The sequence below is a fragment of the Bos taurus genome, chromosome 21 (genome assembly GCF_002263795.3).
Source record: "Bos taurus isolate L1 Dominette 01449 registration number 42190680 breed Hereford chromosome 21, ARS-UCD2.0, whole genome shotgun sequence".
Classification (NCBI taxonomy): domain Eukaryota; kingdom Metazoa; phylum Chordata; class Mammalia; order Artiodactyla; family Bovidae; genus Bos; species Bos taurus.
In genome coordinates this window covers 15,679,856-16,256,571 of record NC_037348.1, presented here as the reverse complement: position 1 = coordinate 16,256,571, position 576,716 = coordinate 15,679,856, and the positions used below count along the sequence as shown (strand labels likewise).

Here is a 576,716-nt window from a genome sequence, read left to right as displayed (position 1 = left end):
ATCCTTGATGATAATGTCAGAGGCCCCCAACAGTAAAGGCTCATTCATTCACTGTAAGATGATTAAGTTCTCATCTTAATGATCACTGAACACTGCTCCTCTGCTTTAATTAGCACTTGGCTTAATAATTATCAAGGCCCCACACAGCAGTGAAACCTTACATTTCCATTAGTTAAGGAAACTACCCATTAATATTGCTCAGTAAACCAATACAGAATATTAAAAGATTTTGATAACAAAGAATTCTAACTGAAAAGGGAGGCCTTCGAGAGAACCACCACACTTTCTTTCCAAATTAGCCATTTAGTACACCAAGCACTCAAAACTGGAAACAGAACAATGAACCATGGATCGTCCCATTCAAAGTCCTTTTGGAAGCAACAGTTCTTATTCCACCAGCACTGGCCATTGTTCAAAGCATTTTTGGATCTTCTCCTTTACAACAATCTTCAAATAGCATTAGATATTTATAGATACGTCTCTTATTTTCTTTCTTTGCACAAAACCGTTCTTATGCAATTTATTATTGAATCTTGTTTCTAAATATCTTTGGGGCTATTTTTAAAAACCAAAACTATCTCTCACCCCCAAAAACATATCTATCCTCCCAGTTAATATTAATACTTTGAAAGAGGCTTTGTCCTGAAATGAAGATGACAAGTCTTCCAAGGGCTAAAGTCTCTAGAGGACTTTTTTTAAATGAACAAAATACTGTCTGATACTCCACAAATTACTTCCCAAGAACTGAAAGTTTTTATCTTTTATAATTTAAACATGCTCCCCAAATTACTGCTTGTAATCAGGCTTTTCATTATAAGTAACATAAAGGCAATTTCAATAAAAATACAATAAACCCGAACATACAACATTGTACAATATTCAAGTAGCTCACTTGTACACTGGCTATGCACTGTATTAGAATTAATAAGGTATCAATATCATATAGGAAAATATGACACTAAGCATTTTTCAGTTATCCTTTTGACTACAGAGCACCCACATTCCTGCAGTGGACTTGCTGCCAATATAAGTGTACAATAACACAACTTCTAACCCATAAGATAGCGGAAATGGGTTTTCTCCTTAATTTAAAATCATGTACAGGAATATAATGGGAAGGATGCAATGACTGATTTGGTTTGACTAGGTTAAGCAGGATTGATAAAAGAACTTATTAATTATTAATTTTAATAATTCATTTTATTTAACTCCATATATTCAAAATATTAACATTTCAACATGTATAGCGCATAAAACAATAAATGGTACATTTTACCTATTTTATTTCCTAAGCCTTGAAATTCGATGTATATTTCACAGTAATAGCACAACTCAGCTTGGAGACTGATAAAGAACTTATTCTTTCTTAAACCTGTGCCACTGGGAAGAACTTTGTTCACATTACAAGACGAGTGAAAGCCAAACGAAGCCATTACTCCTTACACAGGAGTCAAACTGGTAGGCAGCCTGAGAGCAATACAGCACTTCTGCTCCGCAAGGGACAGGCCTCCTCGCCTCCAAGCCTCTCCTGCCCCACCCCAACCCAACCCTCCCCCAGCTAACCCTCCCCCTCCTTCAGGACAAGAGAGAAGAAACATCACCTTCAGGAAACCATCACCAATGCTCTCAGTGCATGGAAAAACTGGGTCAAAGTGGCCCCCCTCTATACTCTCCAAAGCACACTTTCAAACCGCAACATAGCACCTCCATACTCTAGTCATTGGGTGACTAGTCTAGCCTCTCCTACTAAAATACAAACACCCTGAGGGTGAGAACAGGTCCCCAAAATGAAGATCCCCAGGACCACACACACTGGTTGGTATATAGTAATCATTCAAATGACTGGGTAAACCATCTGCGGAGAGAAGCAATGGTCGGGCCCACCATCACGTGTGTTACTCACGCCAGTCCTTCAGCTGCAGTGTAACAAAGGCCTCAGGAACACTGATGTGTGCTGGAGGAGCTCCTATTTTAGTGCCAGGCAGGGTGTTCTGGGAGGTGGATATGAAAAGGGGGTGAGGGGAGGGCAGACCTCACTCACAGAGCAGTGGCAGTGGCGTTACTAGAACAAAGAGGCCCTTAGTCAACATGCAGCTGTTGAACAGTGCATCCAAACTGAAAAGCCGTAACTTGAGAAACGAGCTCTGATTCAAAGGTTTAAAAACAGTATTAATAAACCTACCAACGAAGAAGTTCCCTCCAGGACCCTCCATGCACCTCACTTGAGAGGGGAGTCTTTGTCTCGTCCATTACATTGTCAAAGTCTATACAAAAATGAGCATTAGACTGGAAGAGAGAGAGGCAAAGGGAAAAGAAAAAAAGAATGTGAACGTGAACACACACACACACTCTCCGCCATCAAAACATCAGCTACTCTCTTGCAACTTCTCCCATCAAATCTTGCTCTTATTTGACAGTGGCAGAAAGCATCCCACGTTCCATGCTACTCAATCCACTTTCTGCGCCCCAGCCCAAGCCCCTTTCACACCTTTCTCAAAAATGCCCTCAGAGCCCGTGAAGACTTCTCAAAGAAGCTGCTAACGGAGAGTGAGAATTACTCGGCTGGGAGGGGTAGGGAGACCCGCTCCAGCTGCTCCCAAAGTTCAAATGTGCAGATAAGCCTCCATCTATTTTTAGGTTTAGCTCTGCCCACCCTTTAAGAGTCTCCAGCACACTACAAGAGCTCTAAGGCAACCTAAAGCAACCTTCTCCCTTAACTGACCTCAATTCTATGTGCGTCAGGCTCTGACACCTAGGGATCTCCCAAAAGACTTGTTTACTTTATGAGACTGCTGTGCTATATATTTTTCAGCTACCGTTTTTTAAAAACTTAAGAAACCAAATAAACAGAGTCAAAATCATTATCGTCAGGATTTCTGAGTCACTGTCCATCTGCACCTTTGTTTAATGAGAATGGAAATGGCTTGCAGACTTCCATATATTTCAAGATTCCTAATCTGTGAAAAACTAGCAATGAGTCATAACCCTATTAAGTGTGAAATCTCATTTTTTAGGTGTAGTCCCTTAAAGAAAAAAAAAGAAAGGAGTGAAAAGAAAAATTATTCTATGTTTCAGCTTCTCTTCCTACAATTCCATGCTGTTCAGGTAACTTCTCCTTTTACGTAACAGAGTGGACTCGTTAGCCCTTCATTTTTACCCTCAGCAGCATTTCCTGGCGGCGTACTCTGGTAAAGTGAGGTATTCCCCCCTCCACATCCCAGTCACCGCATGCGTTTTAAGTATCGACTTCCAACTTGTACTGGCCTTTACTGTCTCAGCAGATGGTCAACTGACTAGCTGGGCAATGGTCTCCACATCCATTCCTTCAAGCAGGAAGGGTTAGACTGGACTAAACTGAGACTTTCCAAGAAGCTGTTCTGCAGATCATCATAAAAATGAAGTGACAACAGTCTGCGCACTGAAGCTACCACTGCCCTGTAAAGACGCTGTTTCGAGGGCCAGACACCCCGGGGCATCCAGAAGTGACATGGCAATATAAACGGTATGTCTTCTTTCTCCCACCCACTGCACTTTATAACCCCAGAGGGAACATGAAGTGACCTTCTCAGCGCCCTATGCACCTGGCGGCAGTGGCCTTTAGCAAGCGAAGCATGACACACGTGCGTGTTTACCACGGACGAAAGACGTATATCATCATTAAGAGCTTTTGACTTTTTGCTACAACAAATAAGTGCTGATTAATTCATCGTTTCTCTTCATTTCCCCTTTCCCCTCACCAGAAAAAAGAGTGAATTTGGAAAAACATTACTCTCCTCCCCAACTCAAGTAAACCAGAATGCAACCAACTCTTGAAATGTAAATGATGAAGCACCTCTACTTCCATCTACCTGGCAACCAAACAACCCTCCACATGATGATATCCAGCTCAGTACTGACATACAATCACACTCAAGACGATACTTGTATGAAAAGCTTAGGGGGAAATGCACACCAAGTTAATCAGCATGACCACAGTTCAATTTATCAGGAACAGAAATGTGGCAACATAATGGCAAGCCACAGACTATCAGAAGGAGAACAGCATTTTTTAAACTTGTTCTGGGGCTCGCAATTTAACCCTTTCAGTTCAAGGTAATACTTTCTTAAAATGCACACAGAGATACACAGTTGGACTCTTCCCATCAATACCAATCAGATGGGGAAATTTTTTCTTTCTTTCTGGAAACAACTGTTCTAATTAAACTCTTGGGAGTGAGATTCTTGAGTAAGAGTCTATTTTCTTATTTTAATCTCTAAACATGTAACAATGCCTGACACCCAGTAGACACTGAAAGTAGACTGCTGAATTTAATTATCTACCTTAAACCCATGTACACTATTTCAGCTGTTCCCCTTTTGTGGTTAAAAGCGTTCTTAGCCACTTGTGGTCTTTATTATTAAGGACAAGTATGTGACTGAATTCCTGAAAACCTCCAGAAATACGCTTGAGTAGTCAATGCTACGACTGTAGCTCTAAGCTGACATCAAAAACATGCACAGCTTGGGCTGACGCTGAACCAGAACAGCAGCAACATCACAAGCGCTAGGACTGCACCATCCAGTCCAGGGGCACCAGCCACACCAGGCAGTTAGTCTCCCCTGGTGGGCCAGTGGTTAAGACCTCACCCTTCAGTGCAGGGGCTGCAGGCTCGATCCCTGGGGGGGAGCTAAGATGCCACCTGCCTCAGGGCCAAGGACCGAGAAACCGAAACAGAAAAACAGAGGCAATATTGTAACAGATTTAATAAAGACTTTAAAAATGGTCCCCATTAAAAAAAAGGAGGGGGGGCAGTCCAAACTGAGATGTGCTGTGTGTGTCAAATACGCATTGACTTTCAGACTCGGTGCCAAAAAAAGGTACAATATCTCAATTTCCATATTAATTATATGTTGAAATCATATTTTTGTGTATTTTGAGTTAAATATTAAAATTAACATCACTTGTTTTTTGCTACTACAGTTTTAAATTCCATGAGGCTCACTTTGTACTTCTATCAGACAGTGCTAAGTTGGAGCCAGACAGATTTAGGTTTAATTCCCAAGATCAATAACTCCCTTGGTTTTGTGCAATCTGAACATCTGACCAATATTTGGGTTTAATTCCTCCTTCTATGAAATTACAATAATGTCATCCTCTTCACTGGTCATGGCTGAGGGTGAGTGGGTACTTAGGACATAACGGCTAGAACACAGGAGAAAGGCAGTGAACGGCAGCAAGCAAACAAACATACGTAACACATCCTGCCTCTGACACCACTGCGCTCAAATAAGCATCACAAAAAGCCTGTCAATGGGTTAACAAAGGACCGCTCTTTTAACACTGTGTGACCTGTCATTGCATTTCAATATTTCTGTGTCTGAAAAATACCCCTCAACCATACTGATTAACTCAGCAACATTGACCAATGCTCCAAAACCATATTTCTGTGATTTCTGGTTTATTTTTACATAAATACCTAAAGGTCTGTTGTTTGAATGCTGTTCCAATTTTATCAAAACATATCAGAAAGATTCATTTTCATACACAACAATTTTAAGACAAAAAAAAGCAGTCAAAATCTCACACAAAATGAGGTTTCTAAAATTGCAAAGTCCAAAACTACCGGAACTTACTTGGTATCTATTTAGGAGGAGGAAAGACCTCACCCCTACCTAGAATGAACATGAGTATTTCTAATACTACTCTAGGACCAACTCAGCATTAAAAAAAAAAACAAAAAAACAGCAAGAAAAAGTGACCTGCTGTTAGTAAATGAGCAAGCTTGTAAGAAAAAATTATTACAAAAATCAAGTTAAGTTGTTCAAGCTAAGCATTAATAAAATCTTCTGGGAAGAAAGGAAGCAAGACCGTTTGGTGAATAAAATCCCATATCTCATACTGAAATCTAACACATCTCTACGATACCAACATATCAAACCCCACCACAGATAACAAATGCCAATTCTAGTAAGTATATAACCCTAGGAGGACAGGTCATCTTCCCTGTTCCAGTAAACTGTTAAGGAAGCCTGTGTGTAGAATGCCTAAAATTTAAGTGGAGAAGGAAGAAGAGGAAGAGACAAGGAAACTGTGGTCTTGGTGAGAACGGACTAGAGCGAACACACTGGTCCTCAGATGGGTCAGTTTTCTGGAGAATGACCTTGACGCTATCTCTAGCTTTCCAACAGACACCAGAGTTCCCATAATCTATCATGATGTGATGTGATACTTCATATGTCTTGCAGGTCACAGCCAATTACCCAAATGCTCTCAGATTTCCTTTTCCCCACTGAAAACTAGTCAGCCGTAGAAGAAATTAAGAACCTCGGGCACACTCACTGACCACTGAAGGTCCTGAATTATTGTGGCTACCAGCCGTGACTATGGTACTCGCAGCGAGGGGTATAAGGTGTGATTTTACATTAAGGAGATGGATGATTTCCCAAGTGAACTAATAGCAGGGAGAGGGGAGACTAACAGAATGAATAAAAAGGCACCAGTCTGCCACAGTCCCTGGCTACCCACAAGTGAGGCTTAAACCCAAAGCTAATCAGGCTGCTTACAAAGTACCCCTCCAAAATTACTGAGGTAATTTTAACATATATTTCTTTTGTGACTCTTTCCCCAAGCACATATCACAGAGCTAAATATAAACTGCACAACAAATAGTTGTTCAGAATAGTATCTCTTAAGTATCTGGCAGTCCAGTGAACTCCTGAGTTTATAAAAGGATAATCTCATCCTATTCTTCTTTAACACTCTCGAGGTTTCAGACTGCAACAGCTGACCCTTGAACAAAGCATGGGTTAGGGGCGCTGATCCTGAGCTAAGCTGAAAATCCACACAGAACTTATAGTCGGCCCACCATATATGTTCCTCGGTATCCACGGTTCGATGTCTGTGGACCATGTAATACTATAATATTTACTACTGAAAAAATCCACATGTAGTTCCAATCAGTGTTGTTCAAAGTCATCTCTACTTGCCTTCTCAAAGCAGATACAGCTGTTCTATTATGTCTCCACCTTTGTTCAAATCTTTCTACTGCCCTTTACCATACCGACTCAACATCTTTCTGTTTATAACTATCTCGAGCCACAAATTCCAAGCTTAGTCAAAGCACCAGTTCTCTCAGAAACTTCCTGTCACATTTTCGGAGCTAATCTTCCATCTATGCATATCTCACTTTAAAAAGTCATTGCTCTCTGAAATTTCACAGAAGACTAAGCAAAGAAAAAAATGATCAGACTTCTAGAGTAAGTTCCCTACCACCCCAAATCTGAAACTAAATTAACACACGAAACATCCCAATTCCAGAGAACTCAACCAAGAAAGCTCACATAATATAGCCTTTCTCCCAAGTAGGTTTTTCCCTTCATCAAAAAGCTGAAAACCTATGTAACACAAAGCCTGGCATCAACTTTAGAAAACAGAAAACTAACCCTCCTCCCAGGCCATGCAAGTCTCATCCAGTCATATACTTCGCAAATACAATGGGAAGGATGAAGAAAAAGATTCAAACAGATGCCAAGAGTCTCAGAGTTAGGACATCTTTTCAATTTGTCATTTGCTCAAAGACAGTAATTGAAAAGAACCAAGAACAAATTAACCATTCATCTTAGAAACCCATCTACATGAAGAAAAGGCATTCTGACATAAGAGTTAACGAAACACGGAGTCCACCAACTTGCTTATCCAACTCTGGAGCTCCCTAACTCTTCCCAAATTACTAAATAAAGGAACACTCTGAAGCTGTATCGTTTGTATTTATAGCACATTTTCCATCTTCGTTCTATATATAATCAGCTACATCTCACTAAAACTCATTTTCATTATGTCTGGGAATCTTTTCTGTTAATGATCATTGGAATAAATAGCTATTGACCAGTTCAGAGGAGAAAAAGCACAATGTTCCTTTTCCTCCTCTTCATTTTTTTTTTAAACTGTGCAACTATTCATAAGTTCTTGTTTTGTCTTCCCCTCATTTTAAAACTCCTTCAACACAATTAGCAATTCAATTCCACCACAAAATACAGTTTTAGAAATGAATAGGCAATCTTCGCAACAGTTTAAATTTGCCCCTGTAAAAGCCTATTTACATAATACAAAAGTCCAAAAGACAAGTTCCAATTACATGTGGCCACAGCAATGCTGAGCAAAAGTAAGACTGGCTTGAAGGCACAGTATAAGAAACCTGGGTATAAAGCTAGAGTTGGTCAAGACCAAAATACGAAAAAAGAAGTACACACCTCCTTTCCGGACTTTTTGGGCTAAAACAGATACTCATTTCCATTTCCTTGGAGGGGGTTAAAAAGAAAGAAAACAATGAGAGCTTACTAATTATAATAGAGTATAAAAAATATGGGGCTTCCCTGGTGGCTCAGGGAATCCGTCTGCCAACGCAAGAGACCTGGGTTCGATCCCTGTGTAGGGAAGATCCCTGGAGAAGGAAATGGAAACCCACTCCAGTATTCTTGCCGGGGAAATCCCACGCACAGAGGAGCCTGGTGGGCTACAGTCCACGGGGTAGCAAAGAGTTGGACACAACTGAGAGACTGAGCACACAGGCACAAAGTAAAATATACACACTCTTTAATAAAGCGTTACAATGTGGAGCATAAATAAAACTATTCCTCTAATTAATTTCAGAACAAGTTTACAAAGACAATGTTGAAGTATCTGAACAGTAGCATGCCCAGTTGCTCGAGCATCTGGGACACCGAGGTGAGAGTGCAAGCGCTGGTGACGCCCTCTCCGGCAGCAAACCGTCCCACCAGGCAGAAACAAGGGATCTGCGGGTGATCCCCAACGAGCGGGCCGCACACATCCGGAATGGAAACCACAACAATGCAGCTCCTGTGCGAGGTGCCTGGGTGCGCTGGCTCCCCCTTTTGTCAATCTGCTTTCACACTTGATTGTCTTGAGGTCACCCGATGCTCTCAGCAAGTAACACCCAAGAGCCCGGAATCAGACACACAGCACTATCCTTGATTTACCGCCTTCAACCCCATTCCCGTTTCCTCTTCTGCCAGCGGGGAAACCAACCTCTGATCCAAAACGACACTTTGATGACCTAAAGTTTCCTGGCGGCTTCCCTCATAGCTCAGTCGGTAAAGAATCTGCCTGCAATGCAGAAGACCTGGGTTCGATCCCTGGGTCAGGAAGACCCTCTGGAGAAGGAAATGGCAATCCACTCCAGTATTCTTGCCTGGAAAATCCCATGGACAGAGGAGCTTGGTGGGCTAAAGTCCATGGGGCCACAAGAGTCAGACACGACTTAGTGACTAAACCAAACCAAACCAAAGTTTCCTGTACCCCTGAGTGAAACCAGGAGCAGCAACTAGCCCAAGCGAGGGTCTCTGAACTACAGCCGCCCTGAGTCTCCCCCACCTTGAGCTATACCACATACTAACGACTACTACCTATGAGACATAAAGCCGGGCTTCCCTGGTGGCTCAGCGGTGAAACATCAGCCAGGCAGTGCAGGAGACTCGGGTTCGATCCCCGGTCTGGGACGATCCCCCATGACACAGAACAGCTAAGCCTGTGAGCCACAACTACTGAGCCTGTGCTTAGAGCCCGGGAGCCACTACCAGAGAGGAGCCCCCTCCTCGCAGCACCTGGATAAAGCCCATGTGCAGCAGCGAAGACCCAGCACAGCCAAAAATAAACCAATCTGCAAAATAAAACAAAGACACAAAGCCTACAGCCTTCCAGGCAGGGTCTGCTGTGAAATTCTGCTCACCTTCTAAGGATCTGGTTCCATGAAACAGCAGCAGACTACAGCCTGGGTTCAAAAACAAACCAAAAAAACCAACCATAGGCAGGACCTTTAGCCAAGCCGGAGCCCTCCATGAGCCATCTCCAGATTATGCACTCTTCAGGACATCCCTGGCTGTCCAGTGGTTAAGACTCTGAACTTCCACTGCAGGGGGTCACTCGTCTGACCCCTGGTCGGGGAACTAAGATGATCCTGCCTGCCACAGCACAGCCCCCCCAAAAAAGATAATGCACTTTTATTCCAATAACTGATCCGCAGCATGTTTATGGTGCTGATTCATGACACACAGCTTTCTGTGCGGTGGTAGAGAATCGCAAAGAGCTCAGGCTTTTGAATCAGACTTGAGCGAGCCCCAAAGCCTGGCTCTGCTACTTAACCTCCTGAATAAGTGTGAGCCAATGACTTAACCTCTCTGTCTTTCTGTGCCTCTGCTTCCTGATTTGTAAAACTGGGGAAATATATGCACTGCAAGATAAAGATTAGAGGAAGTAATTAATATAGGTACTTTGGCACAGGGCCAGACACATGTTAAGTGCCCAGAAACTCGGCACAATAAAACAGAAACTATTTCTCTCTTCTTGTGTGTGGCTCCTGTACGGATTTCCAGATACGCCGGGATCTAAAGATTCCCCTCAGAAGCTAATTCCCACCTGTAACCTACAGTCAGTGTTCTCAAACTTTATACAGAACAAACTCACTATACAGAACGAAATCATGAAATGTTAAAATAACCTGCTTTTATGAAAAATAACTGTATTTCCCCAAAACATAAGTTTCATGAAAAAGTGGCTTGTTTTATATTTTCGCATATATTTTATATCTCTTTAACATCTGGCTTAAGATAACTACTAGATTCTCATGTCTGCTTCTGCATTCAAACGACGTAACATATGAAGTTCTGACTGAAGTATATGAAAAAAAATTCAGCTTCAGATCCACAGCTAGGAAAAGAGTTTTTTAGCCTTTTCAAATAATTGTGAGTATTTTCCTTTGATATTATACTAAAACTTGACAATGGTAGGTAGTTCCTCATAGGTTAGTGGTAAGCCCTCTATTAAAGTCATCGGTCTTTCACTCTGAATGAATCCTTTATCTATGGGGTACCATATGGACTTCCCTGGTGGCACAGTGGCTGGGACTCCAGGCTTGACCTGCACAAGTCTGATTCCTTGGTCAGGGAACTAGGATCCCACACGCCACGCAGCACTGGTGGGGGCGGGGAGAGAAAGGTACTATAAAGGCTGAGATTTGATAAAAGTGAAAATTTCCTGCTTCATGGAGAACGTTAAGTAAAACCGACATTATTTTTCACTCAGAGCACACAACTTTCCAGTTACCATGACTACTCAAACTCACCTGAGCACCCCCGCCAAGGCTCAGGCTGGCACACCAGCAGTCTTATCCAACGCTGCTTGTGCAATGCCGGGCCTCCCCAGCAGCTCAGCAGTAAAGAACCTGCCAATAATGCAGGTGATGCAGGAGATGTGGGTTGGATCCCTGGGTTGGGAAGATTCCTCTGGAGGAGGAAATGGCAACCCACTCCAGTATTCTTGCCTGGAGAATCCCATGGACAAAGGAGCCTGGTGGGCTACAGTCCATGGGGTCACAAACAGTCAGACACAACAGAGTGACTAAACCCAAAAGAATACTGGCTGCATCAAAGGCCACAAACACAAGAACAGACTAGAAGAAAACATTTATAAATCACATATTCAATAAGGGGTTTCAGTTCAGTCGCTCAGTCATGTACGACTTTTTGCAACCCCATGGACTGCAGCACGCCAGGCTTTCCTGTCCATCACTAACTCCCGGAGCTTACTCAAACTCACGTCGGTGATGCCATCCAACCATCTCATCCTCTGTCATCCCCTTCTCCTCCCACCTTCAATCTTTCCCAGCATCAAGGTCTTTTCCAAGGAGTCGGTTCTTCACATCAGGTGACCAAAGTATTGGAGTTTCAGCTTCAGCATCAGTCCTTCCAATGAATATTCAGGACTGATTTCCTTTAGGATGGACTGGTTGGATCTCCTTGCAGTCCAAGGGACTGTTAAAGAGTCTTCAACACCACAGTTCAAAAGCATCAATTCTTTGGCACTCAGCTTTCTTTATAGTCCAACTCTCACATTCATACATCACTACTGGAAAAACCATAGCTTTGACTAGACGGACCTTTGTTGGCAAAGTAATGTCTCTGCTTTTTAATATGCTGTCTAGGTTGATCATAGCTTTTCTTCCAAGGAGCAAGCGTCTTTTCATTTCATGGCTGCAGTCAATAAGGGGTTAATATACAGCATATATAAAGAACTCCTTCAACTCAATTACAAAAATTTAAAGAACCCAATTTTTTAAAATGGGCAGAGAACTTGGAATATTTCTCCAAGAAAGATAAATAAATGGCCAATAAATACATGAAAAGATGTTGAATATTATTATTTGAGAAATGTAAATCAAAACTACAATGAGATACCACCTCACACCCATTAGAATGACTACTACTGAGGGGGGGAAAACAAGAGGACGTGGAGAAATCGGAATTCTTGGGCGCTGCTGATGGGAATGTGAGACAGTGTTGACCACCATGGGAAAAATGTATGGTGGTTCCTGAAAAAATTAAAAATAGAACTACCATATAATCCAGCAATTCCACTTATAGGTGTATACACTCCAAGAACTGAAAGCAGGAACTTCAAGAGATATTTGCATGCCCATGTCCACAGCAGTATTATTCACAACAGCTAACGGGCAGAAGCAACTCTATTGGTTGAACAGTCTACTGGTGGATGAATGAAGAAAGAAAACGTGGTACATCCATACACTGAATACTATTCGGCCTCAGAAGGATATTCTGAGACACAAGTGGACTTTGAGGACCTGATGCTAAGTGAAACAAGCCAGTGACAAAAAAGACAAACGCTATGATGATTCTACTTATATAAAGTACCTGCTGCTGCTGCTGCTAAGTCGCTTCAGTTGTGTCCGACTCTGTGCGACCCCATAGACGGCAGCCCACTAGGCTCCCCCGTCCCTGGGATTCTCCAGGCAAGAACACTGGAGTGGGTTGCCCTTTCCTTCTCCAATGCATGAAAGTGAAAAGTGAAAGTGAGGTCACTCAGTTGTGTCGGACTCCTAGCGACCCCATGGACTGCAGCCCACCAGGCTCCTCCGTCCATGGGAGTTTCCAGGCAAGACTACTGGAGTGGGGTGCCATTGCCTTCTCCCATAAAGTACCCAGAACAGCTAAACTAAAAGGATGCAAGTAGAATGGTGGGGGCTTGGGGGTTAGGAGAAAACAAGTAGTTATTGTTTAATAGGTACAGTTTCATTTCAGAAAACAGATGGTGGCGATGGTTACAAAACAACGTAAATGCACTTACGAATCCGTCTGCAATGCGGGAGACCTGGGTTCAATTCCTGGGTTGGGAAGATTCCCTGAAGAATGGAAAGGCTACCCTCTCCAGTATTCTGGCCTGGAGAATTCCAAGGACTGTGTAGTCCACGGGGTCACAAAGGGTCAGACATGACTTTCACTCACCACCAAACTGCACACCTAAAAATGGTTAATATCGCAGATTTCACGCAATGTGTATTTCACCAAAACTACTTTAATTTAAAAAATAAAGATTACTGGCACACAGTGAACTGACAGTGTTTTCTGGATGAATAAATGACCTCTAAAGGAGTGTAAGCAAGAACAAAAACCAAGGAAAGAGGTAATCTAAGCTCGGCTCCAATGTCACCTCCTCTAGGAAACCTGCTCCTCCATACCCACCATGCCAGGGTGAATCAGGCCGCTCAGTACACAGTCATTCACCCGCAGCCTGAGCTGCAACCGTCCAGTCACCCTGGACCCACTCCGTCCCACCACCTACTCACCAAGCTTAATCCACGCGACCTGGACAACGCCCAGTGGATCTGCTGACGCCCCTCTCCTCTCTGCACCACCCAGCCCCTCAGCACTGCTGCCACAGACAATGCTGACTGTCTCTTCCCCCTCTTCTGGGGGCAGCGCTCCCCTGTCACCAAGTCACTACCCATACTGCTCCCAGAACGAATCATCCAAAATAAAAACCGAGGCTCCTCCCTTTAGCTTCAGGAGGACAAACTCAATTCCTAGCGTGACACGGAGACACTCCACCCATTCTACCTTAACCACCCACATGACACACGCCACCCACTGCGCAAGCATAGGGCCGGCTGTGCTTCTCTGACCCGACGCTGTCCCACAGGGCCACTGTTCTATTCCTTCTCTCCTCAACCCACGCTTGGCCAACTCCTACATGCACGCTTTAAGATCCAATCCAAATATCCCACCCCTCACCTGTGTCCCTTAGAGCTTTTTAGGTATCACTCTCATACCATAAGTTTCCATCTCACTCAAAAATTATCTGCGGGCCTTCCCTGGTGGTCCAGTGATTACGACTCGAGGCTTCTAAGGCAGGGGGTGTGGGTTCCACCCCTGGCTGGGGAACCAAGTTTCCACAGGCTGTGCAGCGCAGTCAAGAAAAAAAATTATCTTTGCATTCCTAGTGGCTGGTTCCATTCATTTTGCTCATTTTCTTCAATGTGCTAATACTACTTACAACTGGCATAACATTAATTTTTGTCTTGTGAGCAAGATGCTTACCCTCTAGAGATGCACTTTTAGTGACATGAGACTGTGTCTTACTCTCCATTGGTTCTTTCAGGGCCTGGCACATAACAGGATGCTTCAAATGTCTGCTGAACAGAATCCCCAGGTAATTTACCCCTAGAAAGTTAGTTTCATGCTCATATACTTTCCCCTCAAAGTGTCTAAGTTCTGCTCTGAGATGTTGATTATTACATTTAATTGTACTTACAATACTCCGCAATGAAACAAGTTGCAAGCAACTTACTATGGCACTAGGAAACCCTTGTGTCCTGAAACAGGAAGACACAAATAACTTACTTCTTAACAGGAACGCACACGGCCAAAGTCAGTGCCTTCTGCGTAGGTCTTCTCTTATCTTCCATCATCCTGGACCATGATTTGTGCTGAAAACTTTTTTCCCCAATAACAGCTGCAACTACAGACGGAATCCAGCAGCATGCTATAGCAGGTATTGTTTACTCCATTTTACACACACAAAAACTACATTTCGAAAAGGCTTTGTATGCAGCCCAACGTCGCAAACACTACTGAGGAGCAAGCAAAACTTAAAACCCACACGAAGTTGTGGGGACTTCAGTCAAGTTCCTTCTCTCAGGACGTAAAGCACAAGAACAAAGGCCATGACTCCACTCTAACAAGGTACACAGGGTAACAGAAGATCCAGGAAAAGAGAGTTTATCCAGTCACTCTCCTTTGTATTCTGAGATTATTCTACCAACTATCATATGCAACATGCAGTGTGTCCTTCAAGACACATCCAGACCCTCCTTCTTTCTGCCCCAAAGGCCACTCTGTTAGCAAAACCAAGAACTGCCTGCAATTTACAACGGGCTTTGTAAGTGAGCCTTGGCTTTGGAGTGAGACTGATTTGGACCAGTGTTCTGGATCCCGCTCTGACCAGCTGTGTGGCCTACACAAGGATCCTCACAGCTTCTTGGAGCCCCCAATTCCTTAACTGAAACATGGAAATAAAAACTCCCTCACAAAACAGTGAACAGACAGCATCCAGAACAGAGTAAGCACTCAATAAATCCATAAATCCACAGGCTCCCTCATCCTGTCCCAACTGTAGCAGGATGCTGTCTCCAATTCTTGCATCCACACCAGATCAGAATTCAAAGTACTTGGTCCTCTGCAAAATCAGAAAAAGAATCACAGAGTCTTGTCCAGCCCACCTGTTCTGTGGATACCAAGTTCATGACCAAAACTACCACAGTTAGCTAACAGCCAAACCAGAGGAGGATCTGGGTCTTTTTCACCACCCATTTCAAAATTCTGAATCAGTGGCACATATTTTTCAGGAGATCGTCAATAGAGACAGCAAAACATCAAGACAAAAAAGTTTGAGCTGGTTAAAACATTGACCCACACATTCTTATGCCCTAGAATTATCCCACATGTCACATCAAGAAGTGCTAAGGTAACTCTTTAAGAAAACACAAGACAGACCTCACACAATGGCAAAGAAGACTCAGTGTCCAGTGTGTTCTAGGATACAGCATTGTAGATATGCTTTTCTTTTTTTAATGCCATTGCCACATAAGGTCCTACTACTTAACCCCAGAAGCCAGGAGGCGGAAAGCGCAAGCAAAGAAGGCAAAGTAAGGAACAATAACACCACTTGTCAAACAGAAGCAAATTAATCATTGAGTTTTCAACACAATCACCCTCTAACAGCCACTCACTCGGTAAATATCACTGAGTCCCTACCCTATGCTAGGAGCTAGGGAAAGGTGTGCCATAACCCCCAGGAGAGGGAATGAGACGCAGCGGAAAAACACAACACGGGACAGCGGCACGCCTGAAAGGCTTGAGAAGTCAGAAGGAGAAACTCTACACCACTACTAAGAATGAAGCAGGGTTTCAACAGGAAGTATCCTTCAAGGCGCATGTAAAAGCCGAGTCAAATCTGGACATGCGGAGATGGTAAGGAACATTCTGTGTGTTCCCAGAGTGAGATCTCAGCACAGGCAGGCAAAGTGACCAGCAAGGGTGTCTCAAACGCATGAATGGGCAAAGGCATGTCCAGTTCAACACGGCAAGAGAACAGGTTCAAAGCGTGTGGTGGGCCGGACTGAGGTTTTATTCTGTGGGCACTGAGGAGCTATTAATGTTTTCAAGCAGGGCAGTGACAGCACCGAAGCTGTATTTCTGGAAGCATTACACTGACAGAGCATACAATGGGTGACAGCTGAAAGAGCAGCTTGGCTGCTGTGTCACCGAGTTCCCCTACGTCCGCACAAACCTGGCTCTGCTCTCGGTCAGCGCCTCTCCTCGGCAGTCCTCTACACCAGTCAGTACTGACACGCATGCGGTGACCCACAGGCAGTAACATCAGCACCGGCCAGGTTACAGTACACAGACAGCCCGACGGTGGTGCAGGCGGGACTCAAAGTTCATTTCTCGCTCATCGGCACGGGTCCCAGGAAATTCACAGAGACTGTCCTTCTCAACTCAGCATTCCCTCTGCACTAGCCACGTGGCGGGATCCCAACAGCAGGGAAAGAGAGAAGATTTCACAGCGGCTTTTAAATGCTTTCGTCCCAAAGTGACGTGTGTCATTTCTGCTCAATTTCACTGCTTGCAGCAGGACACCCGGTCACAGGTGGACTTGATACTGGGTGATCCATCTTCTCACATGAGTAAGGAAGAGCTAGAAACCCTGGTGAGCAGCATCACCAGGTGGTGTCTTTACAATGCCCAGTAATCAATTATTACATTTTGAAGGGGAAAAAAAAAAAAGCCTAGTTTCTTCGCAATTAAGTAATATCACAGTAAACTTGTTCTCGAGGCATCAAGTTATCACCAAATTTCCCTAGCTTTATGGATATCATGAATCTCACGCTGATTATGAACTAATGTAATCTATAGAAGAATTCAGCATCACCTACTGCAGAAGTCTGTTTGTCTTCACATCTATTATTCTTTCAGGAATCATTTCCAAGCTTTCATACAGACTATTTCATCCTGCTCTAATCTGATAAATGTCTCACTTATTCCTTATCTGGAAGGAGATAATGGATAAGGAATATATATATTCAGTCTGATCAAACCATTTCTGCCCTCTGATTAAGAGTCCTTGGCATAATCCAAAGCAGGTTAAGAACAGCAAGGGAGCTTCCTAGAGATCTAGTGCTCATGACTTCAAAGCGTTCACTGCCATGGACCAGGTTCAACCCCTGGTCAGGGAGCTGAGATCCCACAAGTCACATGGCGAGGCAAAAACAAATAAAAACAATGAAAGCTGCCAACTACTTATATTGCCTGATTTCACTAATGAGTAACCATGAGTAGTCACGGTGCTACAATTTCTTCGGCTATAAGTCTACTCTAAATGTAGGAGAGGCAAGCTAACAACAACGCGTGCACATATTTTAGAAGCGCAATCCTACTTTCAAACCCCAGCTCTCCCCGTTGCTAACTGCGGGAGCTTGGCCAAGCCACACGATCTCCGTGAAGCTGGATGGTCCACACCAACAGCACAGTTAACCCCAGCTGCTTCAGAGGGCCACCCCAGGGTTAAAGGAGACAACCTACATGAAACGCCATAAGGCAGATGCTCAAAGAAGCGGCAGGCAGTACAAACGTTTTGATAAGCACGGAATACGGTTTTCTTTACCATTTTATTAAGATTCTCCAAGCTAGGAGAGGTAAAAAGCACTTTGGATTTCTAACTGTGTAGTTGAGAAGCCTCTCACATAAAGGGGGCATCACAGCAGAGACAAAGAGCACACTTTTATCCACCGTTCTGCACAGTGACTTCACAACTGAACCGGAACCAGCATCTCCCTACCTCTGAGAGTCACACCAAGAACAGAGACTATGCAAGAGTATTCAGAAACACTGCTTCTTAGCATCCAACGGCATTTTCAACATGTTTCAGTCTAGATGTTTCCAAATTGATGTTGGCAATGGGACCTTCTTCAAAGGAACTGTCAGAAGAAACCCACAAAATTTTTTCAAGTGGAGTTACTCTATGGGGAACAATTTGGTCTCTTTCTCATGGCCGCCCCAACCCTACTTGGACCCCTGATGTAACTCTAAGGAATCCCGAGGGATTGAGAATATCTTTGAAAAAAGACCATAAACTAAAAAACAAAAATGGATGCACTTCACTTTTAATGGCAGAAACTGGGGACAGGAAGGGTATGTCTAAGTGACTTGCCCCAGACTGTCAGTAAAAAAACTAAGTCTGGAACCCAAATCTACTGAATCCCGAATCTCCTGTCTGTCCACTTAACAATCAAGTTTTTCTCAGCTACAGAATGCTCTGCATCAAAATTTACCTTTACCTACATCACAGTCCAACAGTTTTGATTCTCAAATTTTATATCTGACATCCTTACTTTCTTACTAATTTTATATTACTCTATTACTCTCACATTACATTCTGCTAATACTTTTTTAATCTTAAAATTTATTTATTTTGTATTGGAGTACAGCCGATCGACAATGTTGTAATAGTTTCAGGTGGACAGCAAAGGGACTCAGCCACACATATACCTGAATGCATTCTTCCCCCAAATGCCCCTCCCATCCAGGCTGCCACATAACATTGAGTAGAGTTCCCTGTGCTAGACAGCGGTCCCTGCTGGTTATCCATTTTAAATACAGCAGTGTGTGCGTGTCTACCCCAAACTCCCTAACTACCCCTTCCTCCCGGCAACCGTAAGCTTGTTCTCTGAGTCTGTTTCTGTTTGGTAAATCAGTTTATTTATATCATGTCTATTCTCTCACTACTTTGTTCCCAGTAACCTTGCCATGTGTCCCAGAACAACTGCAGAGAAACACGTAACTCCTAGCACTGCTGTATTACCAGGCCTTTTAGGTTAACGCCCCAAACCACAGGCCAAGAAAGAAAAAGTAACCCAGGCTCCAGGGGCGAATCCTCTGAAATGTTACAGGCTGAGATCCTAGTCCTCGCCTGATCTGCTAAATGTTGTCACTCCCCTTTTTATCTCCCAAAGGGCAGTGTGTCAAGAAAAAGCTAGGATTAAAATGACTCAAGTTGCCAAGGGGGAGAAAACAGTGAATGCAGGATGGCACACTTTTTAAGACTCAAGTCCAAGCAATGTGATTGTAACAGGGAAAAGAAGAAGGTGAAAACTCTTCTGACCCCGCAAGATTTCCAAAGCAGTAGCCCTCAGAAAATCCAGGTCAGCGGAGAAGATGTCCTCAAAACTCCACTTAACAGGGTTCCTATGAAACCAAAACACCCAGACATAAGGATGAAATCTGAACAGTTCAAGAATCAGCTATACTACATAAAAAACTGGGTGTTTCCAAGAAGATCACAGCTGTTCTCCCGCAACTGAATAACAATCTACAGGTTCCAGGCAACACTGTTATAGAGCTTTCATAAATCAACTCTTCTAGGGATGATTTATCTACTAAGTCAACCAGCAAATCTTTCTCTATAACCAGGACTAGGCTAAAGATCAACCACATAATACTGCTAAGAATGCCCAACAGAACTGACACACTTTGATGTATCAACAGTGCCCGAGACCAACTTACACAATCTACCTGACTTATAACTTGCTATGCAACTGATTCTTCCTACCTATAGTACTGAAAATTCTGACAAATGTTACCTTATTAAAAATCACTGTTATCATAGGTGAGACCAGTTAACTCATCTGTCTCACAGAAAACTATGTGGCCATATTAGTACGTCAAGAGAATGGACCAATTTTTAATTTGATTTTTATTTTCTTGGTTAAACCACAATGTCAACACATGACTGTGATTTGGAGCACATATGCAAATTCTGCATGTCCATTGTTAGACACAATATTGATTTTTAAAGCTTTTTATATGCATTTGGATGTGCACCAGAGTGGCCACAGATCCTCTCATGGATCACTGTGTAGTTGTTGTTCAGTCGCTCAGTCACGTCAGACTCTGCAGCTCCGAGGACTGCAGCACACCATGAGTCTGAGCAAACTCCGGGAGATGGTGAAGGACAGAGAAGCCTGGCATTGCCAAGAGTTGGACACCACTGAGTGCCTGAACAAGAAAGCTTCCCTGTCCTTCACCATCTCCCAAAGTTTGCTCAAACTCATGGCCACTGAGTCAATGATGCCACCCAACCATCTCACCCTCTGTCACCCGCGGCTTCTCTGTGAAGTATGCAGAAGGTTACCTAACTCTATATCATCTCTACAAATCTTATCTGAAACACGTCTGCACCTCATTCCTGGAGTTAATTAGGACTGCTAATTAAGGTGCTGCCGAAGAACATGACCATCAGAGACTTTATTTGAAAGTTCCCTTATGGGCCTTTTAATACTGAGAACCAACTTAGATTAACTCTCAGTGCTTAAGAGAGTAGGGAGTATGTTTCACGAGCTTCTTTCTATTCTTTCAGAAATAGAGTTCTTTTACTTATAATTGGTTGCCCGTAGTTCAGTACTTCTACTAGTAATTTTACCATGGCATTTAAAACTTCCTTTTAAACACTGGATTAAAACAACAACAACAGCTTTAAGATTATGGAGAGTTCGTTTTCTCGTGGCCTAGTGGTTAGGATTCCAAGCTTTCAATCTCTGGGTTCCATCCCTGCTTGGGGAAACTAACCTCCTGCAAGTCACACAGCGCAGGCAAAAAAGAAAGGATGAGAAGTAAAGGGTAAACAGGCACTCATTCTCTGCCAGTGGGAGTGTAAATGATAATGAGCTTTCTGTAGACAACAATATTTATTAAAAGCTGTTGAAACATACAGTCTTTGCTCTAGCAATTCCACTTCTGTGAGAAATAAGTAAACAAGAATACAAAGATTATGTACATGGCTGTTCATCACAGCAGTGTTTACAACAGGATAAAGGGGGAAGGGAGGGACAGAGGGGAGAGAAAAGAAACACCACTCCTAAGAAAGTAATGAGGGCACTCCCTCATGATCCACTGGTTAGGGCTCCAGGCTCTCACTGCCAAAGACATGGATTCAGTCCCTGATCAGGGAATTAAGATCCCATGAGAGGTGTGACATGGTCAAAAAATGGAAAAAAAAATTAAAAAGGCAATGAGTGATCAGAGGATAAACCTAAATCCATACAATGAAATACTGTATAGCCATTATATTCACTTGACATTGTGTAAAAGTATAGTTGTGAAATATACTTAATAATCTGTTTATACTTAAGAGCATATAAAATGCAATCACATATGGTATACATAAATGCACATACACCTTCTACAAATTTAGTTTGGGAAGAAAAACACCAGTTGTACCCAAAATATTTTCCAGGCAGTGTCATTTATTCTTATGTGTACTTTTTTGTTTATGGATAATTCCTTAATTTCTGCAGGGACTGTACATTACTGCTGTTAGTAAAAATAAAACAAAAAATCTCTCTCATGAATCATGCAAACTCTGATGACTTCTAGAATAAGAGATTATATACCAGAAACTGAACTTTAAAAATAAATCTACTGGCAAAGTCAAAGTTACACAAAGTTCTGCCAAAATCAGAGCTCACAGTGGATGTTCCTTTCACATAATTACTTATTTCAACTCTTGGTAGCAATGTTCTTGATGCATGAAGAGCTTGGGCCCTGAAGTCAGAGACCAGCATTCAAGTCCTAATTCTTCCACATGCTGTGAGACCCTGAGCAAGTTCTCCAGCCCCTCTGAGCCTCAAGTCTTCTCATCCATTAACTGTGCGTAGCTGACCCCACCTCTTAGAGCTCTGGGGATTAAAATGAAATAAGGCTGTAAGGAACACAGAGGACTAAGCCTGGCACAGGGAAAGCTGTAACAAATGACGGCAGCTGTTACTACTACTGTTGCTATCACACGTTAATTAAGAAACAAAATCAAGAGCACTTTAAGAACAGGAACGTTGTCTTTATTTCTGATCACCCCTGGACCCCCAGCACCTAGTAAGTTACCCTAAATGTCTGCTGATTAAGTACACCTATTAATACAATTAATTTATTTATTACCCTCCTTGGACCTCAATCTCCTTCTCTGGCAAAATCATACGAACACCCTGCAGAGGTGAGAACTGATAAACGTTAAGATATCCAGTTCAAGAGGCTCCCACTAAATGATAGCTGTTGTCTTCCGCAACAGGGCCCTGTACATTTCCACAGGCATCAAGACTGAAGGGACAGGACAGATACAATTTTTCCTCCGAGTTTCCTTTGGTTGTTTGGGTCCTGAGGTATCTCACAGGTAAATCATTACTTTTATTCAGACTCAGGAAAGAAAATTCTCCGTTTACAGGCACGTATCCTAGAGAGGCAACTATTAAAGTGGTAAATCTCTAGACAGCCAGCCACAAGTGCTTTTGGCAAAGCACCCAAATAGCACCTGGGGGTGGGGGGGGGGTAGAGGCAGGGGGGTGGTATTTCAGAGAATTCAGGAGCTTAAGGACAGAATGTATACAAACAGGGGCCATGAAAAACAGTGGATCAATTGTTCTCGGGCTTCAAATGAAAGCTTCTAAGATGACAATCTGAATTAGGAAGCAACTCTAAAATCAACACTACCTTTATGTACACTGCCAAATGAATTCTTAAGGAAGTACTAAATTTATGAAGATATTCAATTACCTGAAAAATATTTCCTTCACAAAAAAATCAAAATAAATAGGAATGCATTTTAGGAAGAAAAAATAGATTCTCAAAAGAAAAAAAGAACCATTAAATTCTACGGGGGGTGGTGAAAAGCTACTGATATGAATCCAACAATAATTTTGTATAGATTGTAACATTCTTGTACTAGTATTTGAGAAACAGTCATCCAAAGAAGGGGGAAAAAAACCTAAGGGAGAACTCAGAAACTGCAAAGATCAGTAACTTGTGCAGCTCTGTTTAATTTTCCATGTCTAATTTCACAGAAACCTCAGATTGCACACAAAAGTGCTTAATAGAAGGTTTATGATCCTATTTCTGAAATGATTCTATTGAAAGGGAAAAAAAAAAATCCTACTCAGCATTCACTAGCTTTGAGTTAAAGTCGTCTGATCTGTATCCTGGAAACATACCATGCCATGACTTAAGAGACATTTCATGGTTTACAAGCATTAAACACTGGAGTGAAAGTCTGATGTAAAATTCACTGTTAAGAAAATAAGTCTGGTAGGAACTTTCAAAACAACTGGAGTAAACATATTGTTTTATTCTATACAGATTATATCACAGTATGTAATTTTAAAAGGGATGTGGCAGAGAATGGCAAAATTTCACTAATTCTCCAGAATCTGAGTAATGGGCCTGCAGGGATCAATTGTGTTCTATTGTGAATATGATTTTTAAACACATTTTTAAAAAATTAGGCAGGCAACCCACAGCTACACCCACGTGTGAGCCACACGAATATGACAGTGACGAAGCTGCGGAACAGGTTAAAATATAAAACAACAGACAGAGAAAACAAGGAAGAGCTGAACAAACACCACTGCCAGGCCAGGTCACAACGCTGGTCAATCTTCCATTTAACACGGTGCCCTCCGCTTCCCCCCAAAAGGCTAATTTAACTCACCATAATCAAACTACAGTTGATGCTGGGATTAAAAAAAAAAAAAAGAAATCTGTTCATTTAGTCTCAAAAAATAGATTTTATTAATATTGGGTTGGCCAAAATGTTCATTCAGTTTTCATACCATCATATGAGAAAAACCAAACAAACTTTTTGGCCAACCGGATATCAATAATAAGCACGTTATTAATATATAGTTAATGTCCTGAGGAGTAACTGCTATGTGTCATGAACAATGCCACGTACTGGGAATACAGCAACGAACAAAGCAGATACAGTCTGTCCTCCCCGACCTTATAATCGAGGAGGAAATACAGATACGTGGGTTTACCTTGTGCCCACCTAGTCAGTGAGCAATGTGACAATGAATCCTATTGAACTAACTGGGAGAGGGAAAACAGAGGGCAAAGAAAATACATAAAAATTAAAGAACGCACTGAAAACAGTACAATCCAAGATACTCAAAAAACAGGAAGAACATTCTTTTCACCTAGTTGCTGGCGTAGTATCTTAGAAAACTTCATTTATTTCTGTAGTTTATGATACTTGCCATCAGTTCAGTTCAGTCGCTCAGTCACGTCTGACTCTTTGCAACCACATAGACCACAGCACACCAGGCCTCCCTGTCCATCACCAGCTCCCAGAGTTTACCCAAACTCATGTCCATTGAGTCGGTGATGTCACCCAACCATCTCATCCTCTGCCGTCCCCTTCTCCTCCTGCCCTCAATCTTTCCCAGCAACAGGGTCTTTTGCAGAACCATCTGAAGTTTCCAAAACTTCTATCTTGTCTAATTTATACAAGTGTTAGTTGTTCAGTTGGGTCTGCCTCTCTGAGACCCTGTGGACTGTAGCCCACCAGGCTCCTCTGTTCACAGGATTCTCCAGGCAAGAATACTGGAGCAGGCAGCCAGTACCTTCTTCAGGGGAATCTTTCCAACTCAGGGATCGAATCTGTGTCTCCAGCATTACAAGCGGTTTCTTTACCATCTGAGCCACCGGTGAAGCCCAATTTATACAAAACTTGGCCCCAAAAGACTCCTTTTTCAAAAAAGTATTAATTAACGTGTTACCCTGCAGGCATCCTCTAAAACAACATGGTGGGTTCCAACATTTCTAAGTCAATCTCAATTGCTCAAAGTTCACAGTAAGGTTCAGCTGTATAACAAACATTCCTTCCAAGTTACCAAAAATTTAGGTCAAACAGGATGAAAAGCTTAAACCTGGGTGTATTTAACATTATAAAAAGGTTCAAAGGCCAACTCATCTCACTTGTAAGTTTTCAGTGAAGGAAAAGGGCAGTGGAAAAAAAGATTTGAAAAACATGATTTGACAGACTAAAAAATTCAGGGCCATTCCTACCTAGCCTCATTAAAAGGACAGATTCACATCCATAATAAAAACGTTGTTACGTATACATGCCAAGCTCTCAGAATCCTTCTCCTTTCTGTCATCACAGACTAAGGTTTCTCGGGCAAGATCAGCTCAACAAGGATTCATCAACAGGTTCCTCTGACTGACAGGGCTATAAAGCAATGATGACAAGGAACTTGCACATCCTGTCTTAAGGAAATAACACAGACACAATATTTACCAAAGGGTTCTATTTATTGTTCTGTATTAGACAAAGGGCGGTGGAAGGGAGATATTTAAAGTACAGCAGGGTGATTGGCAACAATAGTTAAGAAAATTAATTATCTAAACCGAAGTAGGAAGAACGAAGTCACACTGCAACTTTGAAGAATCTTCACTGATGTGAAAATGCCACCTGTTCCATTTCATGTCCAAGGGCGTATGTTTTGTAGCATCCTGCCAGCCACCCTGCGAGGACTCAATGAAAGGTGACTTCAACACACTATTCACAGAACAAAAGAATTCAAGGGCAGAAGAGCAGTAACCAGCTCAAAGTCACACAGCTAGTTAGGTGACAGAAACACAGCTGAACTGACTATCATCTTCCTTTGCAATCTTTCTGCAGCTATACAACTTTGCCGGGTTAAATGCCATTTTATTGGGGGAGGAGAAGGAATCGTGTGACAAGTGAGGAGACTAGCAAGGTCTTTAGTTACAGAGTTATTACCTCCTAAGCCAGGAGTGAAAAGGAAAAGAATTTTTCCCAGAAATTAGCACGCATTACGACTCTGTTCACTTGCCAGAGTCTCTGTGCCAGTCACTTCGCAATCACTTCAAAACCCCACAGGAATTAAGGACCATTCACATCGAAGGGACTGCAGGAAAGAAAGCTGCACCACAGTTCACAGAATCATCCAGATCTTTGCACCCTGTATTTAACAGTCCACATAATTCCATCCCCTGGCATTAAGCAAAAGATGTGCATACCACCCCAAAAAACACTCCTGGCGTGAGCTAAGCTGGGCGCAAAACTAAGGGACTCGGGAGAGATGTTTCATGTTTCACAGTTCGTACCTACATTTTTCTTACTGAAGGCTTATGTTCCTAACATTTCAGGAGTGCTAAAAATGAACCTAAAAAACTGGTCTTTCAACTTCCAATATAGGTTAAACATGAACTAATTAACTGTTTGTAAAACACTTTGAAGTCGTGAAAGAGTATGTAAATGTTAATTATTAATGCTGATCCACAAAGCCCCTGCATCTGAAGTAAAATACAATTCTCCAGGCAAGTTTCTGCTACTTTCAAGGTATAAACATGGAAGCCCAGCAAGCTTTTAGGAATTCTAGGAAAACTTGAAAGGCAGACCACAATGATTTCTATTTACAACAAGAACAAGCTGGAATTTTAAGCCGGCTGTGTTGGGTATAATTATATCAGAATGAATAAAAAATGTGACTTATGCCATATATAATAAAAACTAGAGTATGTTTATAGTCACAAAGCCCTGGATGAAAATTATAGTCCATTAACCTGAGAGGGGCAAAGTCAAAGCTCTGAACCATACTTTTCTCATCAAAAAGGCAGGGAGGATAAAACCTATCTTACAGGATTACCGTCAAGAATTGAGAGAATGTAAATCAACACACAGTAATATATATGCAGGCACCCAGTACCAGTTTCTTCTTCTCTTTAGTGACTTCACTTTTTAGAAGACACTTCTTGGGAAATGGCCTGATCTTTAGCAAAAGATCTCTCTAGAATGAAAAAGTCCTTTAAATACACACTAGCTTATGTTCTAAGCACACACACAGCACTCGTTTAGCAGGAGGACCCAGGCAAAAACTTTTGGTCATTCCTGTCCACTGACCCATATACATTCTTAATCCTCAAAGGCAGAAAGCACCTCGGCCAGGCCCCAAGGCTGCATGTGACCAAGTGAACAATTAGAACTCTGCTTCTCAAACTTGAGCTGTCCCGTCTTCCTCCTAAATAACTCCCAAACGACAAAGCCACAAGCAGAGTTCCTTTGTGAATACAAAGAGCCCAGCCTCTCCGCACAAAGAACGCAAGATTAAAAAAAAAAAAAAAAAAACCCGCTGTCCTCCAGACAGATCATAAAAGTAAAAGAAATGATTCCCGCACAATGCCACAATGGGTCTCTTCTCCAACTCCAGAAACGCGACTACCTTAAACAGGGCAGAACTCAACGGGCAACACCAGGTACGTGGACTGATTTACAGACATATTTCAAACTCTACTGCTGTATTTTCAGAGGTGATTCATCAACGACAGAAAATGTCAAATCTGCAAAAACTCCACCTTTGGCACTGTTATCACCTGGGAAAAGGAATGCTTCTAACGATCTAAGCTGGTACTGAAAGTTATCATTCAGATTTAAGGGAAAAACATTCAAGCTTGAGTCAATTCACCTGAAGTGACCTGCCCACCACGATACGAACACTACACAACACAACATCCCCTTTGAACAACTGGTGCCACAACTAGCTTGGTGGGGAGAACATGTGCTAACAATTTTCACAGAAGCTGCTGTGAACTCTTCTATCAAAACCACCCATACTCTCCCCTGACGTCCCCGCTGGAGATCAACGGCTCAAATTTTCAAGACAACAGACCACAGTCAAAGACCCATCTGTGGAGGACGAAGTGTGAACAACCACAAACAAAGAAACTGCATCAGCCCAGAGACTCACCAAGCGGGCAGACGCTCCCAAGCATCACCTCTACTTGAAAATGAAAAATTAAAACATATACAGAGATAGATACAGATATAGCAAAGCATTTAGGAGGTAAAAAAAAAAAAATTCTACTGTCATCTCACTCTACAAACAAAACTACAGTTAACACTCTGTGATAAATTCCTTCCAAACTACTTTGTGTGTAAAAATTACACACACAACCCCTGTGTGTGTGTCTGTGTGTGTGTGTGTTTGCTTAGTCGCTCAGAAATGTCCGACTCTTTGCAAATCCATGGACTGTAGTCCAACAGGCTCCTCTATCCATGGGGATTCTTCAGGCAAGAGTACTGGAGTGGGTTGCCATGCGCTCCTCTTGGGGATCTTCCCAATCTAGGGATAGAACCCTGGTCTCCCTCATTGCAGGCAGGTTCTTTACCATCTGAGCCATCAGGGAAGCCCTGATACACCCCTGCATCACATTTAAAGATCACTGATAGATGGGCACAATAAAGGACAGAAGTGGTACGGACCTAACAGAGGCAGAAGATACTAAGAAAAGGTGGCAAGGATACACAGAAGAACTATACAAGAAAGATCTTCATGACCCGGATAACCACAATGCTGTGATCACTCACCTAGAAGCCAGACATCCTGGAATGCAAGTCAAGTGGGCCTTAGGAAGCATCATTACAAACAGAGCTAGTGGAGGTGATGGAATTCCAGTTGAGCTATTTCAAATCCTGGAAGATGATGTTGTGAAAGTGCTGCACTCAATATGCCAGCAAATTTGGAAAACTCAGCAGTGGCCACAGGACTGGAAAAGGTCAGTTTTCATTCCAATCCCAAAGAAAGGCAATGCCAAAGAACATTCAAACTACTGCACAATTGCATTCATCTGACACACTAGCAAAGTAATGCTCAAAATTCTCCAAGCCAGGCTTCAACAGTATGTGAACCCGTGAACTTCCAGATGTTCAAGCTAGATTTATAAAAGGCAGAGGAGCCAGAGATCAAATTGCCAACATCCCTTGGATCACTGAAAAAGCAAGAGAGTTCCAGAAAAACATCTACTTCTGTTTTATTGACTATGTCAAAGCCTTTGACTGTGTGGATCACAACTGTGGAAAATTCTTCAAAAGGTGGGAATACCAGACACCTTACCTGCCTCCTGAGAAATCTGTATGGAGGTCAAGAAGCAACAGTTAGAACTGGACATGGAACAACAACAACAGGGAAAAGGAGTACATCAAGGATGTATATGTCACCCTGCTTATTTAACTTATATGCAGAGTACATCAGCGAAGTGTCAGGCTGGATGAAGTACAAGCTAGAATCAAGACTGCCGGGAGAAATATCAATAACCCTAGATATGCAGATACCACCACTCTTATGGCAGAAAGCGAAGGACAACTAAAGAGCCTCTTGATAAAAGTGAAAGAGAGTGAAAAAGCTGGCTTAAAACTCAACATTCAAAACAGGAAGACCATGGCATCCAGTTCCATCACTTCATGGCAAATAGATGGAGAAACAATGGAAACAGTGACAGACTATTTTTTGGGGCTCCAAAATCACTGCAGATGGTGACTACAGCCATCAAATTAAAAGATGTTTACTCCTTGGAAGAAAAGCTATGACTAACCTAGATAGCATATTAAAAAGCAGACACATTACTTTGCCAACAAAGGTCCATCTAGTCAAGGCTATGGTTTTTCCAGTGGTCATGAATGGATGTGAAAGTTGGACTATAAAGAAAGCTGAGCACCAAGAACAGATGCTTTTGAACTGTGGTGTTGGAGAAGACTCTTGAGAGTTCCTTGGACTACAAGGAGATCCAACCAGTCGATCCTAAAGGAAATCAGTCCTGAATATTCAAGGACTGATGCTGAAACTGAAACTCCAATACTTTGGCCACCTGATACGAAGAACTGACTCACTGGGAAAGACCCTGATGCTGGGAAAGACTGAGGGCAGGAGGAGAGGAGATGACAGAGGATGAGATGGTTGGATGGTACCGCCAACTCGATGGATATGAGCTTGAGCAAGCTCCAGGAGTTGGTGTTGGACAGGGTGGAAAATAAACTGTGGAAAATTCTGAAAGAGATAGGAATACCGGATCACCTGACCTGCCTCTTGAGAAATTTGTATGCAGGTCAGGAAGCAAGTTAGAACTGGACATGGAACAACAGGCTGGTTCCAAATAGGAAAAGGAGTACATCAAGGCTGTATATTGTCACCCTGCTTATTTAACTTATATGCAGAGTACATCATGAGAAACACTGGGCTGGATGAAGAACAAGCTGGAATCAAAACTGCCGGGAGAAATATCAATAACCTCAGATATGCAGATGACACCACCCTTATGGCAGAAAGTGAAGAGGAACTAAAGAGCCTCTTGATGAAAGTGAAAGAGGCGTGTGAAAAAGTTGGCTTAAAGCTCAACATTCAGCAAACTAAGATTATGGCATCTGGTCCCATCACTTCATGGGAAATAGATGGGGAAACAGTGGAAATAGTGTCACACTTTATTATTTTTGAGGGGTGCTCCAAACTCACTGTAGATGGTGATTGCAGCCATGAAATTAAAAGATGCTTACTGCTTGGAAGGAAAGTTATGACCAACCTAGATAGCATATTCAAAAGCAGAGACATTACTTTGCCAACAAAGGTGCATCTAGTCAAGGCTATGGTTTTTCCCGTGGTCATGTATGGATGTGAGAGTTGGACTGTGAAGAAAGCTAAGTACCAAAGAATTGATGCTTCTGAACTGTGGTGTTGGAGAAGACTCTTGAGAGTCCCTTGCACTGCAAGGAGATCCAACCAGTCCATTCTAAAGGAGATCAGTCCTGGGTGTTCTTTCGAAGGACTGATGCTAAAGCTGAAATTCCAATACTTTGGCCACCTCATGCCAAGAGCTGACTCACTGGAAAAGACTCTGATGCTGGGAGGGATTGGGGGCAGGAGGAGAAGGGGACGACAGAGGATGAGATGGCTGGATGGCATCACCAACTCGATGGACATGAATTTGGGTGTGGACAGGGAGGCCTGGCGTGCTGCGATTCATGGGGTCGCAAAGAGTCCGACACGACTGAGCGACTGAACAGATCTTGCTTAACCCCGCCTGCCAGGGAAACAGACAAAGCTTAATCCCTGGGTCAGAAAGATCCCCTGGAGAAGAAAATGGCAAACCACTCCAGTATTCTTGCCTGGAGAATTCCAGGGCCAGAGGAGTCTGGAGAGTCCATGGGGAACAATCAGACACGACTCAGCGACTCCACAGCAGCAACAACTACGTGCATGTATATTTTATGTATATATATGTGTATACCTGCATATGTATCGCTCTTCTCTCTGGCCCCATCCTCCGCCTCCCTGTTCATACTCTCCCCTCAAGTCCTTTGCCCCTGCTGCCCCTTCCACTCGGAACATCCAGAGCCCTTCAGGTCTGCTCTCGTCACTTCGCTCGGGTCTCTCTCAGAAACCTCATCTCAGAAAGTTTGACATCCTCCCCCAATGTTTTGAATGCTCTTCATCTTCTTCCTTCAATTATCACGACCGGCCTTCTACCTGTTTATGTTCTGCTTCTCTTGCTAAGATGTCAGCCCCTTGATGGAAGCAACTGCCTTTTGTCACTGAAATCCCCTCACATGTGCTGAATAAATTAATAAACAACCCAACAAGGTATGTCACGTGCCTATTTTACAAAAGAGAATGCTGATTTTCAGAGACAATTTATCTAAAGCCACAGAGCAAATAAGTCGCCAAACACATCTGAAAGAGCCAATACTCTGTACCCACTGACTCACTCCATCCTGTGCCATAGAAGGAAATATAAATACAGGTTAAGAAACAAAGATGTAAAAGAACGAATCGTTATACGAAAGTTATCACACCACTTTTCTGCTCATCACTAGAGCATTTCACATCTTTGATTAATCTCACGTATATTCTATAGAGGTAGTAAAGAATCCGCCTGCCAAGCAAGAGATCCAGCTTTGATCCCTACGTCGGGAAGATTCCCCTGGAGAAGGGAATGGCAACCCACTCCAATATTCTTGCCTGGGAAATCCCATGGACAGAGGAGCCTGGCAGGCTACATTCCATGGGGTCGCAAACAGATGGACATGACTTCTTCTGTATTCCCTACAGAGTAAAGGCTAGCTACATAGACATTTAACAAATATTTCTTTGATATTTACACCCACAAAGACTTGGAGACTCCTGTAAGGAGATTTTAAGCATCATCAATAAATTATACTCTTTCAAAGGATTTCAATTTCCAACCGTGATGGAGTACCTGGATCCAGACTCCTTCCTGCTCGCACCCCCACCAACAACCAAAAAAATGGACGGCAAAATGGCAACGTCTTTTAGTCACTGGACCACCAGCAGCACAGGACTGGGAAGAGGGGAACTCCACACATGCACCAGCCTTCTCAGCCTGGAGGCACATCCTGGACCATGTGCTTTGAGGAGCCCAAGCAGAGCAAGGCAGGCTTGTCAAGTAGGAAGTCCAAGAGCATGAGAAGGCTCAGGAAGCTAAAAACCAGAGTACTAGAAAGGAGAGAGTTGCATGAAGAAGGATCTCCAGAATTCAGCACAGAGGCCTGCCTGAGTCTAATAACGAATAACAAGCTGTGTGTGCATACTGTAAATCTACAAGGGCAGGCAAAGAATGACCCAAGGACTATATGCTACATAACCCCAGAGCTCACACAGGGCTGGCAGAGACTCAGACCAGCGAGAACAGAGAACATACCATTCTTCAATGAAAACTATGGTGGCTTCATGCCTTAATAATGGGGCGAAACAAGTCTTAGAGTAAAAGGATACAGCTAGGGTTGATCTACGGAGAAGGCAATGGCACCCCACTCCAATACTCTTGCCTGGAAAATCCCATGGACAGAGGAGCCTGGTAGGCTGCAGTCCATGGGGTCGCTGGGAGTCGGACACGACTGAGCGACTTCACTTTCACTTGCATGCATTGGAGAAGGAAATGGCAACCCACTCCAGTGTTCCTGCCTGGAGAATCCCAGGGACGGGGGAGCCTGGTGGGCTGCCGTCTATGGGGTCGCACAGAGTCGGACACGACTGAAGTGACTTAGCAGCAGCAGCAGCAGGGTTGATCTCACTTGGACCAGTCGACAGCAACCAACAAATTAAAATTCACCATTTCTAGGATTTAACAAGAAATTACCAAGATGTGACCCAAAAATGAAAAAAGAAAAGGCCTATAGAAACAAATAATGGAATTAATGAGCTAAGACTTTATCAACTATGACATGAGTATTACACATATGACCAAGAACTTTTTAAAGGAACATTAATAGACAAAAAAGAAAATAAAAAAGATTCACAGCAGCAAACTGAATTCAACAATATCTAAAAATACATCATGACTGAGGATTATCAAAAGAATACAAGGCTAGTTCAACACTAAAAAAGCAGTGTAATTCACCATATCTACTGATTAAAGAAGAAAAAATATATGATCACCTCGACAGATGCAGAAGAAGCCTGTGACAATATTCAGTACCCATTCGTGATAAAAACTCAGCAAACTAGAAACAGAACTTTATCAACCTGATAAAGAACACCTTTACAACTACAAAAACAAAAACTATAAAGAACATCATGTTAATGGGAAAACACGAATGTTCTCCCCTTAACATCAGGAAAAGGTCCACTTTCAAAACTCCTATTCATCATCACACAGGAGGTCCTAGCCAGTTCAATAAAGAAAAACAAATAAAAGGCATATCGACTGCAAAGAAATCAAACTCCCCGTATTGCCAATGACATTACTGTCTATGAACAAGAGCCCAGGTAAGTTTAGCAAGTTTGTAAGACAAAGGGTCACATAAAAAAAGTCAATCCTATTTCTACAGACTAGCAATCAACAACAGGAAACTGACATTTTAAAAGCATCATTCACAACACCACCAGAAAATATGAAATACATATTAATCTTATTTTAAAAACATGCAAGATCCAATTACTAAAATCTACAAAACACTAACAACAACAAAAAAAAGTCAAAATAAATAGAACATCATAAACCATGTGTTCATGGCTCAATATGACTAAGCTGTCAATTCTACCCTAAGTGATTTACAGATTCAATACAGGGCCAATCAAAAATCCTGACAGGATTCTTCTCAACAAGCTGATTCTAAAATATACTTGGGGGGAATTCCCTGGAGATTCAATGGTTAGGACTCCACGCTTTCACTGTCAAGGGACCAGATTCAATCCCTGGTCAGGGAACTAGGGTCCCACAAGCTTTGAAGTGCAGCCAAAAAATAAATAAAAATAAGTAAATAGAACGTACTTGGAAAGGCAAAGCAACTAGAATAATCAAAGATAATTCTGAAAAATAACTCAATTAGAGAACTCATACTACCTGATTTTAGGACTCACTATATAGATACAGTAATCAACAGTGTGGTGAAAGAATAATGAAAGACAGACCAATACGACAGAATCCAGGAACAGACCCACACATACATGATCAACTGGCTTTCAGCAAACGTACAAAGGCAATTCTGTGGAGAAAGATGTCTTTTCAAGAAACACTGCTGGAAAAACTACACACCCACATGCCAAAAAAAAAAAAAATCAATCTCAATCCACACTTTGCACCATGAGAAAAATTAACTCAAGTGATTCATAAACCTAAACTGTAAAATTTTGAACTATAAAAATTCTAGGAGAAAAATACAGAGCGAAGTCTTTTTACTTTCAGGATGATAAGAAGACAACTAACTTGAAAAGTTTAAAACTCTAATTCAAAAAGACACATGCACCCCAATTTTCACAGCGACACTATTTACAGAACTATGTCCGAATGTGCGTGTGCCCACATACACACACACACACACACACGCAATGGAATAATATCCTGATTTTTTTAATTAACTACAAAAAGCTATTTGGAGGACAAACAGGAAAAGTTGAATATGCACTGAATACTACAGAATTGTTCAAATGTCATCATTATAATTAGTTACATAGAACAAGGCTTAGCAAACTTTTTCTGGGAGATTAGTAAATATTTTCAGCTTTGTGGATCACAGGGTGTCTTGTAACTGCTGTCACTGTAGCACCAAAGCAACCACACACAATATGGAAACAAAGCAACACTGCTGTGTCCCAATAAAGCTTAATAAAAAAAAAAAAAAACCAGTAGGGCAGATCTGGTCTGTGGGCCATAGTCTGTAAACAAAACTGGTGGCAGAGAGCAGAGCAGTGGTTGCCTATGGTGAGCTAGGCAGCAGAGGGAGGGGCGAAGCCAGAACTCTCTGGAGAATACAATGAACTTTCTGGATTGATGGCAACATTCTATACCTTTATTGTGCTGTTAAGTTACATGCATGAATATATTCGTCAAAACGTGTCAAACTCTATACACTTAAAATGGGTGCATTTTATCATATAAACAACAACTCAATAAACCTGATTTGTTTACAAACTGTACTCTTTTCAGGTGATATTAGTGATATGAAAAGCATGCCCTTTGCAGCCAGAATAAAGTGACTTCAGATATTCAAATTTTAACACCAAAATTTAAAACTATGTGACCACTGTCAAATCATTTTCTTGGGTGTTTCCTCCTCCTGAAAGTGTTACTCACTCAGTCATGTCTGACTCTTTACGACCCCATGGACTGTAGCCCGCCAGGCTCCTCTGTCCATGGAATTCTCCAGGCAAGAATACTGGAGTGGGTTGCCATTTCCTTCTCCAGGGGATCTGCCCAATCCAAGGATCGAACCTGGGTCTTCTGCATTGAGGCAGATTCTTTACCATCTGAGCCACCAGGGAAGCCCTCCTAAAACGAATCAATAATCCTGCCTCATTGATTTGTTTCAAAAATGAAATAAATGTAGGACTTTCCTGGTGGTCCAGTGGTTAAGAGTTCACACTCCCAATGTAGGGTTTAATCCCTGGTCCGGAAACTAATATCCTACATGCCACACAACTCAGCCATATATAAAATGTAAGACACACTGTATAACATCTGACACATAAGAGGCACATTCCCTGACTGGAGTAAACCTTTTTTTAAGAAAATGAGTCAGTGAAGATCAGACAGTGACTAGGCTAGCTTCTTTTGTACCCTTCTGAAACACTCTGACATTCTTTGTTCACTGTTTATTGTGGTTTCACCTGACTTCAAGTACTGGGATCCAATGTCAGTTCCTGTGATTTCAGAGTAATGTGGGTCTCCCAGCAAGCACTGAATTTAGAAAAATATCCCATAACAAATACGCTGTAAAAGGAAATCTGTAAAGAGGCAAAAGTGAGCAGTATCCATTTTCCTAAGTAAGAATGGCAAAAGAAATGGTATAATATTTACAAAGAAAAAAAATCAACAAACTTCATTAGATGTTTTCCCATTTTATACTAAGATTTGAATTTTATCCAAACCAGTAGCCAACCAACAAAACTACAACATGACAAAGCACTTGTATAGTGTTTTCTCTCCGGAGTTTCTCATTGACAGTAGAGGGCAGGAGATTAGATGACAATATCGAATTTGTCCTTATTTTATAAGTAAGGATGCTAAGTCTGAGACACACGAAGTGGCCTCCTCAAGGACGCACTGCCAATAATTGGTGAAGCTCAGGAAGTCAGCCATGCGGTCCTGTATCACACGCTTTCAGCAGACATCACCAGCAATTACCTGGGGCTGATGGAACACTACATTGCATAACTCCAAGGTACTTTTCTCTTGCTTGACATCTTCAGTTGTCTAAAAGACTAACTCATTACAATGCAACATACTTAATTCCTAACCATTCAGGAATAATTAGCCTTTTGAAGTGGTAAAGACGATTTCTGTGGCCAAACACAGGCTTACGATAGGATCATAAGCAAAAATTCAAAAGGACTGATTACTAATAGGAGAGCTTACTGAGTGACATAAATGGTAAATCCCTCACACTGTTCCCTTCTCCCCACCCCAAAAGCCACATCACGCACACTGATATCCACCTTTCCAGGGCTCTGAACACAGCTCTGAATAAGTAAAAGGAAAACACACCACTGTCCTACACAAACATTCGTAACAATCATCGTATCTCGGTATCAGGTCTACTGGGGCCTTCTTTGAGCAAGGACGGACCAAAATGGGTTACCTACCCATCTTCTACTCAATCTGTCCCCATTGGGCTACAGAACCACAGATGCGAAGACACGTGAAGGAAGCCAACTTCTTTCCACCAAGAGCTTCCTCCTCTCTCCCCACAGACAGCGGTTAAGACAGACTGACAGTGACGGGAGCACAGCTTCCAAACGGATGCTTGTCCCCATCAGTAATAACCCTGTGTATTCAAGCGCACTGCAACATTAACTTTAAAAGGGGATTATCAAAAGTCCAAGTGGGTTCATCTAGCTTTGTCAGCTTTGGTTTTTCCCCTCAATCTGTGAGTCTGGTCAAATATAATATTTAAAGGTTTACTGTAATCCTTCAGGATTAACTTTTTGCCTTTATTTTATTAAAAAATGGAAAGATAAGATTCAATATACAGAAATGCCATGACAGGTTAATATTTCTAGAATGTATCTATTCCACTTGGTATTGTGAATTTTCAAAATACGCTGGTATAACTGATTTAAAGCACTGCTTCCTCCCACAGATGGTGGCACCTTCAAAAGTGTTTTTGAAGAGGAAGTAATACCACCTGTTAACCCACAGGCCAGTTCCATCTTAAGCAAGTGTGAGAAATGTAGTCATAATCCGTATCAACTATTTTTCAAAATTAAGGTAAAATAAGGAAGAAGAGCTGGAACTAACTAACTCAGATACCCTACTCCAAGTCTTGAAAACAACCCATTTCTGACCATTTCCTAAACACTATAAATGCAGAGTTCTGTCCTACTGAGCCAAACTGCCAGGCCCACTCAAAGATTAACAACTGATTTAGAAGATAAAAATAAAACTGCTAATTCTATTAACGTTCAGTTCAACTTCACCTTCTAAAAAACTGCATTTAAGACTCAATTCCCAGAAGCATTCCCTCTTTTTTTTTTAATTGTTATACTAGGGGCAGTACTTTTACTTACAGAGTTAACAAAGCAGAACATAACAAATAATTATATATACTAGTATCAGTAGGAATACCAAATATTATTCCACAACAGCCACGATGTATTTCTTCTTTTTAAAAAATTTATCTTAATTGAATTGTGGCTTTTGCCACACATCAAGATGAATCAGCCACGGGTGTACATGTGTCCCCCACGGTGAACCTCCCCCCACCTCCCTCCCCACCCCATCCCATCCCTCTGGGTTGTCCCATAGCACCGGTTTTGAGTGCCCTGAGAAGCGTTCCCTCTATGAAAAACAGCTAAACCACTATGCTCAGATGCATCAGACTTTTAAACATGGTTTAAACCATACAAAAAAGTACCCAAATCACTGTCAGTACAGCTACCAGATAACAGGCATACTATGAAGATCATCACACAGCTTCATTTATTTCTAAGAATGCTCTAAAGTATGTTACTATACCTTACACGGTAGGAAGCCGAAGCTCAGAGTGGATAAGGGACCTGCCTGCTCAAGGCTACCCACCTTGTCAACGGAAGGGTGGGGATTTGAATTCAAGTTTACCTAATTCCAAAGAATGTGCATTCTTCGACACTGTGCTACCTCCCCAAGTCACAACAGAGGTATCAACAGGCAGGGGAGTGAATGGATGTGTCTGGCAGTCTTAGTCATTTTAACAAAAAAGGGAGAAATTTTCCCAATCAGAAACCAGTTTACAAAATCCACAGCACACGATTTAAACCTCGATTCTTTAGGTCAGACATCCTTGTATGAAGTACAGTAAATCGCATTACAGGCCTGCGAGTAAGCTGCCACCGTTAACGAGTCCCCAGGTTCAGTGGTTCCCTGGGTCCCATGTTCGGGTGAAGCACCAACCAAGCCACTTCACCCAATACCAACACCTCCTGAGCACCTGCGCTGTGTTAAGACTCCTTCTGGGCAAGGAGGCACACAGCTGAGACTCATCACAGCCCTCCGGAGTTAACAGGCTGGAAGAGGAGTCCATATATATATATATATATACCACATATGCAGTTGCCAGTCGTCAGGCAAAAATAATGAAGTGCAAGAAACCCTAAAACAAAGGTATGTATAACATGCTATCAGAGAGGCAGAGGAACAGATCTGCTTGTCACCTAAGGTTCTAAGCAGTGTTTGTTTACATTTTGTCCCTCCCTGACAACTCCTTCCAACCTCTGTTAACCCCTCCTCCCAGCCCCCACCCCACCCCTACACACAAGCCACCTAAACCTGCACAACTTTGGGAAGGAAAACCCAAAGGGCACGGATTATGACTCCTAAAACCAAACTTGTGGCTGTACTTCAAAAATCCAAGCTTATGCCATCAGGACATTTTTCTTTAGCTTTGTCAGGTGAACACAGTTGCAAAATGAGGCCAAGGAAACCAGAAAAACCCAGGGCACACCTCACATCGGTCACTCAGCAGGAGAAACCAACTGAAACGCAAACTGACCTGCACGGTGTTTGGTTCGAAGTTTTCTTGTTAATTTACTAGACGGCAAAGGAATACAAACAATTGATAGAAACACATTCTGGTCATTTTCTTCCACCATGCAATCTAACAGACATTTATGCTGGATCCACCGTGGGGATTTAAACAGAATCATTCTGACTTCATAAGCCAAATGAACTGAATTCAGCAGAACGAAGCACCCAAAGCTTGACGACAGGGCTTGCCATCTGCAAATTCCCAAGAGACCACGGAAGGCTATGGGACTGTAACAATGATTTATCACAGCTCCTTTACAAACTTGCAGAAAATGATTCTTCCAAGTGATTTTTCCATCGTTTATCCTGATCTGGGCGAGCCAACGATTAAAAAAAAAAAAATAGAAAAAGCTACTTATGAAACTAACTAAAACGGGGGAGGGGGTTGCTGAACGAGAAAAAAAGGCACTGTTTTTTACTTTAGTTCCGTATGCCTGCGGCAACAAACTCTCAAAATAACTTCACTGAGGAGTGTTAAAGCTAAGACTGAACACCAAATATTGCTCAATCCAACTTACATCTGTGAACTCCTGAGTTCACAGGTAAGATCTAGAAAACTAAATGCTATGGAGTCATTTTGCTCTAAGCACTATTACCAAAAAGAAAGAAAAAAAACAACCCTATCCTTTCTTCTGATAGAAAAACTCTTGAGGACTTCCCCCATATTTATTTTAAAAGTTTAACCTACTGGTTGACTTTGGGGGCGGGGGGGGGGGAGAGTGGGGAAGGGAGAGGGGTTCAGTAAGTGGTATTTACCCAAAAAAAAAGTACTGTTTGGTTTCAAAGTTTGGCTGCACTTGAACTCGACGAGAGCGGAGCTCAGGCGACTGTCCCAAGGCGGGTTCCCCCCGGGCTGCACGTCTCCGACCCCTCGCGGGCGCCCCGGCCGCGCCCCCGGGAGCAAGCGCCCAGGGCGCCCCCGCGAGGCCGGCCAGGCCCGGCGTGTTTACCGCTCGCCGCGGCCCCCGAGAGCCGCTCCCTCGCGTCCACGGCACTTGTTCGCCGGCTCCCCGACCGGTGGGACCAGCGGAGCAGCCGCAGTTCCCGCGGGGGAGCGACTGCGGCCCCCGTTCCCGGAGGAGCCGACCCGGGGAAGACCGGGGGTCCGGGCCCCGCGGTGATGCCTCACGGGAGGTGGGGCATCGCAGCCGGGCGGGATCGGCCGCGCCCCCCCAGCCCGGGAGCGGAGGCGGCCCCGGGGTTGGGCTGCGGGAGCGGCGAGGGCAGACAATGCGTGATGGGGAGGCCCGGGCGGAGGCGCGGAGAGCCGGGGAACGATCCCCGGCGCCCATGCATCCCAGGCCGCGCCCGGGTAGCCCCGCGCCCCAGCCCGGAGCGGCCCACGCTCCCCGCCGCGACCCCTCCTCTAACCGCAAAACTTCCCCCAACTCCGCCGAGTTCAGTCGCGCTCTCACCGTGCGGCTCCCGGGGCTCCCCCGCGGGCCGAGCTGGAGCAGCTCCGCACCTTGGCCGCGGAGAAAGACAATAAGCTGCCGCTCCCCCAGCGGCTGCTTGGAAACTGCGGCGGCCGAAGCGAGGAGCGGGAGCGGCGACCTCGGCGGAGCCCAGGAGCCTCTCCGCAGCTGCTCCGGCTCGGCGATAGCCCTGCACACAGCCCCCAAACCGCCTGCGCATGCGCCGCGCGCCGCTCGGGAGGTGGGCGGGGCACCCGGGGGGCGGTAATGCCTCCGAGCCCGCCGGTGAGTGAGCGCGGCGCCAGGAGCCGCGCTCCGGGGTTGCGCGGCAGAGCTGCCCATCAAACCCCTCCCGGCTAATAGGAAGGCGCCTGTGCGGCCCCTCAGGTTGCTAAGGAAGGCTGAGGTTGACCGCAGCTGCTGCGCTGCGGCCAAGTGATCAAAGTCGGGTGGCTGGTAGAGGTGCCGACTGATATGCTCACCCACCCTCTCCTCTGCTCCCTGACTCCGGAAACCGCCCTTCCTCTGTGTCAGGGTGCTCACCTGAGCTGCAGCACTTACCATAACACACCCTGAAATGATTTACTTTTCTCTTTCTCTCCCCTGGAAATCAGAAAGTGGGGTCTTTTCCAGAGAGTGGAGTGCAGTGCCTTGAGAGTCGCTGCTAGGTATTCAACAAGTGTTTTAGTTAGATGAATCGCTGGCCTATGATGGCATTGGGATTGTGACAGGGTATTCCATAAACTTTGGGCTTTTCACCTCAAATCTTCAAGTTGCAAGGACCTAAAAAATCATCTGGCGGCTTTTGAGAAGCAAAATGTGGTCTCTTGGTACACGAAGAAGCTCATTTTGCAAGTTGTGTGTTTTAGTGTATATTGGGGGGAAACATCTATCACATCAAACGATTTCATTGATGTTGTTTCTTAGATAAGTTGTAAAAATGAATCTACTTAGAGAAAAACTTTAAGTAAAAAATGGACACACTTTATATGAACTTCATATAAGTTCAGAAATGTGCAAATTGATTGTAATCAAAGCAAGAACAGTGGTTATCTAGAGAGAGAAGCATTATTGGCTGAAAAGTGTAGGGCAGGTGCTGGGCACGTTTGGTATTTTGATCTGGATGGTAGATAACAAAGGTATAGACTTACGGTGAAAATTCATCCAGTGTACAATGAAGATTAGTGTACTTTACACATATTCATATTTTTATGTCAATTTAAAATACTTACAAATGATATGGCCCACAAAAATGTGAAGATGCAAACAACTATCTTTTGTGAAACCCTGATCCAGTCAAGCTCCTACCAGAGAGGGGGTTTTGTGGATACTTATTGCCTGTATGGGAGACAGAGCCTCTGGCCGGTTATCGCTGCAGCTCCGGGCTCTTTCTTCTCCAGTCTCGGCGGGGGCGTTCAGGAATGGGCCCCAACCGCCTCCGGCCCCACACCCTGCGCGGTCCTGTCCATAGGCCCCAGCAATCTGAGGCCAGCCAGTCGGCTTCTCACCAGCCCTCGCCCCAGACAAGCCTTCCCCACCCCAAATCCCTGGGAAGGAAAACGCCTCCTGCGAAATCAAGAATGCAGGTCAAGAAGCAACAGTAGAACCCCACATGAACAACAGACTGGTTCCAAATTGTGAAAGGAGTACTGTCAAGTCTGTATATTGTCACCCTGCTTATTTAACTTCTATGCAGAGTACATCATGCGAAGTGCTGGGCTAGATGAAGCACAAGCTAGAATCAAGATGGCTGGGAGAAATATCAGTAACCTCAGATACGCAGATGACACCACCCTTATGGCAGAAAGAGAACAACTAAAGAGCCTCTTGATGAAAGTGAAAGAGGAGTGCGAAAAAGCTGGCTTAAAACTCAACATTCAAAAAATTAAGATCATGGCATGTCCGGTCCCATCATTTCATGGCAAATAGATGGGGAAACAGGGGAAACAGTGAGAGACTTTATTTTTTTAAACACCATTAAAACACCTGACGGCACAAGGTGTGGGTCCAACTCTGTGCAACCCCATAGACGGCAGCCCACCAGGCTCCCCCGTCTCTGGGATTCTCCAGGCAAGAACACGGGAGTGGGGTGCCATTTCCTTCTCCAATGTATGAAAGTGGAAAGTGAAAGTGAAGTCACTCAGTCGTGTCCGACTCCTAGCGACCCCATGGACTGCAGCCTACGAGGCTCCTCCGTCCATGGGATTTTCCAGGCAAGAGTACTGGAGTGGGGTGCCATTGCCTTCTCCGGTCTCCCATACAGGCAGTAATAAATAAACACCATTTATTTTTTTGGGCTCCAAAATCACTGCAGATGGTGACTGTAGCCATGAGATTAAAAGACGCTTGCTCCGTGGAAAAAAGCTATGACCAACCAAGATAGTATATTAAAAAGCAGAGACATTACTTTGCCAACAAAGGTCCATCTAGTCAAGGATATAGTTTTTCCAGTAGTCATGTATGGATATGAGAGTTGGACCATAAAGAAAGCTGAGTGCCGAAGAACTGATGCTTTTGAACTGTGGTGTTGGAGAAGATTCTTGAGAGTCCCTTGGAATGCAAAGAGATCCAACCAGTTAATCCTAAAGGAAGTCAACCTTAAATATTCATTGGAAGGACTGATGCTGAAGCTGAAGCTCCAATACTTTGGCCACCTGATGGGAAGAACTGACTCATTGGAAAAGACCCTGATGCTGGGAAAGATTGGAAGGCAGGAAGAGAAGGGGACAACAGAGGATGAGTTGGTTGGATGGCATCACCGGCTCAATGGACATGAGTTTGAGCAAGCTCCAGGAGTTGATGATGGACAGGGAAGGCTGATGTGCTGCAGTCCATGGGGTAGCAAAGGGTCGGACGTGACTGAGAGACTGAACTAACTGACTGCCTGTATGAGGCACTTTCAATTGTTTGGCTCTAAATCTTAGAAAGGTTCCTAGCCTTGAGCTGAAATTTGCTTCCCTGTAAATGAACCTGGTTCTCATGTATATTTTTTTAGTTCTGCCTCACAGAATGAAACACCAAGGCCAGCTGTTTTCCAGTGCTGCATGTGAAAGTATTTCCCAATCACCTTATCATCCCCTCCTCCATTCTCACTCTAATCTGTCCTGTCAATATTTGAAAGGTAGCCCAGAGAAAGGAAACTCCTAGATCCTAGATCCTGCCCAGAGGCGCCCACCTTGGGCAGGTCACGCCTTCTCCAAGAACCTCAGTCTCCTGTAAAGCAAGGGAACTAACCTAGAAAACCTCTAGGACTCTAACACGTGAAAACCTCATGATCTTCTCCAGCAGCCCGGCTGGTCTGTTACAGAAGCAGCAGCAGCAAATGTTCCCGTTTCTAGTGGCTGCTGACAGCAGTATTCCCTACTCCCTGCCTCAGCAGGTTTTATACCTTCCTAGTGAGCTGCAGAAAAGATCAAGAGTCCAGCATTTTTCAAAGTTTACCATGCCTACGAATCATCTGGGCCACTTCATTAAATGTGGATTCTGACTCAGTAGGGCTGGGGCGGGTTCTGGGATTCAGCATGTCTAATAAGCTCCCAGGTGATTCTGATGCTGCTGGTCTGGGATCTCCCCTTGAGGAGCAAGGCGCTACTTCACATTTCCCAGCTACACTCTCCATCTTCTTGGGAAGTCCTAAATAGTGATTTGCATGGTTGGCGTTTTCTCATCCTCCAGGCACCAGCTCTCATCCCACCTCAGAGAAAACATCTATCTAAAATAACTCACTCTTAGTCCCTCTCATTCATATCTCCCAAACTTACTCATAGCATTTATCTCAGTGTGAAAGTATCTTATTTGTGTTTCTATTGGCTCTCTCTAATGTGAGCTCCCTAAAATCTGTTTTGTTTACCTCTCTCTCTCTCCTACCTAACAGACTGCCAATGGGAATAGTTAGGCACTCAGAAGTTTTGCATGAATGAATTTGTACAGAAGGAGTTACTGTGAGGTGCCCTGGAACTGACAGTCCCTGATACTAAAGACTTGTTCTTCCGAGGGACACCAAATGTCTCCATTCAGTGTGCCCCATTTCACCAGAAAGAGATTTGGAGTTCAGTCATTCTCTCACTTTCCTGAGTAAGTTTTCAAGCCAGGAAAGATACCAGGGTCTTATCAAGCAGCAGTAGGATTTTGTGTCTCTCAACTATCTCTAACCTGTCTCTCTAGTCAACTTACATAGCTCTCCAGTTGATTTACACAAGGCTTCCCTGGTGGCTCAGAGGTTAAAGTATCTGCCTACAATCCGGGAGACCTGGGTTCGATCCCTGGGTTGGGAAGATTCCCCTGGAGAAGGAAATGGCAACCCACTCCAGTATTCTTGCCTGGAGAATCCCATGGACAGAGGAGCCTGGTGGGCTACAGTCCATGGGGTCGCAAAGAGTTGGACACGACTGAACGACTTCACTTTCCTGATGGCTCAGCAGTCAAGAATCCACCTGCAATGCAGGAGACTCAGATTCAGTCCCTGGGTAGAGAAGATTCCCCTGGAGAAGGGCACGGCAACCCGCTCCAGTATTCTTGCCTGGAGAATCCCACGGACAGAGCCTGGTGGGCCAGTCCATAGGGTCACAAAGAGTTGAACACGACTGAAACGAATGAGCACAGCTCAGCACATGATACCTGTACATCTAACAAGAATAACCCCCATTTTACAGGGTCCCTTGAAAATGCAAAAGCAAGGGAAAAAAACAAAATCAGTGCCGTTGTAAAAAGATGAATTTCTCTTGAGATCCGTGGTCCCGAAAACGTCTACTTGTGCAAAAGGAGGCACTCTGGAACCAACTTGCCTCGGGGCTCTTCTTTTATTGCAGCGGTCTCTTTACTCCCTTTGAATACAAAGAGTACCCTGCTGTTGCCCTTAGGAGCTTTTGCTTTCAGTCTGTTGCTTGGGGTGAAGTCACCGGCACCACAGTCTCAATTCCATTGCTTCATCATATGATTCAACCTGAGCCAATCAATGTTTCTCATCCACAGGTCAACAATTATTAGTTCAGACTTGGGCACATGACCCCCAGACAGGCCAATTAGGGGCAGCAGGAGCAAATTCTACCCTCTGTTCAAACTATCAAGGTGGCTAACATTGTTTTTCTCAACTGGAAACTGGAAGATAAGCTTATCAGCCATCTCGTTGCCCTAAGGACAGAATCTCTTCACGGAAAACCAGCACAGTGGAGAGGTAGAGAAATTGGAAAAAAAAAAAAAAACCCAACATCTCAGTGACACTGATTGGACAACCGAATCCAGCAATTCCTGAAGCTAGAACAACACACAGGCTTTTCAATCCTGTAAGACAATCAAACCAGTCAGAGTGGAGGTTTCTGTCACTTGCATCCACAAGAGTTCTAATTGATACACCATTTGGGAGTGGATGATCCCTGGTCAGTTCTCTGACCTGCTTCTCAATTCACTTACAAGTAGCTATTGAATGTTCACTGGGTACCAGGCTTAGGCTTGGTCCTGGGATTCGAGATGAAGAACAAGGTTCCTGGCTTTAAGGAACTGAGTCAAATGAGGGAGGCAGACGATCGTCCCAGCAGGAAATCAGAACACCCTCCACAAAAGCAGATGTAGGGTGTTACAGGGCTTAGAGAAGAACACTTAAGAGGGTGAAAGTTCAGGGGAGGCACCAACAGGAGCGACTGTAAAACTAGGTCTTGGAGGACAATCCACCAGTTAAAGGACAGTGGTTGATATAGCTAGTGCAGGAGGTTTGGGTATGTGTGGCAAGCAGAGAGGACATTTCCCAGGAAAAGGAAGAGGTATCAGAAACACAACACACACAGGAAACTAGAGCAATAAGGGGTAAAAAGTGAAGCTGGAAGAAGTCAGCCAAGGCCAGGTTACACTGCTTTGCTAAGGAGTATGGCCTGAAAGGCCAGGGCAAAAACTCCGAAGGATTTTAAGCCATGGAACCGGGATGAGAACAGATTTTTATCTCGGAAGATCACCTTCATACCATGTGTTTAAACTGAATTTAAGTGAGGGATGACGATGAGGGTGGGGAACAGGAGAATCTCGAAGAGAAACTGGGCTCCAGGCGGCAGGTATTGCAGTCTAACACTTTTTCACTTCTTGGGTGGTTGAGAGAAATTTTCTTTCTCAATATCAAGCCCAAACCTGTCCAGTAGAAATATATGGTGAGCCACATTTGTGATTTAAAATTTTCTAGTAGCCACATTTAAAAAGAAACAGATGAAATCAATTTTAGTGGTATTATATTTAAACAAATGTAAACATGGTCATTTCAACATGTGATACAGACGAAAATTTATTAATTAGATATTCTTTTTTTTCAATTTTCAACTAGAAAGGGTTAATTTTTGGTTTGTTTTTAAATTTTTCTTTGAAGTATAGTTGCTTTATAATGTTGTGATAGTTACTGCTGTACAGCAAAGTGAATCAGCTATATGTATACATATCCCCTCTTTTTTGGAATTCCTTCCCATTTAGATCACCACAGAGTATTAAGTAGAGGTCCCTGTGCTATACAGTAAGTTCTAATTAGTTACCTAATTTATACTAGTATTGTATGTGTGTCAATTTCAATCTCCCAATTCATCCCACACCCTTTCCCCCTTGGTATCCATAAGTAGACACAGACACTACATCTGTGTCTTTATTTCTGCTTTGCAAATAAGTTCATCTGTACCCTTTTTCTAGATTCCATATATAAGCAATATTATAAAATAATTGTTTTTCTCTTTCTGACTTACTTCACTCTGTTTGACAGTCTCTAAGTTAATTCATGGAGAAGGCAATGGCGACCCACTCCAGTACTCTTGCCTGGAAAATCCCATGGACAGAGGAGCCTGGTAGGCTGCAGTCCATGGGGTTGCTAAGAGTGGGACACAACTGAGCAACTTCACTTTGACTTTTCACTTTCCTGCATTGGAGAAGGAAATGGCAACCCACTCCAGTGTTCTCGCCTGGAGAATCCCAGGGACGGGGGAGCCTGGTGGGCTGCGGTCTATGGGGTCGCCAGAGTCGGACACGACTGAAGCGACTTAGCAGTAGCAGCAAGTTAATTCACATCTCTGCAAATGGCTCTATTTCGTTCCTTCTTATGGCTGAGAAGAAGTATTCCTTTTTAGTTTGTTTATTTTTGGCTGCGTTGAGTCTTCATTGCTGTACAAGGGCTTCTCATCGCAGTGGCTTCTCTTGTTGAAAAGCACAGGCTCCAGGCACGTGGGCTTCAGTAGTCGCTGCTCGTGGGCTCACTAGTTGTGGATCCCGCCTGGGCTCGAGAGCACAGGTTCAATAGTTGTGGTGCACGGGCTTATTAATAGTTGCTCTGAGGTATGTGGGATCTTCTAGACCAGGAATTGAACCTGTGTCCCTGTGTTGGGAGGTGTATTCTTATCCACTGCACCATCAAGGAGGGCTTCCCAGGTGGCTAGTGGTAAAGAATCCGCCAGCCAATGCAGTAGATGTAGGAGACACCATTTCGATCCCTGGGTCAGGAAGATCCCCTGGAGGAGGAAATGGCAACCCGCTTCAGTATTCTTGCCTGGAGAATCCCATGGACAAAGGAGTCTGGTGGGCTGCAGTCCATGGGGGTCACAAAGAGTTGAACCTGACTGAGCACGCATGTACACACCACCAGGGAAGTCCGAGGTATTCTTTTTTTAAATCATACTGAGTCTTCAAAAGAAAACAATATGTGTTTTATACTTACAACACATCTCAGTTCAGGCTAGCCTCATTTCAAATGTTCAAAACCCCACATGTGGCTGTGGCTACTGTGCTGGACAACACAGCTCAGGTTGACTGATTCTGATAGAGTGTCCCTCTGGGCATTTGCTCCAACCATAACATGTGCCTGGGCCATAATACAACAAAGGTCTGTATAGTCAGAGCTATGGTTTTTCCAGTAGTCATGGATGGATGTGAGAATTGGACCATAAAGAAATCTGATCGCCAAAAAATCAATGCTTTTTAACTGTGGTGTTCGAGAAGACTCTTGAGAGTCCCTTGGACAACAAGGAGATGAAACCAGTCAACCCTAAAGGAAATCAACCCTGAATATTCATTGGAACGACTGATGCTGAAACTGAAGCTCCAGTACTTTGGCTAGCTGATGCAAGGAGCTGACTCATTTAAGACCCTGACATTGGATGGCATCACTGACTCAATGGACATGAGTTTGAGCAAACACCGGGGGATGGTGATGGACAGCAAAGCCTGGCGTGCTGCAGCCCTCGGGGTCACAAAGAGTCGGACACGACTGAGCAGCTGAACAACAAAGGCCGTAATGTCTTCACTACGCCTCTTTCGCTGAAGGTGTTAGCGTGCTGATTTAAGTCCTGATTTAAGTTCTTGTGTTAGACAGAAAGACCAGAACTTTAGAAGCATCCCAGGGCTGGCTTCAGATCCTGGACACTCAAATTCTTTGTAAAGCGATCACCCACACCCACTAGCCACACAATGGCCAATACATGAAAACAGTCTCCGCATACCCCTTAGCACATTGCCTGGTGCCATGCAAGTGCTCTGCCAGCTTTAATTCCCTCCTTCACTTCTTTTTTTACAGACGATAAGCAAAGACTCTAGGAGTAGACCTGATCACGCGAAAAAAAAAAAAAAAAGTGCTATTTAGAGAAATTCAGGAAATCTGGACTCTGTCACAATCTTAATGGTAATTTCCAACAAAAAGTACATATTGTCATGTATTGATCTCTCTCTCAATATATGTGGCAGCCACCTACTCTCTTGCCCCAAAGGGCTTCCCAGTCTTTAATTAATATCGGCCAGATGTACCATTTAGTGATAGACAATTTATTTAATTTCTGGAACCCCTGCTTTTCTCCATATGACCCTTCCAGCAACAGGTTTGCTAAAGTCTGCTCACGATATCAAAGTAAGCTTCTGAAGTCATTGTGTTTCCCAGGGGAGAAGAGTTGGGGGGCTGCTGGGTTGATGGAAGAAAAGGGAGCCCCCAAAGCTTTAGGATTAAGGGACATTCTGCCCTCCAACAAAAGCTATTGCCATATTTCTCAGTTTGGAGTCAGGGGAATTTAATCTGAGGGCCCAGAGATTCTCTCCCTATAACTGTAAAAGGAAACCAGACTCACTTTGGGGGGTAGCATAATTTTGATCTGGTTAGGTTGGCTTTGGTGTTTGCTTTAAACATACGTTCCAGTTTGGAGAAGACGGGGAACTGTTATTCTGATTGCAGAGAGATTTATGGGCTGACTCCAGCACTGCACATTTCATCCTATGGTTTTTTTCTTTGTGCCTGGGCTTTTCCAGTTTATTCAGCTGCTCTCATAATTATCCCCAATTATTTATAATGGTAGGTTTGTGAAGCTGGAGTTAAAGAAACACCAAGGGTTTTTTTTTTTTTTTTTTTTTTTTTTTGAGCCTTAAACACTATTTAATGAAAAAGGACGCCAGCAATTCATGAGAGACCTAAACTGGGGGTTTTTTTTGGGGGGGGGACGGATTTTTATTGGAGCATAGTTGATTTACGATCTTGCAAAAACTTAGGTTTTCTTGGGCAGATTTTTAAAAGATTTTTATCTTTAATACAATATTGTTCCCTAACTTGTATGGGGTTTTTAAAGAAGTCTTTATTTGCACACACAAGTGTTCCCAATAACTACAGTGTCAGTACAGCTTAAAAGAGTTTTTTTCTTTTTCTTCTTCTTTTTTTTTTCAATCAAGGGGCATGTGGGATCTTAGTCCCTGACCAGGGATTGAACTCACACCTCCTGCATTTGAAGTGCAGAGGCTTAATCACTGGGTCTTCAGGGAAGTTCCTTTTCTTTCTTTATTTTTTTACGTGGAACTAACATACTACTTGGGCTTCCCCGATGCATCAGTGGATAAAGAATTCACCAGCAGTACGGGAGACATAGGAGATGCGAGTTTGATCCCTGGGTCAGGAAGATGCCCTGGAGGAGACCATGGCAACCCATTCCAGTGTTCTTGCCTGGGAATCCCATGGACAGAGGAACCTGGTGGGCTACAGCCCATATGGTCACAGAAGAGTTGGACACGACTGAGCACGTGGCACATACCACTTATGACTGTCATGTTTGCAGGTCTTACACTATAGATTCCCAGGTACCAAAGTACTTTGGGAAAGACCTGGGGAATAGAATGTAACTGAGTCAGAATCTTATTTTTCCTCTACTTTGTATTATCTAATGACAGTGTATTTTCAAACTTTACCGGTTGTTCCAATAAGGATCTTTACAGCTGGGCTTATTTGTCCCCTAAGTGATCTGAACAAAGCTCATTCATTGCATTTATTAACAGTAGCTCTTTAGACTTTCATATCAGAACTTCCCTGATAGCTCAGATGGTAAAAAATCCACCTGCAATGTGGAAGACCTGGGTTCGATCCCTGGGTTGGGCAGATCCCCTGGAGGAGAGCATGGCAACCCGCACCACTATTCTTGCCTGGAGAATCCCCATGGACAAGAGGAGCCTGGCAGGCTATAGTCCATGGGGTTGAAAAGAGTTGGACACGACTGAGCAACTAAGCACAGACTCACATAATTTAGAAACATTTCCCCCCTCCCTTTTTTTTTCTTTTTGTCTTCCATGATATTGACTTATTTCAGGAGTCTACGTTGTTTGTAGTTTCTTGCATAAATGGATTTGATCCCTCCTTGGTAGAAGAGGGTGGTTTATTTGTTTTTATAAGAATACTACATAGGTGATGTTATATTCATATAATTAAACTAGTTTCTTTTTACAATGCTGTCCTTAAAACATTAGTTTCTGGAACTCTTCCTAAGAAAAACCACTGTCTATTTAAGCTAATATGAGAAATGGTTTATATTCTGTAGTCCTGTCCTCTTGAGAATTCACTGTGCATAGTACCATTACGTATGAAGACTCTGAGAAGAACTGCCTTTAAAAATCTGTTTAGTTTTTTTTTAATACTCAAACTTCTTTCATCATGAAACCAATTTCTCTTGGAAAATGCATTAATATCTCATATTGCATTAAGGAAACATTTTGAGAAACGATCCCTGGAATTCATTCAATTCATCTTCCAGAAAGAACAGTATATGGGCATGTTTAGTCATGTCTGACTCTTTTGTGACCCCATGACTGTGGCCTCCAGGCTGCTCTGTCCATGGGATTTCCCAGGCAAGAGTACTAGAGTGGGTTGCCATCCCCTACTCCAGAGAATCTTCCTGACAGACTAAACCCGCATTTCCTGTGTCTCCTAAATTAGCAAGCAGTAGCATCTGCCTGTGATGCGGGACACCCAGGTTCAACCCCTGGGTCAGGAAGATCCCCTGGAGAAGGAAATGGCAACCCACTCCAGTACTCTTGCCTGGAAAATTCCATGGACTGAGGAGCCTGGAAGGCTACAGTCCAGGGGGTTGCAAAGAATCTGACACAACTGAATGACTTCCCTTTCCCTTTCTTTCTTTATCACTGAGCCACGTGGTTAAGTCTGAAGCATTATTTATGATTTATCCATTGTTGTCAACCAAATGTTTGAGCCTCCTAAAAATCACATGTTGAAGATAGAGGAAGTAACATTAAGATATCAGATAAAGGGGATATCTCCTTTGGGAGATAATTAAATATAAAGAGTCATGAGGGTGGAGCCCCCATGATGGAATTAGTGCCCTTGTGAGAAGAAAAGACACCAGAGCCTCCTCTGTCCACTATGAGGATACAGAGATGTGCAGCCATCTGCAAGCCAGGATGAGGGCCCTCACCAGCAAACAAATTTTGAACTTTCTAGCACCATGATTTTGGACTTCCCAGCCTCCAGAATTGTGAGAAATAAATGTCTCCTGTTTAAGGTACTCAGTCTATCATCAGTGTTAGTCACTCAGTCGTGTCCGACTCTTTGTCACTCCAGGGACCGAAGCCCACCAGGCTCTTCTGTCCATGGAATTTCCCAGGCAAGAATATTGGAGTGGGTTGCCATTTCCTTCTCCAGTCTACAGTATTTTGTTATAGTAGCCCAAGATGACTGATACACCCACACTGTTATCCATTTCAGAGTCTTGATTCTTTCATCAATAAAGGAAAACGGATGCTTCCTAAATCTCACCTCTAGCCTAATCCAATTATTGCTGTGAGATTTCTACTTGCAGTCCCACCCACTGCAAACACCATTTCACTTGGACAGTCTATTGAACCTCAGACTTTATTCCAAAAGTGAAGTCTCCTTCTCTTCCTCAACTGCTCCGTTTTCTGCTTTTCCCTTCCCTCAATTCCATCTAATCATTTCCAAAATTCTGCCTTTTCATATTCCTCTATCTCTTTTACAGGGCTTCCCAGATCATCTGCCAATACAAGAGATGTAAGAGACGGGTTGGATTGCTGGGTCAGGAAGATTCCCTGGAAGAGGGCATGGCAACACACTCTAGTATTCTTGCCTGGAGAATCCCATGGACAGAGGAGCCTAGCAGGCTATAGTCCATAGGGCCACAAAGAGTCTGACACAACTTAACACACATGCATCTCTTTTACAAATCAAAAAGCCAAGTTTTCTTTTCTGCTTCTCTCGTGATCAGCTGCCAACTTGTGACTGAATGGTTTCAATAGTCTTGTAATGGGTTTCCTTGGCCCTGGTATCTCCCATCTAGTCCATATATCTCTCTGCTACAGAGTGGTTTGCCTAAAGCACAGCTCTAACCTGTTGCTTCCCCTATCAAAAGACTATAATCGCTCCCAGTTGCTTACAGAATAAGACTTAACACCTTAGAAGACAATCCAAAAATAATTGACTTCCAGTGTCAATTTGCACAAAAACTATATTAGAGTTCTTTACCTGAACCCAAGTCCCTGTCAAAGCTTCTAACTCTTCCTTTTCCAGGAAGTTTTTCACTATCCACCCCCCGCCCCCAAATCCTACTTAATATAAGCTATATTTGTCCCATCTAGAACTTTATTTTATAATTTAAACTTTTTGTTTTACACCTTTAGTCCTTATCCTCTGCCTTCGAACTTATTCAAGTTTTTATTACCTTAAAAGATAAATCCCAACACAAATACATTCTTAAGACATTGTCCCATCTTCTTTCCTTCCCCATTATATTTTTTCACCTATAGTCACTGATTCCATTTCCTCATTAACAACCTTCTTTTCTTAAAGTCAATTTTATTTATGGAAAATAAACATTTAATAAATAACACCCATTTTAAGTGTACAATTCAGCTAGTGTGACAAGGTGTGTAACTGCCCTCATAAACAAAAAAAATAGAACATTTTTTATGATCCTCAAGAGTTCTCATGTGACCCATCTTGTCAAGCCCCACCACCACCTATGGTCCCAGACAATTTAGATTTGCCTTCCCTAATATTCATTTATATGAAATCAGAGAGTTTATGCCTTTGGCAAGTATATTGCTTATTGTTGTGTAACGAATGATCCCAAGATTTGCTATAAAATAGCAAAACATTCTTTACCTGCACAGTTTCTGAGGGTTGCTGCTGCTGCTGCTAAGTCGCGTCAGTCGTGTCCAACTCTGTGCGACCCCATAGATGGCAGCCCACTAGTCTCCCCCGTCCCTGGGATTCTCCAGGCAAGAACACTGGAGGGGGTTGCCATTTCCTTCTCCAATGCATGAAAGTGAAAGGTGAAAGTGAAGTCGCTCAGTCGTGTCTGACTCCTAGCGACCACATGGACTGCAGCCTACCAGGCTCCTCCGTCCATGGGATTTTCCAGGCAAGAGTACTGGAGTGGGGTGCCATTTTCTGTAAGTGCTAAGATGGGTGGTTCTGGTTCCAGGCCTTTCTTGAGGTTGCAGTAAAGCTGGCTGCTGGGGCCACAGTCTCTGGACTAGGGCTGGACAATCTCCTTCCAAGTTTAGTCTCCTGGCTGTTGGCCATAGGTTTCAGTTCCTGGCCACCTGGTCCTCTCCATAGGAATGCTGACTGTATGACTTCCTACAGAGTGAATTATGAGAAACAGAGAAAACAGGAGAGACACACAGAGAGAAAGAGACAGATAGTAGAAGCAACAGTGCTTATTATTACATAGTCTCCAAGTCACGCACCAACATACCTTCCTCCTTATATTCATCTGAAGCAACTTGCTGGGACTTCCCTGGTGGTTCATGGTTACGAATCTGTCTGCCAATGCAGGGGACATAGGTTCAGTCCCTGCTCCAGGAAGATTCCACATGCTGCGGGGCAACTAAGCCCTCACGCTGCAACTAGTGAAGTCCAAGCACCCTAGAGCCTGTGCTCTGAAGCAAGAGTAGCCACTGCAGTGAGAAGCCTGCTCACCGCAACTAGAGAGTGGCCCCTGCTCACCCATAACTAGAGAAAGCCTGCACACAGCAGTGAGGACCCTGAGCAGCTATAAATACATAAATAAAAGAAGCAAGGTGCTAAGTCCAGTCCACATTTAAGAAAGGGAGATTATACGAAGGACTGATTTCCAGGAGATGGGGACCATTAGGAGCTCCGTTGGGAGTCATTTTGGAAGCTTTTAGAGTCTGTTCTCTTATCTCCCACTGATTCACATTCTTCTCACATAAAAAATGTACTCATTATATCCCAAGGCTGAGAAAAATATATTCATCACATCCTAAGGTCTTCAGAAGTCTCTAGACCATTGTAACATCAAAGTCTAGAATTTCATAACCTAAATGAAGTCTGGGTATGAATATGGCTTCTCAGGTGTAGACCTTAAGTATAGTTCCTTGAGCGTAGCTCTTAATCTTTAAACTTGTGAGTTCTATGAAATAGACAAGTCATCTTCCTCCCCCCACCCCAGAGTACACACCCAATGCATAACAGGTATAGGATATTGGTTACAGACATCCTGTTCAAAAAGGGAGAAATTAGGAGGCACAAAGTCATCATTGGCCCATAGCAATTCTGAAATCCATCTTGGAAAATACTATGGATACCTAGATTTGGACTCAGTCTTATCTCTGCCCAGGAATGTTTCTCATAGTTCTTGGTTCCATGGTCTGAGTTATCTTTCCTTTTTTAATGAAATGTAGCGTGTATCTGAAACCAAGTAGTTTCCTCAGTTTGGTTCTGTCTTGTTGAATTTCAAGAGCCCAAGATCCTTTCTACATTTTGTACAATTTTCACCTTTTTTAGTCCAATCTCATGGTATTTCTGCTGATTGCTGTTGTTACTGTTCAGTCACTAAGTTGTGTCTGACTCTTTGCGGCCCTATGAACTTCAGCATGCCAGGCTTCCCATCCTTTGCTATCTTGTTGGGGGTCCACTCTAGTAAAATAAAGCCACACTCACAAATCTCTTTGATATATTTCTTCTCTACTTTTAAATCCTAGGGAAAGACAATACCCTTAAACTTCTAAGAAGTCCTATTCTTTGATTGAGAGGACCTGTTAGTCACACCCTTAACATCTTAGAGGGCTTTTTGTTTGCCTGAATAGTACTGTGAGCAAAACCTTTAAGCTTTCCAAGTATTAACAAAGCATTTTACAGACACACCTTGGGCTTTATCTCTGGACCAGGTTTTCCCAATAGTACTCTGGATTTGATCTTTTCTCGGAAGCCATTTTTAAATGCTGATATCATTTGGCATCTACTCACGATGTGATTCGTCAAACCCTTCGGTTCCTTTTTGGTTTAACAATCCTTCCATTGGTGTATCCCTCTCATTTGCATTTTATTATAAGCAGCTAGAGGAAACCAGGTGGCACCTTCAACACACTGGCTGGAAATCTCCTTAATTTGATCACCCAGTTAATCAGTTACATTTTCTACCACCCACATCACTGAAGACAATGATATTACTAAACTCACTGCTATGCATAATGAAGACTCCCTTTTATACAGTTTCTAATAAGGTTTTCTCCATTTTTATTTACACTTTTACTGATGGGCTCTTCGAAGTCCATAATTCTACAAATTGTGTGTTTGTGGCCCTTAAAGACTCTGATGCTGGGAGGGATTGGGGGCAGGAGGAAAAGCGGACAACAGAGGATGAGATGGCTGGATGGCATCACTGACTCAATGGATGTGAGTCTGAGTGAACTCCAGGAGTTGGTGATGGACAGGGAGGCCTGGCGTGCTGCGATTCATGGGGTCGCAAAGAGTCGGACACGACTGAGCGACTGAAATGAACTGAACTGAAGCTTTCACTAACACCCTCCTCAAAATCCTTACAGCTTTTCTAGTTTCCACTCAAGCTGTATTTCCAAAACAATGTGGACATCTTAGATTTTTATTACATCAGCACCCCATTCTTGGTACCAAAATCTGTATTAATTATCTGCTACTGTGTAGCAAATTAGCCATGAGCCCATCCGCTTAAAACAAATAATGACTTACTATCTACACAGTTTTTGAGGGTCAGGAATTGAGAATGGCTTAGCTGAGTGGTTCTGGCTCAGAGTTTCTCAAGAGGTGAAGCTATCAGTAGAAGTTATAGTCTCTGGAAACTTGACTGGGGATGGAAGATCCACTTCCAAACTCACTCTGATGGCCATTGACTAGGGACTTCTGTTTCTCACCTCATGAGGCATTTCGTGGGGTTGATCACAACATGGCTTTCCTCGAGATGAGTGATGAGAGAGAGGAGCATAGAAGCTATACTATTTTAATGACTGTCTCCAAGTCACACACCATCACTTCTGTCTTTCTCTATTCATAGAAGCAAGTCACTAGGTGACTTGCTCAAGGGCTAGGGGGAAGGGAGAAGGGAGTAATGGCATGAATAAGGAGAGGCAGGTTTCATGAGAGTAGTCTTGGAGTCTGGCCACCACAGCAAGCTACTTAACGTCCCTTCCCAGTGTGTGTACTAATGTCCTCCTCAGTAAAATACAAATAACAGCTTTTTACTCACATAGTTTCTGTGAGGTGAAATGAAAGAATAAATACAAGGCCCCTTAGAACAATACCTGGCACTAAGCAAAAATGTGACACTTAGCTCTTACTACTGCTTTTTTGTTTTTAACCATATGAACGACTCTTAAAACCCTGTCTTCAGGCTCCAGAAAAGTGTCCACGGCACTAGTTTTACTCTGTTTTTTGAACTGTCTGGGTGATTCCCAGAACCTAAAATAGATCTGTCCAAAAATCGCTTCTTCAGGACTTGCCTGGTGGTCCAATAGTTAAGAATCCACCGGCCAATGCAGAAGACCAGGTTCGATCCCTGGTCCAGGAAGATTCCACGTGCTGTGGAGAAACTGAACCCGTTTGCCACAACTACTGAGCCTAAGAGCTGCAACTGCTGAAACCCACAGGCTTAGAGCTCCACAAGAGAAGCCGCTGCAGTGAGAAGCCCATGCAACGCAACCAGAGAAAGGCTGCACACAGTAACAAAGAAAGAGTACAGCCAAAAATAAAATAAATAAACATTTTAAAATGGCATCTTTACGTTGATTTCTAACATACTTCCACAGTGATAAGAGAGCAGACTCTGTACGAGTTCAATACCTTTAGACCGTGAAGTTTGGTGCCTTGTTTTATGTCCCTGAATATGTTCCAATGTCTCCTAGTTTACAGTCTATGGGAACTTGAATAAAATTTGTATCCTACTGTTGTGTGAAAATTGTATAAATCTTAACTCTGTTGAATTGGTTCATGGTGCTTTTCAAGTCTACTGTATTCTTCTACTTTTATGTATATTTATTATATTAATCTTTGAGAGTTTGATATTGAAACTTCAGCTAAAACTCTTAATTTACCTACTTAAAAAATAATTGTACTATAAAGTGGAACTCTATGTACATTTGTTCTGTAATTTCCAAGTCTCCAGTAAATGTGTTATATTGCATTCATAATTTTAAAAATAAAAAAAAGAGGAAAAAATAACATCTTTATATTCATTAAGACTTTTTTGGTTCACTGGTTCAAGGAAAAAAAGAAAAAGGAGAATTAAATCCAGTGACAGACTCCAAACAAGTCTGATTCCAAGTGATTCAGTGATGACATTAGCAGACATCTGTCCTCCCCATCACCTTGTTTGTCTTTCACCATCCTTCTCCGGGCTCTGCTCTCTTCTATCTTGGTTTCTTTCTCAGAAAGTTCTTCTCTTATAGTAACAATGTAACTACCAGAAGCTCCAGGCCCCCATTTCATGAGCTTTGGACCCCCACTGAGATGAGAGCTCCCAACACTTTGATCAAAAGTCTCAGGACTATCTTCCATTGGCTCAGCTTTGATCACATGCCCATCCCCGAATCAATAGCACTGGCAGCATAGTACTGCAAACAGGTCACTGAAGTAGACCTGCTGCTGCTGCTGCTGCTGCTAAGTCGCTTCAGTCATATCCAACTCTGTGCGACCCCATAGACGGCAGCCTACCAGGCTTCTCCGTCCATGGGATTTTCCAGGCAAGAGTACTGGAGTGGGTTGCCATTGCCTTCTCCTAGCTCCCCTGTAATCACACCATCCACCTATTTTTGGTGATTTCTTAATCTTATAAATCACTATGAGAACACAGCTCAAAGTTCCACCATCCCACCATTACATTAGCGTCTATTAGCAATTTTATATAAAAGTATAGAGTCCTGATGCCTGGGAGATGAAGTTCTGATTAGTCAGGCCTGGGTCATGCGTCTACCCACTGAACTGAAGATGGCGTCAGTTACACCTGAACCACATAAATAGAGGATACAGGATGGGCGTTTGCTTGAAGGAAGATTGAAGTACCATGGATAGAAGGATGTGAGATAGATGCTGGGAAGGCAAAATCAACAGATATCTGTCACAACCACCTCCCATTCCAAATTCATCCCTTTTCCTATTATTCCATTCTTCAATAAACGTCACCACTAGACTTAAACCTGCAAGTCACCTCCAACATCTCCCTCTGCCCTGCCCCGAACATCCAGACTGATGCCAAGTCCTTTCAGTCCTTTATCTTCACATGTCCAGAACATTTCCTCTGGTTTTTTCCTTCCCACCCTTGTTGCTACAGCTGCCTCGACCCCAAAACTCTTCCACTGCATCACTGCCTGGATAAGTCTTAAGAATTAGCTCAAGAACACCACCTTTGTGAAGCTCCCAATTAGGGAAGAGTCAGATTAGTAACTGACACACCGGAAGATAGTCCTGGGTCTCATTTTAAGTTGGGAGCTGCTCTCACAGTTAAATGGAGCACTTAAACCAAGATCTGGGGAACCTAGGAAACCTTGGAACCAGGTACAGGCCAAAAGCTGGCCCTCCACCGCCCTCTTCTCTCTCTCCTGTCCCCACACTCGTTGACCCTCACACAAAGCAAGTGCCTCGCAAATGCCAAAAGTGCCTAAATGGAGAAACCTACTCATCCAGAATGAAGGCATCGGAGAATGTTTTTTAAATTTCACATCTGTGTCTCAGCTTGTGAAACTTGAATGAAATTTATGAAAGAACCATTTAATTTTGTTTTCTTTCCCCTTTCTGGCTTCAGTTCGGACGGGATGGGTCTCTGTCACGTTAGTTTGAAGAGGTCCTTTGTTCATGCGCTTAAATCTTGACCTGCAGACCCCGGAGGGTGTATAATTCCTAGCTGAGCTGTGACTAGAAACGCTGCTTGCAGAGGCCTTGGCCTCAGCATACATTAGGGACAAAGCCTGTGGACACAAGACACTGTAGCTGGAGTAATTTTAGCCGGTCTCCTGAAGTGCATATCAGGTCAGTTTGGAAATCTGCTTTCCTCCTTTTGTTTTTCTCTTGAAGATCTTAGTTTCTCTCTTCATTTTAAGTATGACATTACCTCCTGATTTTCTACTTTAAGTATTCAGTGACAGAAAGACAACAGCTGTGTAACACACACACACATGTGCGTGCACATGCGCGCACTCCTGGGGAGACTGATTTTAAAAGTAATCTCAAACCTAGGCTTCTCTGGTGGCTCAGTGGTAAAGGGTCCACTTGTCTGTGCACCGCAACGACTGAGCCTGTGCTCTAGAGCCTGGGAGCTGCAGCTATTGAAGCCGGCACTCGCGAGACCCCATGCTCTGTAACAAGAGAAGCCACCGCAATGAGAAGCCCTCGTACTGAAGCCAGAGAGTACCCCCGCTCTCCACAACTAGAGAAAAGCCAGTGCAGCAATGAAGACCCAGCACAGACAAAAATAAATAAATACAATTTTAAAAAATAGAGAGTAAGCTCCAACCCGTCTAACTTCAGCCGGGTGGCCAAATCGGGACCTTGCCTGTCTGAGCTGGTGGTTACACATTCCAGCTACTTATTTGTTCCTGACTTGCTCTCCCAAATGCTTCCATTGAGTTATGCCACTTATCATCTGCTTAGTATGTGACACTTCATCTGCCAAGACAAATGTGACATTAGAAAAGCCTTCCAGTGAATGAGGGCAATATAGGATTGCAACACAGAAAGTTTGTGCTTTCTTTTTTCATCCACTTTCTAAGTCTGCTTTCCAGATCTTGCCTGCTGTTGAGGTTGGGATTTTTATGATATGTGGGCGTGTTGTACTGAAGTTACAGAGACAGAGCCTCAGATAATGGGTCCTGATTGGTAGGATAAACTGCCCTTGAAACGCCAAAACCCTGATAGTTGATTTGATCAAGAGAAGTGACAATGATTAAAAACAAGTCATCACGAATGTTGTGGATTTACCAAAAAAAATGAAGTCATCAGATTTTCAGATTATGATTAGACTTCTCATAATCATAATCTTTTTTTAATTGAATGAGCTAAATGCTTTTGAAAGTGAGAAGCTAACAGCTTCAGTTAGTTAGGGCCAGAAATAGGCAAGCACTGGGGTGCCTTAAGAGTGAGACTTGACAGTCGTAAACTGATTCTGCTAATAAATTTCAGGGTTGGGTTACAGCCCTCCTGCTTTTTCACTCTGGAGAGGCCTCTGAGAATTCATTTGTTAGAGTAAATATCATTGTCTCCAGATTTGGTAAAAATCTCAAAACTCCTGTTCATTTTATAAGAACCATGGACTCGGGGCTTCCCTGGTGGCTCAGTGGTGAAGAATCCGCCTCTTGTACCCGAGACACAGATTCATCACTAGTCCGGGAAGGGATGTGATGTGTGCATGCTAAGTCACTTCAGTTGTGTCTGACTCTTTGTGACCACATGGACTGTAGCCCGCTAGGCTCCTCTGTCCATGGGGTTCTCCAGGCAAGAATATAGGAGTGGGTTGCCATTTCCTCCTCCAGGGGATCTTCCTGACCCAGAAATCCAAGCCGTGTTTCCTGCATTGGAAGGTAGATTCTTTACCACTAACACCACCTGGGAAGCTGCATAAAGTCAATATTCCTATTCAAACCCAGTCTTTTCCACCCCCAACAGCACCCTCAACACAAAACCAAAATCCCACCTAGCATGTGGTTCTTTGAAAATTTTAATTTTTGAAGATATAATTTTCTCTTTCCATGGGATAAGGGTAGTGGGATTTTTTTTTTTTTTTGCTCAGTTGATTCAGTCTTTGCGATCCTATGGACTGTAGCCCTCCAGTCTCCACTGTCCACAGGATTCTCCAGGCAAGAATACTGGAGTGAGTTGCCGTGCCCTTCTCTAGGGGATCTTCCCGACCCAGGAATCTGGCCTGCATCTCCTGTGTCTCTTGTATTGCTGGTGGGTTCATTACTCACTGAGCAACCTGGGAAGCCTGGGAAGGGTAGTGGGGTAGGTAATGTCATAAGTTCCTAAAAACAAGTTAAATATGTGGGCATAAGTTGTCATGGCAACTTTTTCTGGTTGTGCTGGGTGTTTGTTGTGGCACAAGGCTTCTTTCTAGCTGCGGCTCTAGAGCACTCAGGCTCAGAAGTTGCAGTGTATGGGTTTCCCTAGTGGCTGCGCAGGGGCTTAGCTGCCTCATGGCATGTGGGATCTTAGTTCCTACTTTGGAAGAAATGGAGTCCAGGTCCCTTGCAATGGAAGACAGATTCTTAACCAATGAACCATCAGGGAAGTCCCTGTTATGGCAATTTAGAAAAGCAAATGTGATCATGTTACCCTTCTACTTGGAATGCTTCAAGGACTCACTGTACATGTCCTGTTAAAAGCCAAAAACTGCATAGCATAGCTCCCCAGGCCCTTTGCAATCTGACCTCTGCCCAACTCTCCAGGCACTGCCCTGACCCCGCCCCCTGTCCGGGCCCCACCCCCTAATATGCTCTGGTCCCCTTGATCATCAGAATCCAAGGTAGTTTCACACTCTGCCTTGGCATTGTTCTCTCTACCTGCAGAGCCAATCCCACCTGCCTACCTCACCTGGTCTGCTCCTGCTTGCCCTTTTAGGTTCCCACCTGCCCCCCTCTCCTTCATGCCTAACTTCTCAACAGACACACACACATACACACACCCTCAAGCAGTTCCTGAGAATCCCATTTAAATACTCTTTCTGGGATATGCACAAACTCTACTTTTGTCCTTATTGATATCCCAAGTATAGTCTGATTCGTCTGTTTTCCCCCTCTAAACCAAGGTCCACAGCTCATTTATACATCCCCAGCTCCTAGTTCAGTCCCTAACCCAGAATATGTGCTTCATCATTTTATGGAATAAAAGAACAATTGAATTGCCCGTTTTTGTTTCTGGAATACAAGAGAGAATCCTAGAGTGGCCTTTGGTGCATTTCTGAACAACGATTCCTGTATCATAAAGAATAGATGGTGCTAGGACTCTCATAAGGACTTGGGAATACAGAAAGAAGCACAGGTCAGCCAAGGAGACTGGGTGATGAAGATCTAATTAACTACAAGCCAGCCATCATCCTGGGCATTTTAACATGTACGTTCTCACTTAGTCTTCTCAACAACTTTCCAAGGTTAAGTCTCATTTTCTTCATTGTTACAGATCAATAAACTGCCCAATGCTTATGCAGATGGTAAATAGCAGAGTTTGCTTCCAGATCTTTATGATTCTAAAGTCCTCTTCTCTTTCCACAAGGATGGATGGATAATTCCCTCTTCTTTCTCTAGAAGGATATGAGAAAATTTCCTAGTTTCTGTGTTTTGAAAGAAGTGCAGATTAGTCTCTCTATAAAAGCCTAGGTCTGTCTGAAGTTGGAGCACAAGGTGATTCTGACACCTTCTGACCCAAGAATTTACTCACAAAGTTCAGATTCAGAGAGAGAGGTGGACCTGGAGGTGATGTGGAGAACCCAGACCAAGGACAAACTATGACAAACATTTTTTCATTTTGTTTAGGTCTCTATAAACCCAAGTGGGGGCTTCCCTGGTAACTCAATTGGTAAATAATCAGCCTGCAATGCAGGAGACCCCAGTTTGATTCCTGGGTTGGGAGGATCCCCTGAAGAAGGGACAGGCTACCCACTCCAGTATTCTTGGGCCTCCCTGGTGGCTCAGTTGGTAAAGAATCTGTCCACAGTGTGGGAAACCTGGATTCCATCCCTGCATTGGGAAGATCCCCTGGAGGAGGGCATGGCAACCCACTCCAGTATTCTTGCCTGGAGAATCCCCAAGGACAGAGGAGCCTGGAGGGCTATAGTCCATGGGGTCGCAAAGAGTTGGACAGGACTGAGCGACTTTTGCTTTCACAAATCCATGCCATTGTTTTTAGGATAGCACGCAAGCATTGTGTTGACATTTTATTTTTGGTTCGTCCACATTGCAAACACTATTAGTAATACAAACAAATCTGTGCCTCCATTTTGAATGCATTATACACACCTTTACCGAGTATCTGGGTACAGTGCAGAGGAGAATTAAACAGATACACCGCCACCTATGTGACTGTAGGACCGTCTTCTGCCACAGTAGCACCAATGGGATTCAGTCAATGACAACAATTTCTATGACTTGTCCAGTGGTCTCTCTCCAGCCCAGTAGAACTGCTCTTTCTCCCCAGGGCAGTCCACTTTGGTCCTCTGGAGTTTGTGAGAGCAGCTGCACCTTGGCAAGCCCTGGCCTGGGATTAATTTGGCAGGAGGTTATCCTAAGACTTCTCTGACTCATAACTTTGGGGCTAACTCTAAGCACCAAGCCCCAGCCCTGCCCTCTTTTGCTTTTTCTTTGTGCTGATTCACACTGGGTTGGGATTTTATTGTCAGCGGTCATAATTGTGCATGGGTGGAACTTGGATTTTAAAGATGACAGGAGGCCAAGTCCAGGGCTTCTGTTAGCTTTGTTAACCACTGTGTCATTTTTAATTGAAAAGAGGAAGGAAAGCAAGAAGGGAGGATAGGAGAGAGGAAGGAAGGAAAAAAAGAAATATCCCCCAGGATTTTCCCTGGTGGTCCAGTGACTAAGACTCCGTGCTCTCTATGCAGGGGGCCCGGGTTCAATCCCTGGCCAGGGAACTAGATGCCATACGCCGCAACTAAGAGTTCACATGCCACGACCAGAGATCCCGCGTGCCACAACTAAGACCTGGCAAAGCCAAATAAACGAAGAAATGTCCCCAATCCGTGCTAAATCTATTTTCTTTCACCCTCTGTATTTTCTGTAAGCCCTTGGAAAGGTTTATTCTGAATCTAGCTCGCAAGAAGCCAGTACAGGAGAAAACGTCTGGATATTGGAGTCAGCATATCTGAATAATTGGGTGATGGTGGGTAAATTATTTAACTTCCTTAAGCCTCTGTTTCCTCATCAGTAAAATAGCAGTAATAATATTGACCTTGTAGGATTGTCATGCTGCTTAGGAGTATCATATATAACGCTCCTGGCACATTAGAAAGCATTTCATAAATGGAGACTATAATTGTTAGAGCTGTGTTTATTAAAAGGCCCTTTAAAGCAGTGAGAATGAGGCCTCACAGAGTAACTGCAGGTTTCTATTTCCTTTCTCTGAGATTGTGGTGGATTGTCATAGCCTCCCCTTGAGTGGGGCCTGGGCTGTGTCTAGGGTCATCATGGTGGTTCGGTCCTAGGGCAGACTCAAGTTGTCAAAATACCCCAAACAATCAGTACAAGAGAGAATGAAGCAATAGATGGGGGGATAAGGAGCTCTGTCTGGCTCAGAGGCCAGCGGCTTTCCCACTTACTGTCAGCATAATCACGAGCAAGTTGCTTAAATCACTATGGCTTAGTTCAGTTAGCTGTATCTGTCCTTTTCAGTTGTCTGGAGGAAGTCACACATGTAAAATACCTAGCACCAAAAAAAAGTTGCTCACTAAAAAAATATCTCAGATATTAAGAAAACACAGGTTGGAATGTATGAAATTCAAGTGAAGTTTGGTGTAAGACTTTGGAACAATACTGCCTGGTTCAAATCTGATTTCCCCTACTATGGGCTTCATTTTCTCATCTGTAAAATGGGTATAATAACTTCCTTATCTGTATTTATCACATACTTTTGTTACGAGAAATAAATGACTTAATACACATGAAGCCTTTAGACCATGACTTGATATATGGCCAAATACTATATTAATATGTGTAGAATGGATAGTAAGGCCAGTTCTGGGACAAGAACAGAACACAAAATTGGAATAGTAGAAAACAAAATTGGTTGACCCTGCCCCAGAAGGCAGCCTAAAGAAGAAAAACAGTAATGAAGCAAGAGTTTCCAAGGCAATTGCCCTAAGTGGAGCTGAAATATTCACATTCAAAGCATCTTTTTTGTTTTTTTAAATTGTGTGTCAGCCTGGTTACAGACCAGGATCTTAGCGGACGTAGTCCTCCTTACCAGCTGCGGACTCCAGGAGAGGACCTCGGCCTCGCTGGACCAGCAGGTCCTGTCTGCTCAGCTTCCAGACCCGGTGCTTGAGGAGCATGGCTGGAAACCTTTTCTGGGGGGATGGGTTTGCTCAGGGCAAGGCTTGCTCTTCAAGGAAGGACCACTGCTTCACAAAGGCCCGGGACCATTTCCAAAGTCAACGCACGGAACTGCTGAGAAACCACGGCCGCTTCTGCTTCTCCTGCTGTCTAACTCTGGTACACAAGCACAACGTGAAATACTGAAATTCCAGTGACAGAGCCAACTGTGCAAATTCCTGATGGCAAATTGAGGCCCATTATCCGTAATTACACTTGCCCGAATAACATGCCAGAGAGACCCTGTTTTCCAGCCGTCAGGAATTGCAGCTGCTGCCCTGTTGCCAAATGCGTCCAGGGAAAGTCCCAAGAATGGAGATGAGCAGCCCTCACAGAGGAGTCTTGGCAGCCGCCATCAGGCAACCCAAGTCTCCTCTGCTTACCCCATTCGAATGGCTCTATAGCTCTCGGGATAAACTAGTCAGTTAGGCTTGTCATCACCTGGTCCATCTCCAGCTTGAACTTTTTCTCCCCTTCTTCATTCAAGCCGTATTGAATGACTTGTTCACCATACACGTCCTCAACTCCATCCTGTAGTCCTTCACTAAGGTGCTTTCCCAAATGTGATTTAGTCCTTCTCCCTGGAGTTGCCTCATCGCTAATTCCAGTTCATCCATAAGCAATTAGCTCTGCCCCTTTCTCTTCTCTGTGAAGCCTGTCTTGACTCCTTCAGGCTGTATATAATTCCTTTTTGCTGGGACCCCCTAGTATTGGGTTGGTCAAAAAGTTTGTTCAGGTTTTTCCGTACCATCTTATGTAAAGACCCGAACAAACTTTTTGCCCAACCCAATACCTGTAGCCACACAACACAGCATGATCATTCTGTTTGATTTGTTTGTCTCTCCAACTAGGCTATGCGCTCCCCAAGGTCAGGGACCATATCTTATTAGGGTATCTTAGAGCCTAGTGCAATACCTAGCTTCACTAGGCAACCATGCAGTAGCTGTTGACTGCACGAACAGATGATGCCTTCCTCTGTGTGTGAGTGCACTCAGTCATGTCCAGCTCCTTGTGACCCCATGGACTGTAGCCTGCCAGGCTCCTCTGTCCATGGGATTTCCCAAGCAAGAATACTGGAGTGGGTTGCCATGCCCTCCTGCAGGGGATCTTCCTGACCCAGGAATCGAACCCAAGTCTCTAGTATCTCCTGCATTGGCAGGTGGATTCTTTATCACTGTGCCACCTGGGAAGTCCTATGTCTTTCTTGCTTGAGCGCTAACGGGTTACTCCTTCATTTGGTTAGATCAAAAGATTCCTTTCTTGGGATTACTGCTCAAACCAACTTTAAAAGCAACCAGTGAAAATCCAAGAAGAGTATTTCGTTGATACACTGAGGATAAATGCAACTTACCACATGCCCTTCTATCTTTAATATTGTTTAATCTAAAGAGGCTGGGTTCCCTAGGTATATAATAGAACATAAAGACTTAATTAACCTTATTGCTTCTGTTTCATCATGATGCACTTATGAAGGCCTTATTTAAATATGATTTGCTATTAGTCTGCTTGTAGTTATCAAAGTCCAAAGGTTTTTGTTTGATTTTTATTCATGGCATTGCTTGAAGTGTAACTATTAAGAAATGTTTATTTTGAACAGAAGAGCAAAAACCTAGCTATTTAAGTGATTGTATCCCCTCACTGCAGTCTTTGTCTAACCACGTCTCTTGTGATAACATTGTAGCTATTCAAAACATTCTGGGGTCTCAGCCTTTTTTTGCTTTCAGAGACAGTGGATGAGCCTTGCTTAAAGATTGGTCTTGTTACTCTAGAACCCAGAACAGCAACAACACACAGTATTGTTCATTGAAATGTTCACATTTTTCCACTTCTGGACACTGTGTAAGGTTTTCCAAAGGTTGAATATGCACACCATTAGAGGAATATGTTAGGTCATATGCACATGACTTTAAATTTAAAAATTAATAGGTTATATAATTAATGTGTATTAATAATATTGTCAATATAGGGCTTCTCAGATGGAACAGTGATGAAAAATCTGCAAAAGAGACATGGGTTCAATCCCTGGATCCGAAGACCCCTGGAGGAGGAAATGGCAACCCACTCCAGTATTCTTGCGTGGAGAATCCCATGGACAGAGGAGCCTGGCGGGCTACAGTCCATGAGTCGAAAAGAGTCAGACATAACTAAGCGACTGAGCATACACACACACAATAACATTGTTAATATAACATACACATAACAAGCACATCAAATTCATAATTTCATGAATACTGCTTAAAGAAAAATTAAACTTATAATACAGAGAGTTAATTTGCTGAAAAATGTTAAACAATCATGCATGTTAGAGGGTAAGACAAAGATAGTGAAGAAGACACATACAGGAATAAAGCGTGAGGAACATTGATGGAATGAAAAGAGCAGAAGCTGTTGGGTTCCCATTATTTTACGTATTAGCTGGAAGCCTGCAGGCAAATTACTTAACCTTCCTGAGCTGGGATTGCTTATTCCTACGAGGAGAGTGAGTTGCAGAAAGGTTCATGGAGTAACTAGGATAGGATCTAAAGGGCTCCATGGTGAGAACTGTTCTTTAAAAAACTCACATTCATTATCATAGGACAAAGAGGAGTCTATTTTTAAAAAGTTTCCTGGGCTTCCTTGACGGTCCAGTGGCTAGGACGCCACGATCTCAATGTAGGGGGTTTGGGTTCCAGGGGGTTGGGGAACTAGATCCCACAAGATTGAGGATGCCACGTGCTACAACTTAGATCTGGTGCAGCCAAATAAATTTTTTTTGAACTTATAAAAAATAATAAAGAAGTTGCTACCAAAAGAGAAACTTCATTAAATGTGATAAGCCAAAGCAGGCAGCCTATTGGATAGAAAAAGTGAAAGTAATAGTCACTCAGTTGTGTCCAACTCTTTGCCACCCCATGGACCGTAGCCCCCTCCCCACCCCACCCCCCCACCCCCAACCCCAGGCTCCTCTGTCCGTGGGGTTCTCCAGACAAGAATACTGGAGTGGGTAGCCATTCCCTTCTACAGGGGATCTTTCAGACCCAGGAATTAAACCTGGGTCTCCTGCATTGCAGGTGGATTCTTTATCATCTGAGCCACCAGGGAAGCCTCAGCCTACTGGATAACTTCTCAACAATTGTTTTTCTTCATTTTTTTTTCTGGTTATGCCACATCACATTCTGGTCAGGATCTTAGTTCCCTGACCAGGAATCAAACCTGGGCCTCGGAAGTGAAAGCACTGAGTCTTAACCACCGGACTGCCAGGGAGCTCCCTTGGCAATGCTTAAAGTTCAACATGTTCATTTGAATCTACTCACCTGAGCTTGTTAAGGCCCCAATCATATAATGATGGAGTCAAGTAGCCAAACCTTATATACTGCTAAATAATTGATGCTGCTCTTGAACTCTAGAAGTTTCTAACCCCCTAGAGATTAAGCCAATGGGAAACTGCCCTTTGCTGACCCTTACAATGTCTCCCTCTATGTCTTTTCTTTGGCCAACTGGAAGCTCATAGAAATGTAAATCTCAGTGCTAGAACTCTCTATTACCCAATGAACTACATGCTCCTCCCCTTTCTCTACACTTTCTTTGCTAATGTGCACTTTCCTTGCCCCTGGCATTTTTTATTCTCACTTTACTTTTAATTACACAGGTTCTCATTTTTTTGTGTATGCAACAAGAAAGGAAGAGTACCCAAGTGTCTTTGTCCGCTCGGGCTGCCATAACAAATGTCATAGACTGGGTGGCTTAAGCAACAGATATCTATTTTCTCACAGTTCTGCCAGCTAGAAGCTTGAGATCAGGGTATCAGCACAGTCAGGTGTTTGGGAGGTCTTTCTTCCTGACCTGCAGATGGTCACCTCATTCTGCGTCCTCATTTGATGGGGAAGTGGGGGAGAGAGAGATAAAGGGCAAGCCCTCCTTTGTTGTTGTTCAGTTATTAAGTTGTGTCTGACTCTTTGTGACCCCGTGGACTGCAGCTCACCTGGCTTCCCTGTCCTTCACCATCTCTTGGAGTTTGCTCAAACTCATGTCCATTGAGTTGGTGATGCTGTCCAACCATCTCATCCTCTGTCATCCCTTCCTCCTCCAGCCCTCAATCTTTCCCAGCATCAAGGTCTTTTCCAATGAGTTGGCTCTTCGCATCAAGTGGCCAAAGTATTGGAGCGTCTGCTTCAGCCTTTTATTAAGACTGAAGCCATTTATTATTTTTTTATAAAATGTACTTTATTTGTTATTTTTGATGGCATTGGGTCTTCCTTGCTGTGCTCCGGCTTCCTCCAGTTACGTGTGCAGGGCCTACTTGTAGTCGTGCTGCCCAGGCTTCTCACTGCGGTGGCTTCTCTTGTCGCTGAGTGTGGGCTCAAGCGTGCAGGCTCAGCAGTTGTAGCTCGCGGGCTTCGTTGCCCCACAGCATGTGGGATCTTTCCAGACCAGGAATTGAACCGGTGTCTTCTGCACTGGCAGGTGGATTCTTTACCAATGGGTCACTAGAGAAGCCTGGACACCACCTTTATTACCTCATCTAACCCTAATCACCTCCCAAAGGCTCCATCTCCAAACACCGTCACATTGTGGGGAGAGGGCTTCAATACAGGAATTTCAGGGTGGACACAAACATTCAATCCACAGCATTAAATACATAAGCAGATAATACAAGTCACATCATCTTTTGCCAGGAGACAGCAATTTATCATTTGTGACCCATAGGAATTCCCACACCATCCAAAGCCTTCTTTCTTGGATCAGTCGCTCTAAAACCAGGTAGACATGCTAACAGTGGACAAAGCTCTTGGTTGTGATACTAAGTCAAATACATACCCTTGGTTGTTCCTCAGTCATCATGGATTCACAAAGGATGAGCAGGATCTTTTGATGTATCATTTTAGTGATTTCTCTTTCTCATTCTGGTCGGTTGCCCTATGTGTAGGTAACCTATAATGGGAGCCTACAGTATGTCAGCAAGGATTTTATCATCTCATCTGATCTCACAATAATCCTCAGAGTATCGATTATTACCCCCACCCTACTTTATATGTGAGAAACTGAATCTCATCAAAACTTATGTAGAGCAAGGAACCATTCACTGGGGAGTCCAGATTTGAACCCAGGTCTGTCTGAGTCTAGTGTGTTAGTTGCTCAACTGTGTCCGACTCTTTGCAACCCCATGGACTGTAGCCCCCAGGCTCCTCTCTCCATAGGATTCTCCAGTGGAGTGGGTTGCCATGCCCTTCTCCAGGGGATCTTCCCGACCCAGGGATGGAATGCAGGTCTCTTGTACTGCAGGAGAATTCTTTACCATCTGAGCCACCAGGGAAGCCCAAGGGAGACTTTAATGAATAAAATAGACTAAAAAGAATCCACTTTTATGACTTACATTCTAGTTATGGAAGACAGACAACAAAGAAAACAAGTAAAATAAGTAGTGTATTGCATGGTGAAAACTTAAAAACAGAACAGGGAGGGGGACAAGGTTACTGGGTTGGATGAAGTCATAATCGAAATGACTAGTCAGGAAAGGCCTTACTGAGGAGACAGTTAAGCAAAGATATGAAAAAGATTCAGTTCTATCACACTGTCATTAACTCTGAGGCCCCCAAAACTCAAGGGAGAGGGACTTTTTTTCCCCTGAGAGGGACTTCTGTTTTTAAAAGACATTGTGTCAGGACTTTTTCTCTTGCGAGTAATACAAAAATATATTCAAACTGACTTAAGCAAAAAAGTGGGAATTTATTAGCTCAGGAAATTGAAAAGTCAAGGTCAGCTTTAAGGGTCAAACAATGTCGTTAGGACGCAACCCGTAGGGTGCAACCGCAAAGCAAGGTCATTAGGACCTTCTTCATTTGTATCTGTCTTACTCTGTTCGAGCTGCTATAACAGAAATATTGATGCCATAGACTGGGTGGCTTATTTTGTTTAGTTTATTTTTGGTTGTGGTGGGTATTCACTGTTGCTCATGGGCTTTTCTCTAGTTGTGGTAAGCTTGTTTCGGTGCTCAGGCTTCTCATCTTGGTGGCTCCTCTTGCTGTGGAGTGCAGGCTCCTCTAGGCACTCAGGCTTCAGTTAGCTGGAGCACACAGGCTCAGAGGTTGTGGCACACGGGCTTAGTTGCTCCACGGCACGTGGAATCTTCCTGGACCGGGGATCGAACCAATGTCCCCGGTATTGGCAGGTGGATTCTTATCTGCACTACCAGGGAAGTCCACCTGGGTGGCTTAAACAGCAGACATTCAGTTCTCTCAGTTCTGGAGGCTTAGAAGTCTGAGATCAAGGTGCTGGCAGGTCAGTGTCTGATGCGAGCTGGCTTCCTGCTTCATAGATGGTTGTCTTCTCACCGTGTCCTCACACGGCAAAAGGAGCAAAAGAGCTCTCTGGAGTCTCTTTCATAAAGGCATTGAGCCTTACCCATTGATGAGGGCTCCTAAACGTCTCCCAAAGGCCCCATTAACTGATACCGTCACACTGGGGTTAGGATTTCAATATACGAGTTTGGCACAGGAGTGCAACCATTCAGTCCACAGCAGTATCTCTGCTTTCCTCTGTGGTGATTTTTTTTTTTAATAGTAGAGCTATATATATATGAATATGTACATATATGGTTTAGCTCTACTATATATATATAGTTGCCTTGAGGCATGTGTGATCCTAGTTCCCAGACCAGGGATCGAGTCCCCTGCATTGGGATCATGGAGTCTTAACTAATGGACCACCAGGGAAGCCCCTCCTCTGTGGTGACTTCATTCTCTAGCTCTGCACAGAGGAAAACTGGCTGCTCTCAATTCTAAGTCAACATCCTGCCAGGTGAAAACCCAGAAGGAAAGAGAGGGTCTCCTACCTACAGCACAAGCAAAAGTCTCATTGGATATCATAGGTTGCAGGCTCATCTGGACATATAACTGTGATCCAGAAGAGAACACAACGCTCTGATTCGCCGGGCCTGGTCACCTGCCTGCCCCTGGCGTCCTTGGGAGAGTCAGCTTACTGACAGCAGGGAAGGGCGGGGCTCAGAGGAAACCTGGGGTGTTTCAGGAAGGAAATGAATGACTGCTAAGCAGAGAATGCAATAAGTATTCGCTATATCTCTGATTTTAAAATGATTTGTGTTATTCCATTGTGTGCAATGTTGATCCAGTGAACTCCATGTCCAAAGGATGGTTCGGAAGAGATTTCTCCCCAAGAGATGGCCTGTGGATAGCTGTTTAAACTTATCCAGTGGGACTGGTGGTTTCTGGGGTCTCTTGCCACCATACAGATGTATGGGCAGCACACTCATGGGCAGTCAGCCCCTGGAAGATGGCTGGCTGTGTGGTTTTGGCTTGGGACCGCATGCATTTCCTCTTGTGGTCTTCAGAGAGCCACATTATCATAATAAGTGCCTGACATCATCAATGTCACCAGTCTGTGGCTTTCAGAGTTTTATTCCACTTACATGGAATACCACGTTACTGATTGGGCCTGACAACCTGCCAAAATCTCAGTCCTAAATTCTGAAAACAGAGCCTACTACTTTATTTTTTCTTATAATTATTATTTTTAAAATGTATTTATTTGTTTTTGGCTGTGATGGGTCTTCGTTGCTTTGCGTGGACTTTCTGGAGTTGCGGCGAGTAGGGGTTACTCCTCACTGCGGTGTGCAGGCTTCTCGTTGCAATGGTGTCTCTCATTGTGGACCACGGGCTCTAGGGCGCGGTCTCAGCAATTGTGATGCATGGGCTTAGTTGCCTCGAGGCATGTGGGATGTGCCCTCCCAGACCAGGGATTGAACCTATATTGCCTGCATTGGCAAGTGGATTCTTAACCACCAGACCCCTAGCGAAGTCCCAGAGCCCATTACTTTAGTAGAGCATCACTGTTTTCCTGGAAGTTCCATGTCTGTGCTTTGGGTTAGATGGTCCTAACCCCCTGGACCTTAACACACACTTGTGGGGGTAATCAAGGCAAGTCATGTGACTTCCTGAGCTTGGGTTTTCTTATTTGCACAATGAGGTGACTAGGAAGGGTAAATGTGTATAAAGAAGCTGGGGCTGGCATAGTGCTCATTTTGGCAGCACATATACTAAGACTGGAATGATACAGAGAAGATTAGCGTGGCCTCTGCACAAGGATGACATGCAAATTTCAACCTTGAACTTTGAACATGTGAAGCATTCCATGTTTTCGCTTTGTGGTGATCTGAATGGGAAGGCAGTGCAAAGGGGAGGGGATACATGGAAACGTATTACCGAGTCTAAGCTGGCAGCGCTTGCCCCAGAGAGGCCAGTAAATCCAAGGATGAGGTGTTGAGGCAAGGAATACGACTTTATTTGGAAAGCCAACTGACTGAGAAGATGGCAGAGTAATGTCTCAAAATAATCAGCTCAGACAGTAAAGTGTCTGCCTACAATGCGGAAGATCCGGGTTCGATCCCTGGGTGGGGAAGATCCTCTGGAGAAGGAAATGGCAAGCCACTCCAGTACTCTTGCCTGGAAAATGCTATGGACCAAGGAGCCTGGTAGGCTACAGTCCATGGGGTTGCAGAGAGTCGGATACGACTGACTTCACTTCACTTCACTTCACTTCAGGGTCCAGATGCCAGGTTCTTTCATGTATCAGAGATGGGGGGAGGTAAGAAAACAAAGTAAAAAATCCATTTACTCTAGCAAGTACTTCTAGAATGGCAAGCCTCAGGCAGGGGAAATATGTTCATTCCTTCCTTCCTGCCATCTATAGGTGGCCAGGGTTCTGAATGAAAGCATGTTAGCTTAACAGTCAGGCAAAGGGGCAGGATTCTCTGCAGCAGGCCGTTTTGTGTGAATATAACAACAAAAGCGGCCAAAGAAACAGATCTAGCATGAAAGAGTCAAAGTTGAATCTTCTCTGTTAAAAAAAAACAAACTTGAAATTGTAGGAATATCTTATGATCATGAAAGTAAAGAAGGAATTCTCAAACAAGATACAAAAAGTTTAAATCATAATGGAAAAGACTGATGGATTCAACGATATTAAACTAAAAAACTTCATCAAATAGCATTTTGAAAAAATGAACAGCTAAGACACCAAAGAGGCTTCCCTGGTGGCTCAGCGATAAAGAATCCATCTGCCAATGCAGGAGATGCAGGTTCGATCTCTGGCTCAGGAAGATCCCCTCGAGTAGGAAATGGCAATCCACTCCAGTTTTCTTGTTTGGAAAATTTCATAGACAGAGGAGCCTGGTAGCCTACAGTCCATGGTGTCGCAAAGAGTTGGACACAACTGAGCAACTGAACAACAAGATTATCAAAGAAGAAAAAGAAGCAGCTAGCATATGGCTTGGCACACAGTGGAGTCTCAGAAAAACTTTTTCGTCTTCCCTACTCCCTTTTATCAGGAGGCCATTATCATTCTCCCTCGGAGTCGATGTTATGCAACTTACAGATAAGCCTGTCAATGAAGAGGAATGAGCAGGTCGGGCAAGTCAGCCCTGGGGCGTAGCTGGGGGCTGTGCAGTTGAGTAGAAGACGATAGGGTTTGGAATTAGATTGGGCTTTGAATCCAGAAGGCCTTGGGAAAATAACTTAAATATCTCAGAGTCATTTTTCTCATCTCCAAAATGAGAAAAACATTTATTGCTCTTTATGGCTGTTGTGAGAATAACTGAAATAATGTGTGTGAGAACCTGGCACAGAGGTCTTCAGTAAGTCTTAATTCTGTTTGTTTTTGAAAGCCACTAATGCTTAAGTGAAATCTGATTAGCAATCAAGAAACTCACACGAAATGCCCAGAGAGAATTATCTATTTTTCTATAGACTGGAAAGCCCAGACCTTTCCCCTATTTGCTTGTGTGATGTTTTTCGTTATTTTGGAGGCTGGGCCAGAGGAAATAAAAGGTGGCCAGGCAATCTGTCATGTGTGAAGAGAATGCTATGTGTCAGGGGTGGGAAACCAAGTAAATAAAAGATAAGATCCTTGCCCTTGAGAAGCTTCTGACTTAAGAGAAATAAAACATGCAAAAGAAGCAATTTTAAAAACTCGTGAACAAAAAATAATAGCCTGTTTGCCAAATGCCAAGATAGAATGAAGGTGTGACCAGAGCTGGGTGTGAAAAGTCAGGGAGATTTTTTTTGCCTTTTATTTTTTCCCTAAAAAAAATGTATTTATTTGGCTTCACGGGATCTTTAATTGTGGCACGTGGGATCTAGTTCTCTGACGAGGGATGGAACCCTGGTGCCCTGAATCGGGAGTGTGGAGTCTTAGCTACTGGACCATTAGGGAAGACCAGGGAAGTTTCTAAAGACAGAGATTAGCAGGGAGAAAGGGCCCCAGCAGAAGCCTAGAGAAAGAATGAAACATCTCCTACATGTCCATTTACCTGCACAGAAGGAAAGATTGTATGGAGATAATGAGATAACAAGTCAAGAGGCTCTTAGGCAACTGAATGAGGTCAATCAAGTCAGTGTTTTGACCTGTTACTAGTGCTGGTAACCAAAACAAATCCAAACAGTCTCCCCAGACAGACTGGTTGGAAGAAGAGTTGAAACTCTCATCCATACAAGGTGGGGACCATCCCTGTAGTTTTATTGAAGTGTGAACTTTCTGGCGACTATTACAAGGGGGCAAGGTTACCTTTCTCTGGGTAGGGTTGCACTGAACAAGAGCTAGAAGTCTCTTCAGTCAATTCAGTCGCTCAGTCGTATCCGACCCTTTGTAACCCCATGGACTGCAGCACACCAAGCTTCCCTGTCCATCACCAACTCCCGAAGCTTGCTCAAACTCATGTCCATCGAGTCTGTGAGAAGTCTCTTAGGTGCTGTTATTTCAGCATAGAGCAAGTCATGGTGTGGCCTCTTGTTGGAGCTTAGGTCACTGGATTGTTACCCTCACAGTCCAGGATAGAGGATGCCGAAGACAAGGTTTCTATGTCTGGACACTGGTCTGCAGTTTCATTTTCCCAAGCCTGCCAAAGCTTCTGAATAGAACTTCCTCTCTGCTATTCTCTATAACTAGGTGACATCATGGCATGCTGGTTCTGGGCATATGGCTCTGTTTCTTACTGGCTGGGTAATTTAGACTTCTAACAATAGGAACCTTGATGCTGGGGAAGATTGAAGGCAGGAGGAGAAGGGGATGATGATAGAGGATGAGATAGTTAGATGACATCACCGACTCACTGGACATGAGCTTGAGCAAACTCCGGGAGATAGTGAAGGACAGGGAGGCCTGGCATGGTGCAGTCCATGGGGTTGCAGACAGTCGGACACGACTGAGTGACTGGACAGCAACAACAGTAGGGATGATCTAATTACATGCAAAGGTTGAAGATACTATTGATTTGGTTCCAGACTGCAGCAATAAAGCGAATATTGCAATAAAGCGAGTCACATGAAATTCTGTTTCCCAGTGCATATAAAAGTTACGTTAACACTAGATTGCAGCCTGTTAGTGTGCAACAGCATTATGACTAAAAAGAAACACATTCCTTAATTAAAAAATTGTTATTTTTTAATCGCTGTCACGGATCTCCTAAATTAATCCTTTAATATTCTTTTTTTTTCTTGAATATTCTTATATTTTTATTCTTGTTTCCATTTCTACATTTTAATTACATTTTGGGGGTGATTTCCTTTTTTTCTCTGTGTGTGTGTGTTCAGTCTCTCAGTCATGTCTGACTTTTTTGTGACCCCATGGACTGTAGCCTGCCAGGTTCCCCTGTCCATAGAATTTCCCAGGCAAGAATACTGGAGTGGGTTGCCATTCTCTTCTTCAGGGGATCTTCCTGACCCAGAGATCAAACCGGCATCTCCTGCACCGCATGTGGATTCTTTACCACTGAGCCACCAGAGAAGCACTAAATTAAGATACTTAATTGCTAAAAAATGCTAACTATCATCTGAACCTTCAGCAAGTCATAAGTTTTTGTAATAGTAACAGGAAAGATCACAGATCACATAACAAACATAATTACAATGAAAAATTTTGAAATATTACAAGAATTACCAAAATGGGCCACAGTGACATGAAGTGAACAAATGCTGTTGGAAAAATGGTGCCAGTAGCCTTGCTTGATGCAGGGCTGCTGTAAACCTTCAGTCTGTAAAGAACGCAGTATCTACATATGAAGTGCAGTAAAGTGAGGGGCAATAAACGAGGCATGCCCGTCATGTAATTCTCTTCTATGACTGCCGGGCAGTAAGTAATTTAAAAGGCTTAGCCCAGTGTCTGAAACACAGTAATCACTTAACTAAAGAGTTATTTTTTAAATTATCTTAGACTAGTTTAGCGTTTGGTGAAGTTGGCATACTGCTTTTCTCTAGAGCACAAAGGACAGATTTATCTTGCCCAGAATGGACTTGAATTTAGGTTAAATCCAGGTATGATTCAGGGACTTCCCAGGTGGCGCTAGGAGTAAAGAACTGGTCTTCCATAAAGGAGACATATAAGACTCGGATTTGATCCCTGGCCCAGGAAGATGCCCTGAAGAAGGAAATGGCAGCCCTAATCCCGTGGACAGAGGAGCCTGGCGGGCTACAGTCCATGGGGTCGCACAGAGTTGGACACAACTGAAGCGACTTAGCACGCACACACAGGAACTGCACTGTGTTTGTTAACCTTCAGTACGACAGATCAGGTACCACTGGAGATGGAAGGACTCCACACTGGCCTTATCACTCAATGAATTTGTGTCTTGGAGGTTATTTTACCTCCTGCTTCATTCTCCTTAATTGGCAATTGTAGTTATCAAACTCTTGTGAAGATTAACTGGGATGAATGGAACACATCTGGCTTAGAGAAGTACTTGAATTTATTTTTTCCTGTTCTTCAGTTAAATAAAAGTTAAACTGGGATCTTGAGCACTGTCAGCAACTCTTGGTGGTCTTCTCCAGCTCCTTTACGGTCTAGGACAGTTTGGAAGAAATTACGAAGAAGAAAAAGCCTGCTTGGTAAGGAGAAACACTGAGTGGGTGAATATATTTGATGCTTGATGCAATTCCAATGAGTGTAATGACTGGAAGTTTTTCTAGACAGATGATGACATCATGTAGCCTACTTAGGTAGCAGGTTTCAGAATGAATTGCCTTGGCAGCGTTCCTAGGTTGTTTAGATAAAAGAGTGCGTTTAGAACCTAGATCCACCCTATCTCTGGACCACAGCTAGCAAACGGAAGCAGCTGGATTCTCGAGGTTTCTGCTCTAGGAGGTTGAGAGGATGTGGTTCTGTCGCCCTGGGCTGGGAGTGAAGATGTCGCATTCTGGTCCCACTCACTGCTTGCCCATGGGTGTGCCACTTCACCCTGGGGTTTCAGCTTCCAATTAATGTTCTCCAAATTCCTTCCAACTTCTAGTATCTTGTAATTTCACGAACGTGTGAGTTGTTTCCTGGCTGCAGGATATGGTCTTAATGGACCCAGGCAATACCAAAATGAAATTGCCTCATTCCTTTATGAAATTTCTCTGACTTTCTAAAAGGGGCAGGAAAGAGTTCTGTGAAAGTAACAATGAGGATGAGCAAATACATCACTAAATTCAGGATGCAGAGTCTGGCCTTTAATGACTTGGAGGTGATGTCCTGTGATGCCTCCAACGCTCTTGCCCCACCGCGATCTGACTCTTCTTGGTTGGGAAAGATCATTTTAAATCTCTAGCTGAAATTGTTCTCTTACATTCAGAGCTGATTTTCACCATGTCATTTCACAGCGGCTTCCCTCTGCTCTCAAACATCCAGCTGGGAGAGTCTACGACCTCTTTCCACTTGTTACTGTGGATGGATGCGTCAGAGCGAGTCGAGTCATGGGGAAAGCATGAACTCTCCTACGTGCTCCCCGATCAGGTCCCCTCAGGGCTATTTTCTCTGGAACCAAGCTCAGTCACTTGCCAAACTCTCCAAACAGAGATGTCTCTAGAGTTTTATGAGGTCTCTTTGTTCCCAGGTGAAGCTCTTTGCTGTGTTTATAAAACTGATAGAAAGCTTCTTCTGCGAGAAGCCATCCACTGAAGGGTGAGAACCGGCCACCCAGAATATGACTGGGAATTTTCTAGCACAAATATAATCAGCCATTTTTACATTTTTAAAGCACATGGCCATTGATAAAGCCCCTTCACATGTCTTGCATGACCTTCTTGGCTTCATGATATCTCTACTTGGTAGGTATTAGTAAACCCATTTAGCAGAGGAGGAAAGTGAACTTTAGGGAGAATACATTTTGCTCAAAGTCAAAATGGAGTGGATCTGGGACTGTAGAGCCAGCCTTCTGATCCATGAACAAAGCAGCACCAGGAAGTCAACTCAAGTCCACATCCCCACAGGAAGAATCTAGGAACACCTCAGTTCATGATCTCATGACTCATGGGCGCAATTTGTTTGCCAATACCATTTTTATGGTAGTTTAGTCATTTTCCTGACAATCTATGTCTCATGCAGATCTAAATTAAGTAGATAAGATACTGGGACTGCTCGTAAGAAGACTGCATTCCAGAGAAACAATTCAAATGGGAGAACAAGCTGAATTTTGTTTTCTGTTTCAAGTGAAGGCAGAATAAATGACAGGAGACTAAAAAAAAAAAAGAAAGTTCCTATAGGAGAAGTTGTTCCACTACGGCAAGGGAAATCATCAGTACATTCTTTCACTCATCAAATATTAACTAGGCATCTACTATGTGTCTAGCTCTGTACTAGCAGCTGGGAATACAATGAAATGTGACTTAGTTCCCACATGAAGTAGCTGATAGTGCCATGGGGAGACAGAAGTCAATCAGACACTGCAAATAGCTGGGATAAAGATCCCAGGAGAGATATATATGTGGAGGTTATGGTACACCAAGACAGAGAGGCCTGACAGCGCAGGTAATGTGACCCAAATTGTAAAGGATTAATAAAATCTTGCCAACTAAATAAGGGGCAAATTATCATTTCAGAAGATCTTCATTAAGGGACTTCCCTGGCGGTCCTGTGGCTAAGACTCCGAGCTCCCAAAGCAGGGGGCTCAGGTTTGATTCCTGGTCAGGGAACTAGATCCCACATGCTGCAACTAAGACTCAGTGCAGCCAAATAATTTTAAAAAATCATCCTAATTATCAGCACCTTCCCTGCTACCATATAGTTATACTTCCTCTATGCCAGACACTGCTGTAAACATTCTTTAGACATGAACTTATCTGATCCTTACAATAAACCACAAGGAAGTTTTGTGACTATCCCCTTTATTCAGATGGGAAAAGTGGACAGAGAGATTAAGTGACTTACCCAACATCATGCAGTCAGGAAGTGGCAGGGTCGGGATTCAAACCTGGGCCATCCAACTGCAGAGACCATGGGGATGCCTACAGTGGAAGGCCCCGCTGGTGCAGAGTTGAGCAGGTGTATGTAGGTGATTGCGTGAAGAACCGGGAGCCAGTCAGTGGAGCACAGAACACAAACTGTGTCTGCCTTTGTCGTCCTCCACCCTACTTTTCTTACCTCTCCTCCCATTTTCTCACTGTATTCTTTTTTAATTTTTTAAAAATGAATTAGCTAATTAATTTGGCTGTGTCAGGTTTTAGTTGCACAATCTTTCGTTGGAGTGTTTGGGCTTCTCTAGTTGTGGCACACGGGTTTAGTTGCATATGGGATCTTAGTTCCCCAACTGGGCATCAAACCAGAGTCCCCTGTATTGGAAGGCAGATTCTCAACCACTGGGCCACTAGGGAAGTCCCAGACAGTACAATTTTAAGTGCACAGCTTTTGAACCCCACCAGCAATGCAGATTTAGGCAGTGCATCTGCAAAAATGCCAGCCCATGGTGACAACCCCTTAGAGACAGTTGTCCTCTCTTCTTCCTCCTGACTCTTGCTGAACATCAAGACCTCACTCTCTGCAATCAAGGGTGGGTATTATGGGAAGGGCTGGTTCACTTCAGTTTCACCAGTTTTTGAAAAAGTGCCTGTGGAAGCTCTGGCAATCCCTGGCCTTGACTTCTTTCCCCCTTGTCCTGAGAAGCCAGTAAAACCACAGCTCATTTTCACAGCTCAGATGATCCAGACTAACAGATGCCTTCAGAAGAAAAGTGGTGCTGACCCTCTGCTTACTTCTCTTGAGTTCTTGCAGCCTTTTAGATTTAGGTCTGGAACTTTTTAAAAAATATTTTATCTGTTCTTTGATGGTTTTGTAGAGATGAAAAGAAAATTTATCCAGCATGCTTAGTTATTTTCAGTAGGAGGGTTCATCCAAATGACTAGTCCTTCAATTACAGGAAACTCAAAGTTCCAGGACTCACCCAACTTTCACAGCAACCCGATGATGCAGCTAACCTGATTTTTTCCAATGAGGCGCATGTGATTCAGGGAGTTTAAGTAGCTTGCAGAAGGTCACACAGCTAACAGATAATGGGGCCAAGATTCCAACCCAAGTTTCTCTAAACCGAGTCTTTACATTTCTCTCTCCACGTCTCACATTTACCACTCACTAGCTGTCTGACCTTGGGGAAGTCATTTTACTTTCCTGTTCTTAAATTTCTTCGTTTAGAAAGTGAAGACTGTATTGCCCTGGCCAAAAAGTTTGTTTGGGTTTTTCCATATCATCTTAGACGCATGAACTTTTTGGCCAACCCAATAAAATAATCTACATCAAAGATTGTGCAGATGTAGATTTCGGAAAGATTCAGAAAGAGAAAAACAACTATCATATCCTAACGCATACATATGGAATCTAGAAAAATGGTGCTGACGAACCTATTTGCAGGGCAGGAATAGAGACACAGCCATAGAGGACAGACTTTTGGACACAGCAGGGGAAGGAGAGGGTGGGACGAACTGAGAGAACAGCACTGGAAACGTACACATTGCCATGTGGAAGACAGAGAGCTAACAGGAAGGTGCTGTGCAATACAGGGAGCTCAACATGGTGCTCGACAACCTAGAGGGGTGGGATGTGGCAGGGGCTGGGGCGAGGTCAAGAGGGAGGGGCCATATGGATACTTACAACTGACGCATGCTGCCATGTGGCAGAAGCCAATTCAATGCTGTGGGCTTCCCTGATGGCTCAGATGGGAGAGAATCTGCCTGCAATGCAGGAGATCCAGGCTCAATCCCTGGGTCAGGAACGTCCCCTGGAGATGGGAATGGCTATCCACTCCAGTATTCTTGCCTGGAGAATTCCATGGACACAGGAGCCTGGGGGGCTACAGTCCATGGGGTTGCAAAGTTTTGGACACGACTGAGTGACTAACACACTTTAATTCAATAACATAAAGCAATTATCCTCCAATTAAAATATATTAAAAAAACAATTATGCAGATGAAATGACTTGATACATGGAAAGACTGACAGCTATGCCTTGCACACAGAAAGAATTTACTACATGTCTGTGGTTGATATTATTATTATAGTTCTCTAGGGAAGCTCTGCTTGTCTAGAATCTGGAAGTTTATGACTTGTTTAGAACAGAACACTTGTCAATCTCTTTCTCACATCCATAAATTCACCTTTTATGGGCTGCCTCTTGTGCACACAGCCTCCGATATAGTATATATTTAGGTCTTCTAGAGCTCTGGGCCAAGGCCATGGGTGTCTCTGCAAGTTCGAGTCCTATTTTCCAAAGGGAGGAGTTATTTCCTTTCTGGTCTCTAGGATAAGAGAGGAGGCCTGTCTGAGTAAATGTTTTGTAGTTACAGGATTTGTTGATCTCATTTCATAATTCGTTCTCCTGTTTTTGAAGTCTTCTTCCTTCCAGCCTCCAGACACACAGTGGATACGTTTGAAAACAGGGATTTACCATTGTGAAGGCTCTACTGTTAGGCCTTTCCTCTCTCAGACTACAGGACTCCTATAGCATTAGTCAGTTGTCTCTCTTTCTCTTTTTAAGCTTTAGCTACCTCTTCAGAGACTTCCAGACTCTCTCTGAAAAAAGGGAAACAAAATTTAGCTGAGTCAGAGTTATCCATGAAATGAACATCCATTGAGCACCTGCCATGAGTCAGGCACTCTATGTTGGCATTATGGAGGGGATGAGGGTAACCATAACACAGTCCTACGACAGGGAAAAAACATGTGAAAGTTGCTCAGTCGTGTCCGACTCTTTGCGACCCTGAATTCTCCAGGTCAGAATACTGGAGTGGGTAGCCTTTCCCTTCTCCAGTGGATCTTCCCAACCCAGGGATCGAACCCAGGTCTCCCGCATTGCAGGTGGAGTCTTTACCAGCTGAGCCACAAGGGAAGCCAAAGAATACTGGAGTGGGTAGCCTATCCCTTCTCCAGCGGATCTTCCCGACCCAGGAATCTAAATGGGGTCTCCTGCATTGCAGGCTCTGTGTTGGCATTGTGGAGGGGATGAGGGTAACCATAACACAGTCCTATGACAAGGGAAAAAGGGTATGGGGCCACAAATGATGTTTTATTTAACAACAGAAGATTGTCATAAAGCCATATTTAAGGACAAGGTACATTGAACAACTACTTGGGTTGGGTGCAAAGAACTCAGAGGGGTGAAAGGGAAGTGTGTGGATGTGTGGATATGTTTTGTATTTGGTGTTAGGGCTTCTCTTAGGGATTCCCTCGTAGCTCAGTCAGTAGAGAATCTGCCTGCAATGTGGGAGACCCGGGTTTGATTCCTGGATGTGAAAGATCCCCTGGAGAAGGAAATGGCAACCTGGAGAATCTTGTGGACAGAGGATCCTGGCAGGCTACAGTCCATAGGGTTGTAAGAGTTGGACATGACTTAGCAACTAAACCATCACCATCACCATCAGGGTCCCTTCTGGGAGGCTAATTGAGTGAGAACACTGTGCATGGGATGCGAATGAAGCCATGGTGGGTTTCAGTTCAGGAAAAACGGGGGAAAATGACTGGAGACACATACATCTAGTCAGAATACAAAGATTCTCATGGAGTTCATTTAGTTTAGCTTCAGTTCAGTTCAGTCGCTCAGTTCCGACTCTTTGCGACCCCATGAATCGCAGCACGCCAGGCCTCCCTGTCCACACCCAAACTCATATCCATCGAGTTGGTGATGCCATCCAGCCGTCTCATCCTCTGTCGTCCCCTTCTCCTCCTGCCCCCAATCCCTTCCAGCATCAGAGTCTTTTCCAATGAGTCAACTCTTCGCATGAGGTGGCCAAAGTACTGGAGTTTCAGCTTTAGCATCAGTCCTTCCAAAGAACACCCAGGACTGATCTCCTTTAGAATGGACTGGTTGGATCTCCTTGCAGTCCTCTCCAACACACAGTTCAAAAGCATCAATTCTTCAGCGCTCAGCTTTCTTCACAGTCCGACTCTCACATCCATACATGACCACTGGAAAAACCATAGCCTTGACCAGACGGACCTTTGTTGGCAAAGTAATGTCTCTGCTTTTCAATATGCTATCTAGGTTGGTCATAACTTTCCTTCCAAGGAGTAAGTTTAGCTTGCTGCTGCTGCTACTGAGTCACTTCAGTTGTGTCTGACTCTGTGCGACCCCATAGACAGCAGCCCACCAGGCTCCCCTGTCCCTGGGATCCTCCAGGCAAGAATACTGCAGTGGGTTGCCATTCCCTTCTCCAATGCATGAAAGTGAAAAGTGAAAGTGAAGTTGCTCAGTCGTGTCCGACTCCTAGCGACCGGATGGACTGCAGCCTACCAGGCTTCTCTGTCCATGGGATTTTCCAGGCAAAAGTACTGGAGTGGGTCGCCATTGCCTTCTCCATAAATTTAGCTTGGTTTTCTTTATATTCCACATATAAGTGAGATCATGTGGTATTTGTTTTTGTCTTTCTGACTTATCTCACTTAGCATAATGCGTTCAAGATCCATCCATGTTGTCACAAATGGCAAGATTTCACTTTTAAATAGCTCAATACATATACCACATTTTTTCACCCATTCATTCGCCGATTTACACTTAGGCTCTTTCCATATTTTGGCTAGTGTAACAATGCTGCAATGAACATAGGAAGCAGACACCTTTTGAAATCAGTATTTTTGTTCTTCAGATAAATACCCAGGAGTGGAATTAATTCCCGGATCACATGGTAGTTCTATTTTTAATGTTTTTGAGGAACCTTCATGCTATTCTCCACAGTGGCTGCACCTACTTACATTCCCTGCAATGATGTGCAAGGATTCCTCTTTTTCCACATTCTCACCAACACTTATTTCTACCAAGATGTAAGTTTATTGAAATTTTTAATATTGATTATCCCATCATTTAAAATGTTTATAATTTTGTATATGTGTGTGTGCTTAGCTGCTCAGTCGTGTCTGACTCTTTGTGAGTTCATGTACTGTAGCCAACCAGGCTCTTCTGTCCATGGGATTCTCCAGGCAAGAATTCTGGAGTGGGTAGCCATTCCATTCTCGAAGGGATCTTCGCCACCCAGGGATCAAATGCAGATCTCCTATACTGCAGATGGATTCTTTATTATCAGGAGCCACCAGGGAAGCCCATCATGTTGAAGCTCTGTTTTCTCTGTATTTCTTTTTAAAAAAATTGGAATATAATTACTTTACAATGTTATGTTAGTTTATGCCGTAAAACATCGTGAATCAGTCATATGTATTCATGTATCCCTTCCCCATTGTGCCTCCCTCCCACCCTCTCATTGTACCCTTCTAGGTCAGGTCCCCCAGCAGCGTCTGGTGAGTATCCTAGGTGTGGAGAGACACTGACTCCATGCACTCCCTCTCTGTCATCTTGGCTCCTTATATTTCTTCACCGTAATGTCTCCAGTTAAATGGTTGTGAGGTATGTTCAAGGCAGTTCTTCCTTGCATTACTTTGAGAGAAGGAATGAGGGAATAAATATAGCAGGATGAGCAACAGAAAAAGGAGAGAGTGGGATTTCAACCCTCTCAGCAGCAAAGGAAAAAACAACACAAAGCAAATGAGAAATCCAGAAAGTCATTGAAAGTAGAGGGGAACGCCTCAGGAAATGCAAGAGAAAGCAAAGGCCAAGGAGGAGGAAACAGATAGAGGCTGAGAGTCCCCGTCACGGGCAATAAAGGGACTAAGAGAGTCCCAGTTGGAGACGGAGGCATTTTCCAGAAAGATGAAAGCCTGTCATGGTGGAAATGAGATGGGAAGCAGAGGGCGTGATGGAGTGACTGCTGTGCCATGGTTCACGTGGAATAGTTCTCGCCAACTGAGGCGAGACTATTCGAGTAGGAGCTAAGAGGAAACCTGTTCCTTCTCCACAGGCAGACAAATGCTGCAAGCTTGGAAATAATTCCAGCACAGACCCCTTAAAAAAACACGAAACAGTATGTGGAAGTGGACTTACAACGATTTACTAAGTGTTCGGGGTTGCAGCTGGGCTGAGCTGGAAGTCCCTGTAGATTTGTGTGGAGTAAATTTTTTACCACAAAGGGGAAGCGAATGGACATTAGTTGAGCAGCACAGTGATGCCATGAGAAGGATGCTATTATCTCCATTTCATAGGTGAGCCCAGAGATGGAGTCTAAGGTGACAATACATTATTCATCCATGCCCAAGGTCACACAGCTGAGAAGTGTGAAGCTGAGAACCCCAGGCTTTCCATCCTTAAGCCTTACCACTTACATCATGCTGGGCATTATTTCATTCTGGAAATCTCACCCAGGGCCAGGTTCTTTATATACTTTCTCTGAGCTATAACAGGATCCAGCCATGCACTTAAGTGTCAGCATGTCAGCATTTCAAAAACTTGCCACTTCCACATGACCCTAACACCTAGAGCTAAAATTGGACAGGATCTCAGAGCCCAAGCGGTTCTTTCCTTTTCTGATGACTTCATGAGGGCAGGGGTGGGGATGGGGGTGGGGGTGGTGGGGGGGGGGATAGGGCTCAGATCCCTGAATGGGTGGAGTTCAGATTAGGAAATGTGTCCTTAACTGGCACTAGGGTTTGTCCTCACATATTCTATCCTTGTATTCATAGTCTTGTTAAAGAACTATAGACCCCAGAAGCAAATAAATAAATAAATATATAGGTTTGCTTTCTTCTGTGTTGAAGAATAATGTGATATAATTATGTCATTGTCAAAAAACACTTGACTATGTCTTCTGTCTGAAATTATTGAAAACAGAAGCATAAAAAGAAAGGAGACTAGAAGCATTTTCAATAACAGTATCAGCTGTTTGGGGGAAAGGAAGTGACATTCACAGTGAGCTTGTTATGTCTCGGGTACTTTATATTATGTTACTTATTTCTGGGAGGAAGGTATTAATACCCTCACTTATAGATGAGGAAACTGAGGTTTAAAGATATTACAAAAAATAGTAGGTGGCAGAGCTGGGATTTGAACCCAAAGACACTTGAATCTTAATAAGGCAGTGTGTCAGGTTTTAAGAAGGAAGTCTTGGGATTAAAGCAGATAAAACCATTAAAGAGTGATCTTTAAGGGGCTTAGAACAGTACCTGGATTATAAGAAGTGCTCTATTCATGTTAATTACTGTTACTGGTATTATTATTATCAGAAGACCATCTGAAAAACCATGCTTTGCAGAGAATCTCTAACACATGCATTCCTCAACCAAATCTAGCATATCCACCAATACCTGGACATATGATACCTGGAGATTATGCTGATGATAACGTCACCTGTTCCATTCACAGAATGATGCTGGCTCTGTAAGCTTTCCAGTGTCTCCATTCTTGGAGGTAAAGTATTGTCAAACAGGCTTCCAGAAAGCTATTGACTTGTCCTGGCATAAACAGCTGGAAGGAAAGATAAAGGAATTGCCTTAAGTTCAGAGCGCTGGTGGCAGTTTTTAAAAGGCAAACTCTGGCTGTCCTTGTGATTACAAGAAAACAGTCACGGGTCAGAGATAAGAGACAGAAGGGCCGAGGCAATTGAGAAAGGCTTGCCTGGAACTCTGTCTGCCTGATGTGTTCTGAGGTTGGGGAAGATTTGGGGGGAGCTTATTGCTGAAGATCCATCCAATTAAGGTAAGAACAGAGGAATGGCTAATATTTAAGGACTGTAGAATCGAGTTCAAATTTATCTCAGTTTTCACCTTTGAAACTTGCTCTATGTGGGCTACTAGCTTGCTATCCCATTAAAAAAAATACAAAAACAAACAAACAAACAAAAAACTTAGGGACTTCCTTGGCAGTCCAGTGGTAAGGACTTCTCCTTCTAATTCAGGGGGCAGGGGTTCGATCCCTGGTTGGGAGCTACGAACCCACATCCCTCGCAGCCAAAAAAACCCAAAACATAAAATAGAAGCAGTGTTGTAAAAAAATTCAATAAAGACTTAAAAAAATGGTCCACATTAATAATAGTAATAATAATAATAAAGTTCCATCAGGTTGATAGGGCCCCTACTCCTTCCTTCGTCTGGGCCTTTGCTTATGCTGTTTTCTCTGCTCACGTTCTTTGCTGGAGCTCCTCCTATTATTCCTCAGGACTCTGTTCAGCACCATTTCCCCAAAGAAGTCTTCCTGAACTGCTGCCCTATCTCCCCATCTCCCTACTCTGGGTTAAGCGCCTCTTCTCTGAGCTCGATAAGACCCTGGGCGTACTTCTCTACTACATCACGGCTCACGTCACTTTGATCTCTTGTTCTGCACTCATAATATCTGGTATGGGCCTGACTTTCCTTTTAGACCAGAGCATCTGGGTCTTCTGCCGTTCATCAACACAGTTACTGGTGTGCAGCAAGCTCCCCAGAACGAGGACTTGGCTCAAACCTGCATCTGAAACAGGGTGAACCCATCTTGGTGAACTATGCAGACAGTTGCTGGAGTCACATGCATTAAAAAAAAAAAACCCAGCTTCTCTTTTTCCTGCCCCACCCACCTTGCCCAGTACTCTCTCTAATCGCCATATCCTGTTTTGAGAAACAAAAAGCTACCTTCAAAGGCAAACCTGAAATCTAAACATAAAAAGAGATGACAAAATGACCACAGATGATGAGGATGAAAGGCTGGGTGATACACTTTATCTTTTCTGGAAGGCAGTCTTCCTTGGGCCTTCCTGATGTTGCTGTTCATTTCATGTCCCTTTAAGTCAACAGCCAGAAATGATGATGGATGCTGGCTCTCAGCAGTAGACTGCCTCAAGCTCATCCTCCTTCCAGTTCCAAGCTGGGATCCAAGCCTGGTGTGGGCTGTGGTATGCAGGCTTTGAACTTGCCTGGCACATGTATGAAACAGTGTGATCCAACTGGTAGCAGAAATTCCATGTTTATGCAGAACAACATCTGCAGATTTTATCTCCAGTTACAGTCACACTTGGTATTTGAAGAATGAAATGAAGCAACCACAGAAAGAGATAAAATGGCAAGTATTCTCTGTCCAGACTCTCTGTAGCTGTTGCAAATGGAAATAGGCTTCACAACGAGAAAAGGAAAATAGGAAGATTGGGGGTTGGGGGAAGACAGAGATATGAGCATTTATCTATCAGAGCTGGCATATAATTGATCCTGTGTCAGCTTTGGAGTGGAGGGAACATAAACTGCTTAGAGCTAGAAAGATGTGGGCTCCTGGTTCTGGCATGTGCAAAATGACGTAGGTACAAGTTATTCATTGCAGGACTTCCCTGATGGCTCAGCAGTAAAGAATCTGCCTGCAAATGCAGGAGACGTGGATTTGATCCCTGGGTTGGGAAGATGCCCTTGAAAAGGAAATAGCAATCCCCTCCAGTATTCTTGCCTGGAAAACCTCAGGGAGAAGAGAAGCCTGGCGGGCTCCTCTTGACACAAAGAGTCAGACGGGACTTAACAACGGAAAACAAATTCATTGCAACTTTTTTTTTTTTTTTTTTTTACAGTAGCAAAACATTGGAAACCACCCAGTAACCAAGAATGAAGCCCTGGTTAATTAAACTGTAGTATGTCTGTACAATGGAATATTGTGCAGCTGTAAAAGGAAAAGAATGAGGAAGGTCTTCATGCACTGATGTGGGAAGATCTACAAGATAATTTGTGAAGTGAAAGAAGCAAGGCACAGAGCAATAGATATCGTGTACCATGCTTGTGTACACATGGAAGAAAAATAAGACTATATAGTTCTCACTAACTGGTATATGTTTAGAGAAATGCTGAACATGTATCTATGACGAGGGACACACAACAGTGGTCACCTGTGTATGTGGCAAAATAGACAAGATGAGGACAACTGGATATTTGCGGGTCAGTGGGGATGAGGTTTTTTTTTAACTTTTTATTTCACGTTGGAATACAGCCTATTAACAGTGTTGTGGTAGTTAGGTGACATGGAAGGGACTCAGCCATACACATACATGTATCCATTCTCCCCCAAACTCCCCTCCCATCCAGGCTGCCACATAACATTGGGCAGAGTTCCCTGTGCTAGACAGTAAGTAGGTCCTTGTTGGCTATCCACTTTAAAAATAGCAGTATAGACATGTCCATCCCCAACTCCCTAACTAGATGAGAGACTTTTATTGTATCTCTTTCTAGCCTTTACGATTTTGAAAGATGTGACTGTATTATATGCTTATGTGCTGTGTTCAGTCGCTCAGTTGTGTTCAATTCCTTGTGACCCCATTGCCTGCAGCCCATCAGGCTCCTCTGCCCATGGAATTTTCCAGGCAAGAATACTGGAGAGGGGTGCCATTTCCTGCTCCAGAGGATCTTCCCAACCCAGGGAGCGAACCCACATCTCTTGTGTCTCCCGTACTGGCAGGTGGACTCTTCACGCTGAGCACCACCTAGGAAACCCACTAGAGTTTATAAATTAAATCAAAGAAACAAGCATGATTCTCTGCCACTTTGTTACCAGCTGATCCTGGAAAATTACTTAACATCTTCCAGTCTGGATGTTGACTTCAGGGCAATGAAGATATTTACATTTGCCCCCCATGGCCTGCTAGGTCCCTGAGCAACAGTAAGCAGAAAGCCCAGAGCCTGGAGGAGTGCCCACAAATGTTGGATGAGCTTCCTTCCCTATGGGAGTGCCAGGGTCTTTCTCTGTTTTGGAGCAGAGCTGTGAGCCACTGGCTCCGAGGTTCTCAGGAAACAGTTTAGGTGCAACCTTCTCCTGCTTGCCTTGTCGTGACTTTATCTGAGTCCTGGCTCTCCAAGTAAAAATGTTCGGTGACCTTAAGAATTCAGTGGCCCCTGAACACTTTTTTGGGCGGGGCAGCCTCTAGAAACCTCTGCTTCATTCCCTTGCTGGTTTGTCTCTTCTACATCGGCTCTGCTTGTAGTCAACTCTTGCCTGACTTTCTGGGGAGCAGTCCCAGGGCTCAAGTGCCTCCCCCGGGGCGGGGGGCAGGGTGGAAGGAGGCCGCTTGCCTGAAGTGAGGGGACCGATGCCTGTTATCAGTGAATCAACCTTTCTGCCCCAGGGGAAGCCTTGGGAAGAGAGCCAGGAGCCGGAGGAGGGGCTCCGAGGGACCACCCAGCATCCCAGCCCGGCCTTGTGATGCGGGGGTCACGGGGTGCTCTGACGTCGAGGTTGGTGTGTGATCGTTCGCAGGTCAACGCCGAGAGAGTCGCAAGCGGAGCGCGGAGGTTAGGACAGAACCGCAGTGCTGGGCGGAACAAAGCCAGCCACACACACGCTTGCCCCGGCCCTACGCTTCCTCGGGGAAGGGACAGCGCGCGGCCTCTAGCGGCCTCTCCTACACCTGCACTCCCGAGTTTACACCCTTGTGCATGATGGTTCATGTGCAACTCGGCCACGGGTACGTGGGCAAGAGGCTGCGGGACTGCGTGACGTGGTCCTCGGAAAACCCTAACCCGGCGGAGTTGTGGCGGGTCCCGTCGGCAAGCGTGTGAGTCAGGCTGGACCCCACCCGCCCCTCGCCTGCCGTTCTGGGCTCCACCCGCCTATCCACGCTGCATCCAGAGCTCCTCCCCTCGCCCTTCCTCCCGCTCCTCTCCCAGCTCGGTTCCCCTCTCCCCCTCAGTTATCCAGGGGCTGTCTGTTGCGGTTAATCTCAGGCAATGCTTTGCAGCACTGGTCGCTGCATGCCTTCAGGCCCTCCTCTGCACGGATCCTGGGACCTAGTATTTCTTGAATGAGTGAAGCAAGCCTGTTTGAATAAGTTGAAAGAGGACCTGAAGTTGAACTGCTTCCATTCGCCTTAATCTATTTTCTAGGTTATTTAAAAACATGCAGCACTGACTCTTTTCTGCCGGTTGTTACAAAATTCTGGTATTATGAAATGTGCTAGACACAACGATCAAATCAAATCCTCTGATTTTTGGAAGATCATTGTAAATCCTATCTTTGTTCCCTATTGAGAAACAAAACAAAAAACGAAACAACAAAAAACCACAAAAGACAAAAAAACCACCCAAACGCTTGCATACTCACTGGGTATGTGAAACTGTTTAAGGTACTAGTACTACATTTTCTTGAACCCAAGATGGATCCCTTTAGGGCAATTACAAAGATATAACATGGCATTGACTTTTTGTGCATATTCTTACTTCAAATTTCTGTTTTCTGTATTACAAGTTATTGTCCACAGAGGGTCATAAATCCCCTGGAGAAGTCATATGTTACACCACGTGATTTGCTTTGCATCTGTTTTGCAGCTGTTCACTTTGCAGTTTTATTTTGCCTGTTGGAAACCCTAGAGCAGTACTTCTGAAACATGAATATGCACACGAATCACTTGGAGGATCTTGTTAAAATGCAGATTTTGTGTTAGGAGGTCTGGGGAGGGCTGAGATTCTATAGTTCTAAGGAGACGCCAGGTGGTGCCGATTCTGCTGCTCCGGACACCACCCTTAGAATGGTGAGGTTGTGGAAAAATAGGAACAAAAGGACTGAATGCTCGTGGGCTTAGTGTGGACGCGCTTGCACGGAGAACTGGCTGTGGAGGAGTTTTCCTTGGAGAGTCTGGTCTACTCTTCCCCTTGCCCTTCACTTTCCCTTTTCTTTTAAATATTCTTTCCTGTTGTCTTGATTGGAGAGAAACTGGGAAAGCAAAGCCAGAAGCTATGTTGATCCAGGATGTATGGGTAACATCTTAGGCTTCTTCAGGTTATCTGGGCTGGAAGAAAATGAAAGGATCTGCAGCTTAGCTGTCACTGAACCCTGTGTGGCCTCTGCACTTTGTGTAAGAGCAACCAGAAGGAGACCTGGAACCATGGTTTCAGTTCCCTCAACTTTATTTTACTAATATGAGAGATACAGCAGGCATTTGCAAGGGGCTCTGCTCACTCTTCTCTTCCTATGCTGTGATCAAGGGCGGGGTTTCTTGGCTGCTGCACTGTTGAAATTTGGGGCTGGATAAATATTTGTTGTGGGAGAACCTGAGTGTCCTGGGTGTTATAGGATGTTTAGCAACATCTGTACTCTTACCATTTAGAAATCTGTAGCACCTGCCCCGCCCCCGCCACTAGTTCCCAGTTGTCACAACAAAAAAAGTCTCCAGACATTTCCTAGATAACATCTTGGGGACCAAAATTGCCCTTGTTTGAGAAACACTGATCTAAGATAAAGAATATTCTGTCAGTTCTACTCAATGTCTATCTTTTCTAGCTTTATCTGTCTTTTCAAATAGCATCTTATTTTCCACTTCCTAGGTGGAATGTTTCTAAGTGGGATACCACAAAATGAAATGTCCAAATTAGTGACGCTAAGGCGTATCGGTTTGTACTCTGTGCCTATTCCAGTGGATTGGTTCTGGCTACTAGAGACACTAGGTTGAAAAGGGTTCTGAGGATTCCATTTGCAGCAGGAAATAACACTGTCTGCCACGGGTGTGGGGTAGAGTGGCCATTATGTTTGCCATGAGTTTGTCTCATTTAAAACTATAAATTGCCAGCTTCCTCTGCATTCCAGTTTATTCTCAGTGGGGCAGTAGCTGGAGTCTGTTGTAAAGCATGTTGGCTTTGGGATCTGAAGATATGAGTTGGAATTCCAGCTATGCCATTTACTAAATATGACCTTGAATGAGTGGATCATTTAATCTCCTTGAGTTTCAGTTTCCTCAGCTTAGAAAATGGGCTGTTCATTCCTAGGTCATACAATGGGTGTGAGGATTAAAGGAGACAAATGAAAGTATCAAAATAGTACCTGTCTTACAGGGCAGAGGTCCCCAACCCCTGGGGCCATGGACCAGTTCTGATTCATGGTATGTTAGGAGTGGATACGCGCAGCAGGAGGTGAGCGGTGGGTGAGTGAGCAAAGCTTCATCTGTATTTACAATTGCTTCAGGTGGCGCTGGGGGTAAAGAACCTGCCTGTCAATGTAGGAGACATAGGAAATGAGGGTTCGATCCCTGGGTCGGGAAGATCCCCTGGACGAGGGCATGACAACCCACTCCAGTATTCTTGCCTGGAGAATCCCATGGACAGAGGAGCCTGGCAAGCTACAGTCCATAGGGTCACAGTTGAACATGACTAAAGTGACTTAGCACGCACCCATCACTCAGATTACTGTGTGAGCTCCGCCTCCTCTCAGATCAGCTGTGGCATTAGTTTCTCATAGGAGCAAAAATCCTACTGTGAACTGCGCATGCAAGAGATCTAGGTTATGGGCTCCTTATGAGAATCATCCTGAAATCAACCCCCACCCCCCACCCCCTAGCCCGTGGAGAAATTTTCTTCTTCGAAACCAGTCCCTGGTGCCAAAAAGGTTGCGGACTGCTATTACAGGGAATGCTCAACAATATTTGTGTATTGATATATTATTTATTCGATCAATAAATAGATGTCACAAATATATGGCCAGGGAATATTATCCTATATTAAATGTTTGGAAAATTTCAGAAGATAAAAGTAGGGTCCTGAAAGAGCTCATCCAGAAGAAGAAAGGAAGGAGCTGGAAGGCTTCGGCCAAGCATCCTCTCAAAGTGGACTTATACTTGAAAGCTGTTAAACTGGCCCTCAGTGAGAAAATATTTTAGAAGAAGTAAGAGATATTTGTAGAGACGACTCACTAGGGAAGCCTTAAAGAGTTCTCAAAGTTTGTCCCCAGACAAGCAGCAACAGCATCGCCTGGGAGCTTGTCAAAAATGAAGTCATAGGACTTCCCTGGTGCTCCAGGGGTGAAGAGCCCATCTGCCAATGTAGGGGACACGGGTTCGATCCCCGATTCAGGATGCCACATGCTATGGGGCCCAGGTATTACAATTGCTGAGTCTGCACTCAAGTGCCCAAGAGCCGCAACTAGAGCTGGTACTTTGCAACAAGAGAAGCCACCACAGTGAGAAGCCCTCACACAGCAACGAAGACAAACACAACCAAAAAAAAAAAAAAAAATGAAGTTACAACGGCCGGACACTAAAGCACTTGATTCATAGGCAAGAAACTCAGGACCTCTGTCAGAGCTGTTTTCTCTTAGTCTTGCCTCTTACAACGTATGAGTTTTCTAATCCACAGTAGAGAAGAAACAGCAAACTCAAAGATGTGAAGTGGAGGGAGTGGACCCCGAATGCAAAGAGTGATGAATGATAAAGAATGGAAAACCCCCAAATATTAAGAAAGTGACAACTGATAGAATAAAAACCCCCAAATATTAAGACTGGACTTGGGTTACGTTAAGTGGGGCAAACAACCATGTACCCCTCAATAAGTCCTTTGGTTATTGTTAATATTCCAAAAGCTGATATCTGTAATGTGTCCTAGAATCAAGAAAGACTTAAACCATGTTTTTTGTTCTTGGTTTAAAATCATAGGAAGGTGTAAGTTTCAAAAATATTTTTTTATCCACTGAAATCTGTACAAGACAATTTAGTATTTGGCTCTGCTGTTGCCAGTTATATAGTAATCTATTTTGCATATGAAAGTTTGTGTTTAACTGTTTTGTTCATTAAAACCTTACAGTGGTTATACATATTTAATTTCAGAAAGTTGAGAGTTGGTCAGAATATATTTTGTAGTACCTACCATTGCTTTTCTGAGGTAATAAAAGGTTGTCTGGCAGAAACTGAAAAAAAAAAAAAAAGAGAAATATTGTTATTTAAACAAAAGGAACATTTCAAATAAATGAAGTCTGAGTACTTTAAGGAATCATTGTTGTTCAGTCGCAAAGTCGTATCTGACTCTTTGCAACCCCATGGACTGTAGCACTCCAGGCTCATCTGTCATCCACTATCTCCCAGTTTGCTCAGAGTCATGTCCATTAAATTGGTGATAATATCTAACCATCTCATCCTTGGTCTCCCCTTCTCCTTTTGCCTGAAGCCTTCCCAGCATCAGGGTCTTTTCCAGTGAGTTGGCTCTTCCCACCAGGTGGCCAAAGTATTGGAGCTTCAGCTTCAGCAATTACAATGAATATTCAGGGTTGATTGTGTATTAACCATAATTATAGATCTTCAAGAGTTAAGTGAATTTCATTCCATGTTACCAGCTATGAAGGTCAATGCTTCAGGGATTGGCTATTTGTTGAGATGACTTATTAGGCAAAACAATGAATTCTTATCCTTGGGCCAGCAGTGTCAGCCTCACTTGAGAGCTTGTCTGAAATGTGAAATTTCAGATGCCACTCTGATTTACTGAATTAGAAACACATGAGTGGGTGGAGCCCAGAAAATCTTGGTTAACAAGCCTTGCAGGTGATTCTGGTACATGGTCAAGTTTGAGATGCCCTGCTCTATAGACTGAGATACCAGCCTTCATTCATGTCACCCCAGTGGGCACAATTTGTTCTCAGTTCAGAATATTTGAACCATAAATCTAGAGTGGTACCTAAACCTAGAAGAAAGAGCAGATAAACCTGGGTTGAAATTCTGGCTTCACCACTTGTTACTTATGTGCTTTTGAACGTATTATTAATGCACACTAAATACTACTAACCATTTGGAGATTTAGTTGTTCTGAAAATGGAATGAGCTGATATGCAGTAAAACACAGTTTGGACTTCCCTGGTGGTCCAGTGTTTGACTGTGCTCCCAGAGCAGGGTGCGTGGGTTCACTCACTGGCTGGGGAAGATTCCACGTGCTGCCTGGCACAGCTCCCCAGTGGTGATAAAAGACACAAAAGGCTGATTACTAGAGCTCTTGCCTTTCCTTATTTTGGTTAGAGATGTTTCTACTTGAAGAATGTGATTTCCTATAAAACCTAGAAGGGTGGGAAGGGGTGGGAGGTGGAAGGGAGGTTCAAGAGGGAGGGGACATATGTATACCTATGACTGATTCATGTTGATCTATGGCAGAAACCAACACAATATTGTAAAGCAATTATCCTTCCATTAAAAATAGATAAAAAACCAACACTAAGTGCTCAGAACCAAATGTATCTGATATTCTAGTATTAACACTATACTTTAAGTAGATTATGGGTTAAAAACAAGTCTAGCAGGCTTTGGTGTGCTGACCTGGGACCAACTTATTTCTTGGCTTAGTCATGCCTTTAAAAAGCACAATACAATTACCCTATGGGGAAATATATGCAAAAAAAGTAATTTACACATGGCTTTTTGGACATGCCCTATTCATTAGATGTTTCTAGGTATATATCTTTAGTGAAATCCAGATAGTTAAACTCAAGGAACCAGGGATTTGGAAGGGCCGTAAAATCTGTGCCTTTCCTAATACTAATCATATACTTTGTAATTAGGTAAAAATTAAAGGACAGGACGGTTGCAACTTGTTTTTGGTGCTGGTCATGCTAATTTGGAAATGAAGAAGTCAGACATTAGGGCAACGCCGGCCTGGCTGAGGCACAGAGGAAAATGGAAACGCCTGTCTGGCCACGAAGTCACAGTAATTGTCTGCAGGATAAATTTCCACTGAGCATGCTGTCACCTCAGTCACCACATCATAGGATGGCTTCAATGCTGTAGTTCAAAGGCAAGAGCTCCAGGGGCTTGAAGTGAAACATTCATATATTCTGCCTCCCAGGGAAAGTACAAATTGTGAAAAGAGCTTACAACCTTTATTCAAGGTGCATGACAATTTTTCTCCTCTGTAAAATTGGCCTGGGAAAATTTCAGTGGCTACATCCCAAAGACCATACTAATTTATCTGCAGCAGTGGTAGTACAGAGGTAGTAGACAGCGGTACCCGTGGGGCAGGATACCTGGATTATAATTTTGGCTTTACTTGTTGCATGTATCTTTTTTTTCTTACGCCTTTCAGTTCAGTTCAGTTCAGTTGCTCAGGTGTGTCCAACTCTTTGCGACCCTATGGACTGCAGCATGCCAAGCATCCCTGTCCATCACCAACCCCCGGAATTTACTCAAACTCATGTCCATTGAGTCGGTGATGCCATCCAACCATATCATCTTCTGTCATCCCCTTCTCCTCCTGCCTTCAATCTTTCCCAGCATCAGGATCTTTTCAAATGAGTCTGTTCTTCGCATCAAGTAGCCAAAGTATTGGAGTTTCAGCTTCAGCATCAGTACTTCCAATGAATATTCAGGACTGATTTCCTTTAGGATGGACTAGTTGGATCTCCCTGCTGTCCAAGGGACGCTCAAGAATCTTCTCCGACACCACAGTTCAAAAGCATCAATTCTTCAGCGCTCAGCTTTCTTCATAGTCCAACTCTCACATCCATACATGACTACTGGAAAAACCATAGACTTGACTAGATGGACCTTTGATGGCAAAGTAATGTCTCTGCTTTTTAACATGCTGTCTAGGTTGGTCATAACTTTCCTTCCAAGGAGTAAGCATCGTTTAATTTCATGGCTGCAGTCACCATCTGCAGTGATTTTGGGGCCCCCCAAAATAAAGTCTGTCATTGTTTCCATTGTTTCCTCATCTATTTCCCATGAAGTGATGGGACCAGATACCATGATCTTAGTTTTCTGAATGTTGAGTTTTAAGCCAACTTTCTCACGCTCCTCTTTCACTTTCATGAAGAGGCTCTTTACTTCTTATTCACTTTCTGGCATAAGGGTTGTGTCATCTGCATATCTGAGGTTATTGGTATTTTTCCTGGCAATCTTGATTCCAGCTTGTGCTTCAGCCAGCCCAGCATTTTAAATGATGTACTCTGCATATAAGTTAAATAAGCAGGGTGACAATATGCAGCCTTGATGTATTAATTTCCCAATTTGGAACCAGTCTGCTCTTCCATGTCCAGTTCTAACTGTTGCTTCTTGACATGCATGCAGATTTCTCAAAGAGGTCAGGTGGTCTGGTATTCCTATCTTTTGAAGAATTTTCCACATTTTATTGTGATCCACACAGTCAAAGGCTTTGGCATAGTCAATAAAGCAGAAATAGATGTTTTCTGGAACTCTCTTGCTTTTTCCATGATCCAGCAGATGTTGGCAATTTGATCTCTGGTTCCTCTGCCTTTTCTAAAACCAGCTGGAACATCTGGAAGTTCTTGGTTCACGTACTGTTGAAGCCTGGCTTGGAGAATTTTGAGCATTACTTCACTAGTGTGTGAGATGAATGCAATTGTGCGGTAGTTTGAATGTTCTTTGGCATTGCCTTTCTTTGGGATTGGAATGAAAACTGACCTTTTCCAGTCCTGTGGCCACTGCTGAGTTTTCCAAATTTGCTGGCATATTGAGTGCAGAACTTTAACAGCATCATCTTTTAGGATTTGAAATAGCTCAACTGGAATTCCATCACCTCCACTAGCTTTGTTCGTAATGATGCTTTCTAAGGCCCACTTGACTTGCATTCCAGGATGTCTGGCTCTAGGTGAGTGATCACACCATTGTGATTATCTGGGTCGTGAAGGTCTTTTTTGTATAGTTCTTTTTATACCTTAAATACATATAATTTTTATTTGTCAATTATATGTAACAAGAACTTCCCTGGTGGCTCAGTAGTAAACAATCCACCTGCCTAATGCAGGAGACACAGGAGATTCGGGTACGATCCCTGGGTGCGGAAGATCCCCCAGAAGAGGAAATGGCAACTCACTCCAGTATTCTTTCCTGGAAAATCCCATGAACAGAGGAACATGGAGTCAGACATAATTAAGAAACTGAGTATAGACACACACAGAAACACACACACACACACACACATACACACTCAATAAAGCTGAAACAAAAACAAAACATTAAAATCATAAGTTATGAACAGAATTATTAAAACTTAACAAATTTGACCCTCTGTGAATCAAGTTTGACTTGCTATGAATCCCACTGGTGTGGCTAAGGTAGTGAGTGTAGTTAGAGATCTAAGTTAGAAAACACAGAGAACTCAGCTCCTTCAAGTACAAACCACAGGATTATTAACATGGGCACTGCCATAGATTCCCATTGTCCTGGCTGCAATAGCTCCTTAGAAGCAACCAGGAGCCCAGTATGCCCAAGTCCTTGCATGACTTGCTATATCTAATCCCAATCTTGCCTTTTGGTTCATCTGGATACACTATATGCTGGCACATTGAGCCTAATCACAATGGACTCTGGAAGCCACCAAGCTATCACTCACAGAGACCGAAGGGAATTGCCACGGTGAGACAGCTTTCAACTCTCTTGCTGCTCTGAAGGTTGATCTTGTTCATAGTTGGCAGGAGTGGGGGAGGAAAGAAAGTATCTTGCAGGTAATCTGGCCTTTGAGGAGTCCTCCAACCTTTCTGAGCCTGTTTTCACTTCTGAAAGGGTGACAGTAACGGATCTTTCCCAGTGGCTCAGCTGGTAAAGATCACACCTGCCAACGCAGTAGCCGCAGGAGACCTGGGTTTGATCTCTGGTTTGGGAAGATCCCCTGGAAAAGGAAATGGCACCCCACTCCAGTATTCTTGCCTAGAGAATCCTGTGGACAGAGGAGCCTGGTGGGCTACAGTCCAGGGGTTGCAAAGAGTCAGACACCACTTTGCAACTGAACAACAACAATAATAGTAAAAACAGTAATCATGATACCCAACCTTGTTAATTAACAGGACTGTTGTTATAAGGAACAAATGAGATGATGTACACGAACATCTTAACCATGTCTATACGGACCTGGACTACTTAGCCAAAAAATCCCTAGAAAAGCTTTTTTTTTTTTTTTTTTAAACCACAGGAAGACCTTTTGACGACAGAAGACATGGGAAGCAATTACAGATGGAATTGTCTTGGATAATGAGAGAGATTTTTCCAGCAACATTTAACCTAGGAATGCTTTTTTTCTGGGCTTCCCTTGTGGCTCAGCTGGGAATGAATCTGCCTGCTATGAAGGAGACCTGGATTCAATCGTTGGGTTGGGAAGATCCCCTGGAGAAGGGAAAGGCAACCCACTCCAGTATTCTGGCCTGGAGAATTAATTCCATGGACCGTATAGTCCATGGGGTTGCAAAGAGTCGGACATGACTGAACGACTTTCACTTCACTTTCTTTTTTCCTACCTACAGCCAAGAATTCTACCTCAGCTGGAGAAGGTGTTCATACACATTTCTCACGATCTTTGTAGGGGTGGTTCTGCAAAAGGCATTTGCAGAATGGCTTAATGTAAACACTCACCATATTTTACATTCATGGGTAGCTTTTCAGCAGTCAATGGGAAGAAATTACTTCAAGCAAGAGAAATGAAGTTGAAGACTCTGAACTTGAAAAACTGTGAACAGTAAAGCTATGTTGCCCTGTCACTCACGATTGCCCTTTATCTATCCTGACAGAGATCTGAACATTTAGTCTCAGGCTAGAACAGAGGGCCTCTGCATAGGGTACTTCAGACATATCTGTGGGTGGGGGCACTACACCATGTCAACACTGTACCAGAAACAGAGTAATTAAGTGACTGTATGTGTTTGCTCAGTCGCTCAGTCATGTCTGACTCTTTGTGACGCTAGGGACTGTAGCCCACCAGGCTCCTCAGTCCATGGGATTCCCCAGGCAAGAATACTGGAGCCGGTTGCCATTTCCTACTCCAAAAGTGACTGTACGTACAATAAATTCAGAATGAAGAGACCTGTTCCTCTAATTGGTGTCCAGAATATTGGACAAGGGTCTGCCTCCAGGCAGGAGGAGATTAGAAGGCTGTTCTTCGAGATATTGACCAGTCTAACAAATTGAGATCAGGGTTATACCCCAAAGGGACCATCCATACAATCCCACATTGAAGCTCAGAGTCAATAAAGCTCATCAAATGCTCAGAGCTTCCAAGCAGGTTTTCTTCACTCCTGGTTATTCAGAGTAGATGGTCAAAAGACATTAGATAGCTAAGACAAGTCACTATTGTGATAGGCTGACATGAACAAAAAAGGAAACAATAAGAACTTAGGGAATACAGAGACAGGACAGGGAGAAGAATGTAGTAAAAAAAAAAAAATCAATATTTAAAATCCTTAGAAGGAAAGGAGAGGATACCACATCTATGAAAAAGGAACATGAAGTTATAAAAAAGAAGCACTCAAAGGACAAAATGTGCTTATTGAAATAAAAAAAAACTCAGTAGAAGAAAAGGAGGGCTTTCCCATTGGCTCAGCGGTAAAGAATCTGCCTGCAGTGCAGGAGCCGTGGGTTTGATCCCTGGGTGGGGAAGATCCCCTGGAGGAGGGCATGGCAACCCACTCTGGTATTCTTGCCTGGAGACTCCCATGGACAGAGGAGCCTGGTGGGCTACAGTCCATGGGGTCACACAGAGTTGGACATGACTGAGAGACTGAGTGCAAGACGCACAGAAAAAAAGGAAATCACCCCCCAATGCAGTAAAAATATAGAAATGGGAAGAAGAATAAAAATATAGGAACATTAAAGGATTCGTTTAGGAGATGCGCTATCTGAATAATATGAGTTTCCAGAATGGGAGAACAGAGAAAACAAAATTATCAGAAAATAATTTAGGAAATTTACCCTGCATTAAAGGACATAAGTAGCCAGATTGGAATGGTCCATTCAATGTACAGCAAAATGGATAAAAACAGACTTAACTACAAGGCACATATTGTGATATTTCAGAACATTGGCAACAAATACTAAGTTTCTACAAGCTTCTAAAGAGAAAAAATAAATTAATTAAAAGGATTGTGAACAAAAATGGCTTTTGACTCTTCAATGGTAACATTGAGGGTAAGAAGATAATAGAGCCATGCCTTCAAAATTCTGAAGGGAAATGATATCCATCCTAGAATTCTATACCTAAACTATCATTTAAGTTTGAGACTCAACGATTTTACATCTTCAGGCACACACAGTCTTGAGACCTTTATGTCTCATGCAACCTTTTTTCATAAAGGTTGGATAGCATCACCCACTTGATGAACATGAACTTGCTCAAACTCAGGGAGATAGTGTAGGACAGGGAAGCCTGGCGTGCTGCAGTCCATGGGGTCACAAAAAGTTGGACATGACTTAGGGACTGAACAATAGCAAAACCTTTTTCAAGAAGCTCATCTCAAGAAGGATGCACTGCACTAAAAATGAAAGAACAAATCAGGAAAGACATGGGACAGAAGAATTAGGGTATCCAGTTAGAGAATCTGAGAAGGAGTCCCCTGGAGGATGGTGAGAGAAGATTCCCGAATTCGAGCTGCACGGGATTAGCCAGCTGGTGCAGGGGGGAGGTGTGGACCTGAGAGTCAGGTGAGGGCTGCCATCAGCAAGACCACCACTGCCGTTTCCTCTTTTTTTCAACTTGAGAACAACATGTCGGAATTTCATATTCTGTTCTGATTGTGGCTTATCTTGACCACATACTAATGAAATGCTTACATGTACAACCACTTAGATGTGCTGAGAACATTCATTTCACCGTACAGAAATTTTCTGTTTCCACTTCCTCCTGACAGCTGGTGATAAGTACTGGGTTTGGAAGCAGAAAGCACTCAATAGTCCATTCAGATGCTGGATGTCCTGTGCCTGGCCACACCTCAGCCCTGCCCAATGCCCCAGCTCTGGCAAGCTCTGCATTTCTGAGGACTCACCAACAAAACCTGGCCTTTCTACCTTCACCAGAAAGGGTGGAAGTTACAGCCAGACTATGACTCAGAAACTCAGTTCAGCTTTGCTTTTTTGGGTGCCTTCATCTAAAACAGGTGATATTGCCTGCCCCTTCCAGGGTACGCTTAGACTGAGTTTTCTAAAATGAAATAATATGTTGTATAGGGAGATGTACAATCACATCACAGTTATTTTTTTTTAATGCAGAAGCATGTTTTCATTAAAATCAGGATCGTGGTTATTCTCTCAAGAGTGACAGGGTTGTTGTTTTAGTCGTTAAGTTGTGTCTGACCTTTTTGTGACCCTGTGGACCATAGCCTGCCAGGCTCCTCTGTCCATGGGATTCCCCAGGCAATAATACTAGAGTGGGTTGCCATTTCCTTCTATGGCAGATCTTCCCGACCCAGGAATTGAATCCATGTCTCCTGCATTGGCAAGCAAAGTTTTTTTTTTATCTCTGAGCCATCAGGGAAGCCTGAGTGCCATGGAACAGGATGCAGTTAGAAAGGGACACACCGTGGTGTTTAAAATGACTTGTAATATATTTTTTAGGGCTTCCCAAGTGGCTCAGTGGTAAAGGATCCAACTGCCAATGCAGGAGATGCAGGAGTCGTGGATTCGATCTCTAGGTTAGGAAGATGCCCTGGAGTAGGAAATGGCAAGCCACTCTAGTATTCTTGCCTGGGAAATCCCAAGGACAGAGGAGCCTGGTGGGCTACAGTCCCTGGGGTCGCACAGAGTCGGACACAACTTAGTGACAGAGCACAATATGCTTCGTAACCCAGGGGGTGGATGGGTTGTCGTTATTTTAAAGGGTCTGTTATTTTAAAGGGTACCTATAATTTCTATACAGTCCTCTCTGTGTATTATACATATATTAATAAAGGTTTTGAAATAAAAAACAGACTTAAAGTCCAGCAGATGGGACATTTCTAGAGTGGCTGCTTGAGAGATGTTGGGCTCCAAACTGGATGACTGAAGGTGGAATTATTTTGACTCTGATAGAGGTGGAAACTCCCAATTACTTAGGTACTAAACTCTCCTATGAAGGTTTTTTTTTTTTCCCCCTAACTTGCAGGGACCTGTTCTTCAGGAATTGAGTCATGGAAACATCAAGCAAGATGTGGTTACTTCTTTACAGCCTGCTGGGCTGTGCTATACTCTCCACCTTAATTCAGATATTACTAGTTGGGGGAAAAGCCCCTAATTATAGCCAGTTACTGACTCATAACCATCCTTTGCTTGTGGTTATTTCCCTTAAGAAGAACGTACGTGGTGTTCTTGCCTAATGGGTGTGTGTGTGTGTGTGTGTGGTGTTGTTTACTGCATTATCTCTCTAGAACGTCTTTGCATGACCCTTAGCCGTAGGGTGGGCCTTCTTAGGAGCTAAGTCAGCTCCAGCTGGGTGCACGGCTGTTGGATTGCTTTCGTGGACACACCCAAGATATGGGTGTGCCTTTGAAATGCTCAACTTTCACGAGTGTTCATTTCTTTCGGCCTGTGGTGTCAGTAGTAACAGAGCAGGAGGTGGCAGCTGACCTATTTCCTCTGTCCTGTTTAGGACTCTGGGTTGCAGAGGGCAGAATCCCAATTCACAGATTTAAACACAAAGGTTTTCGGGGTGGGGGAGGGATGGATGGGGAATCTGGGACTAGCAGATGCAAACGATTATATGCAGAATGGGCAAACAAGGTCCCACTGAATAGCACAGGAAACTAGATTCAAATCCCTACAATAAACCAGAATGGAAAAGATGGTGAAAAAGAATACATATATATATATAAGTATATATGTATAACTGAATCATTTTTGCTGTACACCAGAAACTAACACAACACTATATATCAACTGTGCTTCAATTAAATACATTTTTTAAAAAAAGAAATTTATAGGCTTGGTGAACCACACAGCATAGGAGGAGATTCAGGTACTGCTGCTGCTGCTACTGCTGCTAAGTCACTTCAGTCATGTCCAACTCTGTGTGACCCCACAGACGGCAGCCCACCAGGCTCCCTTGTCCCTGGGATTCTCCAGGCAAAAACATTGGAGTGGGTTGCCATTTCCTTCTCCAATGCATGAAAGTGAAAAGTGAAAGTGATGTCGCTCAGTCGTGTCTGACTCTTAGCGATCCCGTGGACTGCAGCCTACCAGGCTCCTCTGTCCATGGGGTTTTCCAGGCAAGAGTACTGGAGTGGGGTGCCATTGCCTTCTCCAGATTCAGGTACACCTGGATCCAAATTCTCCAAGAAAATTAGGACGTCTGTTTCTATCTGCTTCCTTCCACATTGGCTCCCTTCACAGGCAGGCTGTCCCCAGTGAGATGGCCCGGAGCAGCGACAGCTTGTATTTCACCTGCTTAGAAAGTCCAGAATAAACCCCCCTCAGGATTTCCCACTGGTCCAGTGGTTGGGAACCCAGCTTCCAAAGCTGGAGATGCCAGTTCAATCCCCGGTTGGGGAACTAAGCCCTGGCGCTACAATGAAGACCTGCTGCAGCCAAAAATCAATCAATAAACAAAATTATTAAAAAAAAAACCAAAAACAGTCTTCCTCAATCATTCCAGCAAAATTATGGGGCTCTTATTGGCCCAGTTACAACCATGTGACCAACCCTGGGCCCGGGGACAGTACACGTGCCTACTCCTATTCCCAGGAAGGGGCTTAGATCCATCCTTTAACCTGGCTTGAGAGTAGGAAGGTAGTTTTCATTATAGCAGCTCTTTGTAGATAGAAGCTTCTCTTGGACTTAATTTTCAATATCTAAGTTTTGAATGTAGTTATGCTTGAAATGATACATCTTAGGACTTAGTTATGAACTGCTGTTCTGTTCTGACTTAGCCATACTTCATAAATTTCCACACTTAACAAAACATAGTTTAAAAACATAGAGGCTTCTAATTCAGATGAGTCATGAAAGCCTCTTCTACTAAAGAAATTTGACAATAATAGAGCCCTGTATCTTTATACTGAACAGGAGGGAAAAACTTCAACAGAAGAAATCTGCTGCTTCAGATACATCGCGAAGCATAGTTTAGTCTTCAGTTCAATTTGATTAATCAGCTCATGACTTTAGTTCAAAGGTTTGTACATTTAGTCTTCTTACTGAAGGCATTTCTGATACAGTACCTGGAAGAAGAAAGTGCTTTTACAGCTAAGGAGTTTATTTCAAAGTTTCTTCCTTATTAAAGGGAAACTCACATTAAAAAAAAGAATTCATATTGTGAGTTTCTTTATTTTTTTCTTAAATGCAAGTAGAGTTGGTTTACAATGTTTCAGGTGTACATCAAAGTGAGTCAGTTATACATATTCGTATCTATTCTTTTTAAAAATTTTCCCTTATAGATTATTACAAGATATTGAGTAGAGTTTCCTGTGCTATACAGTAGGTACCTTGTTGGCTTTCTATTTTATATATAGTAATATGTGCATGTTAATCCCAAAGTCCTAATTTGTCCCTCTCCCCACCCTTCCCCCTTTGGTAACTATAAGCTTGTTTTCTCAGTCTGTGAGTCTATTTCTGTTTTGTATATTAGTTAATTTGTATCATTATTTTTAGATTCCACATATAAGTGATATTGTATGATATTTGTCTTTCTCTGTCTGGCTTTTTTCACTTCGTATGATAATCTCTAGGTGCATCCATTTTGCTACACATGGCGTTATTTCACTCTTCTTTATGTCTGAGTAGTATTCCATTGTGTGTATGTACCACATCTTCTTTATCCATTCATCTATTGATGGACATTTAGGTTGTTTCATGTCTTGCCTACGGTAAATAGTGCTGTTGTGAACACTGAAGTGCTTGTATCCTATCAAATTAGAGTTTTCTCCAGATGTATGTCCAGGAGTGGGATTGCAGGATCATACAGTAAATAGACCCACATTTCTGTCTTCATATTTTGCCTTCTCAGTGAAGGCTTGTGTACAGTAAAGCAGCAAACATACTTTGGGGAAGTACCGGTTGGTTTCAAATCCCTTACTAACTGTCATGCAGTCACTGCCTCTCTGTGCTTCCCTCTCCTCTGTGAAAACCTCCTACGTAGGATTGCCTATATAAACTCCTTAAGACAACGCTTGGCTCATATGGGCCCTCTACGAGTATTTGCTACCATCATTGTTATTTCATGAGCTCTCAGAGCACGTAACCATGGGCCTGTTTCACTTCTGGTTGAGATGGAAGCTAGGAGGGCAGAGGGCAGATGCCTGAAGCTAAGCAGCCTATTAAAAGTAGAATAGAAAGAAACGAGAGGAAACCCAAGCGCTTTTCTCTTCAGATAGTTATCAAACCACGCTTCGCTGCAGACTATGGGCTTGGGTATGGCTAGAGATCAAAGGCCCTCTTATGTGCAGTGACATTTGTGAGCACAGGGCTGAGTTATAAAACTCTTGAATGGAAGGTTTTGGCACTTGGAACAGCTTGGGATAGAAAGGCAGGGTTTTTATAGAGGCGATTCACGGAGCTGCTTATGCTGGTGGAGAATCCAGACTGTTATGACTCACTTGTCTCCTTATTGCTTTGGACCAAGAACTGTTGTTTTCCTTTTAAGTCACGCTGTAGGAGCTGAGCTACAGCCTAGGGCCAAGTAACTCCTTCAGGAAGACAGTGCGGCTTCAGTGAGTGTGAACAGGAATATTCCTTTGTTGGGCTCTGGGTCAAGTGGACTGGACAAGCAGAACAAGGATTTTATTTTCACAAGGGGATAGAATTTCTCTTGGAAACCAGCAGCATCCTTAATGCTTTTTCTAACTTGAGATAGGCTTTCCTTTTGTCTGTCTGCCATTTTCATTTTCTGAAAGCACAGGCTAAATCTGCTGGCGTGACTGGAAGAGGATAGGAGAATAACTTTGGAAAGTAGGAACTGGTGTGTCTGGATAGCCACATGTGGAACTAAGGATAGCAGAAGGGGTCGTTGAGAGTCCAGTTTGCATTGCTAGGTCTCCTGGGAAAAACTAGGAAGAAGAATTTTGGACTAATGGTAAGACCCAGCGGTAGGCAGACTTTTAAGATAGCTTGTAATGTCTTCTACCTCCTGGTACTTGTTACTTTGTGTAATTTCCTCCTCTTGCATTTGGGCTAGACCTCATGACTAGAATTTGACAATATGAGGATATTCTCCTAAATAGAATACAAGAGTAATGAGATGTCATTGCCACGATCAGGGTACAAATGACTGTGATTTCTACCTTGCTAGGACTCTCCCTCTTGCTGCCACTTTCTCTTTCTTGCCCTCTTAGCTTGCATTTGTAAAGTGGAAAGCTGTACTTGATGATCTCAGAGACTCCCTGGCCTCCCATTCTATTACTCTAGGAGGGAAAAAAAGGAAATAGTTGCATTTCTTTGAACTCACTTCCTACTCTGGTAAATAGGGATGTCGCCTCGTCTGTTCCATGGTCTAATTTTTAATAAGCTATGCTATAATGAAAATTTTAATAATTTAGATAAACTTTTAGTTTGAGAAATACAAAACTAAGACAGGCTTTGGAACATTAGCCTGTTGCTTTTTTTCTGGCTTCTGAGGAAGCCAGAGGCTGTGGTGGCGAGGAACGTTATGACCAGGACACAAGGATGGTTTCTGGTCAACATCCTGCAAAGAACTGAAATCCTCATCTCAAACCTGCAAGCAACTGAATCCTGCTAACAACCGCTGGGTGAGTTTGGGAGTGCGTCCTGCCCCTGTGGAAACTTGAGTTGATGACGGCAGCCTCAGCTGCCACTTTGACTTTTTTTTTGACATGTACACACTGCTTTATGTATTTATTTTTGGCTGCCCTGGATCTTTATTGCTGTGTGCAAGCCTCCTCTAGCTGTAGAGAGTGGGGGCTTCTCTTTGTTGCGGGGCATGGACTTCTCATTGCGGTGGCTTCTCTTGTTGTGGAATGTGGGCTCTCGGGGGCAAGAGCTTCAGTCACTGAGGCACGTGGGCTCAGTAGCTGTGGCGCACAGGCTTAGTTGCTTTGCAGCATGTGGAATCTTCCCGGACTGGGGATCGAACCTGTGTCCTCTGCACTGGCAGGCAGATTCTTATCCACTGGACCAGCAGGATTTCCTGAGGGATATCCTGGAAGCTGAGGAACCAGCTAAGAGTATCTAGCTTCCTGACTCCTCAAAACTGTGAGATAAATCGATGTGTATTCTTTTAATCTGCTAAATCTGGGGATAATTTTGAATGCAGCAACAGATTAGTAATACATCAGTACTATATGTTATTTTTTTAATAATTATTTATTTGGTTGTGTCTGCTTTTAGTTTCTACAGACAGGATCTTCCGTTGCAATGCTCAAGCTCTCTAGTTGTGGCACATGGACTCAGTTGCCTTCTGTCATGTGGGATCTCAGTTCTCTGACCAAAGATTCAACCTGAGTTCCCTGCATTGCAAGGTGGATTTTTAACCACTAGACCACCGGGGAGACGCCCAGTACTGTATTTTAAACTGCGTTTTCTTTCCCCAGTGGTTGCAAACGCCATCACTATCAAGTTCCAAGTTCCCATTCATATGGGAGTGCGTCTGCTGTCTGTTTCTATGCTTTTTATTCTGTTCTCTGGACTTTTTCATTTTTTGGTCTCTGTGCCTCTTCTACTTTCTTCACTTAACATTATTTCATAGGAGTTTGTGAGGAGACTTTAAAGTTTGCCAGAGGTGTCTGCACCATGGAGAACACAGCTGTAAGAACTGGGATTCTGAGGGACTTGGGTTCCCAGTGAACACACCAGAGATAGACCCAGGAGACAGAGAACACTCCGGACACAGGACTGGCCCTCTCACTACGAGCCATGATCAGACTTCATGCTGGAGTTTGCTTATATGTTTTCAGTAAAAAAGCAAAAGGGAACATTAGCCTGTCTTAATTTTATATTTCTCAAACTGAACGTTTATCTAAATTATTAAAATTTTCACTATAGCATAGATTATTAAAAATTAGGCTGTGTAACAGAAGAAGCAACATCCCTATTTATCAGAATAGGAAATGAGTTTAAAGAAATGCAACTATTTCCTTTTTTTCCCTCCTATGGTAATACAATGTGAGGCCAGGGAATCTCTGAGATCATCGAGTACAGCCCCCCCACTTTACAAATGGGCAGAGCAACCACATGCAGAGGTGCCGGGGACCATTCCAGTCTATGCCAGTTATTCCAGAATAGCAATGAAGAGCACTTCCTTTCACTATCAAAATGTCTTGTCTTAGATAATAAATTATAGGATCATCCTTTGGAGGAGAAAACAGATTCTTGGAAGTGAAGGAACTTTCTTCTCTTTTAAACTTTTTCATCAGTCATAATAACTGAATAATATTGACAACAGATTTCTCTAATCCCTACCCTAGGAAGTACATCCAAAGGTAAATATGCTTAAATTTTTTCTCATTAAGTATGATGTAAATTTGGGGTCTGAACTAACAAAGCCCCTGGGAAACTAGTTGATATTTAATTTGTTTGAAGACATGTAGTAGAGTGACAGAATGATTGAACTCAGAGCTACACACAACACGAGGGGTACGTCATTGTCAGTAGGTCATACTAATACTCTAGATGGTGTCATGAGGGATAAACTTTAAGCTCCTTGATTGTTTATTGCTCTTTCTATGGAGTTTTCCTTACAAGCTGTATAGTAGGTTTTGGCAAAACGCTGGACTGAGCTAAGAGGTATCCCCAGCTTCTATTGCAAATCCGTAGAATAAAGGTAAAGAGCAATTTCTTATGAAGAATAAAAAAAGACATCTCAATTAACCATAAAGGAATAGGTTGATAAGCCTAAGTTCATTAATTAACGTCTATGTATTGAAAGGTACCATTAAGAGAGTGAAGACACATGGCTACAGAGTGGGAAAAGGCATTCACCACACCCCTAACTGATGAATGAGTTGCATCCAGAATTCTTATAAATCAGTTAAGAAAAGGAGCTCAACAGAAAAAGTTGACAAAAGCATTAACAGGTACTTCAGTAAACAGGAAGTCTCCCTCTCTCTTCTAACCTAAGATGAATCTAAGTAAAGAGCATATAAATGTTGAGCATACTATTCTTTTAACTTACTGAAAACTTTTGGAATAAAACATTGGGAAAAGTAAAAATACAGCAAACTCAAAGGAAAAAAATGGAATTATGAGATGGCAGAAATGAAGAGGAGAGCACTAGGGGAGCATTAGGTGTACCAGCCAATGCTACAGTGACTTAGAAATAGACCAGCCTTTGATATGGACCCCAGGAATTTGGGGGAAGGGATTAAACTCCCTTGCAGTGACAGGAGGCTTATGACACAAATAACTAAAACTGAGCCTCCTGCACATAATCAGATCTCAGAGAGTGGCTGCTTTCTCCAAAAAAGGAAACAGAAACCTCCTCCTATCATCGCCCCAAAAGCAGTAAGGAAGCAAATCCATGCCTAATATTCTGGGTAGGAAAAAAGTCTTCAGTGAAAAAAAGAAATATCTTTCCTGTGCCACATGTGAGTGTTGAATCCAAATAGTCTGTAGCTGTAACAGTGTAAGAGTGTTATAGATAGAATGGCTCCAGACCAATGAATTGTGACTAGTCAACAGAAGCAAATGCAAACTCCTCTGAAGGGACACTTTCATAACCTCAGGTGCATGGTGGCTCAGACAGTCAAGAATCTGCCTGCAGTCCCACCCGGGGTTAAAAAAAAAAAAAAAAAGAATCTGCCGGCAGTGCAGGAGACCGGCACTCAACCCCTGGGTCAAGAAGATCCCTGGGAGAGGGGAATGGCTACCCACTCCAGTATTCTTGTCTGGAGAATCCCATGGACGGTGGAGCTGGCGGTCTACATTCTATGAGGTAGCAAAGGGTCAAATGTGACTGAGCAACTAACACACACACACAGACATGACTGAGCGGCCAACACACACACACATGACAAAAAAATGACAACTCACATGGTGAAGCTATCCATCATGTGGAGGGGTTGGTTGGCACAACTGAGGAAGGATTAGCACTCTAGGGACTTGAAATTGTGTAACTGTCTGAGAGAGATGATAACATTAGAATCTTTAGAAGAATCAAATAGATTTTAGACAAAAAAAGTGAAATGGGAGAATGGGACTCTATGAAAAATGAAAAGGTATATTTGGGAAAAAAGCAAATTAAGCTCCTATTGATTAAAAATAGTTGTTGGAATTAAAAAACCCCTCTGTGGTGAGGGTTAAATAATAGGTTAAATGCAACTGAAGGAATGTTCAGTGGACTACAAGGTTTTTGTGAAGAAATTACCCAGAATGCCACCCAGAAAAATTATGGGGTGGGAAAAAATGAAACAGAGGTCATGAACTTGAAATAGGATGATAATAGAATGAGATGGACCTGTGTTACATGTCCAGTTAAAATTCCAGAAAGAAAGGAGAAAGGAATTGGGGAAAGCAGTATTGAAAAAGATAAAGACTGAGAATTTCCCAGAAAAGATGAAAGGCATGGCTAACTAGGAAGATATACCCAACTAAAGGCAGAGCTCCAGAGGACAGCAAGGAGACAAGAAGGCCTTCTTCAAATAACAGTGCAAAGAAATACAGGAAAATAACAGAAAGGGTAAGACTAGAGATCTCTTCAAGAAGACTGGAAATATCAAAGGAACATTTCATCCAAAGATGGGCACAATAAAGGACAAAAACTGTAAAGACCTAATAGAAGCAGAAGAGATCAAGAAGAGATGGAAATAATGCACAGATGCTGCTGCTAAATTGCTTCAGTCGTGTCCAACTCTGTGCAACCACAGAGACGGCAGCCTACCAGGCATCCCTGTCCCTGGGACTCTCCAGGCAAGACTGTACAAAAAAGATCTTAATGACCCAGATAACCATGATGGTATAGTCTTTCATTCAGAGTCAGACATTCTGAGGTGTGAAGTCAAGAGGGCACTTCTCCCAATAAAGCTAGTGGAGGTGATGGAATTCCAGCAGAGCTATTTAAAATCATGAAAGATGATGCTATTAAAGTGCTGCACTCAACATGTCAACAACTTTGGAAAACGCGGTAGTGGCCACAGGACTGGAAAAGGTCAATCCTCACCCCAATACTCAAGAAGGGCCGTACTAAAGAACGTTCAGACCACCAGACAACTGCACTAATCTCCCATGTTAGTAAGGTTATTCTCAAAATCCTCCAAGCTAGGTTTTGGCATTATGTGAACTGAGAGCTTCCAGACATCCAAGCTGGGTTTAGAAAAGGCAGAGGAACCAGAGATCAAATTGCCAACATTTGCTGGATCATAGAGAAAGCAAAGGAATTCCAGAAAAACATCTACTTCTGTTTCCTTGACTATGCTAAAGCCTTTGACTATGTGGATCACAACAAACTATGGAAAACTCATAAAAACTGTGGAATACCAGACCACCTTATCTGTCTCCTGAGAAACCTGTGTTCAGGTCAAGAAGCAACACTTGGAACCCTGTATGGAACAACTGACTGGTTCAGGATTGAGAAAGGAGCATGACAAGGCTGTTTATTGTCACCCAATTTATTTAATTTATACACAGAGCACATCATGCAAAATGCTGGGCCAGATGAGTTACAAGCTGGAATCAAGATTGCCAGGAGAAATATCAACAACTTCAGATGTGCAGATGATACCAATCAAATGGCAGAAATCAAAGAGGACCTAAAGAGCTTTTTGATGAGGGTGAAGGAGGACAGTGAAAAAGCCGGCTTGAAACTCAATATTAAAAAAACTAAGACCATGGCATCCGGTCCCATGACTTCATGGCAAATAGAAGGGGAAAAGGTGGAAGCAGTGACAGACTTTGTCTTCTTGGTCTTTAAAATCACTGCAAATGGTGACTACAGCCATGAAATTAAAAGATCATTGCTTCTCGGCAGGAAAGCTATGACAAACCTAGACATTGTGTTAAAAAGCAAAGACATCACTTTGCTGACAAAGGTCTGTATAGTCAAGGCTATGGTCTTTCCAGTAGTCATGTACAGATGTGAGAGCTGGACGACAAAGAAGGCAGAGCACTAAAGAATTGATGCTTTTGAACTGTGGTGGTGGAGAAGACTCCTGAGAGTCCCTTGGAAAGCAAGGAGATCAAACCAGTCAATCTTAAAGGAAATCAACCCTGAATGCTCTTTGGAAGGACTGATGCCGAAGCTGAAGCTCCAATACTTTGGCCACCTGATGCAAAGAACTGACTCATTGGAAAAGATCCTGATGCTGGGAAACATTTGAAGGCAGAAGGAGAAGAGGGTGACAGAAGATGAGATGGTTGGATGACATCATTGATTCATTGGATATGAATTTGGGCAAACTCCAGGAGACGGTGAGGGAAAGGGAAGCCTGACATGCTGGAGTCCACGGGGTTGCGGAGAGTCGGACACAACCTGGCGACTGAACAACAACAACATGACTAGCTGGATGTGAAAATAAGACCATTTTTATTATCTCCTGGGATCGAAAGATCAAGAACATACTCAGTAGGTCGTGAGTATTACCCAGATTTTAAAGTTAGCTGCTTCTTGGTCACAAATGCAGGACATGCTAATAGCTTGCAAAACTAGTTCTGATAGTATGAGCCAATTGTCTCCTTTGGATCTATATAAGAAGTTAGAGGTGAAAAGACTTAGGGAGGGAGCTTTTAGGAAAGACTCACTGATATGCTATGTTCTTATGACCACTTAAGGAGAAGAAGCAGGAAGATACTTTCCCTTCATTTTAAACCAAGACTTCAGTGGTGGTATCTGGAAAGCTTGACATGTGTCTCCTGAAGATGGAGGATCCTAGGGAATATATATACCTGATGCCTGAGAAATCTAAAATCAAGAGGCCATGGCTGGAGGTGCTCCTGACTGGCAGCAGAATGACAAACAGCGGCTGTACTCCGGGGATAGAGCTGCACCTTGACCAACAGTGGGAAAAGACGCCTGCTTCCTGAGCCATGGCAAGAAAGATTTGATTCTGAATAAGTTTATCATTTGATATTATGTTGGACCATCCTAAATTAAGTACTTATTAAGTTATTATCTAAGATTTCATGTAGGAATGGGGAAGGAACTGCAGAGAAAGCTTGAAGAGACTGAAGAAAGAATAAAGTGATTTTTTTTCTTATAGCTTTCTGGGTTTAGCTTAATGAAAACACCAATAAAATATGAATCTTCAGGTTGTTGAATCATAGCAAGTCACAGTTAAGATAAAATCAATTGAAGTTTGCACATTTTGTTAAAATCACAAAGAGAAAACGTTCTTTCTCTTCGAGTATGATGCGCTTCCAAATGTGATACTCTTGAGTGTACATCACTTGTAATCAAGCTCCGGACAAGAACGTATAATGTGAATCTAGTGAAGAAACATCAGAAGGCCCCCCACAAAGAGGAACACTCAACTGGGGAAGGGGTGTAATAAGACTGTCAATGTCATAAGAACAAGGAAACAGTCCAGATTTATAGATATGTAAGCAGTAGAGACTCGTGGAGGTTAAGGACACAAAAATAGAACTAAATGTAGTACCTGAGATTAGACTGGGGATAGGGGAGAATATGCTGTCAAGGACATTACTGGCTCAGTTGAGAAAATCAGAACAAAAATGAAAGACTAAATAAAAATGTATCATTTAAACCTTGATAACTATACTGAGATTATCCAAGATGATGTCTTTAAAGAAATGTACATTGAATTATTTAGGGATAAAGAGCATGATATGCATGACTTACCCTCAAATTATTCAGGAAAAAAAATATGTGCTACATGTGTGAGTGTGTGTGTATGTATGGATATATAGGGAGAACAAACAATAAAGCAGATGGAGTGAAAGGTTAATAGTGGATGTATTTAGGGAAATGGTATACAAATATTTTTAATACTTTTTTATTTTGCAATTTTTCTTTAATTTGAAACTATTTCCAAACATTCCAAAAAACAAAAACAAAGTACCAGAGAGACAAGACAGATTATCTACAAAGGAGATACATCAGTGGGGAGCAGATTTCTCATCAACAAGAGTAGAGGCTAGAGGCAACAGAACTGTGTTTTCAAACTGCTAAAGGAATGCAATTTTCACTGCAGTAATTTTATCCTAGCTAAACTATCATTCAGGGATGAGGGCGAAATAAACACATTTGGAAAGACAGAAACACAGGGATTTCCCTGATGGTCCAGTGTGTAGCATTAGCCTTACAATGCAGGGGGCTTGGGTTCGATTCCTGGTCAGGGAACTGAGATCTCACATATGCTGTGGAGAACTAAGCCTGCACGCCGCAAATGCTGAGCCTGCACGCCGCAACTAGAGAATCATGTGCTGCAGTGAAGACCCCACGTGATGCAGCTAGGATCCAGCGCCACAACTCAGACTTGATGCACCCAAAATAAACAATACAAGAAAGCACTTACAGAATGATTAAAACGATCATTCACAGTTTCTTGCTGAAAGAATTACTAAAAGATGCACTTTCAGAAGAAGGAAATATAGCGCAGAAAAAAGAAATAAGAAACAAGGCAATTAGTAAACATGTAAACTAATATAAAGTTTGACAAAAACATTTTCCTAAAAAAATTTTTTTTTTTTACCTTAGGAGAGAACATTTTTATTGAAACAGAATTAGAAATTTAACAATTTGGGTAGAAATTGTTATGATTCTTGCTGGCATATATTGTTATTAAAGGAATTTATTAAAAATAGTGAAAGTGTTTATTCAGTTCAGTTTAGTCACTCTGTCATGTCCGACTCTTTGTGATCCCATGAATCGCAGCACGTCAGGCCTCCCTGTCCATCACCAACTCCCGGAGTTCACTCAAACTCACATCCATCAAGTTGGTGATGCCATCCATCCATCTCATCCTCTGTCGTCCCTTTCTCCTCCTGCCCCCAATCCCTCCCAGCATCAGAGTCTTTTCCAATGAGTCAACTCTTCGCATGAGGTGGCCAAAGTACTGGAGTTTCAGCTTTAGCATCATTCTTTCCAAAGAACACCCAGGACTGATCTCCTTTAGAATGGACTGGTTGGATCTCCTTGCAGTCCAAGGGACTCTCAAGAGTCTTCTCCAACACCACAGTTCAAAACCATCAATTCTTCAGTGCTCAGCTTTCTTCACAGTCCAACTCTCACATCCATACATGACTACTGGAAAAACCATAGCCTTGACTAGATGGACCTTTGTTGGCAAAGTAATGTCTCTGCTTTTGAATAAGATTCAAAAGGACACACACAGCATGGATCACTTTGTAAATTACAAAATTATACAAACAATATTATATATCGTTTATGGATACAAGTGCATGTAGCAAAATTGTGAATGGAGGAATACATACCAATTTAGTGATTATCTCCAGAGCAGATGGGAGAGGGGAGGGATTAGAGACAGGAAGGAGGGTGCTCCCAACTTCATCTGCAATTTTTTTTTTTAAACAATGATATCAACTCTGAAAGAATCATGACAAAAAAATTCATGTGTTACATCTGAATTTGAATAGGTATGTGAGTATCTGTTATATTTATTTCTGGACTTCTCTGTATTTTATAAGTATTTAAGGATTGAAAAGATTAAACACTAAACTCTATATTTTATATTTAATTACATTTTCCCAAGAACACAGAAAAGATACAGTCCTGCTCTCAACGATGCCTGTTTAGATAAGGATGTGGGTTATTCTTTGTTTTCCTCCCCTTCCAGATTCGTGCTCAGTCCTGCTAAGTCACGTGGACTGCGTCACTCAGCTCCCTTACCAGAGGGCTTGCAGGCTCAGCCAATGAGAGCTGTCGAGGGCAGGGCAGGGTGTTGGGGGAGATGAATGGTGGAGTGAAAAGAGGCCTGGGTGTTTCTTCTCTGCTGTCTTCCGGTTTTGGCGACCTGTGGCTGTAGTTGCATCCTTCCAGAAGCACAGCACCCACTGAGCAGCCCTTCCGCCAGGGTTCCTGTTCTCACTGGACTCTTAACAGTATTTCCTCCTCTTGTCTCAAGAGGCCCTGGGGGTGGTAACAGCTTTTCACCACTGCTAGTCAGTCTCCTTTACCAAGCCTTGTGTATTCCCTCAGCCCATGCAGGAAACTCGGTGAGGAGTAGTCGCTTCATTAAAGTCTTTGCTTTGCCTTTTATTTATTTTATAACACATTAAAAAAATAATTTTATTATAAATTATAAATTTTTTTTACAATTTTGTAATTTTTAATTTTTTGTATTGCTACTTTTTTTAAACATGTAGACACTGCTTTACTTCTTATTATTTATTTTTGACCACACTGGGTCTTCGTTGCTGCAGGTGGGCCTTCTCCAGTTGTGGAGAGCAGGGGCTGCTCCCTAGTTGCAGCACAGGAGCTTCTCCTTGCAGCGGCTTCTCTTGTTGTGGAAGCACAGGTGCCAGGTGTGTGGGCTTCAGGCGCTGTAGCACGTGGGTCAGCTGCTCCGCCGCATGTGGAATCTTCCTGGGCCAGGGATCAAACCAATGTCCCCTGCGCTGGCAGGCAGATTCCTATCCACTGCATTCCCAGGGAAGTCCTGCTTTTAACTTTTATTTTTTGAAGTTTATAGAACTTCTTTGCGTAGATGAAAAGCTTGATTAAATCATCTGTCTCCAGACTATCTCCCTCAAAACAACCTGTCTTGAGGGTGTATGGTTGACAACTTGATGAAAAGGAATTGCGGCTGGCATACACAAGAAGATCTGCTTTCCTAAAATCTCAAATCCTAAGAATCTTATGATTCCTTCAATGGTGTCAACTGTGTTTTATGATGTATTTATTCATCTACTCAATTTATTTTGATTGTGTGCTGCTGTGTACTAGGAACTGTGCCAAGAAAAGTGGATACGTTACAAGAGAGAATCCTCGCCCTCAAGAAGTTTAGAGTCGTCAGGGGACTATATACACATTTTTAGTATAAAGAACTATGGCAAATGCTACAAAAATGGAAGCAGAGGGTGGATGGGGTACCCTGGAGGGTTAGTCCATCCAGTCTTGTGCTATCAGGGAGCATTTCCCAAAGGAAATAGCATCTACCCTGAGACCTGAATGATAAATACTAGTTAGCCAGATTAAGTAGAATAGCTGGTCAGAGGGAATGAGTTTTTTTAAAATATTATTGAAATACGTATTTATTAGCTTATTTTTGCTACACTGGGTCTTAGCGGCGGCACGTGGTATCTTTGATCTTTATTGTAGCGTGCAGGATCTTTATTTTCAGCATGGGGGATCTTGGCATGTGAACTCTTAGTTGCGGCATGTGGGATTTTAGTTCCCTGACCAGGGATGAGACCCTGGTCCCCTGCACTGGGACTGCAGAGTCTTAGCCCCAGTTCGGTTCAGTCACTAAGTCATGTCCAACTCTTTGTGACCCCATGGACTGCAGCACGCCAGGCTCCCCTATCCATCACCAACTCCCAGAGCTTGCTCAAACTCATGTCCATCAAGTTGGTGATGCCATCCAACCATTTCAGCCTCTGTTATCCCATTCTCCTTCAATCTTTCCCAGCATCAGGGGCTTTTCCAAGGAGTCAGTTCTTTGCATCAGGCAACCAAAGTATTGGAGCTCCAGCTTCAGCATCAGTCCTTCCAATGAATATTCAGTACTGATCTCCTCTAGGATTGACTGGTTTGATTTTGCAGTCCAAGAGTCTTCTCCAACACCACAGGACCACCAAGGAAATCCTAAGTTTTGTTTTCTTTTGTTTGTTTTTTTTTTTGCCTCCTGGGTTTTAGTTTTAAGGTATTCTAGGCAGAGAGAAAAACAACTTGGGCTCAGACCAGCAGGGAATAAAAAGCATTTGGGAAATTGAAAGTAATTTCTTGGGTTGATACATTGCGGGGGAGAGGAAGACAGACAAAGCAGGAGAGGAAAGCGGAGGTCAGATTATGCAAAGCCTTATAAGGAAGATAAAATGTATGGGGGTTATTATGAGGACAGTGAGGAGCTATTGAATCTTTTTACATAGACGGTGTATAGTAGAATTATATTTGTATTTCAGAAAGCTTACCCTGAGGATGAGTTTGAGATAAAACTGAGACTAGAAGGGGGTTCTGTTCGGAGGTGGTTGCAGTAACTGGGGCCAGAGATGATGAGCTGGAGACAGTGGGGCTGGGGAGAGATGGCCATCCATGTCTCTAAGACGGTGTGAAGCAGGCAACCCAAACCTGGCATCCTGTCACGTTCAAACAGTTGCTGTCATGATGGGACAGACCGGCAAAATGCAAGCTGTCATCTCCTTGCTTGATTTCAGCTAACTGTGAACTCCCTGGGGGTGGGGATGAGGGCAGGGAATATTTTGTATTCATCTGCGTGTCTCCAGAGGCTTCCCCGGTGGCTCAGCAGGTAAAGAACTCACCTGCAGTTCAGGAGATACAGGAGACAAAGGTTTGATCACTGGGTTGGGAAGAACCCCTGGAGGAGGGCATGGCAACCCACTCCAGTATTCTTGCCTACAGAATCCCATGGACAGAGGAGCCTGGTGGAGTACAGTTCAAAGTGTCGCAGAGTCAGACACCACTGAGCACACAGAACACTGAGGGTCTCCAGTATCTCAGAGATGTTCAGAGAACGAATGTTCTTTTTTTTTTTTTTTTAATAATTTTATTTATATATTACTTTTATTTTCGGCTGTGCTGGATCTTTGCTGCTGTGCAGGCTTCTCTCTAGTTGTGGAGAGTGGGATCTACTTTCTAGCTGCAGTGCTTGGCTTCTTGTTGCAGCGGCTTCTCTTGTTGAGAGCATAGGCTCTAGGGTGTGTGGGCTCAGAAGTTGCAGCTTAGCTGCCCGCAGCATGTGGGATCCTCCTGGACCAGGGATTGAACCCGTGTCCCCTGCATTGCAATGCAGGATTCCTAACCACTGGACCACCAGGAAAGCCCATGAATGTTCTTGAGTATTTTAGATACAGTTGCTGCTCTCATGATTTTCCAGACCAAACTTAGGAAAAATCCATGATGATCAGGAAATCAAAGTCTAGAGTTATTTCAGCCTGTACACGGAGGTGTGAATGCTTTAACTTGGTTCGCTGTGCCTGTTGAAATGCCCTGGATGGTTTTTCTGACTCAGTCCTCTTCTGCCATCTGCTGGGACAAGCATTTCATAACATACCAGAATGAGATAACCAATGAAGACAAGCCTAAAAGATCCCTAGGGGAAGCAAGGGACAATACCTGGACGAGTTTATAATTTAATTGGAGAAATAAGTATTGTACTCCGGCTACCTTCCATCTGCTGCTGATCTCTGAGTATTTTCCATAACCTTTTCTATTTTTTTCCTCATGCAGACTATCCTAAGTATCTGTACTCTCCTTTAGTTTTTGCAGCAGCCCTATGATAACAGCCACTGTTGTTACCATTACTAGTTTCGAAACGAGGAAAGAGAAGCACAGAGATTTAAATAAAGTGCCAACTCGAAACAGTAAATAAGTGGTTGAGTCAAGGCTGAAACCTGCTTGACTCCTAGTTCCACTTTTCTCATAAAACATCTTGATCAAAATAAGAGAGAGTTCAAGAGAGGATGAGATGCCCTGATGTCTGTGGCGTGGACAGGACATATCTGCAGGACAGAGGCAGAGAAGGCTAGCAGCTCCTCAGTGTTCTGCGCTTACAATGCCCAGTGTTGGTGTGAGGATTGGAGGGTGGAGAGCAGTACATTATATGTCTCCCAGTGAAAGTCAAGGGGGACTTCCTTGGTGATCCAGTGGCAAAGAATCCATCTGCCAATGCAGGGGACACTGGTTCCATCGCTGGCCTGGGAAGATTCCATGTGCCGCGGGGCAACTAAGCCCGTGCACCACAACTGCTGAGCCTGTGCTCCACAGGAAGAGAAGCCACCGCAGTGAAAACCCGAGCACTGCAACTACAGAGCAACCCTGCTCGCCAAAACTAAAGAAAGCCTGTGCAGCAATGAAGACCGAGCACAGTCAAAAGAAAAAAAATGTCCAGGGGATGTCCCTGTGGGGGGAAATCAAGTCTCTGAAGACTGACAGAGCATGAACTGAAGAACTAAAACGTTTGGTGGATGTTGTCAAAATAGATACTGTTGTTATGGTTAATATATGTGGTTAAGACAAAGACTCAGATATAGAGAACAAACTAGGGAGGGAGTTTACCAGCGGGGAGAGGGAAGGGGGAGGGCAAGAAAGGAGTAGGGAAGTAAGAGGTACAAACCGTTAGGTATAAAATAAGCTACAAGGATATATTGTACTTGGAGGAGGAAATGGCAACCCAGTCTGGTATTCTTGCCTGGAGTATCCCATGGACAGAGGAGCCTGGCAGGTTAAAGTCCATGGGGTCGCAAGAGTTGGACGTGTCTTAGCAACTAAACCACCATATATTAAACAACACGGGGAAGATAGCCAATATTTTACAATAACTATGAATGGAGTATAAACTTTAAAAATTGTGGGACTTCCCTGGTGGTCCAGTGGCTAAGACTCCACACGCTAGTGCAGGGGCCCAGGTCAGGGAACGAAATGCTGCAACTAAAGACCCTGCGTGCGGCAACTAAGACCCAGCACAGTGAAATAAATAAACACTAAAAGCTTGTGAATCAATATATTGTGCGCCTGTAACTTGTATAATATTGTACAGCAAACTACACTTCAGTGAAGAAAGACAGAGACAGTGGTGCGCCATCTTTTTCTCGCCTAAACTTAAGCGTGCACGCATGTTGAGCCGCTAAGTCTCGTCGACTCTTTGGGACCCCATGGACTATAGCCTGCCAGGCTCCTCTGTCTGTGAGATTTCCCAAGTGAGACTACTAGAGTGGGTTGCCGTGTCCTTCGCCAGGGGATCTTCTCAACTCAGGGATTAAACCTGTCTCATGCCTCTCCTGCATTGACAGGCAGATTCTTTATCACTGAGCTACCTGGGAAGCAAGCTTGTTATCTGCATATAAATAAGTGCTTATGTAAATGCACAAATATATTCTTGGACTTAAAAACCCTAAACATTCAGAGACGGCTAAAATTCTCCTTTACTTTCCCCAGAGATACCACTGTTAGTGGTAAGCTTCCAGATCCTTTTCTATGTGTTTACACAAACATGTGTGTTGCCATGGGAACGTGGAGTGTTGTTTGGTGATTTATTTCAGTATGAATGATAGCTCTCTGTACTTCCCTGCCTCTGCATCTGAGCACTCCACGCTTTCCTGAATCACTGGGACGTGCCATGTACTTCACATAAGGCCCCTCCTGGGGCTCCGCCTTACTACCCCGTGACAGTCGAGCTCTGCCCAGCCCTGGTCCTCTCACACCATGCCTCCAGCCTGGAAGCTCTCTATAGCTTCTACCCAGTTTCATGATCAGTTTTCTTTCTTTTGTAAACTGGGGTAAAATATGCATAGGACAGATCTATTATTTTAACCATTTTTAAGTGAGCAGTTCAGTGACTCTAAGTGCGCTCACATTGTTGTGCAGCCATCACCACCATCCGTCTCCAGGACTTTTCTATCTTCTCAGACTGAAACTCTACCAATCAAGCAACTCGCCAGCCCCCTACCCCTGCAACCACCATTCTACTTCGTGTTCTATGAATTTGATGACCCTGCTGCTGCTGCTGCTGCTAAGTCACTTCAGTCGTGTCCGACTCCGTGCAACCCCATAGACGGCAGCCCAGCAGGCTCCCTCGTCCCTGGGATTCTCCAGGCAAGAACACTGGAGTGGGTTGCCATTTCCTTCTCCAATGCATGAAAGTGAAAAGTGAAAGTGAAGTCGCTCAGTTGCGTCCGGCTATTAACAACCCCTTGGACTGCAGCCTACCAGGCTCCTCTGTCCATGGGATTTTCCAGGCAAGAGTACTGGAGTGGGGTGCCATTGCCTTCTCCTAGGTACCTCATATAATTGGAATTATACAGTATTTGTCTTTTTGTGTTTGACTTCATTCACTTAACATAATGTCCTTAAAGTTCATCCGTGTTGTAGCATATGCCAGAATTCTGATTTATTTTAAAGGCTGAATTGTATGTATATACCACATTTTACTTATTCCACCCATCAACTGATGCACACTTGCGTTGTTTCCTCTCTTTGGCTGTCTTGAATAATGCTGCTATAAATAAGGGTGTTCAAATATCTGAGTCTGCTTTTAATCCTTGTGGATATTTGCCCAAAAATATTGTCAAAACTTTCTGAGCATATTTCGAGCTGTAGTTTCCTATTTTACCAAGTTACCCACCCACCAAGGGTACTCCTCTTTGATTTCTAGGATAGCTATGGGGTTAAACACATGTTTTTCCATTTGTAGAGATTTTGGGTAAGAGAGAGATTGTTCTCAGGCTATTTCAGAAGCCCTCAGTCCCGCTCACTCTTCCTGATCCATGCTTAACGCGCTGAGTTTCCTTCTCCTTTGTGCTGCTTTAGCACTGTGTTCTGGAGGAGGAAATGGCAACCCCCTCCAGTGTTCTTGCCTGGAGAATCCCAGGGACGGGGGAGCCTGACGGGCTGCCGTCTATGGGGTCACACAGAGTCGGACACGACTGAAGCGACTTAGCAGCAGCAGCAGCAGCATTGTGTTCTCCTGCGGAACAGCACCATCTCTCTTTGTAGCTTTACCCTCCACACAAGACTGTGAACTTATGGAGGGGGAGGACTGTCTCTTAATCTTTAATCTGCTATATTGTATATAGCTGGCAGTGTCTGTTTTTAATTTTTTTTAGATAAAATATTTGGGGACTTCCCTGGTGGTCCAGCAGCTAAGACTTAACGCTCCTAGTGCAGGTTCAGTCTCTGGTCAGAAAATTAGATCCCACATGCTAAAGATCCTCATTCTGCAATTAAGACCTGTAGCAGCCAAATTAATAAATAATATTAAAAATATCTTTAATAATTATACACAGTTAAAAATTCAAACAGCAAAATAAAAGTTTCGTAAGCCTTAACCCACCCCTCCCCATCTTGATACTGATCTCCAGAAGGAAACAATTCTGCTTCAATTTTTAGTTCTCTAAATGTTAATTTGATCTGTGCTGCTACACCATCCATCCTGTGGAGTATTGTCTCTCAGTTCTGCATTGGTAGTATTTAATTCATCTATATGATAATCTGGTTCTTCTCTACAGGCACTCATCTTTCCTGCCCTCATTGACTGCAATTCTTCAGCCTCCCCATCTCCATGCCCACTGCCATGGGGCTCTGCTGATCCTCCCACCTCTACGCTTCACCCTTTGACTTTGGGCTCAGCCATGTGACATCCTTTCACTAATGGGGTGTTCGCAGACATGAGGCAAGCAGGGATTAGAAAGGTGCTCATGCAGTAGGGTCTGCCCTCATGCTGATGTGCCTGGCTAGTCTACTGATCTCAGAAGAAAAAAAGATGTAGGGCAAAGTTCTCCCAGTTGATTTGTAGACCCACAGAGGGAAGCAAAGCCATCCACCCAGATCCAGTTTAGATATGCTCAACTTTGGTTCATCTGCAGATGAGTGAGTGATAATAAATGATGGTTGTACTAAGCCGTGGAGTTTTGGGGTAATTCGTTATGCAGCAATAGCTAACAAATGCATACTACTACCTGTCCCATTATCTATCTTCCCTGCCCCCTCCAGTTATACCATCATTTCCCTCCATCTATTGTTACCATTTCAACCTTTTCATTCCATTAATTGCTAATGGTAAAATGGAGCAGGTCCTCACCCCTCCATATCTTCAGTCTGCCTTTTGCCTGTAGAAGAACTTTAGCCAAAGAAAATATGTAGCCAGAGAATAAATTTAATCAGAGAAGTGAGAAAACGCAGAAACAAAGGGAAACAGTCAAAGGAGACCTAATAACAATAATTTAGCCATTAAGCAAAGTCAAGGACCTTTAGTTCCTTCTCAAGAGCAATAGATAATATTCTGAGCCATATCCTGTGAGCTGTCTTGTAGACAGGGGAACCCCCACCACATGGAAGAAGTTAACGACATGATGACCAGACTGTAGCCATGATATAAGCTACTGCAGTTCTGAGAACTGGTCTCAAGGACACGGGAACAAACTGACCCTGGAAGTGAAGACTAACTGTACTTAATCAAGATGACACTGGTTTGACCACTGATGACCAACTTCAAGATGACTGTCAGAGCTGACTGTGCTGTTTCTGCACGTAGGCCCTGTCAGCCTATAAAAGCTCTTGCTACCTTATTGCCATTGAGGGGGAGTCGGCCTTTGGATTGGAGTCTGCCTCCATCCCCCTGGGTTGCCGGCATCAAAAATAAAGCAAACTTCCTTTCCACTAACCTGGCCTCTTTATTGGCCTTTGAGCAGTGAGCAGCCTGACTACTTTTAGTTCCGATGGTGTCACTTTCCTTCCCATTTTGTGCAAGTTTATTCTCACTCCTCTCCCTTCTACCCACTCACCATTTCCTGAATCCTGATTTCCATCAACTCCACCTTGGCTTTTAAACTTTGAGATTTGATTTCACTAACATTGTGTCTGTTATGGAAATTTTGGACCCTTGCTACTTTCTAAATCCATTATGTTCCTATGGAGGAAGATTGAGAAAAGATTATTTTAGAGCATACCCACAATTTATGATGAACCAGTTTGGTGTGTTTTTCTTTCTTACAACCAAATGAGCCCAGATTGATACATCCCCAGTTCCATCAAAGCTCCTGGGGACAAAGACTCAAAGAGAAGGAGGAGGAGGGGGTGCAGAGAAGAGTTGAATGTCAGGATGAGGATGGATTGATTTTGTTGGGCTATTAAGAAGGGGTAATAGAAAATAAAATATTTCCTCTGTGACAACTCTTTCTATTGCCACACACACTTGTGCTAGTAGCAGATGGCTAGGTCACATCAATTTAATATGTCAACCATACTTTACAAAGCTCTAGCTTAATAAAGATAAATTAAACCAAGTTGGGCATTGTGCCCAGAAAATCACTATGACATAGGATAGTAAGAAGAATATTACCTATTGATATATTTTGCTATTAATTTAACCAGATACAATGGGGAATTGGACATGAAAAATGCATAGATATTTTGTGAGGTTTGGGCTGTATATGGTGATATCTGCCATTGGGATTCTCTGTTGGTATGGGTGATTTCCTTGGGTTGGTGGAATCTCTTAGGTCTTTCCTAACCCCTCTATGGAGAAGGCAATGGCACCCCACTCCAGTACTCTTGCCTGGAAAATCCCATGGACGGAGGACCCTGGTGGGCTGCAGTCCATGGGGTCGCTAAGAGTCGGACATGACTGAGCGACTTCAATTTCACTTTTCACTTTCACGCATTGGAGAAGGAAATGGCAACCCACTCCAGTATTCTTGCCTGGAGAATCCCAGGGCTGGGGGAGCCTGGTGGGCTGCCGTCTATGGGGTTGCACAGAGTCGAACATGACTGAAGTGACTTAGCAGCAGCAGCAGCAACCCCTCTACACCTGTGTGGATCAGAAAATGTAATGAGGGACTCCTCCCTTCCCTTTGTGGGGCAGTGGTGACTTTCATTTCCCCCTATTCTCCAGAGGAGAAGGGGATGACAGAGGATGAGATGGTTGGATGGCATCTGACTCAATGGACATGAGTTTGAGGAAACTCCGGGAGTTGGTGATGGACAGGGAGGGAGGCCTGGTGTGCTGCAGTCCATGGGGTCATAAAGAGTTAGACACAACTGAGCCACTGAACTGAACTGATTCTCTGGAATCGTGACAAGAACACGAGTCAGGGAGTAAAAACTTTTAGATTTGGGCAGCCACTTTAGCATGTCTTAGAAGTGTAAACTTGGGCAAGTTCCTTAACTTTCTTGACTTTAGGGTTTCTCCAGATAACGAAAGCAAATTCTAAGTTTTGCTGTGAAGAGTAGATGAGATGACATTCAAAACATTTCACATGCCTGTATCACAGAGGATGTATAACAGAAGGCAGTTATTGTTCTTCTTACTCATCAGCTTGAGATACACATTTAGTTTATTAAAATTATTTTTGTCTGCACCGCATCTTTGTTGCTTTCCCCTGGCTTTCTGTAGCTTCAGCGTGCAGGCTTCTCATTGCGGTGGCTTCTCTTGTTGCAGAGCATGGGGCTCTACAGCATACGGGCTTCAGTGGTTGTGGCACTCTGGCTACGTTGCCTTGTGGCTTGTGCAATCTTCCTGGACCAGGGATCGAACCCATGTCCCATGCACTGGCAGGCTGATTCCCATGCACGGCACCACCAGGGAAGTCCAGAGATAAGTATTTATTTTGATATTTAACTTGGGTCATCCATTAACCTCCAGTGAGAATGTATTTTTTTCTTTTCCTACCAGCCTCTCTCCTCATCTCACTTGGGATATGGTGTGATTCCTGGGTAGGATCATCTTCAGCCAAGAAAACTGGAAAACTACAGTGTCCAGGATCTTTGTTGTTTTCGCTGGTTCTGCCACACAGTGTCACTGTTGAAACAGGCAATCCGGCCACGGCGTGCCATTCTGCTGGCCAATGCCCAGGGATCTGAGGGAATGAGGCAGATACCTCCAGGAAATACAGTGATCTGAGAGCAGCTGCTGTATGCCACTTCAGTCTCCTAGAGAGGTTGCTTCTATTTAAATATTTGTTATGATGGAAAAAAGCTGTGAGACCAGTGTACAGGAGAGACTCTCACATCTGTGCATCCTGCCCATGACTGGGGCTTAGCCTAGCTTCTTTCTCAATCTTTGAGTAGACTCATCCAGAAGCTCCATGCTGGACAGCTTCTTTGCATGTGGAGTGTTGCCATCATGCTCAAGTAATTAGCATCTTCTCCCCGGCTGTATTGACTTGTAGATTCCTGTTACAGAGAGTCTCTTGTAGGAGAGCCAACCATGACAAAAACTGGAAAACTTTCCTTTCTTCGGACGTCTCTGCCCAGTGAGTTCCTTCCGTGCTTCCTAGGTGGCGCTAGTGGTAATGAGCCCAACTACCAAAGCAGGAGATGTAGGAGACATGGGTTCGATCTCTGGGTTGAGAAGATCCCCTGAAGGAGGGCATGCAACCCGCTTCAGTATTCTTGCCTGGAGAATCCCATGGACAGAGGAGCCTGGCGGGCTATGACCCATGAGGTCGCAAAGAGCTGGACATGACTGAAGTGACTTAGCATGCCCAGATGAGTTCCCCGGGCATGGCTGTTCCTGCCATGTGAAGTGGGCTGGGCTGAGGAGGCAGCCAGGGTTGAAGGAGTGCTGAATTAATATCAGTGTTCACTCCTAGCTCTAAAGCCAGATATTAGGTCTTTAAAGGTACTGAGGGTGCTTGTCATAGGAAGGATGTCCATGAAGAGATGCCCAAGACAAATAGATTAATCCAGAAAACAAACAGACAAACTAAATGTATAACATGATCCCATTTTCCCTATTTCCCCTTGCATTTCTCTATTATCTGAATTTATTTTTTATATAGTATATGCATGATGAATTTGCACATAGTAAAAAAACAATAAAGATTAGAAAAACATGCTAAACTGCTGGCATATTGGTCAGAAATAGAGCCTTCAATTGAAAGAAAAATAGGGGGATAAGGTGGCATCTTTATAAAGACTGCTTTTGGAAACATTGGAAAAGTCATATTATCAAAATTATTTTTTAAAATGATGAAACACAAAGTAAAATCCATTGTTGTTGCTGTTTAAAAATTTAGTCACTAAGTTGTGTCCAAGTCTTTGCAACCGCATGGACTACAGCATGCCAGGCTTCCCTGTCCATCACTATCTCCTGCAGTTTGCTCAAACTCATGTCCATTGTGTCTATGATGCCATCCAGCCATCTCACCCTCTGTCGTTCTCTTCTCCTCCCACCTTCAATCTTTCCCAGCATCAGGGTCTTTTCCAATTAGTTCTTTGCATCAGGTGGCCAAAGGATTGGCACTTCAGCTTCAGCATCAGACCTTCTAATGAACTATGAGCTAGGCTTTATTTCCATGAAATGATGGTAAAATGATGAAAATAATATCAGCAAGCATGCCCTGAGACAGCAGAATCATGCAGGAGCAGATGGTATTTCTGCCTTCTTGCGGCCAAGAAAAGTTTCTGTGCCCTCTCCTCATGGAGGCTTCCTTTTTCTGTCTTCACTTTTGAGAAAGTGGTAAATGGCTATGTTCTCTCCGGTGGATCATGCCAGTATCTGAGAGGCATCCATTATTTGATTAGAGATTAAGAATTGAGAAGATGAGGGAAACTGACATTTAATAGTACTACTGCGTGTCCAGCACTGGGCCAGGGACTTTACTGCTCTCATGACCCAAGAGATCCAAGAGGGGCTAAGAGCAAATTTAGAGGTTCTGACTTCCCCCCTTTAGTTCAGTTCATATACTTTTTAATGATTTTTTTTTTGATGTGGACCATTTTAAAAGTCTTTATTGAATTTGTTACGATACTGTTTCTGTTTCATATTATGGTTTTTTGACTGCAAGGCATGTGGGATCTCAGCCTCCTGACCAGGGTTTGAAGCCACATCCCCTGCATTGGAAGATGACATCTTAACCACTGGACCACCTAGGAAGTCCCCATATTTTTAAATAGATTTTATTTTTTAGAGCAGTTTTAGTTTGCAGCACAGCTGAGAGGAAGGTAGAGAGGCTTGCCATAAACCTCTGCCCCCTATGGATGCATAGCTTCACTTTTATCAACATCCCCCATCAGAATGGTGCATTTGTTACAATGGATGAACCTACTTTGACACGTCATAATCACTCCAAGTCCATAGTTTACATTAGGGCTCACTGTTGCTGTTGTATATCCGATGGGTTTGGACACCTGTATAGTGACTGGATCTACCATTATAGTATCACACAGACTAGTTTCACTGCCATAAAGTCCTCTGTGCTCTAACTTTCATCCCCCATAACCCCTGACAACCACTGATCTCTTTATTGTCTCCATAGCTGTCTTCTCCAGGATATCACATAGCTGGAATCATGCAGTCTGTATCCTTTACAGATAGGTTTTTTTCACTTAGTAAAGTGCATTTAAGTTTCCTCCACAGTTTTCCTGGCATGATAGCTTACTTCTTTTAGTACTGAATTATACTCCATTGTTTGGATGTACCACAGTTTATCTAGTCACCTGTTGAAGCACATCTGGGTTGCTTCCAAGTTTTGGCAATTATGAATAAAAGCTGCTACTATAAACATCCATGTGCAGGTTTTTGTGTGGACATGTTTTTAACTCCTTTGGATAAACACCAAGGAGTAGATGTTAGCTTTTGGCACTTTCTCCTGCTTCTATGAACTTGAAAACTACAAATATGTATACCTGTTTTATTAAAAGGGCTAATTCAAATTGCCCACATATAAATTAAAGTCTCTTTTAGTTGCATATGTTTTCTGTATTAACTTGGATGATATTAGCTCCTGGGGCAGATTAAAACTGATTTTTTTCAGTGGATTTACAATAAAATAAAAATTTACAGTAAAAATATATTTCTTAGTTCCCAGTCCAAATTAGCTGGAACACCTTCCATGTGGCTATTCAGGGTCCTGGTTCCTTCCATCTCCACCAGGTGCCCAGAGTTCTTTCCATTCAGCTGATGGCCTGGGAGAGGGATTATGTGGAAGTCAAGTATGTCTGAATCACCTTAACCTGCAGGAGACAACATCACTTCTGCACATATCTCCTTGGTAAGAACTGGTCCTGTCTAGGTACTGGGGAATATAATGTTTCATGGGCAGCCATTTCCCCCTCAGACTCTGCACTCTAGAGGAGGATCACGCATCTTTCCTGGTTACCCGATTACCTACCACAGGTACGTGTGTGTGCAAGCATGCTCAGTCGTGTCTGACTCTTTGTGACCCTGTGGACTGTAGCCACTAGGCTCCTCTGTCCATGGGATTCTCCAGGCAAGAATACTGGAGTAGGTTGCCATTTCCTCCTCCACGGAATCTTTCTGACCCAGGGATCAAACCAGAGTCTCTTGCATCTTCTGCATTGGCAGGTGGCTCTTTACCACTGTGCCACCTGGGAACCCCACTCACGATTCAAATATATGATTTTGGATTCTGGAAAAATCCAATGTTTAATCTCATCATTCACTTTCCAACTAGCAATGAATGGCAGAAAAAAAAAGAGGTTATTTGGAGTTAAGGAGAAATTTGGTGCAGGGGCTAGGGAGGGCTTCCCAGCTGGTGCTAGTGGTAAATAATCTGTCCACCAATCCAGGAGATGCAAGATGTGGGTTTGATCCTTGGCATGGGAAGATACCTTGGAGGAGGAAATGGCAACCCACTCCAGTATTCTTGCCTGAAAAACTCCACAGACAGAGGAGCCTGGTGGGCTACAGTCCATGGGGTCACAAAAAGCTGGACATGACTGAGCATGCACGCACAACGAGACGGTATAGAGATTCAGATCAGTCACACTGGAGCTTCCTGCTTGAACTTATGCAAGCCATGGATTGACAGATGTAACATCCCCTGAGCAGAGTGGTCAGAGAGTAGAAGCATATCTGTTTGTCAGCAAATTCTTTAGATGGGTAAAAATCCTCCATGGATTACAAAGAATGTCAATGTCATGTGTATTTCCAAGGGTTAGTCACTCAGTTGTGTCTGACTTTTTGCGACCCCATGAACTGTAGCCCACCAAGGCTCCTCTGTCTGTGGAATTTTCCAGGCAAGAATACTGGAGTGGGTAGCCATTCCCACCTCCAGAGGGATCTTCCCAACCCAGGGATCGAACCCAGGTGTCCTAATTGCAGGCAGATTCTTTGCTGTCTGAGTATTTCCAAAATTATTAGTAAAACTAAACACCCCTTTGTGGAAGAAGTAGCTATACTTCTAAAACACTGCTGTTGGCATTTCTAATGGGTTCAGCTATTTGGAGAACAAAATAGTATCATATCTTAAAGTTGAAAACATGGACATCTTATGACTCAGCAATTCCATTAGTGCTATCGATAAGGATTTATTTTCCAGTCAACAACCCCAGATAACGAAATAGTGAAAACAACTGCATATATAAATAACTCCTAGTGGCTTCATTTTCTGACAAGATGACATCTGAAGAGCAGGAAAAAATTGCCCAAGTTCTTATGAGAGAGAAATCGATTCTTTGGAATGCCGTTGTCAGCAGGGGAAAATACACTTTGGCAGCAAGTTTCTAAATGATGGAGACCGTCATGCTGTTTGTCTCTCAGACATTCTCAGGGCAAGTCTGAGAATTAGAATTTGAGTAGGTAAAAATATCTGTGCAGAGAACAATCAATGAATTACATCAGGTAGTTCATATGAGTAGATGGGCAAATATATGAGATGGAATCATAAATTTTACAGTAACATTTTAACTCATTTTAAAAAATTAACAGAAGTATTGATTCAGGGAGAATGGAAATGTTATAGGATTTCTCAGTTGTAGGAGAAGTGGAGATTTAGAGATAATAATTTGCTTTGCAGACTGACTATTCAAGTAACATGAGAGGAGCGTGATCATGATCACCCTAGTGATACATGTAGTAAATTTTCTTTTGTATGGTCACTTAATTGAAGACCTCAGCTCTTGAGAAGAGTGTGCTAGAAATATAAAATGTATACACTTGAGTAGAGACATGGATGGACCTAGAGACTGTCACACAGAGTGAAGAAAGTCAGAAAGAGAAAAATAAATATCATATATTAACGCATATATGTGAAATCTAGAATGGCAGTACAAGTGAACCTGTTTGTAAAACAGCTGTGGAGCCACAGATGTACAGAACAAACTAGGTATGGACACCAAGGAGGGAAAAGATGTGGTGGCATGAACTGGGAGAATGGGATTGTCATATATATATATATACTACCATGTATAAAATAGATAACTAATGAGCACCTACTGTATAGCCCAGTGAACTCTACTCAGTGCTCTGTGGTGACCTAAATGGGGAGGAAATCCAAAGAAGAGGGATAAATGTATACTTACAGCTGATTCACTCTTCTGTACAGCAGAAACTAACACAACATTGTAAAGCAACTATAGTCCAATAAAAATTAATTTAAAAATAAAATGTATACGAAATAAAATAGATCTCAGAGCAGAAAACCATGTCACAGACTTCATGGGCTTAAAGCTCATACATCGTACTCAGCGTAGTCTCCTCACAATACTGCTTGAGTTTATCTAATTCAATGTTGTGTTTGTGTCTGAAAGACCTGACTGGCTGTTTCCTCCTTTAAATAGCATTGTTCAAGAGGAACACATTAGAGGTTTAGGGGTGTGTGTGTGTGTATACACACCTAAAACATGGTTCGTAGTGGGGTAATTTTGCTTCCCCCTCTACCAGGCAACATTTGACACAATGTCTGGAGACATTTATTTAAACTGCAGTGTAGTGGATTTACAACATTAGTTAGTTCAGGATTGCGTGCGTGCTAAGTTGCTTCCGTTGCGTCCAACTCTGTGTGACACTGTGGACTGCAGTCCACCAGGCTCCTCTGTCCATGGGGTTCTCCAGGCAAGAATGCTGGAGTGGGTTGCCTTTTCCTCCTCCAGTAGTGCAAGTGTACAGCATAGTAACTCAGTTATTTTTTTCAGATTATGTTCCATTATAGGTTATTATAAGTTATCAACCATGAAGAGTTGACTCATTGGAAAAGACTCTGATGCTGGGAGGGATTAGGGGCAGGAGGAGAAGGGGACAACAGAGGACGAGATGGTTGGACGGCATCACTGACTCGATGGACGTGAGTCTGAGTGAACTCCGGGAGTTGGTGATGGACAGGGAGGCCTGGTTCATGGGGTCGCAAAGAGTCGGACACGACTGAGCGACTGAACTGAACTGAACTGAACTGAACCATGATCCTCTGTGCTGCACTGTAAATCCTAGTTGCTCCTCAGTTTTATGTATAGTAGTTTATACCTGTTATACCATACTCCTAATTTATCCTCCTCCCTTCCATTCCCTTTTCATAACCAAAAGTTTGTTTTCTATGTCTGTGAATCTGATTCTATTTTGTATGTAGGTTCATTTGTATTATCTTTTAACTTAAATTTTTTTTTCTCTGCCTACCAGAGCAACAAGGAGTTTCTGTTTTATTTTTTATACAATAGTATAGTTCAATTTAACTTTAAAATTTATATATAGAGTCTCTAAACCAAATACATATTATAGGACAAAAATTATTTATTAGAAAAATTATTTGTTGGCTAATCTTGTTCTCTAATTAAAGTAAATTAAACATGGTTGAATATCTAAGTAGAAAATAATTTTGTAATATTATTAAATATTTTATTAATAAACTTAATAGTACAATGTTTGACAATACACTGATCTAATACAAAATATTTTTACTCAGAATAACTTCTTTATTATACATGATGCAAAATTATAAAATTATTTGAAAAAAATCTAAGAGAACTTTTAAGAAATGTATTTTTTTTGAAAAGGCTTAGTATATTAAAACAAAAATTTAGCAAACTTATCTAAACAATTTTTAAGGTCTTTCCAGTTGTGAGTGTCTATGCTGCTGCTGCTGCTAAGTCACTTCAGTCGTGTCCGACTCTGTGCGACCCCATAGACTGCAGCTCACCAGGCTCCCCCGTCCATGGGATTCTCCAGGCAAGTACACTGGAGTGGGTTGCCATTTCCTTCTCCAATGCATGAAAGTGAAAAGTGAAAGTGAAGTCACTCAGTCGTGTCCGACCCTCAGGGACCTCATGGACTGCAGCCCACCAGGCTCCTCCACCCATGGGATTTTCCAGGCAAGAGTACTGGAGTGGGGTGCCATATAATCTATGTTTATTTCATTTATCAGTTTATTATACAAGTAAGTTACTTAATCATTCAATATTTGTTGGCTCTCTAACATTATAGCATAACGACCTGTATTGTTATTTGTACAACAATGGATGCATTATTTGGTTATGAAAATGTATATTCTTTATGGATACATTTTAATTTTATCTATTTAATTCCAGTTAGACTATAAGTCTTTCAAGAAAAAACTGTATGTGAGAATTCTTCACTTTCTTTGGGGAATTAGTTAAAAGGAATATATCAATCCTGCTGCTTCAAATGTCTGTTGAAAAAACTCTAAAATTGTATTACTCTTTAGATTCCACATTGGAGAAGGCAATGGCACTCCACTCCAATACTCTTGCCTGGAAAATCCCATGGATGGAGGAGCCTGGTAGGCTGCAGTCCATGAGGTCACTAAGAGTTGGACACGACTGAGTGACTTCCCTTTCACTTTCCACTTTCATGCATTGGAGAAGGAAATGGTAACCCACTCCAGTGTTCTTGCCTGGAGAATCCCAGGGAGGGGGGACCCTGGTGGGCTGTCGTCTATGGGGTCGCATAGAGTTGGACACAACTGAAGTGACTTAGCTAGCTTGAGATTCCACATACGAGTGATATCATATAGTATTTGTCTTTGTCTGATTTACCTCAGTAAGAATACTTCTCTAAGTCCATCCATGTTGCTGAAAATGACAATGTTTCATTCTGTTTTATGGCTGAGTAATATTCCATTTTTTGGGGCTCCAAAATCATTGCAGATGGTGACTGCAGCCATGAAATTAAAAGACGCTTACTGCTTGGAAGGAAAGTTATGACCAACCTAGATAGCATATTCAAAAGCAGAGACATTACTTTGCCAACAAAGGTCCATCTAGTCAAGGCCATGGTTTTTCCAGTGGTCATGTATGGATGTGAGAGTTGGACTGTGAAGAAAGCTGAGCGCCGAAGAATTGATGCTTTTGAACTGTGGTGTTGGAGAAGACTCTTGAGAGTCCCTGGAACTGCAAGGAGATCCAACCAGTCCATTCTGAAGGAGATCAGCCCTTGGATTTCTTTGGAAGGAGTGATGCTAAAGCTGAAACTCCAGTACTTTGGCCACCTCATGCGAAGAGTTGACTCATTGGAAAAGACTCTGATGCTGGGAGGGATTGGGGGCAGGAGGAGAAGGGGACGACAGAGGATGAGATGGCTGGATGGCATCACTGACTCGATGGACGTGAGTCTGAGTGAACTCTGGGAGTTGGTGATGGACAAGGAGGCCTGGCGTGCTGGGATTCATGGGGTCTCAAAGAGTCAGACACGACTGAGAGACTGAACTGAACTGAACTGAACGGAATATTCCATTGTATATATATACACTGCAACTTCTTAAGTCAATCGTGTGTTGATGCCAAGACATGGGAACAACCCAAGCGCCCAGGTTTTGATTGGATTGCTTTTGTTTTTTGATACTGAGTTGTATGAGCTATTTGTATATTTTGGAGAGATTTTTGATTGTCCTGACTGGGAAGGAAAGGAGAATTGTTACTGGTGTTTGAAGACAGAGGCCAGGGATGTTGATAGAAATACTAAAGTACACAAGACAGCCCCTACCCAAATGAAGAATTATCAGGCACAAAATATCAGTAGCTCTTCTCTAGAAGCAGGCAAAAGAACATCAGGAGGATGTATGTGGCAGCTTACAACCTAACATCGAGGTTAGGAGGCAGAAAAATGATACAAACAGACACGAGTTTCAAAAAATTAAATATGCGAAAGCATGTCAGGGTGACATGGCTTAGCATGGAGGCAAAGAACTCGATGCATGTCAATAAACTGCTGAGGCTATCTCTGTATCAGTGCGCTGAGTGGTAATGGCTGTTCAAATAATGTTAATGTATTCAGTTTAATAAAATATGTGGGTGATCTTTATTACCTGCAGCTAAGCCAGAATGCAGATGGTAGAGACTGACATGAGTGATAAACAAATACTTCTGAACAATGCCTGGAGCTAAGGGACTGATACCCGGTGTACTGGAGGCAGAATTTATGTGAGAAAGGACGTGCATTCAGACATCCTAGCCCTGCCAGTGTGTGACCTTGGACAAATTTTAAATCTGACTCTCTGCAGGGGATTATCAGATCTACCATGCTGAGTGCTATGAAGATTAAATAAAAATATTTGTGTAAAGAGCCTGAGGCATAGAAAGCACTTAATACATAAGAATTTTTACTATAGAAATGATAAAGAAATCATTCATTCATAATTTTAATAAGTTAATAATAATAACATCTACTACCTAGATGTATTAAAAAGCAGAGACATCACTTTGCCAATAAAGATCTGTATAATCAAAGCTTTGGTTTTTCCAGTAGTCATGTACAGATGTGAGTGTTGGATCTTAAAGAAGAGTGAGCACTGAAGAACAGATGCTTTTGAACTGTGATACTGGAGAAGACTCTTGAGAGTCCCTTGGACTTCAAGGAGATTAAATCAGTCAATCCTAAAGGAAATCAACCCTAAATATTCATTGGAAGGACAGATGCTGATGCTGAAGCTCCAATACTTTGGCCACTGGATGCGAAGAGCCAACTCATTGGAAAAGACCCTGACGTGGGCAAAGAATGAGGGCAGGAGGAGAAGGGGGCAACAAGAGGAGAGATGGTTGGATAGCATCACCAACTCAATGGACATGAATTTGAGCAAACTCGGGGAGGTAGTAGAGGACAGAGGAAGCTGGTATGCTGCAGTCCATGGGGTCACAGAGACTTGGACACAACTTAGCAACTGAACAGCAACAAAATCTATCTATATTTATAATGTATTTATATAATAACAGTACGTGAGGAATAATTTTTATAGATAATCTGATGTCTTAAGGTCTAGACATTTCAGTATCTTGGTGTTCGGCAAGTAAAAGGTGATCAGCACAATGCTGGCTACCTGAACTCTATGACCAGCCCACTCACCCATTCTTGGACAGCAGGGATGAGTTTCTGGAGCAAGATGGTAGAATGAGGGTGCCTCTCAACCAGACAGACCTCGAGGACGGGAAGAAGATAAACAAGCATTTACTTGAAAATAAACGCTCTGGATATTGAACAAAGGACTGCACCACTACATTGTTGAGTTTGATCTACCGAAGAGCCATCTCATTGGAAAAGACCCTGATGCTGGGAAAGATTAAGGGCAGGAGGAGAAGGGGGTGACAGAGGATGAGATGGTTGGATAGCATCATCAACTCAGTGACCATGAGTTTGAGCAAACTCTGAGAGATAGGGAACCCTGGAGTGCTGCAGTCCATGGGGTCACAGAGAGTCAGACATGACTGAGCAGCTAAACAACAACAACAGCCATCTTGGTGTTTGAGAGAGACTGTCAGTCTTGCCTATTCCAACTCCCACCTGCTTGGAAAGCAAAGAAATCCTGCAGCATCTGCACATGGAATTAAATCTCTTCCATTAGAAAGAAGCTGCATCAGTGAGGCAGTCACATACCCAAGACACGGTTAAGGGCATCAGTGACTCTCTCTCTCCTTCAACTCCTGGACCTCGTATAGCTTCACCTTCAGACAGAACTAGGCTAGTATCCTGGCTTCAGGGTTTACTACCTTCAGGGCCTTGTTACCTTGGTGCAAAAACTGTACAGAAGCAAGTTACTTTATCTCTTTAAGCCTCAATTTCTTCACTTGTAAAATGGGATAGTAGTAATTCCTATTTCTCAGGGTTATTTTGTAACAAACATTATTAAATAAAAATTAAAATATACATTCAATACATACAAAACATTATAGATAAAATCATGTCCATGAAGCATTTAGCTCAAGGTTTGCATATAATAAGAATTCTATGAATGTTGACTGCTCTTTTCATTATTAATTATTACCACCCTTGGGATGGCTTTGGATAAAGATCTTATTGACTATTACCCTGATGACCTGGGTTCTAAGTTGGCACTGCTCTCAAGGAGTAATTCTTCTATTGGATTTCCAGTAGTTAGCTTTTAAAATTTGAAAAAAAAAAAAAAAAAAAAGCTTCAACTTTGAAATTCCTTTTCAATAAGGAATAGCAACTTTTTCATTTTTAAAAAAGTTTAAACAGTATAATTAGTCAGAATTACTGTATGAAAGTGGACATTATCAATAAAAAGAAATCACAAACTCATTGTTGAAATCAAAAACTCATTTTTTGTTGGAATTCCAAACTCTTGTTGAAATTACAAACACATCTTATATCCTTTTTATACTTTCACATTGGTGAAAGGAACATGCCTTGGTTTATTCTGAGTTATTTCAAGTATTTTGAGTTACTGTTTTTTATTTTATTGTCTGTTTATTCTAAAATAAGCAGGTAGGTCTGCACCTGCTCGAGTCCAGTGTCCCTTGTGGGAAGGTCTAGCCTTACTCTTGGGACACATGCCTTTTTTTTTTTTTGGGACACATGACTGTTGAGCAGGTTGTGTGTACTGTATAGAAGATGGAACTTGCCTCAATTGGGGTAAACTTTCATTTTTTGCTGTCTGAGCAGATAAAGGTGAGACAGTAGCAAAAGCAGAGTTGTAGGTAGCAATAATTCTAAATATTGGTTTGCTTTGGGGCTTAGACCTGGACCAGCTTCTCTATTAATGTCAACTTGTTAAGTGAGTTCACCCTGGCTGCTGGTTTTGAATACCATTAGCATGCTGATGACTGTATTTATATCTACAGCCCAAATCTCATCCCTGAGGTCATTTTCATTCATTGTACTGCCTACTTGACACCTCCATGTGACTGTCTAATTGGAAATCTAAACTTCACACATGCAGAACCACCCTCCTGATTCAGACCATGACCTTCACCAGGCCTATGCTTCTCTAGCTCAGTAAGAGGCCCCACTCCAGTGATTAAGAATTGTCTGGTCTTCGTCTCCATTCCTGGGACTCTCTAAACCCTTGGAATCTCCCAGGTGATAGAACTGTCTTTGTTAATCATGGCGGGTCTCTTAGACCACACCTGATTTTATGCTAATGAGATGACTTAGGACAAGTGCTGGCCAGGATGATAGCTATGTGATTTAAGGGTTGGGGCCTTGATCCATCTGATATCAGCCCAACCTCTGAAGATGGGGGAGCTGGAGAGAGTAAATTCAATTCTGTGGCCAAGGATTTAATGCATCATGCCTATATAATGAAGCCCCCTTAAATACTCTGGGCACTAGGGCATGAGTGAGCTTCCTGATTTGTGATACACATTGATGTGCTAGGAGGATGACACATCCCGAAAACATGGAAACTTCACCTTTGGGCTCCTCCCAGACCTCACCTTATGTGTCCCTTCATTTGGCTGGCCTTAATTTGTATCCTATATTATAAAATTGCAAGTAAAATGTTTTCCTGAGATCTATAAGTTGTTCTAGCAAATTGTTAAACCTGAAAAGAAATGAACCCCAAATAGGCAGCCAGTTGGTTAGAAGTACAGGTAACCTGAGAACCCTGAAGCTTGTGGAGGACCATGCTGTAAACCTGTGAGGTTTGAACTAACTCCAGGCAGTTAGCCCGAGGTCATCCACTTCTTCCCATCTCTACTGCCCCCTCCTCAATCTCAGCCACCATCACTTAACCCTGAACAACCATGATGGTCTTTTCCTTCCATTCTTGGCTCTACAGTATACTCTCTATTTTCCTCCATTCTGTAATCAGAATGATCTTATAGAAATGGAAATCGCTTAATGACATGATACTGAAAAATACTCTTACAGTTTTCCCTCACACCTAGAATAAAGTTAAAATTTCTTCCCAGGGTCTACAAGGTCCTGCACAGACTTGCACTTGTGTGTTTATTTAACCTCAATTCCCTTTATTCCCCAATGGCTCAGTGGTAAAGACTCCGCCAGCAATTCAGGAGATGCAAGAGATTTGGGTTCCATTCCTGGGCCAGGAAGATCCTCTGGAACAGGGTGTGACAACCCACTCCAGTGTTCTTGCCTTGAGAATCTCATGGCCAGAGGAGCCTGGTGGGCTACAGACCATGGGGTCGCACAGAGTCAGACACGACTCAGCATGTACACATGCCCTTTATTCACTGAGCATCAGACACACTGGCTTCCTTTCTGATCCTTTACCACCGTGATACTCAATCTAATTGCACTTTAAAATCACCTGGAGCACTGAAAAAATACCAAGCATTAGAGTGAAGCCCGGGTACTGGTATTTTTAGAATGTTCTCCAGGGTCATCAAATGGGCAGCCAAGGTTGAAACCAGAGCATCAACACAAAGAGCTCTTTTCTGCTTCTAGACTTAATCCTCGTTGTCCTGTCCACCTGGAGTGCTTTTGAAATCGCCAGGTCTCACTTCAGACATCATCTCCTCAGAGAGGACAACTCAGACATTCTCCTAAGGTGCTCTTAGTGTTTTCCTCTTTCTCATCCCTTTATTTACTTTATAATACTTAGTTTAATTTGTAAGTATCTTGCTTATTTAGGTTTACTTACATCTGCTTCCCCCAGTAGAATGTGAGTACCATGAGAATGGAGTCTTCTTTGTTGCTGTATCTTCAACTGCTTAGCACAAAGTTGGCATAGATGCTCAGCAAATACATTTTAAGTGTTTCTTATGCAAATAATTGAATAATTGAAAAGACTGGCTAAGGTTCCACATGGAAAAACAGTACTCAACCAGTGGGATCTACTGGGATCTACTGCACAGCACATGGAGCTCTCCTCAGTGTTATAGCACACGAACTCTGGGTGGGAGGTGAGTCTGGGGGAGAACGGATACATGTAAATGTATGGCTGAGTGCCTTTGTTGTCCACCTGAAATTATCACATTGTTAATTGACTATACCACAATACAAAAGAAAAAGTTTTTTTTTTTTTTTAAAGAAAACTGGTACTTGATGAATTTAACTGCTCCTTTGTCCTTCTGTATGTAGTTTATCTGAGCCTATATCTACATCTTTATTTCTACATGTCTATAGACACAAACATATGAATATGGATATAAACACACATACACATACTATATGTGTACTATATATTTTTTCCTAGAAAAAAAAATGGTTCTTTTAAAAATATTTGTCCAACACTGGGAAACTGTGAAGGAAATGAGCCGCAGGAGCCCTGAATAGGAGAGGAACATTATTTGGCTGTCAAATTGGAGACTGTCCGGGTGGAGGTCTTGGGCGCAAAGCCCTCCTGGAACACCGCCTTTCTTGGACCAACTTCTGGTCCTCTCTCCGGCCTCAGCTTTGGTGTTGCTGCTTCACACCGAAGTTGAGCGCCCTTCTGTGACGATCACTGTGGAGGACTTGATGTGCCTATTTGTTTGTCCTGTCTCTCAGGGGCTGTCCTGTCTCCATTCTCTGAGCACCCAGAACAGTGCCTGGCAAACAGCTGGAGCTCAGGCGGGCACTGGATGTACTCGAGCACAGGGCAGCGGCAGGAGAGGTTTCAGAGACACTAACCTGGGCGCGGACCCTAGCTGCTTCCTCAACTGCTTCATCACCCCGGACAGAGTCACTTCATTTAGAAGACAGGGAGAACAGTATCTACCCTCAAGAGTTGTGGGGCCAAATGAAAACTATACTGGGAAATGATTTTTAATTGCTATGTCCATTAAGTTTTAAATTAAATTAAATTTATTGACTTCCATGTGGTACATATTAATATATACAATGGAATATTACTCAGCCAAAAAGAAAAGAACAAAACTGGGTCATTTGTAGAGACAGGGATGGACCTAGAGACTGTCATACAGAGTTAAGAAAGCCAGAAAGACAAAAACAAATATCTTAATGCATATATGCAGAATCAAGAAAAATGGTATAGACGATCTTATTTGCAGAGCAGAAATAGAGACACAGACTTAGAGAACAAATGTATGGATACCAAGAAGGGGAGAGGGAGGATGGGAGGAATTGGGAGACTGGGATTGACATATACGCAGGATTGATACTATCTATAAAACAGATGCCTAATGAGAACAGGCTGTATAGCACAGTGAACCCTACTCAGTGCTACGTGGTGACCTAAATGGGAAGGAAATCCAAAAAAGAGGGGATGTATGTATATGTATGGCTGATTCATTTTGCTGTACAGTAGAAACCAACATAACATTGTAAAGCAACCATTCTCTAAAACAATTAATTTAAAAAATCTACTGGCTTCCCTGCTATTTTCTCAAAGCAGAGACCTCAGACCTGGCCAACCACTTCAGACCACGGGGATTCATCAGGGAGCACGACTGTGCCCACTCTGCACCTGCCCCTCCATGGTTCTTTCAGGCAATAGCGTTTCCCCAAGTTTCTTGACTAGTAAGCAGGGCTCTGAGCTGGTGTAGATTCCGTGAGGACCAAGCTCCCCTTTGGGTGGGTGGCTCTGTGGAGACCTGGAGGACGAGTTAGCATCTGTGACATGTCAACAGAAAACACGTGCTGGGGTCTTTGGGTCACTTTTTCCCCTGATCATTAAACTACAGCATGCACGGGAAAACTGTGAGCCTGAATATTAAATGTGGGGAACCGACAGTGGCTTCTTTGATGGAAAATTCTCAATCTGATTCTCAGGAACTTACTGGTAAGACCTCATTGCTTGATTGATGAGGTTGTTGCCAAGGATTTCTTTTTTTAATCTTTGACATTTTTAGCTTGCCTACAATCCAGGCGCTTCAGGCACAGGCAGTTCTATTCTTTTCTAGGAAAATGAACCTCTTTCCATGAAATAAATTTGTTTCTGAAGGTTCATTTTGAAAATGAACCTCTTTCCATGAAATAAATTTGTTTCTGAAGGTTCATTTTGATGTTGTCTCCCTCTCTCTTCCTGTGATGCGAGAAAGCTGCAATAAGGTAGGCCCTCTATCTGCAAATCTGAAACCATGGGGAGTGAAGTTGTGCTCAGGAAATTAAAAAGAAAAATTCATGCTAGGTGGGGCTACCTATCTATGGAATATACCATAAGATTGTCTATGAACATTTAAGCGAACAGTTGGAGGATACCACAAGCTCTATCCAAGTGGAAAAACACATCTACAGTTGGAGAGAATCCATTTCAAACCTTGGCTCTGTAATCTACTACAAGTGTAATCTTGGGAAAATTTCTTAAATTCTTTAAATCTTAGTTTCCTTATTTTTCTGTATATACTTTGCCAATGTATACAGCAAGGAATTTATTATAACAATTAAATGAGGTATTATTGTATCTGAAGCCCCTTGGATAATGCTCATATGTCATAGGCACTGAGTATAATGTTATTATCTCCAGGGCCATCTTCATTATGAAGGTAGGGCACAGTTTCAAGGAGGTGGGAAAATTGGATGTGACTTCAACTTTGAAAATGAATTGTTGAGATTTTTTGGAGCACTTATCTAAATGCTGTGCGATATGTATTAACTCAACATTGGGAGGTAGGTTCTATTCTCCCCTCTATCATATACATTAGGAAAATGAGGCACAGAAACAAAGTCACACAGCTGAACAGTGGCCAAAACAGGATGCCAATTTAGAGGATGTAGATCCAGAACCTGTGTGCCAAGCCACTGACTGTGTCAGCTTCCTTCCAGGGTATAAATCCAATTAACTTGTTTCCTTACGTTAAGAAAGACCAATGAAGAGGCGGGAAAGAGAAAATTTTATTTATTTATTTGTTTACTTATGGCTGTGCAGAGCCTTCGCTGCTGTGTGGGTTTTTCTCTAGCTGCGGAGAGCGGGGACTACTCTCTAGCTGTGACTGGAGGGCCTCTGACTGTGGTGGCTTTTCTTGCTGTGGAGCACAGACCCTAGGGCACGCAGGCTTCAGGAGCTGCTGTTCCCCGGCTCTAGAGCAGAGGCTCATTAGTTGTAGTGCATGGGCTTAGTCGCCCTGCAACATGTGGAATCTTCCTGGATCAGGGATCAAACCTGTGTCTCCTGCATCGGGAGGTGGATTCTGTACCACTGAGCCACCAGCAAAGCCCCTATCTTTCTCCTCCTGACTTACTTCACTTAATGTGATGATCTCTAATTCCTCTCATGTTGCCCTAGCATTACAAATAGCATTACTTCCTCTGAGGCCCAAGGGCCCTAGAGCCCGTGCTGTGCAACAAGAGAAGCCACTACAATGAGATGCCCGTGCACCGCAACTGGAGAGCAGTCCCCACTCACCACAACTAGAGGAAGAGCCCACACAGCAACAAGACCCAGCACAGCCAAAAGTAAATTAGTTTTTAAAAATTTAAAAAAGACAAATACCATATGATATCACTTATATTCTTGTTTAGTTCCTAAGTTGAGTCCGACTCTTTTGTGACCCCCTGCACTGTAGTCCACCAGGCTCCTCTGCCCATGGATTTCCCAAGCAAGAATACCGGAGTAGGTTGCCATTCCCTTCTCTAGGGGATCTTACTGACTCAGGGATTGAACTCATGTCTCCTGCATTGCAGGCAGTTTTTTTTTTTTTTTTTTTTTTTACCACTGGGCCACCAGAGAAGTCCCTATCACTTATATATGGAATCTCAAATATGACAAATGAACCTATCTATGAAGCAGAATTTAACTTCTATGCAGAGTACATCATGAGAAATGCTGGACTGGGAGAAACACAAGCTGGAGTCAAGATTGCCGGGAGAAATATCAATAACCTCAGATATGCAGATGACACCACCCTTATGGCAGAAAGTGAAGAGGAACTCAAAAGCCTCTTGATGAAAGTGAAAGTGGAGAGTGAAAAAGTTGGCTTAAAGCTCAACATTCAGAAAACGAAGATCATGGCATCCGGTCCCACCACTTCATGGGAAATAGATGGGGAAACAGTGGAAACAGTGTCAGACTTTATTTTTCTGGGCTCCAAAATCACTACAGATGGTGACTGCAGCCATGAAATTAAAAGACGCTTACTGCTTGGAAGGAAAGTTATGACCAACCTAGATAGCACATTCAAAAGCAGAGACATTATTTTGCCAACAAAGGTTCGTCTAGTTAAGGCTATGGTTTTTCCTGTGGTCATGTATGGATGTGAGAGTTGGACTGTGAAGAAGGCTGAGCACCGAAGAATTGATGCTTTTGAACTGTGGTGTTGGAGAAGACTCTTGAGAGTCCCTTGGACTGCAAGGAGATCCAACCAGTCCATTCTGAAGGAGATCAGGCCTGGGATTTCTTTGGAAGGAATGATGCTAAAGCTGAAACTCCAGTACTTTGGCCACCTCATGCGAAGAGTTGATTCATTGGAAAAGACCCTGATACTGGGAGGGATTGGGGACAGGAGGAGAAGGGGACAACAGAGGATGAGATGGCTGGATGGCATCACTGACTTGATGGACTTGAGTCTCAGTGAACTCCGGGAGTTGGTGATGGACAGGGAGGCCTGGCGTGCTGCGATTCATGGGGTCGCAAAGAGTCGGACACGACTGAGTGACTGATCTGATCTGATGAAGCAGAAACGGATTCACATAGAGAACGGACATGATTTACTAAGGGGGAAGGGAGGTGGGGGAGTGATGGAGTGGGAGTTTGGGGTTAGTAGATGCAAACTATTATATATATTAATAGAACAGATATATAGCTCATGCTCAGTTGTTTAGGCACATCTGACTCTTTGCAACCCTTTGGACTGTAGCCCATCAGGCTCCTCTGTCCGTGGGACATTTTGGGCAAGAAGACTGGAGTTGGTTGCCAAGTCCTCCGCTAGGGGATCTTCTCTACCCAGGGATTGAACTTGTATCTTCTAAATTGCAGGCAGATTCTTTACTGCTGAGCCATCAGGGAAGCCCCAATATAGCTCAGGGAACCCATATTCAATACCCTATGATAAACTATAATGGAAAGGAATATGAAAAAGAATATATATATATAACTAAATCACTTTACTGCATAGCAGAAACTACTGCAACATTGTAAATAAACTACACTTCAAAAAATAAATTTTTATGTTTTTAATATCAAATTTATTATTTATAATATTATTTGTATTAATTTTTAATCACTTATTTTTATCTATCAGTTCTATTCTCTACCAATCATTCTTATCACTTATAGTGTTATTATCTTAATTTTAATAATTTTAGTAATATTTTAATTTTATAAATGTATTTAAAAATTAATATAGATTTTATCTGCTTTACCTAAAACCAGTGGTCCACATATAGACAAATCTGAGAGACACTTCCCTATCTAATCCTACTCCAAGCTAGCACTGGGGGAAAAAGATGAACAAAACATGCTATTCCTGATATCAAGCACTTGAAATCTAACTGGGTAATTTATATGCATAAGTTTCCAGAATAATGAGACAATGTATGATATAATTATACAAAGAAACTTGTATTTACCAAGTGGCAGGACTAAAGCCAGAAGAGAGTTTTCTTGACTGTATCACTGTATCAGCAGTCTTAAAATTTAATATTTAGTGTGAAGAATTTTGACTTTTTAATTGCTCAGTCACTCAGTCATGTCTGACTCTGTGACCCCATGGACTGTAGCCCTCCAGGTTCCTCTGTCCATGGGATTTTTTTAGGCAAGAATACTGGAATGGGTTGCCATTTCCTCCTCTAGGGGATCTTCCAAACCCAGGAATTGAACCTGTGTCTCCTGCTTTGCAGGAGGATTCTTTACCTCTGAGCCACTGGGGGGATTTTAAGCAATACAAAAAAGAAGAGTATAGGCTGGGGAACCACATTTACTCATTACACAAATTCAATAATGATTAAACCCATGGACATTCTCATTTGATATATATTGCCAGTTACTTCTTCCCACCCAACTCCCTGGATTATTTTGAAGCAAATCCCAGATATATTGTTTCATGCATAAATATCATCAGAGTATCTTTAAAAGGTATGTATCTTTTAAAAAAAACCTAATAATATCATTAAATTGCATAAAAGTTATTTATTTTCTAGTTTTTGATCAATGTCCCAAATTTCCCTGATTGTCTTATAAACATGTGCATGCAAATGAGCTTATGTGTTCTTGTGTATGCTTGTGCATGGGCGTGTTTATACTTGGTTTGTTGGAAACAGGATGCAAACAATCCATATATTACATTGATTGATTTATCTCGAAATCAATCTGTAGATTTTTAAATTTACAGATGCCCTTTCCTTTTTAAAAAAATTTTATGTGATCATTAAGAAAAAAAATGTAATCAAATTGATCCATTCTTGCCTTACAGCTTCTGGATTCTCTGTCATGGTTAGTGAAGATTTCCCCATTCTCAGATTAGATACATTCACACGTTTTCTTCTGCATGTTTTCATATTTAATATTTAAACCTCTGATCCATTTGAAATTTATTCTAGCATAAGTTGTGAAGTGTGGATCTAATTTTGTATGTTTCCAAATGACTATCCAAATTTCTCAGCACCATTTATAAAATGTCCATCCCCATACTTCTCTTTTAAATTTTCTCACCTGGTCAAGGGAGGATAGCAGTGTAAGAGAGATGAACAAATATTATTCAGACATTATAACAAATCAAGCAATACATGTATACTGATGCAGAAAAACATCTTTCATATGTTCAGTTCAGTCACTCAGTGTGACTCTTTGTGACCCTATGGACTGCAGCATGCCAGGTCTCCCTGTCTATCACCAACTCCTGGAGCTTACTCAAACCCATGTCCATTGAGTCGGTGATGCCACCCAACCATCTCATCCTCTGTCTTCCCCTTCTCCTCCTGCCTTCAATCTTTCCCAACATCAGAGTCTCTTCAAATGAGTCAGTTCTTCCCATCAGGTGGCCAAAGTATTGGAGTTTCAGCTTCAGCATCAGTCCTTCCAATGAATATTCAGGACTGATTTCCTTTAGGATGGACTGGTTGGATGTCCTTGCTGTCCAAGGGACTCTCAAGAGTCTTCTCCAACACCACAGTTCAGAAGCATCAATTCTTTGGTGCTCAGCTTTCTTTATAGTCCAACTCTCACATCCATAAATGATTACCGGAAAAACCATAGCTTTGATTAGATGGACCTTTGTTGGTAAAGCAATGTCTCTGCTTTTTAATAAGCTGTCTAGGTTGCTCATAACTTTTCTTCCAAGGAGCAAACATCTTTTAATTTCATGGCTGCAGCCACCATCTGCAGTGATTTTGAAGCCTCCTTTTTTTAGTTATTAAACTAAAAAAGATGTAAAGGTGAATACAGTATGAGTCAACTTTTGTTTTAAAATTATATATATACATACATACATATAATATACAAGAAAGAATATATATATACAGGAAAAAAATATGGAAAATACCTGGAAAATTTTTCTTCAAACTGTAAATAATGGTTAACAGTGGTTACCTCTAGAGGTGGGAAAAAAGGGGTTGAGTTTTAATTTTTTTCTTTGTATATTTTTGTTATTTTTTTTTATAATAAGCACATACTATATTGGCTCAAAAGTGAAATCTGAAAAAAAAGATCATCAGCATACCCTGAACTGCATTCAGCAAATGTTCACTGAGCTCCACCGCGTGCTAGGTTTGCTTGTGTGCTCTGTGTCTGCGTTGCCCCACAATGCATTTTCAAATCATCCACTTTCTCTGTTTCTTGGTTTTCTACTCTGAAAAAAGGAAGTTTTGGAATGCACTCAGAATGGACAATTAGGAGACCTAGATTCTGGTCCCCACCCCTCTGGACTAGCTTGTCAGTTAGTGTATGGCTTCTCTGATCCTGTGCTTCTACACCTGTTAAAGGGGGCTTGGATCAGGTCCTCTCTGCATTGTGCTGTCCCTCTCTGGGATTCTGTGATCTGACAATATTTCCATGTACTCTGCATGCATCATGTGACCAGTCCCATTCTAGCCAGGCTGGCCAATTCCAGTCCCTGACCATCCAGCGTTAGCTGGAAAGTAGAATTCAGAGAATATTTACTGTCTGATTATGCCCATTCTGCAGACCAGGATAGATTATTTAGGATAAATTATTTAATTTATATTTAAATTAAATATAGATTATATAGGATAGATTAATTTATATTTAATTAGTATCATAGGTGGCAAATGTCAGGGAAATTTTGGGGAGGGGAATTAAAAAGGGATTATGTAAGTCTCTTAAGTAGCAAGTTTTCTTTTTGTTGGATAGTGAAGTTATTCTATTTCCTTTAATACCTTTTATTGAGTAATAAGTGTTTAATATAGCTTTTAAAAAATGAGTACAGTGTGATTATGTTATAAAAGCATTCAACTTATGCAAAATCAGCTATATATATGTGATTCTAGTGTTTTGCATACAGCATGGACTTTATATGCAAGTTGACTTTCTTACCTGGTGCTTAGCTGAAGAAACAGCTATCTGTTCCAATGCCACAGGAATTACTGGTTAGATTGATCAACCAATAACTGACCACCAGCAATTGATCAGTCTGAGCACTGTATTTAGTGTACAATTAAGAGAGTTCAATTTTAACTATATATACTTTTTCACATTGGAAGCTGCCATTGGAAGCTAATATTGACAAAAAATATATTTCTACTGTAATATCAATATAAGCTCAATGTAAAAAGTTGAAAAAATATAGCAGCAGAAGAAACTAAAAGTCATCTCTAATCTCTCTACATGGAGATAATGACTGTAATGGTTGTTCAGGTTTATGGCTCTCCAATATTTACTCTAAGCACACATGAATGTGTTAGGATACACATTTGAGATATTATTCTAGGTATTTTGCATTCCTTTGTACTTTGTATTTTATCCTGATGTCATCCCTCACTGCCCTCCACTCTATCAGTGCTTAAAAGTTCAACATTACCTTTTGAAACTTTTGTCAGAATTAAAAAGCCTTGAATATCTAGCTCTGGTATGTCAATATTTTGAAGGTCTATGTCCTGGAGAATTCAGTGCATAACATTGCAAGAGTGGGCTTCCCTGGTGGTCCAGCAGTTAAGAATTTGCTTGCCAATGCAGGGCACACAGGTTTGATCCCTGGTGCTGGAAGATTCCATATGCCTCAGCACAACTAAGCCTGTGTTCAATAACTATGTGCCACAATTACTGAAGCACTGAAGCCCTTGCACTGCAGAGTCTCTGCTCTACAGGGACACAGAGCACTTTCGAGGACAGGAGTGGATGGAGTTGAGAAAAACTATGTGGGCCTTGAGAGGACCCAGCACCGAGCTGCTGCCCAATCTTTGCTCAAGAGAGCACCATCTATGCTGGCAACTGGGAAATGTGTCAAGTCCCAAAGACTACTGTGCCCCTCCTGGAGTAAGCTTTTGTATTACCAGGGCCAAGAAACAAAGTAGGTGTTCCCTCCCTACCATCACACTAGTATCACCCACAGAGATCCATCAGTGTGTTTCCGGCATGTTGATCACCTGGAGTGAGTGCTGTCCATCTATTCCCCGAGACACTGCTAGTCTCAATTGAATGACCTCATGGGTCCAGTGCCCACTTTGCTGGTCAACAACACTTGTGAGCCCAGCTGGAGCCCGGGCCCTAGGCACCTGGAGGGGCCGTGGTGAGGTCACACAGAAAGACCCAGCTGTGGTTCTTTGGTGAAATCAGCTCTCTGAAACACCAACCCATCCCTTAGACATTCAAAACTGGCACATACTCCATGGCCGATTCAGATAGCCTTCTTTTCCACTTTATAATCTAATCATACATTTCCTCCTGTGATTAATATTTTCCAGGAGAATGATTTTCATGGTTTCAGGGCATGTGCAGGTAGCATAATTTGTTTTTAAAAATCCCCTTTTGTTGGACATGCAGATGATTTCCAGTGTTTTGCTGCTGCAAATAGTGTTACAATGACCTGCCTTGTGAAATCTTTGTGAATGTCTCTGAATTGAAAACAGACTCATAAAAAATGTCAAGCAATCACAAAACAAGGACTATGAACATGATTGTCTGGGTTTTGCTCTTGCTTTCCAAGATTATTAGCAGCCCATAAAGCAGCTGAAGCCTCAGCTGCCTTGCAGATGGGCAAAGCCCACAGGGGCTTCATGTGGACTTAACACACACTGGAGAGGGGAAGAAAGGCGGACATAGGAGTTTAAGATTGCCATGGAAACACGCTTCTTGGCTAAATATACATCTTGCTATCTAACGAGTGTCTCAGAGTCTACAATGACCCGTATATGTGGAGTGAGGTGCCACTTTGGGGTCAGCAGTTTCTGAGGAGACTCTGCAGTCCCTAGCAGCCTTTGCCCTCTCCCTTATGACTCAGAAGTCCAGCTAGAGTTGTCTTCACACATGAACAGAAAAGCCGTGAAATATTAATGCTCTGTTACTGACTCTGCTGCAAACACTTGGAGAGTATCAGCCCCTTCCAAATCAATAAGCTTTTCATTATGCATGAGTGCCCCAAACTCCTTTTGGTTACAGGGTGGGAGGACTAGGAGCACAGGCCAGAGGAAGATGCCAAACTGGGAGGGTCATAGTCCCTTTATTCAATGTTTTTACTGCAGAACCAGTTCAGTCAGTGCAGAGAATGAGAGTGTGTTACCCATCAAACAACCCATGACTTGGAGAAGCCCAGTGGGTCACTTTGAATTTTCTACTCTTTCATATTAGAAAAAGGGAAATCGTGTTGTACAGCAGAAACTAACACGACATTGTAATGCAATTATACTCTAAAAAATAAATAATTAAAAAAAAAGAGAAGTGGTAGGATTTTAACATATTTTATCTCTGTTTACACACTCATTACAGTAAATTTGGAGAGTACAGAAAGATATTAAAATTTTTAAAAATTTGCCATTTCCACTCCCTGCTGCTGCTGCTGCTAAGTCGCTTCAGTCGTTGTCCGACTCTGTGCGACCCCATAGACAGCAGCCCACCAGGCTCCCCGTCCCTGGGATTCTCCAGGCAAGAACACTGGAGTGGGCTGCCATTTCCTTCTCCAATGCATGAAAGTGAAAAGTGAAAGTGAAGTTGCTCAGTCGCTAGTGGGATGGAAAGTTCGCAGTATTTGCATATTGTGGCTGCCCCCGCAATAGGCATAATTATCAACATTCTCCTTTAGAGTGGTACATTTGTTACAGTCAATAACTTATACTGACACATCACTATCACCCAAGTCTGTAGGGTTCACTGTTGGTGGTGTATAGTCTATGGATTTGGATAAATGTATGAAGACATGCATTTACCATATGACTGTCATAAAGATTAGTTTCACTGCCTTAAAAATCCTCTGTGCATTTTAGGACTTTTAGGGCAATGAATACATTGTATCAATACATGTACACTGAATATCATTGTATATGATACTATGATGAAGCATACATGTTACTGTACATTTGTGCAAACCTACAGAATGTACAACAAGAGTGAACCCTCATGTAAACTATAGACTTTGGGTGACTCTGATGTGTCAATGTACTTTTATTAATCATAACATACGTACTACTCCGGTGGGGGTTGTTGATAATGGAAGAGGACTCGATGGACATGTGTCTGAGCAAGCTCCGGGAGTTGGTGATGGACAGGGAAGCCTGGTGTGCTGCAGTCCATGGGGCAGCAAAGAGTCAGACACGACTGAGTGACTGAACTGAACTGACTGATGCATGTATGGGAGCAGAAGATATATAAGAAGCCTCTGTACCTTCTTCCTTACTTTGGCTGTGAACCTAAAACTTCCCTAAAAAAATAAAGCCTGTTATTAAAAAAAAAACAGTTCATGCTTTGCCTACTTATGCCTTAATTTTAATTTATACGTGTCTTTATACTTAAAATGGGATTCTTGTAGACAACATAGAGTGGAGTCTTGCTTTCTGATCCACTCTGTCAGTCTTTTAATTGGGGTGTTTATACTCTTGACATTTAAAATGTTTGTCGATACAGTTGGATTACTATCTACACTATTTGTTTCTGTTTTCTGTTCATTGCCCTTGTTCTTTATTCCTATTTTTGTCATCCACTCTTTTCCCGCTATTTGTAGTTTTACTTGAGCAATTTATATGATTCAATTTTCTCTCCTTTCTTAGCATATCAGTTTTACTTCTTTTTCAGCTTTATTTAAGGGGTTGCCCTTGATAGAAATTGAGCTTCCTAGGTGGCACAGTGGTAAAGAATCTGCTTGCCAATGCAGGAGACTCAGGAGATACAGGTTCGATCCCGGGTCAGGAAGATCCCCTGGAGGAGGAAATGGCAATCTACTCCAGTATTCTTGCCTGGAATATTCCACGGACAGAGGAACCTGGCAGGCTACAGTCCATGGGGTCACAAAAAGTTGGACACGACCACACAACTGATTATGCACGCAGGCAGCCCTAGATAGAATTTGCAATTCATATATTTACAGATGAATCCAAGTCCACTTTCTTTCTTTTTAATTAATTAATTAATTTGGGTGCACCCAACCAGCTTGTCCTAGTTCCCTGACCAGGGATCGAACCCACACCCACAGCAATGAAATCCAGGAGTCTTAACTACTGGATCGCTAGGGAATTCTGAAGTCCACCTTTAAATAACGCTATACTGCTTCACAAGTAGTGCAAGTACCTATGAAAACAAAATATTCCTATTTCTTCCTCCCAACCTATCACTTCATGGGAAATACATGGGGAAACAGTGGAAACAGTGTCAGACTTTATTTTCGGGGGCTCCAAAATCACTGCAGATGGTGACTGCAGCCATGAAATTAAAAGACGCTTACTCCTTGGAAGAAAAGTTATGACCAACCTAGATAGCATATTGAAAAGCAGAGACATTACTTTGCCAGCAAAGGTCTGTCTAGTCAAGGCTATGGTTTTTCCAGTGGTCATGTTATGGATGTGAGAGTTGGACTGTGAAGAAAGCTGAGCGCCGAAGAATTGATGCTTTTGAACTGTGGTGTTGGAGAAGACTCTTGAGAGTCCCTTGGACTGCAAGGAGATCCAACCAGTCCATTCTGAAGGAGATCAGCCCTGGGATTTCTTTGGAAGGAATGATGCTGAAGCTGAAACTCCAGTACTTTGGCCACCTCATGCTAAGAGTTGACTCATTGGAAAAGACTCTGATGCTGGGAGGGATTGGGGGCAGGAGGAGAAGGGGACAACAGAGGATGAGATGGCTGGATGGCATCACTGACTCGATGGACGTGAGTCTGAGTGAACTCTGGGAGTTGGTGGTGGACAGGGAGGCCTGGCGTGCTGCGATTTATGGGGTCGCAAAGAGTCGGACACGACTGAGCGACTTAACTGAACTGAACTGAACCCTTGCTTCTACCTTATATCACTGCAGTCATTTATTTCATTCACACAGAAGCATATGGAAGTGTGTATGCTTATATATACAATGGCATATGCTTATATTGTATATATTGGGAAAGGAACTGACAACCCACTCTGGTATTCTTGCCTGGGAGATCCCATGGTCACAGGAGCCTGGTGGGCTACAGTTCATGGGGTCACAAGGAGTCGGACATGACTAAGTGACTAAATGATGATGATTATATTGTATATATATAATAAACATGCAGAATCAAGTACATTGTTGCTACCGTTATCTGTAACAAACTATTATCTGTGAAATCAATTAAGAATAAGAAACATAAAAGCTTTTATTTACCTTCATAGATTTCTTCTCTCGCACTCTTCCTTTCTTTATGTGGATGTGAGCTTCTGACCCGTATCAATTTCCTTCCCTTGGAGGAGTTCATCCAGAGGATGTGACCACTTGATGACCCATGAGCTGGACCCAGGAGGTGGGAGGCTCCTCCACCCTCTGCTGTCCCTGAAGCCTGCACTCTGCCCACTGTTCCCACAGTGCGAGCCATTTTCAAAGATGCAGCTTTAAAGCCATCTGTTGTTCAGGCCATCTGGATGGTATGTGTGACTGAACTTTGTTCAGTCCTCTACATAAAGTTTAAGATTCTGGTGGGCAGGTCTGGAGATTGACTTATCTTGTGGCACCTAAGATAAGCCTCAACCTAATTATTACTGAATTAGGTCACGTGGATGCCTACAGGAGCCCCAGCTGGCCTGGATGGGGAAGGTTTTTCCCTATTCAACTGGGACAAAAACCGAAGCTGAGGTGGAAGCAATGTAAGCTTTATTCAATGGCCGGAGGCTGGAGAAGCAGGAACTTGGTTACAAATCAACTTCTCGCCTGGGTGAATGATTCAGGCAAGATTTTAAGGGTAAGGTTCATGATGGGGAGGCAACTGCATCGGTTTTCTAAGAGGCAGGAGTCTTCCTGGAACTGAGTTGCTACCTCTTTTCTGCCCATGCATGGTTCTTTAGCATCTGGGTTGGAAGCTGGTGGAACCATCCTGGTGTGGATGGCAGAGAGGTTAGAATTATAATGAGATGGTAACAAGCTGCAGGGTGGTCTTTGCCCCACTTGTGACGCTGAACCAGCTTGCCAGGGTGTTCTTGTGGATGGACTCTTGTTCCTGTGCCATGAACAGGACATGGTTTATTGCTGTTTGGTCGCTAAGTCGTGTCCAGCTCTTTGCAACCCCAGGGACAGCAGCACGCCAGGTTCCCCTGTCCTTCATTATCTCCCGGAGTTTGCTCAAATTCATGTCCATTGAGTTGGTGATGTTATCTAACCATCTCATCCCCTGTCACTCCCTTCTCCTTTTGCTTTCAATCTTTTTCAGCGTCAGGATCTTTTCCAATGAGCCAGCTCTTATCATTGGGCTTGCCAGGTGGCGCTAGTGGTAAAAAAAAAAACCCCGCCTGCCAGTGCAGGAGACAGGAGATGCAGGTTTGAACCCTGGGTTGGGAAGATGCCCTGGAGAAGGAAGCGGCAACCCACTCCAGTATTCTCACCTGGCAGATCCCATGGACAGAGGAACCTGGTGGGTTGTAGTTTATGGAGTCACAGAGTTAGACATGACTGAAGCAACTTAGCACGCATGCATGGTTTGGTCTCCTCACAGTCCAAGAAACTCTCAAGAGTTTTCTCCAGTACCACGACTTGAAAAGTTAGTTGTGGTTTTCTGCATTTTACCTGGAGGGAGGGGTAGGGATATGGTCCTGGGGCCACAGCCTTGGTACCAAGTTCCCTTGCTTATTAGACCTGCCACCTACCAGGCTGGAGTGTCTGCCTCTTCTTTGTCCTCTGTGTCTGGGAATCTCTTTCAGATTTTCCACGGGAAGCTCTAGGTCGTTTTTTTTTCTTTTTTTTAACATTAAAAAATATATATTTATTTAAAAACATTTTTAACTTATTTTGGCAGTGCTGGGTCTTAGTTGTAGCTTACAGGATTTAATTCTCTGGCTTAGGATCAAACCAGTACCCCCTGCATTGGGAGCATAGAGTCTTAGCCACTGGACCACCAGGTTGTTGGCTTTGAACCAACACCTTCTCTCTGAAGAAACTTCTTTTAACATTTCAAGGCAAGACTATACATTCTCTCAATTTTTGTGTGCCTTAGAATGTATTTATGGTTCGCTTTTGAAGAGGACCTCAGAATACAGAATCCTGGGTTGGAGTTCATTTTTTTCCTCTCAACACTTCAAATATTTCACTCCTCGCTCTTCTTGCTTGCATGGTTTCTGAGGGACTAGGTGGATGTCATTTTTCCTTTCGTCCTTTTAGAGGGAAGGCATGTTTTCCCTCTGGCTCTTTTTAAGATTTTTATCTTTGATTTTCCTCAGCTGGAATATTATATACTTAATATTTTCCCCCATTATCCTATCTGTTCTCTGAGCTTCCTAAATCTGTGGTTTGGTGGCTGATGTTAATTTGGTGAAATTCTTAGTCATTATGATACTGAGTCCAAGCTCATTTTGCTCGCTGCTTGACAGACCAGTATACAGGGACAGGCGTTCCTAGGGCAAGGAATGACGATATTTGGAAATGCACCAGGCTGAGGAGACAGCGGACAAACGTCTCAGAGAACCATCTTTCCCGAGTCAGAATTCGGGCTCCTTTATATGGGGGGGGGGGGGGGGGGGGAGGGGAGGGGCACACTGCGAGGCGACCGTTGGTGGGGATGGGAAGCTAACAGCCAATCAGGAAGGCCCACTTCAACGGCTGGGTGTCCATGCCGCCCCTATTATAATTATTGCTTTGAATATTTCTTCTGTTCCTTCTTTCCCCCTTGGTATTCCTTTTACTTGAATGTTGTACCTTCTGTAGTTGTCCTACAGTTCTTGGCTCTTCTGTTCCATTTTTAATCTTTTTCCTCGTTGCCTCTCAGTTTTAGAAGTCTCTAGTGGCGTATCAGGCTTCCCTGGGGGTGCTGCTGCTAAGTCACTTCAGTCGTGTCCGACTGTGTGTGACCCCGTAGACGGCAGCCCACCAGGCTCCCCTGTCCCTGGGATTCTCCAGGCAAGAATACTGGAGTGGGTTGCCATTTTCTTCTCCAATGCATGAAAGTGAAAAGTGACAGTGAAGTCGTTCAGTCGTGTCCGACCCTCAGCAACCCCATGGACTACAGCCTTCCAGACTCCTCCGTCCATGGGATTTTCCAGGCAAGAGTACTGGAGTGGGGTGCCATTGCCTTCTCCCCAGGGTGTGCTAGTGGTAAAGAATCCCTCTGCCAAAGAAGGAGACCCAAGAGGGAGGGTTTGATCCCTGGGGCAGGGTAGACCCCCCTGAGAAAGAAATGGGAACCTGCTCCAGTGTTCTTGCCTGGAGAAGCCCATGGACAGAGGGAGCCTAGAGGGCTACAGCCCATGGTCCCAGAGGAGTCATGTGTATACATGGACTTGTGTATACATGGTGTCTAGATGGAGAAGATATTTGGGGAGGAAAGGACAAGCACTTCACCCAGCTTGGGTGGCTTTCTTAAGTGGGAATACATGAGCTGAGTTTTTAATGGTGACAAGAATTCAGCCAGATGAAGACCAAGCTGACAAAGGGAGCTTAAATAGAGGAAACAGCTCATGCAAAGCTGGAGGCGTGGAAAATGGACAGTGTCCTGAGTGGAAGGTGAAGACTGACGGGGCACTAAGAGAGGCAAGATTAAGAACTGGGTTAGCAGGAGTTATTTTCATTTTGGTCTCCAAGAACTGTGTTTTTCCTGGAAAGAGATCAGAAACTCATAGTTACAGTTGTCTAGTGGCGTATCAGGCGTAAGCATGTCTGTAACACATGCTTGTGCTCAGTTGTGTCCCACCGTTTGTGACTCCAAGGACTGTAGCCGTGCAGGCTCCACTGACCATGGGATTTTCCAGGCAAGAATACTGGAGAGGGTCGCATTTCCCTCTCCAGGGGATCTTCCCAACTCAGGGATCCGACACATGTCTCCTGCACTGGCAGGTGGATTCTTTACCACTGAGCCACTGCATGTCAGTGAGGCCAAGCTTTACCAAGCAGAATATGGTCCAGAAATCTTTTATTATTATTACTTTTTCCCTAAGGAATCCTCTTTTATTATTATTATTTTTTCCCCTCAGGATCCTCTTTAAGAAGATGTGGGACAAAAGTCAGGTTTGTTTGTTTTTTTTTAATGTGGACCATTTTTTAAAAAGTATATTGAATGTGTTACAATATTGCTTCTGTTTCACATTTTGGTTTTTTGGCCTTGAGGCACGGGGAATCTTAGCTCCCCCATCAGGGATGGAACCCTTACCCCCTGCATTGGAAGGTGAAGTCTTAACCACTGGACCACCAAGAAGTCCCAAGGGTCAGTTTTTAAAGGATTTTCATCAAACATAGAATTTAAAATGAAAATTTTATACCTAAGATAAATTTCACTTATCTAAAAAATTCACTTAACTGGCTTCCTTAGAAACAGTGCTTTTAGGCTTTTTAATTAGAAAAATGTGTAAAAGTAAATATTGAACATAACTCCAAGTATAGAAAAAGCAGGCATTTCAGCTTGAAACAAGGGTGTGTGTGTATGTGTGTGTGCGCGTGTGTCTGTACCAAAGCATCCAGAACTCAAGTGATATAAGCGTGCCCTTCACCTGGAAGACTAGAACTGTAGAACACAATTTACAAAATATTAGAGAATATGAGAGATGAAGGAACTTACAGATGATTTAATGAATTGTTAGAATTCTAAACCCTTCATGTTAGAAATAGGAATTCTAAGAGTTGGCACGGCATTGTAACTGTTTTTTTCCAGGAAATGAGACCAAATGATGTCTCAGGCACTCTAAAAATTCTGATGACTTAATTTCTCCACATGCTTTCTTTTCCCCAGAAAGGAAGTTGACATACTGGGACCATCTTGGGCCTCAATTCAGGAAGTTTAATAAAAATAACAAGTATAAATTTTGTTATTTTGGGAGCACTTTCTGTATTTCCTACACTGTGAAAGCATTTTCTATTTGTTATCTTAAATTAAAAAAAAATTGTAATAAAATACATAGAACAAATTTTGTCATCTTAGCCACTTTTAAGTGTACAGTGTAGCTGCTAAGTCACTTCAGTCGTGTCCGACTCTGTGCGACCCCATAGACGGCAGCCCACCAGGCTCCCCCGTCCCTGGGATTCTCCAAGCAAGAACACTGGAGTGGGTTGCCATTTCCTTTTCCAATGGGTGAAAGTGAAAAGTGAAAGTGAAGTCGCTCAGTCGTGTCCGACTCTTATTGACCCCATGGACTGCAGCCTACCAGGCTCCTCCATCAATGGGATTTTCCAGGCAAGAGTACTGGAGTGGGGTGCCATTGCCTTCTCCGATACAGTTAAGCAGTATTAGGTAATTCACATTTTTATGCAACCATCACCACCATCCATCCCCAGAACTCTTTTTATCGTGCAAAACTGAAACTTGATACCAATTATGGAACAATTTCTACTACCCTCCTGGCAACTACCATTCCACTTTCTGTCTCTTTGAACTTGACTACTCTTGTACTTTATATAACTGGAATTATACAGTATTTGTCCTTTAGTGACTGGCTTATTTCACTTAACATAGTCCTCCATGTTCGCCCATGTTGCAACATGTATCAAAATTTCCCTCTTTTAGGACTGAATTCCATTATATCTATATACCACCATTTGCTTATCCAAATGGTTGCTTCCTTCTCTTGGCTATTGTCAATAATATTACTATAAATGTGTTTTAAAATATCTCTTTAAATCCTTGCTTCCAATTTTTTAGGCATCCTCATCCGTGGATTCTGGGTCAAATGGTAATTCTATTTTTAATTTTTTAAAGAAGAACCTTACTGTTTTTCATGACAACAGCACCATTTTACATTTTTACTAACAGTGCACAACAGTTCCAACTTCTCTATATCATTGCCAACCCTTGCTATTTTGTTTTCTTTAAATACTGATAGCCATCCTAATGGGTGTGAGGTGGTAATTCAGTGTGGTTTTGATTTGCATTTCTCTAATGATTAGTGATGTTGAGCATCTTTTTATGTGTTTACTGACATTTGTATATTTTCTTTGGAGACACACGAGTTCAAATCCTTTGTCCATTTTTTAATTGGGCTTGGTTTTTGTTTTGTTGAGTTGTAAGGATTCTTTATGTCTGCTTGCTATTAACCCTTGATGAAATAGATCACTTGCAAATATTTTCTCCCATCCTGTGAGTTGCCTTTTCACTCTGTTGATTGTCTCCTTTGATGCACAGAAGCTTTTAATTTCATATATAGATCAATTTATCTTTTTCTTTTTTTTGCTTTTGTTGCCTGTTCTTTTGGTGACATACCCAAGAAAACAATGCCAAATCTAATATCATAAGACTTCTGTAGGGTTCACGCTTATATTTAGGTCTTTCCTCCATTTTGAGTTGATTTTTGTATAGGTTGTAAAGCAAGGATTGCATTTCATTCTTTTACATGTGGATATCTGGTTTTCCCAACATCATTTGTTGAAGCCACATGACTTTCTTAAAGCCACCCAGCTAAATGGTAGCACAGATGGGAAAAAACCTTAGTTTTCTGTTTTTAAGTTTTTAAGTCTTCCCCTCTGGAGAAGGCAATGGCACACCACTCCAGTACTCTTGCCTGGAAAATCCCATGGACAGAGGAGCCTGGTAGGCTGCAGTCCATGGGGTCGCTAAGAGTCGGACACGACTGAGCGACTTCACTTTCACCTTTCACTTTCATGCACTGGAGAAGGAAATGGCAACCCACTCCAGTGTTCTTGCCTGGAGAATCCCAGGGATGGTGGAGCCTGGCGGGCTGCCGTCTATGGGGTCGCACAGAGTCGGTCACGACTGAAGCGACTTAGCAGCAGCAGCAGGAAGTCTTCCCCTCTATTCTTTGTTAGTGCCTCCTGGCCCACTCTTTTAGGTAACTGAGGCATTACTGTCACCACACACAGGTGTGATGGAGCTTACACTCTTGAGTACACTTGCATTTTTAAGGAAGAATTTGTTGCTCCTAATATTTTTGAATAAGTAAAGAAATCACCGCCTGCTCAAATGGTCATCCAGTGTCCCCCTCTACTCACCATTCTTCTGAGTTTGGAACAAAGGCAAAGCAAATCACAAAAATAGTCACTTGTCATTTGTACTTTATTTCATATAGTTACCCTTACTAAATCCCAGGGCCCCTTAAGTACCAAGCATCTTTCCACAGGGAAAGCAAACAGGCTTGCTCAATGAGCTGTAAAAATATTAAAATATGAATTATGAAATGATTAATGTGAGAGGTCCAAACTTCGCTAACTAAATTTCTAAACTACATTCTATCTACTGAGACTCTCTTTGATCATAATGCTAGTTTGATTCATCACTAAACTGCCTTGTGTCTAATTTTCTTTGCAGGAACTGGTACTTAATATATCTCAGAGGGAAAGATTTATGAGTAAAAATCCTAAGAGTAAAAATATTTAAAAATCACTTTCAAAATGTGTTAAACAGGACAAATTTCATTCTGTGTAAGCCTGTGTAACTCTATGTATATTGAGTCCCACAGAGTCCAGTCTTTGCCTGGTGTTGTATTTAAAGAAACACAACTCAACAATTAAAAGTAATTAGAATATTCCAGTGTTAGCAATCATATGCCTCTTGATCAACAGCAGAGTAGATTCAATTCATCACCCATGTTTATTTCAGTCTGTGAGTCTTTCACACTCTGCAACCATCCTTCCAGCTGAATCAGATGTCCTCCCCGACACGTATCCATTAGCCTGTTTTATTTTAATCCCTTCTCTCCTTCCTTCTAGAATCCATTTTCTTCCTCAGATATTTCCTTCTTCAAAGATTTCACTGCAATGCACAGTAAAGGGAATAGCCTTATCATCTTCATCCCTACCATTGTTGTCCAGGCCACCATCACTTCTAACCCAAATTGCTACATCAACATCTAAATAGTCTCCTTGCTTCCACCCCAGTCCCAGATGATCCTTTAAAAATATACTCCAGTCTCACCTGTCCCCTCGTTTGAGTACTCACTTGTTTACTATCTGTTTCGCTTAGTAGATGATGCTCTTTAACGATGGGGAATCTTGTCTGTTTCTGGGTTGTATCCCCAGGGAGGAGAGCAATGATGATTGGTACATGAAAGGCACCCCCAGTTTTTGAACGAAAAACTGAGCTGTTGAACAACCTTCTTGCTTGCGTCTATGCGTTTATTTATTTTTGGCGGTGCTGGATCTTCATTGCTGCGTGGGCTTTTCTCTAGTTTCAGCTTCCCTCTAGGTGTGGATGGGGGCTTCTCATTGTGGTGGCTTCTCTTGTTGTGGAGTGCAGGCTCCAGGGTGCACGGGCTTCAGTAGTTGTGTAGGCTTGGTAGTTGTGGCTCCCGGGCTCCAGAGCACAGGCTCAGCAGTTGTGGCTCGGGGCTTAGTTGCTCCGCAGCATGTGGGATCATCCCAGATCAGAGATCGAACCTGGGTCTCCTGCATTGGCAGGAAGATTCTTTACCCTTGAGCCACCAGGAAAGCCCCCATCCTTCTTTTGTAAATACTGTTTCTCCTGTAGAGGATGCCCTCTGTAAGAACTGGCAAAATTTCAGCTTCAGGTTACAGAAAAGATAGCATGCTTTATTTCACATAAACAAGTAGCTTACGCACATTTTGAGCATGGCCAAGGCAATACCAATAAGGCTTCACAAATAGTGAGGTGAACAAATCCTATATTCAAGGAAAACAAATGCTGTGTCTCTGCTACCTTCCTACTGCTACCCGCAATGCCACAATTCATATGAAAGTGAAAGTCGCTCAGTCCTGTCTGACTTTTTGCAACCCCATGGACTATACAGTCCATGGAATTCTCTAGGTCAGAATACTGGAATGGGTAGCCTTTCCCTTCTCCAGGGGATCTTCCCAACCCAGGTCTCCAGCATTGCAGGTGGGTTGTTTACCAGCTGAACCACAAGGGAAGCCCAAGAATACTCGAATGGGTAGCCTGTCCCCTCTCCAGTGTATCTTCCTGACCCAAGAATCGAACCGGGGTATCCTGCATTGCAGGCAGATTCTTTACCAACTGAGCTATCAGGAAAGGCTATAAATATGCAATTTTTTTTCTTAGTGGTTTCCTCTTAATAAAGGGGAGATTAAGAAGAAAGAAGTGACTTAAATAATAAGGAAGTTAATGTGTTTCCATTATTGGAAATACAGAGGTAGCCAGATTCTAGCAACAGGACGATGATGTTGAGTTTGAAGGTGCTTTTTATGTCTCTGTCTGACATCTGGAGCTGTGTGTGCACACCTCCTGTGCCCCGTCTCATATCCTCTCAGTCTACCTTCCATCCAGCCTTGGATGCAAGAGTCAGCTCTACTCAAGTGTCTTGGCACCTTGCCTCAGCTACACAGTGTATTTTTTACTTTCTGCCCCAGGGCTTTTCTGATACTAGATATGGGATTCTTCTGGGAACCTGCTAGTCCAACTTGAGGACCAATGAATGATTCAGTCGCAGAATCATCAGTTCTTTTGTGAAGCCTCTGTGAGGCAGCTAAACCAACTGGAGCACCAGCTGATGCTTCCACATAAACAAATGTGCAAATATGAAATTTACATTCAGTGCTCCAACCTTTGATCAATGAGAGATGAATGTGCCAGATAAACACCTTAGAACATCTAAGTGGCCTGGAATAGTGCTTGGCACATAGTAGGTACTCAATAATATTTGCCTATTATTAATATGGTTGAATATAGTATATATATGCATACACATATATTAATATATTTAACAACACATGTTATCTTTATACATCTGTTACTGGGTTTCACTTGTAGTCATCTCTGTGTTTCTAGAGCTTGAAGTGAATAAAGATCTGTTGAATGAATGAATGAACAAATAGTACAGAGAATATATGCTATATAAATATCTGGAAGGGAGAGATTACTATGTGAAGCTAGGGGAGGAAGTAAGGTTGTCTGGGCAGGTTCATTGAAAGAAGTGGAATCTCAGCAGGTACTTGAAAGATAAATTAGGTTTTCATAGGGTTGAGGATTAGAAACAATATTAGTATGAGGAGCTGTGTGTGTAATGATACAGAAGAGAAAACAAATACAAAATATTCAAGGGAACAGACCAATTTGGGTAGAACGGGAGGTGTGGGGACAGGCATGAGGAGGAATAAGACAGGACAGCTAGATTGAAACTAAAATTATTCCTATAGGAGAGTGATTTTATGGAAGAATCCAGGCTTTGGAATTTTACTGTAATTTGACTCTTAACCCTTTTGCTTATTAGTTGTGTGGCCTTCAAGGTATTACCTGACCACTCTAAGTTTTTAAAAATTTAGCACATGAAAATAAAGTGCATAACTTGCAGTGTTTGGGAAAAATTAGCAAAAATATATACAGAATGGCTTTCAAATTGTAAGTATGTGATAAAAGCAGCTGTTAAGTTGATTGTTATTCTGGCAGATAATGTTAAAGGCTTTTTTTTTTAAATACAGGAAGATTGGCATCTTAACATCATTTGATGGTAATATAATTGAACCATCAAAATTTACAGAGTGATAAAACCCAGGAAATGAACCAGCAAGTCTGCCAGACGCGTCCAGTGCATGGAAATCACTGTCTTCTCTGGTTGACTGGGAAGCAGCAGAAGGTAATGGAAATATTTAAAATCTTGTGATGGGATTTTGTGGGTTCCTTTTTTGCTCTTTTAGATTTAGTTTTAAAATTCTGCTTTCAAGCAGACAATTGCTTTCTTTAAAATGGAATTGTTTGGTTTTTCTGCAGTATCAGGTGATACTTTCCTTCCTAAGAGCCAACAATTAAATCTTTCTCAGTAGTTCACATACTGAATTTTGCCATGGTCAAGTCTGGAATTCCTCCCTGCCTATCGAGCAAATGGAAGAGATTCTGATTCTTTGCATCTTAAGTTATTCTACTGATAAAGCTACAGCCAGAAGAGACTTTATCATTATCACATTACTCTTAGGTAAAGACCCAGAAAGAGTAAACACTGGTTTTGTAAATAAGTTAATTCATATCACTTTTTAAAGATTCTGCATATAAGTGATATCATATGATATTCATTTGTAAGTTTACTTCACTTAGTATGGTCATCTCCAGGTCCGTCCATGTTGCTGCAAATGGCATTATTTCATTCTTTCTAATGGCTGGTTAATATTCCATTCCATTGTATACACCTACCAGAAACAGATTTATAGAAAGAATGTATGTTTAGCAGGGGAAAGGGTTGGGGAGGAAGGGCATAGATTGGGAGGTTGCGATTGACATGTACACACTACTATATTTAAAGTAAATAACCAACAAGACCTATTGCATAGCACAGGGAACTCTGCTCAATATTCTGTAATAACCTAAATGGTAAAAAAGACTTGAAAAAGAAAAGGTACACGTGTGTGTGTACGGCAGCCCACTCCGGTATTTTGCCTGGAGAACCCCATGGACAGAGGACACTGGCAGGCTACAGTCCTTGGGGTCACAAAAAGTCAGACACGACTGAGCGACTGGATGTATGTATAACTGGATCACTTTGCTGCATACCTGAAATTAACAAAACATTATTAATCAACTGTCTTTTCAGTTTAGTTCAGTCGCTCAGTTGTGTCTGACTCTTTGGGACCCCATGGACTGCAGCACTCCAGGCCTCCCTGTCCATCACCAGCTCCTGGAGCTGCTCAAACTCATGTCCATCGAGTTGGTGATGCCATCCAACCATCTCCTCCTCTGTTGTCCCCTTCTCCTCCCGCCTTCAACCTTTCCCAGTATCAGGTCTTTTCAAATGAGTCGGTTCATCAAGTGGCCAAAGTATTGGAGCTTCAGCTTCAGCATCAGTCCTTCCAATGAACACTCAGGACTGATCTCCTTTAGGATGGACTGGTTGGATCTCCTTGCAGTCCAAGGGACTCTCTATACTCCAACATAAAATAGAAATTTAAAAAATTAAGTGAAAAAAAAGTGACTACACGCGCTTTTCAGAATGTGCTGGTTTCCATATTGTAGCTTCAGTTGTGGCTCACCCCTTGCAGTCACAAACCACTGGCAGCTCTCATTTGGTATGCATTGGCCCTTCCCAAACACAAATCGACTGTGCCCCATTTCTACTCTAATTACCTTAACCTTTGCTGTTCTAAGCAAGCAGTTTAGGAGTCCACTGTACTTACTTTCCCAAAGTGAAAACATAAAATGAAGTGTTCCCTTAGATGCATTTGTATTCCTAAAGTGAACTGTTGTAATTAACAATAGAATTCTGTGGGAGGAGGACACAGAAATCTGACAGTTGTCCCCCTGTTTCCTGAAGAAAATAGGACCCAAAATGCTTTTGATTAAGTGAGGTTTATCTCTTGAGGCTTGAGGGATAAGAAAAGGTAATTTAGTTTCTACAGAAACATTTTGGTGAGAGATGTGCCTTGAATTTAAAGTAAGTTACATATCTGACTCAAAACGAATCTCAAAAGAAAATTTTAAAAATGATCTTCCCTTCAGATTTTCAGTTAGAAGTCAGAATTAGCATTTCTTTACCTATTGAAAAAGGAGATTTCCATTTATTAGAAGCAGTATATCATCGTGGTCATTGTCACTCCTGGTTTTAGGATGAGATAGCATAGGTTCATCTCCTGGCGTCGTTACTTACTATTAAGTGATCTTTGGCAAGTTACACAACTTGTCTGAAAAATGTACCTACCTCATAAAACAGTTGTGAGAGTTAAACAGTTAGCAAATCAATTTCTGCTTTCCAGTAATATTTAATAGGTGGCATGTCATTAATCTTCTGCATCAACTAGAAAAAAAGAATTAATTATAGGAATCATATTTTATTTTTTATTATTATTTAAAAACATTTATTAATTTATTTGGTTTCATTGAGGCACGTAGCATCTCTCACTGAGGCATGCAGGCTTCCTCTATTTGTGATGCACCGGCTCCAGAATGTGTGGGGTCAGTAGTCGCAGCTTTTGGGCTTAGCTGTCCCAAGGAATGTGGGATCTTAGTTCCCAATCCCCTGCACTGGAAGATGAATTTTTAACCACTGGACCACCAAGGAAGTCCCAGAAATCATATTTTAAAAGATATCTGAGAATAGTGGAAACAAAAAGGACTAAATGAACTAACATTCCAAAAAAGAAAGAGCTCTTTCTGTTGGTGTTCAGTTGCTAAGTCTTATCTGAATATTTGTGGCTCCATGGACTGTAGCATGCCAGGCTTCCCTGACCTTCACTGTCTCCTGGAGTTTGCTCAGACTCATATCACTGAGTTGATGCCATCCAACTATCTCATCCTCTGTCACCTGGCTGCCCTCAATCTTTCCTAGCATCAGGGTCTTTTCCAGTGAATCAGCTCTTTGCATCAGGTGGCCAAAGTTTTGGAGCTTCAGCTTCAGTATCAGTCCTTCCAATGATCTCTTGCTAGGTGAGCTGATTTTACTCTTTTCTTCCTTCTGGAGATTTGCTGAGTCCAAGCATAAGCTGAGGATCAGGTGAAGGGGCTCTACCAGGGGAAGACAAACCAGCAGAGCTTTAGAACACCATACGGCTTTATGCCTGTTTAAAATGTACAGAAACCCCAAATGTACAGTTTGCCTGGCGGGATCTTTGCTGAATGCTGAGTGGGGGAGTTGTATAAGAAGCTCCGTGTTGAATTGGAAAGGCAGAGTGAGATATTCTGCAGTCGCATAGTGCTGATGAGTAAAATCCTCCCTGAGGCAATGTCCTGCAATAAACACATGACCGCTGTCATCTTTAAAACATATGAAAACATAGGTGAAATTAGTCTAAGTAGGGCTAATATCCAGTTCCTTGGAAGCTTATTTTTGAATGGATTGAGGTGAGTAACCCCTCATCTTATCTGTATAACAGAGGGCAAGGTAAATGATCTCTAAGAAGCAACAATAATTTCAGTTTTCAATACTTCCTTTACACACAATATCTGACATACAAATTTAAAAAAAGGGATACATGCAAAGAGACAAGAAAAATTGTACTAATAGTCAACAGAAAAGATAATAAACTAGACTAAATTATTCCTATATTGAAGTTAGTAGATTTTATTATAAATGTTAGAACATAGAAAGATGGAGCAAAGTCTATGTCAATTAATCAAATAGCCATTGGAAAAAATGTAATATCTAGGCTTAAAAACTCACTGGATGGGTTTAATAGCAAATTGGTCATCAGTTCAGTTCAGTCGCTCAGTTGTGTCCGACTCTTTGCGACCCCATGAATCACAGCACGCCAGGCCTCCCTGTCCATCACCAACTCCTGGAGTTCACCCAGACTCACGTCCATCGAGTTGGTGATGCCATCCAGCCATCTCATCCTCTGTCGTCCCCTTCTCCTCCTGCCCCCAATCCCTCCCAGCATCAGGATTTTTTCCAATGAGTCAACTCTTCGCATGAGGTGGCCAAAGTATTGGAGTTTCAGCTTCAGCATCAGTCCTTCCAGTGAACACCCAGGACTGATCTCCTTTAGGATGGACTGGTTAGAGCTCCTTGCAGTCCAAGGGACTCTCAAGAGTCTTCTCCAACATCACAGTTCAAAAGCATCAATTCTTCAGCGCTCAGCTTTCTGCATAGCAGAAAGCAAATTTAGTTAACCTAAAGACAGGTCAGTAGAAAACTCTCAAGCTAAAGTACAAAGAAGGTGAAAAGGGAATAGAAAGAATGGAGCATAAGACATGAGGGATAATAGCAAAACCATTTAATTATGTGTAATGTATGTGCTCTCTCAATCTAAGAGTATAGGAGAGAGAAAACAGGGCAGAAACAACATTTGAAAAGATAGTCTGAGAATTTTCTAAAACTAGTAAACAACATTAACCCACAAATTCAAGATGCTCAGTATCAGAAAAAAATAAAGAAAATCATGTTGTTGTTCAGTCACTCAGTTGTGTCCGACTCTGCGAGCCATGGACTGCAGCTTGCCAGGTTTCCCTGTCTTCACCAACTCCCGGAGCTTGCTCAAACTCATGTCCATCCAGTCGGTGATGCCATCCAACCATCTTTTCCTCTGTTGTCCGCTTCTCCTCCTGCCTTCAATCTTTCCCAGCATCAGGGTCTTTTCCAATGAGTCGGTTCTTTGCATCAGGTGACCAAAGTATTGGCCCAAGAAAATCATACGTAGGAACAGAATAAACTTATGAAAGGAAATATTAGAAGAAGCAAAATTTTAAAAGATTACTTTCAGAGAAGTGAAAATTAGACTAATAGAGTTTTAGACTGAACATACAGCACACATCAAGAAGACAATAGAATGACATCTTAAAAAGGATGAAAGAAAAAAAACTTCCATCTACAAATGCTATATATAGTGAAAAGGGACCTTCAAAAATAAAGGTCAAATAAAGACACTTTTAATTGAAAAAAATCTGAAATAATTAGTCTCTAGCAGTCTAGAAAATTAGTCTCTTCCGTAAAAAAAAATACTAAAAAGACCTATTCAGACTGAAGTAAAGGAAATTCCAATAAATACATGGGAAGGAATGAAGAACTGGGTAAATATATGATAATATATAGAAAAACATTGGCTGTAAAATAACAGTAATAACAATGTCTTGTGGGTTGTGGGGTTTGGTGTATATGTATATATATATATATATATATATATGCATGCTAAGTTGCTTCAGTCGTGTCTGACTGTGTGACCCCATTGACTGGAGCCCACCAGCTGCTCAGTCCATGGGATTCTCCAGGCAAGAATACTAGAGTGGGCTGCCATGCCCTCCCCAGGGGCTCTTCCTAACCCAGAGCCTGAATCTGCGTCTCCTGCACTGTAGGCGGCAGGTGAATTCTTTACCCACTGAGCCATCAGGGAAACATATACATATCTATATATGAAATTTCTTCAGTCACATCTGTCATCTGTCTCCCCATGATGGGGATGGTGTATGCTAAGACCTGTCAACCCCATTTTATATCAAGGTTTTTTTTTTTTTTTTGCCATGCCACAGCTTGTGGGATCTTAGTTCCCCAGTCTGCACCCTTGGCAGTGAACCTGCCCATTTGGCAAAGAAAGCATGCAGTGCTAACCACTGGACCATTGGGGAATTCTCTACAGCAGGTATTACAATGCATCAGACTGACACCTAAGGGTCAGGTGATATAATGAAATTCACTCATGTAATCTGAGAGGGGTTATTTGAAATATATATGAAGAGAGAGAGAGAGAGAGAGACCATTGGATCTGTTTCTGTTTCTGCCTGGGAAATGAATAGCTCAGAAAAATTTCTTGGACAAAGCAGCTGGCCTAACTGAAAAGCAAAAAAAATTTAAGTTTGTTTACTAATCTTTACACTTGAAGTTATGTCATTGTAAATTAAAAAATATTTTAAAAATTTTAAATTAAAATATATATTTTAGCACAAAGTTAAAAAAAAAATAAATGGAGTTGAGCTTGGCGTTTTGCATTTTTTGGGGGGTGATAAGTGATGTGCTTTGTTGTGCTTAGTTGCTCAGTTGTGTCTGACTCTTTGCGACCCCATGGACTGTAGCCCACCAGGCTCCTCTGTCCATGGGAATTCTCCAGGCAAGAATACTGGAATGGGTTGCCATGCCCTCCTCCAGGGGATCTTCCCAACCTAGGGATTGAACCTAGGCCTCCCGCATTGCTGGCAGATTCTTTACCATCTGAGTCACCAGGGAAGTGATGAGGTGACTGCAATTAGAGTTGCACTATAGAAATACAGCATCTAACTAAGATAAAAATACTAAAAGGGAAAACTAAAGTGAATAGAGTATATATAATAATTTAGTTAAAGACATTGATTAATGAAGAAGAAGAAAGTAGGAAGATGATAAACAGACAATTAAAAATGGGACAGAAAGCAAATTTGTCAAAGTTTGAAAATTATACTTCAAATAATCCTATGGATCAAGGAAATCACAGTCTACATTAGATAATAGTTTAAACTGAACAAAAATGTATATGGAACATATTAAAATTGGTTAAATGTAACCAAATCAGTGTTTAGAGGGAAGTTTATAGGGCAAGGAGTAGCACAAAAGAAAGGAAAACCATCAACTCACCAAAATCAGGAATGAAAAATGAGACATCACTGCAGTTAATAATTTTAAAAACTTAAATGAAATGGATAAAGTTCTTGAAAAGTAATAGTTTAACAAAGCTGAAAGAAGAAGAAATAGAAAATCTGAGTAGTCAAATGGCTAATAAAATAATTGAACTTGTAATAAAAAACCTTCTCACAATAAAAACTTTAGGCTCTAATAGTTTCACTGATGACTTTCCCCCAACGTTTAAGAAAGAATACACAATCTACACAAACTGTTCCAGATAAAAGGAATGAGAAAAACTTTTCAGCTTGTTTATGAGGCCAGCACAACCTTACTATAAAAGCTTTGACAGGGACATTATAAAAGCAGAATTCTAAGTTAATATCCCTCATGAACATAGAATATTTTTATATAAAAATATCAAATCAAATCCATTTATATATAAAATATGATATCATGGAATTTATTTGAGGAATATAAAGGTGGTTTAACATTCAAAAGTCATTGAATGGAATTACCCATATGAGTTGAATAAAAGAGTAAAACTATGGATATCTCAATGGAAGCAAAAAACTTTTGACAAAATTCTACATATTTATTATGAAAATTTCTTTCATCTGATAGAGTTTTTAACAATGGCTAACATCATACTTAAGGGTAAAATATGCTTTTTTAAGAAATTAAGAATAAGATAAGGCTCTTCATTATCACTTTTATAATTAAAATATGTAATAGTATGAAGACTTTTCCCCTGAAAAAGATATCCAGTACCACCACTTTATTTTTTAAAAACCTTTAATTTTATATTGGAGTATAGAGAGCCACGGAGAAGGCAATGGCACCCCACTCCAGTACTCTTGCTTGGAAAATCCCATGGATGGAGGAGCCTGGTAGGCTGTAGTCCATGGGGTCGCTAAGAGTCGGACACGACTGAGCAACTTCCCTTTCACTTTTCACTTTCATGCATTGGAGAAGGAAATGGCAACCCACTCCAGTGTTCTTGCCTGGAGAATCCCTGGGACAGGGGAGCCTGGTGGGCTTCCGTCTATGGGGTCACACAGAGTCGGACACGACTGAAGCGACTTAGCAGCAGCATAGAGATCCAACCAATCCATTCTAAAGGAGATCAGCCCTGGGATTTCTTTGGAACGAATGATGCTAAAGCTGAAACTCCAGTACTTTGGCCACCTCATGCGAAGAGTTGACTCATTGGAAAAGACTTTGATGCTGGGAGGGATTGGGGGCAGGAGGAGAAGGGGACCAGAGGATGAGATGGTTGGATAGCATCACTGACTCAATGGACGTGAGTCTGAGTGAACTCCGGGAGTTGGTGATGGACAGGGAGGCCTGGTGTGCTGCGATTCATGGGGTTGCAAAGAGTTGGACACGACTGAGCTACTGAACTGAACTGAACTGATAGCCAGTTAACAATTTTGTGATAGTTTCAGGTGGACAGCAAAGGGACTCAGCCATACATAAGCATGGATCCATTCTCCTCCAAGCCCCCCTCCTATGGAGGCTGCCACATAGCATTGAGCAGAGTTCCCTGTGCTACACAGTAGGCCCTTGTTGATTATCCATTGTAAATATAGCAGCCTCAGTACCACTTTAATGCAATGTTGTCTGAGAGGTCTTAACCAGAGTCGTCAGGCAAGAAGAAGTTTAGGTACCAGATATAAACACTGACGGACTTCCATGGTGGTCCCATGGTAAAGAATCCGCCTGCCAATGCAGAAGACACAGGTTTGATCCCTGGTCGGGAAGATCCCCTGGAATAGGAAATGGCAACTCATTCCAGTATTCTTGCCTGGAAAATTCCATGCACAGCGAAACCCGGCGAGCTGTACCCATGGGGTCGCAAAGAGTCCACACGACCGAGGAGGCATGCACTATCCGAGGATTCACCTTCCCAGGAATTCAAGTCGTGCCCTCCGAAGTGTCTTAGTTTGGGGCTGGTGAAAGGGAGTGTGGAGTGCATAGCGCCCCCTGGTGCCGGGCGCGGTGGAGAGCGCGAAAGAGATGCCAGTCATCAGTAGGGGATGAAACTCGAAACTCGAGGAATAAGAAGTTTAGCGTGTATTGGTCTGCAAATCCAGAGAGCCTGGGTCCCCAGCTGGGTCCCCTGCCCATCAAGCTATCCCAAACACTCCGTCTTGAATCAGAAGGGGATTTAGAAGCGAGAAGAGGTGGCCGCCGCCAATACCTTTAATGCCCAGGCCGGGAAGAAAGCGGGTTAGGATCTGATCCCGCTGAGTAGAGGACCCAGGAGCCTCCCGCCTTGGGTGCTCGGTGTGGCGGGGGCGCGCTGCGCGCTGCGGCGGCGCGGGCGCCGTGATGCAGGTGTGACACCCGCGGACTCCTGCCTCCGCCGGGATCGCCCCAGCGCCGCGTTCTCCCGAGCAGCCGGCCGGGCCACCCGGACTGACCCCGCTCCGCCTGCACCCGGGGGCGGCCTCGTGCGGATTTCCCACCCAGGTAGGGGACGGCATTGCTCGCTCCGGTGCGTGCAGACCCGGCCGGGGGCGCGGAGCCCGCGCGACCCTGGGGGCTCCCAGGCTTGCCTGCTTGGGCTGAAACGTACACGCTGGTACCTCTGAATGTTGTTTATAGTAAATGGCACAAAAGACAGGGGAGAGTCTTGGAAAGCTGGCGCAGAAAAGCAAGCACTTGCCTGCTGCGCGGGGTTGCGCGCCTCTTTGAAGCGGGCATCCCCCAAGGGCTGTTTTTAAATCCTGTTTGAACTGTTAGCGCCATACATAGTTTTGCAACTTAGGCTATTGACGTTGATAACTCCCTTTCCATAAGCTTCCTAGTCACCCCTTTTAGTTTCGGTTCTTTGCAATTAGATGGATGTGTGTGTGTGTGTGTGTGGTGAATGATGTTGTTGTTGGTTTGTTCTTAAAGGACAGATCGAAACCAGGCTTTCACCTGGTACCTCTGGGTTGGGGTTTGTGAGTGTGTATTTGCGTGTGTGGAGGGCGCCCTCCGCGGGCGTGGGAGCCGTTTCTTAGGGACGCGGAGAGGATTTGTTTATAGATGGATTTTAGCGCAAGGAAAAGAACATGATTTGTTCTGCAGGGATGGGTGAGCGGGTGCGTTTAGCCAGGGAGGAGCGAGGCACTGCCGTTTCCTCCGCAGACGGGTGTTAGATATATCTGCTGTCCAGGTTTCAGCCCGGCTGCTGAAACACGATCCTTAAACCAGAAATCACAGATGCAGACTAGCTCCTTTTAAAGGTAACTTAACCTCGGTGTCTGGGGCTCTGGTAAGAGCAGAACGGTAGGGTGGGGTGGGGTGCGTGCTCATTTTTTAAAAAGCTTGTTCAGAAGCAAATGTGGGTGGTTTTGAGGTTCAGGGAGTGGCAGGTGAAGGATGGGAAATAGATACCTATAGGGGAGAATTAGACTTCCTAGCCAGCTCAGTGATCCTTCTGGTCTACCCTGGTCTCTTCTGTTTCTGCTTCTTGCCCTTTCCAGAAGAGGTCACTTACCCTGCTTGCTCCAGTGGGTGCAGCAAGCACAGCACAGGCTCGCTCTGCATCTTTCTTGAGTCAGCAAATACTGGTCGAGCACCTAGTTATGTGTCAGAGGCTGGATTAACCCTGAGGGGTGCAGAGAGGATGAAAACAAAGTCTATTTCCCCAGAAGCTCACATCTGGTGGAGAAGAAACACCTGTAATAATGAGGTATGATAAGTTCAGCAATGTAGATGTGGAAAGAGTGGTGGGAGCAGGAAGAGAGGAATTAATGTGGCAGTGATTTTTTTTTTTAAACGAAGCTCTCCTAGGTGAGATGTTACATGAATTTCAGTAGAAACGGGGTCCCTCTCTTGGTCCTTTGGTCTGTGAGTAACCCCCATCAGTCTCCCCATCATCAGCATCAAGGTTACTATACGTGCAGAGCTCTGTAAGTTACAGCAGGGTTGGCGTTTGCAGTATGTGACCAGATACTAGTAGACACAGACACAAGATGACAACCAAGAGAAAAGAGTGTCCAGCACAGGAGGTCAGGCTTTTTGTTTCTTTAATGGATTGTTTCCCCAAGTTCTAGAACCAGGAAGATTTGGGAGCAGTACATCACAAAGGCAAGGATTCTGGATAGTTCTGAGGGATTCTCAGAGCAGATGAACTTCTGCCTTCATCTCCTTTGGGTCCCTGACCTGTCTGTGCTTGTCCCAGCTCAGATCAAAAGGAAAGCTCTGAACCTGGATGTCTCTAAATGGATGGAATAAAGGAAATCTAAAGCTATTGCAACCAATGTGCTCTGGGAAATAAAAATCCAATCTGACGGATTTTTTTTCCTGGACAAAATCTATGGTGGGTGATAGAAAAATGGTAGAATGAAGAGCTCTTGTGCTATACATGTTGCCAGAGATGCGTCTTACGTGCGTCTTGTAACCTAAAGCATCACTGAGGTATTTAAAAAGCAGATTGGCACGCGTCAAGGACCGTGGGTTTTGATACTCAAACAGACCTAGGTAAGTGTCTTGTGCAGGTTTCTTAGCCTCGCTTTGAGCTTTGGGTTCCTGAGCTGTAACATGGAGATAACAGTGGAATTCTTATAATATAATTACATCATAAGTGCTTAAAAATATGTTTATTGGGAAATGATCATCATATATAAGTTGCTTGACACAAAGTAGGTGCTTAAGAAATGGCAGTTCATTCATTGAGTACCTACTATGTGTCAAGAATTGCTCTATGTGTAGGGATACGGAATTGAATTAAATGAAGTCCCTCAAGGAGCTTACCTTGTGTGTGTGTGTGTATATGTGTGTGTGTGTGTGTATGTAAGATAGCAGACAAATAAATAACAAGATAATGATGCATTATAGTGGAGAGAAATAAAGCAGAGTAAGAGGAATGGGGAGTCTTGCCAGAGGGCGCGGTGAGGATTGTTATTGTTTAATATAGCTTGGTCAGGGAACGCTTTGCTGATGAGTGACATTTGACTGGACCCCTGGGAAAGTGAGGAGCGGGCCAGGCAGATGTCTGAGGAAGAGCATTCTGGGCAGTGTAACAGCACCTGCAAAACCTGAAGCAGGAGGGAGGTGTGTTCATACGAAAACCCAGAAAGAAGTCCAGTGAGGCTGCGGGTGAGTGAGCGAGGGGAGCAGCAGTAGGATTTGAGGCCAGAGGGGTAAGCCGGCAGGGTCACTGGGGTATTGCCTCTCATGATTTCTATTTGTTGCGAAGATTAATATCCTGAGCACTTGTGGAAAGAATTGGCTGACATCTTACACTCGATGTTTAGAAGAAGGCTCGTTGGGAGACATAGGTTCCTAGGTCACTCAGCCTGAGCAAATGCAACCAGCAGAGGCATAAATCTTTCCAAGGTGATGAGAAGCTCAGTGCAAAACAGTGTTTAGCAATCTTTCATCCAGATCAAGGACTGTTTTAGGGCTTCTATTGAACATTTCCTTCGCAATGAAAGAAAGGGCCACCTTTACTGAATAGTCCTGCAGGTATTGTCCCTGCTAGTTTTTAGTCTGTATTCTTGGAGGATGAAAGTAGTTTCTATGGCTATGGAAAGATGTTAGAATCAACTGGAAATACATTGACTGTTGGTGTACCGTGGGATGCATGTACATGATATTATATGGTGCACTTATTTGAGACTTCCATCTTGTAGGCTGAATACGACGAAGATCACAATTTGCTGCTCCACCCCTCTGGGACATCGTTCCTCTACAGCAGGGGTCCCCTACCTCTGGGATCTAATGCCTGATGGTCTGAGATGGAGCTGATGTAATAGTAACAGGAATAAAGTGCGCAATGAATGTAATGCATTTGAATCATCCTGAAACTATCTCCCCTGTCTGGTCCATACAAAAATTGTCTTCCACGAAACTGGTCCCTGGTGCCAAAAAGATTGGGGACTGCTGCTTTAAAGAGCATGGTTTTGGCAGACTTATTGTTACCAAAGAGAAGAGTGTGAGGGGAGGGAGGACAGATCAATTAGGAGTTTGGGATTAAAATACACACATTGGGCTTCCCAGGTGGCGTTAATGGTAAAGAATCCATCTGTAAGGCAGGAGGTGCAGGAGACGCGAGTTTTATCCCTGAGTTGGGAAGATCCCTTGGAGGAGGGCACAGCACCCCACTCCAGTATTCTTGCCTGGAGAATCCCATGGGCAAAGGAGCCTGGTGTGCTGCAGTCCATGGGGCTGCAAAGAGGCGGACATGACTGAGCAACTGAGCACACACACACACTATTGCATATAAAATAGATAAACAACAAGGACCTACTGCATAGCACAGGGAACTGCATTCAGTATCTTGTAATAACCTATAATGCAAAAGAATATATATACGTATTTATATATTATATGTGTCTGATAGAATCACTTTGCTGTACACTTGAAATCAACTGGACCCAATTAAAAAAAATAAAGAGCATGGTTTTGGGGATTTGAGAGCTTCCCCCTCATGGCTGACCCTAGTGCTGTGGGACTGTTGCAGTGTTTCGTGGATAGAAATGGGGTTGGATGCCTGAGAAGCTGGTCAAAGTTCCTGTGAAACAGGATTTGACAAGGTTGGGTCCTGGCTGGGTGGCTGGCTGGGTGTCCCCCAAGTCACCCCTTTAGAAGGTGACTTTCACCTCTGTGGATTTTTCTCCATCCGAGGTCTTGCTGCCTCAGAAAGCCACTTACATTGCAGTGACCTTGCTCACCCCAGACTGAATTTGCAGTGGCTGGAACCCTGTGTGGCATGGCAGGGTGTCTTCTTCTTGCTGATCCCTTTGGTGACAACCACATCACAAGGAGAAGCTTTCCTGATGAGCACATATTCAGAGCAGAGCAGCTGAGATGCCTCCCCTGGGGGCTGATCACATACATTAGGGCTGACCTTACCAAGGAACTATAGGACAAATCTCCCCGCAACTTAGCGGCTTAAGACAGCAACCATTTCTCATTTTCTCACGTGTTTACGGGCTGGCCAGGCAGTTCTTTAGGTCTGAGTGGGCTTGATTCATCTCAGCTGGGTTTGTTCATGTTTTTTTTGTCTGCTGTTGGAGTGGCTGAGAGCTGGCTGCTTGAGGGTGGCCTTACCCGGGGGAACTTGGCTCTGCTCTGGGTAGTACCACATTTTCCAACAGGCTAGCCCAACATGTTCACATAGTATCCCTGGAATCCAAGGGAGAGTGGAAACTTGCCTGACCTCTTGAGGTCTAAGCTTATACTTGGCACACCGTTGTTTCATCTTTGTCTATTGACAAAAGTAAGTCACAAGGCCAGCCAGAGTGAAGGTGTAAAGAGTCTGCCTGCAATGCAGGAGACCAGGGTTCGATCCCTGAGTCAGGAAGATCCCCTGGAGAAGGGAATGGATACTCACTCCAGTATGCTTGCTTGGAGAGTCCCATGGACAGAGGAGCCTGGTGGACTGCAGTCCATGGGGTTGCAAAGGATTGGACATGACTGAGTGACTGAAACTTTCTCTTCAACTCACAAGGCCAGCCCAGAGTGAAGGTGTAGGGACTAGAATATACTTTAAAAAATTATTTACTCATTTGGCTGTACCAGGTCTTAGATACAGCATGTGGGATCTTTGACCTTCTGTTGTGGCATGTAGGGTCTAGTTGCCTGACCAGGGATGGAACCTGGGCCCCCTGCATTGGGAGCACAGAGTCTTAGCTGCTGAACCACCAGGGAAGTCCCTGGAGTACACTGCTTGATGGGAAGAGCTACGAAGGCACACTGCAAAGAGCATGGATACGGAGGGAGGAGGGGAACTGGAATGTCTTTGCATTCAGTATACCATAGGGACATTAATATTTAAAGTCCCCTTGACTAAGGCTCCTTTTTTCCCAAGTTCTGCTTGAATGGACAATGCCTGAAACTTGCCCTTTTCTTTTTCTCTGTTGTTCTCTGTTTCCATGGCTGATCAGCTTCAGACCTATGAATCTTTAGATAGCCATTCATCCACCAAATATTTACTGAGTGTTCCTTACATGCCAGGCATGGGCTTCCCAGGTGGCACAGTGGTAAAGAATCTGCCTGCCAATGCAGGATGCACAAGAGACGCAGGTTCAATCCCTGGGTTGGGAAGATCCCCTGGAGGAGGAAATGGCAACCCATTCCAGTATTCTGTGCCTAGAAAATCCCATGGATAGAGGAGCCTGGCAGGCTACAGTCTATGGGGTCACAAAGAGACAGACATGACTGAGCGACTGAGCACACACACACAAACACGTGCACCAGTCAAGGTAGCAAGGTCCATCCTCATGATGCATTCGTCCTAGCTGGGGAGATGGCATGTAAATAAGTAAATATGTATTATGTGATGAGAGGACATCACGTAAGGAGAGCAGGATGAGGAGTGCCTGGTTGAGTGGATGAGGAGCAGGGTGAAGGAAGGGGTGGGAGTGGTCGGGGTGACATGAAGGAAGAGAGTCAGCCAGACGGATATTTGGGGAAGGACCCTTCTAGGCAGGGAAAGCGACAAGTGTGAAGGCCCCGAGGGAAGAGTGTCCTGGTGTATCCTGGGAACAGAAAGGGCATTCATGTAGAGAGGGTGAGGATGGAGAAGGTGAGATCAGACAAATGGCTGAGAGCTGGGTAATACAAGGTTATCTAGGGCATTGTGTAGACTGTGGCTTTTACTCTGAGCGTGATGGGAAGCCAGTGGAGAATTTTGAGCACTCGCTGACATTATCTGATTTAAGCTTTACAATGATTACCTGAGCTTTAGACCTTAGAATAGACTTTTGGGGTTAAGGGTGAAAACAGGGAGGTGAAGTCAGGAGGCTACTGCAATGATCCAGGCAAGAGGTGATGGTGGTTTGGACCAGGGTAGTTAGTGGTGATAGTGAACAGTTATCAAATTACGGATATATTGCTCTAGGGATTCAAGGATGACTCTACATATTTTGACCTGAGCAGCTAGAAAGAGTGGCCTTTTACTGAAATGGAGAAGGAAGAGTAGTGGGGTTTAACTGAACACCCAATGGGAGATGTTAATTTGATAGTTACACGTGTGGGTCTAGAGTTGAAGGAAGAGGTCCTACAAGGAGATATAAGCTTGAGTATCGTTAGCATTCTTAATTTGTCCCTTCCTTGAGCCCAGTCCCTGCTGTACCACCAGTGCCTTGCATATTGCTTGACACATGGTCTGTGCTCAGTGAGTATTTACTGAATGAGTGAATGGAGTCATTCAATCACTGGAGGTGACTGCAGATCTTTGTTTCAGTGGGTCTTGAAGTGTAACTCCCTGAAGTTATTCTTTTTCTTTTCAAGGTCTCATGAGAGCCTTATTGTGGATCCCACGGACTAAAAACAGACTTTAAATGTGAAGGCTCCAATTGCTTATGTCTTATAGAAAACAATGTGTGATGACAAGTAAGAAGGAGAAACAAGTGGAAACCAAAAAATAGCTCATACTTTCAAAAAAGGAGACAAAATCCTGCGGGAGAGGAGGTTGAAATTCAGAGGTGTGATGTTCTTGGGTTATTATTGTACTCCTCTTAATTTAAGATTAAGCAGAAGCAGGAAAGAATCTTGAAAAAGGAAGATGTTTATTTAAATCGATTTTGTGCCAAGTGAAAGAGTGTCACCAGCTTGCTTGAAAAATCCCACATCTACAGCATCTTGTGTAATCTGTTCCTGTTTATAAAAGGAGAGAAATCAGCAATAGTCTTATAGGAAAAGGGGAGGAACAGTTATGGGGATTAATTGGCGTGACTTTAATTGGAATGACTTCAATCTCAGACTCCAGGTGCTGACCATTTCCTCCCCGTGGTGTGACTGAATATGTGTGAATGTGAGTTTTGTTTGCAGTGATATTAGAGTGGGTGGGAGTGAGGAAAAAATGTAGTCACTGCAATGGCAAATGGCTTCCTCTGTGTGTGTGCGTGTGTGTGTGTGAGAGAGAGAGAGAGAGAGAGAGAAAGAAAGAGAAAGAGACAGAGAGAGAGAGAGCAGGAAAGGGACAACAGCGGGAAAAAAAGAACTAAAGCAGAGAAGGAAATATGAGAAAGGGATATCAAGTTGGCCTCCGTTTGTACGTGTGGATACCAAGCTTGACCATGTTGGAGACTGGATGGAGCGGTGGGATTTGGGATCAAACAAAGCTTGGTTTGGACTCAATCTTCCTTACTTTCTAGCTGTGTAAACCGTAGCAAGTTATTTAATTTCCCTGAGTCCTGGTTCCTTCAGCTGTAAAATGATGATGGTGATGATGGTGGTGGTGGTGATGACAGCGGTGATGGTAGTAGTAATAACACCCAAAGGGTCTGCAGTTTCTTTCATGCTCCTGTTCTTGGCAATAAGTTGGTCTAAATACTAATTAAAGAATTACTGAGTGCGCGCTTAGTCATCAGTTGTGTCCGACTCTTTGTGACCTCATGGACTGCAGCCCTCCAGGCTCATCTGTCCATGGGATTCTCCAGGCAAGAGTACTGGAGCGGGTTGCCATTTCCTCCTCCACAGAATCTTCCTGACCCAGGGATCAAACCCATGTCTTCTGTGGCTCCTGCATTGCAGGTGGATTCCTTACCTGCTGATCCATCGGGGCTTCCCAAAGGATCACTATATCTAATGAAAGAACTGGAAATTCTAAGTGTAGAGAGAGTTTAGAACCTGTCATTTAATGTTGCCAGTGCTGATGAGATTATTTGCATGAGGCCCATGGTGTTCAAAATGAGACAGGTGGACAATAATTAGACTTATGAGCTAGAGATTTCTGAGGTGCCTCAAAGGGAAACCAACCTTCCATCCTCTGCAACAGGCCAACCCCCCAGCTCAGCTCTGGCTTGTCTCATACTTTGTTAGAATTCCTTGATCAAAGTTTTTGAGTCATTTGGATTATGGAGGTGCAGAAACTCTCCATCAGATGCCTCTGGGTTTTGCTCCCATAAAATCTGCCCCATGATGTTTTCTACTGGAAAATCTGCTGTTTTTCCTCCTCCAGGTACATAGTAGGCACACAGTACGAGTCTATTTGATTCATGAATGAGTAAATGCTGTTGTGGTTGCTCTGTTGGCTGAGGCTCCTTGGTTTTTCTCTTTGACCTGGACAAGACGTGACGATGTGAGAGACAGTGCTGAGTTTGCAGCATCTAGTAAGTACTCAGTAGCTAAGGGTTTCCCAGGTGGCGCTCGTGGTAAGGAATCCGTCTGCCAATGTAGGAAACATGAAAGATGTGGGTTCAGCCCCCGAGTTGGGGTCGGGAGGATCCCCTGGAGGAAGACATGGTAACCCACTCCAGTATTCTTGTCTGGAGGATCCCATGGACAGAGGAGCCTGGCGGGCTACAGTCCATGGAGTTGCAAAGAGTCGGACACGACGGAGTGACTAACGTACAACCACAGTAGCAATGGTTTCTCTCTGTTCCACCTCCCTGCTTTTGCTGCCATTCTGGCCTCCTCTGGATCAAGGAGCATCAGGTTTCTCTTGGGGCTCTCAGATGCTTCTGGAGTGAAGACCAAAGCTCCCTTGCTGTCCTGCCCATGGATTACAGTTCACCCACTGTGTCTCCTGGTCCAGTGAAAACCTGCACCGTGGATTCCCTCCTTCAGCCTGTGATCCTATCACATTTCTCTGTTTCTATGGAAGCTCCTGCTCCACGCACTTCCTGTTTCCTTCAGTCTTTAGAGCTTGCTTCTGTCCAGGGCAGCAGTGGGGAGAGTAGCATTAACTTTTTTCTTTTCCCCAAAAGGCAACTGAAAATTCTCCCCTAACCAGAGACTCTGTGTGTGTGTGTATTATCGCTCAGTCGTGTCCGACTCTGCGACCCCATGGACTGTAGCCTGCTAGGCTCCTCAGTCCATGGAATTTTCCAGGCAAGAATATGGAGTGGATTGCCATTCCCTTCTCCAGGGGATCTTCCTGACACAGGGATCGAACCCCAGACTCCCATATTGCAGACAGATTCTTTACCGTCTGAGACACCAGGGAAGCCCAGTGACTCTGTAACCCCTCAGAAATACAATTAAATTGAACTTTTTTAGGAGCTAGAACATATAGGCCATGTCTTCTCTTCCATTCCCACTTTATAGATGGGAAACCTGAGGTCCAGAGCGAGGAAATCACAGATGAAGATACCCTTGGACAAGCGGTGGAACAACCTCATTTCTTTCTCTTCCCGTTCTATGTAGATGCAGGAGAAGGTAATTTGGCCCAACTTCTGGGGCCTTCTTGCATCACAGATGTCCGGGTCTAGCAGTTGGCTGTTCAAGCTAGGAGCTGGGGACCATTAACTGCTTCATACATCAAACCCAGATGATGCATGTGTTGGCAGGAACTCTGGTGCCTAAAAGTCACATAAGCTTAGGGGAGATGTGTGTACTTCACACATGTATTTTCATGGCTCCCCATTACTGAAACCTGCCAATGAACACATGTCTGTCCATCAATACCTCCAAATGTACAAATTTGTTTTAATAAGTATTTCATCGGCAGGTTCCTTTGGCTTCCCTGGTGGCTCGGACAGTAAAGAATCTACCTGCAATGCAGGAGGCCCAGGTTCGATACCTGGGTCTGGAAGATGCCCTGGTAAAGGGAATGGCAACCCACTCCGTTATTCTTGCCTGGAGAAGTCCCTGGACAGAGGAGCCCGAGGGGCTACAGTTCCATCCAGTCAGGAAGAGTCGGACACGACTGAGTGACTTTCACTTTCACGTTTCATAGGCGGTTTCCTTATTGGGCCCAGAACAAGTTCAGGACAATGGAAGGACTTACTTGGACTAGAGGATCTTAGTGTCTCAGAGCTGAAGGGACTGTAGGAATCTAAACTCCCTACTAGGCAAAGACAGGAGCTGAGTCTAGAGAAGGAAACGACTTGCTTAAGGTCCTACAGTCAGGGAACACTAGAGAGAGGACCAGAGCCCAAGTCAGGCCTGCAGAAGCTAAGTTCATCAGACAGTAGAGAGCAGAGAGACCACGATCACAGCAGCGTTATTTACAAGGTATGGAAGCAACCTAAGTGTCCATCAGCGTTGACTGCATAAAGAAGCTGTGGTACATGCATACAATGGAATACCACTCAGCCTCAGGGACAAACGCAATTTTGCCATTTGCAACTACAATGGAATACCACTCAGCCTCAGGGACAAATGCAATTTTGCCATTTGCAACAACATGGGTGGACTTGGAGGGTATTCTGCTTGGAGAAATAAGTCAGCCAGAGAGAGGCAAGTACTGCATGGTGTCATTTGTATGTGGAGTCTAAAAAAGAACCCAGCTAGTGAATGTAACAGAAAAGAACCAGACTCACAGATTCAGAGAACAAACGAGTGGTCACCAGTCGGGAGAGGGAAGTGGGAAGGGGCCAGGGAGGGGTAGGAGATTAAGAGGTACGAACTACGGGGCATAAAATAAACAAGCTAAAGGGTATGTATTGTGCAGCACAAGGAATATAGCCAATACTTTATAATAACTGTCAATGGAGCATAAGCTTTAAAAATTGTGGATCACTGTGTTGTGCTCCTGAAATTTATATAATCTTGTACACTGCCTGTACCTCAATTAGAAAAATTAAGAAAAAAAAAGAGAGCACAGGAAACGAGGCCCGGGTGCCCTTCACGCTGAGAAACCCTCTGCAACATGACGGATGGTTCCCCCAGGCAGTTGAGAGCCTGGGCGGCTCCCCTGCAGCTCCCTCTGAGAAATCCTCTGGGGGTTTCCCCTGCCGGTGACCCAAGCACAGGCCCAGTGAGCGGAGCTCCTGGTCTGCCCGCGGCCCCTGCTCTCCTGCCAGGCGCAGGGTCTGACCGTGGCCTCTCGCCTGATCGGGGGCAGCAGATGGTGCGGATCGGAGCCCAGCTGGCACGTGGGCGGCTCTGAGGGAGCAGAAACGGCTTGGCGGGGAGAGGCCTGCACCAGACCAGAGTCCCGGGCGCCCCTAGGACCGGGCTAAAGAGGTCACTGCCATGTCAGGAGCTCCTGACCTTGGCCCTGGAGGGCTGAAGGGACTCAATTCCACTCCTGCGGTCCCCACCCCACCAGGATGAGTGATGAAGGCAGCCCACCCATGGTTGCTTAAATGTCTGTGGGTTACAGGCGGCTGCTTTGAGTATTTTTCAGCAAAGCATAAAAATTAAGCTTGAAGGAAAGGGAAGATCTAGGAAAGCAGAGTAAAGGTGGTAGCTTCAAAACTAAAGTGGTCGCACAGGCAACTCTCGCTCGATGTTACGTGGCAGCCTGGATGGGAGGGGAGTTTGGGGGAGGGTGGATACACGTATACCTATGGCTGGGACCCTGTGCTGTCCACCTGAAACTATTACAACACTGTCCATTGGTTATGCTCCAATATAAAACAAAAAGTTAAAAAATGAAAGCAGTAAGAGGATCAGCCCACGTGGAGTGGTAAAGAGGTCGATTAGAAAGGGTCAGAGCAGAGGCTTCCCTGGTGGTCCAGTGGCTAGGAGTCCGAGCTCCTACTGCCGGGAGCCGGGGATTTGATCCTTCGTCAGAGAACTAGATCCCACAAGCCGCAACTAAAGAAATCCTGTATGTGGCAACTAAGGCCTGGTGCAGCCAAATAAATAAAAATAGATATTAAAAAGACAAAAAAAGAGAAACGGTCAGAGCAGCATGGAAACAGGATGGGATGCTGAGCTGAGCTCTCCTCTCACTCCCCACGATGGGTGACTTTGTCTTCATTTGGGGGTCCCAGCCCATCGCTGTGCCAGGCTCCCTGCCTCACATCACGGGGTTGGGGGCCTCCTGTTTCCACAGTGACCCAGTGTGGGGGACCAGGTAGAGCTCTCACAGGCCAGGTTATTCCCATCAGTTTTCTCAGATTCATCCGTGTCACTGCCAGGTGGATGTCCTGGGACTCTCAGCCCATTTTCTCCAGGCATGTAAGTTCTCTTCTGGCTGGCTTGACCTTCCAATTATTCCTGGATTCTTGAGCTTCTTAGAGAGGGTAGAGAAAACAAAGAGTCCTAGATTCAGTCTCTCCTGGGTTCCCGGCCTGGCCTTGCTTCTTACTCAGTTGAGATCTTAGGTGAGTCATTTAGCAATGCTGGGCCTCAGTTTTCCAATCAGTAAAATGGGAATGATGATGGTTTTACCTACTCTGTAGAGTCACTGATGGCAGATACTATTAGATGCTGCATCCTCAGTCCAATGACTAGTTGAGGTCCATTTACAGCAGCAGCTGCTGCAGACTGAGCCTGTCACCTCCAGATTTCCTATGCATACCCCAAGATTCCCTGCAGCCTGCTCAGGGCTCTCATTTGCTCCCTCTGCTCTCACACTGGGGAGACGAGGAAATGCTTAGGACTTGTCCATTTGGGAAATAGAGGGGAAAGTCATGCTGGTGTTATAAGAATCACCTTCAGCATTTGCTCGGCACCTCATGTTCCAACAGCAGGTGTCCTCACAATAACCCTCAAATAGGCAGCTTATAAGTCTGTTTTATTTTCTTACAGATAAAGAAATAGAGACAGCAGAGGTTTCATCTTGCAGCAAAGTTAGCTTTGTACTGAGGACCCACATGGATGCATTAGACATGGTTCCTCTAGGAGCTTGTAGTTTGATCATGTGACAGTAATGATGATTATGATGTATATATGATTTCATTTTATTTCATTCTTCCAATCCCTGTGAAGTGAGAGTTTATTGTCTCCATTTTGTCATGGAGTAAACTGAGGTTCAGAGGCGTTAAATAAGTTTCCCAAAGGTTATTGTTGTTGTTCAATCTCTCAGTAGCGTCTAATTCTTTGTGACCCCATGGACTGGAGCACACTAGGCTTCCCTGTCCTTCACCATCTCCTGGAGTTTGCTCAAACTCATGTCCATTGAGTCGGCGATGCCATCCAACCATCTAATCCTTTGCTGTCCCCTTCTCCTCCTGCCTTCAATCTTTCCCAGCATTGAGGTCTTTTCCAATAAGCTGTCTCTTCACATTAGGTGGCCAAAGTATTGGAAGTTCAGTTTCAGCATCAGTCCTCCCAGTGAAAATTCAAGGTTGATTTCCATTAGGATTGATGGGTTTGATCTCCGTGCTGTCCAAGAGATTCTAAAGAGTCTTCTCCAACACCACAGTTCAAAAGCATCAATTCTTTGGCACTCAGCCTTCTTTATGGTCCAATTATCACATCCATACATGATTATTGGAAAAACCATAGCTTTGACTATACAGACCTTTGTTGGCAAAGTAATGTTAGCATTGAAAGGGAGAATGGATTCAAATGCAAGGCTGCTTAACCTCAGAACACGTTCTTTGCTGTGTGCTGTGTTCCCTCCCCACAAAGTCCATGAAGGCTGGTTAGGTGCAGCAGTGAGTCTCAATCCACGACCTTGACTCCAGCCTCTCCTGCTCCTGTTGCTACAACCCACAGGCTTCTAAAGGGAGTTTGCAAATATCTGGTTACTTCCTAATGGGCTTAAACCAGGAACTGGATCCAACTGGATTCCCAGCCTCTGAAGCTATTTTCCTACAAAGTCTTATAAGGGCTGCAGTGCCTAGGCTCTGCTGTTGGGAAGCTCATTAATTATGAGACTACAAGGTGAGATGATGATGGCACAGAGATATAAACTGAGTGAACGTTTGTGGGAGCATGGACTATAAGCAATGATTATTGCTGCATAAGGAGAGAAGACTGAGGCCCAGAAAAACTGCTGGACAGGGTGAAGGGGCATTGCTTAACTGGGCCTTGAAGGATGAGTAGGAGTTTTCCAGGAGGGCGCTGGGGAGGAGAATGGTATTCCTGATAGCAGAGATAGTTTGAGAAGAAGCTAGACCTGAGAGTGTTCAGTTGATCTGGGAACAATAAGCAAACTGGTATGGTGAGGTGGTTTTGGCTGGCAGTTGAGGACGGGCAAAGGGGCTGGTGGAAGGTGGCATGGACACACACTGGAACCTCTTGGGGTTTTTCTGTTTTAACTTTTGTTGGAGTATAATTGGTTAACAATGTTTTGTTAGTTCCTCTTGGGAGTTTAAATGTTATTAGGAGTGCAGAGGAAGAAAACCCCCTCAAAATCCACTAACATACTCAGAAAAGCGGACTGTTGTCTGGGCTCCTTGAAATGGTCCTTTGAATGTTGAGATAATTACTGTCCTTTGCTTCATCCACAAGGCCTGGCCGTGTGTGAACTGTGTGGATCATAAGGCTGATATAGTCTCCATCACAGACATCCATCCAATTAGAGAAACAACAGCAGTGGAAACTGTGATTGATGTCTTGGAGATCTTCAGTGTACAGAAAGATCCAAGATAGCGTGGAAAATATTTAAGAACTATAAAGAAGTCCTAGACCATAGTTGCCCAGAACAAACAGAGCAGAAAGTTCTGTTTTCTGGCTTTAGAGTAGAGGAGAGAGCTGCAAGGGGACCAAGAGGACCAGCAATCTCTTTATTAAACCTGCTTCCTACTCTTCCTGGGCACATAGACTCCAGCTCCCAGCCTCTTTTGCAAGTGAGTGTGGCCACGTGACAGGTCTGTTGATGTGATGAGAATGGATGTGATGGGTACTGGGGTTCCCAGGGCAGGCCAGTGAACTTCCATATGCCCACTTCCAAGCTCTTTTCCCATCCACTGGCTGGCCCTGCTTGGCACTGTCTCATGCCAGAAATAAGCTCTGCCTATGTTAAACCACTGACATTTTTGGAGTTTGTTATAGCAGTTAGCCTACTTTCACCAATACAAAGCCTGAAATTTTAATTAGTAATTCCTCATAAGCTTATGGGAACACATCACAGAGGATCAAGAAGAGCATTTCTTGGTAACATAAAGATGAAAAAGCTACCTCTGGGCTGACTGCTGGGGTGCCTGTTTCATGTGAGCTTCTTTTGTTTTAATTTTAAAATTTATTGTATTCCTATTTATTAACATATATTTTAATATTTAAACTTATTGGGCCTTAGAAAGCACCCCTACGAACAAAGCTAGTGGAGATGATGGAATTCCAGTTGAGTTATTTCAAATCCTGGAAGATGATGCTGTGAAAGTGTTGCACTCAATATGCCAGCAAATTTGGAAAACTCAGCAGTGGCCACAGGACTGGAAAAGGTCAGTTTTCATTCCAATCCCAAAGAAAGGCAATGCCAAAGAATGTTCAAACTACTGCACAATTGCACTCATCTCACATGCTAGTAAAGTAATGCTCAAAATTCTCCAAGCCAGGCTTCAGCAATATATGAACCGTGAACTTCCAGATGTTCAAGCTGTTTTAGAAAAGGCAGAGGAACCAGAGATCAAATTGCCAACATCCGCTGGATCATGGAAAAAGCAAGAGAGTTCCAGAAAAACATCTATTTCTGCTTTATTGACTATGCCAAAGCCTTTGACTGTGTGGATCACAATAAACTGTGGAAAATTCTGAAAGAGATGGGAATACCAGATCACCTTACCTGCCTCCTGAGAAACCTATATGCAGGTCAGGAAGCAACAGTTAGAACTGGACATGGAACAACAGACTGGTTCCAAATAGGAAAAGGAGTACGTCAAGGCTGTATATTGTCACCCTGCTTATTTAACTTCTATGCAGAATACATCATGAGAAACGCTGGGCTGGAAGAAGCACAGGCTGGAATCAAGATTGCTGGGATATCAATAATCTCAGATATGCAGATGACACCACCCTTATGGCAGAAAGTGAAGAGGAACTAAAAAGCCTCTTGATGAAAGTGAAAGAGGAGAGTGAAAAAGTTAGCTTAAAGCTCAACATTCAGAAAACGAAGATCATGGCATCTGGTCCCATCACTTCATGGGAAATAGATGGAGAAACAGTGGAAACAGTGTCAGACTTTATTTTTTGGGGCTCCAAAATCACTGCAGATGGTGATTGCAGCCATGAAATTAAAAGACACTTACTCCTTGGAAGGAAAGTTATGACCAACCTAGACAGCATATTCAAAAGTAAGAGACATTACTTTGCCAACAAAGGTCCGTCTAGTCAAGGCTATGATTTTTCCAGTGGTCATGTATGGATGTGAGAGTTGGACTGTGAAGAAAGCTGAGCACTGAAGAATTGATGCTTTTGAACTGTGGTGCTGGAGAAGACTCTTGAGAGTCCCTTGGACTGCAAGATCCAATCAGTCCATTCTAAAGGAGATCAGTCCTGGGTGTTCTTTGGAAAGACTGATGCTGAGGCTGAAACTCCAATACTTTGGCCACCTCATGCGAAGAGTTGATTCATTGGAAAAGACTCTGATGCTGGGAGGGATTGGGAGCAGGAGGAGAAGGGGACAACAGAGGATGAGATGGCTGAATGGCATCACCGACTCAATGGATGTGAGTTTGAGTGAACTCCGGGAGTTGGTGATGGACAGGGAGGCCTGGTGTGCTGCAATTCATGGGGTCGCAAAGAGTCGGACATGACTGAGCGACTGACCTGAACTGAAAATAGTTATACTGCACAGTATTTAAAAAGTCTAATAATTTTATACAGGCAGAATCACTGTATGATTCAGCAATTCCACTCCTGGGCATATATGCAACAAAACTGCAATTCAAAAAAAATATATGCACCCCATGTTCATAGCAACACTATTCATAATAGCCAAGACATAGAAGCAACTGGACAGGGACAATTTAAATGTCCCTGGACAGATGAATGGATAGAGAAGGTGTGGTATGTATCTTATGTGTGTGTGTGTGTACACAATAGAATAGTACTCACCCATTAAAAAGAATGAAATAATGCCATTTGCAGCAACATGGATGTAACTAGAGATTATCATACTAAGTTGTTGTCATGGTTCAGTCACTAAGTTGTATCTGACTCTTTGCCACCCCATGGACTGCAGCACGCCAGGCTTCCCTGTCCTTCAGTATCTCCTGGAGTTTGCTCAAACTCATGTCCATTGAGTCAGTGATGCCATCCAATCATCTTATCCTCTGTTGCCCACCTTCTCTTTTTGCCTTCAATCTTTCCCAGCATCAAGGTCTTTTCCAGTGAGTCAACTCTTTGCATGAGGTGGCCAAAGTATTGGAGCTTCAGCTTTAGGATCAGTCCTTCCAATGAATATTCAGGGTGGAGTTCCTTTAGGATTGACTGGTTTAATCTCCTTGCTGTCCAAGGGACTCTGAAGAGTCTTTGCCAGCACCCAATTTGAAAGCATCAATTCTTTGGCACTCAGCCTTCTTTATGGTCCAGCTCTCACATCCATACATGACTACTGGAAAAACCATAGCTTTGACTATACAAACCTTTGTCGGCAAAGTGATGTCTCTGATTTTAAATACGGTCTAGGTTTGTCATAGCGTTTCTTCCAAAGAACAAGTATCTTTTAATTTCACGGCTGCAGTCACCATGTGTCATGATTTTGGAGCCCAGGAAAATAAAATCTGTCACTGTTTCTACTTTTTCCCCATCTACTTGCCACGAAGTGATGGGACTGGATGCCATGATCTTAGTTTTTTGAATGTTGAGTTTTAAGCCAGCTTTTTCACTCTCCTCTTTCATCCTCATCAAGAGGCTCTTTAGGAAGTCAGAAAAAGAAAGACAGATACCATATGATGTCAGTTATATGTGGAATCTAACTGTGACACACATGAGCCTATCTATGAAACAGAATCATGGACAGAGAACAGACTGAGGGTTCCCAAGGGGAAGGGGGTTGGGGGACAGTGGAATGGGAAATGGGGGTTGGCACATGTAAGCTTTTATATTTAGGATATAAGCAACTAGGAGGTTCTTAAATGCAGGAAAGGGCGCAGGGTTAAATAGCCAGTGTTTCCTCTGATGACTCTTCCGTGAGCCTATGCAGTCTGAAAAGACTAAAGTTCAATATTTTCCCTTTCCTCCCACATTGTTTCTGACTTCTATAAAATGATGAGGATATCTTGTAACATTTGATATCATTAAAAATAATAATTTTTTATACTGAAAACCAGGGAAGTTCTTGCCACATAAATTACATAAATAATTAAGAGTGTTGGATCTCTGTGTATTATGCAATGTGGTTGAACATCTTACTGAGAACAGTGCTGGGTGAGTGAGGAAAGCTTCTAGGAAAAAAGCTCCATCTTTGGTGACATGTGCCTGACGACCACGGAGCATATATGCCTCAGATAAGGCTGACTTCTCCAGGTATGTTGATCATCTGTGTCCTAGATTATAGCTAGGACCATCCACTGAAACTTGAAGTACTTAACCGGTAGATTTGGCCTTTTGGCCCCTGATGCTATAGTGTAGAAATCCAAAGGGCTTGATGAAAGGTGTGACCAGATGCTTACTGGCCAGTGTGTTCTCAAAGGCTGGTGTTCTGAGGTTGTAGAAGGTGGTTGGGGCCCAAATGTAGCACATTAAAAATTTGATTCTTGCTCAAAAGTACACTTCGCAGTTGTATTTCTATTTCGTAGTTTTTATCTTCTAGGATCTCACTGATCTATTATTCTAGTATGAAGTGGTGGGCTTCTAGATTGGCCACAATTCATTCACCACTTTCCCCTGGTGAATGCTATCAGAATATTACAGTGAACACTGGTGGAGCTGGGGAGCTCACATTCCACACAGAGGATTCACCTCGGGAAAAAAGTGATAACCCCATTCACTTTGCTAGTGATTGGCTCAAAAGTGTGACTCAGTTCTGGCTAATGAGAAACGAGAATAAGTTAACAAAGCAGTGTCTGGGAAAGGTTTTTTTGTTCCTAAAGTGGAAAAAAAAACCCACGGAAAACACAGTCCTTTTTCTTTCTCTGGACGTTGTCACATGTACATTTTACACCTGAAATTGTGGCAGCCATCTGGCTACCGCTTGAGGCTGAAACCAGCGTGAGAGATGGCAGAGCAGAGATGTGGAAGGAACCTGGGCTCCGGATGATACGTCATGGTTTTAGTGAATCAGCTCCTTCTGGAATCCTTCCTTCTGGATTTTCTGCTTAAGCCAGTTTCTGTTTCATTGTGACAAAATAATTTTTTATGTGGAAAATACTGTTGGCTGCCTCTTCAGTATTTTTTGTCCTTTTCTTCATTACCATGAGAACCTCACTTTTTTTTTTTTTCTTCTTTTTTCCCCCAGAGAGGAAAGGGCAATATACTCAGCCAAAAATGTTTTCTCTTCAGATTTCTTTTCAGCTAGAGATGACTCTAATTCTAGCTACTGAGATACAGATGAAAAGTTCTGAGTGGGGCCTTGGGGAAACCTTTTTAATAGGAATAGGTTTTTTCTACCTTCTAAACTGTTTATCATATTTAGAATGATAGTTAATATGTGCTGAATTATGGAGTAGTTCATCTAGATATATTATTGAGCAGATGCTCTTTAGAATTTAAATTTTACCATATGTAAAATCAATGGTGGTGGTGGTTGAGTGGACTGTAGCCCGTCAGGCTCCTCTGTCCATGGGATTTTCCAGGCAAGAATACTGGAGTGGGTTGCCATTTCCTTCTCCAGGGGATCTTCCTGACCCATGAATCGAACCCGGGTCTCCCACATTGCAGGCAGATTCTTTACAAAATTGATAAAAATCGATAAAATTGATAGCTGGTGGGAATTCGTTGTATGATGCAGGGAGCTCAAAGCCGGTGCTCTGTGACAACCTAGAGGGGTGGGAGAGGGTGGGAAGAGGGAGGGAGGTTCAAGAAGGCATACATCGTATGCATGCCTGTAGCTGATTCATGTTGGTGTATGACAGAAACCAAAACAATGGTGTAAAGAAATTATCCTCCAATTAAAAATGAGTTTAAAAAAAGTAAAAAAGTAAGAGACATGTATCGTGTACTAACACACACATATGGAACCTAGACAGATAGCGCTGCTGAGCCTGTTTGCAGGGCAGCAGTGGAGGAGACACATGCTTAGAGCAGGCTTGTGGGCAGCAGAGGGAGGAGAGGGTGGGGGGAGTTGAGAGGGCAACCCTGAGACTCATCCCAAGCCATGTGTAAAACAGACAGCCAGTGGGGGTTCGCTGTAGGATGCAGGGAGCAGGAAAAAAAAGGTGACTTCAAGCTTTGCAAAAAAACTCCAACAAATTAAAATATGGCTTTGTCGCCACTGTTTAGTTTCGATATCTGTGCCGTTTATACTCAACTTGAGGTCCTTTTTCTTTTTTGAAAGAGTTTTTAAAAATTTGTTTTTTGTTAACAAATTACCAAACAATGGTAGTCTATTTTCTGGTGTTGCTCAGTAATGCACCATATGTATTTATTTATCTATTTTTCTCTTTACCTTTTGATTCCCTTCACCCATTTCTCCAATTCCTTCTGTCCTTGGAAGGAAGGAGGACTGTTCTCTGTATTTATGAGCATATTTGTTTATTTGTTTAGTAGATTTCACGTATAAGAGAGAGCTTACAGTATTTTTCTTTTTTTGACTTACTTCACTTAGCATAATGCCCTTACGGTTGTCACAAATGGCATAGTTTAATTCTTTTTTTATGGCGGAATAATATTCTATTCTTTATCCATTCGTCTGTTGATGGACATTAGGTTGCTTTTATATCTTGACTATTGTAAACAATGCTGCAATGAACATGGTGGGTACATATATCTTTTTGAGTTAGTGTTTTCATTTCCTTCAAATAAATCCCTAGAAGTGGAACTGCTGGATCATATGGTAATTCTATTTTTCAGATTTTGAGGAACCTATAGCACGTTTTCCATAGTGGCTGTGCCAATTTACGTTCTCACCAACAGTGTACAAAGGATCTCTTTTCTCCACAATCCTCATCAACACTTGTTCTTTCTTATCTTTTTCATAACAGCCATTCTAACAGGCATGAGGTGACAGCTCATTGTAGTTTTGATTTGCATTTCCCTCGTGATTAGTGATATTGAGCATCTTTTCATGTGACTATTGGTGGTTTTCTTTGGAAAAAAGCATGGTGTAAGGTAGTGGCCAAGTTTCTTTTCTATGTGGCTGTCCAGTTTTCCTGATGTCATTTATTAAGAGACTTTCCTTTCCGTGGTGTATATTCTTGACTCTTTTGTTGTAAATCAATGGACCATTTCTGCATAGGTTTATCTCTGGGCTCTTTATTCTGTTCCATTGATCTATGTGTCTGATGTTTTTGCCAACACCAAAAATATACTGACAATGCTATAGTTTCGTGGTATAGGAAAATGCCTTCATCTTTGTTCTTGTCTCAAGATTACTTTGGCCTTTTGAATTTTTTGGTGTGGTTTCATACAAATTTTAGGATTGTTTGTTCTATTTCTTTGAAAAATTCTGTTGGAATTTTGATAGGGATTGCATTGAAGTTACAGATTGCTTTGGTCAGTACAGACATTGAATACTGATTTTCTAATCTGTGAGCACAGCGTTTCTTTCCATTTATTTGTGTTTTCTTCAGTTTCTTTTGTTAATATCGTGTGGTTTGCAGGATACAGGTATTTCACCTTCTTGGTTAAATATATTCCTAGGTATTTATTCTTTCTGATGCAACTGTCAATGGGATTATTTTCATTTACAAATGATGCTATTATTTTGAAACATATTTCATTTTTTAGAGCAGTTATAAGTTGACAGGAAAATTGAGAGGAAGATACAGAGATTTCTCATCCCTCTTCTCCCAAACATGCACAGTCTCTACTGTTATAGGATCCCCACCAAAGTGGTACATTTGTTACCACTGATAAACCTACACTGACCCATCACGATCTCTCAAAGTCTGTACTTTACCTTAGGGTTCATTCTTGGCATTTCCCATCCTGTGTGCCATAGCAAGTTAAAGCCAAGCAGCTTGGTTTGATACTTATAGGTTATATAACCTTGGACAAATAGTTTAACTTTTCACAGCCTCAGTTTCCTCATCTGTAAAATGATCATAGTAATATCTACTTTCAGCGGTTATTGGGGTGCATTTATTGAGGAGATAGTGCTTTGCAGACCACATGGCACTCCGTAGGTGTTTTCCCTCTGTACCGAAAGCTCCCTGGGAGCCAGCACTGTTTCATCTTAAACCCCTAAAGCTCTGGTGTCTACCAGTCCCTGGCAGACGAAGTGCTCAATGGTTAGTTACTTAGCAAACTTGGAGTACCTTTAAAAAAATAATTAATTAGTTTTTGTCTGGCTGTGTCTTCATTCCTGCACGAGAGCTTGCTCTGGTTGTGGTGAGCGGGGCTCTGCTCTCTAGTTGCAGAGCTTCTCATTTCAGTGGCTTCTCTTGTCGCAGAGCATGGGCTCTAACGCTCAGGGCCTTCAGTAGTTGTGGCTCACAGGCTTAGTTGCTCCCCAGCATGTGGGATCTTCCTAGATCGGGGATTACACCTGTGTGTTCCCTCCATTGTCCGGTGGATTCTTAACCACTGGACCACCAGGGAAGTCCCAAACTTGGAATACCTTAAACCAACCTGTGCATTTCAAAGGAGAAATGCTGTAACCCTGGATTGGAGAATTGAGAAGGGTGATGGAGGAACATGGAGAGGGTCTACCACCTTGGCCTTGGGGTGCTGAAGGGTTAATAATCAGCTCACCAGAGGGCTAGAGAACAGGAATTTGCAAGAGAAGGTGGGGGTGCTTTCTGTTTCTAATGTGTGTGCATGAGATTGCTCTATATTTGGATGATGGCTCTCTCATCTGAGGGTTAATCCTCTTTGTCCGAGTCATCCAGCCTGGGGATTAACTGCTTTAAACTCCAAGCCTCACTGTCCCTGACAATGTGAGTTTTGTGTTGTCAAGAACTGGGGCTTTCAGGGGTCAGTTTTTATTGAGCCAGCACACAAGGCTCCTTTGTGATCACTAAATCCTGACCCCTTAATACTATGGAGAGACTGAGCCCCCTTTAGGGGAGGTAACATTATTTCCTGTGGCAGATTTATGATCAGAGCCCCTGTTTCCAGCCTGGAGTTCTCTCTTCTGCTCTGTGCTAGTGTTTAATGAAGGTTTCAGGAGAAGGGGCTTAGCTGAAAGAGCGAAACAATGGAATAAAGTGCTGGAGTCCTGATGTAAATTCCATGTTGTGTTCTGGGAAATCTCCAGTATGTCTGGGAAAAGTCTAGCTGGCTCCTTTGGTAATAGGTGGTCTGTTTGGAAACACTTCCAAGGGTCTTGAGTCCCCCACCACTTTTGACTTTGAGTGCCCAGCTCCTGATTCCTTTTCTGGGATCAAAAAAATCTGGCTGACCCCACTGGGGTCACATCCCTGTCCTGGAGACCACTCTTTGAGTCCCACATGGTGTGAGGGAAGAGGAGTTCCTCAAAGGCAAATTGAGGATTTGTTACCAAAAGAAGGGGAATTGGTTATTGGTCATGGAAACCCTGGTGTCTGCCACAGATAGTGAGCTGACTTCTCTTGCTTAAATAAAGATTATAAAGTATTAGTTTTGTTGAGGTGTCTCAAAGACATTAAAGTCTGGCTATGTCTTCATCTTTCCTTTTTTTCTAAGGGGTTCTGAGTCTACTCTTTGTAAAAATTATTTATTTATTTGGCTGAATTGGGTCTTAGTTGTGGTTCACAGGGTCTTCCTTGTGTCACGCGGGATCTTTCCTTTGCAGCACCCAAAACTCTAGCTGTGGCATGGGGTCTTTAGCTGTTTCATAGCATGAGGGATATTAGTTCCCTGACCAGGAATTGAACCTCTGTCCCCTGTGTTGCAAGGCAGATTCTTAACTGCTGGACCACCAGGGAAGTCCCATGCTTTCCCTATTCTTGCATTTTAAGAATTAGAATATGAAAAATTCAAAGGTAGCTTCCCCTCCATCCCTGAAATCCCCTTTACATCTATATTCAACAAATATTGATTGACTGCCCACCATGCTAGGCATCGGGGTTAGTGGTGTGCAAGGAAGACTCGATCCTTGTCCTCTGAATTACTGGCTTGTCTGTAACTTGAAGACCTGTAAGCCCCAATGCTGGCCATCAGGGGTACTAACTTTGGTTAAAAAAGGGAGTGAGTCATTGAATCACACTGATGAGTTATTCTGCCAAAGAATGTGACTTCACATTCTCCCTGCACGCAGAACATCCTGAAAATTGGAAGAGACAAAAAAATCCATCTTGGGACCAAACGTCTTGCTACTCTGTTCCCCTGATATGGGGAGAGTGGGTGGCTTTGACTTGTGCTGCTTCTGTTTGCAGGCTGTGAACAAGAACTGGCACTCCAGCCTGATTTGTTGTTGTGTGGCGGTGTTTGAACACTGGACAGCATATTGCTTTGCTATTGTCAGGTTACTTGTATAAGCCTAGCAGCTGGCAATTGTGTAATTGTTTTTAAAAGAAAAAGCCAGCGATATTTGCTTAGAGAGAATTTCTAAAAAGGTAGAGAATGAGACGTGCAGTGCAATCCCATGCAGAACAATCCCAGCAGTTGGATGACTGCTCTTCACAAAGGCAGGATTGTTCCTTGGTTAGAATTCCCCATGGGACTTCCCCTCCTCAAAGTTCAGGGATGGGTCATGCATTCTGGAAGGGAAGCCTGTCTCATTTTCTCTGCACGCACTGACAGAGCTGGAAAAGTTGCCTTGGCTCTTGGGATCTAGTCAATCTTATTCTGAGAGCCTTGCAGCTCTGAGTCCAAAGTTAGTCCCAGAATACAGACCCTGGAGAGCATAGAGCTGCACTTTTCTCTTCCTGTTTCATGTTCCCACTGTGATCGGATGACTGGATTTGAAGCTTGTCTCCTTCACTTACTAATTGTGCTTAAATGCTCTGTGCCTCAATTTTCTTATCTATAGGATAAAGATAATATTAATAGGGTCTGTCTCATACAGTTGTGAAGAGAAAGAAATTAAATGAGGTACTACAGGGCTCAAGACTTCCCAGGTGGCTCAGTGGTAAAGAATCTGTCTGCGACTGCAGGAGACTCAGGACGGGGGTTTGATCTCTGGGTTGGGAAGATCCCCTGGACTAGGAAATGGCAGTATTCTTGCTGAGGAAATCCCGTAGACAGAGGAGCCTGGTGGTTACAGTCCGTGGGGTTGCAGAGTTGGACACAATGGAGTAGCTGAGCATGGACACACTATAGTGCTCAGCATAATGTTGGGCAGATACTAAGTGTATCAGTCAGCTATTACTGCCTGAGAATAATAATGCTGCATAACAAACATCCCCTGATCTCTCAGTGACTGACACAATGAACTTTATTTATCTCACTCATGAGTTTGTCAGTCAAATAGAAACACTCTCCTTCATGTTGCAGGTCAGGTGCAGATCTGCTCTGTGTGTCTCTCATCCAGCTCCTTGGATGTTACAGGCAGCTGCTAAGGATGTGTCCTTCTCATGGCAAATGGTAAGAGGACATGAGAGATGCCTAACTGTAAAAGTAAATTGAAGGCCCCTGTGCATATCCTGTTGCTGACATTTCACTGGCCAAAGCAAACCACATCGCCAAACCCAACATCAACGAAGTGAGAAAGTACACATCTCTCACAGTGGAAAACACTGCAACATTATTTGGCTAAGAATGTGGATTATAATTGTATTCCACTGGGGAGAAGAATTGGGAATAATAATTTGAGCCATCACAGCAAGTTATTTATATAACAGGAAGTTGAGTGGGAATTTTCTGTTGTTCAGTTGCTAAGTCATGTCTGACCCGTGGACTACAGCATGCCAGGCCTCCTTGCTCCTCACCATCTCCCAGAGGTTGCTCAAACTCCTGTCCATTGAATCAGTGGTGTCATCCAACCCTCTCATCCTTTGCTTCCCTCTTCTCCTTTTGCCTTCAATCTTTCCCAGCATCAGGGTTTTTTTTCCAATGAGTTCATATCAGGTGGCCAAAGTATTAGAGCTTCAGGATCAGTCCTTCCAATGAGTATTCCGGGTTGATTTCCCTTAAGATTGATTGGTTTAATTTCCCAGCTGTCCAAGGGATTCTCAAAAGTCTTCTCCAGCACTACAATTTGAAAGCACCAATTCTTCGGCTCTCAGCCTTCTTTATGGAAATTTTCTATCATCCTAGAATAGGCATTCAGAGGGCAAATCTGAAAATATGAAGTTTTAGGCACTCTGCTTTTTACACTGAGCCACAAATAACCTGGGGGCTTCCTGGATGGCTCAGTGGTCAAGAATCCACCTGCTAATACAGGAGACACAGGAGACACGGGTCCAGTCCCTGGGTTGGGAAGATCCCCTGCAGGAGGAAATGGCAACCTGCTCCAGTATTCTTGCCTGGGAAATCCTGTGGACAGAGGAACCTGGTGGGCTACAGTCCATTGGGTTGCAAAGAATTGGATGTGACTGAACATGCACACACAAATAACTGGGGTCCCTCATGAGTTCCCAAGAGGTATCAAATCTGGCCTTGGTGCCCTCAACTTTAAGCCTCCAGGTCTACATAGGTATAGAGATGGAAAAGAAGGCATCATTTCTGGAATCTTCACCTGTAGAAAGTACTTGCTTGAGGTGAAGGACTGTTTGCTCCCCATGAAGTCAAGTGAAGGGACCTTGAGAGAGTCCCTTATGCAGACTGGAGATGTTTGCAAAGAGGGCCATGGGCATGTTATACCTGCAGACACTCCACCCCTCTGTGGTTCTGCTGGAGTGTATTAGGGCTTGATGTGTCCCCTGGAGTTTAGACCAGTGAGGACGCCGAGTGCCTCCTTTGAGTCTGGAAATTTTGGCAGGTAGGAGGCTTAATAGAGTAGCCCATACCAGCAGGGAAACATGGATGGTGGTGCAGTGCCAAGGGAAGAAAAGGACCTTTTTCTCATCCATTCACTGGGGCTTTGGAAGGTACTGAAGGCTCCTTGGGAGGAAGCATAAAGCTTAGGGGAGGAGCAGGCGCCCCAGGCCTGCCTAAACAGTAGCTAAATCACAGCAGGGGGAAATCTCTTGGGTTGGCCAAAGAGTTCATCCGGGTCTCCCCATAAGATGCTGCAGAAAAACCCGGATGAACTTTTTGGTCAGCCCAATACTTGAAGTAGTGGCTGGATGGATGCTTGGTCAGCTGGAGGGTGTGAGCTGGGACCCAGTTGCCCCTCTCTGAGATGCTCTTCAGTGCTGCAAGAAGCTAGGGTGAGCTGAGCCTTTCCCCAAGAAAGCAGCATACCTGGGAACCGCCGGCATTAGAGGGGCCGATATAGACCAGAGCAATGCCAGAAGGGACATCTCCCTGTTACCATAATTACTGTTGTGCCTCTGAGTCACTCAACGTTCCAGTTTGAATGGACAGAATCGATCTGCTGCCTTCTTCCTCTTCCGGCCCCTCTTTCTAGCTCCTTCCTGCTTCCCTTCAACTCTGCTTGGAGCCTGGCACATTTCATGCACTGGCTAATCAGCTCTCCCCGTGTGGAGGCAGGGCACAGGGGTGTGGGCATGCTGGCTGATCTGCTTGGGGCTCCCAGCGCTTACTCCTAATCCCCAGCCTCTGTCTGGCCGGCAGCAGATGGGATCCTCTGTGGGGAGCTCACCCAGGATGCTCCACTTTTTAGGATAAGGCAGGGTCCAAAGAACAAAAATAAAATGCTGCTACTGAGTATATTTTTGCAAGGAGCAAACGGTTGGCATTTCTAGGGGAATAAGAGTTTCCCAGTGGTGAGCTATATATATATATATATTTTTAAATGATAAATCTTTTCTTAATCTCAGGGAAAGATTCAGTGGTTAAAGTGGATGAGGGAAAAGGATAAAATGTGCCTGAGGTCTAGTCTGAGTACAAAGTTCTAGTGAGCAATCCATTCGTTCTCCTGTTTAGGTCGGGGTCACTTGCTGAGTTGCCTGAATTTAGCAGATGACAAATACCCCCACTCTGGCTCTGGTTGTTGTAAACTATTATATTAATAACACACAGAATGTGACTTATTCCAAGACTCATGTTTGCAAGGGAATTTGAAATTACCAAAATCTACTGGTGAAATTAGGAACTATTCAAGTTTGTCATCCAGGTCACTGGTTTCTTTATGCTTACTAATTTTTTTCTGATCAGCTTGATAGTATTTGCTATTGAATAAGATTTGGGAAATAGTAAAACTTATATATTATAAAGTTACTCATACTGCCAAGTTACTTTTCAGAACATGGTGCTAATTTACCTTATGACCAGCAATGTATGAATGCCCCTCAATGCATCCTTGATGTTTAATTATGAAAAAAAAAAAAACATTGTCAATTTGTTCACTGAGACAAGATGTTACTTTTCTTGTATTTAATTGCTAACATGATTGAGCACTTTGCTTATTGACTAATTGTATTTCCTTTTTTTAAAGCATTGCCTTTCCATGTCCTTTGTCCATTTAAAATTGAGTGTTTCTGTTTTCCATATTTGTTAGTAAAAGCTCTGTGTGTATTGAGGTTACTAAATCAGTGACTCATAATTACTGTAATCATGTTCCCAATCTATTTGCCTTTAATTTTGTACTTACATGGTCTTCTTGCCATGGAGCAATCTAATTTTTATGTATTCATATTGCTAGTGTTTTCAGTTAAAATTCCATTCTTTTCATGCTTAAGTTTTTCCTTACCCTCAAATTTCCTTACCCTGTAAATTTGGACTGTTTTTACCATTTTAATTTTATATGTGAGCTATTAATCATTTTCACTTTATTACGATCTTATGGTGGGAGGTAGGGAATTAATCTCTATTTCGTTGTTGTTCAGTCACTCAGTCGTGTCTGACTCTTTGTGACCCCATGGACTGTAGCTTGCCAGGATCCTCTATCTGTATAATTTCCCAGGCAGGAATACTGGAGTGGGTTGCCAGTTCCTTCTCCAGAGAATCTTCCCAACCCAGGGATCAAACCTGCTGCATTGGCAGGTGGATTATTTACCACTGAGCCACCAGGGAAGCCCAAGTCTATTTTAGTTCGTTTTAATTGCTGTTGATCAGTCTTTCAGTACCACTTAGTGAACACTCCTTTCCCCACTGAGTTGAAAACCCACTTGTATATTTTGCTCTATTTGATCTCTCTGTCTCAAATTCTTGTAATTATTATACTTTTATGTTCTGCTTTAATGTCTAGAAGTACAAATCCCTCTTCAATCTTACTTTGAAAATGTTCCTTTGGTATTTGGCTCAGATGGTAAAGAATCTGCCTGCAGTGCAGGAGATCAGAGTTCGATCCCTGGGTTGGAAAGATCTCCTGGAGAAGGGAATGGCAACCCACTCCAGTATCCTTGCCTGGAGAATTCCATGGACAAAGGAGCCTGGTGAGCTACAGTCCATGGGGTCACAAAGAGCTGGCTGAGTGACTTTCACTTGGGTATTTTCACCCATTTATTTTTCCAGGTGAATTACTGAGTTATGTTGCCAAATGTGTTGAGAAGCCAGAGCTGGTGTATTGAATTAAGAATATGCAAACTCTGACCTGCTGAATGAGGGGGTACAAACCATCTGCATAGGATTGGCAAGTGGCTCCTTCAGCATCTGAGTTTCCACTTTGGGGAAGGGGAACTTCAGGGGTGGTTTTATTAAATTTTTAAAATTTTTACTTTTAATTGAAGGATAATTACAATATTGTGATGGCTCCTGCCGTACATCAACATAAGTCAGCCATAGGTATACATATGTCCCCTTCCCCTTCAACCTCACTCCCACCTCCCTCCCCACCCCACCCCTTTAGGTTGTCCCGGAACACCAGCTTTGGGTTTCAGGGGTGGGTGTTGATTGAAGGTGCAGTTTCAATACGCCTGCACCAAGGAAGCGAGTGGGCACAGTTGTGGTGGGGGGAAGGGTAGTCTTCTGTCCCAGGTCATGATCCAGCGGGAGACTGAGGACAGTGTAGTAAGCACCTGTTACTTATAAGGTGGTTGGGCCAGAAGCTGCTGATTTTTCATGGGCTTAACTCTGTGTGGTTATTTTATTTTTATTAATGTTTTAAAAATTGGAGGATAATTGATTTACAGTGTTGTGTTGGCTTCCGCCATATAGGAATGTGAGTCCGTCATAGCTATGTGTATATCTCCTTCCTCTCGAGCCTTCCCTCCCCAACCCACCCCTCTAGGTCATCACAGAGCATCCGGCTGGGTTCCTTATGTTATGGAGCAGCTTCCCACTAGCTGTCTGTTTTATAGATGGTAGTGTATATACATCAGTGCCACTCTCTTCATTGGTCCCACCCTCTCCTTCCCTTGTTATGTCCATGGGTCTATCACTACATCTGCAAATAGGTTAATCAGTATCATTTTTCTAGATTCCATATATATGCGTTAATATATGTTATTTGTTTTTCTCTTTCTGACTTTCTTCACCCTGTACAGCATGCTCTAGTTCCATCCACCTTAGTTCAATTGATTCACACTTCTTCCTTTTTTATGGCCAAGTAATATTCCAGTGTGTGTGTGTGTGTGTGTGTGTGTGTGTATGGATGAAGGTCACTAATTTTCATGTACTTAACTCTAATTAGTTGTCTTAAAAGGGACCTTGGAAAAAGCAAAGCAGGAACTTACAGAGGGAATCCTAAACTCAATCCTTTTCTAATTGTCCAGACTCTGGACAGGGTTATTATATTGTAAGATGCCGGGCAAAAGCTCTGAAAAACAAAAGTTGTTTTTCTCATCATATTGAGTTAAGAAAAAAATTCTGTTGGAATTTGGATAGGAATTACAGTTTAATTCCACTACCAATTAGATTTATATTTATGTAGTTACATTACTAGTTAATTTGGTGACAGTTGGTGTTACAGAACATGGTATATTTCTTTATTTATCCAATGTTTATTTTCAGTCTCTCTATGAAGCTTTGTATTTTAAAATAACAAAGCTATTAAAATAAGAAAATAATAAGAAAAAACCTAACCCTCACTAAGGATTATATGCTAGGCTTTGGTTACTTTAAATATAATATCTCATTTAATCTTCCCAATTTACCCAAGAGGATTCAGGCAGTAAATGGCAGAGAAACCTAGTCAAGACTTTTAGATTCTGGAGCCTGAGCAGTTACACTGTAGCCCCTCCCTTAAGATTCCGGCGAATTATCTCCTGTAGTTTAAAGTGGCAGGGAAATTGTCTATGAAAATACTAAGTTTTGTTCTTATGTTAATAACTTATATTAAAATTTTCTCTTTGAAATTAAGAAAGTGTTAGGATGCGGTGCACTTTGCTTGAAATTTGGTAAACACTATGGGTTTGAAGGGGCTTCGCAGGTGGTGCTAATGGTTAAGAACCTGCCTACCAATGCAGGAGACACAAGAGACGGGGGTTTGATCCCTGGGTCAGGGAAGACCCCCTGGAGGAGGAAATGGGAACCTACTCCAGCGTTCTTGCCTGGAGAATCCCATGGACAGAGGAGCCTGGCAGGCTGCAGTCTGTAGGGTTGCACAGAGTCGGACACGACTGAAGGGACTTAGCAGAGCACATAAATTTGAAGAGTGAAGATTTTCTTTATATTTGGCAAATTTTTATCCAGTCCTTTGGTTCTCAATCCTGGCTGTGTATTAGAATCAGCTGAGGAGTTTATCTAAAAACAAAACAAAACAAGCAATATCCTAACTCTCCTTAAGGATACTTAAGCCAGACTCTAAGGGTGGCACTGGAAAACTGAATTTCTTAAAGAAACTGTCCAGTGATCCTGATGTGCAGCCAAGGTTTTACACCCTGACAGAGTAAACCTTCAGTTGTCGCTTCTGTTTCTGACATTTTTGTTTTCCTCCCAGAGTCACCCAGCGTTCTTGGCTAGAATCTCCTTTCTTTGTCTTTCGCGTCTATTGTATTCTGTGGTCACTTTTACCTTTTTATATTTTTTATTTTCTTTCTGAAGGTGGACTCAACAGCCGGGCAAACCAAACAGATCACCCACTAGCTAGAAGGAAAGAGAGTTGGCTTAAAAAGGAAAACAGATGAGATTAGAACATCAATTCGCTTAAAACTCACAAGTCCTCATACCAGTCAGGGAATTTTTTTCCTCTCTGCCATGCCCTCTCCTTCTCCATCCACCTCAAGAAAGAATCTATTTATAAACTATTTTGAAAAACATTGCTTGTTCAGGAGCCTGACTACAAGAGACTCTATTCCCAATATGTGCTAAATGGCCCCATTTGCAACCCCCCACTATGTCAGGTACACTAAGTCCTCTACCCGTGAACCTTCAAGTTTCACGCTTCAAGGTTCATGCAACGGTGCATCTGGTTCCAGCAAAGAACCAGAACCCGAGCCATCAGAATCAGTCTTGAGTGAAATCACAGCTTGCACTCCGTCTCCTATTGTTGATGACCTTTCAGCTCTGCCCTCTCCCACCTCGTCTCCCTCCTGCATCAGTAACTCTTCTGGCCCGTTCACTCCGTGCCAGCCCCTGCATGCCGGCTGTTGTACTGTACTACTGCACTTTTCAAGGTCCTGCACTATAAGATTAAAAATGTTTCTTTTTTGTGTGTGTTTATTTTTTAATGTATTATTTTTGTGAAAAGTATTATAAACCTCTTTCAGTACAGTACTATACAGCTGATTGCATTAGTTGGGTACCTAGGCTGACTTTGTTGGACTTACAAACCAATTAGACTTGCCAATGCGCTCTTGGAACAGAACTTGTTCATATGTAGGGGACTCACTATAAATATATGTCATGAGTATAAGGCCAGGGGTGTTGTGGACGCATTTAAGATGAGCACAAAGCCTGATTCAGAGTAGATTTCATCAGAGACGCTCCCCGCCACCCATCACGACTTAAGCCATGGTGCTCACAAGTGGGGTCCCCAAACATCCTCTCTGAGGACTCAGCTGGGAAAGCAGGGCTGCCCTGTCTGGAGCCTCTTTAACTGCTCAGCTTTCTTCTGATGGGTAATGATTCTGCTCCTTTTGCCTTGTGAGCCATTTGGACACCAGTTCCCTGCTTGTTCTCTGCTGCAGAGCTGGCACCCCAGGTCTGACTCCTTCTCCATCCTTTCTGCTGCTTCCAGTTGCTTCTTTTGTCTCAATGAGTGACTGAACAACACTGGATTCCCCAGTTAAGATACTGAGCACCTGGGCTTATCTTCCCCAACGTTTCATCTATTCTCAGTCCTGCACTTTCCAAGACACCTGTTTAAATAAATAAAAGCTTGAGGAAGAGACAGTGCCTGTGGGCCATCAAACCTCGAAGCCTGCATTTGTTTATCCAGGAATACCAAGAAAGCCAAGATCCATGCAATAAACACTGTGTACATTGTTCTATTTGTGGGACACAAATGGAGGGGAGTTTGTGTGTGTTCAATGCCTGCCATTTCTAAGGAGTAGACCTCCTTTGCTCTTTACCAAAAATTCCCACAAGGTAGAAAGTATTATTCCCACTTTACAGAGAAGCTGAGTCACTTATCCAGTGTCTCATGGTTGGCACGTGGTAGAGTTGTGATCCACACCTTCAGATTCCTTGTCCAGGACTCTTTACCTCGGGCAGGTCTTCACTGAGAGTCTCTAGAAATGAATAGGGAGAGATTAATTGGGAACAGGCTGGACTCACTAGATAAGCCATCTCCAGGAGAGACCCTCCTGAGCTCTGAGCACACGTGGCCTGTGTCCCCTCACTGTTCCTAGATTACTCTTTTACCTGGAAGTCACCCAGGGCCATGTAGAAGATGGCCTGTGGGGCAGCTAAGCAGACTGGGTCATGGTTCACTGCTGCCCAGAGAGATAGCCTGAAGCGGTGCATGGGGCAAATGGGGGAGCATCGCTCTGGAGGGTACCCCATCATAAGGCACTTAGCTTTGCCAGTTCAAAGCTGTGCTCAGTCACTCAGTCCCGTCTGACTCTCTGAGACGCTATGGGGTGTAGCCTGTCAGGCTCCTCTGTCCGTGGGATTCTCCAGGCAAGAATACTGAAGTGGGTTGCCATTTCCTCCTCCCGGGGATCTTCCTGACCCAGGGATCAAACCCATGTCTCCTGCATTGGCAGGTGGGTTCTTTACCACTGAGCCACCTGGGAAGCCAGTTCAGAGAGCACTCTTTAAATTCCCTGGGAAATGGTTGTCCATGTAGTCCTGTGGTGCTCTCCTCACCCTGTGGCTCCTCTTCCAGCCTCCTCTTCTCCCTGTTCTGGAGGCTGGAAGGCCAAATGGAGGTGCCTGCAGGTTCTCCTGAGGACTCTCTCCTTGACTTGTGGACAGCAGCCCAGCTGATGTCTTCTTACATGGTTTTCCTCTGTGTGGCTATCTCTGGTCAATCTCTGCATGTCCTCCTCACAGAATGGTCCTCCTGGGTAATCCTCAGGGTGGGCTAGACTGTGTCTTGCCTTGCTGATACTGGTTTGCTCTTCTCTTCTCACCACATTCATTACATTATCAGAATGCTATTAAGATTTCCATGAAACCTCCCAGCCTCGGGTCCCATCTGTTCTTGCTATTTATTCCCCCAGGGGAGTCACGAATCTGTCATCTGCGATTTTACAGTTCTCCGTATCCGAGGTGCCAGCGCCGCGTTTCCTCTGTGAGGCCACGATGCACGGCTCTCCTCTTCATGAAGGGCTCTGGGGGGGGATTGTGCAAATAATGACACCTCCTTCTTCAGGAAGTGAGACGCCTTCTCATGAGTGCCAGGCGCGGCCGCCAAGTCCTGCTGGGAAAATATGTGCCCTTGCTTCACACAAAGAGGCCCCCAGGCCCAAACAGGGATCAGAGACCTCTTTTAAGTCAGACTTAAAACAGCTTCCTGCTGTCCAGAGATACAGCCATTGCTGCTGCTGCTGCTGCTAAGTCGCTTCAGTCGTGTCTGTGCGACCCCATAGACGGCAGCCCGCTAAGCTCCTCTGTCCCTGGGATTCTCCAGGCAAGAATGCTGGAGTGGATGCAGCCATTATTTGTTCTTGAAAGGGAGTGGTATTAGTTTGCCAGAGCTGCTACAACAAAATACACAGATGGAGAGGCTTGTTGTTGTTGTTCAGTCGCTCAGCCACGTCTGACTCTTTGCAACCCCATGGACTGCAGCATGCCAGGCCTCCCTATCCATCACTAACTCCTGGAGTTTGCCCAAGTTCATGTCCATCAAATTGGTGATGCCATCTAACCGTCTCATCCTCTGCCACCCTCTTCTCCTTTTGCCTTCAGGCCTTCTCAGCATCAGGGTCTTTCCCAGGGGAGGCTTGAACAGCAGAAAGTCTCCCTGTTCTGGAGGCTGGAAGTCCAGATCGAGGTGCCCGCCGGTTCATTTCTCCTGAGGGCTCTCTCCTTGACTTGGGCACAGTAGCCCGTTGATGTCTTCTTACATGCTTTTCCTCTGTGTGTGTATCTCTGGTAAATCTCTGCATGTCCTAACCTCCTCTTCTTCCTTTAAAACACTTATTTATTTAGCATTTAAAAATGTTAGTTTTGGCTGCGTTGTCTTCGTGGCTGTGTGCAGGCATTCTCTAGCTGCAGAGCGAGGGCTGCTCTCCAGTTGTGGTTCATGGGCTTCTCTTGTTGTGGAGCACAGGCTCTGGACACTCAGGCTAAGCAATTGTGGTACCTGGGCTTAGTTGCCGCACGGTGTGTGCAATCTTCCTGGACACCAGGGATCAAGTCTGTTTCCCCTGCAGTGGCAGGCAGATTTTAAACCGCTGGACCAGCAGGGAGCCCCTCCTCTTATAAGGACACTGGTTAGATTGGGCCAGGGTCCACCCTGAGGGCCTCATTGAACTTCCTGCTCAGTCTCTCAGTTGTGTCTGACTCTTTGCGACCCCATGGACTCCTCTGTCCATGGGATTCTCCAGGCAAGAATACTGAAGTGAGTTGCCACGCCCTCCTCCAGGGCATCTTCCTGACCCAGCGATCCAACCCACGTCTCTTATGTCTCCTGCATTGACAGGCGGGTTCTTTACCATTAGTGCCGCCTGGGTCACCTCTTTAAAGGTCCTGTCTCCAAATACAGTCACATTCTGAGGCAGTGGGTGTTCAATGTATGAATTATGAGGGAACATAAGTCAACCTATAACCGAGAGTTAATAAGTGAGAATGCAGACACTGTTGAGTTTCTCTTCTGTGCCAGGCCCTGTACTTGCAGTTTCACATACATTTTCCCATTTATTGAAAAGGACCTTATAGATCATGCAATGGCGATCCCAGCTGACCTCTGTATAATGACCACTGGCAGTCAGCACAAGAGGTGAAGCTCCCCTTGGGAAGCTGGAAGTTTAACACCAGGGGATAAAGAGCGGAGAGAGAAATTTACGTTTCCTCGAAGAGAGAAAAGAACCCCCAGTCCCAGTGCACTTGAACATAACTGGATTGAATAAATTAACAATGATGATAATAATACTGATAGTAATTGAAATTTGTTTTCTTAAATATACTTATTATTTACTTGAGTGCATCTGGACATGGTTGCAGCACGTGGGATCTTCATCGCGTCATGGGGGATCTTTCGCTGCAGTGCATGGACGCTCTAGTTGTGGCACGCAGGCTCCAGAGCACGTGGGTTCAGTAGTTTAGGCTGGCAGGCTTAGCTGCTCCATGGCGTGTGGGATCTTAGTTCCCCAACCAGGGACTGAACCCATGTCCCTGCATTCCAGGGCAGATTCTTTAACCACCGGACCATCAGGGAAATCCCTGAAATGTGTTGAGTGCTTGCTGTGTTCTGAATGCTTTTAGCACTGGTTGTTGTTGCCCAGTTGCCAAGTCATGTCCGACTCTTTTCGACCTGATGGACTGCAGCACGCCAGGCCTCCCTGTCCCTCACCTTCTCCCAGAGTTTGCCCAAGTTCAGGTCCATTGAGTCGGTGATGCCATCCAACCATCTCATCCTCTGTCACCCTCTTCTCCTTCTGCCTTCCGTCTTTCCCAGCATCAGGGTCTTTTCCAATGAGTCGGTTCTTTGCCTCGGGTGGCCAGAGTATTGGAGCTCCGGCTTCAGCATCAGTCCTTCCAAGCTTCTAGTGTATGACATATTTAATTGTTGCCATTCTAAAGAAAGAACACATTTAACACTCTTACGAGGTGTTGATCAGTCAAGTATGTGCAGAAAAACGAGCTTCTCAGAAGGCGATGCTGGCAGTGCCTTCCAAATACTGCCCAAAAGAGGACATTCTAGCCAGCAGACCCAGGTATTGGCAAGGCTGTGCCTACTGTGGGGGCACAGGTGCCAGGGTCTGAGCTGGGGGCCAGAGAGGGTGACTCATCCACCTCTGCCTCCTCCAGTTCTGTTCTTCTTAGCTTCCTTCCAAATACAAGATGGGTCTCCCGTGCTGGTCTGCCTAATAAGATAGGGGGTGCTAGTTATGCCAAGATGAGGATTCTGACTTACTGGTAGATGTCTCCTTGCAAACCAGTCAGGCCTTCTGGTTGCTGTCTGGAATCAATGGGGAATGGGAGAGAGACTTGTGTTGCAGGCCTGATGAAGCCTGATTTGGGGTGACAGCCAGACCTTGGGCAGGGATATTAGGTTTGTCTCTTTTGCTGCTGTAACAAATCGCCGCATAGTGGGTAAAAATGACACACATGTATTATCTTATAAGGGCTTCCTGCGTGGCTCAATGGTAAAGAATCCACCTGCAATGCAGGAGACATGGATTTGAGCCCTGGATTGGGAAGATCCCCTGGAGGAGGAAACGACAACCTACTCCAGTATTCTTGCCTGGGAAATCCCGTGGAGAGAGGAGCCTGGTGGGATACAGTCCATGAGGGCTGTAAAAGAGTAGGACACAACTTATCGGCTAAACAGTGATAAATTATCTTACAGTTCTAGAGGTCGGAGTTCGAAATGGGTCTCCCTGGGCTAAAATCAAGGTGCCTGCAGGGCTGCATTCTTCTGCAGGCTGGAGGAGAGAACCTGATCCCTCGCCTTTTCTGGTTTCTAGAAGCTGACTGCATCCCCAGGCTTGTGCCCTCTTCTCCACCTTCATATCCAGCAGCTTAGTGTTCTCTGATTTCTCTCTGACTTTCCCCCTCCTGTTTTCCTCTTCTCTATGAGGACCCTTGTCATCACAATGGGTCCACTCCCATAGCTCAGCATAGCCTCTGCATCATAAGATCCTTTACTTAATCACACCTGTCAGTCCCTTTTGCTATGTCAAGTAGCATGTCCACAGATTCCAGGGATTAGGATGTGGACAGCTTTAGGAGGTCATTCTTCTGCCTCCCACAGTTATGCTCTTTTAAAAATTTGTGTCTCTTTATTTTTTTGACCGTGCCATGTAGCATGGAAGATGTTTGTTCCCTGACCAGGGATCAAACCTGGATGGGGAGCATGGAGTGTTAACCCCTAGACTGCCAGGGAAATCCTCCCCCCAAAATTATCCTTACTGAGTTAAGAGCACCCTTTTGGGAAAACTTGGATGATGGTCAGTTGTTCACTTTAGTGACACCCAGCCTCGACACTGGCTACACCCTCTAATTTTTGAAGTTGGATATCCCAACCTGGTGAGGCAGTGGGGATGTTGTCATAACCCACATGAAAGTCCAGGAAACTGAGGGTCACAGAGGCTGAGTAGTTTTCTGGGATTGGCACCCATTTCCGCCAATAGCACCATCATTGACATTGCACCGTGTTCCTTTCCAATCCATATAACAGACAGGGACATCAAAACTTATTTCCATTAGCATTTCCATTCATAAGAAGGAATATAATTTCCTAACCAGGGGCAGGAAAGTAGAAATGGAAGCATGTTGTTGTCTAGTTGCTCAGTCCGGTCTGACTCTTTGCAACCCCGTGGACTGTAGCTCGTCAGGCTCCTCTCTGCATGCGATTTCCCAGGCAAGAATACTGGAGGGGGGTTGCCATTCCCTTTTCCAGGGGATTGGCCCAACCCAGAGATCAAACCCGAGTCTCCTGCATTGGCAGGTGGGTTCTTTACCATCCCATCCACCAGGGAACACAAGTCTATTTCTTCATGTGATGTGCCAGGGATTGCCGTGTCTGTTTCAAAAGCTAACAATCCTTGCTTTCTGGGGTCTCTCTGCACTTGGCTTTATTGTAAAACTTAATCAAAAATCAGGGTACAGACCACCTTAAGAAGGAAGTAGGCAGATCTCTTATTTTGTTAAACTGTTTACGCACACGTGGATTCTTTCATTACACACAGAGTGGCTTTTCTTTGCTGAGTGTTGTGAGGAATATAGAAATGTTGAAAATGTGAATATTGTTCTCAAGCAGTTCAGTCTGGTCATTTGTACTGTAGACCACAGAGGAAATCTTGTAGACCAGGCTTTGAAGCTGAAAGATGGACTCAACTGCTAAGTTCCATCACTCACCAGCTGAGTGATATTTGGCAAGTGGCTTAACCTCTCTGAGCCTGCCTCAGTTCCTTCTTCCATACAATGGGATAATAACCGTAGCTACCTTGGAGGGTCCTTGTAAGGACCAAATGAATGTTAAACTCCCAACTCTGAGCTGAGTGCATGGCAGATGCTCATTGGATGTTCTCAACCCTTCTTTCCCCTGGCTGCTTAGCCTTATCTTCACAGAAAAGAGAAGAGTGTGCATGAGATGGGGTGGGGAGAGTGGGAGATAAATTTAAGCATTACTGGGATGTTCTAATAATGGGCAGAGGCCAGGCTGAAAAGAGACCAGCTGCGCCTTTTGCGTGCCTGATGCAGAGCAAACTCGTTCGGCCTCGCCCTCTGTTTGAGGCTGCCAGAGAGGCATTCTGTGCTCCAAGCCCGCATGCTGGCAGCACCGTCCAGCATCATCTTCCAGCAGAAAGGCTCAGTAGGTGTTTAGAAAGCAGACTGTCCACCCTGTTCTGATTTTGGAAAAGAAAAGCTCTTTCTGTGGAACAAATAACCTTTGAATCAGAAAGAGAAGAAATACTCTAGAGGCATAACAGATGAATAGAATAGACCCAGGGACAGCCCAGAAGGGTGTTTGTGTGTCTGGAGCTGAGATGCCAGTGGGGAGGTGGGGTGCTTGAGGGGAAGGAGGAGAGAGACGTTTGGTATAAGAGTTGTGCCAGGCTCTGCGTGATGCCTTTGTAGGCAGAGTTCAGGTTTTAATCCCTGAATACTGGAGTGCAAAAATAGTCCCGGTGGTGACCAGGATTTCTTTTTACTGATTGATTGAGGTATGTTTGATGAACAATGTTGTGTTAATTTCTGCTGTACTGCAAAATGCCTCATGTATGTACATACATACCTTCTTCTTCTTTTTTTTTAAATCTTCTTTTCCATCATGGTTTATCCCAGGATATTGAATATAATTCCCTTGTGAGATATAGTCCGGATTTCTATGTTAACTCTGCCAAGCCAAGCAGATTCAGGAGTAGTTCTTTGAGCTTTTCTTGTCTTTTTCTCATTAGATGCATTAAAGTGACTTGCATTTTGTGGACTGTAAGGAGACTTGAGTGGAGGGAGGGAAGAATGACATTTGGTGCTATTTGCACAGAGAAGCATCCCCCAGGTATTCGAGCATATTCCACAGATAAAAGAAGGTGAGTGCACTTCTGAATGCTCTTATCTTTCTTAGCCTTATCCCCAGGGCTCAAATCAAACCTGAGATGGCGGAGAAAATGCCTCTCCACCCGGCGGGGACACATGCTGTCACCAGCCCCACTCTCTGTCTAGCAGAGATTGTCAGCCCCCTCCTGGGAGCTGTTTTCACCCTCTCCCACCGATGAGTCATCCTCAGAGGCCAGTTCTCAAGAAGGTGGGATGGAAGAGCAGGAGGAGGTGTCAGAATGTGAAAGCTGTTCTGTTCTTTCCTTGAAAATTAATTTGGCAGCTTGTAAGCAGTGAGCTTTCTGCATGGAGCCAGAACAAGTGAGCGGACCAGCTAGTGGGCCAGGGTCTGGAACCCACCCCCATTTTCCACTTAATTGAGTACGAGATCCCGACATTGCCTTATGCAAGCCTCATCATACTGCTTTACAAACAAGGGTGAAATAATCATGGTGACAGTTTCTATGGCAGATCCTTGGGATCAAGTCATTTCAACAAATATTTAATGTGCCCTGGGCCAGTGGTGAAGAACTCTGTCCACCAAGGCAGGAAACTCGGCTTGGATCTCTGGGTTGGGAAGATCTCCTGGAAGAGAACATGGCAACCCACTGCAGTGTTCTTGCCTGGAGAATCCCATGGACAGAGGAGCCTGGAGGGCTACAGTCCATGGGGTCACAAAAGAGTCAGACATCACTTAGCGACTGAACAACAACAATGGGTCAGGTATGTGCCACCTACAGAAATAAGTCCATTGAGGGTATCTGCCCTTGAGGCAATGGGAAAATGAACATGTACATGACCATCATGTAAGGTCAGAGAAAATGAAGGCTGTGGCCAAGGTATAAAGTGCCGGGTGTGCCAATGAAGGAGGAATCCTTGTCTGTAGGAGCTGGCACAGGGGGAGGAGGGAGCAACCAAGTGAGTTGGTGAAGCCAGCAAAGTCTGGGAAAAGCCCAGAACTGGAACATGATCTGAGGGCACAGATGTGGCCACGAGGTGGTCAGAACCCAAAGGGAGCAACACACGGAGCATCAGTGTGACGGCTATGTGGCTGCTGGGGAGCCCTGGGGGCCTCTGGTGCTGGGGAAATTGGTAGGCAGCAGGGAGCCACCCAAGGCTTCTTTTTTTTTTTTCCCCTAGATGTGGACCATTTATTTATTATTTTTTAAAATTGGAGTATAGGGCTTCCCTGATGGCAATGGTAAAGAATCTGCTGGCAATGCAGGAGACTCAGGTTCGAACCTTTGGTCAGGAAGATCCCCTGAAGGAGGGCATGGCAACCCACTCCAGTGTTCGTGCCTGAAAAATTCCATGGACAGAGGAGCCGGGGCAGCCTATGGTCCATGGGTCATGAAGAGTCGGACACAGTCAGACACAGCTGAGTGACTCACAGTAATAGTTGCTTTGCAAGGCTGTTAGTTTCCCCTGTACGGTAATGTGAATCAGCCATGCACATACGAATATCTTCTCTTTTTTAGATTTCCTTCCTGTTTACCAGGTCACCACAGAGCACTGAGTAGAATGCCCTGTGTTATACACTCGGTTCTACCAAGGTTTCTTTGGAGGGAATTGTTTTGGTCTTATTTGGTCTGCCGTTGGAGGCAGTAAGTGGTTTTAGGCTCGTTTGCTGGTTAGACTCTTCACTAATTGTGTGCCCATGAGCATGATTTCCCTTGGGCTCTACTTCATCAGCTGTAGAGTGGAGGCAGAAATGGTGCCCACGTAGGGGTCTTAGGAGAGTGGAATGACGTGGGGAGAATGCTTAGCTCACTGACTGGCACTTTGAAGGCTCTTGGAAGCAAAGGGAGTGCATGTCAGTAGACATTCAAGGAAGGCTCTACAGTGCGGAGCAGGGCGGGCGGGGATGGTACTTAGGAGATGAGGGGCTGCAGGCCTGAGGCCACGTGGTCGTTGCTGTGTTGGCAGGTGGGGGAGGCCAGTGCCTGAACCTGGGTGGTGGTGGGGAGCGGGAAAGAGGGACTGTGATGATGTGATGCTGATACTGCAGGGCTAGGAGGTGTGGGGAGTGGGGCTGAGGAAGGAGGGAGCAGTCAGCTGCTGGAGTTCCAGGATTAGGGCAAGTGGGAAGAGGATGGGGCACTGCTGGAGGAATCCTGAATTCCATTTGAGCATTTCAGAGGCTGGTGGATGTCTTAGTGGGCAGACTCGTGAGCTGATGGCAAATTCAGGGGGCAAGGTCAGGGCTGAGTTATGTGCTTGGCTAGGGCTGAAATGTGATGTGGGGGAAGAGGTTGTATAGTCTTCCACGGAGACAGAGTAGAGACAGAAGGGAAAAGTGCCGTGAGAGAGCCTTAGGGAATATTCCCATATAAAAAGGAGGTGTGGTCCAGTGGCTAAGATTCCACACTCCCAAGGCAGGGGACCCAGTTCGATTCCTGGTCAGGGAACTATATCCTGCATGCCACAGCTAGAAGATCCTGCATGCTGCAGCGAAGTCCCAGTGCAGCCAAATAAATGAATATGAAAAATAAAAAGGAGGTGGAGGATAATGAACATGGAATGAGAGAGAGATGGCAGGGGGGTTGAGAGAGAGGGCATTCAGGGAGGAAGGGGAGAGAGCCAGGAGAGGGCTGGTGTCACGGACCCCAGAGTAGGAGAGGTCTGCCCAAGGGGGGATCCAGGAGGATGGGGACCCATGAGAGACCTCTGAACGGTAATTAGGACAGAATCAGTGAGTCTGGAGGAGACGCTGCCAGCGCAGTCCTGAGAACAAGAAGTGCAGCTCCAGGGCTGAAGAAACCAGTACGCAGGCGGGGATACAGGCCAGCGAACCCAGACATTTCTCAGGGTGGTGGAAGAAGGAAGGAGACGATGTAGATTGACTTAGTGAGAAAGAGCACAGGGAGAAGTGTTTTTAGGATGTGCGGGGCTTGAGCATTTTTACAGAATAAAAACTAAGTGAGAATAAGACCTTGAAGATGCAGGGGAGGAGGTGGTGGATGGAGCCAAGTCTGGGACCCCATGGGGGCAGGTGGGGCTGTGCACAGTGGGAGGCTGGTCTTCAGGCCGTGATGGTGTGCAGAGAGCCTGGATGGGAGGAGGGTGGAGACGTTTGGAGACAAGGCTGCGGGACTCAGTGAATGGGGTGAAGTAAGAGGGAAGGTTTTGGAAGTGGGTGGGGTTTATGGAAAAGCTTTGGACCAGCCCTCATGGGGGATAACTAGGCACTAACCAGGGGCTCAACAAACTGACAAGCAGAACTGGGGCTCAGTTGATTTGAGCATCCAGACTGGAGGCTGAGCTGATGAGCCCGTATGTGTGTGTGTGCGTATATATGTGTGTATTACATATGTAATCCATGTATATATAGGTACATGTATGTATTGTGTATATATACACAAATGTTTTATTTTGATTGTTTTTGTTTTCCCATGAGCATGGTCACGCTAAGCAATGGGAAGAAAGTGGAATTATGCAGGGCTGGAAATTGTGCCTGTCTGTGGTACCTCATGCGAACTAGCATTGTTTCATTTAAGGTCAGTGCCTGATAAGGAACAGCAGACTAAAGACAGGCTTGTGTTGTGTGCCAGACCTTGAGGAATTAGCTCGTTTAATGCTATGAAAACCCTATGAGGGAGGCCATGTTATTTAAAAAAAAAATTATTTATTTATTTGGCTGTATCTTAGTTGCAGTATGTGGGATCTAGTTCCCTGACCAGGGATCGAACCAAGGCCCCCTGCATTCAGAGCTTGGAGTCTTAGCCACTGGACCACCAGGGAAGTCCTGGAGGCCGTGTTTTTCAGATGGAGAAACTGAGGGTCATGGAAGTGACCTGAATATGCCCCACATAAGATAAGTGGCAGGCTTTCCAGATGGCACAGTGGTAAAGAATCTGCCTGCCATTTCAGGAGACACAAGAGATCTGTGTTTGATCCCTGGGTTCGGAAAATCCTCTGAAGAAGGAAATGGCAACCCACTCCAGTATTCTTCCCTGGAGAGTCCCAGGGACAGAGGAGCCTGGTGGGCTATAGTCCATGGGGTCATGAAGAGACAGACACGACTGAGCGCACAGACACACACATACACACACACACAGAGGAAGTGGTGGTGGGGGGGAATAGACCAATGAGGGCTTTCGTCTCTATCTGGTGGATGCAGCAGTAGACGTGCGTTTAGGGGTAAGGACACGCATAAGGGAAGCAGCTCCCGGGGAGCCAGACGCACCAGTGAGCAGCGGGCTGTGACTCTAGGAAAAAGAACAACACAGAACCCAGCCTCCTGTTCCCCTACTCTAAGGCAACATATGTGGGAACTTTCTCTTCCCTTCTCTCTCTTTTTTGAGGCTGTCTGCACAGGAATTGACAAATTCTAATGATAGTCTATTTTGGAGGGAGTGTTAAATTATTCAGATGCAGGCACAAATAGAACGTCTCCAGCAGCCTTGACATCCTGCTTGAACCCACAGATGTCAATTTCCTGGACACTGTGAGGGTCTGCAGACCATGCCAGGGTGGGAGGTGGGGGCAGGGCTTCTATGAACCATCTAAACACTGCTGTCCGGAGCCAGGACTCCAAACCCTGAAGGTGTCCAGCCACAGGCTGCAGGGACGGTGGGGCAGGGCACGGCTCCATGACGACGGGGTTTCTTCAAGTCCCCCGTCCTCCTCCTCGAGGGTGTCCTAAGCCGGCCAGGTGTGCCATCCCTTGAAAGCAGCCACTGTGACCTCCGCTTCTGCTGGGATTACACCTGCGGTTTTGCATTTCTCAGAGCTCCAAAAGGCTCATGTGTGAATCATGATGGTGTTCAGGAAAGTTCCAGAAGTCAGGCGTGTTTCGATTTCTCAATGTAGGACTCTTCTCATGTCTCTCTGCTACTTTCTTCTCATGGTTCCTTCTCTTCTCGGGAACTCCTTTGTCTTGAGGATGCTCAGGCAAGAGGCCATTGAGGATGGCTCTGATTCTAGACCCTCCCTGTAGAAATCCCTGGAGGATTGGACAGAGCAACCATGTAGCTGCAACCTAGGGCGGTTATTTAATTTATATCCAAACCCAGACACCAGAGTGAAAAGGGGGGTGCTCTTTAATAGTGACCCCAGGATGTCAGGCATTAACAGGCACTGTCCGGAGCAATTTGCAAGGATGACCACTCTAGAAAAATGAGGACGGGGCGGGGGGTGGGGAGGGCGGGTTGCAGTTAAGTGTTTTATTTATCTTTAAACAACTTCATTTTCCTCATTGGTTGAACTGAAATCTGCTTTTCGTGATCCTGTTGGAGTAATACACATCATATGCCAGGCCCAGTTCCTAGCACAGAAGTGTTCAATATATATTGACTCCTCTTTTTTCTTAAAAAAACAAAAAAAAAACCCTCAAACAAACTCAATAAAAACAATAGTGGCAACAAAAAGTGCTCTGCACCAAAAATCACTGTAGGTTCCCAGCAGGTAGCACTGACCGCTGGCCTATTTTCACCACTTCCCCCGCCCTAGCGTTGCTGCTGACCCATAGGTAGAGGATTGCTTTTCACTCAGCCGTTTTCTTTTCTTCTTGGATGCTCTCGTCTCAGGCGCTTGTCTTGCATCAGGTGCTTCTTTCCCCACAACCCCCTTCTTGTTTCACTTTTACCTTTCAGAGAGATTTTCCCTTTGACACACATTCCTCCTATCTGCCACCCTCTTGATCCTCCTCATGAAATTGAAAGCATAAATTCATGTATCTGCCTGCATCGGGTCTTAGCTGTGGTTTGCCTGATCTGTAATTGCGGCATGCGGACTCCAGCTGTGACATACGGGATCTAGCTCCCTGACCAGGGATTGAACCAGGCCCCCCTGCACTGGGAGCATGGAGTCTTCGCCACCGGACCACCAGGGAAGTCTCGTGAAATGTTTTCTAACTTTTATGTTGACGTCTAGTTGATTAACAATGTTGTGATGGTTTCAGATGTACAGCGAAGCGAGTCAGTTAAGTTATAAACATACGTGTATCTGTGCTTTTTCAACTTCTTCTCCCATTTAGGTTGTTACATAATATTGAGCAGAGTTCCCTATACTGCACAGTAGGTCCTTGTTGGTTTTCCATTTTAAATATAAGAGTGTGTACATGTCCATCCCAAACTCCCTAACTATCCCTTCCCCCATCCTTGCTCCTGGCAACCATAAGTTCATTCTCAAAGTCTGTGAGTCTGTTTCTGTCTTGTAAATAGGTTCATTTGTATCATTTCTTTTTATTTTTTTTAGCTTTTTTAAAATAAAAATTTATATATTTTAATTGGAGGCTAATTACTTTACAATATTGTATTGGTTTTGCCATACATTGAGATGAATCCGCCACGGGTGTACATGTGTTCACCATCCTGAACCTCTTCCCCGCCCCATCCCATCCCATCTGGGTCATCCCAGTGCTCCGGTCCCAAGTATCCTGTATTATGCATCAAAACTGGACTGGTGATCATTTCTTTTTAGAATCCACACTCTGTATCATAGGACATTTCTTTTTCTCTGTCTGTCTTACTTCAATCAGTACGACAATCTCGAGGTCCGTCCATATTGCTGCAAATGTCATGATTCCATGTGCAGAAGGAAGTGCTCTGAATCTCTGCCTTGCGGGAGCATGAGAGAACCCTCATGCATTCTCCCATGGCCAGTTTTTTTGGTATTCAACTCCTCTTTCCCTACGCACAAACTTGATTTTTTTTTCCAGAGTTAGCTATGAATAGAAATATAAACTATCACGTTTTGAAAACTTTGTAAATATCCCTGAGGGGTCTGGGAGTCCCAGGGTAAATCACTGGTCTCTGATACATGAAACAGTGACCTGTGTTCTCTGGAGATAATTCAGTGGAAGGCATTCAGGCAGCTATAGGTGGACGGTGCAGCTTAGGCGTGAACCTCAGTAAGTAGGAAGAGAGTGGGCTGATCTCAGGAGGCTGTTGGGAGTTTTGATTCAGGGTTCATGCACCTGACAATTCCAGAATGCAAGGTTTCAGGTTGAGGGGCTTTACTCTCTAGGGACCTTTGGTATATTTTTGGAGAGAAAACTTTTATTTAATTTTACTTAGTTGTTTTTGGCTGTGCGGGGTCTTCATTGCTGCAAGCAGGCTTTCCCTAGTTGCAGCAAGCGGGGCTACTCTTCCTTGTGGTGCTCGGGCTTCTCATTCTGGTGGCTTCTCTTGTTGCAGAGCATGGGCTCTGAGGCGCGTGGGCCTTAGCAGTTGCGGTACCTGAGCTCTAGAGCACAGACTCAAAGTTGTGGCACCCGGGCTTAGCTGTTCTCTGGTGTGTGGAATCTTCCCGGACCAGGGATTGAACCAGTGTCCCTGCTTTGCAAGGCAGACTCTTAATCACTGGACCACCAGGGAAGCCCCTGGAGAGAAAGCTTTATCTCCATGTGTTGATCCCAGCCAGCAGAGACCAGTGAGAGGGTCCAGCCCTTTGGGGTGCTTGTTCCCAGGCAGAGAACTGTGCAGTGGAATAAGGGACCTGTGGGTAGCTGCCAGCACTCCCCTACGTCTTTCATTTCGTCACTGGCTAGATTCGCTGAGCCCTGATTGGACTGCGAAGTAGGAGCATCCATTCCTTCCACAATCTGTGAGAAGGTGCTCCAAGCTTCGGTAGGCAAATCCTTTCTAGCTGTCATCATGTCTGTCTTTCCAGGAGCAGGGATGGCTTCCTCTTTCCCTGGGGAAGGTGGGAGTGGTGACAGCCGGGGTTGGTTCTTCTCCTGGGCTGAGAGGCATCTGGAAGCTGGTTCACAGGGATCCAGGGCTGGCAGTGATGAAGTGGAGACTGGCATGTTTGGCTGGAAAGGAGAAGAGAGACGACTCTGGCAGGACTAGTCATTCCTCCTGTCCTGGTTGTGGGCCACTTCCCCTGACCAGGAAGAAACGGCTACTCCTTAAGGAAAGGTTGAATCCTATGCAGAAGTTGATCTGTATGGCAAAAACCACTATAATATTGTAAAGTAATTAGCCTCCAATTAAAAAAAAAAAGAAATCAGAAGTGCCTCTCATTTTCAGGGAATGGAAGTCCCAACTGAGATACCAGTTGTTGGGACAACTTGGGAAAATCAGATTGTTGCTGAGCCTTAGTTTCTCCAGGTGAGATGTGAGAGATTTGGGTGGGATAGCTTCTACATGTCATTGAATGTTTTTTTTTTTTCTTTCTGGTTCTGGAAAAATTTTAAATCATTTTATGGAAAACTTGAATATGATGATGGGACACCCCTCCAGGCTAATGACTAATCACCCCAATTATTAATGAGTGTTTAAGCCACTCTTATATCAGAATCCAGCCAGCTCAGTCATTTCGAAAATTGTGTGGTTCTCAATGTGAGATTGAAGAGGCGAGTGGCATTAAAACATTTACCACAAAACTGTTACTTATTTTAAACTTATAGTTGCATTTACTGTGGATAAAAGGTCAGCAAATAACTAGGAGTAGCCACATGTCAGGCATGAGATGGTGGACAGATTACGTGAACATTTATTTTTAGACTCAGAAGTCTTACTTCTAATATTTAATTCCAAAAATATGATGACAAAAATATGAAAACTTATTTATATAAGGCCAATAATTGTAGCTAAGAACATCAATTGATTCAAACATACCAAATATGTTTAGACCCACAGGTTCATAATGATTCTCAGAATAAAATGCGTCATTGGTCACTTTTAGAGGATTTAGGAAGGGACTTGGCTGGTGGTCCCATGGAAGGTAAGAGTTTACCTTCCAATGCTGGGGACACTGGTTTGATCCCTGGTTGGGGAACTAAGATTCCACATGTCGTGTGGCAGCTAAGCCAGCTTGTCTCAACTAGAGAGTCTACGCTGCAGATTACAGATTACACAATTAGAGAGAAGCCTGTGTGCTGCAACAGAAGATCCCGAATGCTGAAACTAAGACTGATATGGCCAATAAATACATAAATAAAATTTTTGAAAAATAAAAAAGGAAATTCTCTTAAAAAAAGATTAGGGAGCCAACTTGTTTTGAGAACTGGGGAAAGGATTAGATAGTTACCTTGCCTTTCCTATGCAAACTAGTTTAGGACAATTAAAGAGTAAATGAGGGGAAGCAGCTTCTTTTTATAGAGTTATTCGGGTAATAAGTAAAAAGAGTGATGGATCTGGAATTTCGTCACCCTGAATTTCTGAGTCTAGGCAGTGATCAACAATGGCTGCTAACATGATGAAAAACAGACAAGATGTTATGTGCTTCTTGGTAGAACTACCATACCATTGCCTGTGAAGACGCTTTGGAAAAAACGAATCTGAGTATGAATAAGAGCAGCAGTGTCCAATAGAACTTCCTGTGATGACAGAGATGTTTTATATCTGCGCCATCCAGTATAGTAGTCCCTGGCCTCACGTGGGCATTGAGAACTTGAAAGGACACTAATGTGATTAAGGAAATGTATTTTTAAAATTTACTGGGTTGTGATTAATTTAAATTAAAAAGTTTAAAAATTAAACTATAGTTAATTTACAAGGTTGTGTTGGTTTCTGGTCTATAGCAAAGTGATTCATACATATAATGGAAAAGAGTATGAAGAGAATATGTATATATATACATGCAAGGTATACATACATATGTATCCATATCTTTTTCATATTCTTTTCCATTTTGGTTTATTTTATGGTATTGAATATAGTTCCCTGTGTTATACAGTAAGATCTTGTTTATTTATTTTATATACTGTAAATTTTACTTTATTTTGCAGTAAATTTATTATAAAATATGGGCTTCCCTTGTGGCTCAGACCGTAAAGAATCTGCCTGCAATGCAGGAGACTTGGGTTCGATCCCTGGGTTGGGAAGTTCCCCTGGAGAAGGGAATGTCAACCCACTCCAGTATTCTTGCCTGGAGAATCCCATGGATAGACCTGGCGAGCTACAGTCCGTGGAGTTGCAAAGAGCCGGACACGACTGAGTGACTAACACTTTCCCTCAGTTTATATATTTTTATATATCTGCTCATCTTAAACTCCTAATTTATCCCTCCTCCACCTCCTTCCCCTTTGGTAATCATAAATTTGTTTCCATGTCTGTGAGTCTTTCTCTGTTGTGTAAATAAATTAATTTGTGTCATATTTTGGATTTCACATGTAAGTGACATTGCATGGTATTTGTCTTTCTCTTTCTGTCTTAATTAATTTAAATCTAGGTAGCCATATGTAGCTAAGGGCTATTACATTGGACCGCACAGCTTTAGGCTTACCTGTGAGCTTATGGGAGATACACAGCACAGAAGAACATGTTAAATGACACCATAGGAATGCAAACGGCAAAACATACTGTAAAGAAAAATCTATAGAACAAACTATTTTCACCAGGAAATAAGATACAATGAATAAAAACCAGATATTCTGGGGAACATGTAAATTATTAAAGACAAGTGATAACCACCAATTACAAGATATGGAGCATCTTTGAATCATGATTTGAACAAAGAAACTAACAAAATTATAAGAAAATAGTATTACCAATTTATTACTATTTTTTAGGTGTGATCACAGAATACTGATTACTTGAAAAAGAGTCCTATTATTTTAGAGACACTACTGATATCTTTATAAATGAAATCATATGATGTATATGATTTGATTCAAAACAATCCAGTGTATGTGTGAGGAGGGGAAGAGGATAGAGAATTGAGTGGGTGTAGATGAAACAAGATTGGAATGAGTTGATCACTGTTCAAGCTGGTTGGTGGGTACATGGGAGTTCATTATATTATCCTCTCTACTTTTGAATGTGTTTGAAAATTTTTGTGATAAAATGTGAAAAACTAAAAGAAGTAAGGGAAATTTGCAAGAAGACTCTTCCAAGTTTAAATAATAGCAACAGCAAGAAAAGTTTCACCTTTGACTTAAAATCTGAGCTGGAAACTGGGGGCCATAAAGGATGTACACATTGGACCCAAAAGGAAAGGCAGGGCCCCCTGAGGGCAGATAGCGCTGTCCACCCTGCAATCAGGAAAACCTGCCGCTGGGGCTAAGACTTCTTTTTAAGCTGCTACCTCAGTTTAAAATGATTCCTGGTCTGTAGTGTCCCTGGTTCTCAGAGAAGGCAAAAACAAATTCTCTCTGGAGGAGAGCATCTTCCAGTTAGGCCTGTGGGATTTTACAGACTAAGGTCAAACAAGTATGTATGAACAAGTATTAGGATGAATATAAAAATTATCATCCAAACTAGGACACTTTCGGTGATGAAAGAAAGTGATAAAATAATTTTTGTTGTTTAGTTGCTAAGTTGTATCTGACTATTTTGCAACCCCTTGAACTGTAGCTTGCCAGTCTCCTCTGTCCTTGGGATTTCCCAGGCAAGAATACTGGAGTGGGTTGCCATTTCTTTCTCCTCGGGATCTTCCCGACTCAGGGCTGGAACCCATGTCTCCTGAACTGGCAGGTGGGTTCTTTACCACTGAGCCACCAGGGAATCTCTGCTAAAATAATTAGCAGATATTAGATTACTGCAAAAGAGATAAACAAGAATTTTCCTGGAGAAACCAGTGGTCCCCCTGGCAAACAGGTGTGGAAGGAAGACCCACCTCTTCTGCTTCTGGAGTTTGGTGGGAATGAGAGATTGCATCTCACCCCAGATCATTTGGAAATTGATCTCATGCTCTGGGTCAGTGGTTCTCAAAATCTGGTCCTCAGAGCAGCAGCATCCTGGGAATTTGTTAGAATTGTAAATTCTTGGACTCTCCCCTAGACCTAATAAAGTAGAAACTTAGGGGTGAGGCCTAACAAGCTGTTTTGGAAAAAGTCCTTTTGGAACAGGTCAGTGGTCCCCAATCTTTTTGGCGCAAAGACTGGTTTCATGGAAGACAATTTTTCCATGGACCTGGAGGGAGGGATGGTTTGGGGACGATTTGAGCACATAACATTTATTGTGCACTTTATTTCTATTATTATTATTACATCAGCTCCTCCTCAGAGCATTAGGCATTAGACCCTGGCGGTTGGGGACCCCCGATTTAGGTGAGTCTAATGGCCTAAGTTTGAGAACCCCTGGCCTGTGCTTAGGTGCGCTCAGTCACTCGGTCGAGTCCATCTCTTTTGCGACCCCATGGACTGTAGCTCACCAAGCTCCTCTGTCCGTGGGATTTTCTGGGCAAGAATACTGGAGTGGGATGCCATTTCCTACTCCAAGTGATCTTCCCAACCCAGGGATCGAACCCACGTCTCTTCTGCCTCCTGCATTGCAGGCGGTGGATTCTTTACCACTGTTCCACCTGGAAGCCCTGTTTGAGAACCACCGGCCTAGGTAAACATGTTTAAACTGGTGTTATCAGCTATTAACAAAATTCCAATGAGCATCACAATACCAATGACATTTTTCTTACAATAGCAGATAGGAAGAAAGTTGCATTTTCCCCCATAATAAACATTTAAGTGGCACCTGGTAATTCTGTAGAGTCTAATGACAGTCTTTCAGTAATCATCTGTTGAGAAGGACTTTACACTAATACAAATGCCTTTTATCATTTTATGTAAACATTTTCTGTCTCAAAGGTCTAGTGATTCTGCCAGAGAATTAGAACAAAAATATCACTTTCTCAAAGGAGGATTTAATTAGGTGTATGCCTCTCCTCTGTGTCAGTTCCTGGAATTTTCCTCCAAGTTCTCAAACAGCCCTGGCTCATTTAGGTCATTTAGGTCTGGTACTCACTTAACCTGAGATCTAAGCTGCAGCCGTCCTGTCTGTTCTCCTGGTTGTCTTCCAACAAAAATTGTAGCACATGGCTGACGCTAGTTTCTTTTTCTTTGCTGGGTTTCCTGTACTAACCAGACTGAGTTTGGGGTATGAATTGGATATATCTGTGGCTTAACACACTCTCTTCTCTCTAAGACATGCTTGCGCTTGTCCTGAACAAGTTTCTGGCATGTCTCAGTGGCTGTTTAGCACCTTTGTATCAAGCATAATAGGATGGGCTCTCCCCATTAATTAGAGGCTTCCTGGAAGTTTATAAACACATGGAGAGAGTCTCTCTTCCTCAATACTTTGGCCACCTGATGCAAAGAGCCGACTCATTGGAAAAGACCCTGATGCTGGGAAAGATTGAGGGCAGGAGGAGAAGGGGACAACAGAGGAGATGTTTGGATGGCATCACTGACTCAATGGACATGAGTTTGGGTGAACTCAGGGAGATAGTGCAGGACAGGGAAGCCTGGCGTGCTGTGGTCCATGGGGTCGTAAAGAGATGGACCCGACTTAGCAACTGAACAGCAACAGCAGATTTATTTTTGGCTGTGCTGGGCCTTCGTGGCAGCGTGGGCTTCTCTCTAGTTGCGGTGAGTGGGGGCTGCTCTCTAGTTGCCATGCGCAGGCTTCTCGTGGTGGTGGCTTCTCCTGTTGCAGAGCATGGGCTCTAGGGCGCAGGGACTTATGTAGCTGTGGCTTGTGGCCTCAGTAGTTGCGGTTCCCAGCCTCTAGAGCGCAGGCTCAGTGGTTGGGGTGCACGGGCTTAGTTGCTCCGCGGTGTGTGAGAACTTTCCAGACCAGGCATCAAACCCATGTCTTTTGCGTTGGCAGGCAGATTCTTTACCATTGAGCAACCACTGAAGCCCCTCTCTGCTTTCTTATGGCCATAGGCAGCAAACAGAACCCCATCCGGCCTTCAATGGACATACGTTCATGCTACAATTTCCCTCACTTCCTCCAACTTCTCTTAAAAATAGACCTATTCTTGTGATGGAAGCTAGAATTCCTACAACACTAAGAGGGTAGTTCTTATACTTGAGTGGCATATAATCAGTGTTTCTTAAACCCCACTTCTGAAATTGGCTGCATTGTGGGGGGACCTTTAAAATACAGTCTTGGAGGGATTTCCCTGGTAGTCCAGTGGCTCAGACTCCACCCTCCCAGAGCAGGGGGCCCGGGTTTGATCCCTGGTCAGAGAAGTAGACCCCACATCCTGGAAATAAGAGTCTGCATGTCACATCTAAGAACTGGCACAGCCAAATAAATAAAATACAGTCTTTTTTGCACCCCTTCTTCCATAGAGTCTGCTTTAGTAGATATGCACTGAGAAACACCAATTTGGGGAGGCTTCTTAGGGGATTCTAAGGCACAGCTTGAATTTGGAGCAGTCGATGTTGAGTTAGAGCTGTTCTAGCAAAGATGATGTTTTTCCAGATCTTTTGCTGCTATCATTTTAGGGTCTGTTGCAGAGTAGCAATACACTCTTCTTCAAGAAGACCTGAGGTCTTCAGGAGCATCTTTGCAATTTACTCTTGCAACCTAGTCTCCACCCAGTGAGGGATCAGCCTGTGGCCTGGACAGGAGTGCAGGCAGGATAAGGCTGGCAATGCCACTTGCCACCTGACTCTTTGGGTAAATTACCATTTTCCTGTGAAACTCACGTTGCTTGTCCAGACAACGGTAAGAATAATATATACTTGGGAGGGCTCTTGTGAAGATTAACTGAGAGAATAGGAATAAAATACTGAGTCTGACATCTAGTAGCTACTCATTAAATAGAATATATATAAAACTCATTCATATATAATTTATCATATGTATTTTTATATATTTTTTCTCCTTAGAGGCTCAAGCCTACAGAGTTGCAAATAGTTTTCTTCTCAACAGAGGTCACATGTTAGCAACATTTTTTTTTTTTTTTTTGCTACAGATTACAGAGGTGAATGCTATACCTGAAAGAGAGTATGCCTATTTTATTTTATTATTATTTTTAATTGATGTATAGTTGATTTATAATGCTATTGTAGTCTGGTATATAGAAAAGCAATCCAGTTATACATATATATATAATATTCTTTTTCAGATTTTTTTCCATTATAGTTTATTATATTCAGTTTAGTTCTTTATGCTATACCTTATTGTTTATCTATTAATATTTTATGTATCAGTTCAGTTCAGTTGCTCAGTTGTGTCTGACTCTTTGCAACCCCATGAATCGCAGAACGCCAAGCCTCCCTGTCCATCACCAACTCCCGGAGTTCACTCAAACTCACGTCCATCGAGTCAGTGATGCCATCCAGCCATCTCATCCTCTGTCATCCCCTTCTCCTCCTGCCCCCAATCCCTCCCAGCATCAAAGTCCTTTCCAATGAGTCAACTCTTCGCATGAGGTGGCCAAAGTACTGGAGTTTCAGCTTTAGCATCATTCCTTCCAAAGAACACCCAGGGCTGATCTCCTTCAGAATGGACTGGTTGGATCTCCTTGCAGTTCCAGGGACTCTCAAGAGTCTTCTCCAACACCACAGTTCAAAAGCATCAATTCTTCAGCGCTCAGCTTTCTTCACAGTCCAACTCTCACATCCATACATGACCACTGGAAAAACCATAGCCTTGACTAGACAGACTTTTGTTGGCAAAGTAATGTGTCTGCTTTTGAATATGCTATCTAGGTTGGTCATAACTTTTCTTCCAAGGAGTAAGCGTCTTTTAATTTCATGGCTGCAGTCACCATCTGCAGTGATTTTGAAGCCCCCAAAAATAAAGTCTGACACTGTTTCCACTGTTTCTCCATCTATTTCCCATTGAAGTGATGGGACCAGATGCCATGATCTTCGTTTTCTGAATGTTGAGCTTTAAGCCAACTTTTTCACTCTCCACTTTCACTTTCATCAAGAGGCCTTTAGTTCTTCTTCACTTTCTGCCATAAAGGTGGTGTCATCTGCATATCTGAGGTTATTGATATTTCTGTCAGCAATCTTGATTCCAGCTTGTGCTTCTTCCAGCCCAGCGTTTCTCTTGATGTACTCTGCATAGAAGTTACATAAGCAGGGTGACAAGATACAGCCTTGATGTACTCCCTTTCCTATTTGGAACCAGTCTGTTTTTCCATGTCCAGTTCGAACTGTTGCTTCCTGACCTGCATATAGGTTTCTCAAGAGGCAGGTCAGGTGGTCTGGTATTCCCATCTCTTTCAGAATTCTCCACAGTTTATTGTGATCCACACAGTCAAAGGCTTTGGCATAGTCAATAAAGCCGAAGTAGATGTTTTTCTGGAACTCTCTTGCTTTTTCGATAGTAGTGTGTATATGCCAGATTCCTAATTTATCCCTCTCCCTTCTGCTTTCCCCTTTGATAATCATGAGTTTTTTCCTACATCTGTGAGTCTGTTTCTGTTTTGAAAATAAAGTTATTTATATCATTTTTAAAATCATATGGTATTTGTCTTTCTCTTTCTGACTTAATTCATTTCATACAATCTCTAAATCCACCCATGTTGCAGCAAATGGCGTTATTTCGTTCTTTTTTATGATTGAGTAATATACCATTTGTATGTATACCACATCTTCTTTATCCACTCATCTGTTGATGGACACAGGTAGCTTCCATGTCTTGGCTGTTGTAAATAGTGCTGCTGTGAATGCTGGGGTGCCTGCATATTTTAAAATTACAGGTTTTTTTTCCAGAAATATGACCAGGAGTGGGATTGTTGGATCATATGGTAACTCTATTTTTAGTTTTCTTTAGGAACTTCCATGCTGTTTTCCATAGTGACTGCACCAACAGTGTAGGAAAATCCCCTTTTCTGCACATTCTCTCCAGCATTTATTATTTTTAGACATTTTGATGATGGCCATTCTGACTGGTGTGAGGTGATAACCTCACTGTAGTTTTGATTTGCTTTTTTCTAATAATTAGTGATATTGCACCTAAAGAGTATATGTTTAAAAGTTGGACACTTTCTGACAGAAATTAGTAAAAAGAATTTCTGTCTAGGGTCTTCCCAATGTCAAAATCAAGGCTCCCTCAATGCTTCTGAGCAGAGGAGTGGCATAAAGGGGGCTGAGATGAAAAGATGCAGGTCTTTTTAAAAAAATTAGTTAATTTATTTTAATTGGAGGATAATTACTTTACAATACTGTGGTGGTTTTTGCCATACATTGACATGAATCCCCCATGGCTGCACCTGTGTCCCCCCATCCTGAATCGCCCTCAACACCTCCCTCCCCAGCCCATCCCTCCGGGTTGTCCCAGAGCACCAGCTTTGAGTGCCCTGTTTCATGCATCCAACTTGCACTGGTCATCTGTGTTTCCTATGGTAATATACGCGTTTCAATGCTATTCTCTCATATCACCCCACCCTCATCTTCTCCCACGTAGTCCAAAAGTCTGTTCTTTACATCTGTGTCTCTTTTGCAGCCTTGCATACAGGATCATCGTTACATATATAAATCCCATATATATGCATTAATATACTGTATTGGTGTTTTTCTTTCTGATTTACTTCACTCTGTATAATAGGCTCCAGTTCCATCCACCTCATTAGAGCTGACTCAAATACTTTCTCTTTTATAGCTGAGTAACATCCCATTGTGTATACGTACCATAACTTCCTTATCCATTCATCCGATGGACATCTAGGTTGCTTCCATGTCCTAGCTATTGTGAACAGTGCTGCGATGAACATGGCGGTATGTGTCTCTTTCAGTTCTGGTTTCCTCGGTGTGCATGCCTAGCCGTGGGATTGCTGGGTCGTATGGCAGTTGTTTCCAGTTTTTTAAGGAATCTCTACACTGTTCTCCATAGTGGGTGTACCAGTTTGCATTCCCACCAACAGTGTAAGAGGGTTCCCTTTTCTCCACACCCTCTCCAGCATTTATTGTTTGTAGACTTTTTGATGGCAGACATCTTTTAAAAAATATTTAAAAAGCATTTATTTTTTATTTATTTGGCTGCACCAGATCTTAGTTGTGGCACGCTGGGTCTTTGATCTTCATTATGGCATGTGAGCTCTGAGTTGCAGCATGTTGAGATTTAGTTCCCTGACCAGGGATCGAACCCAGGCCTCCTGCACTGAGAGCTCAGAGTCTTAGCCGCTGGACTACCAGGGAAGTCCCAACTTTTGCAGACCTCTTAGTGCAGCCTCAGTGTTAGCTGAGGCTTTCTGACTCTTCAGAGCTGGATGTGGTTGGAAACATTCAAGATTTCCTGCTGCTCTTGGGGGCTTTCGTTGCAAGATCAACTTTGATTACTTTACTCTGCTTTACTTTACTCTGATTCTTGTTTTTTCCTCTGTCTTGTGAAGCTCCTTTCCTTGCCACAAAACTTTGCTGTGTAGCAAATTTTACCTAAGTTTGGGGACATGGACTTGAGTTTATATTATAGTCGGGACACAACTTAAACTCGAATCTGAAGCATCTCTAAGACTCCTCTTCCTTGTTTCTTAGTCTCACTGTTCTGTGTCCCCTCCTCACTCTTTTATGCCCAGTTCACTTGAAATGCAGAACAATTTACTACATCTTTTTCTGCCTTTTCTCTTGCTAACCCAAGCTCTCAGGGTTTCTGCTGCCCCAAGTGACCTTGCAAGATTTTTTCCTGAACAAAGAGAATTAGTTCCTGAATAGAATTATGGAACTTTCTTTTAAGATGCGAATTTATTTCTCACCCCCATCCAAACCTAATTATTTAAGCCGTGAGATGCTGAACAAATACGGACACAATAATGTAAGTGGTGGTGGTGGTGTTAGTAATGGAGAGAAAAACAGGATGCAAGGAGTAGAAATAAGAGCTCACAACAAATTGAGCAGAGAAAGAAAACCGAAGGGAAGGAAAGGGAAGGGAAGGGCCCATTTACTGAATGCCAGTGTCTCGTGTGATATGACAACCCTATTGATTTTGTCCCAATTTTCCAAGAAAACCGAAGTTCAGAGGGTTTAAATGGAGCTGTAAATGGAAGATCCAGGATCCAACCCAGGTATGATGGAAAGACCTGTATTCTTTGCACTGTAGTCTTTTTTAAGTTATTAGGGTATAGTTACTTTACAGTGTCGTGTTAGTTTCTACTGTACAGCAAAGTGAATCAGCCATAACTGCACATATATCCCCTCTTTTTTGTATTTCCTTCCCATGTAGGTCACCACAGAGCATCAAGTAGAGTTCCCTGTGCTATACAGCAGATTCTCACTTATCTATTTTATACATAGTATATATGTCAACCCCGATCTCCCAATTCCTCCTACCTCCCACCTTTGGTATCTGTATGTTTGTTCTCTTCATTCGTGTTTCTATTTCTGCTTTGTAAATAAGGTAGTCCATACTGATTTTTTTCAGATTCTGCATATTTGTATTGATACATGATATGACTTACCTCACTGTATGCGACACTCTCTAGGTTCATCCATGTCTCTACAAATGACCAATTTTGTTCCTTTTTATAGCTGAGTAATATTCCAGTGTATATATGCACCACATCTTCTTTATTCGTTCCTATGTTGATGGACATTTAGGTTGCATTGTATTCTTAATCACTTCCTCTTCTACCATAGAGAACTTAAGGTTGGTTCTGAAATGATATTTTGTCTTAAGTGGGCTGCCATGCTCTCCTCCAGGGGATCTTCCCAACCCAGGAATGGAACCTGCACCTCTTAGGTCTCCTGTATTGGCAGGTGGGTTCTCTACTTCTAGTACCCCCTGGGTACCCTTATGCTAAACTAATTCAGTATAAAATTATTTTTGATAATAAAGTTTAGGCTAGACCTGATTTTTTAGAAATTTTATTTATTTATTTGTCTTTGGCTGTGCTGGGTCTACATTGCTGTGTGGTTTTTTTTCTGGCTGTGGAGAGCAGGGGCTCCTCTCTAGTTGTGGTATGTGCGCTTCTCATTGTGGTGGCTTCTCTTCTTGCAGAGCACGGGCTCTAGGGTGCACAGGCTTCAGTAGCTGTGGCACGTGTGCTCAGTAATTGTGGCACACAGGCTCAATAGTTGTGGCCCACTCCGCAGCAGGTGGGATCCTTCCGGACTGGGGATCGAACCCGTGTCTCCTGCAGTGGCAGGTGGATTGTTTACCACTGAGCCACCAGGGAACACCCACCCTTATTTTTTTGTAACCTGCAGTTTGGATCTTGGTGTAAGTTTTTATATGGTTTCTCACATGAAAGCAACAAAAATCTGCCCCTTCCCAGGTGCAGGTCTCTTTGACTTACATGATAGAGCAGGGCCAGCTCTGGTGCATTCCAGGGAGGCTGGTTTCCCAGTGGTTAGTACCATCCAGGGATAGACTGATTGGCTTACTGTCCTGGGAGGAGGCATTTAAGCAAAGACTGTAGGGCCACTTGGCTGGGATGTTGTTGTGAGGATAATGGTTTGGATGAGAAGTTCCCAAATAGGGCTGCTCATCAGAATCACTTGGAGAAGATATGTTCAAAATCCAGATGCCTGTGTCTTACTACCAATGATTCAGCATGTCTGGAATGGCTCAGTGGCATTTCAAAATATACATCTCCCTTGGGACTTTCCTGGTGGCCCAGTGGTTAAGAATCCACCTTCCAATGCAGGGGGCGTGGGTTTGATCACTGGTTGAGGAACTAAGATCCTATATGCCGTGTGGCCAGAAAAAATAAAATAAATAAATAAGGAAATAAAATAGACTCTCCAGCCAATTCTGATGCATACCAAGGTTTGGAGACTGTTGGAACAGGTTATCATTAAAATCCCCTCCGAGACAGGGTGCTCAGGGCTGGTGCACTGGGATTACCCCGGGGGATGGGATGAGGAGGGAGGTGGGAGGGGGATTCAGGATGGGGAACACATGTACAGCCATGGCTAATTCATCTCAATGTATGGCAAAACCACTACAATATTGTAAAGTAATTAGCCTCCAATTAAAATACATTATTTAGTTAAAAAAAAAAAAATCCCCTCCAATCAGGAGAATGGATACATGTGCATGTAAAGCTGAGTCCCTTTGCCATGTACTTGAAGCTATCACAGCATTGTTAATTGCCTACACTCCAGTATAAAATAAAAAGTTTAAAATAAAAATTTAAATCCCCTTTATCACAAGGTTCTATAAATTCTACCTTTTCTTGGGGGTAGTTGTCTTCCCTGTCTTGTAGTCTTTAAATCACAGTGTTTTATTCATGTGGGCAGGGGCAACTGGTCAAACATAGTATCTGTTTAATTATTGGAGAACACAGAACACTGAGCTGGCTTTAAAATATCTGGGATGCACCTTCTTTTTGTAATGGAAAGTGTTGTTTATTTTAGGGATACTTGTTCATGTTGCCAGAAGACCACACAGAGTTTCCTTTAAAGAAGCTCGATAATGTTTATACACCTGCAGGAACTAGCTAGAGGGATCAAGATGAGATGCTTAGTTGATATCACATTTATTTTTTAAAAAGTGGAAGGGTAAACACAGGACTGGGGTGATTTGGGGCATGTGGCATGCTTAAGTACACTTTTCCTTGGCATATGTGAAGCAGAAAAAACTTCTCAAGGGATTCAGTGGTAAATATATCGTTTTGGGGCCTTGGAGAATGCATTTCCTAGTATCTCTCCAGTTCTTTTCATTAATTAAAAAAAAAAAAAACCAACTTTGGCTCATTCTTCCCCAAATAGATGGATGCTAGTAATAAATAATGAAAAAAATTGAATGCTGGGAAAATGACATACGATTTTTCCTTGATATAAGCCCTTCTTAATAACTGATGCACCCAGCTTTTCTAGTGACAAAGGCTCTTTCCTTAAAGGAATATGTAACGTGGACAAAGCTGAGAGAGACTTTCTGAGTTCATGGTTAGCTCCAAGGTGTTAGATGCTAAACTTGTGCTTCTCAACAGGAGCATCTCTTGGGCAGAGACACAGTGTACAGAAGTAATGGCTTTTCCCACTTTTTTCGCATTGTTCCATGCTACTGAGCCTTCTTTGGCAGCTGGCCTGTTCTTCATTTTTAATGTAGGGAGCCTCTATAATTAACTCAAGCCTATTTCTGCTGTGTTAATTAATGTGTGCATACAGGAGGTTGCTGTTTTCCCTTAAGGTGTGATGAACGGAACTGGTTTTCAAGGAAGTCACCTAGCGCTTTAGCAGATGGAGCAGTTGGCTTTGGGAAACATTCACACTGAATAGCAAGACAAGACTAATTCTACTTGATAAAGTCTGTCTGTCAGGGTCAAGGGTATAAAGAGTGGTCCCTAGGCTCCTCTAGGCTCCCTGTGGGCATTTGAGGTTGATGAGAAAAGCAGAAGGGACTTGTTCACTGAAATCAGTCAGAGCTGGGTCTGAGTCTTAATGCGACCCCCTAGCGACTATGTGGGCTTTGATAAGTCTTACTTGTTCATCTATAAATGGGGCACAAAACACGCATTTTGTCTGAATTAATTCAGGTAACATTGGGGAGGCTTCTCCGTTCTGTAACTCAGTGCCTGAGCCTACAAGTTGTCTGTGAGTGTTTATCCTGTCAGACAGTAAGCTCCCTGGAAGCAGAGACCTTGTTCTATTACTATTTGATTCATGTCTTTAATGCCTAGTAATAGTAAGAGCTCATGTTCATTGAAAAAATGAAAGATGAACTGGTCTTGTTTGATTATTGGCTCGGGCCTGAGTGCATACAAACGTTACAGCCCTGAGCTCTTAACCTGTCTGTCCCTAAAGGAGTCTGAACCCATCGCTCAGACTTCCTCAGCCTCATTGGCAAAGTATTGGTTTTGCCAGTCCAATTGCGCTGCCCCTTCCTGAACGGTCCTTCTAGTCTGGGAGTCTCCTTCCGTAGCTCCCTGAGATGTGAGCCAGATGCAGAATTTTACAGAGATGCTGGCCTGCCCGGATGTGCCATGCAGTCACTCCTTTCCTGGGTCTTGCCACCAGCCAGTGACATTGCGGCAGACAAGCAGTACATGACAGGTGGCAGGCTATACATCTCCTCCACTCTCTGGAGCCTCTCTCTTTCCCCATCCCCTGGGATTCTCTTTTTAACCAGCATGAAATCAACTCTCCCTTTCTGCTAAGACGCCCAGTCCGTGCTTAGAACTCCTCTTTACTGAAGGCCTTCCGTCTTTGGGACACATGACTAAGAACACGTTCGGGCAATTTACTCTCTATTCTGCCATAAGCCTCTCCTGGGTGACCGTGTGCAAAATTCACTACTTGCTTATATGTGGCAAAGGAGAGTTAGTATGTTAAAATGTTATATACATAGTACTTAGGAAGAAATCATTAGGTTTTATTATTATTAATAATATTAGGTCTTATTAAAGATGCAAATGTTATAGGACTTTGTTGTCGTTCAGTCGCCCAGTTATGTCCGACTCTTTGTGACCCAATGGACTGCAGCACACCAGACCTCCCTGTCCCTCACCATCTCCCAGAGTTTGCCCAAATTTATGTTCATTGCATCAGTGAGGCCGTCCAGCCATCTCATCCTCTGACACCCTCTATAGTCCTATGAAGTTATACGACTTTCAGTTCAGTTCAGTTCAGTTCAGTCGCTCAGTCATGTCGACTCTTTGCGACCCCGTGAATCGCAGCATGCCAGCCTCCCTGTCCATCACCAACTCCCAGAGTTCACTCAAACTCACGTCCATCGAGTCAGTGATGCCATCCAGCCATCTCATCCTCTGTCGTCCCCTTCTCCTCCTGCCCCCAATCCCTCCCAGCATCAGAGTCTTTTCCAATGAGTCAGCTCTTTGCACGAGGTGGCCAAAGTACTGGTGTTTCAGCTTTAGCATCATTCCTTCCAAAGAACACCCAGGGCTGATCTCCTTTAGAATGGACTGGTTGGATCTCCTTTAGGGGCTATTAATTCATTGTGGTTGCTGAAATGTTAATGAAACTCCAGATATGATCTCAGTATTTAGGGCAGGAAGAAGAATGGAAGAGACAAAAGTTTTCTTTCCAGATTTCTCCATTTTAATGAGAAATCAAATAGCATTTTATAGTTCTACTTCCCCCCCGTAGATGAACTCATTTGTCTCATTGACCAAGGCTGGGTCACACAGCTGCCTCTAACTGCACAGGAAGCTGGGAAAGCAAAGACTGGATTTCCCGCCTTGATTGGGGGAGACAGCCAGAGCGAAGGGGGTCAGGAATGCTATTGGGTTAGCCTTAGTCTGAGTCCCCTCAGAAGCAGATTCTGGTACAAGGATTTGAACACTAGTAGTGAGTTTGGGACTAAAAACATGACATCCAGTCCCATCACTTTATGGTAAATAGAAGGGGCAACAATGGAAGCAGTGACAGATTTTATTTTCTTGGGCTCCAAGATCACTGTGGACAGTACTGCAGCCTGAAATTAAAAGATGCTTGCTCCTTGGAGGGAAAGCTATGGCAAACCTAGACAGTGTATTAAAAAGCAAAGACATCATTTTGCTGCCAAAGGTCCATCTAGTCAAAGGTGTGGTTTTTCCAGTAGTCATGTATGAATGTGAGAGTTGGACCATAAAGAAGGCTGAGAACTGAAGAATTGATGCTTTTGAACTGTGGTGTTGGAGAAGACTCTTGAGAGTCCCTTGAACTGCAAGGAGATCAAACCAGCCAAACCTAAAGGAAATAAAATTTGAATATTCATTGGGAGGACTGATGCTGAAGCTGAAGCTGTAGCCACTGTGGCCACCTGATGCAAAGGGCTGACTTGTTGGAAAAGACCCTGAAGCTGGGACAAATTGAAGGCCAAAGGAGAGGGGAGCAGCAGAGGATGGGATGGTGAGATAGCATCATCAACTTAATGGACATGAATTTGAGTCCTTCACTGGGAGACGGTGAAGGACAGGGAAGCCTGGCATGCTGCAGTCCATGGGGTGGCAAAGAGTCAGACACAACTTAGTGACTGAACATACACACACACGCAGTGTGTCTGGGCGGTGAAGTAAGGCCTGGTAGAAGTGGTAGGGAAGTAAGGCAAAGAGAATAGTATTCTAGCTTATTAGTAAGAGTTCTCCAGAGAAGAACCAATGAGACACAGATACACATCCGTATCTACACACACACACACAATACGGAACTGACTCACACAGACGTTGAAAGCTGAGACAATACAAACTCTGCAGTCAGCAAACTGGAGACCCAGGACAGAAAACTGTAAGCTCCAGTCTGAGTCTGAATCCAAAGGCAGGAGAAGACTGTTTGCAACTCAAAGACATCCACGCAGAGAGAAGGAACTCATTCTTACTCAGCCTTTCATTCTGTTTAGACCTTCAGCATAGTCGACGAAGCCCACTCTCACTTAGGAGGGTCATCTGCTTTACTTAGGCTACCAAGGCAACACTTCGTTTTGTTTTTTTGTTTCTGCTTTTTTTTGGCTGCCCTGGGTCTTTGTTGTGGCATGGGGCTTTCCCTAGTTGCGTTATGTGGGGGCTTCTCTAGTTGTGGTGGGCGGGCTCAGTAGTTGCGACTCATGGGCTTACTTGCCTTGTGGCATGTGGGATCTTAGTTCCCTGACCAGGGATTGAACCCATGTCCCCTGGATTGGAAGGTGGATCCTTAACCACTGGACCACCAGGGGAGACCCTACCTAGGCAATGTTAATATCATCCAGGAATCCCTTCACAGACACACCCAGCAATAATGTTTAACTAAATGTCTGGGTACCTCATGGCCCAGTCAAGCTGACACTTAAAGTTAACCATCACACCATGAAAGAGGGTGTTATCAAGTTGGCTATCTTTGGACAGCTTTGGACAGCTGGAGCCTCATCCTGCTGCAGCATTTCTGGGAGCCAGAGTAGCAAGTACCCGTGGGAGTTATCACACGTCCAGTAGGCCTTGGTTGAGGGATGCAGGGGGAATTTGAGTCCCAGACACTTCCATCTGCCTGTGAACTGGCAAACAGGCTTGGGCATTGGAAATAGGCGCTGGCATGGGGAGTCCGGCAGGAACTCGAGAGTAGTAAGATGAAGGGATACGGGTGGGCTCAGACAGCATCAGCTACATCAACCCATAGAGTCTGCCACACAGGGTGGGATAAAGCACTTGGATGCTTTCTTATCTTTAAAATATTTTTTAAAACTTTTAATTGGAGGATAATTACTTTACAATGTTGTGTTGATTTTTGTTGTGCTTTGTGCTCAGTTGTGTCCAACTCTTTGCAACTCCGTGGGCTGTAGTCTGCCAGGCTCCTCTGTCCATGGAATTTTTCAGTTCAGGAATACTGGAGTGGGTTGCCATTTCCTTCTCCAGGTTTTTGCTGTATAGAAATGCAGATCAGCCATAAGTATATATATATATGCAGCCATGAAATTAAATGATGTTTACTCCTTGGAAAGAAAGTTATGACAAACCTAAACAACATATTAAAAAACAGAGACATCACTTTGCTGATGAAGATCCATCTAATCAAAGCTATAGTTTTTCCAGTAGTTATGTATGGATGTGAGGGTTGGACCATAAAGAAGGCTGAGAACCGAAGAATTGATGCTTTTGAACTGTGGTGCTGGAGAAGACTCTTGAGAGTCCCTTGAACTACAAGGAGATCAAAGCAGTCAGTCCTAAAGGAAATCAAACCTGAATATTCATTGGAAGGTCTGATGCTGAAACTGAAGCTCCAATATTTTGGCTGCCTGATTCAGAGAGCCAACTCACTGGAAAAGACCCCGATGGTGGGAAAGACTGAAGGCAAAAGGAGAAGTGGACAGCAAGGATGAGATGGTTAGATACCATCACTGACTCAAGGGACATGAATCTGAGCAAACTCCAGGAGATAGTGATGGACAGGGAAGCCTGGCATGCTGCAATCCATGGGGTTGCAAAGAGTCAGACACAACTTAGTGACTGAACAACAAAAACAAATATGTATAGATATATATATCCTCTCCTTCTTGAACCTCCCTCACACTTCCACCCCCACTTCTCTGGGTTGTCACAGAGCACCGGACTGGGCTCCCTGTGCTGTATGGCAGCTTCCCACTAGCTGTCTATTTTACATGTGGTCGTGTATTTATATCAATCCTAATCTCTCGGTTCGTTCCACCCTCCCCTTTCCCCACTGTGTCCCCCATCCTCTATGTCTGCATCTCTATTCCTGCCCTGCAGATAGGTTCATCTGTACCATCCCACGTACCTTTAAAATATTTAAAGCTGGGGATTGATTCTAAATCCCAGATGCTTTAACCTCTGGGACTCGATCTCAGAAGAAGAACTTGTGCTCTTATGACATTTTCTCTGGGAACAACCTACCAAAGAAAGATTCTTCAAACAGGATCTCCAGGGTCTGAACTGTCGATGTTGCAGTCTGGACCACAGTGGGGGTTTCCCCATCTGGGATGGGTTTGGAGCCCAAAGGGAGGGTGAATCACATTATCTTTTGTAATGTTCAACTTCAACCTTGGGCAAGGTGGTGCTGCGGACTGTCCTCAAGAGAGAAGGACTGAGGCTCAGAGACGGGGAGGAATTTGCCCTAATCAGAAAGCTGGAAAAGTCACACAGAGTGGAATCTGGGGCCACCTGATGATAAATCTGGTGCCCTTTCGGTGGTACCCAGCTGTTCCCCCCCAGGAAAATGACCTTTCAAAGCCACAGTATGAATTAATAATGGTATAATTATTCACTGCGACGCTTTTTCTTGTGCTGACTCATGAGCATCCAGGGCTATGGTGGAAAGTGGTTTTTCCTGTGGGGGAATGAGTTGCACTGACCCTCTGATCTCTCTCCTCTCATCTCTCCTTTCCTTTTCTCCCTTTTCCTTTTGTCAGTACTTCCCCGCCCCCACCCCCACTGTTCCCCCCATTCCTTCCCTTCCTTCTGCCCCCTCTGCTAGTAGGATCTGGTGTCATATTTCTGAGCCATTCAAGTCAACTTATACTGGGTAACCCATGCTCTTGACATGTTGCTATAAAGCCCTCAGGTAGCTGCATCCGTGCTAAGTCGCTTCAGTCATGTCCGACTCTGCGACCCCATGGACTGTAGCCCACCAGGCTCCTCTGTCCATGGGATTCTTCAGGCAAGAACCCACTGGAGTGGGTTGCCATGCCCTTCTCCAGGGGATCTTCCTAACCCAGGGATCACAGGTAGCTGCAATAGCTGAGTTAATACATAAATGTTTCCATAACATCCTTGTCTTTAGAATTACTCTTGACCCGTAGCCTCTGCTGAAGGGAGGACCAGGGCTCTGTGTTTGTGTCTGCTGTGATGAGCATAGGGGTGGAGCACATCTGAGAGGGAAACAATCTCATCATATTTTCTGTCCTGAGACTCTAGTTCTGAGGCCATGAGAGTCTGCAATAGTCATGGGTGAGTGGCCAAGCATGCTACCAAGCCAAGTCAGTGTCTTAGGTATGGGGAGCAGAGAGCTGGGTATGAGCAGGGAAGCAGACATAGAAACAGATGGAAGGAATCTGGACCTTGCACCCCCATCCTTCCCTGGGCTAGACTTTCTTCCCTTGCCCAAGATAGCGGAGTGATTCTGCTTAAAGAAACCTCCCTGACACATGCTGCTGGGCGGGGGAGTTGATTTCTTTCCATCCAGATGAGTCTCTGTCCAGAGGGCTTGTGTAACAAGTGGTGGCCATGCCCCACGATGGGCATGGATGGAGCTTTGCTTCCGTGCTAACACGGAACACGACAGCTAAGCAGGCTTATGGAAACTTAAGCCTGTGTGTATATGTGTATGCGTATGTTTGTGTGTGGTGTTTTAATTAATTAAATTATTATTAAAGTATAGTGATAAAGACTTCAGTATAAAAACTTAAAGTCCAGAGACTTCCCTGGTAGTCTAGTGGTTAAGACTTCACCTTCCAGTGCAGGAGGCATGGGTTCAATCCCTGATCAGGGAGCGAAGTCCCACATGCCTTGGGGTCAAAAAACCAAAGCATAAAACAGGAGCAGTATAGTAACATATTCAATTTAGATTTGTAAAAATGGTCCATGTTAAAAAACCCCACAAAACTTAATAAAATCAATTTAAACAACTCCAAAGTTACAGCAAGAGACACAAAATAATGTGCAGAATATTTTTTAAAGGTATTTCCTGTAAGTTGCATTAGACCCCTTCTTCTAAAAAGAGCTTTTATGTAAGACAGAAATAGTCTTGAAAGATTAATAAGCTTGACAATTCATGTGCTGAAAAAGTTGCCTTACTTTGCAAAATGCTGAACTAGTACCCCCTCATATCTTAAAGATAGTACCATCTATTTACTACCCTCCTCTTTGAGATACATTTTTGGAATTAGATTAGAACCTAGAAATCTTTGCTGCCCCTGGCTTGGTCCTGTTATACTCACAGGTTATATGACTTGCCCAGGGTAGCAGAGTTAGTGGCAGCTAAGGACTAGAAGACTAGCCTCCAGAGTACTTGTTTAGAGGGACCACCACGCCCCACCTCCATTTTAAAAATTAGATTCTTATACAGATAATATGGGCTTCCCTGGTGGCCCAGATAGTAAAGAATCTGCCTGCGGTGCAGGAGACCCAGGTTTGATCTCTGGGTTGGGAAGATCCTCTGGAGAAGGGAATGGCAATTCACTCCAGTATTATTGCCTGGAGAATTCCATGGACAGAGAAGCCTGGCAGGCTGCAGTCCATGGGGAAGCAAAGAGTCACACACGACTTAGCAACTAACACACACACACACACAATTGATTTACAATGTTGTGTTAGTTTCGGGTGTACAGCAAAATGATTCACTTACATATATATTCCATTTCAGATTCTTTTCCTATATAGGTTATTACAAACTATTGAGTAGAGCTGTCTGTGCTCTACAGTAGGTTCTTGTAGTTTAATTTGTATATCATAGTGGTAAAGAATCTGTCTGCAATGCAGGAGATGCAGGTTGGGAAGATCCCCTGGAGGAGGGTATGGCAACTCACTCCAGTGTTCTTACCTGGAGAATCCCTGAACAGAGGAGCCTGGAGGGCTCCAGTCTATAGGTTCGCAAAGAGTTGGACATAACTGAAGTGACTTAGCATGCCTGTAGTATGTACATGTAAATCCCAAACTCCTAATTTATCCCTCCCCCACTCTCCCCTTGGTAACCATAGGTTTGTTTTCAAAGTTTGTGAACCCGTTTCTGTTTTGTAAATAAGTTCATTTGTATTTTTTTTTAGATTCTATATATAAGTGATATCTCATGATATGTGTCTTTTTCTGACTTAGATCACTTAGTATGGTAATCTCTAGGTCTATCCATGTTGCCACAAATAAGCCTGTGTGTTTATTTGCAACACTGATCAAGGCCAGAACTCCTAACTGAAACAAAACCAAACCACACCCATCAAAGAAGACAACTGTCACAGCAGTGGATGCCCAGAAAGGTGGAGTAGTGTGGCCAGGTGGTGTGTATAGACGAGGTGCAGGTTTTAAATTTTGTTCTGGTATCCCTTAGCGGGTGGATTGTGATTTCTACGTTTATTTGAAAAGGTAAACAATAAGCAGAAAAGCCTGGAATAACAGAAGTTAAGCATCGACCCTCTTACCCCAGTCAGCCCAAGACCACCCTCTGTGGCCTGACAAAGCTCTACCAGTCCACTGCTTTTGAGGAGGCTGCACTTCAGGGGAACCATGAGTCTTCTCAGCAAATGTGGGAAAAGGTAGAATTGAGATAGGATTTTGGAGAAGGGTGAAGTTTAAGTGAAATGGAAATAAAGGTTCAAAGCTGAGCAGAGCTGTGTAAAAAGGTGTCAGGTCTGGACTGTAAATTCGCCCCAGGCTTCTGTTCCCTTGGAAACAATGAGGCTATGATACATATGAATGTTGTCTTCAGAGCCCCCTTCTCTGAAGTTCTGCACCTGGGCTGGAGATTGAGGCTCCATCTTTGTGTCAGAGTGGCTAAGATCGTCCACCAGGGGAGAGTGAAATGTTTTATTCCTACAGATCCTATTTCCAGTAGCAACATTTCTGGTAGTCTCTGCTTTTAGAGATCAAGGTTTTTCTGGATGTAAGAAAGCAGGAGTTACTCAAAGAAGGTTATAATGTCAGAGTGTCCTTGGGAAAAATATTGTTTCCTATTACTTTGCAGCTGGTTTTATCTTTATCTGTTAGCCCAGCCTGATGAATAGCAGGGGTAGATTTTTACTTTCCCAGTCTGAGCTTATTTTTACTTTCTCAAAAGTTTGGGGTTCTGGGAAGGAAAATGTGATGGTTAGGGGATCAGTGTTCTTCAGTTTTTCCAAAGCCTGTGAAAACTTGTATCTAGTCTAAATGAACACAAACCATTAACAATATTTGAGAAGCAGCTAGGTGGGAGCTGCCAGCTTGGCTGATATGGCAGCTGGGGGGCCCCAGTCTTGGGGGTGACATAACACATCCCCAATCTGGGGTCTCCTATACCCCACCTTCCTGGTTTTCCATATTGGGTATACCAGATGTTCTCTTACTGACATATATTTTTTTTTAAGAAGTAGATTCATATCTTTTTCTTAAATAAATGCATCACAAAATGAAGCCTTTAATAACTACCATAAAAGGAGAAACAGTGTCACTTGCATAAATTCAAAGTAACCATAAAAAAAGAAATAAGAGGATGACTAGTATCATTATTTTCTAGGTGATTTCTTGTCAAATTGCTGAGCTCAAGGCTTGCCTTGCCTTTAAAGAACAGGGTGGCGGTGGAGAGGCTAACAACACATGTCAGAAAGATGTTAAATCACATCCCATTCAGCACCAAACCCAGGCCTTCTCTGCGATATCATCAGAAAGATGAAAGACAGTTAATAGAGGAATCTCATTCCAGAATTCAGTATTAAGGCCGTGTTTGGGTACCACTCCTATCATCTGTGGTGTCAACAGGACTCTGTGACTCACACCCTGGGAAACTGGTTTTGTGCTCTGAGACTGCTGGCTACAGAGTCTCGGTCCCAGGATGGAATCAAATCAATGGTTTGATCGGGTGTAGGACCGTGGGGCAGGTGTCTAACCTCTCCAAGGCCATTTCCTCGTCTGTCCCACAGGAAGAGTAGTTGTTATTACCTCTCATGATTGCTCTGAGAATTTAACCAGCTGATCCATGGAAAACCACTGACTCTGTGTCAGGCACATACAGAGTTCTCCACAGATGTGAGCTAGGATGCCAAGAGAAGCTTGTGTCATGTATCTGCCAAAGAGTCAGCTCGTGGGTAGGTTCTAGACATCAGATCTAGGACACAAGAGACGTCTATCTAAATTGGCCGAGGGAGAGAGACCAGCTGAGTGCTGAGGGTCAGTTCCTACTGTGTCAAGGTTGTAAGAGCAGGGCTGCTAGAGACAAAGGTCAAAGCAAAATCGGCAGGAACCTCTGGTGGGTTCTTAAAAGAGGACATCTGCCAAGAATATGGTGGAAGCAAGAGAGAGGCCCCCAGAATGTAGACAAGTAGTGCTGAAGCTGTCTTATGTGTGTGTGTGTGCACTCAGTTGTGTCCAACTCTTTGCAGCCCTGTGGACTGGTAACTCACCAGGGTTACTGCTCTGTCTATGGGATTTTTGAGGCAAGAACACTGGAGTGGGTTGCCATTTCCTTCTCAGGGGATCATCCCAACCCAGAGATCAGACCAGTGTCTTTTATGTCTCCTGCATTGGCAGGCGAGTTCTTTCCCCCTGAGCCACCTGGGAGCCCGTTCATGTCATAGGTGCCTCCAGATAACTCCAGGCTGGGCTTGGTGAAAATGTCTCATGGAGACTTTGCTGCAGTGCCCAAGGGAAAGGAGCAGCCTCAGAAAGCTTGCATGGCCTCTGCCAAATTTCAGGGAAGGTTACAAATCACCATCCTTCCCTGGAGTGGAGTGAGAGGCCAGGTATGATTACTGAGGACCTCTCAGAGACGGGTTCTCTTGTGAGATCATGTGATGAGTGTGTGCACCTAGGAATGTCTGATGAGAGACTTGCACACTGAACCTCAGGCATAGCCTTCTGGTTCCCAATGATCCTTCTTAGGGACTAGCTTGGGGTCTGAGGGGATTATAATCCCCAGGGATGTAGCTGTGGTGGAGGACATAGCACCAGACACCAGGAGCTACGTGAGCCCTGGAGTTGTAGGTGGGCAGGAGTGTCTAAACATCAGGAGAATCAAAGCTCAGAAAAAGCAGGGTTTCCACGGTGGCTCAGTGGTGAAGAATCTACCCTTCCCGTGCAGGAGACACAGGTTTGATCCCTGGTCTAGGGCTGCGAGGAACTGAACCCATGCACCACCAGTACTGCAGTGTGCTCCAGAGCCCAGGCACTGCAAGTGCAAAGCCCATGCGCCTAGAGCCCGGGCTCCACAACAGAAGAAACCACTGCAGTGAGAAGCCTGTGCACCATGGCTGGAGAGGAGCCCCCACTTGCCGTAACTACAGAAAAGCCTGCCCAGCAATGAAGACCCAGCACAATCATAAATAAATAAATATATGTGTATAAAAGTCCAGGAAAATCAAGCCGAAACCCTGAACAGGATGGCTGAAGCAGAGTAGGAACCTGTAAGCTGAAGCCAAGGGCAAGGTGATGGGGGAACATGAAGTAGAATTTGAGCCAGGTTATGGATGGGAAGATGTACAGGAGAGATTAATGCTGATGGCTCTACCCTGTCACCCTTGATGGCCATTAGCTTGGCTTAAGCATACTGGAACACATGCTCATTCCTACTTGGAAATCTCTAATCAAAGGCAAAGTCAGATAGACACTCATCATCAAGCCGGAGTGACAACCAAAATCCCCAAGAAGTTTAGCATCACCTGCCAGTAACACTGCCTGGAAAATCTCCAGGTGTAATGTCCTTTCATCCCATTGTTCTCGTATGTAACCCCGGCTCCCTTGCTTCGTGAGCCACATGGAGACACTGCCTCCCTGATGTGGGCTGCTAATGGTGAATTTTGTGTTTACCTGAAGCACCGGGACAGATGCTTTATCTGGAAATGAAAACCCCAAGTAAACAAGTGCAGGTGCAAGCCCATCGCTGGGTGCCTGGGGCTCTCTGTCGCTGAACTTGGCCCCAGCTGTAGGGCTGATCAGGCCATAGTCAGGGCGTGGTTAAGGTTTTGTGTGTATTAGACAGTGATGTCATGAGGGCCTGTTAGGGACTTCCAGGTTGAACTTGGAAATGAGACCAGGATTCAGGGAGAATTTTCTCCTTTCCCCCATTTCCATCTGTATTCTGGGGGAATTGGGTGTACAATCACTGCGTGCACAGAGATATAGGGTTTCTGCATTAGCTCATCTCCATAAAGGATCGAGAGAGGCATGACATCTGAAGAGGTATTCTGCATCGCCCTTGGGAGAGGCAGACCTCCTGCTCCCCTTTTCCTTCTCTTCTCTGCCTCCCCACATCACACATCCCTTATCGCTCCCTGGCTCCAAGATAATTTTGGCTAGAGTAATGATCTGAACACATAGCTTTCTTCAGGACTCTCCCCTGATCAAAGATAATAATAAAGCAACCACTTTTGTTGCTGACAATATGCTGGACAGAGTTCTAAGCATTTTGAACATTCTAGCTCATGTATTCCTTGCAACAACACCATGGTGTACATACTATTTTATTCTTTTTAAAATTTATTTATTTCCAGTTGAAGGATAATTGCCTTACAAGATTGTGTTGGATCCTGCCATATATCAACATGAGTCAGCCATAGGTACATGTATGTCCCTTCCCTCTTGAACTTCCTTCCCACCTCCTACCGCATCAGCCCCGTTTTAGAGAGGAGGAAACAGAGACATGAAGGACTTAATTAACTTGTCCCAGGTTAGAGAGGTGATACGTGGCAGAGCTGGGTTTTGAACCTGGGATCTGAATTGAGAGTCCATGCCCTTGCCCACTCTGCTTGAAGGATGAACAGGTTCACTAGCCTGGGCATCCAGTGTCCTCCACCATCTGGACCTCATCTACCTCCTCCCCTAGGTTTGCATCTCTGAGCACATTCAGTAGATGAGGTGCTTTCTCAACTCCACTAGGATCAATTTCTGACAAAACATCAAGTCAAGTAAGAAGAGAAGAAAACTTCATAAAGAGTACAAAGAAATTTATTAAAAATGAACAGCAAGCTCTATACCAAGTAGCATAAGACATCTTTATTCAAGTTTTGAATAAGGCAGGGATATTTGTTACTGCTATCATTCAAAAAATTTGAGGGTTCTAATTGATAGAATATAGTCATAAAAATAAATGACATATATTGAAAGAGAAGGAGCTAAAAGTTTCTGAAATCATTTTATGCCTATAAAATCTAAGAGCCTAAATGAAAACTATTATAATTAATGAGATAACTTAACTGGAAATTCAATGACTATGCAAAAATAAATTTCCCTTTTCCACCATTAAAAATGATTTTGAAAGTAAAATGGAGTAAAAATTAATGACAAGACTATAAAATATCTAATGATTAAGAATATATATTAGCAATATGAAGAAAACTCTACACTTTTACAGAATAATATAAATTTTATCAAAGGAATAAATGAAGGAATATGCCATATTCTTGGATAGACAAGTGACATGATAGAGATAAAAATGTTTCTGAAACCAGTGTAAACATTTAATGCAATTCTGGTAAGAATCATTGTGTTATCTTTTTTTTGGAGAGGTGGAAGATTGAAAAATGTATTCTAAATTTCACATCACCTACTAAATATGTGAAAATAGCTAATAAGACTTTGAAAAAGAAGAAAAATAACTAGAGGGTACCTACCATACTATATATTATAATGTGACATAAAGCTACTACGATCAAAACCATCAATGGACTGGAAGAGGGAGTGGATTGGAAGAGGGAGTCCAGAAACAGTTCCAAGGATCATATGGGATGTTAATGTGTGATCAATGTAGTGATTCAAATTACTGAGGTTAATATTATTCATTAAATATTAGTGGAAGGACCGTTACCTATTTTGGAAAAAAAACAGACCCCTACCTCAAACCTTATAATCAGAATGAGTTTCATATGAAATAATCACCTAGGAGGAGCCCCACACTGGAAACAATCTAAATGGTCACCATCTGGTGAGTGGGGGAACAAAAAGCTGCTTATTCACACGGTGGAATACCATGCAGCAACAAAATGGATTAGCTACCGATACATCCAACAAGCTAGGTTAGCCTCACAAAGGTTATGCTAAATGAAAGACGCTAAACACAAAATACTATGTATTGTGTGATTCCATTTATGTGAAATTTTTAGAAAAGGCAGAAGCTATAGAGACCGGTTGTTTCCTGGGGACTGGAATAGGAGCAGGGACGGACTGAACACAGGCACGGAGAGTCCTGGGGGTGAGGGCTGTGTTCTGGGACTGCAGGCGTGTACAGCTTCATACATTCCCTATACAGTTTATCAACTGTAGAACTGGGATGAATGAGTTTTTCGTGTGAAAATAATCAACTGAGAAAGCTATTAACAATATTAAGAGTGAAAAAAGGAAAAGTATAAAATAATTAAATTCTGGAGTAACATATCAGAAAATATTGTTTATGAACTTGTGATGAAGAATATTTTCTTAAACAAGTCATAGGAAAGCCACTAAGAAAAATATACATTTGGTAGCACAAAATCAACAAAATTCATGGTGAAAGACACATTTAAAATGTAAAAATGTAAATAATAGACTTGGGTAAAGTGTTTGCATCATGTGTAACAGATGAGTGAATTTTTCTTTATAAAAACCTCATAAAAATTAAAATAGACAAACAATTTTGTTTGTAGTCTCATCAGTGAAGGATATTCACAGATGACAATACAAATAGGGATTATTTGTATTATTCCATGGCTTAGGTAGCCATGGAAATGAAACAAAACTTATCGATTGGCAAAATTTCTAACATTTGATAATACTTAGTATTATCTGTGAGGGTGTGAGGGAATGAAATCTGTCTGGGGAGTATAAATCAATTCAACATTTTTGGAGATTAACTGGGTAGGCCTTACAAATAGCTGTGAAAAGAAGAGAAGCGAAAAGCAAAGGAGAAAAGGAAAGATATAAGCATCTGAATGCAGAGTTCCAAAGAATAGCAAGAAGAGATAAGAAAGCCTTCTTCAGCGATCAATGCAAAGAAATAGAGGAAAACAACAGAATGGGAAAGACTAGAGATCTCTTCAAGAAAATTAGAGATACCAAGGGAACATTTCATGCAAAGATGGGCTTGATAAAGGACACAAATGGTATGGACCTAACAGAAGCAGAAGATATTAAGAAGAGATGGCAAGAATACACAGAACAACTGTACAAAAAAGATCTTCACGACCAAGATAATCACAATGGTGTGATCACTGACCTAGAGCCAGACATCCTGGAATGTGAAGTCAAGTGGGCCTTAGAAAACATCACTACGAACAAAGCTAGTGGAGATGATGGAATTCCAGTTGAGCTATTTCAAATTCTGAAAGATGATGCTGTGAAAGTGCTGCACTCAATATGCCAGCAAATTTGGAAAACTCAGCAGTGGCCACAGGACTGGAAAAGGTCAGTTTTCATTCCAATCCCAAAGAAAGGCAATGCCAAAGAATGCTCAAACTACCGCACAATTGCGCTCATCTCACACGCTAGTAAGGTAATGCTTAAAATTCTCCAAGCCAGGCCTCAGCAATATGTGAACCGTGAACTTCCTGATGTTCAAGCTGGTTTTAGAAAAGGCAGAGGAACCAGAGATCAAATTGCCAACATCTGCTGGATCATGGAAAAAGCAAGAGAGTTCCAGAAAAAACATCTATTTCTGCTTTATTGACTATGCCAAAGCCTTTGACTGTGTGGATCACAATAAACTGTGGAAAATTCTGAAAGAGATGGGAATACCAGACCACCTGATCTGCCTCTTGAGAAATTTGTATGCAGGTCAGGAAGCAACAGTTAGAACTGGACATGGAACAACAGACTGGTTCCAAATAGGAAAGAGAGTACGTCAAGGCTGTATATTGTCACCCTGCTTATTTAACTTACATGCAGAGTACATCATGAGAAACGCTGGACTGGAAGAAACATAAGCTGGAATTAAGATTGCCGGGAGAAATATCAATAACCTCAGATATGCAGATGACACCACCCTTATGGCAGAAAGTGAAGAGGAACTAAAAAGCCTCTTGATGAAGGTGAAAGTGGAGAGTGAAAAAGTTGGCTTAAAGCTCAACATTCAGAAAACGAAGATCATGGCATCCGGTCCCATCACTTCATGGGAAATAGATGGGGAAATAGTGTCAGACTTTATTTTTCTGGGCTCCAAAATCACTGCAGATGGTGACTGCAGCCATGAAATTAAAAGACGCTTACTCCTTGGAAGGAAAGTTATGACCAACCTAGATAGCATATTCAAAAGCAGAGACATTACTTTGCCAACAAAGGTTCGTCTAGTCAAGGCTATGGTTTTTCCTCTGGTCATGTATGGATGTGAGAGTTGGACTGTGAAGAAGGCTGAGTGCTGAAGAATTGATGCTTTTGAACTGTGGTGTTGGAGAAGACTCTTGAGAGTCCCTTGGACTGCAAGGAGATCCAACCAGTCCATTCTGAAGGAGATCAGGCCTGGGATTTCTTTGGAAGGAATGATGCTAAAGCTGAAACTCCAGTACTTTGGCCACCTCATGCGAAGAGCTGACTCATTGGAAAAGACTCTGATGCTGGGAGGGATTGGGGGCAAGAGGAGAAGGGGACGACAGAGGATGAGATGGCTGGATGGCATCACTGACTTGATGGATATGAGTCTGAGTGAACTCCGGTAGTTTGTGACGGACAGGGAGGCCTGGCGTGCTGCGATTCATGGGGTTGCAAAGAGTCGGACACGACTGAGCAACTGAACTGAACTGAGGTATAAAAATTTAAAAAATAGTACATGCTTTTGATAAAATAATCACTCTTCTTGCAATCTGTCTTCCAGAAAAAAAAAAAATAGTACCGATATATCAAGACAAATGCATTTGTATGTTTTTGGGGTTCTTTGAAAATAACAAGAAATAGAAACCTGATGAATTTCTGTAAATAGGGATGTGTTTGAATATGTTTAGCTACATCAATATAATATCCAGGACTGAGGTCCCCATCTCCTTGCTAGTTGTCACTTAGGGATTGCTCTCAGCTCCTAGAGGTCACTTGCATTTCTTGTCTCATGTCCCCTTCATCTTTAAGTCAAAATAGCATTGTCAAATACTTCTTATGATCTGAATCTCTGACTTTTGCTGTCTCTGAACTTAAGAGCCAGATTTAAAGAGTTCATGTGATTAGGTCAGGTGCACCTGGGAAATCTCTCTGTCCTAAGGTGAACTGATTTGCAAAAGCCCTTCATAGTAATACATGGATTTCTGTTTGAATAACTGGGAGAAGGTGTGTACTCACTAGGGCCAGAGAATACTGGGGGCTATCTTACAACAACGCTATTCTGAAATAAAAGACCGAGCATCGAAATACCATCAGACAATGTATAGTTTTTTGTTTTCAATAGTCATATGTATTTTAAAGAATTTAAGAGGAGAAAAATAGTCTATCATATTTACCTAGATATTTACCATTTCCAATTTCTTTCTGATATTATTAATATTCTTTACCATCTGAGCCACCATTTCCCTTCCACCTAATGTTTCCTTTAGTTTTTTTTTTTTTTTGATCAAATCTGCTAGCAACAAATTCTCTGTTTTTCTTCATCTGAGAATGTCTTAATTTTGCCTTTATCCTTGAAGGATATTTTCGCTGGATATGGAATTGTAGGTGAAGAACTTTTCTAGCACTTTAACAATATTGTTCCACTGTCTCCTGTCTCCATGCTTTCTAATGAGAAATCTTCTGTAACTTGAATTATTGCTCTCTTATACCAGGGTTCTGGAATTCACTGGTGACAGTTTGAGCTGCATGATTCTTTGTTTTGGGGCTGTTCTGTGTATTGTGGAGTGTTAAGCAGCCCCCTTGGCTTACTAGATGCCAAGGCATCCCACTCTCAGTGCAACAAATAAAAATGTCACCAGACATTGACAAATGTCCTTGGGGGGGTGGGGGTGAAAATCACCCCAGCTGAGAACCATTGTTATGTTCTTAATATAATGTATCATAAAAACCCTCTTTCTTCCCTTCCTCTCTCTTTCCCTCCCTCTGGTTCCTTCCTTCCTCCTTCCCTCTCTCTTTTTCCCTCTCTGCTTGGTTTTCAGCAGTTTGATTACAGAGTATCTGGTCCTGGTTTTCTTTGAGCTTAATCCTATTAGAGATCCACTGAATTCCTTGAGTCTGTAAATTTATATCCTATAAATTGGAGAAGCATTCCGGCATTACTTGTTCAAATATTTTTTTTTTTCCTGCACCAGTTTCCTTCTCTTCTCCTTTTGAGACAAAAATGATGTAGATTTTTAGAACTTTTGATATTATTACACTGCTCCCTGAAACCTGTTTTTTTTTTTCTTTCAATTTTTGTTCCTGTATTGTTCAGATTAGAAAATTTCTATTAATCTATCTTTTAGTTTATTAACTCTTTCTTGAATCATTATTCTTCTGTTGAACCCATCTAGGGAATTTTAAACTTCAGTTTTATTATAGTTTTCAGTTGTAAAATTTGATTTGGTTTGTTTTGGTTGTTTCTATTGTTTTCCTGAAAATGTCTCTTTTTTAATTCACTCAAAGGGTGTTTGCCTTCCCTTCATGGAACGTTGTTGCAGTAGGTATTTTAAAGTCCTTGTCTAATAATCTCCAAATCTAATTTACTCAGATTTGGCATCTGTTGTATTTTCTTTGAGAGTTAATGAGATTTTTCTTTTTTGTTGTTGAGTAATTTGAAATGATGCATCCATTTCCTATTGCTGATGTAACAAATTACCACAAATTTATTGGCTTAAGACAGCACACATTTATTTTCTTCTAGTCATGGAGGTCAGAAGTCTAAGGTGTTGGCAGGGCTACACGTTCCTCCTGGAGGCTTTCAGGGAGAATGTATTTTCTTGTCTTTTTCATCTTCTGGAAGTTTCTATATTCCTTGGCCTGTGGCCTCTTTCTCCATCTTCAACCTCTGATTTTATCGTCATTGTCTGACCCTGATCTTCCTGCTCTTCTTATATAAAGACTCTTGTGAGTCCACTGAACACACCCAGAGAATCCAGGATAATCTCCCATCTCAAGATCTTAACTTTATCACATTTGTGGAATCCCTTTTATCATGTAAGGGATTTACTGTCCTTTTACTTCACTAAAAAAGAAGATTTATTTATCTTTGGCTGTGTTGGGTCTTTGTTGTTGTTCCTGGGCTTTCTCTAGTTGCTGTGAGCAGGGGCTGCTCTTCACTGTGGTACATGGGCTTCTCATTCCAGTGGCTTCTCTAGTTGCAAAAGACAGGCTGTAGGTGTGTGGGCTTCAGTAGTTGCAGTGTGGGGGCTCAGTAATTGTGGCTCATGGGCTCTAGAGCACAAGCTCAGTAGTTTTGGTGCACGGGGCTTTGTTACTCCATGGCATGTGGAATCTTCCCGGGCCAGGGATGGAACAGTGACCCCTGCTTTGGCAGGCGGATTCTCAACCACTAGACCACCAGGAAAGCCCCCCTTCTACTTCATATTCACAGGTTTTGTGGATTAAGACATGGACATCTTTTGGGGCGCCATTACTGAGCCTGGTGGGCTACAGTCCACGGGGTTGCAAAAGAGCTGGACACAACTGAGTGATTACACACACACACACATATATAATAGATAATCAACAAGGACCTACTGCATAACACACGGAATTATATTCAGGATCTTGTAATAACCTATAATGGACAAGAATCTGAAAAAGACTATATGCACACACTTATCCATCCATATCTATCTGAATTTTGCTATATACCAGAATCTTGTACAACACTGTGAACCAACTATGCATGTTTACTAAGTTGCTTCAGTCGTGTTCTACTCTTTGCAGTCCCATGGACTGTAACCAGCCAGGTTCCTCTGTCCATGGGATTCTCCAGGCAAGAATACTGGAGTGGGTTGCCGTTCCCTCCTCTAGGGGGTCTTCCCAACTCAGGGATCGAACCCATTATCTCTTATGTCTCCTGCACTGGCAGGAGGGTTCTTTACCACTGAGCTACCTGGGAAGCCCATAAACCAACTATACTTCAATAAAAAAAAATAATAATCCCATCCTTCTGGCCACAGAGCAGGATTCTCTCTGTTTTGGGCACCTGTGTGGTGACAGTGCTTCACCTTCTGTAGAGGGGCAGGCTCATTGTGGGGCTTGCTGGGGACAGGAGCAGAGAGGAAAAGAGGAAAAGAGACAGGGGTGTCCCCACAACGACTGTCTCCCAGCCCCCTCACCCCACATTTCCAGTCTCCTGGCCAGAAAAAGAAAGTTTCTTTTGGAGATTTTTTTTTTTTTCCTGTTTGTGGCTGCCATTCAGCTCTGGAATTTGGTCCTCCTAAATCTAAGTCTAACCTGGAGAGTTGGGAGTTAAAAAATTAAACCAGGAAATTTGCTGCTATATTGGTTCTTTGAGTTTTCATTTTCCTCCCCAGCAAGCCCACTGTTATTTACTTTTTAGAATCCTCATATAGTTGCTTTATCTAGTTTGTCCAGAGATTTTATCAGTAATGAGTGGGAGAGATAGAGAGCAGAGTGTACGCATTCCATCTTCCCCAGAACTGGATGTCCCAGGTAGATTATTAATAATATAAATGATGATGTGGCTGCAGCTTTAGATAAGAAAGTGAAATATATCATTATAGTCTTGGCTGTGGTGATTCTTCTTATTTGCAGGAGGAACCTATACTGAGTTCTCCTAGTTAGCCTGGGGGTAGACTATTGCTATTTTTCAAGGATCCCAGTAACTAGTTATTGCTCATCTGATGTTTACAGAAGGTGCCTTTATCTTTCTGCATACAAAGCAGTAATAATCACCATCATTGCCATGGTCATCTTCTTCTTTCTCAACAGTACTTGAGTGCTTACTATTTTCCAGGGCTGTACATATGCTCTGTCTCTTTGAAATAAGCCCATCAGTGTAGACTTTGCAGACATTCCAGGTTTGAGGTTGTTCCATAATGGCTTCCTTAAGAACCTGGACTGTATTTCCCTCTCCTACCCAGCACTTAGCCCTGTGCCTGGTATATAGTAGTTTCTCAGTAAGTATCTGCTCAGTGAATGGATGCAAGACCACCCCCACCCCAGCCCTGCTTTATAGGCTATTTAAGGACAATGCAGGACTTTTTTAAAATTAGTTTTTATTGGCATATAATTGCTTTACAATGTTGTGTTCGTTTCTACTGTACAGCAAAATGAATCAGCTATACATATATCCCCTCCCTTTTGGACTTCCTTCCCATTCAGGTCCCACAGAGCATTAAGTCCAGTTCCCTGTGCTGTACAGTAGGCTCTTGTTAGTTATCTATTTTATATGTAGCGTCAATAGTGTCTATACATCAATACCAACCTCCCAATTCCTCCCACCCCCAGAATTTAAGAATTTGTACGTGCTTTTCTTTCCTTATTGCAGCTAAGAGGAGAGACCCTTTCAAAGGAACACGCTCACTTTGCCCTGCATCTATTCTCTGAACAAATCGCCTTCTGTCTGCTGGGGGTGCAGTGAGGGAGGCAGATGGAATCCCAGCGCCACAGAGCTTGCCGTCTAATATATGAAAGGCAGGCAAGAACCGAGGAATAGATAAACAAGTGGGGTCATTTCGGGGGGTGATAAGTGATAGGTAGAAACAAAAGGGTTGTGGATATACCCTGGGGGTGGGGCTGCGTTCGTTTGGATGATCAGGGAAGTTCTCTGTGGAAGAGGTCACGTTTCAGCTGAGTTTTGAGAAAGATGCCATCAGACGTTCATTCATCTGCAGGGTCATTCATCACATCCCAACTTGGAGTTTCCCTGTTGCTTAACCTGCTCATTCTTTTCATTGAGACGATTAAAAGTGTAAATAAAACTTTAATAGGAGAAATGTTTTAAAAAGACTAAGGAGAATAAGCTCCTTTATTCTCTTTTTTTCTTTTCAGTTTTGGAATTTTCTTTATTGTTATTATTTTATTCTTTTGGCTGCACTGTGCTGCACAGTATGTGGGGTCTTAGTTGCCTGGCCAGGGATGGAACCTATACTCTGTGCATTGGAAGCATGGAGTCTAAACCACTGGACTGCCAGAGAAATTCCTCAGTTCCTTTCAGATTATTAAAGGGGACCTAGAAAGACTACCCAGTGATTTGTTTTAGCTCAGCTTTAAAAAAATCATCAAAGATTAAAGAAATTAGTCTCCTAGGTCCATGTTTTCAGAGTTTGACCACCAAAACTAAAAACCCTTGATTAATTCAATAGATATCTCGTGAGATTGAAGTGTCCATAGACATGGTTTGTCTAATACCAGACAAAAGATAAAGATGCTTGACCCTGGTTTTTTTTTTTAATTGCTCTTATAGCCTTCTAAGAGGTAAACATGTTGGTTTGTTAGATTTTTTTAAGAATTAAAAAGAACATTCCGTGTGTGCGTACATGCTAAGTCACTTCAGTCGTGTCTGACTCTTTGCGACCCCATGAACTGTAGCCCCCCAGACTCCTCTGTCCATGGAATTCTCCAGGCAAGAATACTGGAGTTGGTTTCCATTTCCTCCTCTAAAAGGAACATTATAGAAACTTAATTGAAACTTAATTGTTAAAAAACGTAACTGTCCCTGACTGTGAGGTCTCTTATGTAAGAGACCTTGCGCTCATCATTGCATTTTCAGAAACAAGAACAGCACTTGGCTATAAATATTTGACATTTGTCAAATGAATACATGCTTCTGGGGAAGTTTTACTGATCTAATGCAATAATAAGGCTCTAATTAAAACCAGCACAATTCATTAGTGTTCAGGTTTTTTGAGGTAGGTAGTTGTCAGTGAAACTTGAATAATATGCATCTTGGAATGTGGTTTGTAAATTCCTGAACTAATACTATCCCATCTAGTCTTCACTGTGGACTCGCTCTGTGTCAGCAGTTTCAGCACATTTAAATCCTCCACAACTCTGCCTTTTTTTTGCAGATGAGAAAACTGTGATGGAGAGAGGTTTAGTTCAAAGTCATGCAGCTAACTAGTAGCAGAACCAGAATTTGTATCTCAGTCCAATGTGGAGACTTGTGCTCTTAAACTGTTATGCTATGCAAAGGCGGGGAAGCTTAGGGATCAGTCTTTGGGTTCTGGAGCTGCGTTTCCTGGGTTTGGGTCCTGGCTTTGCTGTATGACATTGGATACATGGCTTGAACTTTCCGTGCCTCTGTTTAATCCCTTCTAAAATGGAAATAATTATGTGTTAAGTCTCTTCAGTCGTGTCTGACTCTTTTCAACCCTATGGACTGTAGCCCTCCAGGTTCCTCTGCCCATGGGATTCTTTAGGCAAGAATACTGGAGTGGGTTGCCATTTCCTCCTCCAGGGGATCCTCTCAACCCAGGGATTGAACTGGCATCTCTTATCTCTTGCATTGGCAGGAGATCCTCTTTAGCATTAGCGCCATAGTCCTCAGCTAATATGGTTAATTAAGTTTTTATGGAAAGCCCTGTAGTTAACTTTAGTGGTAAAGGACCCTCCTGCCAACACATATAGATATGTGCCTATATCCCTAGGTTGGGAAGATCCCCTTGAGAAGGAAATGGCAACCCCCTCCAGTATTCTTGCCTGGGAAATCCCATGGACAGAGGAGCCTGGGGGGCTACAGTCCATGAAGTCCCAAAGAGTCAGAGTGTCATGACTGAAGTGACTTAGCACGTGTATATAGTCAGCAGTCCATGCGATGAACTTCCCATCTTCAGGTCTGAGCTCAGACAGTTTGGGTGTGTTTGGTCTTTTGAGCTGGTGGGAGTACCAGGCTGGTGTCAGTGTGGTCCTGAACATCCTGGCCAGGCTGCCTTCCTGCCTCTGCAGTCACTCTGAGCGCTAGACTGCAGTTTATGTCAAATACTACCCTCGCCTGGTCTGCCGGTCGTGTGTCAAGTTGGCAGCTAATTTTCTCAGAGCAGTTGGTTGGAATGGGACTCTGAGGCTGTGCCCAAAGTCATAAAACACTCAGACTCAGCTTAAATGGCCATCATCTCTCCTCGTGATGCGTACGGAATGCTGCGGCTTTATTGATCGGGCAACAATCTCTTGCTCTCAGGAAAAGCTCTGTGCTTAACCCACACAGACCACTTCTGTCGTTTGGCCCTCTCTTTTCTTTTGGCATTTTAGCAAAATCTGTGAATTAACACTTCCAGGGAGTGTTTTCAAGTAGCTGCCTATCAGTGAATCTATCTTGCTCCAAGGATCAGAAGCTAAAATGACTGGGTTTTAATGATACCATTGCCTTTTTAATCCACCTGCTGTCTGCACCCACTGTAGGATTGTCTTTTTTTTTTTTTTTAAGTATTTAGTTATTTATTTAACAAATTTATTTGGCTTCATCGTGTCTTAGTGGCAGCATGTGGAATCTAGTTCCCCGATCTGATCAGGGATGGAACCTGGACGCCCTGCAGTGGGAGCGTGGAGTCTCAGCCATTGGACCACCAGGGAAGCCCCAGGATCGTCTTTCTGATACACTAGTCTGATTGTGTTACTCTTTTGCTTAAAAGTCTTCAGTGGTGAGAAAGCTTTGAGGGGTGGTGATAGAAATATCATATTTCTGGTGGTGGTTAAACGTCAAAATGCATCAAGCTACGTTAGTATCACAGCATTAAATTGATGCAATTGTATCATATGTCAATTACACTTCATATGACAGAAGGAGTCCGGAGCGCAAACAGCTGCATGTCCTCTTTTTTTCTTTTAGGAAATCTCTTCTCAACCCTTCCCAGTGAGGGAGTTCCCCTTCTCCGTTCCTTTCCAGATGCCCTGTGTGCCAGGCGTTACGCTGTGCACAAGAGCCACAAGGGTGGAGATGCTGTGGCCAGCCTCCCTTGGTCCCCCTGAGCGAGCCCCTCACAGAGCATTTTCATCCTCAGCGAGTCTTTTCATTTTTTTCTTCTGGCACGTGGGGTCTTCAGAATGGAGGGAAAGGATGGGAAGCATAAGCAGGTAGAAGGGCCTGGATGCTGGCAGGTGATATAAATAAGCTCTCCAGAGCCTCTCTTTCGTGCCTCTCTCCAAGATGTTTCCCATCCTTCCTGTAACACATAGAAGTCAGAGAGCAGAGCACTTAAGAGTTTAGACTCTGGAGACTGTCAGTCAAGATGGCTAACCTGTGTGACTCGGTGCAAGCTGCTCAACCTCTCTGTACCTTGGTTTTCTACCTATAAGATAAAGAGGAAAATAAGAATTTTCACCTCAAAAGATTAAGTGGATTAATATGGGCTTCCTTGGAGGCTCAGACGGTAAAGATTCTACCTGCAACGTGGGAGACCTGGGTTCGCTCCCTGGGTTGGAAAGATCTCCTGGAGAAGGGAAAGGCTACCCACTCCAATATTCTTGTCTGGGAAATCCCAAGAACAGAGGAGCCTGGCAGACTACAGTTGATGGGGTCACAAAGAGTCGGACGTGACTGAGCGACTAACACACACACACACACACACACACTGATGACAGTATGTAGCTCATAATAAAGGTTATATATATCACTAATGTCTGGCAAATATACTGAGATGATGAGTAAGAGCTTGCCTTTGAAGGGTCATTTTTTTCCTAATGAAGTCAGATAATCAACAAGTGAACAAATCAATACCAAGATGCTGCCACATTGTAATAAGTTCTGTGAAAGGAAAAAGAAGGTAATGTGCTCGGGAGTAATTATTTTCTGGGGAAAGGAGACTTTTTGGTTGGTGTGGTGGGTTGTGGGTCTCTGTGAAGAGGGTACATTTGGACTAAAGACTGAACAATAGAAGAGTCTGTGATTAAGGAAGTTAGACTTGAGAGGTGAGAAACCTGGCTTTGAATCTCAGCTTCACTATCTTTGTGGTTTAGGCAAGTTACTTGCGTTCTTCACGTTTCTTTGGGGTTAATAATTGAACTTTGCAAACACCAGTGTTATAGTTACGCAATGATGGTTGTGTTAACTGTCTGATGGCATGTAGTAGGTACTCTTTATATTTTATTTCCATTCCCAGTGGGAAACTGAACGTTGAATACTGTGCTATCACTTAATTTTGGGTGAAAATGACTTAATTTTAAGCCAAAGATCACATTCTCTTAATGGCATAAGCCCCCTTCACCACCACATCCTAATTTCCTTTATCTTCTCATTAAATAATGTTGTTCAGTCATTAAGTTGGGTCTGACTCTTTGTGACCCCCATGGACTGCATCACACCAGGCTTTCCTGTCCTTCACTATATTCTGGAGTTTGCTCAAAGTCATGTCCATTGAATCGGTGCAACCATCCAACCATCTCATCCTCTGTCTCCCCCTTCTCTTCTTGCCCTCCATTCTTTCCCAGCTTCAGGGTCTTTCCCAACGATTCGGTTCTTTGCATCAGGTGGTCAAAGTGTTAGAACTTCAATTTCAGCATCAGTCCTTCTGATGAATATTCAGGGTTGATTTCCTTTAGGATTGAGTGGTTTGATCTCCTTGCTTATTAAATAATATTCAACACTAAATGGGATCCAGCATGCCTAAAAGTGCTTCCCTGATAGCTCAGTTAGTAAAGAATCCACCTGCAATGCAGGAGATTCCTGGGCTGGGAAGATCTGCTGGAGAAGGGATAGGCTACCCACCCAGTATTTTTGGGCTTCCCTTGTGGCTCAGCTGGTAAAGAATCCACCTGCAATGCAGGAGACCTGGGTTCAATCCCTGGGTTGGGAAGATCCCCTGGAGAAGGGAAAGGCTACCCACTCCAGTATTCTGGCCTGGAAAATTCCATGGTCTGTATAGTCCATGGGGTCGCAGAGTTGGATATGACTGAGCGACTTTCACTTTCACTATTCATGCCTAAGAGTGCTGGCTAGCTTAGGCAGTTTATACCTTAGGGAGCAGCCCGTGGAGAGTGTTTTCATTCAGGTGGCAAAAGGAAGCTGATTGTAGGGATAGTGGAAGAAAAGCTTCTTCTAAGATAATTCTCCAGATTTGTGACATTTCTATGTAACTCATTAGATGATTCAGGTCACTGGATGGACCAGTCTCTTAGCATTGAAACATCTGAGCCAACTGGCATCCCAAATGTAGGAGTCAGCTTGAGTCAAAGACCCTGAGCAGAGTGAGGGTGATTTCAGACCCAGTCGTCTCCCTCTGGGAGACCTTTTCCATCTGTAATTCATAGAAGAGATGCCAAGGGCAGGTGGATGACTATGGAGTTCTCTGCGTTCATTGCATCAGAGAAGGTGATAATGATGATGGGGAGGGTCTCTGAGACTATGGCTGGATCGCATCCTCTTTATCAGCCCTATATCTCTGTCACCATCTGGGATCACTTTTCAGACATGAATATATAGTGTGCTGTTCTGGCAAGGATAAAGCAAGTCTGGAAAAAAGTAACTTGCCAAGAAATTATTTGTCCTATCAAATGGAACACAGTCTACTCCATCATATTACCTTGCCCCACTAGTAAAGATAAAAGAGAAATTCCACACCATTGACATGCTACAAGTTGATCCATTGGGTCGTTTTAGTAAAGGAAGGAGTGCACACATTTCCTTATTTCCTAGTAAGTGCTGATGTTTATGTGCCTCATCTAATTTGCTTTCTACCTTCTCCCTGTGATGTTGGAGATGCTTATCTCCACTTGATAGATGAGGAATCTAAGGTTTAAAAAATATAAGTCATTTTTTTCCAGGGCCATGTGGCTAGGAAACAGAGGTCAAGATTCAAAATCACATCTGTCTGACTCTGGAGACCACAGTTTGCCTCCTACTTTGCTTTCCTGCTCAAGGGTTTTAGTGGGCCTCTTGTTAATGGGATTTTGAGACTGCTCTGCTCTGTGTTAAGTACTGGGGCTACAGAGATAAATGAGCCATGATTTGGAGAGGGCAATGGCAACCCACTCCAGTACTCTTGCCTGGAAGGTCCCATGGACAGGGGAGCCTGGTAGGCTGCAGTCCATGGGGTCGCAAAGAGTTGGACACGACTGAGTGACTTCACTTTCACTTTTCACTTTCATGCATTGGAGAAGGCAATGGCAACCCACGCCAGTGTTCTTGCCTGGAGAATCCCAGGGATGGCGGAGCCTGGTGGGCTGCCGTCTATGGGGTCGCACAGAGTCGGACACGACTGAAGCGACTTAGCAGCAGTCTTTAGATTTCTCTTAAGCATTATGAGTTCACAATGTTGTGAATGTCAGGTGTTCTAGACTCTTCACAAAAGATGACAGTAGACACAGTAACTTCTTTACAAGACCAGCAGTTAAATAAGTCCTGATGCAATTGCAGTTTTTTTTGGCCCCAGGCAGTTATTTGGGGTGTGAAGCAAGTTGTGAATGTAAGACACGCAGAAATGATGAGCAGATGAAAATGTCAACATTTTCAAAGGCCAGGAGGAAAATTCAATTTGTGTTCCATCCTGTCCTTGGCAAATAGTCAGTTTCCTCCCCCTCTGTTTTCCTGCTAATCACAAGTGAATGTGGATCTGGCTTGTTTACTTCTTGGATCTGTTTGCTCACTGACATCCACACAGCTTTGGGACTGGAGTATTCATTTCCTTTGTCATCTTGATGAATGCCCACGGAATTATATAGCAAAACGGCTGTGAAGTACAATGGAACTGATCCAACAGTGGAGCTTAGTCTGCGGGGAAGGCTCATTGACATCCTACTAGTGAGGCAATAACCTATGATGGAATCTACCATGTTGTGCAAAGAGTTTTGAAGAAATTTACCCCCGAGTTTTGACCTAGAACAAGTCATAAATCTTACGCTGGGTCATAAAACTGGATGTAAAGGCACTAACTGAGGTGGAGAACCCAAGAGCTGTTTATGCAGTTGTTATCAGACTGCTTTTATTGAAGAGTCTATATAATTAAGGCAAAAAATGTTTTCTGGCTGATAGTTTGGTCAATTGCTCTGATTTTTCCCACTTGATGTTTCAGTAGTTCACAACAGAAAATAAAATCATGGTGTCTGGGTAATTCAAGTGAAGGCTGACTTTCTCCAACTTATCTAAGTAATCTCGATTTGTATGATCAGGATCACATGGTGATCATAGCTATTTGTTAGTCTTCAGCCTTACCCAAAGCCTACCCAAAGGCCATCTCCTCCAACTCAGTAAAGTCCTCATGTTAGATATTCCAAATGATTTGCTTTGATCTCTTTTTTTTTCCTCCTTTTTGATCTCCATTTCCAAATGATTTGTAAATGATCTCCTTTGCCTTTTAAAAAAAGTCTTTATTGAATTTGTTACAATGTTGCTTCTGTTTTATGTTTTGGTTTTCGGCCCTGAGGCATGTGGAACTCCCTGATCAGGGACTGAACCCGCACCCCCTGTATTAGAAGATGAAGTCTCAACCACTGGACCACCAGGAGAAGGAAGTCCCTTCTTGCCGGGGTCCACCGCGGCTGATCCAGGGTATTCGAAGGGGAGACGGTGTCGGCAACCTATTTATTTAAATATTTATCAAAGATATAAAGAGTAATAGAATGAGGATAGCTCAGTAGGAAAATTCAGTGGAGAAAAGAGGCTGAGTAGCTTGGTTTACGTGGAAAATCAATATAACCTGTGACACCAGGTTAGCTCTGACCACGGAGGCCGCAGGCGCCCTCTCGAATAGCAGAAGGTACCCCACCTTAGACACCTTCTCGAGTGGGTCTTAGAAGCCCAGGCAAATAAATGGTCGCAGAGGACCTCCGCGCTCCAGATGGAGACTCAGCTGGAAATTAAGGAGAAAAATGACATGGGGAGACCAAGCTTTGGTGAGCAAGGCCCGGAGCTTTATTTTCAACAGGGGCTTTTATACCCTAAGTTACACATAGAGGATAATAGGGGCTTCAAAGTCAGCAGTCTTTGATCCTTATCAAAAACTAGGGTTTCTTTCCTGCAAATTTATCGTATACAAATGGTTTAGGTGATTTACATCATCTTCTGGCCAGAAGGCCTATTAACATTTTATGACTCTTGACAAAGGTTTATCAACTGTAAGACTTATTTTCTCTAAGAGTAATTATTTTAAGGTTTGGTGCCATCTTCCAAAGGTGTTAGATAAAATTGCATTCCTATAGGGCAGAGGTGTCATGAGTTTACAACAAAGGAAAGAATTATTGCCTTAAGGGTCTAAAGTTGCTAACACCAAGGCCACTACTTATTTTTTCTACATACCAACTATATTAATACATATTCAAGGATACAATTCAGGGGATGTGGAAACTTGGCAGCAAGCATTGGCTCATCAATGAAATCCTTTACTACTTTATTCTGACAGTTTCTAACTCTTTGAGAGGCTCTAAGCTATTTGAATATCTTAAGCTTCCCGTGCCTCTCGAGGCTGGGAGACTGTAAACAATCGTATGCATAGCTGTAGGAGACTGGGTAAGCTTGTCAGGCGAGGTAGAGAGCTATCTGAGGTGTTTGGATTTAAACACTCCTAATTGCCCAGGAACTTTATTAATTGGAGCTGTAAGTTAACTCTTTGACAGAGAGAGCGAGATGGTGGTGGGGGACAGCCCCCAGTAAAGTCAGAGGTGAGAGCACAAAGCAATAAAGTAGGCAGACTCTGGTTTTTTGGGGGTAGATGCTCGAGAATATCCAGGGGGACTCCTGAGGCTCGATCCCGCCTTTGCGTATGCCGAGCCTCCTTCCTCATGACCTTTGTCACGAGTGGAATGCCTCACTGGCTCCCGGCACCTTCTCCTTTGCTTCTATAGGATTATATATTTGCAGTGTCTATCTCTCCCCTAGAATATGTACTTCACGAGGACAGGGTCTGCAGTCTCTTCAGCCTTGTCATCGTGCCTGGCACAGAGGTGCTCCATAGAGGCTGTTCAGAGTAACTGTGAATTGATCGGACGACTCTTTGAGCCCATGGACATACATATGAATGATAATTCTCCATAGCAGTTTCCAAACTTGACATTTCTATGTGCTTTTGAGCTTGATTTGTGGTTACTAATATCTGGCAGAGTTGTGGATTTTTTTTTTTTTTCCTTTATGAATGGGATTTCAAAAGATGGTATGGACAAGAAACTTCAAATGAAATGAGGGACCCAAAGAGGTCCTCATGACCTCTGCCACAAAAACATGCCCTTGGAATTATCTGTCCAGCTCTGACTCCACAGTGACCCATCCTGGATGCCCCTGCGGTCAGTGGCATGCATTGGCAGGATGGCTGGCTGGGCACAGGGCACAGAGTGGTGGCTCAGAATGGCCACAGCTGATTGGCCTCTGGGGTGATCGCGTTCACAACCTGGGGCTGAAGAGTATCATCATCACTGGATTGATACTTACATTTAGGATCTCATTTCAGACTCTTGAAATCGGAGCTTCTAGTTGTTTAGGTTTTTGAGGCACGTTTTATTTGGTTAATCAGTTGTTTGTGCATTCAACAAATATTAGTTGAGCACTTACTGTGCACCAGTGCCAAACACCACAAGCAAGCCCTTCATTCACTGCAGGCCCCCATCACAGTGGCAGGTAGAGGGACGGTCACACACCGGGCCTTGCGAGGTTTCTAAAAAGGAAAGCACTCCCTGTTGAATTGATCCTTGCTTTGAATTAATCATAGGAAAAACATTCCTATTCTGTTTCATACAAGGCCTGTTTCTCCCACTTGAATTTATTTTGCAGTGTCAGCAAGTTTTTCATTTGGATACGATTTAAATCAGAAGGCCAGTGATAATGTGGTTCTAGAAAGATAGACACAGATAGATTACCTTACATCTGAGATGTCTAAGTATTTCAAAATCAAAGAAGAAAAAGCACAGATTTCCAAGGGTCCATTTTCTCTCTTTATTTTTAGAATTAAGCTCTTAAAAATACTTACACTGAGGAATTATCTTCCTCTAGAAATTCTTTCTTCTAGTCCTTCCCCTTGTGTTGACTCCAGTCTGTGGTGGAGTCTGTGGTGGCTCCAGTCTGCTGGATAAGTAAAAAGAAATGAAAACAAATTTTAAAAAGCAATGGTCATGTCCTTCTAGTCTTCCAGCCAATCTCTTCCTTTATTCACCCATATCTTAAATTTCCTGATTACCACTATTTAACTGTATGGTATGTATGTATCTGGGTCTTCCCTGGTGGCTCAGTGGTCAAGAATCTGCCTCCAATGCAGGAGACATAGGAGATGTGGGTTCTATTCCTGGGTTGGGAAGATCCCCTGGAGGAGGGCATGACAACCCACTCCAATATTCTTGCAGGGACAATCCCATGGACAGAGGAGCCTGGTGGGCTATGGTTCTTGGGGTCACAAAAAATCAGACATGACTGAAGTGACTGAGCCCTTGTATGTATGTATTTATATATCTATATATATGTGTCTATCTATCATATCTAGATATAGATTGCAGAGACATACAGTCTAGCTTGAACTAAAGTGTTTCTCCTTCTAAAAGACCAAATGCTGCGAAGTTTTCTACATTAATTTACAGATAATCCAACACAGGTTCAATCATGACTCTCACATGAAAGGAGTGACATCTGATAACTCCTTTACTCAAGGAAGTGACAGCTTCACGATGGTCATCAAACTGAGTATTCCATTTGTTCACTGTTACCTAGTTGGTTAATTGGGTAAGTCATTATTTAAAGACAATGAGCTGAAATAAAAAAATTTTTTAAACTTTAGTAAGAAGTAGTGTTCTTTTGTATGTATAAAGAGGAACAGGAGAAAACACTACCTAGCTTAAGAAGGTTCCTGATGCTATGAAATTCTCATTTGCAAGGCTCTGAGACTCTCCTGTGATGTCCATTCTAACCAAGGTATGACTTGGTGAGAACTTGAATCAGTCATAATATAATGAGATTTTATTATCAAAGGAAGAGAGGTTGCAGGTGGAATTCTTTCTTTTAAAATTTATTATTATTTAAAAATTTTAACTGGAGGATAATTGCTTAACAATGTTGCGTTGGTTTCAGCCATAAGTATACATCTATCCTCTCCCTCTCAACCCTCTCCCATCACACTCCTGTTCTCCTTCATTTCATTAGGTTGAACTGTATGAATTTTTTAACTTTCAAGAAATGTACTCCATTGTTGATCCAGAAATATAATTTTGAAGTTAAAAGCATGGACTCGAGTTTCATTTCCGGGGTCATATCTGGGTACCACTGATTTGCGGCACGTCCTTAGTCAAGTCACTTAATTTCTCAGAGCTTTAGTTTTCTCATCTGAAAAATGGGAATGATATTGGTTCCTACCTCCTAGGATTAGAGAATGCTTGTAAAATGCTTAGCACACAGTACCTTTCCAATAAACGCTACCTATGAATGCCTCATTTGGGCATCACAAGTGGATGTCTGATGTTGTGAGAGTTCACAGACAGATACCAGTTACTTCTTGGCTCTGGTTATGCTCTTTAAATTGTCCCTTTTTCTTAGCATCTTTCCCAAGGTCCTGCTATTGGAAGCTATACTGCCTTCTGATTCATCACCCAGTACTTTCTATTCCACAATTTATTTCTTCTTTACCTTGTTTTTTTCCACTGCTAGTCAGCTGCTTCTTCTTTTGTGAGCTTGAAAGTGCCTACTCACGACTTATCTGTTACTTCAAAGCCATATGCTTCATTTTATCATTGGCATCCAACTTTGTATCTGACCTTCACTACTGTATTCAGAATTCAAACAGTCAGAAGCAACTGCCCTTTGTCTCCTCAAATGTTTGCTTAAGAACTCTAAGTCAAAATGTTACCACAGTGTTTTGAGATTTCTCAGACTCTTTGGCATAAATGTACATGACAGAATCTGCATATATTCTTGGTTGATTAATGTTAGTATAATAAAATTGTTATGCATCTACTTCAGTTAAGATAAGTATTTATAAATCAACTGTATTCCAATAAAAATGCTTAACAGGCAAATATCTCTAAAGGTTTCTTTCATTTTTAAAGAGGTATGATATTGGGAATCATTTTATCCTGTCACTGGAGCTTCCTTCTGAAACATATGTTCTGTCCATTAAGTTGAATATCAACTAAAAGATGTTTGAGAAAAAATTACTTTGATTTCTAATTTATAAAGATGTGCAGCACATTTGTGGATGTGTATCTGTTTGCAATCTTGAATTTTTGCAGGTAGTTCTTTTGCATCCATGATATGGATGATATTTTCCTTTCTTTCACTTAAACAGGGGGGAATGCTTAGCCTTTAAGCTATGCAACTCTCTCTAGTCCATTGACGGTAAGCATCTTGCTCTTGTTGGTCCAAAGCTCATAACTATTTGAGAAAATATTCTGATTTTCTCCAGAAAAACACACGAGAATAAGTAGAATGGAACACGGACATTTCTGCCCTTCATGCCCACAAGTCAGTGTCCTTTGAGGTTTCCTGAGGAAAATTGTACTGAGCACTTTCGAAGGTCAAACTGCTGAACCGGAAAAGAAATATGATGATTAGGGTGATGATAATGGCTAGCATTTGTTCAGCTTACCCTGGACTCAGGGATTCATTGAACTCTCAGAATACGCTGCAACATAGTTCTCATTATCTCTTTTTTTCCAGGTGAAGAAACTTAAAGCTCAGGGGTAAAGTAACTTGCCCGAGGTCACGTGGCTGTGGCCTGTCTCTGAATCACACACTCAGCACTAGTCCATCAAACATGAGGCTGACTGGTGCTTTATTATCAGTGTATCCTGACACCCCAGTGGGGTGGGACTAGACCCCTCTTTTGATGGACTGCTGCCTGTCTGAGGCTGTGTTTGGACTTCTGCTCCTTCTCTGTTTATCATCATAAAGAAGAAGATTGTTTATAAGGGATTATTACACTGTGGTATTTTTCCTTCTTTGAACAAAGGTGTGGGTGTTAGTATGGAATTACCCACTTATTTTCTTCTAAAAAAATTAGGCTGTGGCCAGTCTGGCTATTTATTAGTGAGACGGGGAATGACAAAGGCAAGGACTGATTTCTTTTACATCCAAAGCTGGTAACAACAGATCCTTAGGAGACCTATTTGTCAGATCACTGTCATAAATGTGTTTTCTTTTATGTAAATAAGACTAATGATGGAATTTAAATTTATTTCTTTATGTTTGTCTGTAAGTGAGATAAGCCACAGAGCAAATAGTATATGTAAAACTTTTTAGTGGGGCAGCATTATGAACGATAGGAAAAGCATAACTATAAACATGGAATTGGTCAAAGCTAATTTCAAAGACCAGCTCCACAATTTGCTTGTTGTGTGTCCTTTAAGGCATTTGACCTCTTTGAGGCTTGGTTTTCTGATTTTTAAGAGGAGGTAATCATACCTACCCCTGGAGTTACTGAACAAGCTGTAGAAACGTGAAAAGATTCTAGATGCTTGCTGCTGCTGCTGCTGCTAAGTCGCTTCAGTCGTGTCCGACTCTGTGCGACCCCAGAGACGGCAGCCCACCAGACTCCCCTGTCCCTGGGATTCTCCAGGCAAGAACACTGGAGTGGGTTGCCATTTCCTTCTCCAATGCGTGAAAGTGAAAAGTGAAAGTGAAGTTGCTCAGTCATGTCTGACTCTTTTCGACCCCATGGACTGCAGCCCACCAGGCCCCTCCGTCCATGGGATTTTCCAGGCAAGAGTACTGGAGTGGGTTGCCATTGCCTTCTCCAATCTAGATGCTTAATAAACCTTAAAAAATGAGAGGAGATTCAAGTCTTTTTTAGGCAATTAACTTGGAAGCATGACATACCAGTCGAATACACAGAAGAGATTTATTTGGAGGAGCTTGTTTATCTTTTAAAACTACACTGTTTTTTTTTTTTTTTGCACTAGAAAGATGATTGCTTGAACACATTCTGTTCTTCTAATGAGTGCTGGAGAAGGCCTGAGTCACGCACACAACATGCTTTTAAGAAAAACTGACAGGCACTAACATTTCCCAAGCATCCATCCCTGGATGCATGAACACTGCATTGAAAAATCTACCAGCATTACGTTTTGTGGCATATTGTTGGAGGTTAATAATATATCTGATGTGACTGCTTGAGGAAATATTTCTCCATATTTGCAAGTGGGTTCTTCCTTATCATTTCTCAGTAGATTTATTGCATGGGTAAAATGAATTCTATAATGCTCTTAAATGTTTCTCCATAAGAGATGAATTTCAGAGTCTCACATTTAATCAATAGTTCTTTACCTGACAGCAGAGTAGAGCATGCCCCAGGATCATCGGAAAACCGCAGGTAAAGGTCACTGTCCAAGGTGCTGAAAAAGTGCTTCGGCTTATGAAATCAGTGACCTTGGGTTTGTTTTCTAGAAGGCATCTCATTCTCATATGTAATCCAGTATTTAAAAATACCTCACAGTATTTATTTAAAGTAAATTTTCATGTGGCTTGTAGGGTACCATCTGTTAACAGACATTGGTTTGATACCTAGAAAAATAGTGATAATCCTGAAATCGTTTTTTTTTTTTTTCAATTTTTTTTCTGTGGCAACAAATACAAATTTCTTCTTACCGCAAAGATAAGTGGATTTTGTCTAAGTTTTACTGAATGTAAATTATAACTAGTTCAATAATTTTCTGTTTTTATCTTCTAGGAAGTAGCACTTAGGGGCTTCCCTGATAACTCAGTTGGTAAAGAGCCCACCTGCAATGCAGGAGACCCCAGTTCAATTCCTGGGTCAGGAAGACCCACTGGAGAAGGGATAGGTTACCCACTCCAGTATTCTTGGACTTCCCTTGTGACTCAGCTGGTAAAGAATCTGCTTGCAATGTGGGAGACCTGGATTCGATCTCTGATTTGGGAAGATCCCCCGGAGAAGGGAAAGGCTACCCAGTCCAATATTCTGGCCTGGAGAATTCCATGGACTGTATAGTCCAAGGGGTTGCAAAAAGCCGGACACGACTGAGTGACTTTCACTTTCACTTTCAAGTAGCACTTGGAATTTGTGAATTTTCATTTGGCAAAACACTGACTATATTTCTTTTCAGACTGGTGTGTTAGAGCTTTTAAGAAGAACTGAACCACAGTTTTGAAAGTTAAACTCAGTTTGATTTAGTATATTTTGGTTTAATTTTAAAGCTTTAATACCATAATAAACAATAGTAATTAAGTCATTTTATACTCATAAAATATTCAAATACAAATTACTAATACATTTGGGGTTGAAAGGGGCTTCCCAAGTGGCTCAGAGAAAGCTTAACATATTTTATTAAGACTACATATTAGCTTTCATTTAGTTATTTTGTCAGTAAGTTTTCCTATACTTGCCTCATTTTAAAATGAATAACTATAGAGACCCATCAGAGACAAATTTATTAAAGATTTACAACCTACCTTTTACAGAGGCCAAGAGAGATACCAGGAAGAAGTCTGTCAACTCAGTGTGTGCGTTAACTTCTTGAACCCAGAGAATTTGGAAGCCAAATTCCTTTGAACATGAATGTGTGGCCTGAATAGTGAAAGTTATTTAAAGACTTTTTGAAAAACTAAATTTGTTTTGAAAGCTTTTACTTCTATGAAAGTGAAAGTCACTCAGTCCTGTCTGACTCTTTGTGTCCCCACGGACTGTGGTCCACCAGGCTCTTCTGTCTGTATTCTCCAGGCATGAATATTGGAATGGATTGCCATTTCCTTCTCCAGGGGATCTTCCTGACCCAGGGATGGAACCCAGGTCTCCTGCACTGCAGGCAGGTTCTTTACCACCATCAGATCAGATCAGATCAGTCGCTCAGTCGTGTCTGACTCTTTGCGACCCCATGAATCGCAGCACGCCAGGCCTCCCTGTCCATCACCAACTCCCGGGGTTCACCGAGACTCACGTCCATCGAGTCAGTTTACCACCATAGAAGCACCTTATTTCTCTGACCCATCATATATTCCAGGTTGTCTTGCTTTTTGTTCCCATGATTTGATAGATTCTGATACTAAGCTCTGGTTTATCTGCACTGTTTTCCCTATGTTGCTGCTGCTGCTGCTAAGTCACTTTAGTCATGTCCAACTCTGTGCGACCCCATAGATGGCAGCCCACCAGGCTCCCCCGTCCCTGGGATTCTCCAGGCAAGAACACTGGAGTGGGTTGCCATTTCCTTCTCCAATGCATGAAAATGAAAAGTGAAAGGGAAGTCGCTCAGTCGTGTCCGACTCTTAGCGACCCCATGGACTGCAGCCTACCAGGCTCCTCTGTCCATGGGATTTTCCAGGCAAGAGTTACGTTAGCTTTCCTTTTTATCTGAAAATGCCTTTTTCTCACCTCTCTTCGGTTTTTGGACCATATTTAATTTATGGCACACTGTTGTGATTGGTCCTTGGAAAGGTGCTCTGTGTTTCGTGTTTATTTAGTCATTTACATTTTTTCCTAGCTCCATCCTTATTTACCTCTTCCCAGAGGGATTTACTCCAACGTGTTTAAGTCCATTTATGTATGTTTTTGAAATGTATTGTTTTATATATATATATTTATATGCACCAAACATGGATGACTTTACACCGTAGTTTTGTTTTGTTTCTTGCTTTTCAATTAGTGCTATTTTTAGGAAGTGTTGAAAGTGTTAGTCTCTCGGTTGTGCCTGACTCTTTGTGACCCAATGGAATGTAGCCCGCCAGGCTCTTCTGTCTATGGAATTCTCCAGGCAAGAATACTGGAGTGGGTAGACATTACCTTCTCCAGGGATCCACCCAGGGATCAAAGCTGAGTCTCCTGTATCACAGAGGGTTCCTTACCATCTGAGCCACCAAGGAAACCCTTGTGTGACTGTGTGTGTGTGTAGAGTTGGCAGAATCTGCCTGCCAATGCAGGAGACGCAGGTTTGATCACTTGGTTGGAAAGATCCTCTGGAGGAGGAAATGGCAACTTGCTCCAGTATTCTTGCCTGGAAAATTCCATGAACAGAGGAGCCTGGCAGACTATAGTCCTTGGGGTCATAGAATCAGACGCAACTGAGCACATGAACACATATATCCATACATGTTTATATGCATTTCAGTGCTTCTGACTTTATAAAGAAGTCAGTTTTCTCCAAATTAACTCACCAACACGTTGTGATTCTAATAAAATGCCCCATTTATATATGCTGTTGTAATGTCATTATAGGAGTATGATAAATCTCTCCATATATTCAGGACTTTTAAAATTTTTGGGGTCAAATTTTAGGTTTTCCCATACAGGCCTTATAGACTCATTTTTAGAATAACTCCTTGAGAGTTTTTTAGATTTTTATAGGAGAAGGCAATGGCACCCCACTCCAGTACTCTTGCCTGGAAAATCCCATGGACGGAAGAGCCTGGTAGGCTGCAGTCCATGAGGTCATGAAGAGTCGGACACGACTGAGCGACTTCACTTTCACTTTTCACTTTCCTGCATTGGAGAAGGAAATGGCAACCCACTCCAGTGTTCTTGCCTGGAGAATCCCAGGGACGGGGAACCTGGTGGGCTGCCGTCTCCGGGGTCGCACAGAGTCGGACACGACTGAAGCGACTTAGCTGCGGTAGCAGCAGCAGCAGCTATTGTGTAGATTATCTCATTTCATATTGTATTTTCTTGTTAGTTATTGCTAATAAAGGGAAATGCTACTTATTTTAATATGTTGATCTTTTATCCATAAACCTTGAATTGTTACATCTATATGAATAATCTACACGAATGATCTTATCATTCACGAATAATAATTGTTGTGCCCTTTCATCTCCAATGTTTTCTATTTTTTCTTTACTTCTTTTTCTTGCGTAGTTGAATTGGTGGAGACCTCCAGTACTATGTTGTACAGTTGTGGTAAAATGTGCACTTTTTCCTGTTCTCAAATGACACATGTCAGATGTTCTCAAAAAGCGTGATGTTTGTTGTCGGTTTTGGCAATGAATGCTTCCTGTAGTGCTCTCTTTTTAACCAGTTCCAAGTGTCTTCAACTTTCCATTTTTATTTCTTCTTTATTAGTTTTCAGACATACGATGTTGATTTCTAATTTTATTGCTTTATAGCCAGAAACTAAATCTGTATGAAACTTCTGTTGTGGCCTGTACATTGTAAATTTTTGCTAATATTTCATATATATCAACAAACATATACACACATATAGTTCTTCAACATGACTTTTTCTTTGCTTTATCTTTTTCTGAGAAGGAAGTATTAGAAAATCTCCAGATATAATCATTGATTTATTTACTTCTCCCTGTGGTTTATCTTTTATGCTTCATGTACATTGATACTGTGTTATTTAGAGCGTTATGTTCATGATTATTATAGTTTCTTGATCTAGTGTTGCTTCTACCAGTATACATCATAGGTCTTTTTTCCTTATGATTCTTTTTACCTTACATTCTATTTAGTCTGATATTAAGGTTTTGGGGGGTTCTTATTTTTCCATTTCTTTATTTTCATCTGGCAGACTCCCACTTTGACCAAATTTTTGTTCAGATCAGATCAGATCAGTCGCTCAGTCGTGTCCAACTCTTTGCGACCCCATGAATCGCAGCACACCAGGCCTCCCTGTCCATCACCAACTTCCGGAATTCACTGAGACTCACGTCCATCGAGTCAGTGATGCCATCCAGCCTCCTCCTAATAGTCTAGAGTTTGACCTTGGCCTTCAGAGTCCAGTTTCAGCTAAAAATCTTTATAAGTGAGTTTAGGGAGAACCTCCCCATCCTTCATGTCTGATCAAATTCTTCATCCTGCATCCTTGATATCCAAGTCCTTCACCTGCCTTTAGCAGAATCCTATTAAGCCAGTTTTGCAAAAATTTCCCCACCCTTATTGTCTTGCTAGGTTCTTCCTAGTGATTTTCCATCTATTGACTCCTTCGCTCTTCTTTCTGGCTGTAACGCTTCAGCTGTCTTTGCTGCCTTTGGAGTTGAGCTCAGTTCAACAGTGGAGTCTCTCTCCTCTATTGCAATAGCTCAGATAAAATTTTTCTTGTCCTTTTTGCCAAGTGGTGCAAAATATTTCTTCTACGTGATTTCTCCATGAACTTTTGTTTTGAATAAATCTGTTATAGGCAACAAATATCTTATCTTTTGCTGGATAGTTTTCAAAATGCAACCTGAGGATATTTCAATCACATTGTCTAACTTCAATTGTAGTTATTATTATATTAGGATTTGTTGCTTTATCTTGTTTTCTGTTTTGGTTTTGCATACCTTTTATCTTTTTTTCCCTCCCATCCTGCTTTCTAATACATATGTTGAATTCTATTTTACAGATTTTTAAAGTTGTAGTTTTAGTTTCCTTGTGGTTACCTCTGATCATTAAAGCTGCATTTATCTTTACAAACAAAGCAATACATTGTCATAGTCTCACTTCACTCTGGTCTGGCCCTCCCTGTCCACCCCTATGATAGCATCGATCTTTAGTTCAAGGTATACACGTATACATACATACATAAATATGTATGTATTTGGGTCGTCAGTTATTTAGAAAATAAAATTTGTTGGTATATTTACTTTTTCTTCCTTGTATATAGCACTCTTCTAGAATTTATTTTCTCTTTTTGCCGCACTATTCCTCTTAAAAAGTATTTTCAAAGTGAGTCTTTGTGTTAGAAACCTTCTAAGGCCTTGAATGACTCAAAATACCTTTATTTCACTTTTGCATTTAATGGAAAGTTTAACTACCAAAATTCTAGACTGTCTTAATTCATTTTCTTTCTCTAAGTCTTTGTTAATTTGATATCTTGACTTCTTCTGTTGTGAGGGCCGAGGTTCATCACGGAAATGACCTTTGGCCTCTCTGAACTTTGAATACAATGGTCATTGAGTTAGCCCTCCTATGGCTTTAAAATATTTGACAAAATTCTTCCCTTTAAGAAAGGATGAGAAGAAAAGGGGAGAGTAGGTAACATTTCCTTTTGTTTCACAAGGTCACAGAATTAACTGATTTTCTTTTTCTATTTTTAAAAATCACAGAAAGTTTCTTGCTATGGACAGGAGCTGCTTTTTCTGAGATGGGCCTTAGGGACCGCTGTGTGACTCCTACCTTCAAACAAAGCTGCACGGTCTTGCAGGCACCTTCTGGCAGGCTCCAGAGGCCGGGTAGGGTGGAGGCTGTTCCTGATGCAGTGAGCTGGCCTGGAATGTTCCAACCTGTCATTTTCAGGCTGTGGCTGCATTTACACAGTACGCTATTCCCCTCCCTCCCCTGCTTTTCTTCTCTAAAGTGGAAAAGCAAATCAGGTCACTGATTTGTTCTCTATCTGGTAAAACATAGTGCTCACTTTTACTCAGTGAGACATCTGTCTCTTAGGCATTTGCGTTTGCTCGGTATCGTGCCCTGTCCAGCTCTTGGAAGTGATGGGGGAGTCAGGAAAGGTGAGCCTGAGAATGCAGCAGGATGGGAAGGAGCCCCTGTAAGGGATACAGGAGGTGAACTTGCAGAGCGGTTATTTGCTGTGCCCGCCTGGCACCCCACCACGGAGCAGTACCTCATCAAACATTATTTGAGAAATGTACCCGTTGATCTTGATGCATATAGTTAACCTCTCATTTCCAAAGAAGCAGGATTCACTTTGCTTTGCCCTGACATTTTCCAAGCTGGAGACTTAAAAATTAATAATAGCAGAGCCAGGGAACCCCCATAGGAAAACCCAGACTGTCTGTACTTCCTTCTCTTTCTTGAGGCAGAGCAGACGGTGGCTTCACTTACCAGGTCAAAGCAAGAGGCAGATCTCAGAGTGGATCCACCCTACGCATTCTACAAATTTTAAGACCTTTGAAGACCTCCAAATATGTGAGAAAAGCACAGGGACATTTTGCCAACACAAAATGAAAGCAACTCTCATCTTCTCAAAGCTCCTCATTCTAGGAAGCACTCAACTTTCATATCTGCCCCTTTATGTTAACCTGAGGATTAATTATCAAGTGGGGTGCTTGTAAAATCATCACAAAATAGATCACTGGAGAGGATTTAACTGCTCTGAATGTGCTTATTGCTATCTCAGAGAGAGCAAGCTAAAAAAATTTTTCTTTGTTTTCCTCCATATTCCAGCATGTTTAGGTTTATCAAACCTGAATAATAGCCATGCTGCTGCTGCTGCTGCTAAGTCGCTTCAGTCATGTCTGACTCTGTGCGACCCCAGAGATGGCAGCCCACCAGGCTCCCCCGTCCCTGGGATTCTCCAGGCAAGAACACTGGAGTGGGTTGCCATTTCCCTCTCCAATGCATGAAAGTGAAAAGTGAAAAGTGAAAGTGAAGTCGTGTCCGACTCCTAGGGACCCCATGGACTGCAGCCTACCAGGCTCCTCCGTCCATGGGATTTGCGAGGCAAGAGTACTGGACTGGGGTGCCATTCCTTCTCCAATAAGGACCCGCAAAATTTCCCCCTACTTCTACAGTGTAAATGTGGGGTTGTAAACCTACGTTTGTGTTTGCAGTTGATCATCAGGGGGCTTGCTTTCTTACAGGACCCTGGCTGAGGCACTGAGATGCTGGAGTGGGTGGCCAGCACAGGAGAGAATCGAACTGAGGCAAAGTCAGCTGGGGTCAGTCAAGGGCAGTTTCAATTAGGGTCTTGTACTAGGGGAGGTGGGGAGAGAAGACATTTCCTGGTGAAGCGGGAACGGTAGGATGGGGAGGCAGGAGGCCCTGGTTCATGACGTGTTGGGCGAGGGACAGAGCAGGGCACGTGTCGCTCTGCCTTAACTCTGCCTCGCAAAGGCACGACCTTGGGCTGGCAACCTGCATCTCTGGGTCTCATGAGCTTCATTTCCTGTTTAGATAAGTAGGAACAACGTCTTTGGGTAGAATATATATATTCCTTGGATATGTAGGGCCCTCTGGAGTGGAGGGTGGTCCAGTGTGTGTGTGTGTGTGTGTGTGCGCACTCGAGCACATATGTGTGCTCAGTCACTCAGTTGTATCTGACTCTTTGTGACCCTATGGACTGCAGTCCACCAGGTTCCTCTGTCCACGGGTTTTCCAAGCAAGAATACTAGAGTGGGTTGCCATGCCCTGTATATATATATATATATTTGCCAGTATTATATATATATAATATATATTTTCCAGTATTCTCAATATTATATACATCTATATATGCTCTCTTTATATGTATGCAAACAGGTGGATGCTATATTGTCTCTACCTCATCTGTATTTATCTATGTGCTGTGGCTTAGTCCGTGTCCAACTCTTTGCACCCCCATGGACTGTAGCCCACCAGGCTCCTCTGTCCATGGGGATTCTCCAGCAAGAATACTGGAGTGGGTTGCCATGCTCTCCTCTGGGTGATCTTCCCAAGCCAGGGATCAAACCCAGGTATCCCACATTGCAGGCAGAATGTTTACCAGCTGAGCCACCAGGGAAGTCCAAAATTACTGGAGTGGGTAATGTATCCCTTCTCCAGGGGATCTTCCCGACCCAGGAATCAAACCGGGGTCTCCTGCATTGCAGGAGGATTCTTTACCAGCTCAGCTATCAGGGAAGCCATATTTATCTATAGCTATCTGTCTATCTATCTATCTGGGCTTCCCAGGTGGTGCTAGTGGTAAAGAACCCACCTGCCAATGCAGGAGACATAAGAGACGTGAGTTCGATCCCTGGGTCAGGAAGATTCCCTGGAGGAGGGCATGGAAACCTGCTCCGATATTCTTGCCTGGAGAATCCTGTTGGGTATAGGAGCCTGGTGGGTTCCAGTCCAGGGGATCACAAAGAGTCGGACACGACTGAGTGACTAACACATAGACATCTATCTATCTATCTCTCCTATTTATCATGTATCTGCCCATCTTACCTATCTATCTATCAATGGAGAGAGAAGATTTACTATGAGGAACTGGCTCACATAACTGCAGAGGTTGAGAAGTCCTGTGATCTGCCACTGTCTTCAGGCTGGAGACCCAGGAAAGTGGGTGGTGTAATTCCAGCCCGAGTTTGAAGTCCTGTGAACCGGGAGAGCCGATGGCGTAAATCCTAGTCCAAGGTCAGAAGTCTGATGTCCCAGCTCAAGTAGGCAGGCAGGAAATGAATGTCTTCCCTGTTCCTCCATCTTTCGTTCCAGCCAGGCTCTCAGTGGACTGGACTGGATGGTGCCCACCCATTCTGAGGAGGACAGTTCTATTGAGTCCACTGATTCAAATACTCACCTGCTGTGGAAACACCGTCATACACACAGCCGGTTTAATGTGAGCACCCTGTAGTGAGCCATTACGAGCTGTAAGGCAGTGGGCTGGTTAAATGCTGAAGTGCAGATAAAGCACCACTCAGGGCCTGACATGCAAGTCCTTGAAATTTGCTTGCTGTTGTTGCTGTAGTTGTTTTATGGATGCTGGCACTCTTATATAGGTACACCTTCTGTCGGCATCGGGATTGAAGGGCCTGGGGATCAGTGGACCTGGGGGAGGGCTTCGTCTCTGTTGTTGTTGTTCAGTTGCTAAATCGTGTCTGACTCTTTGCAACCCCGTGTACATTAGCCTGCCAGACTCCTCTGTCCTCCAATATCTTCCAGAGTTTGCTCAAATTCATGTCCATTGAACTGGTAATGCTATCTAACCATCTCACTCTCTGCTACCCTCTTCTCCTTTGGCCTTCAATCTTTCCCATCATCAGGGTCTTTCCCAATGAATCGGCTCTTTGCATGAGGCGGCCAAAGTATATTAGGGTTCTGTTCTATTCTGTTACATCTAGAACAAAATGTGTATACCTCTTTAAAAAAGTCTGCAGGCAAGGAAAACATCCATACAAGGGAAACTGTTTAAGTGCTTTAGACTTTATGTTCATAATAATTTATTAAAGATCTGCTGCTGAGAGTCTTTTTTTTTTTTTTCAAAAATAAATCAATAGTTCACACACAGGCCAAGATACTAAAATTCTTCTCTTCCTGCTAGAAATGAATCATGGAAAAAAATCACATTTGATGTGTTTGTGAAACATTTACTCACTCTATGTTCAGGGCCAGGCATGAGTATAAAATGAAGCATAACATAAATTAGGACCCCTGTGATGCAGTGCTCACGGTCTAGAGGAGATGAACGCTGTGTACAAAGCATCTTAAAATAACATGCTGTAACACGGATGGACCTAGAGATAGTCATATTAAGTGAGGTGAGACAGGGGACGACAAGTGTCACATGATATCGCTTCCGTGTGGAATCTAGTAAAATAAAGCAAATGAAGTTATTTACAAAACAGAAATAGACTCACAGACATAGAAAACAAGCTTGTGGTTATCAAAGGGGATAGCAGCCGTTGAGGAGAGGGGGAGTAGATAAATTAGGAGTTTGGGATGAATTAATACACACTATATATATATATGCATATGTACATATGCATATATATATATATAAAATAGATAACCAACAAAGACTTACCGTATAGCACAGGGAACTATATTCAATACCTGTAATAACTTAAAATGGAAAGAATCTGAAAAAGAATACATGCATGGCAGATAGCTTCTTTACCATCTGAGCCACCAGGGAAGCCCATGTGTGTCTCTCTCTCTATATATAATCTTACATATATATGTAAAACCTATCTATAAATCACTTTGTATACACCTGAAACTAACACAACATTGTAAATTAACTTCAGTTAAAAAATGGTTATAAAAATAGAGTAGGAAAATGAAAAGTACATTTCATGAATTTTAACAAGATACTGGCATGACAAAAAAAAAAGACGTTGTTAAGTGCTATTGCATTACAGAGTTCCATAGGTTCCAAAGATGACGGGAACACAGATGTGGGAGTGATCTGCTATGTCTGGATGGGCTTCCCCAAAGCCTTGGAGAGGAAGTGATGCTTGGATTGGGGTTGCTAGGCTAATTGGACACCCCTTGGGTGTGTAGGCAGAGAAGGCAATGGCACCCCATTCCAGTACTTTTGCTTGGAAAATCCCATGGATGGAGGAGCCTGTTGGGCTGCAATCCATGGGGTCGCTAAGAGTCGGACACGACTGAGCGACTTCACTTTCACTTTTCCCTTTCATGCATTGGAGAAGGAAATGGCAATCCACTCCAGTGTTCTTGCCTGGAGAATCCCAGGGACAGGGGAGCCTGGTGGGCTGCCGTCTATGGGATCGCACAGAGTCGGACACGACTGAAGTGACTTAGCATAGCATAGCATGGGTGTGTAGGGCCCTGTTGGCTGGGGGGAGGCACAGACTGAGGGGCAGGATGTGGGATGTGGCTAAAGATGAGATGAGGGGCTGACGTTGACTGCAGGGCCTTTGATGCTATGTTGGAGAATTTGGATTTGATCCTGCAGTCAGAGGGTGGAGAGGACTCTGTAGGGAAATATGCATTTGATGCACATGCCCTGGATAAACATCAGAGATAGGGAGGAAGAACATTCAGCAACAGTGTGAATTGTCCTCTGCTTATATATCCAAGGAAGTTTTCTGCCTGTTGAGCAAGATGGGCCCATGCAACTTGCTGCTGGAATGAAATTGCGCTAAAATGAGCGTTGTGCCATTCAGGACTGGCACTGTGGGGTGACAGCTGGGAGTGTCTAGCTAGGCACACGTCCGGGTAGATGGAAATAACAATGATGACCGATGTTTACACAGCATGTCACCTGCTGGGGGGAAGTTGACACCCAACCCCGGGGCTGTGGGACTTTGCCCCTCTTCTTCTCAGCCTGTCAGCCATGCAACCTTCAGCCCACAGATGCTGGTCTTAGATGAAAGCGAACTGGAAAGGCCATATGCCCTGCCTCTGATCCATGACAGAGCAAGAATGGCCATATCAAAGTATCACACTTCTTCCCAGAGAGTCAGTATCAGTTAATGCAAAGGAATGCTGTGATCATTTTTTTTTTAAGATTCTTTTTGACGTGGACGATTTTTGAAGTTTTTGTTGAATTCATTACAATATTACTTAATTTTATGTTTTGGTTTTTTGACCACATAGTATGTGGGCTCCTGGAGAAGGTGATGGTACCCCACTCCAGTATTCTTGCCTGGAAAATCCCATGGACGGAGGAGCCTGGTAGGCTGCAGTCCATGGGGTCACTAAGAGTCGGACATGACTGAGCGACTTCACTTTCACTTTTCACTTTCATGCATTGGAGAAGGGAATGGCAACTCACTCCAGTCCTCTTGCCTGGAGATTCCCAGGGACAGGGGAGCCTGGTGGGCTGCCATCTATGGGGTCACACAGAGTCGGACACGACTGAAGTGACTTAGCAATAGCAATAGCAATATGTGGGGTCCTAGCTTCAAAAGTAGAGACATTACTTTGCCAACAAAGGTCCGTCTAGTCAAGGCTATGTTTTTTCCTGTGGTCATGTATGGATGAGAGAGTTGGACTGTGAAGAAGGCTGAGCGCCGAAGAATTGATGCTTTTGAACTGTGGTGTTGGAGAAGACTCTTGAGAGTCCCTTGGACTGCAAGGAGAACCAACCAGTCCATTCTGAAGGAGATCAGCCCTGGGATTTCTTTGGAAGGAATGATGCTAAAGCTGAAGCTCCAGTACTTTGGCCACCTCATGTGAAGAGTTGACTCTTTGGAAAAGACTCTGATGCTGGGAGGGATTGAGGAGAAGGGGATGACAGAGGATGAGATGGCTGGATGGCATCACTGACTCGATGGACATGAGTCTGAGTGAACTCCGGGAGTTGGTGATGGACAGGGAGGCCTGGCATGCTGCGATTCATGGGGTCACAAAGAGTTGGACACGACTGAGTGACTGAACTGATCTGATTTGATCTGATCTGAGCTCCCTGACTACTAGGGATCAAACATGTAACTCCCAACACTGGAAGGCACAGTCTTAACCACTGGACCACCAGGGAAGTTCCATGATCATTGTGTTTTTTTTTTTTTTTTTTAATAAACTATTATTTTGTACTGGGGTATAGCGGACTGGAGAAGGAAACAGCAACCCACTCCAGTATTCTTGTCTGGAAAATCCCATGGACAGAGAAGCCTGAAGGGCTACAGTACATGGGGTCTCAAAGAGTCAGACGCGACTTAGCAACTAAACAGCAACATAGCCAATTAACAATGTTGTGATAGTTTCAAGTGGACTGTGAAGGGACTCAGCCATGCAGGCACATGCATCCATTCTCCCCCAGACTCCCCTCCCATCCAGGCTGCCCATAACACTGAGCAGAGTTCCATGTGCTGTACAGTAGGTCCTTATTGCTTATCCATTTTAAATACAGTAGTGTGTGCCATGATCATTGTTTTTAATAACAAAAAACCTAAATCACCTTAAAGAGATGGATCATTACAGAGAAAGGTATGAAGGAATACTATACCTCAGTTAAATTAATTAGAATTACATATATGTTATGGCTAACTCTCTAAAATATAATGTTGGGCTAAAAAACCAGGATATTTACCATAGGACACCACTTATATAAAGTTTAAAAATCATGCAAAACATATTGAACAGATACATTGTTATGTAGGAAGATACATTGTTACATTGTTATATGAACAGATACATTGTCATTTATGTCTAAATACTTTGGCCTCCTAATGTGAAGAGTTGACTCTTTGGAAAAGACCCTGATGCTGGTAAAGATTGAGGGCAGGAGGAGAAGGGGGCACAGAGAATGGGGTGGTTGGATGGAATCACCAACTCAATGGATGTGAGTTTGAGCAAACTCAGGGAGATAGTGAAGGACAGGGAAGCCTGGCGTGCTGCAGCCCATGAGGTTGCAAGAGTCTGACTTTTGCAGAGCCATGACTTAGTGACTGAACAATAATAAAAACCTGTGAATCTCTGGGAGGAAGAGAGAGAGATGTTACAGTATGGGAAAGGTCTACATGGGAGAGCTTCAATTTATCCAAACAACTTTCTTTGTTTTGAAAGCAAGAAGTCCACAAGGTCAAAGTTAAGATTAGATGTGTCTGGGCCATGAATTCATGTTTTTTCATTATGGTATATTATTTTCTCTTTGCATTTCTGTATTTGAAGAGAAATTTCATTAACACAATAAAATCTTAAAAGGCGATGCTTTAATCAAGGCACCCAGGTCTACTCAAAGAAAACATTACTTTTGGCATTAAAATGTTCCTAATTGCTTTGTCTTCCCTATTGACAGATTTTGGTCTTCATCCAGGAGGCATGTGTGTGCGTAGGGGGTGTGTTTGGAGATCTGTTAGGGGAAGCGAACATATTTGTCAAAATGGAGTATGGTGTTTGTATCAGAAACCTAAAAAACGATTTTCTTAAGTGAAATGCAGAACATATGACCTTAATGATTAGAAGGGCTTGTGCTGTCGGTGAGTGGACCTAGACCTCAGGAGCTGAGTACCCCATAAGGGGTGAGTGGGGACGCTGGTGGGGAAGCAGTAACCTGGTTGAGGTGATATTGCCCAAGGAGGGTGGCTGGAGATCTTAGTTATAATTTTTATTTTAAAAAATATTAATTTCTTTGGCCGCATTGGGTCTTAGTTGCCACACGTGGGGTCTTTATCATGTGAGATCTTCCATTGCAGTGTGTGGACTATGAAATTGCATCTCCTGAGCTGTGGACTCAGGAGTTGTGGCTTGTGGGCTAAGCCACAAGCTTCTTGGCCTGTGGGATCTTAGTTCCCCGAACACGGATCGAAGCTGGGTCCTCTGCATTGCAACTCGGAATCTTAACCAAGGGACCACCAGGGAAGTCCCTTAATTATAATTATTAAAGCTATGTGGCCAACTTTGGTTTGACCCAGGTTAGTCTTGCTGCGTGCTTGGGGCCTGATCTGGTGGAGGGGACATAAGCCATAGTGATTCTAAAGACGTGAAATGGCCCTTTAGGACTGGCTGAACCTCCTGTGCTTTTGCATTTATATTTACAGTTTGAAACAGAATATTTGGTATCAGCAGATATATTTTCTCGACTTCCCTGGTGGTTCAGTGGTTGAGAGTCCACTGCCAAAGCAGGGGACATGGGTTTGATCCCTAGTCAGGGAAGGTCCACATGCCATGGAGCAAATAAGCACATGAGCCACGACTACTGAAGCTGGTGGGCCTAGAGCCCGTGCTCCGCAACAAGGGAAGCCACAGCAACGGGAAGCCTGTTCACTGCAGCTAGAGAGGCGCGCCTGCTCCCCGCGGCTAGAGAAAGCCTGTAGGCAGCAGCAAAGACCCAGCACAGCCCAAAATAAATGAATAAGTAAAATTTAAAAAATAAAACCAAGAAACTTAAAAATTTTTTTTTTCTATATTGAATATAATACTTTTTTCTTTTTCTCCCCCCACGTATATTACAGAGCTAAACTCAACATATCTCAGGGGAAAATTTTTCAGAAAATAATGTGACTCTTAATGGAGCCATCACACCCACGGGGGAAGAATGAGGGCTAGGAAATGAATGGCTGTGGAATTTGTTGAAGGTGGGGGAAGTGAAAGTGAAAGTGCTCCTAACACACTCAGTCATGTCCGACCCTTTGTGACCCCCTTGGACTGTAGCCTGCCAGGCTCCTCTGTCCGTGGGATTTGCTAGGCAAGAATACTGGAGTGGGTTGCAATGTCCTCCTCCAGGGGATCTTCCTGACCTAGGAATCGAACCCACATCTCCTGTGTCTCCTGCATTGGCAGGCAGATTCTTTATCCATTAAGCCACTGGGGAAGCCTATGAAGGAGGGGGAGCATAGGTAAAAAAAGGTTGATAACAATGCTCTAGGCCAGAATGCTCAGGGGACCAGAATATTGGTGGTGATGATGAGGATGTGGGCGATTGATAGCAAAGCATATTCTTCTGTCTCCTGGAGACCTCCCTGCGTGGAGTGGGAGCAAGTAGTGCTTCTGAACAGGTGTTAGGTGCTCAGGTTCTGGGAGCAGAGTAAATACTTTGCAGGCTGTGATGGTCCTTGTTTGTTTTCAAGCCTGTTAGTGTTGAATCAGTACCACAAGCAGTAAGAGGTGAGAAGAACCATTGAGGGACCTGCGTTTCAGTGCCCAGGTGGGGCTGTAGATAAGCCAGGTAATGAAGCAGAGGCCCAGTAGAAGTTTCTGGACATTCACCATGGGGATGAGGGCTTGGCATGTTCCTCTGGGCTAAAGGCTATTAATTTTAAGCCCGCTTGCTGATGAGGAAGCAAGTGTACAGTTAAATATGGTTAAAATAGTATGTTTTTTATGGGGCTTCCCAGGTGGCGCTAGTTGTAAAGAACCCACCAGCCAATGAAGGAGACATAAAAGTTGCAGGTTCGATCCCTGAGTCGGGAAGATCCCCTGGAGGAGGGCATGGCAACCTACTCCAGTATTCTTGCCTGGAGAATCCCATGGACAGAGGAGCCGGGCAGGCTACAGTCCATGGGATTGCAAAACATCAGACATGACTGAAGCGATTTAGCACACATGCATGCAAGACAAATTAACAGGAGAAAAACAAGTTTAATTTTGTATGTACATGGAAACCATTAAAAAATAAACAAGGACTCAAAGAAATGACCCAAACAGGCAGCTTTCATGCCTTTTAGACAGAGACACTAAATTTGTGAAGAATTGACAAGACAAAGGGGTTTGGGATTGGGTAGTAAATTAGTGAAGAAGTAACAAGGTTTGTTGGCACAGCCTTCTCAGCCTTGAACTCCCCATCTCTGGTGATAGGCATGTCTCTCTTCCTTCTGGCATAAGCAGGGTGCCTTTCATGTGGGAGGTCTATTTCCTGCTTTCAGGGGAACTAAAGAGGGTCAGAGTGTCCTTTTCACAGCAGTTGTTTCTTAAGTACATCAATTCAAAATAATCAGTATGCCAAAGTGGCATCTTTCAGGACAGTCTGCCCCTGAACCCCATCACCAGCATGCCATATTGCCTCCCTGTAATCTCCTGGTCCTGTTCCATCTTCAGTCAAAGCTGCTCCTCCCGGAGATTTTTTCATCTCAGTTCATGGCTACTCTATCCTTCCCACTGCTTGGGTGCCAAGTCTCGGAGTCATCTGACTCCTCTCTTGTGGTCACCCCCAGCATCTAATCCATCTACAAATCCATATGGCTGTACCTCCAACACAGAGCCAGGTCTGACAGTTCCTACCACTTCCGTCATAACCATCTCAGCCTAAACTACTGCTCTTGCTGGTTTGGGTTATGGCAAGACCAGCCTTTCCCTGTGGCTTCCCTGCTCCCTTCCCTCCCTTCCTGCACCCCACACAGTGGGGTGTCTGCCCACCCCCTGTCTACACCCCCAGTCTATTTTCAACACAGCACTGACCAGAGTGATCCTGTTAAAATTTGTCAAATCGCATCACACCTCTGCTCTGTATCTCTCATGGCTCCTGACTTTGCACTTGCCCTCTTTACTTGAACTACTTTCTGCAACTACAGTTGTTCCTCAGTATCTTCAGGGGATTGGTTCCAGGATCCTCCCTGGATACCAAATTCTGAGGATGCTCAAGTCCCTTGTTCTATAAAATGGTGTAGTACAGCCAACCGTCCCATATCTGTGGATTCTGCATCCGTGGGTGTGGACCCTGCAGATAGGAGAGTGCTGACTGTATCTACACGGCTCGTGGCTTTACTTCCTTCAATTCTTTACTCACATGTCAATTTATCATGAGGTCTTCCTTTATTTCTCTGTCTGAAACAGCCCATTCTCACTGCTCCAGGATCCTGTTGCCCTTAATCTGCTTTGTTTCTATACAGGGCACTGTTAAATAACAAAAATTCAACTTGAATAAATTTGAAGACCTAACTGGCTTTATAAAAAGCAATTCAATTTTTTTTTTAAACTGGTTATTTTTTAAATGGTTCTATCAGTGAGCAGCACTTCCTAGTCTTATCCCTACAAAGCTACATTCTTGGCAGCTCCATCAGGTGGGATTGCAAGATGCTTCTTGATTACGTTCTGTGCAGCATGGATGTCAGTTGGGCACACGGATGGTCAGGAAGTCTGCGCCTGTCCAGTGTCTTGAAGCAGATATTGCAGATGCTGTACCAGTTAGTTCTGACAGCTTCAATATCACTCAGCAGATCCTGAGCCAGGCACATCCCCCAGATCGGTAGCAATGCAATGCCTATGAAAATAACAGCCATGATGGTTAAGTTGCCCTGCAACCACCTCTCAATTTGGGATACACAGCATTTCGTATAGATTACAGTCTGCTGATTGCCTTTTGGTTTTTTGCCTGGCATCATAGCCACACCTAGCGTCTGTTCATTTATTTGGCTAGGTCTTCATTGCTACGTGCGGCCTGTCCCTGGTTGCGGTGAATGGGGCTGCTCTTTGTTGCAGATGCGTGGGCTTTGCGCTGCCGTGGCTGCTCTTGTTGTGGAGCACAGGCTCAAGGATGTGTGGGCTTCAGTCGTTGCTGCACGTAGGCTTCCGCAGTTGTGGCTTGTGGGCTTACTGCCCTGCGGTGTGTGTGATCTTCCCGGATCAGGGATGGAACCCGTGTTCCCTGTATTGGCAGGTGGATTCTTAACCATTGGACCACCAGGGAAGTCCCTGCACTGAGTGTTAAGGATACCTTCTGAAGGTTCTTTAGTACAGCAGGAGAATGTCACACTGCATTGTTCTTGACTTGCATTGGAGTCTGTGCAACTGCAGTAAATATTAAATATTTAGATTCCAACCATCAGCTCTAAAAGCCACACAGCAGCATCTCATCTAGCAATAGAATGCAGCTCTGCTGAGCTGCAAGAAAGAAAAGGTGTACAAAGGCAGAGGGGCTTCCCTGGTGGCCCAGTGGTAAAGAGTCTGCCTGCCTATGCAGGAAATGTGGTTCAACCCCAGGGTTGGGAAGGTCCCCTAGAGAAGGGCACGGCAGCCCACTCCAGTATTCTTGCCTAGCAAATCCCATGGACAGAGGAGCCTGGTGGGCTACAGTCCATAGGACCACAAAGAGTCAGACAAATCTGAGTGACTGCATGCAAGCACAGTCACCCTAACCACATCTCCTGTTCTCAATAGTCAGAGGTGGCCGGTGGCTACTGTAACAGGCAGCCCAGAAAGTTCTACCGGACAGAAGGTTTTGCCTTTGTGTCTTTTAAATTTCTAACATTTTTTAGTTTTGAGTAGGGATGTTTGTTTAAAGGAAAAGCTAACTCACATTTGTGATGTGTTGAGAGTTACGATAGTAGATCATGTAATATTTATGGACATTTACACACATCAGCTGTGTTTATGTATCCACTCACCTTTCTTCTGTGCTGTGCTAAGTTGCTTCAGTTGTGTCTGACTCTTGACGACCCCATGGACTGTAGCCCATCAGACAGTCTCCTCTGTCCATGGAGTTTTCTAGGCAAGAATACTGGAGTGGGTTGCCATGCCTTCCTCCAGGGGATCTTCTTGACCCAGGGATTGAACCCATGTCTCTTATGTCTCCTACAGTTTTTGTTTTTGTTTTTGTTTTTTTTACCACTAGTGCCACCTGGGAAGCCCTAAGTTCTTCTTCTCCTCACCATCACCCTGTAAGGTGGGAAACACTGAGGTTGAGAGGAGTTAAATAAACTTGCCAAACATCTGCCAACCAAGTTGACCTAAGGCTGAAGTATGGACCCGAATTTTCGTGTTCTGGAGTAATTCACATGCTTCAGAAAGAAGCTCACAGGTTCCCTGTTGCTGCTGCCCCCTTATCTCCTCTTCTTCCAGAAAGCCTTATTGTCTGGATACAGTGCCCATGATCCCCTTTCCCAGAGGTCACTACTGTTAATATTTGGTTAATATTTCCCAAAGGTTCTCCATGCATATAGCCATATTTTGCACCAAGGGGGACCCTTTCCAGGGCTGGAGAGAGGATTCTTGTTTAACACTCAGAAATGAATTGTTTGAGGAGACACATGTGCTGACAAAGCAAGAAACATTATTGGGAAGAGGCTCCTGGCTGGAGAGCATCAGGGTGAGGGAACCCAGGAGAACTGCTCTGCCATGTGGCTGGCAGTCTCGGGTTTTATGGTGATGAAATTTTTCCAGGTTGTCTCTTGCCAATCATCTCATTTGACCCATATTTGGTCTGACTCAGGGCTCTTCCTGATGGTCAAGCTTGTCTGGGTTCTTCCCAGTCAAGCCAGGGTCCCTGAGCCCTGATGAAGCAATGGCAACATTTCTGAAGTAGTTGAAACTGACTGGTGTCTATGCAGCTGGTTTCAAATTCCCCAGCAGAGACCTCTCCCATTTTGAAAAAATATTCTTATCTACACTTCTATAAATATGGACATGCACGCATGCAAGCATGCTCAGTCAATCAGTTGTGTCCAACTCTCTGTGACCTTGTGGACTGTTGCCTTCCTGGCTCCTCTGTCCATGGGATTTTCCAGGCAAGAATACCGGAGTAGGTTGCCATTTCCTCCTCCCAGGCATCGAACCCACGTCTCCTGTTCCTCCTGAACTGGCAGGTGGGTTCTTTACCGTGGCACCACCTGGGAAGCCTGTACATACGTGCATACCAGCTTGCAGATTACCTTTCTCCCCCTTAGATCTCTAGGGTGAATCATGACTGTGTGGTTTATGATGAAGAGGAAAGTATTTTTTTTTCCCTTCTGAAAAGAAAACAACACTGGGTTAGTTGATTTCAGAGGTGAAAGTTTCCAAAGATCAATGTGCTAAAGACAGTAGCACATTCAGGGAACACAGAAAGACGTGGCATCTTTAGCTTCACAGCTCCCAGTGGTAGCAGCCGGCAGCTCTGGGGGTGGATCCCGGATGATGCTGGAGCAGGAGTTGTCCTTCACACGGCATGTTGCCATGATGTGCCATCTGTTTCTGGGATGATTCTAGTAGCTGTTGAGGAGCCCATGAAAATATCCCTGCCAGGTCTTCTTAAAATTCATCTTTCCCCATAGAGGGTGTATGACAACCCTCTAAATAATAAGGCAGTTTAGGAACAGGAGGACAAGGAAGACGCATCTTTTAAGAAAAAGCACTACCTGCCAGCCAGTATGGCTCCCTCCTCCCTTCCTCCTCCCTTCTGTCTCACTCAGGAGTTCAGGACATAGCCCTCCTAGTTCATTTTGGTGTCCACAGGCAGATGAAAGGATGCTGTGATGAATCATTTATTTGGGTTTTGACCGATGCTCAGGGGCATCAGTGGAAACCCAGTCTTCTCTTTGTTTTTCTTTTGCAGCACAGTATTTATTAAGTGGGGCTTCCCTGGTGGCTCAGACAGTAAAGAATCTGCCTGTAGTGCAGGAGACCCGGGTTTGATCCCTCGGTCGGGAAGATCCCCTGGTGAAGGAAATGGCAAACCACGCCAGTTTCCTTGCCTGGAGAATCCCATGGTCAGAGGAGCCTAGCGGGCTACACTGCCTTGTGTGCAGTGTTCTGCAGCCTGGCACTGGGAGACAAATACAAAGTGGACCCTGCCTTCAAGGTGCTGACAATCCAGGCAGTCAGCTCCAAGGGTGAGTGAGGGCAGGGATGCTGCGTGGGGTGGCTTAAACAGAGTTCTTTAAGGTGTTGACATCATTTGAAATCTCTCCTTACCAAATAGGTCAAATAGGTTGGAGTCATTTCAGCAGGAGAGTCAAACAGCGGAAAGAGCCATGTCAAGGAATTCTATCACCCAAGTAGCCAGGCTTGTCGGGTGTCAGACTGAGATAATCTGTGACATTCTGTAAAAATGTGGAGAAGCCCAAAGACCAGAGCCGCGGCTGCCAAGTATAGCCCTGGGTGTGAATCTGACTGTCTCTCTCTGGGTTTGTGACCTTGGGCAATCCTCTTGGCCTCTCTAAACTCTTGTTACCCAGATCCACCCCTTAGGTCCTCAAGAGGATGAAATGAACTTGTGTGTGAGAAAGCTCCTGACATGTATTACAAGCTCATTACAGGGTCCCTTCCTCTCCCCTTTTCTTTCGCTGTTACTCTAGGGTCTGGAGTGGAGCCCAGAACTGCATAAAACTCTAGACTCTAGCACTAAATCTGTTTGCATTCCTGGCAACATCTGAGCCCTTTCTAATTACAAAGTGTATACATTGCCAAAGCTGAATCAGAGGCGAGGACGGAGAGAAGGAGGAGACTAATTACAGAGATGTCATACCCTGGAGTGGGGTGCAGAGGAGGACCATGGGGCCACTCACACCGAAGACTGAGTCATCCCAGGATAATTAGGAGCCGGAGGCAAGAATTAGAAGGTCCTGGGGTAGGGACTCCCCTGGTGGTCCAGTGGTTGAGAATATGCTTTCCAATGCAGGGGATGTGAGTTCTATCCCTGGTTGGGAAGCTAAGATCCCACATGCTGTGGAGCAGCTAAGTCCACGTGCTGAAGCTAAGCCTGTATGCCACAACTAGAGAGCTCATGGGCTGTGACTAGAGAGCCCAAGCAACCACTGAGCCCTCATGCTCCAGGGCCCGTGGATCCCGACAAGAGGAGGCTGTGTGCGCTGCAACTGGAGAAAGTCTGTGTGCTGTGGCAAAGACCAGGGGCTAGGCCATGGAAGCTACCTAGATGTCCAGTGACAGACGAATGGATAAGAAAGCTGTGGTACCTATGCACAATGGAATATTACTCAGTTGTTAAAAAGAATGCATTTGAATCAGTTCTAATGAGATGGATGAAACTGAAGCCTATTATACAGAGTTAAGTAAGTCAGAAAGAAAAACAGAATATTAATGCATATATATGGAATTTGGAAAGATGGTAGTAATGACCCCATATGCGAGACAGCCAAAGAGACATAGATGTAAAGAACAGACTTTTGGACTCTGTGGGAGAAGGCGACGGTGGGATGATTTGAGAGAATAGCATTGAAACATGTATATTACCATATGTGAAATAGATTGCCAGTCCAGGTTCGATGCTTGAGACAGGGTGCTCAGGGCCAGTGCACTGGGATGACCCTGAGGGATGGGATGGGGAGGGAAGAGGGAGGAGGGTTCAGGATGGGGGACACATGTACACCCATGGCTGATTCATGTCAATCTATGGCAAAAACCACTACAATATTATAAAGTAATTAACCTTCAATTAAAGTGATTTTAAAAAGTGTAAAAAGAAAAAAAGTGTACTGGGGTAAATTAAAAAATGTATATTATTTTTGGGAAACATAGGGGACTAACAAAAGCAAGATAAGCCAGGAAGTGTTTCTTCAAAGTGAGAAGTGTGGGGGAGGTTTCCAGCAGTGGGGAGAGCAGCAGGATGATGGGACCCAGGGTGCAGCCATAACCGGGCAGCAGACATCAGGGGCCCCTGGTCACTCGGTGTGTGATAAGTCCATTGGCCTGAGCTTCGGAATCAGCTACTTGCAGGCAACCCTGGAGGAGGGGCCGTGTCCATGATTGGGCTTCCCAGGTGGCGCTAGTGGTAAAGAACCTGCCAGTGCTGGAAACAGAAGAGATGTGGGTTTGATCCCTGGATCAGGAAGATCCCCTGGAGTAGAAAATGGCAACCCTCTCCAGTATTGTCTGGAGACTCCCATGGACAGAGCAGCCTGGTGGGCTACAGTCCATGGCGTCGCAAAGAGTCGGACACAACTGAAGCAACTTAGCTCAGCATAAGGCTGGAATGTGGTGAAGAGCAGATTTTTTTTTTTAAATAACTTTTTATTTTAAACTGGAGTATCCGTGGTCGGAGGAGCCTGATAGGTTACAGTCCATGGGTCGCAAAGAGTCAGACATGATTAAGCGGCTTCACTTTCACTTTTCACTTTCATAGTTGATTAGCAATGTGTTAGTTTTAGGCATACAGCAAAGTGATTTAGTTATACACATACATGTATCTATTCTTTTTTCAAATTCTTTTCCCATTTACGTTGTTATATAATAAGGAGCCCATTTCCCTGTGCTATACGGTAGGCCCTTGGTTATCTATTTTATTTTTTGTATTTTTTTTCATTTTAGAAAGTTTTTTTTTTTTTAATTTTTGTTAACACTGAAAACATTTTGTGTTGGGGTTAGCTGTATGTGAAACGAATCACCAGTCCAGGTTCGATGCATGATACAGGGTGCTCGGGGCTAGTGCACTGGGATGACCCAGAGGGATGGGATGGGGAGGGAGGTGGGGGGGTTCAGGACAGGGAACACATGTACACTCATGGCGGATTCATGTCAATGTATGGCAAAACCAATACAATGTTGTGAAGTAAAAAAATAAAATATTAAAAAAATAAAATAAAATCAAGAATGTTAAGAAAACAAAACAAAACAATGTTGTGGTGGTTTCAGTTATACAGCAGAGTGACTCAGTTATACATGTGTCTGTGCTGTGCTGTCCTTAGCTGTTCAGTCGTGTCTGACTTTTTGTGACCTGGTGGACTATAGCCCCGTCAGGTTCCTCTGTCCCTGGGATTCTCCAGGCAAGAATACTGGAGTGGGCTGCCATCCCCTCCTCCAAAGGATCCACCCAACCCAGGGATCGAACCCATGTTTCCCACATTGCAGATGGATTCTTGACCTTCTGAGCCACCAGGGAAGCCCATACATGTATCTATTCTTTGTCAAAATCTTTTCCCATTTAGGTTGTTACATGATAAGGAGCAGAGTTCCCTGTGCTATACAGTAGGTCCTTCTTGGTTATCCATTTTAAGGCAATGGCACCCCACTCCAGTACTCTTGCCTGGAAAATCCCATGGACGGAGGAGCCTGGTAGGCTGTAGTCTGTGGGGTTGCTAAGAGTCGGACACAACTGAGTGACTTCACATTCACTTTTCACTTTCATGCATTGGAGAAGGAAATGGCAACCCACTCCAGTGTTCTTGTCTGGAGAGTCCCAGGGACAGGGGAGCCTGTTGGGCTGCCGTCTATGGGGTTGCACAGAGTTGGACACGACTGAAGCGACTTAGCAGCAGCAGCAGTGTGAACCTATCGATCCCAAACTCCCTAACGATCCCTTCCCCCACCCTTCCCCTCCTGGCAACCACAATTTTATTCTCTAAGTCCATGAGTCTGTTTCTGTTTTGTAAATAAGATCATTTGTATCTTTTTTTAGATTACCATAAAAGCACTATAATATGATATTTGTTTTATTTTGTCTGACTTCCTTTGTTTAGTACAAGAATCTCCAGGTCATCCATGTTGCTGCAAATGGCACTATTTCATTATTTTTTTTGTGACTGAGTAATGTTCCATTTATATATGTACCACATCTTCTTTATCCATTTCTCTGTCAATAGACATATAGGTTGCTTCCATGTCTTGGCTATTGTAAGCAGTGCTGCGATGAACATTTGGGTGCATGTATCCCTTTGGACCACGTTTTTCTCCAGTTATATGTCCAGAAGTGGGATTGTGAGATCATATGGTAGAAGAGCAGGCTAGTTTTTAGGAAAAAAAAATGGACAGAGGCTAAGACAAGAGAAGAGGTAAAGCAAGACATGAAGGAAACTCCTTCAGCCCGGCTCGTTTTCCTCTGATTTGCCTTTGGGGGCACGTTGGGGCAGTCTTGGTTCCTCCTCGTTATCACCTTTGTTCATTTTTCCCTCTGCCACACTTCATTTTCCTCACCAATCTGTATCCACAAAGTTTTTAGTCTTTTAGGAAGAGATCCAGTTTTTCCACCAATGGCCCTGTACTAGAGTATCAAATCATTTAGGTTAAATGCCAGTTCTATATTTTTACTTTTTGGGCTCTACTTCTAAAGACTGTAACTCACCAGAAGATGGAGATGATCTTATGTGTGAAGAAACCTGTCCTTACAGAAACCTGTTGTTCTGGGGTTCAGTAAAATATCTGTGAACTAGACTATAAGGGGTATGAGGGCAGGAGCTTGTTATATTCCTCTCAACATCCCCAGTGGGCTTCCCAGGTGGCACCATGGGTAGAGAACTCTACTGCCAATGTAGAAGACAAAACACGCAGGTTTGATCCCTGGGTTGGGAAGATCCCCTGGAGGAAGGCATAACAACCCACTCCAGTATTCTTGCCTGGAAAATTCCATGGACAGAGGAGTCTGGTGGGCTACAGTCCATGGGGTTGCAAAGAGTCATACACGACTGAAGTGACTAAGCATGCACGCGTGCGCGCACACACACACACAGCATCCCCAGCTCTGGGCACAGACCAACCAAGCAGGAGGTACCCCACCCCCACCCCCGCAAGGTGAGCGACTGTGATGATGAGAGTTCAGTGAGACTAATCCCCTTAGGAAGGAGTTATGAGAAAAGAAAATATAGCTGGGGAGGTGGAGTGGGTGTTGCTTAGCACTGGTCCTTCAAGGCCAAATTTGAGGGCAGTGGTTTGAAGGTCTTGAGAAACCACTTAAGAGATGTTACTCAGGCCATAGGGAGGTGAGCCGACTCCGTTGGGGTAACTCAGGTGAGAGATGTTCTGAGGCGGTGTCAGTGGGTTGGAGGCTTGTCTCCAGACCTTATTTCTCTGGCACAGTGTCAAGTTGTAAAAGCTAATGGGCTCAGTGGGCAAAACCCGTAAACTACACAAGAAGGACACCCTGGGGGTTTGGCTTTCTTGATGATGGACACAAAAGTCTTCAAGCTGATATTCAATTCTGCTATTGGTCTGACACTCTAAACTATTTGTTCCTTATCTTTAAGCTGTGTTTTCAACCAGCAGAATGATTTTTGAATCAAATCTATTTTGGGGAAGGAAAAAAGGTATATTTGAAATGCCCAGCAGGTTCTAATCTCTCTTCTTGCTCTGGGCAATGGAAGCCCACCGGCAGTGAGACGCACCATTCAGTGCTCCCTAAGATAAAAGCTCGTGCCGCGTTCTGTGAGTGTCCAGGTAGATGTGAGCAGCACAGAGGGTGTCAATTTAATAGCTCTTACTTTCCTTTCCAAAGGAAATATTGCTTCTCAGGAAAAACAAAGCAAACACTTATTTTTCAAAAGGCTAGTTTAAAATGTACCTCAGTGTCAGGTGGCAGCCTGGATGGGAGGGGAGATTGGGGGGGAAATGGACACATGTGTATATGTATGGCTGAGTTGCTCTGCTGTACACCTGAAACTATCATGGCATTGTTAATTAGTTATACTCCAATATAAAATAAAATGTTTAAAAAAGAAATTGAAATCAGCAACAAAATAATTAAAGAGAGCTGATGGGGGGGATATGCAGATATAGATATTTCACATCATTCTGTGGTGGAATAGTAAAAAATTAAAAAATGTGAAATATTAAAAAAAATAGAAATTAAAGTAAAATGAAATGCACCTGCGCTGCGTCACGCCTCAGCTTTGAGGGGTCAGCGAGTCCAGCACCCTCTGTCGTCACTCAAGGCCCTTCTTGAGCTTGCCTTACGTTCATTTCCACATCTATCTCCAGCCATCCTCCCCAAGGCCTTCCAAGCTCCCTCTGGGCTCACTGGCCCATTATTAAAAAACCTGATGATACCAAAAGGAAGCAGAAAATGCCACTTTGGCATATTGATTATTTTGAATCAATGTTACTTAAGAAACTGCCAGTATAAGAAGAACACTTGATTTTCCTTTGTTCCCCTGAAAGCAGGAAATAAATCTCTTGCATGAAAAGCAACTCCCCTGCACCAGGAGGGTAGTGGGCATCCTTTGCACAAGAAATAGGAAATTTAGCTCCAAGAAGGCTGTCTAAGCAAACCTTCTTACTTCTTAACTAATTTACCTCCCAAAGTCCAAACCCCCTTGTCACGCCGGTTCTTCACGTATTTGTTGTTTCTTTGCCTACAAGGCATAAACACTGCCTGCATTAGTCGTCTCTTTGAGTCTCATATTTTTATGAGGCACCTGTACATATCAAGTTAAATTTATTTTTCTCCTGTTAACTTGTCCTACGGCAATTTAATCATTATGCCCACCAAAGATCTGAGCCCCTCTGTTACCCAAATTTGCTACGTAGTTTTGTCAGCCTCTGAGTTTACTTAGGGCACGTATGTTCCTAAGTGAACATACACGGACGTTTTCAGTTGTTGCTTAGAGTATACAGTCTTTGTTGAGTGTGTCTGATTATAAAGTAAAATGGGATGGAGACTTCCCAGTGATCCAGTGATTAAGACTCCACCTTCCAATGCAGGGGGCACAGATTCCATCCCTGATCAGGGAACCGAGGCCCTACATGCTGTGGGGTGTGACCAAAAATAAAACACAGCAGCAGGAAAGTGGAATTGTGAAGGAGTGTTCTGTTACAGAATAGAGGAAGCCTGGATTCCAGGGGCCTGAGACAGGGCGTCTGTGTTACCAGGCAGGCAGGCCCTCCTAGCAGTAGGTAGTCAGTAGACTTCCATATACATTTAATTTTTCATCAAACCAGCATTGGTTTCCAAGAGGTACTCATCTGGCAGCAGAAAAAGCACCAAGGGGTGGGGGAGGAAGCTTGGTCCAGGTGGAAACTTTGAATCTTGACTCTCAAGTTAGCTCTGTGACCTTGGCAAGTGACTTGGACTCTCTGAGTCTGTTTTCTCATCTGTGGAATAGAAAAACAAGCCTAACTATCTCCTAGTGTGGTGAAGTTGAAACAGAGATGATAGACTTGAAGTACTCAGGTAACAAAATGTTGCTTTCATTCTGCTTTGAAGGCAGTGATTTCTGTCTCAGTGGTATTTGCCAATCTTGCATTCTTCATGTATGACCCTCAAGATAAGGGCAGCCGTGGAGACGCACACAGAGGAACAGACTTGTGGATACTTGTGGGTGAAGGAGAGAGTAGCCTGGGAGCGCGTACATTACCATATGTAAAAGAGACACAAGTGAGAATTCGTTGTGTGACGCAGGGGGTTCGAGCCAGTGCTCTGTGACAACTTAGAGGGGTGGGATGGGGTGGGAGGTGGAAGAGGGGTTCACGGGGGAGGGGACACACGTATTCCTGTGGCTGATTTGTGTTGACATATGGCAGAAACCAGCACAGTATTGTAGAGCAGTTGTCCTTTGATAACTGTATTTTGTTCTATATTTGTCAATATTGTACAATTAAAACCTTTGATAATTATTACTCAAGGACAGTTATGTTTTATAAGTACTGTTCAGTTGTCCTATCCAATAGAATGATAACTCAGATGCATTCTTTTTATAAAACTTTATAAGTAATAGAAAAACAAAAACAGTGAAGATAATACAATATTAGGTTATTGATGTTTAACCCTTGCTAAAAGCTCTGAATCTAAGGCTTGTTTCACTTTGGTTAAAAAGGCAGTTTAACAAGTTAGCAAGCAGGTGACAGAGGTGTGCTGGGCCCCAAAGGAGACTTTTTCTCTGACAATCAAAAGGGATAGAAAGAACATTAAAAATGCACTTTTTCTTCATGCAATTAATGTTATTTAATGGTATGGTTGAACATCTATCTTTTAAAAATTTTTTTATTTTATATTGGAGCATAGTTGATTAACAATATTGTGTTAGTTTTATGTATACAGCAAAGCAGTCCAGTTATATGTATACTTGTATCTATTCTTTTTCAAATTATTTTCCCATTTAGGTTGTTATGTAATATTAAACAGAGTTCCCTGTGCTGTACAGTAGATATATATGTTGGTTATCCATTTTAAATATAGCAGTGTTGTACATGTCCATCCCAAACCCCTATTTATCCTTCTCCTTCCTTACCCTCTGCTGCTGCTGCTGCTAAGTCACTTTAGTCGTGTCTGACTCTGCGACCCCATAGATGGCAGCCCAACAGGCTCCCCCGTCCCTGGGATTCTCCAGTCAAGAACACTGGAGTGGGTTGCCATTTCCTTCTCCATCCTTACTCTCTGGTAACCATAAATTCATTCTATAAGTCTGTGAGTCTGTTTTTGTTTTATAAATGAGTTCATTCATATAATTTTTAAAAAAAGACTCCCCGTATAAGCAATATCATGTGAGATTTGTTTTTCTCTGTCTGTCTTACTTCGCTTAGTATAATAATCTCCAGGTCCATCCATGGTGCTGCAAATGGAATTACTTTATTCTTTTTAATGCTTGAGTAATATTCTATTGTATTTATATAGTTGCCACATCTTCTTTATCCATTCATCTGGGATGTTTTGAAATCATATCAGATACCAACAAAGGTAGCATCACCCGCTCTGGGAGCCTGGCCTTGGGAAACAGTCCTTTGGGAGTATCAGGAAGGGGGAAATTTGCCCTCAATTCCTCTTGAGTTCTTGCGGCTGGACTAGTAATAAAATTGACACAAGACAGATGAAGAGGAGAAAAAGAATCAAGTTTTAATTCAAGCATATAGAGGTCTGGTAGAAATGAGACCTAAGAAGTGGCCCAAAGCAGGCAGCTTTTATACGTTTTAGACAAGGTAACAGTACATCCGGGAAGAATTGGCACAACATAGAGACTTAGGTTTTAGGTGCTTAATCAGTGAAGAATCTAGAATTTAGGCCTGGCGTCGTCAATTAAAGAAGTGACAGGGTTTATTCACGAATTCTCTGCCCGAATTCCCTGTCTCTGGCGATAAGGGTGTTTTTCTAAATTCAGATGTACTTTTCACATGAGAGATTTATTTCTTGCTTTCAACGGGACCGCAGATGATCAAAGTGTCCCTCCTGCACTGGCTGTTTCTTAAGTAACTGCAATTCAAAGTAATCGATACGGTGTATTTTGAGGGAGCCACTCTGAACCACAGCAGGTGCAAAATACCATCTGGTGACTGCAGAGATGGGGGTCGGGGGGGGGGTCCCGGGGGGGAGAGCAAGTGGTACAGAGTGATGGGGGGAGGTGGTCAGGACTCTAGCCAGGGACTCAGGGTGGGGCTGCTGCCGAGTGCGGTGCTAAAAACCGAGAGAATATCACTTCACAGTCTGCGGGTTTGCTGTTTGTGGGATGCGCTGAAGGCTCTCACCGTCCTTCTAGTTCTGTTATGCAGTGCTGCAGAGGTTAGTGGGTATGTAGAAATGCACAGTCTGCGCTGGCTCTCACCGTCCTTCTAGCTCTGTTATGCAGTGCTGCAGAGGTTAGTGGGTATGTAGAAATGCACAGTGGGCGTGCTCAGTCGCGTCCGACTCTGCGACCCCATGGACTGTAGCCGGCCAGGCTCCTCCGTCTGTGGAATTTTCCAGGCAAGAATACTGGAGTGGGTTGCCATTTCCTATTTCAGTAGAAATGCCTATCTCTATGTTATTCATTTATATAATAATAGCTATTTTTATTGAGCTCTTTCTTGGTGGTAGACACTGTACTGAGCTTTTTGAATCTATCAACTCATTTAATTCTCATAAAGGCCCGATGAATAGGAACTTACTTTCTCTTCATTTCACACATGAGGAAACCAAAGCTTAAAGGTTAAATGGCTTGCTCAGATTCTCAGAGCTTGTGAGGAGCAGAACTAGAATCTGCAGGTGTACGGCCAAGAATTTGCTTTACGATATCACAGCAAGGCACGAAATACCTTTAAAACTGTTTTTCTTACTCATATAACAGTAGGGTTGGTAAGATTGCGGTGATCAGTCTTTGTTAGGGCTCCCTTCCCCACGCCATTGAACTATTTAAGTCTGTGTGTGTTAGTTGCTCAGTCATGTCCAATTCTTTGCCACCCCATGGACTATATGTAGCCCGCCAGGCTCCTCTGTCCTGAAATTATCGAGGCAAGAATACTGGAGTGGATAGCCATTCCCTTCTCCAGGGCATCTTCTCGACCCAGGGATGGGACCCAGTCTCCTGCACTGCAGGCAGATTCTTTACCATCTGAGTCACCAGGGACTACTTAAGGCCCCTCTCAAATTGTGAGGATGCCTGGTTCTTGGTCCGTGGCTACAGCCACAGAGATTCTCCTGGTCCTTTCTGCTACTCAGTGTTGCCTGTGAGATCAGGTTTTCTGCCATCTGCTGGGCGGTTCTGGTTTGGATGGATACAGTGGCACCATCCAGCAATTCTTGATTTTTTTTTTTTTTACTGCAAGAGACTATTTTTGCTGATCCTGGGGTGCAGGATTAATAGCCTCCTTGGGCACCCACAGCCTATACTTCATTCACAGTGCTGCCTGCTGGACAGACAGGGCTCTGTCTTCTCTTAGGAAACTCACAGGCTCCTTCTGTGAGTGCCCCTCTCTCAGGGCTTGGGTACGTCCCCTACAAGTCAAAGCACCAGCTCCTATTGCCCGCTCCTTCTTCCAGGAGCTTTTAGTTTAGCTCCTGGAAGGAACTAATTGTCTGAAGACTTGGCTGAGGCTGGCTTTGGATTTGCTCTTGAATCTCAAACAAATTGTTAACCACTTCGAGGGGTAAGAAGAGCATCAGCCAGAGGTTCTTGACTTTGAGTGATCACAAGGACTACCTGGAGAGCTTGCTAATGAAATAGATTTCTGTCCCCCTTCTGTGTCGAAAGTTTGAAATAGGATCGAAGAGTGTATTTACTTGGCACCAAGTGATTCTCCTGGAGGTGGTTTGAGGGGTATCCTTTGAAAAACCCTGATTTGGCCTTAGAACACAGAGGAGTCGTTCAGTTCAGTTGCTCAGTTCAGTTCAGTCACTAAGTTGTGTCCGACTCTTTGCGACCCCATGAATTGCAGCATGCCAGGCCTCCCTGTCTATTACCAGCTCCCGGAGTGCACTCAAACTCATGTCCATCGAGTCGGTGATGACATCCAGCCCTCTCGTCCTCCTCCTGCCCTCAATCTCTCCCAGCATCAGAGTCTTTTCCAATGAGTCAACTCTTAGCATCAGGTGGCCAAAGTATTGGAGTTTCAGCTTTAGCATCACTCCTTCCAAAGAACACCCAGGGCTGATCTCCTTTAGGATGGACTGGTTGGATCTCCTTGCAGTCCAAGGGACTCTCAAGAGTCTTCTCCAACACCACAGTTCAAAAACATTAACTCTTCAGTGCTCAGCTTTCTTCACAGTCCAACTCTCACATTCACACATGACCCCTGGAAAAACCATAGCCTTGCTAGACAGACCTTTGTTGGCAAAGTAATGTCTCTGCTTTTCAATATGCCATCTAGGTTGGTCATAACTTTCCTTCCAAGGAGTAAGTGTCTTTTAATTTCATGGCTGCGGTCACCATATGCAGTGATTTTGGAGCCCCCCCAAATAACGTCTGACAGTGTTTCTACTGTTTCCCCATCTACCTGCCATGAAGTGATGGGACCAGATGCCATGATCTTTGTTTCTTGAATGTTGAGCTTTAAGCCAACTTTTTCACTCCACTTTCACTTTCATCAAGAGGCTTTTTAGTTTCTCTTCACTTTCTGCTATAAGGGTGGTGACATCTGCATATCTGAGGTTATTGATATTTCTCCTGGCAATCTTGATTCCAGCTTGTGCTTCTTCCAGCCCAGCGTTTCTCATGATGTACTCTGCATAGAAGTTAAATAAGCAGGGTGACAATATACAGCCTTGATGTACTCCTTTTCCTCTTTGGAACCAGTCTGTTGTTCCATGTCTAGTTCTAACTGTTGCTTCCTGACCTGCATATAGGTTTCTCAAGAGGCAGGTCAGGTGGTCTGGTATTCCAATCTCTTTCAGAATTTTCCACAATTTATTGTGATCCACACAGTCAAAGGCTTTGACATAGTCAAGAAAGCAAAAATAAATGTTTTCTTGGAACTCTCGATGATCCAGCAGATGTTGGCAATTTGATCTCTGGTTCCTCTGCCTTTTCTAAAACCAGCTTGAACATCTGAAAGTTCATGGTTCACGTATTGCTGAAGCCTGGCTTGGAGAATTTTGAGCATTACTTTACTAGCATGTGCTGCTGCTGCTCCTGCTGCTAAGTCACTTCAGTCGTGTCCAACTCTGTGCGACCCCATAGACGGCAGCCCACCAGGCTCCCCCGTCCCTGGGATTCTCCAGGCAAGAACACTGGAGTGAGTTGCCATTTCCTTCTCCAATGCATGAAAGTGAAAAGTGAAAGTGAAGTCGCTCAGTCGTGTCTGACTCTTTACGATCCCATGGACTGCAGCCTACCAGGCTCCTCTGTCCATGGGATTTTCCAAGCAAGAGTACTGGAGTGGGGTGCCATTGCCTTCTCCGTACTAGCATGGGAGATGAGTGCAATTGTGCGGTAGTTTGAGCATTCTTTGGCACTGCCTTTCTTTGGGATTGGAACAAAAACTGACCTTTTCCTGTCCTGTGGCCACTGCTGAGTTTTCCAAGTGTGCTGGCATATTGAGTACAGCACTTTCACAGCATCATCTTTCAGGATTTGAAATAGCTCAACTGGAATTCCATCACCTCCACTAGCTTTGTTCGTAGTGATGTTTTCTAAGGCCCACTTGACTTTGCATTCCAGGATGTCTGGCTCTAGGTCAGTGATCACACCATCGTGATTATCTGGGTCGTGAAGCTCTTTTTTGTACAGTTCTTCTGTGTATTCTTGCCATCTCTTCTTAATATCTTCTGCTTCTGTTAGGTCCATACCATTTCTGTCCTTTATCGAGCCCATCTTTGCATGAAATGTTCCCTTGGTATCTCTAATTTTCCTGAAGAGATCTCTAGTCTTTCCCATTCTGTTGTTTTCCTCTATTTCTTTGCATTGATCGCTGAGGAAGGCTTTTTTATCTCTTCTCGCTATTCTTTGGAACTCTGCATTCAGATGCTTATATCTTTCCTTTTCTCCTTTGCTTTTCACTTCTCTTCTTTTCACAGCTATTTGTAAGGCCTCCCTAGACAGCCAGTTTGCTTTTTTGCATTTCTTTTCCATGGGGATGGTCTTGATCCCTGTCTCCTGGACAATGTCATGAACCAGGGGCTTCTCTGGTGGCTCAGGGGTTAGAGTCTGCCTGCAATGGGAGAGACCTGGGTTCGATCCCTGGGTTGGGAAGATCCCCTGGAGAAGGAAGTGGCAACCCACTCCAGTATTCTTACCTGGAGAATCCCATGGACGGAGGAGCCTGGTGGGCTACAGTCCACAAGGTTTCTAAGAGTTGGACACGACTGAGTGACTCCACTTTCACTTTGCTGAGATAGGTTTTTTTTTTTGGGGGGGGGGGTGGCTGCCTGGGTGCAGGAGGGCCAAGAGGAGCTACTCCATTTGCTCAGTCATGTCCAACTCTTTGAGACCCCATGGACTGCAGCACGCCAGGCTTCCTGGTCCATCACCAACTCCCGGAACTTCCTCAAACTCATGTCCATTGAGTTGGTGATGCCATCCAACCATCTCATTTTCTGCCGACTCTTTTTCCTCCTGCCCTCAATCTTTCCCAACATCAGGGGCTTTTCCAATGAGTCAGTTCTTCGAATCAGGTGGCCAAAGTATTGGAGCTTCAGCTTCAATATTAGTCCTTCCAATGATTATTCAGGACTGATTTTCTTTAGCATGGACTGGTTGGATCCCCTTGCTGTCCAAGGGACTCTCAAGAGTCTTCTCCAACACCACAGTTCAAAAGCATCAATTCTTCAGTGCTCAGCTTTCTTTATAGTCCAACTCTCAACATCCATGCATGAATACTGGAAAAACCATAGCTTTGATTAGATGGACCTTTGTTGGCAAAGTAATGTCTCTGTTTTTTAATATGCTATCTAGGTTGATCATAACTTTTCTTCCAATAAGCAGCATCTTTTAATTTCATAGGTGCGGTCACCGTATGCAGTGATTTTGGAGCCTCCAAAAATAAAGTCTGTCATTGTTTCCATTGCTTCCCCATCTATTTGCCATGAAATGATGGGACCAGATGCCATGATCATAGTTTTCTGAATGTTGAGTTTTAAGCCAACTTTTTAACTCTCCTCTTTTACTTTCATCAAGAGGCTCTTTAGTTTTTGTTCACTTTCTACCATAAGTGTGGTGTTATCTGCATATCTGAGGTTATTGATATTTCTCCTGGCAATCTTGATTCCAGCTTGGCTTCATCCAGTCCAGCATTTCACATGATGTACTCTGCATATAAGTTAAATAAAAGAGTGACAGTCTTGACATACTCCTTTCCTGATTTGGAGCCAGTCTCCTCTTCCATGTCCAATTCTAAGTGTTGCTTCTTGACCTGCATACAGATTTCTCAGGAGGCAGGTTAGGTGGTCAAGTATTCCCATCTCTTTAAGAATTTTCCACACTTTGTTGTGATCCACACAGTCAAAGGCTTTGGCATAGTCAATAAAGCAGAAGTAGATGTTTTTCTGGAACTTTCTTGCTTTTTCGATGATCCAAGGGATGTTGGCAATTTGATCTCTGGTTCCTCTGCCTTTTCTAAATCCAGCTTGACCATCTGGAAGTTCACGGTTTATGTACTGTTGAAGCCTGGCTTGGAGAATTTTGAGCATTACTTTGCTAGCGTGTGAGATGAGTGCAATTGTGCAGTAGTTTGAACATTCTTTGGCATTGCCTTTCTTTGGGATTGGAACGAAAACTGACCTTATCCAGTCCTGTGGCCACTGCTAAGTTTTCCAAATTTGCTGACATATTGAGTGCAGCACTTTCACAGTATCATCTTTCAGGATTTGAGACAGCTCCACTGGAATTCCATCACCTCCACTAGCTTTGTTCGTAGTGATGCTTTCTAAGGCCCACTTGACTTTGCATTCCAGGATGTCTGGCTCTAGGTGAGTAATCACACCATCATGGTTATCTGGGTCATGAAGATCTTTTTTGTATAGTTCTGTGTATTCTTGCCACCTCTTCTTAATATCTTCTGCTTCTGTTAGGTCCATACCATTTCTGTCCTTTATCAAGCCCATCTTTGCATGAAATGTTCCCTTGGTATCTCTAATTTTCTTGAAGAGATCTCTAGTCTTTCCCATTCTGTTGTTTCCCTCTATTTCTTTACACTGATCAATGAGGAAGGCTTTCTTATCTGAGAGAGAGAAAATTAACAGTTCAGGGATCACTAGGTCCACATTGATTGAGCTTCCCAGGTTGCTCAGTGGTAAAGAACCCACCTGCCAATGCAGGAGACACAGGAGACATGGGTTCAATCCCTGGGTGGGAAGATCCCCTGGAGGAGGAAATGGCAACCTACTCTGGTATTATTGCCTGGAAAATCCCATGGACAGAGGAGCCTGGCGGGCTACAGTCCATAAGGTCACTATGACTTGGACACTACCTGGGGATTGAGCACAAGCAGGCAGGTCAACATTAACATCTTAGTGGACCATCCCACCAGATAGGAATACATTTGTATAATATAAACACATATTTACAACATAGAATGTTATAGGGACTATTGGCATAGTGATTTAAATATATGATTTACCGTATTCAACTACTATTACAGTGTGATCATCTATTAGTATAGGGTGATCATTTTTTCCTAATAAATTCTTCAAAGCCTATAATTTTTATATCACCATAATATTTAACGGTATAAGTATGCCAACATTTATTTTGTTGTTGTTTAATTGCTAAGTCACTTCCAACTCTTTGCAAACCCTTGGATTGTGGCCTGGCAGACTCCTCTGTCCATGGGATTTCCCAGGCAAGAGTACTGGAATGGATTGCCGTCTCCTCCTCCAGGAGATCTTCCCAACCCAGGGATAGAACCCATGTCTCCTGCATTCACAGATGTATTCTTTGCCACTGAACCGTGTAGCCCTTGTTGTTTAATATACAGGGATTGTTTTCCAGGCTTGATGTTCTAAATAATGCTTGGATTAGCACTCTTCTCCATAAATTTTTATTTTGCTTTTGTATTTAAAATGAAGAACCTCTCAACAGTCAAATTAAGGCTGACATTACTCTAAAGGATTTGATAGTACTTTAAAATATTTGTTATTTCCCTCTAACTAAAAAGATCATGTGGTTTGATTCTTAATAATCATTTCTCACACCTTGGAAACTCACTTTCTGTTTTAACACAGTAGAAAAGCAGGATGATTCAGCTAAGAGGAGAGAAGTACTTTTAATATCACACTAATGAGCTCATTCTGTTTTAAGTGGGACAGTGATTGTTGGAAACCTCAGAGAAAACATCTTCCAATACCAGCCAGATTAAGTCTTGGTATTTTCTGCTCATAGAAGATATAACCTCCTACAGAAACATCAAGCAGTGTATTTCAGGGAGCATCGCAGGTGGTTAAAACATGTTTTATCTTCTATAGTTCATAACAAATAACTCAAGTTGTCCTTAGAATCATTGCATCCTGGGCCATATCAACTGAGACCTCGATGTCAATAAAAAGCCAGTAGGGAAGTAAAAGAGTAAATGACTCCTTATAAAAGGTGGCATCTTCAGGATGTCAACTGATCAGACTTTTCTTTGATAAAGGTAAGCCAGCTGGTCTGTTTATAGCAAAGGCAGGGGAATTGTGGCCCGTGGGTCATTTTTGATTTGCTTTCAGGCAGGCACTGAGTTAGGGCTTCCCAGGCGGTGCTAGTGGTAAAGAACCTGCCTGCCAGTGCAGGGGATGTGAGAGATGCAGGTTTGATCCCTGGGTTGGGAAGATCCCCTGGAGTAGGAAATGGCAACAACTCTAGTATTCTTGCCTGGAAGATTCCACAGACAGAGGAGCCTGGTGGGCTACAGTCCATGGAGCCACAAAGAGTCGGATCTGATTGAGCACATGAGCAGGTATATAACTTGTGATCTCTCTAACCCTCTAGGCACTGAATAACTGTTAACCTCCTTTATTGAGCAAAGATTTTCAAGGATCTTCTGCAGACTCTGTAACTGGTGCTGGAGATGAAGAAGTTAGTAAAATCCAGAGTTTATCTATCCTAGAATTGCTCACAATCTCTTGGATGAAATACACAATTACAGTATAAAAATATATATATATTTTATATTTAAGTCACTTCAGTCATGTCCGACTCTGTGCAACCCCATAGACGACAGCCCACCAGGCTCCCCCGTCCCTGGGATTCTCCAGGCAAGAACTCTGGAGTGGGTTGCCATTTCCTTCTCCAATGCATGAAAGTGAAAAATGAAAGTGAAGTCGCTCAGTCGTGTCTGACCCTCAGCGACTCCATGGACTGCAGCCTTCCAGGCTCCTCCGTCCATGGGATTTTCCAGGCAAGAGTACTGGAGTTGGATGCCATTGCTTTCTCCAATAATATATGTATATATATATATACATATATATTATGTAGATATGACAAGGCAGCCTGTCATTTAGACACACGGATCCGAATGCCTCACCCAGGTTCCCACCATGACTTGACGGCAGGCATAAGACTATATAGTTCACATCCTGTATCCTGGGGTCCAGTAGTCTTTCTCTTAAACTACTGACAATATTTTGTACAGAATCCCCTGCCTTCTCTTTGGACTCATTATTGGCATGACCTGTACAATTAGGATGGGAAGTGAAGTAAGAGGTGTATGCAAAGCTAATTGACACATTGGCTATCTCATTAGTGCTCATCCGTGTACAACTGAGTGAACTCAACTGAGTTTGCTGACCTTCCTATCCTTGTTCATGTAAGACAGAATTACACCAAGGTTCTAAATAACATTTTTCTCAGGCTTTACCCCTCTTTGCCTCAGTCCCCCATTAATTCCCGCCAAATAGTTTCAGGAGTCCCCAGCCATCTCCTGTGTTGGTACACTCGTTTTCCTTAGCGTGGGTTATCTGTCATGTTCTTCTGCTCTGCGTCTTTGGGGTGAAGGCCAATATCAGCTGAAGGGCACTGCTACTGACTCCTGCTAAAGAGGCCAAGGAGTGTGCTCAGTTTCCCAGGGGTGGTCTGAGTCTACTGGTATCTTTGCTAAGGGGACATCGTCTATTATTGTTTGCATCCAGGGAGCTACAGTCTGGGCTTTTAATGTACCACATTTGATTTGATTGAAGCTGGTGGAAAATCTTGGAAGGTTGTGGTTGTGGCCCACTGGGCTACAACCAGGCTATTTCTTTTTAGCTAATTCTTACTTCTAATGGGTCCTGCATGCAGATAGATTCTGGGATACCTGCCAAGTGGTCTTTCAATGCATGACAAAATCCTAAGATGAATAAAACTTAGGTTCTAAACACAAAATTAGTGCTTCACTATGTAGAAGAGTCTGCAGGAATGCTCAGTTGCTCAGTTGTGTCCAACTCTTTGAGACCCCATGGACTGTAGTTTGCCAGGCTTCTCTAACTATAGGATTTTCCAGGCAAGAAAACTGGCACAGGTTGCCATTTCCTACTCCAGGGAATCTTCCCAACCCAGGGATTGAATCTGCCTCTTCTGCATTGGCAAGTGGATTCTTTATGACCAAGCCACCTGAGAAGCCCCCTTAGAAGAGCCGATATTCCATAAATGTTAATACAGGTTCCAAGAAAAAAGAGGTCCATAATCATGGGAAACACTGGTTTCAATCAATTAAATCCTGTTAAATAGATTTTGGAAGGAAGTAAAAGGGAGAGAATAGGAGCTTTATTACATAATATATGTTATAAAATTATTTAACATAATAGGGCTTCCCTACTGGCTCAGACGGTAAAGAATTCACCTGTAATGCAGGATACTTGGATTTGATCTCTATGTCAGGAAGATCCCCTGGAGAAGGGAATGGCTACCCACTCAATATTCTTGCCTAGAGAATTTCATGGACAGAGGAGCCTGGCAGGCTACAGTACATGGGGTTGCAAAGAGTCAGACATGACTGAACAATTAATTTATTATATTTAATATATAATTTATTATTAAAATACACATGATGTAAAATCCACTCACTAGAGTAAATGACTTTATTAAATTTATAGTTTTGCAACAACCATCACTATAATCCAGTTTTAGAATATTCCCAACACTCAACTTTCCTCAAATTTACTTACAGTCACTCCCCTCTCCCATCTCTTGCCCCAGGCAACCACTTATCTGCTTTCTGTCTTGATAAATTTGCCAGTATGCTACTGGAGATCAGTGGAAAAATAACTCCAGAAAGAATGAAGAGATGGAGCCAAAGCAAAAACAACACCCAGTTGTGGATATGACTGGTGATGGAAGTCAAGTACAATACTGTAAGGAGCAATATTGCATAGGAACCAGGAATGTTAGGTCCATGAATCAAGACAAATTGAAAGGAGATGGCAAGAGTGAATATCAGTATTTCAGGAATCAGTGAACTAAAATGGACTGGAATGGGTGAATATTACTCAGATGACCATTATATCTACTATTATGGGCAAGAATCCCTTAGAAGACATGGAGTACCCATCATAGTCAACAAGAGTCTGCAATGTAGAACTTGGATGCAATCTCAAAAATGACAGAATGATCTCTGTTCATTTCCAAGGCAAACCATTCAATATCATAGTCTATGCCCTGACCAATAACGCTGAACAAGCTGAAGTTGAATGGTTCTATGAAGACCTACAAGACCTTCTAGAACTAACACCCAAAAAAGATGTCCTTTTCATTATAGGGGACTGGAATGCAAAAGTAGGAAGTCAAGAAACACCTGGAGTAAAAGGCAAATTTGGCCTTGGAGTACGAGACGAAGCAGGACAAAGGCTGACAGAGTTTTGCCAAGAGAACGCACTGGTCATAGCAAACACCCTCTTCCAACAACACAAGAGAAGACTCTACACATGGACATCACCAGATGGTCAATACTGAAATCAGATAATTATATTCTTTGCAGCCAAAGATGGAGAAGCTCTATACAGTCAGCAAAGACAAGATGGGGAGCTGACTGTGGCTCATATCATGAACTCCTTATTTCCAAATTCAGACTTAAATTGAAGAAAGTAGGGAAAACCACTAGACCATTCAGGTGTGACCTAAATTAATCCCTTATGATTATACAGTATAAGTGAGAAATAGATTCAAGGGATTAGATCTGATAGAGTGTCTGAAGAACTATGGATAGAGGTTCATGGCATTGTACAGGGGGCAGTGATCAAGACCATCCTCAAGAAAAAGAAATGCAAAAAGGGTAAATGGTTGTCTGAAGAGGCCTTACAAATAGCTGTGAAAAGAAGAAAAGTGAAAGGCAAAGGAGAAGAGGAAAGATATACCTACCCATTTGAATGCAGAGTTCCAAAGAATAGCAAGGAGAGATAAGAAAGCCCTCCTCAGTGATCAATGCAAAGAAATAGAGGAAAACAATGGAATGGGAAAGTCTAGAGATCTCTTCAAGAAAATTAGAGATACCAAAGGAACATTTCATGCAAAGATGGGCACAATAAAGAACAGAAACAGTATGGACCTAACAGAAGCAGAAGATATTAAGACGAGGTGGCAAGAATACACAGAAGAACTATACAAAAAAGATCTTCATGACCCAGATAACCATGATGGTGTGATCACTCACCTAGAGCCAGACATCCTGGAATGCAAAGTCAAGTGGGCCTTAGGAAGCATCACTACAAACAAAGCAAGTGGAGGTGATGGAATTCCAGTTGAGCTCTTTCAAATCCTAAAAGATGATGCTGTGAAAGTGCTGCACTCAATATGCCAGCAAATTTAGAAAACTCAGCAGTGGCCACAGGACAGGAAAAGGTTTTCTTATCCATTCCAATCCCAAAGAAAGGCAATGTCAAAGAATGCTCAAACTACCGCACAATTGCACTCATCTCACACCTTAGCAAAGAAATGCTCAAAATTTTCCAGGCCAGACTTCAACAGTACACGAACTGTAAACTTCCAGATGTTCAAGCTGGATTTAGAAAAGGCAGAGGAACCAGAGATCAAATTACCAACATCTGTTGGATCATTGAAAAAGCAAGAGAGTTCCAGAAAAACATCTACTTCTGCTTTATTGACTATGCCAAAGCCTTTGACTGTGTGGATCACAATAAAGTGTGGAAAATTCTTAGAGATGGGCATACCAGACCACCTGACCTGCCTCCTGAGAAATCTGTATGCAGGTCAAGAAGCAACAGTTATGGAACAACAGACTGGTTCCAAATCGAGAAAGGAGTACGTCAAGGCTGTATATTGTCACCCTGCTTATTTAACATATATGCAGAGTACATCATGTGAAATGCCAGACTGGATGAAGCACAAGCTGGAATCAAGATTGCCAGGAGAAATATCAATAACCTCAGATGCAAATGACACCACCCCATGGCAGAAAGTGAAGAAGAACTAAAGAGCCTCTTGATGAAAGTGAAAGAGGAGAGTGAAAAATTGGCTTAAAACTCAATATTCAGAAAACTAAGATCATGGAATCCAGTCCCATCACTTCATGGCAAATAGATGGGGAAACAATGGAAACAGTGACAGACTTTATTTTGTCACTTTATTTGTCACAGACTTTATTATATCACTGAGTATGGTGACTGCAGCCATGAAATTAAAAGATGCTTGTTCCTTGGAAGAAAAGCTATGACCAACCTAGACAGCATATTAAAAAGCAGAGACTTAGTTTGCCAACAAAGGTCCATCTAGTCAAAGCTATGATTTTTCCAGTAGTCATGTATGGATGTGGGAGTTGGACTATAAAGAAAGCTGAGTGCTGTAGAATTGATGCTTTTGAACTGTGGTGTTGGAGAAGACTTGAGAGTCCCTTGGACTGCAGGGATATCCAACCAGTCAATCCTAAAGAAAATCAGTGCTAAATATTCATTGGAAGGACTGATGCTGAAGCTGAAACTCCAATACTTTGGCCACCTGATTCGAAGAACTGACTCATTGGAAAAGACCCTGATGCTGGGAAAGATTGAAGGTGGGAGAAGAAGGGGATGACAGAGGATGAATTGGTTGGATGGCATCACCGACTCAATGGACATGAGTTTGATCAAGCTCCGGGAGTTGGTGATGGACAGGGAAGCCTGGCGTGCTGCAGTCCATGGGGTCTCAAAGAGTTGGACATGACTGAGCGACTCAACTGAACTGAAATTTGCCTATTCTGGAGATTTCATATAACGGAATCTATATCAGATTTGCTCTGATACACACACATGTACACAGTACATGGCCCTCTGTGTTTGCTTTCTTTTAATTGACGTAATGTTTCTGAGGTTCCTCCGTGTTGTAATATGTGCCAGTAGAGTTTTTCTTTTTTTCTTTCTGGTTGTTATTCCCTTGCATCGATAGACTGCCTTTTGTTCATCCCTCATTAGTTGATGGACATTTGTATTGTTCCCAATTTGGGGTTATTATAAATTATTTTGTTTTTAACATTCAAGTATTAGTCTTTTTGTGGGCATTATGTCTTAACTTCTCTTGGGTACATTCTTAGGATGGAATCAACAGGTTGTTTGGTAAGCATATGTTGAACATTTTAAGAAACTGCCAAACTGTTTTCCAAAGTGGGAGAATTATTTTTCATTCCTACCAGCAATGTATGAGGGTTCTAGTTCTAGTTCATCACATACAAGCTAATGCTTGCTGTCGTTTGTCTGTTGATTGGAGCAAATCTGATGTGTGTGTTGTGGTAGCTCACTGTGGTATGAAATGGATCTTTATGCAGGTCTTCTCACAGCTTTTAACATAGCCATGTGAATTACTAGTCTCTGAAAGAAAATGGTGAATAGAGTATACACAACGTTTCCTAAACTCATTTTCTCTTGAAATTCTTTTTTCCCTTAAATGAGCATATTAAAAGGCCTAATGTTCTGCAGAACACATTTTGGGAAGCATTACATCATTTGATTGTAATATTTTTAGCTTTGTTCTCTGTGATATTTAATTACGAACAAGTGTTTACCACACAGTGATTTTGAATCAGGTGGCACAGATGCAGAGGGTAATAGAATGTAAGAGTTAAAGGAGGGTGCTTAAGAGATTTGTGCTAGGCCGTTTTTGAGAAGCAGTGGTTTTCCTGAATAACTAAATGTCTGTTTTTCTCTGTACTTGGTTCCCCAGCCCAGTCCAGATGGGCCTCAGATCTCAAGTGGAGTTCAGCAAAGCTCAAGCTGAGATCCTGGCTACATTTTCCTTATCAATGCTCAGATAATAATCATAACAACAACAATGATAATAATTCAAATTTATGTTGGTCACACCTGTGCCAGGCACTGTGCTAAGCAGTCTTCATGTATCATCTTCTCACATCCCCAGTGTGGGCACTCGTATTGCGGCCACTTTACAGATGAGTAAACTGAGGCACAGAGTGACCAGTAGCTTGCACACAGGTAGCAGGAAGTGGCAGAGTCAGGATCTGAACCTGGTGCCTTGACACTCGGGCTGTGTTCTTGAACCACTCTGCTATATACCCTGCATGCACGCCTGCTAAGTCGGTTCAGTTGTGTTTGACTCTGTGAGACCCTAGGGATTGTAGCCCACCAGGTTCCTCTGTCCATGGGATTTCCCAGGCAAGAATACTGGAGTGGGTTGCCATTTTCTTTTCCAGGGGATCTTCCCAACCCAGGGATCGAACCTGTATCTTTTATGTCTCCTACATTGATAGGTGGGTTCTTTACCAGTAGTGCCGCCTGGGAAGCCTGGTATATATCCTGCCACCTTCCTGGTGGCTCAGCTGGTAAAAACTGCTGTGTGGGAGACCTGAGTTTGATCCCTGGGTTAGGAATATCCCCTGGAGAAGGGAATGGCTATCCACTCCAGTATTCTGGGCTGCAGAATTCCATGGACTGTATAGTTCATGGGGTCACAAAGAGTCGGACACGACTGAGTGAATGACTTTCACTTCACCTTCCAAAAAGGTGGATCGGCTTGAAAGAAGATTTTTGCTTGTCTTAACTGTACAGCAGTTGTAGGATTTCCAGTCCAGAATTTGCCTCCCTAGAGTCATCATCATCCCAGTTGTCCTTGCTGTTTCTTCTCACCTGCCAGGAAATACATCACTCATTCTCCTGTGAACCTCTCCTTGTGTTTATCCTTCTCTTCTTGTCTGAAGGCCACCTCCTTTGTCCAGGCCTAACCTGACCTCTGGGCTATTCACACACACACACACACACACACACACACACACACAGATGAAAACTTCTACCTGGTTTCGTTGTCTCTGGGTTTTCACTTAAAAATCAGGATTTGCATCCCCACTAGCAACATCTTTCCAGATTCCCACTCTACACGACACACCACTCTTACTCACTTCAACAACCATCTTCAGGGCTCCTTTTGCTCAAAGGATAATTCCCAGTCCCTGAGCAGGGCATTCAGACTGATTGCTATTTACCTCCCCAGTCTATCTTCTGTGATTGCCCCCTTTTGGATCCTCTGCTGTGGGCGGATGCTTCACTGCTGCCACAACAAGTGAAGCCATCCCTGACTCTATGCCTTTGCTTCTCCCTGTCCTCCAGCCCGCAGTGCCCCCTTCTCTGTTGTTTGCTTCTCTGAGCGCTTGCCTGCCCTTGGAAGGCCCCTAACCTCTAGAATGCTATTTCGGCAGAACTCAGCCTATGGTGATCTCTCCCTTCTCTGAATCCTCTGAGAGAACTACAAACCGGGACACTGGCATCTGTCCAGCCTCTTCAGCCTCAGTCTTATTTGTTGTAAACTGAGTGTAAAAACAGCCCCTGCTTCATAGGGTTCTTGCCTGGTTGGAAGATGCTACAAAACTCAGCACTGTACCTGGGTCAAAGCCACAAAGCATCCAATAAATGAAAGATAATGTTATTGACAATCAAGATTGTCATTTTTATGATGTGTGATGCTTTGTGTTGTTTGACTGTCTCATGAGGGGTAGACCTCTTGAGAGTGGGGATCAAGTCATGTCATACCTAATACACTGCCTTAAGCACCAAGGATCTTGGGGAATGTTTGTTGAGAATGGGCAAACAATCTTGAACCTGGGAATCAGAAGCTCATCCCTAACATGCTTTTTGAGGCTGGCTTCAAATCCAAGCCCTGATATTGATTCTCTGTGTGACATTCTTGAATCCTCTTGGCCCCCAGTGTCTCCATCTGTGAGATGGAGAGAATAGTACTGCTTCTTTATTGGCTGTGAGGGTAATGAGATAATGCTGGTAACATGCTCATCTTAGTAGCTGCTCTTCTGGTTGTTTTATTATTGCTGTTTAGCTGATAAACACTAGACTTGCTAATGTTTTCGAATGTATGTATTTCCTAATGTTGCCATAACGAAGCAATATGAATTGAATGGCTTAAACAAAGAAGTTGATGGTTTCAAAGTGCCACAGTCTAGAAATCCAAAATCAAGGTGTTGGTTTTGATCAGTCCTAATGAGGGGGGTTGGTTCCTTCTGAGGGGAGTTGGCTCCTTCTGAGGGCTGTGAGCCATGTCTTTCTCCTCCCTTCTGGTGGCCTCAGGCCTCCCTTGTCTTGTCAGTGGTACCCTTCCACTGACATAGAGAAGGCAGCATCTTCTCTATGCGTGTCTGTCTCCACATCTAGATTCCCCCCTTTTATAAGGTCACAAGTCATCTTGGATTAGCGGCCACCCTAATGACCTGATTTTAACTTGATTACCTCTGTAACGATGTAGTTCCTAAAAAGGTCATATTATGAGGTTCTGGAAGTTAGGGTTTCAGTATACCATTTTTTCCCAACTCAATCTGTAACAGAGAAAATGATTAATTATTGTATTCTCTAGAAAATACTTTGCTGAGAAAATGAGTTGGCATTTCTCAGTGAAAGAGGAGAAAACCCACAACACATGATAGTCTTCCCGACTCCATGACATCTGACATTCACAGCGGTCCATTTAACTGGGTACGATGAGAGGAATTCGTTTTGACAAAGATCTGCTTCTTTCCACAAAGTGAGTCCCAGGACCTTTGCCCCGAGTGGTATTTCCCACATGTGCTTTTGGAATTGCATATCTATCATTTTTGGTTCATGACATTTTTGCAGAACCCCCAGGATGAAAATAGCACACCAGATCTCAGGCAGTTGGCATCCTCTCTCCATTTTTTATAGCACTCTGCTAAGCTCTCATGCTGTTTACATGTGATTTATATTCCTCCTGTGGTCCTAAACAGATATAATAAAAACAGATTTAGAATATTAATTTGACATGGTTCAGTCTGGCATGGTCTAATACAAATTTATTTATCTGTAAGATAAAGATACAGGCACAGTTTTCTTCTCCTTCTGATCATTGTAGGAATTAGGGATAGAGGATGTGGTACATTTAGCACAGTTTCTGGTGCCCAGGGCACATCGTTAAATGGTGGTTGCAGACCTTGTGAGCACTAGGGTTATAGGGACGTGATTAGGACAGGGTCTGCTGGGCTTCCCCGGTAGCTCAAATGGTAAAGAATCTACCTGCACCGTGGGAGACCTGGTTCTGTCCCCGGGTTGAGAAGATACCCTGGAGAAGGGAATGGTTACCCACTCCAGTATTGTTGTCTTGAGAATTCCATGGATGGAGGAGCCTGGCGGGCTACAGTCCATGGGGTTGCAAAGAGTCAGGCATAACTGAGCGATGGAGCATGCGTACATGCACGCAATAATATTTCACTGCTGGGCATGGAAATCAACAGATGGACCCAGTGATTGGAATTGGGATACAAGGTAAGGTCTTGGGTCTGACAATACTGGGTCCTGGTTCCTAGAATTGGAGCTAGGAAGAAAAAAGAGCAAAAGAACATCAATGTTTAAATAGGGTTGCTCTATTAGAAATGGATAACCAACAAAGTCCCGCTGTATAGCACAGGGAAACCTGCTCAGTGTTATGTGGCAGCCTGGATGGGAGAGGAGTTTGGGGGAGAATGGATGCACTTGTGTATATGGATGAGTCCCTTTCCTGTCCGCCTGAAACTATCATAATATTGTTAATCAGCTATACTCCAGTGTAAAATAAAAAGTTTGAAAAAAGCTTAAAAAGTGCTTACCAAGCGAGTCTGACACTACCCTGAGCACTTTATGCACAACCTCATGAGTTAAGTGCTATTGATTATCTCCAGTTTACAGATGAGAACATTGAGGCTCAGAAACATGCGCATGATCACACTGCCACTGCGTGGCAGGATCGAATTTCAGGCACAAGCTCTCTGACTCTAGGTCTTCAGCAACTATTCTCACCTATTTAAGGCAAGTGCAAGGACATCAGAGTAGCCCTGGAACCACAACGCTAAGTATCAAAAGTAAGCTGAGCCTTGGGGAAAATGGTCCTAGATATTTCTTAGCCATACATTTCTAGGTATAAAATTGCACAGACACTTCTTGACAGTTAGAGAAGCTGGTCTTCTCATAACAGAAGCTGAACTGTAATAAACCTGCCCTGTTGCCAAAAGCTTGATTAATTCTAACAGAAAATCCATAACACAAAATCATCTTGCATTGAAAAACGTCTTGCCCACTTTACATTTCATTCTTGTATTAATATAAGACTTGACCCCTTTCATGGGTTAATCAGTGCTTCCAAGGGCTCTCTGACCACTGTTCTTTCTCACTGATTTGAGGCTCATTCATTTGATACGAATCTGATGTCTAATCAAGATGCCCTCCACCTTACACATGAAACCTTGGCACTAATAAATATATTTGTTCAATTCTGAGAGTAATTTGCCAGAATTTCTACATTTCATAACAGTCTTTTCTTTCTTTCACTCCAGAGCATAACCTTCAGTGGCAGAACAAATCAGGCCAGTCAGCAAGCTGCCAAGTCCTGTGGGCTCCTTGTCAAGGAGAACAGCTGGACCCATTTCTAATCAACGTTCAACACAACGCCTTTGGACTGCTGAAGACCAGGCCAGACTTTGCAACTTTTCAAAGACTTCCAATAGCCACTGAATGCAAAAGACAAAGGGTGTCACATTCACCCAAGAAGTCTACATTTAAACGTCTGTACCTGGCATGGATGATGGTTATTGAAACAGCCCAAACCTCTATCATAGTGAAGGGAATATAGCTCAAGAGGCAAGCAGGCAGCCCCAGAGCCGAGGAATGGATGACTACAAATACCAGGACAACTACGAGGGCTACGCCCCCAGCGATGGCTACTATCGTGGCAATGAGTCCAATCCAGAAGAGGATGCGCAGAGTGACGTTACGGAAGGCCACGATGAGGAAGATGAGATCTACGAAGGCGAGTACCAGGGCATCCCTCACCCGGATGACGTCAAGGCCAAGCAGGCCAAGATGGCGTCCTCCAGGGCCGACGGCCTTCGGGGCCAGGCAGACCTGCTGGCCGAGCGGATGGAAGACGAGGAGCAGCTGGCGCACCAGTACGAGACCATCATTGATGAGTGTGGCCACGGACGCTTCCAGTGGACCCTCTTTTTTGTTTTGGGTTTGGCCCTGATGGCTGATGGGGTGGAAGTGTTCGTGGTGAGTTTTGCCCTGCCCAGTGCCGAGAAGGACATGTGTCTCTCTAGTTCCAAGAAAGGAATGCTTGGTAAGTAGAACTTTTCAGAGCTCATTCTCCCTGTGGCGTGAAAATCTGAAGCGGGAAAGAGCGGTATAATTTGTATAGCACCTGTCACTTTTAGGCGTCTTAAATCTACCATGATGTCCTTGCAGCACCATCATTTTATATCCATTTTGTCATGAAGGTGTTTTTATCTCAGAGAATTTAATAGGCACAGGTTTACAAAGCTGATAGATATTGGAGCTTAGGTTCCTACTGAGAACTGACTCTCAAGATTTTAGTTCTTTTTTCCAAGTCTTTTTTTTTAAAAATTGAAGTATGGCTGATGTACAATATTATATAAGTTACAGGCATACAATATAGGGATTCACAGATTTTAAAGGTTATACTTCCTTTTCCTCCGCCCTGAGAGTCTGATTTCTCTCTTCTTTATATTAAATCATCTTCCATATCCAAATAACAAATTCGTTTTGTGTGTGTGCATGTCTCTTCCACTCAGTCCTCTCTGTGACTTTCCAGAATCCATTAACATCCGCTCCTGGTTTCTCTTGTATATAAGTGTTAGTGGGCTGAACGCCCGTGTGTCTTGGCGATAAATGCTGGGCTGAGCCACCCGCAGAGCCCCTGCAGGCTGTTGGGAGCCACACTGTGAAGCACAGATGGAGTCCGTGGGATGGAGGACGGGAGCTTGGCAAATCCTTGATGAGACTAGCACCATCAGAGCCAGACTTCAGATATCAGGGCTTGAGGCACAGAGAATTTTGTGAAGTTAGAGAGAGTGTGGGCATAAATAGTGTGGCATAGAAGAGATTCATCAGAATATAGACAAGGGCTTGTCTTGGTCATTAAATGTCCTACAAAACATATTCATTCTCTAAATTCACAGTCCATACAATTGATTGTTTAGCAAAAGTACAGTGTCAGAGAACTTACCGTGAGTCAGGTTCTTACTCAAGACTGAGACATTTTAACCGTTATGACCCTCAAGAACTCAAAATCCACCCAGAAATTTAGTTCATTCATTCAACAGATATTTCTTGTTTGTATACCATGTTTTAGTCTTTCTGCTCCAGCCCTGGAGAAAAAATATTGAACAAGGTAAATGTTGTCCTTGCCTCTCAAAGAACTTATATAAAGTAGGACAAACAGGTATTAACAAACAGAAAATTATTTGATTATGGTAAGGATGCGTGCTTTCAAACATTTTGTGCCATTCTGGCCCCACTGCCTGCTTTAGAGCAGGGATTGACAAACATTTTCTCTACAGGTCTAGATGGTCTCTGTCGCCACTACTCAACTCTGCCTCTAGCAAAAAAGAGGCCATAGACAATATGCAAATGGACACAACTGTGTTCCAATAAAACTTTATTTAGAAACAATGTAGCAAGCTGAATTTAGCCTGTGGGTTATAGTTCATTGGCCCCTGATTTACAGCCACAATAAATAGGACTAGGGTATAAAATGGAGAAAACATCTGCATAAAAAACTGTCCCTGGAGGCTTTTAAAAATGGTTTCATAGACTCACAGATGTAGTAAATAGATTTGTGTTTGCCAAAGGGAAGTGGAGGTAGGGGAGGGAAGGAATGGGAGCCTGGGATTAGCAGAGGCAAACTGTTATATATAGGATGGATACATTGTAAGGTCATACAGGGAACTATATTCAATATTCTGTGATAAGCTGTAATGGAAAATAATATGAAAAGATACCTGTCTGTATATAGAGAGACCTATATATCTGAATCACTTTGCTGAATAGAAATTTACACAACATTGTGAATCAGTTATACTTCAATAAAATTTTTAAAAAAGAAGCATACAGGCCACTATCTCTAATGAATATAAATGTAAAAAAAATAATCAATCTTAAAGAAGTTAATTCTAACACAAGCTACAACATGGATGAAACAAGTTACACTAAGTGTAATAAACCAAACACACCCACGTTTTTTATTTATTCCTGTTTAATTAAAGTTAAAGGGACCTTTAAAATTATGAGATCTCTGTCAGGTATGGCTATCAGGGAACCAAAAGAGACCAAGTATATACAAACAAAAGAAATGACTCAAGAAGCAAGATGTCACCCAGAGTTTTTTTTTATTATTTTAAAATAATAAAAAAATTATTATTATTTTTGTCAGCAAAATTCTGCTGTCTCTTCAAGTTTCAATAGACTTTTTTAAAAGGACAAAATCAAAATGAATCCCAACTCCCTGACAAAACGAAACTGTTGCCTGTTGATCTAAACATTTCCAAGACCATTATTTTGTTTTGTGGTATTCTCAACTGAAACCCTAGATTTGTATTAGTCCAAATTGGCATGTCGGTAATGATTTCATGCCCTCTTGGTCTCTCCACTACCCTGGTACCCAACAACCTCATTAAGAGCTGGCTCCCAGGGCAAATGCTGGGAATTGAGGAAACATGGTCCCAATCTGGAGAACCCACGTTGTAAAGTTTTGCTTTCAGTGTTTACGATGAAGATGCTATGACTCAGCCCAAAAGGGGCAGGCAGACCCCTGACAGAGATGGGCTCCCATATGCACTTGTGGGGCCCCTTAATGGATCCAGGGAGGTGGGTGACTGGAGAGTCTCATCAGGCTGGCTTCTCTATGCATTTTCTCATGTCAGCTTCATAGTCACCATGGTGCTTATAGGAATTTTCATCCCATTTTTACATATCAGGAAGCAGACTCAGTGAGCTGTATTCAACGGCACATAGTAATTGCTGGAGCTGGACTTTCAACCCAGGTCTTTCTGATTTTAGGATCTGTGCTCATTCTGCTACACCATACAGCCTTTCTTTCATGCATGGACTTTAGGAAGGAGGTCATGCCATGGGGAAGACTTCTCTCCAGTTGTCAGGCACCCTATAGGGTACCTGAACACCACAAATTTCTTCCAACAGAGAGGTAGCATGGTGTGGGGAACGTTGCCAGTGTGGACACTGGTGTCTGTCAACAAGGTTTTGGCAAATGGCTTTGTCATTTATCTTTCTTGGCAAGTGGTCTTGGGCAAGTCGTCACTTCTTTAATGATCAATTTTCCTATATATGGAATAGGGTAATGATACATCTGGTGCGAGGATTGTATGAGATAAAGCTGGTAAGCTCCATGGCCACTAAACCACTGTTGGTTCTTGTTACTTTGTATTATTATCGTCTCCCTGCAGCATTTATAGAGAGTTGCAGTTCCCTGGTGGCTCAGTGGTAAAGAACCTGCCTGCCAAACCAGGAGATGCAGGAGACATAGGTTTGATCCCCGGGCTGGAAATATCCCCTGGAGAAGGAAACAGCAACCCACACCAGTACTCTTGACCGGGAAATCCCATGGACAGAGGAGCCTGGTGGACTACAATCCATGGGGTTGAGAAGAGTCAGACATGACTGAAGCAACTTGGCACAGTTGCACTGAGATCACGGAACAGCCTGGACCCTGCAGCCAAGTGGACCCTGCCTCCTCCAGTTCTTAGGAGAGTGACTTTGGGAATTACTTAGCTTCTCTGTGCTCAGTTTCCTTCTCTGCAAAATGGAGCCACTAAGGATATCTTACTTCATAGGATTTTTGAGGACTAAATGAGTTTAATGCATTTAACTTGCCTGAAATGGTGGCTGCCCATCATTGGTGCTCAAGATGTTTTAATTATTATTGCTAAGGTTGTTTCTTTACTTTTTTTTAAAATCAATTTTCCAATTTCTGGAAACCACTGATTTTTTTTTTTTTTTTTTACTGTCTTCATAAGGTTTTGCCTTTTCCAGAATTTCATACAATTGGACTCATATAGTATGTAGCTGTTTCAAATTGGCTTCTTTTGCTCAATAATATGCATTTAAGTTTCCTCCCTGTCTTTGCATGGGTTGATAGCACATGCCTTTCTAGGGTTGAATAATATTCCATTATTTGTATGGACCACAGTTTTATTTATCCATTTGCCTACCAAAGGGCATCTTGGTTGCTTCCAAGTTTTGACAGCTGTGAATAAAGCTGCTATAAATGTCCATGTGCAAGTTTTTGTATGGATAGTTAGTTTTCAGCTCCTTTGGGTATCAGGGTGTATGATTGTTGGATTGTATGGGAAGAATAAGTTTGGTTTTGTAAGAGACTGCCAACTTGTCTCCTAAAGGGGCTGTACCATTTTGCATTCCCAGCAGCGTGTATAAGAGTTTCTGTTGCTCCACATCCTCATCAGTATATGATGTCTTCAGTGTTCTGGATTTGGTCATTCTAATAGGTGTGATATGGTATCTTGCTGTTTTAACTTGCATTACTCTGATGACCTATGATGTGGAGCATCATTCCATATACTTATTTGCTATCTGTATACCTTCTGTATAGCTTCCCTGGTGGCTCAGTGGTAAAGAACCCACCTACCAATGAAGGAGACATGGGTTCAGTCCTTGGGTTGAGAAGATCCCCTGGAAGAGGAAATGGCAACCCTCTCCAGTATTCTTGTCTGGGAAATCCCATGGTACAGAGGAGCCTGGTGGGCTACACGGTCCATGGGGTCACAGAAGTGTCAGACATGTCTTAGTGATTAACAAGCATCCTTCTTTGGTGAAGTGTCTATTAACGTCTTCGAAAGTGAAAGTGAAAGTCGCTTAGTCGTGTCTGACTCTGTGTGACCCCATGGACTATAGCCCACCACGCTCCTCTGTCCATGGAATTCTCCAAGCAAGAATACTGGAGTTGTTAAATTAGCTTTTTAACTTTCTTATTGAGTTTTAAGAGTTCTTTGTAGTTTTTGGATAACCGTCTTTTATCAGATGTCTTTTGCAAATATTTTCTATCAGTCTGTAAGCTGTCTTCTCATTCTCTTAACTCTCTTGTTATTAAAAAAGAAAAAAAACTGGAGGAGTTGCTTGTGGTTTAGTGGTTAGGATTGAGTACTTTCAGTGCCCTGGCCCGAGTTCAATTCCTGGTGGGGGAACTGAAATCTCTCAAGCCATGTAGTTCCGCCAAAAAAGAAAAAGGAAAAAAGACACTGAAAGTGATGCCTCTAGACTTGACCCTAGTTAATGTTCCAGGGAAAGAATTCAGAGGGAGAACTCCTCCCACTCCCAAATTCAGACCTCAAATCATGAACTATTTTGTTATTTTTCTTCCTGGAAATGGATGAATCCATTCAGAAGATAAAAGAAGCATCCCCAGGCCAGGTAACAAAAATATCTAGGTGCCGCTGTGCCACTTCGCTGAGCTTTTAGAAAGATGAAAGTTTGCTTCCTTCAAGGGTTGTGTTTTAGTGGGTCACATCTAAAACTGTCTCATTTGGGGAAGAAAAAGCCCCATGAAAAATGTTAGCATTCAAGGCTCAACTCTGTTTCTTTTTCTTTTCTTTTTTATTTTTTTACAGTTTCAGCAGTTATTTCTTTTCTTAAATTTATTTTTAATTGAAGGATAATTACAATATTGTGTTGGTTTCAGCCATACAACAACATGGATCAGCCATAGGTGTACAAGGGTCCCCTCCCTCTTGAACCTCCGTCCCACCCCACGCCACCCTTCTAGGTTGTCGCAGAGCCCCAGTTTGAGTTCCCTGAGTCACACAGCAAATTCGTGCTGGCTGTCTGTTTTACATATGGCAGTGTGTATGTTTCCATGGCAGTCTCCCCGTTCCTCCCACCCTCTCCTTCCTCCCCCTACCCGCCGTGTGAAGTCTCTTCTCTGTGGCTGCGTCTCCATGGCTGCCCTGCAAATCGGTTCATCAGCACCATCTTTCTAGGTTCCATGCTACTGCTGCTAAGTCACTTCAGTCATGTCCGACTCTGTGCGACCCCAGAGACGGCAGCCCACCAGGCTCCCCCGTCCCTGGGATTCTCCAGGCAAGAACACTGGTGTGGGTTGCCATTTCCTTCTCCAATGCATGAAAGTGAAAAGTGAAAGGGAAGTTGCTCAGTCATGTCCGACTCCTAGGGACCCCATAGACTGCAGCCTACCAGGCTCCTCCATCCATGGGATTTTCCAGGCAAGAGTATTGGAGTGGGGTGCCATCGCCTTCTCCGTTCTAGGTTCCATATATTCTAGGTTCCATATATGTGTGTTAATATACTATATTTGTTTTTCTTCAGCCCTTTCTCTTATGAAGCGGGTAGTTCCCTTTAAGACAAGAAGAAGGCACTCATCTGTTAATTAAATTCGTTATTCTTATTTTTAGAAGGATCACTGAACATTTCCGTGTAGTATTCTCTCGTGGCAATGCAAGGCAGGCAGGTCCCAGCCCTCAGTGAGTTTTGCTCTAATGGTGAAAATAAAGTTCACACGAGAAACATAGAATACCAAACTATGCAGTTGTGCAATGCAGTGTTCAGTGTTATCCCTTTTACTCAGATGTGAAGGAAACAGAGACAGCGTAAGGGACAGAACCTGAGGTTGGCAGGTTGTGGAGTTGAGCGGCCTGCTTTTACATCTGCTCTTCTGTGCAGTGGCTGTGTGTCCTTGTGCTGATTTTGGAGTCTTCCTCTTGAAGACTTCCATGATTTTAGGTGGTTGATGAATGAATCTACGCTTCTTTTTAATCCCTTTTAGTTACTATTTATGTATTTTCTGGTTATATACAGGAAAAAATCATTTAATATGACTTGAAGATAGGAAGTTAAGGACTATCTGGCGTGACATTTTCCTTTTCAAATGACATCAAATTGTTGGCATCTCTAATCCTTATTTCCTTATAGCTAGGACAGTACTTCGGAGAAGGCGATGGCACCCCACTCCAGTACTCTTGCCTGGAAAATCCCATGGATGGAGGAGCCTGGTAGGCTGCAGTTTATGGGGTCGCTAAGAGTTGGACACGACTGAGTGACTTCACTTTCACTTTTCACTTTCATGCATTGGAGAAGGAAATGGCAACCCACTTCAGTGTTCTTGCCTGGAGAATCCCAGGGATGGGGGAGCCTGGTGGGCTGCTGTCTCTGGGGTCGCACAGAGTCGTTCACGACTGAAGCAACTTAGCAGCAGCAGGACAGTACTTATTCATGACACACGAAACAAACCAACAGTGTCCTTCTCTGCCTGAATTTGGTAAATTACCACCAAGGTTTTCCTATAATTGTAAAAAATACTCCTTAAGCTGGAACTGTGGGTGATTCCCACCTTCATGCTGATGAGAAGAAAGAGATCTGTTTTTAGGCCACAGTTCCACTTTTGCCTTCAGAATTTGGATTTCCTGAAAGGGTCTAGTTGCTCTGTGGGTATTTTATTGGCTGTTAGTTTTTCTTGCCATCAGCAGTGGGAAGGCTCAGGGAGTCCTACAGCTTCAGACAGTGATTTAGAACCTAATAGGGGACCCCTGGGGCGTGATGTCTGTATGAGCTAAGGGAGGACGTGGAGCAATGTCAGATGGAGTGGATTCATTAGAATAAAGTGTGCACTGAATTTCCATAGGGGCTCAGAGATGGATGTATTACTCTACTGTCATGAAAGATTATCCTTTAATTGTTTTATATGCAAATTCATAGTGAGCATCAGGGCAGAACACTTGATTTATGAGCCGCTTTATCTTTAGCCCTGAATTCAGAGTGTCAGTTCCTAAAACGAGGGGCCGCCTATACCCCAGAGCCTGGCACACAACATGTGCTCAATAAGTACTTACTTAGTATCATGGAAACAAATACTCACTATGGTGAAATCCACCACTAGGAATTTTCATATAATCTCTTTGTGTTTGATTGTATCAGTTGTTTTTATGATTTTTTAGATCATGGGATTCTTTAGAATAGACCCTTAACAGAGTCCACACTGATTGCCATGTTTTGGAGTTAGGGCTTGATTGCACAATCAATGGAAGAGCTTTCAATGGAGAGCTATTAAATGACTTTGAGGAAGAGAGTGAAAAGCTGATTCAAGATGACAACTCTACTCCAGTGATTTTGGTACTGGACGTGGTTCTAAGGGAACAGAATCTGAAGGATATGTTTACTGAGTTGATTCTGGAGCTTCTGGAATTGGTCCTGTGACCCAGTTAGATTTAAAGGCAGCATTGACTCTATTTCCTATGGCAAAGAGAGCACTTCTGTGTTCACAGCATGATGTGGCCACAGGGATATACAACATTTCATTGGATACTCATGTTCAGATACTTAAGAGACAAGGATCTGGGACATCATTTTTGTTAGACTAACATTTTTGTCAAATTAATGAGTATGAGATTGGCTGGTTGCTCCTAATGTCATTGACAAAGTGGCAAAAGAAATGAATGAACTTAGGGCTCAAATTCCCAGCACCAAGCACTACATAAGTGACTCCGAATCTTCTGTGTCTGCCCTGAAGGAGACGTTTATCTCCTGAGACTGCTGACAACCAAACCCAGAATCCCATCCTCTAAGTGACTGAATTACAAGTGCAGAGTTGAATTCCCAGCCTCACAGAATGTCTACTGTTGATAGGCAAGAAATGAGATCCTGGAGGTTGGCATGGGGATGTATGGGAAGACCCTGATGAAGCCGAGGGCACTGAACTTCTAAATTTTGGTGCGTCTTCTTCACCAGTAGATGCAGCCTCTCCACCTGTGTAACCCTGCTTTGATGAGGAAGCTATAATTGCCTCCCTTGTGGCAGTTGCCTTGCAAGACATTGTTGATTCTCCTGAGGACCTCAACCCCCTCTTTTCCTCTGGACTTGTATAACTAGACTCAAGTTACTGCAGGTCCTTAAAAGTGAGGGTCAAAGTGAGACCCATGAAGAAGTCTTTGCATTGCATGCATGCTCAGTTGTGTCCTGACCCTTTGTGACTCCATGGACTGTACCCCGCCACGGTCCTCTGCCCATGGGATTTCCCAGGCAAGAATACTGGAGTGGCTTGCCATTTCCTTCTCCAGGGGACCTTCCTGAGCCAGGGATTGAACCTGTGTCTCCTGCATTGGCAGGCAAATTCTTTACAACTGAGCCACCTGGGAAGCCTGTGAGGAGGTCTGTTACACTGCAAAAGAACTACTTGGTTTTCTAATTTACACAGAAGTTCAGGAAACATGTGTGGGAATGGATATTAAGGGTGTGGGGTAATGGGGAAGGAAAATAAAATTGAATCGGGCTGCATTAATTGATATGGACTTGCTAAACAGAAATCAGCATTTAATATTGAAGATTGAGGAGTTAAAAAGGGCTCTACCAGTTTGGTTAGTTGGGTAGCTAAAACATGGACCAGACGCTGGCTCACAGTGTATAAACTTGAGTGCCAGACCTGCCTAGGCTTTATGTAGAGGAAGAGATTCAGAGGCTTAGGGAGATTGGAATGTTAGAATGGATTTGTCATTTAAAACCTATGCACCCATCTTGGGAGGGTCCACAGCATATATCTTTCACTGTGTCTATGAGAAATAAATTTGTGAGGCCACCTCCTAACATCCTTGAAGAGCTCTATGATCACTCTTGGAGAAGGAAATGGCAACCCACTCCAGTGTTCTTGCCTGGAGAATCCCAGGGACGGGGGAGCCTGGTGGGCTGCCGTCTGTGGGGTCGCATAGAGTCGGACATGACTGAAGCGACTTAGCAGCAGCAGCATATCACTCTTATTTTTTTTACATAAGATAAGCAACCTTTTTTTAAACTTTAGTGTTTAGTTTGTTGGTTGTGCTGGGCCTTTGTTGCTGTGTGTTGGCTTTCTCTGGCTGCGGTGAGTGGGGGCCGCTCTTCCTTGTGGTATGTGGGCTCCTCACTGTGGGGGTTCCCTTGTTGATGAGCACGGGCTCTGGCAGCGGGGGCTACGGTACTTGCAGCATGCACACTCAGCAGTTGTGGCACATGGACTGAGTTGTTCCCTGGCATGTGGAATCTTTCCCGACCAGGGGTCAAACCTGTGTCCCCTGCATTGCCAGGTGGATTCTTATCCATGGGACCATCAGGGAAGTCCTCTGTGATCACTCTTAAATGCAAGCCAGACCTCACAGTGGGGACTTCCGCCACTGCAGTGAGGAGCCTGAGTGCAGGAGGAGTCATGGGACCCTGGGTGGCAGGGCTCAAGCGGCAGCACCTAACCACCAAAGTCAAGGAGGGTGTGTTGCTGTAATGGACCACAGAGCCAGACAGGGACCGGGACAGCCCGGCTCCTGGAGACTGAGGGATTCCCAGATGAAATACATAGAAGCTTACTAAATTCTTGTTTGAGCTGTATAAACAGAAAGATTCCAGGTCAAGGGAGCAAAAGTCTAACCTGTCTCAAAAAACAGTCACAGTTCCTCAATCATTTCCCAGGTTTGAGCCAGTTGATAAGCCCCAAATCCATGAATGAAGGGGAGGCTGGGTCTCCTTAAGGAAAGGATCACAGTACCCTTGCCCAAAATTTATTCTGGTTAATCTTTCTCTCAGTTTCTCCCAGGGGACTTTTGGCTTTCTACCAGGCATTGGGGAAAAGGAAACAATCAGACCTTTTGAGGATTATGGGATCTGGACTGACACTAATTCCAGGAGATTCAGAACGTCACGGTGGTCTATCAGTCAGACTAGGAACAATGGAAGTCAGGTGGTCAATGCAGTTTTGGCTCAGGTCCATCTCACAGTGGGCCTGGTAGGTCCCTAAATCCACTCTGTGGCTATTTCCCCAGTTCTGGAATGTCTAATGGGAGGTGATATATTTAGCAACTAGCAAAATCCCCACATTGATGAAGAATGAATTGTCAGATGGGAGAGCTGGCTGAAGGTTATTGGAATAGTCCAAGGGGAAATATGCAATTCCTGGACCATTATGTAGAGGAAATAGTAGAGGCTGTTTGAGTGTTTTGAAAAATTGAGATTTTTATGTGGAGCTTTAAAATATTTCTGCTATAAGCATCAGTTTTTCTTATTTAATTTATTCAAGGAAGAAAACAGATGACTTATGCAAAGAAGACAAGCTCTCTTAACTTCAAGAGGTTTACATTTGTACACAGCTGGTTGTGTTTATTATAATAAGATCAGTGAATTCATAGTCAGAGGGTTGACTATTACAAAGCTAGTGAGTAAGTTCAATTTTCTGTAACAAACATACAATGAAGAAAAACAATTTCCTCTAAAACCAACAAACCCGCCAGCTAATCAACCAATCCCCAAATCAGCATCATAATTTCAAGATGAAAAGTAATTTCACAGTTAACCATTGGGGGTTAAGAAATCCTTGCAAAGAGAAGGTCTTGAAACAAAATCATCATCTTTATGATGTCGGCTACATGTTAAATATGGATTTAGCTTTGAGTGAGGCACTTTTTCCACTTGTCTCTGCTATTGTGTGTGTGTGTGTGTGTGTGTGTGTGCCTTTCAACTAAGTCCTACATCAAAGGATAGAGCTTACCTCAGTCTGAAAACACTTGTGTCAACAACTGCTAATTATTAACCACTTGTTCAAATTTACAGATCCTGGATTTCTACTCTGATTTTAATCAAGATTGAATCAAAGCTGTTTGGAGTTCTGTGTGTATGGAGTAAATAGCATTGTGTAAAGAAAGAGGGAGAATAAATAGGAGGAGAGAAAGGGAAAGAGGGAAAGGGGAAGGAGGGGAGGGGACGGAGGGAGACTAGGAGGAATCCTTAGCTCTCAGGGCTGTTGGGAGAATTGACTGAGAGTGGTAAAGAACCTGCCTACTAGTGCAGGGGACGTAAGAGACACAGGTTTGATCCCTGGGTCAGGAAGATCCCCTGGAGGAGGGTGTGACAACTCACTCCAGTATTCTTGCCTGGAGAATCCCATGGGCAGAGGAGCCTGGGGGCTACAGTCCATAAGGTCACAAAGAATTGGACATGACTGAAGCCACTTACCATGCCACTGTGCTAACTGTCCAGCTCAGGGTCTGCACACAGTATGTAATCAGTTAATACTCATTCTGTCCTTGTGATCCATCTCCAACAGATGAGGTTCCACTTCTAACTGGTTTGAACTCTTGTTGTAGCAAAGATGTCTCAGTACATTCTGTCTACACTGCTTGCAGAACATCTTTGGCTATGATTCCTGCAAAGATTTGAAGGACTTTTTTTTCCCTCCACTGTTGTAAGCACACTCCTCAAGATCTAAATAAAAGATGTTTGCTAACTAATGGTTTACCAATTTTTGGAATAAAAATATGATATTTATTAATTTATATGGATTCCTCTATATTTGCCCCTACCATGGAAAACTTTAATGAACTAGAAAAAGTCCACTGAGCTCTAAATCCACATTTGTCATTGTTGTTCAGTCGCTGACTGATGCCAGCTCTTCGTGATCCCACGGACTGCAGAACTCCAGGCTCCCCTGTCCTTCACTGGCTCCTGGAGTTTGCTTAAATTCATGTCCGCTCCGTCAGTGATGCTCCCATACCATCTCATCCTCTGCTGCCCCTTCTCCTTTTGCCTTCAGTCTTTCCCAGCATCAGGATCTTTTCCGATGAGTCCGCTCTTCACATGAGCTGGCCAAAGTATTGGAGCTTCAGCTTAACTCACATACTTGAAAATATAATCTTCAGATCGTGGAAAATACAGCAGGAATGTGTGGGAGAAATCCCTAAGTAGACTGTTATATCTACTAGGAATGGAGGGCAAGTTGCAGGGTCAGGCATGTGCTGGATATATATACATAAATACATACATATACATATACCTAGCGCACTCTCTGTACAAGTGTGTGTATTGTTGTTTAGTTGCTAAGTCGTGTCCATCTCTTTTCGTCCCCCTGGACTGTAGCCCACCAGGCTCCTCTGTCTATGGCATTTCCTGGACAAGAATACTAGATTGGGATGCCATTTCCTTCTCCAGGGGATCTTTCCAACCCAGGGATCAAACCTGCGCCTCCTGTATGGCAAGCAGATTCTCTACCACTGACCCACCAGGGAAGCTCCAAGTATGTGTGTATATATATAAAACCAAAAATGACTCCAGATATTGCAAAATGTCCCCTGGGGGCATGAAATCACCTCCAGTTGAGAACCAGTGCTCCAGGTGAGTGGTTCTCTCCTCTGTCCGCCCTTTTGAGTCACCTGAAGAGCTGTTAAAAAAAGGAAAAAGCAACCAAGCCCTGTCCTAGAATAATGGTGTCAGAGTCTCTGCGAGTGAGGTGTGGTGGAGCGTTTTGGGATCACCAGCAGCAATTTGGTGACTGTGTTGTGCAGCCAGCATAGAGAATTAGGCGGCTGACACAGAGACTCGGGGTCAGCAGGAGCTGCTGAGTTGTCAGGCTTTGTGCTTACTGTGCTGTGTAGGACTTCTCCCCAGATGGCTTCCTTCTTGTGTCCGTGGGGATGGATGGGATGTTTGCACACACCTTGACCAGCAGGAAAAAAATGGGGCTGTACCCAAAGACCTTGCTTACATTTGCACAGTGCTTCAGGGGTTATCAGTGATTTTCACAGATACTCACATCTGATCTTTAAATGACGCTGTGAGGCGATCAGAGTGGTAAATCCCCAGTTTACAGGGTGAGGGAAGTGCTGCTTGGAGGCCTTAAGTGACACATGTGGTTGCTAAGGCAGGCCTCTTGTCCTGTGTCATCGCTCACTGCTGCTCGTGTTCACTGTGGGGGACTTTCTAGCAATGAGGTTGGAAGGCTTATTTTCTCACATATGGATTTCTTCATAGAAAACAAAGAACTGATGAAAAAGGGTTCATTATTTCCCAGTGTTGATGCAAACTCTGTTACCTTTCTTTTAAATTAAAAGCAAACTGTAATAATCATGCTACTACCAGCAGCAATGGTTACAATCTGATAAACTCTTGTGTACTGGAATGCGTGGGTGCTCAGTCATGTCCAGCTCTTCACAACCTCATGGACTGCAGCCTGCCAGGCTCCTCTGTCCATGGAATTTCCCAGGCAAGAATACCGGAGTGGTTGCCATTTCCTCCTCCAGGGATCTTCCCTGCCCAGGGATTGAACCCGTGTCTCTCATGTCTCCTACATTGGCAGGTGAGTTCTTTACCACCATCGCCACCTCTTTTATACTAAGTATTTTAAATATGACATTACTGATGCTTGGAACAACCTACAAAGGAAGCATTCTTTGCATCCTTTTAAAGAAAACTTTTTTTTTTTTTTTTGAAAAAACTTAGTCTCTAAGAAGTTAATGTAACTTGTCAAAACTAGTCTGGAGAAGGCAATGGCACCCCACTCCAGTACTCCTGCCTGGAAAATCCATGGACGGAGGAGCCTGGTGGGCTGCAGTCTATGGGGTCGCTAAGAGTCGGACACGACTGAGCAACTTCCCTTTCACTTTTCACTTTCCTGCATTGGAGAAGGAAATGGCAACCCACTCCAGTGTTCTTGCCTGGAGAATCCCAGGGACGGGGGAGCCTGGTGGGCTGCTGTCTATGGGGTCGCACAGAGTTGGACACGACTGAAATGACTTAGCAGCAGCAGCAGCAAAACTAGTTAGTGACGGCTCTAGGAGTTGAAACCAGCTACGTCTGCCTTGAAAGTCCATTGCTTCTCCTCTACCTTGCCGTTCCCTCTGTCGGACATGTTCCTATGTGCCCACTTCGTACGTAACCTTGAGCTACCTTTATGCAAAACGCATCACTCTGTTAAGATGCAGTTGCCAGTTAGGCACTGGTCCTCCATCAGCATGCTGGAGTCAGTTACAGCGTATTTCTGTAGGTGGAGGGTGATGTAGTCCACATCCCAGCCAGGATCAGGAAGGCAAGGGGCCTGCAGTGATCTGATACTTAGGCACTTGTGTCAGCCCAGAAGAGGCCGCTGTATTGCTGAAGCACCTCACTGCCATCCTCCTATGAAAGGGGTCCCAAGAAATGCTCCAGAGCAAGGGAGCTCTGGAGGCACCAAGGACCTCTCCACCCTCCCCCTGCCAGGAATCACATCAGATAGCGTGGAACATCAGAACTCGTAGAACATTTTTAAAAGGCACCCATGTTTTGCAAGTGAACAAGGAGAGATATTATATCTTACGAAGCATTTATCATGACACTGCTGGCCAGAAGTGACTGCCATACAATTGTAATTCATCATGTAATTGAAGACAGAAAATGTCAGTCCAGTCATGCTTGATTGAAAATTTCTGTTTCTAGCTCTATATAAGAATTGACTATAATACATAAGTATTTTTATTATAACTCAACCCATACATATACCACATATGCCAAGCATCTGCATGGAACATTTCCTAATCCTTGGTGTTCTGTTTTATTCTAATATTAAGGTTTTATATTTTGAAAAAATCATGCACATCAGAAGTCTTTATACGAAAGAATTTCTTTATTGCCTTTCCTTTGTTTTCTTGTAAGGGCACCTCCTTAGTTACTTCTGCAATGGATTCTCTTCATATAAAATTATTATGTCGATTGTATCAACATATGGTATATGCTAAAATAAACTTCTTAGAGAGATGTTAATCTTTTCTGTGACTGAATAGCAATAATAAAGAGAAAATTAGAAATTAAAAAAAAACAAAACATTGACATCCAATGTGGAGCTCATGACTGTACAGCTGTAATACCCTTTTGCAGGCCAGTGGCTGTAAAATCGCTCTGTATTTTTAATTCTTCCACAGCACAAGCCCAGATGAGTTGTTTTTTTTCTTTGCAACTAATTGAAATTTAATTTCCAGAGTGTCTCAGATATTAGCAGGGCAAGGGAGAGAGATGGGAGAGTCAGATAGATGGTCTTGGAAATGTAACACCTTTTGACATGTCCTCTGGGGTCCATGAGCAGACTGAATGTAAATGCCTTTCTCTCCATGGGGACTGACTGGCCCAGACTGCTCAAATACGCAGAGTGAGCATCTTTTGTTTCAACACTGGAGATTTTGCTGACTCAGAGGCATACATCAATCTCCATTGGTGATGTGCAGCAATTAGCCCAAAGAAGTCCCATCCTTTCCTTGACCTCTCTTCCTCACCTCTCGTTGGGTCCTAAAAAGGGAAATCTTATAATCTGTAACACAGGGTAAAAGGCAAAAGCCATTACTTACAACCTTATAGTATTTAGAAGGAGAATGGATAAAGGAGAACTCTGGACATGCCCTTTCTTTCTTTTTAAAAGATTTATTATTTATTTATTTGGCTGTGCTGTGTCTTAGCTGAGGCAGGTGGGATATTTTATTGGTATTGTGTGAACTCTTAGTGGCAGCGTGTGAGATCTAGTTCCCTAATCAGGGATGGAACCTGGGTCCCCTGGATCGAGAGCGAAGGGTCTCAGCCCCTGGACCAGCAGGAAAGTCCCCCTGGAGGGTTTTAGTTGCAGCTTTACTGTCGCTCTTTTCATTGTAATTCTTGGTGATTTCCATAAGCATTTTCCAATGTCCACGTTTCTTTATTCCTTAAGGTCTTCTGCAGTGATAGCCCCCTCTCAACCACTTACTGTCCTGGTCTTACCCTAGGTCGTCTTATTATCAATAACCCCAACCCCTCCAAAAATCCCAACGTCGAGTACCCGCTTCTGTCTTTGTAACTCACCTTATCCAGTCTTCCAACTCTCAGAATTGTTCAGCCTCAGGACAGCAACACCCTGTTAGTCTCTCACCACACTCTTGTCCTCACCACATTCTTCCCTGGATTTTAATTCTGCGGACAGAACCATAACCATTCCCTGCACAGACCATCAGTTTCTTGTGCTTCTCTAGTTTGTCGCATTCACCAGCTCTGCTTGCACCTCACTCTTCATGAGTCTGCATCCCGCAGCTGAACGCGGCTGGTGAGCTACACAGCACGTCATCCACTGGCCTCACTTTAAATTCATTGTCAAGAACCTCAAGGGGGCCATTTGCCACCAGCATCATCCTTCATTTCCCAGAACCACTCACTTGCCCATGCTCCTTGATGCCTGTTTCGTGCCTCACCCTCTGCTCTCCAACTCCCAGCACCTCCTCAGCATAATGACCTCAGTGCCTCTTTCACTGAGAAAGCAGGGGAGCGTCCAGAAAGGGCTCCCACATTGCCCACCGCCACACCAGCTTCCTAGCTGCCTCGGGTCTTCCCCCTTCCTCCTGTGGCTGTGGACGAGCCATGGGGCTCACCTGTCCATTCTCAGGCTTCAGGCCTGTCCCCTTCCACTTCTCCAGGCAACCACTTTCATAATTTTCACCCTCCTCTCCCTCACTGACTTTTCTCTCTGGAGTCATTCCCATCAGTGCGCAAACATGCTACTGTTTCTCTGATTCCGACTTCACACACATCTCTTCTGTTTTTAAACCCACTAAATCCAAGTCCTTCCGTTTTAGTAAAACCCTCTAAATCCAAGTCCTCACTTCCCATTCTCACTTGACTTTGAGCAGAAGTTAGTCCCCAACGCTTCAGAAGACTGTTCTCGTCTAGATTACCCCCATGTGGTACAATCTCAGTCCTCCGTGTTCCTGACCTGCCGGCAGCCACTGTAAGAGGTGATCCCTCCTGCCTCCTTGATACACTTTCTTTGTTGGACATTTGGGATATCCCTGCCTCCAGTTTTCCTGCTGTTCCACTGGCCACTCCTTCTCATTCTCCACTGCTGGTTTCTCTTTATCTTCCGGACCCTTTAACACTGGAACATGTCAGTACTCAGCCAGAGAAAGTCCTCTCTCTCCTCACTCTTTTGGAGATCTGAAATGCTGGGCTGGATGAAGCACAAGCTGGAATCAAGATTGCCAGGGGAAATATCAGTAACCTCAGATAAGCAGATGACACCACCCTTATGGCAGAAAGCAAAGAGGAACTGAAGAGCCTCTTGATGAAAGTCAAAGAGGAAAGTGAAAAAGCTGGCTTAAAACTCAACATTCAAAAAATGAAGATCATGGCATCTGGTCCCATCCCTTCATGGCAAATAGATGGGGAAACAATGGAAACAGTGACAGACTTTATTTTCTTGGGCTCTAAAATCACTGCAGATGGTGATTGCAGTCATAAAATTAAAAGACACTTGCTCTTTGGAAGAAAAGCTATGACCAGCCTAGACAGAATATTAAAAAGTAGAGACATTAATTTGCTGACAAAGGTCTGTCTAGTCAAAGCTATGGTTTTTCCAGTAGTCATGTACGGATGTGAGAATTGGACCATAAAGAAGGCTGATTATCGAAGAAATGATGCTTTTGAACTGTGGTGTTGGAGAAGACTCTTGAGAGTTCCTTGGACTGCAAGGAGATCCAACCAGTCAATCCTAAAGGAAATCAATCCTGAATATTCATTGGAAGGACTGATGCTGAAGCTGAAGCTCCAATACTTTGGCTACCTGATGCGAAGAGCTGACTCATTGGAAAAGACCCTGATGCTGGGAAAGATTGAAGGCAGAAGGAGAAGGGGATGACAGAGGACGAGATGGTTGGATGGTATTACCGACTCGATGGACATGAGTTTGAGCAAGCTCCGGGAGTTGGTGATGGACAGACCATGGGGTTGCAAAGAGTCAGACACGACTCAGCGACTGAACTGGACTGAACTGGCCTAATCTCTGCTTCATAAGCCATCCATTCTCTTGACTTTATTTAAAATTTTAAAATATTTATTTATGTATTTAGCTGAGTTGGGGTTTAGCTGCAGTAAGTGGGATCTTTTGTTGCAGTTCGCAGAGTCTCTAGTTGTGGCATGTGGGGTCTTAGTTCCCTGACGAGGGATTGAACTCACATCCCCTGCATTGCAAGGCAAATTCTTACCCATGGGACCAGGGAAGTTACTTGACCCAACCTTTAAAATACATCCAGAATCCAGCTCCACTGATCACCCTGCCCCAAGTGGTCACTGTCACCCACTTAGGTTTATAGTGGCCTTCTAACTGGCCTTTGTGATTCCGTCTATTGGAGGGAGAGACCCCTGTGGATGGGCGGCCAGGGAAGCTTTGGCTTGGACTATGGGAAGGAGCCAGCCATGCAAAGATCTGAACATGCCAGGTGGAGAAACAAGCAGTGTGAAGACTCAGATGGGAAAGAGCATCATTTGTGTGTGTGTGCTAAGTTGCTCAGTCGTGTCTAACTCTTTGCAACCCCATGGACTGTAGCCCTCCAGGCTCCCCTGTCCATGGAATCTCCCAGGTAAGAATACTGGAGTGGGTTGCCATTTCCTCCTCCAGGGGATCTTCTCAACCCAGGGATCGAACCCAGATCTCTTGCATTGCAGGCATTGCAGGCAGATTCTTTACCCTCTGAGCCACCAAAGGTAAAGAGAAAAGAGTAATTGTCATAAGAATAAAAAAATTAAGAGGTCTATCCATGAGATACATTTTATTTCAACAAAAGCATGAATACTCACTTTCCTAACATACTAATATTAAAACCTGCCCAGATCTCTGTCACATAGGATTCTCAAACAGTGGATGAAAATAATTGTTTGGTTAGCTCAGTTCAGTTCACTTTCTCAGTCGTGTCTGACTTTTTGTGACCCCATGCACTGTAGCCCACCAGTCTCCTCTGTCCATGAGATTCCCCAGGCAAGAATCCTGGGAGTGGGTTGCTGTGCCCTCCTCCAGGGCATCTTCCTGACCCAGGGATCAAAGCTGTGTCTCATGTCTCCTGCATCGTCAGGTGGGTTCTTTATCATTAGCGCCACCTGGGAAGCCCATAGTCACACAGGCTCTTATTCAAAGTGAGAAAAAGCGTGTAGGCAAGCACTGGACGTTCAAAAGATATACAGGCATAGTCACTAGGGTCCTATTCTTGTATGAACCTGTCTCCAGGTAAAACCACCAAGATCTGTGCAAGAAGTCTTCCCTTTGGGAAGACTTCAAGGCAGAAGTTCTCAGTGGGATTTGCCCATCCCTCTGGCTTTTGCTCTGCCATTTTGAATAACCAGTTATGCCACTGAAACCATGAGTAAACAAACCAGCTGTAGGGATCACCATGGGAGTTTCAGACTTTACAGCACATCATAAATCTCATTGCCCTTATCTTGGCCATGAGTCAGAGCCAGACCTCTAGGTGTCCCAGACAGAAAGACAGATCTTTTCCAGTCCCGGTTGTAAATCAACTTGAAGACAAGGTGGCCTGTTCAGAGTCATTATATCAAAAAGACATCCACGTTTTGGAAGGTCATGAGTTTGACCTCTGCCAATAACCAGCCTCATCCCCTTCTGATTCTTTGTGTGATGCTCGGCCCGCTGCTCCCCCTCCAACCATCTTCCATCACCCCAACCGTCTGCTTATTCTAGGGCAGCCAAGTTTGCCCCCCACCCTCTTTCTTGCCATCACCTTGCCAGAGTTCTTGCTGTGGCCTTTCTCTGGCCCCTGCCTTATTCTACCACTTAACTTGTGTCCACCTATTTATTTCAGCTATATTTGAGTGTTTTTGAAACAGAGGACTGGGCTGGGCTTATTTAATCTCTATGCCCTCTTCCCATACTCACTGACATGTAGGTAATGAGGTTGAGCAAATTTCTGCATGAAGATTGTGGTTTCTTTTCTTGATTTTATGTCAGCTACTCCCATCTCAGCTTCTAATTCTCAGCCATGTGCTCAGTCACTCAGTTGTGTCCAACTCCTTGAAACCTCATGGACCGTAGCCCGCCAGGCTCCTCTGTCCATGGGATTTCCCAGGCAAGAATACTGGAGTGGGTTGCCATTTCCTCCTCCAGGGAATCTTCCCAGCCTAGGGATTGAACCTGAGTCTCCTGCTTCTCCTGAATTGGTGGATTCTTTACCATGGAGCCAAAATACTCCACAGTTAATAAGCCCTACGGTGATTCTCCTGGACCGGTCCTGGTGTCATCAGGCACATTGTTCCACCCTCCGGACATGAACACAGTGGCCGCCACACTGGGCTGTGGTGGAGTGGAGGAGGGGTGGCGAGTCTCATGGGTAGTGGTCACGGCTGAGATGCTCATGGTCCTCAGGAGAGCTGTCCGAGGTGTCACACCTCTACAGCTTTAGCCCAGGTGACACGTCTTCTCACCTGCACTGAGAGGTACAAAAGGAAATCTCTGCTTTTCTAAGATGGCTCTAGTGTCAGGGGATGTGAACAAGGCAATGTTAGGATTCTCACAGCATCCTCAAGGAGTATTTCTTAAAGCCTCTTGCTATCAGCCTGAGAGGCGATTAAGGGACACGCCAGGTACCCCTTTGCCCCAGGGCTAGTCTGAGCCCTGGGCAGAAACCTCACTGGTATCCTGAATGTTTTCTGTTACCATTGCTTCCACCATGACTGTACACCTGTCTTCTACTCACCAAAGACATGACCAGGGATCTGGGGCCTGGGTATCCTTACCGGCTCAGAATATTGCCTTGTGGCTTGAGCTTGGTTTTGCATCACCACCTGGGATGATGGAGTCTCTGGGCTTCCTTTCAGGGTCTTTAATTTTCCATAAGTATAGCTGGAGAAAGAACCTCTTCCTGGGATTAGACCTTATCTATGTGCTTCCCCGGTGGCTCAGTGGTAAAGAATCCACTTGCCAGTGCGGGAGACCTGGGTTCAATTCCTGATCTGGGAAGATCCCGCATGCCGTGGAGTAACTGAGCTCATGCCCCACAACTATTGAGCCTGTGCTCTAGAGCCTGGAAGCCACAACTACAGAAGCCTGCACGCCCTAGAGCCTGCACTCCACAACCAAAGAAGCCACTGTAATGAGACGTCTGTGCACCACAGCTGGAGAGTAGCCCCCACTCGCCACAGCTAGAGAAAAGCCTGCATAGCAATGAAGACCCAACACAGACCCCCAAAAAGATTGTGAATGACTATTAAAATATCTATTAAAAAGACCTTATCCTTACGCTACGCTACTGTAACAAGTGTCCCTGTCCCTCTAACTCTCCAATCCACCTGCAGACCCTACCTCTGGGTCTGTTGGCCACATCCTGATCCTAGACCTTCCAAGACAGATGATTCTGCTCTTCCATGGGGTTGTGGCTTCTCTATAGCCGAAGGACCGAGCATGAGTGATTGCATCACATCCTTAGGCGGAGCGACACGTGCCTCCAGCCCTGGTGCCCTTGTGTAGTATTGATGCATCTTTTCTCATGGACGGCTCCATCACTGGGTTTCCCTGGTGTCTCAGACAGTAAAGGATCCGCCTGCATGTGCGAGACCTGGGTTCGACCCCTGGTTTAGGAAGATCCCTGGAGGATGGCATGACAACCCACTCCAGTATTCTTGCCTGGGAGAATCCCCATGGACAGAGGAGCCTGGCAGGCTATAGTCCATGGGCTCACAGAGAGTTGGACACGACTGAGCGGCTAAGCACACTCCATCATTTGGGGCACACAATTCATCATTTGATGAATCACCAAACTATAAACCTGGATTTCTTCCATCAGATATTGGAACAGTTTACTTAGATATAAAATTGTGGGACCTCCCTGGTGGTCCAATGGTTAAGGGTCTGCCTGCCAATGCAGGGCACATGGGTTTGATTCCTGGTCTGGTCAGATTCCCATATGCTGTGGGGCAAGTAGGCCTGTGCACAACTATTGAAGCCTGTGCCCCACCCCCCAGGTTGTGCTCTGCAACAAGAGAAGCCATTGCAGTGAGAGGCCCGCCCACTGCACCTAGACAGTGACCCCTAGACCTTCAACTCCTTGCAACTAGAGAAAAACATTGTTTCCAAATGTCTTAGTGACCTTTTGGAGAGTTCCAATTTTCAGCAGACTGTTAACCTACTTCCCTTCAGTAGGGCAAGTTAACCTACTTCCAAAGATTCATTCACTTGAGTTTATCTGACACATAAAGTACTGGGGCTTCCCAGGCGGCACTAGTGGTAAAGAACCCCGCCTGCCAATTCAGGAGACGTAAGAGATGTGGGTTTGATCCCTGGGTGGGGAAGTTCCCCTGGAGGAGGAAATGGCAACCCATGCCAGTATTCTTGCCCGGAAAGTTCTGTGGACTGAAGGAGCCTGGTGGGGGTTGTAGAGTTCTATGGACTGAAGGAGCTGTAGCCCAGGGGGTTGCAGAGTTGGACAGGACTGAGCACTTGCACACAAAGTAGCGGGAGAGTTCACTACAGTGACTGCCAGGTTGGTTTCCACTAGACCAATCGTTAAAGCCAAACTTTTTCCGTGCTAAGCACTTCGACTCAAGAGAAAGGATTTACTCATCCCAGAAGTTTCCAAGCATTCAGATGTCATATAAACAAAACACTTGGCCAACTTACCCAAGGCATCTGGTTTAATAGGGGTATGCGCATAGATATCTTGATGTTCTTCCATGCCTTAGTAGCAAAGTGAGACTTCTCCTGGGGATTCCCTTATATATTCAATCTTTATCACAGCTACCACTGACTTCCAGACCCTCGTCCAAGAGAACATTACCCTTCAGGCAAGTATATTGGTTGAATAATAAAGTGGAATGGCAATGGTTCCATTTGGAGAGGCTGATTTTTATTCCTTCAAAGCATATGCACGCAGTCAAATAAATATTGGAGTGGTTTCAGAAAAAGGGAACTCAGAATTTTCCTTGGATATTAATGCATTTAATTTCAATGCATTCAAGCAAAAAAAAAAAAAAAAAAAAGAGAGAGAGAGAGAAATGCCTTCGCTGTTCTTGGTTAATTGCTAAATAAAGAAGATTATTCTGCAGGGGGCTCTTCTTTCCCATCACATTTAAGCCAGCTCAATCTGATTGTTTGTTTCCTCAGCCTGCTGCCTCTGGGGCTGAGGGTATATTCTGTCGGTGTGAAGAGCACCTCTAGAGACAAACACTGAACCAATAAATACATCGGAGCAAATGGACATAAGTTCTATAAAGGAATGGTGGTAGGATGTGGAAGGACCGGCAGAGATGACAGAATTTCCTTTGGAACAGGACAGGAGCCAGCAAGCTGTGACTTGTGGGCTACACTCAATCCCCTACACATGACCCTTCAAACTGTGAACTTTCAGAGATGTGAATGTGCTTTCCATCGTCATCAGGCACGAGTGACATGGCAGCTTGCCCTCCGTCTCCTGTTGCTGACCACCCTTCGGCTCTGCCCTCTCCCACCTCCTCTCCCTCCTCCATCACTAACTCTTCGGGCCTGGTCACCTGATGCCAGCCTGCAGGCGCCAGCTGTTGTGCTGCGCTACTTTACTTTTCAAGTACTGTGCTGTAAGAGCACAAACGTTTTCTTTATCTCTGTGTTTGTTTCTTATGTGTTACTAGTGTGAGAAGCATTATAAACCTATTACAGTACAGATTATATAGCTGACTGTGTTAGTTGATACCTAGGCTAACTTGGTTGAACTTGTGAACAAATTGGATTTATGAACATGCTTGCGAAACAGTACTTTTTTGAATATAGAGGACTTGTATTTTTTGTTTTTACATTTTAAAAGGATTATAAAGAAAGAAAAGAAGAAGCATATGTCACAGAGACCACAAGACATCTGTAAAGTAAATTATTTGCAAGTAAAATATTTATTCTTTGACCCTTTAGAGAGAAAGTTTGATGAGTCCCAGTTTGGAACATCAGGCTTGCCTCTCTTAGGACATGATGTTTAATCTGGGAACTTTAGAAAGAGAATTGGGGCAGAGGAGAAGTCCCCTGCCAAAGTCTTGTTAGAATAAACTTGAAAAAACTTTTGTCCTAAAAAACATTTTATTGGAATCTGGCTTCCTTTCCAGGTGAGGAGACAGGGAGGTACAGTTAAAGGGCATGCTACTATAAATAAGTTTCTTCTGCTTGTCTTGATCCTTTCTGCAAATTCTGATATATGGTTGGTTTGATTTTAAAATATCACCGACCTGTTGTCATTTTTCCAATCCCATGGCTCTCTCAGTTCCCAGCCCCATTCTAAGCTGGACTGCTCATAGCAACAACAGCAATTTTGATCACTTATGCATTTATTTTTTTAAGTTTGTGTTTGAATAGTTTTGGGGAGGGAGTATAATTGCCTTACAATGATGTGTTAGTCTCTGCTGTACAGTAAAGTGAGTTGGCTATAGGTATGTGTCTGTATATATCCCCTTCCTCTTGGACCGCCCTCCCACCACCTGCCTCTCACCCCACCCCTCTAGGTCATCACAGCGCATGGGGCTGAGGCGCCCTGTGCTTTGTAGCAGCTCCCCACTAGTTGGCTATTTGGCACATGGTAGTGTATATATGCAAGGAGATCCAACCAGTCCATTCTGAAGGAGATCAGCCCTGGGATTTCTTTGGAAGGAATGATGCTAAAGCTGAAACTCCAGTACTTTGGCCACCTCATGCGAAGAGTTGACTCATTGGAAAAGACCCTGATGCTGGGAGGGATTGGAGGCAGGAGGAGAAGGGGACGACAGAGGATGAGATGGCTGGATGGCATCACTGACTCGATGGACGTGAGTCTGAGTGAACTCCAGGAGTTGGTGATGGACAGGGAGGCCTGGCATGCTGCGATTCATGGGGTCGCAAAGAGTTGGACACGACTGAGCAACTGATCTGATCTGATCTGAGTGTATATATGTCAATGCTACTCTCCCCTCCCCCCACCCCATGTCATCTGGACAGAAAAGAAATAAAACACAAGCTTTAAATGACACAATAGACCACATATATTTAACTGGTGTTTACAGGTAATGCATCACTTTTGAGTCAGGCATCCTGTTACATATTTGCAACCCACTGTCTTACAAAATCCTCATAACTCTGCGAGATAACTCTGTGTCTGAATTTTACAAAGAAGGCGCAGTGGTCAGAGAAGCTGAGTGCAGTGCCTGTGGTTATGCTGCTGGTCGTCCATGGAGCCAGGACTACGACATGACCAGCTGAAGTGTCATGTGTGAAGACTGGGCTCTTCCTTTTATGGGAACTTACCAGCATGGGCTCCTCCCTCTTCCAAGGAAGCCTAGTCCATTTTATTTGCCAGTTGCAAGCCCTTCTTACTCACCGCACCCCTCTCCTTTCACTTCCATCCCCCCTACTCTGAAAGTAGCAATCTTTTTTGTTTGTTTTAATATTTATTTATTTGGCTGTGGCATGTGGGTTCTTTAGTTGCAGCACATGGGATCTAGTCCCCAGACCAGGGATCAAACCGGGACCCACTGCTGTGGGATCATGGAGTCTTAGCCACTGGACCACCAGGGAAGTCTTTGCAATCATGGTTTTTAATTATCTCAAAAGCTCAGTGTTATTAGGGGTGACATTGCCTTAAAATGCCACTGAGCTTGTTGAAGGAGGGTAGACTTCTTATTAACAGCTTTTTAACTAGTCCCTTATCAGCTTCATGCTAAAGTAATTTTTGATAACTCCAATGCACTCTAATTTTCCAGATTTATTGTCTTAACTTCTTCTGTGGAAGACAGATTTTTAAATGAATTTAACAGCAGAGCCATTTCAGAGGCATTGTGAATTTTCTATTTTTCTTCTCCTTGGATAAGTTCATCTTTTTTCCTTTCTTCCTTTTCATGGCCTCCCAAGACAGCGCAGGGAAGAACTTCTACCTTCCTAGGTTCGGTGACAGGGAGCCCTTGATTTAAACTAACAAAAGACAGATTAGCAAGAGAAATACAAACAGACTTCATTACCATGCACAATGCCTATACTTGTGAGTACCTCTAGGGATGGTTACAATTTAGATAGCGTCTTCACAGAGAACAATACATTGTAGAGAAGGGACAAGACACAGAAAAAGGGTCTTAGGCTTCCAAGAGTGGTAAACTGTGGTAAGGTAAACATATGGAGCAAACCATTAATAATACAGAATTGTTTCAAGTGATATTTTTCCTCTTTGTCGTGTCTTGGGGTTGATAAGAGTCTCCGATGATTTAGAGTCTAAGCCTGCTGCTGCTGCTGCTGCTAAGTCGCTTCAGTCGTGTCTGCCTCTGTGCGACCCCATAGATGGCCTGCCTGCTTTTAGGCAAATGTAGGGGAGGTCAGGGGCTTCTCTAGTGGCTCAGTGGTAGAGAATCTGCATGCAGTTCAGGAGACCCAGATTGGATCCCTGGGCCGGGAAGATCCCCTGGAGGAGGGCATGGCAACCCATTCCAGTATTCTTGCCTGGAGCATCCCATGGATAGAAGAGCCTGGCAGGCTACAGTCCATGCGGTTGCAGAGTTGGACACGACTGAAGAGACTAAGCAACAGTGGAGAAGAGGGAGCTTTTTCTTTTTTTTCGAGTCTGCTCTTTCTCAGCTGTCTTCTGCTTGAAACACTCCTTGTATCAAAATGGCACATTTGGAGGCCACATATCTTGATTCCCTGCGACAGCATTCTGAGAAGCTCTTCTTGTTCTTTCGAGTTCCTTCTTTGGCTTGGACAGTGAGGTTTAGTAGCAAAAGTACCAGGCTCGGGTCCAGGAGACCAGAGTGTATGCAGGGCCAGCAGAGAGCCTCCGTGAGCCCCTAGCTTTCTCTGGCACTCAGCCCCCTCACCCGGTATAGCATAGGCGTTGAACTCAATGTCTAATTTCTAAGATTCATCAATTTGCCTATGTGTCTGAATCTGTCAGGGTATAGTCAGGAGACAGAAAGTATGCCAGTTATTGGAACAGAGAGAATTTAATGTAAAAAAAAACTATTAATTAAGTACATATAAGTGAACTGTTTATAGAACGTATACTGAGGTAGGGATGGCAAGAAGGAGTAAATTGGAATTATGATAACTTAGAAACTGAGAGGCAGGATGTGGCTGGTTCTGCTTTTAATAAATTTAATAATTAATTTTATGACACATTTTAAACTTTATTTTGTCTTGGAGCCTAACCGATTAACAATGCTGTGACAGTCTCCGATGGATAGCAAATGGACTCAGCCTTACATATTGTTTACTTCCTTAGTTTAGTCCCTCAGTCAAGCCCATGGCCTGTAGCCCGCCAGGCTCCTCTGTGCATGGGATTTCCTAGGCAAGGATACTGGAGTGGGGTGCCAGGGTTGCCATGCCCTTCTCAAGGGGATCTTTCCGACCCAGGGGTCGAACCTGCATTTCGGGCTTGACAGGTAGATTCTTTACTGCTGAGCCACCTGGGAAGCCCAGACATTCATATACATGTGTCCATTCTCCCCCAAGAACCATTCTCCAATGGTTCTTCTTATTGGATTCCGCTGCTGTGGAGGCGGAAGGGAACTGCTGCAGCCAGCGTGAAAAAGTGTTGCTCAGGTGAAACTTGCAGGAGCAGAAAGCATAGGTCCTTGCCCCTTCACCAGCCTTTAAGCCTCCCTCTAGTGCCCCCTACTGGCAGGGCTTGCAAAGCACATGTCGTTTGTGGACAATGGAGGGGCTGGAAGGGTGGCTTTGGAGCTAAGAGGGAATAGCTTAATACCTGGCTCAATGTTTATTGCTGAGATTGCAAACTGGTGGCCCAGAAGCGACATAGGGCCACATCTGACCCATCTGTCCTGTGTGACAATCACAAACGTTTAATCATCCATTCATGTTTGTTTTTTTTGTTTGTTTTTTGCTTTTTCACTATTCCCCCAATATTTATTATGAAAAATTTCAAACATATAGAAAGATAGAAATAATTTTACAATATACACTTATATACCTACTAATTAGATTCTACAATTAATATTTTACTATATTTGCTTCATTTTCTACCTCTCCACAAAACTGCCTTTTTAAAAATTTTTTATTTTTAAAAAGATTTTTGATCACTCTGTTTAGCACAGGGGAATGTTAGTTCCCTGGCCAGGGATGAAACTCACACCCCCTGCATTGGAAGCATGGGGTCTTAACCTCTGGACTTCCAGGGAAGTCCCAGCACAAACCTAGCTTTTAAAAATTCCAGTTATAAGATGCTTACAAAAGACATATCTAACGAGATGCCAGTCCAGGTTCAATGCACGATACTGGATGCTTGGGGCTAGTGCACTGGGACGACCTAAAGGGATGGTATGGGGAGGGAGGAGGGAGGAGGGTTCAGGATGGGGAGCACATGTATACCTGTGATGGATTCATTTTGATATTTGGCAAAACTAATACAATTATGTAAAGTTTAAAAATAAAAAAATAATAATAAAAAAAATAAAGCAAACAGCATAGAAAAGTTAAGAGAATTCAAAAGCCATTTGGCTTTACCCAAATAATTTTAAAATGTATGTCCACACAGAAACCCACCCACTGAAGCTTATAGCAACTTTATTCATAATTGCTCATACTTGGAAGCAACAAAGATCTCCTTCAGTAGGTGAATGGACAGACCAACAGTGGTATAGCCATACAGTGGGATATTATTCTTTGCGTTGGGTTTGTTTTTATAATCTGACAATCTTCTTCCTGAGAAATCCACAGAATTTCATATTTCTCTTTTTATATTTTTTACAAACGAATGGGAAGGCAGCTTGGAAGTTGCATGCTCAGTTGACTGTTAGTAATCCTGTGGACTGTAGCCCGCCAGGCTCCTCTGTCCATGGGTTTTCCCAGGCAAGAATACTGGAGTGGGTTGCCATTTACTTTTCCAGGGGATCTTCCTGATCCAGGGATCGAACCTGTGACTCCCGCATCTCCCGCATTTACAGGAGGTTCTTTACCACGGTCTCACCTGGGAAGCCCAGTTTGGAGGTTAGCTACTTCAGTAATCAGTTTGCAGATGTGGTGGTCAAGCCCTTGGAGGGTGAGAGGATGTCTCTCAAATTATGCAACCAGTGAACAAGATCTTTGGGTTCCTGGGACCAGGATTCTCATCACTACCCCTCCCTGTGTTTCCCTGAGGGTGGGTGTACACTAGCCTCTCACTACTCAGAGTGTGGTCCATGGATCAGCAGCACCAGTCTTGCTAGAAAGGCAAAATCTTAAGCCCCAACTCAGACCTATTGAACTGAGAATCAGAATCTGATATTAAGATCCCTCCGTGATTTGTGTGCATAGTGAAACTGGAGAAGTGCTGAAGATAGCTTTACTGAAGTAAGAGAAAAAAAGAACTTCTTTTGGACTCTGGTGTTTTTCTCTGGGGTGGGGCCAGGGTATGGGGTGTATGCATGCATGCTAAGTCACTTCAGTCGTGTCTGACTCTGTGTGACCCTATGGACAGCAGCCCACCAGGCTCCTCTGTTCATGGAATTCTCTAGGCAGGAATACTGGAGTGGGTTGCCAGTTCCTTCTCCAGGGGTGTATAGATGGGTTCTTACCAAATGTCCTGACCATTTGTCTGATTCTTGTCTCCCCTTCTCCTACACTTGTAGGCCCACAGGCATGTAGACAGCACATGTGCATGCAATCATACATGTGTACGCATGTTCTCTCTCGCACACACACACCCTCTGCGCCATTTATGAGCGGGCCTTGGTCTCACCAGCCCCGTTCCCGCCGCGTGTCCCACACATGCTGCACGCTGTTCACACGGAACTCCTCGCAGGTGGTTGCCCTCACACATCAGCTGCTGTTTCTGCTTCCCTGTCTCTGCACCTGCTGTCTGCTCCCGCCTGTGATATATCCCATCACCAAGGTGGAACCCTGACTAACTCTTTTTAAAATCTGAAATTCAATTTTATTTTATTTTTTAAATTGTTATTGCAGTATAGTTACTTTTACAATGTGTGAGTTTCTGCTGTACAGCAACTATATATATATATATATATATACATATATACACACACACACACACACACATACACACACACATACATGTGTGTGTGTGCTTGGTTGCTCAGTCATGTCTGACTTTTCGTGCACCCATGGACTGTAGCCCGCCAGGCTCCTCTGTCCATGGGATTCTCCAGACAAGAATACTGGAGTGGGTTGCTATTCCCTTCTCGAAGGGATCTTCATGACCCAGGGATCAAATCCGGGTCTCCTGTCTAGTGGCCAGTGCTGAGTCCGTGTTTGCTGTTTTGCTGCGGTTATAGGATGCATTAGGCTTTTTAAGTGTGTTGATTACTTCAGATTGGTTCAGTTCAGTCACTCAGTCATGTCCAACTCTTTGCGACCCCATGGACTGTAGCACACCAGGCTTCCCTGTCCATCATCAACTCCCGGAGCTTGCTCAAACTTATGTCCACTGAGTCAGTTATGCCATCCAACCATCTCATCCTCTGTCGTTCCCTTCTCCTCCCGCCTTCAATCTTTCCCAGCAATAGGGTCTTTTCCAGTGAGTTGGTTCTTCGCATCAGGTGGCCAAAGTATTGGAGCTTCAGCTTCAGCATCAGTCCTTCCAATGAATATTCAGGATTGATTTCCTTTAGGATGGACTGGTTAGATCTCCTTGCTGTCCAAGGGACTCTCAAGAGTCTTCTCCAACACCACAGATCAAAAGCATCAATTCTTCGGTGCTTAGCTTTCTTTATAGTCCAACTCTCACATTCATTCATACATGGCTACTGGAAAAACCATAGTTTTGACTAGATGGACCTTTTAATGTCTCTGCTTTTTAATATGCTATCGAGGTTTGTCATAGCTTTTCTTCCAAGGAGCAAGCATTTTTTAATTTCATGGCTGCAGTCACCATCTGCAGTGATTTTGGAGCCCAAAACAATAAAGTTTGTCACTGTTTTCATTGTTTCCCCATCTGTTTGCCATGAAGTGATGGGACCAGATTCCATGATCTTATTTTTCTGAATGTTGAGCTTTAAGCCAACTTTTTCACTCTACTCTTTTACTTTCATCAAGAGGCTCTTTAGATCTTCTGTACTTTACTTTCTGCTATAAGGGTGGTGTCATCTGCATATCTGAGGTTATTGATATTTCTCCTGGCAATCTTGATTCCAGCTTGTGCTTCATCCAGTCTGGCATTTCTCAAGATGTGCTCTGCATATAAGTTAAATAAGCAGGGAGACAATATACAGCCTTGACGTGCTTCTTTCCCGATTTGGAACCAGTCTGTTATTCCATGTCCAGTTCCAGTTCTAACTGTTGCTTCTTGACTTGGTACAGATTTCTCAGGAGGCAGGTTAGGTGGTCCGGTATTCCTGTCTCTTTTAGAATTTTCCACAGTTTGTTGTGATACACACAGTCAAAGGCTTTGCCATAATCAATAAAGCAGATGTACATGTTTTTCTGGAACTCTCTTGCTTTTTTGGTGATCCAGCGGATGTTGGCATGGTCTCTGGTTCCTCTGCCTTTTCTAAAACCAGCTTGAGCATCTGGAAGTTCACAATTTACGTACTGCTGAAGCCTGGCTTGGAGAATTTTGAGCATTACTTTGCTAGCGTGTGAGATGAGTGCATTTTTGCAGTAGTTTGAACATTCTTTGGCATTGCCTTTCTTTGGGACTGGAATGAAAACTGACCTTTTCCAGTCCTATGGCAACTGCTGAGTTTTCCAAATTTGCTGACATATTGAGTGCAGCACTTTCACAGCATCATCTTATAGGATTCGAAAGAGCTCAGCTGGAATTCCATCATCTCTACTAGCTTTGTTTGTAGTAATGTTTCCTGAAGCCCACTTGACTTCACACTCTAGGATGTCTGGCTCTAGGTGAGTGATCACACCATCGTGGTTATCTGGGTCATGAAGATCTTTTTTGTACAGTTCTTCTGTGTATTCTTGTCACCTCTTCTTAATATCTTCTGCTTCTGTTAGGTCCATACCGTTTCTGTCCTTTATTGTGCTCATCTGTGCATGAAATGTTCCCTTGGTATCTCTAATTTTCTTGAAGAGATCTCTAGTCTTTCCCATTCTATTGTTTCCCTCTATTTCTTTGCATAGATCACTGAGGAAAACTTTCTTATCTCTCTTTGCTATTCTTTGGAACTCTGCATTCAAATGGGTATATCTTTCCTTTTCTCCTTTGCCTTTAGCTTCTCGTCTTTTCTCAGCTATTTGTAAAGCCTCCTCAGACAACCATTTTGCCTTGTTGCATTTCTTTTTCTTGGGGATGGCCTTGATCACTGCCTCTTGTACAATGTCACGAACATCTGTCCATAGTTCTTCAGGCACTCTAACTATCGATCTAGTCCCTTAAATCTATTTGTCACTTCTGCTGTATAATCATAAGGGATTTGATTTAGGTCATATCTGAATGGTCTAGTGGTTTTCCCTACTTTCTTTAATCTAAGTCTGAATTTGGCAATAAGGAGTTCATGATCTGAGCCACAGTCAGCTCCTGGTCTTATTTTTGCTGACTGTATAGAGCTTCTCCATCTTTGGCTGCAAAGAATATAATCAGTCTGGTTTCAGTGTTGACCGTCTGATGATGTCCATGTGTAGAGTCTTCTCTTATGTTGTTGGAAGAGGGTCTTTGCTATGGCCAATGTGTTCTCTTGGCAAAACTATGTTACCCTTTGACCTACTTTGTTTTGTACTCCAAGGCCAAATTTGCGTGGTACTCCAGGTAGCTCTTGACTTTCTACTTTTGTATTCCAGTCCCCTATAAGGAAGAGGACATCTTTTTGGGTGTTAGTTCTAGAAGGTCTTGTAGGTCTTCATAGAACCATTCAACTTCATCTTCTTCAGCATTACTGGTCGAAGTATATACTTGCTACCCCATTATCTATTCCTGTATAACTCAGTGGCTTAAAGCCATTGTATCATTGGCTGTGCTCATGGAGCTGTATTTTGGGTGGGAATTCCCTCCTCCTCCCTTCCTTTATTCCCCTAAATATCTATTTATTTATTTGACTGTGTCTGGTCTTACTTGCAGCACGTGGGATCTTCACTGAGGCTCATGGACCTTCTAGCCCGACTCACAGGCTTAATTGCTTGGGCCATGTGAGATCTGAGTTCCCTGACTAGGGATCAAACCTGTGTCTCCTGCATTGCAAGGTAGATTCTTAACAACTGGACAATCAGGGATTCTAAATCATTGACTCCCTTCCTCCCTTTCAATATCTCTTTCTTTATTCCAAATGTTTACTAACCAGGTATCACAAGACCAACACAAGTCATTTGTTGGCTGAATGGGATGCTGGAAAGTCTAGGCAGTTGTTGTTCAGTTGCTTAGTCATGTCCTCTTTGCAACCCCATGGACTGCAGCACACCAGGCTCCCCTGTCCTTCACTACCTCCCAGAGTTTGCTCAAACTCATCATGCCCACTTGAATAGGTGATGCCATCCAGCCATCTCCTCCTTTGCCACCCCCATCTCCTCCTGCCCACAGTCTTTCCCAGCATCTAGGCAGGGAGTTGTACTAAAATGAGGCCAACCAAACTTGGAAGCTTAGCACATACCTACCTGGGGAAAATAGTTCCCTCTCTGCTCTGGTCTAGAAGCCTGAATTACCAAGCATAAGGAATGATGTAAAACTCCCTTGTGAACTGGGCTGGTGGTGACCTCCCAGGGGTCTATCCGGGAGGGGAGAAGAAGGGCAGGGCATCTCATAAGTGGGGCTCTGGCCATGGGTGTCGTGTTAGGTAGGTTGTCTCAATCTGAGGAAGTAGAACCTGGTTCTTTCCTGGGGAAGGCCTGGTCGGGCCAGGGGCAGAGTTTGTAACTTTTCTGATTGGTTGGGGCATCAGATGCTGGTAGGAAACCAGCATGGACCAGACACAAAGCCAGTCGTGCAGACTAGTGCGCCTGGTGAGAGTAACAGGAAAGCTACAGCCCGACCCAGGCACAGGATCCAATTCATTCTTTTAAAAAATATTTACTTTTATTTTGCTTATTTTTGGCTGCGCTGGGTCTTTATTGCTGTGCACGGGCTTTGTCTAGTTAGCAAGTGACGGCTACTCTCTAGTTGAGGTATATGGGCTTCTCACCGCGGTGGCTTCTCTTGTTGGGGAGCACAGGCTTTAGGGAGGCAGGTCAGTAGTTGCTGCACGCAGGCTTAATTGCCCCGAATCATGTGGGATCTTCCCAGACCAGAGATCCAACCAGTGTCCCCTGCATTGCATGGTGGATTCTTAACCACTGGACCACCAGAGAAGCCCCCAATTCATTCTTGATAGAAATGGGTCATGGCCACAGAAGATTGTTTTAAGACACTCTCATCAATGAGTCGGAGAAGGCAATGGCACCGCACTCCAGCACTCTTGCCTGGAAAATTCCATGGACAGAGGAGCCTGGTAGGCTGCAGTTCATGGGGTCGCTAGGAGTCGGACACGACTGAGTGACTTCACTTTGACTTTTCACTTTCATGCATTGGAGAAGGAAATGGCAACCCACTCCAGTGTTCTTGCCTGGAGAATCCCAGGAACGGGGGAGCCTGGTGGGCTGCCATCTCTGGGGTCACACAGAGTTGGACACGCCTGAAGCGACTTAGCAGCAGCAGCAGCAGCAGCATCAATGAGTAAGGCATTGAGACATAACACTCAATGGCTAAGAACTGGGAAAGATTAAGTCTGCCAGGAGCCAGATGCTGAAAGCCCTTGGCTGTTCAGGGCTGAATCAGGCAGATAAACTCGGAGTCTAGTGGGAACACTAACCGACATCATTACAATACAGCATGACCCAGGCCTGAGCTGGGTTTGCAAGTCTTGGCTTATTTTCTCAAACACAAATGTCAATGACCTAATAAAGTGGGAGATTGCTCACTATATTTTCTAAGCTGTGGGCTGAGAAACTGGTAAAATAGTAGTGGAGAAAAACCCTGAGCCCAGGAGCATAGGCGCAGCAGTTTCCCCTAGACGTCCCCACATCTGACTCACTGCAGGTCTTTGCCCAAGTGTCCCGGTTCCCGAGGGACCTCCGAACCGTCTTGTTTGGAAGCGTCACCTCCCACTCTGATTCTCCCTGTCTCTGCCTCCATGTTATTTTTCTCTGTATCACTTTCAGTAACCCACTTACTGTATATTTCATTCACTCACTTATCATCTCTTTTCCCAACTAGAATGTAAGGGCCACAAAGGCAGGGATTTTCATACATTTGTCTCCTGCTGTATTCCCAGTAATGAAAACATGGGCTAAGTCACTTCAGTCATGTCCGACTCTTTGTGACCCCATGAACTGTAGCCTGCCAGGCTCCTCTGTCCATGGGATTTCCCAGGCAAGAGTACTGGAGTGGGTTGCCATGCCCTCCTCCAGGGGATCTTCCTGACCAGGGATCGAACCTGAGTTTCTTATTTTTTTGCATTGACAGGTGGGTTCTTTACCACTAGCACCACCAAATAGCACTTAACTAATAACAGGCATTGAATGAATGCTTGTAGACTCATAGGCATGGTTCCTTGATTAATGTCATATATGGAAGGGAAAAAGGAAATGGCTTATTTCATGGCTTTGAGTTGTGTGGAGGTGAAAAGTGACGAGGTGTGTGAGTGAAGGAAATCCTAGTTAGTGAAAACCACTGACAGCATCAAAGTTATCTTCTTTTCATCTCATAAATAAAATAATAAAAGAAGGAAACCTGCCACCGGGAAGGTAACGCAGAGCGTACTTCCATTGCTGCTTTTGGGGACCTCCCTTCAAGTTGGTTAAACAGCTAATGAAGATTTTGGCTGTACGGGGGCCCTTCCCAGCACACATCTGCCTAAATAAAGCATCCACGGGTCAGGAGAAGCTTCCTTTCCGTGAAAGATAAATGATCTTCTTCATCTGATTTACAGTCAAGGTTGAGCAAAAGGACACTTACCTAATTTGTATTCAGGATTTCCACTGTATGAAAGACGTTCTCCAGAATTTCCTTCTTGGGTTTAGTATATAATGTATCAATATATTCTTAGCAACAGTCGTTGATAAATAGTAAGTATTCAGTTTTTAGTTGGAAAGAATTATCTGTGTGCTTCTAGAGATCTGCCACCTCTCTGAGGATGCTGGGTTCATTGGAATTCCATAAATGTGTCTACAACAGTGTATTTATATTACTATATCTTAAGGTAACCGATGGGGCTTCCCCGGTGGCTCAGTGGTAAAGAATCCGCCTGCCAATGCAGGAGACCTGGGTTGGATTCCTGGGTGGGGAAAATCCCCTGGAGGAGGAAATGGCAAACCACTCCAGTATGCTTGCCTGGAGAATCCCATGGACAGAGGAGCCTGGCGGGCTACAGTTCATGGGGTCACAAAGAGTCGGACACGACTGAGCGACTAAACCACCACCAGGCAACTGATTGTATTACAAAGCACGTAGTAGTTACGCCTGTTGGAGAAAGGCTAGCTCATGGCTGCTCTCTTCTACATTCTCCTGAGAAATCTCAACATTTAAAGTAATTACAGTCCAATTTAAAAAAATCTGAACATTGGCTGTGGCTTGGAAAAGGCCCTTCTTGGGTGTTTACTAAAATAAACTGTCTTGTTGGTAGTTGCTCTTATCAGTCTCGTCTTTGCCCTCCCAATGGTCCCCATACCTGCCTCACCACACTTTTTCCTGGGAAATTTGTCTTTAAGCATAACCCCGCAGGTAAGGACATTTGAGGCACTGCCACTTTTTTGTTTAAAAATAAAAATGACAGAATTTCCTTCAGCTGCACATTACGCATTTCAAAGAAAGGTACGTCAAACCCAGTTCTGGTTGATCTATTTTAGCACGTGTACATATGTGTCAACCTGGTGAGGCTGTTATTTTCTGAATAGCGTTCCTCAGAAGTCGCATTTGTCCAACATGTCTAATTTGCCGCCGACATCTGTCACACTCCACCTTTTATGTCTGTGACACAGAATTTCTAGGATGCATTAAGATGGGCATCAGGTTTTCTAAAACACCGCACAGTCTCTAATCTCTTGTCTCCTCTCTCCACCCTCCCCTCTCTCTTTCTCTTCCTCACAGGGCTGATAGTCTACCTAGGAATGATGGGGGGAGCCTTCGTCCTGGGGGGCCTGGCTGATAAGCTGGGGAGGAAGCGAGTCCTCAGCATCTCCCTGGCCATCAACGCTTCCTTTGCCTCCCTCTCCTCCTTCGTACAGGGATATGGAGCTTTCCTCTTCTGCAGACTCATCTCAGGCATAGGGTACGTAATCACAGAGATTCAGCCGGCCCCTCCTGCCATCCATCCATCCTGGTACCTTGCCTCTGAGTGGTCCTCCAGAAAACCTTGAACTGAATTCTGCTTTTTAATTTCTGGCTGTACCTCACGGCATGTGGTGCCTTATTCCCCAACCAGGAGTTGAATCCATGCCTCCTGCAATGGAAGGCAGAGTCTTAACCACTGGACCACCAGGGAAGTTCTTGGATTCTTGTGTGACTTCCACGATACTGTGTTAAGGTTGAATCTTAGAAAGGGGTTAGGTTGCAAAGTCAGTGTATAAGGTCAAAAGAACCTAACGCTGCCTTAGGCTGGTCTTTGGAATTTACTGGGTTGTTTCACCACTTGGCCCAAGGGCGGGACGCGGCAATTGGGTTCCTGGTCTGACTGTTTTTAGTGTCTGACTTGGTTCTTCCTTTCTGGCATTTTCTCTCTGCAGTATTGGGGGTGCTCTGCCCATTGTGTTTGCCTATTTTTCTGAATTCTTGTCCCGGGAGAAGCGAGGAGAGCATCTCAGTTGGCTGGGCATCTTCTGGATGACTGGTGGCATCTATGCATCTGCCATGGCCTGGAGCATCATCCCGCACTACGGTGAGTGCAGAAAGCTTCAAAGGGCCGAGGGGCCTTTGTTCCGAGACACCTGCATCCGAACAGCATTTCCTGTCCTCAGCCTTAATCCCACATTCTCATACACAGTTCCTGAGTACAACCTTGATCTTTCTAAAGAACTTCCAGCACTGGAGACACATTGCTAATCTCAGTACACGTCTGTCTGGAAATAATACAGTCTACCCTCCCTCTTCTCCCCCCTCCTTCTCTCCTTTCCTCTCTTTTATTTGAAGGGATTTTGACTTTCATCTCCAGCCCTCCTCCTCACAGCAAATTAGGCTCTATTCCCTTCTCCAGGGGATCTTCCTGACCTAGAGATCGAACCTGGGTCTCCTGCATTGCAGGTGGATTCTTTATCATCTGAGCCACCCAGGAAGCCCTTTAAGGCAAACTTCATCTCCAGTTCTCCTCCTCACAATGAATTCTGCTCAGTAACTCCTTTTTATAGATGGTGTAGCAGAGGTCAAGAAGTTGGTGACTCGGCCAGATTGATGACTTGGCCTTGGCATGACCTTGAATCCTGACGCCCCCTCCCTTGCAGCGCAGTGCTCTCATGCATTTTCCATTTTACTTCCTGCTGTCCCTCTTTTGGTTGCAGACATGGAGCAGCCCTTACAGACAAGGTCTTGGTTTCAGCTGAGACAATTTTATTATCTTGGTTAATTGTGAAAACTGGATTTTCTGGACAGAGACTTGGCAACATTAACTTTCACTATTGGATTTTATTAAGAGTAAAGTAGGGAGAAGGCAGCAGTTTTGAATTTGATTATGCCTTTGGAGTATTCTGGGTAATGCCATTAACATCCTTCAAAATTATTTTTGGCAAACTACAGATTATGGGTGTAGGCTTTGCCATCATCTAGAATCCTGCAGACCATAGGGAAGAGCAGACAACTGCCCCTGAAGTTAGCCAACACTTCTCCACCCATTCCCCTCCTTGGGGCGTGTGTGTGCGTGTGTGCGTGTGTGTATGTGTGTGCGTTTATTAAAGTACAGTTTGTTTGCAATGTTGTGTTACTTTCAGGTGTACAGGATTGTGTCAGTTACTCTTTTTCAGATTCTTTCCCCATATAGTTTATTACAAAATATAGAGAATGGTTCCTATGCTATATAGTAGGTTCTTGCTGCTGCTGTTGCTGCTGCTGCTGCTGCTGCTGCTAAGTTGCTTCAGTCGTGTTCGACTCTGGGTGACCCCATAGATGGCAGCCCATAAGGCTCTGCCATCCCTGGGGTTCTCCAGGCAAGAACACTGGAGTGGGTTGCCATTTCCTTCTCCAATGCATGAAAGTGAAAGTGAAAGTGAAAGTGAAGTCCCTCAGTTGTGTCTGACTCTTCGAGACCCCATGGAGATGATGTGGGTTTGATCCCTGGGTGGGGAAAATAGCCTGGAGGAGGGCATAACAACCCACTCCAGTATGCTTGCCTGGAGAATCCTATGGACAGAGGAGCCCGGTGGGCTACAGTCCATAGGGTTGCAAAGAGTCAGACACAACTGAAGCAATTTAGCATGCATGCATGCGGTATTCCATAATATATGTCACGTGTTCTTCATCCGTTCATCTGTCCCATGGACATTTAGGTCCATGTCTTGGCTACTGTAAATGGTGCTGCTATGAACACTGGGGTGCATGTAGCTTTTTGAATTAGAATTTTCTCCAGATAATGCCCAGGAGTGGGATTGCAGGATCATATGGTAATTCTATCTTTAGTTTTTTAGGGAACCTCTATACTGTTCTCCATAGGAGGATGTACCAATTTGCATCTCCAGCAATAGCATAGGAGGGTTCTTTTGTCTCTTGGCATGCTTGTTTTAAATCTAAACCTCTCTGTTGTCTGTTCTGGACTAATGGAGGCTTCAGCATTATCTTTTTAAGAAGAAGCAATCTTCTTGGATTGGTGTAGTTAAGGAGATGCTGGGTATATTACCCTGAGAACCTGATCAACCCTGAAATCTTGGTTTGACACCAAAGATATTTTCCCCTCCTTCAAAGCTGGCTGGTCTTTCTGATCTATGGGCAGCTCTGCTCCTCAGTAATCTTAGGGCTCAGGTTCCTCCCAGCCTGTGCTCTCCCCTCTTCAGCATGTAACCTACATGCTGGTTCAGGAAAACAGCATGGGCAGTTGCATGTGGGTGCTTTTGAAGGGCAGGGTAGGAAGTGGATCACATCCTCTTTGCTCACATCCCCTTGGCCCCACATCTGTAACGCGACCACACTCTACGGCAAAGGACGCCGGGCAGTGTAACCTAGCTGTGTGCCCCGAAGCTGGAGGAAATGGGTTTGAGACCATATCCCACTGGATTTTGTATTAGAAACAGAGAAAGAAATATGAACAGAAACAATGAAATAAAGAGTTGACGTTTTCCAGGTAATTCTGTTACCATAGGCAGTTCTCCCTGGAGAAGGGCATGGCAACCCACACCAGTATTCTTGCCTGCAGAATCTCATGGACAAAGGAGCCTGGCAGGCTACAGTCCATCAGGTCACAGGTGGATACGACTGAAGCGCCTAAACGTGCACACAGGCAGTTTTTCATAATTTTAGATACAAACCTGTATTATTCCCCATGTTAGGCTCTTCATTCTTCCCTTCCCCTAACGGCACACTTTAATTATCCAGGCTGTTGGTTACATGGCTCCAAGGAATTGCTTTTGTCCTTGCTATTAATATAATATCATTTCCCCTGGTCATTGGTCCAAATGTGTTAACAGTAAGAAACTATTTCTACATATAAATTAAATTAGAAAAATTTGCTGGGAGGGGAACAAATAGATTCTGGATAAAAGCTAAGTCAAAATAGCAGGGCTCTGTAATTTGGGACAAGTCACTCTAGCTTGTCCAGGCTTGGTTCCTTCATCTATAAAATGAAGGGAGAAAGAAGCAAAGGGAATTGACTCTAGAGATCTGATCTGTGCCAGCCTTTACAGCCAGCAGTTCTTAGGATGCAAAGAATGTCGAGAAAATTTTGGAGATGATTCTAGTACTTGGGCTGGCTTCCCTCCAAGCTGTATTAGCAATTCTGGCCCTGTTTGCAGACTGCTTGTTCTGTAAGGGGATGGCCCGCACAACCAACCAATGAGCAAAGGTTCTTGGCTTCACTCTGATTGGATCAGCTTAGGTCATATGCTCACCTCAGCCAATCACTAAACTCCAGAGGATGCCAGATACTGAGGGTTCATATACTTCATTCCTCGTCCCTGGCGTTGTGGGTGGGGTCAGTCCCACCCAAACCACAAGTCTGCAACCCAGTGGAGAAGGACTGGAAAGATTTTGTGAGGTGGGTAGCAGCCTTCAGTAGTCACTACAAACTGTGTCATTTTTTCACTTCACTTTACCCACTAACACGTGCCAATGTCTGGGTGTCTGGTTTTTAAAGAAGCAATAAGTTAATTCGGGTTGGGAACTTGTTGATCAGGACTAAATGGGATGCCCATGGCAGAGGGGCCATAAGGCTGCTGGCTGATAACAGGGCTTGTGCTTAAATATCCTACTCCAAATGGACGGGATATTTTCCTATTTGTATGCTTTTGTGAACTGCAAGGAGATCCAACCAGTCAACCCTAAAGGAAATCAGTCCTGAATATTCATTGGAAGGACTGATGCTGAAGCTGAAACTTAAATACTTTGGCTATCTGATGCGAAGAACTGACTCACTGGAAAAGACCCCGATGCTGGGAAGGATTGAAGACAGGAGGAGAAGTGGGTGACAGAGGATGAGATGGTTGGATGGCATCATGGACTCGATGAACATGAGTTTGGGTAAACTCCAGGAGTTGGTGATGGACAGGGAAGCCTGGCATGCTGCAGTCCATGGGGTCACAAAGAGTCAGACATGACTGAGTGACTGAACTGAACTGAACTGATGCTTGTATGAAATCTGTGGCTTTTACATGCCATTTAAAAATGGCTTCTTGGATGATTAGGCTTGAAGGCTTGAAATGCACATTTACTTCAGGGCAAACCATCCTAGAAATATGGTAGACTAGAATCACAGTGTAACAGGAGTGACTATTTATTTTAAGCCTCATTTTTACCAGGACCAGATGTTTTGTCCACAGTGAACCAGTTATTTGATGATATTTTTTTAATAGGCCTAAGACATTAATCCGCTCACATCACCCCCACTCAGCAGGGACAAATGCAAGGGTGATCCAGAAAGGAGACGGAATGTTTGTACGTAGCTTGTACAAACCATTTAATTGCTTTTGCCGGAATGAAATGATGTGAGGTCTTGGCACCAGGAATTTGGGTGACGGAGTCATTAAGAAAGAAAATTACAAAGCTCAGAATGTTTTTCTGGGAAGTCATGGGCACAGCCCTGAAAAATGTGGCTATATTATGGAAGATTAATTCCCACTGTAGTCAGCAGCACCAGCTGTTTGTGAGATCCTGATGGAGAAAAAGTAGGGCAAGCTAAAAGATCAGTGAACAAGACAATCCATGTCTCCATATTAGCGGTTGTTCCATATATTTGGAAGTAGTTCGCTATTTAATTTTATTTAATTTAAGGCCCCAAAGATGTGCCTAATGAAGTGCAGTTTACTAAGTCACTGTAAAAACCAGAGAGGCATGAGGGAATAATGGATTTTGGATAATTTGCACATATTATCATTAAGAAAAAAATGTCTCTCTGAGGCAGAGTACTCTCTAAACATACCTGTTTCTGTTCTTCTCTTGTTACCCACCTGAGTTGGATGGCTATGTGGTTATTTCTAATTACGCCAGAATGGTTTTTGAACATGAGCTGAGAATGTGTAAATCTTTCTATGGTTTTGTCTTCCTCTTCCAGTTGTCACTCCCAGGAGAAAGGAAAGGCTTTTTAATTAAAATTAAAATAAACAAGCAAACCCCAGTGATATGGGAAGGAGGATGGGCAGTGCATAAAGAGGTTTGATTCTGATTGAGAAGGCTGGATGTATTCTGTGTATTATGTTCTGTGGCCATTGTGTAAAAGTGGCCACAGTCCCGTGTTTTTCCACCTGGGATTCTCTCTGGCCAGTCCTTCACTCTGAAAATAGAGTTAGAAATATCTGCAGAAACAAGAGATATTAGTTAGGAGTCTCTGGCAAGTACAACAAATTGAACTGCAATGGTAAGTAATAGACTTAAGGACATAAACCTCCCACCTCTGGAGTTAGCCATTTAGTGTATTTTTCAAGTAAATGGAATAGAGATTTTACAGCAGAATAATGTTTACCCTTTGAACTTTAGAAATCACTATATTTATTTATAAAGTTAGGTCTTTTTAAGAAATGCTAGTTGGGGGACTTCCCCGGCCGTCTAGTGGTTAAGACTGCCTTCCAATACACGGGGTGCAGGTTTAATTCTTGGTTGGGTAGCGAAGATCCCACATGCCTTGAGGCCAAAAAATCCAAAACATAAACAACAAAATTCTGATAAAGAATCCACGGACAGTGCATGAGACCCCAATTTGATTCCTGGGTTGGGAAGGTCCCCTGGAGAAGGAATAGCCTTCTCCCTGCAGTATTCATGGGCTTCCCTGGTGGCTCAAATGGTAAAGAATCCGCCTGCAATGGGGGAGCCCTGGGTTTGATCCCTGGGTTGGGAAGATCCCCTGGAGGAGCACATGGCAATCCACTGCAGTGGATTCTTGCCTGGGGAATCCCATGGACAGAAGAACCTGGCAGGCTAAGTTCACGGGGTCGCAGAGTTGGACACAACAGAGTGACTAAGCACAGCACAAACAACAGAAGAAATGTTGTAACAAGTTCAATAAAGACTTTAAGAATGGTCCCCATAAAACCCATAAAAAAAAAAAAAGAGCCTTAAAAACAAGACCAAAACCAGAAATGCTGTTGGAACTGTCTTCAGAGGTTGTTTTGAATGGCATGAAAGAAAAAGAAAACAGTTCTTTTGCTGATCTTTGCTGATATTCACCCGTTTTACTCACCATCTTTGGCACTAAATGTCATGTAACTATTTCTAAACAAATCAAAGCTACCCTCAAAGCAGGTGAGTTATTATTGATTGCTGGGGAGTTTTCACACACAGTGACTCTGTGGAGGTAACATTAGCTGCATTCTACAGCTGTGAAAACTCACCAACATAACAATAAGGATGTGAGAAAGCCAGGATTTGAACTCTGACCTATGTGACTGCAGAAATCCAGGCACTTTCCACTGTGTCATTGTTCCCTGAAAGAGGGAAATTTGCTACTTATAAAGATGTTTGAAATAACGTTTTGTAGATTCTAAAGGCAATTTCCAAAAATGAGTTTTAGGAATACGTTGAATATAATGAAAGCTGAGTTGGAGCTAGTCACCTCTCTGTTTCAATGATTATGAATTCATTTGAATATAGAAGCTCAGTTTCTTAAAAAAAAAAAATTAGCGTTATGACTGACAGTGGTTTTCAAACTGTTGTCCTAAGCCCCGTGCTTTGGAATCACCCAGAGCTGGCATTGCTCTTTGACGTGGGTGAGAGTAATCCCCCATCAAAACCCTAGGTCACATAAGGCCCTGCTCTGGCTTTCCTTTGTCTTCCTTGATGGCTCAGATGGTGAAGAATCTGCATGCAATGCAGGAGATGCAGGTTTGATCCCTGGGTTGGGAGGATACCCTGGAGAGGGGCATGGCAACCCACCTCAGTATTCTTACCTGGAGAATCCCACGGACAGAGGAGCCTGGCAGGCTACAGTCCATAGGGTTGCAAAGAGTCAGACAGGACCAAGGGACTAACACTTTCACTTTCTTGAAGGTCGCTCTAAGACCAAGTGTCAGAGACACTCTGACTGCTTGATTTTCAATTGGAGTAGAGTTGCTTTACAATGTTGTGTTAGTTTCTGCTGTGCAATGAAGTGAATCAGCCGTACGTATACACATGTCCCCTCCTTCTTGAGCCTCCCTCCCACCACCACCCCATCCCACCCCTCTAGGTCATCACAGGGCACTGAGCTGAGCTCCCTGTGCTATACAGAAGCTTCCCACTAGTTATCTATTTCTGCAGATGGTGACTGCAGCCATGAAACTAAAAGACGCTTACTCCTTGGAAGGAAAGTTATGACCAACATAGATAGATAGCATATTATGTTGTCATAGTTATGTCATATTATGTCATAGCTATGACCAACATAGACAGCATATTAAAAAGCAGAGACATTACTTTGCCAACAAAGGTCCGTCTAGTCAAGGCTATGGTTTTTCTAGTGGTCATGTATGGATGTGAGAGTTGGACTATGAAGAAAGCTGAGCGCCAAAGAATTGATGCTTTTGAACTGTGGTGTTGGAGAAGACTCTTGAGAGTCCCTTGGACTGCAAGGAGATGCAACCAGTCCATTCTAAAGGAAATCAGACCTGAATGTTCATTGGAAGGACTGATATTGAAGCTGAAATTCTGATAATTTGGCCACCTGATGGGAAGAGCTGACTCATTTGAAAAGAGCCAAATTCTGGGAAAGATTGAAGGCAAGAGGAGAAGGGGATGACAGAGGATGAGACGGTTGGATGGCATCACCGACTCGATGGACATGAGTTTAGGTGAATTCTGGGAGTTGTTGATGGACAGGGAGGACAGGTGCTGTGGTCCATGGGGTTGCAGAGAGTTGGCCACGACTGAGCAACTGAACTGAACTGAGCGTATATATGTCAGTGCTCCTCTCCCAGTTCATCCACCCTCCCCTTCCCCTCTGTGCCACATGTCTGTCTTCTGTGTCTGTGTCTCTTTCAGCCCTGTGAACAGGCTCATTTGTACCATATTTCTAGATTGCACAAATAGGCATTAATATATGATATCTGCTTTTCTCTTTTCTGACTTACTTCACTTGGTATGATGGACTCTAGGCCCATCAATATCAATACAAATGACCCAGCTTCGTCCCTTTTTACGGCTGAGTAGTGTTCCACTATGAACAGATAGTACATCTTTATGCATTCATTCGTCTACAGACATTGCACTGCCTCCATGTCCTGGCTGTTGTAACTAGTGCTGTGTGTCTGTCTGCTTCTTCACAGGCTGGGGCTTCAGCATGGGCAGCAACTACCACTTCCACAGCTGGAGAGTGTTTGTCATCGTCTGCGCTCTGCCCTGCACCGTGTCCATGGTGGCCCTGAAGTTCCTGCCAGAGAGCCCGAGGTTTCTGCTGGAGGTGAGTCAGTGCCCCACCCCGTGTGAGGCCTGCTCTCCTAGCCCCTTGGTCCCAGGTCGGCTTTGACCTGGCCTGTCATTAAACCCGTCATGATGGTGGCCTGCCCAGGGTGCAAGGACTGCCAGAGCTGGAGGGAGCCGAGCTCACAGAGTGCAGATCAGCGGCACTGCTTCCCGAGTCTGGGTGGAGCTGGAGGGCACCCTCTTGAAGATGCTTCTGGTACCCATGCTCCCCAGAGGTCCTGTTGACCTTTGGAGCTGCATGAGCAGGACTTCCCTGGCAGTCCAGTGGTCCTCCCCAATGTGCTGCCACTGCAGGAGGCACTGGTTCAATCCCTGGGCAGGGAACTAACATCCACGTGCTGTGAGGCAGAAAACAAAACAAAAAGTGCCCAAAACAAAAAGCTGCATGGAGTTTTTTCCATGTTACAGCAGTGAACTGGGTTGTCGATCTTTCTCTGCTCCCCAGCCCTGCAGGACTCTTGCCTCTGCAGTTCCTCTCTCCTCCAGAAGGCTGCTCCCACAGTCCTGTGAGGTTTCCAGCTGGATGGTGGTGGTGGTGGTGGGGGCTCTCCTGCTTGCAGTGGTCAGACGGGTCGGGCTGGTGGAGGGGCGATAGGACTCCAAGGCTCTTACAGCCCGAGTTCTCAGAGTCCACTCACAAGCTTCCTTCTAACTTTCTGCAGACTTTCTTGTTGAATGTTTTCTTTCATCCCATTGGTGAGGGGCAGATGCAGCAAAAAGTTTTTGTTTTTTTTTTTTAATCCAAGCTTATTTCAGAAGCTTTGATGTGTATTAGCTCTCTAGGACTGCTGTAACAAAGGAACACAAACTGAGTGTCTCAGAGTTACAGAAATTTGTTGTCTCCCAGATGTGTTGGCTAAAAGTGCCAAAAGGTGTTTGCAGGGCCACACTCCCTCAGAAGTCCTTGGGCAGAGGGCCCCAACCTCTGGAACCTAGTGCCTGATGATCCGAGGTGGAGCTGATGTAGTGATCATAGAAATAAAGTGCGTAATAAATGAAGTGCACTTGAATCCTCCCAAAACCATCCTCTGCATCCTGGTCCATGTAGAAATTGTTTTCCATGACGCAGGTGCCTGGTGCCAAAATGGTTGGGGGCCACTGCCGTAGGGCAACCTTCACTTTGCCTCCTCCAGCTTCTGGGTGGGTTGCTTACATTTGGGGTGGTCCTTGGCTTGCAGCTCTTTCACTCCAGTCTGTCTTTGTCACCACAAAGTACTCTCTCTGAGTGCCTCTAGGTCTTCACTTGGGCTACTTCTTATAAGGGCACCAATCATGTTGGATTAGGGGCCCATCCTACCCCAGGATGACCTCATCTTAATTACATCTGCAGCAACCCTACTTCCAAATAAAGTCACCTTCTGGGGGCACTGAGGGCTAGAACTTCAACATATCAAAGTGGCGTGGGGGACACAATTGAACCTGTTATGTGTTGGGTCTTGGCTTTAATCGTCCAGAGAGGATCATGGCTCCCACCTGCAGTCTATTCAACCTTAAAACTACAAGTAGTTACTCACAGCCTATGACGATAATAATACCCAGTATTTACACCTTGAAGGCACAGCCTGGTTAGCCTCCCAGGATGGGCTGCAACAGAAGCTTGTGTTGGTTTTTCACAAGCCGCAGATTGTAACGCATCCATGGCCAGTGGCCTAAGACGCAGGCATCAGCACCCTGTTGTCTCTGTTGGGTTTTCCACCTCTAATTAGCAAAGGATTGTTCATGTCTCTCTTCTTGGTTTTACCAGATGGGCAAACACGACGAAGCCTGGATGATTCTCAAGCACGTGCACGACACCAACATGAGGGCCAAGGGGGCCCCAGAGAAGGTGTTCACGGTGAGTGCGTGGTCACCTGTGCCAGCCGGAGGGGGCCTCTCCTCTTCACTGTTTTGGTTTGCTAAAAAATAATTTTACTGCATAAGCACATCATGGAAAATTTGTCAAAAAGGAAAAAAAAACCCTGATATTCTGCATCATATTACTGCATCATAATTATTTTTTGTATTTTGATGGACTCCTTCTTGGTACCACTAATTACTCAAAAATAGCAAAGGAAAAAACTAGCTGTATTCATACAGAGATAGCCAGATGTACCCATATTTACATATAAATATATATTATTTAAGAGCACTCATAGACATTCTACATGTGTCTAATAGTATTCAGAATCATCCTTTTTTAAAAAAAAATACTTATTTTAATTGGAGGCTAAGTACAATATTGTGGTGGTTTTGCCATACACGGACATGAATCCGTCATGGGTGTACATGTGTCCCCCATCCTGAACCCCCCTCCCACCTCCCTCCCCACCCCATCCCTCTGGGTTGTCCCAGTGTACTGGCTTTGAGGGCTCTGTTTCATGCATTGAACTTGAACTGGTCATCTATTTCACATACACATGTTTCAGTGCTATTCTCTCAAATCATCCCACCCTTGCTTTCTCCCACAGAGTCCAAAAGTCTGTTCTTTACATCTGTGACCCTTTCCCTGTCTTGCATATAGGGTCATTGTTACCATCTTTCTAAATTCCATGCATTAACATACTGTATTGGTGTTTTTCTTTCTGATTTACTTCACTCTGTATAATAGGCTCCAATTTCATCTGCCTCATCAGAACTGACTCAAATACATTCTTTCTTATAGCTGAGTAATACTCCATTGTGTATATGTACCACAACTTTCTTATCTATTTGTCTGCTGATGGACATCTAGGTTGCTTCCATGTCTTGGCTATTGTAAATGGTGCTGCAATGAACTTTGGGGTACATGTGTCTCTTTCAATTCTGGTTTCTTCAGTGTGTATGCCCAGCAGTGGGATTGCTGGGTCATATGGCAGTTCTGTCTCCAGTTTTTTAAGGAATCTCCATACTGTTCCCTATAGGCCTGTACCAGTTTGCATTCCCACCAACACTGTAAGAGGGTTCCCTTTTCTCCACACCCTCTCCAGCATTTATTGTTTGTAGACTTTTTGATGGCAGCCATTCTGACCAGCATGAGGTGGTATCTCATCGTGGTTTTGATTTGCATTTCTCTGATAATGAGTGATGTTGAGCATCTTTTCATGTGTTTATTAACCATCTGTATGTCTTCTTTGGAGAAATGTCTGTAGTTCTTTGGCCCATTTTTTGATTGGGTTGTTTATTTTTCTGGTATGGAGCTGCATGAGATGCTAGTATATTTTGGAGGTTAATTCTTTATCAGTTGTTTCATATGCTATTATTTTCTCCCATTCTGAACGCTACCTTTTCACCTTGCTTATAGTTTCCTTCATTGTGCAAAAGCTTTTAAGTTTAATTAGGCCCTGTTTATTTTTGCTTTTATTTCCATTACTCTGGGAGGTGGGTCATAGAGGATCTTGCTGTGATTTATGTCAGAGAGTGTTCTGCCTGTGCTTTCCTGTAGGAGTTTTACAGTATAACATTTAGCTTAAAATTTTCCTATACATGTGTATGTGTTAATCATTCAGTTGTGCCCAACTCTGTGAGACTTCATGGACTGAAGGGTCACAGAGGATCGACCTCTCAGAGTACAGGGTCTCCTCCTTCCTTCTCCCCACCCCCGTCGTCTTTTCTCCTTCTTTAGTCCCCTCCCCTCCCCTGTCCTCTCTGTGGAATAAAACACATCTTTCTCCTTTACTCATGCAAAGAAGCTTATGTCTTTTGAGTTTGAGCCCATTTCCCAAGGATTTTCCCACATGTGAAGCAGTTTATTAGCATGCGGTATCTGTCCCACAATAGCCCTGAACCCTCCTGAGAGGAGTCTTTGCGTAGATCACCGTCCACTTCATTTGTACATCTGTCCCTGTAACTATGAATCTCCCTGACCTTCCACCTCTGTCTTGCCCTGCTTATCCCACGCAGGACCTTACACAGGGTGGTTTTCCCCAGGTTGCCTCTGGAAGCATCACTTCTAAACTAACCACAGATTGACACTTTGTATAAAATAGATAACTAATGAACACCTGCTGTAGAGCACAGGGACAGCTACCTAATGCACTGTGGAGACTTGAATGGGAAGGAAGTCCAAAAAGGGGGGATATATGTGTATGTGTGGCTTCCCAGGAGGTGCTAGTGGTGAAGAATCCGCCTGCAGTGCTGGAGCTGCAGAAGGCTTGGGTTTGATCCCTGGCTCGGGAAGATCCCCTGGTGGAGGGCATGGGAAACCACTCTACTATTCTTGCCCAGAGAATCCCATGGGCAGAGCCTGGTGGGCTACAGTCCATAGGGTTGCAGCGTCAGACATGACTGAAGGGACTTTGCATGCACGTGACTGATTCATTTTGTTTTATAGTAGAAACTAATACAACATTATAAATAAACTATTCTCCAATAAAAATTAAATAAAGAAAATAAACCAACCACAAGGTTGCCTGCCTGGGACCCCTTTTTAGACAAGTGGTCTGACTTTCTCTTTTAACAACCCATTCTAACATAAACAGCTTACTTTTAAGAAATGAGATCTTTCTTGGCCTGAAAATCAATCAAAACTCCAAATTCCAAAGGTGAAACTGAGCCCTTACTTCAGGACCAGAATTCCTCACTTCAGGAAGGGTGTGCATGCCCCAGAAGAAAGCTCAGGCGGGAATCAGTGAGCAGAGGGCTCTGAGACCTGGAATTTTGTCTTTCTCCAACATGCATGCCAGTCACCAAGTCCTTGGGCATAAACTCCGTTTTTAGTAGTTTTCACCCCTCCACAGGAAAAGGGAATTAGAAAGGTTATGGACTCAGTATTTCCATAACTGATGCCAAAAGCTCAGCCTCTCTGTACACAGGTGCCGAATTGAATCTCAGAGACAGTTTTGGGTGAAGTAGAAATGAATAGCTTTATTGCTTTGTCAGGAAAGGGGGGCCACAGCACGCCAATGCCCTCAGAAATGTGTGTCCCAACTTGGGGAAGATAGTAAGAAGTTTCATAGTAATTGCTCAAAGAGGGTGTGATCAGCTCATGGACGTTCTTCTGATGGGTGATGGGTTGGTCAGCATCATCAACCTTCAGGTCCAACTAGTCTGGGGTCTACATGCTGTGGGCAGCATATCATCATTAATAGTTAACTTCTCTTACCTGGAGGAGATTTCAGGATCTGTAAAACAGCTCAAAGACATTACGTGTATCCACTGATGTGGAAACAGGACCTTGCTCCAAGGCCGTACTATTGTTTCTCCCTGATCTCTCATCCCTGCCCTAATTAACGACTGCTTGGAACTGCCCATTGGAAGTCAGGGAAGCTCATGGAGGCTGAATGAAGGCTCTTTCCTGTAACCAAAGAAATGGGGGACACAGAAAGGCCTTATGCCCAGGAGCCCCACAGGGTCCTGCATGGTATCATGCTGACTTGATGATCATATTAATTATGTAGAAATGGATAACTGGATGGGGCAGGGAAAAAAGGAAAAAACAAATGACTGGAAAGTGTTACTAACCTCAGACCGCTGGGCTGTGGCTGGAGTCGGAAGTGAATACTCAGCCCCACTGGCTGGGGTCGCCTGCTCTGCTCCTGTGTGCTCCGCTCCGTGGATGTATCACAGTGAATGTACTCAGTGGCCTTGAGGAAGAGCGTCGGGCAGGCTGGATTCAGTGCCCATGGGAAGCCCTGGGTGTGGCCCTCCTCAGTGCCTTTGAGCTGATGGGGTTCAGGATATAACAGCCCCAGATTATGGCACCTCAGCGTATTGTATCTCATAAGCTGAAGGAGCTAGAGAGAACAGCAGAAGCAGAAAGGTTACTCTGACCTCCCCTTGCTCCCCCTTCTTCCCTGAAACAGGCCATAAATCTCCCACATGTAAGATGCTTTCCCTGAACCAGGAGGGAAGAAGACGTTGTTCTCAAGAGCTATGGCTGTTCTTCCTCAGACTAAGAAGGCTATATAAACAAACCCTGTTAAACAAACCCTTATCATCCTAATTACTTCTTCAGCATTATTAACCCAAATCCCTTTGTTTTGTCTGTTCTTCACAAATTTATTGTTTCTAAGGCTTCCCTGGTGGCTCAGATAGTAAAGAATCCGCCTGCAATGCAGGAGACCTGGGTTCCATCCCTGAGTCAGGAAGATCTCCTGGAGAAGAGAATGGCAACCCACTCCAGTATTCTTGCCTGGAGAATTCCATGGACAGAGGAGCCTAGTGGCTTATTGTCCATAGGGTCACAAAGAGCTGGACATGACTGAGCAAGTAACACACACACACACACACAGTATAAAAGCTTCCTGCACTGGTCACTTCTTTGGGACTTCATTCTCTTGTGAAGGCTCCCACAGATACGTAAAAATTTAGTAAAATGTGGGTGCTTTACTTCTGTTAATCTTTATCAGCTGTGTTGTCTCAGTTGCAGCACTCTGAATCTTTTAGGTGAGGAATTTAGATCCATGACTGGGGATTGAATCCAGGCCCCCTGCATTGTGAGCACAGAGTCTTAGCCACTGAACCACCAGGGAAGTCCTTACTCCTGTTAAATCTGTCTTTGCCAGTTTAGCTTCCAGACCCAGTCAGGGAGTCTAGGACAGTAGAGGAGAACTTATTCCTCCCCTACAGGGCCCTGGCTTTACCTCTGTCTCCAGCCCTGTTTGCTGCCTCACAAGCTTCTGAAATGTCCCCCTAGCAGGTGTCCGTAGGATACCTTTGCGAAGGAGAGGTGTTGAAATATTCCCTTGAGAACTGCTGTTCTGCAGGGCTGGGGCAAACACAGATCATATTATAGTTTAGACCAAAGCAAAGCCAAACATCCTAGTTAATTGTAAATTAGAGTAATTGTGCTTGCAGCTGTCAACACATCCACTCCCAGATCCCTAAGGAATAGGGTGTTATTTTCCCCAAGAGGAAAGCAAAGACAAAATTTGCATTTTTTTGATAGTACCACAAGGCATGTGGGATCTTAGTTCCTCGACCAGGGATGGAATCCAACAGAACCCACTGCAGTAGAAGCATGGAGTATTAACTACCGGACCGCCAGGGAGGTCCCACTGAATGTGAATCGTAACATGTTTCCTGATTTGGGGTCAGCTTTCCCCTGGTGGCTCAGATGGTAAAGAATCCACCTGCAATGCAGGAGACCTGGGTTCAGTCCCTGCATGGGGAAGATCCCCTAGAGAAGGGAACGGCAACCCACTTAAGTAGTCTTGCCTGGAGAATTCCAGGGACAGAAGAGTCTGGTGATTACAGTCCATGGGGTCGCAAAGAGTCAGACATGACCGAGCAACTGACACTTTTTTAACACTTCCACTCAGCCCCTTTTGGCTTCAGCTGTGTTCTTGGCCCTCCTGGGTTATCTAATAACAGGAAGATCAGCTCTAGCCAAGAGTCCCATGATGCGGGCCATCTGGGTTCCCCCTCCTGTGTCCCTGTCTGGACCAGGCAGTAGTGCGACTGCCAAGGCCACACACCCGGGAGTGGCAGGGCCAGCTCAGGAGGCTCTGCTGTGCTTATATACCTGCAGTTTTAGGAAGAGCACCTGTGCTTTTACTAGGTTCTCAAAGGGGTATCCAGCCCAGGCAAGAGTTAAGAACCACTGTGTTCAAGCTTTAGAAAAATGAAGCCGCGCCATCCGGGGCTTGGTGCTGGGGAACTAAAGAACCACTTGTTTCTATTTCAGTGACTGTATTTTCCTGTGTAGTATTAAGCCTCACTTCTCTCTCTCTTCCTTTGTCTCTTTACATCCTTAGTCCCTTGGTTGAAGTAAGAATGGGAGATGCTCTTATGACTAAAGCCTTTTCTCCCCAGAAGAAAGATTTGTTGGAAGAGGTGCTAGAAACTGTTTTTGAATTTTTTGAGTAGGCTCTTCCATTTTCTTCTGATTTGGTCTGCGAGCACAGACCTTGATAACTTGGCTAAGAGTCTGTATGGTCAGAAATCTCCTTAACGTGATTGTTAGTCACAGAATTCAGTGGTTGTCTTAAACACTGATTAAACGGAAAATCACTGTCTTAATGAGTCAGGACTGCTCCTTGGAGCTACCTGCTGACATTGGACAAATGGACACTTTTCCAGGGTACTTGTGTTGCTGAGTCAAAGCTTGGTCTGTTCACCACACAACAGGCCGATAAATTGGGAGAGGAGGTGTTGAGACAAGGAAGAGAGACTTTATTTGGAAAGTTGGGTGTCCAAGAAGGTGGTGGACTACCATCTTATAGGGTTCTGGGTGCTAGTTTCTTTTATAGAATAGAGACAGGGAGGAGATGAGGAAGTAAAGTAAAAAGACCATAAATCTTGCAAAATATCTCCTGGCTTGGCCAGCCTTGGGGAGGGGATGTGTTCATTTCTTCTTCCCTGCAGCCATTCACAGGTGGGCAGGGTTGGCATGTTTCCCTGTGAGCTAAACAAAGACACTTTAGTTTAAAGTCAGTAGAGGGGTGGGCTTTCCAGCTGGCTCTTGGTGAAGAATCCACCTACCAATGCAGGAGGTGAAAGAGGCGAAGTTTCCATCCCTAGGTCATGAAGATCCCCTGCAACCACTCCGGTATTCTTGTCTGGAGAATTCCATGGACAGAGGAGCCTGGTCAGCTACAGTCCATAGGGTCACAAAGAGTTGGACATGACTGAAGCAACTTAGTATGCGCGTAGAGGGGCAGAGTTCCCCAGGCAGGGAAAGCTTACAGCTGTAGACAGCATCCTTTTAGAAACAAAAGCCACAGAAAGCAAAGGTTAAAGAAACATATCCAACATGAAGTCAGATTCTGTTCTTCCCTGTTACACACAGCCTTATTCCCATTCCCTATCTCTTTGATTTCCAACAGGAAAACCAGGGGTAGCAAGGAAGACCTAATGTCTCTTTTTTAAAAGTGAAGTAAAAAGTTGCTCAGTCGTGTCCGACTTTTGTGACCCCATGCATATAGCCTAGCAGGTTCCTGTGTCCATGGGATTTTCCAGACAAGAGGACTGGAGTGGGTTGCCATTTTCTTCTCCATCTTCCTGATCCAGGGATGGAACCCAGGCCTCCCACATTGTAGGCACGCTTTACCATCTGAGCCACCAGAGAAGTCCCTTTAAAAAAAAATTGAGGTATAATTGGCATGTAACATTGTATTAGTTTCAGGAGTTCTGTATAATGATTCGATATTTGTATACATTGCAAAATGATCACCACAATAAGTCTCCTTACCATCTGTCACCACACAGTTACAAAATGTTTTTTCTTGTGTTGAGGACTCAAGATTTACTTTCTTAGCAACTTTCAAGTAATGAATATAGAGTATTATTAACTATTATCAAACCAGTCCATCCTAAAGGAAATCAGTCCTGAATATTCACTGGAGAAGGCGATGGCACCCCATTCCAGTACTCTTGCCTGGAAAATCCCATGGACGGTGGAGCCTGGTAGGCTGCAGTCCATGGGGTCGCTCAGAGTCAGATACGACTGAGCGACTTCACTTTCACTTTCATGCATTGGAGAAGGAAATGGCAACCCATTCCAGTGTTCTTGCCTGGAGAATCCCAGGGACGGGGGAGCCTGGTGGGCTGCTGTCTGTGGGGTCGCACAGAGTCAGACACGACTGAAGCGACTTAGCAGTAGCAGCAGCAGCATTCATTGGAAGGACTGATGCTGAAGCTAAAACTCCTATACTTTGGCCACCTGATGCAAAGAACTGACTCATTGGAAAAGACCCTGATGCTGGGAAAGATTGAGATGGGGAGGAGAAGGGGGCAACAGAGGATGAGATGGTTGGATGGCATCACTGACTTAATGGACATGAGTTTGAATAAACTCCAGGAGTTGGTGATGGACAGGGAGGCCTGGCGTGCTGCAGTCCCTGGGGTCGCAGAGTCGGACACGACTGAGCGACTGAACTGAACTGAACTGAACTGTTTTCACCATGCTCTACGTTACATCCCAGGACTTATTTTATAGCTGCAAGTTTGTACCTTTCGATCCCTTTCTCCTGTTTTGTCCAACCCTCCCACACCCCTCCCCTCTGGAAACCACCGATCTGTTCTTGTATCTATGAGCTTGGTTTTCTGTTTTTGTTTGGTTTGGTTGATTCCCCAAATATAAGTGGGATCATGCAGTACTTGTCTTTCTCCATCTGATTTATTTCACTTGCCATGATGTCCTCAAGGCCCACCCACGTTGTTGCAAATGGCAAGATTTCCTATTTTATGGTTGGTTAGTATTCCTGTGTGTGTGTGTATCACATCTTTATCCTTTCACTTATCAATGGCCACTTGGGTTGTTTCCATATCTTCACCTTTATAATAATACTGCAGTGAAGATGGGAGTACTGATATCTTTTTGATTTAGTGTTTCCATTTCCTTCAGATAAACATCCAGAAGTGGAATTCATAGATCATATGGTCGTTCTATTTTTAATTTTGGAGGGAACCTCCATACTATTTCGCATAGTAGCCTCAGCAGTTTACATCCCCACCAACAATGCAGAAGGGTATCCTTTTCCCCACGTCTTAATGGACACATGTTATTTTTTGTCTTTTTGGTAATAACTATTTTAGCAGGTATGAGGTGATATCTCAGTGTGGTTTTAGTTTGCATTTCCCTGATGATTAGTGATGCTTAGCATTTTTTTCACCTGCCTATTGGCCATCTCTATGTCTTCTTTGGAGAACTGTCTATTCAGATCCTCTGTCCATTTTCAAATTGGATTTTTTTTTTTTTTTGCTGGGAGTTGCATGGGTTCTTGATATATTTTGAATATTAGTCCCTTGTCAAATTTATGATTTTCAAATATTTTCTCCCATTCAGTAGGTTGTCTTTTCATTTTGTTGGTGATTTCTTTTGCTGTGCAGAAGGAGGACTTAATGTCTTTTATTCTGCTGTGTTTAAAAAATGTCTTACATAGGGCTTCCCTGGTGGCTCAGTGGCAAAGAATCCACCTGCCAATGCAGGAGACATGGGTTTGATCCCTGATCCAAGAAGATCCCACATATTGTGGAGCAGCTAAGGCCATGTGCCACACTATTGAGCCTGCGCTTTAGAGTCCAGAAGCTGCAACTACCGAAGCCTCATGCTCTAGAGTCTGTGCTCCACAACAATAGAAGCCACCACAATGAGAGACCCACAGACCGCAACCAGGGAGTAGCCCCGACCTGCCACAGCTAGAGAAAGCCCGTGCAGCAACAAAGACCCAGCACAGCCAAAAAAAAAAAAAAATTAAAAAAGTCTTCCAGAGCAAGCTTTCTCTCCTAACACACACACACACACACACACACACACACACACACACACACACAGTTGTCTATGCAGGCTCTAGACTTCTCTGATGTTAATGCCCATTAAGGATAGACTTGTGAATTTTAAGGTGCAGTCAACTCTATTATGGGCAAGTAATATATAGACAGGACCTCAGTGTATTTCCCAAAGCCATAACTGAGTGAAAAAAACTCTGAATCATTTGTCTGCAGTGGGACATATCTACCTGAGAAAGATCACTAAGAGATGCTGTGTATAATTTTGGTTAAGAATTACTGAACTAGAGGGTCACCAAAAGCTCCTCTAGCCCTAAGGAAGTTAATAAAGTCAGTTACAGTCAACTAAAAATGGAAAAGTCAAAGTAAGGTTGAGATTCTCTAGCCCGTCTTTGCTTCACAGGTTTCCAACATTAAAACTCCCAAGCAAATGGATGAGTTCATTGAGATCCAGAGTTCAACAGGAACTTGGTATCAACGCTGGTTGGTCAGATTCAAGACCACTTTCAAGCAGGTATGTTTGGAGACCTGGGGTGGGTGAGAGGGAGGCTCTGTGGTGAGTTGTAATGACAGTGGATGAGGAATAGCGATTCTGAACACGCCTGTCAACCCAGGGCACAGTGATGGGCAGGAAGCAACAGCTGGGTCCTAGCCCACACAGACCTCCAACTTCTTTGAGCTCTGAACCACAAAGTGTCTAATCCTTAGTTTCTTTTCTTTGCTCTTCTTTCCAAAGGCAGAGATTTTGAATGTAGACACAATGTCTAGTCTGAGAAAGCATCGTTTTTTCTAGCACCTTCTTCTTCTTCTTTTGGTCTGAGAGTTATGTTTTATTCAGTGGGAATTTTTAGGACTTCAAGCCCAGGAGGTAGCAGCTCAAGTAACTCTGAGAGAACTATCCAAGGAGGCGAGGATGGTGGAAGCCAGATATATAGGAGTTTTGCAACAAAGGGCAGGTAGTCTGACCATCAAAAGTTTATTGTTAATGAAAGGAAACTAGATATGTCACGTTAAAGAATTTAGTGTTTTTCCATGCCTGGGAAGATGCAAAAGTCTGGGCTCACTGAAATTATTCCTTTTATATGCACCTCAGCTATCTGGGGAATGTCCTTCCTGTGTTTTCATATCCTGAGTTTCCTCAGGGCTCACCATGGGGAGAGGCTGCAGTCTGGTGGCTGCTAAAAGGCAGGTATTGTTTTCCCTTCTGAGTTCCCTCAGGGTTCACCAGCTCGCCTTCTGGTGATGGCTGAAGTCACTGATGAAGGTGACATCATCTGTTTACCAGTATGACAGGCAGCAATCCACTTATCAGTTCCTCCTGTTGGCCCAAAATTCAATCCATATTTGGGAGACATTTCAGGATCAATTTTTGTCCCACAGTGCTGGGAGTCTTAGACCAGGTGAAAATTCTTGCTGATATGCCACTCCAATGGCACTTTCTCTTTAAATAAACTGTAGGAAGGAGGGACGGAGTGAAAGAAAGGACCCCTTTAAGTGATCTCTGAGAAAATATTTATGAAGGGCAAGGCCATTTCTCCAGAGAAGTGGTCCTGTGAGACAAGCCAACTGTCAAACACTCAGGTAGTCAACGGCCAGAGTCAGCTGAGCCTGGATAACCTTCTTGGTGGAGGGTGGTTCAGTGTTTGAAATAGCATCCATTCCCATTGGCGGGGAGAAGAGCTCAAGGCTATTCAGCACCCTGACATCCCCACTCACTGTGCTTTTGGTCACATGCATCATTGTGTTCGTGGATGCTGCAGGACTGTTAGAGCATGACACCAGCTAATAAGAACAGAAGAGGGTTTCTTGTTCCTTGAGCAGAATTGCTGCCTCTGGAAGACATTGCTGCCTGTTCTCTCCATGGGTTCCTAGGCAATTTAGTAGAGAATCTTAAAAAGGAGTTCTTCCAAGTCACAAGTTTCTGCCTCTAACCACCCATCTCTGCTGTGGGTTATAGGTCTGGGAAAACGCTCTGTACTGTGTGATGGGGCCCTACAGGATGAACACGCTGATTCTGGCCGTGGTCTGGTTTACCATGGCTTTAAGGTAAGTTCTGTCTTCCTTAAGTTCATTAATTAATAAAAAGCTATGACAAACGTAGACAGTGTAGTGCTGGAGAAGACTCTTGAGAATCCCTTGGACAGCAGGGAGATCAAACCAGTCAGTCCTAAAGGAAATCAACCCTGAATATTCATTAGAAGGACAGATGCTGAAGCTCCAACACTTTGGCCACCTGATGCGAAGAGCTGACTCATTGGAAAAGACCCTGATGCTGGGAAAGATTGAAGGCAGGAGGAGAAGGGGATGACAGAGGACGAGATGGTTGGATGGCATTACCGACTCGATGGACACGAGTTTGAGCAAGCTCCGGGAGTTGGTGATGGACAGGGAGGCCTGGTGTGCTGCAGTCCATGGGGCTGCAAAGAGTCAGACCCAACTTAGCAATTGAACAAAAAGTTCATTAATTTTCTTGTGCTTCCCATGCCTCATCTGTACATTGAGGGTTACCATTGGTTCTAACTCATATAGAGTCTGTGTCAGATTGGATGCTTTTGGCTATGACAGGCAACCCACTCTAGTGGCTTCTACAACAAGGAAATTTCTGATCCTTTGTAATAAGAATTCCATGGAGAGGCAGCCTCCAGGTGGGGATTCAGCCTCAGGCTAGTTCTCATCTGCCAGCAAGATGTCTGCAACTGCTCTTGGCATTCTCGGACATGGAAAAGTGTCCCAACAAGGAAGAGGCTGCCTTTCTCTGAGATTGACTTTTTAAAAATAATTTTCTTTTTACTTGGTTCTGCTGGGTCTTGGTTACTGCATGTGGAATCTTTGATCTTCATTATAGCATGCAGAATCTTTAGTTGCTGCATGGGGGATTATTATTATTATTATTATTATTTTAGATGAGGCTTGGAAAGTCTTAGTTATGATGTGTGGTATCTAGTTACCTGACCTGGACCCCTGCCTTGGGAGGATGTGGAGTCTTAGCCACTAGACCAACAGGGAAGTCCCTGAGCTCCACTTTTTAACATCAAGGAAACCTTTCTCATCTTCTCTGGTGGCTCATATGTTAAAGAATTTGTCTGCAATGCAAGAGACCTGGGGTTTGATCCCCAGGTCGGGAAGGTCCCCTGGAGAAGGAAATGGCAACCCACTCCGGTATTCTTGCCTGGAGAATCCCATGGAGAGAGTAGCCTGGCAGGCTACAGTCCATGGGGTCATAAAGAGTCCGACATGACTGAGCGACTAACACTTTCACTTCAAACCTTTCTCTGAAGCTGCCAGCAGACTCTCCCCACCCCGACATTATATTAGCCAAATGTGTGTGTCACATGCTTTAGGGCTAAACTAGCCACTGGTGATCGGGATGTGATTTCCCGATGACTTCAGACTAATCAAGATTTGCCTCTCAGCTGATGATACCGTTAGCTTTCCTGAGCACTGACACCCAAACAAAATCAACTTCCTGTTCCCAAGGAAGAAGCAGGGAATGATGGGTCAGCAGCTGTCTGTGTCCTTGTGAATATTAAATGCAGAAAACAGAGAACCTTTGCAATAATATCCACAGCAATAAAGTAAATGAAATATAATGTGATCGATGATTAGCTGGCTCCTCTCTTAAATAGTAGTCTCTCACCCTAGTCATTTTATTCACCTCCAGATAACATGACCCTTCTTTCCGTGCCAGTTTTGGGGCCCATTTATAGTGTTAAGAGGCTGTTTCATTGTATGGATAAAGTGCAGTTGTTTCTGGCACATCAGTAAGTGCTCAATAAATTGCTATTATCAACTAAAATCTTTTGGTGAGATTTTAAACTTTCATCTATGAAGTTATTTTGTTCACCACCGCCCATGGCCAAAGACTCATTCCCCTCAACCCAAGGAATTCAATTGGCTTTAATGACCTCTTGGATTATGGGAGGAATGTGTGAAGACCTGCCTTTTCCAATATCTAACTAAGTGTCTTCCAATAGATATTGATGGAGCCCAAACAGTCTCTTTACCAAACAGATAAATGTAGAAGCAGACTGCTCACATCCACCTGTCCCATCTAAGCTAGACGAGAACACAGAACATTTCAGAAGCTAAAATGGTAGACCCTTGGATCCAATTCACTGAAAGTTTTAAGAGATTTCCTTATGTCTAATTTAATTTTGTCAAGTAGGTAATGGCTTTCCAGTGTTGGAACCTCAGAGAGATCTGGTCTCGCTTCCTTCCCCCTCTATTTACTCTCTTCTGCGTCCTCTATGTAATTATCTTTTATTTTTCTATTTATCATTCTAGTATTTCTTTTTGTAAATTTAAGCAAATGTATGTATATTTACAAATTTCTTTATTGTTTTCTTATGAGAAGGAACTGCAAGAAAGCAGTTTTGCATTTCCTTTTTGCATTCAACAATATATTCTGGAGCTCTCTCATACCGCTAGATAGAGATTTACATTCTTTTTTTACAGTAGCATAGAATGTATGCATAGCTCTCCACAGTACAACTCTACACTTTATTCAACCAGGACCCTGTTCCCAGATTGTTAGGAAGTTTTCAGACATTTGTTGTTGCAAACAGGGCCACAGTGAGTCACTCTTTGTGGGCTCCTTTGTATTGGACAAGTTAATCAGTGGAATAGATTCCTAGAAATAGAATTATGGAGTCAAAAGGCGATAAATCCATCAGTAATTATTGCAGGTACTGACCAATTCACCTGAAGATGGTATTGCAAAATGCCGTCCTCTTCCCAGCAATGCATAAGAGCACCTGCTTACCTGCAGCCTCACCAGCAGAGTTTTTGCAAACTTCAAGGTTTTGAGTCTGGTGGGCGAGAATGATAACATAGCGTGGTTTTAATTTTCACTTTTCAGGTTATGAGTGGGATGGAGCATGATTTTTGTGTTTCATGGCCATCTTTTAGAGTTGGTGATCTTGAGATTTTAGGTATAAAATGCCATCTGCAAATATAGTTTTACTGCTTGCTTTGTAATTTTATATTCCTATGTTTTTTCCTTATGTAGCTGAGTTAGTTAAGACTAACTTAATTAACTGAGTTAGCTAACACTACAACATAGTGTTAAATAGTAGTGAGGATATGGGTATCCTGGTTTTATTTCTTATGTTAGTGGGAGTGACCACAGTGTTCTCCCCATCAGAAGATCCTTCCTTTTGAGTTGAGATATATTTATATATATTTTGGGCTTCCCTGGTGGCTCAGTCAGTAAAGAATCTGCCTGCAAGGCTGGAGACCTGGGTTTGATCCCTGGGTCAGGAAGATCCCCTGGAGGAGGGTATGGCAATCCACTCCAGTATTCTTGCCTGGGCAATCCCAGGACAGAGGAGCCTGGTGGGCTAAGTCCACGGAGTCGCAAGAGTCAGACACAACTTAGCAACTAAACCACCAGCACTATATGTATCTTTCCATGCTAAGGAAGCACACATGAATTTCTAATCTATTGCTGTTTTAATCAAGAATGCATGTTGTTTTTTTATCAAGTGCCTTTTTGGCATCTGTAGAGACTATTGTGACTTTTTTCCATTAGGTCTACTTATATAAGGTTGTATTTTCTACCTTTTTGGCATCTGTAGAGACTATTGTGACTTTTTTCCATTAGGTCTACTTATATAAGGTTGTATTTTCTAATGAACCATATGGACTCATTTAAAATGGGCTTGATTTACATCATACCAGAAATGCAGACTCTGATGGTGTTGCCGCTCCAATATTCTTTCTTCTCCATTACAGTTACTATGGACTGACAGTTTGGTTCCCTGACATGATCCGGTATTTTCAAGATGAAGCGTACAAGTCCAAAATGAAGGTGTTTCACGACGAGCACGTGTACGGTGTCACAATCAACTTCACGATGGAAAATCAGATTCACCAACACGGGAAACTTGTGAATGACAAGTAAGTGCAGGACCATGGACTTTCCTTAGATCGAGAGGAGTGTGTGTGGGTCTTGGGGAGGGAGGCATTGGCCAGATAAGAATTCAATATGGTGGGGATTGAGCTCTGAGACTGATAGAATATCACACTTTGCCTAGGCTGCCAGAGACTCGACAGTGCCCCCTGGTGGCCCTGTCTATACTGTGCGGTCCCCCATCATCCTGGCTAGGGTTGATTGATCAAGGAGGGTCAACCAGGCTGTCTTGTCTGAGACCTCACACGTTTATTGGTGATGCACAGAGAGCCCCTCAATGATGCCTGCCGGGAGGGAGGGCCCAGAGGTCTGGCACCAACTCACAGCCTGACTGGTGAGCTTTTTCTTTGATTCTGGATGCTTCTTCAGCAGCAAGCCCAAGGCTAATATAACTCTATTTTATGATATTCTTTCACCTATTATTGGCTTCCCCGACGGCTCAGTGGGTAAAGAATCCTCCTGGAATGCAGGAGATGTGGGTTTGATCCCTGGGTCAGGAAGATCCTACCTCCAAGTGTCTATTGGCATGGCCCTTTGCCATCAAGAGTGTTGTTGTCCTTTGGGGAAAAAAAATTAGAGCAGTGTTAAAAAAGTCTTGCCCATATCCTCTTCAGGGGTTCCCTGGTGGCTCAGTGGTAAAGAATCCATCTGCAGTGCAGGAGACACAGGAGAGACAGGTGATCCCTGGGTCGGGAAGATCCCCTGGAGAAGGAAATGGCAACCCACTCCAGTATTCTTGCCTGGAGAATCCCATAGACAGAGGAGCCTGGCAGGCTACATAGTCCATAGGGTTGCAAAGAGTTGGACACAACAGCAAGCTCGCAGACAGACCTTGTCTTCAGTCTGTTTGACCCCTCCTCTTTCTACTCCTGGAACACTGAGATGGATAGTCCAGACCGCTGGGCTTTAAGAATGCCTCCTTGAGGTTGCCTCCAATGGCCCCAGATGGGTCAGGACAGCACAAAGTTCCCTCCAAGCCACGTGATCTGCTAAGCTGAACATCTCCACCTCTGCTGTTAGCCGTCTTGAATTATCCTTAGCAAGCTCACTGGGTCAGGGGAGGGCTACACCAGAAACCCCACAGCCCAGGCAATTCAGTGTCAGTGATAGATGCTGCCCCTCATTCATGCACCTGTGCAAGAATTTTCGCCAGGGATTCTCTCCTCCAATGCCAGTTCTACTTTTCCAGCCCGCACCCAGCTATGTGTCCAAGTGGCTGTGCCCATTGACTCTTAGCTGCTGTGGGAAAGAGGTACGAGTCTGGATGAAGTCCAAGGCGGGGGCCTTGGGCCGTCTAGTCCGTATGTTACTGGCCAGACCTTAGCAAATGTTCTCTGTTATTTAGAATGAGAAAGAAAGTGTGACTTGAAAAGAGGAATGTTATTTCTATAAATATAAGGCCTTTGAGGAAGGAAAGTTAGGCGTGACTATCAGTAGACATGGAATTCAGATTTTCAGATGATGTTTTAAAATGCCGAGGCTCAGTCACAAACATCTACACGTTTACACGCCCACGTGTGCACATGCCTTCGCTGGGGACACTTGGGTCACTGGAATCTGCTGAGAGTGGCCACTCCAAGGATGGCAGTTCCCAGGCTGATGGTTGGTGGTGGATGGTGATCCCCGCTGGGATTTCTCACTGTCAGGGCTCTTCAGTGTAAACACAGAGATCTTGCATTGGCGTTACCAAGGAAGAGATGTTGCCCTTCTTGGGACTTCCCTGGTGATCCAGCAGTTAAGAATCCTCCTTCCAATGCAGGGGACTCAGGTTTGATCCCTGCTCCAGGAAGTAAGATCCCACACGTCCTGAGGCAATTAAGCACTAGAGGGAAAAAAAAAAAAAGCCTGTGATTTGCAGGAAGACCCAGCACAGCGACGCCCCCCACACCACCAAAAAAAAGAAGAAATGTTGCCCTTCTTTATTAGAATGCTTTGGAAGTGTTGAAAAGTAAGGGATGTTATAGATGGCTAGATGTCCCTCTGATATGATGTTATTCCATGCAGAGACAAATTCATTAAAAGATACTTCATCTGTGAAATTGCCTCTGTTCAGTGACACTCTATTGTGGTGTTACTATAATGGCGATGGTGATGACCATGATAACAAGGCTGATTATTTCGTAGATAATATCATATGTTGTTGTTCAGTCACTAAGTCGTGTCTGACTCTTTGTGACCCTGTGAACTGCAGCACACCAGGCTTCTCTGTCCTTCACGATCTCTCGGAGTTGGCTCAAACTCATGTCCATCGAGTCCGTGAGACCATTTAACCATCTTATCCTCTACCATCCCCTTCTCCTCCCACCTTCAATCTTTCCCAGCATCAGGGTCTTTTCCAGTGAGTCAGCTCTTTGCATCAGGTGGCCAAGGAGCTTCAGTTTCAGCATCAGTCCTTCCAATGAATATTCAGGATTGATTTCCTTTAAGGATTGACTGGTTTGATTTCCTTGCTGTTCAAGGGACTCTCAAGAGTCTTCTCCAGCACCACAATTCAAAAAAGATTAGGAACCTTTGAAACTAAGGAATTGAACGTGGGTTTGTTTGTTTTTCTTGAGTTATGCTGCCATCTGCTGGTCACAAACCAGAAAACACCTCACCTGTGGGAATCGAGTCTGTTTTGACAAGTTAAATTCTTCACATTCGTTAGCATTGTCCCCACTCTTACCAGTAGTCCCCGTTTGACTTTAGCCACACTTTGCTGATTAAAATTCTAGGTAAAATTATTTACTTTATTAGCTACCACACATGAGGAAGATTACTTTCAGCAGGGAGAGCAAAGAGAAAGAAAGTCAATCTAGAAGAGAGAAGGTTGATTTCATGCATCATAGTGACATGCTACCCACACAGTTAAAAGCTCTTTTTAGTGAGGCATCAGTAAAAATTTTCTTCATCTGCAGTGGGTGTGTTTCAGGGCAATAACGCCCCATGAAGCTGCCAAGGGTGGGAAATGTGTTAAACGTACCTTCTGGCTTCAGGTCTGAGGAAGTAGCCAAGACTTGGGGATCTAGGTTCCAAGCCTTGGTGGGTCAGTGACTAACTGAACCCTCTATGACCTGTGTAAGCCTCTGATTGCACATCAGAAAGTCATAATATTGAGATAAAATGTCCATCATGCTTCAGGGTTGCTGAAATTATTGTTGTTGTTTAGTTGCTAAGTCGTGTCTGACTCTTTTGCAACCCCATGAACTGTAGCCCGCCAGGCTCCTCTGTCCATGGCATTTCCCCCACAGCAATACTGGGTGTGTTGCGATTTCCTTCTCCAAGGCATCTTCCTGACCCAGGGATCAAACCCATGTCTTCTTTACCACAGAGCCAACAGGGAAGCCCAATACTAAAATACCCCAGCATAATTTAGAAATTTAATCTAGGTTGTGCATAGTTCTTATAGAGCTTCTTCCTGAATATTTTACAACTGTGCATGCATGCATAGTCCATTGCTTCAGTCATGTCCAATTCTGTGTGACCCCATGGACTGTAGCCCTCCAGGCTTTTCTGTCCAATGGGATTCCCCAGGCAAGGATACTGGAGTGGGTTGCCATGGCCTCCTCCAGGGGATCTTCCCTCTCCAGGAATCAAACCTGCATCTCCTGCATTGCATGCGGATTTTTACCCACTGAACTGCGTGGGAAGCCCATTTACAACTAAATAGCTACTAAAAATGGGGTGGCTGTTTTTCCATCAGACCTTTACCCAGGTTATTATTGCAGATCAACAGAAATCCTATTGATCTGGGGATGTTTGAGCTGAGCTCTTTTATTAGCTCTAACAGCCCTGTCATCTGCCAATAACAATTGTTTTGTCTCCTTTCTTTTCTTTTTTATTACATCATGAAATATATCAAATATACAAAGAGTAGAGAATAACACAACAACCCTATTCAGAGCAACCCTATTTATTAGCTTTGTAAAATCATAAACTGTGATGCACTGACTTCGGGCTTCCCTGGTGGCTCATCTGGTAAAGAATCCGCCTGCAATGCGGAAGACCTGGGTTCAATCCCTGGGTTGGGAAGATGCCCTAGAGAAGGGATAGGCTACCCACTCCAGTGGGCTTCCCTTGTGGCTCAGCTGGTAAAGATTCCATCTGTAATGTGGGAGACCTGGGTTCAATCCCTGGGTTGGGAAGATCTCCTGGAGAAGGGAAAAGCTACCTTCTCCTGTATTCTGGTCTGGAGAATTCTGTGTACTGTATAGTCCATGGATTCACAAAGAGTTAGACACGACTGAGCGACTTTCACACTGACTTCAGATTTTAATATAGATTAAACATCACTCACTTGGTTGCTCTTTTTAATGTTGTTTTTCTTCCTCCCAAGGAGTAATGATCACCACGGTCATAAATTCGGTGTTTTACACGCATGTGTGTTTTTATACTTTCAAATATATTTATGTATCTGTAAACACTGTACAGCATTATTTTGTGTGCTTTAAATTTTAGGTAAATATCACGCTTTGTTATAGATCAGATCAGATCAGATCAGTCGCTCCGTCGTGTCTGACTCTTTGCCACCCCACGAATCGCAGCACGCCAGGCCTCCCTGTCCATCACCAACTCCCAGAGTTCACTCAAACTCACATCCATCAAGTCAGTGATGCCATCCAGCCATCTCATCCTCTGTCGTCCCCTTCTCCTCTTGCCTCTAATCCCTCCCAGCATCAGAGTCTTTTCCAATGAGTCAACTCTTCGCATGAGGTGGCCAAAGTACTGGAGTTTCAGCTTTAGCATCATTCCTTCCAAAGAAATCCCAGGGCTGATCTCCTTCAGAATGGACTGGTTGCATCTCCTTGCAGTCCAAGGGGCTCTCAAGAGTCTTCTCCAACACCACAGTTCAAACACATCAATTCTTCGGCGCTCAGCCTTCTTCACAGTCCAACTCTCACATCCATACATGACCACTGGAAAAAACATAGCCTTGACTAGACGAACCTTTGTTGGCAAACTAATGTCTCTGCTTTTGAATATGCCATCTAGGTTGGTCATAACTTTCCTTCCAAGCAATAAGCGTCTTTTAATTTCATGGCTGCAGTCACCATCTGCAGTGATTTTGGAGCCCAGACAAATAAAGTCTGACACTGTTTCCACTGTTTCCCCATCTATTTCCCATGAAGTGCTGGGACTGGATGCCATGATCTTCGTTTTCTGAATGTTGAGCTTTAAGCCAACTTTTTCACTCTCCACTTTCACTTTCATCAAGAGGCTTTTTAGTTCCTCTTCACTTTCTGCCATAAGGGTGGTGTCATCTGCATATCTGAGGTTATTGATATTTCTCCCGGAAATCTTGATTCCAGCTTGTGTTTCTTCCAGTCCAGCGTTTCTCATGATGTACTCTGCATATAAGTTAAATAAACAATATACAGCCTTGACGAACTCCTTTTCCTATTTGGAACCAGCCTGTTGTTCCATGTCCAGTTCTAACTGTTGCTTCCTGATCTGCATACAGATTTCTCAAGAGGCAGGTCAGGTGGTCTGGTATTCCCATCTCTTTCAGAATTTTCCACAGTTTATTGTGATCCACACAGTCAAAGGCTTTGGCATAGTCAATAAAGCAGAAATAGATGTTTTTCTGGAACTCTCTCGCTTTTTTGATGATCCAGCGGATGTTGGCAATTTGATCTCTGGTTCCTCTGCGTTTTCTAAAACCAGCTTGAACATCAGGAAGTTCACAGTTCACATATTGCTGAAGCCTGGCTTGGAGAATTTTGAGCATGACTTTACTAGCGTGTGAGATGAGTGCAATTGTGTGGTAGTTTGAGCATTCTTTGGCATTGCCTTTCTTTGGGATTGGAATGAAAACGGACCTTTTCCAGTCCTGTGGCCACTGCTGAGTTTTCCAAATTTGCTGGCATATTGAGTGCAGCACTTTCACAGCATCATCTTTCAGGATTTGGAATAGCTCAACTGGAATTCCATCATCTCCACTAGCTTTGTTTGTAGTGATGCTTTCTAAGGCCCACTTGACTTCACATTCCAGGATGTCTGGCTCTAGTTCAGTGATCACACCATTGTGATTATCTGGGTCGTGAAGATCTTTTTTGTACAGTTCTTCTGTGTATTCTTGCCATCTCTTCTTAATATCTTCTGCTTCTGTTAGGTCCATACCATTTCTGTCCTTTATCGAGCTCATCTTTGCATGCAATGTTCCTTTGGTATCTCTGATTTTCTTGAAGAGATCCCTAGTCTTTCCCATTCTGTTGTTTTCCTCTATTTCTTTGCATTGATTGCTGAAGAAGGCTTTCTTATCTCTTCTTGCTATTCTTTGGAACTCTGTATTCAGATGTTTATATCTTTCCTTTTCTCCTTTACTTTTCACTTCTCTTCTTTTCACAGCTATTTGTAAGGCCTCCCCAGACAGCCATTTTGCTTTTTTGCATTTCTTTTCCATGGGGATGGTCTTGATCCCTGTCTCCTGTACAATGTCACGAACCTCATTCCATAGTTCATCAGGCACTCTATCTATCAGATCTAGGCCCTTAAATCTATTTCTCACTTCCACTGTATAATCATAAGGGATTTGATTTAGGTCATATCTGAATGGTCTAGTGGTTTTCCCTACTTTCTTCAATTTAAGTCTGAATTTGGCAATAAGGAGTTCATGGTCTGAGCCACAGTCAGCTCCTGGTCTTGTTTTTGCTCACTGTATAGAGCTTCTCCATCTTTGGCTGCAAAGAATATATTCGATCTGATTTCAGTGTTGAGCATCTGGTGATGTCCATGTGTAGAGTCTTCTCTTGTGTTAGTCTTCTCTTTGTTATAGATGTGAATGTATAATTTTCATACTATAAATTTTGCAATTAGTTTTTTTTGTTGTTATTTTTAGGCCATTTACTTCTTTTATTGTAAATATTTTTAATTGAGGTGTAGTTGATGTACAGTATTGTGTTGATTATAATGTCAGTGCTAATGGGTATCCTGACTTCAGTGGGGGTAATTTGGGTGTCTTCCTTTGAAGTATGATACTTGCTATGTTTTTGATTGGTCTTCTTTATAAAGTTGAGGAAATTCTCTTTTAGGTATGCTGAGGGTGTTTATTTGAAAGCATATTGAATCTGTCACATGCTTTTCTGCATCTATTATGACAATCACATGGCTTTCTCCTTGGACTTATTAATATGATAGATTAAAGTAATATTGTTTCTGGATATTCAACTGTACTTAATTCCTGGGATATATCTTGATCATTCCATGTGATTTTTTTAAAGTAGCAATACATCGACGAATTTGATTTACTAATATTCTTTTTTGTGTTGTTTAGATGTTTATAGCTGTTTTATTCATAACTGTCAAAATGTGGAGGCAACACACATGTCCTTTATTTTTTATTTTCTACAAAAAATTGTGCAAATATTTCAGATTGGGTTTCAACTTATTATTCTGTTAAGATTATTTTCAGAGCTGTTTAGGTTCACAGTGAAATTGAGAGGAAGCCACAGGGATGTCCCATATACCATCTGCCAGAACTACCCTATTATCTAGCAATGATCCAAGATGTCCTTGAGCAGGTGAATGGATAAATCAACTGTGGTACATACTGGCCCTGGAATATTATTTAGTGCCAAAGAAGTAAGGGATCAAGTCATACAAAGGCCTTGAGAACCTAAATGCATGTTCCTAAGTGAAAGAAACCTCGCTAAAAAGGCTGCATCCTTATGATTTCAGCTGTATGTCATTCCGAAAAAGGCAAAACTATGCAAATCAGTGGTTGCCAGAGGTTAGGGGAGAGGGAAGTATGGATAAATAAGCAGAGCACAGTGGAAATAGTCTGCATGGTGCCTAACGTCCCAATGGCACTAGTTGTAAAGGCTCTGCCTGCCAGCACAGGGGATGAAAGAGACGTGGGTTTGATCCCTGGGTCTGGGAGATCCCCTGGAGTAAGAAATGGCAACCCACCCCAGAATTCTTGCCTGGAAAATCTCACGGACAGAGGAGCCCTGGCAGGCTACAGTCCCTGGGGTCGCAGAGTTGGACACGACTGAGCATGCATGTGTGCACACACACACGTGCACACACACACACAGAACCACTTATGTTCTATTTAGGATTTTTGCATGTAAATGGGATTGGTGTATATTTTCCTTGTACTGTTCTTATTGATCTTTGGTATCAAGGTTATGTGGTGTTATGTAGCTGAGCCATGGTGGCTCAGACCATAAAGAATCTGCCCCCAATGCAGGAGACCTGGGTTCGATCCCTGGGTCTGAAAGATCCCCTGGAGTAGGGAATGGCTACCCACTCCAGTATTCTTGCCTGGAGAATTCCATGGACAGAGGAGCCTGGTGGGCTACAGTCCATGAGATCGCAAAGAGTGGGACACGTCTGAGCAACTAACACACACACACACACACACACACACACACACCAAGGTTATGTAACCAAAAGTGGGGTCTGGCTGCTCACTGCTCAAAAGCCAATACAGAGGCCAGGTTGGCGGAAAGCAAAGTTTGCTTTCTTTTGGATGCCGGCAACTCAGTGTTGGGGCAAGGGGAGGAGGTGGACATCTGTCTGAAGGCCAAGCTGCCCCCACTGACAATCAGAGGGCAAGAGCTTTTACAGACGGAGGAAGGGGGCTATATGCAGAAACAGTACAGTCGGCTGACAGTCACCTTGAAATTGGTCATCAGGGATCTGACCAGTGGTACCTTGACCGTTTTAAGTGCAGTTAATCTTCAGTTCCAGGATTGGTTTGTTTCCATTTCTTTGAGGCTGATTCTTAGAATTGTGACAGCTGATATCACGGCTATAGTCTGGTCTTCATGCCGTCAACTTCTCCACCTGGTGGGGGTGTCAGACACTATTCTGAGCCGTGTCCTGTCAGCTCACAGGACACGGCTCAGAATATTATGAATAGTCCTTGAGAAGGAGCTAAGGGTCCCTGACTATGCGTAATGGCTAAACTATTATTACTTGTTCTCCTTTAACTGTTTTCCTTTGTTTCTGCATGTTTTCACTTCTCTGATGGAACTTATTCTTTGTCTAAAGTTTTTCCACAGACAAAAGGGAGGCTGAGGACATGGGAGGCAAGGACCATAGTATCCTGCTCCTTTTCAGTTGTACCCTTTTTTAAAAAATGTTCTAGGATCCGTGTAAATAGGCAGGGTGAGATATGGTGATTTCAGCACTTAGGTGGCCGTAAGCTTAAGAGAAGATGGAGAAAGTAAGTTGGATTTACTGGCAGATCCCCTGAGGCACAAGGACGTGTCCTTAGAGAGTCTGTTTGGCAGATGAAGAGCCAGTATTTCCCATCATATATGTCTGCTTCTCCATGAAATAGTATTTCAACCATTTGATGGCCATTTCCACTCCACTCTTCTTTCCCAGGCTACTTATAGTAAAGATACCTCTCATTTATAAAACCAAATACTAGAGCTGGAAAAAGTCATCTCCTCAATAATGTTATTTTAATGATTTTAAAATACAAGCCTGCAGAGAAGAGACTTGCCTGAAATCTTTTAATAACAGTGCTAAAAGTTGAACTCTATTCTTCATTTTTTGAAAGGTGGTGTCAGAGGTGAAGTTAAAGCCTGATGCCTATGTGTGGAGAATTTAAGAAGTTATTTAGAGTTATACAGAGAATTTAAGAAGTTGCAAAGAAGTTATAAACAAAAGACCCACTGTTTCCTTCATTCTTTAAGCAAAATGAGCCCAAGCATGTATTTTCTGAAGTGATTTTCTTTTTTTTTAAAGATTTTTTTTAATGTGGACCATCTTAAAAGTCTTTATTAATTTATTACAATATTGCTTCTGTTTTATGTTTTGGGTTTTTGGCCATGGCCTCATGATCCTCATGTGGGTTCGATCCCTGACCAGGGAAGGCAAAGCCTTAGCCTGCCAAGGAAGTCCCCTGACGTGGACAGTTTTCTCATTCCTGCTTTGCTTCATCTCAGATTAGGACCTGATATGAGATAATGTGTGAGAAATTAGAGTTCCAGGTCTTTCCTGAAAAAGTTTCTCTTTTATTTCACTGTATGTGGAAGGCTTACTGTAGGACCGTCCGTGTGTGTGAGCTTTGGGAAAATAGACCCTTTGTTTATTTTCTCTCTGAAAGGTGATATAAATGATGTGAAAGAGAATTTTACACTTAACGAAAAAGTCAGTTGAAGGGTATACATTATATATCATGCCTCTGTGCCTTAGCATATGCTATTCCCTTTGCCTGGAATTCACTTGCACTGCGTCTTGGCTTGGATAGCTTTTATTTATCCTTAAGGAAAAGCGAATATCATGCTGTACCTGACTGTATCATAAGTACCCTTTTGCAATGATCTTGTAGCTTATCTCTAATCTTTTTAAAAAAACAATTTACATCTGGTCGCGCTGTCTTCATTGTTTTTCTTCATAGCATTTCTCTAGTTGCGGCGAGTGGGGGCTGCCCTTCACTGTGCATGAACTTCTGACTGCGTGGCCTCTCTTGTGTGAAGCACAGGCTGCAGGCACACGGGCTCAGTAGCAGCCTGAGGGCTTGGTGGCTCCGCGGCAGGTGGAATCTTCCCCGACCAGGGCCTGAACCCGTGTCCCCTGTGTTGGCAGGTGGACTCTTATTCACTGCACCACCAGGGGAGTCCTACGTATGTCTGAGCTTGATAGTTATCACGCCAGATTTTAATTGTCAGTTTTCTTGTTCCCTCTTTAGTTTTGAGTTTCTTGAGCGTGAGCCCATTCAAGTCGAAATCATGGTGACTGCATAGATGCGACTTCTGGCGTAGTTTAGATCACCTGGTGGATGAAGCACTGGGCTTGAGGGTAACTGAAATAAAGTGCTTGTAATAATAATTCCACCACAGGCTCTGGATCACCAATGGCTTCTGTTTCCTTAAAGGAAGCGTTCCACAAGCTACTTCTGTTAACTTTTCTTTCAGCCTTTGAGACCTCCTGAGTGAAGCATCTTGGACCAGTTCAGTATATAAATTAGGGATCGGAGGAGATGATTTATATAAAAGACTCATAAAATATGCCTTGGCCTTTTCTCCTTTTAACTCTCCTTTTATAACTTTGGCTTTTTATAACTCACTTGGAGATACATTTTAAGGTCTGCCCGTGTCAGACCTGTTATGATTTATGGCCCTTCTTTCTCACCCACCTTCGGCAGAACATTAAAATATCACCGGAGGCCACATCACCAGCCCATTACTGTATTAAAGAGAAGGATATATTAAGAAGGGCAAAGACCTGAGACAGGCTCCAGGAATAGCTTTCCTGAGTAAATACAGTCAGCATACAAATTACATTAATTTTGAAATCAGAGCCATCTTCCTGTAACAAAAGGCTTAGTGATCAGTTTTTCCATAGAAATAGGAAGAGTTCAGCGGTAGCTTTTGGAGGCCGATTCAAATTTAACCCTAAGAAAAACTGTTGAAAACAATTTGGCTTTCTTGATCAGGGATTCTCACATTTCCTGAAGTGTAATAATCTGGCATCTTCCTCTGGTGGTTATAGTTCAAGAGGTGCAGGTTGGAATGAAGAGAACTCCCATCTTTCGTAATAACCTCCTATTTTATTCTTTTTTTTTTTTCTACCTAAGTTACGTCAGTTTATTTTAACTTTTAAAAATTGGAGTATAATTGGGCTTTACAATGTTGTGTTGGTTTCTGCTGTGTAACCTTATGTATACATAAATCCCCTGCCTCTTGAGCCTCCCTCCCACCGCCCCCCCAGCATCCCACCCCTCAAGGTCATCACAGAACACCAGCCGAGCTCCTGTGCTTCATAGCAGCTTCCTGCTAGCTATCTGTTTTACACATGAAAAGTGAAAGCATTAGTTGCTCAGTTGTCTGACTCTTTGCGACCCCATGGACTGTAGCCCACCAGGCTCTTCTGTCCATGGGATTCTCCAGGCATGAATACTGGAGTGGGCTGCCATTCCCTTCTCCAGGGGATCTTCCCAACCCAGGGATTGAACCCGTGTCTCCTGCACTGCAGGCAGATTCTTCACCATCTGAGCCCCCACACGGTAGTGTATATAGGCCAATGCTACTCTCCCAGTTTGTCTCCCTATTTTATTCTGATGCAAGTGTTCTGGGGACTTCTCTTAAGAAGCACTGGCCCAGGCCTTCTTACTGCTGAGAGGTCTTTTTGTCAAAGCTAATAAGATGTAGTTCTAGGTTAGGGTTCTCAGCAGAACATAGCTGAGAGTGAAGAGTAAGGGCTGCTGGCCATCGTGTGGATGGAATGGCCTGGCGGCCCTGAGGAGCAGCAGCGGGTCCTCAGTGCCCTGTGCCGCCTCGGTCACTGGGTCCCCACTGAACTGGAACTGTCTGTTGGCTCCATTTCTTTTTCCCATTAGGCTTGAGGGCAGGGACCATGTCTTTTCTGTCTGTACTCAAAGCACCTAATACCATGCTCGGTAAAACTTTTGTTTGAGACTGAATCAGTGAACGAATTGACAGATGAATGAATGAATAGGGTTGAGATTCTTCACAAATAAAGACACAGCCAAAGGTTTCTCACTTAATAGCTTAACCAGCCTTGGGAAATATAACCAGTAGAGGCTGATGTCCCTGTGTGTGAGTCTATGTTTTTAAGCGTCCTGTTGCTTTTTCCTTTTAAGTTTATGTAGGAGTTGAAGTGCTGTCCATGGGGTCGCTAAGAGTCGGACATGACTGAGCGACTTCACTTTGACTTTTCACTTTCGTGCATTGGAGAAGGAAATGGCAACCCACTCCAGTGTTCTTGCCTGGAGAATCCCAGCGACGGGGGAGCCTGGTGGGCTGCAGTCCATGGGGTTGCTGAGGTCGGACACGACTGAGCAACTTCACTTTCACTTTTCACTTTCATGCATTGGAGAAGGAAATGGCAACCCACTCCAGTGTTCTTGCCTGGAGAATCCCAGCGACGGGGGAGCCTGGTGGGCTGCCGTCTATGGGGTCGCACAGAGTTGGGTATGACTGAAGTGACTTAGCAGCAGCAGCAGGAGTTGAAGACGTGCAACAGCTCCAGATGTGGGCTGTGCCTCACAATCATCCAGGGGTTTTACCTCTTATTGGCTGTTTCGGTTTTAAGTGAAAAAGTATTATATACACTTGGTATAAAGAAAATTTGTCTGATCCCAGTGGGCTACAGTCTGTGGGGTCACAAAAAGTCGGATACAGCTGAGTGACTAACACTTTCCCTTTCAGCCCCCCGTGTACCTCCCCAGGGCCGCACACACCTGCCCGTGTCTGCGGCACTCTCTCCAGGTGTGTGCTATGTACTTGCAGGTGTGTGGGCCTTATCCTTTCTCACAGGAAAGAAAGTCACATGCTATAAATATCACGCTGCATTTCTTTTTTTTTTTCAGTTAACAATACATCTTAAACATGGTTCCAGATTAAGACGCACAGATCTGCCTGATTATTACAATGGCTATGGGTGCTCAGTTGCTCGGCCGTGTCTGACTCTTTCCGACCTCATGGACTGTAACCCATCAGGCTCCTCTGTCCATGGGGTTTCCCAAAGAATACTGGAGTGGGATGTCATTTCTTTCTCCAGGGGCTCTTCCTGACCTAGGGATTGAACCTGGGTCTCCTGCATCTCCTGCATTGGCATGCGGTTTCTTTACCACTGCGCCACCCCATGGGTTATGGTCCACGGGATCGCAAAGAGTTGGATGCAACTGAGCAACTGAGCACCTGTAGGCATTATAATAATTAGGTGGATGGCTATGTGTGGTACCTGTCTATCTATCCATTCTCTCTATCATCTGTCTCCCCTGTCTGTAATCTATTATCTGTTTCTCCTGTCATTTACCTGTCCCCTGTCTATTATCTATTGTTTGTCTATCTCTCCATCTATCTTTCTAGTAAGCCATTGCTGTTATCAGCGATGTTGCAGTGAAGATCAATGAATGGATTTCTTTGAATGCATGAGCAAGTATGTGCATGACAGATTGGTAGAGGTGGTATTCCTAGGTCAAAGGGATAGTGCATTTCAAATTTTGCAAAGCTGCTCTCCACAGAGCCTGCACCAATTATGTTCACCAGTGTGGACGACATTGCCTGTATTCCCCCACATTTTTGTTGGTTCAATTTTAAAAACAAAAATTCTGAGGCCCTCATACATCTATTGCCTTTAAACCTTTCAAGACCAGCTAAGGGATATTCCTGTTTTTAAAGCTCCTAAACTGAGATATTATAAATATTTTCATGTCATGCTATTTCATGGTTCCATGATTCTGATGCAGAACGTCCATGAATCTGCTTTTGGGAATCATAGATTGATGCCTAGAATCCTGTGTGTACCTGGACTAAAAGTCAGCTCCCACGGTCCTGAGGCTCCTCTCTGTTTATAAATACACGGTGAAGAAAAGGGGAACTAGTTTGGGTTGAAAATAATGTGCTAGAACCTTTTAGTTTGCACTTCTCCTTCTTCTGCCTTTCTGTGTTTTGTGTTTGAGTCTCAAGTCTCCTTTTTTTTCCTGGATGAATCATTTGGGGGCTATTTCTTTTCCCCATAGGTTCACAAAGATGTACTTTAAACATGTACTCTTTGAGGACACGTTATTTGACGAGTGCTATTTTGAGGATGTTACATCGACTGATACCTATTTCAAAAACTGCACCATTGAATCGACCATCTTTTATAACACAGGTAAGAGCGTGAACAGGGTAAGCTTGGTGTCTAGAAATTGTCCGACTGCTCAGCCATAAGCTTTAGGAATAGTGAAGTATTCACTGGTGTGTGTGCTGAGTCTTGGGTTCTTGCCCCAGGCAGGGCACAAAGAAGTTGCCGTGCCAAAGATCTCATGTAAAATGGAAATAGAAGCACTGGGCAAGTGTTCTGATCTCAACAAGTGTATGCTCAGGGTCTTTGGTAGGAACAAATTATGACCCAGATTAAAAAAAAATAGCATTCCAAGAGGGTTACATTCTATGCCTGAAGTGCATTCTTGAAGACTTAGCATAATTTGAAACTTATAAAATTCTCACGATAATACATGAAAAGGAAAAACTGCATCTTTTCAAGCTTCATGCATGAAATAAGATAAGAATATTTTAAAATTACACCATTTCAGACTTCCATGATTTAAAAAAAAATCACAAAATTCCACCTCTCTCTCACTCCTCATTATTTTTACTGCTCTCGTTATGAATTAATACCAAGTGGAGCTGGGTTACAAGGAAACTAACTAAGCTTTACCAGGGACTTCACAGATACTGTCTCAAGTAAGAAATGTAGCAACATCCACATCTTACAACTAAGGAAACAGAGGCTTAAGCAACTTACATTAAGGCCACAGATAACAAGTGGGGGAAGCTTGGCTTCATCCCTTAATTGTTAAGCTGTAAAGTCTGTGAGGCTTCCTCTGAAATACTTGCATTGTGTCCGGATCAATGCTTTCTCCCTGGCATTGGCACCATGGCACAGTTTAATGCGAGAACATCTTTTTCCCCTTCATGACGCCAATCTCAAGCAATTCAATATCTGGTCTCTAAATATCCCTTGGTCTTTAAATAGTCCATTATGGAACTTAAAAAAATATTGGGGAGTTTTGTACATTTCATCTTTGGCATATCTTTTATTTTTTTCTTCTTTCAATGTCAGCAAGTACATTTTATTTATGTAAAATATTTTAGGAGTTTCCAAGATAAAATCTGCTATTTCATTAAGGTTATATGTATATATATATAATTCTATGAATATATATATTCACAGAATTTAGTGACACTTAAGCCCAAGTAACTTTATGTGTCTGTATACTTCGTATGTATGAACTATATATACATATATAGGCTTCCCAGGCGGTGCTAGTGGTAAAAAACCCTCCTGCCAGTGCAGGAGACATAAGAGCCACAGGTTCAATCCCTGGGTCAGGAGGAGGGCGTGGCAACCCACTCCAGTATTCTTTCCTGGAGAATCCCTTTGGACAGAGGAGCCTGGAGGGCTATAGTCCATAGGGTTGCAAAGAGTTGGATAACACTGAAGCAGCTTAGCACACACACATGCACTATATATGTTTATATCATCCCACACACCACAATATTACACAGATGTTCATACACACTACACACAATTCACGAACATACATACGGGTACACATTATATATACACAGGTGCAATCAAGTCTGCATGTTCACACTTACACGTGTGTGTATAGACATGGGCAACATGTCAATTCATTTAGTAGGGTCTGTGCTTACTACTCTTCCTAGCATTTAAGAAAGCTGTAACACTTATATATGATTATTGCAAAAATTCAAACATTAGGAAGGACGCAGAGTTGAAATAAAACTTTGTTTCCATCTGGCACTTGATTTCTGATAGTGTTTCCTCTTTTTCCAGAGGGAGCTGCTATGTAACAGTGTCCTTGCAAACCTTTTGTTTATTTACATAGGTAATATACATGTTTGTTTAAAAGTAAATTGATTATATAGCTCATATTGTTGTGACATTTGCTTTTTTAAACTTAATATGCCATAGATATGCAACATCTAACGTGGTAGGTGAGTGAGTGAGAGCTCAGTTGGGTCCGACTGTTTGCGACCCCATGAACTGTAGTCCGCCAGGCTCCTCTGTCCACGGGATTTCCCAGACAGGAATGCATGCCCTCCTCCAGGGGATCTTCGTGACTCAGGGGCTGAACGCAGGTCTCCTGCATCTCCTGTATTGGCAGGTGGATTCTCTACCACTGTGCCATGTGGGGAGATTGGGATTTTGCAAACACTTGTAGTCATGAAATATCAGAGCTGGGAAGCAGTGGACATCATTAGGTGTTTCCTCTGACTTTCTAGGCAGAAGCTCAGGGGGGTTAACGAGGGCCAACCACTGAGCCAGTTCCCAAACCCAGGTTGGCGGAGAGCCTATATAGTGATCTTTCTTCTAGAACAGCTGATGTTAGAAGGTACCAGAGAACATGAAACTGGTTCCAAAGCAAGTGCTTATTATTACTTTTTAAGACTTTATTTTTTTTAAGAGAAGTTTTGGGTTTACAACAAAATTAGAAGAAAGATACAGGAATTTCCATATGCTGCCTAGTCACACGCCATAGCCTCCGCCATTATCAACATCCCCCACCAGGGTGGTACCTTTGTTATGATGAATGAACCTACACATCATCATCCAAAGTCCATAGTTCACGGTAAGGTTTATTCTTTTTTTGCTTAGTAAGGCTTTTGTTTTTAAATTTTAAAGTTTTGAATCTGAGGATAACTGCTTTACGAAGCTGTGCTGGTTTCTGCTGCACAACAGCCTGAGTCAGCTCCACGCGCGTGCATACATCCCTTCTCTCCCGAGCCTCCCTCCCACCACCCCGCCCTCTAGGTCAGCCCCGAGCCCTGAGCTGAGCTTCCCGTGCTGTCCAGCGCTTCCCACAGCTCCTGTCTCACACGTGGCGACGTGTGTATGTCAGTGCTACCGTCCAGTTTGTCCCCTTCCCCCACCCTGGTCCACACGCCCATTCTCTGCATCTGTGTCTCTGTTCCCGCCCTGTGAATAGGTTCATCTGTAGCATTTTTCTAGATTCCACATACATAACAGTGCATTTATTTATGAAACACCTGTCACAAAAGAGTAAATCAGAATTTAAAATTCCACACTTCACATTTTCCCTCTTTCCTCACACATTTCTGCCAAAGCTTCTAAATCTCAAAGTTTAGTTAGAGATAGGAACAGACTTCCAGAGCAATAGGTGGAGAGAAAGGTCTTTATTCTTGGTGTTGTCCATTCAATGGGCTTGGATACATGGATAATATGCATCACTGTAACATCATGCAGAATATTTTTACTCTACCAAGTCATATATTTCCTGCCTAACCCCCACAACCGCTGAGCCAAAGGTGTTTATTTAGAAGCATGCTCAAAAAAAAAAAAAAAAATAGAAGCATGCTCAGGTTTCTGCAGGGGCGTTGGAGTGACTGGCTCAATCTGGACCCAGTTCTCTGGTCATTTGCCTCGTGTAAGCTGGGAATCCTTGAAGGAGTACCCCAGGCAGGGTGGGCCTCAGCGTCATATTGTTGATCCAAACAGGGCTGTTACCTGGCTTGAAAGATGTTCTACTTGCACATGTCCCTCAGTGAATGTTCATTTCATTTCCCCTTGCTTAGAGAAACTTACACAAGTTGTTACATTTTTAAAGAGTTCTTGCTACATCCCCACCTTGCCCCCTGTTGGTACTGTTGTCGTTCAGTTCCTAAGTCACGTCTGACTCTGATTCTACGATCCCGTGGACTACAGCACGCCAGGCTTTCCTGTACTTCACTATCTCCCAGAGTTTGCTCAAATTCACGTCCATTGAGTTGGTGATGCCATCCAACCATCTCCTCCTCTGTCGCTCCCCTCTCCTCCTGCCCTCAGTCTTTCCCAGCATCAGGATCTTTTCCAGTGAGTAGGCTCTCCACATCAGGTGGCCAAAGTATTGGAGTTTCAGCTCCAGCATCAGTCCTTCCAATGAATATTCAGGACTGATTTCCTTTTGAATCAACTGGTTTGATCTCCTTGAAGTCCAAGGGACCCTCAAGAGTCTTCTCCAGTACCATAACTTGGAAGAATCTGTTCTTTAGCGCTCAGCTTTCTTAACGGTCCAACTCTCATATCTGAACAGGACTACTGGAAAGACCATAGCTCTGACTATACAGACCTTCGTCCACAAAGTGACTTCTCTGCTTTTAAATATGCTGTCTAGGTTTGTCATCACCACGTGTTTCCTTGACTTTGTCTGATGGCCAGGGGGTGGTGCTGCCTGCCCAAGGAAGGGGAGTAACTCCAATCCCTGCCTCCGCCCCCAGTCTCCCCAGCACTCTCCCCCCTCCATCCCTGTTTCACATGAGCCACATGTTTCCTTCTCTCCGCAGACCTCTATCAACATAAGTTCATCAACTGTCATTTTATCAACGTCACCTTTCTGGAGCAGAAGGAGGGCTGCCACATGGACTTAGAGCAAGACAACGACTTCCTGATTTACCTCGTCAGCTTCCTTGGCAGTCTGTCTGTCTTGCCTGGGAACATCATTTCTGCCCTGCTCATGGACAGAGTCGGAAGACTCAAGATGATTGGTGAGTTGTCAGGGATGTCACGTCTGTATTCTACTGGGCTAGGGCAGAGGCTTAAAGTGGAGGAAAAGCAGTGGGATTTCCCTTTTTCTTTTTCAAGAAAACTTGCACAGGAAACCACGGAGGTAAGATGGATTCTGCTGGTATAGAACCAAGTCTGCAAAACCCCAGGGCACCTTGGAGATCTCTGAGATCCGTAGTCCAGGTCAGGCACAAGCCTTCGTTTCCTGATTCAGCAATTCTATTAGCACTTTAGTAGGATGTTAAATGGCAACACTCCAGTGTTCTTGCCTGGAGAATCCCAGGGACGGGGGAGCCTTGTGGGCTGTCTCTGGGGTCGCACAGAGTCGGACACGACTGAAGCGACTGAGCAGCAGCAGCAGGATGTTAAATACGTCTGCTGTACCCACTTTGTATTCCTCTTGGTGGAAAAATACACTAAAATGCTTTTAAATGAGCATCAGTTTCATTTGATCATCTTAGATGAATCTCGTTACTTTTTATTATTTAATAGTAACAACATTCTGGCTTTGGAGTTGGACAGGCTCATGTTGGAATCCTATCTTTGACTTTGGACATGTTCCTTTACCTCCCTGGGCCTCATTTTATAGATAAGTAGACTTATGATGAGCTGGCAGGGGTTCGTGAGAATTTAACACAGTGCACCCAAAGCATCTCCTAGCGCTCGGTGCATTGCAGGTTCTCATGTCTGCCTTGCTTCATTCTGCCAGATTTGCAGCAGTTTGTTACCAAAACACAAGCCAGGCATGGTGAACAAGAAACAAAATATATATACACCCAGAGCCAGGGTAAACGTGGGGCTTCCCAGGTGGCACTAGTGGTGAAGAGTCCACCTGCCATTGCGAGATATGCAAACAATACGAGTTCAATCCTTGGATCGGGGGTGGGAGGAGGAATGGCAACCCAATTCAGTATTCTTGCCTGGAGAATCCCGTGAACAGAGGAGCCTGGCAGGCTACAGTCCATGGGGTCACGAAAGAGTTGGACACGACTGAGCGACTGAGCACAGCACAGGGAAAATGTACACAGGAGAATATGGTCAAGGGGCTTCCCTGGTGGCTCAGTGGTAAAGAATCCGCCTGCCGATGCCGGAGACGTGGGTTCAATCCTTGGTCCAGGAAGATCCCACGTGCCCTGAGGCAACTAAGTCCATGCACTACAACTGTTGCGCATGTGGTCTAGAGCCTGGGAGCCACAACTACTGAAGCCTGTGTGCCTAGAGCCTGTGCTCTGAAACAGAGAAGCCTCCGCAGTGCAAAGCCCTCACACTGCAATGAAGAGTAGCTCCCGCTGTCGCAGCTAGAGAAAAGCCCACGCAGCACCGAAGACTCAGCACAGCCAAAAATAAATTAATAAAATTATTAAAGAAAGAATATGAGTCAAGGCCAGGGGAGGGGGAGCAGACAGTATGCTGATACACATGCCATGAGTTCGGCCCCAGGGATGTAGTTGTCAGGGAAAATTAATTCCAAGATCCTAGCAGCAAGGCTCAAAGGACACAAAAGAAATTGCAGTCTCTTTGTCAATAAGTAGTTGCATGGATATTTAGAATGGTGAGCCCAAGACATGCCTGTGGTTTCTGCTTTTTAATCTCGTCGAGATGATGGTGATGTCTCAGGCATAGCAGATTGAGCTGTGTCCTCTTCAGCCACAGTGTTCTGGTTAGACCCGAAACCTGATGCAGGAAGATGGTGGCTTATCAACTTCTGTGATGTCTGTGCCCAGCTCGGTGTCTGCCACTGAGTCATGGCTGAGTCATGCTGTGGGACCGACAGAATCAGCGAAGATGACCTCTTTCCTGCATGAGTTGGAGGCACCAAGTTTTTCAGCAGAAGGTCCTGCAGGGTGGCGTGGTGTCAGAGACTGGCGGCTGGGAGTCAGCTGGCCATCTTGGCCCTGGCTTTGTGAGTCCACATGACTTCCTCGACTGCTCTGAGGTTCTCTTCCACAAAGGTTAAAATAATACCTGTTTGCTCCAGTGAGAGTAAGTGTGTGACACGTCTGCCACTGGCCCTTTTTTTAAACTTTGGAAATATTAGTATGTAATGAGCTAGACAAATAGCGTGTTTCAAGCAGTCTCTGTCGGTCTGTGTAATAACAACATAGAGAAGAAAAACAGGCGACGGAAGCCATACATTTTTACTTGGCACTTGAGCTAAATCACTTGGAGTGGCTCTGACAGGTCTATTTTTATGGGAAAAAAACCCCATGGTTTTGGAGAAGAAAAGAGCAATCTTTGTACAAGAAAGTGAATTTCTTGTTCTTTTTTTAAAAAAATGATTTATTTATTTATTTATTTTTGGTGGTGCTGGGTCTTTGTTGCTGCACACAGAGCAACAGGGCCTGGGGGCTGCTCTCTAGTTGCGGGGCGCAGGCTTCTCATTGCAGCGGCTTCTCTTGCTGCTGAGCGTGGGCCCTAGGATGCCTGGGCTTCAGGAGCTGTGGCTTGTGGGCTCGGTAGTTGCCTCTCCTGGGGTCTAGAGCACAGGCTCAGTAGTTGTGGCACATGGGCTTAGATGCTCCATGGTTTGGGGGATCTTTCTGGACCAAGGATCGATTCTGAGTCTCCTGCATTGGCAGGCAGACTGTTTACCACTGAGCCACCAAGGAAGCTCTCTCATAAGGTACTGAATGTATTTCCCTGTCCTATACAGTAGGACCTTGTTTATCCATTCCGTATATAATAGCTTCAGGTAAGTAATATTTTTCTGAATTAAAAAATTTCTTTGTTTATTTTATTTTCTGCTATGCTGGGTCTTTGTTGCTGCCTGCAGGTTTGCTCTGGTTCTGGCGCGCAAGGGCTGCTCTCTAGCTGTGTGCGTGGGCTTCTCATTGCAGTGGCTTCTCTTGTGGCAGAGCATGGTCTCTAGGGCCCAAAGACTCCGTAGTTGTGATGCAAAAGTTTAGTTGCCCTGAGGCATGTGGGGTCTTCCTGCACCGAGGACCGATCCCGTGTCCCCAGCCTTGGCAGGTGGATTCTTAGCCACTGCACCACCAGGGAAGTCCCCGGGAAGTGGATTTCTATCACAGGTCTTTTAAGACCTAGGGTTGAATAGTGAATTCTGTGTCAGCTCCGAAAGAGTTCCTGGGAGATGAGGGTGGATGAAGGGTTGGGGGTAGGGGGGTGCCCCTGTGAACAAGAATGGACCGCCCCCCTCAACCAAGGGTGCAGGGAGGGCTGAGCACAGGGAGCAGGCGGGGCAGGGAGACAGCACATATTCTTTCCTTCTCCATGGAGTCTCTTCTTGTCATCATGAATGTATCCCAGCTGAAAATAGAGTTCTCCAATGCTAACTAGTCATACTCCCCAAACTGGATATCTGCAGCTAATACTTACCATTCATCATTCTTTATATGTTGTTCAGTCACTCAGTCGTGTTCAGCTCTTTGAGATCCCATGGATTGCAGCATTCCAGGCTTCCCCGTCCTTCACTATCTCCTGGGATTGGCTCAAACTCGTATCCATTGAATCAGTGATACCATCCAACCATCTTGTCCTCTGTCGTCCCCTTCTCCTCCTGCCTTCAAGCTTTCCCAGCATCAGAGTCTTTTCTAATGAGTCAGTTCTTTGCATCAGGTGGCCAAAGTATTGGATCTTCAGCTTCAGCATCAGTCTTTCCAATGAATATTCAGGGTTGATTTCCTTTAGGATTGACTGGTTTGATCCCCTCACTGTCCAAGGGACTCTCAAGAGTCTTCTCCAGCACCACAGTCCAGAAGCATCAATTCTTTGGCACTCAGCCTTCCTTATGGTCCAACTCTCACATCCATACATAACTACGGGAAAAACCATAGCTTTGACTATATAGACCTTTGTCTTCATATTTTCATCTTTTACTAATGTCTGTTTCATTTCTGAGCAAGACTGTTAAAAGCTCATACAGTGTTCTTTCTGTATCTTTAGAAAAAGGTCTGGTGTACAGAGTATCAACTGCTATATTCTCAGGGCCCAGTACCTACCCGGTACTCAGTTAATGTCTCGATGTGATGTGGAGTGATCTGTTGTGAAATTGCCTTTCCCAAGACCCTCAGACAACCCCCAGTCAAGTCTGCTGGAGCATCATTTGTCCTGCTTACTCTGCCACTGTGCCCTCTTTGGGCCAGAATTGTGCCTTGTTAACAGCAGAGAAGAAACTTTTCCTGATGAGCCTGTTATTCCTCATTTATTCAGTTTAATAAACATTAATTTGTCCAGGACAGTTCTTTACCAGGCTGTGTGGTCAGCAATGGGAATACAATGCTAATTGAGACAGACAGCATCCTTGTGCTTAAGAAACAAATGATCTGTTGGAGAGATAGACATAAACTAGAAATTTCATTGAACTAACACTTAGGAAGTGCTTATTAGAAGTCAGATTTTGTTCCAGGCATTTTGTAAATATTAATATATTTAACCTTCACTGTAACCCTGTGATGGGGAAAGTGAGACAGCTCAGGGAGGTTAAGTGTCTGACTCAAGATCACACAGGGGCAGCTGGGGTTGACCTCAGGCCTCTCCAAAACAAGGAGAATAAGGACTAATGATGAGAGTGGAAGAACTGGGGACCAGGGGGATTATAGTGGGAAGACTCAACGTAGTCAATCCTAAAGGAAATTAACCTTGAATATTCATTGGAAGGACTGTTGCTGAAGCTGAAACTTTAGTACTTTGGCCACCTAATGTGAAGAGCCAGCTTACTGGAAAAGACCCTGATGCTGGGAAAGATTGAGGGCAGGAGGAGAAGAGGGGGACAGAGGATGAGATGGTTGGATGGCATCACTGACTCAATGGACATGAGTTTGAGCAAACTCCAGGACATACTGGAGGACAGAAGAACCTGATGGGCTACAATCCAGCGAGCGGGGGGAGGGGGGTCTCAAAGAGTCGGATATGACTTAGCAACTGAACAACAGCAATGGTTCCCTATGATTTCTTTGATGATAATATTTTGTGTTCAATAAACATTGTACACCAAAGCCCACAGCTGGCCACTTTGAGCAATGCATGCATGTTGACGATACAGTTCTCAGGACACTTGTGGTCCAGTAGATAGCAGTCTCCTCCCACTCTAGTTCTCTCCTCACTGTTGGAAAGAGGTTAGCATGCTACCCAGCCACAGCCCTATCCTTCCTCAGAATCAGCAGAATGCAGGTGGACAGTTACCGTCCCCCAGCTCGTCAGCAGGGTTTGGCATGAGTCTCAGTGGCTCCAGGTCTGATGGCGAGGTTCCAGGCACAGGCACCCCCCCTACCCCACCCAGGGAGGCACTTGCAGGGGAGGCCAGACCAGCATTCTGGTTCCTTCGCAACCTGAAGAACTCCCTCCTCCAGGCTCCTGATCCCTGGTGGGGACTCCTCTCTGTTTCCCAGCTGGTTGGTTGGGACCTGCTTATTTTCTTCCTTTCTGCCAACTATTCCCACCATATTTCCTGACATACTCTTGATCCCTGCCTTGCACCCACTCAAGACTTCCCCAGCTCTTCTGGGCTGGATGTATTGAATTTGGGTAGGGTGCGACTTAGCCTTCTTTCAAGGGGATCTCTTGTTATTGACTGTATCACCCAGAGTCCTGGTGGGAAAAGGAATTCACCCAAGATAGTTCTGGTGAAGACTGTACGATGGAGCAGCATTTAAATGTGTGGGCAGGGTTATGGGGATAGATGAGGTTGATGAGACCCCCAGATACTAGTGACAGTGGGCAGCAGGCTCTATCTCCAGGGACAGAGGGAGAAAACAGCAGTAACTGAACCCAGAGAGAGCTAGAACCAAGGAGGAGGAGGCATCCGGGAGAAACTATAGTCCTGGAGGGATGGAACATTTGCCCCAGAAAGGGCTTATAAAGCAGGCTGGGAACTGGCATGAAATACCCCGAGCCCTTTCTCCCTGCAACTGACAAGGGAGCCAGCCGCAGGCATGCCGTCCGCAGGGGTTAGCTTCCTGGGGCACAGGGCAGGGCTGAGGAGGGTAGCTTAGATATCCGGGATGCAGGTGGCATACATAAGAGTGTGCAGCGGGGCTCTTGATCAGGTGTTCTTCTGTAACCGGTGTCCAGTTGAACTTGAGCTCCATGAGAATGGAGTCTTAAAAAAAAGATGATTGCCTATGCTCTGTGACAGCCTGGAGGTGTGGGATGGGGAGGGAAGTCGGGGGAGGTTTAAGAGGGAGAGGACATACGTATGCCTGTGGCTGATTCGTGTTGATGTGTGGCAGAAACTGTCACTATATTGTAAAGTAATTATCCTTCAATTAAAAATTAAGGGGCTTCCCTGGTGGCTGGGTTGGAAAAATCCCTGGGAGAAGGCAAAGGCTACCCACTCCAGTATTCTGGCCTGGAGAATTCCATGGACAGTCCATGGGGTTGCAAAGAGTCGGACAAGACTGAGCGACTTTCACTTACACTGCTGGCTCAGCTGGTAAAGAATCTGCCTGCAATGTGGGAGTCCTGGGTTTAAAAAATTTTTCATTTATTTATTTATTTTTGGCTGTACTGGGTCTTCGTTGCCATGCCGGCTTGTCTCTAGGTGCGGCGAGGGGGAGCTCCCCTCTTGTTGTGGAACACGGGCTCTAGGGCAACAGGCTTCAGTATTTGTGGCTCCCAGGGGCTCTGGAGCAGGGCCTCAGTTGCCCTGTGGCCTGTGGGAGCTTCCTGGGATCAGGGACTGAATCCGTGCCTCCTGCATTGGCAGGCAGATTTGTTACCACTGAGCCATCGAGGAAGTCCCAAGAATGGAGTCTTCTGACATTGATGAATTTCAGGCACCTTAGGAAATCTGGCATATAATAGTTTCTGAACTAATATCCACCCTCTCTGCCTTGTCTTCAGTTACTCTGGTCTGGACAGTACTCAGTTCAGTTCAGTTCAGTCGCTCAGTCGTGTCCGACTCTTCGTGACCCCATGAACCGCAGCACGCCAGGCCTCCCTGTCCGTCACCAACTCCTGGAGTCCACCCAAACCCATGTCCATAGAGTCGGTGATGCCATCCAACCATCTCATCCTCTGTTGTCCCCTTCTCCTTCTGCCCTCAATCTTTCCCAGCATCAGGGTCTTTTCAAATGAGTCAGCCCTTTGCATCAGGTGGCCAAAGTATCAGAGTTTCAGCTTCAACATCAGTCCTTCCAATAAACACCCAGGACTGATCTCCTTTAGGGTGGACTGGTTGGATCTCCTTGCAGTCCAAGGGACTCTCAAGAGTCTTCTCCAACACCACAGTTCAAAAGCATCAATTCTTTGGTGCTCAGCTTTCTTCACAGTCCAACTCTCACATCCATACATGACCACTGGACAGTACTAGGGAGGGAGAATCTCGAAATCCTTCCTGGGGGCTCATTCTGGTGACATGACCCATGCAGAAGGCTGTAATTCCATGGCTGGGGTGCCATGTGGGGGTCCAAGCTGTGCTCTCTGTGTGTGGAGATGAACCTGCTTTTGCAGGTGTTGTCTGACTTGGGTTTCATGTTTCTTTCTCCTCTGATCTCCCTGGGCAGGTGGCTCCATGCTCATCTCGGCCGTCTGCTGCTTCTTCCTGTTTTTCGGCAACAGTGAGTCTGCGATGATCGGCTGGCAGTGCCTGTTCTGCGGGACCAGCATTGCTGCCTGGAACGCGCTGGATGTGATCACAGTGGAGCTGTATCCCACCAACCAGAGGTCAGCTCCTCTCTGTGCTTCCCTTGGGACTTGCTTGGGCTTCTTTAGCCAGGAGTCAGCCTGCCCCGAGATCCTCCACCGCGGCCGTCTTGGTCTTCTTGGAGTTCGATGGACCAAATGTCTCTTGGGTTGTTGAGTTTCTCTTGCCCAGAGGCTGGCATAGGCCTGGGCTTGGGAAGGCTAAGGCTTGATAGAGTGGGTTGGATGGCAAGATGTAAAGGACCAGGGCAAACCTTGTCCAGGAGAGAGGAGCCAGGGCCAAACCTATGTATGTGCCACCCAAAGGGAGATGAGAACAGGCCTGCCAGTGGGATATGAAGGAGACAGGGGAAGAGCTGGACAGACAAAGCGTGGAGCAGAAATAAAGGTGGCATGAGGCACGATGGTTAGGATTTGCAGAGAATGTGGCAGGAACGCGCAGCGTTTATTTTCTTTCATGCACACTCTTTAGGAAGAGGTCTGATTTAAAGGCATAGAATCAAGGCCCATCGCTTAGCAGGTAATTTCTTCTCATGGAGGGGGAATTTTTTTCTTCTGTGGATTTTTTCTTTATTTAATAGATAAGTTACACAGACAGTTTAAAATCAGACAGTGGAAAAACAAGATTTACAATGAAAAGTTCAATCTTTTTTCCACCATAGGCTGCTAGTTCCGCTCTCAGAAGCAGCAATTGCTACCAGTTTCTCGTGTACTCGTTAGAAATATTCTTTGCATGAATGGGAATGCATGTGTGTATGTGTTTGTGTGTGTATGTGTTTGTGTGTTTTGCTACCATCTCTGTGTGTATGTTACCATCCCGCCCTTTAAAACCAAGATGAGAACATGCTAACATTCTATGCCATGCTTTATTCTCACAGGCATATATTTTGGAGATTGTTCCATGTCACTTTCTCAGTATTTTAAATGGATTCATAGTATGTGGAGGGGGGATTTTTCAGGACTGCATGTGAGTGGCTCTTGGGCCAGAAATAAGTGTGAAGTGGTGTGGAAGGCAAGTAAATGCAATTCTGCAGAAAATAATGATATTCCCGCGATTGACGACAGAGGTATTGGATTACAGATAGCTATGGAAAAGCACAGAATACTGTATTTGAAACCTCTTCTGTTAATCAAAGAACTTCTATTACAAAAAATAAGAGGTGGAAAGTTACTGTTTCAGTGATATGTGGTTTTAAATCCAGGGAACCTAAGGGAATTAAACAAAGAAGAGAGTAATAGAAACAATAAAATAATTTGGTAAAATGGTCAATAGTAAAACTGACATAAGAATCTATAGATCTTCAAAAAGATCAAATATTAAAAATAAAATGAAATTCATTAATAATGGAAGAAATCATAGAATATTTTAGAATCCATTTGATGAGAAAACTGAAAAGCTTATGTGAAGAAATCATAAAACTTTACTGAGAGATATAAAATGAAACTTAAATATATGTCAATATGTATCTAAGAAGATTTAACCTCACAAAAATGTTAAGTATTTTTCAGCTTTTGAAGCATTCATTCACAACTCGATGAGATTTTTTTTTTCCCACCCTGGGAAACTCGAAAAAAATGACTGTAAAGTTTATTTGGAGAAATACACATATGAAAATATCCAAAAAATTCTGAAAACAAAAAGACTGGGGTTGGAGTTGGAAAAAATGGATAAAGATAAAGTGTGGCATGGTTATAGAAAAAATGTAAAAGAATTTAAAGTAAAAATATATATATTCTTTATAAACTTGTGGTATGAAATACAGACAGTTTACTTAATTTGGGGCGGACTAGTGCTCAGAACATGGGCTTCTAAGGTGGCTTAGTGACTTGTAAAGAAAGCTATGACAAACCTAGATAGCATATTAAAAATCAGAGACATTGCTTTGGTGACGAAGGTCTGTATAGTCAAAGCTATAGTTTTTCCAGTAGTCACATATGGATGTGAGAATTGGACCATAATGAAGGCTGAGCGCTGAAGCATCAATTGATGCTTTTGAACTGTGGTGTTGGATAAGACTCTTGAGAGTCCCTTGGACTGCAAGGACATACGACCGATTGATCCTGAAGGAAATTAACCCTGAATATTCATTGGAAGGACTGATGCTGAAACAGAAGCTCCAGTACTTTGGCCACCTGATGTAGAGAGCCAACTTATTGGAAAAGACCCTGATGCTGGGAAAGAGTGAAGGCAGGAGGAGAGGGGACAACAGAGGATGAGATGGTTGGATGGCATCACTGACTCAATCGACATGAATTTGAGCAAACTCCAGGAGGTGGTGAAGGACAGGAAAGCCTGGGGTACTGCAGTTCATGAGGTCGCAAAGAGTCAGACACGACTGAACGACTGAAAGACAGCCAATTCAGGAGACGCACAAGTCAAGGGTTCAATCCCTGGGTTGGGGAGATCCCCTGGAGAAAGAAATGGTAACCCACACCAGTATTCTTACCTGGAAAATTCCAATAGTGCTTAGAGTATTGCCTGTATACATAAATGGAGTCAGAAGACAATTGATGGTTAACAGTAGTTATCACTGGGAAGTGTGGTTAATACCATTTAGGATTAGGTTCTGCCATGAGTGAGAGACTCCAGATATTAATAAGACAGACGTAGGCAGATAGGAACTGAGGGCTCTTTTTATCTTGTTTCTTCCTCTTTCATGACCTCAGTCATGGTCTGCAGTGAGACCGTCTACACTCCAGGAAGCAAGATGGAAGGAAAAAGGACTCTTTAAAAATAAAACAAAACAAAACTTTTTATTTTATATTGGAGTGGTTTTTCCTATGGTCATGTATGGATGTGAGAGTTGGACTGTGAAGAAGGCTGAGCACCGAAGAATTGATGCTTTTGAACTGTGGTGTTGGAGAAGACTCTTGAGAGTCCTTTGGACTGCAAGGAGATCCAACCAGTCCATTCTGAAGGAGATCAGCCCTGGGATTTCTTTGGAGGGAATGATGCTGAAGCTGAAACTCCAGTACTTTGGCCACCCATGTGAAGAGTTGACTCATTGGAAAAGACTGATGCTGGGAGGGATTGGGGGCAGGAGGAGAAGGGGACGACAGAGGATGAGATGGCTGGATGGCATCACTGACTCGATGGACGTGAGTCTCAGTGAACTCCGGGAGTTTGTGATGGACAGGGAGGCCTGGCGTGCTGCGATTCATGGGGTCGCAAAGAGTCGGACACGACTGAGCGACTGATCTGATCTGATACCCACTCCAGTATTATTGGGCTTCCCTGATAGCTCAGTCAGTAAAGGGCCTGCATGCAATGTGGGAGATCTGGGTTTGATCCCTGGGTTGGGAAGATCCCCTGGAGGATCCCTGGAGAAGGGCATGGCAACCTACTCCAGTATTCTTGCCTGGAGAATCCCATGGACAGAGGAGCCTGGCCGGCTACATTCCATGGGGTCACAAAGAGTTGGACACGACTGAGCGACTAAGCACACAGCACATAGCCAATTAGCAATGCTGAGATAGTTTCAAGTGAATAGCAGAGGGACTCAGCTATTCATTTACATGTATCCATTCTCCCCCAAATGCCCCTCCCATCGAGATGGCCACATAACATTGACCAGAGTTCCCTGTGCTATGCAGTTGGAAAAGACCACTCTTGACATCTCTTAAGGAAGTTTCTCAGGAACTGCCATTTGTACTTATATCCCATTGGCTTCAACTTACTCACATGGCTAGGCTCGGAAGCACAGGAGTCTGGGAAATATAGTCTTATATCTGGAGATCTGCTATTTAGGCAGAACTGTTTTTGCCTCAAGAAGGTAGAGGAGTTATTAATGGGGAACACTTACACTTTCTGCTTCATCCTTTTTCATTCTTGCAATATGTCACAATACTCAGGTACTTGTGTGCATGCTAAGTTGCTTCAGTCGTGTCTGACTCTTTGTGACCCCCATGGAAGCGGCCCGCCAGGCTCCTCTGTCCATGGGATTCTCCAGGCAAGGACGCTGGAGTGGGTTTCTATGCCCTCCTCCAGGGGATCTTCCTGATCCAGAGATCAAACCTGCCTCTCTTATGTCTCCTGCATTGACAGGTGGGTTCTTTACCACTAGCGCCACCTGGGAAGCCTGTGAACAACTCAAGTTGGAAGGAAATACTCCAAAATGTTAATAATGGTGCTGGGAAATCTGGTCAACCACTTGTAAAAGAATGAAACTGGACCACTTTCTAACACCATACACAAAAATAAACTCAAAATGGATTAAAGATCTAAACGTAAGACCAGAAACTATAAAACTCCTAGAGGAGAACATAGGCAAAACACTCTCTGACATACATCACAGCAGGATCCTCTATGACCCAGCTCCCAGAATATTGGAAATAAAAGCAAAAATAAACAAATGGGACCTAATTAACCTTAAAAGCTTCTGCACAACAAAGGAAACTATTAGCAAGGTGAAAAGACAGCCTTCAGAATGGGAGAAAATAATAGCAAATGAAGCAACCGACAAACAACTAATCTCAAAAATATACAAGCAACTCCTACAGCTCAACTCCAGAAAAATAAACGACCCAATCAAAAAATGGGCCAAAGAACTAAATAGACATTTCTCCAAAGAAGACATACAGATGGCTAACAAACACATGAAAAGATGCTCAACATCACTCATTATCAGAGAAATGCAAATCAAAACCACTATGAGGTACCATTTCACACCAGTCAGAATGGCTGCGATCCAAAAGTCTACAAATAATAAATGCTGGAGAGGGTGTGGAGAAAAGGGAACCCTCTTACACTGTTGGTGGGAATGCAAACTAGTACAGCCACTATGGAGAACAGTGTGGAGATTCCTTAAAAAACTGGAAATAGAACTGCCTTATGATCCAGCAATCTCACTGCTGGGCATACACACTGAGGAAACCAGAAGGGAAAGAGACACGTGTACCCCAATGTTCATCGCAGCACTGTTTATAATAGCCAAGACATGGAAGCAACCTAGATGTCCATCAGCAGATGAATGGATAAGAAAGCTGTGGTACATATACACAATGGAGTATTACTCAGCCATTAAAAAGAATACATTTGAATCAGTTCTAATGAGGTGGATGAAACTGGAGCCTATTATACAGAGTGAAGTAAGCCAGAAGGAAAAACATAAATACAGTATACTAACGCATATATATGGTATTTAGAAAGATGGTAACAATAACCCGGTGTACGAGACAGCAAAAGAGACACTGATGTATAGAACAGTCTTATGGACTCTGTGGGAGAGGGAGAGGGTGGGAAGATTTGGGAGAATGGCAATGAAACATGTAAAATATCATGTAGGAAACGAGTTGCCAATCCAGGTTCGATGCACGATGCTGGATGCTTGGGGCTGGTGCACTAGGACGGCCCAGAGGGATGGTATGGGGAGGGAGGAGGGAGGAGGGTTCGGGATGGGGAACACATGTATACCTGTGGTGGATTCATTTTGATATTTGGCAAAACTAATACAATTATGTAAAGTTTAAAAATAAAATAAAATTAGAAAAAAAATCATAAAATTGGGAGACTATCAGAATAAGCAAGGTATTTAAAAAATCATCTAATATTTCAACTTCTTAGTGAATGAAAATAAAAAGAGCTCTCTCATTAAATATGTTTTGGAAATCATGCATGCCATATCATCTTCTGAAAGTCTCAGAAGTATTTTGCTATGTTAGAAGTTTTATGAGAATCTCCAATAAAAAAAGCTTTCTCACTTTGTGTAACCTAAAAAAAAATGAATAAATAAAATAAAATGAAATAAAAGCTTTGGGGAAGATATCTTCTTAAGTAAACTGTCTTACTGGAATGTTTCTCTGGACCATATATTAGAGCCTGAGGCCCAAGGAAATCAGTCACACCTATGCTATCTGATACTGTTAAAAATTTGTATTTTGTTCATTATGAACTTTTTGGTGTTAATTTTTATTTTTAAATAATATTCCATTAAAATAATGTTTATCTTGGTTAAAAAAAAATAATGGTGATTCCTTGCAGTTAATGCAGGTGATTTCTTGAATCTTTATGTTATTCTGTATTGCCAAATTAGGCTAAAATAAGAATGTGTTACTTTGATATTTAGGGGAAAAAATTCCCTCCCACACCTTCACTATACTTCTTTATTATTATTATTATTATTATTTTTTGCTTGAGGGATTCACTCCGACAGGATTGTTATTTTTTTATTTTTTTTTTGAAAAAGCTTTTTATTTCATGTTGTGGTAGAAAAGAATGTGTTGATTAGAAAGCAATGTTGTAGTTGCAGGTGAACAGCAAGGGGACTCAGCGGTACCTACACATGCATCCATTCTCCCCCAGACTTCCTCCCGTCCAGGCTGCACTCTACTTCTTTAGCAAGGGAAAGAAAGAACCCAGTCCTACACATCTAAGGCGGTCTAGTTTGTATCCTTCAGAATGGTTTACTTTCTCCTTCTTTTACAGGGCAACAGCCTTTGGCATCCTCAACGGATTATGCAAATTTGGCGCCATCCTGGGAAACACCATCTTCGCTTCTTTCGTTGGGATCACCAAAGTGGTCCCCATCCTTCTGGCGGCCACTTCTCTTGTTGGGGGTGGCCTGATTGCTCTTCGACTGCCAGAGACTCGAGAACAGGTCCTGATGTGAACCACCTACCCGGGAAAGGAAATGTTGGAAGAACCCCGTCTGGGAACCTCAGCGGTGCCCTCAATTCCTGTCTGTCACTGTCTGGTGGACACCTGGATAGCGCAGGAGGAAAAGTTGAGCTTGTGACCCCTAGCTTAGCACCCATTTCTGCTGTCTGTATGTTTGTAACTCAGGTGACTGATTTGGGGATTTCCTGAGCTGTCCTCCCGTAGAATCTCAGAACTCCATGCTTGGCTTCTAGTGTCCCCAGCCCAAGGAGGAGAGCACCCCCCAGTGGGAGCACACACTAAGCAAGGGGTGTGTATTTCTGCAAGTAAGGTACAAGGACTTTCTTGCATTTCAAAATGAACTTGAGAAACACTCACGTTCCTCCGTAAAGTTCCTCGGAGCCCAAGGACTTAACAAATGGACTTGGTGGGGAAGTTGAGTCATCATCTGAATTCTGAAGTACATATGATACATATATTTTTGCAGTTAAAGTGTTACTTCTCATAGTTTCCATTTGAAAATTGGCACAATAGCATTGAAGATACTCTGATATAGGAAACCAAATATTTGAGCAATATCTGTAGAAATCTATGTCACCCCCTCCAAGAGTCCTAAGTTTTCCATGATGATTAGGGGGTAAATTGAAGAATAATATTTATTCCTATTTTGATCTAGTCAAAAACACTTAAGGGGATAGGCATTCTGTAAACTAACTTTGTACATAATTGTCTTTGGGTTTCATTTGCAGAAATGGTGTCTGCAAATATTTGCCAGCATTTAGCCATATTTGGAGAGGAGTTGGTGTTTGAGGTCCCAGGAAATTGGGGCTGATGGAGTGAAGTGCAAGCACAATTTCTTATAGCCATTTAACTTGCTGGCGGGAGGATGCACTTCATGAACTCACATTGCACTGTTCATCTCGTTCTGGCTCTTTTCTTCTCATGGGGGAGGAATTATTTCCTCTCTTACATAGACTGCTGGTGAAACGCAAGCTCACCATCGTCCATCCTAGCATTTGACGTGCCTGCTCCCCCAGAGGCAAAACGGGAAGTGTTCCGTGGCTCCTGCCATCGTCTTTGTAGGCAGGAATGAGATGTGGTGGGCATGGGGGATGGAGGGCGGGGTGGGGAAAGGCAGCCGCAGGCCTTCAAAGTATAGACTTGGCAGTGAGACACGACCGTGTTTATTATAATGGTCAGACCCATGGAAATCTACTCTGTGTGTCTCAGTTCTGCTTCTTTTTGAAGCAGACATTGGCATGGGAGTTGGGGAGCGCAGGGGTTGTCATATCTGTTTTTCTTCAGTCCTCACAAGGAACACTTTCCTGAGGTCTAGCATGAAACGTGAATGGGAGTGGGGTGGGGGTGGGGTGAGGAACTCAGGACAAACTGCTTCGGCAAAGGTCAGTAATAGATTGAAGTCTTGAATCCATGGAAAAAGAACAACTGTTTCACCCATCAGAACTGTCTTTCGTGGAAGGGACTGTGAGCTATAAGCCCTGGGTCCTGGAGGTGAACCCTGAGGCCAGATGGATGTCAGTCTGCAAGAACTAGCCCTTTGATCTGTGATGCTTTCAATTCTATAAAGTGCCAGGCTTTTGCTACCAGAAACCTCAAAAATTTAAAGAAGAATAAAGATGGCAGCATTGAGTGTATTTTCTGTTTTGGAGACACACTTAGGCCCCGTGATAGCTTCCAGCCATCCTTTGGTTATACTCTGGGATAGAAGGTGGAGAGGAGAAAGAGTAAATTCCTGGCACCTCTCTATCCTGGATCTGCGATCAGTTTTAATGATTAAAAGGTTTTCTTTGCTTCTCTCGTCCACTGATAATTGGATCACCATTTTTTTTTTTCTGTGCAGGGAAGGAAGACTCATCGACTCTGGTTTGATATCCTGACTCCCCCAGATGTGTAAATGTATCATTGTGTATTAGTGTTTCTCTCAGTTTGTTACAGGAGTTACCTAACATCAGTGCTACATCAATAATGAGAGGATCAATGTAACATAGCTGTAATATACTTGCTTGTGATACAAAATACACTGGCTAGGTTCATAAAAGAGAACGGTGTAAATTGGGATTACTACCTCCCTTATAACATGATTTTTCAGTGGGATAGTACAATTTGATGAACAGTTAGTTACTGCTTAAGAAATTTTTAAGGCAGCAAAAGCCTGCATTTCTAGTTAGGATGGATCTTGTAAATCTAAAGCCTGATTCTTTTTTGAGTGTTGGGATGGCTGTAACAATTTGGGGTAAACTCTGTTTGATTCCCAAGTTTTCACTTCTGCATTATCCTTATGGCTCCATACACCAACCATCTAGCCAACCAAGGGCAATTCGCATCCCATCCATCACCCAGGCCTTTGTAGAGGTACAGTCATGCTCTGCAGACTTTTCCCACGCAAGATTGTCTGGCACTGGGACCTGGCCACTTCTTAAATGCTGTCACTCCTGCTGAGATAAATGCATCTTTAAAAATAGTCCCTTTGGCAGGTCATTGGGGGATAATGTACAGCATTCCTGGCCAGGCGCTTCTTTTTCATTTCACATTCTACCCTGAGAAACTCCCTATGGCATTCATGGAGAATCAGAAGGATGAGCTGTCCCTCGTTGAGCAAATCTGTTCGCAGTTCATGATGTACTTTTATGATGCCCAGTTTGGGAGGAGTTGCTTTTAATGGTCTCAGCTGTACTGTGTCATCTCTTGATGCTGATTTCTCGATCTTTTGTTTTACTGGAAATAAATAGTGAAAGGGGTGTGCCTACTTGTGACGTTTATAGCGCACGACCCTGAGGTCATGTAATAAATAATCTCTTTCCCAGGGTTTCCTGGCCCCTTGTATTAGTTCATTAAAAATAATAATAAAAGTAATTGTAATCAAGCCTTAAAGAACTGAGACTAAAGATTATTTCTAGACTCTGAAGTCTCTTCTGGAATCTTTGACTGGATGTGCTGACGGGATGCTGACAATCATTTCCTTCTTATGCTGCCTGTGGGGACCTTGAGAGCTTAAATGATGTGACCAAGGTGACACGTAGTGCTTGCAGTGGGTTACAAGTGGGTTGCAAGTTGATCTAGTTCTGGACCAGTTGCTCACTGATATATTACTACAGAGTCTCCCATAGTCTTCGAGGAATGGGAAAATATGACCAACACTTACCTGGGAACTATTCACTGAAAGTCCACTTGATTACTTTACCTAGAAAAAGTGGAAGGACCAGTATAAACATGAAAGGGTTTAGTGTAGAGTCATGGACACACAGGCTCCAACCCTGGGTCCATAAGATCCGTAAGATCGCCGGGAGAAGGAAATGGCAACCCGAGCCAGTATTCTTGCCTGGAAAATTCCATGGAAAGAGGAGCCTGGCGGGCTACAGTCCATGGGGTTGCAAAGAGTTGGACATAACTGAGTGACTGAGCAAGCATGCATTCAGTCATTCATTTTGTTTATTCAACAAATCCTTACTGAGCCCCTACTGTGTGCCAGTCTCCACACTCAATTCTGGGGATGCAGAACTGAAAGCCATGGCCAGTGTGGCTGCTTTGTAATCTGATTATTAGGAACAGACTTCTGCCTTTCAGCTGCTCAGTTTTCAGTGCTGTTTCCATCATCAAAGCTGCCTCATTGAGATAGCTGTTGGAGCACCGGCCCTCACATCCACAATTCGGTGGGAAGCACAAGGAAAGGCAATAGGCGAAGGGGCCACACTTCCCAGCTGAGGCAGCCTTTCTTGGACCTGCTGTCCTGGATGCCCCTTCTGGTGGTTTCCACAAGTATGTCATGGACTTCCCTTTGCTGCAGGGGAGGCTGGGAAATGCCACCTTTACCTGGAAACATTGCCACGTGTCCTCCAAATTGAAGATCTTGGCACTAAGGGAGAAAAAGAGAAGGGAGAGGTGGACAATGCTTCTTAAACCTTAGCATGTGTCAGAATCACCTGGGGGCAGTGGGGGGAAGGGGCGGGTGGCAGTTAAAACTCACACTGCTGGGCCCCACCCCATCTGGGGTGGGATCTGAGAATTTGCATTTTTGACCAACTCCCAGGTGGTCAAAAGTCCTTGGATGGCCTCAGTCCTTGGATCATATTTAGAGCAGCATCAACAATTTGCCAATTTGATTTGTTGGAGAAGTTCTATTGTACTGATCATTTAAAATTTGCCCAAATCAGAAAGAAACTCTCAAAACTAGAAGCCATGAAAAAATGATTACCATCATCCTCAAGTTCAGGGACAATCAACTGGGGGCACTGCATTAGTAACTGATGGCTGTCCATGAAGCGATGGCTAGATATGAACTTGATCAGCGACAGTCAACCTGAACTTGGCATGGAAATATCTCTAGAAAAAGGCGAAGAGATTTCTTTCAAAAAGAGAAAGACTGATATGAAGAATTCCTCCACTTAGACTTCATCCAACACGTATTTGCAGAATGGGTACGTGTGTCCCACGCTCTACAAGGCCCCCGCCTCTAAGTGACTGTCCCCATGTTCAAAGTCTGGGCTTTTGCGGGTAGCTGAGTCATGCTTCGGCACAGCCCTAAGAACTGTGTGGAAATAAATCACATGAAGCCTTTGCATTTGAGGCAAGCTTAAAACACATTTTATTTAATTTGCAGAAGCACGGTGGGGAGATTTATATGCATAGCTTTTGTGACAGCACTGAAGTTTCTGAAAAGATTGATGATGAGCTGAAACAAAGACTAGAGCTATCCACAAAAGTAAATGGAGAAGTAAATGGTGCTATATAGTGCTATATAGTTGTTAATTATAGGATGAGCAGGGGATGTTCTCAGCAGGATGGTAGTAACACACTCCAGGAGATTCGAGCCATGAGCTGGGCAGTGAGGACTCTTCACCATGTCCCCTGAAAGGACATGCTTGGCTATCCATTCACTTCTGGCCCTGCTGGCTTCAAATGTCTTCAAATTTTAGGGACCATAAATACGTACTCCTCTGCTAATTAAAGTTCTTTCAGGAGATACCCCCTACACCACATTTGGTCATTTGGCTAGATAGGGAGGTCTGTTTAATTCCATGACTGTCACTCAGGAAAGCAGGCTATTCGAAACCAGCTATCCTGTTCACCTCTCACCTACACCCAGTCGTGTCCGACTCTTTACGACCCCAGGGACGGCAGCACATCAGGCTTCCCTGTCCTTCACTCTCTCCTGGAGTTTGCTCAAATTCATGTCCGTTGAGTCAGTGATGCCATCCAACCATCTCATTCTCTGTCACCCTCTTCTCTCCCGCCTTCAGTCATTCCCAGCATCAGGGTCTTTTCCAATGACTTGGCTCTTTGCATCAGGTGGACAAAGTATTGGAGCTTTGGCTTCAGTATCAGTCCTTCCAATGAATATTACACCTACAATATATAATCTCAGCAATACAGATTTCTCTAAATCTAAATCAGAGTGTGTGAATTCAATAGGATATGTGCAAAAGGCCAACAAAAATAACCTTTCAGGAAAATTTGACTTTGAACTATCTCACAAAGCCTTTTTGTTCGGTATTGGGTTACAGCTGATTAGCAATGTTGTGATAATTTTGGGTGAACAGCAAACGGACTCATATATGCATATACGTGTATCCATTCTTCCCCAGACTCCCCTCCCACCCAGGCTGCACATAGCATATAAATAACCCTTATTTACAAAAGCGTTTCTTCCAAAGGATCACAAAGCTAATTCTTTCAACCTCAAAAGTATTTGGAAGTGGCAAAACTCTACTTATTTAAAATTTGTTTTGTGGTAACAGCTTTCTTTCCGATTTGGAGTTGGTCTGGATGAATCAAGAAAACTCAACTTTAACAAATATTGTTAAAATATAACAACTTTAACAAATAGCTATTGCTAATAGCGAATTTGCCCATATTCTTGCTAATGATTTTTAATAAGGATACCATCAGAAACCTGCATTCTACATACTTTATGGTTGAAATATCAAACCATAAGCTGAAGATTTTCGATCAGAATATAAATGGTATGTTGCTGAGATGTATGTTAGAATATGTGGTGTAACAAGTGAGGCAGGAAAAGAACATTATATAAGTAGTCCTGAAGAGACAAATATGTAACCAATAGGTTTAATTGATGATTTTGAAAGGTAGCTCAACTTTTAAAAATTAAATTTTGGAGAAGTAAGATGGAAGTATTTGTGACATATATACATAAAAATATCCATATATACATTAAAAATATCCCTCCACAACGTAGGGGCTTCCCTGATGGATCAGTGGTCAAGAATTCACCTGCAATGCAGGAGGCCCAGGAGACATGTGTTCGATCCCTGGTCAAGAATCCCTTAAGGAGGAAATGGCAACTCACTCCAGTACTCTTGCCTAGAGAATCTCATAGACAGAGGAGCTTGGCGGGTTGCAGTTCATGGGGTCACAGGGAGTCAGACACAGCTGAGCACACACATGCTCACAATGTGTACAGAGGAAATCGATTATTGTTTAGTACACATGCCACCAATTAGTCAGTTTTGATTCAGGCTATTTTTACTTTATATGATAAGATCTAAAGGCTATTTTAAAGTTTAAAAGTGTGAAATATTCATCAACTGGTTAGACACAGACTTGTCAATTCTGCTACATTTCATATAGGCCAGACTTAAAGATAGCTGATCTGTGCATTTCCATTTGGTCCCAGGTTTTTGGTCAGTCTGAATTCTGGAGGTCCCCAACCCTAACAGTCTGAGTACAGTATCTTTATCTTTCTTATTACTTCTTTGTTCTTGATGCGATAGGTACGTACATAAAGCAGGTTGAGTCATTAGGAAAAGAAGTTCAAGTTTTTTGCTCCATCTTCCCGTACTGACTTATGCTTAAGAACCTTTTTAAAAAAATTCCGGAGTAGTAGGTTAAATTTAGAAAGTCCCAACTAAGCCTCTGGGCTGCAATAAGCAATGCTGGGGGATTAAGAGGTTTTATTCCCTCTGGTGGGAGGGGAGCTAGAGAGGGGCCATTTTTGGGGGAAGGTCACAGGATCCAGACGTGTGACTCGTCACGATCTTCCTTGAATGTTTGACCAGTAGTTTTGAATATGTTTTATAGTCACTGCTATAAACATGGCTATTTCAGTCCTTTGACTGAGTGGGGCACTTCTAACTTTTCAAATGTGAGAAGTTGAGTAGTTACGTCCACTATGGCTCTTGGTTGGGTGTCTGGAACAAAGTTAATAGAGACAATCTTGCCAAGTATCCAGTGTAGTCCTGCACAGTGCTCTAAGATTTGTAAAGAATGCATTGTAGATATAGAAGGAATTTATAGAAAGGCATATACAAGAAAGCAATATTACTGCATAAAACAATACTAATACATACATAGAAAGCAATATTATTGCTGTTGATGAAATGTGCTGAAACACGGCCCGCGGAGGAAGGACCTCTTTCTTCAGAAGCCTGCCATCTCTCTTTGGAAGCAGCTTCAAGCAGAGATGACGAAGAGGGGGTTTGTTTCACAGTTGCGTGAGACACTGACCAATCCCATGGCCACAAGGAGGACACAGGGCCACAAGCTGTGAGCCAAGAAAAGGAATTCTGCACGTGATGGGCCAAGAGACTCATTATCCGGTTTACAATGACTCAACAGCTGGCTGGATAAAGCTTTGCTGTATGTGCATTTAGAGCTGTCTGGAGAAGTCTGTAAATAATACCATACATCATGAATGCACCTACTGAATGATTAAAGCGAGGCTGTGAAATGACCAAAGTCAGTTTTGTTTTCTCTTCACATTTTTCATGCTCCAGTTTCCTTCTCCCTTTAAGTGTTTTTCCATCTGAATGTCTCTGGAAAGTGGAATTGCTCTGATGACCTAAGCGTTTTTGTTCCTTAGTGTGTTAATGTAGTAGAAAGATTTGATTTGGTGAATACATTAAACTATTAATACCTCATGATCCTAATATTAGCAAATATGTATGGAAAGCTTTCTGTATGACATGAGATATGATATATCTCCTTATAAAAAATTAAGGTCTGAATGTTATTTTCTTCCTTTTAGAGATGGGGAGAGCTTCCCAGGTGGTGGTTGTAAAGAATCTGCTTGCCAATGCAGGAGACCCAGGATGGGCGTGTTTGATCCCTGGGTTGGGAAGATCCCCTGCAGTAGGAAACAGCAACCCACTCCAGTATTCTTGCCTGAAATATTCCATGGACAGAGGAGCCTGGAGGGCTACAGTCCGTGGGGTCGCAGAGTGGGACATGATTGAGCACACCCACGAAGTATACTTTTTGCTGTTTTCACAGGACACTAGAGGGCGGTAGCTACCTTGAAGATGTATGACATTTATACTCTGAGGGTGGTTAGCTTTCGGTCCTGGTCACCTCAAGTGCAATGTGACAGCTTTTGTAAAATGACAAACATTCCCCTCTATTCTTTAGGATGCATGTGAAAGTGGAGATGTTTCCAGAATAATTTCTCAAGGGATCAGAGTGTTCTTCAGTCATTTGTAACATTCTCAGGTCTGAAACAGGACTTACTTGTTGGGGGCAACTGTCTAGATTCAGACTGAGCAAACATTTATTAAATGTTCATGTGGAATGAGGACAGAGGATGAGACGATTGGATGACGTCCTCGACTCAACGAACATAGGTTTGAGCAAACTCTGGGAGACAGTGAAGGACAGGGAGGCCTGGCGTGCTGCAGTCCATGGGGTTGCATAGAGTAACTGAACAACATAACTTAGTGGCTGAACAACAACAACAACATGTGGAAACACTTAGCAACACCCTAGCAGATGACTGACGTTGTTGTTTAGTTGCTAAGTCATGTCCGACTCTTTATGACCCCATTAACTGTAGCCTAGCAGGCTCTTCTGTCCATGGGATTCTCCAGGCAAGAATACTGGAGTGGGGTGCCATTTCCAGGGGATCTTCCCGACCCAGGGATCAAACCCAGGTCTCCTGCATTGCAGAAGGATTCTTTGCCTTCTGAGTCACGAGGGGAGCCCATATTTATAATGTATCTGTTCAAAAGTTGAGCTTTTCCACATATGGGAGTGCTAAAGATGGAGAAGGCAATGGCATCCAACTCCAGTACTCTTGCCTGGAAAATCCCATGGACAGAGGAGCCTGGTAGGCTGCAGTCCATGGGGTCGCTAAGAGTCAGACACGACTGAGCGACTTCACTTTCACTTTTCACTTTCATGCATTGGCGAAGGAAATGGCAACCCACTCCAGTGTTCTTGCCTGGAGAGTCCCAGGGACGAGGGGGCCTGGTGGGTTGCCGTCTATGGGGTCGCACAGAGTCGGACACGACTGAAGCGACTTGGCAGCAGCAGCAGTGGTAAAGAACCCACCTGTCAATGCAGGAGATGTTAGAGATACGGGTTTGATCTCTGGGTTGGGAAGATTCCCCTGGAGGAGGGCATGGTAACCCACTCCAGTATTCTTGCCTGGAGAATCGCATGGACAGAGGAGACTGGTGGGCTACAGCCATAGGGTCGCGCAGAGTTGAACATGACTGAAGCAACTTAGCACGCATGCATGTATGGGAAGCAGCTCCTGACATTAACCATGTTTAAGCACATGCAGTCACCATCCCAGCAGAGCTCGCAGGAGCAAGTCTATTCAGCATATCTGATCCACATAAAGGAAGTTGGATACACTCAGAGAAGCTCCATTTGGGTGCCCAGTTTCTTGGCTCCACTCTTAACTTGTGTGATTTAGGGAAGGGCTGGGAGGTCTTGGACTGGTTTCTTAGCTCCAGTTTCATCATCTTCAAAATAGAAGAGGCGGACCAATGGTTGTAAGGTCCCTCCAAGTTCTGATTTCCTTCAGTGAGAACCAAAGTAAAACACGGAAATGGAATCTTCCGCATGTGAATCTGGGTAGGATGCAAAGAAGAGGGTGCATGCGAGGTTCAATAAACTTACTTGGAGACACTTGACGGGATGTCCTCTGCTTATTCCCCCCACGGCTGGCTTCTTCCAAAGGAAAAAAGCAGCGGGTGGTCTGTAAACATAATGTGGACGGAAATCTGGACTCAGGGATAATTTAAAGGAAAAAGAAAAGGGAAGTAGTCATAGAGAAAGTGGAGTCTAGTTTTATAGTCAGATATTAACTAAGATGCCCACGAAGTGGTGACAGGAAACTTCAGTCAGGCCGATGAAAACTACGAAGGAAAGTAATCAGGGAGAGAAAGAGATGGAGTGATCCAAATCCTGGTTCTTTACTTTATTATTTATTTAATTTTAGTTTTATTCTTAGCTCCCTGACCAGGGACTGAAACTGCACCCCCTGCAATGGAAGCGCGGAGTCTTAACCACTGGACCACAGGGAAGCCCCTCTGTCATTTGCTAGATGGTTAGCTTGGGCAAGCGGGGCATCTCTCTGGACCTCCCTTTTTTCTCATCTGATGTTTGTAAATGTTAGTTGTCTCCCTCCCTTTGCCTCTACTTGAATGTGTAGTTCTAAGGGAAAAGAAATTTCACCTTTTTTTTAATGCAAAATAGTTGCATGTTTCATCTATTCAGTGCATATCACTCTCCCTGGAGCCAAGTGGAGAGAGAGGAGACCAGAAAGGAGAGTGCCACAGGGAAATCGGGGTGCAGTAAGTCTGGCCTGAACGAACCGTGCTTTTCCAGAACACTCCCCACCTAAAGATGAGCAGGCGTTGAAAGAAGACCAGAGATGACAGGTGGGTGAAGGACGTGAAGATGTGTCTGAGTGTGAGTCCTGGTGTGTTTCATGAGATGGACCTTTCCGGCATTGGTTGGTGTGGCAAGAGTTCGTTTTGGCAGGGGAAGAACAGAGGTCAGCTGTGTGCACCAGGTTCCGGGGAAGGAAGGGCAGGAAGACAATGTCGTCTTGGAGACTGGTCACTGGCCACCTCCCCGGACTTGGGTGGGAGCCCTGGGCGAGCAGGCTGCAGGACTGTGCATAGAGGCTCGGCGATGGTGACAGTGAGGAGAGGCTTTGTATTAACAGGACGTGCTAAACATCAAAAGTGGGAACCAGAGTGTGCAGAAGAGCATGAGGGAAACACTTGTGTCCCGACAAGTGGCACCCCTGTGCGCTTTCTGAAAAAACCAGGAGAAATTATTTCTTTTTCTTTTTCATTATGATTTGTTACAGGATAGTGAATATAGCTCCTTGTGCTACACAGTAGGACCTTGTTTATCCATTCTACATAGAACAGTTTGCATCTGCTAATCCCAGACACCCCAGTGCTCCCTCCGCCACCTCCCCTTTGCCTTTGCAGCCGCAAGTCTGGTCTCGAGGTCTGTGCGTCTGTCTCTGGTTTGTAAAGAAGTTCATTTCTGTCATAGTTTAGATTCCGCATGTAAGTGATATCATAACGGTATTTGTATTTCCCTTTCCGATGACTTCATGTAGTGTGATAATCTCTAGGTCCATCTGTGTAGCTGAAAATGACATCATTTCATTCTTTTCTAAGGCTGAGTAAACTCCATTGTGTGTGTGTGTATAACACACACATCCACACATTCAGCTGTGTATGTGTGTACAGTGTTCATCCATCCGTCTGTTAATGGACGTTTAGTCTGTTTCCATGTCTTGTCCATCCTAAGTGTTGTTCATGTATCTTTTTGAATTACAGTTTTCCAGGAGAAGCTCTTAATGTGACTTGAAATCCTATATTAACAGCCTGGAGAAAATCCTAAGAAACGAAAGTGGTTACTGCAAATGAGATCCAGTTTATAAGAAGCTTAGAAACATACAGGAAACGTGCAGCTGTAAGTCATGCACCCCAGAAAGAACGGTTGAGGGAGTTTCAGATTTCTTATGTGGAAAAGCGATGTAAGAGGCCTGGTGAAGTTCAGCAGAAAGTACGTCTCTTCCAAAATTCGGATGTTAGGGTTTCCTAGAATCAGGATGCAGGGTCTGTGATACCAACAGACTGCTTTGGTATCACATGTTTTCATGATTTGATCATTTTACGTATTTACCTGTTTGAGCCTGCCTCATATTAAAGAACTTCATAATTTTGTTAAAGATATTTCAGCAAGCATACGAATGGACTACCCACAATTTACATAATCTTGTTTAAAAATCAATGTTGCATTTGCATCGAGCTCGCAATTGTAATTTGCACTGTATATAGGATTTTGCCTGGGGAAACCTACCCTGAGTAAAAGAGGATGGATAAAGAGGAGAGAGAGAGAATGAATCAGATGAAGGTAAGAGAAGAGCACAGACGGTGAGGAGGAGGGCAGGAGGTGCAATGAATCCAGGTCAGAAGGGGACAGCAGGTGGTGACCACAGAAGCAAGAATGAGGTCATCATGAGAAATTCTAGGAACACGGAAGGAGAGTGTGTTCCGTGATCCTGAGTCCTTCAATGGAGGAAACTGAAAACGTGCCCAATTATAGATTCCTTTTTAGATGGGGGACTTCCCTGGTGGCTCAGACAGTAAAGCGTCTTGCTTACAATGCAGGAGACCTGGATTCAATCCCTGGGTCGGGAAGATACTCTGGAGAAGGAAATGGCAACCCACTCCAGTACTCTTGCCTGGAAAATCCCATGGACGGAGGAGCCTGGTAGGCTGCAGTCCAAGGGGTCTCAAAGAGTCGGACCCGACTGAGCGACTTCACTTTCACTTTTAGATGGGGGACATTCTGGAAAAGTGCAGTTCCCTCAGGCCAGACAATGTATCCTGCTTCTCCTGTTGTACTGTACCTGCTGGAATCCTCTCTGTCCATTTGTCTTTCAGGAGAGTTATTTGCACTGAATAGATGAAACATGAAACAATTTTTTTCCCCTTCAAACCAAGGAATCATAGATTATAGGCTTGGGTCAGCTCTGTGCATTCCAACAGGTCAGAGGGAGACAGGATTCATGTCTGAGGACACAGGCAATTTCAGACAGATAGAAGTCAGATCAGATCAGATCAGTCACTCAGTCGTGTCCCACTCTTTGCGACCCCATGAATCGCAGCACGCCAGGCCTCCCTGTCCATCACCAACTCCTGGAGTTCACTCAGACTCACGTCCATCGAGTCAGTGATGCCATCCAGCCATCTCATCCTCTGTCATCCCCTTCTCCTCCTGCCCGCAATCCCTCCTAGCATCAGAGTCTTTTCCAATGAGTCAACTCTTCGCATGAGGTGGCCAAAGTACTGGACTTTCAGCTTTAGCATCATTCCTTCCAAAGAATTCCCAGGGCTGATCTCCTTCAGAATGGACTGGCTGGATCTCCTTGCAGTCCAAGGGACTCTCAAGAGTCTTCTCCAACACCACAGTTCATAAGCATCAATTCTTCAGTGCTCAGCCTTCTTCACAGTCCAACTCTCACATCCATACATGCCCACAGGAAAAACCATAGCCTTGACTAGACGGACCTTTGTTGGCAAAGTAATGTCTCTGCTTTTGAATATGCTATCTAGGTTGGTCATAACTTTACTTCCAAGGAGTAAGCGTCTTTTAATTTCATGGCTGCAGTCACCATCTGCAGTGATTTTGGAGCCCAGACAAATAAAGTCTGACACTGTTTCCACTGTTTCCCCATCTATTTCCCATGAAGTGATGGGATCGGATGCCATGATCTTAGTTTTCTGAATGTTGAGCTTTCACTTTCATCAAGAGGCTTTTGAGTTCCTCTTCACTTTCCGCCATAAGGGTGGTGTCATCTGCATATCTGAGGTTATTGATATTTCTCCCGGCAATCTTGATTCCAGCTTGTGTTTCTTCCAGTCCAGAGTTTCTCATGATGTACTCTGCATATAAGTTAAATAAACAGGGTGACAATATACAGCCTTGACGAACTCTTTTTCCTATTTGGAACCAGCCTGTTGTTCCATGTCCAGTTCTAACTGTTGCTTCCTGACCTGCATACAAATTTCTCAAGAGGCAGATCAGGTGGTCTGGTATTCCCATCTCTTTCAGAATTTTCCACAGTTTATTGTGATCCACACAGTCAAAGGCTTTGGCATAGTCAATAAAGCAGAAATAGATGCTTTTCTGGAACTCTCTCGCTTTTTTGATGATCCAGCGGATGTTGGCAATTTGATCTCTGGTTCCTCTGCCTTTTCTAAAACCAGCTTGAACATCAGGAAGTTCACGGTTCACATATTGCTGACGCCTGGCTTGGACAATTTTGAGCATGACTTTACTAGCATGTGAGATGAGTGCAATTGTGCGGTAGTTTGAGCATTCTTTGGCATTGCCTTTCTTTGGGATTGGAATGAAAACTGACCTTTTCCAGTCCTGTAGCCACTACTGAGTTTTCCAAATTTGCTGGCATATTGAGTGCAGCACTTTCATAGCATCATCTTTCAGGATTTGGAATAGCTCAACTGGAATTCCATCATCTCCACTAGCTTTGTTTGTAGTGATGTTTTCTAAGGCCCACTTGACTTCACATTCCAGGATGTCTGGCTCTAGGTCAGTGAACACACCATTGTGCTTATCTGGGTCGTGAAGATCTTTTTTGTACAGTTCTTCTGTGTATTCTTGCTATCTCTTTTTAATATCTTCTGCTTCTGTTAGGTCCATACCATTTCTGTCCTTTATTGAGCCCATCTTTGCATGAAATGTTCCTTTGGTATCTCTGATTTTCTTGAAGAGATCCCTAGTCTTTCCCATTCTGTTGTTTTCCTCTATTTCTTTGCATTGATCGCTGAAGAAGGCTTTCTTATCTCTTCTTGCTATTCTTTGGAACTCTGCATTCAGATGTTTATATCTTTCCTTTTCTCCTTTGCTTTTCACAGTATAATCTTCTCTCCATCTTGTTGGAGAAGATGCTAGAGAGGGAAAGGGGAAACTTCATCCCTGGGTCAGAAATGGATAGTCGAGAGGTTCCCCTGGTGGCCCAGTGGTTAGGAATCCACCTTGCAATGCAGGGAACATAGGTTCCATCCCTGGTTGGGGAACTAAGATCTCACATGCCTTGGAGCAATTAAGCCCACAAATTCCAGCAAAGATTCTACATGCTGCAACTAAGACCAGACACAGCCAAATAAATAAGTAAATATTTTTTTAAAAAACAAGTAGACAGTCACATCTTTACCATGTCACACCCGATGAGTAACCAAGGAGTCTGGGACTTGGCCCAGCTGCTCTACGCCCTGACTGTTCCTCTTTTAAAGAGTGAACTGAATACCTTGAGGCATCACCGTGAGTCTTCTTGGCCCGACCTCTTATTTCAATCATGGCTGCTGGGCATCAATCCACACAGGCTTTGAAAGCTTTCCTCAGCCCTCACTAGCTGCCTTGCTTCCCCGGCGGCTCAGTGGTAAAGAATCTACCTGCCATCCAGGGGACGAAATAGATGTGGGTTTGATCCCTGGGTTGGGAAGATCCCCTAGAGGAGGAAATGGCAACCAGTATTCTTGCCTGGAGAATCCCATGGACAGAGGAGGTTGGCGGGCTACAGTCCATGGGGTTGCAAAGAGTTGGACGTGCCTGAAGCACTTGGGCACACACTTGCTGCCTGAGGGAGTTTTGGAGTCCGTGGCAGGGCACACCCAAAGCATGTCCCAGGACCCACCAGTGCTGACCTCTGGTATGGAGGGAGTCGGTCCCCTATGGGGACGCCCTGGAGCCATTTGGGACGGAGCCCAGGGTAGATACCTTCTCCCTCTTACCCAGATGACGTGGAGACACGTTCCCTGTTTTCTCAGGGGACTCCCTGCAATCAAGTGGCTCAAGAGCAAGGACCAGTTAGACAGCACAAGTGCACCGCTTTCCTCTTTCTTTATTTCCTTTTTACTCTTCTTGTCATTCAGTCTTGCTCCCTTGGAATCACCCTCCCAAATAAACTACTCTCACATATGCCTTTATCTCAGGCTCTACTGTGGGGTAACCCAGGCTAGGGAAATAGCAGACTGAGGGTGAGAAGGGGATGGGGATCGTTCCTCCGGGAGAATGTCTTGCATGTAACACGTCTCCACAGGGAGCCGGGGCACGAGTGAGCCCCAGCGCAGAGTGAGGACACGTCCCTCGTCTTCTGCTTTGGAGAGGCGGTGAGCGCATGGGAGTATCACCACTAGTATATTATTATTATTATTACCAACTCTCTGGTTAATGATATTCTTTTTTCAGGAGCAGTTCCTCTGCTCTTCAGATTTCACCCGAAACACAGACTCTGCAATCTCCAACTCCACACACTTCTCTAGGCCAGACTCTCCGTGTCCCCAGGGCTTAATTTTAAGACACAGTTGATGGATCTGTTCACTGACTCGGTCTCCTGCACCTGAATGCAGACCTATCCATCAAAGCTCTTCTGAAACTGGTCTCAAGAGCTCTGGACCTCCCAGTAGGTATGACCTGACCAGGTTTCCCCTGAGCAGAAGCGGGGAAATTCTTGCCTCTTATCACTGAGGTGCAGTTCATGGTCAACTACTGGAGTCCTGGATTGTAGCATGCAGGTCTTCGCTTTCAGGAAATTCAATTACAGTGCTGGAAGCACTAATTACCTGCTTTAAAAACCAACATTATTAGCCGAGAATAATTATTACTGCAAGGAAAGCGAAAATAACTGGGAAGGAACATGCCTTAAAGCCATCTCCCATTTCAGCTTTTCTCCTAGCGGAGAGGGGAGAGCACAAACTCCCACTCTCCTCTCCATTAAGGAGGAAGTCCTCAACTGCCAGCAACCTGTTCCTGAATCCCATTTATATATATATATGTATTTTACCTATGGTGTGAATAGTAATTAGGCAGAGCCACAAAAATACAACATGTGGTGCTCCATACAACTTTGTGATTTGTTATTTTAAACTCATTTTGGCGTTATAAATGATTTTCGGAGTTTGAGAAAGTGATGGTCAGTGGGTAAGAGTGTGTGAAGTGTGTGCCTGTGTGTAGGGTGGGTGGGCAGCATAATGAGGCTTCTTGGTTACCATGACTACCTCACAAACCTCCCCTGGCAACTTGAACTGTATATGGGCAAAAAAGACCGGGGGAGGTTTGGAAAATCATACAAATGAAATCAGAGAGGGTTACGTGTTCTCATATTGGAAAACTGTATTTCCTTAAATACTGCTACCATCTGGGCATATTCTCTTTTAAGAGTCTGTACTCCAGATGCATTTTTGTCAAACAAAGTAGAGTTATCTTTAGTAATAAAAGATTAAAGGAGCAGTGACTCCATGTAATAATTTCAAGGAAGCCTGGGAATTGACTATACAGCGATGTTTGATCTGGCTGGCATCGTCGGGGTCTCGGGGCCAGAGGAGTAAAATCTCCCCTTCCTTTGTTGAACTAGGGAGGTTGAGCTGGATGTCATGACGATTTTCACCCTCCTGCCTTCGTCTTCCTCCAGGACTTCAGTTGCCACATCTCTTGTGGATCTGCCTCAGCTCCCAAGCTCATCCCCGCTGTGGGGAGAGAGAATGAAAGGAAGGATGAGCAGGATGAACCATTGACTTTGGGCCTCAGCTTCCGCACCAGTAAATGGTCAGGTTTGGAGTTCAGCACCTCCCAGACCTTCTGCTTTCTTTGCACTTAACATCTTCATGAACTATGAATGCTATCTCAGGTTCATTGACTGAACAGAGACTTTTGGTACAATCGTGCCAGAAGCTCCACTGATCTGTTCACCAGTGAAACTTGTGAGAATTACTTAAAAAATGCCAATCATGTAAAACTTCTGTAAATGGTCCTTTGAGCAAACAGCAAGAGAAAAAGCAGGGTTGCAAGATAATCTATGAAAATTTGATAAAAAAGAGAGTTTGTAGTATTTGAACTCCCTTTCTCATGACTTCTGCTCAGCCAAATGGAGACTCCATTCCAGATGCTGCAGCCAGGAACACAAAACTCCCTCTCTCCCTTGCTTCCAGTCAGGGGGCTTTCTTCCCAGGAAGAGACAGTCTCCAGCATTTCTGTATTCAGTATTTGCTTCCCAAATATCGGATGCTGAGGCTAAGTCCCGGCATGAGGTTGGAGGCGGGGCTTCCTTCCTCTGCCCAGTCCCCAGTTGTTATACAGTGGCCTATCTTTGTGTGCTATGCCATGAATAAATAGGTAAGTGTTAGTCACTCAGTCGTCTTCGACTCTTTGGGACCCCAGGGACTGTAGCCCGCCAGGCTCCTCCGTCCATGGAATTCTCCAGGGAAGAATACTGGAGTGGGTAGCCTTTCCCTTCTCCAGGGAATCTTCCCAACCCAGGCATCAAACCTGGGTCTCCTGCATCACAGGTGGATGTTTTACCATTTGAGCCACCAGGGAAGCCCAGGGCCTTGTTGCCTGCCAGGGCTTATGAGATCGTGGTCCCATGCCAGAAGAGGCAAATCGAGAGGACTTCAGATTGTACCTTTCTTTCAACCCCCAACCGAGTGGTCAGCAAATAGAGCAGGTTGTCACTCAGAGCAAAGCTTGCTATTTTCCTCACCTCTAGTTCTAGAGAGGTGGCTCCGAGATTTTACCTGGGAGAGAAGCTGGTCACAAGACAGACAGCTCCTAATCTCTTCCTCAAAGAACTGACTCCAGTTGCAGTGGAGTGTAGAGAAGTTCAAACCTAAGCACACTCTCAAGACCAGTGGTGTGTGCATTCTGTTGTGTTCAACTCTGTGCGACCCCAGGGACCATAGCCCTACCAGGCTCTTCTGTCCATAGGGTTCTCCAGGCAAGAATACTGGATTGGATTGCCATTTCCTTCTCTGGGAAATCTTCCCAACCCAGGGATTGAACCCACATCTCCTGTGGCTCCTTGCATTGCAGGTGGATTCTTCATCACTGAGCCATTGAGGAAACCCCAAGAATAGTGAAGGTCGTGATAAATGGTAACTAGGTGGATACTCATGGATTTAATGAAGACACAGTTTAGGTTGTAGTCAGGCTACATTGCAGGAGAGAACTGGGGAATAAGACAGCTGGGAAGAACCTTCCCAGGGTCAGAATAAATGTCAAACTTGAACATCAGAAATGATTCCTCCAAAGGAGTCTTGATTTGATTGGATTAGTTCACAGAGCAATTTAAGGCCTAGAGCATTGTTGAAAGCAATAAAGTAATCAATAGGCAGTTAATAGAGTTTAACAGCAGGGTGAGGTCAGGGAAAGAGAAAGTAAGCCCTGGCAACACCATAGTCATCTTAGGGTGACTGTGGGTCTCCCCAAATCTGCACCTCCCTTAGAACAACACCAGAGGTTTAGCATTCTCTGTTTATGGGAAGAATGTGCATGTATGATGTCAGTCGTGTCTGACTCTGGGACCCTATGGATTGCAGCCCACCAGGCTCCTCTGTCCATGGGATTCTGCAGGCAAGAATACTGGAGTGGGTTGCCATGCCCTCCTCCAGGGGATCTTCCGGACCCAGGGATCGAACCTGTGTCTCTTATATCTCCTGCATTGGCAGGTGAGTTCTTTACTAAGAGCACCACCTGGGAAGCTGGCCTTCACTAAAGTTTAATTAGTTACTAAAAAATAAATGTGTCAATGAAACATTAATCAATTGATCTAATAAAGAAATGGAAAATCTTATTTGAGCCAAATTTGAACATTATAACCCAGGAAGAGCATCTAGAAAGATCTGAGAAACTCTTCCACCTGTTAGAAGTCAAGGCACAGTTACATAAGTTTTTTTGAGATGGGGGCTGTACATCAAAGGACGTATTTTAGACAGTTTACACAATCCAGAGCTAAACTGCCCCGTACAAGATCAAGAAGGAATGCTGTCTTTTAAGGAGTTGCCTTGTGGGTGCTAGGAAATGTAGCTTTTATGTTGGAGCAGGTATTTCTGCCAACGGGGGAGGTTTGGTCATGCATAATGTAGACACATAATGCACTGTTGGGGGAAGATAGGAGACCAAAGGGAAGGGACAATTTTTTTTTGTTTGAATTCTTCTTGTCTTGACATAAAATATGAATTTTATTTCACATAAGTGAATAATGAAAACAAGCATTGGAGGGGGATACCAGCACCCAGAGATTATTGCTACAATATATAATCTGAAATGTCTACTTACCAACAAAAATTATAAAGCATATAAAGGAATAGGAAGGTATGACCCATTCACCAGGAAAAAAAAAGAAGACAGATAGAAACTGCTTGTGAGAGTGACCAGAAGTCAGCTTCGACAGCAACCAAGTCAAAATGGCCATTGTAAACATTAATATGATTACAGAAGTAAATGAAACTATGAGTTAAGAAGTAAAGGAAGGCAGGATCATATTACAAATAGAGAATATTAAAAAAATAGAAATTGTAACATCATCAAGTTCTGGGGCAATTCTGGGGTTGAAAAGTAAACATAGCTGAAATAAAAATTTTTCCAGAGGGCCCCTAAACTTGTTTTGAAGTGGCAGAAAGAAGAATCAATGAACTTGGAGAAAGCTCAGTGGAGACTATGCAAGGTGAAGAATAGAGAGAAAAAAGAATGAATAAAAATGTATGGAACTTGGGACTTGCCTGGTGGTCCAGTGGTTAAGAATCAACCTTACGATGCAGGGGACAGGGGTTTGATCCTGGTCCGGGGAACCAAGATCCACATGCAGAGGGCAACGAAACCCTCGTACCACAACTAGAGAAGCCAGTTCGCTGCCGTGAAGTCCCAGCACAGCATCTCCCCCCACCACCGGCAAATGAATGGACCCTCCAAGAAATGTGGGGGGCGGGGGGGGTGACCATCAAACACAGCATCATATGTATAATGGAAGTACCGGCGGGTAGGGGAGGAAGAGAAACATTGCCAAATAATGGCTTAGAAGTTATGTAAGATTATGGTAATAAGCAAAGCAATATAAAGCTGCATAAACTGATCATCTTTCACTCACACCCGTGCTCCCCATCTACCCCGAGGTAACCGATGTAACAGTGTGTATCCTTCTCATGTTTTTCTCTATGCTGATGCAAAAATGAGCAAATATGCATATGCATATTTAGCTTTTTAATGTATAAAACAGAGGGGGTAATATTCCATTGTTTGGATGTAGCACCATTTATCTAGCTATTTCTCAATATAACTCCCTCTCTGTAAAATCTTTAATGACCATGATTCTGTTTACCTAACTGCAGACATTACAATGTAAAATTTCTACCCAGCCAAATCTGGCCCCGCTTTAGGAGTCCAGAGCAATGCTTGCACTGAATATGTTTGATAGAATTCATTGTCATTTGTAGGCTGTTTACCAGCCCAATTTGAATATTAGGCATGAAAGGTCATAGTGGGAAAAGAAAAAGGATGATAAAGATAAGCTTGTTCAAATCTCATTTGGTTCAGCCCAATTTCCCATGTATCAAGTATAGTTTTAGTAAAAGTTTCAGACTACATGGTAATATGTGCTTGCTAGGTCATGCAGTTGTGTCCGACTGTTTGTGACTCCATGGACTGTAACCGGCCAGACTTCTCTGTTCCATGGAGTTTTCCAGCCAAGAGTACTGGAGTGGGTTCCATCTCCTATTCCAGGGGACCTTCCTGACCCAGGGATTGAACACAAGTCTCTTGTGTTTCCTGCATTGGCAAGCAGGCTCTTTACCACTGCACCACCCGGGAAACCAACACAGCACCAAAAAGGCAATGGATGTGGAATGAGAGGTCTGAGCCTGAGCTCTGACTTAGTCACGGATTCAGTCAGCCATGGCCACGATAATGTTAAGTGACACTGATCGCAAAATCTCAGTAGCGTACCCAAATAAGCATTGATTTAGCTCCAGTGTCTGCAGGACAGTGTGGGAGTTGGGTGGATAGGGGGTAGCCTGGGCTTGCTTCAGCCAGGGTGGCTCTTCTTCACGTGCCTCCTTGGAACCAGGGCACTAGTGGTAGCAGAGGTGGAAGAGAGCATGTCCAACTGCAAAAGCTTTCAGTCTCTGTGGATCCCATGGACTAACATCTCATCAGCCGAAACAAGTCGTGGAGGCTGAACTCAGAGTCCAGGGCCCCTGTCAGCTTACGTGGCCAAGGATCCGGACGTGTGACCCTGTTACTGGAGATGGAGTAAAGATTCAGGGTCATAATTCTGTCTGTTGCAGTCATTCATCAGCAAGGTACTTTGTGCTCTCTGAAAGGAGATAACACTACCCACCTTGCAATTTTGTTTCAAGGGTTGCTTGCAATATTGTATGTACTTCCCTAGGCATATAGTCCATAGTGAATGGCTGTTAACTTCCTCGAAAAGCTCTCATGGAATATGTGATTCCTTTATGTTCAGAATCTTACGCAGTGTTGGTCAAACTGATCAAATAAAAAAAGGATATGCAGGACTTCCCTGGTGGTCCAGTGGCTAAGACTCCATGCTCCCAAATCAGGGGGCCCAGGTTTGATCCCTGGCCAGGGAACTAGAGCCTGCATGCCGCAACTAAAAGATACTGCGTGCTGCAACGCAGCCTGGAGGTCCCACGTGCTGCAATGAAGACGCAGCACAGCTGAACAATAGAAATAAATCAATAAATATTAAGAAAAAAGCATATGCAGTAATTAAAATTTTCTTTTTCTACACAAGAGTATAAGGATTGCATATCACTTGCATAAATACTTTTGCACATGGGGTCCAGAGTACACGGGCCATTCTGAATTTTGCCATTTAGAATTTTCTTACATCAAAGCATTGTTTTATACTTCTACACTATTTTTCTAGTAATCTTGTGTGTGTGTGTGTGTAACTGTGTGATAGTTCATCATTTGACTGAACCATAGGAGGTAAACTATTTCATGGACAGGTTTTGGAGCCTCCAGCCTGACATCATTTACCTGGGCTGGTGTCCCGTTGGTTTCAGAGCGTTGGCACCTGCTGAGTGATGGTGCGGTGGATCTCAGGGCCTGGAGGCCCCAGAGAACCCATAAATCCTCTCTTCCCTGAGAAGACAAGCAAGCATGCTGGAAAAGTAATAGAGTCCCCCATGTTCTATTAGTGTGACTGTGCTTGTGGGAGGAAGACAAAGCCATCCGCAGATGCTGTCAATGACAATGACACGGGGTGCCTGGCTTCAGTCTCACTGAGTTGATTTTGTGCTCTAAAGTATTTTAGCCAATGTAGGACTGAGTCTGTGGCTTTGTCAATTCAACAGAGGAGCCATATCAGCTCAATTGTTAAATTGAAAAGCAGTAAGCGAAGGGGACCTAGAATTGATTTAATGAGAATGTGTTAAACTGCAACAGGGAGCAGCAGGTAGACTCCACCACCTGGGCAGGTTTTCTCCAATTAGGGTAGATTTGGGGCTTCTCTGGTGGCTCAGACAGTAAAGAATCTGCCTGTGATGCAGGAGACCCCGGTTTGATTCCTGGGACAGGAAGATCCCCTGGAGAAGGGATAGGTTAACCCACTCGAGTATTCATGGGTTTCCCTAGTGGCTCAGATGGTAAAGAATCTGCCTGCAATGCGGGAGACCTGGATTGGATCCCTGGATTGGGAAGATACCCTGGAGAAAGGCATGGCAGCCTACTCCAGTATTCAGCCTGGAGAATTCCATGGACAGAAGCGCCTGGCGGACTACAGTCCATGGGGTTGCAAAGAGTCAAATATGACGGAATGACGAACACTTTCACTTTTATTCAGGCAGCGAGCCACTCGTCTCTTTGGGGTGCATGCATCAAGCCACATTGCTGAGAATAGTACCATGACTAGATTCCAGAAGACTCATGGCAAACCAGGGGTTTGGCCAGGGCTCTGTGACAACCTAGAGGGGTGGGATGGGGAGGGAGGTGGGAGGGAGGTTCAAGAGGGAGGGATCATAGGTATACCTATGCCTGATTCATGTTGATTTTGGCAGAAACCAACACAATATTGTAAAGCAATGGCAACTCACTCCAGTATTCTTGCCTAAAAAATTCCATGGACAGAGGAGCCTGGTGGGCTACAGTCCATGGGGTCACAAAGAGTTGGAAATGACTGAGTGACTTCCACACTTAATTATCCTTCAATTAAAAAGAAATAAATTTAATATATATTTTAAAAAAAACTAGGGGTTTGGTCCAGTCAGGAAAAGAGACTTCTTTTGTTGAGGGTTTTCTGTTAAACACTTTTTGTGAATTGTAATCCATGGTCCAGTGGAAGAGAGACTGGCTCCTTATGTGTACTGAACTCCCTATTGCATCATAACCCAATCTGCAGAAGTAATTACTTCTCCTTTTAGCTTTGCCCAGAAACTTCAGAGCATGCCCTGAGTATTCATCATGGTTCTCACGAGCTTCTTTTGATTTCCTAGGGAAGTGTGTGTGTGCACGCTCAGTTGCTTAGTCGTGTCCGACTCTTTGTGATCCCATGGACCCTGCCAGGATCCTCTGTCCATTGAATTTTCTAGGCAAGAATACTGGAGCGGTTGCCATTTCCTATCCCAGGAGATCTTCCTGACTCAGGAATTGAATCTGCATCTCCTGTATTGGCTGGTAGATTCTTTATGGCTGAGCCACCTGAGAAGAGTCTCTTCTATTGCTGTGCCTCAGTTTACACATCCAACAATGGATCCCTGGATTGATGGATATGTGATGCAACAGTTACGAGCATGGATTCTGGAGCCAGGCTGCCTGGGTTTGATTCCTGATTCAGCACTTCAGAAGTAGTCACCTTGGGCAAATCACTTAATCTCACTGTTCATTAGTTATCCCACTTGTGAAACAGAGATACTAATGACTCTCTCCTCATAGGATTATTTCAAGAATTGAACAATTATTAAAATGCTTGGAGTTCTTGGCACATAGTGTTGGGTAGATGTGGCTATTACTAAGACTGTAATGAACATTAATTAAATGAGGCAATGCATGCAATATTCTAAGCATATATAGACAGTGAATTATGGATATTATCACTACTGCTACTGTCAGCTGTTCAAGTTTTATCTCCTTTTGGATAAGACATCTGAATGCAGATCAAGTCCTGATTTGCCTTTTCTCCAACTGAGTCCAGCTCTACAGACGCTTGTGTTCTGTGGTCACAGAAGTTTAAGAACTGCAGCATGGCTGTTTGTGAGTGTATGTGTTTCTAATACTTTCCAGGTGGCTCAGTGGTAAAGAATCCACCTGCAATGCAGGAAAGCAGAAGACACACACACGGGTTTGATCCCTGGGTCAGGAAGATTGCCTGGAGAAGGGAATGGCTACCCACTCCTGTATTCTTACCTGGAGAATTCCATGGACAGAGGAGCCTGGCAGGCTATAGTCCATGGCTTTGCAAAGAGTCAGACACAACTCAACATGCATGAGAATGAATGTTTCTAACACATATTCAGACCACAGAACTATTTTGCTTGAAAACACACTTTGGAAAAGTTTTTCCATGACTCATGGAAGGATTGAGAGTGGAAATTTTCAGATGAGGAGAATTGCTGGGGAAAGTGGAATTCTGACCCCTTTACAAATAAGGCTAATTAAAAAAACTGCCCTTCCCACCTCTGAGAATAATGAAGGGGATTTATTAACACCTCTTCTGAGCCAGACATTGATCTTGGCAGTTCAGATACGTCATTGCCAATAAAAATATGCTAATGGCTATCACTTAATGACCACCTGGGATGTGCCAGGCATTTTATATAAATGATTCCTACCATCCAAAACATCTTTGCAAAGTGGGTGTTATCAACCCCAGCTTATCGATGAGGAAATTGAGGTTCACCATGGCTAATATGTGGGCTTCCCTGGTGGCTCAGATGAATCCGCCTGCAATGTGGGAGACCTCAGTTTGATCCCTGGATTGGGAAGATCCCCTGGAGGAGGAAATGCAACCCACTCCAGTATTATTGCCTGGGACATGCCATGGACAGAGGAGCCTGGCAGACTACAGTCTGTGGGGTCACAAAGAGTTGGACACAACTGAGTGGCTGAGCACGTCACATGTTCATTTTTCCATTTAGAAAGTGTTTTCCACAATGAAGTTTGTCATTTGACTCCCAGGATGCATAATCTGGGCCCGACCTCCCTTTCCAGCCTCTGCTCCCTCAATTTCCCCTCATGAGAGGCTCCATTGATGAGGTCCTGGCCTTATTCTCTCAACCCACACGGCTCTTTTGACTTCCTCTCTTTGCTCACATGGACCCTAGGCATGGTTGACGTGATGACTCTTCCAAGTTCCAGTTTGCCTTTCCTGAGCACCCTGTCCCAATGGCTCTGGATGCAATCGATTGCTTCTTCTTTGTGCCCCAGGATTGTATACAAACCCATCAAATGCTGTTATCACATTGGATTACAATTACTGGTTGAAGGAATGAATGGATGAGTTCGTAGCAGCTCACCTTGCAGGAAGGCATTGGTTCTTTCTGTGTGTGTGTGTGTGTGTGTGTGTGTTTGAATGATGATAGTGAAGTTTAGAAAAATTTGGTGACTTCTTCAAGGTCATATAAGTTGTTACTGGTGGAGTTGGGGCTTTAGCCTTGATTTTAGGAACCAGGGATAAGAGTTAAGTTTTCGTAGACGTCTTCCCCGGTGTCTTTCCTGAAGGAGCATCACTTTTAAGGATTGATTAGTTTAGGAAGAGAACTCTTATGAAAAGAATAGCTATCACCTCCTTCATATATGCACCTTAGGGTTTACGAGGGCTTCCCCAGTGGTTCAGTGGTAAAGAATCCACCTGCAATATAGGAGCCACAGGAGACGTGGGTTTGATTCATGGGTTGGGAAGATCCCCTGGAGGAGGGCATGGCAACCCGCTCCAGTATTCTTGCCTGGAGAATCCCATGGACAGAGGAGCCTGGTGGGCTACCAGCCATAGGGTTGCCAAGATTCAGTCACGACTGAAGCATTTTAGCACGCACATGTACAAGGTTTACAAACCACCTAATATTCTAGACACTTCAACACTTATATTAAGAGGGTCATACCATGATGATTATTTTCCCCCTAACTAACTGATAGAAGAAAGTATATTTTATGGAGGTATTAAAATTTAAGGAAACCTCCAACTACAACCCTGTCATGATCTCGGTCTCCCCCACTCCATTCTAATGCTTTTCTGGGACAGACTACACTCTCTTTTAATCTGTGGGAAAGTTTGCACTTTCACATCCTACAGAGACCAATTAAAAGTATCAATTAAAGTCAAACTTGTGAAGGCAGCGATCCAACAAAGTGGGAATAAATGAATGATGGATGTTTATCATAAAGTGAAGCTGAAAGGTTAATACTGCCTAAATACTCATTTACAGGCCTCGGGACTGACAGCAAGATCCTAGCCTAGGAGGTCTGCATTTTCTTGAAATCCTCCCTGTGCAACTTGTTCTGGGGTTCATGTCTTCAGTCAGCTGGGGCAGTGAGACAGAGTATATCAATCAGAGCAAATGGGTAGCCCTGTTTTCCCTTTGAAAATTGGAGTCTAAAGCCATATTAGCTACAGTCTAACACTAATTATAGCGTGACTTGCATGGCAAGACTTCCTGATTATTTTTGGTAAATTTTCTTTGAAGATAAGAAAGAAACCATTATACCCAGATTATGGTTTGTCAGTTGCAGGAAGTGCCTGTTAGGGCAGCTTCAAACAGAATTCTAGACAATGAGAACTGTAGCACAAGCACAGCCTCGGGTCTGTTAAGGGGAGAGGCACTGCCTTCTTGGGAGCAGCTCCAAGCCTGGCCCTCAGCTCCTCATCCATCCCCGTCTCACCCTGCAAGCTTGTCTTCTGATTGCTTTGTCAAGAGAGTGAAAATGACTTTTCAAGAAGATCCAAAAAGAAGCTTTGTCTTTTATATGCTTTTTTTTTTTTTTGGTCTTAGAATTTGTTTTCCCTCTTCTTTCAGATCAAGGTTGTCTGTTACGGAATTCCTTCCTCATTTGATAGGACAGACCTTGAATTTACAAAACTCATTGAAAGCTGAATGTATTTTTTATCCCGAAGCCAGAATCTCAGGGCTGAACTGAAGTGTGAGCCTGGTTACGCCTAGGCTAAGCCTGTTTCTTTCATTAATTCTTCTGCTAACTGAGGCCTTACGTAGAGTCAAACTTTGACCCTCTGCAACTTCACAAAATCTTTTTTTTTTTTTGCTTTTGAGAAGTGAATGTCTTGGGTATTACATCTCAGTCAAGTACCTTTATGCCTATACTTTTTATGTCTTTTGACTATTTGGACCATAACGAAGGCTAAGGACTGAAGAACTGATGCTTTCAAACTGTGGTACTGGAGAAGACTCTTGAGAGTCCCTTGGACTTCAAGGAGATCAAACCAGTTAATCCTAAAGGAAATCAATCCTGACTATTAATTGGAAAGACTGTTGCTGAAGTCAAAGCTCCAATACTTTGTCCACCTGATTCGAACAGCCAACGCGTTGGAAAAGACCTTGATGTTGGGAAAGATCAAAGGCAAAAGCAGAAGCGGGCACCAGAGGATGAGATGGTTAGATAGCATCACTGATTCAATGGACGAGTCTGAGCAAACTCTAGAAGATAGTGGAGGACAGAAAAACCCCAAGTGCTGCAGTCCATGGGGTCGCAAACAGCCAGACACAACTTAGCGACTGACCAACAACAAAGTGCAAAGTTCACTGGAGAGTTCTGGGTACAGCGTCAATTACACCTAAATGAATGGTGACCTCCAGAGCAGTTGCCTTGTGTGGACATATTATTGTTTAGGATCATTTAGGTGCTAGTGGAAGAAAATCACACTAGCTGAATTAAGAAGAAATGAGATTTATTGAAAAGATATTGGGAGTCTCACAGAACCTAAGAACATAAGTGTTATCAGTTCTCATCAAACCTGGAATCAGAAACACAGATGCTCTTAGAATTGGCTATTTCTTTTATGTATGATTTTCTCTATGTACCACATTCTTTCTTCCTCCTTTTTAGGTATAAATGTTTCCTTCACTTCTCTAGGGTATGTCATAGGAAATTAGAATACAAATCCAGTCCTAGCCTCCCACCCTATGGTAAACCACCACTCAAGGACTGACTGACTTTCTCTGTTCTAGTTTTTAGATTTCCATGCCAGCACTCTGGTTGACTTACTTTGGGACAGGGGGCTCACCTGCCAGCCATCTGAATGGAGCAATCGGATGCATTAGGTGGTGTCGGAAGAAGGGCGAGGGTGTTGGGAAAATGAAAAATACCCATGGAAATCAGCAGCTTGTCCTCTTTATGAGCAAACACTGAGCTCATTAGATCTGTTAAATCAATCCATTTTCCTAGGAAGTGAGCGATTGTAGATTTTTAAGTCTGTGAGCTATTAGCCCCTATTATTAATTGAATGTATTTAAATCAATTCCTTTACAAGAAACCATTTATTTAAATGTATCTATTTATGTTGTTCTTTTCCTTATGCAATGTATAATAAGAACAAACACATATTTATTACATATAAGTAAACATATGTAAGTGCTTACTCTGTGCAAAACACTGTTCTGTGTTGTGTGTGTGTGTGTGTGTGTGTGTGTGTGCAGACACACATGTATGCTCATTCTGGTCCTCAAAACAGTTGTATGAGGAAACTGAGGCACGGGAAGTTTAAAAAATTTGCCCAGGAGTAAGCGATAGTTGGGTCTTCCCTGGTGGCACAGACAGTCAAGAATCTGCCTGCAATGCAGGTGACGTAGGTTCAATCCCTGGGTCAGGAAGATCCCCTGGAGAAGGGACTGGCTACCCACTCCAGTATTCTTGCCTGGGAAGTCCCATGGACAGAGGAGCCTGGTGGGCTACAGTCCATGGGGTCGCAGGCAGTTGGACAGGTCAGAACGACAAGCAATAATTAGTGGTGGAATCCACCTGCAGAGAGATGATATGCTCGAATTAACAGCTAATAACGCAATGTACAGTGTAGCATACTGACAGTTTTTCAAACATATGTCCTAGAATTTGGAGAAATTTAAGAACCATAGGAAACAGCCTCACTACTTGCGTTTATTTTTTAATGACATTGCTATTATTGACATACTCAACCACTGCTGTTCCACAACACTAGAGAAAAATAAATTTTACCAGGCATCTTTTTATGATAACCTGCTTGAAAATGACCATAAGAGTGTGGGTCTGGGCAGAAAAATAATCTTCAAATATTTTAAGCACAGTCAAGTGGAACAAGGGCAGATTTCTTTAATGGATAAAAAGTGAAGGGAGCCAGGTCACATTCAGTAAGAAAAACTTGCTGACTATTACGTCTACCTACTCTTGTAGCAGCACCCAAAGATCAGTACAGTGATCTGTGAGATCAGTGAGCATCCCAAAGTGTGGTCCCTGGGCCAACAGCATCGACATCACCAAGGACCTGGTAGAAATGCAATTTCTAGGGTCCCACCCCAGGCCTGATGAATCAGGAAGTCTGAATCTGGGGTCCAGCCCTCTGTTTTTAACAGTCCTTGTAGATGGTTCTGATGCCCCTTGAAGTCTGAGACCTACTGTCACAAAGGCCGGGGCCACAGAATAAAAAAACCGCCAGAATCACGATTTCTTGAAAGACAGTTAAGGCAGGGATACAGAGTCCAGTGCCTGAGAGGGGCAGTGGAGTCTATTAATAGTTCATGTAAATGCTGGAAACTTTCAGGTGGTCAGAGCTGAGCCCTATATCACACCAAGAAAGACCTATCTGGTCTTATTGTCTTGTAAAACATGGGGCAGGCATCACATTACTGTCAAACAAAACTTCTGTGGTCTGTGTGGTGTTTTCAAGCCCTTAAGTTTATAGATCACAAAACTGAGGTCCCAGCGATCACGAGTTGGAATCAGAACATGGGTCTCTGTTGACTCAATTCAGTGACAGAGAAGAGAGCCGTGTGCACAATATTGGGTTCTTAGGGGCCATGAAGCATTTCCAAATAAGTGACTTCTAGTCCATTTCCACACACGTTACAGTTTTCTGAGCTATATAAGATGACCATTCATAATCAAGACCTTGTCTGTTTACTGGAAATGTGAATTTGCTTTAGTCATAAAATAAGAGAATCATAGAGATCATCTAACCTGGTTCAACCTTATTTTACAGGTGAGAATAAAAAAGAAACACAGTCCCCAAACCTTGAGAACCAGAATGCGTAAGAGTCTACAGATATATATTGTTAGATCCTACATTTTCAGAAGCCGTTGAAACTTTGTGCTGTCTGTTGCATGATGTCAATATTTATTTCATTTTTTTCTCATTTCTAAATAGGTGTAATGTTATTTCTATTCCTACTTAAAATATCAATAGAAGTTGTTGAGGAGGAACATGGGTTGAAATGAAACATAGGCTGAAAAGTATGGTATTAAAATAGTAGGAAAGTATTTAAAAAGTGTCATATTAAAATGAACATAGATTGGAAGATATAGACTAAAATGTTACAGAATAGTCAAATCTATTATCTTCAGCATTGATTTTCCTGTAAGATCTGTCCTCCTGTATGTTGGGTAGATTCAGTCATAACATTTTAATACTAGGAGCGTCCGTAGCAATCATTACTTCCTAGCCTTCATTTTACAGACAAGGACACCGAGGTCCAGGGAGGCTAACATGACTTGTAAAGGTCACATACAATCAGAAAGTTCTCCACGTTGGACTTCTCTAAGGAGATATGTCTTGTGAATGGCTCCCTTGAAATGCCTGCACAAAATCAAGCAGGGGCTGTTGTCTATTTCGTCTATTATTTTCCCTCTGGTATTTAACACTGCAAATGAAAGTACCAGGCCAGATGCTTAATTGCTTCTGAAAAAGCTGTGAAATGATAAGAATTTTTTTGGCTATCTTTTCTGTGGGTCATTATGTCTTCTCCAAAGTCATTGTATTTTTGTTGTTTGTGAGCTCATTTCTGAACTGGGAATTATGAAAACAATCTTTTGAAGCATTGAAATGATTTATAGAAAACTTTATTATAGCAGTTCTAGATTTTTCCTGCATTATATGCTACCTTACATTTCCATTTGACATGCAATTAGATGACCTTAACTGGTATATTTCTAGTCAACTTTTAGCACAACATAAAGCCGTAGATTGTCTTCCCTGATGGTTCATCGGGTAAAGAATCTGCCTGCAATTCAGGAGATACAGGAGATGTGGGTTCAAGCCCTGGATTGGGAAGATTCCCTGGAAGAGGAAAATGGCACCCCACTCCAGTATTCTTGCCTGAAAAATCCCATGGACAGAGGAGTCTGGCGGGCTATGGTCCAAAGGGTCACAAAGAGTTGGACACAACTGAGTGACTTAGCACACACAAAGCTCTAAATGGAAAGAAACAGGATATTTCTGGCCAGATGCACTTTGACAGTCTGTTTTTCTTTCCTTCTTTAATAGGCAGAGTTTACTCTTCTCAGGTAATACATAGCATTCACATGCATGGTAAAAAAAAATTAGAACATGTTTTAAAGCATAGGAAAAAGAAAAATATCCATAATCTCATCTTGCAGAGAAAATCTCCCTTGTTATTGCAGTGCATTACATTCCACTTGAAAAATAATTTTATGGTTATAAATGTACATAAAATAGATATGTATATATTAATATGTAGTAATAAAGTTCCTCCATGGATTTCCCAGGCTAGAATACTGGAGTGGATTGCCATTTCCTCCTCCAGAGGATCTTCCTAACCCAGGGATCAAACCCAAGTTCCTTGCATCTCATCATTGCAGGTGAATTCTTTACCTGCTGAGTCACCAGGGAAGCCCAAAAAACTTAATGAAAATTACTAAGCCAAACATCTGTTTTAACCCACACTTACCCCTTATTCCGGAGAAGGCAATGGCACCCCACTCCAGTACTGTTGCCCAGAAAATTCCATGGATGGAGGAGCCTGGTAGGCTGCAGTCCATGGGACTTTCTAAGCGTCGGACACGACTGAGCGACTTCACTTTCACTTTCCACTTTCATGCATTGGAGAAGGAAATGGCAACCCACTCCAGTGTTCTTGCCTGGAGAATCCCATGGATGGAGAAGCCTGGTAGGCTGCAGTCCAAGGGGTCGCACAGAGTCAGACATGACTGAAGCGACTTAGTAGTAGTAGTACCCCTTATTCAGGTAAGGAAAGAGCATTATAGGCATCCCAGAATATACCTACATGGCCCTTGTGATCACATCCTCTAACCTTCCCTTTAAATAATCACTATATATTTTTAGTTTCTCTGTATAGTTTTACATGTTGTAAAACTACCTATTAATTCCCAAAACTATCCATTAATTGTAATGTCCATTACAGTGAATAAACTAATATTGGTACAGTTTTATTAACTAAACTGTATATGTTAGACTTTATAAATTATATGAGTGTTAAGATCTGCCTATGGCAGAAGCTGATCTTTGGTTTCTGGACCACTGTTTTCTGTCTCAACTCAGGGCTTATACTTACTTTCTCTTGCAGGCTGAAAGCTAGCCACCATCAGGGAAGGATTCCTACTCTAATAGGAAACATTAAAGTCCCCTAAAAAAGAGTACCCTTCTTCACTTCTGGAAGGAATGTAAATTGCTATAGCTATTCTGAAGGCCAATGCAACCATATTTAGTGCAATTAAGTATGCATATGCCTTGCAACCCAGAAATTTCACTTCTGAGTAGCATGTGCACAGAAACTTTCACACAGGCAGATAATGAGATGTCTCCAAGGATGTGTGTGGAGTAAAAAATTGGAGGAAGCTCAACTGTTACTCCGTGGAAGAATGGATATGTAAAATATGACATGTGCATATGACAGAATGCCGCATTGCAGCCAGAGAAGGAGTGAAACAGATCTACAAATAGCAACATCTCAACTACATAATGTTAAATGAGAGAAAAAAGAAAGGAACAGAATGAGATGCATAGCTGCCATGAGGTCTGCTGCTAACAGGCCATCTCAAACTCACTGCCTTCTAACTACTATTTATTAGCTCTGGAGGCTGAGAGTCAGCATTTGGGGCTGGGATGAACAGAGCAGCTCTGCTGGTCTCTCCTGGGTTCACTCATTCCCCTGCTGTCGGTAGGGGATTGGAACAGTTGTTACCAGGTTGCCTGCAACGGGTTTACCTGTCCGTCTAGTCACTGATGTTGGCTTCTTATGTCTGAGGGCCTCATGTCAGCACCAGCTTGTGGCCTGGCTTGGGCTTTCTCGCAGGGTAGCAGAGAAGGCAAACCCCTAGTGCAGTTACCAAGCCTTTGCTTGATCATACTGGCTAATGTCACATTAGCCAGGGTAAGTTATGTGCCAAGTCTGGAATCACTGACGAAGAGGGTACAAGAAAGCATGGTCCCAGGGTGCCGGGGTGACTGAGCAGGACACTACGAGGCCTTCCTGGGATGGTCCCCCACCCCGCCCCAGATCCCCTAATTGAGCTCCTCTCTGAAGAACCTAGAAAACTATCTGCTGCTCACTTCCTGAGTTGCTCTGCAGATGCGAAAACTCTCCACCAAATGGAAGATTTAATTACTTGATAAACAGGAACATGGAGTTTCCCTGGTGGCTCAGACGGTAAAGCATCTGCCTGCAATGCGAGAGATGCGGGTTGGATTCCTGGATCGGGAAGATCCCCTGGAGAAGGGAACGGCAACCCACTCCAATATTCTTGCCTGAGGAATCCCATGGACAGGGGAGCCTGGTGGGCTACAGTCCATGGTGTCGCAAAGAGTTGGACACGCTGAGCAGCTAAGCACGCATGCAGGCAACCAGGAGCACATAGCCCCAGGCCTCTGGGAGCCTAAGGACTGATCCAGTTCAATCCTGCGACACCGCCCCGTTTCCTCATCAGCAGCCAATCAGAGCATTGTGAATGAACTGATTACCCACTCTGTGACCCCGCCTCCCTTACCTGGTTTTCAAAAATGTCTTGCTGAAACTGGAAACCCTTTACGGACTTCAGGGCATTTTAGGGTACAAATCACCCGTTTCTTTGCATGACCTTGCAGGAAACCTTTCTCTCCTCCAAAATCCGACGTTTTGGTGTGTTTCGCCTCACTGCCCATGGGGCACACAAACCTGCGCTAATACCAGGAGTACAAAAGTGAAGTCGCTCAGTTGTGTCCAACTCTTTGTGACCCCATGGACCTGCCAGGACCTGCCAGTCTCCTCTGTCCATGGGATTTTCCAGCCAAGAGTACTGGAGTGGGTTTCCAATTCCTTCTCCAGGGGATCTTCCTGACCCAGGGATTGAACCCGGGTCCACTCACCTTGTAGGCAGACGCTTTACCATCTGAGCCACCAGGAAAGATCAGGACTACAAAAATTGACTATAGTTAAACAGTAATGCTTATGGGCTGAATTGCATCCACTCAAATTCATATGGAGAAGGCAATGGCACCTTACTCCAGTACTCTTGCCTGGAAAATTCCATGGACGGAGGAGCCTGGAAGGCTGCAGTCCACGGGGTCACAAAGAATCAGACACGACTGAGCGACTTCCTTTCCCTTTTCACTTTCATGCATTGGAGAAGGAAATGGCAACCCACTCCAGTGTTCTTGCCTGGAGAATCCCAGGGACAAGGGAGCCTGGTTGGCTGCCGTCTACGGGGTCACACAGAGTCGGACATGACTGAAGTGACTTAGCAGCTTAACAGCAGATTCATATGCTGAAACCCTAACCTCCAGGACTGAAGAAGGTAACCAGATGTAAAGATAAGGTCTGAAAAGAGGTTACTAAGTTAAAAAGAAGTTTTTAGATTGGGCCCCAGTACAACCTGACTGATGTCCTTTTGTGAAGAGGAAATGTAGTTGCCAGATACGTACCCACACAAAGGAAAGACCATGTGATGCACACAGAGAAGCAGCCCCTTGTAAACCCAGGAGAGAGACTTCAGAAGAAGCCAGCCCTGCTGGCTTAGATCTGGATCTTAGACTTCTAGCCTCCAGAAGTGTGAGAAACGTCTGTTGCTTAAGCCACTACATCTGGGTGGTATTTTGATATGTCACACCAAATAAACTAATAGGATGCTCTTTGTGTAAATTTAAAGGATGCTCTTTGCATAAATTTAAAGGGTTCTCCCACAAGCCATAACTTCCATAGATAGGAAGAGAAAAGAATAAACACATGTAGGTTAGAAGTATGTATACTAGATACAGGCGGGACGGTGCTTATGAGGGAAAGAGAATGGGATTAGAACAAGAAATAAAGTGAGAAACGATTTAGAAAGAGACCCACAGAACCTGCTGTATGGCACAGGGAGCTCAGCCCAACCACTTCATGGTACAGCAGAACCTAACACAATATTGTAAAGCAACTATACACTGATAAAAAAAATAAATAAAAAGAGACCCACAGATGGATGGATGAGAAAAGTGTGCCATGTATTTAAGCGGACAATCAAATCTGTGCACTTGAGCTTAAAAAATGGAATGAAGTAAAATTTAAAAAGCCTTTCCTGATTGAGGCAGAGTTGCCTTTCAGACCAGTAATTAGACCAGCTTTTAAAACTAACACTGCTATATGAAAACTGTGCTACCCTTACATCATTAAATCCTTTATGTGAAGATCCTGTTGCTCCCATTCATAGGAGAAGAAATGGAGGCAAATAGATTTTAAATGAGCTGCCCATGGGTGCCCTGTGAGTAGTGGCTGGGCAGAAGGCTGAACCAATCGGTACGATCCCCACCCCAAGGCTTAGCCACTCCCATCTGATTGTCTGTTACTTAGCATCTGTGTCCCTTCAGTTCCTTGGCCCATCTTCTGTGTCTGAAATCGGACTTGTCTCTTGCTCTTGGCTGCCTGTCCTTTTTCTGAGTCACTGCTCTAGCTTCTCTGCCTTGTTCTCTGATGTTTCCTGGCTCTGCTTTATAGGCTGGCTCTGCCCTGGTTTGGGTTTGGCCCCTCTAACACACTTCACCTCTCTAAGGCGGGTTCCAAGGCTGTACCCACAAGGTCTGAGACAGCCAGGGAGCCATGCTCTCAGCAAAGGATCATGGCCAGCAATAGGCAAGCTTTAACTTCCCTCAGTCATGGGCACTTTAAAATATGGGATGACTGAGTCTGATCTTCAGAGGTTTTGAGAGAACTAGTCTGGGGCTCAGCATAGGCCAACAGGGCGTTGAAAAAGTGTGCCAGTGGCCGTAATGTGGAGTCAAGTTTGAGAACCACTGGTCTAAAGTTTGACTTTAGTGCTAACCAGATATGGATATATACACACAGAAATTTAATAATATTTAATTATTAACCCCACTTTTTCAGCTTTATTGAGGTATAGTTTTTTAAAATATTGCTTATTTATTTGGCTGCACTGCTTCTTAGGAGTAGCACTTAGGATCTTTGATCTTTGTGGCTTCATGGAGGATCTAGTTCTCCCACCAGGGATTGAACCCAGGACCTCTGAACTGGGAGTGCAGACTCTTAGCCACCAGACCCTCAGGGAAGTCCTGAGATACAGCTTCTTTTCTAATTTTTGCTGGAGCATAGTTGATTTGCAGTGCTGTGTCTCAGGTGTACAGTGACGTGAACCAGTTATACATCCGTGTGCTTGTGTGCTTAATTGCTTCAGTCGTATAAGTCTCTTTCCAGCCCTATGGACTGCTGCCCACCAGGCTCCTCTGTCCATGGCATTTCTCAGGCAAGAATACTGGAGTGGGTTGCTGTGCCCTTCTCCAGAGGATCTTCCTGACCCAGGGTTTGAACCCACGTCTCTTGGGGCTCCTGCATTTCAGGCAGATTCTTTACCTCTGAGCCACCGGGGACCCATATATCCACTCTTTTTTAGATTCTTTTCCCATATAAGTCATTACAGAGTCTTGAATAGAGTTCCCTGTGCTACACAGTAGGTCCTTATGAAGTATAGTTGACAATTAAAATTGTAAGATATCCAAAGTGTACACCATGATGATTTGATATATGTATACATTGCCAGAGGATTCCCTCCATTGAGTTAATTAACTCATTCATCACTCCACATATTTATCCCCCCTTTTCTGGTAGGAATATTTAAATCCTTCTTTCTTAGCAAATTTCAATCCTACGATACAGTGTTAACAACTGTAGTCAACTGTGTTATATATTAGATTTTTCAGATCTTACTTGTCATATAACTGAAAGCTTTACCAATCTCTCCCCGTTCCTGTCTATTCCTCTCTTCCCAGCCCCTGGAAACCACTTTTCCACTCCCTGTTTCTGTGAGTTTTATATAAAAGAAAAAGGTCAGAGGTGGGCTGGAGCTGGCTTATAATGACTAGTTAGAGCAGACTGTTAAGTACCAAAGAATTTTCCAAGCTGGTTGTTGAAATTGGCCACAGTGGGAATATGCATACCGCAGAAACCGGCAAATGTGATGAAACAGGGCTTGGTGTTGGGAGAACTGGCTTATCAGAACACGCATAGATATGGACTGTAAAAATTCATGTGTGTAAAAAGTCATTCCACTGTAATGTAGAATATAGTACAAGAGTCTGTGCTGTGGAGTCAGAAGACGTGAGCTCAAATCAAACAACTTTATAGTCAAATGATGAACAGCAATTCTTTTGTCTTTCCTGAACTTTGATTTTCTTGGCTTTTAAGAAGGAATAATAATATCTACTTCAGTGAAGTATATATGAAAGCATTGTATACAAAATAGGTGGTTGAAAATAATTAGCTGATTTTGCACAAGGAACAAAGTCTAGCTAATAAACCCATCCAGGCTGCTTTCAAAAAAATGCAAATAATAATGATATTTACAAATGTCCCCCATATGCCAGGTATTATATTTTTCATGCTTTAGTCTCTCCCACCCACAACAACCTTTTGAAGAAGGTGCTATTTTTAGTTGCTTTTTAAAGATGATTAAACTCACAGAGCTATGCTTTTGTTTTTTTTTCAATAGGGGTTGAGTCTATCAGGTTTTAGAACTAGCCCTCTTAGCTGTTACAGGCTACTGGGAAAGGGTGATAAATGCTAAATGATGATAATGCATGCAATAAACATGTGATATGTGGTAAATGTGTCCGCCTAATTCAATTAGGTGTGAGGTCATCTGGCAAACAGCACCCTTTGTGTCAATTAACGTGGAATTACAGATGTATCAATTCCTCAGGGGCTGCCTGAGATCTTTGCAAGAAAGTGTGCCATAAACTGCGGTCATGTTTTATGCAGTGAAGTCACTTTCTTCAATTCTGTGGGGATTATCGTCTTACTGGAAGAGGTTCTTAACGGTCTTCAACTAAACCAACTCGCAGCCCAATTCTCTTCCCAAGATCCCATTAACAGACCTTTGATATGGTACTGATAACTGCCCATCACTCTGCGACTGGTCTCTCAGCCTTCTTCTGAGTCTGGGCCAGTTCCTTTAAAGAACATAAGGTGAAGTAGTCATTTAATTCCAGGATCCTTGCTTAATCAGGTATGCTGTCTCTGGACCATTAGAAGATCTCGATGTCTTCACCTATCCATGCTGCATTTCAAATAAGAGCAAAGATGTTTTTTTCCTCCTCTGGAATTTCCCTTCCTGTCTGACGTTCTGCAGAACAGAGGCAATGTAAGAAGTTTCCTGTTTTCTTTTAATGGAAAAGAAACCTGGAAATTGGAATTTTTCCCCTCCCATTTATTTTTCTTTATTCAGCAGCTTCGCTTACTCCCATTAGAAGAAAAGTAGCTTCTTTTCCTCTCCTTCCCTTCCCTATTCCTCCTCCCCCTTCTCTCTCTTTCTCTTCCTGTCTTCTTCCTTCCTTCTTTCTTTCTTTCCCACTTGTATGACTTCTGTAATAGGTCATAATAAGCATATTTCACCTGTAGGAAGTCCACAAAATAGTACTATGATTCTACTGAGAATGAAACAGCTGAAATGATTTGTTTCTGCAGCAGAGTTGATCAGATTTTGAGAGGAAATTTGAAGACTTGAACATTTAGCCTTAAAATATTTTGCATTATCTCCTAATTACTGAGTAATGTCCCCAAAGTATCACATATATATAATTCAGGTGATCGTTGGTGAGCTTTCTTTGGCACATGTGTGTCACACATGTGTCACACACACAGCCAGAAACGGAGAGACAGAGACAGTCCTCAGAACCTCTTAAAATGTGCATCTGTGCACACCTCTCTCTCTCTCTGTTTCTGACTGTGTGTGTGATACCACACACACACGTGCCAAAGAAAGACCACCAACGATCACCTGAATTATATATATAAGGGATACTTTGGGGACATTACTCATTTGAAAAGACCCTGATGCTGGGAAGGATTGAAGGTGGGAGGAGAAGTGGACAACAGAGGATGAGATGGCTGGATGGCATCACCGACTCAATGGACATGAGTCTGAGTAAACTCCGGGAGTTGGTGATGGACAGGGAAGGCTGGTGTGCTGCAGTCCATGGGGTCACAAAGAGTTGGACGTGACTGAGCGACTGAACTCAACTGAGGACTGTTATAAAATAATTGAGAAATGCTCGAAGAATTAAGAATGACTCCAAGTAGAATCATCTATGCCTGTGTATATATTTTTGTTTTTCAGGAAAAGTCAGATCAAAGAATGGGTGATATACACAGGAGGGAATATTACTCAGCCATAGAAAGGAATGGAATTGGGTCATTTGTAGAGATGTGAATGGATCTAGAGACTGTTGTACCTTGTGAAGTAAGTCAGAAAGAGAAAAACAAATATTGTGTATTAACACATATATGTGGAAGCTAAAGAAATGTACAAATGAACATATTTCCAGGGTAAGAATAAAGACACAGATGTAGAGAACATGTGGACACAGCAAGGGAAAGGGAGGATGGGATGAACTACGAAAGTGGCATTGACATATATACACCACCGTGTGTAAAGTCGACAGCTAGCTGGAAGCTGCTCGATAGCACAGGGAGCTCAGCTCGGGTGCTCTGTGATGACCTAGGGGGAGGGGCGGGGGTGGGTGGGAGAGAGGTCCAGAGGGAGGGGATATATGTGTACGGATAGCTGATTCACTGCATTGTACGGCAGAAACTAGCATAACATTGTGTGGCAATTATACTCCAATAAAAAAAGGGAAGAAAAAGAGGCCTAGAATTTAAAAGAAGGAAAAAAAATGGTATCCTCTGGATGGAGCAAGGCAGGAGGACAGGAAGATAGATGGTGCCTGATGGGAAAATAAAAAGAGAATGAGAGAGAGAAAAAATCTTAAAGTTAAGAAAAAAGTTTCTCCCCAGCTGGAACAAGGCAGAGAGAGAGCACATAGAGATGACACCTGTCTGGAGAGCATGCCCCTTCCAGGTCCAAGCTCTGAGACAAGCCAGTGAGCCTCTTCCACACAAATTTGGGTGCCCTGGACCAGCCTTTTCTGTGACGGGCCCGAGCTGTGTGAGTTTGAACATGAGTCTTTTAAGAACTCTTTGTTGGACTGCAGTAGCCTTGGGGTTCATCCCATCTTCCCGTTCCCTTGCCCTGGACTTATGGATATAAGTCCTGTTAGTTTCCAAGGCTTGATTTTTTTGGCTCATCTCTGAGATGCAGGTCTTAAATGTTGATGATGCCTTATGTGGGGTTCAAAGTCCCTGTTGCATCAAAGAGAAGCTCCAGGTTTGGGGTTCCCTCCCAAATGTAGGTGGCAGTGCTGGGGTTGGGGTTTGAGACAAGATTGTGTCCCAGCCTCTCGGACCTGCTTCACTGTGAGTCTTGTCTCATTCACCCGATGTGTAGGAGTTGTGATCCTCTTGTATCAACATCTTGAACTGTAACCTCTAGAGTAGCAAGTTTTGTTATGATAAATGTGCTCAGTCGCTCAGTCGTGTCCGACTCTTTGTGGCCCCGCGGACTGTAGCCCGCCAGGCTCTTCTGCCCATAGGATTTTCCAGGCAAGTACTGGAGCGGATTGCCATTTCCTTCTTCAGGGCATCTTCCTGACCCAGGGATCGAACCTGTGTCTCTTGTGTCTCTTGTATTGGCAGGTGTATGCTTTACCACTAGCACCACCTGGGATGATGGTTATGATAAATGCTGGACATTAAATAAACATTAATAACATTAAATAAACATGGAATCCTGGCTTTACCTTTTGCTACCTGTGCAAATTGAGACAAATTCTCAACCTTACCAGCCTCAATCTCTTTAACTGGAAAAAAAACTGTTCAATCTCTGTCTATGGAAGCTAAATGAGATGATACCAGAAAAGTTCTTTGCATGAGGAACCTCAACAAATGGGAGTTATTTTAAAAAATTATTTTTATTGATTAATTTCATAAAGATACACCAAGTTTCTTCAAGTCCTTGCTCAAATATCTTTCCTGAGAGCCTTGTCCTAGTCTTTCAAGATAGAGCTTAAACAATGCTTTTTTCATATCTCCACTGGAAAGCAAAACTTGTAGCTTTGCAACTTATCTGTTTTCATATCTGTCACTTCCAGTGTGCTGAATCCTCTTGACCAAAGGGAATGTTGAATGTTGTCATCTTGGTATATGCCTCTTAAGTTCTTAGCCCAGTGCCTAGACATTATTGTCTCTGTTTTTCATCAGGTATTTATTGTCTACTATGTGCCCGATATTGTGCTAAGGACTAAGCATGCAATGGTATATGGTCTCTATCTTTAGGAAGCTCACTATCTAGTTAGAAATATATTTAAAAAATGAATAACCAATAAAAACATGATGTGATAAAAGTTCAACTACACCTTTTTTATACTTAGAAGAAACCAAGGAAGTTTTCCTGGAGGAGGAGGTTATATCTAAAGTGATACATAGATAAGTGTGAAACTTTGGGGGTTTTGCTTCAGGTAGTCTCAAAAGCAGAACCTGAGAAAAGGACTTGAGTGTAAGTAATTTATTAGGGAGGTGCTTCCAGGAGCAGGGTATTGAGACAATAGGGAGAATGAGAAAGGGAAGGAAGAAAATCCAAGAAAGGGTGCATTCCTTGTTGAATAGAGTAGCACTATGGGTAAACAGGATGTAGAATACTTGAAGGGCCAGAGATGGGACATTTACTTATTGACTTAATCTCCTATTGGGTGGGGATTGCCTCCAGAGTTATTAACTGTCTTGAATTTCTGGCTTGTACAAAGGCTGAACAAGCTTCCTTGACTTCAGAAAGGATCTAAAGGCAGAAAGTCCACATTTGAATCAGTTCTAATGAGGTGGATGAAACTGGAGCCTATTATACAGAGTGAAGTAAGCCAGAAAGAAAAACACCAATACAGTATACTAACACATATATATGGAATTTAGAAAGATGGTAATGATAACCCTATATGTGAGACAGCAAAAGAGACAAAGATATATAGAACAGACTTTTAGACTCTGTGGGAGAAGACAAGGGTGGGATGATCTGAGAGAATAGCATTGAAACATGTACATTATCATATGTGAAATAGATCACCAGCCCAGGTTCGATGCATGAGACAGGGTGCTGATGGCGAGGGAGGTGGGAGGGGGGTTCAGGATGGGGAACACATGTATACCCATGGTTGATTCATGTCAATGTATGACAAAAGCACTACAATATTGTAAAGTAATTAGCCTCCAATTAAAATAAACAAATTAAAAAAAAAAAGATCTAAAGGCAGAAAGTGGAAAAAGGCTTGTGGGGTGGGGGATGGGAAGATGCAGTGGGAACTGTCCAACAGAGCTTTGGCTGAAATCATATCCAGGTGATGATACATTAATACAACACAGAGGGACTTGCTTTGTCCTAAAACTCATGGGAAGTCTGTCAGAGTTCAAAGAATCTTAAGAGCTATTAAAACCTACTTCAGAAATTCCTGTAAGGTTCTCTTAATTGCATACTGTCAAGGTTCAACTTGGTTTCCCTCTGTAATCATCCAACAATTGTAGTTGGGAAAGAGAGTATTGGTTAAAAAAATGTGTAATATGTTCAATGAGTATGTGCTTAATTACATTTTTTCAGGATAAATTCTACTGCTCTTTGAAACAAAACTAAGGAGGAGAAGAGATTCATCTCTCCTCCTTAGAATGCCTTGTCACGTCATCAAGCCCGTGAGGAAGCAGCTGGTATTGCTTCCTGAAAAACTAACCACTCCTTTCCTAGCAGGAGGACAAGAGGTGGAAAGGAAGGAGACGAGAATGCATACCAACCCCCCACAGAGGGTACAATGTTTGAACAATAACATGATGGCTGCGGTTTCCATTCAGGAAAAGAGTGGTGGGGTAAGGGTGCCTCTGAAGATTCTTAATGGTTAGATTCAGAAAAATTGGGACATCATCTTTAGCTCCCTAAATAATCATTCCTGGAAGAATGGCTATCATTCCAAATGCCAACCCTCTCTTCAAACTAGAGTATCCATAATGATTATGACTCTCTTGTAGGGTAGCAAGCGCATGTGGTTTGGAGGCAGACAAACCTGAGTTTGAATACTGGCTTTGCTAATTACAAGGTTCATGAAAGTGAAAGTGAAGTTGCTCAGTCATGTCCGACTCTTTGCAACCTCGTGGACTGTAGCCCACCAGGCTCCTCCATCCATGGGATTCTTCTGGCAAGAATACTGGACTGGGTTGCCATTTCCTTCTCCAGGGAATCTTCCCAACCCAGGGATCGAACCCAGGTCTCCTGCATTGCTCAGGATAAAAATTTAATCTCTCTAAGTCTATTTCTTCATCCTAAAAGGGGAAAATAATACTTCCTTCACAGTTCTGCTTGTAAAATTGTAAGTCTTCTCATGCATTTATTACATGAGATGATTGATTAAATGAGATGATATCCGTTGAGATCTGTGTACAGAGCCAATATTTGATAATGCTAGTTTTTCCCCCAATTCCCTTAGCAAAGGGAACATGAGCAATGTTGGATTTCTACTCACATGCATCTGAGTAGATATCTCTTACTTATAGAACAGCCACCATGGTCAAGTTTCCAAAGCTTGGAGAAGCACATCTGTGTTAATTTTATTTACTTATTAGAGGACTTTCCTGGTGATCCAGTGGTTAAGAATCAATGATTCCACTGTAGGTGGCATGGGCTTGATCCCTGGTTGGATCAACTCACATGCTGCACAGTATGGCCAAAACAATCAAGGCATTGAAAATAATTCATTTACTTACTACATGTTAGAATTATTTTACTTATTAGTCATTTATTTGTTATGCACTTAGACTTTCTCAACCAAGCTTTCAATGGATTATCCTCTTCTAAAGTAAACAGATACAGGGATTATTGGAAACAGACTTTTATGGTGGTTGCCCAAGAAGTAGAAAGGATGAAGCATACGGATCCACAGTCAGGGAAGATGGAAACCAAATGGTCAATAAATGTGTGAGAAGAAGTTCAATTTTACAAGTAATCATGCAAATGAAATTAGATATTATGGGATGTCATTTCAAATCCATCAAGTTGCAGAAACGTGTAAGACTGACAGTACTAGGAGATGGTGAGGTGGGAGCAGTGGCTATCCCCTTGCACTGCTGGCGCGAGTGAGTGAAGCTCTTTTGGAGAGTAATTTGGCAGTAGGTGGCAAAATTGAAAGCCTATGCACACTTTTTTGGGGAGAGTGGGGTTGGGAGCGGGAATGGGGGGTAGCAGGCTTTTAAAATGATTTATTCGTTACTTTTGGCTGCAGCAGGTCTCCGTTGCTGTGTGCAGTCTTCTCACTGTGGTGGCTTCCTTTGTTGCAGAACATGGGGTCTGGAGCACGGGCTCAGGAGTTGTAGTGCATGGTCTCAGTTGCGCCTCGGCACCTGGGATCTCCCTGGACCAGGGATGTCCCCGCATTAGCAGGCAGATTCTTCATCACTAGACCACCAGGGAAGTCCCCCCACACACTTTTTGACCAAGTAATTGCAATTATAGGTCCACAGAGTAGTGAAACTGTCATGTGAGCTCATAGAGACATGTAGCTGTTGTTACATCTTAAAGAGAGAAGCAATCTAAAGGTCCAGCAATCCACGTTTCAATACATTTTAGTGATTTGTATTTTCTAGGATGCTGTTTAGACATTAAAAAGATGAGTTATAGCAGCATGTACAGGCACAGAAAGTTCTCCAAGATGTATTGTTTTATTAAAAACATGTCACAGCCATTTCACATGTGCACAGACAAGTACAAAGATGTTCATTGATGTTTATTGTAGCAGTTTTGTAATAGTGAAAAGTTGGAAACAAATATATACCAGCAGGAGAAGGGATAAATAATTGTGGCAGATTCATAAAATGTATTATTAAATGGTGCCAGATTAAATTGGAGCAGTCATACCAATATGGGTAAATACCAAATGCAGAATGAAAAACACATACTTTTTAAAAGCTAAAAGCACAGGAAATAGTACTGTGTGTTGTTCAGTAGTACATACATACACATATGTATGAGAAATATGCAGGAAAAATATGGAGACATAAGCGGGAAAAATAAACATCAAATTGGGAGTAATTGTCATGGGGGACATGGAAAGGGAAGGAAATATAATGGGTGGGGATGGGGCATTTTATTTACCTGAAATATTCTTTTAATGAAAAATGGAAAATAAGGGTCCTAATGGGAGAAAAATTTGCCTCTACTAATTTAAACAGTATTTTATTTATAAAACAAAAATTTAAAAAACCCTTCTTTTGCATCTCCCCATGCATTAACTACGAAATCTAGGCAGCAAATTACTAACCCGTGTTTCTACACTTTGGACTTTCCAGAGTTCATGATGTGAGCTTAGCATCCCTGTTTCAGTTATGGGCAAGGTTCAAACCAGTCAGTCCAAAAGGAAATCAACCGTAAATATTCATTGGAAGGACTGACGCCTAAGCTGAAGCTCCAATACTTTGGCCACATGATGGGGAGAGCTGACTCATCGGAAAAGACTGATGCTGGGAAAGATTGAAGGCAGGAAGAGAAGGGGATGACGGAGGATGAGATGGTTGGATAGTATCACTGACTCAGTGGACATGATTTGAGCAAACTCTGGGAGATGGTAGAGAACAGGGGAGCCTGGCATGCTGCAGTCCATGGGGTCACAAAGAGTCGGCCATGACTTAGCGACTGAGCAGCAGCAACAGCGACAAGACAGGGAAATAGGACAAGCCTGTCTGGATGCTCCAAAGAGATGCCAACACACACATCTGTCCTGTTTGCTCTGAACCTTACTTCCCCACAAGCCCCTTTGCTTCTTCCTTAAGCCCCGGAACTCCCCATGGCCCCTTTGTCTCCATATCCCTAGTGAAGAGTCGGGAATCAACAAGTTTTATCATCACATTCAGCCTTTTGAACAGAACTGAATGGCGTCAAACTCCTTGAAATTTTACTGTAGTCCTTGTCATTGTGATGAACCTTCTCACTGTGGGCTTTGTTTTAAGCTACCATGGATCCAAACTCTAATCTCCACGGCTGGAAAACAGAGGGGCAAGTGCCTTTGTGTTATGGAATTATTCACAGTCCTTAATAAAATGTCCAGCTGCAGAAGAATGTTTTTAATGGACACAGACGTAACTCCTACACTGTTGCTGAATCCTTACGGCTCCTGGAATTAACCCTGATATGGGAGGTTTCCTTTTTACCTCTAGGGATTTCTCCAGACTGGGAAAGAAAGCAGAATGCCAGACAGAACTCTGGGTAGGGACTGCTTTTTGCTTCCTTGTCAGTCTAAACTATAATGGTTGTTTTGGGTACATTCTACTGTGTTTATATCCTACACTTGGCTGAACACGTACTGAGGCCGAAAAGGGACGGCTCATGAGTAGGTGCTGGAGAGACCCTATAGGGATAATCAACTGCCTACAGGACTAGGATTCAATCTAGGACCAGAATTGCTTTTTTTTTCACTTTGGATTTAAACCATGATTGTAGGCATGGGATCCTAGGTGAATCCCTTCTGAGATTTAAAAAGCTTGGCGTGGACATGTACATACTGCTATCTTTATAGTGGATAACCAACAAGAACCTACTGTCTAGCACAGGGAACTCTGATCGATGTTATGTGGCAGCCTGGGTGGGAGGGAGTTTGGGGGAGAATGGATACAGGTATATGTGTGGCTGAGTCCCTTTGCTGGCCACCTGAAACTATCACAACATTGTTATTCGGCTATACTTCAATACAAAAGAAAAAGTTTAAAATAAAATAAATGAATAAAAAGCATGGTGTGGTTTTGGTTGGTGAGTTTTGTCTGCCTTTAAAGACAGAGAATGAAGGAGACCAGATGGGGAGGTTTGTTTCACAGGGATCTGGACATAGTTCTCCAGGATCTTGGTTTCCATGGGGAAGTCCAAGTAGGAGTCCAGGTTCCCAACGCTTTTTCTTAAGGCTGAAACAATTTGTTTGCAGATTAAAGTTGAGAAGAAAGCTATCAGGAAGAAGAAAAAAATCCCACTGAGTGTGATTTATCAGTCTTCTTGATGATGTGATCCTGCTGAGAAATTAGTTTAACTCTGTGAAGTCTGGTTGTTCACACGCAGGACTCTGGCTTTTAATTCGATCAACTGCTTAGACATCTAGAATAAAATGGAGACTGGGACAGGAGGAAAACAAACCCTACTAATAACTGCATAATATGCCTAATATATTAAATATATCCTCCCATTCACCCTTCAGATAAGCAACAACACATTCTGTGCTACCGAAGCCTGAGCTGTTCTCAAGGCAAACACTTTAGCAAAGGGAACTGAGGGCATGATGCTTGAACTTTCAGCTTGAGCTTCTCCCTTAAAAAAATTTTTTTTATTAATTTCTGGCTGTGTTGGGTCTTAGTTATGGCACTTGGGATCTTTCATTGGGATGTGCGGTCTTCTCTCTAGTTGCGGCAGGTGGGCTCCAGAAAGCACGGGACTCTAGTTGGGACATGTGGGCTCTCTGGTTGAGGTGCCCTGGCTCAGTGGTTGCAGTGCATGGGCATAGTTATCTTGAAGCATGTGGGATCTTGGCATCTTTGTTCCGCTACCAGGGATCGAATCCAGGTCCCCTGCATTGGAAGGTGGATTCCTAACTGCTGAACCACCAGCGAAGTCCCTCTGCTTGAACTTCCTAACAGAACAATACCTGAAGGAGGAGTATCACTGGGACTGCAGGGAGGTTTCATTTTTTAACCTGCTACGTGGTTTGCCGTTCCTGACTGACAGTCTGTGCATCAGTACAGGCACGTCAGTGGGCTTCTCCTCTTCTTTATTGAGTGTCCATTCTGATTTGTTAGTGACAGTTTCATGCAGCTTGTTGAATACAATTAATTACCACCCTGATTCCACAGTTCCATGGACATATCATTATTTATTTGATCAGTCCCATATAGATTAACACTAAGGTTTTTCCTCCCAATTGTTTGCCATCACAAATAATGCTTCCGTGAGCATCATTTTACATATGGCGTCTCACACATGAGCAAGAATGAATAATCGTAGGGCAAACCCCTAGAATTGGAACTTCCTGATCAAGTGTGTATATTCTTTATTTGAAAAGATGTAACTAACTTGCTCTCCATAGAGTTTGCATAGGAGTCATGAGGTCAAAGGAGCACACAGGGGTTATGATATGCATCTACGTGTTGCAGACTCTTTTGCATTACTGGTCACATCCTGGCCATCCACGTCTGACTTCTGCTGCGGCTCAGTTGAGTAGGTATGTATCCAGTTCCGTCGGTGGGGTCTACATCCCACTTCCAATGCGCTGAGCCCCTTTCCACTTTTTGCCGCAAGTGAGCTGGCTCAGTCTGCATAACAGCAGCAAGAAGTGGGGCTGGGAGTAGTTACATCCCTTGGGGCAGGCCTGTGCAAGGGACAAGGGGAGGCAGTGGGTCAGTGTGCAAGCGCACAGCTGTGGCGTGTTTCGTACACCCTCCAGAGCTCGCTTTGAGTCCGGCCTTGCTGCTTAGCACAGTGACTGAAAATGCAGCCTCTCTGTCCCCCTCCCTGTCTCACTGTCTCCATTCCCTCACTTACGTATTCAGACATCATGTTCTGAACTCCTCACTCAGGCTCTGATTATAGGAAAATCCCCAATAAGGCACAATGTAAGGTGCTACTCAGTTGGCGGCGTGCAAAAAATGATAGACCTAACTTACTGTGTTTAAAAATTATGCTGGACATATAACCAAAGCCACTGGCAAATCCATTCTGTTGATCTGTTTTCCAAACTCTGCTTCATAGGCCCCTACAATCCAAGGTCTTGCCTATCATTAACTAGGATTCATAATTTCAGGTCAAGAATTTGAATTTCAGGGATTAAAAAACAGAGACATTCTTGAGACCTTCCTGGTGGTCCAGTGGTTAAGACTTCTCCTTCCAGTGCCAAGTGTTCAGATTCGATCCCTGGTTGGGAGCTAAGACCCACATGCCTCAGGGCAAAAAAACCCTAAATATAAAACAGAACCAATGCTGTAAAAAAACTCAATAAAGACTTAAAAAATGGTTCACATTAAAAAAAAAAAAAGGCTTTTTTTAAAACAGACATTCTTCTCCCTGTACAGACATCTGCTTTGATTGAGGATGGCTTGCAGGGGAGCTGGGAGTGGGCAGAAAGACTTCATGTGGGACCACTCAGAAGAGAGAATTAATCCTTTATGTAATGGCTCTCCTTGGTTAATCCTTTACTTCCATTTTTTCCCCTAAGGGATTTCTAACTATATTCACATATTTTTAAGCCCCAGAGTTGATCCTTGTATTTCAACATGGTGGTAGACAAAATAAAAAGGCAACTGGGGCTTTTGAATCTCTGAAAAAGTCTGGGAAGAGTCAAACTGTACATTTCCTTCTGAATATTGTGCTTTTGGAAGGTGTGGAGCTAGAGGCTGTCCAATCCATGGCAGAATCCTAGGATATGTAAGGTTAATGTATTCGAGACACCCTCATAATTCCTTGGCAAGGAAATGAGTGGTAGGTTAATGCATGGCTTCAAATCAAAATTATTGGCAGAAGACGACAAGAGCTTTGGCATGTTCTTCAAAGAAGCTCCCGGGATAAGGATTTAGCATTCCAAAGTCTGTGTCTTTGAGGTTTTTCAAAATATTGAACTTCTTTTTTTTCAGATTATTAGCACAACTCAGTTCCCCCCCACTAAAAAGTATAAGAATTGAGACGAACAGAAAGAAAAAATAAAATCAGAAACTAGAAGAGGAAATAGGAATAAGGCAAGACATTTTAAAAATTACTAACAGAAGAGAACACAAACCAGGTGGATATACACGTATCCATTCTCCCCCAAACTCCTCTCCCTTCCAGGCTGCCACATGACATTGAGCAGAATTCCCTGTGCAGTTCAGTATGTCCTTGTTGGTTACCCGTTTTAAATACAGCAGTGTGTACATGTCCTTCCCAAACTCCTAACTATCCCTTCCCGCAACCGTCCCCTGGCAGCCGTAGGTTCATTCTCTGTCTGTGAGTCTCTTCCTGTTTTGTAAGTAAGTCCATTTGTATAATTTCTATTTAGATTTCACATATAAGGGGTATTGTATGATATCCTGTTCCTCCTTCCTAAGTCTTCTGTGGAAATAAGACAGATGTTGGAAGGTATTGGAGAAGTCATCCAGGAAGTGAAGCTTCCTATCCTTACAGACTTTGCCTGAGCATGTCCAGGAATGCTGATATTGGGTCAGTCCTCTGAGAGGCAAGACCTCGTGAGCACTGGGGGCAGCGTCACAGTTTAGGAAGTCCTGCTCTTATACTGAGAAGACTTCAGCCTGTTCCTAACCTTGCTTTGGCTTTGTCAATGAGGCTTTGGTTCCATGACTATTGGTTAATGACCTCACCTGGGCTTCTGTCCCAGCCTTGGTCCTCCCGCTATCACTGACAGTTGCTGGAGACCTTGCTTTGACAGGGGGTGTGAGATGGGATGGGGGTGCATCCTTTCACACTGAGGATGCCTAGCCTGTGTGCACGTGCTCAGGCGTGCTGTGTTTGCCCCTCAGATTTTGGAGGGCATGTACATGACCTAAGGTCAGATATAACTGGACAGTTTGCCTCTGATTTTTTTAAAAAATTCTTTAAAAAATGCTCGTGTATTTTTGGCTGCTCTGGGTCTTCATTGCGGCGTGCAGGCTTTCTCTAGTTGTGGTGAGTGGGGGAAACTCTAGTTGCAGTGCCCGGGCTCACTGTGACGGCTTCTCTTATTGTGGAGCACGGGGTCTAGGCAGACAGGCTTCAGTAGCTGCTGCACACGGGCTCAGTAGCTGCCGCTCATGGGCTCCAGAGCAGGCAGGCTCAGTAGTTGTGGCACACAGGATGAGTTGCTCCAGGGCATGTGGAATCTTCCTGGACCAGGGATCGAACCCATATGCCTTGCATTGGCAGGTTGATTCTTAATCCCTGGACCACCACCGGGGAAGTCCTGCCTGTGATTTTTTTTTTTTTTCTATTATCTTTGTGCCCAACTTCTCTCCTTCAGTGTGGATCTTGGAAGGAGGCATGTTTCCATTTCTGAAAGAGTACTTCCGCTGGTCATGAAGAAGTGAGCCAATCACTCAGCATCACTGTCAGTCTTTAGAAGCCCATATTGCCAGTAGAAAGAGGAGAAGAAGGAAAGATGACTATGAGGAAAGCAAAGGCAGTGCTGTATTGCCTGATGATTCATGTATCCTTTGCCATTCCCTTTGAGAGAGAACTAGGAACTAGGAATACACCTGCTTAAGGCCGGGCATTTCACGGGGGAAGAGAGGAGAGTGGTTTTCCTCCAGGGATAATAACTAACACTCATGCAGGATGCTCATGTAATTTTCATGAATCTTATTTTGTTTGCTTTTCCAACTGTATTGTAGAGTACCCTCTACACGCCGATGCAGAGGACATGGATTTGATCCCGAGCCCATGTGCCACAACTACTGAAGCCCACCTGCCCATTTTACAGATGAGGATACAGGGTCAGAAAGGTTTAATTGCTAACCCTGAGTTCCCAGACCACACTAGTGCAAATATCAATGATTGTAGGCTTTGTGATGCCAAGCCTAGCAAGAATTCATTCAGATCATCATTCCCTTCTTCAAATGAGTGCTGCTGTAGCTGGAGGCAGGAGAGACACATTATTAAGAAACTATAGTGTTAGTTGCTCAGTCATGTTGACTCTGCAACCCTATTGACCATAACCTGCCAGGCTCCTCTGTCTATGGAATTCTCTAGGCAAGAATGCTGGAGTGGATAGCCATTCTCTTCTCCAGGGGATCTTCCCAACCCAGGGATTAAACCCGGGTCTCTTGCCTTGCATGTGGATTCTTTATCTTCTGAGCCACCAGGGAAGCCCCTATGACAAACCTGAACTTCCAACACGCTTCCCACAAATAAAGCTCACAAGTGTTCTATAGAATGCGCTGCATAACTACAAAGGTTGGATGATCCTGCCTCTATCTTGGTCAGTAATGACACGATCCTTCCATTCTCTTTTCTTTCCATGCTCTCTCAAATGCTGTATTCTGATTCATGCTCAATCTCTTGTCTCCATCAAAAGATTCAATTGCTTTAAAGAGATAAATATGTTTGTAGCATTGCCCTTGTTTTTTTATTCAGTTGCTAAGTCGTGTCTGACTCTTTGCGACCCCATGGACTGCAGCACATCAGGCTTCCCTGTCCTTCACTGTCTCCCAGAGTTTGCTCAAACTCATGTCCTTTGAGTTGGTGGTACCAACCATCTCATCCTCTGTTGCCTGCTTCTCCTCCTTCCCTCAATCTTTCCCAGCATCAGGGTCTTTGGAAGCCGGCAAGTAACTTCATTCCAGTTCTTGGTAAAATAGGGGTCACAGATCCATCCTCCATAAGACTGCAGGAAAGGTTGATTGTGATAATGCACTTATCAGCAAACTCTGAGACAGTGGAGTAGCTATTATTAGCCTTATTAGTCAAATTTTAAACTCGCTGTGATTAAGTTTGTCGCTAGTGCTTGACATTCCATAACTAGTTGTTGGTGCATCTGTAACTAACTCCCAGGGTTTGATGCCATCATATTAGAATGTGAGGACTGCCCTCTTCTTCCTTTCTCAGAATTTAATCCTGCTTCCTTTCCCCATGACTACTGGCATATTTAAGATAAAACAATATAAAAATGCCAGGCAAGCCAAGTTTGTCTCAGGAGCCTCGTCACACCCCCGTAAATCCAAATATCTGCTTATTCAGGCTCAACCTCCACTGAGAAATCATAAGAGTGAAGATCTGTGTGCCTGTCTCTGGGCTAATTCAGGCCTGGGAGAGAGATTTCTCTTCCTGATTCCTGGGGAGGACAGTGCTTAATTGATTCTAATGAACATAGAACAGTCAGCCCCTGCTTACCCCTGAGCTATAGCCCAGGGGGTTAATCTCCCATCTTCTGTTTAATCAGTTTCCTCCCCAGGCTGAATTAAGCCTCAATTTTCATTTTTGATAGAATCTGTCTTTGCTGACAGATGTTTTCTGGGCAACCCAGAAAGTCTTCAGCATGAGATAATGTGATGGAAGCGCTAATGAATTCCTAGCTCCTCTGCTGGAATTATTCTCTGGAGTCTTTAAGATATCAGGGCTGAATTGTCCCAAGGAAAGCTGCCGGCTTGGTAGACCACTGGCATAATTATCGTATGAAACTGTCGCCTAGCACTGTTCCAAGCATATCCTACTCCTTTTCAGAGGATATGGGGGTTGATTTACATCTCAACTCTGCCACTCACCAACACTGCTACTCTTGCTACGGAGAGAATATGAATAACTACAATCATAATTGCTAAGAGTTACAATGCATTTCTATCCTCATTACTCAAAAGATGGTCCTTACACCAGAAGCTGGCAGCTTGCTGAAATGTAGAACCTTGGTCCACTCTCCAGCCTCTTGATTTACAATCTGAAAGTGAAAGTGTTAGTTGCTCAGTCGTGTTCTACTCTTTGCAACCCCATGGACTGAAGCCTGTCAGGCTCCTCTGTCTGTGGGATTTCCCAGGCAAAGAATACTGGAGTGGGTAGCCCAATCTATTTTTTACCAAAATCCCTAGGTAATTTATATACCCTTGAAAATCTGGGAAGCACTTGCAATTAACTACTTTATTCCTCGTTATAATATTAAACACTACTGGAAGGTGTTGCTGGCTCTGCTTCACTCTCACCCCCACTGTGAGGACCTGATGGCATTTGCTCCTAGCTGTATAGCAAGGATGAGGAAAAACCAATCTCCTTCTAGGCCAGCATCTTGCTCCCTTTGTCTTGACAAGTATCTTAGGTTTTGCTAGGGCAGAGATGGGATGAGGTCAGGATTCTCACTTCTTACTTCCTTTTCTCAAGAAAGCTGCATAAACACTCAAGTCTTTGATGGAGGGTGGGAGTGGGGGCTAGAGATTTCAGTTTACTGGCTTTGGAAAAAGAAGGGGCTCTGATTTGTAAATATATATATATATATTTTTTTTTTTTAAAAGGATGAACATGCTTATTGTTGACAGCTAGTTTCTATGGTTTTGGTTTCTCAGTAATAAGGCTGATCAATCATAAAGGACAGGAGGATGGTAGAAGTATTTAAAGAAGAGAGAAACATGGTATCCGGACCAAAGAAACGAGCATGTATTTAAGGGCCATGATCTTATCATTTCAGGATCCAATTTTCAACCAGATGCATCTCAGATGTTATCATGCTTTCCTCAGAGACCAGAGGAGATATAGAGTATGTGACATTCACACTGCCTCCTCAACCTTATCTCGGGCTTCAGAGGCGAGTATACTGTGAGGAAATTGCTTGGGGACAAGACAGAAAACCTCTGGGGCAGCCGGGTAAAGGCCACGGAGAAATCAGATTATCCAAGGAACTTTTCTCACATGATTGATGTCTCTGAAAGTGAGTGTCGGGGAACTACTGAAAAGTGGATTTATGACTACATTTTAGAAAGAGAAGCTTGTAATGCAGGAGGAGAGAAGTGAATGCGCACAAACCTTGAAGTGACTGCTCACAATGGGAAGTATATTAGTTATTTATTGTTGCATGACAAATTACCTTAAGGCCAAGTGATTTAAATAGCAATAAACGTTTATTGTTTACACAGCTTCTGTATGCCAGGAATTCAGCAGCAATGTGGCCAGGGGGTCGTAACTCTGGGTCTTTCGTGAGGTTTTAGTCAGGATATTGGCAGGGGCTGCAGTCATCTAAGGGAGCTTCTCTGGTGCTGCTAGTGGTTAGGAACCTGCCGGTCAATGCAGGAGATATAGGAGATGAGGGTTCGATCCCTGGGTCGGGAAGACCCTCTGGAGGAGGTATTTAAAGGCTTGAAGGGGCTGGAGGATCCATTTCTAAACTCAAGCAGCATGTTTCTGTTTGCTTGTGTGTGGACCTCTCCAAAGGGCCCGTGGCTATCCTCACAACACTGTGGCTGGCTCTCCCCAGAGCAAATGGTTCACGAGAGCAAGAAAGAAGCCACAGAGGCCTTTATGACCCAGTCTCACATTGTCGTTTTCACAATATCCCATTGGTTATACAAGTCGGCCTTCTTCAGTCTGGGAGAAGATGATACAAGAGTGTGATTACCAGGAGACAGGGGTCACCGGAGGTCATTTCTGAGACTGGTTACCACAGAAGATAAAATATAACTATGAAGTGGTAAAAAATCCGCTTGCCAAGTAGGAGACTTGGGTTTGATCCCTGGGTCGGGAAGATCCCCTGGAGTAGGAAATGGCAACCCACTCCAGTATTCTTGCCTGGAGAATCCCATAGACAGAGGAGCCTGACAGGCTATGGTCCACAGGGTCACAAAGAGTTGGACACGACTGAGTGACTGAGCACGTGTGCACACATTCAGGGACTGGGGGGTAAGTGTCCTGGCTGGATTCCTGAATTTCTCCCTAATAATATGATCTTAGATCATTTGTAATCTCTTAGTCTCAGTTTCTTAAACTCTAAAGCTGTTAGCATAGATGATCTCATGTGCTCTAACGTGATAAGCTTTTGGCATGATGGCAGGATGAAAGACTCACAGTCTGAGGACCATGGTTCGAATTCCAGCTCTCTGTCACTTGCTGAAAGGTCTAAGGTTAGTCACTTCGGCCCTGAAGAATGGATTTCTGATTTGCAAAGTTTTGATTTGTAAAGTGAAGGCAGTCTCGAGGATTAAAAGAGAAAATGGATGTCAAGCTTCTTGTGACTCTAACTTCCATGCACTTGTAAGGTGTTCTATTTCCTCACGAGGAAGCTGAAGTGGAGGAAGCCAGAAGGCATATCATTACCGTGAAAAATAAAATTACCTACTCCTCTGCATTGTACGATGAGACCTCCAAACAGCCTCCTGATCTGCCAGGCTAGGCTGTGATCTTTTGAGCTATGCCAGGTGGTTATTATCATAGAAACTAAAAGCCATATTATTTCACATGTGTACTTCACAATTTATAAAGAGCTTTTACTGACATTATGTTAGTTGGGCTTCATTTTTGTTTTTTTAAACCAGAATAAAAGATCTCCATTTATGAGAGTACTTTTTGAACTAGCAGTTTTTTAAGAAATGTGAATTCATGCTGGTTGTTATTTTTATGATTGATTATCATCCTCTCGCATGAGGTAGATAAAGTCAACCAGTTAGGTCTCATCTTTATCTTCTCTCACGTGAGAAATTTGCATCTCAGAAAATTTAAGTGGCTTATCTCATGTCACAGAGCTACTTAGGATAAGCCTGTAGAGACCTCTTAAGTCTCTGGCTATTTTTACCATTTAAAGATTAAAAAAAAATTTTTTTTAAATTTTGTATTGAGGTGTAGCAATTAACAATGTTATGATGGTTTCATGTGGACAGCAAAGCAACTCAGCCATACATATACATGCATCCATTCTCCCCATGACAATGTTTATTTATAAGAATTGTGTTTTAAATTACTGAAATAAAAGAAGAAAATAAAAGGAATCAACTACTATTCTTTTTATTAAATTCTATAAACATTATGTTCTTTCTGTATGCCATGTGCTGCAGTCATAAAGATGAAGAAAATGTGGTTTGTAGCTCACTGTCTGGTAGATATGGTGGGTCAGGCTATCAGATTAGATCAGATCAGTCGCTCAGTCATGTCCGACTCTTTGCGACCCCATGAATCACAGCACGCCAGGCCTCCCTGCCCATCACCAACTCCTGGAGTTCACTCAGACTCATGTCCATCGAGTCAGTGATGCCATCCAGCCATCTCATCCTCTGTCGTCCTCTTCTCCTCCTGCCCCCAATCCCTCCCAGCATCAGAGTCTTTTCCAATGAGTCAACTCTTCGCATGAGGGGGCCAAAGTACTGGAGTCTCAGCTTTAGCATCATTCCTTCCAAAGAAATCCCAGGGCTGATCTCCTTCAGAATGGACTGGTTGGATCTCCTTGCAGTCCAAGGGACTCTCAAGAGTCTTCTCCAACACTACAGTTCAAAAGCATCAATTCTTCGGCGCTCAGCCTTCTTCACAGTCCAACTCTCACATCCATACATGACCACAGGAAAAACCATAGCGTTGACTAGACGAACCTTTGTTGGCAAAGTAATGTCTCTGCTTTTGAATATACTATCTAGGTTGGTCATAACTTTCCTTCCAAGGAGTAAGCATCTTTTAATTTCATGGCTGCAGTCACCATCTGCAGTGATTTTGGAGCCCATGGGACCGGATGCCATGATCTTTGTTTTCTGAATGTTGAGCTTTAAGCCAACTTTTTCACTCTCCACTTTCACCTTCATCAAGAGGCTTTTTAGTTCCTCTTCACTTTCTGCCATAAGGGTGGTATCATCTGCATATCTCAGGTTATTGATATTTCTCCCAGCAATCTTGATTCCAGCTTGTGTTTCTTCCAGTCCAGCGTTTCTCATGATGTACTCTGCATATAAGTTAAACAAACAGGGTGACAATATACATCCTTGACGTACTCCTTTTCCTATTTGGAACCAGTCTGTTGTTCCATGTCCAGTTCTAACTGTTGCTTCCTGACCTGCATACAGATTTCTCAAGAGGCAGATCAGGTGGTCTGGTATTCCCATCTCTTTCAGAATTTTCCACAGTTTATTGTGATCCACACAGTCAAAGGCTTTGGCATAGTCAATAAAGCAGAAATAGATGTTTTTCTGGAACTCTCTTGCTTTTTCCATGATCCAGCGGATGTTGGCAATTTGATCTCTGGTTCCTCTGCCTTTTCTAAAACCAGCTTGAACATCAGGAAGTTCACGGTTCACATATTGTTGACTCCTGGCTTGGAGAATTTTGAGCATGACTTTACTAGCGTGTGAGATGAGTGCAATTGTGCGGTAGTTTGAGTATTCTTTGGCATTGCCTTTCTTTGGGATTGGAATGAAAACTGACCTTTTCCAGTCCTGTGGCCACCTCTGAGTTTTCCAAATTTGCTGGCATATTGAGTGCAGCACTTTCACAGCATCATCTTTCAGGATTTGGAATAGCTCAACTGGAATTCCATCACCTCCACTAGCTTTGTTCGTAGTGATGCTTTCTAAGGCCAACTTGACTTCACATTCCAGGATGTCTGGCTCTAGGTCAGTGATCACACCATCGTGATTATCTGGGTCGTGAAGATCTTTTTTATACAGTTCTTCTGTGTATTCTTGCCATCTCTTCTTAATATCTTCTGCTTCTGTTAGGTCCATACCATTTCTGTCCTTTATTGAGCCCATCTTTGCATGAAATGTTCCTTTGGTATCTCTGATTTTCTTGAAGAGATCTCTAGTCTTTCCCATTCTGCTGTTTTCTTCTATTTCTTTGCATTGATCGCTGAAGAAGTCTTTCTTATCTCTTCTTGCTATTCTTTGGAACTCTGCATTCAGATGTTTATATCTTTCCTTTTCTCCTTTGCTTTTCGCTTCTTTTCTTTTCACAGCTATTTGTAAGGCCTTCCCAGACAGCCATTTTGCTTTTTTGCATTTCTTTTCCATGGGGATGGTCTTGATCCCTGTGTCCTGTACAGTGTCACGAACCTCATTCCACAGTTCATCAGGCACTCTGTCTATCAGATCTAGGCCCTTAAATCTATTTCTCACTTCCACTGTATAATCATAAGGGATTTGATTTAGGTCATACCTGAATGGTCTAGTGGTTTTCCCTACTTTCTTCAATTTAAGTCTGAATTTGGCAATAAGGAGTTCATGGTCTGAGCCACAGTCAGCTCCTGGTCTTGTTTCTGCTGACTGTATAGAGCTTCTCCATCTTTGGCTGCAAAGAATATAATCAATCTGATTTCAGTGTTGACCATCTGGTGATGTCCATGTATAGAGTCTTCTCCTGTGTTGTTGGAAGAGGGTGTTTGTTATGACCAGTGCATTTTCTTGGCAAAACTCTATTAGTCTTTGCCCTGCTTCATTGTGTATTCCAAGGCCAGATTTGCCTGTTACTCCAGGTGTTTCTTGACTTCCTACTTTTGCATTCTAGTCCCCTATAATGAAAAGGACATCTTTTTTGGGGTGTTAGTTCTAAAAGGTCTTCTAGGTTTTCATAGAACCGTTCAACTTCAGCTTCTTCAGCATTACTGGTTGGGGCATAGACTTGGATTACTGTGATATTGAATGGTTTGCCTTGGAAACGAACAGAGATCATTCTGTCGTTTTTGAGATTACATCCAAGTACTGCATTTTGGACTCTTTTGTTGACCATGATGGCTATTCCATTTCTTCTGAGGGATTCCTGCCCGCAGTAGTAGATATAATGGTCATCCGAGTTAAATTCACCCATTCCAGTCCATTTCAGTTCGCTGATTCCTAGAATGTCGACATTCACTCTTGCCATCTCTGGTTTGACCACTTCCAATTTGCCTTGATTCATGGACCTGACCATGGTCCATGTTCCTATGGTCCAGGTTCCTATGCAATATTGCTCTTTACAGCATCGGACCTTGCTTCTATCACCAGTCACATCCAAAGCTGGGTATTCTTTTTGCTTTGGCTCCATCCCTTCATTCTTTCTGGAGTTATTTCTCCACTGATCTCCAGTAACATATTGGGCACCTACTGACCTGGGGAGTTTCTCTTTCAGTATCCTATTATTTTGCCTTTTCATACTGTTCATGGGGTTCTCAAGGCAAGAATACTGAAGTGGTTTGCCATTCCTTTCTCCAGTGGACCATATTCTGTCATATCTCTCCACCATGACCCGCCCATCTTGGGTTGCCCCACGGGCATGGCTTAGTTTCACTGAGTTAGACAAGGCTGTGGTCCTAGTGTGATTAGATTGACTAGTTTTCTGTGAGTATGGTTTCAGTGTGTCTGCCCTCTGATGCCCTCTTGCAACACCTACCATCTTACTTGGGTTTCTCTTACCTTGGGCGTGGGGTATCTCTTCACGGCTGCTCCAGCAAAGCACAGCCAATGCTCCTTACCTTGGACCGAAGGTATCTCCTCACCGCTGCCCTTCCTGACCTTCAACATGGGATAGCTCTTCTAGGCCCTCCTTTGCCCGCACAGCCATGGCATGGGGTTGGTCCTCCTGGCCACTACCCCTGGCCTCGGGTGTGGGGTTGCTCCTCATGTGGGTCAGGCTATACATATATATATATATATACAGACAGACACACATTTATCATTTCAAGGTACTATGGTATGTTTCAGCTTCCCTGGTGGCTCAAATGGTAAAGAATCTGCCTGCAATGCAGGAGCCCCGAGTTTGATTCCTGGTTTAGGAAGATCCCCTGGAGAAGGAAATGGCTACCCACTCCAGTATTCTTGCCTGGAGAATCCCATGGACAGAGGAGCCTGGTGGGCTACAGTCCCTGGGGTCGCAAAGAGTTGGACATGACTGGGCAAGTAACACACGCATGGTATGTTTCACTACAGAAGTTGATAAAAAGTGTGTGTTTTGGGAGAACAACTGTTGAATAAATCAGCCTTCTGGTTGAGGATCTGAGGAAAAAGGGAGTGGTGATTAAGAACTGAGTCTGAAGGCAATATAGGTTAGGTAGATGAAAGTGAAAGGCATTAAGGCGGAGAGGGAAATTTGGATGCTTATTTCAGAAGTGATGGGGAGACTGAGGCTAGATTGAAATGGCTTTAAATGTGCATGACAACCCTTGGAATTTGTCCTTTAAATGGTAGAGAACCATTGGCATAGAGGAAGATTCTTTCTCCTGATTGTAAAAATATAAAGATGGCTTTTGTTTTGCTTTGCTTTCTTTAAAGAGTTTTTTTTTTTTTTTTTGATGTGGACCATTGGTAAAGCCCTCATTGAATTTGTTACAATATTGTTTTCTGTTTTATTTATTTATTTATTTTGGCTATGAGGCATGTTGAGCTTAGCTCCCCGGCCAGGGAATGAACCCAAACCCTCTGCATTGGAAGGTGAGGTTCCAACAACTGGACCACCAGGAAAGCCCCTATAGATGGCTTTCAAACTGGGAGATGGCATGGGGAAAGTGATGAAAAGTGTGTTTTAAAAAAGGGCAAGAATGAAAGCAATAAGTTCATAGCCAGTGGAATAGGTCAGGGTGGAATGAAAGGGAGTTTAGAGGTGACCTGCATTGTGGGGATCAATGGATCTGTACCCTTTGAGCAGTAACGTCCTGGAGCTCAGGGGTCAACAAACGCTTTCTATAATGGGGTAGACCATAAATATTTTGGGCTTTGCTGGCCATATGGTCTCTGTTGCAAATACTCTAGTCTGCTGTTGTAGTGGGAAAGCAGCCACAGCCAATATGAAAATAATGGCACGTGGATATGCTCCAATCAAACTTTACTTAGGGATGATAAATTTGCATTTTATATAATTTTCACATAATTTCATGTAATTTTCTCATATCATAAAATGCTATTCTTTTGAGTTTTTTCAGTCATTTAAAAGTGTAAAATCCCTTCTTGGTTCGCAGGACTTCCAAAAACAGGCAGTGGGAATCAGTTCACCCATGGACCACAGTTTGCTCACACTGCTGTGCGTGCTCAGTTGCTTCAGCTGTGTCCTACTCTTTTTGGCTCCTTGGGCTGTAGCCCGCCAGGCTCCTCCATCCATGGGGTTTTCCAGGCAAGAATACCAGAGTGAGTTGCCATTTCCTTCTCTAGGAGATCTTCCCGACACAGGGATTGTGCCGGCGTCTCTTGCATTGGCAGACAGATTCTTTACCACTGAGCCAGCTGGGAAGCCCTCACCACTGTGTAGTCTATTGAAATTCCACCATCATATTTACCTGTGTGTTCTTGGCAAATACATGCATATCAACCAGAGTAAATGCAAACTTCACCAAGAAACCTTCTGCTTCATAGCAGTATTCTCCAGGTCCTATTTGGAGGTGTGTGCATGCATGCTAATTCGCGTCAGTCATGAGGAGGTGAAACACTCACAAAGAGTAAAACTTAAGCATGAGCGAGGAGGGACATGCATGCCTATTCAGACCATCTTTCCAACAAGCCGCTGAGATCTGTGGGCAGATGGGGGCCTCCCTGAATTCCTGACTCAGACTTTTCTCACTTGCCTCTGCACTAGCCATCACAGGCTGGCTAGGCTTGTGAGTGCAGTCAGGTCAGTGGGTGGAACGGCTTAACTCAGAAGACAGACAGACACGTGAGTGTCGAGTGGTGATGGAGGAGCTGGGCGAAAGGGAAAATGGTAACCTGATGCATTTAGTTGAGCGATTTAAAGTCAGGTCTTTTTAAGGAGGAATGTCTATTCAAGTCTCTCGTCCCCCTTTCAAATCAGATTATTTGTTTTTATATTACCGAGTTAATAATTTTTGATAGTAATTCTTGATCAGATATAATATGTGCTTTGAAAATCTTTTTTTTTTTTGATTCCATCAATTGGCTTTTCACTCTGTTGATGGATTCCTTTTCTTTTATCTTGATGTCCCAAATTATTTGTCTAATTTTGCTTTTGTTGTCTGTACTTTCGGTGTCATGTCCAAGGAATCATTGCCAAGTCCAATGTCATGAAGCTTTCCCTCTATGTTTTCTTCTAGGAGTTTCATAGTTTTAGGTATTATATTAAAGTCTTCAATTAATTTTTGGCCATTAAATTTTAATAAGTATTCATAGAAATGTACTGAGTATTTGCTTTATCTCCTTGACAAAGCCTTGTTTCACACATGAGAAGAAACAAAGCCAAAAGGGATATGTCATTCCATTTAGAATCGCACAGCCAATCAATGCTGGAAGTTGGGACTCACACTTGGATTGTTTGATACCAAATGCCATTATCTTTCTCCCATCCCACTGGTCTCTTATTTAGTTCACTTTGAATGGGGGTGAGGGAGGCATGAAGAGGGAAGGGGGGTGAATGGAGCACCCAGGAGACTGCCTTCTTCCAAATGAAACAAGATAGTGATGTATTTGTTCAGTCCTTAAGGAGAGATCAGCTTTCTCAGCCTACTTTTATTCCCTGACTCCCTCTGCCTTCCTCCATGCTCTTGTGTCTATTTTCCAGCTCTCTTGATACCTACTATCAAGAGATGTAATTATTACAGCAATTATTATTATATCCAGGTCAAGAGATATAAAAACAAATATGATTTTAAACCATAACAGTCTGAGTATTTGAACTTCAGTGAATATGTGGCCAATACAGATTCTGTTCTTTATCAATCACATCTTTTTTTGGCAGAGACGAAGGGCAGAGTTCAGGGGATTTCATGATTTTTCAGAGTGCTCTAAGGAAATTCCTGGTGGTGGTTTAGTCACTAAGTTATGTCCGACTCTTGTGTCCCCATGGACTGCAGCCCACCAGGCTCCTCTCTCCATGAAATTCTCCAGGTAAGAATGCTGGAGTGGGTTGCCATTTCCTTCTCCAGGGGATCTTCCTGACCCAGGGATTGAAGCCAGGTCTACTGCATTGCAGGCAGTTTCTTTACTGACTGAGCTACTAGGGAAGCCCAAACTCCTGGTATGTCTGTATTTATCATGGTGAAAAAGCAAAATTCGAGCAATAATGACATTTCTCCAGTTTCACTCCCTCTCTTTCCTAAATCAATCATATTCCTTCAGGGATGTTGGAGAGTATTCACATGTTAAGAGCCTCCCACAGGCTTTGTGGCAGGATGGGTGGCTTTCTGAATGAATGATCTGGGCCCCCACTGGCTAGACTAAGAGTGGGGTGGTAGAAGCTAAAGCTTTGGTTATGTTTTCTCAGACTGTGCAGAACTGGGTTGTTTCCTCCTGCTTCTTCCCTGTTTTTGCCTTCACCTGATAAATACCATCTGATTTCACACCTTTCATTTTCTTACACAACACATAGCCTGGGCCCATTGCTTGTCCATGAGAATGCCTTGGCGGGGGCTGTCCTTCTGTGCATTTGCTACCACTCTTTACCACCTTTAGATGGGGATAAGCTCCTCTGTACATCTCTAGACTCAAACAAGACCTTGTATTCAATTAATTAATTAATTTTTTGAACACACTGTACGGCTTGTGGGCTCTTAGTTCCCCAACCAGGGATTGAACCCAGGCCCTGTGAATGAAAGCACTGAGTGGAACCACTAGACCACCAGGGAATCCCATGCTTGCTGAGTTGCTTGTCACATTTGACTCTTTGCAACCCTATGGACTGTAGCCTGCCAGGCTTCTCTATCCATGGGGATTCTCCAGGCAAGAATACTGGAGTGGGCTGCCAGGCCCTCCTCCAGAGGATCTTCCTGACCCAGGGATTGAACCTGCATCTGTCTCCTGCATTGGCAAGGGGGTTCTTTACCACTAGTGGCCCCTAGTGGTAGTCTAGATTTTCATGATGATTTTGAAGATGGAAGAGAAGTTTACTTTGTACGCACTGGAGCAAATTCCGCGAAACCTTTTGAACATATTCTTTTCCCCTCAGTCCTTCAGTCTTATGACTTCTCCCTTTTCTCTGACCCTCCCTTCCACACCTTTGTTCCTTGTCTTTTCTTCCCACTTCTGAATCATCCACCTCTCTTAATCTCGAAACCGTTCATGATAAGTGCAATCTGGCTCAGTCCTGCTTCTACTTTCAAAATCTTTCAGACACCAAGGCCCACCCTTCTTAGAGAGCTATAGGGGATTTTAATAAGAAAGATTTGTTAGTAGTATTTAGAAAACTTGGTTTCTTATCTTTGTTTTACCATTTGTAAGATGAGTGAGATTATACAAAATACATCATGCCTTGGAATCAGTTTCCTTTCTATAAAATGAAACTAACATCTGTTCTGCTAGCCAGAGGATCATCAAAATATAAGATAACCATAACTGATAAGTGTGGAGCACCAGCCATGTTCCAGGCACCATGCTAAATGCTTTATGCATAAGATTCCACTTACCTTTTGATGTGGGAACTAAGTATTATCATCTCCACTTCACAGACTATTAAATTGAGTATCTGAGCTACTAAGTAACTTGCCCAAGCTTTTCCAGCTGGTAAGGAGAAGATCCAGGATTAGAATTTGAGATATAAACCTCTGTATATAAAACCCAGAGAACCCAGAGCTGTAGCTGGCCCAGGTAAGGGCTCATGTATGTTTATTCATTGAGGGGCTGGAACTAGAGTAAATGCCTTTCTGCTAGGATGACAGAAGACATTGCGCGAGCTTCCAAATGACCCAGGATAACATGAAATCACTTGGGATGTTGGCTTTAGTAGTATTTGAGACTGGTATGCACTAAATAGGGGTTCCCAAGTGGCTCAGTGGTAAAGAATCCCCCTGCCAATGCAGGAGATGTGGGTTCTATTCCTGGGTTGGAAAGATCCCCTGGAAGAGGAAATGGCAACCCACTTCAGTATTCTTGCCTGGGAAACCCCATGGACAGAAGAGCCTGGGGGACTATGGAGTAGCAAAGTCTGTAGTCTAAGGGGTCACAAAGAGTTGGACATGACTTAGTGACTAAACAACAGCAATATAATAATAGGTCCCACAGAAGCATGTTAGCCTAGTACAGTGGCTTTGGAAAGAGATCAGAGTTTAAAAACTAGGCAAGAACTTACACTTTCTAAGTTTCCCTTCTCATCTATACTTTTTCAAATTCTGATTTTCAAAACCGCTCATGAATTGCTATGAGATTCAATGAGACCATGAACTTTTAGCAGAATGTGATCTGGCATAGACTAATAATTCACCACTAGTTGTCTTTCAATGGCAACCACAACTATAATGAACAAATAACTGACAGGAGAACAAGAGGGCGGAGGAGGAGGAGGAGCACACCTCTCTCCACGGATGCATCAGGAAAGCACCTTCAGACACAGAAGTGCATGCAGGACACCAGCTGAGAGCAGACAGGAGTACCTGACCAGTGGAAAAGAATATACAGACCCACGAAAAACTGGGTAGGATGAAGGAACTAGGGGGAAAACCAGGAGTGTTAGTGGGACTGGACCTGCCCTCGGTGGGTGGGGGAATTGAAGCAGGAGTCTGATCCCCACATCGGGGCAACTGTCTGAGTCAGAGGAGAAACATTTAAGGCTGAAAGTGAAGCAGCTGATCTGTGGCAGCCTAAATGGAATGAGAAATCAGACAGTCCTTGCCTCAGTGATGCATTCCTTGGAAAGGACTCAGGTCCCTTGGAAGGTGCAGCAGCTGGGAGCTGGAGTTTAGGCATTGTGGAGCAATCCCAGTGTGAGGGCTGCTGTTGACTTCGGAGAGATGGGTCGAGGAGATGGGAGGGAGGAGATCATGGGAAATGCCTATGGAGGAAATCCGGGCAGCCATGGAAGCAAGGCGATACTGCTGAGTCACGCATGGGGACGGAGCCATCACCACAGCCTCTCTCTCTCCCCACGCCAGCATCAGCAGCTGAACAGTAGAGAGGCTGACCCATCAAACACCTGATGCACTGAACTACAGAGTAGGACCCCAGCCAGGGTGCTCCTATAAGTGCCTGACATGCCGATTTACAGAGTAGGACCCCTCTATGTGCCTGACAAGTTGAACAACAGAGAAGGACCCCAGGCAAGGGAGTCCTGTAAGTGCCTGAACAGGTGGAGCTACAGAGAAAGACTGACCAAAAAGGCCTTCTGATTGCCAGCTACAGGAGGCTCGAAAAAAGACTCTGATAGGGCCATAACTCCTGCTGCAGAGGCAGTCTGTGTCCCCGAACACTTGGCACCGCCAGGGTCCCCGCAAGCCAAGCAGCTGCACCACCTTCATGCTCAATTCTCACTGGGGCAGAGCTGCCACAGGCAAAAAAAAAAAAAAAATCTTGCATCTTTGTGTGCAGGACTTCGGTCCTGTCCAATGCTTTGTGACCCTGTAGACTGTGGCCTGCCAGGCCTCTCTGTCAGGGGGCTTCTCCGGGCAAGAACACTGGAGCATATTGGCCAGTACTGGTTGCCATACCCTTCTAGAGCACTATATTTCCTGCTACCCTAGCCACCAGCTGAGTACCTGGTGCTGCCAGAACCCCTGTGACCCAAGCAGCTGCCTCCAGGCCTGGCCTTTCCAGGGGCAAGCTCAAGCCCTCCAGGGCAGCCTCAGAAGCAATCCCCAGTGGACGACCCACATGTAGAGGTAGAAATAAAACCACAATTGAAACCCAGGGGCAATGTGGCTAAGGAAGAAGACCCAAACCCTTCCCACCAGCTGTACAAGATGCAGATTAAATCCATACGATCAACTAGGCAGACTCTGTGTCTGTGGACTATATAAAAGGCCCTTGAGAGCTCCCACAAAAGAAGACACACTAGCTCTGGTAGCTATGGACATTGGAGGCAAGAACACACAGGAGTAGGACCAGATTAGAATCTGAGCTGCCCCCACAGCAGGTCCAGAGATCAGCACAGTGTTGGGGGGCATCCTATGGAGGTGAGGCAGACTGTGACTCCTAGCCAGGGAAGGGACTCTGAAAGCAGTGACATTTATTATTTATTATTCTTATGTTTTGACTTGTTCTATAGATTCCTTTGGATTTTTTCTTTTTTTCCTTTCCACCCCCTTCTGTTGTAGTTGTCAATTTTATTGGCATTATGAAATCTAATTAAGCTTTTGAGCTTTTTTAATTCTCAGTCACATTTTTTATTGTTGTTATACACCTCTGCCTCTACATTGGGCTTTTGCCATTCTGTGGAGTTTTCCTTTCTTTTCTCTCTTTTTTTTAACTTCAGTTTTTGATTTTTAAACCTATTATTATTTTTTCTACATTTATTCCCTTGTTTGCTTTTCCTACTGTTCTTTTCCCCTTGCAGTTAATCTTTAATGTATACAAATCATCTTTATCTATCTCTATTTAACTTTGCATATCTATTCTTTCTTTTCTTTCCTCTCAACATATTTGTTAGCTTTGTTTTCATTGGTTTGTTCCCCAATTGGCATCTTGCTTTAGTTTTGTTTTCCTGTTTGTGCTTTAGTTAGTTTTGTTCTTAACTGGTAGATATAATTTTTGGTTTCCTTTGTTTGCCAGGTGAATCTATTGTAATTTATTTTTGTTGGACTCTTTTGATTTAGCTTATGGGTGTATATGTATATGTGTATATTCAGTCACACTTTTTATTGTTGCTTTAAACCTCTGCCTCCACATTGGATTTTTCAGTTCTGTGGAGCTTTCATTTTCTTTCTTCCTTCTTCCTTTTTTTTTCTTTTATCTTTTTTATAATTTTAACTAAAAAAAATTTAAACCTGTTATATCTTTTCTACATTTATTCCTTTGTTTGCCTTTCCTACTGTTCCTTTCCCCTTGCAGTTAATCTTGAATGTATATAAATCTTCTTTATTTACCTCTACTTAACTTTGCATATTTATTCTTTCTTTCTTTTCTTTATTTCCTTTCCTCTCAACATACTTGGCAGTTGTGTTTTCATTGGTTTATTCCCCACTTGGCACCTTGCTTTAGTTTTGTTTTCCAGTTTTTGCTTTCACTAGTTTTGTTCTTAGCTTGTAAATATAATTTTTGATTTCCTTTGTTCACCAGGTCAATCTACTGTACTTTATTTTATTGGACTGTTTTGACTTTGCTTATGAGGGTATATGTATATGTGTACATTCCATTATTTTAATTATTATTTGCCTGATTTTGTAACTGCCCTTTGTCTGGGGTTCATCTTTGGTTTCTCATTTTTGGGTATTTGTTTTAATCTCACTTAATGCCATAACAAATCACTTGTGGAATCCTCATTCCTGACCAGAGATCAAGCCCTGAGACTTTGGAGTGGGAGCACTGACTCCAAGACCCTAGACTTTCGGAGAACTAACCCTAGGGAGTATCAAGCAGGGAGAAGTCACCCAAAGGAAACCACTTGAACACAAGACCTGGCATCAACCAACCACCAGTAGCACCCTGTGCAGGATGCCTCATCTAAACAACAAACAAACCAAAAACACAAGCCAATCATCAGCAGACAGGATTACCACCTCACTCAGCTTTGCCCATCAGAGGAAAAACAAATAAGCAAAAAAAACTCAGCACAAATCTCAGCCTGTACAACCTTACACAAACCACTGGACCAACCTTAGCAGGGCAGAAACAAAAGAAGAAAGAATTCAACCCTGAAGCTTGGGAAAAGGAGACCTCATTATTTTAAAATTAAAAAAAAAAAAAAGAAAGAAAAGGCAGAGAAATACTACACAAATGAAGGAACAAATTAGAAGCACAGAAGTCCAAATAAATGATGAGGAAATAGGCAAACTACCTGAAAAAGAATTCAGCATAATGATAGTAAAGATGATCAAAAACCTTGAATGCAAAATGAAGAAAATGCAAGAATCAATTAACAAAGACCTAGAAAAATTAAAGAATAAATCTAAAGAGGCAAACAACACAATTACTGAAATTAGAAATACTTTGGAAGGAATCAATAGCAGAATATCTGAAGCAGAAGAATGAGCTGGAAGATAAATGGTGGAAATAACTTCTGAAGAGCAGAATAAAGTAAAAAGAATGAAAAGAACTGAGGATAGTCTCAGGGACCTTTGGGACAATATCAAATGCACCAGCATTTGAATTATAGGGGTCCCAGAAAAAGAAGAGAAAAAGAAAGGGCATGAGAAAATTTTTGGAGAGATTATACTTGAAATTTTCCCCAACATGAAAAAGGAAATAGTCAATCAATCCAAGAGACACAGAGTCCCATACAGGATAAGCTTAAGGAGAAACATGCCAAAACACATAGTAATCAAACTAACAAAGACTAAACACAAGGAAAGAATATTAAAAGCAGCAAGGGAAAAACAACAAATAACATACAAGGGAAACCCTATACGTTTAACAGCTGATCTTTCAGCAGAAACTTGCAGGCCAGAAGGGAATGGGAAGGTATATTTAAAGTACTGAAAGGGAAAAATCTACAACCAAGATTACTGTACCTGGCAAGGATCTCATTCAAAACTGATGGAGAAATAAAAAGTTTTTCAGACAAGCAAAAGTTAGGAGAATTCAGTACCACCAAACCAGCTTTACAACAAATGTTAAAGGGACTTATATAGTCAAGAAATACAAGAGAAGGAAAAAGATCTACAAAATCAACCCCAAACAATTAAGAAAATGTCAATAGAAACATATATATCACTAATTACTTTAAATGTAAATGGATTAAATGCTCCAACCAAAAGACACAGATTGGCTTAATGGATACAAAAACAAGACCCATATATATGCTGTCTACAAGAAACCCACTTCAGACCTAAAGACACATGTAGACTGAAAGTAAGAGGATGGAAAAATATATTCCATACAAATGGGAGGCAAAAGAAAGCTGGAGTAGCAATCATATCAGACAAAATAGACCTTAAAATAAAGAAGATTACAAGAGATAAGGAAGGACACTATATAAAGATCAAGGGATCAATCCAAGAGGAAGACATTACTATTGTAAATATCTATGCACCCATCATAGGAGCACCTCAATACATAAGACAAACACTAACAGACATAAAAGGAGAAATTGACAGTAACACAATAATAGTAGGAGGCTTTAATACCCCACTCACACCAATGGACAGATCATCAAAAGAGAAAATTAATAAGGAAACACAAGTCTTAAATGATACATTAGATGAGATGGATCTCATTGGTATCTTCAGGATATTCCATCCAAATACAGAAGAATACACCTTCTTCTGAAGTGTGCATAAAGCATTCTCCAGTTTAACTGACAAATGACACCACGAAAGTTCAGTGGTCTTGCCTGGCCTCTCTGTTTAGTGGGTGCATGATTTTTTTACTGTTTCCACTGAATGGCTTAACATTGGCCATTGGGGGATTTCGATAGATATATTTAGAATGGGGAGCCACAGGACTTGTGTTTTAGTCTCTTCTGCTACTTTCTTGTTTTGTGGGCTACAGCAAGGCACTTTTCCAAGTTAATCCCACTTGTAAAAATAACCATTAAAGCACTCACTGTCCTCCTCACCAACACACCCCCAAACAGTGTGAGTTTTCATTAATACAGTGTGGGTGATGGCACTATATGAACTCTGAAGTGCTGAGTACGTGTTATTTTTTTCTCCCTTGAATTTGGGAGCAGTGTTTTTTGGCTTCCCTTAAATGACCCATTATCACATCCCTGGTTACTGAATACATTTGCATGGGAACATTTGGCCGATATTGGGAATGGCATTTGCAATCAATATTTTCCCTTGAAGAGCAAAGTAAGTTATTATGAACTAAACTGTAGCAGTGCCATTTACAATATTAAGTTTTTGAGAGCAATTGCTACTTTGCCTATTTTGCTAGGATGGCATAATAGAGATTATTTAAGGTGATTAGATCAGTAAAGCACCAATTTGATAGAATGATCAAAGAAGAGAGTGAAAATAAATAGACATCTGATACCCTGAATTTACAATCAGATCAAGGAATAACAGCCAATGAGAATAAGTACTGTTCATGTGGGAGAGGGCTGCACACCAGTCACTTTCTGGGAACTTTCTCTAATGCTTCTAGCAACATCATGATATAGATATTGCTATCCCCATTTTGGGCTTCCCAAGTGGTGCTAGTGATGAAGAACTCACTTGCCAATGCAGGAGATGTAAGAGGTGCAAGTTTGATCCCTGGGTCAGGAAGATCCCTTGGAGGAGGGCATGGCAACCCACTCCAGTATTCTTGCCTGGAGAATCTCATGGACAGAGGAGCCTGGTGGATGACAGTCCATAGGGTTGCAAAGAGTCAGACATGACTGAAGAGACTTAGCATCTGTGCATCCCCATTTTACAGATGAGGAAACTGAGGCTCAGAAGTTTAGGTCACCACTCTGGTCCTCCTTGAATTCTGTTTTTCAGAGAATAATACCACCACCTACTCAGTTACATAAGCCAAATGAGTTAGCTTATGAGTACAAGTTAGCTCTGATTAACCCCTTTCTCTCATTTCCCACATCCAATTTGTTATTAAGGCTTATTGATTTTAGCTTTGAAAAATCCCCTAGATTCTGTTTACTCTTTCCATCTGCAGCATTACTAGCTCTTGTTTGGATTATGCACTCGCCTCCCACACGTACACCTGTGTCCATGCTGTCCCCCCGTCTGCTCTCCCTGCTTAGATCTGATCATGCCCCACAACCCCCATGCCACCTAGAATGAGGACAAACCTCCTTACCATGGCCACAGGCCGCTGTCTGTTTCTTTGACCTCAGCATGTGCCCCACTTCTCAGCTCACTCTGCCCAGACTCAGCCTCCCGGGCGGGATGTGTTCCCTCTCAGCACTGCACCTTGCCTGGCTCCTGCGATGAGGCTCCTCCTCATCGCAGCAACTTACTGTGCACTTAAGGGCTTCCTAGGTACCCTCTTGACAATGCAGCAGACCTAAGAGACACGGGTTCAATCACTGGGTTGGGAAGATCCCCTGGAGGAGGCATGGCACCCCACTCCACTATTCTTGCCTGGAGAATTCCATGGACAGAGGAGCCTGGCAGGTTACAGTCCATGGGGTTACAAAGAGTCAGACACAACTGAAGCGACTTAGCACATACACATGCACTGTCCTGATCTCAGCTCCAGCCGCCCTTCCTAGGGGAAGTCTGGAGTTCCCATAGCCTAGTGTGCTCAGTAAGATGTATGTGTGTGCACTGCGTGCTGGCAGGCTCCTCTGGAAAACTGAAATTTCCAGGCAAGAATATTGGAGCAGGTTGCCATTTCCTCCTCCAGCGGATCTTCCCCACCCGAGGACTGAACCTGTGTCTCCTGTGTCTCCTGCATTGTCAGGTGGATTCTTTACCACCGCTGAGAAGCCTCTGCGAAGGTATTGATAAACAAATAAATGACTCAGGCAGGGCATTGCAGCTAGGAAGTGGTAGATTTTGGATTTAAACTCCTTTCTTTCTGGTTCTAAGGCTTTTAAAGACCACTCTTAACACCATTCACTTTGGGGCAGGGTCATTTTAGCAGTGGGACCGATAGATGTACTTTATTCTAAGAACAAACATATGTTGGTTCCATCAAGTACAGTTTGATAAAAATTGGTTATTAAGAGCAGATTTGATAAGCAGAGCTTTTTATCCAATGTGTCTGGATTTTTAAATGAAAAGGCATAGGCCTGGGCTGATGGGAGGGATGGGGACTGGAGAGCAGAGGAGAGCAGCTCCATCTGTATTGCTCTTGACTCTTGCCCCTCTTCTTCATTCTGCCTGGAACTGCCCACCCTGAGTGGTGTAAGATAATGATGAATTACCTCCCTTGGACTGTGTGGGCGCTGGGCTATGTGTGAGTGGGGCAGCTTCTGTGATTGCATGAAGCTGTGTAATTAAGGAATTTGTAGAAAATTGCAAGTGTGCTTTGTTGCTCTGTTCTAGTGCCTCTCCCCAAGCTACATTTTCTTTCATTTATTTTTAATTGAAGAATAATTGGTTTACAAAATTGTGCTGGTTTCTGCTATACATCAACATGAATCAGCCATAGGTATACACATGTCCTCGTTCTCTTTAACGTCCCTGCCACCTCACACTCCATCCCACCCCTCTAGGTTGTCACAGAGGGCTGGTTTGATGTTCTGAGTCATCGAATTTCCTTTTATTTACCACAGACACTGGACTTCCCAGGTGTTGCAGTGGTAAAGAATTTGCCTCCCAATGCAAGAAATGCAAGAGACTGGGGTTCGGTCCTTGGGTTGGGGAGATCCACTGGAGGAGGAAATGGCAACCCACTCCAGTATTCTTGCCTGGTAAGCTACGGTCTATGGGCTCACAAAGAGTCAGACGTGACCGAGTAACCACCACAGGTATCAGGAACACTGGTAGCAGCAGGATGCAAGGGAGGGAGAGGAGGTCAAGTGTTAAAACTGTTAGTTCCTAGTTTCAGCTCTGATTTTGATCAACCCCGTTCGGTCTCCTCATCTGAAAAATCAGTGATGACCTAAATTCCTTTTAACTCTCACACTACCTCTCCCCATGGTTGCAACAATTATGGAAGCCATTGTTCTCTTAGTTTTTCCAGTGAACGATGTGGCTTCTGTCTTACAAAGATGTGGTCTCCAACCTAAATGACCCTTCAAGGAAATTAAATTTCTAACCATTTCCATCTGGTAAGTGAAATGGCTCAAGGAAAGAGCTAGCTGTCAATAGCTCTGTGGATGGCAAATTAATTCAGTGGAACAGAATCTGAGCAAGCACGTGCTTACACAGCCATAATTTGCCTTTCATTTTCTTTTGCAACTTAGAAGAAACTGAATAATTTCCAAAGAGCCTCTCATTTGAACATATTGAAAAAACATGTCATTAGCGAAAGGAGCATTTAGTTGCTTGATTACCATATATCTCCAAGTATGTAGAACAGTCATTTTTTGGTTGGGGGTAATTAATTAAGCAGAAAGATGCAAAATCTTGGAGGGGGGCAGCAAAATCCTTGTATATTTTAAATCGGTATTGAGAAAGCAAAATGAGAACAGGAGAGCGCAGGAGGAGGGAAGGGGTCAGCTGCATTTCCTACGGCTATTCAAATCCAAGTCCCTAAAGCAATGAGGATAAAACTGTATATGGAAATGTGTTTGTAGGGTTTCATTAACCCAAGAAAAGGGCAAAAGAGAAAGAGTTAAAAGAGATGAAATTTTAAAAATTCATTATTTAATTTGCTTATCTGCCTTTGTAGCTTTCCAACTATCACTCTCACATTGTTTTTTTCCTTTTGTCTAAAGCCAATCCGGACTATCAGCTAGCTACAAGAGCAATCCTGGCAAATTGTTTAAATTCTCTAAGATTCTTTTTTTTTTGGTACACTTTGGGGCAATAATCCTTGATTTTCCTACCTTGAGTCCTCTCTGTTCAAGTCTAATATAACAGATTGCATATGTGCTTTATAAAACTGATCTCCCAACACATAGTATGGGCAAATTCAGATGACCTGACAAGCAGCAGGGCAGCCGCTTCTTGGGGTTTGGCTGTTACTGATGGGATGGAGTGCAGAGGAGTGGCAGAGGAGAGGATTGTAGAATTTTTCTAGACTCTTTTTTTTCATCCAGAAAATAACAATGCTCTTATATTTGAAGACACCCACCTGTATGTGCTTTGGTTTTTCTAGTGGTCATGTATGGATGTGAGAGTTGGACCATAAGGAAAGCTGATCACCAAAGAATTGAAGCTTTTGCACTGTGGTGCTGGAGAAGACCCTTGAGAGTCCCTTGGACTGCAAGGAGATCCAACCAGTCAATCCTAAAGGAAATCGACCCTGAATATTCACTGGAAGGATTGATGCTTAAGCTGAAGCTCCAATACTTTGGCCAGCTGATGCAAAGAGCCAACTCGTTGGAAAAGACCCTGATGCTGGGAAAGATTGAAGGCAGGAGGAGAAGGGGATGACAGAGGATGAAATGGTTGGGTAGCATCACCAATTCAATGGACAGGAGTTTGAGCAACTTCTGGAAGATAATGAAGGGCAGGGAAGCCTGGCGTGCTGCAGTCCATGGGATTGCAAAGAGTCAGACACGACTGAGCAACTGAATGACAACGTATATGTGTATACAAAAATTCTAAGATTGTCAGAGGTTTGCATTGATTTTGGAGCAGAGTTTCAGGACTGCTGGAGCAGTGCCATCATTTCACATTAAGGATTGTAGTCAACAGGCTGCTCTCGGCCTCACTGATGTGTGAGAATCTTGTTGAGGATGGGGAGTCTGGAGGTTAGTATCACATTGTTCTTCTTTCAGGCTGGGAAGTCCCATGAGGGCAATACTAAAAATTTAATTGGAACATTTATCAGCAGTGATATGGAATCCATCGCTTAAAGTCTTCCTGGGAGAGTTCCTGAAGATTTATAGGAGACACTGTGTTGATTAAATGGCTCTGTTGCTTCTTTCTTAGTAGAAACAACACACGCCACCAGGCCGCTTAGAACCTTATGTTCCCTCTTTCCTAATAAACCATCCCCTCTTACAATTTATTTAGGGAATAGCTCATGCTATTTAACTCAATATTTTGATTAGCAGAATGAGACTCACAGAATATCAAGATAAATTGAAATGTCATAACTAACTTCATTTAAAAATAATCTAACTATAGATAACTAATGAGAACCTACTGTATAGCAAAGGGAACTCAACTTAATGCTCTGTGGTGACCTGAATGGGAAGGAAATCCAAAAGGGAGGACAATGTATGAAAAAGTATGTCTGATTCATTTTGTTGTACAATAGGAACTAACACAACATTGTAAAGCAACTATATATACTCCAATCAGATTATTGAAAAAATAAATTTCTTAAAAGCAAATTTTTTGGTAATCTTTAGTTCATTATTAGAAACATGAATATTTTACAATGCAGAACAAAATTTGAATTTCTTTTCATTTAAAACATATAGCTTTTGATTTAGCCCAACTTTTACAAATGTATAATTTTTCCACTATGGAACAATTAACATTTAGAGAAAAATATGAAGAAAAAAGTCACCTTTCCCAACTTCAAGGGTTAACAACTGTTTAAAAAAATTTTTTTAATATAAATTTATTTATTTTAATTGGAGGCTAATTACTTTACAATATTGTATTGGTTTTGCCATACATGAATCAACATGAATCCACCACGGGTGTACACATGTTCCCAATTCTGAACCCCCCTCCCACCTCCCTCCCCGTACCATCCCTCTGGGTCATCCCAGTGCACCAGCCCCAAGCACCCTGTATCCTGCATCAAACCTGGACTGGCGACTCGTTTCATATATGGTATTATACATGTTTCAATGCCATTCTCCCAAATCATCCCACCCTCTCCCTCTTCCACAGAGTCCAAAGACTGTTCTAGATATCTGTGTCTCTTTTGCTGTCTCACATACAGGGTTATCATTACCATCTTTCTAAATTTCATATACATGCATTAGTATACTGTATTGGTGTTTTTCTTTTTGGCTTACTTCACTCTGTATAATCGTCTCCAGTTTCATCCACCTCATTAGAACTGATTCAAATGTATTCTTTTTAATGGCTGAGTAATACTCCATTGTGTATATGTACCACTGCTTTCTTATCCATTCATCTGCTGATGGACATCTAGGTTGCTTGCATGTCCTGGCTATTATAAACAGTGCTGTGATGAACATTGGGGTACACGTGTCTCTTTCAATTCTGGGTTTCTTGGTGTGTATGCCCAGCAGTGGGATTGCTAGGTCATAAGGCAGTTTTATGTCCAGCTTTTAAAGGAATCTCCACACTGTTCTCCATAGTCGCTGTACTAGTTTGCATTCCCACCAACAGGGTAAGAGGGTTCCCTTTTCTCCACACCTTCTCTAGCATTTATTGCTTGTAGACTTTTGGATAGCAGCCATTCTGACTGGCATGAAATGGTACCTCATTGTGGTTTTGATTTACATTTCTTTGATAATGAGTGATGTTGAGCATCTTTTCATGTGTTTGTTAGCCATCTGTATGTCTTCTTTGGAGAAATACCTATTTAGTTCCTTGGCCCATTTTTTGATTGGGTCATTTATTTTTCTGGAACTGAGCTGCAGGAGTTGCTTGTATATTTTTGAGATTAGTTGTTTGTCAGTTGCTTAATTTGCTATTATTTTCTCCCATCCTGAAGGCTGTCTTTTCACCTTGCTTATAGTTTCCTTTGTTGTGCAGAAGCTTTTAAGTTTAATTAGGTCCCATTTGCTTATTTTTGCTTTTATTTCCAATATTCTGGGAGGTGGGTCATAGACGATCCTGCTGTGATTTATGTCGGAGAGTGTTTTGCTTATGTTATCCTCTAGGAGTTTTATAGTTTCTGGTCTTACATTTAGATCTTTAATCCACTTTGAGTTTATTTTTGTGTATGATGCTAGAAAATGTTCTAATTTCATTCTTTTACAAGTGGTTGACCAGTTTTCCCAGCACCACTTGCTAAAGAGATTGTCTTTTCTCCATTGTATATTCTTGCCTCCTTTGTCAAAGGTGTCCATAGGTGCGTGGATTTATCTCTGGGCTTTCTATTTTGTTCCATTGATCAATATTTCTGTCTTTCTGCCAGTACCATACTGTCTTAATGACTGTGGCTTTGTAGTAAAGCCTGAAGTCAGGCAGGTTGATTCCTCCAGTTCCATTCTTCTTTCTCAAGATAGCTTTGGCTAGTCGAGGTTTTTTGTATTTCCATACAAATTGTGAAATTATTTGTTCTAGCTCTGTGAAGAATACCGTTGGTAGCTTGATAGGGATTGCATTGAATCTATAAATTGCTCTGGGTAGTATACTCATTTTCACTATATTGATTCTTCCAGTCCATGAACATGGTATATTTTTCCATCTATTAGTGTCCTCTTTGATTTCTTTCACCAGTGTTTTATAGTTTTCTATATATAGGTCTTTAGTTTCTTTAGGTAGATATATTCCTAAGTATTTTATTCTTTCATTGCAATGGTGAATGGAATTGTTTCCTTAATTTCTCTTTCTATTTTCTCATTATTAGTGTATAGGAATGCAAGGGATTTCTGTGTGTTGATTTTATATCCTGCAACTTTACTATATTCATTGATTAGTTCTAGTAATTTTCTGGTGGAGTCTTTAGGGTTTTTTATGTAGAGGATCATGTCATCTGCAAACAGTGAGAGTTTTACTTCTTCTTTTCCAATTTGGATTCCTTTATTTCTTTTTCTGCTCTGATTGCTGTGGCCACAACTTCCAAAACTATTTTGAATAGTAGTGGTGAAAGTGGGCACCCTTGTCTTGTTCCTGACTTTAGGGGAAATGCTTTCAATTTTTCACCATTGGGGATAATGTTTGCTGTGGGTTTGTCATATATAGCTTTTATTATGTTGAGGCATGTTCCTTCTATTCCTGCTTTCTGGGGAGTTTTTATCATAAATGGATGTTGAATTTTGTCAAAGGTTTTCTCTGCATCTATTGAGATAATCATATGGCTTTTATTTTTCAATTTGTTAATGTGGTATATTACATTGATTGATTTGCGGATATTGAAGAATCCTTGCATCCCTGGGATAAAGCCCACTTAGTCAAGGTGTATGATCTTTTTAATGTGTTGTTGGATTCTGATTGCTAGAATTTTGTTAAGGATTTTTGCATCTATATTCATCAGTGATATTGGCCTGTAGCTTTCTTCTTTTGTGGCATCTTTGTCAGGTTTTGGTATTAGGGTGATGGTGGCCTCATAGAATGAGTTTGGAAGTTTACCTTCCTCTGCAATTTTCTGGAAGAGTTTGAGTAGGATAGGTGTTAGCTCTTCTCTAAATTTTTGATAGAATTCAGCTGTGAAGCCGTCTGGACCTGGGCTTTTGTTTGCTGGAAGATTTCTGATTACAGTTTCAATTTCCATGCTTGTGATGGATCTGTTAAGATTTTCTATTTCTTCCTGGTTCAGTTTTGGAAAGTTGTGCTTTTCTAAGAATTTGTCCATTTCTTCCAAGTTGTCCATTTTATTGGCATATAATTGCTGATAGCAGTCTCTTACGATCCTTTGTATTTCTGTGTTGTCTGTTGTGATCTCTCCATTTTCATTTCTAATTTTATTGATTAGATTTTTCTCTCTTTTTTTCTTGATGAGTCTGGCTAATGGTTTGTCAATTTTATTTATCCTTTCAAAGAACCAGCTTTTGGCTTTGTTGATTTTTGCTATGGTCTCTTTTGTTTCTTTTGCATTTATTTCTGCCCTAATTTTTAGGATTTCTTTCCTTCTACTGACCCTGGGGTTCTTCATTTCTTCCTTTTCTAGTTGCTTTAGGTATAGAGTTAGGTTATTTAACTTTTTGTTTGTTTTCTGAGGTATGCCTGTATTGCTATGAACCTTCCCCTTAGCACTGCTTTTACCATGTCCCACAGGTTTTGGGTTGTTGTGTTTTCATTTTCATTCGTTTCTATGCATATTTTTATTTCTTTTTTGATTTCTTCTGTGATTTGTTGGTTATTCAGCAATGTGTTGTTCAGCCTCCATATGTTGGAATTTTTAATAATTTTTCTCCTGTAATTGAGATCTAATCTTACTGCATTGTTGTCAGAAAAGATGCTTGGAATGATTTCAATTTTTTTTTTTTTTGAATTTACCAAGGCTAAATTTATGGCCCAGAATGTGATCTATCCTGGAGAAGTTTCCATGTACACTTGAGAAAAAGGTGAAATTCATTGTTTTGGGGTGAAATGTCCTATAGATATCAATTAGGTCTAACTGGTCTATTGTATCATTTAAAGTTTGTGTTTCCTTGTTAATTTTCTGTTTAGTTGATCTATCCATAGGTGTGAGTGGGGTATTAAAGTCTCCCACTATTATTGTGTTATTGTTAATTTCCCCTTTCATACTTGTTAGCATTTGTCTTACATATTGTGGTGCTCCTATGTTGGGTGCATATATATTTATAATTGTTACATCTTCTTCTTGGATTGATACTTTGATCATTATATAGTGTCCTTCTTTGTCTCTTTTCACAGCCTTTGTTTTAAAGTCTATTTTATCTGATATGAGTATTGCTACTCCTGCTTTCTTTTGGTCTCTGTTTGCGTGGAATATCTTTTTCCAGCCCTTCACTTTCAGTCTGTATGTGTCCCCTGTTTTGAGGTGGGTCTCTTGTAGACAACATATGTAGGGGTCTTGTTTTTGTATCCATTCAGCCAGTCTTTGTCTTTTTGTTGGGGCATTCAACCCATTTACGTTTAAGGTAATTATTGATAAGTATGACCCCATTGCGATTTACTTTATTGTTTTGGGTTTGAGTTTATACACCCTTTCTGTGTTTCCTGTCTAGAGAAGATCCTTTAGCATTTGTTGGAGAGCTGGTTTGGTGGTGCTGAATTCTCTCAGCTTTTGCTTGTCTGTAAAGCTTTTGATTTCTCCTTCAGATTTGAATGAGATCCTTGCTGGATACAGTAATCTGGGCTGTAGGTTATTTGTTTCATCCCTTTAAGTATGTCCTGCCATTCCCTCCTGGCCTGAAGAGTTTCTATTGAAAGATCAGCTGTTATCCTAATGGGAATTCCCTTGTGTGTTATTTGTTGTTTTCCCCTTGCTGCTTTTAATATTTGTTCTTTGTGTTTGATCTTTGTTAATTTGATTAATATGTGTCTTGGGGTTTTTCGCCTTGGGTTTATCCTGTTTGGGACTCTCTGAGTTTCTTGGACTTGGGTGATTATTTCCTTCCCCATTTTAGGGAAGTTTTCAACTATTATCTCCTCAAGTATTTTCTCATGGTCTTTCTTTTTGTCTTCTTCTTCTGGGACTCCTATGATTTGAATGTTTTAGCGTTTAACATTGTTCTGGAGGTCTCTGAGATTGTCCTCATTTCTTTTAATTCATTTTTCTTTTTTCCTCTCTGATTCATTTATTTCCACTATTTTATCTTCTACTTCACTAATCCTATCTTCTGCCTCCATTATTCTACTATTTGTTCCCTCCAGCGTGTTTTTGATCTCATTTATTGGATTATTCATTATATACTGACTCTTTTTTATTTCTTCTAGGTCCTTGTTAAACCTTTCTTGCATCTTCTCAATCCTTGTCTCCAGGCTATTTATCTGTGATTCCATTTTGATTTCAAGATTTTGGATCATTTTCACTATCATTATTCAGAATGCGTTGTCAGGTAGATTCCCCATCTCTTCCTCTTTTGTTTGGTTTGGTGGGCATTTATCCTGTTCCTTTACCTGCTGGGTATTCCTCTGTCTCTTCATCTTGTTTATATTGCTGAGTTTGGGGTGGCCTTTCTATATTCTGGCAGTTTGTGGAGTTCTCTTTATTGTGGAGCTTCCTCGCTGTCGGTGGGGTTGTACGGGTGGCTTGTCAAGGTTTCCTGGTTAGGGAAGCTTGTGTCGGTGTTCTGGTGGGTGGAGCTGGATTTCTTCTCTCTGGAGTGCAATAAAGTGTCCAGTAATGTGTTATAAGATGTCAATGGGTTTGGAGTGACTTTGGGCAGCCTGTGTATTGAAGCTCAGGGCTGTGTTCCTGTGTTGTTGGAGAAATTGCATGGTATGTCTTGCTCTGGAACTTGTTGGCCCTTGGGTGGTGCTTGGTTTCAGTGTAGGTATGGAGGCGTTTGATGAGCTCCTATCACTTAATGTTTCCTGGAGTCAGGTGTTCTATGATGTTCTCAGGATTTGGACTTAAGCTTCCTGCTTCTGGTTTTCAGTCTTATTTTTACAATAGTCTCAAGACTTCTCCTTCTATACAGCACCACTGATAAAATATCTAGGTTAAAGATGAAAAGTTTCTCCACAGTGAGGAACACCCTGAGAGGTTCACAGAGTTACATGGAGAAGAGAAGAGGGAGGAGGGAGTTAGAGGTGACACGAATGAGATGAGGTGGAATCAAAAGAGGAGAGAGCAAGCTAGCCAGTAATTACTTCCTTGTGTGTGCTCCACAGTCTGGACCGCTCAGAGATGTTCACGGAGCTATACAGAGAAGAGGGAGGAAGGAGACAGATGGGGCCAGCAGGATAAAGCGGGGTTTGGGCGGGGAATCAAAAGGAGAGAGACAGATCCAGCCAGTAATCAGTTCCCTAAGTGTTCTCCACCGTCTGGAACACACAAAGAGACTCACAGAGTTGGGTAGAGAAGAGAAGTGGGAGGGAGGAGATAGAGGCGACCTGGTGGAGAAAAAGGAGAGTCCAAAGGGAGAGAGAGCAGTCAAGCCAGTAATCTTGTTCCCAAGTAAAAATGGGTACTGAAGATTGGGTTCTTAAAGGTTCAAAATTGATAACAAATACCAAAAAGCAAAGATTAAAAATCTAGAGTGGAGGTTGGATTTCAAAAATACAATATTATAAAAAAGAAAAAAACTCACAAAAATTATTAAAAAAATATGTATATGAAGTTTGCTTTAAAAAATAGGGTCTCTTTTTTTTTTTTTGCAAAGTAATAGTAGGTTATAAAAATGAAAATTAAAGGAGTAATAGAGGACTTAAAATTTTTTTAAAATTAAAAAAAATGATAGTAAAAATAGTAAAAATATATCTAGGACTTTCTCTGGTGTTGCTGTGGGCAGTGTGGGGTCAGTTCATTTTCAGATAGTTCCTTGGTCCAGCTTATATTTCTCAAGATCTATAGGCCCCTTCTTTTGTAGTCGGTACTAACTACAGGGTTTTAATCTATTGCACCTGTCACTTCCAAGATGGTTTCCTCTGTTTTAACTTCTTCTGTTTGCTGGTCTCTTCAGTGTCGGATTTCTGCCCTGACACAAGGGGGCGGTGGTGGACACTTTTTTAGGCTCACTTGTTCAGTTGCGCTGTGGGGAGGGAGGGACGCTGAAAACAAATAACACTGGTGTATGCTCGCAGTGTCTCGGCCACACTGGGCCTGACCCTGCTCACAGCATGTGTGCCCTCCCTGCCCACACTGCTCAGGTTCTAGTTTGCTCCACTGGGAACCGCCTGAGGCCGGCCCTGGGCTGCATGCACCTCCCAGGTCTAAGCTGCTCAGGTTCAGGCACTTGGGTAGTCCTCAGAGGAGCAGGCTGGGTTGGGCCTGCGTTTTGGGCCCTTCTCAGATCCGAGCAGCTCGGGTGACCAGGTGTTTGGAGAGTGCGGTTGCTGCGACTTATCACCTCCCTCATCCCTGCTGCTCGGTTTTCTGGGTGTACAGCCAGCACGCCTTCTCAAGTGGATGTTGACCGTCCAGAACCCCAAGAAGTCTTAGCAAAGAAGCCTGCTTGCAGTTTTGTAGATAATGTCTCTCTGGGGCTTCGATTGCCCCCTTCCGGCTCTGGCTGCCTGTCACCGGAGGGGGATGGTCTGCAGCCGGCTATCTCTGTTCAGTCCTTTGTTCTGTGAGCGGGCCTGACGGTGAACAACTGTTAATATCTTAGTTTAGTTCTGGTTCTTCAAGCTGTGTCTATACATCATGTAGTTTCATTATATGTCATAAGTGAAGTGAAGTGAAATGAAGTGAAAGTTGCTCAGCCGTGTCTGACTCTTTGTGACCCCATGGATTATACAGTCCATGGAATTCTCTAGGCTAGAATTACTGGAATGGGTAGCCTTTCCCTTCTCCAGGGGATCTTCTCAACCCGGGAATTGAACCCAGGTCTCCCTCATTGCAGGAGGATTCTTTATCAGCTGAGCCACAAGGGAAGCCCAAGAATACTGGAGTGGGTAGCCTATCCCTTCTCCAGTGGATCTTCCCAACCCAGCATTTGAACCGGGGTCTCCTGCATTGCTGGCAAATTCTTTACCAACTGAGCTATCAGGGAAGCCCATTATGTCATGAAGTTGTATATATTAGCTTTAAAATAAAGCATTTTTATTGTTATAAATAAAATGCTTTGTATACAACTATAACATAGAGAAAAATGTAAGAAAGAAATCAAAGTCATTTAGAATCTTACATTTTAGAGATAATCATGATTAAAATATTGGTGTCTGTTCTCAGAATATTCTTTCCTATGTATTTTCTTTTTTCCTCCTTATTAAATACTTCAAAAAATGTAGAAAAGACAGAATAGTATAACAAACACTTATGTACACATCATCAAAATTTTAAAAATATAGATATTTTCTTCATATACTTTAGAATCTTTAGGTTTTTTCCTCTTTTTTGTCAAAACAAAATACTGTAGATAGTGTTGAAACTCCTGTATCAACTGGGATCAACTGATACAGGATTGATCTGTTTTATCAATTGATCAACTGGGTTTCCCTTGTGGCTCAGCTGATAAAGAATCCATCAGCAATGTGGGAGTTGGAAAGATCCACTGGAGAAGGGAAAGGCTACCCACTCCAGTATTCTGGCCTGGAGAATTCCATGGACTCTATTGTCTATGGGGCTGCAAAGAGTCAGGCATGACTGAGCACTTTTCACTTCCATCTTGATAAAATATTAATAAAAGATATTTTTATCAGGAAATACAATATCTTGATAAAAGATATGCACAATTTTATCTTGTGAAGATTTATGTTTATTAAAATGTATAACTCTAGTCTACTTAATTTTCCTGCTAAGTAATCTACCATATGGACAGCCCACAATGTGAGCATTAAACTCTTGCCATGTGCATTCTTGTGTAGATCTCTTGAGAAGAATATCTCTTAAGTATTCAGCATTGCTAACTTGTTGGGTAGACTTGTCTCCAGTTTTTCTAGGAATTGACCATTTGTTTAAAGTGGTTATAACAATATGTATTCCCACAAGTGACACTGGATAGCTTGGTTTGTTTTTAGCTTAACTTGGTATTGTGAAGCTTTAAAATTTTTGCCAATCGTAACAGTGTCAATCGGAGAAGGCAATGGCACCCCACTGCAGTACTCCTGCCTGGAAAATCCCATGGATGGAGGATCCTGGAGGGCTGCAGTCCGTGGGGTCACTGAGGGTCGGACACGACTGAGTGACTTCACTTTCACTTTTCACTTTCATGCATTGGAGAAGGAAATGGCAACCCATGCCAGTGTTCTTGCCTGGAGAATCCCAGGGATGGGGGAGCCTGGTGGGCTGCCGTCTATGGGGTCACACAGAGTCAGACATGACTGAAGTGACTTAGCAGCAGCAGCAACAGTGTAAATGGCATTTTTAAATTTAATGTTTCTGGAGAATACTCTTGAGAGTCCCTTGGACAGCAAGAAGATCAAACAAGTCATTTCTTAAGGAAATCAACCCTGAATAATCATTGGAAGAACTGATGCTGAAGCTGAAGCTCCAATACTTTGGCCACCTGAAGTGAAGAACTGATTTATTAGAATAGACCCTGATGCTGGACAAGTTTGAGGGCAGGAGAAGAGGGCAACAGAGAATGAGATGGTTGGATGGCATCACTGACTCAATGGACATGAGTTTGAGCAAATTCTGGGAGATGGTGAAGGACAGGGAAGCCTGGTGTGCTGCAGTCTATCGGGTGGCAAAGAGTTGGACATGACTTAGCAACTGATAACAACAACAAATAGCTTATTACTGATGATAAATGTAACCTTTGTTTCTAACTCACAACCGGCATGGCTTTTCTTAACTCATTTAGGAGCACTTGTCAAGTGTGAGATTTCCCGAGGCGTCTACTCAGGGCTACTGTTGGGTCTGGTTGCTCAGATCCACCTTCTCCAGGCCTATACCACCAGCATTAATATTCCTGCCTTCCAGTTCTAGTGTTCTTCAGGGACTTGGAAGGTCCTTGCTATAGAAAACAGTTGCAGTAATAGGGAAGATTGTATTAAAGCAACTTTAGGGTCTTCTCACCTAGTAATCATGCAGATATTAAAATATTATATTTAGAAAAGTTACACAAGTTATATGTGAAAACATGCAATACCAAAGTATATTAAAAATACAAGCCCCCCTTGGAAGAGGGGAACAGGATGAATTGGGAGATTGGTATTGACATATGTATACTACTATTTATAAAATAGATTATAATGAGAACCTACTGTGTAACACAGGGAACTCTACTCAGTACTCTGTGGTGACCTAAGTGGGAAGGAAATCTAAAAAAGAGGGGCTGTATAGCTGACTCACTTTGCTGTTCGGCAGAAACTAACACAACATTGTAAAGCAACTATACGCCAATAAAAACTAATTTAAAAAGTACAAGCCCCTCCATTAATTCTCCTCTTCCAATAAAGAACTGCTTGTAGTAGATAAACTCTACTTGTTCCTTCATATTTGTGAATATTCTTGAACGTGTCTCCTTGGGGGCCCATGAGTAGAAGCTGAATGTGATTTTTTAACTTAACATTATTTGTCAACATCTGCACAGTATTCATTTTGTGAAAGCATCAGAACTAACCTAGTTCTTCTTCTGATTATGGCATTTAGGTTGCTTTCAGTTTTCCATTATTGTCAACAATGTTATGGAAAACATTCTTGTAAATGTCTTTGGGCATCAGCGTGAGAATTGCCTTCTGAGAAATTCCTAGAAGTGCTATTTACATGCTAATATTTTTTTTTTTTACATTTTTAAAACTTTATTTTATATTGGAGTATGGTTGATTAGAAACATTATGTTAGCATCAGGTGTACAGCAAAGTGATTCAGTTATATATATATCCATGTATTTATTCTTTTTCAAACTCCTTTCTCATTTAGGTTGTTACAAAATATTGAGCAGAGTTCCCTGTGCTGTACAGTTGGTTCTTGTCCATTTTCTATTTTAAATATAACCATGTGTACCTGTCAGTTCCACAGTTTCTCTCTGTCCCTCCCACACCACCCTTTCCCCCTGGTAACTGTAAGTTTGTTCTCTTAAGTCTATGAGTCTGTTTCTGTTTGTTAGTAAGTTCAGATGTCCATCGACAGAAGAATGGATAAGGAAGACATGGTATACACATACAATGAATATTGATGAAATATTGCTCAGCCATAAAAAGAATGAAATAATGTCCTTTGCAGCAGCATGGATGGATTTAGGAATTTTCATACTGAATGAAGTTAGAGGAAGAGAAATATTGTATGATATGGCTTATGTGCTGTGCTAAGTCACTTCAGTCATGTCCGACTTTTTGCGACCCCATGGACTATAGCCTGCAAGGATCCTCTGCCCATGGAATTTTCCAGGCAAGCACACTGGAGTGGGTTGCCATTCCCTTCTCCAGGGGAACTCCCCAACCCAGGGATCGAACCCATGTCTTTTATGTCACCTGCATTGGCAGGCGGGTTCTTTTACCACTAGCGCCATCTGGGAAGAAACCATGTGAGGAACCTTAGGAAAAAAAAAAAAAAGGATACATGTTAATTTTTAAGTTTCTGAGGAATTTGTGACTTCTAAGTAGGTTTGGAGGCTTACTAAGTGGCACAGTGGTAAAGAATCCACCTGCCAGTGCAGGAGATAGCAGAGATGTGGGTTCAATCCGTGGGTCTGGAGGATCCCCTGCAGGAGGAAATGGCAATCTGCTTCAGTATTCTTGCCTGAAAAATTCCATGGACAGAGAAGCCTGGTGGGAATATCGTCCATGGGTCATGGGGTCACAGTGACTGGGAACACACACACAAGAAGGTTTTGGACATGGTAGCTAGAATCTTTGAGCTTTATAGTCTGTATAATATGGCAGAAGCAATACTAAGTGTTTGGTATGGTAGTTTTGGCAATAAAAAGAGATAATGTGTAGATAGTCCATACACAGAGTTTGGACCACAGTAAGGATTCAACCCTGTTGGTTCTTTCACCTCCTTCTTATACATCACTTCCTAGTAAAAGGAAAGAGTGAAAAATAGGGAAATAAAACACATTCCCATTTTTATCAGACTTTGGTCTTGAACTGGCATTCTTCTCAAATATCTTTAACAGGCACCCAGGGAGAAAAAAAGTCTATTTCCTATCCAGAATGTGACAGAAAACATAACAGATGGAAAAACCCTTCAACCCTCTGTGTGAAAGATCATTGTGGTGATTATATTTCTTAAATGGTAAAGTGAGGCATAAAAGCAATTCTCAATCATTCATATTTTCTATCAGCTTCACATTGCTCTTATTTTCCCATCTGGGAATAATTGTAATAACAAGAAAAAAACAGTAACGTAACACTATAAAATGTTTATTGAATACACTAGATCTAGTAAGAAACAATTAGAAATGGTTTATTTTTTCCCCCTACCTTTTAAATTTGCTCTGTGGACTCATTCTTAGAGATTCATTGGGTAAAGTCTTTGGCACCCAATATTTTCATGAGCAATTCTAGGTTTAAATAATCCTGTCCAGTTTAATTTCAAAATTCAAAAATATGATCTAATTTCAAAATTCAAATTTAATTTCCAAATTCAAAAAACTTTATGTTTTCTTGCATATTTTAATACAAAGAATAATCAATGAGAAATTGTGGAAGGAGGTATATCAACCTCCTTCAATGTGTTACTAAAAATTCAATGGGTTATTTTAAACGGAATCATAAAAAAATTAAATAATCCAAAAGAAGTCAGGGAAAAAATGAACAGGGACAAAAACAGGGAGGACAAAAAGTAAAGAAGACAAATAATAAAATGGTGGACATAATCTAATTACATTATTGAGCTATCAATAAACCAGTATTTAGTAACATTAAATGTTAATGAACTACACACTCTAATTAAAGTTTAGAGATTGCCAGACTGATTAAAAAACAAAACAAAAACACAAGACTCAATTATGTACTGTCTATAAGAGAGAGAGTCACTTTAATTATAAATAGATTCAGTTCAGTTCAGTTCAGTTCAGTCACTCAGTCGTGTCCGACTCTTTGCGACCCCATGAATCGCAGCAAGCCAGGCCTCCCTGTCCATCACCAACTCCCGGAGTTCACTCAGACTCACGTCCATCAAGTCAGTGATGCCACAATCCAGCCATCTCATCCTCTGTCGTCCCCTTCTCCTCCTGCCCCCAATCCCTCCCAGCATCAGAGTCTTTTCCAATGAGTCAACTCTTCTCATGAGGTGGCCAAAGTACTGGAGTTTCAGCTTCAGCATCATTCCCTCCAAAGAAATCCCAGGGCTGATCTCCTTCAGAATGGACTGGTTGGATCTCCTTGCAGTCCAAGGGACTCTCAAGAGTCTTCTCCAACACCACAGTTCAAAAGCATCAATTCTTTGGCGCTCAGCCTTCTTCACAGTCCAACTCTCACATCCATACATGACCACAGGAAAGACCATAGCCTTGACTAGATGAACCTTTGTTGGCAAAGTAATGTCTCTGCTTTTCAATATGCTATCTAGGTTGGTCATAACTTTCCTTCCAATGAGTAAGCGTCTTTTAATTTCGTGGCTGCAGTCACCATCTGCAGTGATTTTGGAGCCCCAAAAAATAAAGTCTGACACTGTTTCCACTGTTTCCCCATCTATTTCCCATGAAGTGATGGGACCGGATGCCATGATCTTCGTTTTCTGAATGTTGAGCTTTAAGCCAACTTTTTCACTCTCCACTTTCACCTTCATCAAGAGGCTTTTGAGGTCCTCTTCACTTTCTGCCATAAGGGTGGTGTCATCTGCATATCTGAGGTTATTGATATTTCTCCTGGCAATCTTGATTCCAGCTTGTGTTTCTTCCAGTCCAGAGTTTCTCATGATGTACTCTGCATATAAGTTAAATAAGCAGGGTGACAACATACAGCCTTGACGTACTCCTTTTCCTATTTGGAACCAGCCTGTTGTTCCGTGTCCAGTTCTAACTGTTGCTTCCTGACCTGCATACAGATTTCTCAAGAGGCAGATCAGGTGGTCTGGTATTCCCATCTCTTTCAGAATTTTCCACAGTTTATTGTGATCCACACAGTCAAAGGCTTTGGCATAGTCAATAAAGCAGAAATAGATGTTTTTCTGGAACTCTCTTGCTTTTTCCATGATCCAGCGGATGTTGGCAATTTGATCTCAGGTTCCTCTGCCTTTTCTAAAACCAGCTTGAACATCAGGAAGTTCACGGTTCACATATTGCTGAAGCCTGGCTTGGAGAATTTTGAGCATGACTTTACTAGCATGTGAGATGAGTGCAATTGTGCGGTAGTGTGAGCATTCTTTGGCATTGCCTTTCTTTGGAATTGGAATGAAAACTGACTTTTTCAGTCCTGTGGCCACTGCTGAGTTTTCCAAATTTGCTGGCATATTGAGTGCAGCACTTTCACAGCATCATCTTTCAGGATTTGAAATAGCTCAACTGGAATTTCATCACCTCTACTAGCTTTGTTTGTAGTGATGCTTTCTAAGGCCACTTGACTTCACATTCCAGGATGTCTGGCTCTAGGTCAGTGATCACACCATCGTGATTATATGGGTCATGAAGATCTTTTTTGTACAGTTCTTCTATGTATTCTTGCCACCTCTTCTTAATATCTTCTGCTTCTGTTAGGTCCATACCATTTCTGTCCTTTATTGAGCCCATCTTTGCATGAAATGTTCCCTTGGTATCTCTAATTTTCTTGAAGAGATGTCTAGTCTTTCCCATTCTGTTGTTTTCCTCTATTTCTTTGCGTTGATTGCTAAGGAAGGCTTTCTTATCTCTTCTTGCTATTCTTTGGGACTCTGCATTCAGATGCTTATATCTTTCCTTTTTTCCTAAAACACATACTATGAAAATAGAAAATGATAAAAATCTGGAGTAGCAATATTCAGTTCAGTTCAGTCACTCAGTCATGTCCAACTCTTTGTGACCCCAAGAATTGCAGCACGCCAGGCCTCCCTGTCCATCACCAACTCCTGGAGTTCACTCAAACTCATGTCCATCGAGTGGATGATGCCATCCGGCCATCTCATCCTCTGTCATCCCCTTCTCCTCCTGCCTTCAATCCCTCCCAGCATCAGAATCTTTTTCAATGAGTCAACTCTTCGCATGAGGTGGCCAAAGTATTGGAGTTTCAGCTTTAGCATCAGTCCTTCCAAGGAACACCCAGGACTGATCTCCAAAATATGCTCCAAGTCAAAGAGATAAAGAGAATTGTTTTATGATAGCAAAAGGGTCAATTTATTGGGAAAATGTCAAAAATTTTTAAAAAGTACCTAATAACAGCTTCAATCTACATGAAACAGAAATAGAATTAAAGGGATAAATAGACAATCTACAATTTTTGTTGGTGACTTCAACATCCATCTCTCATGCAATTGGTAGATCAACTACCAAATATTAGTAAAGACATGGATGAGTAGGACATTAAACATCTTGAGTTAACCTATAGAAGACCACAAAATATCTGTATCCATCTGTGGGTGTGCTGCATGTGCTAAGTCACTATTTGCGACCTTATGGACCGTATCCTCCCAGGCTCCTCCATCTGTGGGATTCTCCAGGCAAGAATATTGAAGTGGCTTGCCCATGTCATTTTTCCAGGGGATCTTCCCAACCCAGGGATCAGACCCAAGTATCTTATGTCTACCTGCATTGACAGGCGAGGTCTTTACCACTAGTGCCATCGGGGAAGTCCCATCTGTCTATCTATCTATCTGTCCATTTATCTATAATTTTTCCAATGTGTATGATCTTTGCCAGGAGAGATTACTGTCTGAGTCATGAAAAAAGACTCAGTAGATTAAATCAAATCAAAATCATAATGAGAGTATTCCCTGACCATAATAAAATTAAAATAGAAATCATCAATAAGATATCTAGGAACGTCTCAAATATTTGGAGATTAGATATAATCTATGAGTCAAAAAAATCATAAGAGGAAAACAGAAAGCTGCAATCTGAATGGTAATAAAAATACAACATATCAACATTTGCAGCTATAGTGGTGATTAGAGGGAAATTTATAGCTACACATGCTTATATTAGAAAAAAATGAAAGGTCTAAAATCAATGGCCTAATGAAAATAGGAAGAAAATAAAAGAAACCATCCAGGAGGTGATATAAAGGAAATGCTATAGATAAAACTTTAGAAACCAGCTAAATTGAAAAAGAATATAGAGAAAACAAAGGAAATGCTGGCTTTATGAAAAGGTTAAAATTAATAAACCATTAGCTACACTGATCATGAAAAAAAAGAAAACATGCATTCTCAATATCAGAAGTGGAGTTATCACTACAGATCCCACAGACATGAAAAAGATGATAAGGGAACATTATCAAGTTTTATGGTGATAAATTTAACAACTTGGATAAAATAAACAAATCCTTTGAAAAATGCAACTTACAAAAACTGACACAGGGTCTTGCTGAAAAAAATATTGGCTAATCAAAAAATACATTAAGAATATAAATATGCAAGCCATAGTCTGGGAGGAAATATTTATAAATCCATTGGCTGACAAAAGAACTGGTTTCCAGGATATATGAAGAATTTTTATAGTCTAACAATAAAAGATAAAAAAAAATCCTCCACAAGGGGATACGATTTCAGGAGACACCTCACAAAGATAATATACAAATGGGAAAAAAGTGGTTGATATCATTAGTCATCAAGGAAATACAAATTAAAGCCTCAGTCAGTCACTACACACCTAACAAAATGGCTACTTGAAATACTTAACACCAGTATTGGCAAGAATGTAGAGCAACTGGAGGTCTTGCTATTTTGCTGGTGAGAATATAAAATAGTACAACCACTTTGGAAAATTTCTGAAATTTCTTTATAAAACTAACCATATAGTTATCGTATAAGTTCAATTATTTCACTGTTAGGTATATACTCAAGACTAATGAAAATGCATACTGAAAAAAAAAAGACTTGTAGAAGAACATAACAGTCTTATTCATAATAATCAAGAAGTGGTAACAGTGCTGGTGTCCATAAACAGGAGAGTGGATAACCAGGCTATAGTCATTTATACCATGGAATATTGCAATAAAACTAAAAGCACTCTTGATATGTGCAACAATATGGGTAAATATCAAAACCATTTTATTGGCTTGAAAGAAGGCTTATACCAGAGTGATCACTATATGATTCAGTTTGCATGAAATTCTAAAATTTGGCAAACTTAACCCATTCTTGTTGTTCAGTAGCCCAGTTGTGTCTGACTCATTATGACTCTTTGCAGTCCCATGGACTGCAGCACACCAGGCTTCCCTGTCCTTCACTGTCTCCTGGGGTTTGCTCAAACTAATGGCCCTTGAGTTTGATGCAATCCAACTACTTTATCCTCTGTCATCCCCTTATCCCCCTGCCTTCAGTCTTTCCCAGCATCAGGGTCTTATCCAATAAGTTGACTCTTCACATCAGGTGGCCAAAGTATTGGAGATTCAGCATCAGACATTCCAATGAATATTCAGGGTTGATTTCCTTCAGGATTGAGTGGTTTGATCTTCCTTGAAGTCCAAGGGAAAGGGGTCTTACAGACTTTCTAATCCCACCCCTCTTCACAAAGGAGACTCAGAGATGTGATGTGTTTGCCCGGGAAAACACAACAAAGTAACAGGAGAAATTAGCTGATTTCTGGTTCACTGCTCAGAAGTCAGCTTTTCACAACCTCCCCTCTGCCAGGGAGAGAAGAATTAAGGCAGAAAATTTCCTATGTCTGAGCCTATGCACCACTGCTCTGGTGTTGAGCCTTTGACCTATGAGTGACTGAGAGCAGAGCACCATCCCCAGAGAGCTCTAATAGGACCCTCAGGTCACCTGAAACACTGCCCATCATTTGAGTAGTTGCTTCTTTAAAAGAGAAATTAGCCTGAAAGCTTTGTCTAGCTTTGTGAGTCAGCTGGAAAAAGACCAAGTGACTCTGGACTAGGGTCGCAGAGAAAAAGAACCATGTTTGTCTGACCTAGGGGCTGAGGGGTGAGGGCCGAGTGATGGGACTTCTTGATTACCAGCTGAAAAACTGTGCTTGGGCTCCTGTGAACTCTGCCTCCATTTTATTGTGTGTATTTCAGGCCTGGTCTCTAATTCTTGTTCTTCTTCTGAAGGGTGGGGCAGAAATTGCATTTGAAGTCCTTGCTGTGAGGGGTGGGAGTTGGTAGACTCAGGCGGCCATGAGTAACCACAAGTTAGAGGTGCCACTGGGCAAAAACCTTAACAGTGTGGTCTGGAGCCCCATGTTGGTCCCACTGACCAGAGCTGTATTTGTCTGAGGGTCCTCGAATGATGTGATCTCAGAGGGGAGGGAACTGTGCTATTCAGCACTCCATGAATATGGACCGTAGGCTAGGAACTTTATGTTGCTTGCTTTGTCAAAGGCTCACAATGGCCTTGATACTATATTTTCCTTTTATAGAAGAGACATTAAATAACTTGCCCAGAATCACACAAGTCACAGATAAGGAGGCCAAGTTCTTTAAGTCAGCAGTCCCCAACCTGCTTGACACTAGGGATGGGTTTCATGGAAGACAATTTTTCCATGGACCAGGATGGAGGTGTGGTTTCTGGATGATTCAAGTGCATTACATTTAATGTGCACTTTATTTCTGTCTTGATTACATCAGCTTCACCTAGTTCATCAGGCATTAAGTCTCTCAAAGGATAGGGACCCCCTCCTTAAGCAATCCATGAGACTTCTCTCCCAAGAACCTGGAGATAAAGGCAATAACTTTGAGGTCAAACTAATCAGTTAAACTAATCAACTTGACATTTAACAAAAAGCAGTCGATTACCTCCTAGTGGCCCTAAGAAGAGCCACTTGACTATATAGCTAATCAGTAATAAAAATGCTTCTACCAAAGAAATATGTGATCAGAGTTCATGGGCAGCAGTGGGACAGAGCAATACAGGAAAGAGAGCTGTAAGCCCTGGGACGTGTTGGAGGAGACTTCTCCCAGTTCACCTTGACCCTGGCATGAGGTGGTGATGGTGGGAGAATTGGGGAGATGTGGGTTCAAGGATACAATTTTTCTATTAGGAGATCAATAAGTTCTGGAGGTCTAATGCACAACATAGTGTATATAGTCAATGGTACTGTAATGTATTTGTCAAACTTGCTAAGAGACTAGATCTTAAATTTTCTCCACAAAAAGAAATGGTAAATTTATACTCTGGCCACTTGATGTGAAGAGTTGACTCATTGGAAAAGATCCTGATGCTGGGAATAATTGAGGGCAGGAGGAGAAGGGGTGACAGAGGATGAGGTGGTTGGAGGACATCATTGACTCAATGAACATGAGTTTGAGTGAACTCCAGGAGACAGTGAAGGACAGGGAAGCCTGGTGTGCTGCAGTCCATGAGGTTGCAAAGTGTTGGATATGATTTAGCGACTGAACAACAATTATATGACTGAAAGAAGTGTTAACTGATGCCAGGGAAGTAATAATATTGCGTTGTGGTCATGATTTAGTAGCTAAGTCATGTCCAACTCTTGGGTCCCCATGGACTATATAGCCCACCAGGCTCCTCTGTCCATGGGATTTCCCAGGTAAGAGTACTGGAGTGGGTTGCCATTTCCTTCTCTAAGGGATCTTCCCAATGCAGGGATTGAACCCACATCTCCTGCGCTGCATGTGGTCTCCAGTCTCCTGCATTGAAGGCAGATTCTTTATTGACAGCCATCAGGGGAGTGATATTGGGCTATATACGTGTATCACATCAGCAACTACACCTTAAACCTACACAATACTATTTTCAATTATGTCTTAATTTAAAAAGTCATCAGAAAAATAAAATAAAGTTAAAAATCTCTTCTATTTTTTGACAAAATATGGATATAAATCCATTCTGTTGGCTTGTATTACTTTGCCCTAGGGAAGGCCATGACATACTCTTTGAAATACATTCATCAATGTTGAAAACTTTCATTTTGGTGAGCAGAAGTTATTTCAAATTGTCTTCTCATCACAAGTTTGTTTCACTGGAGAGAAAAATCCAGTTTTGGAGTTCTTGATATAAGAAGGCATTTGCTGGGGCTTTGAGGGAAATTTTGGAACACTTTGCATTAAGTTCTTGTTTTGTGAAAATATTATCTGCTTTTATCTGTTTGAGGATTCGCATGATGGGTTTCTGAAGATTTTATCTCTTTAAAAAAATATTATTTATTTATATATTTGGCTGCACCAGGGTCTTTATTGTGGCATGAGGGATCTAGTTCCCTGACAGGGGATTGAACCCAGGCCCCTTGCATTTGGAGTGCAGAGAGTTAGCCACTGGACCACCAGTGAAGTCCCCGCAGATACCTCTTTATACAGTCCTTTTTCATCCAGATGGTTTTATTTGTCTTTTTGCTATGGTCTCTGCCTTTGTTGTTGTTGTTTTTAGAAACTTTCCTCAGATATCTGGTGACACTTAGCTGTCTGTTTCTGTTAAAAAATAGAGCATCTAAAAGTAGTTAGAGTTCTTTGTTGTTGGGGGGGGGGGAGGGCTTCCTTGGAAGGTAGTCTGGTTGGGCCAGTTTTCTGGGAACTGTGCCCCACCAGCCCTATCTTTCAATATTTTCAGCTGGGCAGGTAAGATTCTCTCCAGAGAGGAATCTTCTTGCTTCCTAACTGAGTGTCTACTATCTTGCTTGCAACCAGTTGGGAGGAAAAGCTGGAGGATATCAGTGTTCATTGTATAACCGGTGACTTATTTCTAGTGTTTTCAGCACTTTGTGTATGGAGAGCTCCTACTGAGAGACCCTATAGAAAAGACACTTCTGGGTGGTGCCACTTTGAGGGAGGGACAGTCATTTCAGAGCAGGTAGAAAATCTGGGCTGTACTGCTACTTAATTAGAATTCAACCTTGTTTTTCATCTTACTTTTACCTCTGCCTCTGGAGGTAAATTATGTTGCCAACTCAAGCTTTTAGGGGAATCTGATTGCTTTCCTATTGCTGGCTTAGGGTTCAGCAGTCCTGGATCTGCTGTCAGGTACCACTTACACTTTCTGCTTCCCAGCTTCCTAAGTGCTGGATAGGTACTCAGCTTCCTAGGTACTGTCTTTGCTCTTTTTCTTATCTTAGAGGGTTTACTTTTTAAGATCCTCTCACTGTGACTTTAATGTAATGTAAAGAAGGAATGAAAGCACGTGCATTTATTCTATGGCCTCTCTTAGCCAAGGTCAATATATTTTTCTTGGGGCATCCTTGGTGGCTCAGCGGAAAAGAATCTACCTACCAATACAGGAGATGTGGGTTCTACCCCTGGGTCAGGAAGTTGCTCCGGAGAAGGAAAAGGCAACTCACTCTAGTATTCTTGCCTGGGAAATCCCACAGACAAAGGAACCTGGTGGGCTACCGTTCATGGGGTCATGAAGAGTAGGACTCAACTGAGCAACTAAACAACAATATTTGTATTTCTCTTAGAGTAAAATCTTGATCATTCCATGTTTCAGTTAATCAGAATTTTATATGTGCATTATGCTTTGATGAAGGAGAAAGAGAGTCAGAGAGAGTGAGGGAGAGAGACAGACTGAGAAGGAAGGAAGGGAAACATGGTGTTATAATAGACAAACCCTCTGTTCTGTTTTTGGCGTCAATAAAGATTTAGCCCTGTTTTCTGTTTAAAAAGAAGTGATATTCAGACAATGATTTTGAATCAGTACTGGGGCAAGGGGGAAGATTTATTTGTGTTCAGTTTATAATCCTTAGGATAAAAGAATAAATATTGTAAAACACATTTTAAAAAAGAGTTTCTGATTAACCCACAAATAATTGGGCGTGGAAGGTAGCCCAAGCATCTCTGGCCAAGTCAGGGTCTGTGGAGATTTTCTGTGCATCAGTGACTTGCTCTTTATATTATTGTACTTTTTCTTTAGCTTAACATTCAAAAGAGTAAAGGGAGATGCAGAACATAGAAGGAAGAGGTCACCCATAACCTGCCTCTTTTCCCTCCTACACAAACACAACTGCTGTTAACATCTTGCTATATTCTCTTCCTATACTTTTTCAGACACCTTTTTAGAAGATATTTTTATTCATGAAATTGTCTGAGGAGATGAGTAAGTTGTCAGAGAGGACCACCCACTCTCCTCTCCTCTTCTCCTCCTTGAAGGTGATTGACTTAGGAACCCCATATCCTAACCTTACAGTGTTGACGTTAAGTGTTCCGTCTGGTTACTCTGCGGTGCCCTCTCCCTGTCACCCTCCCCTTCATTCTTTCCCTTCCTGCTTCACACCCCTCCCACACATACACACACACGGCCAAGAGAAGGCCATGCAGAAAAATAATGCTATCACTCTCCGAAAGAAGGGGCTTTTTTTGTACTTTTACAAAGGACAAAAGGCAGTTTTGTCTATAAAAAGGATTTTCTATTAGTGTTGGCGAGAGGCTGAGAGGGATTTCTCCCTCTATCCAGTTGGAGAGAGAGAGAGTGTGTGTGCGTGTGTGTGTGTGAGACACACACAGAGAGAGGGAAGTGGACAAGTGCATTGTGGGAAGAGCAGCCTGACAGAACGGGGGGCAGGCAGCTGCAGAGCCGAGATAGGAACTTGGAGTGCTTCACGGTGCCAAGTCTGTCAGAAACTGCTCCTGGGGTCTGAAAAACAACAGCAGGATCCCGCATTCCTCTGACAACCACTCAGAAAATAGAGTGTAAAGAAGTGGGAGGAAAGAAAGATGTAGGGCGAGCAATCGAAATGCTTCCTCCTTCTCCATGGAAGCCTGTGAAACACTGGCTGGTTGAGCGGCTCAGGTGAGGGGAGATTTTGGACAAAGAATAGCCGTGGTGCTGCCAAGGCACATAACCTGCTCTTCTTTGAATACTGAATTTTCTTAAAGTGCTTGGGAGAATTGTCCCTTAATTTACACAACCCCACTTATCCTAGACTGCTGCTTCAGTTTTCTGAAGTGACTGCTTGGTTGATTATGTCAGGGGTCAGCAAACATTTTCCAGGAAAGAGCCAGATAGTTAATATTTTAGGCTTGGTGGCCCATATGGTCTCTTGTTGCAATTATTCAACTCCACTGTTGTAGTGTGAAAGCTGCCATTGAAATACGCACAGGAGCAAGCGTGGCTGAGTTCCAATGTAATTTTTTTTATGGACACTGAAAATAGAATCGTACTTAATTTTTTTACATTCTGTGAAATATTATTATTCTTTTGAATTCTTTCAACCATTTAAAAATGTAAAAAGCACTCTTAGACGTTAGGCTGGATTTGGCCCATTGGCTGTGATTGGCCAAGCCCTGGTCTTTATCCAGATCACGGTGGTGTAGACACAGGCAGGAGAGTGCACTAACCTTCCCGCCATCTCTTCCCTACTCCTCCCTCCCCTTCCTTTAACTGCCCTTTCCCTCTCTTCTTCTCAGCTTCACATTGTGCTGATTTCAGAATTAACAGGGACTCCTCTGGTGCTCCAGTGGCTAAGAATCTGCCTGCCAGTGCAGGGGGCATGGGTTTGATCCCTAATCTGGGAAGATTCCACAGGCCAAGCTGCAATAAAACCCGTGGGCACAACCGTGGAGAGTGTGCTCTACAGCCCAGGAGCTGCAGCCACTGAGCCCTTGTGCCCCAACTACTGAAGTCCGCAGGCCCTGGAGTCCGTGCTCCACAACAAGAAAAGTCACTGCAATGAGAAGCCTTGCAATAGAGAAAGTCTGCGCACTCAGCAACGAAGATCCAGCACAGCCAAAAATAAAAAATAAATTAAAAATTGAAAAAAATAATAAAAAGAAGATTAATGAAAGGAAACTAAGGGAAATGAAGGATTTTCTATTTAACCCATTAGTGGCAGTGTCAGAATAAAAACCCAGAACTCAAGGAGCAGTCTTTATAGACCAGAGCAACACGATGGGATTCTTTTTTGTGATTCCAAAGGGCAAGCTATCAAAAAGCACACAAGCTCCTTAAGGTTGTGCTGAGTCTGAAACTGACTTCTTTGTTAACTGCCTGTTCTAAGATTCTTGAATGCATAATTAATTAAGTTGTAGTAGTTAATGTGCTTCACACAACTGGGCTGTAGAGATAAACAAGGTTGGACCTGCCTTCTAGGAGCTCACTTCTTCAGGGTATTCTTTTGAATGATTCCTATAAACCTACCAATGTGTTGTTTTACCCTTAAAGAATTAAATTCAGCTATACATTCATAAATTGTGATTAGAATTAAAATTTGGAAGGATATCCATCCTTGGAGCATGCAGGTAAAGGGAATAAAAAGCTAATATATAACTCATACTTCCTACCTGTGCATTAGGGTTTAAAATAACAAGACTGTTAATTTATTTTTTTAACTATTATTTTAAAATGAAACCAACAAACTGAAACTAGTTTTTATTTACTAAAATCATCCTAAATCATGTGAGCTTGAAAAATACCTAGGTTAGTTTCTGTTGTATTTAAATACATATAAGCACTTTTTGCTTTAAGTTAATAAAATAGAGTTTTTACATATTAATTTTGGCAATGCCATCCAAAGGTAGAAAAATAACATTTATAATGTACATAAATAGACACATATACAAACACAGACAGATACTTCTTAGCTTTCATTTGAAAATTTTAGCCATGAATCATGTACAAACAAAGTTCACTAGTCTATAAATAACAGTTGGAATAAATTAAGTTTATTACTTAGATGACTAAGATCTTTTTACTATTTGTGGTGACATTATCATTTGTATTTGCCCTTGACAAGCAATTTTAAGACAGCTGTGGTTTAAAGTTTAGGCAAAAACCCTTTAGCAGTTTGTATTTAAAAAGGCCTTTTCCCCCTGCTCCCTTTTTCCTTTTAGTCTCAAGCAAGTTTTAGTTATCTCCTAGATGATCCCATTTTAAAGGGATAGCAAAAGAAAATATGTTTTTTCCTTAGAGTTTTGAAGTATATTTGTCTGTTATCAGAAATCTTACGATAATTATTTTTCTTTTTTTGAACAATTTTGGCTCCAATTACCTTGATCTTATGCAATACCTAGGGCTTCCCTGGTGGCTCAGATGGTAAAGAATCGGCCTGCAATGCAGGAGACCTGGGTTCAATCTCTGGATTGGGAGATCCCTGGAGAAGGGAATGGCAACCTACTCCAGTATTCTTGCCTAGAGAATCCTATGGACAGAGGAGCCTGGCTGGCTACCTACTGTCCATGGAGTCGAAAAGAGTTGGACATGACTGAGTGACTTTCACTTCGCTTATGCAATATCTATTACATTTTGAGAGGGACAGGTGAGGTTTGGGGATTGTTAAAGTTATGTGGTCTTTGACTTGCTTCTACATTTACATTTCTACTTTTGTAGCGATTGCAACACAAGGACAGTTGCTTCTACTGTTTCTCATATATTAGCTCCAAGCGGATCCATTTCCTGCTCATTTGTAGGAGGGCCTTTGAAAATTCTGAGGGCAACAGGTGAATTTTTAAGAGAGAATTTTTATTGAAAAAAAATTGCAGTCTAATTGCTGTGCTTTCATCTTGTTAGGGAGTCCCTAAGGCCAGCTGTTTTGTGTGTATATATATATAAAACTTCAATTATTTAAAATGAAGTATAATTGACTTATAATGTTATATTAATTTTAGTTGTACAGCAAAGTGATTTGATATTTTTATATATTACAAAATAATCACCAGAATAAGTCTAGTTACCATCAGCCACCATATAAATTTATTGCAAGATTATTGACTATATCCCCATGCTTATATTACATCCTTGTGACTTATTTATTTTGTAACTAGTATTTTGTACTTCTCAACCTCTCTCATCCATTTCACTCCTCATCCCACCCTTTTCCTCTTTGGCAAACATCAATAACAAGACTGTTATTTTAAATGAGAACAAAAAATCTTACTTTCAAATAAATATAGTTCCTAGCAAGTAAAACATTGATTCCTCTGGTTCTAGACATTTCTGGAAGTGTCCTTACTGCCTAGGCTACTTCCTTCTGTACAAACTACTGCTCATGTCTTTATCCTTTGTGGCTCGATGTGCTTCAGAAATGACAACTTTTTCTTTTGAAGTCATGTTTTGCAGATAACCTGAGCCGTCTTGCCTGATGGTAATGTTTGGGTGAAAAACTTCACGTAAAGCACATTGTGAAGAAATGGGTTGTTATGGCAAAGGCTCCAAGTGTTGGGTTGAGGTGGAGGGGTGGAGAGAATGCAGACTTCAGAGTCAGACAGTTTGGGGCCTACCTCCGTTGTGAATTGCCTGTGTGATGTCAGAAAAGATACTTTTTTGAGACTCAGTTTTCCTATCTGTAAAGTGAGACTAAGAATCCTTTCCTTACACTGTTGTTCTAAGGATTAGAGATGATATAGCTACGCTGGTGGTTCAGCAGTAAAGAAAATGAGTGCAATATGGGAGACCAGGGTTTGATCCCTGGGTTGGGAAGAACCTCTGGAGAAGGGCAAGGCAACACACTCCAGTATTCTTGCCTGTGAAATCCCATGGACAGAGGAGCCTGGCAGACTACAGTCTATGAGGTAGCAAAAAGTCAGACACACTGAGCATGCATGTACACACACACACACACACACACACACTATTCTTATTTAGCCAATTCACTACAAAGGATAAGGTGACATGAGATAGAATCTCTCCAAAATAGGATTTTGGGAATAAACTCTAAGGCAGTGTTAAATAAATGAATCAAGATATTTTTCACTCCTGTTTTTGAAGTATGTGACTTCTTGGGTTTTGGTGGTGTTGAAATCTTCCACGGAAGAATTTGACACCTCACTTCTGAGTCATACTAGAAACATCATGTTTCATTGCTAGTTACTATTTTCCTTTTTTTTAAAAAAAGTTATTCGTCCAGCTTGTCTTGAAAGATCAGTTAAATGTCATATTACCCCTACTTCTGTTAATCTTTCAGAATGCTCACCACAACAGTCACAACAATTTCCTCATGCTCCAGTTTATTTAAGAAGTGTTTCTCTAAATATAGTGTTACTGAATTTTTATTTCATACATCCAAGTTTATTTTTCCACATAAAAATAGAGATTCACTATAAAACATCTGGAAAACACAAAGAAGTAGATTTTAAAATATTCTTTTAGTCTTATAACACAAAGCTGAAAGTAAAAGTTGCTCAGTCGCGTCTGACTCTTTGTGACCCCATGGCCTGTACAGTCCATGGAGTGGGTGGACATTCCCTTCTCCAGGGGATCTTCCCAACCCAGGGATCCAACCCAGGTCTCTTGCATTTCAGAAGGGTTCTTTACCAGCTGAGCCACAAGGGAAGCCCAAGAATATTGGAGTGGGTAGCCTATCTCTTCTTTAGCAGATCTTCCCGACAGGAATCAAACTGGGGTCTCCTGCATCGCAGACAGATTCTTTACCAGCTGAGATACCATGGAAGCCCCACAACACAAAACTAGCCACAGTTAAATCATCACTTCTCTTTTGGTATATTTCACTCTGATGCAATTACTATTTTTACTGTCTCTTCCCCAATCAATAACGGTGATGATATGATGTGTATATGAATGTCTATATATAAGCAGTTCACAAATATGTATCTTTCAAATAATGTATGTTTATTGTTGTTCATGCTAATATACCTATTCATCATAGGGAAGTTGAAAAATACTGAAAAATGTAAAAGAATTGTTAAAGACATCTCGTAATCATACAGAAGTAATTTCCTTAACATTTTTTTCTGTTGCGATTTTAGACTATTGAGATATTACTACATATTGTGATCTTTAAGTATAGTTAATGAACATCTACCAGAATAAGGGATTCAGTAAAGGATTCAGTGAAGATATTGCTTTGGGGCAGAGAGTAGTATGCTTTTAAATTATAGATATGAGCCAAAGACAAAGTGAAAGTTGCTCAGTCATGTCTGACTCTGCAACCCCATGGACTATACAGTCTATGGAATTCTCCAGGCCAGAATACTGGAGTGGGTAGCTGTTCCCTTCTCCGGGGAATCTTCCCAACCCAGGGATTGAACCCAGGTCTCCCACATTTCAGGTGGATTCTTTACCAACTGAACCACCAGGGAAGCCCATTCAATATGGGTTTTGAAGACTTCGTCCTAGGTATGAAAATAGACATTGTACTTCTACCAACAAGGGCTTCCCAGGTGGTGTGGTGGTAAAGAATCCACCTGCCAATGCAGGAGATGTAAGAGATTTGAGTTCCATCCCTAGGTTGGAAAGATCCCCTGGATGGGGAAATGGCACCCCCCTCCAGTATTCTTGCCTGGAGAATCCCATGGACAGAGAAGCCTGGCAGGCTACAGTCCATGGGACTGCAAATGGTTAGTCATGACTGAACACACACACATACATTCTATTGATAGTGTAGTGCAGTTTGAAAAAATAGACTTTATTTTTTAGAGACGTTTCAGGTTCATAGCAAAACTGAAAGAAAGGTACAGAGATTTCCCATATGTCTCCTGTCCTACACGTATAAAATCTCCTCATTACCTGTTACCTGGGGAATGATATGCTCCATTTAGTCCTTTTGGTCATGGTGTGCTGGTGTCTGCTGTTGAAGTGCCGGTCCTTTTCTCTTGAGTTTGATGTACCTACAGAATGACTTCTTTGTCCTGGCTGAAGACTCTGCTGATCACTACCCCCATGGGTACCTCCCGTTTTCCTCCCCGTGGCATGTGGATACTTTTGCATCCCTGCACCACCCGTGGAGAATGTAGCCTTTGGTCAACTCTAATCATCTCCCTTTGTAGGTCTAACCTCTTCTTGAGGTGCCATGTTGCTCAGGGAACCAGCTGAATGTCAGTCTTCCAAGTGAAGGTGAAATCTTCCAGTTTGTATCTGCAAAAGGGAGAGAAGCCTGGCTACATTCTCTAGAATTTCCAGTTTAGTTGGTTGTTATCAATACAGCCTCCTCCTGGATTTTGCCCTAGCCAGTGAACCAGATCAATACATCTGCTCAAGTGCTTACCCTTCTCTTTTCTCCTCAAAGCTCTACATCCTCCTGTCCCAGAACTTCTCCATTTTCTCCCCAGGCAGCTTAAAATTCTCTTTATTATATGCAGAGCTTTCTAGCTTCGTATTATAGCAAAATCCCATGAGTTCAATCTCAAAACTTGAATGTACCTTGCATTTGCTTTGATTAGTAAATAGTTTTTTTCCCCCATTGTCTGTTTTTTTACTTTAGAAATGCCTTTCACTCCTGACAAAGGCTGACTTTCAATAAAAGCCTAGCTTTTTCTCAGTTATTTTTGGCCTTTCTTTCCTACCAGAATATGCTATGGATGAGGAAACATGTGGTAACAAGGCTTTTGGCATTTAAGAATACACCCGGCAATACTGACACATATTTCTCCTCTTTCTCCATTCCCAAGTATATTTGGTGTTGGATGTTTGTTGACACGCTGAGGGATGCCGATGTTCTGTGGAAAATAGACAATTCTGGCTCTCCTAAAGTTTGAGGTCTTTGATTTGACAAAAGTAGAGAGAGGAGATGGCTGGGGATCCCTATGGCTGATGGGTTTTGTACATTGCAAAGTTACACAGTCAAATCAGAATCTAAAAATCTTTTTTAAATTTTATTTTTATTATTATTTTTAATTGAAGTATAATTGACTTATTGTATCAGGACCATAGGGCTTCCCCAGTGGCTCAGCGGTAAAGAATCTGTCTGAAATGCAGGAGACACAGAAGACATGTGTTCAATCCGTAGATCAGGAAGATTCCCTGGAGGAGGACGTGGCAACCCACTACAGTGTTCTTACCTGGAGAATCCCGTGGACAGAGGAGTCTGGTGGGCAGTGGTTCACAGGGTTGCAAAGAGTGGGACACGACTGAGTGACTAAGTACAGCACAGCACATCAGAAGTGTAAGTGAGATAATTCACATTTTTCCCCCTTTTTCCCCCAAAATATGTGCTTAGTACTCATTACCCCAGTGGCTCAGCTGTCTTAGGAGCAAGCAGCTAGGACAGAGAAGGATCTGAAAGAGAGGGAAGAATAAACTTGCCTAATTTCTTGATTTCTGCCAAAGAAGGCAGTTCATTAGCAAGACCTTGGCTTGATTTCTATGAAAGGGACATGGCCTTGATTTCACTCAAGCACCAAATTTATCGCACTGTCTCTAACTGGCTTTTGTTTCTTAATGATAAGATTATGTTCCATCTTCCAGCATCTCTTCCACCTCCAGCTTCCCAGTATCTCCTAGCAATGATTTCACCATCTATTTGACAGAGACAATTGAGTTGATCAAGAATGGACTTATCTTAAAGCCCTACCCTGACAAGTCTATCCTCCAAATCCACTTCTTTTGTCTGTTCCATAACCTCAAGGAGGGCCTACCAATTCCAAGATGCTGTCTGATTTCTATGGAATAACTGACTTGTCTGAAAGTAACGTACAAATGTGTCATTAGTGTATTAACACTACACAGAATTCTATTTTCTTTCAGGAGTAGAAAAAACCTGGTAATAAGTAGCCCATTGTTTGACAGCTTTGCACCCAAGTCCTCAGGGACCCAAACTCATGTAGCTCACCACTTAACTCTTTCTGTAATCTGCAGTTTTAACAGTTTCTTCACCTGAAATAAGAAGGAAAAGATGAATAAGGTGAGTGTCCAGAGCATGTCCCAACTGTACCTTAAGGAAAGATCCCAGAAACAGCCACGTGACTTTCCTCCTACCATTCCAAAGGCCAGAACTTAGTCACATGGCCACACCAAGCCGGGATGAGGTGGTGTGTCCAGGAAAAACTCTCTTTTTATGGAAGAGGGGAGAACTGGCTTGCAGGGGTATTCAGGAGCTTCTGCTATAATGAAGTAACTCATTTTCCTTTGTATTCTTTTTTAGCTTTTTATCTTATACTGGAGTAAAACCTATGAACAATGTTGTGATAGGTTCAGGTCACAGCAGAGTGACTCAGCCATACGTATACATATCCGTTCTCCTCCCAATTCCCCTCTCATCCAGGCTGCCATATTACATTGAGCAGACTTCCACGTGCTATACAGTACGTCTTTGTTGGTTACCCATGTTAAATATAGCAGTGTGTACATGTGCATCCCAAACCCCCTAATTATCCCTCCCCTTCTCCCTTCCCCCTTGGCAGATATAAGTTCATTTTCTAAGTCTATGAGCCTGTTTTTGTTATGTAAATAAGTTCATTTATATCATTTATTTTTTAGATTTCACATATAAGGAATATCACATAATATCCCTTATGTTTTGTATTCGACTCTAAAACTATCTCAAAGAATATTTTCGATAAGGACAGCCTCTCTGGGACAGATTTCTGGTCTGCCTGGTTGGAAAATGAGCTTCTTAGTTGAGTATGAGTTTTATTTATTTGTTCTTAAAATCTATATTATTACGAAAGTTATAGTAATATTGCTATCTTAATTACCTTCCTTGTTAAATCACCTGTTTTATCATTATGCATGTGGCATTATTATATATTTTGAAGAAAGAAAAATTTTCATGCAAGCTTTTCACAGAATAGTGGTAACAGTTCTCCAGTGGAAAATACACTCTTGAAATAACTTAGACATGAAATAAAACCCTTGTACTGTGTCTGAATACAGAGCCAAGAATGATTGAAATTAGGGAGGATTAGGATACGGATGTTCTGGTTTGTGGCTGAAGCTGTCCTCCCTCCACGCTCTGCTAGGAAGCTCTTTCACAAGTAGCAGCCTCAGCTTGTCCACAGTGGGCAACGGAGCTCAAAACCATAACATGGCACTTGTCTCTAAACTCCTTGATTGCTTTGAAACCGCCGACAGTAAAACAAAGTTTGCCCAAGGCAAAAATTCCCCTGTTTTTCTTCTGTCCGTTGTAGATCAATGAGAATAAGTGGATTTTTAGTCACACAGTAAAATTTTATTGATGGTCTATGATGTCCCAGACACTGTCCCGGAATTTGGAAAACAACAGGGAAGAAGTGTGCAGCTATTTGGCATTTGGATTACTGACCCATTCTCTGACATTCCCCTGCTCTGTTGCAAACAGCATTTCTCAGGCTCTTTTGCCAACTGGCCCCTGGTTATGCTTCAACAAGGGGAGGAAATCAATTGTGAGAGGAGTGGAGAAGCCTGAGCTTTTCTCATCCATCACTTCCATCCCCATCCCAGGCTTTAGGTGATACCTCCAACCGTGGCTGTATCTCTTCAGTGGTTTCAGGTCTACCAGACCCCATGACTCCATGGTCCAAGCTCCTACAGGCAGCCCCACTGTGGTTTCACTTTCCACCAAGTGCCTAGGCTTCTGGCCTCTGGTGACACCACTTTTTCTCTCCACTCCGAGGGACAGAAGATTCTTGCTCATCGTATCTTTTAACACCTTTGTTACTAGTTCCCATTATTAAATGTTACATGAAGCCTCTGGCAAAACTCAATATGAAAGTTACAGCTAGGACCCTAGGGTTTTACAGCTCTCTTACATTGGTAATTATTCTTACTCTGAGATACAGTTACAGGTAGACACAGTTGTTTAATCCTTAAAATCCAAACGACCATATGGCTTGACCCATCAGTTGTGAACTGGGTGCTATCTGATCTTTTAATACCAAGGCAGAAGCTTGCCTGTGTGCAGCAACACTACATCATCAAGTGGAAATGGCAAACATGAGATCAGGCTGTACAAGTCTAAGAGGACATAAGTATAGCATTGTTGCTAAGTCGTGTCTGACTGCAGCATGCCAGGCTTCCCTGTCCTTCACTATCTCCTGGAGTTTGCTCAGACTCATATCCATTGAGTTGATGATGCTCTCTAACCATCTCATCCTTTGCCACTCCCTTCTCCCCTGCCCTCAGTCTTTTCCAACATCAGAATCTTTTCCAATGAGTTGGCTCTTCACATCAAGTGGCCAAAATATTGGAGCTTCAGATTCAGTATATGTCCTTCCAATGATTATTCAAAGTTGATTTCCTTTGGGATTGACTAGTTTGATCTCCTTGCAATCTAAGGAACTCTCAAGAGTCTTCTCCAACACCACAATTCGAAAGCATCAATTCTTCGGCACTCAACCTTCTTTATGGTCCAGCTCTCACATCCATACATAGACTACTGGAAAAACCATAGCTTTGGCTAGATGGACCTTTATTGACAAAGTGATGTTTCTTCTTTGTCTGGGTTTGTCCCAGTGTATAGTGTATGAGCAGGTAACTCAGATCCCCAGGCATTGGCTTCTGCAGCTTTGCCATCCTTACTTCCAGCTACTCCTCATGGAGTGTCTCCTATGACTAGCTGATGGAGGAAGAAAAAAAAAAAAAAACTTGGACCTGGTGAACAGATGTGTCTGCATGATAGGCTGACAACAATTGGAAGTGATTTACAGGCTTCTGATTTACAGCTTCATTTGGGAGGAATGAAGGGAAGCCTCTGAGTGGACAGAACCTTTGGCAATGTATCTGGTTCCCTACTTTGCAAGGAAGGAGATATAAGTATATTCCTACACTGATTCATAAAAGTGGCATAGACTGGTTAGTCATGGAGTGAGGATGAATCAGACTGGAAGATTTGTCACAAGGAAGTCTGGAGAAGAGGAATGTGGCTGGACTTCACAAAAAGGCACAGAGTGTGAAAATATACTCTGAATACAGTCCCCATAGGGAACCCATGGAAGTGGAGGCCCTCAGTAACTAGGAGAACAAGGTAACCCACTCTGTGGACATCACTTGATCTCTTCCCTCAAAGCTTGCTCATGTACAAAGTGGCCATAGCAGCAGTGATAAAGGTCATTCATAAGCTCAACTAAATGGACTTCCCTTCACCAAGACTGATTTGGCTCAGCCACTGCTGAGCGCCCAAAGTGTGGCTGTAGGATCAGTGCTGTGCAATATGATATCAGGTTGATTATGCTGACCTCCTTCCAAATGAAGGGGGTCTATCCTGAAAATCACTTTGCCTTTTCTGCCTCCAGACTTTCTATCAAAGGCCACATTCACCATTATGGTATCCCATTTAATTGTGTTCCTGACCAAGGAATTCATTTTATTGTGAGAGAAATTGACCCCAAGCTCAGCACAGCATCTTACTACATAAACCCTCTGCCTGCAGGATAAGGCACGCACTTTGGACAGTAATAGAAATACAATATTCTTTTCTCCTGAGTCAAATATACGGATCTGGGAATTACAAGTGAAAATGGGAGAAATTCTCAGTATTACACTTAATGGCCCACATACAACATGTTTTCTTCCTGTATTGGCAACTGTGGTTCAGAGGTCCTAATTCCCAAAGGAGAGATGCTTCTATCACAAAGGACGTTTATGGTTCTGTTGAACTGGAAGTTGAACATCACTCTTGCATACAGCATTTTTGGCTTCTCATGTCACTCTGAAACAGCAGGCAGAGAAGAGACTCCAGATTTCTTAACTATATCCCCCCCACCTGCAACTTACCTGTCTCATGTGGTTCCTTCTTTATATCTTTAGTTGTGGAAAATCTTCTCCTAGTTTTCAAGTCATTCTCATAGATAGTGGCTCCATATATGTGTGCTAAGTCGCTTCTGTCGTGTCTGACTCTTTGCGACCCTATGGAGTCCACCAGGCTCCTCTGTCCATGGGATTCTCCAGGCAAGAATACGAGAGTGGGTTGCCATGCCCTCCTCCAAGGGGATCTTCCTGAGCCAGGGATCGAACCTGCATCTCTTACGTCTCCTGCATTGGCAAATGCATTCTTTACCACTGGTACCACCAGTGCTCCATATATAGTTGTAGTTTTGCTGTGCCCATGGAAGGAGTGAGTTCATAGTCTTTCTACTCTGCCATCCTGGCCACTTCTCCTTCCCACACACTGTTTAGTGGGCACTGTTTATTCTATTGACTTAGAGAAGGGAGAGGGACCAAGGTAATTTACAAGAAACAGGGTTGAGAAGAATTAAGTGAAAATGTGTAGTTCAATGATACCATGTGGAGAAAGGAAAATAAAGAGGAGAAAATGGCAGAATGGTTACTTTCTTGGAACAAGAAGAGTGAGGGAAGCCAAGAACACAGTTGGAGCTGGACCAGGTGGAGCAGAAGTTCCAACTGAGGCTGCACTGAGAGCACTCCCTGCTTATCTTGATAACAGTCTCACCTTCTGCTGATGATGCCCAAATGAGAAAAATCTGGCAAAAAGAGCCAGGGGAGGCAGAGTCATTTATGATCCAATGTACCTTACCTTGGGAGAAATCTGAGAAGGAATTTGGGAAGGATTGTGTTGCAGACAACAGGTGAGATAATAGTGGGAACATTTCTGGCTTGGTATAAAGTAACCAGGACCTCTGTTTGTGAATTTCTATTTGAATGCTACACCATGTGCTGTGTGTTAGTCACTCAGTCATGTCCGACTCTTTGCAACCCTATGGACTGTAGCCAGCCAGGCTCCTCTGTCCATGAGGATTCTCCAGGCAAGAATACTGGTGTGGGTAGCCATTCCCTTCTGCTGGGAATCTTCCTGACCTGGGGATGCAACCTGGGTCTCCTGCATTGCAGGCAAATTCTTTACCAGCTGAGCCACCAGGGCCTGCTAAATTTTATCCCATCAGTGTAAAGAATGAGCTCTGATTATTATGGTTGTCACTGGCTGGATGTCTATTATTTTCTAGAAACTGTGGTGGAAACTTTATATAAGTCATTTAATTACATTTTTTTCAATCTGCATATGAATTAGATATTACAATTATTTTATAAATGAAGAAAATGAGCCTGAAAGCAATTAATAAATTGCCCAAGGTCAGATTGCAAGTAAGTACCAGACATAAAACCCACATCAACTAATTCCCAAGCTTCTGCTCTTTCAATTATGTTACAAACTTGATCACAAAAAGAATTACTTTATTTGTTTGGGCTCTTTCACCAACTATTAGGTTTATCTGTCAGATAATCTAATCAAATGAGTGGGAATATGTCATTTAGAAAGACTTTGAGGAAAAAAGATTAAATTAAAATGTTAATGCATGGCCAATGATCAGAATATTCTATCTTTTTAAAAATGTATGTGAGAAATTGGACCAGCTGTATGTTCAGTTCAGTTTCATGAACGTTTATTGACAATGTGCTATTCTTGGGGAAGAGTGGAGATGAAGTGTCGATGCTCACCTAGGACAGCAGAAGATCACTTTTTCTGCAACTTACATATTGGTAGGGCTTCCCCAGTGACTCAGATGGTAAAGAATCTGCCTGCTATGCAGGAGACCCAGGTTCAATCCCTGGGTTGGGAAGATTCCCTGGAGAAGGGAATGGCCACCCACTCCAGCATTCTTGCCTGGAAAATTCCATTGACAGAGGAGCCTGGTGGGCTACATATTGGTAACAATTGCAAAAAAAATCACACCCAAGCCTCACATTAGACATCTAAATCTTGCCAAAACACACATACTACAAACAATGCATAGCAAGTGCAAGCAGAACTAAATCAATGCTTTAGTTTATTGGAATGCCTCCAAAGTATCCTTCTCTTGGCATTACAACCAAATGAAAGAGATTTTATCTCAAATGAAAACCAGTGTGTGTTGTTATGTTTATTGAGCTAATGTGTAAGTAAATAGAACTCATGTTCAAAGTTTTTCCTCAGTGTTAACATTAACTTGTTCCTCTATATGATTCTCAAAAAAAACAATGTATGTGAGAGCAAATTAATGCTGACAAAATATCACTGTAGAAAAAATGCTCCCATTCTTCATTTACAGTCTTGGAAATAGGTACTAATAATGAATATATTTGCCTAGAAAAATTTGGGGGTGGTGACCCATTTCACGACCATTCCTGAGGTGAATGTCCATTTGATTCTAGGCCTCTGGCCACAGGCAACTGATATAACAGATAAAGATCTCTAACCTCAAAATATTTTTTCACAAGGATCCAAAACATGTGAGGGAAGATACAGAGATCAAGGCTACACGAGCTGAGTTATACAGATGACAGTCCTCTAGAGAGAAAAAATCATCTTGGCTGCTGTGCTCAATAGCAAAGGTTAATAGAAGTTCTTGCAACATCGTGCTAGCTGAAACATTAAGGGACCAGACCATTCAAGAGTGAAATACCAGACAATTTCCTGGGCAAAGAATTCTGATTAGCTGAGTTCCTGCCTAAAAGCAAGAGTCAAGAGGAGTCAAGAGTCTGCAAGGAAGTCAGAAATACCAGCAATGAAGGAATGTCAGTTTCAGTAAGAAAGGAAAAAACCTCTACTTGCATTTCTTTGTTTATAATATGTCTCTATCTTTTCCTAAAAATATTTTTTATTGGAGTCTAGCTGCTTTAAAATGTTGTGTGAGCGTCTACTGTTCAGCAAAATTAATCAGCCATATATATATATATATATATCCCTTCTGTTTTGAATTTTCTTCCCATTCAGGTCATCACAGAGCTTTGAGCAGAGTTCCCTGTGCTGCGCAGTAGGTTCTCATTAGTTATTTTATTCATAGTATCATTAGTGTCTATGTGTCAGTCCCAAATATATCTATATCTATATTAACATTTAACATATAATAATGTTTAACATATAATAACCTTTTCTTTCCTTTCATAGTCTGTGCATTTGCAGAATATAAAGATAGAATTACTACAAATCATAATAAATGGCTATTACCTGGAGACCCTGGAATCACTAAAATGTGGTCTCATGACATTGTTCCTTTCTTCATAGTGGGATAAACATTTGGGATGTTTCCTATTGGAGAAGCGAGTGAGACTGTTATTATATATAGAATAATTACTTCTAGTTGTATGAAGAATATGGAAATGTGGGAAAAAAGATTCGTGTGCTGGGTGTAGGGATGTGTATATATAAGTGCACGAGTGCATGCACGCACGCACACACACACACACACACACACCCCAGACAGCCGGGGACAGAATGTCAGAGACACAAAGCGGGATGGTGGCCCAGCTCCTGATGCTTTCCCCAGTGCCATAGCTGCAAGATAGAGTTTGTCCCCTGGGCATGGCTATTTGGTCCAAGAATAGAGACACCTGACTCAAGTTGAGTCTGTTAGATTTGCTCTCCTAACAATTTGAAAACCTGAGTTGAGACACATGGAAATGGAGTTGGAGTTGCATAACCCTGAGCCCTGCTGTAGAAAGTATGTCTTCAACCCCCAGCTGCTGGAGGTCCTGGAACTTCTTTGTTTTAGTCTTTGCAAAACAACCACTCAGTTCTTCCTTTATTCTGTAATCACTCCCAAGCCTTTGAAATATATCCTTTGCTTGAAATTTAGAAAAATAGAAAAAAACAGGGCAGAGAGTCTAATCTTAAAATTAAGCTGAACTGAGAGGGCTGGTGAAAATGCATATATTTGTTTGAAGGGCTGTGTTTATTTATTTTTAAATTTATTTATTTAATTGGAGGATAATTACAACATTGTGAAGGTTTTTGCCATACATCAATATGAATCAGCCATAAGCATCCTTGTCTCCCCACCCTGAAGCCCCCTCCACCTCCCTCCCCATCCCATCCCTCCAGTTTGTCCCAGAGCACCGGCTTTGGGAGCCCTGCTTCATACATCGAACTTGCACTGGTCATCTGTTTTACGTGTGGTAATAAACATGTTTCAGTGCTATTCTCTCAAACCATACCACACTCACCCTCTCCTAATTAGTCCAAAAGTCTGTTTTTTTATGTCTGTGTCTCCTTTGCTTTAGAGGGCTGTGTTTATATATCACAAAAATAAGAGAGGGAGATAGATTCTATATATTTCCAAATATATCGATATCTTTCTATCTGTATACATATAAATACATATTTTTGTTTTTTTTTGTTAAATTTAAAGTATTTGTTATTAGGGTATAGTTGCGTTACAATGTTGTGTTAGCAAAGTGAACCAGTTATATGTACACATTTTTGCTGCTGTTGAGTCACTAAATCTTGTCCGACTCTTTGGAGATCCCATAGACTGTAGCCCACCAGGCTCATCTGTCCACGGGATTTCCCAGCATCCCCTCTTTTTTTGGCTTTCCTTCCCATTTAGGTCACCACAGAGCATTGAGTAGAGCTCCCTGTACTATACAGTACATTCTCATTAGTTATCTGTTTTATCCTCAGCAGTGTATATATGTCAATCCCAATCTCTCAGTTCATCCCAACCCCCCTTCCTTCCATATGTTTGTTCTCTTACATCTGTGTCTCTATTTCTGCTTTGCAAGTAAGTTCATCTGCACCGTTTTTCTAGATTTCATATATAAGCGATATTATATGATATTTGTTTTTCTCTTTCTGATTTACTTCACTCTGTATGATAATCTCTAGATCTATCCATGCCTCTGCAAATGGCACTATTTCATTCATATATGAATAGTTGCATTTGAAATATATATGTGAATATATATGTGATATATATATATATTTGAAATATACATATATATTTCAAATGCAGCTATTCTGATATTATCCTTCTGAAATGGATTTTCTTTATCATCCACATTTCTCATGGATCTCTTTCTTCTCTGAAGAAGAGAAGAAAGTTCTTTGAACTTGGCTCCTTTTCTTTATATATTAAGAGCTGATTTTAATTGTAACTAATACAAAGTAGCCTAAGTAAGTAAGGAATTTATTTTTTTATGGAAGAAGAGCAAAGGTGGTGCTCAGTGGCAGGTCACCAATGCTGCTGTAGCCCAGGCCCTTCCTGACTTTCTGCTTCATGCTCTCAGCATGTGGCTCTCACCCTCATGGTTACAAAATGACTGCAGGATCTCTAGGCATCAAGCCAGCATAACAGACAGAAGACTGAAAGGGAAGATGCAGCACTAGTAACTTGATGCTTGTGTTTCAATGACCAGAACTCTGTTATACAGCGCCCTCTAGCTCTAAGAGAGGCTGGAAAATCAATTTTTTTTTTCATTTCTTTCTTTTTTATTTATTTATTTTAATTGGAGGCTAAAAACCAATACAATATTGGAAAATCAATTTTTTTAAAGCAAAAAAGTTAAGGAAGAATAGGGTTGGAACCCATGCCGAGTGAACCAAAGAACTGTATCTTCCATAGCCTTCCGGAAAAGTTTTAATGAATTTTCTTGGTTATGATAATGTTTAGAAATAAAAGGCAAAGTAGGCTCCTGGGTATAGTTTTCTGATTTCCTGGACAGAAATTCAATCACACACTGAAGACTGTCCTCACTCAAACCTATTGTCAATAGACTTCATTCACAAATGTGTATTGTTGATCAACTCAGAGGGTCAGTGTGTGTGTGTGTGTGTGAGAGAGAGAGAAAGAGAGATATTCCATTTTTTATACATATATTCTCTTTTTAAAATATTCTTTTCCATATTGTTTATCGTAGGATACTGAGTACAGTTCTCTGTGCTATAAAGAAGGACCTTGTTGTTTATCTATTCTTTTTATATAAGAGTTTACATCTGGTAGCCCCAATCTCCCACTCCAATACTCCTCCAAGCCCCTCTCCCTTAGCAACCACGAGACTGTTCTTTATAGGATACCTTTTACTCCCCAAAATGACAGTCCCAAAGAGCTTTGTAATGTGGGTGATATCTATTGATGCTTACAGCATTAGCAATGAAAATTTGAATTTTTTACATTTACTTATAAATCTATTCAAAGTAACATTAATAAGTCCATTCTATAATGGTCCATTCTATGAAAACATTCTATAAATAAGATTTTTATGGAATACTTAGCTATATTTTCCCCAAACAAAATACTTGTTAAAAAAAGGTTGCAGTTTTACCTTTTTGCAAATCTCTTTAATATCTGATTAAATTAAAGACAGCTGGAGTGTCATAGCCCTTGTGTGTTCAGTGTTTGTGATAAGTTGTTTCAGTTTATTTGAAAAAATTTAGACTCATAGAGGCTACATAGTGGGAAAAGGGAGAACTATATAATAGTTTTTCCTTTTCAGATAATTGTGACTATTCTGAGATACATCATTAAATCTAGGCAAGTGGTAGTTTCTTAAGCATTGGTTGTAATTCTGTACTTCTGTTGATAAAATTTTCCTTCTCTGTTACATGTAAATCCATGTGGACTATCTCACAACGTAAGTGGGTTTTTTTTACCCATGCATGATTTTATAGATCATGTATTGATCATTGGGAGATTCCTTTCTTTAAATGAGCAATACACGTACATGGAACAGAGTCTGGATGTATAGTACAAAATCTTACCTCTTGTCCGTGTCCCTCACCTTTGTCCCTATCCCAGATGCCATCAGTTATCAACTTATTAAAGATCCTTCCAGAGAGAGTTCATAAATTCATAAATATAAAAAAGCATGACTTGCAATCCTCTCTTAAAATCCCTGGTCCCATCTTTGCATGTCTCACAACAGGTGACCACGCCATCATCTTTACCAGGGGAAGAGAAGGGCTTCACTCAGCAGGTCTGTGCCAGGTGCCTCCGTATACACGGTCTCACTTAATTGTCACAACGACTGCGTTATCAGGTTGGATATCTGAGGCTCAGAGTCATAAGCTGACACACATTAGACCCCAGAGTTAAGGGTTGAACTGGAGTTTGAAGCCCTGTGTCGTTGGCCCACCTCTGAAGCATCTGCATTTGAGTTCATCTGGCTTCGTTTATTCCAACCTTTGATCCATCCTATTTCTGCCAGACTGTTGACGCTTTCTGCCACAACCGATTACCTAAGTCTTTGGGTAATCTCTGCTGCATTATCCTCCAGCTGACTTTTTGACAATGTACACTGATGACTGCATAAGCTAGACCTCTTCCGTTTGCAGTGCTTAGAGCAGTGATTTGCAATGAGTTGACAATAAATATGTTAATTAAATTATTTCTACTCCCTCTGACTTGAGCCTGGAGCCCTCTCCATTGCTTCCTTGGTTCTTAACTACAATTTTTTTCCATCCTGGTCTCTCTAGGAGAATTGCTAATCAAAGTGCAGTCTGCAGACCAGCAGCATCAGCAGAGCATCTTAGAAATTCAGATCCTTAGGAACCACCCCTAGACCTGGTGGATCAGAATCTTGTGTTCTCACAAGTATCTCTGGTACTTACTATACACACTGATGTTTGAAAAGCTCTGTTCTGGATATGCCTTTAGACCAAATCTACTCAGCTGCTTGTGACCAGGTTTTACAAGGTTTTATAAGTACCTATAAAATATACTCAACTTCTCCTCTTGGTCCAGAAAACTTAACAGTGTTTCCTACCTTGTTCTATAAGACAAGGGCTTCCGTTGGCTCAGATGGTAAAGAACTCACCTGCCAATGCAGGGGACACAGAAGTGGGTTCGATCCCTGGGTCAGGAAGATCCCCTGGAGAAGGGAATAGCTACCCACTCCAGCATTCTTGCCTAGAGAATTCCATGGGCGGAGGAGACTGGTGAGCTACAGCTCATGGGTTGTAAAGACACGACTGAGCGACTATCACTTTCTTTAAGAAAAAGCTTGTTGATCTTGTTCTAGAGCATATGCCTTAGTGTACTTGAATTCTGGGCGAATTTTATCTTGCTTTCACCCAAATACCATCTGGATGAAGATGAGCAAGGATTCTGTCAAGCTTCTTTATCTTTGTGCACCGGCAGTTTTTGGTACATTTGCATTTGTGACTGTATGTTAAGATTTATTTTCAGTTTGAATGTTTATAGGTATGTTTCTCTTCTAGGCAAAAAGCTCCCTGAGGGCAGGATGAGACAAGGCTCCCTGGAATCAGAGCCTGGGATGGAGATTCTATTCAAGGGAGTTATTAAAGGAATGCTCCTGGGAAGAACCTGAGAGCCAGGGAAGGATGTGGGACAGGGAGAAACTAAGCAAAGGTGATGTGACTGCCCTGCTGTCTTGCCTCACCCTGATCCGTGCAGAGCCCTGGAGCGTGAATAGCATCACAGAGTTGCCCTGCCTTAAGGCACAGGGCTGGGATTCTTGTACCCACATATCAGTCATTGGTGGAGGCTGCCCTGGGGAGAGGCTTCTTGGTGCTAGAGTTAATGAACCCACCTGCCAATGCAGGAGACATAAGAGATACGGGTTCCACCCCTGGGTTGAGAAGATTCTCTGGAGGAGGAAATGGCAACTCACTCCTTTATTCTTGCCTGGAGAATCCCACGGACAGAGGAGCTTGGTGGGATGCAATCCGCAGGGTCACACAAAGTCAGACATGACTGAAATGATTTCGCAAGCATGCACACCCTGGGGAGAGGTGGATCCTCTATGGCTTTTCTGCATGAGGCTGCTCCATTTTTTTTTTTTTTTTACCCTGGCCATTCAGCTGGGCTTGTGGAATTTTATTTCCCTGACCAAGGACCGAACCCAGGATCTCGGCAGTGAGAGCCTGACACCCTAACCCCTGGGCCACCTGGGAATTCCCAAAACTGCTCCTTTTGACTGAGGCTGTGTGCTCTTGGCAGTCCCTACTCAAGCAACTGGGAGTGGGGGGTAGTTTCCAGTGTGTTTATTTTAAATTCCATTTCTTAGTTTCTAATACAGTTCCTGGTACTCAGCAGGTGTGCAATAAATCTTGGTTACAGAAATAAGTCTCTTCCTAATGTGATATATACTCACCTGTTAATTAAGACAGATGATATTCATTGTCTTTGTTTATGTTCATCCAATTAATAAGGTAAATCATCTTCTACTTAGTTAATTTAACGAGGCTAAATGAGAGAATCCAGATAAATGCACCTAACAAACTGTCTGTTGTTTAATAGGCAACAGGAAATGTTAGTTTATTTCTTTTTAGGATTAAGTAGGTTATGTAAATATATTTTACTGGGAAGAGTGTCAGCTTTCCTGTTTATGGCTTGTAACACATTCTGGAGAATCAAGAGAGATTTCAATTTTTATTATCTATGCAGTCTCTATTTGAGGCTTCCTGAGATCACCAATCTTAGCTGTGTGGAGGCATAATGAGGATATAATCTGAGATATAATAATAGTAATGATATTAGAAGGTACAGGAGGTATTAAGAAGATATGGTTGTTGTTAAAATGGTTGCAATGCAAAAAATCATAGCTGCCATGTATTTAGCTTACAGGCCAGGCACTGTGCTATGTGTTTCATATACCTTACTGCTGATCATCAAAATTACCCTAAAAGATAGAAATTTTAAGTGCTAGATACACAATAAGTGACAAGGTATGCAATTGTTTTTGTCGTCCAGTCGTTTATCATGTCTGATTCTTTGAGACCCCACGCCAGGATCCTCTGTCCTCCACTATCTCCTGGAGTTTGCTCAAATTGATGTCCACTGAGTCGGTGATGCTATTTAATCATCTCAACCTCTGCCACTCCCTTCTTTTGTTATCTATCTTCAACCAGAAGCGCAGGGGTACCCATATTTTTATATTAAAAATGTTATTAATGTCCTATGCTAGAAATCAGAATTTTTATGAATTTCTTCACACTTCTTTGTTTATAATTACTTAAAAAATTCAATTACACAAAGAAAGTCTCTATTATCTTTTTAGAGCCTAGGATTTCTAAAAGTCTTAATTTCTCACCCTCTTCTCCAGCAAATATTATTAGCTCAATTTTAGAAGGGAGGAAATTAAAACTCACAGAGGTTGGATAGCCTGAATCAGTCAGGGGACATAGAATGAGTAAAAAGGAAAAGGAGATAATACCCAAATGAGGATTTGCATTCACCTTTCAGTGGAGAGGAGCTGCTGAAAACGCTACAGAAGTCAGTTTTGAACCCACTGAAGATGCCCCAGAGACTGGGTCTGGAATCAGCTGGGGCTGCCAGATTCTGGAATAATCTGGAAATAATCTGGAATAATCTGGAAAACACCTAGCCATCTCTAGCAACTGCCACTCTGTTGGAATCAGAGCAGAAGACCTCTCTGGTTCTGTTGCCTTCTGATCTCTTGTCAGTGCCCACTATGAGAAGAACCGAACAGGATACCAGCAGGTGAGAGAGTCTGAGAAGTGGAGCCTGCAGACTTCCAGCCCTGCAGAGCAGAATGGGGAAGGGTGGGCACAGGTTGGAGAAATGACAGGAAAGTATTCAGGATACCCAGACCATATGAAGGTGGTATGGCAAGAACCCCCTCTGTATAATGTGTATGTTTAATGGCAAAGCTATCCTGTTGAGTTCATATTTATTTCACTTGAAAATTCATGTTGGAGTGAATCTAATTTACTTGATTTGAGAATTTATACTTCTGAGGTCTGAAAACTAGTTCATCTGTCTTCTAATTAAGTTCTTAAACTTTGAACATGATCTTTCAAAAGAGCAGAGAAATGTTCCATATTGGAGAGCTTATGAGTTTCGGCATTTGTGCACATGGGTTGAAATCTCAGCACTCTGGAACCCTGCTGGGGTCTTCTGTTGCTACTCATTATGGCATTTTCTCACTTCGCGGAGAACGTGTTTGAAACTGAAATGGCAATTTATATTCTTACTTGCAATATCTCAGCTACTTGGTAGAAATTCTCAAAATGTGACTAGGGCCAAATGGCATTGAATTTTCCCATTGCTGTTGCGCTTTCAATAATGATCGCTTATCAGACACCCTGAATTAGGTACTGAGTTACTAGATAAGATAAACATTCCTATTAGTGAGGTACTCCTACCCTGATATTTGACCCACATGGAGAGATTTTTCTATTAGTCCCCATCTAACACTTTTCTCTGAAACACTTCAACTTAGGTTGTATATCTTATTTTCTTTTTAAATACACCAATTTTCCACTTCAACACAAGGAATCAAAGGCAAAAGAGGAACATTAAGGAGGGTAAACTTTTTATCATAATGTGATCCTGGGATGGTCCTAGTTTAGCCAGATATTCTTCCTAACTTGTAACATTGGTCCTCCATTTCTATGCTGGAACAATGACTGAGAAGTGACCTTACCTTGAGAGTGTGTGTCTTTGACAGTGGAAGGACAGGTGGAAATACTCTGGCCTGATTTCATTCTTATGTTGCTGCCACACAAGAATCATGGTGGTGAAAGGTAGAAGATAGTAATAGAGTGATTCTATAACTCAAAACTATCAGAATACTCTCTAAGAATAACGTATGGGATAGAGCCAACTGTGAAACATTTTTCTCAGTTTTACATTCTCACTAAAAAAAAAAATACTCCCCACCACCTACTAAATTAACCTAGAATTCACGGCATGGAGTTGATCCATTGGACAACTGATTCTGTTCTTCTTTTCCAATCTTGTCTACCATTACACTCAACCCCAATCTTCCCCAGCTTCAAGTTTTTGTTAAGCAAAGCAATCCTTTTTAATAAAATAAAACATTATAAAGATCTGCAAGATATGGCAAAGATAAAGGCAGAACTGTTTGGTTAGAAATTGCGAGGGATCTCGAGCCCGACTGCCTTATCTTTGTGCCTTGGCCACCAGGGAAGGTGGCGCTAGTGGTAAAGAACCTGCCTGCCAATGCAAGAGACATAAGACATGCAGGTTTGATCCCTGGGTGGGGAAGATCCCCTGGAGGAGGACATGGCAACCCATTCTAGTATTCTTGCCTGGGAAATCCCATGGACAGAGGAGCCTGGCAGACTATGGCCCACAGGGTCACCAAGAGTCGGATATGACTGCAGCAACTTAGCATGCATGCATGCCGTGGCCACAGAGGCAGCTCTTCCAATTCCCAGACTATAGTAGCATTCTAAATGTTTCATCTTTCTTATATCTTTTACTCTCTCCTGTTGTTCAGTTGGAATTTTTGCTTGGCATGCCCTTCTTCTCTAGCACTTCTTGTTCAAATATATCTCCAAACTAAATTCTACCTCTTCCAGGAAGCTCTTCACTTGAAACCAATCTAGACCTCTTCTGCTTTCCACAGCTATTTCCAATGGTTGTATTCAGGGAACTTTTCCTTACTATGTAGTAAACTGTCCTGAAGTCACTTTTGTCCACTTTAACATCATCATCATGTCCTGCACTTGGTACGTACTCAGAGGTTTAATTAATTACTTTATTTTTTTTTAACAATAGCTAGGACATGAAAGAGATGGGAATACCATACCATCTGACCTGCCTCTTGAGAAACCTATATGCAGGTCAGGAAGCAACAGTTAGAACTGGACATGGAACAACAGACTGGTTCCAAATAGGAAAAGGAGTACGTCAAGGCTGTATATTGCCACCCTGCTTATTTAACTTATATGCAGAGTACATCATGAGAAATGCTGGGCTGGAAGAAACACAAGCTGGAATCAAGATTGCCGGGAGAAATATCAATAACCTCAGATATGCAGATGACACCACCCTTATGGCAGAAAGTGAAGAGGAACTAAAAAGCCTCTTGATGAAAGTGAAAGAGGAGAGTGAAAAAGTTGGCTTAAAGCTCAACATTCAGAAAACTAAGATCATGGCATCTGGTCCCATCACTTCATGGGCATTAGACAGGGAAACAGTGGAAACAGTGTCAGACTTTATTTTTCTGGGCTCCAAAATCACTGCAGATGGTGATTGCAGCCATGAAATTAAAAGATGCTTGCTCCTTGGAAGGAAAGTTATGACCAACCTAAATAGCATATTCAAAAGCAGAGACATTACTTTGCCAAAAAAGGTCCATCTAGTCAAGGCTATGGTTTTTCCAGTAGTCATGTATGGATGTGAGAGTTGGACTATAAAGAAAGCTGAGTTCCAAAGAATTGATGGCACTCAGCTTTGAACTGTGGTGTTGGAGAAGACTCTTGAGAGTCCCTTGGACTGCAAGGAGATCCAACCAGTCCATCCTAAAGGAGATCAGTTATGGGTGTTCATTGGAAGGACTGATGTTGAAGCTGAAACTCCAATAATTTGGCCACCTGATATGGAGAGCTGACTCATTTGAAAAGACCCTAATGCTGGGAAAGATTGAGGGCTGGTGGAGCAGGGGATGACAGAGGATGAGATGGTTGGATGGCATCACTGACTCAATGGACATGGGTTTGGGTGGGCTCCAGGAGTGGGTGATGGACAGGGAGGCCTGGCATGTTGCGATTCATGGGGTGGCCAACAGTTGGACACGACTGAGTGACTGAACTGAACTGAATAGAACTGTAAGAGTCTCAAGCCTGCAGTGATAGGAACATGGCTTCAAATGCAGACAGATATCTCAGATATCCTAAATTAAGGAAGTTAGTGCTTTTCTATGTGTAGGAGGATGCAGGAGTCTGGGCTCAGTGGAATAATTTCTTTGATATGCACCTCAGCTCTCTGGGGCCAGCATCCCTTGTTTTCATATCCTGAGTTTCCTCAGGGCTCACCATGGGGAGTTGCTGCAGTCTGATGGCTGCTAGAAGGCATGAATTCTTTCCTCCCTGAGTTTGCTCAGGGTTCACTGGTTCACCATTGGTGATGGCTACAATTATTGATGACTGTGACATCCTTTGTTTGTCAATATGACAGGAAATATTCCATTTCTTACCCAGAACCTGGACAGTTCTTTGTGTGAAGTATGTACTCAATTTTTGTTTCCTTGTTGAATTGAGTGGAGCCAGTGGAATTACTATTATAGAAAATTAATGAGAATTATGTGGAAAAATAATGGGCTCCCTTGATGGGAAGATTGGGAAACATCAAGTTGTATCTAAATACATTTTTTGAAAACAGGATTTAAAAAACCCTTTGATTTTCTAATGTGCATGATTTGGCTATATATCTCTTCACAGAGAATCTCACAGGACTAATGTTCATTGCACAGAAGTTGAGAAACAGAAATAGGCTACAGGTCCTGGAGAGAGTGGGAAGAAACTCTGTCTGCCCCCAGGGTGTCTTTCTTGCCCAAGGCTGGCTGGCAGTCTCTGCAGAGACCTTGTGTGCTGTGTGCTAAGTCACTTCAGTTGTGTTTGACTCTGTGACGCTATGGACTGTAGCCTGTCATACTCCTCTGTCCATGGGATTCTCCAGGCAAGAATACCAGAGTGGTTTGCTGTTTTCTTCTCCAGGGAATCTACCTGACCCAGGGATCGACCCCATGTCTCTTACATCTCCTGCATTGGCAGGTGGGTATTTTACCACTAGCATCACCTGGGGAAGACCCTACAGGTTGGCATTTCCTAGGAAGATTCACCAGTAGCCCATGGTCTGATATGCAGGCTCTTAAAAGTGGTTGGTCAGCCTAAGGATATGGACTATCTCTCAAGTATCGACTCACATTAACCAAGTTTAGATACTGCCGGATAAACATCGTTCAGAATTTGTTCATTTGTCATAAGCATTCTCATTTCAGGTGGAATTTACCATATGAATTGTTTCAGTTACATAAGCTTTTGCTTCTTTGTTTGATCTACAGACAAAGTCAAATTATAATGATAAGGCTGTTGAGAAGCCTGAATCAGAAACAGTGGGGAATTCTTGAATTGATTTAAAGAGACGTCTGCGGTTAGACTTTCTCCTTCCTCCTTCCCTTTCCCCTTCTCATTCATTCATCAACAATACTTTTGGGAAACCAACAATGTGAGGCAGAGAGTACTGAGGAGAACCTTCCTAATTTTCAGTCACTAATAGTCTGCTTCTGGTCACGTGATCTTAAAAAAAAATGTATTTATTTATCTTTGGCTGTGCCGGATCTTCATCGCTGCTCTCCAGCTTTCTCTACACAGCGAGTGGGGGCTCCTCTCTAGTTGTGGCGTGAGGGCTTCTCATGGTGGTGGCTTCCTGTGAGCAGGGGCACTAGGCATGTGGGCTTCCGTAGTTTCAGCACACAGGCTCAGTAGTTGTGGTGCTTACTGGCCGCACAGCGTGTGGCGTTCCTGGACCAGGGCTTGAACCCTTGTACCCTGCTCTGGCAGACGGAGTCTTAACCACTTGACCCTCAGGGAAGTCTTAGCCGTGTGATCTTGGTGAGGTGATTTAACTTCTTAGTGCTTGCCACGTCCTCCTGCATAAGAGCACCCACTCTAACCAGGTTAAAGAAATTATTATATGCAGATGACTCAGACTATCGCCTGGCACCCATGGTTTGCATACCTCTTTAATGTGCACATAGATTAGCTAGCCTGCACCTTTTAAATTTTATTTTTTATGCACATCAGGAAATTGAGTTCCAAACGATTAATTGCTCTGCCCTAGGTCACACCCAGTTAATAAGTAGCAGAGTTTGTTCAGGACCGTGTTGTAAAATCTACTGTTTATTTTAGAAAGTCATGGATTTTGGCATCCTGGGGGAAGAAATAAAGCATAATAGTTATATGGTCTCTCATTTCCCTTTAACAAATTCTGTACAAATGAAGAATGGACTCTAATTTCTTTGTTTATCATCAACTTTTGATGGATTTTGTCATTTTCCATATTTATCTCCTATAATTTGGATCTCCCTCAAAAGACATCTTAACAAATGAGATCAATTTTGTTCTCAAATGTTTTTTTTTTAATTTTTTAAAAAGAAATTACAGTCATCTCAGACTCACGTTCGTAGGGAGGAAGCAGCACATTTGGCAATTTCCATTGCTTCTGGTTGTGATCAGATTGAATCTCAGGCAGTCATCTTCAAGCTATGCCCTAATTAAGATGAACAGATATTGTCAGCTGGCCTGTTTAATCAGTTTCCCATCTGGCATAATCATGTTTATGAGCAGGATCTGCTTTTTCTTGGCTTTGGAAGTAGCTGAAATTAGACAGAACAAAGCAATCACAATTCCTATGGTAAGAATCAGGGTCCACTCTTCACCTATAGTCCTAGATGGGAAAGCAGAATTTCAAGCTACAGAATTAAGTGTATGTGATATTTGCATTGCTGGACTCCCCAAAGGCTTATGGCATCCATCCATCCATCCATCCTCTACCCATAATCCATCTATATTTCTGTTTACATTCTCTTCCAATAAATAGCTCTTGAGCCCCTCATATATACTGGACTCTCTATGACCCAGGGCATACTGTAATGAAAAAGAGAGTATTCCTGCTCTCAAGAAGCTCTTGGTGTAATGAAAAAAGTATCAAAAACATATATATAGATCTGAAAAGTAAAGTGTACTGCTATTTAGAGGAGGGTAGCATATGAAAAATTCTTGCATTGAAAATAACTGTCTGTACAGTTTTGTATTCTGTCTCTAAGAATGGTAATTGTGCCAAAGGAGAGTATAGAAGTTCACCTTTGTTGCACTACTTCTTCAAAGTAGCAGGCCTTTGATAAATTATTTGTATCTCTATGATGGATGGTGTTGTATTGATTGCCTGACTAAACAAAAAACCAGAAACACTGGGAGAGAGATTTCAAGTTAACACAGGTATGAATGAGCTAATACTATTGCTTTCTATCAAGAGAACAATTTGGGCATCAGAAAAAACAAATCTATGGGAATGTTTCTGCATATCTCCTATAAGCTATTTGTATCTCAGCTGCCAATGTGGTAGCTCCTGTAATGTAAACAAAGGCAGGAAACATACTAAAATGCTCTTTGGTTCAATCATGCCCTCAATGTTATATTTCACAAGGGAGTTAGTAAATTTCTAATAAGAGACTTAGGCAACTAGATCATGTTGTTTTAGGAAGAAAATGAATAGTTAGTTGCTAAGGCATGGTGTGTTGCTCAGTGGACTTAAAAAATATGCATAACCTGAAAAGTTGAGAGTTTTGTTTTGTTCTTTGGGAATTTTTAGGACTTAGAATTCAGGAGACAGCATCTCAAGTAACCCTGAGAGAACTGCTCTGAGGAGGTAAGGGGAAGAGTCAAGTTATGTAGAAGTTTTGCCACAAAGGGCAGATTGTCTGAACATCAAATGATTATCATTAATTAAAGAAAATCAGATATCCCAATTTAAGAAATTTATCAGTTTTCTATGTATGGGAAGATGTAAGAGTCTGGGCTCACTGAAATCATTCCTTTGATATGCACCTCAGCTACCTGGGGCCAGTGTCCTGTGTTTTCACATCCTGAGTCTCCTTGGGGCTCTTGGAGGGAATGGCTGCAGTCTGATGGCTGCTAAATGGCAGGCATCCTTTTCTTCCTGAGATCCCTCAGGGTTCACCAGCTCACCAACTCCCCTGTGGTGGTTGCAGTTGCTGATGACTGTGACCTCCTTTGTTTACTGATATGGCGGGAAATATTCCATTTCTCAGTTTTTAGGAGATTTCAATTGACACTGGCTACCACCTTTACTGGAGGAGAGAATGAAATGGAATAGGAGTTCCCATCTTCTTTCTCCCATCCTCAGTGTCCACACCTTCTCTTCTCTCTGTGAGCTTGGGCAAAAGGAAGCCTCCGTTATGATACGAGGAAAGCCCTATGAGACTAGAATTCCTTCCCTAAGTAAAAAGGGTTGGAGTTTCACACAAGAATGGGGTGGTGACACCTCCATATGGCGAGACTTGAGTTGTGAGTATAGGAAGAAGACAAGAACAGGGAGCAGTAAGAGGGTCACTGAGAAGAAGGGTGATGAGGAGCTAGAACATATTTATAAGAACAACTAACAAAGGTCCCAACTGTAAGCCCTTGGACACCTGCTTGGGGAAGTATAAGTAATTCTGACCAAGTCATCACCTTTTGTCTCTATTGCCTGGGTGGTTGGCTGAATCATTAGTAAAAGAACTGCTTCTACATCTGTTAGCGTTCTGTCTCTCTTTCTTCAAGGAGGAGAGTGTGGGATTATCCACAAATGAAGCTGTTGCAGATAGCATGTAGGATCACTTGGTGGTGCTCTGGCGGGGCGAGGCATGGCAAGTGAAAGGGGGAACACAGACCTTCCTCTTGGGGTCACCTGTTTGGAGAAGACTGCCAATCATCATGTGTGCTCCTGGGCAATGCAGACTGCTGGGTGGATTTCCTGGATTCCCCTGATAAACTCTTCCCTATCCAGGGACAGAAATGGGACCCTGCCATCTGGTTACATGAAAAAGCACTTTATAATGGTTTAAGTTATTTAAATAAGTGGACTACAGAGGGAGGAAATGAAGTCCTTCGAAGTTGCAGATGTTGCTCAGCAAATTGAAAGGGGTGTTTGGGATAGAATTCAAACACTGTAAAGGTGACCGGAAGCTGCCAAAAGTAAGTGCACATCAAAATTGGCCATTGAGCTGTTGAAAATACAACTACCTGGGTACTACCGCAAGACTGGCCAAATCAGAGCATCTGGAAGTAGAGGCAAGGAATCTATATATTTTTTACATAGTGATGCTAAAACACAGCCATGTTAGAAACCCTGTGGACTAGATGAGTTTTAGGATAGAAATTCAACTGTGAGATTTTGTGTTTCACAGTTAAAAGTGTTAACATTTTTTTGCACAAGATGAGAGTTGGGAGGTAAGCTTTATTTGAGGCAAAATGATAATTGCAGTCCAGGAGACAGTGTTTCAGAGCTCCAAGAGAGTTCTCTGAGGAAGTGAGGGCAGAAGCCAGGATATATAGAACTTTTATAACAAAGTGGGTTTCCCTTGTGGTTCAGCTGGTAAAGAATCCACCTGCAATGCTGGAGACCTGGGTTTGATCCTGACCTGGGAAGATCCCCTGGAGAAGGGAAAGGCTATCCACTCCAGTATTTTGGCCTGGAGAATTCCATGGACTATACAGTCCATGGAGTCACAAGGAGTCGGACATGACTGGGTGACTTTCACTTGGGACATCAAAAGATTACTGTTAATTAAAGAAACTAGGTATGTCAAGTTAAGGAATTTCGTGCTTTTCTATATATGGGAAGATCTAATAGATTGAACTCACTGAAATCATTCCTTTGATATGCACCTCACCTATCTGGGGCCAGTATCCTGTGTTTTCACATCCTGAGTTTCCTCGGGGCTCAGGGCTACAGTCTGATGGCTGCCAGGTGGCACGTATTCTTTTCTTCCCACCTTGCCTCAGGGCTCACCAGCCCACCAGCCATGGTGACTGCAATTGCTGATGACTCCGACATCCTTTGTTTACTGATATGGCAGGAAATATTCCATTTTTTTAAAAACCACTGTAATCGTGGAAGTTTGATAAACTTTAACTGCCACTCTATATGTTGGATCACTTTTTACGGCCTGGTCCTTCAATATCTCATAGACATTGGGTGTTTTACCGCATGTTGAAGGATGGTCACAGCAAGGGCGGTTGTGTTTCAGTTATTACCTGCCGATGCTGGCTGGTAGACCTGTTGAGTGACCTCGTGCATGGGTTCCCAAAGACCTACAAACAAGCTGAAAAAGAGTTCTGGAATCCTTTCCGGGACACTGAGAGCTGTGTATATAACAGCACCATCTGGTATCAATTATCTTTCTTCTTTGTGTGGGCTGAGGTCAGCAGTGAGGGAAAAATATGATGAGGAAGACAAAGGTGTATAAGATAAGTGATGTAATACAAGCATTTTCAACATTGACACTCCTGTGTTGGTGCCAGGCACGCATGGGGCAGAGAGCCTTAGTAACCGGCCATTTTATAAAGGGTCCTGGCAAAACTCTTCTTTCTCTCTGAGGCCATTTTATGCTTGTCACCAGATGACCAAGGGAGGCTCTTAAAGGACAGACCTAGTGTGAACCCCAAAGTGATGGGATGCAGAACAGGAGAACAAGCTGTACAGTTTAGCACATGGGCTTAAGGATTTGGTTTTGGACACCTCCCCACATTTGCATCAATCTTAGTTACAATCCAACTTGCTTCTCATACTCTTGCCTCCAATGAACATTCTACAAAAGCTGCCTTCAGTTGATCAGGCATCAACCCATCACATCACTTCTTTCCTTCCTAAAATATTTCAAAGGTTCTTCATTGCTAAAAGGACAAAGCTCAGCTCCTTAGCCTGAATACCCTCTGCCTACTTCCCTAGATTGGTCTTCAACTCTGCATTTTTCATGCCCCATACTTAAGCTATAAGTCCTTACTATCCCTGGACAAACTTTCTTGGGCTTTGCCTGCTTGATTTTGCCCATGGAACTTATTCACATCTCCTGACTATCTAGCGATTCTCTAGACTTCTGCTGAAGTTCTTCACAATTTTCCCTCTGATTCTCCACCCACAAACAGAGTTGATCTCCAGGCTTGGGCTACTGTTCTATCTAGAACATAAATTTGTATGTAATTGACTATACTTTGCAATTATTGCTTTTTATAATCAGTAATTGTTTTATTAAAAAAATCTTTTTATTCAAATGACAACCCTCAGAATGGGAGTTCAGTTCAGTTTAGTCGCTCAGTTGTGTCTGACTCTTTGCCACCCCATGGACTGCAGCATACTAGGCCTCCCTGTCCAACACCAACTCCCAGAGTCTACCCAAACTCATGTCCATTGATTCGGTGATGCCATCCAACCATTTCATCCTCTGTCATCCCCTTCTCTGTCTGCCCTCAATCTTTCCCAGCATCAGGGTCTTTTCAAATGAATCAGCTCTTCACATCAGGTGGCCTAAGTACTGGAGTTTCAGCTTCAACATCAGTCCTTCCAATGAACACCCAGGACTGATCTCCTTTAGGATGGACTGCTTGGATCTCCTTGCAGTCCAAGGGACTCTCAAGAGTCTTCTCCAACACCACAGTTCAAAAGCATCAATTCTTCGGTGCTCAGCTTTCTTCACAGTCCAACTCTCACATCCATACATGACCACTGGAAAAACCATATCCTTGACTAGATGGACTTTGTTGGCAAAATAAAGTCTCTGCTTTTTAATATGCTGTCTAGGTTGCTCAGAATGGGAGAGAATATTGGCAAATGAAAAAACTGACAAAGCTCATGCAGCTCACTACCAGAAAAACAAACAATCCAATCAAAAAATGGGCAGAAAATCTAAACAGATATTTCTCCAAAGACAAACAGATGGCTAATAAACACATGAAAAGCTGCTCAACATCATTCATTATTAGAGAAATGCAAATCAAAACTACAATGAAGTATTACCTCACACTGGTTAGAATGACCATTATCTACAAGCAATAAATGCTGGAGAGGGTGTGGAGAAAAGGGAATCCTCTTGGACTATTTGTTGGAATGTAAATTGATACAGTCACTATGAAGAACAGCATGGAGATCCTTCAAAAAAACTAGGATTAAAACAACCATATGATCCAACAATCTTACTATTGGGCATATATCCTGCTGCTGCTGCTAAGTCACTTCAGTCGTGTCCGACTCTGTGTGACCCCAGAGACGGCAGCCCACCAGGCTCCCCTGTCCCTGGGATTCTCCAGGCAAGAACACTGGAGTGGGTTGCCATTTCCTTCTCGAATGCATGAAAGTGAAAAGTCAAAGTGAAGTCGCTCAGTTGTGTCTGACTCTAGTGACCCCATGGACTGCAGCCTACCAGGCTCCTCCATCCATGGGATTTCCCAGGCAAGAATACTGGAGTGGGGTGTCATTGCCTTCTCCGCACATATCCTGAGGAAACCATAACTGAAAATGACACAGGTACCCCGATGTTCATTGCAGCACTATTTACAGTATCTGGGACATGGAAACAATCTAGATATCCACAGACAGTTAAAAGGAGTTGTGGTACATATATACAATGGAATATTGTGAAAGTGTTATTCACTCAGTTGTGCCCAACTCTTTACAGCCCCATGGACTATAACCCTCCAGGCTCCTCTGTCCATAGAATTCTCCAGGCAAGAATACTGAAGTGGGTTGCCAGGGGATCCTCCTGACCCAGGGATCAAACCTGTGTCTCCTGCATTGCAGGCAGATTCTTTACTGTCTGAGTAACCAGGAAATACTCAGCCATAAAACAGAATGCATTTGAGTCAGTTCTAATGAGGTGAATGAACCTAGAGCCTATTATACAGAGTGAAATAAGTCAGAAAGAGAAAAACAAATGTTGTATATTAACACACATATATGGAATCTATTCCCATCAAAACCAAATCCTATAAAACTACTAGAGGAAAACATGGGCAGTACACTTTTTGACATAAATCGCAGCAATAATTTTTTTGGATCTGTGTCTTAGAGTATTGAAAATAAAAACAAAACTAAACAAATGGGACCTATTTAAATCTAAAATTTTTCTTACAGCAAAGGATACACTAAACAAAACAAAAAGGCAAGCTTCAGAATGAGAGAAAATATTTGCAAGTGATACAGCCAACAAGGGGTTAATCTCCAAAGTTTACAAACAGCTTGTACAGCTCAACATAAAAAAAACCCCAAACAACCCATCAAAAAATGGGCAGAAGATCTAAATAGACATTTCTTCAAAGAAGACATACAAATTGCCAAAAGGCACATGAAAAGAAGTGCAACATCACTAATTATTAGAAAAGCGTAAATCAAAACTACAATGAGGTATCACTTCACACTAGTCAGAATGGCCATCACCAAAACATCTACAAAAAGGAAACCTCCTGAACTCACTTGTTTATAAATCTGGACTGTCTCTTCTAATAGAGTGTAATTGTCTAGTAAAGGCCTGGTTTATTGTCTTGTTCAGTATCTGACACCTCGAAAATACTTTCTATACATAAGAATCCCTAATATTTACCCTTAAATACTAGGGATTTTTATGTTATTTATGAAACAATAGATTCCAGGAATTTTGAGAAATAGTTATGTACCAGGGGTATTGATCTGTCAACCTGAGTTTGCTGTGTTCATCCTAAGATGCAGACCAACCTGAGTACGTCTCGAATAGCAGATAAATAGACACTAGGTATTTCTGGAAAAGACACTAGATATTTCAAAGAAGAATTGCAAATTTATTCTGAGGAAAACCAGGCAAGTTAGAGGGGAAGAGTGATTTTGAGTGTAGTATAATACTTATTATTCTGAGAATTGCTTGACCCATCCTTCATGAGTTGACTAGAGGAAAGTCCTTGGAGAAAAGAGTGTAATAATTACGGAGTGAGTAAATAGAGATAGCTTAGTAGAATCAATGTGAGACATTCAGAATCATTTTCTAGCTAAAAGAAACCCTAGTAGAGGTGGTAATATAACCGTACTACTATGAATGATACTGTTAAAATACATGTTGATATAGAATAGAGATATGGACCTAGAAAGGAAGCCAGAGAACCCAAAGGCTGAAGAGAGGGAGAAAGAGACATAGATGCAGGAAATGACAGCTGACTCATTGGAAAAGACCCTGATGCTGGGAAAGATTGAAGGCAAAAGAAGGGGGTGGCAGAGGGTGAGATGGTTGGATAGCATCACTGACTCAATGCACATGAATTTGAGCAAACTCTGGGAGACAGTGGAGGACAGGGGAGCCTGGCATGCTGCAGTCCATGGGGTTGCAGAGTTGGACAAGACTTAGGACTGAACAACATCAACAACAATGAGCAGAGAAGAGACGAGAAGCCTAATGGACACAGATGGACCCATGGTGAGAGCTCAAGCAAGACAGCCTCCAGTAGTCCCTGAAATATTTGAAAGAAAGTTTTGTTTCTTCTAAATGAAAGGCAGAAGCAGAGAAATGCTGTTTTATTTTACTTGTAGATACAATCTCACTTTTTTTTAAACGCCCCCTTTTCTTCCCTTCTTTTAGTGTGGCCTTGGAAAACCGTTACAAAAAGGCATGCATAACGCTGTTCCTGTCAGCTGATGGACCGAGACATGCATAAGTATAAAGAAAACCACGCAGAAGTACTTCAGGAGTCTCCTCCTGGAGTAGTGTCCAAGAGAAGTGTCCTCTCCTTTCTAGATTAAATTTCCTGGCAGATGAGTATTGGGATTTAATATAGCCAAAGCTTTTAGCTGCTATTTTGTCCCAAAGGAAAGCTGAAGAAGGGGGAAAATGATTCCCTCCCTCCAGGCTCAACTTCGCATCAGTGTACACCATTGTTGACATCTGAAAGGTGACTCATTTGCAAGATGGGGTCTAAAAATTAGGTACTTTAATTTTCTTTCCATCGTAAAGTTCATGTGGATGAGAAATAAACCACTGGCTGTTATAAATGTTTGGGTCAAAGACAAGCTCTCAGTAATACAGAAGTGAAACTCCAGTGTTAGGCTGTTCACTGAGAAAATGTCTCAGGAGATGAAATCAAGGGACTTCCCTGGTGGTCCAGTGGTTAAGGTTTCACCTTTCAGTGGAGGGGCTGTGGGTTCAATTCCTAGTCAGGGACCTAAGATCCCACATGTCTTGAGACCAAAAAACAAAATATAAAACAGAGACGATATTGTAACAAATTCAATAAAAACTTTAAAAATGGCCCACATTAAAAAAAAGTATAAAAAAAAAAGGTTGATTTGGGAGCTGTTTGTCTAATATTGACAGTGAAGTGAAAGTCACTCAGTCGTGTCTGACTCTTTGCAACCTCGTGGACTATATAGTCCGTGGAATTCTCCAGGCCAGAATACTGGAGTGGGTAGCCATTCCCTTCTCCAGGGGATCTCTCCAACCCAGGGATTGAATTCATGTCTCCCGCATTGCAGGCAGATTCTTTACCAGCTGAGCCACAAGGGAAGCCCAAGAATTCTGGAGTGGGTAGCCTATCCCTTCTCCAGTGGATCTTCCCGACCCAGCAATCGAGCCAGGGTCTCCTGCATTGCAGGCAGATTCTTTACCAAGAATCTACTTCTTGTGGCTTCCCAGATGGCTCCGTGGTAAAGAATCTTCCTGCCAATGCAGGAGACACAGTTTCAATCCCTGGGCTGGAAAGATCCCCTGGAGCAGGAAATAGAAAATGACTCCAGTTTTCTTGCCTGGGAAATCCCAAGGATGGAGGAGCCTGGCAGGCTACAGTCCATGTGGTCACGAGGAGTCAGACATGCCTTAGCAAGTACATAGCATCAGCAGCACTTTACCACTGGGCTATCAGGGAAGCCCATAACAGTGACAAAATGCTGGCCTTTGTGTTTTAACTGGGAATTAAAAACTGGGAGTTTATCTTAAGATTTTTTTTTTTTCATTTAATTATTGTGGCTAAAGCATTCCCTGCTCTGCTAGAAGGTGAAAAGCCTATAAGAAATTCCTGGCATCTTCATATATGAAATATAAAAAGAAAAATCAAGCAATTCATTTGCTATTAATTAAAAAAAATGAAACAACACAAGAAACTATCACCTAAGACCTAAGGACATGCCTGTAAAATGTAGAGCCAACTACATAGTCAGGAATCATGGTGTCATAGACTTAGGAGCTGAGAGGACCTGGAAGATCACCCAATCCAATGCCCTCATTTCACAAATGAGAAAACCAGAGGAAATGATAGATTGTTGGCTGAAAAAATTGTACAGTGTGTCTACTACTTCTTGTGGCTTCCCAGATGGCTCCGTGGTAAAGAATCTTCCTGCCAATGCAGGAGACACAGTTTCAATCCCTGGGCTGGAAAGATCCCCTGGAGCAGGAAATAGAAAATGACTCCAGTTTTCTTGCCTGGGAAATCCCAAGGATGGAGGAGCCTGGCAGGCTACAGTCCATGTGGTCACGAGGAGTCAGACATGCCTTAGCAAGTACATAGCAGCAGCAGCAGCAGCAGCAGCAGCTACTACTTCCTGGCTAGAGTAAAGAAGCTATCAGGAAAACAGGACTTGAGCTAGAGCTATGTAGGAAAAATTACATAACAACTTAGTTTCCCCAGAGTACAAAAAGTTAACTAGAACAGTAACATCATACTTCAAACATTTGATTTTAAACTACTTAGGGTAATGGGTGACATATAAAAAGCTTTACATATTTGATGTAAACAACTTGATGAATTAGGGGTTAAGTATACGCTCATGAAATCATCACCACCATCAACATCATAAGCATATCCATCACCTCTCCAAATATCTTCCCACCCCTAAGACGACAAAGAGGAGGATAATGTGTGGAAAGAACCCATAAGATCTACTCTCTTAGCAAATTTTAAATACAATATAGCACTGGTAGCTATACATACCACACTGTACAGTGCATCTTACTTATTTTGCATAATTGAAACTTTGTACCCTTTACATCTCCTCTCCATTTTCCTCTCCATCCAACCTGGGTAACCACCATTTTACTCTCTGCTTCCTTGAGTCTATTTTAGATTCCACGTGTAAGTGAGATATTACAGTACTTGTCTTTCTGTGCCTGGCTTGCTTATTTATCTATCCCATTTTAGTGATGCTTTTTATTTTATTAAAAAAATTTAATTTAATTTTTATTGGAATATAGTTGATTTACAATGTATTAATTTCAGGTGTACAGCAAAGAGAATCTGTTATATGTGTCCTCCGGGTCCATCCACATTGTCGAAAATGGCAGGATTTTTTTTTAAAGATGAGTAATATTCAATTACATCCATATACCTTATTTTCTTTACCCATTTATCTCTAAGTGGATGTTTAGATTGTTTCCATATCTTGGTTACTGTGAATGATGCTACAATGAACACGGGGATGCAAATGTCTCTTTAAAATTCTGATTTCAATTCTTTGGTATATATACCCCAAAGTTAGATTGCTTGATCATATGATGGTTCTTTTTTTAACTTGAGAAATCTCCATTCTGTTTTCAATAACATCTGTACCAATTGACAATTAACAGGAGACACTGAGATCACACACTGGGATCCATTGCCCAGTTGTGGGGAGAGGAAGATGGTCTGAAAAGGAGCAGACAGGTTCTTTATCTTAAGGTGAAGAAAGTCCACCAAAAAAAAAAAAAAAAAGAAGAAGAAGAAGAAGAAAGAAAGAAAAAAGCCCACCATTTAAAAAAAAAATATTATTTATATATTTATCTGGCTGCACTGAGTCTTTGCTGTGGCATGTGGGATCTTCAGTCTTCCTTGCAGCATGTGGGATCTTTAGTTGAAGCATGTGGGATCGAGTTCCTCCAACCAGGATTTGAACCCAGATCCCTTGCATTGGGAGCTTGGAGTCTTAGCCACTGGACAAGCAGGAAAGTCCAAAACCCACCATTCTGAAAATTCAATAGGAACAAATTGTTAGGATTATTCACACCTTCTGTAGGGCAGCAACTCCAAATTATAGAATGTTAGCCCTGAGATAGACCCAGGAGGTTGTATGGTATGGCCCTTTTCTGTTTTAAATCAGTCTCTCTCAAAGATTTCTCTTAAACCACCAGTTTCAGAATCATTAAAATAGAAAATCTGTAGTCTTTAATCAAGTGTTCTAAATTAGACTCTGAAGGTACAGGGGTGGGGATTTGCATTTTAATCACCTTTCAGGTGAAAAGAAACCACTGGTTTTGAGGTTCTTGAGCTGTGTGCTAAGTACTAAGTCACTTAGGTTGTCTTCGATGCCTTGTGATCACATGGACTATAGCCCGCAGTCTCCTGTGTCCATGGAATTCTCCAGGGAAGAATACGGGAGTGGGCTGCCATGCCCTCCTCCAGGGGATCTTCCAAACCCAGCCATCAAACCTGTAAGAACCCAGACTTTTATGTCTCTTGCATTGGCAGGTGGGTTCTTTACCACTGAGCTACCAGGGAAGACCTGGACTGCCCATTATATTCACCCACAGACGATATCCTGACTGTGGGCTGATTGAATTGGAATTTCTGAGAGAGGGTCAAGGCACTGGTATTCTAAGATGCAGACCGTGTTGAGAACTACTGGCATAGAAGGTGGTAAAGTGACTTTCAAAAGGACACTCAAGCGAATAGTGGTAGAATTGGAACCAATTCCATCTTCCCTAAAAGAGTCAGAATCTGAATGGCCTCCAAGACAGAACAAAAGTATCAAAGTTAGAAAAATGGAACTGGTGATTGAGGAAGAGGGCTATAGCAGTCTAGCATAAGCAGGGACTGATGGGGGATGTTGATTGCCTTTTTGGACTAGCCATAACTGAGCATGCCGTGGGCTGACTGTATTTAATCAGAAGTGTATGAACAGAAATCCAGCCCCTGAGCACTCAATTTATGATGAAACTGCTGCAAAAAAGCCACAGCTAAAACAATCCTTAACCATTATCCAATTAGTGGCCAACACACTGTCTTCTTGTTAACAAATCTTATAGCCCCAGGTACCTGTCCAAATCGATGAGCAGGTGCATGCAAAGCTGGTTGTGGAGCTGAGATAAGAATGGAAAAGAACAGGTTTCACGTGATATCAAAGAAGAGGGAAGGAACTAGGTGTGCATTGTATCCCCCTCATTTTTCTAGATGCATGATTCTGCATTAGGAAGGTGGATCCATCTCAGCTTCGACTTCACAAATCTCTCGATGCCTTAGCTCCAGGTGCTAATTAAATTCCCAGCTGGCAACGGTTGTGATCTGTTGCACACTTTGGGTGTGATATGTATTATACTTGCCTTGGTCTTTGAGTTTGTGTTTTTGGGTAAGTGAAACTGGTCCAGTGGGGACTATTCAGTTCAGTTCAGTTCAGTTCAGTCACTCAGTCGCGTCTGACTCTACGCGACCCCATGAACTGCAGCATGCCAGGCCTCCCTGTCCATCACCAACTCCTGGAGTTCACCCAAACCCTTGTCCATTGAGTCGGTGATGCCGTCCAACCATCTCATCCTCTGTCATCCCCTTCTCTGCCTGCGCTCAATCTTTCCAAGCATCAGGGTCTTTTCCAATGAGTCAGCTGTTCACATCAGGTGGCCAAAGTACTGGAGTTTCAGCTTCAACATCAGTCTTTCCAATGAACACCCAGGACTGATCTCCTTTAGGATGGACTGGTTGGATCTCCTTGCAGTCCAAGGGACTCTCAAGAGTCTTCTCCAACACCACAGTTCAAAAGCATCAATTCTTCAGCACTCAGCCATCTTCACAGTCCAACTCTCACATCCATACATGACCACTGGAAAAACCATAACCTTGACTAGACGGACCTTTGTTGGCAAAGTATTGTCTCTGCTTTTGAATATGCTATCTAGGTTGGTCATAACTTTCCTTCCAAGGAGTAAGCATCTTTTAATTTCATGGCTGCAATCACCATCTGCAGTGATTTTGGAGCCCAGAAAAACAAAGTCAGCCACATTTCCCCATCTATTTGCCATGAAATGATGGGACCGGATGCCTTGATCTTAGTTTTCTGAATGTTGAGCTTTAAGCCAACTTTTTCACTCTCCTCTGTCACTTTCATCAAGAGGCTCTTTAGTTCTTCTTCACTTTCTGCCATAAGGGTGGTGTCATCTGCATATCTGAGGTTATTGATATTTCTTCCGGCAATCTTGATTCCAGCTTGTGCTTCTTCCAGCCCAGCATTTCTCATGATATACTCTGCATATAAGTAAAATAAGCAGTACTTGGATGCAATCTCAAAAACAACAGAATGATCTCTGTTCATTTCCAAGGCAAAGCATTCAATATCACAATAATCCATGTCTATGCCCCGACCAGTAATGCTGAAGAAGCTGAACAGTTCTATGAAGACATACAAGACCTTCTAGAACTAACACCCAAAAAAAGATGTCCTTTTCATTATAGGGGACTGGAATGCAAAAGTAGGAAGTCAAGAAACACCTGGAGTAACAGGCCAATTTGGCCTTGGAGTACGGAATGAAGGAGGGCAAAGGCTAATACAGTTCTGCCAAGAGAACACACTGGTCAAGGCAAACATTCTCTTCCAACAACACAGGAGAAGACTCTACACATGGACATCACCAGATGGTCAATACCAAAATCAGATTGATTATATTCTTTGCAGCCAAAGATGGAGAAGCTCTATACAGTCAGCAAAAACAAGACCAGGAGCTGACTGTGGCTCAGATCATGACCTCCTTATTGCCAAATTCAGACTTAGATTGAATAAAGTAGGGAAAACCACTAGACCATTCAGGTATGACCTAAATCAAATCCCTTATGACTATACAGCAGAAGTGAGAAATAGATTTAAGGGACTAGATCTGATAGACAGAGTGCCTGATGAACTATGGATCGAGGTTCATGACATTATACAGGAGAAAGGGATACAGACCATCCCCAAGAAAAATAAATGCAAAAAAGCAAAATGGTTGTTAAGGAAGCCTTACAAATAGCTGTGAAAAGAAGAGAAATGAAAAGCAAAGGGGAAAAGGAAAGATATACCCATTTGAATGGAGAGTTCCAAAGAATAGCAAGGAGAGATAAGAAAGCCTTCCTCAGCAATCAATGCAAAGAAATAGAGGAAAACAATAGAATGGGAAAGACTAGAGATCTCTTCAAGAAAATTAGAGATACCAAGGGAACATTTAAGAACATTTAAGATATTAAAAACAGGTGGCAAGAATACAGAGAAGAACTGTACAAAAAAGATCTTCACGACCAAGATAATCACTATGGTGTGATCTCTGACCCAGAGCCAGACATCTGGAATGTGAAGTCAAGTGGGCCTTAGGAAGCATCACTACAAACAAAGCTAGTGGAGGTGATGGAATTCCAGTGGAGCTGTTTCAAATCCTGAAAGATGATGCTGTGAAAGTGCTACACTCAATATGCCAGCAAATTTGGAAACTCAGCAGTGGCCACAGGACTGGAAAAGGTCAGTTTTCATTCTGATCCCAAAGAAAGGCAATGCCAAAGAATGCTCAAACTACCACACAATTGTACTCATCTCACATGCTAGTAAAGTAATGCTCAAAATTCTCCAAGCCAGGTTTCAGCAATATGTGAACCGTGAACTTCCTGATGTTCAAGCTGGTTTTAGAAAAGGCAGAGGAATCAGAGATCAAATTGCCAACATCTGCTGGATCATGGAAAAAGCAAGAGAGTTCCAGAAAAACATCTATTTCTGCTTTATTGACTATGCCAAAGCCTTTGACTGTGTGGAGCACAATAAACTGTGGACAATTCTGAAAGAGATGGGTATACCAGACCACCTGACCCGACTCTTGAGAAATCCGTTTGAAGGTCAGGAAGTAACAGTAAGAACTGAACATGGAACAACAGACTGGTTCCAAATAGGAAAAGGAGTACGTCAAGGCTGTATATTGTCACCCTGCTTATTTAACTTATAGGCAGAGTACATCATGAGAAACGCTGGACTGGAAGAAACACAAGCTGGAATCAAGATTGCCGGGAGAAATATCAATAACCTCAGATATGCAGATGACACCACCCTTATGGCAGAAAGTGAAGAGGAACTCAAAAGCCTCTTGAGAGTGAAAGTGGAGAGTGAAAAAGTTGGCTTAAAGCTCAACATTCAGAAAACGAAGATCATGGCATCTGGTCTCATCACTTCCTGGGAAATAGATGGGGAAACAGTGGAAACAGTGTCAGACTTTATTTTTTGGGGCTCCAAAATCACTGCAGATGGTGACTGCAGCCATGAAATTAAAAGACACTTGCTCCTTGGAAGGAAAGTTATGACCAACCTATGTAGTATATTCAAAAGCTGAGACATTACTTTGCCAAGTCCGTCTAGTCAAGGCTTTGATTTTTCCTGTGGTCATGTATGGATGTGAGAGTTGGACTGTGAAGAAGGCTGAGCACCGAAGAATTGATGCTTTTGAACTGTGGTGTTGGAGAAGTTTCTTGAGAATCCCTTGGACTGCAAGGAGATCCAACCAGTCCATTCTGAAGGAGATCAGCCCTGGGATTTCTTTGGAAGGAATGATGCTAAAGCTGAAACTCCAATACTTTGGCCACCTCATGCGAAGAGTTGACTCATTGGAAAAGACTCTGATGCTGGGAGGGGTTGGGGGCAGGAGGAGAAGAGGACGACAGAGGATGAGATGGCTGGATAGCATCACTGACTCGATGGACGTGAGTCTGGGTGAACTCCATGAGTTGGTGATGGACAGGGAGGCCTGGTGTGCTGTGATTCATGGGGTCTCAAAGAGTCGGACACGACTGAGCGACCGGACTGAACTGAACTGAACAGAAGGGAACGTTTTATGCAAAGATGTGCTCAATAAAGGACAGAAATGGTATGGACCTAGCAGAAGGTATTAAGAAGAGATGCAAGAATACACAGAAGAACTGTACAAAAAAGATCTTCACGACCAAGATAATCACTATGGTGTGATCACTCACACTCACCTAGAGCCAAACATCCTGGAATGTGAAGTCAAGTGGGCCTTAGGAAGCATCACTACAAACAAAGCTAGTGGAGGTGATGGAATTCCAGTGGAGCTGTTTCAAATCCTGAAAGATGATGCTGTGGAAGTGCTGCATTCATTATGCCAGCAAATTTGGAAAACTCAGCAGTGGCCACAGGACTGGAAATGGTCAGTTTTCATGCCAATCCCAAAGAAAGGCAATGCTAAAGAATGCTCAAACTACCGCACAATTGCACTCATCTCACATGCTAGTAAAGTAATGCTCAAAATTCTCCAAGCCAGGCGTCAGCAATACATGAACCGTGAACTTCCAGATGTTCAAGCTGGTTTTAGAAAAGGCAGAGGAACCAGAGATCAAATTGCCAACATCCACTGGATCATGGAAAAAGCAAGAGAGTTCCAGAAAAACATCTATTTCTGCTTTATTGACTATGCCAAAGCCTTTGACTGTGTGGATCACAATAAACTGTGGAAAACTCTGAAAGAGATAGGAATACCAGGCCACCTGACCTGCCTCCTGAGAAATCTGTATGCAGGTCAGGAAGCAACCTAACCTGGTTAGAACTGGACATGGAACAACAGACTGGTTCCAAACAGGAAAAGGAGTACGTTAAGGCTATATATTGTCACCCTGCTTATTTAACTTATACGCAGAGTACATCATGAGTGGGGACTATTAGTGGATCTGAAACTGAGAGGACCCCTCCCTGGAGAATGGCTCCCCTTGTCTTTATTTTTGTCACTGGCTTTGGTGTGAGCATCCCTGATGCTGCAAGTTTAAACTGGTAAGAGCAAAACAGCAATGGGTATAATTTAGAAATGTAATGCAATCCAATACTGCCTGTGATAGGATGACTCCCTGAGGACTTCACATCTTCTTAGCTCTGTAGAGAAAGAGACTAGGAAACCCCCTGGATGGGCCTTCAAAGGGTAAATCACTTACTTACAGTGATTCTTGTAAGACCCTGATCCTTCCTAAGAGGAGCTGGGAAGGGAGGATATAAAACTGTCTCCAGGCAGATCATCATCATGATCGTGGGCATGTTCAGGCAATCAGAATATTTCTATTCACTTAAGGAGGGGAGCTGAGGGCCCCACAAACAACCCACGGAAGTATCTTGAAGGTATGGATAAGTTTTCTTATGGGCAGGAAGATCTGTGTGCCTCAGGTGTTAAGCAGGACAGGGACTAGAGTGAGGTGAGTGAGGGCCCCATGCTGGGTGCCAAACTTAAGTCTGCTCCGTAAACTCAGCAATTAAGATAAATACTTCATTTAGAAAATATTTTATTTTGCTATTATTTTTAAAAATATTTTATTTATCTAAAAAACCTTGCATTCCTAGGATATATATCCTCCTCTTAAATTATGTTGTGTTATTCTCTTCTTATTCTGTAGAATTTGATTTGTTGGTGTTTTATTAAGAATTGGTATGCATATGTTCATGAAGGACGTTGGTTTGTAATTTTCTTTCATTCTTTTTTTTTTTTGCAATGTGAGCTTTTCTGTACTTGCCGCGAGTGTGGGGCTACTCTATTTGCAGTGCACCGGCTTCTCCCTGGGGTGGCTTCTCTTGTGGCACAGCATGGGCTTTAGGACACGTGGGCTTCAGTAGCTGTGGTGCAGAGGCTTAGTCGCCCTGTGGCATGTGGGATCTTTCCAGATCAAGGATTCAATCTGTGTCTCCTGCACTGGCAGGCGAATTTTTATCCACTGGACCATCAGGAAAGCCCAGGCACTATCTTCTAAAGCTGATCTGGTATGTCACTCGTTGGCCCAGCAATTCCAACAGAGATGCCCACATAAGTTCACCAAAAGCTATGTGCAAGAATGCTCAACATCATTAATCATTAGGGAAATGCTGATTAAAACCACAATAATATACTACTAAATATCTATTAGAATGTCTAATAGGTGTCTATAAGAATTGAATGCACAAGTGTTAATGAGGATTAGAAGCAACTGAAACTCTTATATATTCACTTCTATTGGAAATGTAAAAGATACAATCAGTTTGAAAAATAATTATAAATTTTCTAAAAAAGTTAAACATGTCTCTATCACATGACTCACTAATAGATATTTACTCAAGAAAAATGAAAGCAGGTGTCTGCACAAAGGCTTATACAGGAATATTCATAGCAGCTTTAGTTTTAATAGCCACAAATTGGAAACAACCCCAGTGCCCATCAACAATTGAATCTGTGGTAATAGGTAAGCAAATTTTGTGGTGTATACATACAATCAAACTCCGGGAGGTGAAATACAGGGAAGCCTGCATGCTGCAGTCCAAGGAGTGGCAGAGTCAGACATGACTTAGTGACTGAACTGAACTGATATGTATATATATATATATATATATATATATACACACACACATATGTATGTATATATAATGAAACACCTTCAATAACAATTAAAAAGGAATACACTGTTGATACACACAACAACATGGATAAACTCCAGAATAATTCAGCTGAGTGAACAAAAATAGTATACATTGTACGATATCCAATCATAGATAATTCTAGAAAATGCTAACTAATTTATAGTGATAGCAGATCACTGATTGTGTGGGGATTAGGGGCAGAAGGAAGAGGGGGGAGGAAGGGCTTACAAAGGGAGAGGAGGAAACTTTTGTGGATGTTGAACTTATTTTTTGAAGAGTAAGTTCTATAATTTTATTGTGAATCTTTGAAGTAGACATTTTTCAAAAATTAAATGCATGTGCTTGATTTACTGCAGTATGACAAGTTTCATATATATTTTCCCCGTTGTAATTAGTATCATAGGGTTTATTGAGAGATTCTCATATTATTTATAGATTAAATGATTTTAGTGACAGTTTCATATGTGCGCATTGAAATTTGTCAGATTGTACACTTTAAATATGTGCAAGTTATTGCATGTTAAGTATAAAATATAAAATCATTAAAAATAAGTACATGAAACCTTTGCTCTTAAGTTGCTCATTGCATAGCAGTGGACAAACATATCATTATTATGCACATGTGTAATTATAGAGGGCTTTGGCAGTATACAGTAGCAAGCCAATCCAGGAGTGTCTTCTTTTTGGGGATATCACAGAAGCCTCTAGAGGGGGATGGCTGGTGAAGTGCAGGGGCTCTAAAATGATCCATTCAAGACAGGGTCGGAGACATACTTAGAAGCCAGATGGTTAGGCTAAAGAGCTTGTTTGCAACATTGGGAAGATGTGTGGTGAGAAGAGAAGTCAGATCCATGAACACATTAACAATATTAGTCACGAATTTTGGTGGAGGCCTGATTTTCTTGGTAAGATTTATGATTCACAAATCTAGTTGTTTAAAGATCAATGGACCTAGACTGAACAAATTGTCCTTTACTCTCATTATCTACTGCATGTCCTAGAAAAATGGGTGCTAACACAAGTGTGTTGGTTCCATTTCTAATGGGATTGGAGCATTCATTCCAGTCAGGAAAAACAATTTGTCTTTGTCCTTTTGTGTTATCTTTCTTTGAATGTAGTAAAAATCCATTTTTTCCTGCTTATTTTTTAATGTATTTTAAGGATACATTAATCTTCCCTGGTGGCTCAGAGGGTAAAGCATCTGCCTGCAATGCAGGAGACCCAGGTTCTATCCCTGGGTCGGGAAGATCCCCTGGAAAAGGAAATGGCAATCCGCTCCAGTACTCTTGCCTGGAAAATCCCATGGATGGAGAAGCCTAGTGGGTTACAGTCCATGGGGTCACAAAGAGTCGGACATGACTGAGCGACGTCACTCACTCACTCATTCAAAGGATACATTAAATATTTCTGTTAAACTTTGTCTAAATAATGTAGTGTAACAGGTTAATTTGTTTAAAGATTTAGGGAAGGGATGTTTCTGGTAACCTACCCAAACTATTATGGTAACTACCCCAAGACTAATTTGCCTTCAGCTAACTTTTGGGTGGGATGAGTAGAAGAAGGAGAGAGAATAGCAGGAGAAAAAACAGAAGAGGAGACAGAATGTGAATAATGTGAAACTCTGCCAGTCACTGCTTAGTAAAGACTGTAATAAAATTGCTATTAAAGCCCTTTCTTATTTATTGAAATCTATATTTTGATGATTTTGGCCCAGTTTTATATTTGCAAAAAAGCCAGAAGGCGATATACACTTCTTAGTTTTCATTCTTTATTATTCTCTCCAAAGTGCAAATAGATCAAATCTACGGATTGTATTTTTTCAACCCTTGGAATGGAAAAAAATTTGTTGCCATTGTATAAAAAAACAGGCTCTGACTTTCAGTGACTTAAAATAGCTAATGTTTTCCGGTACCTCTATAGTTTTATTTATTTCCTTTTACTTAGGCCCCACAGAAACCTACTAATTGTTTTTGTTAGACCTATTTAGAGATGAAGGAAATGGAGAGATAGAGATTGCTAGATTGCTCAGTCAAATAGTTAATACTACTACTATTAATTATTTCCTTTGCTATCTGAAGATAGAACATTTCTAAGAAAACTTTTTTTTTCCAGTTGTAACTGAAATGGTATAAAGTGAAGAAGCAATTACCTTAAGACACATCTTGCTAATGGATGCACAAAATAAATTGAGATAAGTCACAGTTGCTCACAGACACAGTTCAAAGTTGTAGCAGCTTGGTGGTTACAGTTAATAATGCTGTATTGTACACTTAAAAGTTATCAAGAGAGCAAATCTTCAATGCTTTTATCACACGCACAAAATGTAATGATATAAGGTGATGGATGTGTTAACTAACCTTATTGTGATAATAATTTTGCAATATATCCATGTATCAAATCATTACATTGTACCCCTTAACTTATACCATGTTATATGTCAATTATATCTCAGTAAAGCTGGGGAAAAAATGTGCCAGTTGGGTTGAAGAATATATAGGTAGGAACTGGAGTAGGAAATGGCAACCCTTTCAAGTATTCTTGCCTGGAAAATTACATAAATGGAGGACACTGGTGGGCTACAGTCCATAAGGTCGCAAAGAGTTGGACACTACTGAGCAGCTGAGCATGCATGCAAGCAGAAATTGGCAGGTGAATGGGCAGTGGACTCGAAGAAAGGTCAATATAAATTTTCTAACGTGAATCTCAGAGGGAGAATACAATATTTTTAAACATAGAGCTTCAGTGGCTTGTGGGACTACATCAAAGAGTATAAAACATATGTCCCTGGAATCCCAGAAATAGAAGAGAAGATATGGCACAAAAAATAACAGCCAAATATTTCCTAAATTTTGTGGAAAACATGATCTTATATATCCAAAAGATTAAAAAAAAAAACCCAATTAGGATAAGTACAAAGAAAATAGTACCTAGGCATATCAGAGTCAAACTGTTGAAGACTAAAGATAAAGAGAAAATCTTGAAAGCACCTGGTGGGGGGGCGGGCAGAAAGACCTTATATACAAGATACCACTGTCTAGATCTTTATCTGGGAAAGAAATGAACGTCAAAAGATGAAGGAATGACATTTCTAAAGCACTAAAAGAAAAAAAAGCTGTCAACATAGGGTTTTATGTCATCAGAAATATCCTCAAAAATGAAGGTGCATAAAAGACATTTTCAGATACATGAAAGCTGAGAGATTTTATTGCTAGCAGACCTATAACACAAGAAATGGGAATGTGGATTATGGTAGGCATATAGAATTCTAAAGATGCTCTTGTCTTAAGCCCTGAAAACTGAATATGTTATATTACATGACAAAGGGGAATTAAATAAGCAGATGGAACTAATGTTGCTAATCAGCTGACCGTCAGGGCAGGACTGGGGAGAGAAGGGACAGGCAATGTAATCAGAGTCCTTAAATATGGAAGAGGGAGGCCGAAGAGGCCATTTCAAAGTGATGTGATGTGGGAAAGATTCCACTGGCTGTTACTGGCTTTGAAGATAAAAGGAGGCCAGGAACCCAAATATATATGCAGCTACTAGAAGCTGGAAAATGCAACAAAATGACTTGTCTCCTGGAATCTCCAGATAGGAATACAGTCCTGCTGCTACATTGATTTTAGCCTGGCGAGATTCATTTCAAATTTCCGACCTACAGAATTAAAAGGCAGTACATTTGTGTTCTTTCAAGCTACCAATTTCGGGGTAGTTTGTTAAAAGTAATACATAAATGATACATCCTGAAGGAATGAACACGAGATAGAAACTTGGATCTAGGAGAAGGAATGAAGAGTATGCTGCTGCCAAGTCGCTTCAGTCGTGTCTGACTCTGTGCGACCCCATGGACTGCAGCCTACCAGGCTTCTCTGTCCATGGGATTCTCCAGGCAAGAACACTGGAGTGGGTTGCCATTTCCTTCTCCAATGCATGAAAGTGGAAAGTGAAAGTGAGGTCACTCAATCATGTCTGACTCATAGCGACCCCATGGACTGCAGCCTACCAGGCTCCTCCATCCATGGGATTTCCCAGGCAACAGTACTGGAGTGGGATGCCATTGCCTTCTCCCATGAAGGGTATAGGAAATGGTAAATAACAGTAGATGTAAAAGAGCATCTTTTAATTCTACCCTTAAACTCTTTAAAAGACCAGTGATAATTCAGTGCAAACATTATAGTGTTTCATATGGAATTATAAATGTATGTGGTGGTAAAATAGAACAGCACATAGAATGGGGGGCGGAAATGAAATTATATTGTTGCATGTGTTTTAAACTTTTGTGTGATGTGGTACAGTACGAACTATGTAGACTATGATATCTTAAGGACATCTATTATAAGATTAAGGCAATCAGTAAAAACTATTAAAAGCTACAGCTAAAAGAAAGCATTAATCACTGAAGAAGGCTTTCTTATCTCTCCTTGCTATTCTTTGGAACTCTGCATGCAAATGGGTATATCTTTCTTTTTCTCCTTTGCCTTTCAATTCTCTTCTTTTCATAGCTATTTGTAAGGCCTCCTCAGACAACCATTTGCTTTTTTGCATTTCTTTTTTGTGGGGATGGTCTTGATTACTGCCTCCTGTACAATGTCACGAACCTCCATCTGTAGTTCTTCAGGCACTCTGTCTATCAGATCTAATCCCTTGAATCTATTTGTCACTTCCAGTGTATAATTGTAAGGGATTTGATTTAGGTCATACCTGAATGGTCTAGTGGTTTTCCCTATTTTCTTCAATTTAAGTCGAATTTGGCAATAAGGAGTTCATGACCTGAGCCACAGGCAGCTCCCAGTCTTGTTTTTCCTGACTGTGTAGAGCTTTTCCATCTTATATTCCATGCAAAGAATATAATCAATCTGATTTTGGTATTGACATCTGGTGATGTCCATGTGTGGGGTCTTCTCTTGTGTTGTTGGAAGAGGGTGTTTGCTATGACCAGTGCATTCTCTTGGTAAAACTCTATTAGTGTTTGCCCTGCTTCATTCTGTGCTCCAAGGCCAAATTTGCCTGTTACTCCAGGTATTTCTTGACCTGGTTAATGTTTAATAAGTTAAATAATTTAATAAGTTAAATTGCTTGTTTAACTTATATGCAGAGTACATCATGAGAAATGTTGGACTGGATGAAGCACAAGCTGGAATCAAGATTGCAGGGAGAAATATCAATAACCTCAGATATGCAGATGACACCACACTTACGGCAGAAAGTGAAGAAGAACTAAAGAGCCTCTTGGTGAAAGTGAAAGAGGAGAGTAAAAATGTTGGCTTAAAATCCAACATTCAGAAACCTAAGATCATGGCATCTGGTCCCATCACTTCATGGCAAATAGATGAGGAAACAATGAAAACAGTGACAGACTTTATTTTTTTTTAGCTCCAAAATCATGGCAGATGTTGATTGCAGCCATGAAATTAAAAGATACTTGCTCCTTGGAAGAAAAGTTATAACTAACCTAGATAGCATATTGAAAAGCAGAGATATTACTTTGCCAACAGCGTCTGTCAAGTCAAAGCTATGGTTTTTCCAGTAGTCATGTATGGATGTGAGTGTTAGACTATAAATAAAGCTGAGCACCAAAGAATTGATGCTTTTGAACTGCGGTGTCGGAGAAGACTCTTGAGAGTCCCTTGGACAGCAAGGAGATCCAACCAGTCCATCCTAAAGGAAATCAGTCCTGAATATTCATTGGGAGGACTGATGCTGAAGCTGAAACTCCAATACTTTGGCCACCTAATGGGAAGAACTGACGCATTGGAAAAGAATCTGATGCTGGGAAAGATTGAAGGCAGGAAGAGAAGGGGATGACAGAGGATGAGATGGCTGGATAGCATCACTGACTCAATGGATACAAGTTTGAGTAAACTCCAGGAGTTGGTGTTGGACAGGGAGGCCTGGCATGCTGCAGTCCGTGGATTTGCAAAGAGTTGGATACGACCGGGCAACTGAACTGAAAATAAAGCATTAGAAGAATCAAAATGAAGTATTACAAAAACTTTAAAGAATTCATGTAATACAAAAACTGGCAAATAAATCAATAAGAAAAAAGAAAATAGCAAAAAGTTATATTTAATCCCCAATATATTATCATTTACCATAAACATAAACACATTTAGCTTTCTAATTAAAAATTACATGTTTGGAAACATGTATAATATAAGAAATGAATCGCCAGTCCAGGTTCGATATAGGATCCTTGGGGCTGGTGCACTGGGATGACCCGGAGGGATGGTACAGGGAGGGAGGTGGGAGGGGGGGTTCAGGATGGGGAACACATGTAGGCCCGTGGTGGATTCATGTTGATGTGTGGCAGAACCAGTACAATATTGTAAAGTAATTAGCCTCCAATTAACATAAATAAATTTGAATAAAATAAATAAATAAATAAAATTACATGTTATCAAGCTGAATAAAAATCCAACCACTTTTTTGTGTTTGTAAACTACTAAAATTGTTGTATTTTAATCTGAAAAGTGTTGAAAGTAAAAATATTGAAAAAAATATACCTTGCAAATAGTATAAGAAGGCTATATTAATATCAGAAAAAACAGACATAAGTACAAGGGATATACCAAATATTAAGAGAAAGAATGAAAAAATGTTAATTCATCAAGGAAGGCATAGGAATTGCAAATTTGTGCTCAGTTCAGTTCAGTTCAGTGTGCTGCTGCTGCTGCTGCTAAGTCGCTTTAGTCGTGTCCGACTCTGTGCGACCCCATAGACGGCAGCCCACCAGGCTCCCCCATCCCTGGGATTCTCCAGGCAAGAATACTGGAGTGGGTTGCCATTTCCTTTTCCAATGCATGAAAGTGAAAAGGGAAAGTGAAGTCGCTCAGTCGTGTCCGACTCTTAGTGACCCCATGGACTGCAGCCCACCAGGCTCCTCTGTCCATGGGATTTTCCAGGCAAGAGTACTGGAGTGGGGTGCCATGGCCTTCTCCGAGTTCAGTGTGCTAATAACAACCAAATTTTAAAACATGTGAAACTCAAACCGACAGAACTAAAAGGAGAAATAGATACACCCATAATTATTCTTGGAGATTTTTAACACAACTCTCTCAGTAATTGATAAAATACTCTGGGAAACTTTCAGTAAGGTATAGAATATTTGAATAATGGTATCAACCATGCCACACACATTGTTATTATAAAACAATTACCCATCGGAATAATCATATCTTTTATTTTCAGGTATATATCTTACAAACACCCAAGTAGATCATGTCCTGGAAATAAAATGTCTGAATAAAATGTTGAAATCATACAGAACAAGTTCTCAGATCAAAAGGAAAATAATTCAGAAATCAATTACAACAAGACATCTGGAAATCTTCCAATATTTAGAAATTAAGCAATAAACTTATAAAAATCCTAGAGATCAAAGAAGAAGGAACATTGGAAGCTGTTTTGAACTGAATGAAAAGGAAAATTAAAAAAAATAAATAATAAAACAAAAAACTGTGGGATACAAAGTAGCACTTAGAAGGAAGTTTATACTTTTAAATGCTTATATTAGAAAATAAGAAAATTTTAAAATGAAGAGTCTAACTTCCCATTTAAAGAACTCTAAAGATGAGTAGCGGAGAAGGCAATGGCACCCCACTCCAGTACTCTTGCCTGGAAGATCCCATGGACAGAGGAGCCCGTGCAGTCCATGGGTCGCTAAGAGTCAGACATGACTGAGCAACTTCACTTTCACTTTTCACTTTCATGCATTGGAGAAGGAAATGGCAACCCACTCCAGCGTTCTTGCCTGGAGAATCCCAGGGACGGGGGAGCCTGGTGGGTTGCTGTCTATGGGGTCGCACAGGGTCGGACACGACTGAAGCAACTTAGCAGCAGTAGCAGCAAAGATGAGTAGATCAACTCAAAGAAAGTAGGAGGAACTAAAAAAAGATAAAAATTAAACTAAAAAGATAAACAGAAATAAATGAAATAAGAAATATCTGTAACCATTTCTGTTTTGTAGATAAGTTCTTTTACAGCTTTTTTTTTTTAAGATTCCACAAGTAAATGATACCATATATTTGCCTTTGTCTGTCTGACTTACTTCACTCTGTATGTACCAGGAGGTGAGGGGAGGGAGGAGGGATAAATTGAAGGCTGAGATTGATGCATACACATTACTGTATATAAAATAGATAAGTAATGAGAACCTACCACCCATTACAGGGAACTCTACTCAGTACTCTGTAATGGTCTATGTGGGAAAAGACTTTAGCAAGTAATGGATATATGTATATGCATAACAGATTTACTTTGCTGTACACCTGAAACTAATACAACATTGTAAATCAGCTATAAGCCAATAAAAATTAAGGAAAAAAGAAATAGGGAACAAATAATAGAAAAAACTAACAAAGACATGCCTTTGTTATTTCATTAAAAAGATTGATAAAACCCTAGAGAAAAATAGAGAAAAAACATAAGTGTCAACAATGAAAGAGAGGCTATAACCACAGATTTTACAGGTATTCAGAATATTAAGAAGAGAATATATATAACAAGTTGATTAACACCAGTAAATTAAACTTAGGTGAAATTGGGGGATTCTTTGAAAAGCTAAAATAACCAAAAAATTGTTGTATGTTAACAGAAAACCTGAGTATCTCCATAAACATTATAGAAATTGCTTTAAATTAAACAAAACTTCCAACAATGAAAAATCCAAGTAGTGTCTTCACTGATGCGTTATCAGTTCAGTTCAGTTGCTCAGTCATGTCCGGCTCTTTGTGACCCCATGGACTACAGCACGTCAGTCATCCCTGTCCATTCCCAACTCCCGGAGTTTACTCAAATTCATGTCCATTGAGTCCGTGATGCCATCCAACCATCTCATCCTCTGTCATCCCCTTCTCCTGCCGCCTTCAATCTATCCCAGCATCAGGATCTTTGACAATGAGTCAGTTCTTCCCATCAGATGGCCAAAGTATTGGAGTTTCAGGTTCAGCATCAGTCCTTTCAATGAATATACAGGACAGATTTCCCTTAGGATGGACTGGTTGGATCTCCTTGCAGTCCAAGGGACTCTCAAGAGTCTTCTCCAACACCGCAGTTCAAAAACATCAATTCTTTGGCACTCAGCTTTCTTTATAGTCCGACTCTCACATCCATACATGACTACTGGAAAAACCATAACTTTGACTAGACAAACCTTTGTTGGCAAAGTAATGTCTCTGCTTTTTAATATGCTGTCTAGGTTGGTCATAACTTTTCTTCCAAGGAGCAAGTATCTTTTAATGTCATGGCTGCAGTAAACATCTGCTGTGATTTTGGAGCCCCCCAAAATAAAGTCTGTCACTGTTTTCATTGTTTCCCCATCTATTTGCCATGAAGTGATGGGACCAGATGCCATGATCTTAGTTTTCTGAATGTTGAGTTTTAAGCCAACATTTTCACTCTCCTCTTTCACTTTCACCAAGAGGCTTTTTAGTTCTTTTTTGCTTTCTGCCATAAGGGTGGTGTTATCTGCATATCTGAGGTTATTGATATTTCTCCCGGCAATCTTGATTCCAGCTTGTGCTTCATCCAGTCCAGCATTTCTCATGATGTACTCTGCATATAAGTTAAATAAGTAGGGTGACAATATACAGCCTTGCTGTACTCCTTTTCCTATTTGGAACCAGTCTGTTGTTCCATGTCCAGTTCTAACTGTTGCTTCCTGACCTGCATACAGATTTCAGGAAGCAGGGCAGGTGATCTGGTATTTCCGTCTCTTGAAGAATTTTCCACACTTTGTTATGATCCAACAGTCAAAGGCTTTGGCATAGTCAATAAAGCAGAAATAGATGTTTTTCTGGAACTCTTTTGCTTTTTCCATGATCCAGCGGAAGTTGACAATTTGATCTCTGATTCCTCTGCCTTTTCTAAATCCAGCTTGAACATCTGGAAGTTCATGGTTCACGTACTGTTGAAGCCTGGCTTGGAGAATTTTGAGCATTACTTTACTAGCGTGTGAGATGAGTGCAACTGTGGTGTAGTTTGAGCATTCTTTGGCATTGCCTTTCTTTGGGATTGGAATGAAAACTGACCTTTTCCAGTCCTGTGGCCACTGCTGAATTTTCCAAATTTGCTGACATACTGAGTGCAGCACTTACACAGCATCAT

General features: G+C 43.0%; 2 protein-coding genes, 2 long non-coding RNA genes and 1 pseudogene across 18 annotated transcripts in view; 2 read left to right on the top strand and 3 right to left on the bottom strand.

Annotated features, from left to right (window-relative positions):
- Positions 1–41,279, bottom strand: part of AKAP13 (A-kinase anchoring protein 13) — a 324,467-nt gene extending 283,188 nt beyond the window's left edge. For 10 of the 11 annotated variants that reach the window (XM_059879258.1, XM_059879260.1, XM_059879263.1 and 7 more), the window contains exon 1: positions 40,899–41,133. In XM_059879258.1, the coding sequence (XP_059735241.1) occupies positions 40,899–41,118 (220 nt within the window). In that variant the 5' untranslated portion in view covers positions 41,119–41,133. Of the gene's footprint in view, positions 1–40,898 lie in introns of all 11 variants that reach the window. The other variant, XM_024982287.2, reaches the window with a different exon arrangement.
- Positions 41,280–74,496: 33,217 nt separating this feature from the next.
- On the top strand, positions 74,497–74,597 carry LOC112443374 (uncharacterized; annotated as a pseudogene).
- Positions 74,598–83,657: 9,060 nt separating this feature from the next.
- LOC132343334 (uncharacterized) lies at positions 83,658–97,488 on the bottom strand. Its single transcript, XR_009492097.1, has 3 exons — positions 97,161–97,488; positions 88,917–89,061; positions 83,658–86,843 (listed from the first exon to the last, which is right to left on the bottom strand). It is a non-coding gene; the product is annotated as an uncharacterized lncRNA (long non-coding RNA).
- Positions 97,489–161,838: 64,350 nt separating this feature from the next.
- On the top strand, positions 161,839–423,914 carry SV2B (synaptic vesicle glycoprotein 2B). Of its 5 annotated transcripts, XM_059879070.1 has the most exons (14): positions 161,839–161,993; positions 168,125–168,279; positions 323,904–324,685; positions 361,887–362,067; positions 362,522–362,673; positions 370,661–370,794; positions 372,562–372,651; positions 382,348–382,458; positions 383,902–383,990; positions 387,678–387,842; positions 402,281–402,414; positions 406,614–406,814; positions 414,297–414,456; positions 420,860–423,914. In XM_059879070.1, exons 3-14 carry the CDS (start codon positions 324,235–324,237, stop codon positions 421,041–421,043), a joined length of 2,052 nt encoding a protein of 683 aa, XP_059735053.1. In that variant the 5' UTR covers positions 161,839–161,993; positions 168,125–168,279; positions 323,904–324,234; the 3' UTR covers positions 421,044–423,914.
- LOC112443234 (uncharacterized) lies at positions 210,480–215,260 on the bottom strand. The gene is made up of 2 exons (XR_003031563.2): positions 214,968–215,260; positions 210,480–210,740 (listed from the first exon to the last, which is right to left on the bottom strand). It is a non-coding gene; the product is annotated as an uncharacterized lncRNA (long non-coding RNA).
- Positions 423,915–576,716: the final 152,802 nt, after the last annotated feature.

Coding starts and splice junctions, on each gene's coding strand:
- SV2B (XM_059879070.1), top strand. CDS start 324,235: ATGGATGACTACAAATACCAGGACAACTACGAGGGCTACGCCCCCAGC. Junction 387,843..402,280: donor GGGAAACTTGTGAATGACAA/GTAAGTGCAGGA, acceptor TTTTCCCCATAG/GTTCACAAAGATGTACTTTA. Junction 402,415..406,613: donor GACCATCTTTTATAACACAG/GTAAGAGCGTGA, acceptor TTCTCTCCGCAG/ACCTCTATCAACATAAGTTC.